Raw genomic sequence first — 438336 nt, forward strand, 5'->3', positions numbered from 1 at the left:
TGAACACTAGTTTCTCGGGTAATTACTATATCTGGTTTAATTGGTCTCTGTTCAAGTGGGTTTACTGGAAAAGATAAATGCTCTCAGAAATAACGTGCTCACACAGCTCTCATTAGGGCTGATTCACCACAGAGATCCAGATACATTTTGAATTTAAATACTAGTTAAATGAAACTTGCTCGATAAAGGCTGAATCATTAGCAAAGCTTAATTTGTTAAACCTCTTTCTCTCACACCTTTGTGAAACAACAGCCTGTTTTACAGAGTTTGATTTGCACTCATGCTACCTGTTCAATCAATATTTCCATTAACAGCTGCTTAATAATCAGACAGAATCGCCATCTGGTTTCACTTCATGTATTATTTGAATTTCTGAGAAATCAGAGGTGAGAGCAATAATTCAGAAATCTGGAACCTGGGGATGATGAACTATACTGACCAGTGTTTCCATGGGGACATTTGGTGACACCTGCTGACCTCTGTTTCCATGGTAACAAGCGGTGACACCCGCTGACTGGTATATCCATGGTAGCAATCAGTGAAAGCAGCTGACTAGTGTTTCCATGGTAACAGAGCCTGTCAAACATGTTGACAGGCAACAATCTGTGACACTTGCTGGCTATAGGAACAGTTGGTGACGCCTGCTGACCGGTGTTACCATGACAACATCCTCAGTCAGCTATGTTTTTTTTTAGTTTGGAAACTTGCCAGAATTCATGGCAAATGAATCCCTCTTAAAACTGATTTATGCAACAGATGACTGAAATCTGCCACATCCAGCTCTTGAGTCAGGTCCTGTTTGTCTGTTTTCCTTGTTCCAGCCTAGTTAGTTTCCTGTTTTACTTTGAAATCACTAGCCATTTTGTCTCTTTGTAGATTCACTTCTTGCCCTCCTTTGTTTCCCGCCTTTGTGATTACCTGTCCCTCCCTTAATGTGTTGCACCTGTCTAATTGTCTTCCCGCCTCCTAGAGTATTTAAGTCTTGTCCTCCCCTTTGTTCTGTGCCAGATCATCTTTGTTCCTAGAGTCCAGCGTTCCCGTCTTTATTCCTAGTGTTGCTCCTTGTGTGTTTTGACCTATTCTATTTCCCCTGTGCTCGCTACCGATTTAGCCTCACGTTTTTGATACCTTTGTCTGATTATGGACTGTCTTCCCGTGTACCAAATTCCACTTGTACTAAACACTAGTTTTTCCCTCCTATCCCCGTGTCGACTGAGTCCAGCATTTGAATCCCCTGCCTGTGCAAAATCTGGTTTAATCTCAGACGTACTGTAAGTCTGGTTCTTTGAGACCAGCCCCATTCTACACTAAAAACCTTTGTCTTTGCAGCCATGGCAGAAGAACACAGTTGTTACTAATTACATTAATCACTGCTCTGGTCAGTGTTGCAGTGAGCCATGACAGAGAGCCTGTAGGCGCAAAGTCAGGAACCTGGAACTGAATCGTACATACAATGCAGCCATTATTAAACCGATTTATTACATCTATTTTATTTATTTATTTATTTTTCTCTGACTTGTTAACATGTCTGCCAGTCAAGGTTAATTGACCAGTTGGTTTAAGTGACTAAGGAGAGTAATTTGAAATGGAGATTTTTCATTTGTGTGCAAGTTAATGCTCAAATTTGGTTAGCTGGCAGGTCTGAAATAATGAGGAGAGGTTAGTATGTATCACACAGAGATTATTAGATAGACCAGAGGCATGAATCAGCTGTTGCAAAGATATTAATCAGATTGAATTTAACAACAGTTATTAAGATTTCAACATTTAACATTTTTCAAATTCATCAAATTTATGACTCTTTCACTTTCACACACAGAAAACAGAAAAAAGGGGATGACACAGAGAACATACACTGAACACACCAAACGCACTGTGAATACACACTGAACACACACACACGCACATTCACATGCACACTTCTGGGAAACAGGGATTAGTAACTGATATTGAGAGGTGGGAGACTGCAGCCTCCCTCTGTGGCCTCTTGAACCAGATGTAACCAGCTGGTATACACACACACACACACACACACACACAGTTTCAGGCTTGTGGCCAGAACCTTTGTCCTTTTCTCAACTGTGTGAGCTGGCACATAATGGAGAGAGAGGGTTTTCGCTTTAAAGAGTTCAAAGACGCTGCTTCAATGCATCTCTGTTGCCAGTGAATCTCTGTGGTAGAGGACAACAGCTCCTTGAAGGTCTTTAACTGTTTTACTGTTCATCTTGTATTACATTTTAGATCAGGCTGCTTAAACAAAACATTTGCATCTTTACCTTCATATCAAAATAACAGACAGTGGATGATGCACAAAAACAAAACCTGAAATACAGTGGAAGTGAGTGTGATATGTATGAGTGTGTTTGTGTGTTTTAAGATAGAAAGATGACTGAAAGTGTTTGTTTAAACCAAAGCAGTCAGTGTGTGTGTGTGTGTGTGGGGGGGGGGGGGGGGGGGGGGGGGGGGGTTGTGATGTTTCTGTGGGGAGTCAGGTTCGTCAGATGAGTCATGAGAGGCTGATCCTGAAAGTAGGAGGATGATTCTCCACAGTTTCTCTGTTTCTGTAGAAAACATGCTTAGTCCTGATTATTGTAGAAATAGCACTTGCAAATTTTCAGCCACATAACCATAAAATTTAACAAGCTTTGTCTATATGTACTCAAATCTGGGCAGTCTTCATTGCAAACTCAAGCCAGATTAAGAGACCTGTGTGGTCAGTTGTTCAACACACTGAAGCCACTTGTGAGACTGAAAGATCATTGGTCAGAAACAGACTGCTCTAATTAACTGGATGAAACAAGTTGCCAGTTTTAAAAACCTTTGATCATTTGTAAAAGTAGACTAATCAGTGCAGGTGTACGGTTGTGACACTGTGTGTTCGAACCTGAAAGATAAATAATCGTGTCTGTCACTATCACATCTCTTCTGTTTCTTCATTAATAGTTCACTGAAGAGATGTTATAAAACACAAATTTGAAAAAGACGTATAAGTTTTCTTGGTTAAATAATTTTCATCAGTGATTTCAGACCAGCAGTCATGAGATTTTAGGAGTCTGTTCATATGATCACGCTGTGCTACATATAGACCACAGAGCTTCTGTTGCTTTATTGGGACGGTGGTTTTCAACCGAGTCACAAGATAATACAGCTGTAGGGAGAAGCAAGTTTTCTTCAATCACAAGATCTTTAACGAAAGTTAAAAATATTTTTCCAGTTAGAAAATGTTTCTTTTAGTGACTCAAGGTAGTTTTGTGAGGTCTACTCTTGATGCAGGGTTTTACCCACGTTGGACAAAGCTCTCGATTAATACAGGACACTTGATTGCAGCAGGAAGAAACACTCCAACTCTACAATAATATATGTGACAACCGAACAACAGCTCTTTCACTGACAGAGTGCAGACATGTAGTTAACAGGAAGCATTATCTCTGTCCACTCCACAATGAGACCTCACAGTAAAGAAATCGTCTCAGTATTGACACTAAATGCCCTCCGTGTGGAGGCTCACAGAGCAACTCCAGAATAATTTGCAAATTAGGTCATGTTAGAGTTAAAGCTTAACTAGTACACCCAGGATACACACCCAGGTGTCATATTAAACAAACTTATGTGTTCAGTGTTATGGTGTATTATTACCTGTGCATGTGCTGTGTATTCAGGACATTTACTGCATTGGACTATTAAGAGAAAGTATATTTTCATTGTGGGAAGTGGGGAGTTTTATTTTCTCACCATGACCCTGTGACCTGCTCCATGACTAACTAAACAAAGCAGATAAAGGAACATGGAAGAGAAAGAAAAGCCATGACAGGATCATGTGTCAACATGATTAAAGAGTCGGAGAGAAAGCAAACACATTAAACAGTTAGAGAGGAAAGAAAAAGTGAATGAAAAAAATCATTATTTCAATTTTTCTTTCTTCTAAAAAATGCTACATTTTACTGCAAGGAGCCAAACTGACATGAAAAATCTTGCTTTAAAGTGATAGTCCACCCAAAATGTATATTTTCAATGTGAAATAATCACCACTTATAGACTCAGTGTGGCTGCAAAAAGTGTAGTTTCAGCCTTCACAAAGAACAGAAGTTCAACTTAAATTCACAGCATTTACAATAGATTCTAATAGTGAACAGTCCACATGTGAATAAATAATAAATAAATAATCATAGGTTGTCTTTCCTTGAAACTTTGACAAATCAAATCAAATCAAATCAAATCAAGTTTATAATGATTTAAAAGGCGTATAGTAAAGCCTTTACTTATTATTATTATTATTATTATTATTATAGACATACTCTAATCTGAAACAACCTCTGGTTACAGTCTGGAAGCATCTTGATTTTTGCTTTATATATTAAAGCTTTGCAGTTTTTAAGTCATGAGAGTTCATGATAATCAGCTCTGTTTATAATTCTTAAAGCTCTTTTCTGTAGTTTAAAATTGGATTTGTGTATGTGTTTCCTCAAACCTCCACACAGAAGGTAATGTCTGGAACTACTAAAGAACAGTACAATATGTGTAATGAGTTTGGACTGAGATTGTCTTTTGTTTTTCCACATAAATCTTATCCACTGTGACCTTCATGAATCCATCGTGTTCCCTGTGAAAAAAACACTTAAAGTAAATGTTTCATACTGAAAACAGATTTTCGGTGGAGTATCACTTTAAGATCCAGTGTGATGTGCTTTGTCACCAAGTGCATAACTTTAAAACCAACCAACCAACCAAAGGCTATTATTTAAAACAAAACAACACAAAGCAAACAACAAACAAAAACCTCATGATAATTATAAAATAGCAGCAGTCTTTCTTCTGAATCTCTGATTCTAATTTATCTGGGTTTCTATTACTATACTGTTTTTAGGGTGGATCATATTGTACTGTACTTAATGTACTTTACTGTTAGAACTAGGAAAAAGTGTTTGAGTAAGAAAACGACGATAAAGGAAAACCACAGAGAACAGAGATAAAATCCCTTTTTTGTGGTAAAAAGGCAAATATGTTGAGTAAACAGAAAATTTGTCAGGAAGAGTCAGAGAGGAGGTGAATATGTGGCTGAGAAAGAATGAAAGAATGAGAGAGTGAATAAATGTTGGGTGATGTAAGAGCAGCAGTATGTCCGCTGATCAGACGACTGCTTGTTTCCACCGCTCTCTTATCTCTGACCGCACCCTGTGTGTGTGTGTGTGTCTGTTTGTTTTGGGGGGGATTTCCTACTGTACATACTGATGTCTTGATACACATGTATTAGTTCCTGCATGCACACTTGTGTGTGAGAGTGTGTGTACAGGTGTGTTTGTGAAAGATCAGCTGTGTGTGTGTTTCAGGTGCAGGAATGTACTGCCCTGATGAACCCTGATGTTTTTGACTTTTTAAAAATTATCGCACATTTGTACCGACAGATTTTGTGTTCAAGCACGAACAGATGAGTAATCCCATCCACTGTCTGTGTGTCTGCATAGGTGCCAATGTGTGTATGAGTGTGTATCACTAAATGTCTGCTGCACACTAATCCTCTTCTTGTTCCATATCTGAATGTCACCTACTGATTGCTTGCAGTTACCGACATTATAAATGTTGTGATGTGGCTCCTCAGCAGCCTGAAACTCTTCTAGTCTCCTTGTATACTATCTTAATCTGGCATGTGATCAGTATATCACCATAGATTCCATATATACAAACATTACAATCATCCAGGACAGGCGAAAACATTGGGTGATTAAGGCCTGGTGTACTGGAGAAGAGCTGTGCGACTTGTTTTAATTTTAGCAAATTTGATGCCTCTCAAAGATCCATGACTGAACCACTGTGCTTTGAATAAACTCAACTAAGCTCAACTTTTTTTTGGTGTATTACCCTAAAAAGATAGAAGTCTGAAATGGATGTTGTATCTAATGCATGACAGAATAATCAGGTGGACATTTTTCTGTGGACCATCTTTCACAGGGACAGGTAAATGGTACATGCACAAATGTGGTGAAATCTGTTGAAAGACGGAATATAAAAACAGGAGAAGAGAGAAAGAGATACGACAAAGTGCTCAGAAAAGAAGGATATAGAAAGGAAAAATCAAAAGACAGGAGGGAAGAAGAGAGGAAGTGGAGTGAAGAGGTGGAAGGAAGTGACAGTGGGTGGAGAAGAAAAATGGGAAGGGGGTACAAGGGAGGTGAAAAGGAAAAGAGGAAAAGAAAAAAGGATGTGGGGAGTTTTCCTGTTTTTCTACAACTGGAAACTAAACAACTAAACAATCGGTTTATCCAACATGCTTAGCTTGATGCTGATGAATTACAGATGAAGACAACACACACACACACACACACACACACACACACACACACACACACACACACACACACACACACACACACACACACACAAAGATGTCACAGTCAGCTGTTCTGTTGCTGACAGGATGTACCAGCATGTCAGTTCCAGACACATCCTCTGTGTGTGTGTGAGTGAAATGGTCATGTTGATTACAGGAGGGTCTTGAGATGTGTGTGTGCTTTCTCTTTCTTAGTAAGGAACAGTTTTACCAGTAGTTGTAGTCAGGGTGAGAGTGAGAACATTTTTGGAAAGTAAGGAAATGTCGTCCTTCAGAATCCAAAGTCCTTCAAACACCAAGGCTGTTTGAGAGTTAAGACTTGGTTTTGGGGTTAAAGGTAAAATTAGGGTGCCTTGGTTTGTGGTTAAGGTGCTGACCATGAACCACAACACTACTGGTTTGCATCCAGCCGTGGGCGTTTGTTGCATGCCGTTCCTCCTCTTATTTTTTGTCACATTTCTGCTGTCGGCCTAAAATTAGACTGTTAGTTACAGGTAGGTTTAGGTGTGTGTTAAATGGATTTGGCGTTAAAGGCAATAATCTGACAGACTATCAAAATGAGGATTGAAGAAAACAAATCATTAAATATTTCCTTCTCCTTCCAACATCCATTTCAGGGAAAACACAAACTGTTTCAGAATCTCACTAAACTTGAAGTAAGGTTAGGTTATCAAGCCTCTGGTATCTTGATATCATAATCTTTTGTTAGAACATTACTGCTGCTACTGCAAACATTAGTAACGGGAAAACAGGTTAGACCTATAGTAAACTACTTTTTTCCCTCAGCCTGTATTTAAACCTAACTTTTGTGACCACTGGGGTGTGTGTGTGTGTGTGTCTGTGTCTGTGTGTCTGTCTGTGTGTCTGTGTGTGTGCGTACTGTGTACTGTGTACTGGGACATTGCTGAACTCTCTGCAATGTGAGGGCAATGGGGTCAATGCAGATTTAGGACTGAGAGCAGGAGATTGAAAAAGACTGTGCGAGTCTTGATGAATGCTTACAGTGTCTAACTACAACCTGCCATTGTGGTCTAGCTTTCTATATAAGACCTGTTGGCTAGACGATACACACACACACACACACACACACACACACACACACACACCGTTCTATATGTACAATTGCAGGTCTAGTTGGACTCCTGTGGTTCTCTTCCACAGCCATCAGTCAAGTTTAAGAGTCTGGAGTCAGAAGCAATTCCCCCGACACTCACAGCTGGACAAGGCCACCATTGAGCTGAGCTCCATAGTAGTGGCCTTTTAGAAACATTTTTTATAGTTACTGCAGTGAAAGATCAGCCTGGAACCGTTTCCTACAGTGGCCTTAGTATTTGAGTAATATGCCAACGTGTCTTGCATGAAAACCATTTAGAAATCAAAATATTATAGGTAATAGATGTTTTTGTTTTGCTGTGGCTGGTGAAGAGGGAGACATGCTTCTTATATTTGGGAAAGTAATCTAACTACAAACAGAGCAGAGTTTCTTTAATCATGCTCATTATACATCCAGGGACAAAACAGTCGCGTTCACACACATACGAAGTGTGTTTTGGCTTGCATTTCTGTCTCTGTTAGCATGAGAATGAACACTCAGACTCACAAACTTTGCACACACTCACTGTATCCACAGACACGCACACACACACTGAAGCCGCTAATCTACGAGAACAAAAAAACATCCTGCCCGTTAAAGACATGGAGAAAATGTGTGTATTCTGGTGTGTGTGCGTGTCTGCGATGACATTTTTAGATTCCAAGGACAGTGTGTGTTTCCTCTCTTGCTTTCTATTGTTCCTGCAGCAACAGTGATCCTCGGGGAGCAGAGCAACCACCAGGACTGTAGAGCAGCAGCCAATGGCGGGGCGGGACAGAGAGGCCCCCGAGGCTGATGGAAACCAAAGTCTGTCTTCTTTTGCTTTGCTGTTTCCATGGAGATTTAAAGTATAACCAACCCACTGCATCTTCATAATATGGACTGTGATCATGTGCTGTGAAGGGCAAGTCAGTAAAATCAGCAGTTGTACTCTGGCTGGGACGAAACCTTCCTGACTTTTTGCCCTTTGTGCCACATGCTTACGTCTCTCTGCCTTATAGGATCCTAATATACTGTATCAACATGCCAGTGTAACTGCTCCAAATGTCTTTGCTGCCACCTGCAGGAATATCTGCATACATCCGCTACACCAACAGAGAGTTTGTATGAAGGGCTCTGTGGGCAGCTCAAACAAAAAAAATGTATGCAGCAAAGCGCCTCCGTGTGGTACACGTTTGTGACTTTGTTTGAAATGTTTGACAACTACTGAATGTATAGTCAGTTAACGCTAAAATAAGCAGCAGTTGCTTATGTTTAAACGTGATTTGCCATATTTTGATTTTGATGTTAAAATCAACATTTTAGCTGCATATGCAAATGCATACAGACTGTCCCTGATGGTCCTCTCCCTTGTTCTCCTGATAGTTTTGTTGCACCCATTAGGGCAGGATTTTTTTTTTTTTTTTTTTTTTTACCATATCACATGGACAAACAGAGTCTGCTGAGCTCTCACATTTTCCAGCATAGCTTCACCCAACTCAAACCTAAGCTGAGGCCTTATCGGCCTGAATAAGTGAGAACATCTGCAGTTTTCTATCTGCTCTCACCCTCACACACATACCCACATGGACAAATAGAAAACATAAAGCCTGCCCAGATTTTAAATGAGCTACGCTCCTTGACTACATGTTAAAATTCACATGTAAACCATTTCTCCACGTCTTTGATCGATACTTACTAAAACCGAATGTAGACACCACCTTACGTGTTGTTTGTACAATAATTGTCCTTTCCATATCATATTGTTACCTTGTGCAAAGTTGACACATTGGCCTGATAATAGCATAGTGTGGCTGGTAGAAGTGGTACAACGAGTAGTTCAATATGAAGATGAACATCACTATGTGAAGTTGTTGCTACGAGCAGGGCAGAAATCTCAGGCCAAACTTTGAATCCCTTCATATTGTGGCTTTGAGAAATGAGATAAAATTAAAAGTGGTTAGCAGCCTTCTTAAATACCAGTAACACGATGTGACAACTTTGTCATGTCACATTATGAAGGTATACATTCATGTCTTTGTGTTGTGTAAACAAGCATCTATTTCATTTATCCTACATGGCATTTAGGCTCATTTAGATCAAAGCTGTGTCCATAAAACATTTGTGTCACTTGTTTAACAGAAATCACGTCAGTGAACACAATTCAAGTGCACACACACACACACACACACAATAAAAAGCTGACAGGGCACTGGTTGTTTTTAAAGAAACACAGGAATACAGTTGTTTTCATTATTTAAAAAAAATGTATTTGTATGTACTTACATACTGGTGTCAAAAGAGTATGCACCAAAAATGTCACATCGACTCACAATTACAAAGAAAAAGCATTTTCCTTTTCTTGAATTACAAGTATTGAAAAAACTATGTACAGAAAAAAGGGCATGGTGACAAGATAGTACACGAGAAACAAACTTACAGTCACACAACACGGTCTTAAATGAGGCTTCGGCAAATAGAGAAAAAAAAAATCTTACACTGTCTTGGTGCTCTGAACTTCAAATTGTATTTCCACTCAAAAAAATAACCTTGTGCATCCTCTCTACAGCCCAGCGTCAATGCGTTTTCAGAGTGTGCTCACAAAAAGGATTTTTTTTAAAAACTGCTAGAGGACTAATTTATCAAAACTGAAAAATATGGACATTTAAGTGGAAATACTTTTTAAAAATAAAACTCATGTTCAAGAGATATTCTTAAAAAGGTGTTACAGTGGAAACACGAGGAGAATAAACGGGGTGGAGGAAGGTAGAGTCCTGGAGACAAGCTGTGTGTGGAGGGCCAGTCCAGGGTATCAATCTACACCTCTCTCTGGAGGGACATACAGAGGCACATAGGGCTTGCCTCCGTTTCCCCTGTTGTCATCTCTTACAGATGAAAAGTACACTCGTTCCCAAAACCTTGGCATCTTTTTGCCTTCTGGAAATTAACCGATTTTGATCAAGACAAGACACAAAGCAGGAATCAAAAGAAAGGCAGGAGAACGGTGATGTATTGTGTGTCATGTGACCAGCAAGACTGGAAGGAAAAGAAGAAAAACAAAAAACAACAACAAAAAAAAAAAAACATCCTCATGTTTCAATGGGTGCTAATGGGGAAAAGAAATATATGTAAAGTAGAGCAACTGGACTAGTACCCCAACATCATATCAGCTCCTCTCTGTCAGTGACTGACATAAACTGCCCCTGAACCAACTCAGGGTGAGATATCGACATCAGAGAGGAGCCTGAAATGGGGCACAAACACATTCAGTGCAACAATAGACTAGCATTCGCAGTCTCACAGCGTCATGAAGCTTCAGTTTGGGCTACGAAGGACTTTAATGTCCTCCTTTGTTTTTCCTAATGTCTCCTTTATGTGATGCCAGGTTAGAAAGTTACAAATACATGGAAAATGATGTGCTGTTCAGCATGCCAGTGAGTGGCAAGTCTGCCTCTTCTGAATTTAACAAGTTTGAGTGTGTCCAGCTTCTTTCCAATGAGACCAAAAAAAAAAAGAAATAACTAGAAGGGGCGTTAAAGTGGGAATCCACCTATAACAGAGGACAAAAACTATACTGATGGTCTTAGTTCAGCTGATGTTTGAGCATATGTTTAGCATTTGTAATTTCTATTTTAGGGTGAATTGATGTTTGTGAGGTAAGGATTTAATTTTGAACAGAATGTGTCTCTGGTGTATCCGGGGTGGTCTGGGACCAGCTGCTCCCCCTGGGACAGTTTCTCTTTTCCTTTAGTCACTTTTAGCCTTTTTGCTGTCGTTTCCATTTTCCTCCACCTCGGCCCCTTCTGCCTCCTCCGGGTGCTTCCTCTTCTTTGTGTCATCTGACTGAGTGGGAGACGGGTGTGGCCGGAAGGTGGCGATGATGCAGGTCATGTTGTCACATCCTGTCCCGTCTCCAGATGTGTCGGGAGCCAAACAGTGGTCCACCAGCTGTCAGGAGTACACATGGGATTTGAAATTAAAGAAGAAAACTATGGACAATATTTGGGAATCAACTAAGGCAACAAGCACAATACAGTAGTTTAAAATGAAAGTGAAACCTTCAGAAAATTTCAACCATCTAGAAATCATCACGCCTCTATCAGAAAAGGAAAAAAGCACAAACTCTCTTGAGGTAAGTATTAAACATTTAAAAACAGCTAATGGAGTATAACTTTGATATCAATTAAAGTAAGAATAGAATAAAAAAAGTTTGAGATATACATTTTTCTAAATGGAAGTAAACTGCAGAAAGTTAAGTCCATATGTTTTTATGTCTGACATGTTATTTTTATTCTAGGGTTCAGCATCCAGACACAAACCCTCATGTACTGGTTTATGTACCAAGTATCAAGTCTAGAACAGGAATTGTCTCACCTCTTCCACTATAGATGAGAGGGGTCTGGCTTGGCCACTCTGGTCTGGTTTGATCCTCTCACTGATGAAGTCCACCACCTCCTGACTGCTCAACACATTCCTGCACACACACGGAGACAAGGCTTATCCACAGTTAAGTGACTGTACAAAGGTATAAAATCCATGTTATGTCGAAAAATCCAAATGTTAACAAGTGTGAAGAAGAAATTATAACTCCTTGATAGAATAAAAAAAATGTTTGTGGGACACACTACTAACCACCCCCATTACTCACCAGATGCCATCGCAGGCAATGACCATGAAGTCGTGGTCGTCATTAAGTGTCAGAACTTTGACATCGGGCATCGCAGAGATCATCTGCTCCTCTGGGGGCAAAGCCTTGTTCCTCTTATAGAAGTGGTCACCTGAGAACCAGAGTCCAGATTAACATCTGATAAAAGAATCTCGCTGAGCTTACAGATGTGATCTCAGAGGAGGAGAACGTGCAATTGGGATTTGAACCCAGGACAGAAAATATGCACAAACTCTGCTATACCAATAGCTCTGGAGAGGTTCAGTCCACCGTTGACCCGTCCATCCATGGTCACTTTCCCTCCGGCGTTTTTGATGCGAGCTAATTCCACCTCGTCCTCTGGCTTGTGGTCGTACGACATGTCGACAGCCTTGCCTACAGCAATGCAGGGAGGAAGTGCTTACATTTCATTACAGTGACGATTACAGAGAAGCGTTTTATTCAGAGATTTGCCACTACAGATTTCAGAGGCAACTATGCAAGAGCCAAACACTTTGATTGGATGTTGTTCAGTAGTGTGACTATATCACTCGATTATAGGGAAAGAAATAGGACTTAAAAACTTAATGGGTAACTGTATATGTACAATATAATATCTTTAACACACAAGGTCAATATTTTAAGCATTCAAGTGACATCGAAGAATAAAAACTTTAGTTCCTACTGAGAATATGTCTATATTCATCACATTAGAAGCTGTCAAACTGAGGGCTGTTCAAACTTAGAGGTCTCTCAGGTGGCACCTGCATCCATTTCATGCCATGAAGAAACATTATCATCACATTTTTTAGCTTTGAGCACCAGTATACATACAACTGTTAGGGTCATAAAATAAAACAGCAGTACAAATAAACAAAATGTATGTGATGTACATTGCTCCTTTGTAACGGGGCTTAATAGACATGAGGCTGAAATTCCTCGGTTTAATTAATGTACACATTTCAATAAAACGCATGTCTCAAAAAGGTAAACTGGCACCAAATGGTGCTGACTTACCGCGTTCAGACACTACACAGCGAGAGTCTCCAGCATTGGCCACAATCAGCTGCTTCCCTCGGATCAGAGCCACAACAGCTGTGGTGCCGCTGTCTGAGCCAGGCTGAGAATACATGACACACTTTAAATTCCATGATGGCTCACACCGACATATAAAATAAATAAAAGCTTTCAAGCATTAATCAACAGCGAAAAAAAAAAAAAAAAAGAAACCTAAGGCTGCCACCAAAACATCTTCTATTTACACAAAGACATCACAAATTACTGAATTTGGCCTCCACAGCTGTGTGGCTGTCCAACTTATTGCAAGCTGTTAGCTTCATAGCTTGAATTTACAGCTGTGCTCTTTAAATGGCTAAAACAAACAATGGCCGCTCATTTGACCAATATTCAAAGAGCTGAGACTGAGACAACAAACCGATAGCCTTGCAAACAGAAAGTGATTTATCATTACATTAACTGCAGAAACTGTCATGTTGACATGATCATATAACAATCATTATATATATTTTTTCGAGCTCCAGTCTAAAGACATTTACACTATAATTCAGCCTTTAACTCAAGGTTATTAAAAAGTTAAGGCAAACTATGAGCCTGAAATTAAGCACAAAATGTTGAGTGTACTGAATGTTGTCCCCTTGTACACACCTCCTCCTTGCCATCCATTCCAGGTAGACACATTTCCTCCTCATCTTCATCCTCAGAATCTTCCTCTCCCTCCTCTGTATCCTCCTCTTCTTCTGGCTCACTGCTGTCACCTTCTTCTTCTTCACTGCCATCCTTTAAAAAAAAGACTGTTATTACACTGCTTTTCAAAGTGAGTGAGCTTTAGCAGCCAAACAGATTTCTATTCTGGTCTTCTGCTCGCACCTCTTCATCACTACCCTCCTCCTCCTCTCCTTCAGACTCCTCGCTGTCATCAAAGAACTTTGAGTCTCCTGCAGCCTTGGAGGACAAAGAGGAGCAGGAAGGACCTGCATCTCCTTCTGCCTTACCAGCCTTTTCTTCTCCATTGGAGCTTCCTGACTCTCCACAGTCAGCTGCTGTCAAGGAGAAACGAGGAGTAAAAATAAGTGGAGAAGAGCATGAAGGACAGGGCGATTAATAAGATTTTATTTTTCATGTACTTTTAGTGAAGCCAGGCTACATAAGTAAGAAAGTTTTTCACGTCATATTTTTACCGTGAAAAATGTTCTTGTTTGAGACTCTTGAGTCTCAGCTCTTTACCTGCACCACTGCCTTCACCTCCTCCTGTTCTCCGACAGGCTCGCAGCTTAGACCCACATGCTGCTCCTTCACCTTCCTTCACCTTCCCGTTGCTCTCCTCCTCCACCTCTCCGTTTAGCCCCTCTTTCTTCTGTCCTTCCCCAAAGTCCCCTTTGTCCCCCGATGTCTCAGGGTGGGGGCAGGATGCTTTGTTAGCAGCCGCACTAACAAAGAAAAAAACAAACAGGAAATTAAGGGATTGGGGGGGGGGGGGGGGGGTTCAACCACATGAGTCTTAAAATTGTCTTAAAAACAACTGCTGTCCTTTTTGTTTGGTTTTGATCAAGAGAATACTGAACTCACTGAGTTACAGTAAGTAACTCAGCCAAGTTACAACAGGCACAAAAGCCAAGACAGACATCTCTGTTTTAATGGATTACATACAATATTATCTAAAAGTTTGAAATATTGAAAATGAAAAACAACGTTTAAAAAAGGTGTCATGAGATGCTGTCGTTACTTCCTTAATGTTACATAATTCCTGTTGCAACTGGTTGTTGTGGCGAGAGAAATATGCAGAAAGGCAGAAGTGATGAAAAATTTGTAATGACTACATTTGTTGGACCTGCACAAGGTCAGCACTGAAGATGCACTGTTCAGCAAGTAACATGTCCAGGAAGTTCAAGTGCCACTTTTATTGTCTGTTTAAACATCAAGTGAAATTTTGTTGGGCTACCTGATGGCAGAAGCATGTTTGACAGCGTTGCGGTTCTGGCCGTAGCGTACCAGCAGCTCCTCTATGGTCATTGTGGCCTCCTCATGCAGCAATGCTGCCTCCTCTGTGTCCACTGAAAGGAGAGCAGAAATGTGGACTGACCGAAGTTGTCATTCTGATTTGACATAACTATTTTTATGGGTGGGCACTAACACACTTCTGCATGAGTGAACATTTTTGTGTTGTTGGTGTTTATAGTAGTTTTTTAGTAGTGTATTTTGTTATGCTGGATGTTCCAGATTACGTACACCACAACTGACTAAACAATACTGCTTAATTGTTATCAAGGGTGTACTTACAATCATCCTCCTCTGCCACCTTTTCAGTGGGTGGTTCCTCAGTGGGCCGTCCAGCGATTTGGATTAGCTCCTTGATGACTTCCTCTGTGGTCATTCTGCTATCGATGGCCAAGAAGGCATCCTCTAGTGCCTGGAAACACACGCAAAAAAGGTGTGTCAGTAAAAGTGATGCAGTGTAATGCTGGGCTAAAAATGAATGAGATTTGTGTTGGAGGTCCATTCCAAGTGTGTTGTGAATATCTCAGGACCGTGGAACAAAGGAAAAGAGATGCAGTACACCTCTGGTTATGAAGATCTCTGCTCTGTCAAGCTTGTTTTAGATAAGTAGGTCAGGTTGTGGCGTCTACAGCGTCTCACCTTTTGCAGTTTGCCATCTTTGTAGGTCTTTTGCTCCTTGATGATGCCAGGAAGGTACTTTGAACAGTATAAAGCCACCTCTTCGCCTAAATGGGAAGAGAAGGTCATATAAATTGTCAGGAGAGGTGTGTAAAACAAACCATAAAGGGGGGAAACCCATGGAAACACTTCATAAAAGTGGGTGTGTAGTGAACCAACACACTTTTTTTGAATAGAATAATACTACACACAGAAGACTGTTTTTGTACAGCATATGTGTGTTACCTCCATGTCCATCATACACAGCAAACATGGCGGTCTCCTCGTCAAACTCTAGGATACAATTGTGAGCATCCTGTGACACAAAAAAGGCAAAAATGCAAGTTTATGAATTGGTACAATAGCATAGCAATAAAAAAGGAACCTGCACCTTTAGGAAAAGTGAGTGAGAGGGAACAAGATGACAAATAAAAATACAGAGACACCTGCATATTATCCAGTCTAACTGCTGATGAGCCTTGTCTTATCATTGAAAATGTCCATACATGCCTTCTGACCAAACTGCCCACATGTATGCACATTAACTACTGTCATTCTGTTGATAGGTGATGTTTTACACCCAGCTGGAACATGTGATTATACACCAGATCTTCAAATGCTGTCAGCTGCAGTGAAGTACTTTCTCTCCAAGCAAGGAGACAAGAGTAACACAGCATCACATCAATTACGTGCTCTTGACTGTTATAAGAAAGTGATTACAATGTAGCTCCGTCGGCAAAAAACAGCCTGAGGATCAATTACGGATTTCAGTGCAGCTGATGCTGAGGGAGAAGCTGGTTTAGCAGTATGACACTCAGTCTCCTTTGGAGAGACATCAGCCAGCTTTATTCAAACAAACTTATACAGAGAACAGCCTCAGATCCCTTTCATCCCGCCATTTACTACTCAATGCACATTCCTCCTCGCCACGTTCAGGACACGGGGCGGCAACATGGTTGTCTTTGATCCGGTCCCTCTCTTTCCGACTTACCTCCATGGAAACACGCCAGCCCTGCATGGCAGAGAAGCCGTAGCTCATGTTGCTGTTGCCGCCATCGTAAGAGGTCTTGGTAGTGTTAGGTTGAGACAGATAAGCCCCCATGTTTGTCGGTTTCTATGGCTTTACACCTGGACAGAGAACGACACAGTGGAAACATGACATTTCAGCTTCGCATGAAGAGACGTAGGTACAACCCAGAACAATTTTGGCACTTCGGCTGCGTGAACCAGTCTGGCCAGTTACGGTTGCTAGCTAGCTAACGTTAGCGACACCACAACAAAAAGTAAACGCATCAGCAGCTAGCTAACATCACCGAGCTAACAGCAGCAAACCCGGCTAAACTTCCAGCAGCAACCTCTGCCCTCGCCAGGCAAGCGGATGGGTGCTGAGGAAACATCACACACTCACCACCGAAGATTGATTTACCTGTTGTGATGGAGCAAAATGAGCTTGTAAACGGGTCCCTAATAGAGAGATTCACATAGGAAATACTACACGTGTGGAAGCTGGAGCCGCTATCAACACAGACGGAGCGAGGAGAAGCAGTAGCCGAGCAGGAAGTGAGCGCGCCCGCGCATGTCCCTTTCGTCCCAGCGAGGGGGCGTGTCCGAGACGTACGTCTTACGTCATTGTGTCACGCGTTTTTAAATGCGGACCTTCTAATTCAAACAAAAATAATCCCAGCAGAAACAAACCGTAGATCACGACGTACTTATATATATTTAAGTAGCAATGCTGCAGCGTATAAATAAGTATAAGTATTTAAAATAAAAGTACGTTCTCACTTCCCATGAAGACATATGTTATTTCAGCTGTGTTTTACCATATAAGCAACCACTTATGGATGTCCATAGGAAGAGCTATAGCTGTTGACAAATTCTAGTGTGTTAAACCATGTCTCAATGAAACACACTGATTATAAACTGTAAATAAGGGGAAGTGTTGCCATGTTAAATAGCTAAAATTTGTTTCGGTAAGAGGCCTTAGAAAACCCAATTTAATAGAACACGTGATTGGTTTGTGCTCTTGCTTGTTTTTATTTTATTTTATTATCAATTATTTGATCAATATTATTTATTTCAGTATTTATGCTGGAAATACACTCCATGCCGGTTGGTGGCGGTAATGCGCCACATCGTTATTGAACAAACGTCCTAAAAACATCACAAGAGGAAAGAGGAAGAAGAAGTGATTCAACATGGCGCGGGAAGCCCGGGAAGAGAGGGAGATGGATGTCAGCGGAGAGGTCGACGCAGAGGCGGACAGTCTCTCTCCATCGACTTTAAAACTATACGAGGCACAGTTTTTCGGCTTCACCCCGCAGACCTGCATGTTACGGATCTACAGCGCCTTCCAGGACTGCCTGTATGACATTTTACCCGTGGTGGAGAAGGTGTGTGTGAGGCAGCTGAGTAAAGGCCAGTCGGACGGGGCCGAGGAGCTGCTCCGTACCCGGGCCCGGGAGTGCAGTCGGAAACTGCAGCAGTACCTCGAAGACCGGTTCAGGCAGCTGTCGGAGCGGATGGAGGCGCTGCTGGTGAACCGCTGCTTCTCCGTGCCGCCAAATGTCCTGCTGCCCGACGACCAGTCACACAACAGCTACCCCCAAGACCTACAGGTGGGTGGAGGAGTTTACTAGTGAGAGCACAGTCCACTCTGACAAGCTGCTGTTTTACATGTGTGAATATTTGGACAGTTCTGTTGTGGGCCTTTATTTTCAGTTCATATTACGGTTTCAGCTTTAGCAGGATTTGTTTTGGGGTTTTTACTTCATGCTGCTGGGTGGATGCTCAACTGTTGGTTGTCGTTTTTATACATAAAGTTAGTCACCTTAAAATTTTGAACATTGCAAAAGGAAAAATGACTGGACTGCAGGCCCTACACTGTTCATTCAAATTAAAGCTTTATCTCTGTAGTGTTAAGACAGCTCATATGTTTTTTCTGTTCTACCAATACTTCAAAACTCAAAAATATTCAGTTTACTCTCATGTACAACAAAGAAATGCACCAAATTTTCGGCAAATATTTGGCATCAAAATAGTTGCTGATTAATTGTCTGTCAATCAATTAATTGACTAATTGTTACAGCTTTAACCATATATTACATACCTGCCTGTAGATACATGTGTATCAGAGTCCAATTGATAAATCAGCAAAAAAAATATTGGACCGACTATGTTCTTTACGGATATGTTAATCGGTATATACTGTACATCAGCTTTAGAAATGACTGTACAGTAATGTAAAAGATATGTTTGGGGTGATTCACAAACTGTGACACAGTTACACTGGAATATCAATATCAACCTCAGAAATCTGGTATTGGTGAGGCTGTTCTGATGACTGAAGTAATCAGTTTTCATGGAGATGGCTCAGATGTCATCACATGACCAGTGTGTAGAAAGTCAGGCGCATGATAACAGCTTTTTGTGCATCTCCATCTGCTGATGAAAGATATGGTTGAAAGTAACTTTCAGTTCATCATGTAGTGCTCATAACAAAGTACGTACCAGTTAGCACTGTCATCTCGTGGCAAGAGGGTTGTGGGTTCGTATTTTTTTGTATTAGGTATTTTTGTCTGTTGCTCCAGTATTTGATGGTTCTGTTAGTATTGATAGGCCTGTGTGTCTAATGCAGTCATTATCAGATATGATTTATTTCTACAGTTTTCTCATAATATCTGCAGATGTCATAGAAAACAGAACTGAAGTAATGCATCTATTTGTGATTTGACTGAGGTGCTCCTCTGTCCAGGAGGTGCTGAGGCTGGAGTTGTCCCTGGCAGACCTCCAGAGAGCCTATGAAGCAGAAGTTTGTGCCAGACAGGCCCTGGAAGCCGAACTGGCGGAGCAGAAGGAGGTGCAGACGCAGCTGGATGGGATCCTGACCTGGGTCAGAGAGCTGCAGGAAGCCTGGGTCAAGGAGGGTAACGGCAACTTCCATGAAAGTTTCCGACTGGCGATGGAGTCAGTAAAGAAACTGCAGGAGGCCGTCAGAGAGGTCTACAACAAAGTGCCTCACTGAACTGATGTTGTGGAAATTCTGCAATAAATAATATATAATAAATGGGTTTCTGTGCAAACCAGATGCACAAAGCTAATATTTCCCACACAAGCTTAGATGCATTAAAGTCACACTGTGTAATAGACTTGGGTACATAAAAGTAATTATTGTCCCCTGTTGGTCATGAAGATGGCACTATTGTTCATTTCTTGTGAAAAGAAGAGTGAAACATGCATCTATTGCTTTATGAATATACATCATAATTTTATCCCAATGAAACTTAAAAACAGTAGCATCAGCTGACATTAGTTAGGTTTACTTCTCCACAGCAGTTTAATGTAAATAATAAAGCAGATGGATGCATTTCTGGGTCCGTTTAACTGATTTATTCTTAATACTCAAGTACTTTTTCCTCATGTATCTCCTCCTACCCTCATCTTTACTGTCCTGTACCGTGTGGACACAATAATGTCAACTCTCTACATTATACAGGACAGAAATGCAGTTCATCACCACAAAGCACACCCTCAAAAACTGAACTCTTAACAGCTCTTACTTTCTTAACTTTATTTGTAGCTTGAAAGTGGCAGTATTTGTTTCATTGTCGTTTCCCTGGATTGCATTGGCTTGTTGAGGTGTTCATATTATGATGTCCACCACCCTCAAGAGCAGCAGTTTGAAGACACAGTGATTCACAGCAGAGGGCGCTCTCTGCATGTTAATGCCACTCATCCAGTCTAATCCATCCTCACTTGAAGCATGGGCCTGTTTGTTGAAATGATAGTCAACCAATGATCAAACATTTCTGAATAAGCTGAAACATTAGTAACACTTTATTTACAGAATTTTGCATTTGCAGGTTTTGCATTGTTGCTTGGACGAAACACTGATATTTGAAGACATTACCTTGGACTGTGGAAAATTATTACTCACATTTTATGCAATTTTCTTACTTCTTATGAACAAAACAATTGTTAATTGAGAAACGACAGGTGAATCAATAATGAAAATAATTATTAGCTGCAGAGCTGCTAGACATCCCAGCTGCACATTATTGAAAATATTATATTTTTATTGCTCTTCTAATTGAATTCTGCTATTATTATTTCCTCTTCACTTTATATGAAATGTACTATGTTTGACTGTAGACACTGTTTACAGAGCAGTAGGGGGCAGCAACTGCATTTCATAATCATTTAATCATTAAATGATTATGAAATGCAGTTGCTAATATAACAGTTTCTTAGAGACAGTTATTTATTTGTTTTTTCTCACGAGACTCAGAGCCAGAGTTAGAGTGGTCAGAATAATTTAAAGAAGGGAAATTTATTTTAAAGGTGAAGAACTGGAGGTTGCTGTGCTGTAACTACTGCTGAAGCCTGGGGGAAGTGAAAAGAGAGCTGCAATTGTTATTACATATAATCGAAGGTAAAAACTGCAAACATGACAGACATGGTTATGAAATAATCATGTAAGTAAAAACAATCCACAACTTGCTGGAGCCAGAAGCTGTGATTGGTATTGCTGATGTCAGATTTACAGCCACAACAACAACAATTGGAACCAAAAGAAAGTACAGAAACAACAACAACAGGTCCACAGTAAACAGTCAACATTTGTTTTAGCATTCCTGACGTGTGTGTGTGTGTGTGTGTGTGTGTCACCTGCCTGTTGTGATAGACTTGAGAAATGCTCAGTCCAGATGGAGAGGTGTGAGAACTAGTCATTATTTCTGTTTGTGTGTTGACCAGTTTCTCTCTAGCAGGAAATAAATAAATAAATACACATACAGCATGTCTTTACTTGGAGCAATTTGTTTGTAATAAAAATAACAAAAGGTATCACTTACTTAAAAATCTTGTCCAATCAATGTCCCATTCAGTCATTTTTCATTTTGTTTTCTGAGGTTTGAAATGAGCTAAAAACATAAAAACACTGTATTCAGTCTTGTATGAACAATGAGGCAAATATATCACATTTCTTATTTTTCTTTTGGTTTGGCAGCATTATTTAAAAATCTAATCTGGGTCAGTGGTTTCTGTGACAAAGCTGTTTTTACACAGAAGGCTTCAGGATGGGGAGCGCTGAATATATCCTGCTTTGTTATGACACTGTTGTGTCAGTTTGCCTTTAGAACTGTGTTGCCACAGTTTGAGAACAGATCTTTTTTTAAAAATCTCTATCTATCTATCTATCTAAAAATGATGTGATTTGTAATACCCACTGTATAGTACACTACCATGAAGACTGTGATATCGTAAGTGGTTGACTTTACCCCTGATGAAGAAGTGGACAGTTTGGGGGAAATACAGTTTGTCTACCACTTACGTGTATTTGGTTGGATCATTTTGTCCTTTGACCTTTTTACTTGTTTGTGTGTTGGTTTGACCAATGTGAGACATCTTGTGGACTGCTTTTAAATTGACACGAGGAGCATCAAAAGGAAGACATTGCTCCATATTTTCTCTGTTGACAGCAGAGGTGCAGAGTAGCAACAGTTTCTCTGGAGATTATAACCACTGGTCTTGGTTAATGTGTTCAGGGGTCACAGTTACCACGGAGGTTACTTGTCTCATAATTTAAAAATCTCTTGGCATGTTGTCATTTTCTGCTCAGGACCTCCTCCTATGTTTGTATAGTAACAAGGTGTATGTCAGCGTGAACGCTGAACACTGTCCTGAGGGTACAATAAACTTGTGTGTGATACCGTCTAAAGCCTGTAAAACATGCTGTCAAACACTAAGAAGACACAGCTGTCTGCAGCTGGCTGGACACTCTGTGCATGTATGTCTGGAGCCTGTTGGCAGAGAGAGAAAATAAAAGTAATGTGAAGGGAGAAGAAGCATCTAATCAGCAAACGAGAGAGCCAAATAAGTGTCAGTGAGTGTGTTTAAAAAGTGAAAGTGTTTGTATTTGAGGGGATGGGAGACAAAACAGAAACAGAAGGCTGTGGTGGAGAGTGTCTTCATTTCACAACTGAGTCTCAAGCTTTCACGCTGCTGTCCAAAACAGTTTTGGCACTGACGCTGCGTCCACACTGAGCTGGTGATTTGAAAATGCTATTTACGCGTCAAAACTACATTTATCCACACCAGCATTTTTAGGTTGTTTTTGTCCGTCCACAGTAAAACAAAAGGAAAATGTCCAAATGTCTTTCTCCCTCCCCCGTTTCTGTTGACAAAGACCAAAACTGTGCATCACAGCCAGCATCTGGTGAGCTTGCTGAACCTCTGTTCTTTCCTCTTGTTCGCTTTACATCCATCACCTAAACCTGTGAGTTGCTTTCATTCACATTATGTTCCTGTTCCTCTTATTGGACAACTGAGTGAGCATAACAACTGAATGATTTGATACAAACTCACGAATGCTACCAGGCAGCGTAGAGCTGAAACAAATTGACAGCTATTTATTTGACAACTTATTGATCTACAGAAAATTAATCTGCAACTATTTAAGAAGTTAATCACTTTAGTCAATTACCACACAAAAATTTAAAAAAAAAAAAAAAAAAAAAGCTTGGTCGACACATTGTTCTGTGCAGTTTGTTTGGAACATAATTAGGCCTTTACATCATAATTTTCTAGTAGTGTTTTTTTCTGTCCTTACTAAAATATGACTTTTATCTCAGTTATCAATCTCGGTGTAAAAAATTGTTGACACCGGCTTAGCGTGGCCTGTGAATGTGGAGCCAAATTAAAAGAAAAAATTGTATTTTCAGATTCAGCCAGCTTAGTGTTGATTTAATGTGAACTACTTTGTGTGTTTGTACACATGCGTTTACATGTGTGAGAGTAAGTGGATGCATGTGTATAAATGTGTCTGATATGTACAAGTATGAGTGCACTCAGTGTGTAGTTGTGTGAGCTCATGTGTGTACCTGTTGGAATTTGTGACCAATCTGTTTAGTGTGTGAGCATGGGAATCCGTGTGTGTGTGTGTGTGAGAGTGTGTGTGAGTGAAGACAGCATATGGACAGTGCCCTCCCTTCCTGTAGGGAGGGGAACAACGTGGCTCTCTGTGAACCACAGCTTGACCCCTGACCCCTTAGGATCACACACATACAAAGAGAAAGAGACACACACACATAAACCCAGATACCTACACACACATACGCAGATATACATCCATTCTCAGGCAGCCAGCTGTCCTGAGCGACTGACTGTCCCACACAGAGACAGAGAGGAGAGAGGAGGTGAGAGTGACAGTCGGGCAGACAGACAGGATTGTTTTCTCAGGCTGGAATTCACTCTGACTTTTTTTTTTTAAACCCACGTGTCACCCAGCAGGGAAACCAACACACAGCAGCAGCAGACCCTCTTTTCCCGTTTCAGACACTTCTTCTAACCTTAGCTCACCGTGATGTCATGAATTAGTAAGAACATTTCCTCACCTTAAACAGCTGTAGGTGGTTTTAACCTACAGTGAAGCAAACGGTGAATAACAGACACCAGAAGTCTTTTGTTTCCTACTGTTGAAATCTCAAATTGGTCTCCTGACATTTTTAATTTATGTTATTGACCCTCATTAGTTTTTCTCAGTCTGACCTGCCAGTTACAGAGAGCACACTCTATATCTTCAACTGGGCATGTTCAGGATGACGTGTGCTCTTTTGGTGACATTGCTGGTTGTTTACAGATAAAACATTAAAAAAAAAAAAAAAACTGTGCCAGCAAATCAAGATTCTTCAAAAACAGGTCAAATGCCTTGCGATCATGTTACTGTCAAACCTCAGCATTTTTGTACAGCCTCTTTTTCCTCGCCACAATGAAACAACAGACATCGTTTTCAAGTTTATCCACTTTCAAGAAAAATGTGTTTTTGTTGGTTGAAAACATCAGGTCAATGAGGACATAAAAAACATGAGAAAAAAGCTTTTTTTCTTTCTTTTTTTTTTTTTTTTTACAGTGTTTGCTTTCAGAGTATTTAAATAAGGCGGTGCTCTGCAGCACCTGAGTGGCAGGTGTTGAGGTTAGACTGCTGAAGACTCTGCGAAGCTCATCACCATCCATTAGCTGTCATTTAGCTTTCACTTTGTCCCACTCTTTTTTTTATAGCTCCACTACGCTGCAGATAAATACATTATGGTCATATTGAATGTGGTGAGTGGCAGTGTTGTATTACTGAACTTCATTTTATTTGTACTAAATATCTGAAATCCCACCTGAAGTTTTTAATCCCAAAGTGTAAAAGTGTAGGCAAACTACTACTACTAACTTTTAAAGCTTTAAAACAGAAAAAACATGTTTAGCTGTCATAAATATATATTTTTAAAAAAACAGTCAGTCCAACAAGACAATGTGTGAATATGAATTGTTGCTGTACCACCTGATGGCCCCCACTAATCCCCAGATGTCCTGAGTCCAGTGCACTTCCTTCCCTCTAATTCAACTGTTTGATCCTCTAAATACCTTTTCAGTGTCTAATGGCTCAGAGAAGAGGACAAAATGAAAAAAGAAAGGCAGGATGAACAGAGTGAAGAAGAACAAGAGGATGAGGAAAGAGAAAAGAGACGAGGTGAGAGGAGAAGAGGAAAGGAAGAAAAGAGGTGAAGAGCAGCAGCTGGCAGGTGTCAGGAGTCACAAAGGACCATCTGTCTATTCAGTGCTACCTCCACACACACACGCTACATTTAACTTTTTCCTCAACGTGTCTCAACACAGCCATTTACCGTCATCTCCCCTCATTTGTCTTCTTATTCATTTTCATCTTAGTGTCAAATTCAAGTTTATTTTCACAGTTTATTCCTCTGCACTGCTGGTGTTGGTGCTGACTGCATTAGTTTCAGCTGGCTGTTTACAGTAAAACACATACTTTGAGTTCCAGTATAATTTTTTGGTTTTAACTCCTCAGGTCTCCACCCCATCAGAGTCAGACGAGTCCAGAGAAGCTGTGATTGTGTGTGTGTGGTATGTTGCTCCTACTCTGACCTCTGTAAACTGAAGCTCCTCAGCTACTTTCCAAGACAGACATACGTACATACAGACACACACAGACACTGTGCTGACCCCTGACCTTTCACCTCAAACAGTGTCTGTCTTAGGAGTTTTTACGAATGTCAGAAGCAGTGGGACAACATGTTAAAAACTACTGTCTTAAGACAGAGTTGACAGTGGAGTGTGAGAGCAGGAAGTTAACTGGACTTAGACAACTTTTTTTTTTATCTGCTTTCTAGTGATGTAACAACACTACATAGCCAAAACTATGTAGACACCTAAACAAATTATCTGGACACTTGAATGTTAGACATGTATGTCGTTCAAAGTCTCACTCAGTGTTAATCTGCTGCTTAACAGCTTCGGCTCTTCTGGTTTCAGTCTTTCCAGAAGATTTCTAAAACTGGCTTCAGGGATTTGCACCCATTCGAGCATTTGTGAGGTCGCTCACTGATGTTGGGTGATCAGGCCTGGCTTTCAATCTGTCAAATCATCCCAAAGATTTTGGAGGGGTCTTGAAGTGAATACAGTTTTTTTTTTAAACTTACAGATTTGTTTAGGCAGACACAGCACAGAGATTGTGGTTTGTTTAATACAGAAAAATGTGTTTACTTACACTTGAAAAACTTGTAACCATAAACCTTTTTTAAAGGTTAGCTTAGTTTAAAGAGCAGCAGGGGCAGGAGAGGCAATGCTCCAGTTGAAGACAACATTTGAAATCTGGTGTTTTTTTTAGGACAGGTTGGACGTCATCTGGATCTCCCTCACACCCACTAAACAAGCTCTGTTGCTCTCGCTCTTCTTCCTAAAACAACTCTCTAATTCATTCTCCATCCCCCTCCACCTCTCACTCCTCCACCACCCCTCACTCTCTCCTTCCTTCCCCATCCAGCAGACAGAGGGCGGATGCTGGCAAACACTTCCTCTCTCCACGAAGTTACTTCCTGTCTCTGGGAATCCATTTCCTGTTCGGAGCTACTACTACAGCACTTAGAGCATTCCTCAGGATTTTCTCCATCACATTCACACACACCCACACACACACACAGCACATTCAACACGAGTGCATGCACTTAATGACTCTGTCTCATGACTTGTTTGACTTATAGCTCACTGTGTGTGATTTGTTTTCTTTTGACTCAGGGTGATTAGTGTGTGTTGGCTGAGGCTCCAGTTGTCAGCGATCCTCTCCTGTATCTCATGTGTTTGTCTCATAGGCCAGTCATTCATAATAAGCTTTTTTTCTGCTATATGTAGATCAGCACTGAGGCCATTTTGAATCGACAAAGAGCAGACTGGGTCTTAATAATGGGGGGTCTGATCAAAAACATTTTCGTTTCGTTTGTAGCGAGCTGCCCATGAGCATGGTACTGCACAGGTAAGGTCCGTGGTCCAAATCTGAAAAGACTCTGAAGGACAAACAAAATGTGAGTTGAAAGACAAAGAGAGTGTAACAAAATGAAGAGAAAGTGTGAGGATAAGGAAAGCAAGACTGAAAAATAAAAACAGTTCTTCAGGAAACAGACATGGTTTCCTGTGGTGTTACACTAACACAGAGAGCCTGTAAGACACACTTGTTTCTAATCAGTGGCTGCATTATCTAGACTAAAAGGGGGAAGTGTTTATATTTGTCTAAAATGTTGGACCGCAGGGCTGGAAGTCACACACACACACATACAAAGGCAAAACGGATCACCATAAATACCCCCATCAACTGACATCCCACACATTAACATACACATCCATGCAGACCCATGCTGTGAAACAAAACAGGCAGTAAATATCTTTAGTATGTAAACAGCAACATAAATACACACTTCCTCACATCCTGCTGCTCACATCCCTCCTCTCTCCTCCTTTTTGTCCTTTTCTTCTTCACTTTCTTTCTCTGGTTCACTCCACAGTGAATCCCTCCAATGCACACGTGTGTGTATACTGGATGTGTATTTTGGTACCTCCTGTCCTTGTTGCATGGATAGAAAATGACTTTCCACAGCTGCTGTTCAGTATCATTGGCTTTTGTCGTACAAAAATACACTAAATACACTAAATAAATATTGAGATATCTAGTGTCAAACTCTGCACATTCATCATTCTGCACGGTGAAGTTTTAAACCTCCAAGTAAACTACCAGGAAGCAAAACACATTTTTTAATGTGAGGGGACTTTACACTGAAAAAAAAACATTTGAAAAACTGTACTGTACTTAAAAAAAAACAGAGATTTGCTAAAGACAAACCCAAGCTTGTGTTTGACCAGTCTGCAACTTCTACGCACTATATATCTATATCTATCTATATCTATATCTATATCTATATATCTATATATTTATATATTTATATATTTATATATTTATATTTATTGTTTGAGTGCTTTGCTTGGTAGCCATGAATACAAACAACATGGAACACCAAACTTTGATGGAGAAACATTGTGTGAAGATGGGACCAGGCCAAACTATTGTACGTTGCGGGCAGGGGAAAAAATGCATGCATGTAAATTGGAAAATGAAGCTGTTTTTATCAAGTGGAACATTGTGCAAGCCAAGACTTGTACAGGGCAATGATTACATGTCAAAAGACCATAAATATTTTCTTAGAGACAGTTGACATTGAAATTTTCCTGTGTGTGTTTCCACAGTCTGATTAACTCCCTGATTTCCAATTGTAGCGCCTACAACTCGAAAAAACTGACCTAAACTCTGCATGAGCTAATAGTAAAGTGTATTAGCCATATTCTACAATGTCCTACTTGCCATCAACATATCCCAACATGCCATGATTATTTCCAGGATAGAGTTATCTGGATTCTGTGCTTACATGCTCCAATCAACAAACAGAAAAGTACAACGTCAGAGTATTTGTTTGTGAGGAAACACACCCTATACAGGAGGGTCTGTTTGGTCTTTTTAAGTTGTATGGCTGCTGGTGTGTTTGTTCATTGTTGCTCCAGCCTCCTCTCTCCCATCTGCTGCCACTCATTAGCATGGAAACAGGACCCGGAGCGTTTTCACACATACACACACTGGCCATTAATCAACAAGTCAGACCAGGGTCCATTCCCACACATACATGCCACACAGATGAAAACAAAGACCATACACACAGACACAGTGCCTAATCACAGAAACATCCCAGAGCACACTTTACTACATCTCGACCACACCTGTCGTCTCAGCGGATCAGGGCTGGCAACCCAAATTTTTGTCTATCAGATCTGGCAACCTAGTGATGTCTCAATTGCTTTTTACTTTAAGTGATGACTGTTCCCTCGTGGCACACAAGGAACACAAGGAGACTTGTTCCCATCAGCTGTTCTCTTTTTTTTGTCGTCGTGGGATGAATTGGCAAGTATTATTGTGTGAATTTGCTGTCTAATTTGTCTAGCCGTCATGAAAGGGCATATTGAAGAGAAGAGTGTATTCCCATGAACTGACAACCTTGTATAAATGTGAATGGTGTGTAAAGGCCAACCAGCATACCGTGTCACAGAGGGGGGAGATGATGCCAAACTGTTGGGAAGTACAAATTTATTCTGACCTTGAATTTAATTTAAACAAAATGCAGATTTAGTGCATTACAGAAAGATGTAAACACAAAAATAGTAAAATATATGAGGGAGGGTATAAAGGCAGTGAACACGTAAAAAAAAGAAAGAAAATGACAAGAAAAAATAAAAGCAACAAAAAAACTAAGCACAAAATAATGATCTTTATGATGGGTACAATCAATCTACAGTGTGTTACAGGTGAGAAACTATAAAGCTTATGATCACACTGTGTGACAGACATATAATTCCATACAGCATTTGAAAAGTTAATCAAACTTAATAACCTCTACAGCTCTGCAGGGCCCATCTATACAAACTCATGTTGTTCTAACATGCAGAACTTTAAAACTGGTTAAAAATACCAATTTTAAAGATACTAATACAAGTACGTTTTTGCATGTTATGATGCACCAGCGCACAAACAACATGAGTTAGGATATTTTAACATTACATGATTCTCATTCAAACATTAAGACAAGCAGACACAAAATACATGCAGATAGGTAACAAAATAAAGAAAAAAAAAACAAACAGATGCTTTAGATTCTCCAACTCTGTGGAAGTCTACTGGTTTTTAAGACAGTATACTGGAGGCATGAACACCATTCTTCAGAGAGCACTCTCTAACACATCAGTGTAGTTGAACATAATTTTCACACTCATACACATCATCACATACTTTTCAGTGTCTCCTTGTGCGTTGGATGGGAGCATCTGCTTTTCTCATGTTTCTCCACTCGTTTATTTCAGGCTGTTTTTCTTTGAAGAAACTGTAGCATGTTTGTAATGTGTGATGTGTTCACATTAGGGGACCCATAATGAGGAAATCAAAAGTTTTGAGGGTTAAGAAAATATCAGAGGGGAACATTAGGAACATTGTGGTTGAGATACTTGGTTTTAGAAGTCTGATCTCAACAGCGTCGGGAAATATCCCACACCACTGACACAGACAGACTCAACCACAGTAGAGAAGCGCAGAGGTCTGACAAAGCTGCTGAGCTCTGAGAACCTACTGAACAAAGCAGCAGCATCATTCTGTCAAAGGCAGGTAAAGCTGTTGTCTCTTATCACCTGCTGCTAAAGAGATGAATACAAACCAAACTCATGAGAGAGAGAGAGAAAGAGGGATAGAGAGACATCTGCTGTCTCTGTATCACCCTCTCTCTCTCTTTCTCTCCCCTCCTGTGTGTCCTCTGTGGCAACATCTGCTTCCTCCGCTGCTCTTTCCCATCCTGCAGTGGGCGTGTCCTTTGTGTTGCCCCCCAGCTTCATTGTTCTAGCCAATCATTGTCCTCGCCAAGCTGTTCCCACGATGCACCAGTAATGACCAGAAGGCGCTGATGGGAGCTGGTGTCTCTGAAGGAATGACTCTCTTTACAACCACTTTAACCCCCAGGGACAAATGACAATAAACAAAATAAAAACAAAAACAATGCTCTGGAAGAGGAGTGAGAAATGGAGTTTGTTTTAACTGCTTTGGCTTCCAGCGAGATACCCCAAAACTATGATTTGAGAATAAAAGATATATCTGCATTAACAATTGAAAAGTAAAAGGGAATTTAATAGAGTCATGTTCTGCAGATATTAATAGAGTCAGAGGAGAGAGACAATCAGGGAAAGAGGAAGAAAGAGGGGGAGAAAGAGTAAGTGAAAGAGAGAAATGGAGCTCTGGGAAAAGATCAGAGCCTGGTCCCTGGGGAGCTGCGACAGATGAAGTAGCTGAATAAGCTGTCTGTCATTGTGTGACTCGGGCTGCTGTGGTCACTTCGTTTGTTCAAACTCAACAATGGAGGATGGCTGAGAGAGAAATCTCTGTTTTCCCACAAGATTGAGCCCAAAAAATCACTAGTCAGTGATGCTCTCTGTTTGTGTGGGGATTTGTCCTGGTGGCAAATTGAAATGCTAATAAAAGGACAGAGTGGAGAGAGGTGTAAAGTCAGTGGGTCACTATTATGATGCTGTTTGTTCTGTTGTGACTGCAACTGCAAACCAGCAAAAACACGAAGCCATGAGGAGAAAACAAGGCTTGAAATGTACTTCTGGGAAAGGCTTTTGTGCCATTATTTTACATATTTGGTAGTCAAGTTGTATTTAAATTTGAATTTCAAATTTGAAATACAACACATCAGTGAGTCAGAAGCAGGAGAACAAATCTGGATATTCAGAATCACGTTTCCCACAATATGAAATGGGTGTTAGGATAAGAGAGCAGAAAAAAATCCTCAAATTAAATGTGTGACCATGAGGACTGTTTATTGTGGTACATCTTATAGATTCTGCTTCTAACACTGTGAACCGAACCTAATTACTATACTGAAAACTTCCACTGATGCCGGTGGCTTGGTCAAAAAAATAAAGTTAAAGCAAGACTGTGTAACTTTTAAATGTTCAAAAAAATAAATTCTTTCTTATGAAAAACCAAAGTTAAACTTCCAAGCAACAAAACATAATGTACCAAACCCACTGTTCCTTTCATTTTGGCAGCTAAATCCTTCTTTTTCTAAAATTGTTGGGTCCAGCCAGATGTGCCAGCTGAGAGTTGTATGTGTCCCCAGGCAACAAGGTGTGAAAAGGTTGTGATATAAAAGCAAAGACACAAATGACACTGTCCAAAGCAGTGTCCTGGTGGTAGAAAACTACATGATAGCAGCCCCTGGACTGTAAGCAACTGACCACAAGTGGAACGTGTTCACATGCTCACAAGGGTGGGGAACAAACAGGAACGATTTGCACATAGGGAGACGCTGTGTCCATGGTCGGCATCTTAACCTGTAGGCCACCAGGGTGCCCCAAGTTCAACCTCTTTCAGCAAAGCACTCTTATGTATATGTGTGTGTGTGTGTGTGTGTGTGTGTGTGTGTGTGTGTGTGTGTGTGTGTGTGTGTGTGTGTGTGTGTGTGTGTGTGTGTGTGTGTGTGTGACAGGTGACCAGAGTGAGGACAAAAGAAAGGTTAGTGGCCAAGTGTGAGCTCTTTTCTTAACCCTCTTGTTGTCCTCTTCCCAACAGTCACTCTCTCTCTCTCTCTCTCTCTCTCTCTCTCTCACACACACACACACACACACACACACACACACACACACACACACACACACACACACACACACACAGGAACATTGACATGCATGCTTGCACACATGAACACACTGACACACACATATACATTCAAACAAATCTGTGAGAGGAGAGGAGAGGAGCGTATGAATGGACAGATTAATCAGATTATAGCAGAGACACACTTAAACAGCCTGTTCTCTGGATTAGATATGGTCCTGCCTACTCCCTGTCAGAATGAAAAGAGCGTGTGAAGAGAGGAGGGGAGAGGAAAAGAGACAATATATTTTCATTATATACATCCAATATGTGTACTTACACTTCATTTATTTTGTAATTTGTTTAATTTCCATGTTATTTCTCTTTCTGTTGTTGTTGTTTGTGTTATGCTATGATGTGAATCCTAAATCCTGTATCATGTGGGAATATGGCAAGATGACACAACTGAACAAGTGAACAAAATGGAAACAAAATGTTCAGTACTATAGTTACAAGTGAAAGACAATGAGAAACCAGCCAGTGTGAATACGTGACTGATACACTCCCCTATATATTTCACCATGAAGAAGTTCTGATTTCCCCCTCAGAAGTTCAAAGAGTGCTGTTCTTTATGTGCAGCAGGGCAGCATATGGCAGCCTGTGACCAGGGCTTTGTCTGACTATTGACACCAGAGAGATGCAGAGAGGGAGGATGCGAGTGTGTGCGACTGTTCAGGGGCCGGAGGACAGCCTAACAACAACAAAGGACCAGCTTTAAGCCTGTCTCCTGTGATTTTCCAACTCAGCGAAAAGCTATTGTGACCCTGAAAAAAGTAAAGTTAAAAAGCTTAGCATGGTATGTGCTAACAACTGCCTGCCGCTTGTGTAATACAAACAAATACTTTTTGAGCAGAGACAGTCGTAGTCTTTGGAAGGGCAACTGTCCCCGTGTCTACAACCACAGGGCAGGTCGCTGCTACAACCTGTTGCTCTGTAAAGTCAGTTGAAATGTGGAGGATACTTCACTTACACATAGTGTGTCTCAGTGTATGAATGAACAGATGAAACCAGACTTTCTTTTCTTTTTTCCTCTCAACGTTTGACTCCAACTTCAGTCAGCAAGGCCATGACCCGTGTATTTGTGTGTGTGTGTGTGTGTGTGTGTGTGTGTGTGCTAATGTGCTCCATGTTGACACTTAATACAGCTTGTCCTCTGTAATTGTAGAAAATTTCTGATCATCTGTCATCTAATTTCACTGTCTTGTGTGTGTGTTTTTATGAGACTGTGAACCAGATGAGCTTCTTTGATGACTACTTCTACATTCCCAGTGGTCGCCAAATGACACACACACACACACGTGCGCACACACACACGCGCACACACACACACACACACACACACACACACACACACACACACACACACACACACACACACACACACACACATGCACACACACACACACACACACACACACACACACGCACACAAAGTACTCAGGCAGGGGCAACCGGGACTAAATCCAGACTGGTGGTTTCTCTCTCCGGCTATAAATACCCCTCTGCTTAAAACAAGATCACACACACACACACACACACACACACACACACACACACACACACACACACACACACACACACACACACACACACACACACACACACACAAGCACTGATACTCATGCAGAAAGACTCATAGAATAAAACACAAACACATCAAGACAGATTAATATGAATACACTGATGCAGCCATGGACACACACACTCTCTCGTCGTCCCTCTCTGCTCACTCTCTCTTTCTCACACACATGCACACACAAGCAAATACTCACACACAAAGAGATGGCTCTGGCCTCAGAGGAGGCTTGCTAAGCGGTCTATGATTATGGGGTGTGTCTTTGTCTCATTTAGTGGTTCCACAAGGAGACAGTCTTCTGCTGCGTCAGACAAACACACACACACACACTTATATGCAAATACCAACACACTATCACTTAGCGACAGCAAATCCCTCTGCTTGAATTTGTTAGATTGCCCTTTAGAGGAACTACACATCTAAAATGGTTGTATGTAAGAACACTTTCTTTGCAAATGTTTTGCTTTATTGAGATGATGCAGAACTCACTCACTCAAAACTCACTGAATATAGTTAAAGCATCAGCTGTGCACACTAGATATGTATCACAACACAGCAGGAAGTTATTTTTCATAATCAGTCCACTGAAGTGCATATGATCTGAAGAAAACACACACACACACACACACACACACACACACACACACACACACACACACACACACATATATATAAAATCCCTCAACACCAGATGTTTGATATTTCATTCCTCTTTTATTTTGGAAAAATATTGCGCTGTTTTCCAGTAATAAAAATGACAGGCTCTGTACATATGACATTTCTTTTAAATACAACACAGTCACAGTGGTCTCAAGTGCCTAACACATACATGCATACATACATACTTACATACATACATTATCTGCCAAATAAAAACAATCCAACTTAAATTATAACAAATTTAACAAAAAATCACAACAAAATGGAACACAAATAATTACATAATTAAATTAAAAGAATACGTCTTTCTTTAGATAACAAATAAAATAAAAACAAATGATCCTAACCAATGGCAGGCAGGGTGATGGTGTCCTTCAATTGGCTAATAGTGGAAGACTGGGAGTGAAGGGAGCAGGAGTGGGCAGTGCATACATCTGACACCACACAAAGACATCACCTCTTCTGTACACACACACTCATACACACACACCTCCATAGTGCAATGAGGTCTTGGCAGTTAAGACTAGTCCATTGTAGCTTGGCTCACCTGGAAACACAACAGCATCATCGGAGGTTGGACAAATTTGTCAATTTCGAAATTAATGTTCCATCATTGATGCAACATTAATTTCCCCTATTCTAAGTATTTTTTTGTAAATGGATAAGCAGCAAATGGAATTTGATACAGAACAACAGAAATCAATTAATACATATTGAACATTTATGGGGTTTTTTTCTGATTTGGTTCAGTTTGTCTCCCTTTGTGCTGAAAGTGTTTCCTGAGTTGCCCTGCCCAAAACATTGCCCTGTGTATCACAACCTTCAGGGGTCAGAGGCCAGTATGGCCCAACAGGATCCACGTTGGATCAATCTGCAGTCACTACTGGAGTCTTCAGTTCTCGATTTTCTGCTGAGAACCAGCTCAGCCAACACCGTCTCTGTCAGTGCTGCAGAGTTAAAGATGTATAGCTGGAGTAAAAGTCCCACTGATTTTAATTTCTTTTTTGTTTTTTTCAGGAAAGCTCCAATTGAGATTTTTTTAAATTAATTCTTAGCAGCTGCAGTTCTAACACACTTCTATCATTACTACAATGCCACCATCTACTCTGCAGCACTGCACAGAACATGAACTGTTCAATATCCATGACAGCTTTTACACTGCATTGTAAAACCACAGCACATAACAGTACTACAACAGTACTTCAAAAGTTCTCAGTACTCCAAAGGTACTACACTGTTCATTCAATCAGTACTCCACGGTACTACAATATCATCGGTCAACATCCAAGTCAATACTTCACTGTTTATCGGGAGAGAAGAGTTCATCCTGGTATGAGCAGTAATACCAATCATCCAGTACTCCAACAGACATCAAACGTGATCTTCATCAGTTCTCCAGCAGCCATCATTTGACTGCACGAGTACTCCTTCAGCACTGTTTCTGTACAAAGTTTGTACAATTGCTAGCACTGTCTTTTGGTACTTTGTCCATAGCACTGAGTCAGCATTAGATCTACATGTCCAGTATTCACCAGCAGTACCGCAGAAGTACTAAGTCCTTGCCAAGTTGGTACTGACTCTGTGCTGGTTCAGCAGCACCTTGGCTCAAAGTCCTCCGGTAAATCCCCGGGAACAGCAGCAAACAGCAGGAGTAGAACCTCCTGGAGACAAGCTGAGCTCTACTGCTCAGGACTGGTGTGTGTGGACCGCCATAAACCAGAGGAAACTAATCCGGTCTGATCTGGTCTGTACTGGTATCATACCTGTAATACAGAAAGAAAAACATCAGTGTTTAGCGTGTTTTCATAAACAGTGTAAGTGCTGAGAGTAGTTGCATTTATTTTATATATTTGCCAGGTAAATAAATATATTTTTGAGAACTCACCTCTGTAGCGATGATACATTCATCTTTCTGGTCCGATATGACGTAAACGGACTGGTATTTGGTGTCGGTGGTACACTGGTACCTGCTGTCACTGGGACATTGGTATTCAGCATCACTGGTTGACTGGAATTTGACGTCACTGGTCGACTGGCATTTGACATCACTGGTCGACTGGTATTTAAGATCACTTGCTGCGTGATAGTTCAGATCGCTGGATGACTGATACTTTGCTTCGCTGCAGCTTGGCAACTCCTCCACGTGTTTCTTTTCTGATGCATCACTATGGGACAAAGAATAACACAAACAGATTCAGAAATGCTGTCCTTCATACAACAAATGCAAAAGTCTCTACATGTAGATATATTAGGGCATGACACAAAATTTCCAAGCGGTATTCCTATTTAAGTGTATATTTTGACAGCTATGTACCTGTTTTGTCTCTTCCTGTATATTTCCTCCGAGTCGAAATCATCCAGCATTTCACATTTGACCTCTGGTTCTTCGTGCTCCTCTTCTTTACACATCAACAACTCCTCAGGCCGGAGCTCGTGGACCAGGTTGTACTCCACACTGGGATAGCGAGTCTTAAAGCCATTCTTCTCTGATCCATTGAGTCCACTGATTCCACTCAGACCACCCAGCGACCCTGCGAGGTCTGAATGGTAATCTGCCTTCTTGTTGGTGTTTTTAACTGACGTGGTCATCATAGCGCCCAGTTCCTTGTCACTGCGCAGACAATTGTTGGTGGTTGTCAGGTTGTTCATGGTCTCATGGCTGTCGCTGTGGAAACTGTCACCGTTGTGACTCTGCCGCTCTTGCAGTTTGACCCGAATGTACACCACCAGCACCGAGCAGCCGATCAGAATCACGAGAACGAGGAAGACACCGGCGCACACGGCCGTCCACGGGAATCCGCTATGGTCATCCTCCTCGTCTAGAGCATTGCCACTTTCTGCAGAAGAATATCGCCGGTCCGGTCCATCCACCACTGGCTGAAGCCTGGGAGCCTCTGGTAAGAGGAACTGGCAGTTGTGACCGCCATAGCCAGGCACACAGGCGCACACGTAACGGCCGCCACGCTCATGGCAGGTGGCTCCATTGTGGCAGGGGTTGTGAGAGCAGCGGGAGATGGGGGAGCTGCAATTTTTGCCGGTGTAGCCTGCAGAAGAAGCAGAGTTAAGAGTTAAGAATGAAACTAATATGAAGTTACAAAAAACCCCAAAAAACTACGTAAACATAATCCCACAAGAGAGTCTGTTTAGAGCTTTCATACCTGGAGGGCAGGTACAGGTGTAGCCATTCACCCCCTCCTGACAGGTCCCGCCATTCTGACAAGGGAAGGACAGACAGAATCCAGAGATGCTGCTGCTGTCCTCACAGTTAGGACCAGAAAATCCCTCAGGGCACTGACAGAGGTAGGAGTTCACCAGATCCACACATTCTGCACCTGCAGAGCGGAGAGGGATTGAGACAAAGACTTGAGGGTTAGTCCCCAGATATTTCACTTCGTGGTTCAGGTTTCATTGTAGGTGAGGGTAAACATTAAAAACACAGAAGACAGCGTACCATTCAAACAGGGGTTGGAGGAGCAGTGGTCGATTTTCTTCTCGCAGTTGAAACCAGCATATCCCATCGGGCACTGACAGAAATAGCCACCTTCAGGGTTATCGACACAATGTCCGCCATTGAAGCAAGGCCCATCTGCGCAGGTATTAGCGCTCAACTCACAGTTGTTGCCGTAGAAACCAGGTGGGCAGGTGCATTTGTAGCCACTGTCATTATCCTATATCAGAAAGAATGTAAACAGTGTTTACACAGAGGCTTGTTGCCTTGAATGTACTTGTTTTTGTTATCAAAATACCACCTCTCTGTCACTGTTTATCTCCCCTAGTACTCACCATGCAGCTGCCTCCATTGCGACAGGGGTTTCCAGAACATTCGTTGACCTGGATCTCACAGCTGGCACCTGTGAATCCAGGTAGACAGGAGCAAGTGTAGCTGCCCTGGCCAGTGTTGGTACAGGTGGCTCCATTAAGGCAGGGCTTATGGTGTGTACAGTAGTTCAGATCTGAAAAAAATCAACAATAAACAACATTTAAAAACACCTCTGTATAACTAAGAAACAAAGACGACTGACTGAATCTCAAGGGGTCCCAACAAAGTGGTAAATCTCTCAGTAAACTCACCCTGGTTGCAGAAGAGCCCACCCCATCCCTCCTGGCAGTTACATTGCCAGGGCTGTTGGCAGGTGCCATGGAGGCAGCCCGGGTAACGGATACAGTCATCACAGTAACGCCCACTGAAGCCCACACGACACCTGGGAACACAACGTTCATTAATTACTGTTAAAAACAAGGAAAACAGAAGATTCGGAAAAAAACGTACTTGCTGCATTAAAATGTTACATTGATCTATTTAAGCAAAAAGGGCGATTTCCTTGCTTTCTGCACTTACTTGCACTCTCCTGGTTTATCACAGAAGCCATGTTCTTCATCACAGCCAGGAAGACAGATTGCTGCAGAGAGGAAACAAATAGTGACAGGTGAATTATGGGAATTTCAGTGCTGGAAACATGTTTACCCTCCATCAGTATCCCATTCACACAGGACTTTTTCAAACTGCTGCCGGCTTGGCACCCCGGCCTTCTTATCTGTTTGTGTGTCTTGCAGTCTGCCTGGTGGCGTGCTCTCCTATCTGTCTACAGTCTCTTTGATTCTCTTCTTCTAGATATACTCTGTCACAGAGACTTAGTACACCATGTTTGGTGGTTCGAGTCACTCTGGACCAAACTTAGCTGCCAGAGTGGAAAGGGATAAAATCTTGAGGCTTTATCAGGGTCATCAGGTTGTTCGTGACCACAGGCTGAAATGTACTGGTTTCTTTAATGTTGCACAAGTGGCTGAAAATGTTGCCTCTCAGCTCTAACAGCCCACAGGGGGCTACAACAGCTTTGGTCACCAAAGGGGGGAACCAGCCAACAAGCCCTCTCCTTTAACATGGTTGCTCTCCAACACAAAAGCGTCCCACACAAAGCCTCCTTTCTCCCCTTGACTGTGGGTCAGAAGTCCCTTTTCTCACCCTTGGCCCCTCTCCTCCTCCTCCCAACTCTCCCCTCCTCCCTCTGATCCTGCTCTCCTCCCTTCCTCTTCCATCCACCTATCCCCTCTCTTCTCCTCTGCTCTTCTTGCTCTCCTTTTCTGCACTCTCCTTTCCCTCCTCTGCTCCTCCTCACCCCCCCCCCCCCCCCCCCCCCCCCAGGGCCAGCTGGTCTGTGTGGAGCTAACCACCAGACAGCTGCTCCATTGTCTCCTCTCACCGAGCAGCTGCCCCCTCCACAACAATACACAACCCCGCTTGGCCAATCACCGGCCCGAGCCCCAACAATACAGGACCCCCACTTGGCCAATCGGGGAGGAGGTTTGGGGTGAGGAGGCCCCAGTGGTCTAATGGAAGGCACGCGGCGTGTGAATTACTGAGGAGCCAGTGCGGCTCATTAGAATGGAGGCCTCTGGTGCTATGGGATAACTAACTGACGCCTGTTGCACACGGGCCCCGCATTAGGAGGTGGAAAAAGTCCATAAACAATAAGGATAGGCAAGTGACTGCTGGGGACATTAACTCTGAAAAGTAGTTTTAGAAACTTTGTAGGAATTCAAAACAATCAGAGTATTTGCCTCATCAGTGATAATTTGTGGCTATTTACAGTTTTGACAGTAAAATAATGCTTTTTTAAAGCTCGTAGTCTTTTCAGTCTGAGTCAAAACAAATGTAAAGCATGAATTATTATTCCTGATGTACTGAAGCAGCATTTTGGGGCCAGATGCTTTATGTAAACATCAGCACCTGATACTAATGACTGTGCTGCTCTTTCAACAAATCTATCCAACAGGCAGCTGTTAGTGAATTCAAATATTAACTAGTGCAATACTGCTATGGTGAAGCCTGTTCCTTTCATCCCCTGTTTATGGCCTTTCCACGTGTTGATGTTTAATCAACCTGAAAGATAGTGATGGATTAAAAATCAAACCCACTTACGTTCAGTGCAGTACTGTCCCTTCCAGCCAGAGTTGCATATGATCTCTCCACGCTCGCCACAGGTAAAGTGCCCGAAGGCATCGTCTCGTGGCCGACAGAAGACAGAGCAGCCATCGCCGTAGTAGTGCTCGTCACACAGGAAGCGATAAGAGTAACGCAGCTCCGTTCTTCCAGATGTCTGCATGTCCTTGGACCATTCCTCTCCCACAGTGAGGTGACGCTGAGTGGTGATCCTGCTGATCAGATGCTCTGGGTTGTCTGCAAAAGTGAATGATGGAACATGTTATTGCTTGTAAGTTATTACTGTTAGTATTGTGATTGGATGCTCAACAGCATGAAGTTCTGCTGATCAGTCACCAGTTTGGTACACAGGGGGTTTTATGAGAGCAGCACTATGTCATTGCTATACGTTGTCAGTTATGTTTGTTTTGTTTACAAAGGATTTCAGACCTTTGGTCTCCTCTATAGAAAGACAGCCACACACACACTAGTATTTTGGACCATGTGGCTGCTACACTGCCAAAAATAAAAAGTAAAATAAAAAAGTGGTAGATGTTGTTGTGTGAATTAAAACAATGATTGTAAGTAGCAAACTGTGCACTCTCATTTTACAAATAGACCAATAACACAATGAAAACCTTGGTGTCCACCAGATTTTCCATTGTCTCCACCACCAATACACACACACTCTCTCATGCCGCCAGTTAGTCATTATTAGTGCAGTGATAAAAGCAGGACGTAAAGATAACAGCAGCAAATATCTAACCACAGGGCCAAATCACAACTGGCACCTGCACCTGGGTGGCCTTTTCCTGTGTGATGTTAAAGAAAGCCTGGTAGTATAAAACATAAAGACTGTCTTTGAATTAAGTTCCTTATCACCATGATGTTCAAATTGGGTAAAGTCAAAGAACAGCCATTGCGGTAAAGACATAAAAGCCAGGTTTTATGCCAGCAGGTGGCTGCTTACTTTAGAACATTTTTGTTTGATGAAATATTAACCCTTTAACGTATGTTAATAATTTAACATGTCATCTAATTTTAAAGGAGGATCTACGTGTAGAATATAACTGGCTCTTAAGTGTAAGAAAAAGAGAAAAAATATAAAATATTTTTTAGACTGAGAGTGTCCTGTTTTAGCACTAATGACTGAGCACTAAGTGAAAAATGTGCTACTGAAAGAAAACCAGGCCACTATCAGCCTTCTGGCCTGTCTTTGAGTTACACTGCTGCCTTCTCTGGCTGCCACCCACCTGTTGTCAGGTCGTCCAGGGAGTCAGTGTGCAGAGCTTCAATGATCAGTGAAAACGTCCCCTGAGGAGAGACAGAGAGAGTCAACAGCTGCTTGGCCTGGAGGCCTCCCTCCCCTCCGCAGAGCAGCAGAGGGCCATTAGGAGGCCTCCCAATAAACTTCACAGCCTAATTCCCGTGTTGATTAGAGGCCTAATAAGGGCCACTACCTGCTCCCTTTTCACACCCCTGCTACTATCACACTCTGACACCGCCGTAAAACCAAACGAGGCGGAATTTCACGCTGCGCTGCCAATGATGTGCCAACTCAGAGGATGTTAAATTTCCCACCACGGTTGGTCGGAGGAGAGAAGCGTTTGGTGAAAACACCCCCCCCTCCACACACACACACACACCCTCCTCCCCTCCCCGTTTTATCCCTCCAAAGAGCACAGAAATACTACAATAGCCCCTCTCACACACTGCTGACAAAGACCCTCACAAGTGTTGAGTTTGGGAGCATCTGTTGCGTTTTGCACTCTTCAAAGCTAATGTGTCCCACTGGAATAAGACTATAATAACTTCACAGTCTGCCCACGGTTTTCATTACTCCCTCGAAATCTGACATAAATCATAAAATAGACCGCACGGCAGATATATCACACTATAAACTATAAATTAAATGCATATAGAGTTCATATCCAACGGGAATCTTGCAGGGAAATGTGATGTCTTTAAGGGCAAAATGCCAAAAAAGTACAAAATCACAATTTACAGATTATGAATGGATGGCGATTTATTGCTGGGAAGATGACATTAAAACAGTATGATATATCATATCCCATATAAGACGCCTATGAACACTCACCGGCCATGTGAACCCGAAGGGAAAGCGGACTGGGTTGGTGAAGCTGTCCGCATTGGTCTCCGGCACCTGGAAGGAGTTGGAGCCGAGGACGGGAGTCACAGCCCCGCCATAGGTGCAGGGAGGCTCGGGGGAGACGTTGGCCTGGTAATGTTTCAGACAAATCCGAAAGAAAGTCTTGCATTCACACTGCTGGTGGCCCTGCGGATGTGCGGAGCCTCCGGCGCAGCAGTTGGCGTTCCCCGCTATCCCTTTCTTGTTGAGAAACTCCTGCAGCTTCAGCTCAAACACTCCGGAGCACAAAACCTAAAGAGTTAACACACAATCAGAGTCAGTTCGGTGTGTTTGAGACAGGTAACTTAAGGGTGTTTTTGCAAATATGAGCATTATTCTTATGCGGAAATGATTTGAATAAGTATTGAGCTACAAAATATATGGGGAAAATCACTGCATGTTTTTAATAGTCTACCCATTAATATTACAATCTATCTTCATTGGACCTACCTGGCAGGTGAGTAGGGAGAGAGTGACAACCAGGAGCAGAGACAGGCGTCCCATTGTGTTGACAGCCCTTCAAGCAGTGAAAGGTCCACAGGTCCGAGAAGCCCGGCTCAAACAATCATGGAGAAAGTTTTAAAAGCTTCCCGTTAAGTCAGAGTCAAGGTGAACTCTTGACGCGCAGGAGGGAAGATGAGGTGAAACTTGTCCTTTGGTGCGTCTGTCTTCTACCCCTCTACTTTCCCATAAGAGGCAAGAGTTTTTTGTTTTTCTTTTCTTCTTTTCGTTTTTTTTAACAGAATGGAAGAAAATAAAAGTTTTACAGTGTAAAGTAATCCTCAACAGAAGGATCCCCCTGGAGAAGCGTGAGTGAAATCCCCGATGGAAATATGAGTTAATTCCAATCAATCGATGTAGGAGAAAGAGGCAGCTCTCGATGGCCTTGTTTATTTTTCCACTTGATTGATAATGATATGCTGATCCTAAACACAGAAAACAAGTCTCCGTCTCTCGCTGTCTCTCTCTGTATAACAGTGTGTTTGTCTGATGGGTCTTCTGCCCTGCACAGGGTTTTATACCGGGCCAGCAGGCGAGGGGTAATAAGATGCAAATGAGCCTCTGCTCCTCATCTTCCCCTCCCTCCGCCACAACCACAAGTCCGTCCCCGGGGCCATCACAAAGAAAGAGGAGGGGGGGGGGAGTGGGGAAGGGGGGTGCACACAACTTTTCTAAACCCGCCCCCACTCCTCTCTTTCTCTCAAAGGGACAGACCAAATGGCTACTGAGCTGTTAAATGTGCAACAACCCCTTGCTTCCCCTGATGCCTCCCTCCTCCTCGGAACAACACACAGGGCCCATTTACATTCCGACAAATTCTTTAACCTCTGCACGAAATCCTCCACATCCATCGCAGCATCAAGTGATTTATACAGGCGGCAGCCAGTCCGAGGGTGGCTTCTCATATCTGGGGTTATGGTAAAGCCTGCGCTTGGCCTGTTCCCTGCATGGCCAGCCGGCCGGCCAGCCGTCCCAACTGCGTTACAACGACCATCTGCTCCGCCGCATTCCTATGGTGTTACCCCTGCCGTGGTTTTCACATGTTCACACCCCCCCCCCCCTCAAACAAGTCGATCTGTTCTCATTACCTTATCTTTATTTCTTGGCTTCATCATACCTCTCCACGTGCGCATTCATTTGCTGTTGTATCTTACCTTACACATCACTTTCGTGCAAAGAACTCGGTTTACAGTCCATTACCTTTTGCCCCATATATGAAACTGTACATATGTTCTTGGCAGTAGCTACTTTCCAAATTTTCACTAATATAAATTATATTTTGAACTATTTTAAGAAGATGGAGTCCAGCTTTATGTGCTTGAAGCTTAAATATTCTTTGAAAGAAAACCCAAACCACGTGCGCAAAGAAGAGCACCAAACCACGCACACGCTGGCTACAGCCCAGCACACCTAAACCGTTTTCACCGCATGCCTGTATTTCCCTTACTTGCTGTTTGGTGGAGGCAGTAAAAAAAAAAAAAAAAAACAAGACTTGGTGGTGTGTCACTCGCGTGGCTGTCATTAAGGGACTTTGTGAGGAGGGGGAGGAGGGGGAGGAGGAGGAGGAGGACGAGGAGGGGAGGCATGGAGGGAGTAAAGTTTTTTTTTCTTTGTGCTTTCAGCTGTATGGTAATTGGGCCGGCAGCACCTGCTCTCCCACAATAATACATCACCAGAGAGAAAGAGAGGGAGAGAGAGAGAGAGAGAGAGACCATGAGCGGTTGCATAAACAATAATCTTACAAAATGTTTGATAACTAAATATCACATTTCCTGCGTACAATCAAAAGAGATAAAACATTATATACTACAACTACAGCGGCCTTAGACACAAGTCCTTGAAAGTATAATGTGTGTAGTATAAGAACATAACACTGACTCCTCATATGGACCCACTGTCTAATTTACATATCTGTGTGTATCCGCAGAAAAATGCGGGGAAGAATTCGCACTTGTTGGCATGATGATGATGTTATTATGAGCTTATCTCTGGCTGTGAAGCAGCTGAGGATGTTGGTACATCATGAATATTGTCCACTTTTCTTTAAACCTAAAGGGCAAAGCATCCACAATTCTCTGCTGTTTTGTGATTCTGCTATGAAAGCATTGATGCTTTATGTGGTTTTGATTTATAAGGCAAGGACTATGGGAATTCATTGCAAATTAAACTCTAATGATTTAAGATAGATACAGGCTGAAAAAGGTTAACTGATCTATCTATCTATCTATCTATCTATCTATCTATCTATCTAATCTGTTCACAAAAGGGAAATGAAAGGCTGGGGAGGGAGTTGCTCATTGGACAGAACTGCCAGCTGATTGGGTTTTGCTGTCACACTTGTCAATCAGCTCAACCTGCACAACACACCAGAACAACAAAGATCCGGATAGGACCTCCTTTCTTCTGAATGATTTCTTTATTAATGGAGCAGGTATGTTTACACATATGAGCACAAATATATGAGCACTGGGTGTTTGGGGGGTTGGGGTTTCTCAATGAACAGCTCTAGAAGCTGCTCCCTTTACACATCTATTTTGATCAGCTGCTGTCCCCCAAGACATAAGACCTTCATTCACACCCCTCTACTAAGTCCATCTTTGTCTATATATAGTCAACTTTCAGTCCATCATGACAGCACACACAGTGCTGATGTATTGCAGTGTGTTAGAGCTGGTGGTGCATAAGTTTGATGGCTATTATTCCCTCTGGGTCAGTGTATGGATAAATGAGAAGCCTATGTCTAATGTGGCTGCGTGTCCGTGATATGCTCTTTACACCCCTTGAGGCTGATTGAAGGGCCTTTAACCTTAAGCTTTAACACTATTATCCTTGCCTGCCACCGTCTTTCCAGATACCCGTATGTGTGTTTAGCTATGGGACGCTGCTCCGAGCTGCTCATTTCATTTAACCAGTTGATTTCAGCCCCCGTCTCAATAGCCTACAATGCTCCTATGTGGCGTGGCGTAAAATCCCTCTCTTGAAGCCTTTTATTTACACTCATCCCGACTTTCAGAGGTTCCCGGTACTCTTTCTCTCCCTCCCTATATTAGGCCAATACACTATCAGTCATTCATCACCATGACGTGGCACACATTTTCCGATTACGCCAGCAAACCGTGACTGAAAGGCATGGGGAGATGGAAAGTGACCCCCCCCCCCCCCCCCCCAAGCGCACGCACACACACATCCACCCAGTCTCTCGTTCACCACCATCAAGACGACATTTTCCCCTAAAACATAATTTATGCCAGGAGATTTTCTAATTGTGTCTTAAGGAAACTGCAGGAACTCCTCCCCTCTGATCCCTCTTTGTGTGTGTGTGTGTGTGTGTGTGTGTGTGTGTGTTTGTGTGTATGCACGTGTGTGTGTGTGTGTGTGTGTAAGAGAGAGAGGTTAAAAAATTGTTTAACTGGAGGTCGATTGTTTAACTGAAGTGCTTTCCTATTGTCTATGTGTGTACGTGTAACTGCGTGTGCGCGTGTGTGTGAGTCCGTGAGTGTGTGTGTGACCAGGAGCTCTGTGACACGCAGTGGGACAACAAAGGAAGAGGTCTCGCGCCCCGCCGCCCATTCATCCCTTTCTCTCGCGAAGTAATTCCCATTGATTCTTATTGAACAGCGAGTCGCGAGCCCCTCGGGGGAGAGCCGTGTGATTTGTGAAGGGTCGCGAGGACAAGACACGCCCCTCCTCGAGCCCCGGCCATCTGCTCACCAAACACCACAACACCAACCAACTACCAAATGGCTTCCCTCACCTCTATCTCTCTAATAAGTTTCTTCATTTCTCCTCTTATATCCCCCTCTTCTTCTTTCTAACTCTGTCAGTCTCTTCCTCCCACCTTTCTGTCATCCCTCCATCTCTTACTCCCTCATTTCTCTCTGCATCCTCAGATTCACAGGCCAAATGCCTCTGAAGGTGAAGCTACTAGAGGGTCCCTGGGCCAAATCACAGTGGAGGCATGCAATGGTTATGAGGTGGCCATATGGCTTGTGTGTGTGTGTGTGTGTGTGTGTGTGTATGCGCGTGTGCCAAGAAATGGATGGATGGCTGTCGTGGGAACCTCCACATCATCACCATCACACCAAACACACACACATGAACACACACACACACACTGTTGCACATAGCATGGCAGCCTTTGGTCTGGTCAGTTAGAGAAAGTTCACAGGGACTCTGGATCATTCAATTTGAGCCAGAACAAATGTAACTCCTTCTGTGCTGGGTTCCCACATGCACAGCAAGAATACTGGCTTTAATTAAAACCAGTGCTGACTGAGATATTTAATTAGTACAATGGCTAAAAGGGTTTAAGGACAGCTGAACAGAGACTAATATTCAATTAGACAAATGTTTTAAATCCCTGTTGTTATATTAATTAGACTTTTCATTCATTGGATTCACATACACATTTGTTCCATCACACTATCACTGACCTGACAGATAGATAGATAGATAGATAGATAGATAGATAGATAGATAGATAGATAGATAGATAGATAGATAGATAGATAGAGAGGGGATCTTTCCTGTGCTGATTATAATGATAACAGGAGAGTCGTGTGGCTGGGGCCGGTGGTTTGATGGATAAGACCCCAGCAACAACAACACTGTGATGTCAGAAACACGAGACTCTCGTATCCCCTCCCCATCTGAGCCACAAAGACCTGAGGCTGCCTGCCTCCCATCCCAGTCAGGAATGTAGCAACTTACAACACCTGTTAGCCTCAATGTGTGACACAAACTTAAATTACACCTGTAGTACTTATATGATATGTACTACACTGCATTCCTGGGGCTGTCCTATAACTTCTTATGAAAAGTGGTCAGTCCATTTAGTGATATAAAATACGTATGTAGTCTGTAATAAGATGGGGTATCAGTGGTCCTCTTACATTTCACCTTAAATGGCTTCAGTGTAAACCTGAAACATTTTGCATTTTGGATTGTTGGTTGGACTAAAAAAGTATCTGAAGACATCACCTTCTTTTTTAAGAAATTATAACAGGCATTTATGCCATTTTTGTTAGTTGTAGCCCTTCTATTACTTGAAACATTCACATTCAGATTTTTAATTTAATGGCTGCACAGTTACATCTCAAGGAAAATTTTAAATTTTTGTGCATTATTTCAGAATTCCTTTTAATTTACCATGAAATATTTGGTGTTTTTGGTTAAGATGTCGATTACATTCTGTGGGTTAGAACAGCGCTTGAGCTTACAATACTAAATCTACTTTTGATTATTAATCAGATTTGGGATGATGATGACCCAGCTTTTAAATTCACACATGACACTGATACTTATGTTTTGCTCCACTGTGACATTCAGTGTTTGATTTGGACCCAAAACAAGCAACTAAGCAAGGAAACAAACAGAAACCCCTGCATTTTGAACAAATCGCACACTCCCTGCTCCCTGATCTCCTTGCCCTATGGCCCCCTGGGGGTCTTTGGCCTTTAGTTTGAGAACCAGTGGCCTCCAGCAGCAGGATTAGCCAGACCAGCTGCCCAGAGAGACCCTGGGCTCTGGACGCTGACACCAGGCCTGACCCCAGGGTGGCTACCCTCAGGGACACTGAGGGGATATAGGCAGCACTTGGTGTGTATATGTGTGTGTGTTGTTCATTCAGTTGGACAACTGTTGAGCCAGTACAGATTTGTGCAGCGGTACTCTTTGTATGGGTGTGTGCGTGCTTGTATGGCCAATTCTTTCCGGGGGTTAACTGCTGATCCAGTACAAATGGGAGGTGTTGGGGGGTGGGGGGCTGAGGGCAGTCGTGTGCTCCTGGAACATCTGCCTCTGTTTCTCCTGAGTCAAGCTTTGGTCAGGAGTGGGGAGGAGAGGGAGGCAACAAGAGAGAGAGGGGGGGGACTCCAAGAGGAGGAGGCTGAAGAGGAGAAAGACGAGTCAGTATAGGAGGAGGAGGAAGCTGAAAAGATCCAGTGTGAATAGGCAACGGACCCAAACACTGACTGATGCAAATGGGATGCAGGATTATGTAAGTCCTGTCTCAGGGCTGGTTATTGTGTTCACATTTAGAGGGTATATGTGGGGGTTTGAATATACTGTACACTGTACATGCAAAGGTATGCATGTCCAGGTTTGTGTGCATTGCCTGTCTGTTTTTCATGTGTGACATGTAGATTGAGACTTTGTGTCTGCTATCAGGATCCAGAAACTTTGAGCTCATTCCACATCACGTCAAGTTTGCCAAATGCCATTTTTGGTCACATGCTAGCTAGTGTTTTGTTTTCTGTGTACATGTGTATAGCTAGAGCGTGTAGAGCTAAATCTGAGAAAATTACCTCCTGCTCCCCAGCTCATCAGGTCTGAACACAAATCTGTAGCTTTAAGACAAGTGTGTGAAGAGAAGAATGGGTAGGACAGCTGTTGACTCAACATCTGCACAGGTCTCATTTCTCAAAAACATCCTCAGGATAAGATGACTTAATGTAGAGCTAAAGTCATCCCAGCCATAAGTACTGTAATGAAAGGGGCCTAAGAGTTCTGAGTCTATGGGGTCTTCATGGGTCCAGTGGTCATAACTTTTCAGTGCAGTCATGGGCAGGGGGGCGGGGGGCAGATTTACAACACAGCTCCTCCCTTCTTAAAGATCAGTTGACCGGGAGGGGTGGATTGTCCTCCCAGTACACAGAGCATCTGGCTGTGGGACGACAGATGCTGACAGCTGGACTGACAGCCAGCATATGTCCCTTTTCTTTATTCCTGCTCTACTCAGACAATAGAACTGAAGGGACGGGGGTGCTTTGTGTTAAGAAGGTAGACCTAATAGCTTGTGACTCAAGAGAAGAGCCCCCATTCTCCAGGAGAGCTTGGAGAGCAATTAGCCCATCTCTGATCCTAGCCTGGAGAGTTATTATGGGAGGACTGAGCCCACATAAACCTCAATTGTCCATTCTCATTCATGCCACATTAGGATGTTTATTTTTTAAATTACAGCAGTATCAGCACTATTATGGTCTAAATTAGGCATCCAGTTTGTGTCTCAAAGATACATTTTAGTACAAGCACTGTACTTAAGTACAGTTTTAAGGCTTTACTTTAGTTCTTTCATTTCATGCTACTTAAACTTCTACTCTCATTTCAGAAGGAAAGAAGTAATTATTGTACTTTTTATTGCTCCATGTTTATCTGATATCTGTAATTACAAGCTACTTTTCAAGTAATTGAACATTAAAAAAAAAAAATAGGTAGTGTATCATGTATTTCATGATAAGGTCATGAAATACATCATTAAACTCTGGGGTGCCTTGTCATGTTTCAGATGTCTGCAAGTTGTTAGCAGTTCACCCAAAAAGACGTTTGATCACAAAGATGTCCAATTATACAATTTTTCATAAAAAAGACAACAAATGGATGGATACTTTAATATTAATTGTCTAATAATGTAATATATGATCTTTCATTACCAGGCACAGAGGCCAAGTACTTTTACTTTTGATACTTTAAGTACATTTTGCTGATAGTACTGCACTTTGACTTTGTGTACTTCTGAAATTAGGACGTTCTCTTATATTAGAGTATTTTCACACAATTGTATTGATAGTTTAATTTAAACAAAGTGGTAGCAAAGGTTTTGAATACTTTTGAATACCAACACTAATACTCACAAATACCTGACTCCAGTCGCACGTGCGCTTTATTTTGCAACGTGATGACGCCACGCGTAGCTAATAGGAAGTAATTTGCATTCATACCAAGTCAAGACAACACGTTAAATGCTGCCCATATATATCAAAATTTTAAAGTAAGTTGTTGCTATTCAGAGCGATAGTAGGGGGTAAAGGTATTTCCAGACATAACGTAGTATAAGACGAGTTGGTTTGTAAGGACAGTTAACGCGGCTTCCGCGGAATCGATGAGTTTATAGGCTGGAAGCTAAGCTAACTGTTAGCATACAGGTCCATTCTCTCAGAGCTCTGAACTGAAAAACCTGGAGGGATGTCGCACTGTGTTTATCCTGAGGCGGTGTAGAGTCGAAACAGGCTCACCCGTTATATGCTTACAATGTAAGACGTTATGTGAATTTGAAGTGGCACTCCAGCAAATTGTTTGTCCTTTTGTTTCTTCTCTGTAGGAATGGGTGTGAAAGGGCTTCAGTACTTTGTGGACCACTGCTGTCCAGGAGTGTGTGTGACAGTGAACCTGAGAGAGATGGCCACACAACACGTTGCCAGAAGCACAAACAAAGCTAACAGCACAGGTGGAGTGACTGTGGTTGTAGAAGTATCCTCTGGGCTCTGGGTTCACTTTGGTTCATTTTTGCCAAATTTCAATGCATGCAGTTTTGTCTTTAACACCTTTTACCACACTTGCACGGTGTCCTTCAGTTTCTGCACAAACTCAGCTACAAGTCTGACTTCCCATTTTGTGAGTTTAATAAAGCATGAAGCTGCCAGGACTCCCAAAGTACAAGGAAAACAACGCTGGCTCTGCTAAAGATTTACAAAACTTTATTGATGATCATTCAAAATACTGTTATAGAACAGTTCAAGGTTGTAAGAATATTGCTTCACCGCTTATACAGACAGAGCAGAAAAATGAATGGATTTGCTGTTTCCAAAAAAAACCCTTTCTACTCTGCCAAACTGTATCTGCCCTCAGTGCCAGTTTCAGGTCATATCATAATGATAATAATAAGTGGTAGCAACCATACATCCATGTACATTATTTCAAAGGGTCCTATGAATCTTGTGAATCAAAAATGTATTGGCAATAGATAGTAATAACTGTTCAATTGGTGTACCTGTTTAAACATGACACTTTCAGATATTTAGATAATGCAATCTGCACATTTCTTCTCTGTTATTAGAGATGAGTGTTGACATGCAGACCCACTCTCTGCGATATTCTTATTTCACTCTTCATGTAGGTCCCACTTTGGTTGTGGATGGTATGGCTTGCCTGCGCCACTGGTACTCATGCAAGGACTGGGTGTGTGGCGGGCAGTGGAGGGAGTACATGGACATGCTGAAGAGCTGGGTGGAGGCATTTACGTCTGCAGGCATCAGACTGGTCTTCTTCTTTGATGGGGTGGTGGAAGAGAAGAAGAGACAAGAGTGGGTGAGGAAAGAGGCACTGTAAACCTGAGATTCCTTGAATATTTTCTTTTAGAAAGTATATTGAAATTGCTCCTGTTCACAGACTCTCAATCCACTCCTGTTTTTAGTTAGGGGATTCATAGACAGATTATTCAGAACACATAAGCATCATGTATTAAACATCTCTCATGACATCCGAAGTTGCAGAGCGTGGAGTTCACTCAGCTGAACTTGTAAGTTTATGCCCCCCCCCCCCCCCCCCCCCCCCTCCCCCGTCTACAGGTGAAGAGGAGACGCAGGGTGAATGGGGAAATATCTAAAATATTTCGTCACATCAAGGCACATGGAGAGCAGCCTGGTAGAGAGTTCTTTTGTCTGCCTTCTGGTCTGGCAACATTCACACCCTTTGCTCTCAGGTTAGTATTTATAAAAACGATAATGACTCTGTAGCTCTCTTGTGGATGATAAATAAAATAAATACTGTGTTAATAAAAAAGTTATTAATGTCTTTAAAAGATTTTACTTCATCAGCTGAAGTTTGATCTGATGATGGTTCTTGTTCCTGCTGTCAATGGCAGAATAGCGTCTCTCTTGTTTTTTGACATTATTTTCTTGATATCGATTTTATTATTGTTTACAGGCTATTGGGTCAGGAGGTGTTTTGCACAATGCAGGAGGCTGACTATGAGATTGCCAGCTATGCTCGTCAGCACGGCAGTATGGGCATTCTGGGACAGGACTCAGACTTCATCATATATGACAGGTTTGTTAAAATGATGGTGTTGTTATACTCAGTAATTACCAGCTGTTAGCGACATCAGAGTCTCCCTATGTAGTTATTAAAAACCAGGATCTGTGGCACAGTAAATCTGCTACACTTAACAAGCTAAATCTCAATTGAACGGGACCAGTTAGATTCTTTAAAGTGGTGTGGATTGGTTGGATTTTAAAAATACTTTTAAATTGTTAAAATGCCTTGTGCTACATATGAGTCACGGCTAAAATGCTGTTTGTTATTGAGTTTGTAGAGTACAGCACTTAATGTCATTGACTAGAGATGGAAAATGTGGATAAACTGTCTGATCTGAACATGTGGTTTTGTTTTTTCAAGTGCCCCCTACTTGTCTGTAGCAAAGTTGCGAATAAACAGCCTCACCACTGTCCTGTATGACCGGCAGAGGTTCTGCCAAGCCACTGGATTGACTGTTATCCAGCTACCACTGCTGGCCTGTCTCCTAGGTAACGATGTGGTGTCAGAGGAGAAGATGCAACACATCAGGAACAATGCCATGGCAACATACAGGTGTCTGGGGTTTTACTTTCGTGTTTTGCTCTTTGTCGCTGACAGTGTTTAGTTATGAGTTCAGCCATTCACCCAAACATTTCAAAAAACGCACTCTGAGATCATTGTCACTATATTTAATTTTCATAGTTTTGGACCAGATCAATGTGGAGCTTCTGAACCAAAATTTGGTTGACTTTTTGGTGACTTTTATCAAAGAAAAAAAAACATCATCTTGTTTAGGTGTTTGACATTGAAGCCAGCTTACTTAAACTTCAAATGAGACAATGACACATGACAACTTTTTCTTTTTTTTGTTTCCCAGGAAAAACAGTCCTGCTTCACACTCTGGGACTCCTCAGGGTCAGATGGTCCTAGCTGTATCCCAGTTTGTGAGTTCTTTGTGGTGCAGACAGGAGGAAGACACTGGGCATATACTTGAGTCTCTGAATCTATCAGCTCCTCACAGAGAGCTACTGAAGAGAGGGATCTGCTCCTACTTACTTCCTGGACAGAAAGCTCTTCAGCAAGGTGACATCTCTCCACCTCCCTCCGCCTCTGCTTTCGAGAAATATGTTAGTCCAGAAATATTAAAGGTATGTTGTGTTTCACATACATGTACATTATGTATCTTGTAGAATCTATCTGAGAGTACCAAATGCCAGATTATCTAAATATCTGAATATCTGCCATGTGGTTTTCTTCAGGCATGCAGAGAGAAGCATGTGGCAGCTGAGGGTTTTATGGTTTACAATATTGTGTGTGAGGGAATCATTGAATGTAGCAACACTTTGGAGGATGAAGAGGACGCTGAACTGCTGCCTCAGGCCCTCGTCTACAAACCCTGCAGACAGCACATCTACGGACTGCTGCTCGGGCATGACGGTAGGATGGTAAACTTTCAAGATTGATTACACAAAGACAGACATATGCAGGTACAGATGCACTCTGGCAACGCCATGCACACAGTCAGAAAACTGTGTATGCATGCAGTCACATATCAGCAAGGACAATTACACATGTAAAGGCAGACCAAACAAACTTGCAGAGGAGAGGTCATGGTACATCAGCTATGCAGTATGGATACTGTATGGATATACAGTGCACACACCTCACTAAAAATACATGCTTATTAGTGGAATTTGTGCTTTTCCTCTTTGATACCATGAGTATACTGGACTTTAAGAATAAAGACAAGTTTTTTTTACCGTATTTTACGGATAAATACCCGTGACTACAGCACAGTCATTTGACCCAGGAATGAATGCAGATTGTACCCTTTTGCTCTTAAGACAAAAGCCAGATGTTAGTGTTTTTTTTTTGTCCAGTGGGGAACAGGCTTTTCTCTTCTCCAGACAGCAGCATGAAGTAAATCCGGGACTTAGATTGACTTTTTTCTGTGTTTTCAGGCAGCACTGTGGACTCTCCAGCAATTAGGGAATGGTTTGTTTACCCTGGAAACCCTCTGAAGGAACCTGACATGGTCCACCCTGTCCCAGTCAGCTTCCCATGTATTGTACCTGCTCCTTTCTCCTCATCATTCTTTATGAATTCTTGGGGCTCATGTTAGGACAAAGTCTTAGTTTTTTTATTTTCTTTGTCAGGGGGGAGGGTGATGGATCATTTTGTAGTTTAAAATTCTCCAGATAACAAGCCACAAAATGAGTTTTGGTTATAAAATACTTTGCAGTGTTTACTAGTGATTATGTTTTCCTCCGTCATCAAATTACCTGTTCTTGTTGGCTTATATACTGACATCAAGCTTAACGCACTTAATACATTAAAGATATCAGTCTTAATTCATGCAGTCTTTTTGCATATAAAGCCAAACACACTCACAGTGCTTTCTCTCTAAATTGTCCTCTTCATTTGTAGGTGATCATCCCAGTGTGGATTTGTTGTGGTTTGGCACTGGTCCCGATGTTTCTGCCCTTCGTCTGACATCCTTCCTTACAGTTTTTGACTGCCTGGAGTTCTCTGAGTTGTATGGCACTATTGAAGTCTCGCTCCTGGCTGCTCTCTGCCTGGTCACTTATATTGTGCTGCAGGTAGTATCAACTTTTTCTTCTAAATTTGGTAGTTTTCAGTGGGCAATGAGAACACAGCCAGGAGAATGAAAAAGAAAGAAGCAAACTATGTTCAAAGCGGGTGTTTCTTTGAAGAACAGTCAAATTAATTAAACACTTTCTGTAACTCCGTATAATCCCCTAAAAACCAAAACCTTGAATGACAGATTTTTACATGCTGTCTGATGTTTTCATTTTTGGAAATGATCTCATGACACATGTAGATGTATCAGCCAGTATTTACATGTATAGAACAGTCGCCAATGGAAAAATGTCATTTATTACTTTCATTTATTATTTAATTTTAATTAAAAAGTCATTTTCTCTGATTTTATACTTGTATTTTTCCTACTTGTCCAACCCTGAATCATGTTGGGTGTTCTGGTTGCAAAAAAACAACAACACAAAAACAGTAGCAGTGGGCAACTGATGGGTCCTGTGATGACGTCTGCACTGTGATTGATATATTTGTTTTGGTTTTCATTGGTGGGGCTGCATGTTTGGTTTAGCCTTCAGTGAAGAAGTTAATCTGTTAAATGAAACAGCTGAGTACAATAGAATTCAGTTTGTATTTCAGGCATTTCAGCCAAGATAATGCCAGTATATGGATAATAAAGCTACCACTGCTGATTTATGTAAACAGAAAATGAAAGACCAGATGTATTTGGTGTCAATTAAACACACAAGTCAGCTTTTGATTTGGGATTTACATCTATAATGTATACAACAATTATTTTGCTCTTTTGTCAACTTGCGATGTGAAGTCAAACATGGCTTGTTGACGGTCTGTTTTGTGTTGTTTTGTCATGGCTTGATGGCAGCCATTATCACCCACCGAGTGCCCAGTTTAGCCACAGATACAGGTCTTTGTAACCTAAGCTCTTATGTCAACAAAAGGACTGATAACCACCCAAGGACTTTGAATATTTATATAATATATTTAAATCACCTCAGGTCTCATCTGTTCTTATTTTGGTTGTAAATTTTAAACTATAAACATATGGGCTGTTTGGAATCCTGTTCTAATGCCTTGTTTTCGAATTTGAATTGACGATCGTATGTGAAAGAAGCAGAGATTTGTGTTTTTTGTTTGTACATTTTGCACTGACGTCATCTTACGGAGATTAAACACAACAGAGATCATAGGATCAGATCACCTGGATGAAGGTGCATGCGTCATTTTGCAGAAGATAAACAAAAATTATTGTTTTTTCATTTATCAATTCTGTAACAAATCAGACAGGTTGTAATTTGCTCTTCTTTTGTTTTCACAGAAATTAATGTTTCAAAACTTGCTTATAAAAAACACTAAAATGTTTTCTTCCATTGTATCATCAGACCCTATAAGCTGATTTAGGAGTTTGCTATGAAGGAACCGTTTAGTTTGAGTTTAATTTGAACTCCAAAGCGTAAAGGAGAAGCCAGAGACAAACGTACAATTAGTAAAGTTTTAACAAATTGGCTAGTGAATTTGGGTTTACAACATAATTTTACCGGTAGCACTGCATTCAGACAGAGTTGAACACCTAAAGGCACAAAGATCAACAGGCAGGCACAGACTTTAGTCAGACAGACGACTGGATACTTGGATCTAGCCATTTAAATGGATGAGGGACCAACAAACAGTCAGAAGAGCAGCTTGTTAGATGGACCGTTAGACGAGTAGACAATCAAAGATGAGACAGACAACAGTAGCTGTTGTTGTCTGATTACTGCTGCATTCACATTCCCTCGTCGCTCTTGTGTTTAAATAGCTTCAGGGTTTGTTTGTTTTGAACACACAACTGGGCAGCCGAGTTTCTGTATTCAGCATTGTTTCTTTCTCTGTTGAATTGTTGCATGGAGAGCAGACAAAACAAACTGGCCCATGCAGAAGACAAACTGGGATGTGATTGAATTGGCTAACCATATATTTTCTGCTGTGGGTGTGTGTGTGTGCGTCCTTGTGTGTTTATGTGTGTATATGTGTATGTTACCAGGTGCAGACTTTATCTCAAGAGGACGTGGATGCTTACCTGAGTCACAGTGTCTGTCTGAGCATAAAATCCCCTCAGGAGCTTCAGCAGATCAAGGTCAGTTACAAGCAGAAGTACACAAACACACAGATACTGTACAAGGTCTAGGTGAATTTTTATTTTTTTGTAATTTTCATCAAGAAAAAAAAAAACATTGTAAATATCAGTCAGCTCAGTTTTCTGATTTTCACCCAGATTTTACATCTCAATACTGCCAAACATTTTTGTGTTTCCTTCTGCAAGAAGACAATGTTCACTGCAGTTTACAGTAAACAAAGTCCTCTTGTGGCAAACACAGGTCAGAAAATATTTCCAGTAATAGAAAGTGAAGAAAAAAACACGAGGACACAATACAAATAAGGTGCTGATTGAGAGTCTCCAGAAAAACAAATAAACAAACATTCAAAACCCAAAACAGCAATGGTAAACAGCAGTGTGGCTGTTTTGTAAGTGGTAATTTTTAAAAAACATCTTTAAAAACAACTTTTCACCTCCGCCTTCTTAAATGTTCAAAATAAAGACAAGATCTTTTATTCATTTACGTAGTTTTGAAGTATAAAAGCTAAATAGTGAACCTAAATTAGTGAACACAGATGCAACCTGACGGGAAAGCCAATGGAAAGGCATCCAAAGTGTTTAATTATAGTAGTGGTGTAATATGAGAAAATCACTTAAATGGCATAAATATGAAGATCAAACACTAAGAACTCATAGAAGATCAGCCAAACAGCCCTGCAAAAATGATAATTTTCAAGAATAATTGTTTGTTCTATAAAACATAAGAAAACAGTCAAATAAATAAGTAAGTAATATAATTTCGTCTAGTCCAGGGTGATGTCTTTCTTTGTCCAAACAAGAGTCCGCGACCTCAGAAGTTAGTTAGTTTACTAAGATGTGAAGTCAAGGAAAAGTAATTCATTTGCTGAAAAACCATCAACTGTGGTTGCCAAATGGTTGCAGCTCTAGGGCCAAATATGACTTATATTTTATAGGATATGCTTCAGTATGATCATTTTCATTGATTACTGGTGTTGTGCCTGCAAGAATCTGGCAGAACATGGTCAGTAATTATTAGATTGATCGATCATGAAAATAATCCTTAGCTGAAGTTCCGATCTCGACAGTGCTGTCTTTGAAATCAAGAAGTCACCAATAATACTACTGTCTTCTCACAGAGTCCTCAGTGAGCCTGGTTGATGTGAACTCTCACAGATCAGGAATCAGAGAGTCAGCTGTGCTTTTCCATTCTCTGGGAAAACGGCCGTGCTGTTTGCTGCCTTGTTGTAGCCCCATTTATTTTTACTGCTTAATTACCATACTTATGTCTAGTAATTTGTATTTTTGCTGCTCGTCTGTTTTCTACACAATAATTAGGGCTGGGCGTTGATTTGAATATGCTGTCTGGGAGAGGTTCAGAGCTGTTGGAGGCGGGTTAACTGAGTGACTAGTGTATGGATTAACTACACACGCACACACACGCATGGACACACACACAGCGTGTATGTATACACACTCTCATGTTGGCTACAAATAGTCAGTTTTTGATTGTGCAGATACGCATTTACATTTTCACATATGTGTGTGTGCATAGTTTACAGAAAGCTACAGGTTCACACACACAAGCTCACACGTGCTCCCTTCCACACATGACAATACAAACTGGAAATCTCCTTCTGTATTTCATTACAACACACCACATAAAACCTAAAGACTTAACATAATGATTTTTTTATTTAAATGTTCATTTATTAGAGAGGAGACTGTATGTGTGTGTGTGTGTGTTCAGCTGAGAGAAAATGAGTCACACCATTTGTGTGTGTGTGTGTGTTTAGGGGAAAGGGGTTGTGGGTAGGTTTTGGGATGCGCTGGTTTCGTTGCAACATTCCTCCCCATGGGACTGTGATTGTGGTGTGTGTGTGTTGTGTCCTTGTGTGTATGTGTGTGTGACAGAGAGAACGTGCTGGCGACGGTCGCCTGTCTGCCCTGGCTGACGTTCACCACATGGAGCTATTTACACACACATTTGCACACTCCGCCCTGCTCGACACACACACACACACACACTCCTGTCTTTGTCCCTGTCACTTTGTGTGTTCTCATGTTCTTCTGCTTTTTACTCTCAAGCACTTTCTCTTTTTCTGCCTCTCTTCACGTTGCTCTCTGTCTCTTCTCTCTCTCTTTGTGTCGGTGTGTTTGTGTGCGCCTTCAGGCTTTTGTGTCTCTGTCCAGTGGTTCATTGTTTTCAGAAGGTGAAGCTGTATTTGACTGGAAGCAGGTGGCAGGCAGGACTTTGTGTGTGTGTGTGTGTGTGTGTGTGTGTGTGTATACACGTAATCCCTGTTATCAGTTCTATCTGCCAGAGGACAGGTGAGAACAGAAAAAACACACACACACACAGAACATCTGCCTGCTGTTATCAGTGCTGTCCTTCTCTTTTCTTCTTCATCATCCTCCTCCAGTCTGTTCTTTCTTTTCCTCTCTCCTTTTATGGTTTTCATCAGCTGTTCTTTCCATTGAAAAAATTTTTTTTTAACTTTATTAAACTTTATTAAACTGAGAAGTTATCTTTAGAGACATTTATAAAATTGTGAGTTTATTGTGTGTTAAATTACTTTTGTTTATGTTTTTTCTTTCATTGTATGTATTCTTTTACGTTCAAATCAATGTGAAATTTGTTGCAACGTAAGCAAAGACATGCCACTGTCACACACGGTCATCCCAGTTGTGTGTCACTCTTGGCCACTGTAGATTGACAAATGGACAGATAGACACCACAGATACCACACTGCCGTCTGCCAGTGAGCACAGGGAAGCAGAGGATAGTAACACTGAAGTGGGTGGTCTGAGTCGTATATAATTGTGTAATTTGTGTGTCACGATTGAACAGATAAGGTTTGTTCAAATTGGGGTTGGGAAACAACAATTATCTTAGCAACTGTGAGGGAAATTTTAAGGACTTTCCTCTGGGTGGTGACACTAAGCATATTGAAAAAGCAGATATCTCTTTACAGCAGGAGTGTTTGAATGATCCAGCTGAACAGGAGGATAATTGTGGTGTGTAGGTTGAAGTTGTTATTGATTCCTCAGCCACTAAAAAGACAGGAAGTGGACTTATGGATAATGAGTTAGGCTTTCTCTGTCAAGTGAAGATTCTTATTTTGTGATAATTAATTACAAAATTACAATTCACATTAGTAAATGAAACAAGATTTCTCTCCGTGGACAGTGGATCCACTGGCTGTGTGGTCTGTTGTTGTTTGGGGTTAAAGATCTGTCATCTGGTTTGTTAAACTTTGAGCCGAAGGAATTTATTGTCACGTGTGGTGAAGTCAGTTGCGAGCTGCTGGTGGCTCTGAAGAGTCACTGTTGCTGCAGAGTCATTGCTGTTTCATTTGCAAATTTAAAATACAAGTTTGATGACAGAAGATCCACCATAGTATCCTGCCTCGTGAAAACGATGTGCTGCCAAGCAAATAAAAACAGTTTTGTCTTTCTTTGCTCTCAGCTGCCTTTCCTCTCCAGTCGTGCGGTGCAGCTGGGATCTCTCTATGTCCGAGGGCTGAGTCACCTGCTGGGCGCAAACTGTGCCAGCGGCTGCCCGCTGCCCAGCGCCGCCCTGATGCCTTGGCACAGCTTTGACGGACGGCTGTTCCACTCAAAGTACCTGCTGGCACATAGTGGGACAGAGAAAACTGTGCTGCTGGACAGCAACGTGAGTGGAGACAGGAAGACAAAAAGGGGAATGTGTTTGTGTGTGGCAAGGTTTTGAGGAGAGATGTTGTGTTCTCATACATTTTTATGCTTGTTGGTTTTATCTTTTATCATATATAACCAGCCCCACTTTGAGACATGTCTTTGTAGATCCAGTGTGTGTAATGTGCATATGTAACCTGAAGTGTATTATCGTCTACCCTTCTCTCTAGCCGTTTCATCTGTCCCTGTTTCTCCACCTGAGAGAGAAACTTGCAGAAAACTGCAGGAAGAGAGGCAGAGTCCTGCAGTCCAGACCCAGGTCCAGCACACCAGAGCAAAGTCATAAAACCACACCGGGACCCAGATACAGAGACAGGCACACAGGTGAGACATCTGACTGACTCACTGATACTTGTTAGACATAGACCACCTTCCAACTGCTTCAGACACCTGCTTTTTTTTTTTTTTTTTTTACTACTGATTTTCTCAGGATTATTATCTTTCTACAGTGTTCATGTCAGAGCATGTGAACAAAGTTTAGTTTATAAAGATGTTGCTGTACATAACTAAAAAAAATAAAAAATGACAGACGTAATCAAAAACATAAGAACAGTGACAAATGCATGATATAATATTTGGCAAATGTGTCTTTGGAAATTCTTCAAACGTTCAAATGAATCTTTTATGACTTTAAACACAAATCAATTATATTCTAAGTACTGAAATGAGCAAGTTCAGTTGTTTTAATTAATAGCCTCAGATTTGTTGAGATGTTGTGAGTTTTAAAAATGATGAAATCCCCTTCCTGTTTTCTCCTTCTTCCCTCTTGCTCAACTTTCATTCTGTGAATGTCGGCTCTGTGTTGTTTTCAGCTGGCATAATTATGCTGTCAGGACTCTTTGGAGAAAGACTTTTTGATCTTGAGACCATCCTGGTTAAATAAAGGTCAGAGAGAGAGAAAAGTTTTGACCTGAGTTAAGAAATGTTATTGTGTTTCTCCGGCGCCCTGGTGGTGGCCTAGTGGTTTAGATGCAAACCATATGACCACAAAGTCGTCTGTTCAAATCTGACGTGGGACCTTTGTCGCACGTCATATCCCTCCTTCTCTTCCCCTGTTTCCTGTTTTTATCCATACTGGAAACACTCAAACACACAAATATGCCAAAAGACACATGATAAAAGTGATATGATGTCTGTATTGTTTTTAAGGCTCCAGTAGTTCACTTTTTATGTGTTGGAGCTCGTCCTTGTTTCTAATCACTGTGTAAATCACACAGACGTAAAGAGACCTCTAGTGATCTTAGCGGCTAATATGGAAAACTGATGAAAATCCTCCTGGAGCCAAACGGAGACGCAGCATTTTAATCTCACAGTTGATTTGTGGTTGTAGTTTTCTGGTGCCCCTCGCAGAACCACATTACCCAGAGGGCCGTGCTGTAACGAGCTCCATGTGTGCTGCGGCCTTAATGCATACCACGGTGTGCGTGTGCACACACAAATGCCCACGTGCGCGCGTGCGTCCGAGACTTGCTTTGTCAGTGCACTAGTAATAGTAGGTTTCTGTTTATAGGCTGGGAGAGCTCTATTTTAAGACACACAACAAGACTAACTGATTACAGACTTCTTTCTTCTGTCTCTCCCCTCTTTGTGCTCCCCTTCCCCTCAGTTGTTCCCCTCTGCTTCACTCTTCATCCTTTTAGTTTTCTCTCGTCTTTCTTCACCCTCTCTCTGTTTCTTTTTCTCATTTATCACTGTAATTCTCTCTCTGGTTCTGCAGACGTCGTTCCACCATGTACATGCACATGTACAAGTTTGTTCCGCGTAAGTGTCAATGCAGCCTGTCTGTGTGATTCTCTGCACTGTAGAGTGAAGACCTAAGGTCAAGTTAAGCTCCCTGTCAGTACAAGACTCATCTGTAGTTTATGCACTCCTTCCTGCTCAGTAGTCAGTCTCAGAAGACAACTCAGCAGTAGCCTGTGAAATTTGAACCCGTCGTTTCTATTCAACCCTGCGACTTATAAACCTTTTGCGACCGTTTCTCTGCGTGCCATGTTGGCGCAGAGTCTCCGATTTGCGCCGAACTGTCTGCTTTCTGCCCAAGTCAACCCTTGTGGGTCTCATGAGGATGTTTCTGGTTTTATAGATGGAAGGCTATACACTCTTTATACCTCAGTGTTTCATTTCTGCCAGACGCAGACACCAATCATTACTACAGAACTGTGGGGATACGAAGAGAGGGAGAGTGTGTGTGTGTGTGAGAGAGAGAGAGAGAGACAGAGAGAGAGTATGTGTGTGCGTGAGAGTAGTGGTGGCGCTATGTGGTATCGTTGAGGGCCCGGTTTGGTTTTTGTTTGGAATCAGGCCTGATGTTTAGTCTCCTCAGCAAATATCTCCTCTGCCCGCCTGCCCTCGCAATTACACTCCAGCAGTGAATCCAGTATAGCCGCTCTCCCACGTCTCCTCAGTTTATTTCTGTCCAAAAAAATGACAAAAACTAAATGAAAACAACCTTATTTTCTGATTGGCTCACATTTGCTTCGGAGAACATTTTACTCTGGTTGAGAATAGCGATGTACTTGTCATCTTTCCTCCAGGGTGACCTCTGATAATGTTAATTTTCAATAGCACACATTTAACTCTCTTCTGGTGTAGAAATAATATATTTTCTCTAATCTCTTTCCAATCTTATTTGTCTTCCTCTTTTGGTTTTACTCTAAATCTAAATCAGAGAAACTTTTCCAAAAGACATAACCACTGAAGTAGACCTTAAAAAAGTTTTGGTGCTTGTGGCCTGCCTGACACATTGTTCACTTATGTGCGGCATGCTTTCATGTGCTTTTTTCTGCACTTTCACACTCAGGCAGTGGATTGATGGTAGGATCGCGGCCTGATTTGGCCTAGCAACCTACAACTCCCTTTTGGCAGGGGCTAAAGTTGGACTTGATGTTATATTTCGAGCACTTTGTAATTGGTTTAAAATCTCCCTCATTTTAAGTTCCTTGAGTGAAAAGTAAGTCAGAAACTTTTCTGGCAAGGATAGATTATAATGGTAGCTAAAGAGGAGCAGGGAAATGTTCAGCTTTTCCAGTAAGTTAATAACTTTTATAATCTATAACAGACCAAATGTTGCCAACTACTATGATCTAAAAAACTGTCATGGAAGGAAAAATATCACAAAAAAAAATCCATTTCAGCTGTTAGATGACAGTTGACAAGGAGATCTGTAAGCATTCAGCTCCATGAGACTTTTTTTCTTTCTCTGAATAATTCAGCTTTCGACACTGGCGGCGTTTGTCAGACTTGATGAGTGTGTATGTCCTCTGTGATATGGCATTTGGTTGTTTTTTTTGCTGTTCTGTGGGTAGCCTTGAAATAATTGTGGACAGACTTTAAAGGCAAGCTGTGTGTATGCGTGTTTGTGCATGTGTGTGTGCGTGTGTGTGTGTGTGAGACAGAGTGAGAGGGGAACAATTGCTGATACTTTTTGCACAGAGTGGGGTGGACACACCAGTTTTACTAAGATTGTTGAATTTAAAAGTTGGAGCTGAAATACAAACAAAGCCAAACTTGGCTCATCATTCACTGGTTCCATTAGAGTCCAGTTCTGGACCCTTAAAAAAAAAAGGAATAGCAAAGGCTGATGTAGTCCCATAATTCAGCACTCAAAGTAAAATCTAATGGATGGCCACTGAACACTGTATAATCAGTGGATAAGAAACAACACTTTCCTTACACAGCAACAGTTAGGTGCTTGACTACTAACAGATTGTGCAGTGTGGGTATTGGGATGAACCTTTACATTAACTAGCTAGAAACGTGTCTCCAAATGAAGGCTAATGTTGATACTGCTTGATGTATAAACAATAAACAGCCAGCAGGTTTGTTATATTAACTAAAAGGTGTTAACACTGTTTGCCACTGTGTCTTGAGACCATGACAGACAACACAGAACAAAGTACAGAATCATCTCATCTGAAATAACTGAAATTGTTTCAAATTTGGCTGAGTATAAGAGTGTCCATGTAGCTCCACATTGTTCAGAGTCTGAAGCTGATTGAGAAATGTTTGAATGGTTACAAAAGTACAGCATGCATTTGCTTCAGCCTTAGCTTTGTTTCCAATCTACAGGTTGGCCTTCAGGTGGTGGCAGGGGCTGGAGGGGGAGAGGAGAGGTGACAGGAGGTCCTCGACATGGAGGGGGATGGAGGGAGAGGGGGGAGGAAAGGAGCGACCAAAGTGAATATGAAAACAGAGAGAGACTGTGGGAAAGAGGAGGCCAACATTTCTATCCTCATTCTTATCCTGACTGCCACAGTGGAGGTCCTCGGAGCACGAGCAATCCCCCAAAACAGTTCAGAGGCGGATCGTATCGAAGCAGAGGGAGATACCAGCTGGCTCCCAGGTAACACCAGAATGGCACTAAAATGTCGCTGGAGTTTCGTCTTCTTCTCTAATGTGTCAGTTCTTATCTATTCTGTAAACTCACGTTCCCTCCTCTCCTCTGCTCTCAGATGGTCTCAGCCTCCTGGACCAGGAACATAACTCGACCCTGAATAGAGGAGAGAGGAGCACAGGATTAGAGGGAAGGACTTGAGGAGTTAAGAGGATGGGAAAGTCGTGATGAAAGGAGAGAAGGAATCAGATTTCTCTGAACAAACTGATTAGTGAATTACCCGTCAGGAATGTTTGTCTAAAGGATGCAGTAGGTAGAAAAAATGGGGATTAAGAGGAGTCAGAATGAAGAGATTGGGAATACTTTATTTCATTTGCCTAAACTGAAGTTGTCCTCTTCTGCGTGTTTTTAAAAATCCTTGTTGTTGCACTTTTATAGTCAATCACCAACCTGTCCTTTAACTCAAAGAAACGTACCTGTCTTACTTTGACAGAAAATGAACGGTACAAAGGGGGAAGTCAGCAAACAAACACAGAAATGAGCCACTTCAAACATGCACTGAGAGGCGGATTAATGCTTACTCCTCAAGCCTGTTTTTACCTCTTATCTTTGACAATAAAAGGCCAAAGATCTTAAAAGCTGTGTGTATCCAGTGCCATAATCCTCTGAAAGTAATGGTTTTAACTACAGGAACAGTAATGCTGGTATCGAATATCAACTGAAATGGGACATCTAAGATTTCTGAAGAAAAGTACTAAAGATTTATACACTTGCATTATCTGAAGCCAGGAGCCGTTTGTGACAAGGCTAAAAGAAAGTGAGGCAGCTAGAGTTTCTGCTTTGTTTTTTTCATACACAAAGGAATGTTGCTGTCTGTAATGGATACTAATGGAGGCAGGGGGTTATATTTTAAACTTTTATACTTTTTTCCTTGATATTGAGCACTACATCACACTAACCCTGTACCCAGAAGAGTACAGTTTTGGTGCCATAGGTAAAATGAATACAAATTCTAGTGAGTGAGGCCTGTGACAATCCCCAGCCTCCTTTATTTGAACAACCACTCTTAGACCGTACATTATTTATTATTGAAAAGTAGTATGTAAGTATTGAAAAGTTTATTATTGAAAACTGTGATTAAGACCTGAGTCAAGTAAACATGAGAGGGTTATCACTGCACTGAGATGATTCTGTGCTAAAAGCTTAAAAATGTTTTCACGCTGATAGTATTGAGTGTGTGTAGGGATCAAATTGCTGCAGTGTGTGCGCGTGTGTGTGAATAACAATGATAATAATAGTAATAGTAATAAAAACTCCATTTACATAGCACATTTCACACAAAAAGTTGCAATGCACAGAAACAGGACCATTAAAACACCTGGAAGAAACTGTGGATAAGTATAAATATAGATGCTGTGTACATCTGAGTTTTTTTGGATATGAATTTTTTTAAATTTATTTTTTGGTCAAAATGTATGTATAGTTACTTACAGACTGAAATATATGTAAATTTACCCTTTTCAATTTAAATATAAAAACAATTAAAAACATCATTATATAGTTTTATCATAATTGTGATAACATAATCTTAGAGGACTACTGGAAATTGAAAGTTCAGGCTGACTTAAAATAACACCATATAGAAATTTGTTTGTGTATGCAAACATTTCTGTGTCGAAGAGAATCATAAGCTTGTGTGTTCTTTATGTTTTAACGCGACTACATTATAGTCATGAGAAAAGAGTGGTGGAAATGTTTTTAGGCCTTTTTTAGACTGAAATTACTTTTATGGGGACAAGACTTGGGGCCTTTTCAAACATGATGTTGTCCGAGCAGCAGTGCTAGTTCATTTATGGAGTACATCGCAAGTGAAAAAGGGGCCCTTGATTTATTGGACAGTAAACATTTTATCTTCATGCCAGAGCTTTAATGGATTAAAGGGGCAAGAAGTCGATTATCTCGAAGACTGAGTCATGTGTAAAACCTTTCCTAGTAGGATGCGACTAAACTGTCCACTCCCTGTCTTTTCTCTCAGTCCAGTGGCAGCAGAAAAAACAACAGAGCGTGTGTGTGTGTGTTTGGTTTAGTAACTGTGGTGAGTAGAGTGGGTGTGGGCGAGTATGTAAGGAGGAGGGACAAGGGTGGGGCGCGCAGCACACGTACATAACTTGGGTCCAGTCGCCCCTGCGAGATAATAACAATAACAGGAGGAGGGATGTGTTTTCTGTGGTGAAGAGGAAGTGAGGGATGGAAGGTTAAAATGGGAGGAAGAGGGGGAAAAAAGAAAATGGAAGAGGGAAATGAAGGAGTGTAAAGGAGAGGGGAGAAGTCAACACTGAGAAGAGGAAAGCGGTGGAAGACGGAGGAAGCACCAGAGGGGCGATTGATAGAGAGGTGGAAGACTAAGAATAGAGAAAACAACAGGATGAGAGAAGAGAGTGGAGAAAGGAGAGGAGGTGAATTTAGCAGAGAGGAAAGGGGAAGACAGGAGAGTTTAGAATGGTTTGAGTCGGGAGTCTTGCCTCAACCACAGGAAACCCTGTTGGCTGCCCAACAGATCAGCTTCCTGCATGTGTGTGTGTTGGAGGTCTGGGCGTGGTCCCTCCAGCAGAAAGGGAGAACAGACAGTCAAACCCCCTTCCCAGGCCTCCTCCCTGGGATTGGCTCATGGCCTCTTTCCTCTCCGGTGGCCGTCCTTCAGCAGGCTGTCTACTCTACTTTGTCTCACACTCTGTGTGTGCGTCTTAACTTTCTGAGGCTTTCCTCCAGCCGAAGTCATCAACGCAGGCACCCATTTGTGTAACCCAACTGCTCCAGTGGGATTTGATATAAACCTTTGCGGTGGCCACAGTGGGCAGCACCTACACCGATCCTATGGAGACCACAAAACCACTTCGATAAACTTTATCCCAAGTAAATAGGCACTTTGAGGCAGAGTTTCTTTCTCTGATTCTACACTTAAACTCTGGACAGGCATATAGCTGCAATAATGTATTTGTCATGGGTGTTTTGTTAAATTTGCCAATGTTTAATGATACTTCATATATTTTAACACATTAAAAGTTAAAATTTACAATGAAAAAGTCATTACATATGGGTTTCAATGTCTTATGTGTTGACAAAAGACATCTAACACCATCATCAGGTCAAAAACGGAATTTGTCCAGAACTTGCTTGCAAAACTGACATTTCCACCAACCTCAGCTGTACTTTGTGTTTAGTGCTAATTAGCATGCTAAGACACTACACTAAGATGCATAGCATTATAGCTGCTAAACATCAGCATTGTGAGCTTTGTGAGCTCAAAGCACCACTTTGCCTCACAGAGAGACGCTGGCAGGACTACAGACCGTTAGTTGATATGTGATTTGAGAAGGATGAGGTGGATGATGCTTTTTTGTTCCAGTCCAATTATAGCATTTTGGGAGAAAATGTGAGAGGAGGCATCAATTCAGCTCAACCGCAACACCACTTGTTGACACATGAGCAAACTGTCAACAAACCAGCTGTTACAGAGGGTAATGGTTATTATTATATGCTGGATAACATGTTCAAGTCAGTAAACAATTATCCTCTGATACAGGGTTGTTATGCAATTGGTGTTTTCATTTTCTTACTTACAGGGTCAGCTTCAGGAGCACAGAAGGAAACTATTTAAAATATATCACATCACGGTGGTGTTTTTTTAATGAACAACTGTGTTCATGCAATGAGGCCTATTTTTCACTAAGTTAAACTGTTGTTGCGTTCAGATAGTCGAGCAAAGAAGAAGGCCTGTTTATTTTCTCGGTTGTGTGTGTGCGTGTGCGTATGTGTACACACACAAAGAAAAGAATCTTGGCGACAGAAATGGCTCTGTTATTTTGTAGTTGTTTTAGTCAGTTTTACAGAGGCACGCACCAAAGTGACACGGGCGTCCAAAAATACACAGAGCCATAGTGACCAAATATAACCCTTCTGTATTTACAGCAGAGTCTATAAATATAAACTGCTTTCTTTAGCTGAGGCCAAAACACAGAGGGAACAACTCCCAGACTAGTGTGTGTGTGTGTGTGTGTGTGTGTGTGTGTGTGTGTGTGTGTGTGTGTGTGTGTGTGAGAGAGAGAGTAACCAATCCTAGCTCTCTCCAGACTCCTGCCTAATAGCATGTAGTTAGTGGAATTGGACAGAGAGAGGAGAGGTGATTAAAAAAGGAAGTAATGGAAAGGGAGGAAAAACTGAACCAACACCAGCTAAGAAGAGACAGAGTTTTAGTTTTTATTACTATAGTCTGAAGCTGATCATGAAGGATTGACTCTCAGAAACTTTGCTCTTAAATTTTCATATTCAAAACTGATGACACTTTATCAGACACAATTAAAAATGCAGCAGTAAAGACACAATACTTGAAAGTATTTGTTGGTTTTGTTTTTCTTTCTGTTCACACTGAGCCTTTACTTAAATGTAAGACTTACAATCAAAGAAAAGTTAAAGTACAGAAATATAGTCAACAAAATGTATTTAAAGTATAAAAAACACTGGCCCATGTGACTGATATATCGTTATATATGACAAAATAACATTAAAACTAGTGTGTCAATGTGTCAGCAGCATTTTACTGATGTAGCTGTTCAAGGTGGAGCTAGTTTAAACTACTTTATGTACAGTTCAGTCCACTGTTTCCCAACCTAGGGGTCAGGCCCCTCCAGACAGTCACAACAAATGGGAGAGGCCGTGAGATGATTAATGACAGAGGAAATAAGAAAAAATAAAGCTCTGACACACATTATTTTCCCTTATCTTTGCTTTTTTTTTTTTTGAAGACTGATAATTTTGTCTCTTTTTCCTTTAGTTATGTAAATTAAACTAAGATGTTTAGAGGGGAATTCACTTGTTTGTTGGGACTGACAATGGATCCCAGCTGGATCCATCTTTTTTTGTATGGGGTCAGAAGCCAAAAAGGTCAGAAGCCGCTGGTTTAATCTTTAACAATACATTTCCTAGTGTAAAATCTTAATCTAAAAAGCAACTGTTAACTACAGCTGCCAGAGTACCGCAAAAATCGTACTTCAGTAAATGTACTTAGTAACTTTCCACCACTGGATGCTGAAACCTGTTCCTGTTTATTTTACTGAGTGGAGTTTTCATGGAAATGATGCAACCACTGATGAGTAACAGATTAGTTTGACTGAAAATAATGATTTCCCGGTCATTACAGTTTTGGGACTGGCTCTAATTTCGAATTCATGCCTAAATGTTGAGCTGTGAGGTTTTTACACAACAGCAAAGTGTGACCTCGCTCTTCAGCACCATGTAAACATCAGCACTCGCAGCCAGTGTGTTTGCTTCCAGTGGTGGGCAGGAGTTCTCCGTCTACTCCCTCCTCCCTTTTCTCATCCTCCTTTATCTCTTTTCACCTCCATCCATCCCTCCCTCGCTCTTTTGCCTTTCGCGTATCTCCGCCGCTCCCCTCCACAGCCTCTCCCCTTTGCCCCCCACTCCCAACCCCACCCTCCTCCTCCTCTCCTCTCTCTGTCTGTCCTTGAATGAATGCTCTCTGACTAGTGGAACATATGCTGCTGGTTGTTCAATACCCTCCCTCTGAGCAGGGGCGCATCCATGCATGTGTGTGTGAATGAGACAGAGAGTGTCGTGGGTGTGTGTTTGTGTGTCTGTGCCTGTGTGAATACATGTGTGTGTGTGTGTGTGTTTGTGTGTGTGTGTATGTGTGTGTGTGTTCATTGAAACATATGCCTCCTGTTGCACATCGGCCATCTGTTCCTTGAATGGACTGATGGAGTGCTGCTGTAACCATGGTGATAGCCCATTCTGTCAAATAGCCCGTCAAACAACCCCTGGTTCTGTGTGTGTGTGAGTGCGTTTGTGTGTGAATTTGTGTGTGTGTTTGTATGTGTTTATGTTTAGGAATTGACTGGCAGAGTGGAGGAATTCCCACATGTTGATGAAATGAGGTTGACCCTCCACGACGACCTGCTCCTACATTATCCCAGTTCTCCTTTGGTCTCCATTCACACTGATTTTTTTTTTTTTTTTTTTTTTATACTGTAGCTGACTGAGGACATTGTCTCCAGGAGACCTACTAACCCAGCCAGACCATTTACAAACCAAGAAGAAAACATTGTACAATTTAATCAAAGGACAATAATGGATATAGATAAAGGTTTGAAGGAAGAGAGAAGCAGAAAACAGATTAAACTGAGGACTTTTTCTTACAGAAAGTTTGCTGTTTGTTGTTTTATTTGTTTGTTTTGGGTTTGTTTTTTGTTTTGGTCCTTTTTGGTCCTTGGACCTTTCCAATAATAATTAGACTGAAAGAAGCCTGAGAAAGCATTGTGGTTATTGAAGACTTGTAGATGGGTTTTCCTTTACTTTCACATCAAACATGACAAAATGTCTTCTCTCATTTTGATTCTTTTGGAACTGAGATTAGTAAAACTTATAGGGTGTTGGAAATTGAGAATATTTATACATATTTATAAGATAATTTTTAATTTACACTCACACAAAACATGTATTATCTGTGAGTACAACAACACACACACACACAGTCAAGCAGCAGCAGGGCCACAGTGAAAATGAATATTGAGTTTCAACTGTCTCTAACCACTGGTCTATTCATCTGAACCCTCAGTCAGACCATTTAGCAGCCCCACCCTCACACACACACTGGCCCCACCTACCCACTACACACACACACACACACACACACTCTGCTCCACCCAGTGCAGTGGTCTGCTGGCCATATGTCAGCCCATCTCCTCTGAGACACCTCTCATGGGACCCCCACTTCTTTTGTAAAAATGTGTGTGTGTGTGTGTTTGCTGTCTCCTTTCACTGTCCCCATCTTTCTCCACTATATTCAGTAAAATTAAAACAAAGTGTGTTAGTCCAGCTGACCACACAATATCTGCGTAGTTTCAGTCTTTTTCAGTTCTGGTAAAGACAAAAAATATTTTCTGCTGTGTGAGTTTCACAAGTAAAAACAGTAGATGTGTTTTAATTTGAACCTGCTGAAACCAGGGACGGGCCCCTGTGGCTTGTTGGCCTGCAGGGCATCGGTGACACTGATTTCCTGAGACGTGACGGCAAACTCAGAATTTGGGTCCCAGCAAGTTCTCATGGTGGCGTCTGTGTGTGTTTATGTGTGCGTCTGTCTGACTGTAGACATACTAATGTGAACACAAAAACAGCACAGCTTTGAAACGATCTTCCCAGCGATACTACTCTACACAGCAGTGCGGTCTGGTCCCAAATGATTTATTCTCACATGCTGGGACAATTCTCTTGATGAGGGCAAAATGCCAGTTAAAAAATGTCAAAAAAATCAACAGAACGAGCTAAGGCTTCAAATGTTTTCTCAAAATCTTTCATACAACCTCAAGGAATTTACAAGTCTAAATGAAATTTATTCTGTAAATGTATGCTTCAGGTTTTTATTATTATTATTTTGCTTTGTGTTTAAAGGATACACCTGGAATTACTCTACATTTTTAGTACTGTCAACAAAGCCCATTGATCCCTCTTCTGTGTCAGTTGGTCTCAGTTCCAAACCCAATGGTTGCTACTCAAGGTGTAAATCGTAAAATAAATAAATAAATAAATAAAAATAAATCACAAATGCATTTCTACACTTTTTAAAAAAGGCTAAGTAATTTCCTGAAACTTCTGGGTACTGTAGTCTTTTGCAGGGGACCACTGGAGACCATTATCAGAGGCAGATTAATCCACAATTTTGGGTATTTACAGCAGCAGGACAGTGTGTGTGTGACTTAAAATAAACTAAAGTGCCCACGTTCATCATAATGAACGTACATGAATGCTTAAATAGTCAATTCATTGTTGGTCTTTTCATCAGATGTTTTACAATAGAAGAAGATTAAAATATCCTTCAAGGTAAAATGTACCTAATGTATATAAAACTATGTGCTTCCCATTAATAAAAAAAAAATGCAGAATATGGCCAAATGGTCCAGTCTCATCCAAAATGACACACACAAATTGTGGGAAGACGGTGCTGTAATCATTTTTGAGTTTGAATTTGCATTAAGTGTTTCTCTAACAAATCTTTAAAATCAACCTTTTCTCTTTATTAATTGTTAGACTGGATTTCAAATCACAATTTTGCTGCTTACAAACATAGTTTTAGGCTTTGTCTCAAAGTTTGACAAAAGTTGATTCAAAATAAAGTTTGCACTACTCCAGAAGAAGAATAAACACTGTTTGCATTTTGGCCTCTGGTGAGTGCCAATGGTATTAAATAAATTATCCACTTGTAACCTGTGGTACCAGTATCAATCTGTGTAGTAAAAACACATTCAGGGATCTCCCTCTTTTACAATCACATAGGACTAAGTGGAGCATCCTGGTTATTTGGCAGCTGAAGCTCATTCCATGTTGTGGTGTTTTGTGTTTGAACCCAAATTATGATCTTGGTTTAATGTTAACCACGTAAAATCTTTCCGATTTTGTTGGTCCCTCACCACTGTCTCCACTATCTAGTAACGCAGACATGCCTTAAATATACTATTACATTTTCCATGAGTAAAACTTCTGTTGTTATTAGTCTTAATGCTGATTGGTTGTTACTGAGAAGAACTGTGTAGTATTTTCCTGATCCCACAAGACAAGAGACAATTGCTTGCTGATTCCTTAAACTGAATATGATGAAAAACACTGAATTGACTGCTGTGTTTCACTTGGCCCATGCCTGTGTGTATTTTATAGTCTGCATGACTGTTGTGTATGTGGGTATGTGACTGTTGAAATGTGTGTTAATGGATGATGGAGACCTGAGGAAGGGCAGTAAAGTAAAGGTTTAAATCAGCTTGTGCAAATAAAGGCCGAGGGTTAGCAGGCCTTTATTTGCTTAGGGTTAAGCATCGAAGGATCAGTTCACCAAAACAGAGCTGAAACAAGGAATTGTTTAATCAATCAACAGATTGATTTTTCAAGAAAAATGCCAAACTTATTGCTGGTACCAGCTTTTCAAGTGTAAGAATTTGAAAAACAAGACATGTTTAAATATAATGAATGTGAGATATAATGGGCATTCTGTTCTGGCATGTTACAGATAAAAGGATTTTATTAATCAATGTAAAAATCAGGATTAATTGATAATGTAATGAGAACAACTTTTAATTGCAGCCGTGTACAACAAAAAGCTGTGGCTCTGTAAATTTTTAATGAAACATTTACTGATGCTTTGTAGATCAGTTATGCAGTAAGCCATTCAACAAATTTCATATCTACAAATTTGTATGTGCTTAATATGGGTTTTTATCTCAGCTCTTTAATTCATCAGGTTACAATCAGTTACCTTTAGTAAAAGGGCTGCTGAGCTGCATTATTATGCATTTATTTATATTTACATCTTATCTTTACATCTGATGGTAAAACACCTGTTTCCACTCCACATGGTATTGTTAAAGAACCACTGGTTTCATATCTCTACCATTTGGCTATCATTTGTACTAACAATAATAACATTATGTTTTTTGTTTTTTTTTACATGCACACACTTTTCCTGTGCAATGAAAAGTGTTCGCTCACTTTCAGTTTTATCTCAAAATAAAGTGGTTTAGCTGACTGCTTGTTTCTGTCAGACTTCTAGCAATGACCCTGTTCTCCCATCTTTGCTTTGGTGAGCACAAAGATATCATAACCTATACACATGATGACCGTTGTTATGAAAATGAGATCCAAGTTTTAATGAACTGAAATGATCCTTTTATGACTGATCAGGAAGTGACAGAGAAGTTTAAAACACGCCGTGCCTGCTGGCGACCGCAGCCTCTTCAGAGTCTCACTGTGTAAGAATATGCTTGTGTCCCACGGGCCTGATTGTGAAACTTCATTTTTTTTGTTTCTTGGCTCTGATTTGAGCAGTTGTAAAGTTATCTTGGTTGACAGATGTAGAAAAACATGATGAACACAATATATCTCTGTGTATGGGAGGGGGGGGGGGGGTTGTAATATTGTGCAACAACAATTGAATCAGAGAAAATATTCGGCAGACACAGCATTACTGACCACAGTATTGTCAACTAGTTATGGTTAACCAAGACGTCTCTCTGCATTCTGTATGTAAGCATGCAAACTATAGTTGTGCAGCACATCTGGTTGTGTGTGTTCGTGAGTGTTTCAGCTGCAGACTCTTGTAGCCCCAGACCACTTTCCGACTTTGCTGTTTATTTTTTTTTACGTTTTGTCTTGATGTCTTCCTTTGTTTTGTTTGTTCTTTTCTGAGTTATGTCGCACCACTTTCTCTTTATGCACTTCTCTTCATCTTCTCTCTTCTTTTATCTTTCTCTTCTGTCTGTGTTAAGCAAATCTGCGTGAGGTTTGGTGGAATTTAGTGCAGTTGTACAACCTTGTCAACCGTGCAGAGACATCTATCCTCCTTCCCTACAACGATAAATATTCATGTCTTTGGTTCTGCTTAGAGCAAAGAGGTTTGGACAATTTATTCTCCACTGGGTCAAGAACGGAATGTTTTTCTGCGTGTACCTGTCTGTATATTGTCGGGTGACTGGACACACACGTTATAACATTCAAACTCTCAGCAAACACAGATAATGCAGTCTGATCCTAATTCTTAACACATTTTAAATTTAGCTCTGCAGTTCTACCTGTTTACTTTGTTTTTGCGCAATTCTCTAAACAGAGAGCCACAGCGTGCGTGCAGTGCTGTGTGCGCGGACACAGTGACTGCTCCCAGCTGCAGCTACTTTGTGTTCATCCTAATGATGAAAAAAACATTCATTGTTTTGTCTCGTACTGTGAGACAGTCATCTTCACAGATGTCTGTGGGTTTCTGCTCCAGCAATTGTATTTCATAATGTATGTGAGTGAGTGTACTGTAACTGTGGTGAGAAGTATCTTTTTGTATGAGAACAAAATTGTAAAACAGCTAATTGTTGTTTTTTATATTTCAGCTTTTGTATGGATTCAACAAATAAGATTTGAAGACTTAATTTGTGAGCTTTAGAGGTAGGTAGGTAGAATTTGTTACCTTTGGACAGAGCCAGGCTAGCTGTTTCCCTGTGTTTCCAGTCTTCATGCTAAGCAAAGTTAACAGGCTGTTGGCTGTAGTCACATGACATGAAAGTCGTATCATTTCCTAAAATGTTGAACTATTCCTTTAAGCATCCAAGATAGTTCGTAATTCTGGCTAATCATTAACGGAGACTTTAGTTTCCACAGCTGATTTACTCAGTGGTGTCCATTTGATCCATTCCAATAATCAGCCTTTATTGATATTAATCTCATGAGTCAGGCATATTCATTTTGTTAGCATGTTAGTATTGTGGATATATTCTTATGTTTAATTTTGTTTTTATACACCCTACAAGATCAGAGAAAAAGCAGCACACATGGATTTTGTTTTGCTGTGGATTCTCCCTTTAACTAGATCATCAGTTGCAAGCTCATGCTGTCCCACCCCCCCACCCCCCCGCTGCTGGAAACTACCGTGCCGGTTCCACTCCTCAATGGCATTCCTGTGTTAATGCATGAATCATGACACTTTGACGGTGCTTCTCTTTCTTCCTCTCCCTCACTCTCATTCATATCTTTACCCCTCTCTGTCTCTCACACACTCTCTGTCTCTCAGTAACGGTTTAACCCTTCACAGATGACTTGCTGTTGGGACTTCCTCTGAAGTGCTGATGGGTCACACGCATGACGACCAGGTTAACAAGCGGGCAGGTTTGGGAGGTTGGGGATAGAGGGTCATGGTCAAAGGTCAGGATAACAGGGAAATCCCAGAGCTCAATGCGGGGACACTCATCCTCCTGTGGGATGATTACTTCAGAAATCTGCTTTGATGTGCAGCTCGTCTAAAGTACTTTTTCTTCAACAGGAGACAAAGAATTGTTGCTACATATTCTGCTTTCTTGTCTCTATTTTATGCCTTCTGGTCTTTGCTATTTGGCTGGTAGCTCAAGCTCATAGCTCCTAATGCAGGGATGCAGGTGAAAGACTCAGTAAACGGTTTTCACTTTCTAATGTACACATGAAATGAATGTTTGTTTATTGTGTATTCATGTGGAGATTTACTGTGGGGAAACAGAATACCTCAATGGAAAATGATGCATAAGACAATCATACAAAACATACAGACATAGAGTTTTGTTCTGTATTACTCTGAATCTTGAATGAGGCAACCATTAAAACACAGAAGCCCAAATTCAGCTGTTTCCTTTCCCCGATCATCATCTCTGAGATCTAATACAAGCTGTGAAGAATTGAACAGAGACTCAGCAGTGACTTTGCCTTTGTTTATCTGCACGTGTGATTTGTAAATTCATTTTACATGTTTGACAGGAACATGGTAGTCACTGAGGCAAGCTACAAACCATGACAATGATATTTTTATTATCCTAAATCTTAGATTTTTTTTCCCTGAAAATTAAGCAGAAAAAATGGAAACGCAGCAGTTTAGCTGACATTTTAGAGCCTGTCACACCACGGTGGCGTCTTCCTCTGTGTAAATCACAGTCATGGCTGTAAATGCCTGACTGGAAACTCTTTGATCACTGTGAAAAAAATGAGACAGAGGGAAAGAGAGGGAGAGAGGGAGAATGTCTGCATTGCACTGATGAGGTGCACTCCAGGTGTTGCCAGGTCATCTTTTTTCCAGCTGGTATCTTTGGGTGAATTTAGAAATCTTTCTAACTCAGAAACTTTGTGAAAGGTGTCACACTGACCAAATCTGGTCAGTGTGACAAACCCATGCTGCAAACCCATCATTTTATCTGCATAATCGCGTCAGATTTTTATTTGGAAAAATACCTCAGTAATATAACTACCCTCAACACACACACACATACACACAACACACACAAATGCATCACACACTGTCTCAGTGTGATGGGGGTGTAGCAGCCCAGTAAAAAAAAATGCTGATAGATCTTCAGCAGGTATATGTCACCTCATCCTGCTCTTTGATAGGCACAGACACTTCCCTTTAGCATGGGACTGACAAACACACACACACACACACACACACACACACACACACACACACACACACACACACACACACACACACACACACACACACACACACACACACACACACACACAACCACCCCTTTTTGCCCCTGTCACACAGTTATCCTCTGAGGTTGTGTCCAAACTACCTTGTCAAATCTGAAAATGCATCATTTTGGCTTGTCACTTTTGATAAAACTGCTGCTGTCTAGTCATTCAAAAAAAAAAAAAAAGTCAAGGTGTGAGATTGTGCGTACTGACACACAGTATAAGTAAATGTCGAGAGCGAGAGATGATGTGACTAAATAGACCCACAGAAACGCAGTGGACCGACATCTGGACTCAAACGTTTCAATTCCTGAAAATACTAGCATGGATGCAAGCTGTTTTCACACGTGGACAAGATTTTCAGATTAGGCTTTGAGTTGCATAGCAAGATCTGCCTTAACGGAATAATTGTGTGAGAAAGAGTGTGTTAAAAGGAGATAGAGTAAATGAGAGGGGCAAACGTACTCACTGTAGTCACACCCAGAAGATGAGTAAGATGCTGAGCAAAGCACAAGAAAGGAAGAAAGACGTCTCACAGAAGCCTTAAATAGTACAAATGAGTCCTAGTCTCTATTTAGCATGTATTCGTCAAAAGGAACAGGATGTGTGTGTGTGTGTGTGTCTGTGTGAGAGAGAGGCAGCGAGAGAGTTTACAGGATCGGTGTTGACGCTGTAGAGTCTTGTCATCCCCCTACTGTGAGAGTGTGAGAGTGAGAGTGCAGTTTACCAGCCTCCTGAGCTTCTGACCTCTTCCAAGATGTCCACATTATTATAATACTGCTGCCATTAACTGCCTCTGTGGGTGTGTGTGTGTGTGTGTGTGCGTGTGTGTGTTGGTGTGTGATCAAACCTTTCAGGCAGCTAAGGTGGATCCTCAGTGGATTAGAAAGATGTCTCAAACAACAGTGAGACATCACAATGTGACAACAAACCACATGACTGAAAAGGATCTTTTTGTTTTAACATTACAGTAAAACTGTAATTTAACATGTGAGCATGTTTGTGAGAACAAGTTACTACAGCGGGAATCTAGCTTGACAAAATAATGATGGGCATGACAGTGAAAGGATCATTCCAGTGTTTTTTTTTTCATGTTTAAGCCCATTAGCCTTGAATCTCGTGCAATTCGGATGTGTGCTTAACATTTTCCAAAGCGTACCATAGATTTCAGGCTGACTTCCCACCTTCAAGGCAGCAGCCACCATTAATTTCCATTTAGTTCACTCAGTAAGAAAATCAACTAGATTGTTTTTGTTTGAGGATATTTGCTAACCTGCTCAGCATGTGTAATCAATCAAAGACTATAGTATTTTGTCCTGTTTATTTACTTTTCTTTATTTGTTACGTCATAGTGCCGGGGTGATGTAGTTTCAAGCAGGACTGTTTGCTTTTCTTTGGACACCCTGATATTCAAGATATGAGGTTGTGCTGTTGAATAGACAGTAAAGAAGTAACAAATTCACATTATTGTTGAAAACAGCAATATCAACCATTATCCTTGTATGTTTTTGTTAGGCTTAGGTTTGATTGGTTGACTGCAACCGTTTTTGCAATGGTTTTGGCAGTCGTCAGAGTTCACACGGTGGAGCTCCCATTAAAGCTGCACAACATGTGGTGAAACAAGTATTTCAGCTAAGGCAAGATAAAAGAAAATAAAGTGGACAGTATATCCATTATAATATATTGCTTATTTGAAGAAAGTTTAACTACCCCACAGACTGACCTTCACACATGCAGGAATGAAAAGTAGTGGCTGCAAATGTGAAAATGTATGCATTTTGAAAAATGGTTGGCAGACATGTGAGGTATAATTAAATGGGCTAAAACATGCAAAGTCACCACTACGGCCATAGATCCCTAGTATGAATGAGGGTGTGTGAAGTGTGTGTGTGTATTAGGTTAGTTACAGGATCATCTCCTACCGTCAATGAGGTGTGAACCCCAGACTTCTCACGCCCCCCACCACCACCCCCTTTACACCAGCCCAGGTGTCAAAGCCCCCACTGAGGTGACACTTATCACTAGTCTGGGAAAGAGCTGCTCTGCAACAACACATGCACACACACAGACACACACTCAGATACCAGAGGACGACTTAGATTGGAAAATATCTCTCCTTCTCACCAGATATTACGGCCTATAGATTATCAGGTCTGGACAAGGATGATAAAATGACTGCATTTCCGTGATGACGCAGAGTCATGGCAACAGTGTGAGCAGCACTGGTTCAAGAACTGTCCTTTAGGCTTTCTAGCTGTCTCATCTCTGTCTGTTAAACTGTCCATTCAAAGATGTTGCCTCTGTACTATTCACTGGTCTACATTATCGGGCTCACTGGCATCGTTCAGCATGTTGGGCCTCATCTCAAATACTAACACAGATGCACACTCACTCCCATATTTATCTATGACTACCTGACTGGTGTCTGTTTTTAGGCTGTGTATCTTGCTCTGTTCTCCCTCCTCCTTTCCTCTGAAGATAAGTACGTCACTCACACTACAGAGGATGTGTGTGTGTGCAACTGAGAGAGAAAGTGTATGTGTGTGTGTGTGTGTGCTGACAATTGGGGACATTGAGTCACCAACTGTAGGGCAGATAACACAGCAGACAGACAGAAACATCAGTGTCAAGCACCAGAACCATTCATTTTTGTCATGATTATGGAAAACGTAGTAAATACACATTTATTGTGGTAGGAGCTGTAGAGAAAGTACTTTGCTAACATAAACTCAGTGGAAACTTTTTCTGAAGTTCCACTATGCGACAGCAGACTTAAACAGGACAAACATGCAAGCATGCCACCAATAGAGTACAGTATATAAACATTTGTAAAGGACAGTAGTCAAATGGTTGCAGAAGTGACCTTGTGACCAGAGGGTCAGTGGTTCAAATTCCTGGACTGCCTGGCAGGGAAAGTGGCTGAGAAACAACAACTGCCATCAAGACGCAGTAGAGCAAGGTATCCATCACATCACCCAGTCACTGCAGTGGATCTGTTCACATAAAATCAGTGGAAATCTGTTCATGTTTATCTTGGCAGTGGCTGGAATATAACTACAAATGGTCTCTCTGCTCCAGCAGAGAAATGAGGAATGGAAATGAGGTGTATCTACTGTGCGAATTAAACCTCCTGATTATAAAATGAGTATTGTGAAAGACAGCTTAAAAACAGCTGACACACTGTAGATGGCAAACAGAGGTTGTAAAATTCCCACGTACTGAGAATAACATTCTATAAAACATCTTAATGTGAACATTTAATCAAATAAGCCCCTATAATGTGAAAGTGTTTCCATTACTGTCAACCCCACTGATAGCTTTTCAGTCTGTGCTGCTTGTTTTGGTGTGCTGGGCTGCCTGCTCGAGTCCCTGTGGCTCCCTCTATTGTAATTGTTTGCACACTTAAACTGAGCATGATACGTTAACATGGTATTTCGGAGCTTGTTGCTGTGAGTTTGTTTTGGAGTCAGCTTTGTGCCCTCTTGACTGCAAACTGTATCCTGTATTATCTCAGAAACAGATGCTACAACACAGGAAGCTATGTTTTTCTATTAGACATCCCAAACCACCTCAGTTATTATATCACATTTGGATTCAGTGTGCTTCTCATATGAGGTCTCATATGCGTTTTGAATCTCCTCCACGTTAAACAAAAAAAAGCTGAATTGCTCATAAAAATGCATGATTTTGTGTTTTTGAGCTTTTGTGTTGTATAACTACTTGGGGCAGTTATTCTTTTCAACAGACTGGACAGCATATGTTGTGCCCAAGCTGATATTTTATCCTATGTTGCTATGAATACTATTAGTTTCTCCTCACCTGACAAAGTGAAACCTGCAGCTTTCATTTGCTGACTCTGCTAAACTGCTTTTCATTTGAACTCTTTAGTCACTGAAAGGAAAAGTTACTGCCGGCAGCTTGTTCAGGAAGAAAAAGCCTCCGCTGCTCTGTTGTGACTCTGGACTCCTCACTGACTCCACTGTCTGTACACGCTCACTGCAGGAGTGAGAGGCTGATCTGCTGAAAATGTGCATGTATTAGAGGGTTTGGCTGAATTGTACTACTACGAGTCTAAATAAGAAAGGGAAAAGCTCATTTCAAGTTCTCTCTGTCTGTTTTGTGAAACTTTTATGGCAGGCTTTATTAACCTCCTCATCCCATTTTGTCATGTACAGTATTTTAATTATACTGTATGAGAACAAACCATACATATACACATCAACAGAAATCTCCTGTGACCCTATCTGCATATAAAGCATAAAAAGAGTAAGCCATAATAAACCTTAACGTGTATTTAACGCCTCTGGACATTTTTTTAAACAATGGCTGCGACTGTTTGTCTCAAGTTGTTGCTTTATCAACAATAACGGCTCCCCATGTTTATCAGTAAAAATGGAACATAATTGGTGAGTATCTCTTGTGCTGTCTATATAATCAGTGTTTTCACATTAAATGAAGGTGTCTTGACTTTTTGGATCCCAGTAATAGCAGGTTGCCATTTCTTGTGGAACCTATGTAGGTAGTCTAGACACTAGTGCTGTAATTGTCACTGTAACAGGGTGTGCAATCGCATGTGACATCCCTATGATAATAGCTGTTGTCCTCATAATTGGTGTTATCCATTCTGCTGTCCCTGTAATCTGGACTGTCCCACATGAGGAGTCTTCCAGGTGACACTTAGACTGCCACCAGCAGAGACGACGTTTGACGTGTCGCGACTCGGTATCGAGGCCTTCACATGTAAATGAAATTTGATGCACTGATGTAAGTATTCGTCACACCTGCCTGGTGTCTTCATGTGGTTACCATTTAAAAACTATTTAAATTAGTCTTCCTTTACATTCTGGCCTTTGATGATCAGATTTTATCCCAGACCAAAAGATCCAAACCCCAGTATAATGGGCTGAATAAATAAATAACTAAATACAATCAAGACTAAGGATTATAAGCATAAAGTGTTTACATGTTTGCGTTCATAATTGTGGTAATGTTAACACAAATATAACTCTAGTTAAAATAAGTAGTGACACCAAATCAAATCCATATATGTTTCTCATGAGAAGGACATTCTTGTCAGCTTACACACAGAATAAACCATATAACGGCACACTCCAGTCTAATGATTTATTAGGATGTTTTGGCAAGCAACTGCATTTTTGAAGCATATTTTCTTTATTTATACAAAACATGCACTTAAAAAGCCATCAACCACCTGATTGCAATTATGTTAATTATGAAGTTTGTACCATAACCAGCACTTCTGGTGTGTGTTTACTACTTCTGTGTTTCGGTAGCATAGATAAAAATACTTTTAAAACCAAAAGACACACACAGGGAGGAAAAGAAAGAATAAAATACTATAATCCCAAAACGTTATGGACAATGAAAACTCAACACACTCAGCCACACACACCATTTCTAGTCCCACAACTGTGTTTTCAAAGGAGAAGCACATTAAAATTATTTTTCATGTCTATGACAGTAATGTGTGTCCTTAAAGCTACCCTAGATCCAAGGGGTCCTGGCTTATTAAACCATCTCAGCTGTTCACAGAGTCAGCACACAGACATTAAAACAAGGGTACGAAGAGGTGAAAAGAGTAACTGAGCCATCTAGTGTAGGCAGGCAGGAAGCACAGTACACAGCTGAATAAAAGTGGAAGTAATCACAAGCCTCTAATTTGAAAGGTAGATTGCCTGCCTCCATTTTCACAAATATCTTCTCATAGATTCTGATATTATTGATCTTCAGTGTTTGTGTGTTTGATTTGTACCATTGCATTTTCAGTTGTATGCTTGAGCCTTTGTGGCCATAAGGAATCTGCATTTAACTGTGGCAGTAGTATCAGCATGTTTGAAGGCTGTAATGATTACAGGTCCCAATATTTTCATGACTTGTTTTCTGTTAGAGTTTATTTGAGTTCTGTTTATTTTTCTGCATGGTTCACTTTTAAGACCGTTTAAGATCTTTCTAATACCACACAGAATGCAATTAAAGATGGATTTCACAGTTATACTGCCCTATACATGAAAGATATCAGTGAAAACCGTTAGGGATGATGTGGCCTTTTTTTTTTTTTTTTAACCATTTAACATGAACTAGACCTGAATAAGCAGCAGTAAATGGATGGATGGATAAGTGGATGGTATGATCAGCCAATTAAAAAAAAAAAACTATTTATATTAGGTCTACATATGAATTTTATATAACATCAGACATCTTGAACAATGGTACTGGAGATTTTCTAGCCAGTTTTTGGTAAACTCACATCACGATATTTAAAACTTCGGCAATTGAATGAGTTCCTTTAAAGGCATTCATTTATTTCAGAGCTTTTGAAGACCTGCAGATGCTGTTTGAATTCATGTGCTGCTGCTATTGCTTTAATCATCCAATATGGAAATGCTATATTAATTTAACACAAAACAATGCGACACATGGAAAATCTGTTCTCATTCACAAAATGTTATCTTTTATTCAACCACAGATCACTGTTAAAAAAAAAGCCAATGACATAACTTTTATTTTGAATGGAAGGAACTTCGTGCTTCCTTCTGCTGAGACGAACCAGGCGAGGAAGACGAACTTGAGTCGTCGTCTCCAGACGAAAGGACTTCGCGGTGAAGTAAAAAATACAAACAAACAAAAACTATGAACACTGTCGAAAAGAAGCTGGCGGACCTGATGCGCGAACACCCGAATCTGTACGATCAATCGCGGCGTGACTACAAAGACAGTCTGAAGGGGCATTTGTCGTGGAAAGAAATCGCCAGCGCCATGGGAAAGTCGGAGGAAGAGGTGAAGCTCAAATGGAAAAATCTGCGCGACAAGTTCTGTAAAGCGAAGAAGCGAATGGCCAAGAGAAACGCCCCCCCGGTGGACGACGAGGAGAACCCGGTGGAGAGGCCCGTCCCGGTGCTCTACAACCAGCTGGCCTGGCTGAGCGCATATGTCAAACCCAGAGAGGACACTGGCATGGGAGAAAGCAACGAGGTGTGTGTCAGCCTGTCTGTTATTTATGGATTTAAAACGTATCCACGCCTTTGGTTTTAAATTACTTGTTAACGGACCTTACCGGTCATTAGCTAACTACTGTCAACTTACTTAGGCCTGCGGCAGCACAGCCACTGCTAGCAATTGGTTAACTGTAATCATATTTACTCCATGATTAATCTATACCCAAATATACTGTAGCTGTGCACGTAGTTATATATCTCTAACGCTAACTACATTTATTGTTTCACTAGCTAGACATTGAAGACAGCCATCATTATGTCACCTGCTTCTCAGGATATCCGGCTGGGGTTTTCAAAATAAGAGATTTTGACTTCTCATAGCAGGAAAAGTACAGGTGAATAAAGTTTTGTTTAAGATAGCTCGGTTCCATGAAGTGTCCAGGAAGTCACCATGTAAAGTGACAGGAACACCCTGGAACTGGCTCTCTTAAATGGAATTCAGTTGTTTTTGAATTACACCGGTGCTCTTCCTTGTATGACAGGCCAAAATGTTAAAAAAAAAAGGACAAATGAGCAAGCATAACTGGGTGTGGGTGTGCACAGTCTTTTGAATTTGTCTGTGCTCTGTGGTGGACAAAATATGTTGTACAGTACAGTGTAGGCTGTGTTTGGCTGTGATCACCCTCAAAAGAGAAACTTGCTGTGTCATGTCTTCATACCACACAGGTAGCTGGAAGTGCTGATGACCTGGAGAAAAAACGAGATAAAGACGAGAAGGAGCAGCACTGTCCCCTGACAGTCGTTAGTACCTGTTTTCCTCTTGCAGAGTCCTGTCCAACCAACCATCAGGAGATGGGAGTCTCTCTTAAACGTAAAAGGCAGGCAACCACAGAAACTGAGACAAGTTCTTTAGATGCACTCACCAACGTCCGAGATGAGGATGAACTGTTTCTTCTCAGCCTTCTGCCCTCACTGAAGAGGCTTACCATTAAAAAAAGAATGGAGGTGCGGATGAAATTCCAGCAGGTGCTTTATGCTGCAGAGTTTGAGGACTAAAGAGCTCAAAATGCACAAATAAGTTGTTGGTGTTAGGAGTTGTTTTTGCCATATTTATAATTTATGATTCATTCGACTTGTAAATAGTTTTTTTTAACAATTAGAACTTGTGAATATTTATTTTTGGTACATAAAATAGGTCTAATTGATTATGTATCAAGAGCTTTGTGTACGGGTTTGAAAACAGAAAAAATGTGTCTCATTTTGAATGTAGGTGATGGAGCTGGTCATTTCATACTAGTTATCAAACTAGAGTAACCAAAGAGTTATTAGTTAATTAGGTGCACATGTACAATGGCATGCAGTGCAATCAGATACAACAGCCTCATAATAATGCCCTCTTGTTTGAAGCGGATAATGTTCATTCGTCTCATTTTCATCTCATTTTTGAGGGTGTATGTTGTGATATTGTTGTATTAGACTGTATTACTGCATTCTGCTTTTAAAATTTTTGTCAACTCCCATTTAAGTAAATGGAGCTAATGGAGCCGTTAGACAAAACATGTGCATGTGTATCTGTTAAACTGGTAACTCAGAATAATGAAAAATAGTTAATTTCAGTGAAACACTTTTAAATGACTGCAAATATGAAAACAGATGTTTTCTTTAACTTTTAAGCTACAAATTGGGGAAGTTGTGAAGTTGGGAAAATCATTCAGCTTGCCAGTGCTGCCTCATTCATTTCAAATAATGAATGAATTTAGACAATGTTCACTGACTGTGCATAAAGAGTTCTCCTTTATCTTTCTGAAAGGATTCATTCTACTGTAGATACTTTACAAATAAATATAAATAAATTATTTTTGCTAGCTGCTGCTAAAATGTGTTGGTGTCATACAATATAGGCACAGTCGAGTGATCCAGATGTACATGAATGATCACTCCATTCATATATTTCTGATTATAATTTGGCACCTGCTCTTACTCATATCGACTGAGATCTTTAAAGAAGCAGAGTAACAACAGAAAACAACAAAACCAAGAGTAATTCATGTCTCGTGATACTGTCTAAGATCTGTTTACAGTGATGCTAGACACAAGAGAAAATGAGAATCTATTTTCTCTGCAACATGTTATTTTTTTTTTTTCAATCAGTCAATTGTCCAATTATACAGTATGTACAAATGTGCATATTCTATGGTTAAAAAAAATACAGATTGGAGCTTTAAATATTTGTATTTTTATTATTCATGCAAGTTCACAAACATCTCTTTTGTCTTTCATCTTGCTGCTCATTCTTTGCATCCTGTTGGTTTTCAGCGAAGTAATGGCTCTCTTCTTAGATTTCACTGAGAGTACTTCATGGCTTCAGTGATACTATTTCATTCTTTCAGCTGCAAAGTCATTCACTTACACACACACACACACACACAAACACACACCAATCTCTTGATAGTCTCAACAGGGTTCTCCCTCTCTGTTCAATCCCCAGTCAGCGATTGGTTGGTAAGAACAAGCCTGACCCGCCTCTCTTATGTTCGGCTTTCAGGAAGTACTGTTTTATCAACATTTGTATGTTTTCATTCATATTTTCATGCATTTCATTCACATGTGCAGTAATGTGTGGGTGTGCATGAGTGCTTTCCTCCTCCTGAGTGCGTATTTTCTGTCTGTCATCCATCAGCTACCCCCATCATCTCCCTCTCCCCTCCTCTCCTCTCCTCTCCTCCTCGCTGTATTTATCCCCCTTCAAGCCTCCTCCCTCCTCTCCTTTCCTTGTCCTCTCTTTGCTGTGTTACTCCCAAACCCCTCCCCCTCTCCGAGCCTTCCTGCTCTCTTGTCATTGGGTGCTGTGTGGGGTGATGGTTGTGGTTTCTGTCGGTGATGTCTCCAGAGTGTGTACCGGTTTACTGCTTCAGAACTGCAGAAGCTCATGTTGATGTAGCAACCCTGCAGCACCTCCAGATTAGATTAGACTGATTCTGATTCTGATAGATCGATAGATAGATAGATAGATAGAAGACTATCTGTTCATTATTGCTGGGGAAGTAACAGTGCCATCTGAAGTGTCTATCATGGGATATCTGGTAGTGATGGCTGATCGAGGCTTTATTGAAGCTTCGACACCTGATTCAAAAAAATGGTTCATTACCGGAGGCTTCAATGACACAGTGCTCGAGTATGACATCTAGTGGTCAATAAAATGAAGTGCAATCAAGATGTGTCATTTATTGGTTCATGGATTGTTTGGCATTTGATTTGCCATGCACATTCTTGTTCGACTACACTACATGTTTGTATGGTTTCAAGCTGACACAATAAAATACATATATTAAATATATATATTAAATACATAGGCTATATTATTTGACACGTCTGATTGTTGTAGGAAACAGCTATATACTTGGCCTGATATTTTGTGTTATGAATCGTAAGCTATCCTAAAACAAGTCTAGATAGTCCATAGCTTAAAAGATGTTGAATACTGGGTGTTCAGTCCCCATATGGCAAATGTGACGATTCATGAGCTAAATAACACGCAGTTCTGACGGGAATCGAACCCACGCTACATTGTTGCAAGACAACTAAACCAATGACAGGGTTTCAATACTGAATGAAGCAGTAAAGTGGTTCATACATCATAAATCAAGTGATTTCTCCTAAACAAAACACACATCTGACTCCGAGTCTGACTATCATGAAGCTAGACACATAGTACTTTTCTGTTTGACTGCACCAGATGGTAACGTGGTTTCAAGTAGATTATTAATAATAATAATGATAATGGAAAACCATGTTTGTTATTTTGAATGGCTGATTGTAACCCTACATAATCTTCACTTATATTTGGTGTTGTGAAACACTGAAATGGTGCTGGTACATTCATGAGATGTGCTCTACAGATACAGACTGATGTAATTTTCACATGGCACTGGTGCAAATACAGATTGTATCGTATGTTTTGGGCTTCGTTGGTAAAGAGTTTTATGTGTACGTGGGTAAAAAGGGTGTGCTTGAAGAACAGGGCAGTGGGTGTGCTTGTGTAACTGAGTTTTTATTAAGACTCAATTGGTTTCTTCTTTTACAAACTATTTCCCCAGCCTTGGAAAAAACCCGTTCATACCGCACAGATGAGGCTGGGGTACACAGAAAATGCTTGGCTACTTGATACAGATTTGGGTATCTATCTAATTTATATGGTATATATCTATTGCACTATCTACACTGATTCTCCAAAAATACGCTATCAACACTACTAACTCTCAAAACACCTAACAACTGTAACTAACCAAGCTACTCTGCAAAGAAAAATTCAAATGATCCCCACTATATGGAGCTATCCTATCTCTGAACACACAAACCGAACCAATCAGGTGATTCGTATGACGGCCGAAGCACTCACCTGCTTACGGCCGTATTGCATTTTTTATGACATTTTTAGGTCTTACAAAAATATGACTTTTTTTGCCATTTTTTGATGCCTTACTATATTATGACGTTTTTTATGACATTTTGAGGTCTTACAAAAATTTGACTTTTTTTTGCCATTTTTTGACGCCTTACGGCCGTATGACATTTTTTATGACATTTTGAGGTCTTACAAAAATATGACTTTTTTTGCCATTTTTTGACGCCTTACGGCCGTATGAAGTTTTTTTTTTATGACATTTTGAGGTCTTACAAAAATATGACTTTTTTTGCCATTTTTTGACGCCTTACGGCCGTATGACGTTTTTTTTTATGACATTTTGAGGTCTTACAAAAATATGACTTTTTTTTGCCATTTTTTGACGCCTTACGGCCGTATGACATTTTTTATGACATTTTGAGGGCTGACAAAAATTTGACTTTTTTTTGCCATTTTTTGACGCCTTACTATAGTATGACCTTTTTTATGACATTTTGAGGTCAAAAAAAATGTTGACTTTTTTTGGCCGATTTTGACGCCTTACTATACTATGACGTTTTTTATGACATTTTGAGGTCAAAAAAAATTTTGACTTTTTTCTGCCGACTTTGACGCCTTACTATACTATGACGTTTTTTATGACATTTTGATGTGAAAAAAAAAATTGACTTTTTTTGGCCGATTTTGATGCCTTACTATACTATGACGTTTTTTATGACATTTTGAGGTCAAAAAAAATTTTGACTTTTTTTGGCCGAAAAAAAACGCCTTACTATACTATGACGTTTTTTATGACATTTTGAGGTCAAAAAAATTTTTGACTTTTTTTGGCCGATTTTGACGCCTTACTATACTATGACGTTTTTTATGACATTTTGAGGTCCAAAAAAATTTGGACTTTTTTTGGCCGATTTTGACGCCTTACTATACTATGACGTTTTTTATGACATTTTGAGGTCAAAAAAATTTTTCACTTTTTTTGGCCGAAAAAAACGCCTTACTATACTATGACGTTTTTTATGACATTTTGATGTCAAAAATTTTTTTGACTTTTTTTGGCCGATTTTGACGCCTTACTATACTATGACGTTTTTTATGACATTTTGATGTCAAAAAAATTTTTGACTTTTTTTGGCCGATTTTGACGCCTTACTATACTATGATGTTTTTTATGACATTTTGAGGTCCAAAAAGATTTTGACTTTTTTTGGCCGATTTTGACGCCTTACTATACTATGACGTTTTTTATGACATTTTGAGGTCCAAAAAAATTTTGACTTTTTTTAGCCGATTTTGACGCCTTACTATACTATGACGTTTTTTATGACATTTTGAGGTCCAAAAAAATTTTGACTTTTTTTGGCCGATTTTGACGCCTTACTATACTATGACGTTTTTTATGACATTTTGAGGTCCAAGAAAATTTTGACTTTTTTTGGCCGAAAAAGACGCCTTACTATACTATGACGTTTTTTATGACATTTTGAGGTCCAAAAAAATTTAGACTTTTTTTGGCCGAAAAAAACGCCTTACTATACTATGACGTTTTTTATGACATTTTGAGGTCCAAAAAAATTTGGACTTTTTTTGGCCGATTTTGACGCCTTACTATACTATGATGTTTTTTATGACATTTTGAGGTCCAAAAAGATTTTGACTTTTTTTGGCCGATTTTGACGCCTTACTATACTATGACGTTTTTTATGACATTTTGAGGTCCAAAAAAATTTTGACTTTTTTTAGCCGATTTTGACGCCTTACTATACTATGACGTTTTTTATGACATTTTGAGGTCCAAAAAAATTTTGACTTTTTTTGGCCGATTTTGACGCCTTACTATACTATGACGTTTTTTATGACATTTTGAGGTCCAAGAAAATTTTGACTTTTTTTGGCCGAAAAAGACGCCTTACTATACTATGACGTTTTTTATGACATTTTGAGGTCCAAAAAAATTTAGACTTTTTTTGGCCGAAAAAAACGCCTTACTATACTATGACGTTTTTTATGACATTTTGAGGTCCAAAAAAATTTGGACTTTTTTTGGCCGATTTTGACGCCTTACTATACTATGACGTTTTTTATGACATTTTGAGGTCCAAAAATTTTTTGACTTTTTTTGGCCGATTTTGACGCCTTACTATACTATGACGTTTTTTATGACATTTTGAGGTCCAAAAAAATTTTGACTTTTTTTGGCCGATTTTGATGCCTTACTATACTATGACGTTTTTTATGACATTTTGATGTGAAAAAAAAAATTGACTTTTTTGGCCGATTTTGATGCCTTACTATACTATGACGTTTTTTATGACATTTTGAGGTCAAAAAAAATGTTGACATTTTTTGGCCGAAAAAAACGCCTTACTATAGTATGACGTTTTTTATGACATTTTGAGGTCAAAAAATTTTTTGACTTTTTTTGGCCGATTTTGACGCCTTACTATACTATGACGTTTTTTATGACATTTTGAGGTCCAAAAAAATGTTGACTTTTTTTGGCCGATTTTGACGCCTTACTATACTATGACGTTTTTTATGACATTTTTAGGTAAAAAAATTTTTGACTTTTTTTGGCCGGAAAAAACGCCTTACTATACTATGACGTTTTTTATGACATTTTGAGGTCAAAAAATTTTTTGACTTTTTTTGGCCGAAAAAAACGCCTTACTATACTATGACGTTTTTTATGACATTTTGAGGTCAAAAAAATTTTTCACTTTTTTTGGCCGAAAAAAACGCCTTTCTATACCATGACGTTTTTTATGACATTTTGAGGTAAAAAAAAATTTAGACTTTTTTTGTTCGATTTTGACGCCTTACTATACTATGACGTTTTTTATGACATTTTGAGGTCAAAAAAAATTTTGACTTTTTTTGGCCGATTTTGACGCCTTACCATACTATGACATTTTTTATGACATTTTGAGGTCAAAAAATTTTTGACTTTTTTTGGCCGATTTTGACGCCTTACTATACTATGACGTTTTTTATGAAATTTTGAGGTCCAAAAAAATTTTGACTTTTTTTGGCCGATTTTGACGCCTTACTATACTATGACGTTTTTTATGACATTTTGAGGTCCAAAAAAATTTGGACTTTTTTTGGCCGATTTTGACGCCTTACTATACTATGACGTTTTTTATGACATTTTTAGGTCAAAAATTTTTTTGACTTTTTTTGGCCGATTTTGACGCCTTACTATACTATGACGTTTTTTATGACATTTTGAGGTCCAAAAAAATTTGGACTTTTTTTGGCCGAAAAAAGCGCCTTACTATACTATGACGTTTTTTATGACATTTTGATGTCAAAAAAAAAATTGACTTTTTTTGGCCGAAAAAAACGCCTTACTATACTATGACGTTTTTTATGACATTTTGAGGTCCAAAAAAATTTTGACTTTTTTTGGCCGATTTTGACGCCTTACTATACTATGACGTTTTTTATGACATTTTGAGGTCCAAAAAAATTTGGACTTTTTTTTAATTTTTTTTGGCCGATTTTGACGCCTTATTATACTATGACGTTTTTTATGACATTTTGAGGTCCAAGAAAATTTTGACTTTTTTTGGCCGAAAAAGACGCCTTACTATACTATGACGTTTTTTATGACATTTTGAGGTCCAAAAAAATTTAGACTTTTTTTGGCCGAAAAAAACGCCTTACTATACTATGACGTTTTTTATGACATTTTGAGGTCCAAAAAAATTTGGACTTTTTTTGGCCGATTTTGACGCCTTACTATACTATGACGTTTTTTATGACATTTTGATGTGAAAAAAAAAATTGACTTTTTTTGGCCGATTTTGATGCCTTACTATACTATGACGTTTTTTATGACATTTTGATGTGAAAAAAAAAATTGACTTTTTTTGGCCGATTTTGATGCCTTACTATACTATGACGTTTTTTATGACATTTTGAGGTCAAAAAAAATTTTGACTTTTTTTGGCCGAAAAAAACGCCTTACTATACTATGACGTTTTTTATGACATTTTGAGGTCAAAAAAATTTTTGACTTTTTTTGGCCGAAAAAAACGCCTTACTATACTATGACGTTTTTTATGACATTTTGAGGTCAAAAAAATTTTTGACTTTTTTTGGCCGAAAAAAACGCCTTACTATACTATGACGTTTTTTATGACATTTTGAGGTCAAAAAAATTTTTCACTTTTTTTGGCCGAAAAAAACGCCTTTCTATACCATGACGTTTTTTATGACATTTTGAGGTCAAAAAAAATTTAGACTTTTTTTGGCCGATTTTGACGCCTTACTATACTATGACGTTTTTTATGACATTTTGAGGTCCAAAAAAATTTTGACTTTTTTTGGCCAATTTTGACGCCTTCCTATACTATGACGTTTTTTATGACATTTTGATGTCAAAAAAAAAATTGACTTTTTTTGGCCGAAAAAAACGCCTTACTATACTATGACGTTTTTTATGACATTTTGAGGTCAAAAAAATTTTTTACTTTTTTTGGCCGAAAAAAACGCCTTACTATACTATGACGTTTTTTATGACATTTTGAGGTCCAAAAAAATTTTGACTTTTTTTGGCCGATTTTGACGCCTTACTATACTATGACGTTTTTTATGACATTTTGATGTGAAAAAAAAAATTGACTTTTTTTGGCCGATTTTGACGCCTTACTATACTATGACGTTTTTTATGACATTTTTAGGTCAAAAATTTTTTTGACTTTTTTTGGCCGATTTTGACGCCTTACTATACTATGACGTTTTTTATGACATTTTTAGGTCAAAAAAATTTTGACTTTTTTTGGCCGATTTTGACGCCTTACTATACTATGACGTTTTTTATGACATTTTGAGGTCCAAAAAAATTGTGACTTTTTTTGGCCGATTTTGACGCCTTACTATACTATGACGTTTTTTATGATATTTTTAGGTCAAAAAAATTTTTGACTTTTTTTGGCCGAAAAAAACGCCTTACTATACTATGACGTTTTTTATGACATTTTGAGGTCAAAAAAATTTTTCACTTTTTTTGGCCGAAAAAAACGCCTTTCTATACCATGACGTTTTTTATGACATTTTGAGGTCAAAAAAAATTTAGACTTTTTTTGGCCGATTTTGACGCCTTACTATACTATGACGTTTTTTATGACATTTTGAGGTCCAAAAAAATTTTGACTTTTTTTGGCCAATTTTGACGCCTTCCTATACTATGACGTTTTTTATGACATTTTGATGTCAAAAAAAAAATTGACTTTTTTTGGCCGAAAAAAACGCCTTACTATACTATGACGTTTTTTATGACATTTTGAGGTCAAAAAAATTTTTTACTTTTTTTGGCCGAAAAAAACGCCTTACTATACTATGACGTTTTTTATGACATTTTGAGGTCCAAAAAAATTTTGACTTTTTTTGGCCGATTTTGACGCCTTACTATACTATGAAGTTTTTTATGATATTTTGAGGTCAAAAAAAATTTTGACTTTTTTTGGCCGATTTTGACGCCTTACTATACTATGACGTTTTTTATGACATTTTGAGGTCAAAAAAATTTTTGACTTTTTTTGGCCGAAAAAAACGCCTTACTATACTATGACGTTTTTTATGACATTTTGAGGTCAAAAAAATTTTTCACTTTTTTTGGCCGAAAAAAACGTCTTTCTATACCATGACGTTTTTTATGACATTTTGAGGTAAAAAAAAATTTAGACTTTTTTTGTTCGATTTTGACGCCTTACTATACTATGACGTTTTTTATGACATTTTGAGGTCCAAAAAAATTTTGACTTTTTTTGGCCGATTTTGACGCCTTACCATACTATGACGTTTTTTATGACATTTTGAGGTCAAAAATTTTTTGACTTTTTTTGGCCGATTTTGACGCCTTACTATACTATGACGTTTTTTATGAAATTTTGAGGTCCAAAAAAATTTTGACTTTTTTTGGCCGATTTTGACGCCTTACTATACTATGACGTTTTTTATGACATTTTGAGGTCCAAAATAATTTTGACTTTTTTTGGCCGAAAAAAACGCCTTACTATACTATGACGTTTTTTATGACATTTTGAGGTCAAAAAAATTTTTCACTTTTTTTGGCCGAAAAAAACGCCTTTCTATACCATGACGTTTTTTATGACATTTTGAGGTAAAAAAAAATTTAGACTTTTTTTGTTCGATTTTGACGCCTTACTATACTATGACGTTTTTTATGACATTTTGAGGTCAAAAAAAATTTTGACTTTTTTTGGCCGATTTTGACGCCTTACCATACTATGACGTTTTTTATGACATTTTGAGGTCAAAAATTTTTTGACTTTTTTTGGCCGATTTTGACGCCTTACTATACTATGACGTTTTTTATGAAATTTTGAGGTCCAAAAAAATTTTGACTTTTTTTGGCCGATTTTGACGCCTTACTATACTATGACGTTTTTTATGACATTTTGAGGTCCAAAAAAATTTTGACTTTTTTTGGCCGATTTTGACGCCTTACTATACTATGACGTTTTTTATAACATTTTTAGGTCAAAAATTTTTTTGACTTTTTTTGGCCGATTTTGACGCCTTACTATACTATGACGTTTTTTATGACATTTTGAGGTCCAAAAAAATTTGGACTTTTTTTGGCCGAAAAAAGCGCCTTACTATACTATGACGTTTTTTATGACATTTTGATGTCAAAAAAAAAATTGACTTTTTTTGGCCGAAAAAAACGCCTTACTATACTATGACGTTTTTTATGACATTTTGAGGTCCAAAAAAATTTTGACTTTTTTTGGCCGATTTTGACGCCTTACTATACTATGACGTTTTTTATGACATTTTGAGGTCAAAAGAAATTTTGACTTTTTTTGGATGGAAAAAATGCCTTAATATACTATGATGTTTTTTATGATATTTTGAGGTCCAAAAAAATTTTGACTTTTTTTGGCCGAAAAAAACGCCTTACTATACTATGACGTTTTTTATGACATTTTGAGGTCCAAAAAAATTTTGACTTTTTTTCGCAGATTTTGACACCTTACTATACTATGACGTTTTTTATGACATTTTTAGGTCAAAAAAATTTTTGACTTTTTTTGGCCGAAAAAGACGCCTTACTATACTATGACGTTTTTTATGACATTTTGAGGCCAAAAAAATTTTGACTTTTTTTGGCCGATTTTGACGCCTTACTATACTATGACGTTTTTTATGACATTTTGATGTAAAAAAAAATTTTGTCTTTTTTTGGCCGATTTTGACGCCTTACTATACTATGAAGTTTTTTATGATATTTTGAGGTCAAAAAAAATTTTGACTTTTTTTGGCCGATTTTGACGCCTTACTATACTATGACGTTTTTTATGACATTTTGAGGTCAAAAAAATTTTTGACTTTTTTTGGCCGAAAAAAACGCCTTACTATACTATGACGTTTTTTATGACATTTTGAGGTCAAAAAAATTTTTCACTTTTTTTGGCCGAAAAAAACGTCTTTCTATACCATGACGTTTTTTATGACATTTTGAGGTAAAAAAAAATTTAGACTTTTTTTGTTCGATTTTGACGCCTTACTATACTATGACGTTTTTTATGACATTTTGAGGTCAAAAAAAATTTTGACTTTTTTTGGCCGATTTTGACGCCTTACCATACTATGACGTTTTTTATGACATTTTGAGGTCAAAAATTTTTTGACTTTTTTTGGCCGATTTTGACGCCTTACTATACTATGACGTTTTTTATGAAATTTTGAGGTCCAAAAAAATTTTGACTTTTTTTGGCCGATTTTGACGCCTTACTATACTATGACGTTTTTTATGACATTTTGAGGTCCAAAAAAATTTTGACTTTTTTTGGCCGAAAAAAACGCCTTACTATACTATGACGTTTTTTATGACATTTTGAGGACAAAAAAATTTTTCACTTTTTTTGGCCGAAAAAAACGCCTTTCTATACCATGACGTTTTTTATGACATTTTGAGGTAAAAAAAAATTTAGACTTTTTTTGTTCGATTTTGACGCCTTACTATACTATGACGTTTTTTATGACATTTTGAGGTCAAAAAAAATTTTGACTTTTTTTGGCCGATTTTGACGCCTTACCATACTATGACGTTTTTTATGACATTTTGAGGTCAAAAATTTTTTGACTTTTTTTGGCCGATTTTGACGCCTTACTATACTATGACGTTTTTTATGAAATTTTGAGGTCCAAAAAAATTTTGACTTTTTTTGGCCGATTTTGACGCCTTACTATACTATGACGTTTTTTATGACATTTTGAGGTCCAAAAAAATTTTGACTTTTTTAAAATTTTTTTTGTCCGATTTTGACGCCTTACTATACTATGACGTTTTTTATGACATTTTGAGGTCCAAAAAAATTTTGACTTTTTTTGGCCGATTTTGACGCCTTACGATACTATGAAGTTTTTTATGACATTTTGATGTCAAAAAAAAAATTGACTTTTTTTGGCCGAAAAAAACGCCTTACTATACTATGACGTTTTTTATGACATTTTGAGGTCCAAAAAAATTTTGACTTTTTTTGGCCGATTTTGACGCCTTACTATACTATGACGTTTTTTATGACATTTTGATGTCAAAAAAAATTTTGACTTTTTTTGGCCGATTTTGACGCCTTACTATACTATGAAGTTTTTTATGATATTTTGAGGTCAAAAAAAATTTGGACTTTTTTTGGCCGATTTTGATGCCTTACTATACTATGACGTTTTTTATGACATTTTGAGGTCCAAAAAAATTTTGACTTTTTTTGGCCGATTTTGACGCCTTACGATACTATGAAGTTTTTTATGACATTTTGATGTCAAAAAAAAAATTGACTTTTTTTGGCCGAAAAAAACGCCTTACTATACTATGACGTTTTTTATGACATTTTGAGGTCAAAAAAATTTTTTACTTTTTTTGGCCGAAAAAAACGCCTTACTATACTATGACGTTTTTTATGACATTTTGAGGTCCAAAAAAATTTTGACTTTTTTTGGCCGATTTTGACGCCTTACTATACTATGACGTTTTTTATGACATTTTTAGGTCAAAAAAATTTTGACTTTTTTTGGCCGATTTTGACGCCTTACTATACTATGACGTTTTTTATGACATTTTGATGTAAAAAAAAATTTTGTCTTTTTTTGGCCGATTTTGACGCCTTACTATACTATGAAGTTTTTTATGATATTTTGAGGTCAAAAAAAATTTTGACTTTTTTTGGCCGATTTTGACGCCTTACTATACTATGACGTTTTTTATGACATTTTGAGGTCAAAAAAATTTTTGACTTTTTTTGGCCGAAAAAAACGCCTTACTATACTATGACGTTTTTTATGACATTTTGAGGTCAAAAAAATTTTTCACTTTTTTTGGCCGAAAAAAACGCCTTTCTATACCATGACGTTTTTTATGACATTTTGAGGTAAAAAAAAATTTAGACTTTTTTTGTTCGATTTTGACGCCTTACTATACTATGACGTTTTTTATGACATTTTGAGGTCAAAAAAAATTTTGACTTTTTTTGGCCGATTTTGACGCCTTACCATACTATGACGTTTTTTATGACATTTTGAGGTCAAAAATTTTTTGACTTTTTTTGGCCGATTTTGACGCCTTACTATACTATGACGTTTTTTATGAAATTTTGAGGTCCAAAAAAATTTTGACTTTTTTTGGCCGATTTTGACGCCTTACTATACTATGACGTTTTTTATGACATTTTGAGGTCCAAAAAAATTTTGACTTTTTTTGGCCGATTTTGACGCCTTACTATACTATGACGTTTTTTATAACATTTTTAGGTCAAAAATTTTTTTGACTTTTTTTGGCCGATTTTGACGCCTTACTATACTATGACGTTTTTTATGACATTTTGAGGTCCAAAAAAATTTGGACTTTTTTTGGCCGAAAAAAGCGCCTTACTATACTATGACGTTTTTTATGACATTTTGATGTCAAAAAAAAAATTGACTTTTTTTGGCCGAAAAAAACGCCTTACTATACTATGACGTTTTTTATGACATTTTGAGGTCCAAAAAAATTTTGACTTTTTTTGGCCGGAAAAAACGCCTTACTATACTATGACGTTTTTTATGACATTTTGAGGTCCAAAAAAATTTTGACTTTTTTTGGCCGATTTTGACGCCTTACTATACTATGACGTTTTTTATGACATTTTGAGGTCAAAAAAATTTTTGACTTTTTTTGGCCGAAAAAAACGCCTTACTATACTATGACGTTTTTTATGACATTTTGAGGTCAAAAAAATTTTTCACTTTTTTTGGCCGAAAAAAACGCCTTTCTATACCATGACGTTTTTTATGACATTTTGAGGTAAAAAAAAATTTAGACTTTTTTTGTTCGATTTTGACGCCTTACTATACTATGACGTTTTTTATGACATTTTGAGGTCAAAAAAAATTTTGACTTTTTTTGGCCGATTTTGACGCCTTACCATACTATGACGTTTTTTATGACATTTTGAGGTCAAAAATTTTTTGACTTTTTTTGGCCGATTTTGACGCCTTACTATACTATGACGTTTTTTATGAAATTTTGAGGTCCAAAAAAATTTTGACTTTTTTTGGCCGATTTTGACGCCTTACTATACTATGACGTTTTTTATGACATTTTGAGGTCCAAAAAAATTTTGACTTTTTTTGGCCGATTTTGACGCCTTACTATACTATGACGTTTTTTATAACATTTTTAGGTCAAAAATTTTTTTGACTTTTTTTGGCCGATTTTGACGCCTTACTATACTATGACGTTTTTTATGACATTTTGAGGTCCAAAAAAATTTGGACTTTTTTTGGCCGAAAAAAGCGCCTTACTATACTATGACGTTTTTTATGACATTTTGATGTCAAAAAAAAAATTGACTTTTTTTGGCCGAAAAAAACGCCTTACTATACTATGACGTTTTTTATGACATTTTGAGGTCCAAAAAAATTTTGACTTTTTTTGGCCGGAAAAAACGCCTTACTATACTATGACGTTTTTTATGACATTTTGAGGTCCAAAAAAATTTTGACTTTTTTTGGCCGATTTTGACGCCTTACTATACTATGACGTTTTTTATGACATTTTGAGGTCCAAAAAAATTTGGACTTTTTTTAAAATTTTTTTTGGCCGATTTTGACACCTTACTATACTATGACGTTTTTTATGACATTTTGAGGTCCAAAAAAATTTTGACTTTTTTTGGCCGATTTTGACGCCTTACTATACTATGACGTTTTTTATGACATTTTGAGGTCCAAAAAAATTTTGACTTTTTTTGGCCGGAAAAAACGCCTTATTATACTATGACGTTTTTTATGACATTTTGAGGTCAAAAAAATTTTTCACTTTTTTTGGCCGAAAAAAACGCCTTTCTATACCATGACGTTTTTTATGACATTTTGAGGTAAAAAAAAATTTAGACTTTTTTTGTTCGATTTTGACGCCTTACTATACTATGACGTTTTTTATGACATTTTGAGGTCCAAAAAAATTTTGACTTTTTTTGTCCGATTTTGACGCCTTACCATACTATGACGTTTTTTATGACATTTTGAGGTCAAAAAAAATTTTGACTTTTTTTGGCCGATTTTGACGCCTTACTATAGTATGACGTTTTTTATGACATTTTGAGGTCAAAAAATTTTTTGACTTTTTTTGGCCGATTTTGACGCCTTACTATACTATGACGTTTTTTATGACATTTTGAGGTCCAAAAAAATTTTGACTTTTTTTGGCCGATTTTGACGCCTTCCTATACTATGACGTTTTTTATGACATTTTGATGTCAAAAAAAAAATTGACTTTTTTTGGCCGAAAAAAACGCCTTACTATACTATGACGTTTTTTATGACATTTTGAGGTCAAAAAATTTTTTTACTTTTTTTGGCCGAAAAAAACGCCTTACTATACTATGACGTTTTTTATGACATTTTGAGGTCCAAAAAAATTTGGACTTTTTTTGGCCGATTTTGACGCCTTACTATACTATGACATTTTTTATGACATTTTTAGGTCAAAAAAATTTTGACTTTTTTTGGCCGATTTTGACGCCTTACTATACTATGACGTTTTTTATGACATTTTGATGTCAAAAAAAATTTTGACTTTTTTTGGCCGATTTTGACGCCTTACTATACTATGAAGTTTTTTATGATATTTTGAGGTCAAAAAAAATTTGGACTTTTTTTGGCCGATTTTGACGCCTTACTATACTATGACGTTTTTTATGACATTTTGAGGTCAAAAAAATTTTTGACTTTTTTTGGCCGAAAAAAACGCCTTACTATACTATGACGTTTTTTATGACATTTTGAGGTCAAAAAAATTTTTCACTTTTTTTGGCCGAAAAAAACGCCTTTCTATACCATGACGTTTTTTATGACATTTTGAGGTAAAAAAAAATTTAGACTTTTTTTGTTCGATTTTGACGCCTTACTATACTATGACGTTTTTTATGACATTTTGAGGTCAAAAAAAATTTTGACTTTTTTTGGCCGATTTTGACGCCTTACCATACTATGACGTTTTTTATGACATTTTGAGGTCAAAAAATTTTTGACTTTTTTTGGCCGATTTTGACGCCTTACTATACTATGACGTTTTTTATGAAATTTTGAGGTCCAAAAAAATTTTGACTTTTTTTGGCCGATTTTGACGCCTTACTATACTATGACGTTTTTTATGACATTTTGAGGTCCAAAAAAATTTTGACTTTTTTTGGCCGATTTTGACGCCTTACTATACTATGACGTTTTTTATGACATTTTTAGGTCAAAAATTTTTTTGACTTTTTTTGGCCGATTTTGACGCCTTACTATACTATGACGTTTTTTATGACATTTTGAGGTCCAAAAAAATTTGGACTTTTTTTGGCCGAAAAAAGCGCCTTACTATACTATGACGTTTTTTATGACATTTTGATGTCCAAAAAAATTTTGACTTTTTTTGGCCGATTTTGACGCCTTACTATACTATGACGTTTTTTATGACATTTTGAGGTCCAAAAAAATTTTTGACTTTTTTTGGCCGATTTTGACGCCTTACTATACTATGACGTTTTTTATGACATTTTGAGGTCCAAGAAAATTTTGACTTTTTTTGGCCGAAAAAGACGCCTTACTATACTATGACGTTTTTTATGACATTTTGAGGTCCAAAAAAATTTTGACTTTTTATTGGCCGATTTTGACGCCTTACTATACTATGACGTTTTTTATGACATTTTGAGGTCAAAAATTTTTTTGACTTTTTTTGGCCGATTTTGACGCCTTACTATACTATGAAGTTTTTTATGATATTTTGAGGTCAAAAAAAATTTGGACTTTTTTTGGCCGATTTTGACGCCTTACTATACTATGACGTTTTTTATGACATTTTGAGGTCCAAAAAAATTTTGACTTTTTTTGGCCGATTTTGACGCCTTACTATACTATGACGTTTTTTATGACATTTTGAGGTCAAAAAAATTTTTGACTTTTTTTGGCCGAAAAAAAACGCCTTACTATACTATGACGTTTTTTATGACATTTTGAGGTCAAAAAAATTTTTCACTTTTTTTGGCCGAAAAAAACGCCTTTCTATACCATGACGTTTTTTATGACATTTTGAGGTAAAAAAAAATTTAGACTTTTTTTGTTCGATTTTGACGCCTTACCATACTATGACGTTTTTTATGACATTTTGAGGTCAAAAAAAATTTTGACTTTTTTTGGCCGATTTTGACGCCTTACCATACTATGACGTTTTTTATGACATTTTGAGGTCAAAAAAAATTTTGACTTTTTTTGGCCGAAAAAAACGCCTTACTATAGTATGACGTTTTTTATGACATTTTGAGGTCAAAAAATTTTTTGACTTTTTTTGGCCGATTTTGACGCCTTACTATACTATGACGTTTTTTATGACATTTTGAGGTCCAAAAAAATTTTGACTTTTTTTGGCCGGAAAAAACGCCTTATTATACTATGACGTTTTTTATGACATTTTGAGGTCAAAAAAATTTTTCACTTTTTTTGGCCGAAAAAAACGCCTTACTATACTATGACGTTTTTTATGACATTTTGAGGTCCAAAAAAATTTTGACTTTTTTTGGCCGATTTTGACGCCTTACTATACTATGACGTTTTTTATGACATTTTGAGGTCCAAAAAAATTTTGACTTTTTTTGGCCGATTTTGACGCCTTACTATACTATGACGTTTTTTATGACATTTTGAGGTCCAAAAAAATTTGGACTTTTTTTTAAATTTTTTTTGGCCGATTTTGACGCCTTACTATACTATGACGTTTTTTATGACATTTTGAGGTCCAAAAAAATTTTGACTTTTTTTGGCCGGAAAAAACGCCTTACTATACTATGACGTTTTTTATGACATTTTGAGGTCAAAAAAATTTTTGACTTTTTTTGGCCGAAAAAAACGCCTTACTATACTATGACGTTTTTTATGACATTTTGAGGTCCAAAAAAATTTTGACTTTTTTTGGACGGAAAAAACGCCTTACTATACTATGACGTTTTTTATGACATTTTGAGGTCCAAAAAAATTTTGACTTTTTTAAAAATTTTTTTGTCCGATTTTGACGCCTTACTATACTATGACGTTTTTTATGACATTTTGAGGTCCAAAAAAATTTTGACTTTTTTTGGCCGATTTTGACGCCTTACGATACTATGAAGTTTTTTATGACATTTTGATGTCAAAAAAAAAATTGACTTTTTTTGGCCGAAAAAAACGCCTTACTATACTATGACGTATTTTATGACATTTTGAGGTCAAAAAATTTTTTGACTTTTTTTGTCCGATTTTGACGCCTTACTATACTATGACGTTTTTTATGACATTTTGAGGTCCAAACAAATTTTGACTTTTTTTCGCCGATTTTGACGCCTTACTATACTATGACGTTTTTTATGACATTTTGAGGTCCAAAAAAATTTTGACTTTTTTTGGCCGATTTTGACGCCTTACTATACTATGACGTTTTTTATGACATTTTGAGGTCCAAAAAAATTTGGACTTTTTTTTAATTTTTTTTGGCCGATTTTGACGCCTTACTATACTATGACGTTTTTTATGACATTTTGAGGTCAAAAAAAATGTTGACTTTTTTTGGCCGATTTTGACGCCTTACGATACTATGAAGTTTTTTATGACATTTTGATGTCCAAAAAAATTTTGACTTTTTTTGGCCGATTTTGACGCCTTACGATACTATGAAGTTTTTTATGACATTTTGATGTCAAAAAAAAAATTGACTTTTTTTGGCCGAAAAAAACGCCTTACTATACTATGACGTTTTTTATGACATCTTGAGGTCCAAAAAAACTTTTGACTTTTTTTGGCCGAAAAAAACGCCTTACTATACTATGACGTTTTTTATGACATTTTGAGGTCAAAAAAATGTTTGACTTTTTTTGGCCGAAAAAAACGCCTTACTATACTATGACGTTTTTTATGACATTTTGAGGTCAAAAAAACTTTTGACTTTTTTTGGCCGAAAAAAACGCCTTTCTATACCATGACGTTTTTTATGACATTTTGAGGTAAAAAAAAAATTTAGACTTTTTTTGTTCGATTTTGACGCCTTACTATACTATGACGTTTTTTATGACATTTTGAGGTCAAAAAAATTTTTGACTTTTTTTGGCCGATTTTGACGCCTTACCATACTATGACGTTTTTTATGACATTTTGAGGTCAAAAAAAATTTTGACTTTTTTTGGCCGAAAAAAACGCCTTACTATAGTATGACGTTTTTTATGACATTTTGAGGTCAAAAAATTTTTTGACTTTTTTTGGCCGATTTTGACGCCTTACTATACTATGACGTTTTTTATGACATTTTGAGGTCCAAAAAAATGTTGACTTTTTTTGGCCGATTTTGACGCCTTACTATACTATGACGTTTTTTATGACATTTTTAGGTCAAAAAATTTTTTGACTTTTTTTGGCCGATTTTGACGCCTTACTATACTATGACGTTTTTTATGACATTTTGAGGTCCAAAAAAATTGTGACTTTTTTTGGCCGATTTTGACGCCTTACTATACTATGACGTTTTTTATGACATTTTGAGGTCCAAAAAAATTGTGACTTTTTTTGGCCGATTTTGACGCCTTACTATACTATGACGTTTTTTATGACATTTTGAGGTCCAAAAAAATTTTGACTTTTTTTAAATTTTTTTTGGCCGATTTTGACGCCTTACTATACTATGACGTTTTTTATGACATTTTGATGTAAAAAAAAATTTTGTCTTTTTTTGGCCGATTTTGACGCCTTACTATACTATGACGTTTTTTATGATATTTTGAGGTCAAAAAAAATTTTGACTTTTTTTGGCCGAAAAAAACGGCTTACTATACTATGACGTTTTTTATGATATTTTGAGGTCCAAAAAAACTTTTGACTTTTTTTGGCCGAAAAAAACGATTTACTATACTATGACGTTTTTTATGACATTTTGAGGTCAAAAAAATTTTTCACTTTTTTTGGCCGAAAAAAACGCCTTTCTATACCATGATGTTTTTTATGACATTTTGAAGTCAAAAAAAATTTGGACTTTTTTTTTAACTTTTTTTGGCCGATTTTGACGCCTTACTATACTGACGTTTTTTATGACATTTTGAGGTCAAAAAAAATTTGGACTTTTTTTGGCCGATTTTGACGCCTTACGATACTATGAAGTTTTTTATGACATTTTGATGTCAAAAAAAAAAATTGACTTTTTTTGGCCGAAAAAAACGCCTTACTATACTATGACGTTTTTTATGACATTTTGAGGTCCAAAAAAATTTGGACTTTTTTTGGCCGATTTTGACGCCTTACTATACTATGACGTTTTTTATGACATTTTGAGGTCCAAAAAAATTTTTGACTTTTTTTGGCCGAAAAAGACTCCTTACTATAATATGACGTTTTTTATGACATTTTGAGGTCCAAAAAAATTTTGACTTTTTTTGGCCGGAAAAAACGCCTTACTATACTATGACGTTTTTTATGACATTTTGAGGTCAAAAAATTTTTTGACTTTTTTTGGCCGAAAAAAACGCCTTACTATACTATGACGTTTTTTATGACATTTTGAGGTCCAAAAAAATTTTGACTTTTTTTCGCCGATTTTGACGCCTTACTATACTATGACGTTTTTTATGACATTTTTAGGTCAAAAAAATTTTTGACTTTTTTTGGCCGAAAAAGACGCCTTACTATACTATGACGTTTTTTATGACATTTTGAGGTCCAAAAAAATTTTGACTTTTTTTGGACGGAAAAAACGCCTTACTATACTATGACGTTTTTTATGACATTTTGAGGTCCAAAAAAATTTTGACTTTTTTAAAAATTTTTTTGTCCGATTTTGACGCCTTACTATACTATGACGTTTTTTATGACATTTTGAGGTCCAAAAAAATTTTGACTTTTTTTGGTCGATTTTGACGCCTTACTATACTATAACGTTTTTTATGACATTTTGAGGTCCAAAAAAATTTTGACTTTTTTTGGCCGAAAAAAACGCCTTACTATACTATGACGTTTTTTATGACATTTTGATGTCAAAAAAAAATTTGACTTTTTTTGGCCCAAAAAAACGCCTTACTATACTATGACGTTTTTTATGATATTTTGAGGTCCAAAAAAACTTTTGACTTTTTTTGGCCGAAAAAAGCCTTACTATACTATGACGTTTTTTATGACATTTTGAGGTCAAAAAAATTTTTCACTTTTTTTGGCCGAAAAAAACGCCTTACTATACCATGACGTTTTTTATGACATTTTGAGGTCCAAAAAAATTTTGACTTTTTTTGGACGGAAAAAACGCCTTACTATACTATGACGTTTTTTATGACATTTTGAGGTCCAAAAAAATTTTGACTTTTTAAAAAAAATTTTTGTCCGATTTTGACGCCTTACTATACTATGACGTTTTTTATGACATTTTGAGGTCCAAAAAAATTTGGACTTTTTTTGGCCGATTTTGACGCCTTACGATACTATGAAGTTTTTTATGACATTTTGATGTCAAAAAAAAAATTGACTTTTTTTGGCCGAAAAAAACGCCTTACTATACTATGACGTATTTTATGACATTTTGAGGTCAAAAAATTTTTTGACTTTTTTTGGCCGATTTTGACGCCTTACTATACTATGACGTTTTTTATGATATTTTGAGGTCAAAAAAAATTTTGACTTTTTTTGGCCGATTTTGACGCCTTACTATACTATGACGTTTTTTATGACATTTTGAGGTCCAAAAAAATTTTGACTTTTTTTGGCCGGAAAAAACGCCTTACTATACTATGACGTTTTTTATGACATTTTGAGGTCCAAAAAAATTTTGACTTTTTTTCGCCGATTTTGACGCCTTACTATACTATGACGTTTTTTATGACATTTTGAGGTCCAAAAAAATTGTGACTTTTTTTGGCCGATTTTGACGCCTTACGATACTATGACGTTTTTTATGACATTTTGATGTCAAAAAAAAAATTGACTTTTTTTGGCCGAAAAAAACGCCTTACTATACTATGACGTTTTTTATGACATCTTGAGGTCCAAAAAAACTTTTGACTTTTTTTGGCCGAAAAAAACGCTTTACTATACTATGACGTTTTTTATGACATTTTGAGGTCAAAAAAATTTTTCACTTTTTTTGGCCGAAAAAAACGCCTTTCTATACCATGACGTTTTTTATGACATTTTAAAGTCAAAAAAAATTTGGACTTTTTTTTTACTTTTTTTTGCCGATTTTGACGCCTTACTATACTATGACGTTTTTTATGACATTTTGAGGTCCAAAAAAATTTTGACTTTTTTTGGCCGGAAAAAACGCCTTACTATACTATGACGTTTTTTATGACATTTTGAGGTCCAAAAAAATTTTGACTTTTTTTGGCCGATTTTGACGCCTTACTATACTATGACGTTTTTTATGACATTTTGAGGTCCAAAAAAATTTTGACTTTTTTTGGCCGATTTTGACGCCTTACTATACTATGACGTTTTTTATGACATTTTGAGGTCCAAAAAAATTTGGACTTTTTTTTAATTTTTTTTGGCCGATTTTGACGCCTTACTATACTATGACGTTTTTTATGACATTTTGAGGTCCAAAAAAATTTTGACTTTTTTTGGCCGGAAAAAACGCCTTACTATACTATGACGTTTTTTATGACATTTTGAGGTCCAAAAAAATTTTGACTTTTTTTCGCCGATATTGACGCCTTACTATACTATGACGTTTTTTATGACATTTTTAGGTCAAAAAAATTTTGACTTTTTTTGGCCGAAAAAGACGCCTTACTATACTATGACGTTTTTTATGACATTTTGAGGTCCAAAAAAATTTTGACTTTTTTTGGACGGAAAAAACGCCTTACTATACTATGACGTTTTTTATGACATTTTGAGGTCCAAAAAAATTTTGACTTTTTTAAAAAATTTTTTGTCCGATTTTGACGCCTTACTATACTATGACGTTTTTTATGACATTTTGAGGTCCAAAAAAATTTTGACTTTTTTTGGCCGAAAAAAACGCCTTTCTATACCATGACGTTTTTTATGACATTTTAAAGTCAAAAAAAATTTGGACTTTTTTTTTACTTTTTTTTGCCGATTTTGACGCCTTACTATACTATGACGTTTTTTATGACATTTTGAGGTCCAAAAAAATTTTGACTTTTTTTGGCCGGAAAAAACGCCTTACTATACTATGACGTTTTTTATGACATTTTGAGGTCCAAAAAAATTTTGACTTTTTTTGGCCGATTTTGACGCCTTACTATACTATGACGTTTTTTATGACATTTTGAGGTCCAAAAAAATTTTGACTTTTTTTGGCCGATTTTGACGCCTTACTATACTATGACGTTTTTTATGACATTTTGAGGTCCAAAAAAATTTGGACTTTTTTTTAATTTTTTTTGGCCGATTTTGACGCCTTACTATACTATGACGTTTTTTATGACATTTTGAGGTCCAAAAAAATGTTGACTTTTTTTGGCCGGAAAAAACGCCTTACTATACTATGACGTTTTTTATGACATTTTGAGGTCCAAAAAAATTTTGACTTTTTTTCGCCGATTTTGACGCCTTACTATACTATGACGTTTTTTATGACATTTTTAGGTCAAAAAAATTTTGACTTTTTTTGGCCGAAAAAGACGCCTTACTATACTATGACGTTTTTTATGACATTTTGAGGTCCAAAAAAATTTTGACTTTTTTTGGACGGAAAAAACGCCTTACTATACTATGACGTTTTTTATGACATTTTGAGGTCCAAAAAAATTTTGACTTTTTTAAAAAATTTTTTGTCCGATTTTGACGCCTTACTATACTATGACGTTTTTTATGACATTTTGAGGTCCAAAAAAATTTTGACTTTTTTTGGCCGATTTTGACGCCTTACGATACTATGACGTTTTTTATGACATTTTGAGGTCCAAAAAAATTTTGACTTTTTTTGGCCGATTTTGACGCCTTACGATACTATGACGTTTTTTATGACATTTTGAGGTCAAAAAAAAAATTGACTTTTTTTGGCCGAAAAAAAACGCCTTACTATACTATGACGTTTTTTATGACATATTGAGGTCAAAAAATTTTTTGACTTTTTTTGGCCGAAAAAAACGCCTTACTATACTATGACGTTTTTTATGACATCTTGAGGTCCAAAAAAATTTTGACTTTTTTTGGCCGATTTTGACGCCTTACTATACTATGACGTTTTTTATGACATTTTGATGTAAAAAAAAAATTTGACTTTTTTTGGCCGAAAAAAACGGCTTACTATACTATGACGTTTTTTATGATATTTTGAGGTCCAAAAAAACTTTTGACTTTTTTTGGCCGAAAAAAACGATTTACTATACTATGACGTTTTTTATGACATTTTGAGGTCAAAAAAATTTTTCACTTTTTTTGGCCGAAAAAAACGCCTTTCTATACCATGATGTTTTTTATGACATTTTGAAGTCAAAAAAAATTTGGACTTTTTTTTTAACTTTTTTTGGCCGATTTTGACGCCTTACTATACTGACGTTTTTTATGACATTTTGAGGTAAAAAAAAATTTGGACTTTTTTTGGCCGATTTTGACGCCTTACGATACTATGAAGTTTTTTATGACATTTTGATGTCAAAAAAAAAATTGACTTTTTTTGGCCGAAAAAAACGCCTTACTATACTATGACGTTTTTTATGACATTTTGAGGTCCAAAAAAATTTGGACTTTTTTTGGCCGATTTTGACGCCTTACTATACTATGACGTTTTTTATGACATTTTGAGGTCCAAAAAAATTTTTGACTTTTTTTGGCCGAAAAAGACTCCTTACTATAATATGACGTTTTTTATGACATTTTGAGGTCCAAAAAAATTTTGACTTTTTTTGGCCGGAAAAAACGCCTTACTATACTATGACGTTTTTTATGACATTTTGAGGTCAAAAAATTTTTTGACTTTTTTTGGCCGAAAAAAACGCCTTACTATACTATGACGTTTTTTATGACATTTTGAGGTCCAAAAAAATTTTGACTTTTTTTCGCCGATTTTGACGCCTTACTATACTATGACGTTTTTTATGACATTTTTAGGTCAAAAAAATTTTTGACTTTTTTTGGCCGAAAAAGACGCCTTACTATACTATGACGTTTTTTATGACATTTTGAGGTCCAAAAAAATTTTGACTTTTTTTGGACGGAAAAAACGCCTTACTATACTATGACGTTTTTTATGACATTTTGAGGTCCAAAAAAATTTTGACTTTTTTAAAAAATTTTTTGTCCGATTTTGACGCCTTACTATACTATGACGTTTTTTATGACATTTTGAGGTCCAAAAAAATTTTGACTTTTTTTGGTCGATTTTGACGCCTTACTATACTATAACGTTTTTTATGACATTTTGAGGTCCAAAAAAATTTTGACTTTTTTTGGCCGAAAAAAACGCCTTACTATACTATGACGTTTTTTATGACATTTTGATGTCAAAAAAAAATTTGACTTTTTTTGGCCCAAAAAAACGCCTTACTATACTATGACGTTTTTTATGATATTTTGAGGTCCAAAAAAACTTTTGACTTTTTTTGGCCGAAAAAAGCCTTACTATACTATGACGTTTTTTATGACATTTTGAGGTCAAAAAAATTTTTCACTTTTTTTGGCCGAAAAAAACGCCTTACTATACCATGACGTTTTTTATGACATTTTGAGGTAAAAAAAAATTTAGACTTTTTTTGGCCGATTTTGACACCTTACTATACTATGACGTTTTTTATGACATTTTGAGGTCAAAAAAATTATTGACTTTTTTTGGCCGATTTTGACGCCTTACTATACTATGACGTTTTTTATGACATTTTTAGGTCCAAAAAAATTTAGACTTTTTTTGGTCGATTTTGACGCCTTACTATACTATGACGTTTTTTATGACATTTTGAGGTCAAAAAAATTATTGACTTTTTTTGGCCGATTTTGACGCCTTACTATACTATGACGTTTTTTATGACATTTTTAGGTCCAAAAAAATTTAGACTTTTTTTGGTCGATTTTGACGCCTTACTATACTATGATGTTTTTTATGACATTTTGAGGTCAAAAAAAATTTGGACTTTTTTTGCCCGAAAAAAACGCCTTACTATACTATGACGTTTTTTATGATATTTTGAGGTCCAAAAAAACTTTTGACTTTTTTTGCCCGGAAAAAACGCCTTACTATACTATGACGTTTTTTATGACATTTTGAGGTCCAAAAAAACTTTTGACTTTTTTTGGCCGATTTTGACGCCTTACTTTACTATGACATTTTTTATGACATTTTGATGTCAAAAAAATTTTTCACTTTTTTTGGCCGAAAAAAACGCCTTTCTATACCATGACGTTTTTTATGACATTTTGAGGTCAAAAAAAATTTGGACTTTTTTTTTACTTTTTTTGGCCGATTTTGACGCCTTACTATACTATGACGTTTTTTATGACATTTTGAGGTCAAAAAAATTTTTGACCTTTTTTGGCCGAAAAAAAGGCCTTGCTATATTATGACGTTTTTTATGACATTTTGATGTAAAAAATTTTTTTGACTTTTTTTGGCCGATTTTGACACCTTACTATACTATGACGTTTTTTATGACATTTTGAGGTCAAAAAAATGATTGACTTTTCTTGGCCGATTTTGACGCCTTACTATACTATGACGTTTTTTATGACATTTTGAGGTCCAAAAAATTTTTGACTTTTTTTGGCCGAAAAAAACGCCTTACTATACTATGACGTTTTTTATGACAGTTTGAGGTAAAAAAAAATTTTTGACTTTTTTTGTTCGATTTTGACGCCTTACTATACTATGACGTTTTTTATGACATTTTGAGGTCTTACAAAAATATGACTTTTTTTACCATTTTTTGACGCCTTACGGCCATATGACGTTTTTTATGACATTTTGAGGTCTCGAAAAAGTTTGACTTGTTTGCCATTTTTTGACGCCTTACGGCTGTATGACGTTTTTTATGACATTTTGAGGTCTTACAAAAATATGACTTTTTTTGCCATTTTTTGACGCCTTACGGCCGTATGACATTTTTTATGACATTTTGAGGTCTTACAAAAATATGACTTTTTTTGTCATTCCTCAGCTACCCCATCATCTCCCTCTACCCTCCTCTCCTCTCGTCCTCGCTGTATTTATCCCCCTTCTAGTCTCTTCCCTCCTCTCCCTTCCTTGTCATCTCTTTGCTGTGTTACTCCCAAACCCCTCCCCCTCTCCGAGCCTTCCTGCTCTCTTGTCATTGGGTGCTGTGTGGGGTGATGGTTGTGTTTCTGTCGGTGATGTCTCCAGAGTGTGTACCGGTTTACTGCTTCAGAACTGCAGAAGCTCATGTTGATGTAGCAACCTCGCAGCACCTCCAGATTAGATTCGATTAGATAGATAGATAGATAGATAGATAGATACATACTATGAAGACTTCCATTTTCTATATCTGTTCATTGTTGCTGTGGAAGTAATAGTACCATCTGAAGTGTCTATCTTGAGATATCTGGGAGCCACTAACTGCTGTCTGTAGCTGCTTCAACTGGACTGGGACTGACACACTAAATCTCTGAAGTACATCAAACCCATCTTGGCCAGTTTTCACCGAGTCATCGTCCACAGGACCTGAGCACATACTTACCTCTTTTTTGACCAGACTTGAGACTTGATTGCTGACAAGCTGCATAACCAAGACTCATTACTCTGCTTCTTGCTGCGTGGTGAGATACAATAACTTCATGATAACATACATGTTTAAATAATTATAGCTCTGTAGTGATGATTGTGTGAAACATGTAGTTGGTATAATTACAGCCTTCACGTGTACAGTAGTGCATGTACTGCACGTTGCAATGATCCTACTTTATTTTTTGTTTCCTAAAATTTGTACTTTATCTTTACTGATAATCACTGTTTCTAATTATCTGCTAATCAGAAGTATAATAATAAATCATAAATCTGTGAGCATCGCACCACTCCAATTCCAGCACTGCTGCAGAATGAAAGGCTGGCTACTACGATGAAACAGCATCACGCCCTCATTGGTGGAGAGAGGTCCCACTGAAGAATACCGATTGGTTGGTCCAGCTGTCGGTCATGTGGGAGGGCATGCTTCTGCAGTGATTAAGGTGGTCATGTGGTACAAACATGCCACCCTGAGAGTGGTGTTGAGTAGTGTTTTTGTTTAGGTGTGGTTCAGAGATGATGGGAAAGCAGAGAGAAAACAGAGTGGAGAAAGAAAGTGGATGGAGGGTTAGAGGAGGGATGAAAAATGATGCAGACAGAAAAAGAGCCTTTTCAGTTGCGTATATTTTTGATGTGAACTATGTAGGCTGCATGCATCAGATTCTGAGGGATATTGACATAGTTATGCATTTTTCTCTTTTTCACTTGCATCATAGTGAAAATATTAGAAACATTAAATTCAAACACATTTAAATCCAAATGCTGACGGACAGTTGTATGTTGTCATCATTGGTGATTTTTTAAATTCAACGTAATGTTAAAGGTAACTGCTTGCAGACCAGCAGGCAGAAAATGTTGTCATTCTGCGGTCAAACCAGCAGGATGACAACATGATGAACAAGTAACAGAGTAAAAAAAAAGTAAACAGTGGCAGTCAGACAGAGAAATTGAGTGTTGGGCAGAAAATGGGTCAACAGGAAAACCGTTTCTGAAAAAAAGAAATGTCATCAACATCAAGGCAGCAGCAGCCTGAAATATGTTTTCTCTGACTAATTGGACTGAGACACAGGCATTCAGAGAATTAACTCAGGCAGTATACAAACAGCATGTGTACGGATCTGCAATAAAGCAGTCATATGACCCTGGTCAGCCTTGAGCGATTAGAGAGGGGGAGTATGTCAAACAGAGGAAGAGAAGCAGACTAAGAGAAAACAACGACAGAGGGGAAAAAAGCAATGATTGTGGTAATGCAATGTACTGTAGGGTCCGTGCTACAACAGTTTGTCTCGCTGTGTGTTGTTATGGACCTAACATTGTATGGTTGGTGTGGTTGGAGGCTTTTACATCCATACTAAGATGAGAGGGAGGCCCACTGGTCCTCATAAGCTGCTACTCAGGAAAAAAGAAGGTAAAATGGCTTCTGTTTGGTTAAAAAAAAAGTCAGTTGTGCTGATGACTGTACTATTCTCTCATTAAGTCAAGATTTATTAGAGTTTAGTAGGATGTCTGAGGGAGGAACCTTTTGCCATATATTATTTATGACTGTGAAGGGTAGTGTATATGTGAGCAACCTTTGTTTGGATAAGTGAGGAGCTCAGAACTGGAGAAATGACAGTACATTTTAGGGAAATGTAGAATCCTGATAATTAGATATGACATCATTCATTCATTGTATTTTCATTGCTGAAGAAGTTTGGTGGTCTCAATAGGCCTTGTCATGTACATGGCTAGTTTCTTCTCAAAACAGCTTCTCTTGTCTACATCACAGTCGTACCTCTGCAATACACAGCATCCCCGGTTGGTGCCTGGCCACAAATGTTTCAGCAAATGCACAAATGAGTGTCATCCTTTAAGTTCTCCTCTGTGTAAAAAAGAGAAGTTTATGTGCATGTATTTCTTGATGATGATGAGGACTCACCGTCTTTTACTGTCTCCACTGTCTGTTCTGTTCCATGCATCCCTGTCCAGCTCAGCAGGAGCCCCCAGCACATCCTGAAGCTGTGGCTAAACCAGAACAAACTGGAACTCACAGTATTAGTCCACCACACTTTAGAGGGGAAGGTGATCTGCTTCCGGGGAATCAAAAAATCCAAGTAACCTTGATCTCATCACACCAGTTCAGCAAAAAACAGACAGGAGCTGGTCATTTCAGGACTCAGGGATCTGCTTGGTCAAAGTAGTGAGGAGGAGCGTTCCACTCATCATGTACTCCCCTCAGAGTCTTCACCGCTGGGGCATCACTCATAGTGAGAGCATGGAGCGGTTAGCCTACAGCCAAGGTATGCTGAACATTTCTAGTTGAATAAATAACCTGTAGTTCACTCCTGTCTATTCTAATACACTCGGGCTGATTTGGTCCACTTTACAGTTTCCTCTCTGAACCTAAACTTTATACATATTCAGAAGCTTATGTGTTATCCTTAGGCCTGATGTCAGTGAGAGGTAATAGACAGCACCAATGATTAAAGGAAGCGTCATGTTTGCTCTGCCAGACTAAATGATTAACAGATTAGCTGAGAACAAAATCAAAAGATTGATCGACAATTCCAATAATCATTAGTTACAGCCCTAAAAAATTCATGCAGGATGCCTATTTCATTTGAAAAGTTAATCAAGTTTCCAAAGCCTACTTAGTCTTACCCTTTTTATCTACTTCCTTGTCTTTACTGGTGCCTGTGTGGGTGTTTATTGTTTCCATTGTTATACTTCTAAATTCTGTTTTGCATTGCTAGAATTTTCCTCTGTGGGCTTCATCATGCCACACTCTACAGTGAAAATGGCCTTAGCAAGAACTTTGGAAATACTGAGGTCATGAGTCCAAATTCCCCCAGCAGAACCCTACCCACCTAAGACATTATGGAGAAGCCAACAACCAAACCCTGTAAACCCTGTGAACATTTATCTTCTCCCCAAATGTTGCTTCAAGTCTGTCTCTGTGCTGCCAGGTATGTAATTGTTGTGGAGGAAGTATTCAGATCCTTTACTTAAATAAAAGTAGCAGTACTAAACTGTAAAAAAAAATACTCTGCAACAAGTAAAAGTTCTCTATCAAAAATGTTACTGAAGCAAATGATAATACATATATTGGGAAAATAATAAATAAATAAATAAATAAATAATGTTATTAAATTAAAGTGTCATCAGTAAAAGTAGTAAGAGAATCAAATGCACCCTGAGTGTGACACAATTATATTATTGAGTATACAAAAATGTAATAAATGGCTTATGACACTTGTTGTAAGCAGGTATGAGGACATTTGTAAGAGTTTAGTGATGAGCAGAATTTACATCTTAACCTATGAAGACAGATTTTATATTATTACAACTATGTTTTGCTATATTATCATTCACTATCTGTTTATACACCAGCCTCCGCTTTTGGGTGCCCACAGGAGGAGTTAAGGTTGTTGACAAATAAATTGATGAACATTTATATCTGCTTACTAACTAGGGGAACTTAAAGTAAACTGTCTTAAGTAACTATTACTGTAAAGATAATGTAGTGGAGTAAAGAAAAAACATTTTCCCTGTAGTGTAGCGCAGCCGTGCAGTTCTCTCTTCCAGCAGCAGAGGGCGGCAGGTCTACAACACAGCACCCACTGAAATCATTACGTAGTGCTGCCTTTTGTGTGTCTTGTGAGCCTTTAGACACCGCCCCTCCGGAGGGTGCAGCGGGACCGTCAGGAGCCAACTATCGGTTCGGTCTGCCGACTGTAAACAAATCTCTACCACACCACAATGTACCGAAAAGACACACTTCCTGAGCAGCAGGTTTCCGCGCTGTCGCCGCCGGTGTTAACGATCATCATGTAGACCGACGACATCGTTTGCAGGGAGTGTTACGACGGTTGATTTCTGACACTATAGCTGAACCTGTCAGTGCTTTGGCCGGTAGTATCACGAGTATTTTTTTTATGCTACGGTTATCATAATGGTCGCCGGGTGAATAGCACACCAGGGCTAGCTCGCTAACGGTTAGCAAACCCTATACGTCGGTCTGACTTTGGCACCGACACGCGCTAGCTACAGTCTCTTCGGAGGTACGTGAACATGGCATCGCCCGCAGAGCACGACCTGGCTCTGTCTGAAGCGGACAGCAGCAAGGAGAAAGCACAGGTGTTCGGGATTCTGAGGCTGCAGGAAGAGAAATCTGGTGCTGGTGACAAAGCTAACAGTAGCAGCACAGTGAGAGGAGGAGGAGGAGGAGGAGGTGGTGGTGGTGGTGGAGGAGACGGGCGATGGCAGGCTCCTATCTTCGCTTTGGCCAGAAAAGCATCCGAGACCATTTCAGGGAGCATTCACGTCCTGCCCAAAGTGTCGGAGCACAGGACGTCTCTGCCAGGGGACTGGAGCGTCCAAGGTAGAGTGTGGTCAGCATCAGGGGGATCGATGCCCCCACCCCCCGATGTTCAGGAACAGTCAATCACTCTATCAAATGATAAGTGGGGCACTGTTACAGGAATAGTTCCAGCTGGTGTGGTGTTCTTCTGCCTCCTCTCCGTTTGATATCTTTACCTCACCACTGTCTGCCTATTGATTTTTCTCACATTAGCTCTTTTCTCGTGATTTGATGCTGCATCCTCGCCTGTTAGCAGTGTTACTGTGGCTGTGCTGCCTTTACCAAAACGCACCTTTACTGCCTGAAGCATCACATGCTGCACTGATGCAAATGAAAAAAAATCTTTGTTTTTCCTTAGGGGTAAACATGCTTTGTGCACTGTGTTGTTGACGTTGTTGATAATTCAGCAAAGCCAATAACTGTATGTGTGTGTGTGTGTGTCAATGTCTGCCTAGTAGTGTCTAGTAGTAGGAAGTCAAGTTTGAAACAAGTGACAGTAATTTGAGATGTTCAATGCAGATGGGCTTCCCATTTACAGGTTTTTCTTTTTATTTTATGAACAGAAATAGTGGTTTTGAATTTAGGTATTATATTAAATCTTACATCACAAATTCAAATTTAGGACTCAGATGCTTTAGTATTGTAACTTTTCACCATCTGTGATTTGTATATAACTTAGTAGAAGTCACATGAAGATACACATTGTCAAAGGGTTCCTGTTTTTCGCTCAGAATCCTCAGGGCCCACTGCCCCAGGGCACCAAACAGTCATGCACCTCCCAAGAAATCGTCTGTTGATTTGTCACTTGCCTCTGGGCCACCTTGCTGGGGCAATTAAAGCTGTTCCACAGTACTTAGAAACATTGTTCTGTCCTGACATTGTTCTGTCCTGTTCTGGTGTTTGGCTAAACATTAACTCTGACGTCCATGTACAGGTTACAAACTCTGGCACTGGAGATTTTTGAGAGAGTTGTAGCTGCAGTACTGACATACTGGATTTGCTGCTTTTTACACTCTATCTGTTTCTCTATGTGACTGCACTGACCTGACACAGAAATGTAAATATGCATTTGGATTTTGCCTTCAATGCACTTGCATTACAATTATTAAACATCCCTATATTAAGTTGTTTCTTATAACGACCAGTTGTAAGACATTGCATTACACATGTATTCAGTGAGTTCAGTCACAGTCAGCATTTCTGTATGATAATAAAAAAAAAAATCCATTATATTTTAATTTAAGTGTTTATGTTTGGCTTTTCTCCTCAAGCCCTGCGAGACCCCATGGCCATGGAGCGAGCCAACCTGCTGAACATGGCCAAGCTGAGTATTAAAGGGCTGATTGAGTCGGCTTTGAGCTTTGGACGAACCCTGGACTCAGACTACCCGCCTCTTCAGCAGTTCTTTGTTGTCATGGAGCACTGTCTCAAACATGGCCTCAGAGGTAAGAAGGACAGAGTTTTAAAAGGAAATTTCATGTCCAAGCAGCAGAAATGTGTTTGCCTTCTTCAGGTGTGTGTCTGACTCTCTTCCTCTTTGTATCTTCTTCCTGCAGTGAAGAAGTCCTTTCTGGGCTTTAACAAGTCTCTGTGGGGTCCTCTGGAGCTGGTGGAGAAACTGTGTCCTGAAGCAGCAGAGATTTCAGCCTCTGTACGAGACCTGCCAGGACTTAAGTAAGGAATACCTTCCTATTCACACACATTTGTTCTCACATATAACTTTACCTAACATCCTGGTGGAACATGAGCCAAAACAACCGCACATACTCACATGCACAGGTAACATGAGAATGTGACCTGAGCCAATCAGGGAAGTACCTGTGTGAAAGTGTGATTTACTTTCACTTCACTGTTCCTCTCCCTGCTGCCTCACTTCTCCCTTTTCCATATTTCTTTACTTCTTTTATTAGTATTTTTTTTTCTTTTTGTAGAAACTATTGTAGACACATTGTCCAAAGATGCGACAATGTTAAACACATTTTTTCAGTGTAACACATGTGAGTGTTGATTGCGCCCGGGGTGCCTGGTATGCCAACATATCAACATCAAAAACCCTACTGGTGCATCTTACATTAATATTCAAGTTGTTTACTCTGTTGGCTGTAGTAAGCAGGCTGCTGCTCAGTCTCATTCATGCCCATGATTTCCATGTCATACTTTACATTGTTATTTAGATTTAAGTCACTTCATACCAGAGCTTCCAGGCAGGGAATCAAGTGAGTAATATTCAGGTCTCGCTTGATCCAGCAAAATGGGGAACAGTTGTGTAGTTTTAGATAGAGAACAGAGTCTGTTTCCTTTGGCGGTGCTGAGTCAGACCAAAAGATATGCAGCAGAGCAGCGTTTTTGCAACACCAAGTACGGACCAAGAGGTTGCAGGACAATGCAGACTGTGCCTGTGCCTGCAGTTTTTCTCTAGAATAATGTTATTCAATAAAAACACAGTGGCAGTCACTTAGATGACAATGAGATATAATGAGACATAACAGGCTGGGTAGGGAGTAGGGGTGCACCAATCCACATTTTTTCACTTCCGATCTGATCCCGATACCTGAATTTAGGTAAGTGTAAGGTCAGAAAAGAAAGTCAGAAAAACAGGAAATCCTGTTAACAGTCAATATTTATTAAATTCAAGACAGAGACCCCTAAAGAGTAACCTTCTTTTAGACTACCCCTCTCCAAATAAAATAGAATATCTTCCTGTTGTACCTAGAAGGGACATAAGTCTGTGAGTAATATATTGTTGGTGTGTGAATTACCTGTATGACTTTCCTGTTATGATGTTCCGCTTTGGTTTATCGTTTGTGTGTAGTTAATAGTTAATAGCACGACCGATGCTAATGCGCTCGCTCGTCAATGGGATTCTCCATATTGTGTTAGCATTGAGCTAATCGCTACTTATTACCACTTGTAGGTCGTGACGGAGCTTCCGCCCCTTGGTACAACGGCTTAGCAAACATTGCATGTTGCTGTTTTGCTTTGTGGTGTTTGAAGTGCAAAATATTTCCACGCAGCGGACATGTTGTGCTGAAAAGTTGGTTTGCCACGGTGCTGCTCAATGCTCACCTGCTAGCTGGCTGCAAACTGTGGAATGACGCGGAGTAATGAAACATGCCGCCTAGCAGGCGAGCATTGAGCAGGGAATCACTTGTGGAGTCATTTCAGCAGACAACATTAAAGCACAGACATGGTTCATGGATCGGAAATCTCTGCAGGTTGGATCGGAAATTTCCGATCCGTGACTTATGTTGGTATCGGAACCGGTACTGGATCGGATCGGCCCCATCCCTAGTAGGGAGTAATGGTGGAGCTCTTGAAAAAAATGAAATTTTAATTAGATAAACCCACACAGCTATAGATTACATTAAATGTTCAGGCCAGGGGAAAAAATCTTTTCAGCAAAAGTTTATTGTTATAAATGAAACATTGAATTGGAATGAAATAAACATGTTGTTCCCATCTTACAGACACACACAGTAGACAGGAACAAAAAAGAAAGAAAAAAACTAAGTAATAAATCATATCAGACTGTTCATGTCCCTGCACCACCATCCTAAGACTTCCCCAGAATCTCCTAAAAATATAATCCTATCGCTTATGTATGTCTGTGTGCATGTGTTTTCCAGGACTCCTTTAGGCAGAGCCAGGGCGTGGTTGCGCCTGGCACTCATGCAGAAACGGTTAGCTGACTATCTGCGACTCCTCATCACTAGAAAAGACCTGCTCAGGTAAACACACGTCACACACACAAACAAGGTGGAATGTCAATAGGTGCATTTGGCTATACATGTTATATTTTGAGAACAAACTTTGGTTACAAAAACAATGTATGATAACCCTTCATATCTTCCTCCACAGTGATTTCTATGAGAATTCAGCACTGATGCTGGAGGAGGAGGGAGCAGTGATTGTGGGCCTGCTGGTGGGCCTGAACGTCATCGATGCCAACCTGTGTGTCAAAGGCGAGGACCTGGACTCTCAGGTAAGCACAAAAAAATACATCAGCAGCAGACATTAAAATGTTGTCTTAATCTGGGTACACTACATGGATTAAGGAACTGCTTATGTGGTTGTATATATAGCTGGTAAATATTATTCTCTCCATTCTGTCCTCACTATGATTGGATTATTAGGACTATTCTGCTTGAATCATACTAAACAGAGCAGTAACTTCTCAACAAAACAAAGACTATTACTGTACTTCCTGTTCATTGTAATGAAGTATCTGCTGTAAGTCTGGTTTTGAAAAGCAGAAATGTGGACAAGAATTGTCTGTTACATCAGATTATCTGATCGGGCAGGTGGAGAGCAGATACTGTGGTGTCATGTTTCTACTCCAGGGGTGGAGACTTTGTCCCAAGAGCAAACACATTATCTCACTAAGGCAAACACGCTGCACTGACTGAGTTTACACCTGACTGCATGTGGCTGAATGAGATGTAGTGGCAGTGTGAAGTTATGAGGATGAGGATTTGTTTGTTCAGATACAGTCATATTCTGACCACGAGGGGAGGATTTACACATTGAATCAAGATTAGGTAATCTCATAGATTTTATTTTTAATGCCAAAAATGTTAGGATTTAGGGATTTTTTGTTTACAGTTCTGTTGATTGTAATTTCCCTGCCTGTGAGTGGTTAACAGAAGAATTACATCTAAAAGCGAATGCAGACAAACCAGTACTGGCACTTCATAGTGGCTAATTACATGTTAATTGTCTTGAAGTTGTTCTGGTGAGTTGCAACAGATTAAGATCTAATGACTCCTCACCAAATCAGTGGTTGTGCAAAGGCTGCTTCTTATTACATGCTGCGTCCCTCAGGGAATGACATGAGCCAAGTTTTTACTCAGTTTTTTATGTTTTTTTTTTTTTAAGGTGGGGGTAATCGACTTCTCCATGTACTTGAAAAACGACATTGATGATTACAGGAGTGAAGAGAGGTATGATTTGTCACTGTCTCTCCACTTTATTTAATACACAGGATATCTCTTCAGCTCATAAATGTGATGCAGAGCTCTGTTTTATGTCTGTTTCCATGGCAACAGGAATAGCCAGATAGCATCCATCTTGGATCAGAAGAACTATGTTGAGGAACTGAATCGACAACTCAAGTAAGACATTTTTTTTTACTTGTTTTACTTATACATGCTGTTTTTTTTTAAACCTAAACAGTGGCTGATTGAGACAGATGAGCATTTTACTTTAGTTCTGCCTCACATTTTCCCATTACATCTGTTAAATGTCTGATGTGTGAGTCATGTTGTGATACCTTAAATCAAAGGCAGAAGGCTGAAAGGCTGATCGCATGTTAAAATGGATTCAGTCAGTTTAGATTTGAACCAGTCTGGTGGTTTCAGTTGTGCAGCTCTGGCTCTTTGCTCCCTAATGACAGATTCAGTAACACACAGAGTGTCAGTCACATTTCCTCTTTCAGACTTTCCTCTTCTCACAAACGTGCTGTCTCCTTTGAATTAATAAGGAGTGATCTGCTGCCTTAAACAGATCTTAAGGTTCAGTGAATCTTTATCAAAAGTTGTGGCTGTGATAGAGATTAAAAACCAGCTGGTTCATGAATTAGAACTGTTACTTTAAACAAACCTAAAAAAAAACTCTTATCTGAACATAAGCCAAGCTAACCATGTCACTTCTGTATTAACATTTAAATTGAGGTCTGTGAGTCTGTGGTTAGACAGTTCAGTCCTCTCAACTTGTGAATGCCGTTGAACATCATAAACATGATAACAGCTCTTACAGGTCACAGAGGAATGAAATGTTTCTGATGTTTAGAATTTTAATGAGACTCCAAAGTCAGAGTTGAATTGTAATTTCTGTTTGCATGTTTCTGTGTCTAGCTCCACAGTCCATGGTCTTCAGGGCAGAGTTGACTCTCTGGAAAAGTCCAACTCTAAACTCATAGAGGAGGTGAGACACTCAAAATATCTGTATATAAGAGTGGAGATGAAAGTCAGCACTGCCATTACGAAATCTGAACTGTGTGCTTGTGCACAGAGCAAAAATTCTAACTGGCCTAATCATTTTGGTCTCTGCCATACATCTTCATGACTGGAATGCATTTGTTATGTTAAATTGCAGTTTAAGCAGGACAGGATCAAGTTGCGTTCACCTGCTGTTACTGGCATCATTAATTTTCTCACTCATTCTCTGTTTTTGTACGTTTCTACCTTTTTTGTGCGTGCAGTTAGCCATAGCCAAGAACAACATCATTAAACTGCAGGAAGAGAACCAACAGCTGAGGAGTGAAAACAACCTCATTCTGCTGAAGGCACAACATCATTTAGAGGTACACAGTCACCCACACATATTCTCTTTTAGTAAAGTTTTTTTCAGCAAAAACTGTAGATGTAAACCTGAAAATTAACACCAGTTTGGACCACAATCTGATGCATGATCATTTGGACGTTTTGTTTTCTCTAGGTAACCCAGGGCGATGTGTCAGTGGAGAGAGACACATATAAACAGTCTCGTCAAGGTTTGGATGAGATGTACAACGAGGCTCGGAGACAGCTGAAGGAGGAGTGTCAGCTCAGACAGGTCACACTATAGCAGCCTGTGTATAAAATATCTTTGTGTTATACATGCTGACTGTGTAATAACAGGTTATATACATGTATTTGGTGTCTTTTTTTTTAGGACGTGGAGAATGAGTTGGTTGTCCAGGTGTCAATGAAACAGGAAATGGAGCTGGCCATGAAACTTCTGGAGAAAGATATTCACGAAAAACAGGTCAACATATAGTTTCCCTGTTCGAGTTCCTTCTTTCTTCCTTTTTGACCAACTGAATAAAATCACAAAACATGTAGATCAAACAATGTACCATTGCACAAGACTTGTGGGCATTGTTAATGATGAGGCTGAATCTGTCATTTATGAGATATATTTAGACATAAACATTTAAGGATAATGATCCTAAGAATGATGCTGTGGATCTTCAGGCTTGGTGTCACCTTTTAGGCGGAAGCTGATAACAAGCCCTTTGAGGACACAGACTAAAAGTATAGCAGCAGCCTGTACTTTCTCACATGGAGCACTTGTGCCCATCTCTCTGGCAACCCTGCCAGTGTCAGGCCTCTCACCACCAACGCGTGAACTCTGCAACATAAACACCACCAGCTGACATTTGTAGTCAAGCTGTGAGATACAGTAGCTGCCACGGTGGCTTGATCACGACAGCTTTTTCAGGAAGCTGCCGGGATCATTAAAACAATATCAGCAGGTGAATCAGCTGTCAGCCTAGGGAATGATTTCAGCATCATCATCATGGGAATATTTGTGTTATGTGTTGCTATGTGCAGTTTGTCCCATTTTTATTTCATCTCACTTTGTATTTTTGCAAGAAATATATATATATATATATATATATATATATATATATATATATATATATATATATATATATATATATATATATATATATATATATATATATATATATATACTATATACTATATACTATATACTATATATACTAACTAATAGTATATACTATACTAAATTAAATTACCTGTGACTCACGAAAGCCCTGTGGTAAATTGATGAATACAAAATAAATGTATGAATGAACCATGGAAGAAGGGAAAACATCCAGAATCACAGAAAAATACAAAAAAAAAAGTTTGTGTAACAGTTGTAGTAAACCAGAAGCTGTCGCATGACAATGTGAACACAACAACTTTTTGCTTTTGATTAACAGGACACATTGATCGGACTGAGACAGCAGCTGGATGAGGTCAAAGCCATCAATGTAGAAATGTACCAGAAGATGCAGGTACAGTCACAAACACACACTCATCTTCTTATCATTTGTAAGATAAAACAGTGAAGTAGAAATATTGTAATCGTTACTTAATACTACTTATGACAGCCAGTAACTCTCATTTGTTAGTCGTCCGATGAGGAGATGAAGAAGAAGAACGATATGATCAGCCGACTGGAGGAGAAGACCAATCAGATCACTGCCACCATGAAACAGCTGGAGCAAAGGTGAGATACACTGCCTGTGATGGAACAGAACACACTGATCAAAAGAGGAAAATCACTTTGTCCCACGTGTCTCCTAAACCAGGTTCTCTGCTGTTCTGGTAAAATGTTTGAACTGTAATCATACTCTCTTTAATTTACCTGAAAATATGCAAGACCCCTTTGGCAAAGTAGGTTTGACAACCTGGAAACAGTTTTATCTGCAATCACTGTAACACAAAATTATATAAGAGATCAAATAGTCAAAAAAAGATTTCATTCTTAGCCCAAACTTTCATGCTAAAAAAGAAAAATTTTCTCTTTCTAGACCAGGTGATCTAGTAAAATCTAATTTTATTTTATGTTATTTTAGATAAGTACATATTTATTTAGAGTTCTACATGGTTTAGGTTTTAGCGATGCAGAAGAGAACTGGGGAAACATGGGAAAAAAATGATTTGAGCCTTCTTCCCTGTCACTGGTGCTCAGGCTTTTCCCTTGGAAACAAGTTAGGAGGTGGAAATCCTTGTCGCCTCCTATCAGGCTTATTTCTCTCACTGTGAGTCCTGCTGCAAACACTAAATGTCTCGCAGTACAAAACCTCACTAACTGAAGTGGCATCATGGGGGTTTTTACTTGACATTGAAACGTGGGATGTGATTGATAAGTCTCTGTCATCTGCTGAGCTGAGTCCCATGTTGTCTTTTGTGATCTATTTACTTAGTAGATGGCAGTTCAAACAATAGCCGCAGCTATCAAATACGTGGTCTTTGTTATGTGAAATGACAAATTTCTAAGGTTTTGTTTCATAAAAGAGTGTTCTTTCCTTTTGATGTTAGCAGAGGTGGTCTTAATTAGTGGAGGAGGCCCGCTTCTGCTGTAAATAGCTGTGGGAAACCCTGTTACTTACAGTGGACTCAGAAAATATTCACATCCTTCTGATTTTTAACTTTTTAAAGTGAAGCAGTCTGAATAAGCCTTTTCTTTAAATGAAATAAATACACAAAAAACTATTTTGTGTATATCCTTGAAGTCACTGATCCAATGAAGGGTTTCAGCTTGCCTCAAGTAAAGACCACCTCCACTTACATCACTGAAATTTAATAAATAAATAAAATAAAAATAAAATATTAAAATAAAACATTAGGGCTCAGGGAAAAAGAGCAGACACTATTTCACACAGCAAATGCCTTACTATAAACTGAACGAGTGTAGCCATTTGTTAGATCATCACCTATTCATTACATTGATTACAAGATCAGATACATCAGGACTTGATAAACAGTTTCCTTGTGGAATCCCTGCAGTTCTTAATTTATCATGTCTGATGAGACACTGCTGATATTTTCTTGCATGCTAAGTTCTCTCAGTCGGTGTATAAGTGCTCCACATCTGCATCAGTTGTTGTAAGATCTGCTGATACCTAAAATCCCTCCTCACCCCATTGTCTCCCAGTCGACACGATCCATCTCCTCCCCTCACCTCTCCCATTGGTTTAAATCTGTTCCATCCTATTTGTGATTGGTTGTGAATGTTTTTTGCTGTTCTCAAAGGTTATGTAGGCCGGTAGGATGCAGACCCTCTTTACACTATTTTCAGTGCGAGTTTTCTGTTGTTGTGGCTGACAAGTCCAATGAAGAAGTTAAATATGTTCTGATCAGAGCCACTGTTCAAAGTCAAATAATTTACCCTGCAATCTGATCAGAAATAAATCTCCTCCCATTAGAATTTAACATGTCGTTGAGATGACAGAGCTCAGACTAGTTATAACTGCTGTAGGTGATGCTATAAACATGAAGATTGCTTTACAGGCTTAAATCTCTCATGTTGATAGCATAGCTCTGTGCTCATTTCTCCTGAAAATTCCAGTTTTTGTCTGCTGTTTGTCTGCTGTAGTTGTATTCATTTATCTGACCACATTACCTTCTCCTCCCCACCTCTAATCATTACTCATACACTTATTGTGAAAGGAAATATATCCAGACTGCAGAAACCTGATCACAGAGTGAATCTGGCAGCCTGAAATCAGATTTTGGTGTTTTAATGCCTTTCATTTACACTTCCTGCTGTGCTCATGATGTTAAAAGTCACTTAAAGTGTTTAGAGTAACCGGGGCCACGTAGAATGCTGATGTATTGACATCCTTTCTTCCTTCCTTCCTTCCTTCCTTTCTTTCCTCCTTTCCTCCCCTCTGTTCGTCTCTTTTAATGCCATCCATCCAACCATCCATCCGTTTTGCTCCCTTGAAACCTCCATGTTTCATTTATTTTCCTGATTTTATCCCTGCTCGTCTGTGCAGTGATAAGGACCTGCTAAGTCAGACCAGAACGCTTGCTATGTCATTTGTTAAGTGTGCCAGCACAGACACGGAGCACCAGTACAAGCTAGTCAAGGACATCTCCTTCTGAGGACACACATGCACACACACGCACACATGCAGACACATGATTGCTTTCAACTGAATGAATAAATGGACTTAACTTAAAGGAACATTCCTGTTTTTTTGCACATAATATTCAGATGGTTTTATGGCCTGAGTGCAGCCGCAGAATCAGGTGAAACTGGAATGCATCGTTTTGGCCCTGTACTTAGTGAAACATGATCATCATCAGCAGAGTTGTTGAATTTGTAGGGAACACCACAACATGTTTCATGGCCTTTAGTTAAATTGCATTCATTCGACTTTAACAGCTCGGTTTGTGCTAAATGAGGATACATCCTGAGAGTCTCGACTTTTCTCATTTAGCATCATCAGAGGCTGCGTTTAGCTGGTCAGAGAACTGTCTGAATATTACCTCACTTATACTTTAATAGAAACTAAAAAAAAAATAAAAAAATTTAAATCAATCATACTACTTTACCTATTCACTCACATGCTCAGGCAGGCATAGATATAAATACACACGCTACACATTCGTCCTGTCTCCACTAATCAGTTTATATGCAGTATCACTGACAGTAAGAAAATTGACTGTTTAGGCTCTGAATTGTAAGTTAAGAGGCTTTGTTGTTGTTCACACTGAGTTAGGATGAATACAGTGAGCTGTAACGCTCATATCACAACTACTGAGTGGTTTTATCTGGCCACTCGTTAAAATCAGAGCCACTGGTTGAGTTGACACTGTAGTGTTTACAGGAGGGACTGTACAAAAGTTACCGGGGTGGGGTTTACATGTTAGGGGATCTATTTTCAAGCCAGAACACGTTGCCACACAAGTGAACTGGTATTTTCCTATGGCACACTCCCTCCCTCCTAATAATTTTTCGTACAGTCCCATAGTGGCATCCATATTGGCTCTGCTGAGATTTTTAAGTAGCTGCTTCTGTGCTTTGCTGTCTGTCAGACGAGGGCATTTGTTTTTTACGTAATTGCAACTGATTGTCTTCAGTTAGAAGCTAGAGCGGTAATATGAAAACCATCATACAACCTAGACAAAGTGTTTCTACAGCTGCCTGCATTTCATCACAGTCAGTCGGTGGTGTTCACTTACAGACGTATAGTCAGACAGGAGTGTGCCACCTCCTGCTTTTAATTTGTTGCTGGTTTGCTCTGCATGTGTTGCACCTCCTGACCTGCTTCTGACTGGCTGTGATGACCCTGTGTCTGAAATCAGTCCCTCTTTTACTCAGTCAGCCCTCCCTGTAGACACACAATAGTTTACTCCACACTGAGCAGTAAATTGAGATAATAAGATTATATACACAACATTTTGGCAGTAAATAGAGCATACATTTCACACTACAATTTGGACACTCAGATAAAATGGCAGAGGGTAAATATAGCGCACTGTACCTTTAAAAAGGGAGTTATGTGATTTCAGACACAGCCTGTCTCTTTCTTGCTCTTCGTTCTTGTGAAGATTCACCTAAACTGTAAAGGTTGTGAGGTTGAGTCAATTTTGCTCGTGTAAACAGCTCAGTGGGACCAGCAGCTTTAGCTCAATTCATTTACTTTGTTTCTGCAGAACAGACAGCTGAGCCCAGTGTAAAGAATTGTAGTTACACAGCTGTAAACCTCTGGAGCTTCTGTCAAGGGACCCTGAATGTGTTGTTGTGTCTCGTCTTGGCATATTTATTGACTTTTGTGATATATCAGGAAGTAATCATTCTACCTATTCTAACTCCTCGTTCATAGTACTGTAACTCCTCTCAGTTTGTAGAAGAATTAAAAAGTCGGTACAGCTGTTAAAAACTCACAACTACTGTCTTTTACCAACATGACAAATAAAGTTAGATGTTTTGAAAGCGGTGTGGTTTGAATTTTTGGCCAGGTTCAGAGAGGCTCTTTTAAGATCGTAATCTTTGTTAATATCCTCACATCCCAGAAACGTGATGAAATAAGTTTCCGGTCTGTGTAGTATTAGGTGAAAAACAATGAAATATTGTTTTTCTATATTGTTCAAAATCAAAATGCTGTGTTTCTGTGAAGTATCTTTGTTAAAGACAACATGGTGATGCTATACTCACCATGTTGGGGTGCTCTGAGATGCTGCATTTGGTCAGTTATTTTCTTTATTTCTTGTCCATTCAGTTGCTTCAAGGCGGTTTTCCCTCATTGTTTTATCATGTGTCTTTATTTTGGATTCATCACCCCTTTTTATGATCTCCCACAGTTCACCTCTCATCCCTGCACTGTTACATTTTAATCTCTGCTGTTGTAACACTTCAAAGTACGCCATCCCTCACCCCAACAACCTTCTTCATTCACCCCTCATTCGTCTCTCCCCCCAGAAACTTCAGTTCTTTACCTCCCTCCTCACCCATCATCCTCCTTCCCATCTTCCTCTGTTCTTTTCTGCCTTCACCCCCCACCCAGTTTTTTCTCTCCATGGTCCTGAGTTTGTCCCTGGTTATAATGGTGCAGATTACAGGAGGCAGAGAGGCACCGCACCTCGGCCGAGGAGGGAACCAGACGCTTCAAATTGGACTTTGCCAACAAGGCCGACAGCCTGCAGCGGCAGATCGAGCACAGAGAAAGGCAGCTGTAAGAAAAACACAAAGACAAAAAGACAAACACTTAATACAAATGTGTGTGCTTTAGCATAATCTCTTACTGGGTATCTCCTTTTCTCTGCCTTTGTCTGTCATCCTTACTCTTGTTATTGGTGTTTCTGTAGCCAGCAGCTGGAGACGGACCTGAAGATCGAGAGGGAGTGGAGACAGACGTTACAAAATGATCTGGACAGAGAGAGAGAGACAGTGTCTCAGCTCAGCACTGAGGCGCTGCAGATCATTGGACTTAAAAAGGTAAGGAGGGAGAGAAAAAGAAACATACCAGTATATCATGTTGTACAGTATGTGATGTCTTCTGTTGTTTGTTTTTTACATATTTTTCCAGGAGTTCCATCGTCTCCAGGATGAAAACATTCAGCTGAAGACCATCTGTGAAGACCAAGAACAAGCTCTAGAGGAACTAGGCTCCAAACTCAGCGAGTATGTCTGCTTAAATTAAAAATGCTCTTTCTGTCTCATGATCAGGCTATTTTTAATGTGTTTCTTTAGAAAAAAAAGCAATTAGCCAATTTAAGAACGTGTTCTCTTAAATTAAATAAATTAAATTCTCTTAAATTCTTAAAAGCACCATGATCATGGAGGACCACTGCAATGTTTTTGCATACAAGAGGCTGATTCAATTCAATTTTATTTATATAGCGCCTTCCACAATCAAAATTGTCTCAAAGCGCTTTACAGAGACCCAGAGCCTGGCCCCAGAGCAAGCACTTAAGGAGACAGTGGCAAGGAAAAACTCCCTTTTAACAGGAAGAAACCTTGAGCAGAACCTGGCTCAGATGGGGGACCCTCCTGCTGGGCTGGGTGAAAGGAGGAAAAGGAGGAAGATAGGACTGCTAGGAATGGAGGAGAGGAGGAGAAGGACATGCAGCATAATACAAACAATGGACAATGTTAGAGGTGATCTATTAGATATGTTAGAGGTAATTTATTTCATTTACCTGTACTGTCCCATTCTTTTTGTAATTAGATCCAAACTGAAGATAGAGGACATCAAAGAAGCTAACAAAGCTCTCCAGGTAAAACAACAGTCAGATAAAGAGATAAAAAAAAAGGCAGAACAACATCTTGAATATAAACTTTCAGAATGATGTTGAGTTTGATGAAAGAACATCGGTGAAGAAGAGTTTGATGTGTGGTGCTGTTTCAGGGGGGTCAGGTTTGGCTGAAGGACAAGGAAGCCAGCCACTGCAAGCTTTGTGAGAAGGAGTTTTCCATCTCAAGACGGAAGGTCAGTTTTATCAGTCTGTGTTTCCACATTGAAAATCCCACACAGTCACAACTAGAGATTGAAATTTTAAATTAATAAAGAAAATTGAGGAATTAATAGAAAATGAATCAACAGCAATTTGGTTTAACTCAACATCTAATTTGCATTTGCAACTTGTTCTTTCTGTCTCCAGCACCACTGTAGAAACTGTGGGGAGATTTTCTGTAACAGCTGCTCAGACAATGAGCTTCCTCTACCCGCCTCACCAAAACCCGTCAGAGTCTGTGACACTTGCCACGCCCTCCTCCTCCAGCGATGCTCCTCCAATCCAACGTGAGGGAGTCCCCACGGTGCTGTCAGGACGACTATCAGAGATGACACTCGTAAATACCCAACCTCAAATCTGATGTAAGAACCTTCTCCTACCTTATCTGAACAGAGTGTTTGCTGCTAGGAACAGGCCGTGTTCATGAATGTGAAGGCCACTTGATCGGTCTAATTACATGTTGGAGAAGGAAGTATCTCAAAAAACCCACCTCACAGTCATTTACCTCTCAGGCCCGTCTTTGTTTAACGTCATTACTTTGTCTGCACATGATCTGCTGTGTAAAATGTTCAATCGGTCCACTATTCAGGCCAAGATTTCTTACTCTGTAACAACACGAGTTGGGAGTAGTCAGAGTCCTTGGTCTGCTTTAGTATCATAAACAATCAGCGACATGCCTCTGTCAAATCAGCTCCACTTAATATTAATCAGGTACACAGCTGAAACCATTTATTTGCCATAAATTTAAGCCCATGACCTTGATGGAGAGAGTACAATTTGCTAAGTGTTGCACAAAAAGGCCCCACGACAGCTAAGACTTTCCATAACTCAATATGTGCTCAATCCAAAACAAAAAAGTTAAAACATACAGAAGGAGACTCTCTGACTGGTGGTCACGTTTAAAAAAGGAGGAACAACTTTACAATGAAGTGAAAGTGAAACTGCACTGACTGTGACGAGCACTGCTGCAGATTGATGCAGATGTTTTTCTCAGCCAAACCTTAAGTCTTAAGTGATGCTGCATTATAATAACGTATGCATCAAGCCTCAGACTGTGTACAGTTAAGTATATAGCCAAACAGATGAGATTAATAATTTATACATAAAGTATGGTGGCCTTGTTACTGTTGAGTCAGCCTCCAAAGCACCACCCTTTGAGGTGGGGTGACACAAACTGTAAGGCAGCATTAACACAGGCACAAAAGACTGACTTCACAGGTTAAACCCGACTTTACTAAACTGAAATATAAACTGGGTATATTCCGTTTAGTTTAGATCAGAACTGTTCCACAAAATGAAATTGGTCTCATTTCTTCTGTGTCCATGTTTTAAGTGTAGTTGTTCCACAGAAGCAACATGGACATAATTTGTACCTGCCATCATCAAAGGTCTCAGTATGTAATGAAAAGCTCCTGCTGGTCAGATCAGCACCCTCAAAACATTCAGTGTGTAATGAGACACTTTTCTCCAAACTTAATGCCAGGAACGTTCATTGCTCCATACATACTGTGGAGGCTTTCTAAGGAACTGAAAAAGTTTTTTTTTTTTTTTCCTTAATGTTGTTGGTGCTATTTGTGCCTGTGTAAATGCAATGAATATCATCTTCTCATGTTGCCAAAATGAGCTCTGTATTTCTACACAGAGAATTTCTGTAGAGATAAAAACAGCCTGGAATAATGGCCTAAAATATTTCAGAGTAGCAACACTAGCTTATACTAGCCAAGCAAGCAGTCTAGATTAAAGACACATTTCACTGTTTGTTTGAGACACTAATACAGTAGATGCTGCTTTAAGGACCAAGAATAACAACAGATGCCATTATTACATCTTTGGTAACTGATTTAAATCGAGGTCAGTCTGTCTAACTGGCTCTTGGTTTTGGTTGATGAACCACTGACAGCTAACTTACAACGTAACCACTTCACTGACTAGTGGTTGTTAAGAAATAGACCTGAGTGTTACACGCTTCTGACAACATAGCCACAAAATATGTTAGAACACTCGTCAATCCTATGTTAACTGTAATATAGATTAAATTGAAAGTATTTGTATTTGATTTAGTGTTTTACGCATGTTAATTTTTACTTTCAGAGGTCCAGGGAACTTGTCTGAGCTGTCCCTGCTCACTTGAGGTTAGATGTAATCTGTGCAGATGGAGATGTTATGGAAGAACCACATTTTACTGTTGCTCCATTCCTGAGAGGGGAATTTGAAACTCTAAACCATTTTTGTTAGTCAAATCAATATTGAAAGATTGAGACGTGTTTGTGTCGTCAAACTAATGCGGGTGACTGTAAAGTACACGCTTTACAGTGACGGGTTATGATGCAAATTCCACTGCACATTCTGGTTTTGTACTTACAGTATATACAATGTTTACAACATGGGATTTTTCAAGAACTGAAAGTATTCATTCCCATGAGATGAAGAAACAGGTCTGGGTTCATTTCAAGATGCATTTTCCTTGTTTTTTCAAATATTTATAAACTATTACAAATTTATCATATAACCATTAAGTACAACAGCAAGTGTTTCTGAACTGCACCCAGGCCTGAAACACTTTGTACAGTGTCGCTCTTACAAATCTCCCATTTTTTTCAGTGGGATGTGTACAGTGTTGATACGACTGTATGTTGTAAATACATAATGCTGATAATCACTGTGGCCCTTTAGCTTACTAAGTCCTGCCAGTTTAATATCAGCTCTGTTGCCAACAGTATGTTGCCTTGACTGTGTAACAGATTCAGATTAAATCACGTTACAGAGAGAATGGTTTGTGTTGTTCACTGTCATTTTAACATTTTAACATTTACTGCTGTTGCACTGTTTGGCCTTTTTCCTGTGTTTTTTTTTTCTCATATATATGTATATTCAGATGCAGACACAACCACGACACAAATACATCTTCAAAAGTGATGTCAGGTTCAGGAGACAGATGGAGAATTAAATATAAAATTTATTAGGCAAAATGTACAACAGCTGCATAAGCTATCTTACAGCTCAAATATAGAGACTTTATTTTACTTCCACTCTTTGAGAGTGGAATATAATATTCAACTTAAGTTTGAAATTCTGTAATGAACTGTGAAAACATTCATATAAAACACAATGGCTCACATTTAGCAAATTTTTCAAAGCAGAAAAGCTGATCTGAAATCAGATTTCAAATCGTTACAGGATGGTTAAATGTTCTGCTGTAACCAAGTTTTTACCAGACCCAACAAAAAAGATTTTCAAAATGTTTTTAAAATTCTTGTTGCTTCTCACTGCTCATTCACCTCGACACCTCATCCAAGCCAAAGCACCGTCATCATCCAGGGAACAAGCTTGGTCCTGACAGTCCACTGACAATCAAGTCGCTCTCTTCTTGTGTGTCACACAAAATCACACAGCTGTTAATCTGTGTCTAATGACCGTTTGCCTCTGCTGCATCTGCACTGATTTACATCTTCTGCCAACATGATGAATTAAAGTGCATCCCAATAAAGTCACTAAAACGAACACATCCAGCTACTGCCCTTTCAATCTCGTTCAAAACTCTGGAAGCATAAATAGGTGTCTGATTTCTCCTGGTTACAAAATGTGCTTCATGAAAAACTCTATTATAATATCCAATTAAAAAAATATAAGATAAGCAATGAGCCATTGACCGTGTTCGACACCTACAACAGCTCCAATATTATAATACTGAGAAGTTGTTTTGTTCTTCATATGCTTTTAGGAATGGTGTGATAATAGTGCTCGTTAAGGTCATATTTGGTCTGTTTGTAGTATCTTAGTGAAGCTATACTGTGAACCCACAGTAACGACTGTAACATAACAAACGAGTGACTTCGTATCAGCCTTCCTGCTTAGAAATGTCAGCTGTGTAAATGTGGCCTAAAGAGATGTGAGACAAACGCCAGGATGGATTGGAAGAGTGGGATGACTTCATCAGTATGCCCCTCGCAGCCCGCTGCTCCGTGAGCCCCCGCCCCCTCCCGAGTTACCGTAGTAACCACCGCCGCCACGGCCTGAAAGGGTTTTGAGGAGAGGTCAGTCTAAAAAGGATGAAATAATGTTGCAAGACTATGATGACACTTTGTGAATTACTACAGTTATAATGTAAAGACCCAGCACCCAACTTTTACTAAACAAACATTAAGAATGACAGGACACAAGTTTTTAATCCTAGTCATATGTACAAAATATTATTAATTGATTATTTAAACAAATAAAATTCCCTAAACAAACATTGTTGATGAAAACTTACTCATTTCAGCTGCTCCACTGGCTGTTGAGTTGAGAAACAGCTCAATATAGCGATGCTCTGTGGGAAAAACATGAGTCCATCATTTAGCCTACATAACAACCAGTGTTTCTTCTGTTTCATGTAAATTAAATCCAACTGCTTAATTTCCCCAACTAGCTTAAGCATCATCTGCAATATTTCACATGCTGTCATGAAAATTACTTGTGCACTTAAGGATTTTTGATTTTGTTTACTAACAGGACTGAGTTTGCTGGATTCCAGCACTAAAACCTGCCCGACTCAGAGTCAGCTAAATAAAACCCTGGCAGCTTATCTGCTCAGCTTGCAAATTTGTGCTATTATTCTGCTTCTGTAGATAGAACTGATCTTCTCCTCTGCTATTAGTCAACAAGTAGTTTTGTGTAATGAATATATCACCAGAGCCAACATGAGGACCGACAAGCCGAAGAGCAAAACAAGAGGACGTACGCATGTGGTTCTTGTCTTTGGACATGGCTGCCACTGCGTCTTCATGGGAGCGAAACTCCACATCTGCCTCTCCAGTGGACTTGCCGTTAGGGGCCACGTCGATGTGGACCCTCAGTGGATTCAAAGGAGAGAAGAACTGCATGAAAGAAAAAAAATATGTATAGATAGATGTATGCACATGAACAGACAAACAAATCATATCCATCTGCCATCTGTGTTTATGTAGTAGCTGGTCCTGATGGGCTTCCCAGCACTTGATGAATAGTCACCAATTAAAAATTATTCATTATTTTGAGTTAAGTTTTTGCAAAAATTGAGCCCATTGTGAGACAATGAGCTTCCTAGTGACTGTGTTTGCTGCAACAGGTCTAATGGCCCTGACACAAAATTGGACTAAACAGCCTCCTGTGGACACAATGCAGCAATTCCAGTTTTAGTTTAGTTGTGTATAACATCTCCTGACAGCCTTACGAAACCATTTTACTACTATAACACAGCCTACTGCATGCAAGAGAAAATATTTAAGATGTCAATAAATGAAATTTAAGAATTTTATTACCTCTTTAATTAATTCATTTTCACGAGCAATAATAAAATCTCAATGTATAGTCTTACCTTAGCAATGTCTCCCTCTGTGGCACGGAAAGGTAGACCCCTCATATGGACAAAATGGCCGCTATGAAACCCTGACCCACTATCACTTTGACCACCATAACCATGGCCTCCCATCCCTGAGCCGAAACACACATAAACAAATGCACAGATTACCAATACAAGAGAGAAGGAACTGCTGTAGTTAAATGTGTTTTAAGTTACTACTGTTTGTTATTAGAGGTGTGAAACCTCCCTGAGATGTGTTGTCTTAATTTTGAAAATGACAACCCAAGATGGTGAAAAGCCACTTATTTACAAACCCCACTTCTAGCTTCATTTATGCATATCAAGAATGTAAAACTTGTAAATGTTTTAACGTTTAATACTCTTAAGATTTGCACAGCTAATATTGTCAATTACTGAAAAAAATGTTATCCTTTCAGAAGAGAGTGCTTAACTATGTATAAACTGAGGCTTTCAAACCTTAATTCAGTATAAATGTCAGACACCAGAGGATAAATAGATTTTGGACCTCACCTCTTCCTCCCCTCTCTCCTCTCACTCGTTCATCAAACATGCCGTTTCCAAAACAGTAGTTGTTGAAACCATTGTAGCTGTCAAAGCCCCCGTAACCTGGTACCGGACACCAACACAGAGCAACAAAGGAAAACTTTAAAAGTCCAATTTCACACACAAAGAAAACACAGCGTGACTGAATCAGGGGCCACTGGATAGTAAAACTCATGAAGGCTCAGAAATAAAGAAATAATGACACTTAATTTGGGCCAGTGAACCCCTCCACCATCAAAGTGAACCCTCGAGTGGCTCTATGATGTTGTTTATGCTGTGCTATTTATGCATGTAACTGCTTGCTACTGATTGCACTGTTTTGTTGATAAACTGTATAATTATGAACTGAACTGTAAATGGTTTCCCACTGCTACAAAAAAAAACCAGAATGACACCAAACAGTAAAAAAAGAAATGAACCAGTCAAGAACACACTTTTTAATTATGCATATCAAAATACTCTAACTATTCCACCAAAGGAAAATACAAATTTAAGGTAGAAAACACTCATAGGTGAGTACAAAGTTTACATTTTTTCTTGCTTGACAGCAATAGTGAAATCAAAAACAGAAGTTTATAAAAATGGTTTTAGATTTCATTCTGCAGCATCACAGATTACTTTTCCTGTCCTGCCAGTTTTACAACTCACAAGTTTAAACTTGCTGGAAGCATATTTTCCTGTATGCACAAAAACAAAAAGCTGCTTACCTCCTCCATATCCTCCTCCACTCCTCATGGTGTCCATCAGAGTCCCACCGCGGCCAGGCCCGGGCCCGAAAAACCCTCCCCTCGGGCCCCCCATCACGGGTCTATCGTAGGGCCCTGGTCTCTGGCCTCCCATTCCCCGCCGGGGCAGCTCATAGTAGGCTCTGATCTCATTACGACTGCTCTTAAAAATTTCTATATACCTGCAATATGAGAGGCCCATTGGGTGTCGGGGGGGCAGAGGAGAGGGTTAAGGTGTAGAAGTGGCTTAGCTCAGGTTACATACAGATGTGATTAACAGAGAGAGAAGATAAACACACAAAAAACAAATACTCTAAATAGTGGTCTAAGTTGTTTTAGCCTGGAGATGAGTTTCTGAATGACTGAACAACCTCAACAAAATCTCATCATTAGCTGGGCTTAGGGCTGCAGTAGATTCCTACACCAACCTCGCCTCTTGTTACTTGCAGTTAAGGAAATCCTTACAGGGCTTTTAGGTGTTGTATTGATCATTTTAATTATTTAGGATAGCAGATATAAGTCTGATGCTTCAATGGTGGAGGCTGCCTTGACTGTCCTCTGCTGTACTTCTACACTTAATCCCCTCTTCCTCAGAAAATTATCTATATAATACATGTATGACAAGATGTAAAGGAAGTGCCAATATAATGATGTAATATTCCCAAATGTTGCTCTAATTAAATATACCTCCCAGGTCTTAAATGACCACCTGTAAAAGTGTTTATGGCATAAAATTATCACACAACCTTTAACTGAAAGATTAGATACATGACCTTTCATCCCAGTTTTCAACATGTCACCATTATTACAATATATAACCCCATTAAACCCAACCCATTAGCATTTCAATAAATATTACATGGCCCACCCAATTAATTTAATCATAACAATTATTCTAGCACACCAACCCATGCTTATCATTCAACCATAACAGATCCCATCCCATTAACACCAGAATTATTCTAACATGACCACCCATTAAATACTACAATTGAAACCCAACCAGTCCAGCCCCTCCCTTTCCCGTCTGTCCCACCTGTGCCCTATTCTTTCCTTGTGTTTCCCCAGAGCCTTTTCTGCTATCTCCTTTGAGGCAAACTGCACGAAGGCTTCCCCTGTGCTCCTCCCCTGGTAGTCCACTGGCAGAGTAATCCCATTTGGCACGATTCTCAACCCTTCAACCCAAGCACACATAAATACATAGGTCGGTAGGTAGACTGATATAGAATGGATAGAACAACACCCACTGCATCACTGAAGCTTTCAGGATTAATATACGTCATGACAGCGAATAAACAGCAGCTGTAGTATCTCATAAGACTGCATTAGAAAGGGGCATCTCAGAGGACTGAGTTTACACTTTTAAAGTGCCCAGCAAGGGAATAAAACAAATACTGGCCTGGAGTCAGCATAAGCCACAGTGCTATAATGGATGCAGAGGAAATTTTTTTTCCCTGATACACGACTGAATTTACATCAGTGGCCAAATGATTAATTTCATGTTAAGTGACGCATAATATAATAATAATAATTTACTGTTGATAATCCTAGAAAAAGGCTGCCAGTAAGCAGAATCACAGTACTGACCCCAGATCAGTGTCATAGGACTGTCTCCCTCAGCCAAACCAGCCCAGCCCATCCTATCGTTTAATCCTTTTTAGGAGGCATGACATCTAGGTCATATAGCACAAACATGCTAAATAAAGTGTTAACACTATTGTGATAAAAAAGCATACTAACTATTCATTACAAGGACAAATTAGTCAACACAGTATGACTATACTACAGGAACAAACATACATTAGGCCTTTGGAACATGACACACAGACATTTGTATGCAGATACATAGTCCTGCGTACTTCAGGGACAGATGTTTGTAAATAAGGTACATTAGGTTTATAAATACAAACTTGTAATAGGAGAGAAATCAATAATGTAAAACATAATGCCAAGGGCTGAAAAAAAAAAAACAGCCCCTCTGTAACAATGAATGTTGCTGTATGCTGATGTTGTAGTGTGCTTTTTTGAGGACTATTCAAAGTGCAGTTGGCAGCACTCTGTCACATTTCCTAATACCATGGTACTGTTTAAGAAAGGACCTGTAAATGTAAAGCTGATTGCTTGTCCTCAGAATATAACCCTAGTGCCTGATTATATGATTGTGTTGCATTTCATATTACTGCTAAATGTTGATGTTAAGGGCCTGTGAAGCCTATGGAGACATATTATGTAACAGAGGGCTACACAAATATTGACTAGTGATGATTTTTGTCTCAGGTTTTGTTATGCACTGCAAGTTAAGAGGTTCTTTTGCACATAGTTGTGTCTCGACAGTGAAAAACATTTATCAGTACAGCTCATAAGAGTAATTAGAAGTGTCCATGTACCTGAGAAGAACTGAACAATCTCCTCCTTGCTGCAGCCAAAGGGCAGGCCTCTAAGTCTCAGCATGCAGCCACTGCAGCTGTCATAGTCAGCAGGACCGCTACGTTTCAGCACCCAGTCCATTTCACTTCGGTTTGACTTGAACACTGATTCAAATACAAAGACAGAGTACAACAAACATGTCATGTGTCATCTGAAAGGACAATTTAGCTTAGAAAAATACATATTGTTCATTAGAGTATTAGCTTTTCATTCACACATAAAATCTGACATGTGTCTATCAGCACAGAGAAATCAGTGCAAGAAAATCATGAAACAAACCTGTACATGCACGGCAAATACAAAGGCAATGAAATCTAAGAAGTTAGCAACCGAGTAATTTTCAGTGATATCATGTAACGCAGCAACTATTCATAGACAAAATCAACACAATAGGAAAAACAACTTACTGGCCCATCAGTTTGTTATACCTGTTTACATTGCTTACCCTCTATATATCGGTGTCCCATGTATTTACGGTCCTTGGCAAGGGCATTCTTGAAATCCTCGGATGTTTTCAGCTCAATAAATGCCTCTCCGCTGGGACGGCCTTCTTTGGAGTAGGTGAAACACACTCCGTTTACTTTCCCAACAATGTCGCAGTCTGAAAATAAGTAAGAAAAGAAAAGAAAAGAAAAGAAAATCTTACGTTTAATGCCTTTCTAATGTGAATTGTTCGGAGCTCCAGAAAATAGAATCCAACTGAGTACCATGTGCTGAGTTACCTGAGATTCTGACCACACTCTAAAGGCTGGAGTTATGTGAAATTTAAAACATTAAGGTGAGGTAGCAGCTCAGAAAAGGTGGAGAAACCCTGCCTGGGCCTGTGGGTAACACTGAGACATGTTATACTCGTGCAATCAACAAAGAAACAGATGTGGCAGATTTCATATCTGAGCAGGATGGTGTTGCAACAGAGCCCTGAAGTGATTAAATTGCTACTGATTCAAAATGCTGTTTGACTTTGACTTCCACAGTTAATAAAAATTATTCAGGAGCGACTTTGTGTTTACAGGTACTCACAACGTAAAGGTGAACTAAGTTGTCTGCCACTTTTATGTTCACTTGCTTTAAAATTATCATATGCACTAAAATGAAGCATCATATGCACAAGCATGAAACATCTTCAACATCATCATGCAATGCAACATCATCAGTGCAATTTCCCCATTGTGGGACTATTAAAGGTTTATCTTATCTTATCTTATCATGATCACCATTATTATAATCATCATCATCATCATAGTTGCAAAATTGAGGAAAACAGTTAACCTTATTGTTTTACATGTAATTTCACAGTCTTACATTTACTAACATTGTTTATACCACATGTTATAAAGATGTGTGTGTACTCTCACCAGAGAAGAAACTGGCCACCTCCTCGTGGGTGCAGGACCAGGGTAGTCCTCTGATCCGAACCACGTAACCCTCTTCATTCAAAGACATCCTCACTGCCAAAGAGAGCACAACACAGCAGCAAGACATTAAACTACTGTGTCTGTAGTACTTTTACCCACAGCATTATCATCATCAAATAACGCTGTGCATGCTGAGGTCATTATGTGGAGTCCAGGTCTAAATTAAGAACAAAACAATTCTGGGCATTAGATGTGCTTTAATAGACTTGCATTAGGTAACTTACTGCTCTTATCATTTACCTATCTGTCCTTCCTATATGACTTATGTTTGCACTCACTAGTAATGACGATAGATAATATTTGCTTCCAAGTTTGAAACACAAATGTCCGCTGTGTAATAAGACAATGCCCAACATAATTTTGCAAGAAGCTTGTACCGGTGTTATAAACAGGCCAACAGTTTCGCCCACAGGAAACTAAACAATTGCAACGCACAAGACTATACTAACAGACAGTATGAAATAGCAGGAAAAGAAATAACTACTATTTTAGCTCTATAACGCAAGTTAATGCAGCTGTCACAGCAGTTGAATAAGCTAACTTTACGTTTATAACTTCCTACTTGCAAATGTGTCTCAAAGTGTAGACAAATCCAAGAGGTTTCAACTGTAACTCACTAGCACCTTGCCAAACATATCTTTGCAAGACGTTATCTATTCTTTAGTAAAGCTGCTTCTTTGAAGTTCACCATAGAAGGATATTCGTCAGCCTGGACACAGACTTAGCTAATGATGCTAACGTATCTCTACTGTAAGCCGGACGAGCTAATGTTAGCTTGGTAACATTAGCAGTTAGCAGCTAAGGCTAAGGCTAACGGTAGGACACTGACAGCGGTCAAACGCACGGGACAAACTACTTCATTTCCTGACGGTGGTGTGCTGCCACTGAGTATCTAAATATATTCCTACACAGAAATATGTCAGACGCCCATGAAAAATGTCTGAAAATTGTGAAATTATCTCACATTCGCCTCTTGTCCCCGGTCTCCTGCTCCTACCCCGAGCCTCAGGTGACACTGTCGACAAACCCGCTCAGGTATGCTATCGCGAGAGTTGGACATTAAAGAGATAACGTTGATCAAGTTTGTCTCTAAAAAAAGAATACCAACAACAATAGTAGTAGTAATAATAATAATAATAGTAGCAGCAAATTTAACGATAACAACAACAACAACAACAGAGAAGAAGAAGAGAAAAATCTTAGAATCACAAATATTTGGACATGCTGTATATTGCATCGAAGACTGAGTATTCATAGGAGGTGGTGGAAGATGTGCTCAAATCTTTTTGAGAATAAGGTTAAATAATTTTATTGAATTATAACTATAACAATTAATAATTATTGATGCATTAATGTGTACAATCACTTAGATGTAAAGTACAAATGTCTCAAATCTGTACTGAAGTACAGTACTTAAATTCATAGGATGCGTTTTCATAAGTGTCCTTTTTTAAGTATTTGTGTTATTTATATGTGTGCCTTTAAGTCGAGATTCTCTGAAAAAATTTCGTTATGCTCGCATAATGACAATAAAGACTCTTGAATCTTGCTTGAGGGATTAACCTCTATCAAAAAGAGGTCGATGCCAGAGCCACTGGAACAACGACAAGAGCTGGAAATAAAGGTGAGTTTATAATTCCCGAGGGACGTTTTATCAAGAGCGTGTAATAAAAATCCATTAATGTTGTAAATGAAGTTAATGATCGCGTCTGGAGAATGTAGCATTCAGACAGAACACTTTTAATGTCACACAGGCTGTAATGCACTGTGAATACACCAAGGCCAAGACCAGACCAGACATTGTGTTTGGAAACTGAAAAGGTTGATTATTGTTGCTGGTTTTTAGTTATGCATGTTTGACAGTCGTGCATGTGTGAAATCCTGGCTGTAAATCAAAATGCAGATTTGACACTCATCCAAAACATTGCACTTTGAACTGTTAGGTAACCACAATTAATTCACTTGGTGTTTTCAAGTGAGGACGTAGAGCGTTAAAGTGTGATCCTGTGCTGCGAATATGACAATAAATACACTAATGACACTTCGTCATGAAAACGTGCGTCTGAAAACTTCGCTCGTCCTGCAGAAAACAGGTCGAAAGTTTGGCTCTGAACGCGAGAAGGTGACGCTGGGCGGAGAGTACAGAAACCAGGTGGACGGGGTCCAAAGTCCGTCGATAGACGTGCTTGGACAGTGCCAGACCCTCACTGTTCTCACCGCCTCGCAGGAGACACTTGTCAGTTTCAAGCCGTTTTCATTTTCATCCTCGACATGATGGAGATTCCAGTATTTACACTGGATGCCTTCACTAATTTACCGTTCAAAGGAAATCCCGCGGCAGTATGTCCACTCATGCACGTAAGTAAAAATATTTAAGTTAATGTAGAGTATGTCAGGTCAGGTCAGATCAGATCAGCTGCTCTGCACGGCAAAAAGATGCCAACACACTTCAACTTGCTGCTTTTCTTCTGTATATTGTGTTCGTTTGGTCAAATATCTCGGTTGCTCTTTGTAACGTTTGTTGACTGATCATTCTCAGTCGGCAAAGGTGTAGTTGCTCAAGTGTCGCATGATTACACAATTTGTTATAAAATAGACACATAGTATTAAGCAGACATGCTATACCGTATTTGTGTACCTCAGTGTATAGTGATTATGTATCACAACAAAAGATTTATGTATGTGTATTATATGTGTTGTGTTTCTAACAGGAGCTGAGTGATGATTTGTACCAGAAGATAGCAGCAGAGATGAACCTGTCTGAAACAGCTTTCATCACCAGGATCAACCCCTCTGACAGTTTCACTACAGGTCAGATAATATTCATTTTACTATGTTCCACTACAATTAACCCCAATGTTTTTAACAATTCTTTATCTTAAATAACCAGTTTCTTGTTACTGAGAGTGTCTGAATGGTACAGTGCCGTAGAGTACAGTACACAAAGCACAACAGACAGAAATAAAAAAAACACAAATAGTTTTACCTTCAGAGGAAAGTTCAGGTCATATCTGCAAGTCTCGACAACCCTCACTTTGGGTTTATGACTTCGCTATAAGATCAGTTCGGAAAATCCAGGCACACTTATGAAAGAAAAACAAATTAAGTGATTAAATTAATACCACTCTTTAGCAGCAATTTTAATAAAGTCCATCTACATGTAAAGGGCACATGATTGCGGGTAATAAAGTGGCTGTATGGAACAAATGTTGAACGACAAATTAGACATGGTTAAAGATATTCTGAACATAGATGAAAGGACACAGAGGTGAGCCTCTGTGCAGTTTACTAAGGTTATTTTGCACACAAACTGAAAAAAAAAACACCTGTCCTCAGCAGTCTGACAGGTAACAATGTTAAGCATACAGTTAAGACTTGCATTGTTGGGAAAGGGAAGAACAATGCAACGAGCTGTCACTGGTAAAAATGCAGTGTGCAGCCACTCAGTGTTTCACAAATGAGCCCAGAGAGGAATGTCATTTACACACAGCTTGAGAATCTCTTGAATGTACGTACACATTTCAACCAAAGCCACCAAATATGACCAGAGAACTTAAATGGTTCCCAGGCTTCAAATCATTTTATGATGAAACTAATGCCATGTATGCACCTCAAGCAGACTACAGTTACAAGCTTCCTCACGATTACATAAAGTCAAATAATGTTTTTAAAAAGTATGTTTACTGTAATGCAGATCAAAAATAATCAATTTTACAAACAGAACATTTGTCATTTAATTTAACCAGATATACTGTGTATAACTATATATCTAACTATAAGAGGATTACATTCATTTAATAACAATAGCAGTATCATGTGGTCATCTAAGACTTTCCCAAACATTGCAGTGTAAAAGGAGATGTGTCAAAATTCATACTATACACCAATTGTACACAGTATGTATGATATACTAATCACAGTTTACAGTTTTTGAAGTTTTAGCACTTTTAGCACTTTTCATACAGAAACAACAAAATGTTTTTTCAAGATTTAATAATTTATAGGGTATTTTGGTGATGGAGATGTTTCTGCCCCACCCACAATTTATTATTATTTTTTCCAGCTGTGAGCAGCTGTTCCATTTCCTTTGTGCACTGCATTATAGGAGAAACAGCACACTCCAAAAATCTACCATATTTGGCACACATTTTGTCTGCTTTGACTTTGTACTTTATTTCGTCATTTATCTAGTGTGAACACAGTACAAACTCAAAACCTGCTTAGAATCAGTATGTATTATGGAATTGGGACACAGCTTCAAGACCTCTTGGTTACAGTGAAGCAGTTACTCATTGTGTAAATTAATGCAGCATCTATATATTTTAGTTTTACATGAGAGATGGTGGATGTGTATAAATTTCCCTTTACAGGGCGAAGCTTTGCTAAATTTGTAAAGCGCACCATTTTTTGCAAACAGTTTTTGATAATTGTGATTATAAATGTTAAGGCTCTCTCACATGTCAAAGTGCTGCATGTGGTAAAGCACTCACCTGAAAATGAGATGTGTTTACAGGATCAAGGTTCCGCCTCCGATGGTTTACACCAGTCACTGAAGTGAATCTGTGCGGTCATGCTACTCTGGCCTCTGCAGCAGTGCTGTTCCAATTTAAGAGTAAGATACAGAACAAACACACATATGCATGAAAATCAAGGTCAGTTAGACTGTAGCTATGATTCATATCAGTCGGCTGTAGGGTACACAGGACAAGACCACTGAAGTCATAGTGCTGAAGGTAGTCAAAGATTTAACTGTCAGCTATTTTGAAGTTATCCTGTTATTGTAAAGCTCCTCCATGTAAAATGCAATGCAGTGTCTGTCTCAGACCTAGTTCATCAGCTAGACTCGGGTGTAATATTCTACATTTATATGTTAGAGAATGTGAATCCCGCACTGGTGTTTGAGACCAAGAGTGGAGATCTGACTGTCACCCAGCAAGGGGATGGCTACGTCATGGACTTTCCTCTCAACCCGCCCACTCAGGAGGTACAGTATGTGGTCAGATAAACACATCAGGACAATGTCACTGAACAAGGCCATCCTAGCCAACATCTACAATCTACAAAGGTTCAATTATTTGTCTCAAGATGTTTATTTATGCCAAAAAGTAAGGGATCCACCACATGGATCTGCAGGACTACTAGGTATGAAACCATTCCCGGCACCATGCAGCTCTTTAAAATTTAATGATACAGTGACAAAAATTGACTGAAAAAAAAAACTATTTAAAACACATACACATACTTATTTCCCTGTCACAGTCTATGCTATTCATTTTTCATTGCCCAATCACTATTATGAAAACTGCTTTTTTCAAAAGACTACAAAATGCTAAAATTGTAATGTTTTTTTTCACCCAGGATCCTAATGAGTTCAGAGACATCATCAAGGTCAGTCAGACAGATCTTACAGATACCTCCTCTCTCTGTGATTGAATGATTTACAGCCCATCTGTGTGAACACTGTCATTGCATTGTAGTGTTTTTGTGCAAGTGTATGTGATTAACTGTGTCTCTGCTTCTGCATGTGCGACACAGGCAACTGTTGGAAACCTCCCAGTTCAGGATGTTTATTTGAGCTCCAACACTAAGAAACTGATGATTCGATTGGCTGACAGCTGTGACAGGTTACAATCAGAACACACACACACACACACACACACACACACACACACACAGACAGACAGAAATGGATGGTACAAGCTCACTGACATGTTCAGACGATGATTCAAGACTAAGAACACCTGAAAAATGATAAGACATGTACCTGGTGAATTCCTCTATTTAATGAGCAACTCTTTACCAAACATTTACTCAGCAATAATCTTCACAATTCCTGCGTCTCTTATTGACCCTTGAATAGCTCCACTGTAGCAAGAGGGACAAAGTGCCAAGCTGGGAAGCTGGTTATTCATTCACCTTCCCAAAAACCAAAGCTGGCCAGAAATTCAAACCACTGACCTTCCACACACACACACACACACACACCTCTATCTAGAGGTCATGCTCAGTTTCCTAAATCCCTAAATGCATACGTGCTGCACCGTGTGTTGTCTCCAGGTCAGTGCTAACCAGTCTGAAAGTTGACCCTGTCGCTCTTCAGAGCTGTGAGAAGACTGGACGAGTTAAAGGAGTGATCCTCACCATGAAAGGTAAAAAATGAGATCCTTTAGTAAGACTAGGGAGATATTATTGGGCAGACTGCTTTATGACTTGTTGGGCCAGACCACATGCAGTAATTTCAGTGTATGTCTGTCAACAGGGTCCCCAGACTGCCAACCAGGATACGACTTCTACTCCAGATACTTTGCTCCATGGGCTGGTGTCGCTGAGGATCCTGTCACTGGTAAGACCGCTACTTCCACTGGTACATACTACTACTACTACAAATACACCCCCAGGCCTCATCTGGATGTAGGGTGGAATTTGTTTCTCAAAAAACATGTATCTTAAGAAAAAAAAGCCTTTAATTTTACAGTACTTTAGTCATTATAGTGCAGTTCTACACTTTTACATACAAGTGACAAAAGCTGTTAAACCTTCAGAGAGGGTCTTTCTGTCCTTGCAGGTTCTTCCCACACCGTCCTAGGTAGCTACTGGTCTAAGAAACTGGGAAAGAAGAAAATGCTGGGTAATATGACTAATTCCACAGTTAACATTATGAGTTTGATCAGCAACAGCTTAACTAAGTTACAGGTAAAGTCTTTAATCAACCATTTAAGAATGAATTATTTACTTGATGACAGGTGTTGTTTCCCTCTACAAATCATCCATTACTCCTGCACTGAACTATACTGACTCAGATTACCGTGTGTGTGTGTGTGTGTGTGTAGCTTACCAGTGCTCCTGTCGAGGTGGGGAGCTGGAACTGGAAGTGAGAGATGACGGAAGAATCAACATAGCTGGACAAACCGTCACTGTACTGCAAGGAACAATCACACTGTAGCCACAGACACATGAAAGCAGAGAGGGTTTGAGATGCTGAGACAGTCAACATGTACCTGTCCTGAGAAGCACACACAGGCTTTGTACCATTTAATAAAAAACAAGATGAATTAAATAAAAGAGCAAAACAGACTAATGTCCAGACTGGTCAATCTAATGTTGAAACATCACTCAACTAACCAACAAACACACTACAGGACAAAAAAAAAATAAAATAAACAAAACAGCAACAAAACACTGTAAGAACACTTTGTTAGGATTTTGTATTATTTATTCACATACCACAATAAGAAAAAAACAAATCTCAACAGAAAAAAAAAAACAAAACAAAAACAAATGAAAAAACATCTAAAATGCTTTGCTTACATAAAGGAGTAAGTTAAATCATCACAGTGCATTAGCACTAGATTATATTTGCAAAATGCTTTGAGCAGATAGATAATTTTTTTCTAAGTTGTGGTTTTAACTGATATTACTGTGTAGTATCCTCAGTCTCTGTAGCGCTTCAGTTCTGCGTTACATAAAGAAATTGAGGTAAATGACTCAAACGCTTGGTTTTAGTTCATCTCTTTTACAGATTATAACATAGTTCAAGTATGTGTGAAGTCCAGTGATCTACAGTCGATCCACTGCTGCCACTGCTTTATACACCATGTGTTTGGAAAACTATTGATTTAGTGACTTAAGATTTCAAGTAATTCTGGCTATTGTAATGTAGTGGTATAGCTAACCCTTTTAGTCTAAGGTTCTACATTCCTTAAGACTAAAGTCTGGTTGACTTACAGACATGCATAAGTTTGTCTGACTGTTGTAGCTAAGTGAAAATAACCATAGATAACTACCTTAAATTACTTATTCACATTAGTGATGATTTTCTGTGCTGTGTGTGGAAACACCAAGTGGAAGTACCAAAAGTCATGCCTAAAATGCAGAGTATTGATTGAGGTATTTGATCAAAAATATCTGACTTTATAAACAGTTACTAGTGCCAGTTTGATGCTTTGCACCATAATATATCACAGTTCAACATGTTTCAGCTGCAGATTGAGTTTTGTGTGCATCTGGTTTAGATGGTCAGTACCTTGTTCCTCTGCGTTTAGCAGCAGGGACAGTGACAGAATGGAATACAGAGTGTGTCCCATTTAAAATAAATGAAAAACAATAGCAGCTACATCCTTAAGCCATTTCACAGTCCGCAAAAATGTGTCAGTATATTGTGTTGAATGATGCATGTGATATTAATACAGCATTTTAAATTATGAAAAACAGTTTAAGTACATAACAGCCTGCGCTAACAGATTTTATACCACAAGGCCACCTCCATTTCTAAGCTCTAATAAAAGGCTGTTATATAAAATCATTCTATTATAACACTTAAAATTAACTAGTGTGGTGCGGATTAGAGACAGCATCTTGGTTGTCCTGATGATTAGAGACATTTGTATCTTCACTTAAACTCCAACAAATGCTTGTTGCACAGCAACACAATAGCTAGATTTTGAAGTGCTGACAAAGTACACCTCCCACAAGTACTTACAACTCATATGTTTGATCAAAACCTTCTGACAGATCACTAAGGTGCTTTTACAGAATGGTACTCAATTGCTGTTGAAGTTCCCCATAGCCGCTGTCTGCTCCACTGTGAGACAGGCAGTTGATCTGAAACACCATCATGTCTTCACAGTCTTCTGTCATAGGTGCATGCTGGGTAAGGCCTTGTGGGCAGCTGGCGGCAGCTGGATAATGTGAAGTAAGGGTTCAGGAAAAAACATGGTAAACACATAAGGCATAAAAAATAGTGATCTGTTAGTGACATTGGTGAATAACTGTTCCACAGACTTCATTACAAGTAAAACTAAAGTCTTAATTTTTGTATTGAAAATGAAGAAAAGTTGATTGGTAGCACCAAGATGTGTTTCTAAAGGATATCATGTTCTCTTGCCGGAGGTGGTTGAGTAGTTTCTCCACTGGTGCATAGCGGCGCAGCGTTGTGGCAGAGCCCACCATCAGCAGCTTGTGTTTGGCCCTAGTAATGGCCACATTCAGTCTACGCCAGTCCTTCAACAGCTCTCCTAACTATGACAGGAGGGGAGATGAATCAGGTCAGGTTTCCACTCACTTGTTCATTTGCTTGTTCATCCATAAAGAGACAGAGGTGCAGAGAAGAGAGAGCAAAGATAAGTCAAAAAAAAAATCGAAATACTTACATGTCCTTCCTCTGCAGTGCTCCTGACAAAAGAAAGGACAATTAGACTTTTGTCCCGTCCTTGGTATTTGTCGACTGTGTTCACCTCCACTCCGATGAAAGCAGAGGACTGCAGTAGAGCAGAGATAATCTTTAACTGCTGTCTGTAGGGAGCGATAACACCTATATCACTGGGCTTACAACCTGCCTGAAAAAAAAAGAAAAAAGCAAGGGTTAGCACAATAACTACCTACACTGACATTTTCTTTGATTTGACCACATTTTCATTCCCACACATATTATTTAATATGAGTTTATGAGTTTAATTATTAGTATTCCATAAACACTTGAGTATCTGTACCTTTATCAGCAGTGAGAGCAACTTGTGTATGAGAGCAGCCTCAGTGTGATTGCTTACGCCTCCCTGCTCCACTGACTCCAGTGCTGGCACCTAAAAGAAGCAGTGGAGAGAAACAAGATTAAGACAATCGCAATTCAACACACCATACACTGTCCACTGCCTCTCAAACACTGCCCTACATGTGCTATGTCTGTTAGGCCCATCGAAAGTTGAGTACCCAGAGCAAACCAGCTAAAAAAGCACAGTCCTATTTTATTCAGGCCACTTTCTTCAACACTTGTTGCAGCAGCCCTAATAACTCAACCTTCCACCAGACAGAAAAACTACATGAGCCTACAGTAGGTGCAGTACTGATAGATTACAAACACTTTTTGAAATGTGCCCTCTCTATATTTGACCTACCATTGAGCAATCAAGGAAACAAACAGGGTTGCTAGGCAACAATGTGGCCTGTATCCATGCCGGGTCATGCCTGGGATGACTCTGAGAGCAGGAACTAAGCTCCGACTGGACAGAAAGCAGGAAAGGCAGGGGCAGCAGGGCAGAGGCTGTCCTTTCTGATCCACACTCCAGCCGTCCCTCATACATCAGGGAGTTACTGAGAGACATTATCTGCCTGGAAAAAAGTGGGTACACAACGTTTATTTATTATATTAATTTATCTGCAGTGCTAAAGCAAAACAGATCAGCTTTAACACATCATTTATTGTATGAATTTTATTTCTGACATTGTTTCGAACTCCACTCACTTGTCGAAGAAAAAAAAAAGTTAAGAGCTGTGAAAGAGCAATTTGAATACTCTTAAAGCTGATATCATAATAAATAAGTCAAAGCCAGGTTTACCTGTTCATCCGGTACTGCACATTGAGTTGGATCACTGCTTCACTATGAAGTTCTAGTCGCTTAAATAGACTTTCATCCATCCCAAGTGACCTGGAGAAATAAAGACATAAACAAGCTGATGACTGATATTTCTATGGACATTCTTCTAACTTTGCATTAATTACCTAATTGAACCCATCACATTCCAAACATGTTGAATTTTCACTTTTAAATGTACATTTTAACTTGAAGTGTGACAGTGTGTCCTGTTTTACTTTCATAAAGACAAACAACTACAATATGAGCTCTTACTTAAAGCAGTTCCTCCCATTTTCCCTTCCTAGTACATAACATAAAACAACATACACATCATTTATGCAATGCGCATACTCTACCTAGCTTCCAGGTTTTTAACTATTGGCGGCAGTTGTTGGTGATCTCCAACCAGGACGAATCTCTTTGCGTAGAACAGGGGCCCCAGACAGATAGGCTGGCTGATCTGTGACGCCTCGTCTACAATGCAGAAGTCAAACCGCCGACGTGTGAAAATGGGATGCTTGATGCCCATACAGGTGGTTCCCACTATAAGCTAGAAAAAGACAGGGGATTGGTATTGAGTGGTGAGACTCATTTCATTTGGATATTATAAATTACAATATCTTCATATGAGATGTCTTGAAGCAGGAAAAACATTGAGACCAGGTGTAAAATATTCTAAAAAAAAAAAAAAAAAAGCAAAGCTGATATCAGTGTATAGTGTATATAAATCAGATTATAATATTCCACAAACTAATTCCTCACCTCCTTGTTATAAAGCTGCTCCAACTCTGAGAGAGTGTGAACTCCCTTCTTCCTGACACTTTCCTCTGTGTAAGGCAGGATGTCTGGATGAACCTGGAGAAGGTGGCAGAAAACAGGAGAAATCAGAGCAAGCCATACCAGCATGTATCTAGAAAAGCATACACTTTATTGTTAGAAAACAATTTGGGAAGCGAGGACTTATTCGCTGTACTGGACAATACTTTAAACACAGATTAACAGATGTGAACTATAGCACACCTTCTGCCCCTGACCCAGACGCAGAAAGCCGACCCGGAAACGCTTTAGCTTCAGAAGGATGTTGTCAACAGCAGAGTGGGTGTAGCTGGTCAGCAACACACTGAACCCACATGCATGTAGGATACGAACCTGTGAAAAAGAGTGAGGAAGAGACAAAAGAGCAAAAAAAAAGAAAGAATAGTGGAAGGTGCCACATGAGAGAGTAGAAGTAGAAGTAAGAGTTCTGGTCTTACAGGGACTAGATAACGCTGATTTATGGCTCATTTAAGGTTAAGGTCATGTTTAGGATTTTACCAGGGTGCAGATGGTTGTGGTTTTGCCTGTGCCTGGCATACCAACAATGAGTGTGTAGTCTTTAGACAACAACACCTTCTTCATGGCCTGCTTCTGGGGTTTGTTGAGACCTACACAAACACACACATAAATGCATTAATTGACCCAACATGCAGTCTCCTACACAAGTGACGAGATGTCATATAAGAAAAAAAATAGCTGTGGAGATTTTTCTGCTATTGATTAAAGTATGAAACTAAACTTCCAGCATTAATGCAAAATTGATATCATGACTGCTAATTACTTCCATGAAGTTCATTTATAGCAGTGTCCTCCACAGTGATAGAAAGAACAAAACTGAATACAGAAAAGGACAAGACAAAGCATGTGAGACAGGCCAGAGTTGGAAAACCAGAGTAGCTTTGTCACCTTTGAGGATGCTGGCCACAGTGTCCTTGGCCTCTCTGGGCAGAACAGAACTGAGGTTGGAAATAAACTCTGGAGGACGAAGGTCAACAACCAGCTCCCTCAGACGATCACTGCACAGGGACAGATGTGTTAAACAACACTTTAAAGTCTTCCAGGGAGAAGTTGCTATTACACTCAACAGAGATGTATAATAAAATGTATGTGGCTATTGTTTAAACTGTCACTTATTTGTTTCCAGGGGATAAGCCGGTTTTATCATTACCTACATGCTATGCTATCATAACTTAATATTTCATTTTACTGTTCCCACCTGTCCTGACAGTTTTCCATCAGTTTGGAGAGATTGGTGAGGTGGGTACTGAGGCCCACCACACCTTCATCACCGTCCAATCGAAACAACACTCCGCTGAACTTTGACAAATCCCTGTAAAACACATTACACAAAAAAACAGGTGCAACAATTAATTGTCATTGGATTGATATACTCCTGATGGCAGCTACATGTGGATTTGGTCTCACCTGTCCAGAGTGCAGCTGATCGTTGTCCTGCTGACCTCGCACAGGTAGCCTGTTGCTAAGCCAACGAGACGACCTTCCTGGTCGCTAACAACGATGCGATCCCCGCTGGTCAGACCACTGTTGGCCAAACCCTGCTGCCGTGTCACACTACTGCTCTGGAAGCGATGGAGGAAAACTCCTTCAGACTGGACGGTCACTGGGCCACTGAGCTGCATATTCCCCTTACAGCTCCCGTTCTTCTCACTACAAACACAAGTCAGATATGAGTTAAAAACTTTAGATGGTGGAATAAAAAAAAAAATCAGTGAAGTATTTTATATATGAAGGGGCTGGTTTTATGCCCTGTACTAGATTTTAATCACAACAGAAGCTGGAGAATTCAGTGAAGGCCAAAGACTATGGGTGTTTACATGTCTAAGTTTGAGAGACCAGCTTCATACCTCTCCTCAACCGTCTGAAGCCACACATGCTTTCTGGAATTCTTGGCCTCCATGGTTGCAGCCTCAAGGCAACAGAGCAGCAGCCAGTGGGAAAAATAGCTCAGATGTGGTGGAGTCAGGTGACCTGTCTCCTGCTGCAGGAAGTCACGCACAGCATCCTCGCTGACGTCTGCAGAGCTGCTATCCAAAGCTCTGTAGGAGGAATAAGGACAGGTGAGAAGAATGAGACCATTGAATTAGTATTTAAATTCACCATTTTAAAACTCTGGGAAATGCCAGCTGATAGAGTAATAAAAGTTATAATGCTTGATATTTCAATGTCTGCAAAATTAGTTTAAAAAGGTTTACCTCTCATATAAAGCACAGTTCCTCCTTTGGGGACAGTACTGGCAGGTTTGTCTGTTTGTCAGAATGTCAGGAAGTCTAGACAAGAGGCTCCTCTCTGCTTTTTTCTCCACACAGTTGTGAATGTGATGAACCAGCGTGTTCCTCAGCTTCAGCAGCTCTGACATAAACACACAGGGTTTTAGAAGGAGAGGCTTCAGTTTCACTGCATCATTGTGCTATGATCAGACTCAATTTACACAACTTAGTTGAAAGGGGACTCTAAGTGGTAAAGTAATGGGGTGTGTGTGTGTGTGGTGAGGGTTTAACATTCAGCTTTTTCTTTGCAATTACAGTGGGTCGTTAGATTCCTTCTAGATTCATTTTGATTTTATTTTGTTGAATTGCAAAATTATCCACGATTCCTCATTTATGAATTAGAAAAACTAAGATTATGACACGATTGTTCACAACTGGCAGGTTGGTTAAGCACACATGAAAACACTGTACCTCTGCGATCCATGTGGCTGGCCACTACAGGGTGCAGGTTGCCAGTCTTGAGGTAAAGCAGGAGGCCAGCTTCAGGATTGTATCTGTCCATGCTCATCAGAGTGTACAGAATCACCTACACAGCACACACGGGATATGGACATTTTGTAACCACAACTGTGAGTCAAGTGACCTCATTAAATTTGATTAATGTAAACCAGCGTGCACATGTTCATCTACCTAGCTGAACACACTGTGGCCCACCAACCTGACTGCGATGCTCTATCGAGTTAGACTCTCTTCCAGTTTTCAGCTCCAGGGGCATAGTCTTCTCCTCCAGTGCTCTGTGACTGCCGTTTCGTGGTCTTTGGATTCGAACACGTGCTGTCACATCAATTTTACCTTTCAGACCAAATCTCGGCGACCACACATTCTCTTCTATATCTGCCAGCTCTGTGACCGAGACGACAGTTTCAGAGTCCTGACCCCTGCTCGGAGCTCTACTGCTGGTAGGGCTGGAGTCATGGAGACAAAGACAGACATAGAATCACCTCATTCACACTGGGAATTAGTTTATAAACTATGATAAGTATGATCAGTATCACAAGTTTCACTTTTGACAGCATTTTAGTCAAAACTTCAGATAAGAATGTGGACACAAAACAATCAAGCAGACTACTGCAGAACTAATAAAGTTGTTGTTAGCAAACCTTTAAAGGTGTGTTTGTGTACTGAGTGTGTGTACTTACACTCTGAGACTGATGGCTTTTGGTCTTGAGGAGCTGAGGTATTCATTTGCCCAATGTTCCAGTGAAGGGAGATAATCATGCAGTTCCTGCTTCATCTCTTCTTGACTTACACCCAAACTGTACCTGAGGACGCACAGACAAAACACAAACTTAAATAAACAGGACAAACATCAAGCAAACAACGGATAGAAATATTTACGACTACCTGTTCAGAGCTGCTTTCTTATTGTTTCCTTCTACTCTTTACTGCTTTGTTCAAGTACTCTATTTTGAATGGGTCTGTAGCACCCTTCAGCATATACAGCATAACCACTTACATGTCTCCCAGGTACTGAGGGCTGTGCAAGGCCTGGTCAGCCAGCTTAGACAGTGTCTCCAAAGAAAAATCTTTAGCTTTAGCTGCTCTCTGAAAGACTTCATGGACCATGGTACCATTCAACATCTGCTTTGAACCACCGTCAAAACTCTGCATCATGTCACATAGAAAGAACAGTGAGAGGTTAAGACTATGCCACGGTGTTATTGGGGTGTGTGTATGCAAAATAACATGAACATTATAACCCCCCCCCCCCCCCCCCCAAAAAAAAAAAAACCCTTTCAATACATGTAGAAGTTATTGCTGGGCCAGTACACTGCATTAGAACTTTATGTATGTATTCATAATCAGTGAACATGATATGCTGTATGTGTGATGATGTAAACTGAATTTATCGGTTCTGTTAACACATAGTAAGATGTAAAAGTATTTGGGTGCTACAACATTATGATGCATTGCAGTATCCATTTACAGATAATGTGGGCTATTTAAGAAAAATACACATTAGTCAACACACAAACAAAGAGACATGCTCTGATATTAACAATTACACATTGGTCAAAAAGAAAAAGGACACATGATCAAAAAAATTGATTAATTTCAAGGCTGTAAAGCACTTTACCTTAAACATATCACCCAGTACTGCACGTCTCATGCAGCGGATGGAGCTTGAGATGCTGGTACCTGAGATCAAGCTATCAGGCAGTAAAACCAGGAAACCCTGCTCCCTGTCCACTAACCACGACCCACCATCAGTGCGTCCCTCCAGATGCACCACATCACCACGACAAACAGGTGTCATCTCCCTGAAAACACCCAAGAAATGATCATTCGACAAATACACATGTAATGAAGACTTGTAAGCCATGAAAATCTAAATGAATTAAATGCATTACTGCATTACTTTTCATGATTAAAAGTATGAAAAGCTGAAACATTAGGAGTTAGACATTTGATATGACATTGAATAACGGTGTCAACAGGGCAGAGGTCCTAACATGCAGCATTACCATCCATCCTTCATCAGACACGTCTCGGTCGGATGTAGAGATTTGTAGCATGAGATGGTCAGTGTTTTTTGACCAGGCCTCTCTTCCACATCCAAAACCCAGTAACGGTTGTTCATGCCTCCAGAAAGGATCACATGGTCTGGTACCTTACTGTAGGGACAAAGAGGACTCTTACTATCATAAATGCCTAAATCATCTGTTGTGCATCAGCCAGTGTGTTCATGTGCTTCTCACCGGGGATTTTTGGTTTTATCAGTGACAAGACCTTCATTATCATCCATATGCTCTGCAAACCAGTTTTCATCCAACATCTCTGATGTCATTCCTGATTTATCCCCCCCACCCCAAAACAAGAAAAAAGTTAGCAGGGATTAAAAACAAACATTAAAGATATGGATATGAATTAGAGCTGAGTTTCTACTGTATTAGTATATTTTTCATATCATGATATAACTCAGTGCACGTTAATCTGAGATTTTATGATATAGTGACACAGCTTAAATCTTTGTGTTAAATGTTGAGTGCCTGGGAGATGATGCTGTGTTTTTAACTTTGTTTGGAAAAACACTTTTGTTTTCTTTCTTTTTCCTTTGTTTTGCAGTCAAAAATATTGCAGTATTAGCTCCCATCAACAACATGCAGCTAAGAATAAATTGTGCATAAAACATGTAGTTGGTGGCAATTACGCTACTTTGTCGGCGTACCTCCAGTTTGCTCTTGATTGGATGATGGCACATTCTCTCTGTCTCCATTTGGTAATGTCCTGGCTGTTCTTATAGCCTCTTTCTCGTTTGTGTCGACCTCCACCTCCTGTGCACTTTTCTGTGGTGCGGGTGTGATCATTTGTGCAGCAGGTTTGTGCACATGAGCAGTGAGTGTGCGAGTATCCTTATCCAGACGAGTATGTGGATTTACACTAGTTTTCCCCTCTGCTGCTTTCTGCTCTGTTATCACAGTAAAACTGGAACCTTTCTCACCCTCATCGCTGTCTTCCTGATGTTTTCTGTGTGTCCCCAAAGAGTGGCAGGAAACAGACTTCAGTGGCATTGTCGTGCTTCTCTTGTAATTGAAGACCACTTCCACTTCAGTACCTCGGCTGTGTCCCTCCAACTGGTTACTGGAGAAACAAGCTGTTTTCCCATGGTCAGTCACAGATCTTGTGACTTTTAGGTTGCTACCAGTGGGGCTGATCACGGTCCTTGCTCTCTTGGCATTGTGGGACTCTTGAGGAGGGCTGAAGAGTCTTTTGGTGGAGCCAGAACATCTCTCTTCCCTCTTGGTTCTTCCTCCTTCATCGTTCATTAATCTCCGTACACTCTGCCCTTTGGAGCGGGGAGTGACACAGATGGGAGATAGTTGGCATGCCACCTCTCTGCTGGGATGGGGACTAAGATGGCCTGCCTCTTTGGAGGAAGAGGAGGAGACAAGCCTGATCTGACTGTTAGGGGTCTCTGGCACCGAGAGGACAAGATCAGGCGAGGAGGGCAGGAGGTTCTCAAGGTCCCCAAGGATATGTCTCTTTCTGGGAGAGTGGAGTCTAAATGGGACGGTTTCATCTTCTTTGATCTGTGGTCCAGTGGCGGCAAATGCAGAGTCTGTGATTGATAACTTCTTTGAAAGTGACTTGTCCTAAAAATAACACAGTCAAATGAGTATTTCAATACATAATCTAAATAATTATACCATAGAGGAGACACTGTCACAGAGCAATGCAATAATTCATGACAGACAGCAGAAAAAGAAGCTAAACTAAAAGTACAAAAAAACAGAAACCCTAACTCAATCTGTGTACATTACTAAGAACTATTTCTAAATTGAATTGCATTGTGTATTAATATTAAAAGGAGCTTCTGACGGTCCTGTCAAGACCTGGAAGAAATAAGGAAAACAGACAAAAAGCAAAGACAAGGCTGAAAAGAGAGAAACAACTACGTAAAACAAAACCAAAACAATCCTATTTACCTTTTGGTTTTCAGAGGAAAAGAAGGATGAGATGTCCTTCTGCCCTTCAAGAGTCACCTGACAAAAACCACAACAGCAAAAATAAAACAGCATTTCCTGGGTGCCCTTTCTTTGTTGTCCAACAGGCCAGCATGTTAAAAACATTTGACAAAAAGAGATCTTGATGTGCAAATGCTTCACATCAAGTGGTCAGCAGCTGATCCTGGTAACAGCAATAACTCACCTTTGTTGATTTAGACAATAAAGACTGAACAGCTTCAGTTAAGCCCGTAAGCATACACAGCAGTGTAAAACAGCTCATTACCGAATTTGCTGATCATCAGAAAATTAATCCACAATTCCTTTGAAAGTTGTCTTTCATGGAAAAAAGCCAAACATTTCATAGTTTCAGCTTCTCAAATCTGATCATTTTCTGCTTTGTCTTAAATGACAGTAAACAGAATAATTGCTCTCATGAACTGCAGTTCACTGTAGCTTCTAGTGTTTTCCCCCCAAAAAAAGATTCTCCACTTTTCTCCAAAATTTCTCTCCACTTCAACAAACTACAATAGTAAAATGCTGTTTGCACATTAGTACACCACTAATAATAATCTTACAGTATAATTAAATAACAGTATGCCACTCACATGGGTCCTTTTATGAATTTAGTACTTTTGATACTTAGTTCCTAAGTTCCTGATTATTCTTACATACTCTTACTGAAGTATCTTACTTGTAATGGAGCATTTTACCAGTGTGATAGTACTTATACTTTAGTAAAGGGTCTGAATACTGAATCCACCCCCACCAGTGTCTTCCACAAACACACACACACGCCTGACAAGCCACTGTAAACTTCAGCTGGGTGAAACGTCGTGTTGTTTACACACAAACGTATAAATAACGTCTTTTCTGTTTCTGATCTCCAACGTTTTTGTGCCCCCCCAACCCCCTCCAAGAAGAAAATGACTGCATGTTTACATGCTCGCACTGCTTACCTTGGTTTTCTTCAGTTTGGTCCTGTTCATGGTGACTGTGATTAGACCACAGGCGGGTCTGTGTACCTACTTGTGCTGAATGAGCTGCTATTAGCGGTATGTTTTTAGCTAGCGGGCAAACTGTGCCGTTAGCAGAAGGTTAACCACACCAACATTATAACGACCCTGCATCTCCGACACCAGGGGATTATTCACTGACGTACCGGCTTCAATCTAGTGATATTTTCCGCTAAAACTACCAAGCAATTTTAACGATTATCATCATCTTCTTGATCCTCTCTCGGCGGCGGTGTGAGCGATTTAAATGACTGTGGCGCCAAATTTCCTAATTCGCGGAACGGAAGTGACATCATGTGCAGTTCCGCTCAAAGCACTTCTTTTCCGCTCTCAGTTGGCGGTCTGCAGGAAAGTGCGCCCTGAATAAACTGGACATGAAAATGAATGAAAGCTATAACTGTTTCCATGTAATGCAATAATGGTTTTTGTGTTAGCGGCAAGGCATAATCTATTTAATGGGTTGATACGAAATGTTAAAATAGTGAACACAGTAAATATTATACCTGCTTAAAAACAGCATGTTAGCATTGTGAGTATGTAAACATGCTGATGTTGTGCCGCCTCCCGGAGCTTCCAGCATGGATATATGATGTTAATTTGATCTTTAAGAATGTTCATATGGAGGAAATTACTAGACTTAAATTTGTGATAACATTACCACTTTTTATTACTCTCTTTAAACAAAAGCAATTAGCGTTTTAAAAAGTTGCATAAATAAAAACTTGTAAGTATCCAGTGAAGGCAGAAAGCATCTTCTGACAAAGTGAAAAATGAATACAAGCAGAATGAAACATGGTGATTCTTTGAATCTTCACTTAATGCGAGTGTAAAACTTATGTGTCTGTAGAGTGTAACATTACATTAGTTCTATACTGGAAATGATCAAAATAAATACCATGAAGCAGGTAAAATTGTGTCATGAGTTCTCTCCTGTGTGCGTCTTCATATGAATGATTAAATGGGAGCGCCGAATGAATCTTTTCCCACAAGCAGCACAACTGTATGGCCTCTCCCCTGAATGAGTCTTCATGTGGCGTGTTAGATTGGACTGAGCGCTGAATTTCATATTACATAAAGTGCAACTGTACGGTCTCTCGCCAGTGTGTATAATTGTATGCTTGATAAGATCCGCTTTCTCTCTAAAACTTTTACCACAGTCAGCACAGCTGTGGGGTTTCTCTCCCGTGTGGATGCGTATGTGAGCGTTCATGTTTCCAACTTGTGTGAATCCTCTGCCACAGAAACTACATGTGTACGGCTTCTGTCCAGAGTGAGAGTTCATGTGAGTCTGCAGATAGGAGCGCTGGATGAAGCTTTTACTGCAAACACTGCAGCTGTAAGGTTTCTCTCCTGTGTGTGTCTTCATGTGGCGAGTCAGAATGGATTTAATCCTGAAATTCTTGTTGCAAATGCTGCAGGTGTACGGTCTGTCTACTGTCTCACCAGTTTGCTGTGGCTTCTTAATACCTGAGTGCAATCCCTCACTGTCTCTCAATTCATCAACACTGTCTTCACTCATCTGACAGTCACTGGTTGGCTCTGATGCACCGCAACCCTCTCTGTCAGGTTTTGTTTTCAACTGTTTGGATGAGCTGCTGGGCAAAGGGTCTCTTTTATTTTCAGCTTCTTGGCTTTGATGTGGTGACTCTCCTCCTTCTTCTTCACTTCTCTGCACATAAATTATATTAAACATAGTCTCTTTTGTACCAGCCTCCTCCTGCTTTTCACCTGCCTGAGCAGGCCACAGTTCATCCTCCTGTTCCTCTTTAATCTGCGGTTCATCCTCGCCCAGGTCGGTCTTCTCCTCACAGAGCTCTACCTCAGAGGGGATGTCCTCTTCCTGGGCAGAGAGCTGCACAGGAGCTGGATAGTATCACACAGGAGAGAAGAAATTTAAGCTGTAGCTTGATCAAAAACATATTCTGATTTGTATATATTTAAAAGAAAGCTACAGACACGCATAAACAAATCTCAGAATTTTGCAGTGGATATGTTATGATGTGTAGTCTGCTGGTGAAAAGATGGGAACAGCTACAGTGTAAGCACAGTCTTTCCTTGCACAAGACAACAGCAGGAGCAATCGTGCTTATCTTTTGATGGATGCTCATTCTTACAATGTAAAGTCATTACAAAAGTGTAGATCAACTTGCAAATACAAAGATACCTAAAATTTGTTTTCAACAATCACAGCATTATTTTTGCATGCAGTGGGAAAAATGAAGGATAAAGAGCCACCAGCTCGGCATAGCCAGCCATTTTGCATCCCCCTCCTGATGATCCGGAGTCGGCATCCATTTTTTATGCAGTCTATGCACGCTCAGGGATGCAAAATGGCGCTACTTTCTGTCTCCTGTGTAGCTGACTGAGTGTTAGGAGTGGCCCAGGAGATTGGAGGCGGCAGTCCATTATAGCACAAACTATCAAGGTTAAAGATGTCCGACTCCCTAATTTAGTGGCATTTAAGGCTAAAGTTAACCTGAGTGCGTCCTGCAGGTACCTTTCCACCCGACCAGCCCGCGCTGTTGGTCGATCTCCTGCTTTGAACGAAAAACTTCCTCCTCATAGTCTTTGAGAGTTTGTTCAAACAGGCTGAATATTTCCTCAGCAGCTGCCTTCAGCCGCTCGTTGACCAAGGCTTTTAGTTGTCCCGTTTTGAACATTTCCGCGGGTGAGAGATAAACCTCCAGTCCGTATTTTTGACGGGCTGACAGCTGTAGACTGGTTGCCAGGTACCGCGAGATAAAGACGCAATTTCTCCCAAAATTGTTAATAAACGGCAAAAGGACACCCGCTTGTCCTTACATGTCTCTGAAATTAAAAGGGATTAATTGATTGTCAGGCACAAACATTAATTAGCTTAAATGTTTTTTGTTTTTTTTTATAATTACTAAAGGTATAGTGAATGAGACGATGAGAATCTGGTTTTGTGCTGGTCGGCCATGTGTTTCAAACGAAGTTTACCTGTTTATTCTATTTAAATAAAATGATTTATTTATGTAATTTTGTTCATAGACTAATAATTGTTCATTTAACGTGATAAGTGATTGACAGTTTCTGTGCTTCGGACTGTGATTTTGTGCAGTATGTAAGCAGCACGTGAAGGAAACCGGACTTCAGGTTGATTGACAGTTTGAACTTTGATGCCTACAAAACAGATAGACGCCCCGATAATGAAAAGAAAAGTGCTGCCGGAGCTACACTATGTTTAGGCAAAGTAGCCTACAGTGAACGGACATGGCAACACAGGCTGCTCACAGAAACTGAGGCACACAATGGACCCAGTCCCTCTGCAAGATGGAGCTTTGCTGCCACCCACAGGCCATGAAATAAAACACTGACACAAGACTACAGGAGTGACAATTTCCAAGATACACCCGATAGATCATTTAAAGGCCACTTCAAAAGGGGTTTTCAGTTTATATCCGGTCATATAAATACTCATTTTCAGTTTAGGCCTAGTGTGGAAAATTTATTTATCTATCTAAATGAATGAATTAATGAATGAATGAACCTTCCTGTCTTAGTACAATCCAGTGCAATTTGCATTTGCACTTGCTGACCAGGAGATGACAGTAGATATCCTGGTAAAAACTTGTACAAATGTTAAGGACACTTGACAGCCTTTATGACATTATTGACTACAGCACTTTAATCAGAAACCTTTAAATGCCTGTGCTTTTATCATTCTGAACGACATTTGCCTCAGTTAGAGCTCCATCCAGAGAGTGGTGGTAACTATCAGACTGATCAGGATCGATGGCACAAAAACAAGGTATGGATAGGTTAAGCAACACTTTCAGTAAAAGGGATACATGTTTTTGTTACACATTTCATTTTTATTGTGAGCTGTTCTTCCTCATCTGTAGTGTCTACTCAAATCTGACTCCAACACCCTGCATCATCAACTTATCCTGTATCATTTAGCTTGATTCTTACAAAGTTTTATTTAGCTTGATTCTTATAAAATATGCAACAAGTTATGTTATAAATGTTTTTTCTTTTTCATTACTGCCATCATTTGTTTTATTTGACTTTTTTTCACATTCTGTATACAATTTTTACTATCTGTTTTCCTATGGACGTGTTCCTTTGTGTCCCTGTCAGGCTTTTGAAAAATGCCAGAGATACCATTCATGGTATTGTTAGTTGAGACGTGAGGATTAAAGTTCACCGTTTCTGTATGGTCAGACAATAACATACCAGTGGGGGGCCCCCACACACACACACACACAGCAGAACAGAGCTCAGCTCAGACATCACGTAAACTTTACCAGCTCACTCTGCACAAACCCCACACCTCCATCTCTTGAAAAGCTGAAAATAAAATACTTTTTGTTTTTTGCTTTTTGACCCACAGCAGTACAGAGTTGTCACATCTGGTTTGTGTCCTCAGCTGCGAATCAAATGAACACAAATGAAGAGTAAATTTAAGCTTTTAAAGTGAAAATGCTCACAGGTCACACCATGACACTGTGTGCTCTGTGTTTATACTGTACTGTGAACTGGTGTAGTATAAACACTTGAAAAATGGTCTTAGGAGTGAGAAGATAATACTTAATACTTGTAGTGTAGAGTTATCATTTTTCCATTATCTAATATCTTTAATGTTTTGGCAAATAGATATTAATGAAATGAAATTAATAGTTCAATTCAATTCAATTCAATTTTATTTATATAGCACCTTCCACAATCAAAATTGTCTCAAAGCGCTTTACAGAGACCCAGAGCCTGACCCCAGAGCAAGCACTTAAGGCGACAGTGGCAAGGAAAAACTCCCTTTTAACAGGAAGAAACCTTGAGCAGAACCTGGCTCAGATGGGGGACCCTCCTGCCAATGGCCAGGCTGGGTGAAAGGAGGAAAAGGAGGAAGATAGGACAGCTAGGAATGGAGGAGAGGGGGAGAAAGACATGCAGCATAATACAGACAATGTGGGTCAGTATTTACATTACAGTTAGTGAACAGTTATTTGATAATGTGTGCTCAGCAGATTAGAATTATGAAACAGAGCACGGAGGCAAAAAGCTGTCATGACTGGTAATTATTTACATTACAGTTTGCAAAGAATATTAATCAAAATATTTATCTGTAGCAGAATGGAACATTAAACATGTTAGAAATGGATCATTGTAAACAATAAACAGCAGCAGGTGGGTGGAGCCAGGACCACAGGACATGCAGCTCCGGAGCCAGAGATACCTGCAGAAAGGTACAGAGAAAGAGAGACCAGAGAGAAACAAACACAGGACTATGGGACAGAGAGGACACAGAGTTAATGACATGTAATAAAGGCTAATAAATTTGAGAGTGGGTCTGAGGAGAGAAAGAGAAAGAAGAAGAAGTGCGCAGTAAATCATGGGATGTCCCCCAGCAGCCTAGGCCTATAGCAGCATAACTAGGGGATGATTCAGTTGCCTGAATAGTGTCATTTGGTTTTGGGATGTAACTTGTAAACTACAGTTACCAGAGCAAAATTGTTTACATTGCCTCCCCTCTGCAGGCCCAGCTGTCAGTCAAATGCACAGAGCAGTAACTTGAGGCTTTTCTTTGCTTTTATGTTTCTGTCATTGTCACTGTATTACTGTTAACATGAGGAAGAAAACATTCTTGTGCCATTGATAGCATATCAAGTGAATAATCTCCCTCACCCTGCACTTGAGGGATACTCAGAAGGACCAGTCTCTATTAGATTTTTTTTTTCAGTTCAGTTCAGGAGTTCAATTCATATCAGAGCTCCTGCAATTATTTTCTTTCTAACAGCAGCTGCCACTCTGCTGAGATGTGCTTCAGCATGGCAATTTCCTCCTGGACAACTATGTTAGATGTTTAACAAAGAGCTGTAATGCTATTATCCACTCACAAAAATGGATATTGTTCTCTCACAGGGTATCAAAACTCCAAAACTGAAAAGTACAATGCATCTGTACTGTTTGGTAAGACATGCTGTGAGTTGATCGTTTCTTTTCTGCATTTCTTTAATTTTGATCAGGTTACTCTTGGGTGTCACGTTTCTTGTAAAAGACGGGAGGCCATGGCTCTGGTGCTTGAGCAGGTTGGCCGCTGTTTCCTGGGTTGGCAGGCTGACCTGAACCCTATTCCAAATCAAATATGCAAATGGAAGCAGCCAAAAGACAATGACAACAACTCCAATACTGTAAAAGAGTTACTCCTGAAAAGGACACTTAGCAACAATTTAGGGCCAGTCACATCATCGGCTTATTAATGCAATTGAGCAATCGGGTACACACCGTTAGCTGTTGTTTCCAAACAACTCAACCTGCTCACATTGATGACTTAAACCTACATGTTTCCTGGATACTGAGTGCAAAACTGTATACAGTGGAGGTTAATTTATAGAACACACTGTGTAATATAATTCTCAACCAGCATGAGTGTCAGTTGCAGGTGTGTAACTGTGCTCTGATAAGTTGATTTGGCTGATAACACTGAAAACAAAGGCACAGGATAATGGTGCTACGATGGATTGATGATCAGATTATTGTCTGTCTTTGCCAGATGACCCAAATTAGCCCAATTAGAGAATATAGATTTGAAAGAAATCCTCATTGTATGTTCTATTTCTATAGCTCTAATCACCGTACGTACTACAGATAATCAGATCTATTTGCTTTTTTTTTGGTGTTTCATTGTAATTAATGACTGTAATACAGAGAGAATGAAACATAACAGGAAGAAACAACATGACACAATTCATCTTTTTTTTTTTCTAGTTGTGGGCCAAGCCTACACTCTGTGGCATATGAAAAGATTATTCTCCAAAGGAATCAGTCACATTTTCATTCTAAGTTGTGTCTTGAAGAAGTTACAGAACTACAATAGAGTTTGATGTTTAGGTGGCACCTGTTGTTCGTTTGAAATCTTTTCATATGAATTAGTCACAGATCTGTCAGGTCACTGTGGCTGAAACTCTGATATCTTGTCAAACTGTGGGTGCAGCAGCTCAGAGGGATTACAGGATCAGTATACGCCACATGCTTTGTGTGAACCTCCATGATACATTTATCAAGGAGCTACAGCTCTGTGAGGGATGAGGATCATAGTGAACTCTGGTGTTCAATAAAGATTAACGCAATCTAACCCAGTCACTACAGTGACTCATTCATTCACTCATTTTTCTTCTCTTTTGTGTTTCATTTTTTCTTTATTACAAGTCCTAGGTGCTTTTTTGGCTTCACCGCTGTTTTTATTATTATTATTATTTTTTTTTACAAAAGGTCACAGCCAAATTTAGAGAGTGAAAGAAAAAAGACAGACAAAGACAGAGAGGTTATTGGGCTTTGGTAGACTCATTAGCGGCAAAGCAAAGCACCTGAATATCTGACTAAATTGACCTTTCGATCTTTTCCTACATATTAATGATCAAGCTTTATAATATGCTGAGTCACGTGTGGCTCATTAAGCTCTCAGTGGAGTTCATTAAAGACTGGATTTGCCCTGCCACTACTTCAACTCCACAGGGCAAAACATTTAACTTTTCAGGTTTGTCTTTAAAAAAAAAGCTTTTACTTTGCCATTTCGAACATTTACTTTGTATCCACGTAAACAGAGCATAACTGCAACGCAAAGTCCCTAAGCATCCAGGACAAGATATTACATTAACTTTTGGTGAAAATTCTTTCCTTTTGTTTTTAATTTATCATACCCTGAAAAATAAAAGGTTTTGCATAAATGTGTGTGCTACACATGCATATAAAGTTTTAAAATCATATTATAGAACTAATTTCCTTACAGTGCAGAGGTTTCTCTCTCTTAATACAAAAACATTCATAGAAAATGACTGAGAGCACTTCACTTGATACAGCCAATTGTGAAATGTGACTAGAAGGTTATAAGTTACCCCTCCCAAGTTTGTTCCTGCCTTTTAATAAGGACAGCAGCTTTATAACTTTTCATTTTCAATCACAAAATTGAGAGACTGACAGGCAGGAGAAGATAAAAAGATGGAAAGAGACTCTTTCAAATAGTGTGAAGAAAAGATTGTGATTTCTATGACAACAGCTACGAAGGACACAACAGGTGAGACTGAAGTAGCCAGTGAGCCCTTGTGTTGCCCTAACATGACTAAATAAATATTGTGCGGCTCTTAATGGACGTCCCATCAACCACCAAAAGGATATTAATGGTGATTTTTGTCCATTAATTTTTATCACATAATTCTTAACACTACCATTGCCACCAACCGATGACAGCTGATGGATCAGAATTTCCTGTTGAATGTTGACGCAGTTAGAAAAGTTCCATGGTTTTAAGTAGCTGATAGAGAATGTCACTTCTGGTAGCCCAAGGTCACACAATATTAATTTAGTGTTTTCTTAGTGTTGCTCTCTCTCCACGTTTTTTTGTCAACACAGTGAGAAAAAAAGAAAAAGGAACAAAGTGATAAAGTGTTCCAATGTAAAAGTTGTACAACATTTCACTAAATCATTATCAAGATCTTAGTTGACTTGTTTCTTTGTGTTTCAAGGTCGTTGGGTTTATCTGCAGTAACAGTGTGACCACTGTATCAGTACCTGTTCATGCACAGTAGGAGACAGAGACAAATTTGTTTTACTGCCAAACAGAAGAGAAATGTGTAGAATAATAAACTCTTATATCTTGCAGTTGACCTACTTTCTCTATAAGACAGAGAAAAGAGTTCTGCCTTTTCACCAAAAATTAACATGACTACACTGCTCCTATGAAAGTTTGTATTTCCCTTCCAGGTTATTGTCACAAAAAGGTGACAACTTGACAGAGAGAGTCTGACAAATAGTTTGAAAAGTGGCTTTTTAATCTCTCCACTACTCATGTTGTGTAATCTGTTGTGAGTGTGTGTTTGGGAGGAAAGTAGTTTAGTTAAGAGAGGTTCATAATGTATTAAATGTTCCATGAAATAAAAAATGTGTTTTCTGTGTTCATACATTGTGTCTCTGGGTGCTTTGTTCAGCTATCAATCATTGATCATTGTGAGTCAAATATGTAGTGTACCCGTTTTGTTGTTTTTTTTTTTTTGTTTTTTTTTTTTTTTTTCAAATCAAAATCCAACACATTTCTCTTTCTATAAACTATTATGAACCTTTTTCAATGATGCATCACACACTCAGGAGAATACAGAGTATATACATGTATCCTGTAAAACATATTCATAGATTCTGTGTTTACCCACTCAATCCCTTCAATCATATGAGAACCACAGATCTACCTTTGAATTTCAAACCGTGTCCCACCTGGTTTCAGTCCTGTCTTGAAAACCTGCTTTATGATACATGAAAAAAAAACGAATGTGCAAAACAACACAAAGGAATTTCATGTGTGTACGCATGCATGCAGAAGCAGATATTTCCATGTATGTCTCTGTGTATCTATGTGTATGCGTGTGTGTGTCTCACCAAACACATCTCTGTTGATGGAGCCAAAGGAGCCAAACCACATTACATAAATGTCATTCAGGAAGCAATAATGTGGTTGGACAAAGACTGAAAAATGTGTCTTAATTAACCTTGTAATTTCCCCTACTTTTCCCTCTCATTTCCTGTTTCTTTCTTCTTTTCTCATTGACATTCATGTGTCCAACACCCACCCCACATGTCTAATTCTCCTCCTCTGGTCTACTTAAAGATTCCATAAAGATCACAATATGGGTTGTACATTTCTGCATGAACTGAACAAACAAAAAACAACAAACTGAACAAATCACATGCTGCAATTGCAGAATAACATGTCTGACCTTCAAAACTGTTTTACTCAAAGAAAGAAAAAAGAAACCCATTAAAACCATTCTGTTTTTTTTAAACAGACAGTTTCTGTTAATATATTAGTTAAATGTTACTTCCCACAACCAAAGCTCAAATAATCCTAATTTACTAATTTCTGACTGAATTTTCAATTTGCATAGGTCATACTGTAAAACACAATTACCACATTAAATACCAGTGCCCACACACACAGAGTTATCCACACATGCCATACGGCCCCTTTTATGCTTTTAATGGTGCAATTCAGCATAGTGCAATCAAAACAAACAATACAACACAACACTCCAGGGGTCCCATATGACCCACCACAGAAAAGCAGTTGTCTGAGAGCCTAAAGGAAACTTAAAACCAACTGGAAGTCCAAAATATCTAATCACAGCTATGTATCTTTTTCTATTGGTCAAATGACATCTTATGAGTTCATCCATAATCCACTGTCACCCTTGAGGGCTGATGCTGCCTATTGAAATTAAAGCAGTTAAGATGAATTCAACCATCACTACATTTATTATTTACACCTGTACTTTTCCCACTTTGACAAGTCACAATGCTTGCTGTGAAAAAGACCTACATGCCAGTATTAGAAGGGTATGTACAATTTGGAACATATAAAGTTGAGGAGTTGGCAGGTGACCTCAATATCACCTCACTGTAAGAACAGATTTAATTAACCTTACACTTAAACACAAGTGAAAACCCTTATATGCAGATTTAGGTTTAACCAGCCAGAAAGCCAATGAAGCAGTGAAGTCAGGCTCAATGCAGAGCAGTGCCCAGGGGCCCTCCTGTTCATTGACACACATCCAAATGTGTGTGAGTACGTGTTGGTGCATGTGCATGTGAGGTAGGAATTGATTATAATTAATGTGTTGATTAGAATGTCATCTCATGTATCTCAATAAGGCGCACACACACAGAAATATGCAGAACGGAGATGAACAGTGCACACATAGAGCGCAGCACATCCACACAGGAATATTAACACACCACACACCTCCATACTCAACAACGTGGACTGCCTGATGGGACTCAGCTGGTTAGGACAGGAAACACATCAGATTCCTGCACTTCAATTTCACCTTTATGCTTTTACGTAAAAGTTTTCTCCCCATTCTTAAATTATTAACTCTTTAGTGCACAGGTTGTATGAATTCATGCTACTCCACATGATTCAAATTTTCAAAAGGGATCTGTGTATAAAAATGATTTATAATAGCAATTTTAAAGTTGCTCGATTAGTAGTTTATGATATGAAATCAATTCATTTTATTTTCAAAACAGTTTGACGACTTGCAAAAATGTAATATGTTTTTACAAAATCAGGAGGGTTTGCTATAACGTTCACTAAACTCTCTCTGTGCTTTTGCTGGCTACTCTTTCTGTTGATGTATCTAATTCGGCCTTTGTTACATGTCACTCCGCCTCTTTCCTCATGTTTTCTGTCACTCTGCACTGTGAACTTTCTATTGCTGACAAAATGATAGAGGAATATACTGGTAAGTATCCTCTGTTTTTGCAGACATTGAAGAGGACATTAGTTACTAAGCCTTTATCATGTTACTTTGAATTAAACTGAAAAGGTCTGGGGTTAGCCGCCCGGTTAGCTTGGTAGAGCACAAGACTCAATTTCTCGGGGTCGTGGGTTTGAGCCCCGCTCTGGACGGCACCACCTCCCATAGGCTCACCACCTGTGTGTAGGACTTTGGTGCACTGTGGACTGGGTGGGAGTTGCCCCCGTGCCCTGGGACTGGACCTAGATAAGTGGCAGATGATGACGTGACATGTTTGGGGTTGTTTTTGGGAGCACAATGCTACAGATCATTTATTTCTACCTCGACCATTGACTGTCTGGCACTGAGCAGCTCCAACAGAGGACGTCAGCATTTTTGAAGGGCATTTGGATTAAAGCAGGGGAGGGTGTTACTCAGTTCATTCATCATTTTCTTCCAGGCCTTAAACTTGAACTGGCTACTCTGGGGTAACAAGCCTGCCGCTCTTCTCCACAACCGTTTTATCCAACATTACAGTTTTGCTGTTTCAGCATTGACAAGCAGTTGTTTTGTACCTTGATCTTTATGATCTTTGCTATGCGTCTGACCCGATAATCACTCTACTGTACCATTTCACACTCACTGCACTGAGCTATGTGAAGCTGAAAATGAGATCCAATTTTTGAAACTGGTGTGTGATAACAACTCTGTGATAAAATTTTAATGGAATTCTGCGCTGTGCAATGGATGCAACCTGGGCCATCACAACACCCACCTCCACCTCCAAGAAAAAATAAATCCACCAAAGAAATCAGCTTCAATAGTAAAGGTGTTTTTTTTTTCATAAAACCAAGTAGAAAGCAGTTTTGTCATAGCAGTGCTAAATTTTAAGCTACAGTTATATCATGAAGCCACATTCTGCACTGAAGCAAATGATCACACACTGAACTTGGTAAATGACACTGACCACACTGGCATGCAGCCAGACTGAAGGACACACAGCTGTACACTGGAAACCGTGAATTTGTGTCTTCAGATCACGTTCCTGTTTTTTTGTTTCATTGCTTTTTAGGTTGTCACAGAAAAGAGGAGAGAGAAAGACTCACTCAACTGAGAAATTTCAAATGTATTGAATTAAAGTGGTTGTCACAGAGTAATGATTTGTGCAGACTGGGCTGCTATGACCTCGCAGAAAACAATTTTGCCTATGCAGTTACAGCATCCCCTTAAATATATTACACAAGTGAGATTTCAAATAAACATGAAAATCTGGACCAGAAGACCAAAAGTCTGACTGACAAACACTTGTGTAAAATGATCATACATGGTTCAGCTCATTGGCCCATGATCTTTAACAACTTAGAGGCCAAACAGAGAAAATATAGTTTGTCACTGTGCCCTGTGTCAAAAATGTAAAAAAGAAACTGCTCATTTGGGGACTCATTAGAAAATCGCCTGAATCTAGATCTATAAACCCATTTTCTCTTACTGCATGACTATTTCAATTACTGTGGGTACATAAGAAAACAGGAATGGTGTAGGTCCACAGACAAGACTAGACTAGACAAGTGTTTATATTTAAATTAAAGCTGATGATACATCTTTGATTATATGATTATTTGTTGGGGACCCTGTGTTTGTTGTTGCATTTCAGACTCAGTCTATTCCTACTGTTAGTTTATTGAGTATTGTCATCAGTGTTAAATGCCAGCATCAGGTCAGACATCATTACCAGACTAATAAATGAGCTGCACACGATATTGGTTGTCATTGTGTGGTCATTTGGTTGATACATTCAAAACAGTGTGTTTGTTTGGTCGGCCCTGAAGAATAAATATCTCATTTCAAATATCTCATTAATCCACAGTCACAGTGAGAGGAGTATATACATGTGGCATATCCATTCATGACCACGGTCCACATATTGAGGAACTAGTAGCATTGCGAGCCTGTTAGTTCTTCTCTGTGAGTCTGTTAAAAAACTACTCGGCTCTAAAGATTCGCCTCTCCATCTGTGTCCCTGAGGCTGTCCACTCTGAATGATTAGGTTAGTTTGTTACATTGTACGGGGCTAAATGTCAGCATCAGTCCAGACACGGGGCTATGTGCCAGACTAATAAATGACCAGTGCCCTCCCACACATTATTGGACACTGTGACACAGTGTCAGTGTGTGTGTCTGAGACATAGAGAGCTAGAGGATGTGTCTGTGAAGTGGGAAAAGAAGAATAGAGACTATACTGTATCTGTTCAGTCAAAGTTATATTAATGGAATTGTTAACAACCTGAAGGCTGCAAGATTTTACTTTTACTAGTTGCATTTTCCTTGGCTGTGTTGAACTAAGAAAAAAGTCCTGTTTAACTGAAAGGTTTATCGTTGTTGTGTCCCCATTAGCTCTCTTACTGAACTTATCAGAAACAAGCTAACAGCAAACAATCCATTTAAATGCAGAATTTAGATGAATCACAACATGACAAAACCATGTGGGTGAGGTTATTTTTGTATTTATTTATTATTATTATCATTATATTTTTTCTTGCAAAAAATAATCTGCCGCTGGACTCAAACTTCAAACATTTGACTAAAGCTCTTACAATCATAATGCCATAATTCTGACTCTTTACATCGTATTGCAGTAACTTAAATGTGATATTATTGAACTGTCAGATATGGCAACAGTGCTTCTCTCCCAGTCCACTGGATCAGATTTGCATCAACTTTATTAGCACTGTCAAGCAGAGCATGCTTTTAATTGAACAATTTAGTAGTTGTGTTAGACCATTAACTTCGTATAAGTGGCCTATTGATAGAAGCTGAATGGGTAGGAGGAGACAGCATACACACACACACACTCCCTCTCTCTCTGTGTATATATGTTCTCACCTGTTCTGTTTTAACAGGGTATAGGTTCAGTTTTCCAGCTTTTTAATTCAAAGTGCTACTGAGCAGACAAAATAACTAAGAGAAAATCAAAAACGTTCTGCTGAAAGGTTACTTTGGATTATCAACAATGCACCCACTCAAACGTCAAAAAAAAAAAGCTGCTTCACAGCCTTTGTCTACAGGACATGGCCACACCCATGAAAATGACAGAAAAGATAGACGCAAAGGCAGGTAGTCAACTGAGCTTCCAGAGACAATACCCTACTGCTGCCACAAGAGGGCAGTAAATTACAAAATGGATGCAAACAGGCAACAATAGATCCCTTACAGGACAGAATGCTATTCTGAGATGCAAGGAGAGATATTGCTTCCACTTTGGTATCATTCTAATTTATGTTTATTTTTAGCTTTAATTGGTAAAGCACTGCTTACCTTGTTTGTCCTAATGGCACACCACTGCCATTGTTTATTCAGTCTGAGTGAAGGTCTTAGAGCACAAAATTAGTTACTCAACCCTGAACTAACAACACGTGGCCAATTGGGAGAACCCATACTAAAAAAACAACTTTTGGCTCAGCAAGGTGCAGAAAGAAGTAAAAGGTCAACAGACTTCAAGCGGATTTATGGTTTTGTGTCAGTGTGCTATGGTTGTCCTGTTGTGGGTGGCTCTGGAGTAATAACCGATTTATATTTCCCAGTAGGATATATCCTGTCGGTCATAGCTACACCACTGTCGATGGACATGCTTTCAGCAAATGTGTCTAGTATGGAAGGGTTACAGAGCCTTTCATCAACATGCTTGATGCTTTCTTCAAAATCCGCACTCTCCACTGGTATTGAAAACTGGTAGAAGAAAATATTTGGTAAATAATTTCCGCTGAAAGGCTGTAGTTTATAAGATTATAATATGATATATCAAAATAAACAAGGGAATGAACCATTTCCAGGAAAGTCCTATAAGGCCGGCTGTCTGCATGACTCTGTACTGCTCTCTCTACATCTGTTTCCTCATGTGGTTCCATGTGAACAGCTGAAGAGGAGAACTGAAAGTCAAGGGAAAAACAGGAAGATAAGAGATGGGCAGAGATGACCGACAGTCACATAGATCAGCTAAAGGTTTCTCACAAGAAAGTGAGAGAAAGGCAAATAAACACTGATCATAAATTTGTACTCACGATCATGTAGTAACACACACACACACACACACACACACACACACACACACACACACACACACACACACACACACACACACACACATTTATTTATTTATTTATTTATTCAAGTTGAGGAGTAGTAGCAAGAATAAGAGCTGGAGGGAGGAAACCAAACAAGTTATTTTAAGCTGTGTGTTGGTGGAACAGCTCGACATGACCACTCCATCTAGACCATGCACAACAGGTTCTTCCTTGTTGGTGGCAAAGAAAAATAATCTTCTCCTCTGTGGTGGTGGTAGGAGTAAAATATTAAAGGGTTCCATTCTGCAGGAAGTCCTCAAAACAGCAGGAGAAGCCGGAGTAAGGTAGGAAAAAGAATGAAACAAATAAACAGCAAACCACTCTGGACACTCCCCACTCAGGGTTTGGTCTTTGCAACAATTTCCACTCTAGTTCTTCTAATGAGTGAAGGAGATGCAATCAAAGTTGGTTTAACCAGGCTTACGTAATGCTGAGATAACACACAGACATCTGTGACTGAGAAGGAAGCATCTTGGTTTCCTCTGTAATGCAACTGAAAGTTCAAATCAGCTCAATGTATTCATATTTTATTTTTTGTTTTTTTGCATGTTCAAGACTAGTTGGTTAAACTCTCAGTTACATAATTTATTAGACATTTATTTTTTCACTGTAGGGTAACAACGGATGCTTTTTCAATGTCACTGATGTTGCTCAGCAGGTTTTATTGCTTAGTGTGTAGAGTACACTGTTAATTTTCATATTTTTTTTTAAATTTCTGATCTTTTTCCTTTGTCTTTGATTAACCTGACTTCACCAAATTTTTTTGCTCTTAAAAACAACACAGAAGAGATTAATTTCCTCTCTCTAATGTTTGTCTTTAATATTGTAGTCTTAATTTAATGACTTCATGAATCAACAAAACATCAGTCCATTAAATTCTTCTTATGATAAGAACCAAGAAGTTTCTCTGTCTCCTAAATCTGCATACAAATGCAATGTGTGTGTGTGTGGAGGATGGAATTGGCTAAACATCTGTAAACTGAAATGGAATCTGAATGTCACTGCTTTCACTTCCAACTACTTTGCTTTGTATGAATGATATTAGCCAAAGTAATTTTAAGATGTTCTCTGGCTGGGTCTTTTCTATTTTTTCCACCACAGTGTTTTCATAGTTGGACCTTTCGTATACTTAATTTGCATACTTTTACATGAAAAATTTAGACCCTGCTAGTGACGCAGGGTGAAGCCTGCCCTTGTAAACACAGTGTGATATCAGTTATCATTTATTTAACAGCCCCCCAACCTTCAAATACCCCTTTACAAGAAGATCTATTCAGCGCTACAGTCAGCTCAAAGATAATCAACAAAACTCATAAAACCGTATTAAAACACTTTTATTTTGCACACTCAAACTTCTTACTTTAATAAATGTGGTTTGTACAAGTCAAAGAACTGACAATGATATTAATTTCTAAAGACATATGATGTAAATCCCAGTGAACCTGAACTTCACCTTGAACTTTGGATATACATGTATGCATCATATTATTCCTATAAAGAGACAACAGTGGCACTTTAACTGTGATGTGTAGGTACTGTGGTATCAGACTGTAGTCATGATGGTTTCATTTAGAGCATCTTACATGTGGCACACGTGTGTTTGGGTTAATGAGGCAGACAGATGAAGTGACCAGGGTGGAAACAACTGCGTGACTGTGTGTGTGTGTGTGTGTGTGTGCGCGCGTGTGTGTGTGTGTGTGTGTGTGCTTTAAAAAAAAAACTCTTTACATCCAAAATAATTACATTACAAAACATAAAACTCAGACCTTTTCTTCTCACTGCAGTTTAACCAGTGAGCAGCTGACGTTTGTTACTTTATCTTGAATCTGACTTGTTTCCTGTTTATCAACAACAATAGAGATGCAGACGTCACAAAGCCTGAAAGCCTGACTCGGTGTGAACGCTGCCCTTTTCTCAACAAGGCCAAACAGGAAATATCAGTGTTATATGTCAGAAAATCAAGTGTAGTCTTTTTGTACATGTAAACTGCAGCCAGCTTAGCATGAGCTGCACTGACTGATTCAACAATACTCCTTCAACAAGGAGTATTAGATATTTGGCCCTGAAATGGCAAATATGCCAATAAGAATAACGGGCTACTTTGTAAACCTTGATAAGTCCTGTTTGGCCTTGTAAAGAAACAACTTGAAAAGCTTGTGTTTTAGCAGTGATGTAAGTACAGCATTAAACGCGTCATTATGTACAAAGGCAGGGAGATGTGAAATATAAATCAGCTTCAAGAAAGATTAAGTCTTTGGTCTCAGCTTTCAACTTCACATTAAACCAAAGTGCAGTAACACATGAACATCACATTATTCACTTATATCATGACAAGCGTGCATCTGTAAAACTTGAAACCATAAAGGATAATACTTTGCAGGATGTTCTAAGGCAATTTTATCTACGCTACAGTTTGGCAAACCTATTTTAATGCCTGTGTGCCTGTGTGCAAACCTTTGTCTTAGAAATTACACATCAAATTATTGGCACATTGGTCTCAATTCTATTTTGAGACCAATGTAATAGCTACCTGTTGCACTGAGCTGGAATTTGTTCAGTGCAACATTTTTTCAAGCGTAGCAAGTCAAGTAACAAGTTGTAGGGAGGGTTTGGGTAGATAGAGGGTGTACAAAGTGCAGGACTTGACACGGTATACTGGGGTTTTTAATCCTAAGCCCTGTGAGTGGTCAGGTTTAGGCAACAAATCCACATTTAGTCACATTAAGTGGAAAATTTATTATTTTTAGTTAAATGTTAATAAGTTAAATATGTCATACTGTAGGTTGCTTACTGTAGCTTAGCATTTTCTCATAATTCACCAGGGCACTTTAGTTCAAACGGAGAGACAAAGTTAGTTAAAGAGTTGACGAGATTAAGAAAATGTCCATTACGAGCATATGGCAAATATAGCAAATACTTCTTGTGCTGGACACATCATGAAGGTTCAGTGAGCACCTGTGGCCCTAAGGGAATATTCAGGGTATAAATTCTTACTCCAGAGGCCTGTATTTTAAAATAATTATTTTCTAGTCTGAAACCTCAGAGTATGTTCAGTTCTATATACAATTAAGGCAAACACCTCCTGCTTTCAGATGAAATGGTGTCCTATAGTAATGAGCACTGCAGGTTTTTTGGCAACAGACAATGGCTGTCTAATATGACCAGTAGTTGTAAAGAGGAGACTGATTTCATGTCATAACACCAGAAGCAAAAATGACTGATTGTTGTGTTTATCCCTGAGATTGTCTGAGGCACAATACAGCTAAAAGCACACATCCAAAGCTCTCATTTCCCACTTACAGATTAGTACACTGTATGTTAACCCTGAAACTAATTATTTATTTACTTGGATACATAGTGTAAGTTTATAGTAAAACTGAAAAAAGAACGCTTTAATATTAAATTACAAATAATCTGGTTGCCAAACACTTCCTTCTTCCCAATAAAATAATAATTTAAAAAAAATGTCGGCAGGAGCCCATTTGCTGCTTTCTGTTGTTTGTGTCTCCATCAGTCGATATCTGGCATACACTTAAACCATTTAGTGACTCGGCTGTGGCTCTTGATTTCTCTTTCCTGTGTGTTTGAGCCCAGCAGCCCATCCATGTAGTTACCGTACTCACTGATGGCGTCTTCAACACGAGTGATATACAACCAGCTGACTATCACACCAAAGAACTAGAGAGCAGGAGAGAAAGGGAGAGAGAGAGAGAAGCTAAGTATGGGAAGGGAAGGAAGGGAGGTCACCATGGAAGTTTCTCCTTTGTCTTAAATGTCTCTATGTTTGTCTTACTTGTGTGTTACCTTCCAATGTGAGAGTTTGCATCTGCACATTCACTTTCAACCTATATTTTTTATTTATCTAGTGATCAGCTCCATCAAGCTACATTTTGTAAAGTTACTGTTCAGACAAAGGAAATAAGCTGACAAGGCTTTATCAATGAATTATTTTCATCTGCATTTATTGATAAAAAACGATATGTAATAACCCAAGTTAAGATGAGAATGTCTCTGAATTCGCAGAAATAATTTAGTTCACATATGAGCTGAGATGCTGAAAGACTTCCTTTCCCTGACTACTCCACTATCCATGATGCTGCGGTGATGCAGTGTCAGATCAGTTTGATCAGATTTCTAATAAATTTGGTGTGTGCAAGACTGATGGAATCTCTGATGGATGGTCTCAAGCATCCTCGCACCTCTAAACAGAAATAAGGGAACTCACACGTCCCTCATGATGGCGAGCAAGATCAATTTTTCAGGTCAGTCGTAGGGCAATAAGAGAGGAGACATGAAATGAGAAGCACCGCAGTTGTGGACTGGATGACTGACTGACAGCTTCTGCTCACTAAAGCCCATCATGCTTATTAAAGTCCAGCACCATCTACATTCATACATTCATAGCTGCCAGTGAGTGAGTGTCTGTGTGTGTCTGGATTTTAATGCATCACGTTAAAATGAGATGTGAGAGGACAGAAATTACAAAGTGATGGAAAATAGCTTCTGTCTCTGTCACACTCACATCCTCTAATGGATCTGGTTAAAAAAAAACATGAACATGAAAACGTACAGTGTAAACCCCATCAAGTGTATATATGTAGGTTTACAAGTGTCACATTATATCCTGGATGATATTTTTAATATGAATTATTATTATTATTACTATTAATTTTTAACACCAGTCAGACAATTGCAAAAATCTTATCTTTTGTCAGTAAGTTGCCGTATTGAGAGTTTTGCTTGTTTTACCTGAAACCTTAATGAAATGGACCAGCATGCAAAGCATTCTGTGAAAATTGCACTGCTTATTTTATCACTGCTGTTGCAGTGAAGTTGTCTGATGTACCTGAGGTAAAGCAATTTACATTTTCTCCCGCTTAGTCATCGCAGCTGCTTGCATTTGAACGGCTGTTTGAATATGGATAAATGTTTTATTTCACTGTGCTTCTGTTATTCACAAACATATTGAAACTAAAGCTGCACTTGTTAAATCCCTGCCGGTGGTGAGAGTTTTAGCAAGTAAGCGACAATAAGTGAACAATAAGTGAAGCCACAAATAACACACAATAACAACACCTCTACCCTTTGAGTATCACACAAAGTTTAGTTAAAAGATTATACAAGTTAGATTTATATATTTAGACACAAGCTGTGCAATGCTGAGATCAGTACACACACACACACGGTTGTTTGTACTAAACATCAACGCCTTTCCTTATGCACATAAGGAACAAACTATGCTGAGAATCATGAATATTTCACCGCTTAAAGAGATAAAAGTTACGTTCATATGTGTGTGTGTGTGTGTGAGTGTGTGTGTGTGTGTGTGTGTACCTGAGGTAGTAGGATCCCTAACAGAAGTCCAGCCATAATCTTATAGTTGTCCATCAGCCAGATGAAGAAAGCATCAGTGCAGCCTCGGATATGAATGATTTCAGTCAAGTCCAAACGCTATAAGAAACAAAACACTTTTTAATCAGCTGGTTTTCACAGTTATAATAACATATAATAATATAATATATAATAATAACAGTTCCAGCCAAAACCTGAGAAAACACACCAATCAGTTATTTTACATGTGTGGTTATCAGACTCCAACAGCTCCAACACCTCAGATAAGTGAGGTTTGGTTTTTACTTACATTTTCAAATTCTATAATGTTCCATATGTGAAATATAAAATATAAATTTAAAATGGTACATTTCGTAAGGACACATTTCATTTTTATTTGTATAGTAACTGAAGATGAAAATAATCTTAGCAGCAACTTAGCAACCTGTGAGGCCTGACCTCCAGTCAATGGGCAGACCGGAGGGCAGACTTTGCTCAGCTAAAACAAAAAACCTTGAATAACATTCCACTTACAGAAATTTTGAAAAGCTTTATTTCCTTTGTTGTTTTCTTCCCTTGCTTTAATTAATGACTGAAATGTCAGTCTTCATGGTCTCACCTCTTTATCCAGCACCTTGTAGCCACACATCGTATTGGCCACTTCATTATGCTGAAGGGGAGAGAAGCAGCGAGATAAAGTTAACAGTCTGAAATAAAAAGTCAGAGGGAGACAGTCAGTAACCTGCAAACAGTTTCATGTTTCAAGAGGAGTAACACACTGTGTCACACATGGAGACACACACTTCAAATACCTGAGACTGTAAGTGTGTGTGTGTGCGTGCATGTGAAAACTGTACAGTGTGTATGTCAGCATGTGACCAAGCCTTTTCCACATTCAAATTTTGAAATATTTTCAAATATTCAAATAAGATAAGATAAACTGCAAACCTCTCATGGCTGTCTGGCACAGGAAGAAGAGGATGGAAGGAGTGATCACCTTTTTTTAAAAGTCTTTTAGACTTTATTTTGGAGATTTTTAATGTGACTGGTATGATTAGAAGCACGAGTGTGAGGATAACTTACAACAGGAGATCCCATAGAACTGAAGAGGAAAATAAACCATTAAAAGGGCAAAAAGAATGAATCTGTGTATTTATGAGTTTGACACACAGCAGGCGATGTTGACCCAGCTCCATTTATTTCAATGAAACAAGTGGGAAAAACTTGCCAGTCCTCTGTCTAAAAAGAAACGCCATGCTCAATCAAGTGGAGTTAATTGCTGCTTCATGTTAATATGAACCAGGCTTGAAATAACAAGCATAACTACAAAGATTATAAAGTAGATGACTGAACTGTGAAGCAGCCATTATCTGACTTTGACCAGTTACTGGAGCAAATACTCATGGACTGTTAGGTCGTTGATAATGGACGTGAACCTACATATGGATGTCATATGTTATCCAAATATTAGATATTTAGATAATTATATGAGATGTTAAGCACAATTTACCTGAACCTTTTACACAACTGATCTATAAAAAAGGCATCACTAGAACATGCATTTTACTGTTGATATAGAAAAATATGTGGCAAAATTATGTGGAATTCTAGTATTTCCAACAAATAGTGTAATTTGTTATATTTTATAATATATTTTTTTTTATCAATGATATGTGCTATCTATGTCTTTAAATGGCATTTGGTACTTGCTACTTCTAAGAAATAAGTTATTATAAATAAATCATAGTTGTCAAGCAGGTTCAACAAGACATGCCTTCTGTTTCTGAGAACTTCTGTTGGCTGTTGTCTCTGGCACACAGGGTTGTGTATTTTGCCAGTTTTTTCTTGTCCATCTTGTCTCTCTCTCAAGACCAAATTTAACTCCATGAGAGAATTTTGCCCTGATACATTTATGTACAGAGATGATAAACCCTGGCAGCAGTGGCTCTCGCTATTATAATAGTTACTGACAAACAGAGGAAACTGAATACAGTGAATAACAGGAAACCACACTAAGAATTAAATATTGGGGCATCACTGTTCCATTCTTGAAACTGTGATAAATGCAGGTCTGACTACTACCATATTATAATGGCTGCCTTTAGGGTGCTTAACAATGTTTCCTCCTCAGTAAACAGAGGTGAGCCAACATTAATAAAGAAAATAGAATACTAAAACAGCAGGCTGAAAAATAAATTACATCCACTGAAATGAGGGAAACAACGACAGACATCACATGCTGCCAGTTAATATGAAAATTGACATTTTTATCACTTAATTAACCATGTTATCACAACTGACTCACAATAATGCAAAACTGTGGATTAAGAAAATCCTAACGCATAGCTGTGGTCATTGAATTTAGGATTGACAACAAGGCATGAAGGACTGGTGGTTTCATTTTCATGAGTTCAGCTGTGAGGGAGTATAAGCTTGTTCATCACAGTGTTGCCTGAATAAAAAGTTTTTGTTCTCTCTTTATAAACTCCGAGAGTGTAGGTGTATAAATTAGAGAGGGTACATGTTGTGTTTTGTGTGGGAGAAAATTGCCTGTGAGTGTGTCTGGCATGGCACAGGCTTAATCACCATCATAAGGATGATGAGATGCATTTTAAATGAAACTCCACACTATTACAGCTATTACTATAATGACATACAAACTGAGTGTTCAGGGCTTCACAGACCTGTAGTAAATAAATGGAGCCAGGAATGATGAAATGTTTGCATTATCCAAGAGCTATAGGTAATGTTACAGATGCTAGTATCAAACACTGACCTTTACAACTAGTAAACACATATATAACCATGTGGTGCCTTTCTCCATGGGCTCTGGCTGGTGCTGACAGCTATAGTTAGCAGGGACTGACATAGCAGTCATTCAGTTAGTAAGAGCCTTCCTGAGCAAAAGAAATTTTGATGATTCCAGTACTTAACATACATGAAAATAGCTTTGCACTCCTTTGACCCTCTGACGTTGTTGGACTCATGATGAGGTGTATAAAATACACCTCAACACTAAAAGACTTTAATGTGTAAAACAGAGGCAGTTCCTCTTTAATATTAAGTGAAATGCAAAAATCATGTGTGCCTGTAAACATTTAAGCTGTTTGAGACCATGATGGCACTGATGTTTATGCCTCGTTTTCTAGGTCAGTGCTGCATTGACTTGACTTGACATTGTGATGACCATGATTAGTTGTATAATCATATAATACACCACAAACTAGCATGAAATGAATTAAGTAGCACTTATAGTGACAGTATAATACCAGCAGTAGTTAAAGAACTGGTTTAGTTATAATAGCTGAACCCAAGCTGTAGTGGAACAGGTGGCAGCCATGGATGCAGTAACTAGTATTTCAGCAGCAGCAGTAACAAGAGTAGTAGAAATAGTACAGGAAAACACATACAGCCAGTATACGGTACTGTACTGTACAACAGTGGCTCCAGATCCTGTAGCAGTTAGTGTTGGGATGATACTAACAGCAAAAGTGACTGATACATACCTTAGTAGTAATGCAGCAGGTATATGGAACGCCGCAGGCCAGTGGACCAGGTGCCGAACAGTTGTGGTACATGTTGACCGCCCAGTCTTTATACTCTTGACCTCCACAACACTTAAACTGCAGGAAAAGTTGTGGAAGAGAGAAAAGTTGGAAGGAGAAAGAGAGTGAAGAATAGAAATAAAGAATGAGACGGATGAAGATGTAGGGGGTGAATGAGTGAGAGAGAGGTGGAGAGATAAAAAGTAAACAACTTTGTAAACACTTTTTTTTCTGCTGTGCTCATGCAACGTCAGTAACATTTTGCAATGAAGTGAACCATGATTAACGACAATTTGCATGTAATTATGAGTCTGTTTTATAAGTATGTGTTTGTCTCTTACTTTTCTAAAATCTGTGTACAGGTGGTGGTAAGGCTGGACAACATGGTTGAAATCAATATTATGATGTTACAGTATAATATACATACAATATATTAGGATATGCATTATAATAATATTACATAATATTATAATTACTGTAAATCTCAACATGGCAAATCAATCACAAACTTTTTTAATTTCAATTTGCTGTGAATCATTAATTTGGACAATAGAAATTTGTAAGTGATGAGCACTATACTGTAATTATGTCATATATCTATGGATAAAATAAAAACAACAGTTTTTAGCAGTTGTCCAGATCAGATCAACCACAAGGCTCTATGCGTCCTCCCTCACATTAAAGTGCATTAACATCTAAATACATTCATTTATCTTTTTCCAATTAAAGGTTTCTCTCATCCATCCTACAGGCTCAGCCAGCATTTGAAAGCAGCAGCATCACAAACTGAAGTGTCTCCCCCGAATCAATAACACTTGCAGCCACAAACAACAAATTGATACCTGCCAACCTCCCATGTTGTTGGTTCACAGGCACAAAATAGTGTGACGCCAACCAATTATTTTTTATTGCCCTCTATTTCAGCAATTAAGGACAAACCCTCAAGAAAACAAAATATTATTACTTCATGGGAACAATAAATGAGGTTTCACAAGCTATCTTTAGAAAGGTAATGATTATTGCTTTTGGCTGAGAGCTTTTCAGTCACTTCAAACACGCTGTTTCAAACAACTTCATTATTAGGTTTAAGTTTGAGTGTTTCTGTGTTATGTCATTTAAAGACTGTTTAGACAATGACTCTGTCCAGCAACAATAATGTGAATTATAATTAAATCACCATAAAAATACAAAGTAATCTGATGCAAATAACAGAGCATTTTTGTCATGATGGACACTTGAACTTCTAATGGCAGTAAAGGCACAGTTGTAACAAATAACATTAATGTGATGCAGCTGTTATTAATGTTATTAGCTAAGCCTGTGCATGGCCAATTGGTGAATGGCCAATTAAAAAAGTCTAGTAATACGATAGATATGACAACCACCTGAGGCAAAATGCTTTTCAGTATTTCAATAAAACTGAAAAATGTACTTCCTCAAATGATAACACTCAAAACAAATTACACCAACCCTCTAACTTCCCAGTAATCTGTTATCAGTAATTTCTATTTGATTTATACTTTCACTGAGTAGACAGCAGCTGCATAGTTGCAGAGAATAAACACTCACAGAAAAGCCCAAGAGCAACACTATTAAATCTGCTTTGTAGACATTTACTGAGACACATATTTTATTGGGAGGGAGGAAGTGAGTCAGAAAGGCAGTAAGAGAGAAAAAGAGGACAAATAGGAGGAAGGGTCAGACACCAAGAGAGACAGTAAGAGAGGACGAGACAAGAGATAAACAGAGTAGATAAATAAATGAATAAAAATGAGGCTGCTCTTTGCCAGGCGGGGTGATCAGTATGCTGACATGACGCCAGTGTGCCAGGAAGTGACTCCCTCCTCTCCCTGGCGCGACACCACAGAACGCCAGCACTGGGTAAGGACCCAAACAAGGTCACAGGAAGGCAAAGCAATTATGATGTGATTAATGTCTGCAACTGCTAAGTAAAAATCCAAAAGCATTACAAGTTCACAGTGAGTTTAGTAGGTGCTGCTGTGCAGTACACTGCAATCCAACAGTCCTGCAGTAAAACCTGTCTTTGGGAAGACATGGTTTTTTTGCATCCTCATGAGACCAACCTGACCAACCTCTCAAAATATCTGTCAACACCAATGAGACTGCAGCAGATAAGTGAAGTCCCTCCGTCCTCTCAGACTATAAAAAAGACTATCCCCGCACTCACTTTCAAAGTGATGACTGATCACCCAACAATTTGTTGACTAACATTGCAGGAAAAGAAGTCAAACGAAATGACTAGTGTTTTCCACTATTTTCATCCTTGTCTCAATCAAACACTGTCTCTGCTGGAGTCACAGATGAACCTTTCTTTACCATTTTCTCTTTTCTTTTTCAATTTTTCCTGTGGTTTCCTATCATCTTCACTGTCGGATGGCAAATATTCTTCAGATATCAGTTAGCGAGGGAAAATCCTCAGAGTCAGTCATGTCCCTCAGAATGAAATATTTGCAGAGGGAGTGACTGATTTTTTAGCCAGCTGCTTAACCTACTGATGACCGGCTATTCACTGGCAGACTGGCAGTGTGAGTAACTCACTGGATGGGTAACTGGCCAGCTGAGCTGACTCCTCGAAGTGTGTGTCTCAAGACGCAAGTCAGTTCATCCAGTACTCCCTGCCTTCATTATTACATGGCACCCATGCAGGAATATTGTGACATGAACGATTATAGGCTAAAGATTAAAAGATTTAAAAAAAATATATAGTTTTGCTAAAAAGGGTTCATTCACTTCCACTTCAGATTGTTTACTTAGTGGCACCATAAGTTATTAGAACAACTCTGAAGGACTCCAGACCACAACATTTGGAAACAGGACTTAATTACAACATCACAGAAAAAGACTGTCGACTTTTTTTATGATCTTATATATATATATTTACATTATATTGTACATTACACTGATTCCATCTAATTTAACAGTGATGATGACCAAGCTGGTGCACACTTCATCAGGAATCAACCCTTGATGAAGTGTGCACCAAACTGTTGTCTTCCTGTTTTCAGTGAAAAAACAGGAATGCACAGACTTGTCTGCTGTACACAACATTAAAGCCCGGACTATCTGACTGGCAGACCACAGTATGTGCACTTGCAGTGCTGTATGTCAGACAGAGTGGTCAGCAACACAGGGGCTCCGCAGGGGACTGTCCTCTCTCTCTTCCTCTTCACTCTCTACACCACTGACTTCAGCTACTGCACCTGCCACCTTCAGAAGTTTTCTGACGACTGCAGAAGTAGACCCATGTTAACATTCAAGGGGTCAACGTGGACATGGTGGAAGAGCACAGTTACCTAGGGGTGTACCTTGATCAGAAACTGGACTGGTCCAAAAATGTGGACACTGTTTACAAAAAGGGCCAGAGCTGCCTCTACTTTCTGAGATGGCTAGGGTCCTTTAACATCTGCCAGACGATGCTGCGGATGTTCTATGAGTCTGTGGTGGAGACAGTCTGCAGTGTTGGAGAGGAGAGTGTTGTCCAAAGTAGGAACAATATTGGACTCTCCTTCACGCCCTCTCCACTATCTGCTGATCAATCACAGAAGCTCATTCAGCAACAGACTCATTCTTCCACACTGCACAACAGAGGAAATCATTCTTGACTGTTGCTATCAAACTATATAATTGCGAACTCTATAAAATCACAGACTCCATGTATACCGTGTATACATCATTTTTAAACCTTTTTAACCTCATGTACATATGCAAATATTAAGATGTTTTTATGTTTTTATTTTATTTTATTTTTATTTTGTTTTTTCTGATATTGGAGTACATGTACATTCTAAGAGGGTGTATTGCAGTATTTTTACTTTTATTCAACTGTCTATTTTTATTTTTGTTTTTATTTACATTATATATATTTTATTTTTTATTTTTTTCACTTTAACTTTATTTATTTTAGAAACATTTTTTCTCTGTGTACACTTTTTTCTCTGTGCAATTTTTTTCATTTTCCATTGGGAGTTTGTCCGTAACCAAAGAATTTCCCTACGGGGATTAATAAAGTTTTTCTGATTCTGATTCTGATCTGATGTTTCTGTCATTTGTAATCACCTTCTTGTGAACATTGCTCAGGCGCTGGCATGTGTACCTTTAATTACACTCCCATCAGGCCAAGTGGAGTTGTATTCTGGGGAGTACTTACAAATCATTATCCATCCTCCTGCCAAATGTCATGTCTCTATTTTGTACAATCCCATAGCAATTAGAGAGAGACAGCAAAAGCCGAGGAAAAGGGATAATAAACCATCAGAAAACAAAAGGGTCTCAACCATACAAATACCTGATGTAATCAGGTATTCAATTATCAGCCGATCAATAGCAGATGGAAACATTATAGGTGATTGCATGTTCTGGTTACAAAAGGACAGGCTGTTAAATTTTACTGTACAGAAAGTGTTCCGAGCATCAAAAACCACCAGGTATTTCAACATTTTGCAAAAGACGGATGTAATGTCCTAATGTACAGTGTATTGTAGTACAGCACACAGTATAGCTATGTGTCTGCTTTTATCTTCATTTATCTTGCAATCATAACCAAAAATGCAGCAGGAGCTGTTTTCTTAGTCAACCTTCAGCGCCTTGTGGATTGTGTGTTAACTGATTGACTGGGTTGTCTCTGATACTGTAGTATCTGACGGGGTTTTGCTTCAGGACAGTGCACATCACGTTACCAGTTTGATATTTGTGATGTCAAAATACTGACGTTATTCCATGTATTTTGGCTATAAACAGATGCACCTAGTTAAACATGGGGTGGAGACTTGGTACAGGTCACATGTTGGTGGACAACATTGCATAGATTTCTTTTTGCTTTTTAAAAAATGCAAATCCTCTAATTCCTCTGATTATCACAGTCATAATAAATGTAATAAATGTTGAAATGTCATAAGAATAATCTCCCCTACATCCAGTCTTCCTTAAGACTTTACTGTACTATACCATAATAAGAAGAAGGAACTCTTATCTTATAGCTATGCTGGTCTGGAGCAGCAGATTATTTACAGCAAAACAACTTAACCAACAACAATCTATCGCCCCATGTGAATAACGGACTGTTCCTGTCAAGGGGTTAAGCCAGCCTCTTATCTGATGGATGGACACCGCCTGTAGACCAAATTAATCAATCACGGCTTCTAATAGATGAACCCAAGTGTCAATAATAGACAGGTGGACTTACTGATTGGTTCTTCTGAAAGGACAACATTGACCTATGCATTTTAAATAACTTAAATAACACCACACTTTGAATTTCAACTCATGTTTAATACTCACGTGAAAGTCTGGTGGTTAAACATAAAGTATGAAAGAAGCAGTGTTTCCTCTATGACAGATTTTAGGAGCCACAAAAATGCTTGGCAAAATCTTTGTATGACTAAGACCATTAAGCCAGAGCATGTGTTCCACCCTCTACCATATCCTCTGTGCAGTTTTATCTGGTTCTTAAGGCACTCCAGACAGGTAAGATTTATGAATATCACATAATAACATTTAACATATTATGTATTTATATATTAACATTGTACACATTACATCATGTGTCTTCATAAAAAAATTAACATTTTTTTGTTTATAGATCTGAAGACCTTAAATTCCATTCCCACAATACTGTCTTTTTCTCTTTTAAACAATACATAAGTATTATTAAGATGACTGTGACTTTTCCTGCCTTGCTGTGTTACCTGTAATGTGCCTTAGAAAAATACTCCAATACAAATAACTGGATATTGCATGTACCATATATGATGTGTCAGTTGGGTTTCAGAGCTAATGATGGAACCAAAACTAATGAGATCAATAGTGATCCAAAAAAAAAAAAAAAACCCAAAAACTGCCTAGTACACTGGATAATCCACAAAACACTTACGCGAAAAAATATTTTTCAATAAAAACTGTTGACAGAACCCATGTCTTCAATTTCTGGTTTCTATCAGTGCACAAAGGGCTTAATAATTCAGCTCATCAGCACACTTCTGACCCACTCACTGACTCCAATCCACTTAGAGGGTCTAAAGAGAGAGGGTGCTGAATGTTGTGCAGATTGCAAAGCCCCTTGAGGAAAAAATTTGTGATCCATGTTAATGGGCTGTATAAATAAAACTGAACTCCCTCAGGTCATCTTGTAGTGGTCTTGTCACAGGTTAGGTTACAAAGAACAGAATAAGATCCATACGTGGTGACTGTGGCCCTGCTCTAAAGACAATAAAGACTCTGATAATGTAAGTTACACACAGACACAGACACACACACACACACACACACACACACACACACACACACCTTGTTGCTGTATGCATTTTAACGTAAGGAGCACTGACTTTAAATATTAAAATTTACATGGCACTGTTTAAAATATGATGCGTAAATAAAATTGGCTTGACTTGCTTTGCCAAAATGCCAACAATGCCACTCGTGATGAATCCAAAGTGAACTTATAAATATGCATGATCACTTTTGTGTCAAACAACCACACAGCACTGGGGAAATGAAGTCAGTGTCTGTCCAAATGACTGAATGCCTTTGTTGTTTGCAGTGCTGTAAGAATGCTTGATATGAACCACAAAATCCTGCAGCAGCAGCTCTGAGAACAGTGATAGCTGTGACTCTGATTTAAGCTGTGATTAGAAAATGGTCTGGAGTTACTACGGTTTCCTCTGATGAGAGAAATTAAAAATTTCAGTTTATTGCAATAAGACATTGCCTTAGTTGATATTATGATTAACTATGTGATGTAATTGTGTGGGAAAAAGGGCCATTGCTGTCTTTTCCAGTATTGAAGAAACAGGCAGCCATTTCTGGTGGAATAAATGTCACATTTCCATAAGAATACTGAGGAGCAGTTGACAGAAAGGTCAGCTTGAAATTAACTTAATACAGATATGACCTGCCACTAATCTATGGATTTGTGATGTAGCTCCAGGATAGGATTTTTCTTTTTCCTGTTGTTGCAAACCTGATATAAATTAATGATACACAGCTGGAACAAAAAGCTTAAAAGGTATGTTTTGTCACAAGGAACACTGGGTTAAAGGGTTCAAGCGAGTTTATTTAGGACTGAGCCTGATGATTATTTTCATTACCAGTACATCTGATGATTATTTTGTCAATTAACTGGTTAATAACTATAAGTCCTAACAATAAGCTGAAACCAGAGAATGTTCAACATTTTTTGCCTGGAAAAAAAGCCAAATGATGTATCAGTTATCAAAATGGCTGCCAAATGTCATTCTGTTCATCAACTAATCGATTATTGTTTCCACTCTACACTCATTCATATGAAGTGGTCTGAACACATCTAAAATCAAACCTGTTCTGAACACATGACATGACAGTGTCAAGTCTGATTCAAACATCGAAACATCTTAGACAAGAGCAGCTCATGCAGAAACATGGATCTTCTATGATAGAATATTACTTGAATTTTTTTTCTCTCATCTCTTTTTTTTTTTTTTTTTTACAAGACACTTCCTGAATGAGTTTACACTTGTTATTTTGCAAGAAAGTCCCATCTGACCTGTTCAAATTACAGTTGTCATTCCTGGTCTGAAATTACTGGAAATGTTTTCCACTGACTGAATATCAGGATGTCAAGAACTGACAAGAGCACGTTACATTACACATAACACATCAAAATAAAAAATACTTGGCCAGGTGATATATAATCTACAGCTTCAGAAGAACAGAAAAAAACAAACAAGCACTGGGAGCACAGGTTCACTCTGACTGCTCACACACAACGTTTCCATTGAGCCACCAACCCACACGCAACGAGAGGAATTTTCTCTCTATCTTTTAGTTACTACTGAGAAAAACAAATGTGTATGGACATTTTTACTCAACACAAACCCACAAGCAAGGTTGAATTTAGGCCATTGTCCTCACAAACACAAATAAATCCACAAGCCCCGCTTACATGTGGAAACAGCCTCAGTCCGCACTAAGGTTTTCTGATTGTTTTTCGTCCAAGTCCTCCAGGAAAACACTTAAATCTCTCCTACTGCAGGACACTTGAGCCAACCATCAGCTTTACACCATGATAGGAAAAATATAGCTTCTGCTGCTGCCAAATGGCTTTCCACCATTACCGAAGCACTGTTTGTTGTTATGAGAGCAAGCAGACCACAGTGCCAGCAAGTTAAGATCTTCAAACAGCACATCGCAAGATAAACATTAAAAAAAAAACCTGCTGCCAGCAGGAAGATAGCCTCCTTTTGTTTGGAATGATAATGAAGTGGAGCTGCTTTTGAAGTTAATAACCAAGTGCAGGTTAACCGAAGACGTGGAGTCACGCCAAAATAAAAATGGCACAGTCATATTTTTACTTAAACTTTGAACTGCACAAACATAGTTTTCCAGCAACTATTCTTGCCAGCACTGAAACAAATGTGAGATCTGTGAGAGTGAACCAAAACAGTAAAGTTGCGGGCCAGAAAGCTAAACAATGACATAATGCTCAGTATAAAGCTCTGCAAGGATGAAGGCAGCTGCAGATTCTGGTGATGGTTCAACAATAACAGCAAAACATTTCACAATATCACACTGTTTTTGTATTGTCATCAGGTATATTGTTATTATAAAAATAAGGATTATGCCACTTTAAGTAAGAGTTTAAAGAGTTTAATGCTAAGAAAACTGTCACTCCACAACTGTCATCACATTTAGATTTAAATCTTGATCACTTCCAGCTGAGCCCTGTCCTTCAAACTCCTTCAAGACTAAAAAAAAAAAAAAAAAAAAAAAAAACTTCAAATACAGAAATCTTTCATCTGTAATAACCATAACTGCTCTAAGAGAATATTAAGTATTCTTGTAGGACCTCGTTGCTCATAGAGAAACTGAAATGTAATTGCGCACTGGACATCAGGGGAACACACCTGCCAAATCAACCAGTCTACACATGTGTGAAAGTTCTGACTTTTAGATTCAAGTATTTAAGGGCTGACCTGTTCCACAGTGCAGGGATCTGAACTAAGGCAGGTGCTGCAACTTCCATTTGCTAAACCACCAAATTAGCTACCACACACAACATCAAGCATCTAAAATATAATTTAATCAAGTCACAGTCCTGTGCCACTAGTACAGGTGCTGGTCACTCAGCACATTCCCTAATAGCACAAGGTGTGAAGCCCGCAGACTGAAGGAACATTCTTCTTTTCTTTTCTGTGAACAAGTGAAGTTTGCTGCAGGCTGCTTCTTAATTTCCATGTGGGATCAGTCTGCTGCCCCCAGACACAGCATCCCCATGTGCTTGATAAAAGTTGGTAATGAGATCTTCAGATTCAGGCTGTGTGTGCGGCAGCATGATGTACTCTGGGAGCAGGTGCACTGAGATGGCTCGGCACAGTTCTCTCATTATTTCGGACACAACTTGCTGTGATCATCCAAATTCACTGGTGGTACTTTTTACTCAAACAGATCTTGAATCAGCCTTGTAATGCTAAACATGGGTTCTGTCTGCATTGCAACCGTGTTTCGACACATTTGAAAAGGTAATACACACCTTTTAATTTATGTCTTTTGTTGAAAGGAGTCTTTCTCATCAAATGATAGAAAACATGGAGTGTCATAACCTTACCTTCTTCTGAACAAAGTCCATGATGTTTTTGAAGTCCAGGTCATCATAGTAGTTCACTATGCCCCTGCGGATGTTCTTGTTCAGTAATTCCACCGTCTACAAGGTTGAAAAAAATAAAAACAAAACAAAACAAAAAAAAAAAACACACAAAAGTTTGGGTGCATTAATGGGATGGAAGGGGGGTCATGTTGCCATGTCCATTTTGTCAATGACACAGCTGAGCTACCATCAACATGTCAGGCAGGCAGTACTGGAGAGGAAGTGCTGTGACTACTCAAGGTGACTGATCCACTGAACTGGAATATTAAAATATGACAGTTTGACAGCTCACATCTGTCAGTCACAATCTGGTGCAGCGGGGTCACATTAGGTTAATGTATCAATCTATCCTGAGACTGAGAATAAATATTTGCAACTTGGAACTCCACTAAGTGCGCTCATGGAGAGCTTGCCATTGAATGTTTTCGTTTAGAGAGCTGCTCATTTATTCCACTAATTTCACTCCACTGCACTCCCTGTTTCTGATGCATTGGTTTTATTTCTAGTTTATTACAGAGGGTAACAAAGCTTTGGGCCTTTTTCCTCATTCAGGTCAGTCACTACTCTGTCGCGTCTCTCTTTTAACTACCGATAATAATGAATTGAGACTGCTACCCTCATGAGAGTCAGAGATTAAAAGGCACTGAGCTTTCCATTTAATTTCTTTTCTTCCTCCACTGAACATATCAGGTCTTCACAGTGAATCTATGGGGGCGAAACAGCCACGTTTAAACCACATTATGAGGAGCAGATTTATAGACTTGGAGTTAGTCTGCGAAGGCATTTTCCTTAGAGACAGACGACACTGGACCAATATTAAAGAACTCACAGTAAGCTCATATAGCATTATCATCTTAAACATGGTTGTTTATGGAAATAAGAATGTGGAAAAATCCGTCTTAATAGAAATCTACTTATACGGACATGAAACTGAAATCTTGTTAAAGTGCACATTTATCATGCACCGCTATATTATTTTAATTTCAATGTAAATGAGACAGCAGTAAAATGAAGAAATGACATATGAGAAGGAGGGACTTGTATTTTAAATAAACCTGCCGTTATCACAGTGAAATGTACAATCATAATGTTGATAATTTAGCTTTTCTTTTGTCAAACAGAAATCAACATTAAAATGCATTACATGACACTGATGAAAAAGTTAATTGAAGACAGGACATTATTATGTTTAATGTAACAATCATGTAAATGAGATGATTAAAAAGGATTAAAGAGAAGCAAAAAGACCCAGGCTCAGATACTCAAGCTTGTCCCCACAGAGCCACATTTAGATATTCATGAATGAGAGAGGGTTTTATCAAGAAAAATTATGTAATGAATATCTCAAAAGAGGACTGTCAGTATTAAATCACTTTGGCTCTATGAATCATGGGCATATGACCACATTAGTGTTAATCATCCACCAATGTCTGTTACATGAAAGTCTCAATTCTCAAGGTGTGATTTTTTTGTTCCTGTGTGTTTTTCCTGTCCAAAGTAAGTCTAATGACTCAAATTAATTTTGTAATTTTAATTTTAACCATGAATTGGAACATGTTTTTTAGTTTTATGTATATAAAGTTCATGACAAATGTAACTTACATTTTAATGCCTTGTGCACCATCAGTTGTAACTTGATTGTCATGTTAATGAGATGGTCATAAAACAATAAAAAAAGTAAAATTACATATTTTGCACCAGTGTTTTTATGTTCAATACACCTCTACAAATAACTTCTATAAAATCAAACAAGTGCAAAAAAAAAACAAGAAAGCATTAATGATGACTTGTTATTCAGCACACTGTAGTTATTCCTGATACAACAGACACAAGTTTGATAAAAAAAAGCTGAACAGCAACCATGATGAAGGCTACAGCAGCGCTCCTGCTAATCTGGATGTAAATGTAAAGCCATTTCATGCTGTTGTGTGTTAGACAGTTACGACGGGAAACTATTTCCCAATTCCACTTTCTAACAATTTACTTTGGTTTGTTTTCACACCGGCATGGTCACAAAGTATGTTTTAGCCACTAGTAGCAAAGGCAAGGCGGTTTTATTTCTACAGCTCATTCTCATTTATATAAAAAAACTACAGTAGATTAGCAGACTGTAGGCATAGTTAGTATTGTATGTGAAATATAATTAACGTATGATACCGCATAAAATTTATTTAATAGTTTTGGTGAGAGGCTGCTTCACCCCAAGACAGTGAAGGAGCGTTATTGCAGGTCCGTCCTTCCTGCTGCCGTTAGACTGTACAACCAGCTGTGCTGAGCAAACCACATGCACACAAACCACCTGTACACACACTTACACTTCCTGGACTTAATTTTGGTGTAATATGTACAGCATTTTATTTCCTCTACTGCTCAAACTGTGTACATGGTTATTTTTGATCTTTTGTATATTCTGAGTGCCTGTATCTTACTGTATCTTCCTCTCTGCTGCTGTAACGGATATAATTTCCCCATTGTGGGACTAATAAAGGTGTAGCTTATCTTATCTTATCAAACATGAAGCATATAACAGTGTGCCGGTGTGGAGAACGCAGTTGTTTTCTTAACTTTCAAATTTAAATCAATTACAGCGGTTACAGTTAAGACGACATTTGCTTTAAGGAAAAGGCTTTTAATTAATTAATTAAATTTAATTTTAATATACACACCCGTGGTGTACTGAATTTTTGTATGGCTTGGATTCCTGCCCTGTGTGTATACCATGAGTATCCCTGCTCTGAGCCTGAGTCTGCGGTGCGAACATTGGGAGTTTCCAATAATCTCATTATGTTTAAAGGAGTTGTTTACTGGAGGTTCAGCTAAACTGAAACAAGGTCCTGCCTCCTGCAGCTCCTCGTGCTTCCAGCATACTGTTTCTGTAACCACTCCTGTTTTTCAATATTTAAAACTAATCCACTATAAAAACAACAACAAAAAAAATCACAGAAAAATGTCTTGATGTTTTTTTATGAACAGTGACGTAATACTATCACTAAGTATGATGGCTAGGATGAACTTTTTGCTGCTTTTTCACAATAAAGGCCTACAAAAGGCTCACCATGGGAGGCTTGCAATGTGAAGCAGTAGTAGTGAGACTTATTTGCATTAATAGTTGATTTGACTAGTTGATTTGACTGCATTTTGAATCACCCACCTGCAGTCAGGATCACTGAACAACCAAAATCGTTACTATATTCTGTGCAGTAATTTCTGACAATGAAAATACCCAAACAATTAATAACGTCCAGTTATAATGACAGTTACAGGTCAGGTCAAAGGTTTGTTTTTGTACAAAGTATTGTTCATTATTGTTACCGCTTCTGGAGGAAGTTGCTTGCCAAGTCACGACAGCATAAAAACAAGTGATCATGCTGTGTTAGTATGCACAGGAACGTTCCTGGATTTTATTGCGGGGAGGGAAATTAGATCAAAAACTGAAGAGAGGTAGTAAGCAAGACAAAGCGAGAAACAAAGAAAGGATATAAGCGAGGGATTAGGAGTGAGATATTAAAAGTGAGAGAGAGAAAAAGAAAGACTGTTACAGAAACATAAAGACAGGTCACGGAAGCAGAACGTGCCATCAGCATACTAATATCATATAAATGATAATCCTATCCCCTTAATGAACACATTAAGTCTGATTATACTGTCCCTGCACGTTTCCTGACTAGAAATCCTCATTTTTTATATTAAGCTACATAAATAAACTTTTCTAACAGATTATTGATCAACACCTTGTACAGCAGCTCACCTGGTTGCGGAACACGAGGGCCAAGACTCCTCCCAGCAGCTCCAGGATCAGACACACTGTCAGGGTGTACATGAACTGTGATCAAACAGACAACAGAGAAAAGATCCATTATATACCCACATATTTGTCTTTATAGTATTGTTTTTTTTTTGGAGTTAAACTTATCAGTAAACTATTAGCAGATTAGATACAATAAATCCTCACACAAATTCATGTCCTCACACAAGGGCACAGTTATGGTATCTGTCATGATCTTCCACCACTGGCTTTTCTCAATAGGATGGCGTCTAGACAACAACTCAAGCCCCAGTGTCTGCATTCTTCTTTTCTAAATACACTGCATATTTAAAACGTGTGTAACATATCACATTTTCAAACATTCCTCATCCTGTGATGTGCTTAGTTTGAGGTTGTTTGTTTTTCTGCTGCCAGCATCAAATCTAGTTGTTCAGTCCTGTATGTCTTATACCAGAGGTGTCAAACCTGTTCCACAAAGGGCCGGTGTGGCTGCAGGTTTTTGTTCCAACCAAGCAGCAGCACACCAGACTTGACTCATTTAATCAACTGATCTCAGTCTTCAGAAAGCTGATTGGTCAAACTGTGTGTTCTTGATTGGTTGGAACAAAAACCTGCAGCCACACCGGCCCTTTGTGGAACAGTTTGACACCCCTGTCTTATACTGTTGGTATTCATTTTATTTGTGTTTTGAATACCTGCATTTGTGTTGGTGTAAAAGTGAAGCATACGCTCACATATTGTAAGTAAACTGCTGCTGTAAAACTGCTGGATTGATTCTTGCGGTATGCTTTAACTGACGGCAAAAACATGCATATCTCTTCCCATGTACTATGTACTATTTATACCTCCCACATCTTGTCCCTCTTAAATATGGTCACATACATGATATGCAGGAGAGACATCTCATGCCATTTTTTAACTCCCTTCAATCACTAACACACAGCACTATTTCATTATAACTGTGATGTTAGGAAACTGCTTATTTCCTGTCAGCTACTGCTATTAGCAAACAAGACAACAAAAAGAACTGTGAAATGACCTCTGTGCATCTGTCAAAACCACACAAATTTCTTTCAGTTCTTCATTTACCTTTTCCCATCTGACAACACTGACACATAGCAAAGCAACATCTAAAGAACCGGCCACTAATGCTGTCATTATGTTACACAATTCCAGACAAGTACCACATTATGACGCAACTACACACCCACAAAGCTCTTTGTTAGAAACACCTGTACACCTGCTTATTATGCAATGTGGCAGTGGCACAGTGGCAGCAGTGCGGTGCATAAAATCCTGCAGACACATGTCGGGAGCTTCAGTTAATCTTCATGTCAAATATCAGAATGAGGGAAAAAATGTGATCTCAGTGACTCTGATCTTGGTATGACTGTTGGTGCCAGACAGGCTTGGTTTGAGTATCTGTGAAACTGCTGATTTCCTGGGATTTTCACATATAACAGTCTCTAGCGTTTAACTCAGAATGGAGCCAGAAACAAAAAACATCCTGCAGCAGTGCTGTGGATGGAAACACCTTGTTGGGCCGACTGGTTGGAGCTGACAAAAAGGCTACAGTAACTCAGATAACCCCTCTTTACAACTGTGGTGAGCAGAAAAGCTTCTCAGAATGAATAACACGTTGAACCTATGTGAGTATTGTTTCTGATCACATGCATCCCAATACGCCCACATGTTACCATCTTCTAATGGCTACTTCTGGCATGATCTTGAAGCATGCCACGAAGCAAAAGTCATATGAAACTGGTTCATGAACTTGACAGAGAGTTCAGTGTACTTCAGTGGCCTCCCCAGTTCCCAGATCTAAAACCAGTAGATCAACTTTGGGATGTAGTAGAGATTGGCAGTATGAATGTGCAGCTGACAAACCTATAGAAGTGATGTGACGCAATAATGGCAGCAGAGCAGAATCTCAAAGGAGTGTTTCCAACACCTTGAAGAATAGATTCCACAAGGTGTTGAGGCTTTGAATTGAGAACTGAGGTTTTGAGAGCAAAGGGATGCCCTACCCAGGATTATGTAGTATTTAGTATTGGTATGGTGTTGCTAATAAAGTATGCGGAGAGTGTTTTTTTTAAATAGTGTTTTAAACTGATGCATTAGTATAAATAATAGATGAATATAAATTTATATGCACCTTCATACAGAAGACAATAAAGCACACAGTGAAAACTACTCGGCTGTAAGGACACCACTCACCACTTTCAGCAGAGTTAGATTATCTCTCAGCGAAGCCAAGACTCCAATGAATGACACAATAAACATGACGATTCCCAGGAGGATCAGGATTAAAGCTGGGGCCAAAAACATCCCCTCTAGTGTCTTGTAGCGTTGTCTCTCCACCTCAGCATAAATGCCAATGGCCAGGATAAATCCACCTATTAACTGGAAACACAATGAGAAGTAGACAGCAGCAGTCAGTCATCAGCTTGAACATAATGAGAAACAGCCAGAATTTCTGAATTCATATAATTTCAGCAGCCATAAATACACCTAAAATAAGAAAACATGCAGTGGACCAAAGACAAAGTCTTTGAAGGACAAACAAATTAGCATGCTGACTTTAGCGTTTAGCTCAAAGCAATGCTGGGACTAAATACAGCATCACAGAGCGGCTAGTATGGCTGTGGACCAGCCTTGTTTATTCTTCCATGGACCAGCTCTGGACTGGCCTGTCCACAGGAATTTCTACAGTCTTGGGAGTATGAAGCATCTGCTACCAAACCCACACAGCCTATTCACACCTATTAGAGTTTAATTACAATCTGCATTTTCACCAGTCTGTAGTGGACTGTGGTCACAGATAAGTCAGCGTTGTTAATGTACATGACAGCTTTCTTTAATTAGGTTCTCTGTAGCATTTTAGTTTTGGATACAGTGAATCTCCTGGGAACAATCAGTGGTATCTGGAGTACACACACACACACACACACACATGCGCGCACACACACACACACACACACACACACACACACACACACACACACACACACACACACACACACACACACACACACACACACACACACACACACACACACACACAACCGCACTGGGTGGTTTTTCTCACTCAATTACCCCAAGATAATTCAATAATCAATTCAAGCCTGACTTTAGAATTTTGAAGAACTATCAATGCTGTGAAGCAGATAGTCTGTCTAGACTGCGTACACAAACACACAGTTCACTGTCTCCATGATTCTTTCACTCCTTCAGTTTTAGGATTTCATGCATCCATCCAACCAAATCTCTATACAGATTTTTCTTGATCAGGTTGCTAAAAGGCCACATTTTGTCAGACAAGGGGTGGGTACACACTAGACTCTACCAGTGTACCACAGCATCATAGACTCATTACTGCAGACTGAGACTCAGGACTCTTTTCCTGTGATGCTACAGTATGAGACAAAATATATCTGCAGTTCCGAAACTTAACAGGTTCTCTGGCTGAAACAGCAACAGGTAGAGGCAAATCTACAACAAATCTAAAGGAGAAACTTACAGGATCTGACAGCAGGTCAACAAACCAATCCAATCCAATTCAAGGGGCTAAATATAATACAAGTTAGGTGCATTAAAAAAAAACAAACTGATATAATCAGCCCTGTAATGATGGTCGAGTGGCTTTTCTAGTGTTCAGCTAGCAGTGTAACAGATCAAGAGCCTAATTTGTGTTTGTGCAACAGGGATAAAATTGGTCTCAACCAGTGAGGTACGGTCATTAATCTATGCTAATTGCAGGCTTTCTTGTCAAAAATATGTAAACAGGTCAGTCACAAACGGCTCCTCAACTTCATAAGAGTCCTTGTATGTTTTAATAAGCCTGATCTACATGGTGAGATACTCAGTTTAAGCAGGCAATATACAAGTATTTTAGTTTGTACTGTTGAAAAATTAACAAAGCTTATCCACAGAATGTGAGGAAATAACAGTTTTGACGTTATGTCAAAGATGTCTATGTACTATGTGGCAGAGATATCTACAGCACAGAGTGCATCTTTGTTTCTTAAAACAGGGGTGGACACCCCACCTTTCTATCAAGTGAAGAATATATCATATCAAGGGTCACTTATGTAGAAATTAAAATAACTGTCTCGTACTGACCTTGTTAACACTGACAAGAGTTTAGACAAGACCTGAGCTCATTTCACATCAGACTAAGACAGAAGCTTGATTCTCCAGTCAGAGAGTAATTTGCAGACTATCCAGTCCAGTGCGATACTTTTTCCTTAACTCATCTACACTTTGTCAGTGTCACATTAACATACACCACTATTTGCAATTTGCATGAAATTAGTGTCTGGCAGCAGCTAATTACAGTATGCAATCAGCAACAGCAACTGAGAGTTTCTAGCACGGACAGCCTGTGAGTAAAAACGACAATAAAAAAAATTACAAAGGAAAAAAAAGGTTCCACTTCACTTTAACATTATCTAGACATGCAGACAGTTTTGGTTCTTTCTTCTGTTTTGAGACATGGTATTTTTGATGCAAACCCAGTACAAGGTTGAGATGAGAGGAACAAATGGAATTTCATTCACCTGCATACGTGTAGAAAATAAATACTCCAAAAACTACAATAACAACAAGAACTTCCAGAAAAAAATGTCCCAGGTACAAAACTTCCAAGACCCCACAGTTCACAGCTTTCACTGGATTTATTTAATGCCAACAGAAGAATAGCTAGTTTGGATGATCTTTGCACCTTACCATCTTCTCAAACACCTCAATATTCACTCCAAGACACTGCAGGTCTTAACAGTAAGGACGCACTGAGCAGGATTTTAGGTTCAGTTTTCTTTGGCTCACTCTGATGCTCAACTGATCTTGAAATAATGCACTGAACAGACAACAAAGCAAAATGCTGTTTGTTAAAATTCAGTAATACTGAATTACACAGGATTGAGAGTTCAAGACACCTTCTCTTTTCTCCATGTCAATGTTTCATAAATATTAAAACAGAAAATGAATACATGACAACCCAACTGAATAAGCAAGTCTGTCCCTACAATGGGCTCCAGGCAAATCTAAAATTAAAAAGGCTACTCACATAGATTCAACTACTGCCAAATAGCACGTGGTCAAATGTTGGCCTGTAATGTGAGCAGGCAACTGAGGCAGTAACTGGCCAAAGACCAACGACCCATTTACAGTGACATCAATGATTTTGTTTTCCTCTATGTATCCAGGAAAGGTCAAGTGAATGCACTTTCTTGCAATATTCTGCCTAACGTGTACATCTTTACATTTACCTGTAGGCTGCCAAACATAATGCAAATGCAATACTGAAGCTTATGCTTCTTGCACAAGGAACCAGGCAGGCAGGTCTTTTATTTAAAGATAAAATATTACAACTCATTACAACTTCATGTTTATTGGTGTAGTACGGGCCAGCCAATTTTACAAGACACAGTTATTAAATCATTTTAAACGATTTCCAGCGGTTTTAAACAATAGATTACATTTTATTTGTCTTCACACCTCACACTTGTTGGTCATTAGTCCACACTAGCAGTCACTCAACAGAAAAACATTTAAAAGGTGGAGTCACCCTTTTTAATTTCTCACTTTTTCCAGAAGCAAAGATGATTTCCAAGAATAGACACACAGACAGATACAGTTTTAGCTGTGGTACATGTTAAATCACAGCCTGTTGCTTCTGAAAACACTTCATTCTTTGACAGATCTGTTGATAACTGCTGTCTATGTATCTCGACGTATAACTGAAGTGCTGTATCTCCAGCCTTTTCAAATAAAGACGGACAATGTTTCAGAGAAGGGGAGGAGAGGAGGAAGCAAAGGAAGGCGGGAAGGAAAGCAAATCAATAGTCATCTCTGAGTTCTGAAGGTCCAAGCTCTGTTTATACTCCACCATGATGTCTTTACCTTACATGTCCCTGCTTGCTGTCTGTTATGGTATCTTGCTGGTGGCTGTTCGCCTGCCCACCCTCAAAACTCACTTCCATTCAGCCAAGAGCATTTTAAACAGAGCAACTCTAAATTTCTGCCAACGATAAAATATGTCAACACTCATGAGTGATAATCTTTACATAGAGTCTTGTTGGTTTGTGAATCACTCTGGTTCATGTAAACAAATCTTAACTGAAATAGCTGAGATGATATAATAACACAGGCAGTGCTGTGTTTATACCCATGCACTTAGCTCCAGATGACTTGGTGACAATATCAGGGCATTAGGCCAAGGTTAAGTTAGATTATATAACCTATTACACTCTGCTAAAACAGCTTCACTGTGCTATTACTGTGCTTGCCTAACTGCTACGGGGGCATACATCAAAGGGCACACCAAGGAGGGAGGATTATAGAAACTTTGCACATTTGTGATGTTGAAATTTGAATTTTCAGAACTGTGCAGTGGTGCTTGGTTTACACATAAAATAACAGAGGTTGTCTTGGTGCAGGACACCAATGTGTCTTGAATGTGATTTTATATGTAATTTTCAGATGAAGCAAACTCATTTGGTGAGTGTATAATGCCAGTGAAGGTTTCTGGAATGTACAGGACTAAAAGTAATCATTCAACCACACAACAACAGCTGTGTCAGTCAATGAGGCCCACAGTCCCGAATTACAGTGCAATTAGAAAGACGGGCATTAAACGGACAAGTCCCAATGTGTGAAGGTGTTTTGGTGTGTTATCAGTATGAGCCACTGTTAAATAAACCTTCAATGGGCAAATAAAAGTTAAGAAAAGCAGATAACCTCATGCAGCAGAATGAAATGAAATGAGGAACAAGGTGTTGAGAGCTGGGATCACAGTTAAGAAGGTTACCCTTAACAAACAAAACAAAAGAAAAAAACTCAGTTGCTTTTGCATTTCTCTAAGATTAAAATAATAGGGATGAACAAGTAATGAAAAATGACAGATGGCAATCATAACTGCTGACAAAATCCTTTTACACACTTTCAATTATGTCCCAGTGATAAAAATAATAACCTCTGCCCTGCCTATCAAATGCACTGTTAGCACTCAGAATGGCTTTCAGAGACTGCCTAGCGTGACCTCTGGTATTCTCATCACCTACATGTTTTGTTTTTGTTTTGGTTTCAGTCTTTGTCAGCTGTAACACCTTTGATCATACACGATAAAGCTAGATGAGATACGGCTATTGTCCTTTAAATACTTAAATCGTTTTCCACAATGAGCAGGAAATAACTCCTTTTCCTCTGGACATTGTTGCCCCAACATACGCTATTTTACTTAGCTGTTGCGTGGCCTCAGTACCTGATCTCAAGCAGGTGGGCATCCTGTTCTCTGGGAATCAGTGTTAAGAATAAAACAGCACCACTTTTCTACTGTCTACATTTCCTAGAGGATGTGACAGAAGGGCCTGAAGTGCTCTTTATTCTTGACAGTGTCACGCTGAGATAAACCACATTCTTCAGAGGCAGTGTGCTGTGAGAATGTCTCTTTAATGTGAGTGAATCAACAAGCTGTTGAAGCAAAGTAAATATAACTCGTTAATCTGTTTCATCCCCCCCATCAGGGCAGCATTCATTCTCCATAATAAACCCATTACTGATTCCTTTGCTTTCTCTCTCCCACACCATCCCAGTCTCCCTCTCTCCATGAATAAGCATTTCAAATAAGTGATTTTCTCGGTGCACTAAGTGTCGTCTCAATCAGCCATCTGTCTGCACAAATATACAATCTGTCATGTTGTCTATGAGAGGGAGCGGCTGCGGGGTTTGGCTATGCTGCACAAAACCTTTATTTAAACAAAAAAAAATGGCATAATGTAAGCCATCAGAACATCTTGTTTCAGTTATATCAAAGTTATTTCAAGGCATTTGCGGAAAACGAGTCATTTCCAGGAGCCAAACTATATTACTGTCTGTAAAAAACAAATAAACAGATGCAGGCAACTTTCTATAATTACGGCATTCCATCCTTGTTTTTGACAAATCACAGTATCTTAGAGCATATTTAAGCTCTAAACCACTTAAACTGGACAAAAACTAAGACAATCCTCCCTTACAGCTGAAGATGTGTGACTCTTAAAGCTGGTTTATACTTCAGAAGTGAAGGTGTGCATGACCTTCAAATCAACTGAGGTGTACTTTTACTTCTGGGGACATGACTGTCTTACCTACAGCGTCAATCCTAGACAGAAGTATAAACTGGCCTTTAAGTCCTTTATACACCAGGTAAGCTTATTCTGTACATTGTACATTACACACACACACACACACACACACACACACACACACACACACACACACACACACACACACACAAAGCCATGGGGCAAAAAGACCCAAAACAATCAAATATGGAGAAAAGAAGACTTTCAGTTACTCAGAATTCATCTTACCAGTGGCACTTGAATTATGCATTATTATCATTTCACATGTATGACAGACTCTTATGCTGCTATTATCTAAAAGGCACAGTAATGAATCCCAGATCAGCTGATGGGTGTTTTTCACTGGGTGTTTTTTTTTTAGTTATTTAAAAAAACCTAGCCCAACTCAGCCCAGTGTGCCTGTACAGTGTCCCCCTGTCGTGACACTGTACAGGCACACTGGGCCTGTCACGAGCTAAGATGACAGTGCAGGTCTATCAAATGACTTTCGTACTGTGTAGTATTTTATGTATTTATTTATTTATTTGCTTGACTCACCAAAACTGGACACAGACAGATAAATTAAACACCTATTTTTTTTATTTTTTAATCTCAGTTGACATATACACTTTACCCAACAATGTGAGTATTACTTAAGAGTAACTCTCTTTCGTTTCTATTTATTTATTGTGTTGACTTCCATTTTATTTTAAATTGCTTTCAACCACAAACTACCTCCAGTCCAGCGTGTTGATGTTGCGTGTGTTAAGAAATAAGTTTATTCCTTGGAATATCTTGGAAAAATTTGCTGATTATGCCCATACCTAACTTTAGGCTACCGTGAAGATAGAATTGTGTTGATTATAGGATAAAATGGTGAACCACTACTGGACCAAGTCTGTCATTTTGAGAAGTAATATACTTCATGTTCTTTTTTTTTTTCATTTCCTTAAAAGACTTTACTCATCTGCCATGACTTATGCTGTGGTATATTCTGACCACAGCAGGACTCAACAAAACATGCACATTCAGTTTGTGGAATCTCCCAAATCGAGCTTTTTTTTTTTTTTTTTTTTTTTTTTTTTGTAAGTCTAAATCTGTTATTCCTCTTTCTTCTTTATCTGCTCTCTCCATGTTGTGCATATATCAGGCAGGTGAGAGCAGACAGAGTAGGGTAAAGGTGTGCAGAGGAAGGTGTGGCCACCTGAAAGAACACAGACGGTTATGTGGTGTAACTGCACCTTGCAAAATAACAATACTCGAACACGTACGACACCTGTCGCTTCGAAGCTGTAGATTACAACACTGAACGCTGTTATTTGAAAAGGAGACTAAGTCTTGTCTCGATCCTTTTCTCGCCATTACGCGGTCTGTTCGTATGTTTTCTGTGGAGCTGATAACACACACACACACACACACACACACACACACGCCCTGTCTGTCGGTCCTCCAGCTGGGATATTAGTCCAAATAAAGCGCCTCTCTCTAAGAAAAAACAAAAGAAATAAAAACGATAACCATGACTTTACTCACCCACCAGACGACGGCATAGGAGAACAAAATGAATTTAAGGAAAACGTAAGAGAATGTATGACAGTATCGGATCTCGCCGTTGTTGGACATCGTGCCTGACTGAGGACAGTTGATTTCAGCGGCTTCCTGAGCTGCTGTTGACAACGCACTTCCGCGTTGTCCTCGTCACCACACCTGTGGAAGAGCACGAGCGGTGGATAGAGGGATGGATGGAGCGTTAATGGACTGAGACAACCTGGGAAAATAGGAGCGAAGGGGAGATTTACGTTACAATCATTTTTATGTTTACTTTGTTGTTGTTTGTTTGTTTGTTTGTATTTGTTTGTATTGCTCGTTATTTCTGTTTTTAAGCATGATGTTTGCTTTTCAACTAGTAGCACAGACTTTATGGATTAAATAGTAACATATACCCATTTACAGTCTATGCTCAAAACATGTAATTTTTTGCCCCCTAGTGGTGAAGTATAGTAGAGAGATACACTACTGTTGAGTCCCAAAGCAGGAAACAGCCGATGAATCCTTCAGGTATATCATTTGAAGCTCAGATTCAAACCCAGAGCATACAAAGAACTTAGAGCTATACAGCCAAGGACCACAAAATAAATTTTAGTGGTGGATTCACTCAAATGACAGGCAGCATGATTGGACTATCTATAGCCAATGACAGTCCTCAGTGTGTGCGGTGTCTCTGGCATCACTGCCTTTTTCACCTGGTTAGAGCGGTTATGCTTATATAGCACCTCCACCTTTTCTTATCTTCTTTCACAATCCAAAGACCTTGGGCTGACAACACCAGTGCAAAGCAAAATAAAGTGGAACAGTTTCAGGTTTAATCAGACATACGGCTGCAGGTACATAGACTATTGACTAGTTAGTGTGTGCAAAATGTTGAGCAGTCAGATGTAGTCTTTGTGGTGTGTTCAAGTGCAACATTTAACAGAAGATATGAGTCAGTGTGAGTTGATGCAGCCATTTGTCTTCGTAGGTTCTAGTCAGGTGTAGACAGGTATGTCATCCCCTCCTCACCAGGCCTTGGGTAGTCACCCCTGCAAATCCTTCATCCACAGCGCCTCTGGCTCAGGTTCACTCAGGAGGCCACACTTATTAAGTACAGTTACACCAGCTTGGTAGACATTTTCATTCCCCTGCCTGTACCTTTCAACATGTCCTTCACCGGGCCCTGCTGGTCGGTGAGGATTTGTGAGCATGTGAAAGTACACACAGACAGAGCACACTGTGGACACACAACAGAAAAAAAAAGACAGAATGAGTTCAGCAAAATGAGATCAGACGCTACCGTTATCTGTTCTCTTTTCTGTGCAAACACATGCGAACACATAGAGTTGATTTCCCCTGAGAGGGAGGGAGACTAACACAGGGCAGGAGAGAGGAAAGACACAAAAAGAGCACAAATGTCAGAAACAACAGAGAACAAAGTTAGGTAAGAATAAAAGTAACAGAAAGCACAAGAAAAGATATAACAGTAGAAAAGAGAGACATAGAAGCCATTACTCACTGAAATGTGCACACTGTGAAAGTACTGCAAGTGTACCTATGAGTGTCCTTAGTGGCACCTTATTATTAGTGATAAGTGATAGGATAAGAAGTACGGTACATATTTATATTGTGTATCTCTTTTTAAACACACACATACTCATACGCATGCGTTTCATATTAAGAGGAACCAGGAAAATGCACTCTAACTCAGACCAAGAAATGCAATCAGCTCACCTGAGATAAATTCCCAGCCTGTGGGAAACATTGCAGTTGATTTAGATGGCAAAAATATTACTCAATGTAACACCTCTTTGCTTTCTCACAGCACAGCAGAGCTTATTGAATGAGCGAGTGATTCAACAGAGAAATAATGATAAATATTGTTGTACAGATTGTGAATAGCTTAGAAAAAACATTGTTCAAAACCCAATCACATGGAGAGCATCTGCTGAGAACAAAGAGACCAAGAAGACGACCACCAGAAACAAACCTCCCTGCCAACACAAACATCAAGTTTGACCTCTTCAGTCATGTCAAAACTCACAAAAAGGACCTCTCAGAAGGACAATCTCAGTTGATCCTGAATGATTGCAGATGATTGTGGATTATCAAACACTTTCACTACAAAAGTTTTTGGTGTAAAAGAAAAAACTCAAGAGATTTTATAGTAGTTATGGAATTTATTCTAAACTCCATTTGAGTCTTCATTTATAGTGCGTCTACGTCCACAAGAGCTGCCCATCTGTTCTCAGGTGACCTACGTGGCGACATGAAGGTCTAATCCTGAAAATGTTGCGTATCACCCCTCTCTGTATGCCCTCTATCACAAACAGACATAGAAGAAAATAGATAAGAAAATAGATGATAGCTAGTTTAAAGGCAATTTCACTGGAAATCATCACAAAACTGATTCAAATCTCAGGGAGCTGGGCACTGATGGCTGCAGAAATTACAGGTAGCAGCAGAGATTGCCTTTCTCTCATCATCTGCTCATTTAGTCTCCATTTCACTCATACTCTGTTCAGTTCCCTCTTGTTTTAGATGGAATCATGCAAAGCCAGCACGTCTTCAACTGCTCACCTCTGTCTCTTTTAAGATTTCAGTTTCCACTATTATTTTTATTCGTTTTTATCACATTCCTTTTATTTTAACATTTCAACAGGTATTTTTGCAACATTTTACACCTGTGAACCAGAGCGAGGAGCAGAGCTATTCTTACTCTGTCATTCACTCTCTCTCTCTCTCTCTCTCTCTCTCTCTCTCTCTCTCTCTCTCTCTCTCTCTCTCTCTCTCTCTCTCTCTCTCTCTCTCTGTACTTGGAGTTGGCGCAGCTCCACGCGCAAAGCCTCGTGCCCGCTTGCCTGTGCGCCTCCGTCACCCTCAGCAGCTTGTGCCGTAATAAGCAAGTTACACATTCCACGAGAGAGACAGAGTGTGTGTCTGCTTGTGTGTGTGTGTGTGAGCGAAAGCGAGAGGTACAGAGAGAGAGAGAGAGCAACGATGTCTTGATGGATTACTGGATGGACCTGGTTGTCCATTACGCAGAAGGAGTCTAATTTTCGGGCATAAACAGCGATGGACTGGAAAAACCGATGTTAAATCTGACCACTCAGTCGCGTAAATAGAGAGGTAAGTCAGATGAAAGTACTAACCTGATCGAGATATTGGCTTATTTTTTGAAGAGAACGTCCCCGTGGTCGTCCACTGCACGAATTCATCACTTGTGTTACAAGCTGTTGCGCTTAGTGCAGCCAAATTACCCTGCTATTGTGTGTGCGTGCCAAATGCCTGCACTGTGTGCACGTTCGCTGATCAGTTCATTTTTTTTGCTTTAATAGCAGTTATTACATCCACCTTTCGATCTAATGTGGACTAAAAATAAGTGCGGTCAGCTTTGTTTAAAATGCATGGAAATTGTTTAAAACTAACATATGTTACTGTAAGATTAGACTGTGAAACTTGTCACCGGAGTGATATGATGCATGATTGTTTCTTCAGATTCTGCTGATGTTCAGCCAGCCAAATGTCTTAACAGCAAAACTGAACACTTGGCATGATTACCTCAAATTTGAAATGCACAGGGTAATTGTTTCAGGGTTCAAAAACTTTCAAATAAAATAGAATTGAAACAGCTCTAAAGGCAGATGATCAATGCAACCCAAAAAGAAAAATAAATTTCACACTCAAAACATGTTTCAGTAGTCGTGGGGTGGGTGAATGTTTTTGCCAGTTGCCTAAAGGCGCAGTGGAAGAGCAGGTCATAGAGAGGTTATTTAGCCTACTGTAAATACATGAACTATTTTAATATTGTTTGCACAAAAAATGGACATCTTTATCAGTTTATAATCCTCAAGAGAGTATATCTAGTCCATCCTTCATTTAGTCCTGTTACGCATGGCGCACAACGCACATACAGTTATACATAAAGTTTCTGTCACCAGGTGAACAGGGAGAAAATATGGACGCTGAAAGTCTTATTCAACACATTGAACGAGACATGGAGGCCACTTCATTCCCCTTATCAGTGACCTCCGACTGGCTGGAGGACGGGAACGAGACGACTGGGAATCAGTTCCAGCAGCCCGACTGGCAGGTGGGGGAATTTCAGCGAGATCAGAAATGAAACCGGTTTAAGTTAGAGCCAGCCCTCTCTTACTGGGAGAGTTACATCCAGCAGAGGCTGGAAGCATTTAGGGAAAAGTCTGATGAAAGGCGTGAAAGAATGAATGAAATTGTGGATTACTGAGTAGTAAAGCTCTATAAAAGTACTATAACCAAACAAAAAAAGGTATAGTAGGCTTTTTGAGCTTAGATATTGGGAAAACGTAGCCTTAGTGAAAAGCATATAGTCTCCAAGAACTTTAAAAATGTGAAAATCTTGTGTCTATGAATTGGCAATGATGTTACCAGCTGGACATTGGAGGTAGGTGGTGAAATAAATAAAAATAAAAATAGAATAAAATTGAGGCTCACTTTAACATCTGAATGGTCAGAGCCTTTGTGCATTTTTCAAATCATTTGACAAGAACTGGGAGACTGATTTGTCTTAAAGACACAACCAGTGAGTTCAAATCTTCAAATAAAGTCATCTTGGAGAGCACAATGTCTTTAAGTCACAATCTTCTAATTGTTTTATTGAAGGATTTTTATTTCTGTTCTGGATTTTTATGCTCTATTGTTTTGATTTCCTGCAGCCCTCGGAACATGCTTACTGTAAGGTACGTAGTATATTTATATATTTATTTTTCACAATCTTCTTCTCACCTCTCCTCTCAGGTGGCTCTGTGGGCTATAGCCTACTCCCTCATCATCTTGGTGTCCATCACTGGGAATGTCACAGTGATCTGGATTATCCTCGCCCACAGACGCATGAGGACTGTAACCAATTACTTCATCGTCAACCTGGCCTTCTCTGACGTTTCCATGGCAACCTTCAACACTCTTTTTAACTTTGTTTACGCGCTTCACAACGATTGGTACTTTGGCTTGAGCTACTGCCAATTTCAGAACTTTTTCCCCATCACTGCAATGTTTTCATCAATATACTCGATGGCTGCCATCGCAGTGGACAGGTAAGAAAGCTTTCTTGTGGAAAAACCATATTACGTATAAACCTGAACTATTAGATGTGAGTGAAACGTATCTTTCTTAATGGAATTTAATTATGGTGTACACTGTAAATGTGGTTAACATACTGATTCATGAACATGAAAAGCTACGTGTCATCCCGTGTGTTTTGGTCTTTAATGGCAGATCCAGGCATTAACAATACCATGTTTTTCATCAGTTCATTCTGCAGGAGCATTGGCCATTTTCAGAGCCTCTGTCCCAGTCAGGGGTTTGTCATTTGAGATTACACAGCAGCTCCTCGTGAAATGACCAGTCATTCAGATACATGAGCATCACTTGATCTCATCATCAGCTGCAGGGACCGTTCACTCGATACAGATGAAAACGCTGCATGAAGGAGATATGAGTCAACAGGCAGCAGAGACACAGATGTCATTAATGCTCACTGGAACATGAATGGTCAGTCTGTTCTTAGTATAAAACTATGCTTAACATAGGATAATGTATACTTAGTTACCACTTTATTAGGTGCAACTTAACTTGTGCACTCTAATGCAATAAAATACAACAGCTGTATGATAAATATTCTACACATGAAGCTTGCGATCATTTTTGAGGCTGTGGTTAGTGGTGGTGTTGCATGAGACTTCGGGTGTTTCTAGTGTTTTGCCCACCCTCATTTACATACGTGATGGAGACTGAATGTTAATACATTTCAGTCTAGTACAACACCACCACTAATTACAGCCTCAAAACTGACCACAGAGTAGAATCCACTCCTCTTTGACTCAAACCGAACATTATAAACTTCATAATGACAGGGGTGCTGTATGACTGTATTTGATAGCACAGGTGCAGCCTATAAACTCCAAACTGTACGCACACTGCAAAGCAATTGTTCCAGAGGAGAGTTTCATTAGAGCATTTTATTATTCTCTCATATGTGTTCATACCATATATGATGTGTGTCTCTCTGTAGCTAAGGACAGGTGTAATGATGAATGAGTCATATGCATGAATCAGCCCATGTGTAAAACCTGCTTATAACTCAACAATTCCCCATCATTAGTTTCCAATTTGTGCATCAGTTTTCCTAACTTCATTCAAGGCTTTACTTTTGTGTCAACAGCTGCAGCTGCAAAAAGAAAACAATCAATTACACATTGAAAAGACAAACTGTGAAACACAAGCTACATTCATAAGCTGGCACAAGGCTTATTGATCACTGCTACATCCACATGGCAGCAGCAACCCTAAGCAATAACCCTCCTCTGAGCCTTCCAGAGGTGGAACTAATGTGGCTTGTGCCAATTGAAGCAGGTGAAAGAGCAAGGTCACTGGAACTGAGAATGAAAATGAGAAGTGAGCATTAAGGTTGATGAAAACTAGTGAGTTGGAGTCACCAGCAGGATTATTGGCATTTGGCATCACTATTTCACCTTTACAAGTATTATTCTATGTTTGTTGATGCAGTGAACTAACTAGGTTGATACAGCAGGGGCACTGTTTTCTTTTCAATGCACATCAGATATGCAAATACTTACAATTTTTATACATGATCATTCACATTTCATGTAAATGGTCACTGAATCCTTGCTACAGTTACTATGTGTCTGTTTCATTGTTCAGTCTTTCCCTTTTGAAGGTTAATTAATTACAGCAAAGATGAATGTCTGCAATGACTGTACTCTCCGTCATTTCACTGAATTCTGTTTCTATCACACAGACACGTAGGGAGGAATAAAATATTGCGATTATAAATTCGGCAGATAGCCAAGACATAATCAGAAACAGACAGAGACAAACATACAGGCAGAGGAACAGTAAATAAGTCTTCTTCATCTTCATACTAATGCAGATTTATTCATGAATACGCCTCTGCCTGTTGTCCACATGATTTTCAAAGTGCCTTGAAATAATGTCAATGATTCTGAGAACCACACATAATATAGAGCTGTTCAGGGTTTTTTTGCAGTGTGGTATCTCTCTGTAGAGTAGACCTCACTTTCATTAAGCTAATAATCTTACTCTGAGGCAGATATCAAATCAACTGATTCAGTGTAGTCATTTCATGAATGCTCACAGAGCGAAGCATGAGGTCTGTGCTCAGTGTTCATGTGAAAGTACTAATTGAATTAAAGGTAAAAGAGTTGGGTTTGAGTTACAAGATATGTCAAATGCAAAGCTTATTAGATGAAGTATAATGTGTTCAGGATGGTGGCAGAAAGGGAAATGCCATGCAGAGGAAACAAACAAGAAAACAACGTTGTGTTACCTCAGACTAACATGATTCTGTGCTTAACCCTTAGCTCAGAAGGAAAAAAAAAAAGAAATTTCTCTCCTTTCAAAATGTAATTTCATATAAATTCTTATGTATGATGAAAATTGATTTTGATATAGGCTATTCAAAAGAATTTTTAAATTACCTTGAGTGAAGGGGTTTTATCTAATTATTATTTCGCATCTGTTGGTTTCATGAAGAAGTGGGTAGATCTTTATTGGGAAAAGAGAACTTGATTTTTAACTATCTGTGGCACAGATGTCCACGCAGAGAAGAACTTACAGATTTAAACATCAGATTTCTGATTGTGTATCTGTACACAAAGATACATACACATGTACATAAATACACCTTTTCTTCCTTTTTCAGGTACATGGCCATCATCCACCCTCTGAAGCCTCGTCTCTCCTCCACCTCTACAAAGGTTGTGATTGCTCTGATTTGGATTGTAGCGATTTCCTTGGCTTTTCCTCAGTGCTACTACAGCGTGACGAAATTTTATTACCCCAGGACCGTGTGCATGGTCGACTGGCCTGATGATTATGGAGGGAAACATCAACTAAGGTGAAAGAATAAGATCAATTTAAAGAGAGACAGTGAAATTTACAAAGAGACTAATCTATAATATAAAACAAGTGGCTGATTTTTTTTTTTACACGTGCACGTGTGCATACACTTGTATAAACATACAGTATATACATTTTGCAACTAAACACATATATACTGTCATACAACATATGTTTATGCCCTCTTGTTTTTTTTAGCTCTTTACTGTTTGAGACTCCCTGTTAAAATAACAACTGGATTAAAATAGATTTACTAATGACTTAGAAACATTTTTAGCTGCTGGCTTTATGAACTTCTCTTACCATCCCACTTTATATGCAGTCATGTCTGCACTTGTAAATGCTGGCAGGTCAGTACAGGGACTTAGTTTAAATGTAAAGTAAGCTATTGTAGCAGAGGGCATATATCAACCAGAAAGACCAGTCACAAAAAGTGCTCTCAGAGCCTCACAATACCTGAAACCATTAAATACTTATTCAGGTACTAGTCTTAAAAACCTTTGGAAGTATGTGGTATTATCAGAAAGTCAAACGATCAAATAGTCATAGAGAAGCAACACAGTTTTGCCACAATGAAAGACATAAACATAGACAAACGAACACTGGAAATTGCATAAATACAAGAAGACATAACAGACATAACAGATGTAAATGTACACTGACAAGCATTTGAACTGACATCCTGACATGTCACTGATCATCATTAAGGACAAGTCCCTAGTCTGAATCTAGTGTTTGTTTGTTTTCTGGTTTGTTTTTTCTTTTCAAATCACCTGGAGTCACCAGCTAGTCTCTCTTTTACCCCCCCCCCCCCCCCCCCCAGTTACCAGTTTGCAGTGATTTTGCTGATCTACTTGCTCCCTCTGCTGGTAATGCTGGTGACCTACAGTTTGGTTGGCCAGTCACTGTGGGGTGGACACATCCCTGGGGAGGCGTCAGACCATTACCACAGCCAGATAACGGCCAAGAGAAAGGTCACACGCTTCTATTTTTCTGCTGTCATAAACTCTAACTGTGGGCTTTTAATGTGTCAACCACACTATTATCAAAATGTTCAGATAAGCTGGGCTAAATTTAACTGAGCTGAACAGAGCTGTGTGATATTAAAATGAGACGTTTAAAGTTTACAGACAGTGCTGACCTGAAGCTGAAATTACAGCAGTTGCATGGGCTTATATATATATATATATATATATATATATATATATATATATATATATATATATATATATATATATATTGTTTGTGTGATTTCCCATAGGTGGTGAAAATGATGGTTGTCGTGGTGGTGACCTTTGCCCTCTGCTGGCTGCCCTATCACATCTATTTCATACTGGGATCATTTAACAGAGACATCTATAAACAACATTATATTCAACAGGTTAGCAGCTGCCTCTCTGCCTGTTAGCAGTTCTTTTTAGTCTGTTATCTGTTTATTGGGCATCATGTTTCCATTCCTTGTCAGGTGTACCTGGCCATATTCTGGTTGGCGATGAGTTCGACCATGTACAATCCCATCATTTACTGCTGTCTAAACCAAAGGTAAACGAACATTGTCACTCACAGAGTGAGTCAAGTTCCAGTGTCCCAAAATGCAAAGCAGAAAACCAACTTTTTCCTTCTTTCTGCAGGTTTCGGGCTGGTTTCCGTCACGCATTTGCTTGGTGCCCCTTCATCAAAGTGTCAGCAGAGGACAAGATGGAGCTGCAGCACACGCACACCTTCAGAGTCACCATGACACGCAGCCACCGCAATGACACCTCATACGCACACGCCTCCTTCAAAACAAATAACACCTTCGACACAAACTCGGCTGTCAAAAATGAGCTGAACACAGAGAGAGACGCTTACATTCAGCTAAAAGAACACACATCATCGCAAACATACAACTCACACAAAACACATGTGGTGAGGAGGCTAGATGATACAAACTCACCAGGTGCCAAACTCATGGAGCACAACCACTGACTACTGAAACAAATTATGGATGAGGACATTTTCGATGGGACATTCTCCATGTGGAAAGGAAAGAAGATGTTCATTAGAACTGACTTGGGACCATTAACCATATTTTGTTGCAGAGGTATATAAATGAATGTGAACATCAAGTTAATGTTCGTTTGGCTTTTAATGCCAAAGTGGTCCTATGAACATGTGAAAACAGTTAATAATAGGAGAAAATATGTCTGCGACCGAACAACAAGAGCAGCTTATTCTGGTATTGTTAGCATTTTCTGCTGGTGGGAAAGTCGGAAGATAAATTCATTCATCTGTCATTTCTCTTCCTTGAGCTCATTCTCCTTCCCCTATGCTCCATCGTCTAAATCCTTTCTTGCACCTCTGATGCTTTTCTTCTTGGGCTCTTTTGGAGAGAAGCATTATTTTACATAATATTTTAGTGTAATTGTGGAGTTTTTATCCGTGGTTACTGGTTTTCTAGTGCGTACAATGGATGAACAGTCCACTGGCATCAGCACCAAGCCTTAATGTAGTTGTTTTTGTGTGTTTTTGTCTTTTGACTGCCCTGGGCACAAGACCTCACTCTTAAAGGGGCTTTTTCTCACTTTATTGAAAAAAAAAAATCTTTTTAGCCTTGCCAGCATCCAAAATTAGCACCAAAGTGCAGGCCGGCTCCTGTAGTTTGTGCGGGACTGGCCACATTCAAGACTTTATAATAAATGCCAGGCTACAAAAAGCAGGAAGTGACACAAACTTTGTGACTGTGTCACTTTGGGTGGAGCAGAAGGATCAACCAACATTTTCTGAACTCAAGAAAAAAACATCCTGTGTAAAGTATAAGTTCAAGTTTCTGCAGCAGAGGGAACCACTTCCTGTTTTTGACATAGGTACAACATTAACACTGATGTTAATTTACAATTACAAATTTTAGAAGGAAAATCATCCTTAAATTTACCTTGTCTCACAGAATTAGCTTAGTCTCTCCAACATTAATTATATTGTTAGCATGTATCTATCACTGTACAGTACAATTCCTTTGAAATCTCAGTCACAGTGTGTGCAGTCATGCAGTATGTTGCTCATATATTGTGATTTGGTTCATACAACTGTAATATTTTTCATGGTCAGTGTGCAGTAGAGTCCAGATTAAAATGTCAAAGTGCTGCTACTTAGAAGAATCTGATGTGAAATGTAACACTGACATCTATTAGTATATTAATGTAAAACATGCTAGTAAAGTGCAAATGTAAATGTGCAGCATGTGTGATGATAGCACATTTACAGTCAGATCATGATGTAAATAATGTAGCCTGTCAGCGTTGACTTTTCAGAATGTGGTAAAAACCTTTTGATTCCTTGTAACGACTTTTTAACTTAAAAAAAAGTGATGGTATGAAACATCTGTATGTGTTAAAATGAAAATGTCAATAATATGTTTAATAAATGTGACAGTGATAATACAGCTGCAAAGCAGCAAGTACTCAGGTACCATTTTTTGTAACCAGGAGCGATGCCTTTGAGGTTTTGTGGATATGCACACGAATGCTTGAACTTAAATTGTGGTAATAGCCATTTTGTTTTTGTCAGTTGCCTCCAGCTACAGAGGGCTCAGAGGTCTAGTGCTGGAGTTCACAGGTTTGGAGCTGGTGCAGAGTTAGTGTACTGCTCAACAACACTTCAGACTAATGGTAACAGAAATGGGGGCTTGAGCTTATGTTCTAATTGAACAGTAACCTTTGAACAACTAACACCATCACCAAACAGAATCCATACATTTACACGAGTGCAAAATCTCTGGTGGAAAAAAACTACGTCACATTAACACAGGTTTGTTTTTATTTAGTGACTGGTTGATTGACAGTGTTGGACAGATACAGTCTGGGTCTTGAGAACAGAGGCAAAGAGAATAAGGTGTCTGCATGTTTCTGTGTGATGGGGATGGCTTTCAGAGAAACTTCTGAAGGCAGGGTAGCTTAGAACCTCCTGGTGAGGCAGGCCTTCATACTGGCAGAAAGTAGTTTCATTCTATGATTTGTTATCAGTATTAGGTTCAAGTTGGACTGGTGCTAATCTACCCCCACAAGTCAGTAACATCTAAGAAGTCAGTCCTTGATCCACAACTGAATTGTGCATTATGGTATCCTCTCCTCCATGGATACCATTGACCTGGTGAGTGAGCACCCCATGTGTAAGAATGCATGCAAACTGTGAACTGACAGTAATCTTATACAACCACTTTTCAACTATCCTAGGTAGCAGTCATTAATTTGATTATATACTTCTCTTAAAGAGAAAAATAAATAGTACATTTGCAAAAATTGTGATATTTGAATGAGTTTTACAGTAGTTCACCTAAACACCCTCCTGGGCCTTTAAGAGCATATGGAGAACAGGAGTATAGGAATGAGCTTTGTTTCCAAAATGTTTAACTTCGCTTTAAAGTTTCTGCTATTGTAATATTAATCTTATACACAGTTTGGCCATTGTTGTTCCTCTGGCATCTATGTTAGCACCACATTCCTGTTTCATGTCTGTTGCTAAGTAACATGGTAAGCCTCAATGTGGTGATGAGGGTAGCCAGCACTCCTTAAGACATCAACAGATTATCAGCAGCTGTGATTAGTACTAACAACATGATTTGTACTTAGTAAAATACAAGGTCTCTTTGGACATATTTTACAGTAGAGTACATTAGAGAAGAATAGGATTGCTGTCTTAAAGAAAAACTGCACATTCAGCAAGTACACAGCATGGCTTTCCCTGCAGCTCAAATTTCATGATAAACGTCCCTCTTTTGTCATGTCCTCATTCACAGAACAGGTACCATCTGAGGGCATTTTGGACGATGGCTTCCTCTGTGTGCGTCATAACTGCAACAGTAACATTTTTCAACATCTCCCATTATAAAAATTAAATAAATAACAACAATATTTGTATAACATATTGTATTATATATCTGGGTAAGATATTAAAAACTTTAAAGCAAAAATATTCCCTTTCATCTCATTACACATTGATATATGACTCATATCTCTTTTACAATATGTGAATAGCCTACAGCAGACACACTATGGAGACTTTGGTCTAAAACAGTGTTTTTATGTCCTTGCATCCACTGAACTTGTTGCAAGGACCAACTTTTTTTAAACAGCAACATTTTGTTGAAATGGCCCTGCAGCTGTTGCTCTTGATGTACTGCAACAGATTTTAGTTATCAGAGGAATCCACCAGATGGCGACACAGGAGCATTACAGGGGAGTGTGAAGTCTTTGTTATTGTTTTTTTTTTGTTTTTTTTTTTTGTTCTGTCCTGCACATTTTCTCATGAGTTGAATGTGCGTGTTTTATCTCTATGATAAGTTTAACCTCAGACATAAAAAAAATAGCAAAAACCTTAAGAATTTGGATATTGTTACAATGGTTAATCAAACATAATCTAACTACAACACAGTGCCTGACTCTGCTGCTTAACATACCAGAGCGCTCTCTCTCTCTCTCTCTCTCTCTCTCTCTCTCTCTCTCTCTCTTTCTCTCTCTCTCTCTCTCTCTGTCACATAGACTAAAGCAGCTACTGATGCACTGACTGCACTGGTTTGATTTAGGACGAAAAGGAGGAAAAAGGTGAGAAAATAGTGAAAGAGTAGAGGAGGGACCAAGAGAAGTGGGGGAAAAACGGAGAGACAGGGGAGATATTTTCTATTTATTGTTCAGCTCTTGTCTCAGCCGGCAGCCCACAGCTGTGATGAGTGCAGCTCCTTTCCCACTTCCATCCTCTGACAGCAAGAAGTTGACATTACACTTAGGAGCCAGCTCACTAACTGTCTGGTGCATGATCCCAGAGAAACTAGACAGAGAAAAACGATTTGACATAATGTTACACAGTAAAGTGAAAAATGTACCAAATTAGGAAAACATCTAGTCTAAATGTAAATTTATGGTGAAGCAGGATATGGCACCAACACTTCACTAAGTGAGGTCATGGTTTACTATATTGGCCTGTTTCAGCCCACGGGTGGAGGAGCCAAACCTGGTGACCATAGGACAAACTTGACTGTTACATGTTTAACAAGTTGAACAACAATTTGTTTATGCAGGTGCCAGAGCTCTCCTGTTTGAATAAGGGACTGCCTCTTCTGGCTAAGTCAGCTTGGTATAAACTGAGTCTTAGTTTCTGCTGATTGATTTCGCCAAGATTAAGAAATTTGTCTGTGACATATGCTAAACCAACATGATCCATATCAGTAACATTAGGAAAAAAAATTTCTAACTTCAGGTATCTCTCTTGTATTGAGCAACTGGCTACACATCTCATATTTAATTATAACATAGCTGAAACATGACTGAACAGGATCTGAAAGCAACAAAGCATGAGATATGCCTGCTATAAGAATGTACTCTACGTGCCATGAACTGGCTCAAAATGATCCTGTGACAATTGTTTTTAATGATTACTTAACAATAAATGGCTCAAGAGTTTGTGATCATTAACAGATTGTTACACAAATTAACTAAACTATTGTACTAAATTAGCTGTACACCAGTTCAGTGTGTCAGACCAGTGCACATCATCAGTAGCTCAAATGAAGACATTGCTGTTTTCTTATTGCACAAAGCATAAAGGTGGCAAAAATGCCTTGCTTACTTATACTTTTTTTTGTCAACTGTTTTACCAGGTTTCAACAACAACGCAGTTAAATTTGTCATGAGATGCATGATGACAAAATTTAAAAAGTAGCAGGCAAAGATATTTTTTTGATCTTTGTTCAGGTATAGTGAATGGCCTGCAGCTCTTGTCATCATTGTTGTCCAGAACAGGTTGAGCCTGCCCTTGTTTGTATTTGCTCATCTTCTGCATAGTAATTTCGACCTGAGGGACAGCATTAATGGAATGTTGCTTTCATGTAAATGGGTCTATAAGCTGCACTATACCATAAATGAGTCCTTAACACAAGTCAGTTCAGCACATGACTGAATGGCCTGATCATCTTACGTTACAGCTCAGCTTTGTTTCTTAAGCATTTCTTAAGACTGTTTCTTAGTAGATGGTGAATAGTTTTATATGATCAGCTACTGATGAATTAAACTCACTGTGGATGCAGTTTGTAGAGTGTCCCATCCACCCCTACAGTGACGTTGAGATGGTCCAGTCCTCGGTTCTCTCTGATCTTGTCGACTACGGCCGCCATTCCTGCCCCACACAGCTGAGCTGCACGATGTGACACTGTTCCACATACCTGACAATGAAAACCATTATCGTTATTGCAACAGTTAACAAACTCTACATGTCACAGTTTGCTGAGCCAGAACTCTGTGTGTGCTTAGTGTCAACTCTTGTACAGTCACATAAACCAGGCTCTTTCACAAGACAAGCCTGATAACACTGTATTGTGGGGTTCAGACTTTATCACAGTGTTCATTGTCCAACACATTTTAATAGGTACACCTGGATGAAATAATACAGTCTTGTACAACAGCCCTGCAAAAAAATCAAATCCAATGTTCTTTCCAAACACTGTGTTTGGTGCAATAAAGGTCAAGAGTTTGTGTTGATAACTGCTCTTGATGTATCATCGAGTATTGTGAGTTTGAGACTGGAATACCTTACCTCTTTGACGATGATACTGTCGTCACAGGTGCTGTCCAGTCCTAAGTGTTGTAGGATGGATCTGACTTGCAGCAAAGCCAATCTGTCACTGGAGATAGACAAACACACACACACACAAAAAAGACTGAGCCAGTAGCAGAAGGGGAATAAAGTAAATCCAAACTGCAAAGCCTAACAGGGAAATGAGCAAAGATAATTTGTTGGAGATTCTGTTATACAAGGGAGGCGCCACTTTCACAACTCTGCATGATGAAAAACTAAAGTCCAGGATAAACAAACAAACACAGTTCTCTTTTTACCTCTCTATCTGTGAGAGGAACTTTGTTTCAAAGATGCCTCTGGTCTTCAGCGTCTCAGAAATCTGCCCTCTGAACAGGAATCCTCTCTTGGTCATGTCTATGAGGATGTTTCGCACAATTTCACCAAGGTACATGCCGCTGCACATTTTCTCATATCTGTAAAACACATGCAAGCACAAACAACACACATAAATAGACATATACAAGCATCCTCACATAGTTAAGGACATTTATAAGGATATGAGTCCTGGAAGTAAATGGTTAATATGCTAACAGCTGTTTCTGACTTGAAGAGTGTGAACATAACGTGTGTGTGTCTGTGTCTGTGTTTGTTTAACCTTTGTTTGCCTGGATTGAGCGAGAAGTCATCCACAGCGCGGTCGTACTCTGTCCTAATGTCGTCAAGGCATCCATTGTCACCGAAAGCCCCCCATTCCATGTTGACGCACATCCGTCCCTCATCTCCCTCGATCATCTCAACGTTCCTCATCTCCTCCATGTAACACGCATTGCTGCCGGTACCTATAGTCAGACAGACGCATTAGATGGACAGAGCACAGAAAACCGAATATTTATCAAAAAGAGTCAATATAAGGTAAACTAACCTGCAATGAGTCCAACCTCACAGCTGGGTTCCTCATAGGCACAAGTCATCATGGTTCCCACTGTATCGTTGACTACTGCCACTACATCCAGGTCAAATTCCTAAAGAGGAAACACATAAGGTGATGCGACATCACTCTTTACATTTCAGTTAGACACACAATGCCGTGTCTAACTGAAAGATGCTATTCCTCGTATCCTACCTCTCTCCTCTTAATGGCCTCCCTCAGCAGTCCCACCACATCTTCTCCTTCACAGTCTGTTGCCTTAAAGCCTTTGGTCCATGTCACAAGGATGCCCTGCACACACACACACACACAATTTCAAAGTTTTGGTCAGTAAGCCTAAATAAAACACAGTATCAGAGAAGTGGGAAGAGGACTCACAGCATCCAGGCTGGTCTGTCGGCAGGGGAACGAGAAGGTGAAGCCCAGAGGAAGACGAGCATTCTTCATCCCCATATAGTCCAGGAAGTCACTGATGCACTGCACAATGTGATCAAACAACTGAAAGAAGAGGGAAGATAAGACAATGTGTGATAAAACAACATATTTCAAAGCATTTTGCTCTTCCTCTCTAGTGTTCTGTTTGAATAAATCCTGTCAGTTTTTTAAAAAAAAACTTGCTGGGCAAAGTGACTGATCTCACCTCCTCTCCTGTGCCCTGCATCACTTCAAGAGGAATGGCATAGATCTTGTTGTGCATCTCCACTGTTCTCCTCTTGCCAGACCGAATCTTGACCAACAGAACTCTAAAGTTGGTTCCTCCTAAATCCAAAGCCAGGAAATCGCCATGCTCTGCATAAGAAGAGATGCAAACAAACAGACTGATAGGTAAATAAAACAGTAATCATGTCAAACACACACAACTCAGAGATTATGAATTTAGCAACTTTTTCTTCCCAACAGACACACATGTACAGTCACGAGTTGTCAGCTTGAATATGTATGTATGTGCACATGAATGTGTGCATGTGTGTCACCTGTGCCATCAGGAGTGCTTCGTACAAAGGTTGGCAGCATTTTGACAGTGGCACAGTCCTGAGTGCTCCTCGAAAGGCCATTTTCGATCTCTATCCTCATTCGCTTCTTTACCTAAAGAAATGAAGAATATTTTATTTAGTGAAGTAACACAGTGAAAGATGCACACACACACACACACACACACACACACACACACACACACACACACACACACACACACTCTCTCTCACACTCTCTCTCCCTTCTCACCTCCAGCAGCTGCTCAGTCGTCAGGCGGAATTCGGACAGTGTTTCAGCGATTTGTCGTGATTGGTCGGCGAGTCGGTAGGCCACAGCCGTCACCATGGCAGCACCTTTTCCACTGCCACTCTCTGAGAGGAGGAATCGGACATCAGAGTCCGGGACTAAACGACGGACTGTCTTATGAAGACGACGGGCATACCTGAAATAGGTGTAGAGTTGAAACGCCGAAATTTTACCAGTTTTAATAGCAAATAGACTAGAGCAGAAAAGCCAGGAGCAATAATGAGAAGCATGAAGTGACTTCTCACTCACTGTGGGTGCATCTTGTAGAGAGATCCATCGATGCCTACAGTGGTTCGGAGTCGTGACACACCCTTGTTCTCCTTTAGCCTCATTAGGATGGCAGCCAGCGTGGCAGCTATCAGGTTGGCAGAGCGGAAAGACACAATGGTGCAAACCTGAAGGAAAAGGTGAGGTGAGGGGAGAAGGTCATCACGCAGCATATCCAAACTTAATGAACTGCAGAATAAGATAAACAAAGCACCTCACATGTTATGCAAGTGTCAGCCTGCTTTAAAACCTCAGATGAGTTAAATGTTAAAATGTATATCTGTTTACATTTCCTTTTTTTGAAATGAAATGCTTTATCCCTGTATTGGTTCCCTATTTTTAGTGGCCTCTGTGGCAAGAGGATTCACATAATTCAAGTGGCATTTCAGCAACGGTACGTACGTGTTGCACAGCAATACAGTCATCAGCAGAAGGCTCCACACCAAGTCTGATTAAAATCTCTTTGGCTTTGTTCAGTCCTTCCTTACTCCTAAACAGGAGAGAGACAGAGATACACTATTACTGACTATAAAATAATATGACTATAAACTATTGGATTAAGCAAGTGGGTTTTAAGGCCACAGTTTGTAGCCCTGTAGACTGACTTACTTCTCTATGGCTGAGATGTGCTTGGTCTCAAACTTCCCTTTGGTGAGCAGCTCAGGGGTGATCCTTCCCTCAAACAGCAGGCCTTCTCTGGCCATTTTCACCAGGATGAGACGAACCAGTTCTCCCATGTACATACCACTGACCATCTTCTCAAATCTATGTGACAGTAAAGGAAAAGAGAAGTAGGTAAAACAGGCGTCCAGAAAACTTAAACATGCTGAGATTTGGAGAAGTATCACTACACCATATTTTTTGCAACTGATGGCTGTTGTCCCATAGTTAAAGATGCCACCATCTGTGATTTCAGAGGCTCAACCTTTTCCACGTTTGTTGATTCAAGGGAAGCTTTAAAAAGTACTAAATCAGATACCACTCTCCTCACGGTGAAGCTACAGGCGCCTGACATTTTTTAGAAAAACAGATCTCTCATGTTGAAAAAACAAAAGCAGAGGGCTGACAAAGAGCACTCACTTTTTCTGTGCTAGTAATACTAACAGAATGCAAGACTTTTTCTGTGACAACAAACATGCAGGATAACTTTGATCACAGCATTTTCAGTCAGGTACATTTATACAAAGATAAAACAGCATCCTCAAAGTTTGTAGTGACTACTTCAAAATATGTTTTTACAGGAATTTTGATAGCGTTTTTTCAAATCATGTTAATCTTCTACATCAGTAAATATCAGCAGGCTGATTCTATGTTTGCCTTGCTGCTTAAAAGTAGTAGCTCCTTTAGATCATCTCATTGAAGGATAAGGCTCTGGTAGTTTTGCTTTGACATACAGCTGTTTGCCGGGGTTGAGAGAGCCTCTGTCTATCTCTCTGTCAAATTCTGTCCTGATGTCTTCCAGCCTGCCGTCGTCTCCGAAGGCTCCCCACTCTGTGTTCACACACATCCTGCCCTCGTCTCCCTCCACCAGGTCAATGTGACGCAGCTCCTCCATGTAGCAAGCATTGGTGCCTGTGCCTAAAACCACATAAATACATATCCTTACAAATTAATCTAATTTATATTCTACTTGTTTGCTTTATCTTGAGAACACTAAATTCCATTCAAGGCGGAACAAAGAACTGAATCTATGTATCTGAATGACTTTGTAAATATACATAATTTTAGTACCAATGATGATGCCAACTTCACAGCGTTGGTCGTCGAAACCACAGGTCATCATCGTTCCAACCGTGTCATTTACTACAGCCATAATGTCAGCATCATAGTCCTGAAATAATTAACACAGACACACACATACATGAGGGGAAAAAACTGAATCTAATTTTCTGACATTTGTGCCATTCTGCATCCCAGTTTGAATCAAATCAAATGCGTCAGGATGAACAAGTTGATAACATTAAACTACAGAACTGAAGTATGGCATGAAATGAAAGCAAATGAGAGAAAAGATAAGACTCACTCCTCGTTTCTTAATGGCTTTGTTGAGCAGCTTGACAACATCCATCCCCTCCACTCCACCAGCCTTGAAACGCTTTGTCCATGTTAACAGATAGCCCTGGTGACAAATGGTGGGAGAGACAGAGGGAAATGAGAAACAAAAGAGAAAGACAGAATGCTTAATGGAGACTTGGTTTCGCTGATCAGAGCCCGGCACACACACTACTGTGGATCAGGCTGCCATCACAGCTGTGGCAGCTCGTAAAATAAGCAGACTGCATGGCAATCTTCAGAAATTTGACTAATAATAATAATGTCAGACTGAAGTCAACTAGACAGCAAACCGTTTGAGCAAGAAAGGTACTTCACAGCCTGGCTTGAGAACCTTGATCAGCTGATTAATCTGATTTTGTTTTTACCTCATCTAGTTTGGTCTGCTGGCAGGGGAAGGAGAAGGTAAAACCAACTGGGAGTTTCTTGTCTTTGATGTTGTGCTTTTCCATGAAGTCACCGAGACACTCTGCCACATGGTCGAACAGCTGGAACAGAGGTGGAAAGAGGCAGAGGCTGTCTCAGGTTGAGGTAAAAAGAGACTGTGTGTGTGTTTGTGTATTTCAGTATAAACTTACTCTTGTTCCACTGCCATGAATTATGTCCTCTGGTGTGTCATAGATTTGACTCTCCATCTGAACAGTCTGTTTCTTCTCATGGCTCACTCTGACACGGAGGATCCTGAAATTACTGCCTCCCAGATCCAACGCAATGAAGTCTCCCTTCTCTGTTGAGACAGAAAGAGGAAACAGAAAAAGGCAGAGCGGGGGAGAAATGTCATTTTACTGTTAGGTACATTTTTTTTTTTAGCAAATATATTACCTTCATTTTAAGGGGTAAGTTTTCGGCATTAGTCCTTAGTCCTTTTTTTTTTTTTTTTTTTTACAAGGAAAGAGTTACTGTCTTTACTGAAGAACACACAGCTGATAACAACATCTCTGGACTGGGGACTTTACTCAACAGGAAGACATACATTTACAGTAAATCTTCCTTCTGTTTGTTCAGCAAACATGAAGCTTTTACTATTACTCCACAGTGAATTCATGTCACACAATGTGCAACCTGTAAGCAACATGGGGAAGAACTAGAAGACAAAGTGGTTGCCGATTGCTTTTATCCAAAGTTATGTCTTGTCTTTGGGCTCAAGTGGACATCAATTAACTCCTCCAAACACAGTATAGGAATAAGCAAGCACATAAATACATAGACAATAAGGACATTTACTCATGAAGCATGGTCAAGAGACCATGCCTCATACGTAAATTTTCATGAATAAATAGCTATTATATGGCTGGGAAAAACCTGGAGGTTCACCAAATACCATGTTTCTTTTTATTCAAGCCAACACTGTTGTTTAAACATCCAAGAGCTGTGAGATTATTTTTATGTCTTAAGTGCTGTAAGCAGTTATTTTGTTCAGTAAAAGTTTGCAGAAGGAAAACTACACATCTGGTGTTGATGGTGTCTGTAACCTGTGGTAAGAGCCGTAATACCATTAACTCAAGGTCACTTGGCAATAAGAAGTGACAGTAGTTTATTTCTCTGTCTGAATTGGAGACATAATTGTTTTATAGCTTTCTGATTAGATAAACTGCAATATGTTTCACTGTTTATCAAATCTGTTTAGTAATAGGACCCAGAGAGCGTACTGGGCAGGGATAAGAGGTGATAATCCAGGCAGTACCTTCCTAACTCATCACAGATATGGTCTGCTCCCTTCTTATTACTCCTGTTTCCTTTCAACTCTTATTCCTTAGTGATACAGTGCAAATGAATCAAACTGTAACCGTTCAGGTACACATTTAGAAATTACTAACAAGATTTTCTACTGCAGGTCAGAAAGTTCTTGCTGTTGCTGCTGCAGACACAGAGTTTAGAGCAAAGAGCCCACTAATTTGTTGAACAGCTAATTTTGAAATTGTCCATCTTTACCTGCCTCTCTAAAATTGCTAGTGACGAAGATTTTAGACAATGATTTAAAATGTGGAAAAGCCACATTACATTGTTGAGATAATATTAGCAACACTTTACCCAGCAGTGTAATTTCACATTATTATGATCTTGTGCTGCAACTTTTTGTGCAGATCAGAATGCAAGGTCAGGTCAGTGTAGTTCACTTAGGGCAGAATGACTGATAATTTATCTGGAGGGAACATAAATGTAGTACAGACGAATAAAAAACAGTTTTCAAACTGGGAATAAAGATACTGCAGGAGACTGCAATCATAGCTTCAACATGATGTGAAAACATAAAATATTCCTTCTGAATTCAAGTCATTTCTAATTACTTTTATCCCCTGTTGGTTGTGGGCAAGCCATGGAGCAATGCTGTAATTCTCATTGCTGTTTTGTATTTTTGTCTATTTGTGCACATTTGAAAATACAGTAGCTAATTAAACATATTGTAGTGGCTCACAGTAAGAAGAGGGCGAAACATTATTTGTCTTTACAGCCAGTTTATCACATGAACAACACACATGCTAATTCTTACTCTTTCTAACCAGAATCTTTATGCATGTGTAAACTGACAGTTAGGAAGTGGCATCCACTGTGATGCAACACAAGCATTTATCAATAAATGCCCGCTGTATCATAGAAGAAGTGATCATATTAGTTCATCAGTCAGGTCGCCATCCAGAGGAGGCTGCTGGCCAATGAACAACAGCAGTAGCAGCAGTTAACTGTATAAAGCCAGACATTAAAATAAACTTTGTTATATAACTCTATGTGCATGCATGTGCGTTGTTTTAACTTTAAGACTTTTACCATCACTGTCTTCTCAAACAATGGCAGCAGGATTAGAGCTAATCTTTGATGTACGTGCGTGTCTGTGTGTAGACTATAAAAAATCTGTAAAGCAGATTTAAGATTTCCTTTGTATTGTAATGGAGAGAGATAGTGGGCTTTGCTTCCATTAATATTCAGCTGACTAAGGCAATAAAATCTTTCTCTCAATTCAAGTGGACATACACTCTCCTCCCCAGGTATATCACCTACAAGATATTAAAAAAAAATCTGACTCACATTTGGGTGAATTATAAGGGCAGAACGACTGCAGTAAACTAGGATTAGACAGCATGCAGCAGACAATCACATAATTACAGGGAGAGAGGGGGATAACAATATTTTGTGAATTGTGTTTGTCACTGTATCAAAGGAAAATATTACTTTTAGCAGTAATTTTAGGTACCAGGCTAGGTTGGAGTACCATACAGTACCTTTGCACAAGATAAACATTTCTCTGAACAACACACTTATCCATCAGCATGGTGACAGGATCATATTGTTCTCAAATTAGATAAACAACTTTATATGTTATTATCACCAACTGTTACATGTCTTTTCTTCTGGAAGCTGAGACAGGGCTCAACTACTATGAGAAATAAACTGACCTCTTCTATCTGTCTCTCCATTACTATACACTGTCCTGGTGACTGCAAGTCTGAGCTTAATATTGCCCATGGTGAAATAGTATCTGTTCTGACTGTAATTCAGCATCAGCTGAATGGTATTGGTCAAAATGCATTTTTTAGTCCTTCCCGTCTCTGTTTTATCAATAATGTTATTGTTTGGAAGAAGCAGAGATAGACTACATGTCATGAAAGGGAATGCAAAGAGAGAACACAAGTTATTAATCTGAAAATGTCTTAGTAGATCATTTCCTGTTCATAGGTTTCTCTAAATTTGGACCACGGTCCAGGACACCATGTTCACAAACACTTGATGGATTATCCTTTTGCAAGACCAACAATGTTCAATAGCTGATTGTGCAGCCTGGCCTTTCTGGACATTCATTCATACAGTGACTAAACAGTCAGGCTGGTTTTGATACTGATTTCATCACAGAAAGTACTGCCCCAAATGGGATTCAGATAATCCAACTATGCTTACAATGGGGGTTAGAGATACTAACCTGAGCCATCGGGGATTGACCGAACAAACGTTGGCAGCATCTTTAGTGAAGCAGTGGGGTTGGTGTCCCGACCCAACCCTTTGACCAGCTCCCTCCGAAACCTTTGCGTGATGTCCAGTAACGTCTCATCAGAGAAACGCATGGAGTACAGGTACTTATCGATCTGAAATGAAACATTAGACAAAAAAACAGAAACATGAATCCTCTCGGCTTTGACCATGACTCCTCCACAGATTAGAATTCACTCACAGACACTCACACATACAGTATATACAGCACTTTCCTGTGTAAACTGAAGTGACAGAGATTTACTGAATTTGCTAATCACATAACCTTAATTTTCTGTAAGCATAATGATGCAGTGATTATGACTAACTCCCCATCCCATAATGTTTTAGTCATCCATGAGGATAATCCACTTCCTCATTGACCAAAATAAAACTATATTGATCCCAGCCCAGAAGCCAGGAATGAATCACAGCTACAAAATACTTTATGTTGGTTTATTGCGAAATAACTTTATGAAAGTCTTTGAATGCACACATATAACACTGCGGTCATAATACACAGTGTATCATGAAAAGCACAGTATCTTCAGTGCAACACACAACAAGGCCACACACTGTTTTCAAGATGGTATCACACAAAATGGTGTCTCTTGTGATTTTATTATTTGTGAAAGTGATGAGGCTAAGTAGGAGATATACCTCATATCAACTGCAGAAAAAGACAAGAAAAGTCACAAATTATACTGGTCAGAAATAGTACAAAATCCTCAGGTAGAGCACAGGTCAGGAAATCATGTAACTTCACCAGTCTTACTGAGTGTCGAAACTGCCCACTGCGTAAAGTGTCATAGATAGAGCACACAGCAGCCTGAGCTGTATGGCCTCTCAGAAACAGGATGTTAAACAATCCTGGTGAAATCTATTGTTGCATCACACAGTGTGGTGAAGCAAAGGCCTGCTCTATTATTTGAGAGTGTGACAAAGCAAGATCAGAATACTACCCACAAACATCTCTGGTTAAATGTCACGCTCGTTATGATTTGCTGTGTAAAATGACAGTGAAGCTAAGCAGGATTAACTCTTCCAGTTGTCAGTAGGACTCATAACTGGATTATCACCAGTCTGTTTCATAACAGTGACTCCCAGAATAGGTGAGACATACATATGCATATGAAACACGTAACACTCAGAGGGTCAGACTAATTCACAAAAAACAGGTTCACATGATTCAGTATTCACACTCTGATAATTCTTGTATGTACTGTGACGTTCATTATGACCCTGAGTGATGATTTTAATTGTACTTACTCATTGTAACAGGCATCAGATACGAATTTTGTAACTTCCTGTCCTAGGAGTCACACATTAACTGCATTTCCTGCATAGCTCTGGTCTTTGGGAGCTGTTTCAGGACAATAGTGTCTTGGGCACGAGAGTACTCACAGTAAGTGATTTGCATCTTCTGATAACAGAAATGAACTTTATAGCAGAGAAAATATGTGAGCTGACTTCTAGAGGACAGATCCAGTGTTTCTGACATAAAGGCTAAAATCAGCAGATATTTACCATAATGTGCACAAAACTATAGTTTTATTTTGTTACCAGATAGTAAATATAAAATAAAAAAGACATTTAAATGAGTGTGATGAGATGTGAGATTTTGGCTGTAAAAGGTCGGTGTAGCTTTAATCATTGATAGGCGTTGACAGGTAGTTTGAATACATATAAAGTGGTGAGCTAGTGTGGCTGGATAGTCACACACATGAGACAGCACTGTCCAACCATTAATTGCTCTGTAGGTGCTACATTCCCTATGAATGTGGAGTCTGCATCTGGAATAGAGGCTCATTAGCACATGCTCTTGTAAGGCAGGAGCCCACAGCTGAGAAAATGTAACCTTTCACCTTCATAAGCTCAGTTAAATACATAGAACTGTAAAACTGCTGGACGGCGCCATAAACAGGCCCACAACCCATTCTGTGTTGTATTTTACGCTGAGGTCTAGTCTGTGGTTTAAAGAGAAATTTTATCAACAGTGACGTGTTGGTGCCTGACAACACCCTCCCCCTGCAAGTCCTCAGCATCTGTTATTTGAATTACACAGAACCCGCCCCCCCCCAAACCTCCTTCTTTACACACAAACACTGCACTCTCACTCTTAATCCTTCACAGCCTCAGACACATAAAAAAAACATACATGGAAACACTGTGAATGTACACTAAATGCTTTCAGAGTATAAATGTTGTAAATACAGTTGATATACAACACATAAATTTAGCATTTGTACGTGCATTTCTGCATTTGGTCTGTTTGATCAGGTAATTTATTTATCAATTAGTGCACCACAATTATCTGCAGTTTCGAAGAACAACATCCCATGTAGACTGTAAGTGTGGAAATGACTTTGTGGCTGACACATTTGTGATTTAACTGAGTGCTATTTATCGAAAACTTGTGATGCTCAGACTGGAACAAATGAATCCCTGTAATGTGAAATGGTGACTCACACTGGTGATTCTATTGCCGATCAATACTAAGTCTTCAGCTCTGTACAGTTTGAAGCATATTGTTTTGATTCAGTGGTCCTTGTGGTTGTGTCAGTCCATCACTCTCCAACTCCTCAGACTTTGCATGACACAACAGAAATGTCTGAGAGGCTCACAAACACCAAGGCCTCATGTCAGCGAGAGACCGTCATTCACTTTAACAACAAACTGAATTAATTTTAATTCAGGAAAATAACTTTATTTTTAACTCCACAGGACAGACTGCCTCTCACATTGTATCATATCAGCACTATATGAATAAGAGTTAATTTTTGTTAATGGAACTTAAATTTGCCACCTTCAGCTGTGCAATGGCATGAATGCATGCAATGCACTTTATTTAGGCATAAGTTAGCCAAGTTGTATGTTTGCCATAAAATGGCACAAAATAGAAATACGTTTTGACACACTAGGGTCAAAAAACACTTCTGTGAATGTGTTTTTACTTCTGTGAATGAAAAAACTGAGCGTGTCTACCATTTCTAACTGTCAGCTGATGTAAACAGATCCATTCAGGTTTGGCACTTCAACACATCTCCTGAAGCTGCCAATGCTTTCTGCTCATGCCAAATGCTGCTACACACTATTAATGGTTAAAGTCTTATCACCACCCAGCCTCTTCCTCTTCTGTTTCCTAATTAATTCTTACGGATGATGGAAACTGAACTGTTAATAGACAACCATTAAAACTGAATGGTTTACTTCATGACACAAGTGTCCTTCCTGACTGTGTGAACTCACCAGTTTATATCCAGTACATGTGCACTGGACTAACTTGGGTTGTTATTCAAATGGCCTGGTTAAAATAAGAATGTGTTCCTAATCACTTAATTGATTGAGAATGCATTCTTAGCTGGTCTACTTAAATAACAATGTCTTCCTAGGGGACCAGCCAGGTCCTGGTTTACAAAGGGGAGGATTAAAAGCAGGCATTGTCCACATCAAACTAAGAGAAATCCACTGAACCACAGACTAAATTCAGTTCATGCTGCAGGAAAGAAATAAGCATCACTGTACTATGACTCAGCACGCTGCAGCTAGAAACCATGTCTAAGCATTTTATCATAGCAGGGCATCACCTGATCTCACACAGACTGCACATCAACGCAGAAAACACTGCGTTCAACAAATGTGGTTCATCGTCATCTCTCACCATTAACTTCACTTTCTTAGTTCAACAATTACATTTTCAGACCAAAGAAGGAGAGTGTAGTTTTTTCACTAATGTTAAGCACAGTGACATTCCCTGGTGGGGTGACACGAGGCCTCTTTGGTCTGCACGCATGAGTCTGTAAAGGCCATGTTTCCCCCTAAACTCACCTCTGACACACAACTTTCTCTGACACCACCTGGAGCACGGTTTAAGTTTCAGGAAGAGTCTCCGCCTCTCCTTCCCTCTCTTTTCCTTCCCCCCCTTTCTCCTTTCTCCTCCTTCTCCTTTCTGTTTGCATTCCTCCTCTAAACAATGCCCTGTTCTCCTCCTCACTGCAAAGTGATTCAGGGAAGTACTGAAACCTGACGCCTTTGTGTATGTACGTGAGCATGATGTTGTGCACACACAGCCTTGCCATGTGGAAAAATACTGTCCTCTGATCTGCCCTCTCCTTCTTTTACTTCATGCGCACGCACACACACACATTAAAACACTGCTTTGGATGGCCGCTAACAGCCCACAGTGTATCAGGGAGTACATTCAAGGACAGTGCAGTGGATTGTAGACGCACTCAGCTGATTGGCACTCTTTGACAACTGCAGGTACAACCCAGCCTGTCTGAACACACAGCAGTGATGAAATTATCTGTACACTTTCAGTTGCAGTCGCTTAAATCCTGAGTCGTATGTTTAGATTGCTGTCGAGGCCCAGACAAACCCTGCTCTTTGAAAAGCTACACAATAGCTACACACCTGGCACTGTGTGCGTGTGTGTGGGTGTATTTGTGTGTAAGCCTTCTCCTCCTGTCACCTATGGTCACATGGTTCAAAGCTGGCCTATTTTAGGGAGGCAGGGAGAGGAAGAGAGCAGGAGTAAAGAGGGAAGGAGATGTGTTGTATTACACCAGATCCTTGCTGCTGATAAATTTATTTTATCTTAACAGACCATGGTTTGACTTTAGCACAGCAGGCACACCTTAAAATTCCAGCTTTGTGTTTCACCTTGTGTGAATGTTGGGAGCACACAATTTAACTGAACTGAGAGAGCAGCAAAGGACAGCAGAGGAAAATGGAGGAGGGAGGTGTGACAACTTTTTCCATTTAAACAGGAAAAAAAAAACAGTGTTCGTTGCAGAATCTGCAGTAGGCGATGACATGCGGCATCATCAGTGAGAGACCTTAAAGGGACCCTGCACCATGTGTGAATTAAAAAGCACTTTGAGAAATGGCCTGGAGTTGGTCTGGAGGTATTTTAACCTCCTCTGAGTCCGTTTTACTGTATGGGGATGACACTGCATTAAAGAAACTGTGTTGTTGTCATGTTGTTGGCAACATGATTTATATGGCTCAGTTGATCAAGAAATATGGGCGAACTGCTAAGGTCTGAGTGTGACTGGAGAAGCTAAGCTCTCTCTCTCTCTCACACACACACACACACGCACACACACACCACTCAGAGGGCAACTAAAACTGGTCTAGTCAGTTTTACCCCAGACATTTTACAGCGGGGGCTGCTCAGCTGAGGAGTTATGAAAGACACGCATTCATGGTGTTCACCTCATGTTGTTCTTCTCCACTTTCATGCTGAACTTTTTCACATTCAAACTTACAATTAAAACATATTTTTTTTAAAAAAAGCCACAAGAGTGGGTTTCAGCATGCTACAAGAAATAGATTTTTCAAAAGACAAAGAGCATATGGATGTTGGGCAGATATGGTGGCAAGGGAGACACGTCATGCACATTGCTGCTACATGGTGTTTCTTTACTTGGCACTTTTTTTTCTTTTTTGGGAAAAAAGAAAAGAAAGAAGTCATAGAATATATTCCTAAAGCTATGATGATGATAATAATTATATTGAAGGATAAGTTGTTAACAGATTGCAGAAAAATGACAAAAGGCTCAGTATCATTTTAACAAGATCACAAAAGAAAGTCAGTGACCCCTAAAATGACTTTGTTACTTCATGTCAAATTCCACGTTCTCATGCCTCATCTGTCTTTCCATCCTTGCCTCTGACTTCCTTTCTCCTCTTTGCCACACCTCTCAAAAGTTACATCACAGGACCAATCACACACCCATGTGTCGTGTCTCCTTACACATCTTACTACACAAACCGACGCCGGTGCAGTTTGTCACGTCTCACTAAGCCAAGTTGATTCAAATCTTATTTCTAAAGCAAATCTCAGGGATTTCTTACACTGTTCTCCCCCCACGTGATGAATCACTTCCTGAAAGAGATGTGTCAATGTTTCTTAACATGTGCTTCACTGGAAAACTCCAGTTTTACAGCAAAGTTTTGATACAACATGAACAGACTCAGTGACCTCTACAGCACATGCTCTCCTCTGCTCTCTGTTCACTTTGCAACTTCTCCTTTTTCTTCACTTCAGTCTCACTCACTCACACAAACAACATCAACAATAGAGGCGGAAGAAACAGAGAGCACTCACCTTTTTAACCTGGTCATCCTTGAGCTCAGTGAAGTAATAGGCTAGTAGCTGGGCCGCAATCATCCTGGTGCTCTATCTCGCTCTCACACACACATGCAGACTAACTCAAACATACACACTCTCTATCCCTCTCTCACACTCTCTCTCTCTCTGCCTCACGCACGTTTGCTTACAGCCAGAAAAATCCAAAATAAAAGGGTTAAAAAAAAAGATAGAGAAACTCTACTCGGCTCTACTTTGTACATACAATCTGTCACACGCTGCGAGAGATATAAAAATATCCTGAGTCCAATCCGGTGTGGTTTAAAATAGACAGAGCTGCTTCATGTGTGGCTGAGACTCTACAGCTCTTCCTTCTCTGTGCATGTGAGTGAAGCCAGGAAGCATGAGTGAGACAGCAAGTTTAGCTGCAGGGAGGCAGAGAGGAAGAGAAAGAGAGACAGAGGCAGGGAGGGCCAGAACATGAGCCCTGCCCACTTTATGTGAGCTCATTGGTTGGAGAGCGTGTGTGGTTTAGAGAGGGGGGTGAGTGCTACATCTTCTTTTCTCCGATTGGCTGGTCCTCTGACGCCTTGGAGGCCAACTCAGTGATGGAGGAGGAAGAGGGGGACTGCCTAATTAGGGAGGAGGGGAGGGAAATAGGAAGAAAGAGACGTAAGGTGAGGAGGGACTTTGGGTTTTTACGGCTTCAAGGAAGTTATAAAGTTAGTTTTCATTTGTGAAGAGACAATGAGTCACAGTGATTTTACTCAAACTATCAAGCTCTTGAGTCAATTGTCAGCTGGCTCAAGAAACTGGGAGGAAGAGGAAGGAAATTCACAGGCATCTTCATCTTTGAGCCTGGGGAACTTTGAGGAGTGGAAGGAAAGTTTTTATACAACTTTGGTAAAGTTTAGGAACATGACTTTAGGGAAATCAGGGAGCATCAATGAATGAGCAGGAGGCAGAGTGATTGGAGTTATATGGGACCTTTGCTGCTTACACACCTTTGTCCAAACTTTATCCAAAGGTTGGGTACCTCTGCACCGAGGCAAACTGACCACATGGCTCACAAGGCACATCAAGTTCAGGGTTTCCCTCACAAACTGCTGAGACATGGAGGTAAACCCTCCAGGTAATTTCATCTTGTGATTAATTCAGTTGCAAGATGACAGTCTAAACAGCCACACTGATTAATTATATGGCATTTGCTCTGCTTATTTATGAACTTTGTTCAGGCAAGGTGGCCCACCTCTGCTATAGAGCACTTGCAGCTGTGGGCTGGACACATATGTATAACTTTGTGTGCATTTAGGCTTTAAGTGTTTTATATGTATACTGTATATTGCTGAGACAACTAGTAGAATAATTAATTGGTTGATCAGCAGAAAATTAATCAGTAAATATTTAGACAATTGATTTTCAGGTCCTGGAATATGAGGATTTGACTCTTTTTTTTGGTCATATATGACAGTAAAGTGAATATATTTGTGTTTTGGACAATTGGTCTGGCAAAATAAGCAATCTCAATAGGTCGGGTTAGGCTCAGAGAAATTAAATTAACGTTTATGACATGACAAAATGACTAACTGAGAAAATAAAATAATCTGAAGATTTATTTCGTGTGTGTGTGTCAGGACCATAACTTACTCCATTGTCAACTGTTGGTTGACAATGGATGATCATGTTATTTAATGTAAAGTGTGCTTGAAGGCCTATATTTTGACACCATCTAACATCGCAAATTATACATAATTTAAAGCAACCATATTTGCATTTGATACTCTGTGATAATCTGAAGTGCACTAATTAAACATTTATGACCCCGCCTTCCTGCTATTGACGCTGCTTGTTCTGTGTGCCTTAAAGCTTAGACAATAAACTATGTTTGCAGAACAGATTAGTGCCAATGGCTTGACTTTCCAACCGCTTTAAAATGCTGAATAAGAACATTCACCTGCCACGCCTAATAGTCACTCCATCTCCTTTTACATAATTTAAGTAGGCAGAAAGCAACTCACTTGCTCGACCAGCCATCCTGAGAGTCAGCCCATCAGACAGCCGCTTTCTCTGGCTCCTTGTCCTTTCAGACAAGCCTGACATCATCATCACAAGAACAACAGCTGTCTGTTGTCTGGACTCTCAAACAACCACAGACATAGAGGAACTGTAATCCTTCATTTACTTAATTTGGAACTAACTGTGGAGTTAATTCCACCTTAATACCTTATCTAAAAGGCAAAGTGAGTAGCCAGGTTCAGTTCAAGTCCTGCTGCATACAGATGATTTTTTGTCTACAGTTCAACCTGTACTGACTGAACTTACATATGTCACAGCATCCAGTGAACACTACAAAACACTGTCACATCCAAATCTACAATGTCTGATTGCTCAGTCCAGCACATACATTTTTTAGAGCAGTGATTGTCTCCTTTGCCAGGGTGCTATTTGACATTCTCCCTGCCAACCTGCCTGGGCTTGTTGTATTCATGTGTGCAATGACCAGCAGTGGGAGTTGTGCTGTTTAAACTAAACAAAAATCTGCCTTGGCTTCAATGACAGCAGGTCTACTGAGGCTGAAGTCATTAAAGCCTCTTCTACAATGGTTTTCTCTAAGGGATTGTTCAAGGCTGGTATCTAATGTGGTGATCCTTATTTTTGATGTTTCACAGGACTAATGCATTTTTTCTTATGAAATTTGATCTGAACTGAAAACAAACTGGTGTAACAATGATCGACAATAATGTAAAAATATCACCACTATGACGTTCATCACCCACTGCTGTTTAACATATCAAAAATCCTCTTTCTGATTTAACAATTCAAAGGAAACATTTTGTTCATCTGAGTCTGCAAAGTCTGCTCTTAATCTTTTAATTGGTCCATTTGTGTTACAGTGCTGGTCAATTCTCAAAGAATTAATTGTATTAGTCTTAGTGTGTTTTCTAGTCTTTGCCTATGCACTATTTGCATATAGTTTTACTGTGAAATCCTCTCAAATACTATCAAGACAGGAACTTGCTAACTCGTGTTAGCAACACCTGTGAGCATGTTGGTCATTGCGCATTGCTGGCTGAAGCATCAAGCCAGGAAAGTGCTGGAGATGAGTGCACACCAGCTAGGCTAGCTTTAGGCAACATGCTACAGGCTGAGACACATAACAGGAATTTAACCATAAATACAGCGCAGTACAGAAAACCAGCTGCCTGCGAGTATGGTGGATCTCTGCAGCATCATGCTCAACATACAGTATTTTAAAGATCTATATCGTTAAAGTTTACTTTAATGCTTGTGCCTCGTCCCTTTTCACTCCATCATCCATTTCCACATCTTTGTAGTCTTTTACTGCAGACTCATGAATCTCTCATGAATTTCTCATTCCTCACGACTCCAGCAGCAATAAACGTATCCCAACTAACCCCACATCTTCACCACTGACCCTGAAGTGGCACTGTTATAGATAATCCCAGTCCCAATCCCATGTTAGCTCCTCCAGATTATTACACTATTTAAATAATTCACTTACCTTCATTGATGAAGGTTTCCCAGGATCCACAGCAGCCGGCATCGAACAGTTGTCACCACAGTGATGTCTTGAAGCATTGACTTGTTTCACTCTCCTGCTGTCCACTCCACACAGAGGTTCAAATCCTGGCTTAAAATTTTGGTTCATTGTGTCTTTGGAGACAGTATATGGGCATCAAATTAAAAAAAAAAAAAGAGAGAGAGAGAGAGAGCGAGCACGATCCTGCCAGAGAAGAGCCAGAGCTCATCCCTTTGTAGGTCCTTAAGAACCAGCAGCTCAACTCTGCCCCATTCACTGACAACCATTTCTGTGTTTGTGTGTGCATGTGTGTGTGTCAAAGCTCTTATTGTTGCTTCACAGGGGAAACAAAGACACACACCCTCATATTCATGGAGACTTGGACACACACACACAAAAAAGTGAATACATAATAACCCTCACACACCTTGCTCCCCGAGGAATGCCCATACAGGGGCAAGTCTGAAAGATGTGAGGGGTATTTGAGGTTATTTAAACTAAAATTAAAGCTAAAAGAAAAGGGGCAGTTAAGTTGTAGATTATAAAGGAGGAAGTTGATACAGGATGAAAGAATAATAAAAGGACTAGACAGCAAAGGGGAAATGGAAAGGACACTGGTCACTTGACTTTTGCTGCAGGCGCTGCAGATTCAGCAGCCCAGCTGAGTATGTGCATGTCCCTGTACTGAAGCTGCAGCGATAGTGCATGTGTGAAGCCACTAGGTCAGTACTAGGACAGTGTGGGATTACTGTGCTGTGTGTGTACGTGTGGGTGTGTCTGTGTGTGTGACGTAGCCCTCATCTGGTAGCATTCTAACATGTTAATCCCTGACAGATTAGCTACTGTTTCATTCCTGTTAGCACGCAGCCTTTCTCAATGGATTTCCTTCCTTCCTTTCTTAAATCCTCTCTAATTTGTTTCCTTCCTTCTGCCTTTCTTTCTTAATGCTTCAGTGGTGTTTTCCATTCTCGATCATTTCCCCTCTATCCTTTACACTTGTTGCTTTCTTCCTCTCCTCCTTCATCTTCAACACATCATCTAATCTGTCATGAATGGATTAGCATAAGTACACTGATCATTGCACTGCTCACACACTCTGTCAGCATTGTCAGATCAGTAGTTCGAGATTATAATGCAACTTGTAAACACAAATGCTAGTTAGAATTTTTGCCAAATGTTACTAAAAACATCCAACCATCACATTCACAGACATTCTCTCTACACCTGGTTTTGTAATTCAGGTTAGAGTGAAATTTTATCAATAATATCAAAACACTCCATCTTCAAGTCTAAAATTTTGAGGCCTTTCAGTGGATTTCTCCATGTTTCTGCCTGTACTGTTATTTCAGTGTGTACAATGCAGAGAGACAGTTAAAGGCAGGTCAATGGGCAAGGATCCAGCCAGACAGATAAAGCTCTCAGACAGAATGTCCAAAAATGGCACAGATGCACAGACAGACACTGAGCAGAGAGACAAGCACACAGGCGATCACACACAGCGTCAGTCCAGAATAACCGAACAGAGCATCAGTTGTTTTTATTGTTGGGAAATGTGGTCAGCGGCATTCCTATCCTCCTCCTGCCCTTCATCAATACTGAAGTATTGCTGACAAACAAAAACACACACGTACACACTCCAACACACACATTCTCTCTGTTTCACATTATTATAGCATATACCATATTTTCTAAATAGATTTGCATTAAATATAGAAAAATGATTAATTAAATTCTTGTCATTGTCAAGTGAAGAACCTATTAACCAAATCATTGATAGAAATTTATGTGTAAAAGTAGTAGCACAGTAGTTTTAGTACACACACAGAAGGATAACAAACACATTCAGCTAACGTCAACACATAGCAATGTGTGAATATCTGAACAGAGGAAAAGACTGTTCAGTTTTTGTCTTCATAGAGTCACAAGTACAGTCTGATCACATTTTGAAAACTGAAGCTTGTCTTAGTTACGTACTTACTACGAATAAATACTCAGCTCTGATATCAGAGGCCAGGAGTGTAATCAGTGCACAGCTAACATTAGGGTGTGACCATGCAGCTGTGGATGTGAAACGACACAACTAACTGACTAACCTAAATGAGTACCTAACCTTTTCTGTTAACAGAAAAATATTGAGGAAAAGTTGGAAAATCACTGGGTGTCAGGAAATCAGTATATTGTAGCACAAAGAGTAATATTAGAGACCAATGGCTAAAGTTTATTTTACTGGAGCATTTTAGTCTGAATTTGGCCGTCTGTTTGGCCCATTTCAGCACTGACTGACCTAAAGTCCATTACCTGTTGTTAGAGTGGTTGTGCATCACTCAGAAAACAATCATGCGTCAATCAGAGGAGGGGTTCAGAGACCGACAGAAAATGCCCTGTTCTTGGCTGAGCGCCAGAGAGAAACGTAGGACAGGAGATGTAAAGCTATATTGAGATTGTTTTTGGTACTTAAAAGCACAAATACATCTTCTTTTGGATGTCAAAACTTCAGGTAAAACAGCAGAAAAGTGTGAAATATGGGACCTTTGTACATAACTAGGGACAGATTTATCATTGTCAGCAGTACTTCCATCTTTGCTGGCCACAGCACAAAGCACAAATAGTTGTGTTTGCTGGAGGGAAGTCTGTAAGGGATTGAGAACTTCCAGGTGAAGCTCCTTGCTAGTGAATCCACTTGTTTTGGAGATAGCACGTGGCAATCTGAAGGTCACCCAGACCAACAGAGGACGTTAGCAGTGACAAGAACAGCAGTGCACAGGGAATCTGATGTTCCAAATTGCAAGAAAAATGACAAAAAGTGAAAAAAAAAAAAAACCTTTGCTAAATCAACTTGTCATGTTATGTCAAGTTACATCTCCTCCTTATGTCTGGCCACAGCTGTGATGAGGGCAGCGCCCTTCCCACTGCCCTCCTCCGATGGAAGGAAGGTCACGTTACACTGGGGAGCCATAGCTCGTGCAGTTTCTTGGAGGGCTCCAGAGAAACTAGAAACAACAGAACAAGAGGAGGCTATAGATTGTAATTCAAAGAAATTAAATAAAGAGTAAAAGTAGCTGTTGAATTCAGGTACCAAAAACAACATTTTTTAATTTAACTGAAACACTGCATACAACAAATACTAACAGAAATAACTCACTGTGGATGTAGTTTGTAGAGTGCGCCGTCCACCCCTACAGTGATGTTGAGATGGTCCAGTCCTCGGTTCTCTCTGATCTTGTCGACCACAGCCGCCATTCCTGCCCCACACAACTGAGCTGCACGACGTGACACTGCCCCACATACCTATATGACAATGAACACCATTATCACTATTGCAGCAGTTAGCAGCTTGTTGGTGCCACAGTTTGCTGAGCCAGACATTATCAAATCACTTCACATAACAGTGGGAAAAAAAAATCTTACTTAATCTCAAGTTGAGGTTGCAACAGAGAACATGATTTTTTTTATGAGCATTGCAGTGGGTCTTACTTTTAACTCTTAACCTCACTCTGGAATTTGGAACACATTTGAGACAAGAAATAGGAAATGAGGTGGCAGAAATGTTCTATTTATCAACTAAAAGCCTTAATTTTATTAGTAGTTAAAAAGGTTCCAAAGTTTTGTCACAGTCAACTAAATGCTCCTTATCATTAGCTAAGAGGACTTTTCAGAGTCATAACATGAAACCCACAGGCGTAACTATTAACATTAATGATGGCTCTGTTTCATTTATGTGTGGTTGTATTAAGGACTAGTTTCTGGTGTGCATGTTGGCTCACTGGCAATGCATAACTAAGGAGGCAGATTAAAACAGAGACATAATTGATTTTATGAGTAAAACTTGATTGAAACCCAGAAACATGATTCTGACATTGGTTAGTGTTAGGGCTCCAGCCCTTGTTCGCTCAGTTTCTGTCCTCTACCTGTTTTACAATGATGCTGTCATTACAGGTGCTGTCGAGCCCCAGCCCCTGGAGAATAGATCTGACCTGCAGTAGAGCCAGGCGGTCACTAGAGGGAGACAACACAGTAACACCCATTAGAGCATAATGCAGACACACATTTACAAACTTGTAGAGTAACACAGGTGTGTGTGTATGTATGTGAGAGTGGTAGTGTGGAGATACCATTTGCAGATTTAAGAGACATGTTTGAGGACTGGACAAAACTTTTATTCAGTGGAACTGGAATTTAGCCAAAGTTGACAGATGGACAACACACACACACACACACACACACACAGTTTCTCCTACCTCTCTATTTGTGACAGGTATTTGGTTTCGAATATTCCAGGTTTTTTTAAGGTTTCAGTGACGTGTCCTCTGAACAGCAAACCTCCTCTGGTTAAATCCAATAAAACCTGGCGAACAACTTCTCCTAAATACATCCCACTGGTCAGCTTTTCAAACCTAAACACACACAGAATTTGGTAAATACATTAAATCCACCTGTATCTGTAGCCTGAACACATGAGCACACAACACGTACACATATGCAAAGTGACACAGGTGAAATACTGTGCTGAAATCCAGAGACACTCACACACAAGTGTAATGATAAAGCATGCTTTGCTGAATAAACATAAATGTGTGTGGGAGCAGGGAGCACTTAAAGGTCAGCACACACACACACATACAGTGAGAGTTTCTAACCTTTGTTTTCCAGGGTTAATTGAGTTTTTGTCGACCTCAACATCATAAGATGTGACGATATCATCCAGAGAGCCATCATCACCCAAACCTCCCCACTCTGTGTTTATACACATCCTTCGTATGTCGGCATCCCCCCCTTTTCCTTTTGTCCCATCATCTTGCTCAGACGCCCCCTGTTCTGTTTCCATTTGTCCTTTCTTTTGTTCGGTCTTCTCAATGTTCTTCAGTTCTTCCATGTAACAAACATTAGTGCCAGTTCCTATGAAACAGAATCACATGGTTGATTTCTGTATTATTAATAAGCATAACATTTATAATACAGCAGGAATTCAAAATATGCATTGGTTGCAGTGGCGGTTCTACACTGAATTACTCCCTGGGCGACACCCCCTTCGAGCGCCCCCCCCCCCCACTTCCCCCCCAAAAGAAAGAAAAGACACTTGACACAAACAGCCATGTTTTAACAATATTTATATTATAACAATCTCCAACTCCAACATTGCCAAAAAAATTTGGAAATGAAAGTTATCAGAAATTAAATAAATATACTCTATATACATAAAAGTGGCAAAAGTATACACAATCACACATAACAGCAGAGAATAGTATAAAATAAAAACAATATAATTTTATTACTTTAGAAATAATAATAAAGAAAATAAGAAAATAAAGATAAAAGAATAATATACCAATCAAATATAGAATAAATATTCTGAATAGCACAAATCCATCACACAAATGAAAACACACTAGTGTGATCCTGGGAGCAGGATTATCAGAAAAACAAAACCGTGTAGGAATTATAGGCCTATAATATAATATATATAGCCCACTAATTCCATTAGAGTACGTGTTTATATAAGTTGGCGCTTGGCCTGGTCTGGCCTTATATTATACACACAGGGCTCTCAACTACCCACAATGCCCGCCGCCCGTCCCTTCTGTCGCGGTCTGGCTTTATATTATACACACAGGGCTCTCAACTACCCACAATGCCCGCCGCCCGTCCCTTCTGTCGCGGTCCAAATCCAAAAATTTACAACCATAAATACCACCCTATCCTTAACTGCTATCCTTAACCCTTAAGCCTTACTCTGAAAGCAAAGACCTAAGAGTCAAGCAGCATGCTGAAAAAGTGAGGACTGAGCAAATGTTCTCACTCTTAAGGTTACATACCAGCAATCAGTCCGATTTCACACTGAGGGTCTTCATAGGCACAGCTCATCATGGTCCCAACTGTGTCATTGACTACGGCTGCTATGTCCAAGTCAAACTCCTGTATAGGCACAAAAATACATGTGTGCACAAACAGAAGCACATACATTTATGTCGTTTCTTGGTGCTATTGCATAGCCACATGACAGCAGGATGTGTCTTTATGCACACACACATGTCATGCATGACTCAATGCCAAATGGAACGACATTGCAATGTAATGTAGTCCACTGTGTATGAGAACACAGCAACAGATGACACAATAGACTGGACTTTCCTGTGCAAGTCACAGGCTCATTGTCACTATTTTTACACAAGAAATGATTAAAGAGTGCAGCTTTAGTCTTTCACCTCATCTGACAAAACCCTGATCATTATTATAAAACTCTGTTCTGCTGTATTCTGACTCACATTGCGTCTCTTGATGGCATCCCGCAGCATGCCAACAACATCATGTCCTTCACAGTCTGTGGCCTTGAAGCCTTTGGTCCAGCTCACCAATGTGCCCTACAGAACAAACAAAGGTTACAAAAGGTTACAGAATTGATGTTTCTCCTTTTTGATGTCTGTTTATTTTCCAGTATTTTACTTCATATTTATCTTTTGAGAAAATGCATTTTGAAAGCTACTAATCTGATCATTGATTGCTATTCCAATGAGAAAGAATTTTTTGTAACAAACTAACTCAACATAACTGAACTCAAGCCCAAGACCCACCCTTTGATGTCCACCCTTACCGTGTCAATGGCCGACTGCTCGCAGGGGAAAGAGAAGGTGAAGCCTGCAGGAAGACGAGCGTTTTTCACCCCCATGTAGTCCAGGAACTCACTGATACACTCCGCAAGATGATCAAATAACTAGAGACAGACAGAGAGAGAGGGAAAGAAAACTTTTTCATGAAAAACTGTCAGTTGTGTACTTGACTTTCAGTGAAGCTTTTGGGAAAATGAATTTGACCTTTCAGGTTTCACAGGCTTGTTTAGACAAACCTGCATGTACTGTGCTTTTTGGCTCAGCAAGCAACTTTTCATCAATTCAGTAATTCAGTAAACATTCCCATTTCATGTGGTCTGTCTGCCTGCCACTTCTAGGCTCTCTGTCTGTATTATTTAAACATGCTGACAGTATATCAGTGTGTTTTACCTCTTCTCCAGTTCCCTGCATTATCTCCAGCGGTATGGTGTAAATCTTATGGTAGAGTCGTGGGGTCTGTTGCCGACCTTTTTTAAAGTTCACCAGCAACGCTCTAAAGTTGGTTCCTCCAAGGTCCAGGGCAAGGTATTTTCCACGCTCTGGAAAAAAATCAAAAAAAGTAAGCTTCATCCTTATGTGGGCAATTAAAGAAAGCAACAGGGCACTTGTTTAAACCAAGATGTCACCTCTCTTGTCAAAACTGAAAGAGACATCAACCATGACAAAAAAAAATACTAAAAGAAAAACTGTTTCCATAACCAACAGAGGTGGAATTTCAATTTTAGTGAAAACAAACTGCCACTTTTCTGACCTGTGCCAGCAGGTGTGCGGTACACAAAGGAAGGCAGCATCTTGATTGCAGTGGGGCCTTTACTCTTCAGCCCTGCCTCCAGCCCCGCCCTCATCCTGGCCTTCACCAGCTGGAGCTGCTTGTGGCTCAGTCTGAAGGGAGACAGTGTCTCATCCACCTGGAAAACAAGCAAGAGATACTGTGTGTAAGACATCTTTTTATTAGTGGAGATAATACAATTTAAGGCATACACACACACACACACACAGCATCCTAACCTTTCGCTTCTGTGATGCCAGTCGTTGGGCGACTGCTGTTACCAAAGCAGCTCCTTTGCTGCTGCCACTGTCTGATAAGACGAATCTGACATGGCACTCAGGAAGCAACCGGCGCACCACTTTATGAAGACGCTTAGGATACCTGAAATGTAATGTAATGTATAATGTTTAACGTTTGTGACCTCTTGTAATCTGCAGCAGCATCTTTACTGGCACATAGTTGCAAGTTGATTTAACAAACAGGAATCCATTATTAATCCTTTATATTTTAATTTAGCCCTTAAATGTAAAGTATTTTATTATGACATAACTGTGAGACTAGTCAGAATGACAATTCAAAGTATTTACACTGAGACCAACAAGGAGGATAAGTTAAGATACTGCATTACCAAATATGCATTAAGATGTATTATTATATATTAGATTGATTAGATCATCTGAAATTATATTACAGGTGTCTGCAATTCACTGATGTCAAAATCGAACATGTCTCTCATTACCCTAGAAGTAGCAGGTCTAAAATTTTTATTTTGTTGCTAATTTTGAATTGGGCCTTTTTCACAGCAAATCTTTTAACTTTTAAAAGCACAGGTGTAAATAGCAACATAAACAATGGCTTTATTCTATTCAAGTGTCCCAGGAAGTCATGACAGTGTGACAAGGAATCAGCACATGGAATTCCAGGACCCTGAAACTGAAGCATCTAAGTGGAATTCAGCCATCATTCATTTTATTATTTGTACTTGTGCTTTAACTACTGTGACACGTCCAAACATCTTCCATGAAACAGGCCTATTGATGTTCAGCAATGGCAGATGAGTGGGACTTTCCATAGAAACCTACTGTGGGTGGGTCTTGTACACCGTTCCATCCACACCTACAGTGATCCTCATTGTCCTCAAGTTCCGGTTTTGCTTGATCCGAGTCAAGATGGCGGCCAGTCCTGCAGCCACCAGATTTGAGGACCTGAAGGACACAATGGTGCTGACATGCTGAACAGAAATGCAGTCATCAGGTGAAGGGGTCAAGTCAAGGTTCGTGAGAATGTCTTTGGTGTTCCTCAGACCATTTTTGTACCTGAGAAAGACGGACATTTATAAATCTTAATGTTTTCAGACAGAGGCGGTGTGACACACAAACACAAAGATAACTTACTCCTCCATGGCAGCTACATGTGCAGTGGTTATTTTTCCTTTGGTCCTCAGGGCATCAGACACATGTCCATCAAACAGCAGTCCTCGCTTAGCCATCTTTAACACAACCAGCCTCACCAGCTCACCCAGATACATCCCACTGACCATCTTCTCAAAGCTGCAGTTAGTGTGGGAAGAGAGAAATAGAGGGTTTGATGGGGCATCATCCATGCTGTGCCATCACAAAAAAAAACAAAAAAAACAAAACTGCTTTCCTTACATTTGTTTCCCAGGGTTGTTGGAGGCTGCATCAACATCCCTGTCAAACTCGGTGATGTAATCTTTCAGGGCCCCATCATCTCCAAATGCTCCCCACTCTGTGTTCACACACATCCTGCCCTCATCTCCCTCCACCAGGCCAACGTGACGAAGCTCCTCCATGTAGCATGCATTGGTGCCTGTACCTAAACACAAAATCATTCAGGAAATTCACACAATTATATTTACAGAGGGAATTATTATCAAATCAAAATAAACTTGCATGGGCTACATGAAGTTTCTATCTTCAGTCCTCACAATAAAATGAACATAAACTACCAATAAATAATAAGTCTCAATCATAAACTAGTCTTAATTTAACTTAACCTTTCATCCGATCCTTAAACTGGCAACTGTTAGCTGTGTTTGTGAACATATTTGTAATCAAAGTACAGTTGCAGTGTTTCAAGCATAGAGTATAAGACAATGCACACAAAACACACACTCACACACAACATGTACTAAAACAGTGAACCACTAGAGGGAGTAGCAACTTAACTAAAGGTGCACAAGAGCAACTATTATTTTAACACAGTATTCCAAAATATGTGAACTTCATACTGAAAATTTTTATGTAATTTCAGAATCCACAGTTTGTTGTAAAAGTGCAAAAATATTATATTCTTAATGCTGATTCATTGATGTTTGAGCAGGGTTTTACTGTTGAACCTCAACAAGGTCGAGCAAGTGTAACTACTTTAAACTAGGCAGGTAGTTTAGTCCAGTGGTTCCTGTGGTTCCTAGCCTAGAGGTCTTGCCCCTCCACAGGGCCACCAGGTAAATCTGAGGCAGGAAGGAAGGAAAAACAAAGTTCTGATACACAAATCCGTTTTCATTGTTTTTGGACTTGTCTCAAATCTTTCCTTTGTGTTGAGACATACTGGGTAATATTACCTCTTGGGACTTACTCACACACATCACAATTACACACTGCTTGTTTTGCAATAGGTCAGCAGTCAAAATGGTTGGAAACCACTAGTTTAAACTTCAACTGTGTTGTATTTCATAAAGATTATCATAATTTTCTTTATGTAAAATCTTACCAAAAAGTAACCAGTAAGTATTGCTGTCAACTAAACATATTTGTGGAAAGAAAAGGAAAAATTCTTCAAAACTTCATTTAAGTACAGTACTTGAATACATTTACTTGATTACTTTCCCCCACATGCTGCCATGAATAGTATGAATTATATGAATGTGCTTACCAATGATGAGTCCAACTTCACAGTACTTGTCATCAAAACCACAGGTCATCATGGTGGCTACAGTGTCGTTAACTATAGCTAACACCTCCATATCCATTCCCTGCAGAGTGAGTCACAGAGTGATGCACAAAGTTATAATAACACCATTATGGTTTATACAGCGTTTTCACAGGGGTAATGCAGTCAGTCATATGGGTGTATATGTGCATCTCTCTATCTCAGTAGTAATATCTCAGTGACAGCAGGTCAAAGGTTTCTTTGAGCAGAGGTATCAGCTAAATGTGTAAAATAAGCTCCTCATCAAAGGTCATGGCTCAGGTCTCACAAATGAATAAAAAAAAAAAGTTCATACCCCAGTTCTGTCAATAGCTTCTCTGAGGCCCTGTACCACATCCTTCCCCTGGAAGCCTCGAGCCCGAAAGTTCTTACTCCAGCTTAACAATAATCCCTAAAGGAGAGAAGAGTTTCGCAGGTTGTTACAGGAATACAAATCTAAAAAGACAGAACCATGGCAGCATGGAAAGGAGAATATACTGCAGGTGCAGTGTCATTACCTGATCCAGGGAGGGCTGTTCACAGGGGAAAGAGAAAGTGAAGGCCAGAGGGTGTTTCTTCTCCAAGCTGATGTTCTTCTCAAGCAGGAAGTCTTTTAGAGACTCTGACACATGGTCAAATAACTACACACGGGTAGTCAAACAGAGAGAGAAAAGAGAGAAAGAAAGTCAAGAAGAAAGAGGAAAATTTGAAAAAGCCTCTTAAATTTAATTCTTAATGTTGAACCCTCCTCAAGCACATCTACTCCCATCGTACAACCAGACTCCTCCTATGGATCATTTCTGTTCCTTCCAGAGTTCTACTTTCCCTTGTCCCTCTGCCTTATTCACTTTCCATGTATCCTGTCTCTCCTCTTCACCTTCTTACCTCTGCTCCTCTTCCCGTGAGTAACTCCTTAGGTATCGGGTAAGTCTTCTCCTCCATCTCCACCTCTCCCCTCTTAATCCCCACTCCCTCTCTCACTTTAACTTGGAGCACCTTAAATTTGGAGCCTCCAAGATCCAACGCCAGAAACTGTCCTTTCTCTGCAGGAGTGAAGGAGAGAAACAAAAATATATCATCTGCATTGTAATGTATGTCCTTTATGTTTCCTCACAGTGCATTGACCTACAGCCTGAACAAGTCTGAAAAGAGTGACCTGATCCATCAGGAGTGGAGCGGACATGTGTTGGCAGCATCTTCACTGCGGCAGCGGCGTTGCTTTCCGCTGAAAGCCCCTTCTTCATTTCGGCCTGGAAACGAGCCGAGATGTCACTTAGCTGGTCATCATGGAGACGCATTGTGTACAGGAACCTGTCCACCTAAAAAAAATTATAGGACAAGCAGAGCAAACAGAAACAAAGAGAAATTAGGTGTACTGATTTATTCACCACTGACTGGACTTGAATGGGAGAAGGAAGACAGGGAGACAAAGTCCAGGAGGAAAGTAGGAGAGAAAGAAGGAGTGAGACAGACATAGACCCTCTAATCTGGGTAGAAGCATGTGGTACTTGAGCATTATCAACAGTGGTTTAATCCAGGGAGTGTCACTTGACTGTGGGACCATAGAAGACCAAGGTGTTTGCCACAGGTAGTTGGGAAATAAAAGTTATATAAGAAAAAGGGAAACTGCTGATCTTCATAAGAAATTGGGGGAAAAGTATAGTATCAAAAAACCTTCCCACGCTCACTCTCACTCTGTACGCTCAGCCAAACTATCACTGTGGCAACATGTTGGGGACAAGGTCCCTCTGACCGTGCACCGTGGCTGGGTGAGAGTGTGCAGCTTTGCTAAAGGGAGTGTCAATACTCTGTCCCTGTGAGAGTGTGTGTTGATCTCATCTGAGAGGAGTAATGGCTGTGCCAGGGAGGGATGTTAATCATTTCTTAGAAAGAAAAGAAAAATGGTGACACAGTAACCATTCATTATGGCACCTTGATCATCACAGCACAGTGTGAGCGGCTGCCTTTTCTGTTAGATTTTGTGAAGAGATTTTTAAGCACAGTTGCAAAACCTCAGCAGATCAATACAGATTTCAGAATATGTGTGAATCTTGCCATAATTTCCAACAGTGCCAACAGGAAGGATGAAACATCACATTAGAGCAATAAGTAAGAATTGTACATTTTTTTGTACTGTATGCGACAAAATAATGAAGTGGAATAAATTTTTGACAATGAACTTATCATGATTTGCATTTTAAATGTTTGACAATATTTTGTTCAGCTACAACACAGCAACAATTGTAGTTTCCTACCGTAATTAGTTGTTGTAGCAACTAATTACAGAGTGAATTACAGCGATTTCACACTAAAAGAGAACAGCTTAGATTAAGATACTGCATAGTAATTATACAAATGACTGTGGAAACTGAATGAAAATGTCTGTGGGCAGAAGAGGTACAGTAAAAGAAAATTCTACACATTATCTTTGATTGTTCTCACACTCTGATTTGAATATTTGATAGCTATTTTTGTTCAATCTCATAATACCTCATCTGTAACAAATTACACCACTAGTGGACGTTTAGCATTACAGGACAGAACTCTTACCTTCTTTGTCGGGTCCTCCTTGAGTTTGGAGAAGAAGAAGGAAACAAGATGAACAGCCAACATCTTGATGTACAACACTCACCACCATGAAAACTCAACTTCAAGATGATTTGTTTATGTTCATGTGTCAATGCACGACACAAGTGCATACGCTTTTTTTGAAATTATGAAAAAGTCCAGTGCGCGCACATATTAAGATGCAGAAAGTCTTTTTTTTTCCCCTCCCTGTCGCTCTGATAGTTTAATCTTGCTCTCACTCACTGATAGTGCAGAGACCAGCCTCTGCACTATCTCAATGATTAACAACAAGCCAATCCCCTTTATATCATCACTTCCTCCTTTCTTTACTCATCATCATTGTGTCTCTGGTGACCTCTACTAGACCTTTTTACTGACGTCCTGCAGAGTCTTAAGATCTACAAAATATGTGCAATTCATTGACGCCTGACTTACTCAGCAAAAGTCATTGAAATGAATAAGTGACATGTTCTATAACTTGTAAGACTTTTTGAAAGATAAGATCTATTAACATAATGATACGAGATCAAAGCAGTCCAGACAGAACGTGTGCTCTATCTAACACATTTTAGGAACATCGAGAATGCAGACAAACAATTGAAAAGAAAGGGGTAAGTATATACTGTAGATGTAGGCACGTCTGCCACATCCATGTCCGTTAATTCCAACTTGTGACTGATTTCTCTTTTTCACTGATGACTCTTCTTTGATGTAGTTTGTCTGTTTGGTACACAGTTGTTCATTATGTGAGACTGTTTCCCATATTTTATGGGCTTATCTTTCCTCTCTTTTAATAAGTATACTTGCCATTTTTTCATAGACTGTATAAGACATGTACGTAGCACCCGTGACGTCACCCATTGGTTTCGGGGAGTCGGTTTTGTGACCAAACCATGGGCATTTGAGCTGCGCCATCTTGGATTTTAGTGGGAGTGTTTTCGATATTTGGCGAAGAGGCGGTTACTCTACGGGTCAGCCGGGGTCAGCCGGACGAGAACCCGGCCACTTAGCTCGGAGCAACAGAGCTAGCCTAAGGCTAATCAGCTAGGCTAACAAGCTAAGCGGCAGCTACACGCAGCTACATCCACCACACAGTCCCCGAGTCCGACCCCACTAGCTCGACCCCGTGTAACCGTGACACAAAGCGTACAACAGAAATCATAATGTTGCTGCTGTGTTTTAAACATGACTGTTTCAGATAGAGAGGTTTTAGGTGGAGCTGCAGGGTTTGGTGGAGTTGTGGGGGGAAATTTATTTCTAGCCTATTATTTAACTGTGAAACAATCATTATTATTTCATATTGATAAAATATATTAAAAAGTTAAAAACATTATTATTGTTATTATTGTCATTATTAATGATAACGATAAAATAATGATGATAATAATATATTAAAATGTTGAATATTTAATATTTACCGGTTTTCACCGCTGCCTCCACCCACTATCCACTTACAGTTACAGCAGCCGCTTACTGACGGAGCTGCTCTGTCCATGCAATGTCGGACTTTTTAAACAGAAAAATGAGGCGAAATAAAATTGTAGCCCAATATTCCCGCAATAAACGGACTCTGAAAGCACGGAACACACCGCAGCAGCGTTCCTAACATTATCCACTCCGGTCCTCTACCAGTATCAGCAGCGACCATAAATCGATAATTAAGTCATAAGCCAGCTGCAAAATATGCTAATACATGCTAATTAGTGCAAACGTCCAGGTAAAATAGTGAGAAATTTACTTACCGAAAAAACTGCAACACAGACTTTTTAGACGGTCGGCTAGTACAGTCTACACTACAGTAAGCCATATTGTCACAAAAACCTATCCGAACATTGGCAAACAAACACGGGCACTGCAGCCCCTGTCAACCGCTGGAGGTAGCCGGAGGCCTCTGGATGTAGCCGCCTAGCCCAGCCGATGCTTTAGCAAAGAGCTAACTGTCAGTGCCTGTCTACGGGCTGTCACTCAACGTAACCACGCCCCAATTTATTACGCCTAAATAACACTAAAACGGTTGTGGTACAAAAAAATTCACCCCCCTCACAGTGTTCACGGAGGTGGAAACTATTAATAGAGACCAAAAACAAAAAATGTACCAGGCTGTAAATATGTTTTTTTAGGCTGTAAAGTTGGCTATTTTAACATGGGGGTCAATGGAGAATTGCTCACTTCTGGAGCCAGCCCCCAGCGGCAGCCGAGGAACTGCAGCTTTTTGAACGCGGAAGTGATCCTCACTGCTGAAACCTACAACTCCCCCCCTTGCATTTTTTATGATTGGTATATATGGTTTCATCACTTTGTTGCTTCATGTTCCATTGAAAATGCACTTTAAAGTTTGGATTGCATTATGCTGCCATTCAATAATGTGTATAACCTTCACTGAAGCATTGTTTGTAACTTACTTCAGAATTAGTTTTTCATGTGTCATAACTATTCAACTAAGATTTGTGGCACCAGGAAAAACAAACATTAAATCAAGACAGTTAAAACAACAGATTTTTAATGACTAATGTCATCACCTTAAATATACAAACAAGAAAAAAAAATACGGCATCTCATCTGTTTATAGACACTAACAGGGTAGCGCTCATATCCTCATATCAATCTATATAAAATGTTAACAGTATGCTCACAGAAAATGCAGCTCATCAGAGAGTAGTTTAAACTGAATACTAGAGGTATACCCGAATAAGTTGGATATATACTCTCATGCTGTTCTGAATTTCTACATTTGAGTCCTGGACTGAGCAAAGCAAGAGTACACCAATTCCAGACCTTCATAACGCACACACAGTGCATTTTAAACTATTTCCTGGTCACACAAAATGCTTTTAAAATAGCATTTTTGACAGTGTGACTTTTGTTGAAACATTTCTTGTCAGCTCAGTGTGAACTGTAGGACAATGGTAACTCCAACAGGACAAGGCACCTCTCACAATGACCCACGGAAATGGATCCATTTCTTGTTAGTGAAATCCTAGTGGGGTCAGTAAAGTTAGCTGGTGGGCCAATTTGACACTTCAATTTGTTTCCATGGCGATTCTGTGAGTTATTTTATGCTCCCACTGAAAAGGGAGAATCTCTCAGCAGGTACCTGATCTATCAGAAGGACCAAGACAGTAGCCACCTGTTCACAGGATCCTGAACTAGAGATATTTTTTTCCTTCACTAGTTACAGTTTGTACATTTGTAGGTTGGAAGAAAACATACAAAGTGAGCTTATAGCAGAGTAAAATTAAGTGGGTTTCATGACAACCTTAATGGTAGTACTCTGGTGCAACTCTCAGATCAGATCATAAAACTCTGCTCTTGTGTTCAAACTACATTTTGGTGTTTTTTTGTGTGTGTTTTACTTTAATAGCTCAAGCTAAAAGCTTTTTTTTATGATCACTGCAGGGCTAGAAAATGTTCATAAACCTTTTACCTGCCTTAAATCATGATTTATTCCCAACAAACAGCCAGAAACTATCCAAGACTTGTATCAGTAATTGATCTCCATGGGAACAGTACTGACCTTGCGCAAAAATTACAATGTAATTCTCTAACTCTTCATTTCTTCTTTTTTCTTTTCCCTTTGTTGTTCTTATTTTGATGTCCTGCATCGAGCGAGCGCTGATTGGTTAAATCCTGCTTTTGACCCTTGGACCACTCCTTCTGCAGCTGTTGGAGCAAATCGGGAGTCAATAGCCCGTCTCTTACCAGTCGATTGGCCAGAGAGCTGTCCATCATCTCTCCTGACCCTCTATGTCCCCTCTGACCTCTGCTGCCGGTCAAATAAATACTATCGGCACGTCCACTTGTTTGTTCATCACTGTTGCTCTGTGTCTGTAGTGGAGTAGTAATGGTTGGGTGAGTGGCTCTGATGAGGCGGGTGATATTTTGGACACCTTGTTGGATGACATTATCAAGCTCCCGCTGGATTTCTCGAACCAAGGAAGTGTCTGGAAACATGTCCATGAAACGGTAGCTACAGACACACATAAACAGCAACAAGGTTTAAAGTGGGAAGTAGTCATTAACAGAGCTGCCTGTAAAAATAAAATGTTATATTGTAAAGAAAAAATAAGATGATAACTCCTGTTTCATCAACGTTTGTTCACATTCACTGCACCATGTTCCTGTACACAACACCTGACAATAATAACCCCATTTAAATGACTGGTAAAAGAAGTGGAAACATTAAATATGATTTAGTTACCTTAACCAGAGGTAAAGATCCAACACATCGTGAACAGCTTCCAAGTGAACCAGGTCTTTAATGTTTTTGGGTGGGGCAAGAGGCCAGTTGACATGACGACAGACCCAGTCAAAGGTCAGGGGTTCGTCTCGACTGAACTGACGGGCAAACTGAAAGAGAAACAAGAGCTCAGGGCTCTAAGTACTGGACAGTATGCAAAGCTTAACAAACAAGCAAATGGAAAGAAATATAATGAAATATCTTCTTGAACAGTTTCCTAATATCCCCATTAATATTAACGCAATCAAGAGAAATATATTTTTTTTAAAAAGATTACTGTATTTAAACTAATGAAATATTTTGCTTTGCATTTAAATAATACACTTCCTGATCGCTCTACATGCAGAAAGGAGTTTTCCTTGCACACATTAACACCACCAACATGTAGAACAAAGCCCTGAATCTCAAAGGTTACTTGCTGTGGACAATAATTTTTATTGTGGAGCTTATCTTGTTTTATCAGCGATATATAACAATAAAGTGAGAGGGATATAGTACAGTGCCTACAAACAAATTTTCAGCCCTCCTTGGACTTTTTTTTTTTTTTTTTTTTTTACAACACTGACTTACCAAATCAGGTTCTGTTTGATAACCTGAAGTGATTAAGTAAAGCCGAGTGTGTTGTGTTTGCTCTTCCACTGACCCCAATAAAATACACCACATCCCTGCTGTTACTATTAATTAATTATTATTACATTTCACCAGCGATTGCTAATGCTCCTTGGGCCATCCTTCGCTCCTGGTCTCTCTCCATTTCCCTCCTTAAATCTCATGCCTCCTTACCTTGTTTACTTCTACTTATCCTTACCTTCAGGAAGGAGGTGCAAACGAACGGCTGTTTCTTGTTGATGGGAGCAGTACAGAACACATAGCGTGACCTCAGGTTGAGTGGGATGTGCTGAATCATATCGGCCAGAAACTTGAAGTCGTCAATGTTGCAGACAAAATACAGACCATCCACCTGAGAGAGGCTGACAAATATGTCCTGAAAACAAAACAAAATAGATGAACAGAGACACGTTACTAGATCAAGATGAGAGTCAAGATAAGAAGATGAGGCTACAGTGGAGACACATGAAAAACAAGGTCATTTACCTAGTGTAAAGGATCTACCAGGACTCAAGTACTGTGGATAAAACCACCAGAATTTACCAGTGTTTTCTTGGCTGTTATTTGCATTCTTAGTATCCTGCCTTGTTGAACCAGGTATTTTGAGTGGGATAACGTGCCATGTCACTCAAAGCATTCATCATGTAAGAATGGCTCCAGGAAAATAACAACTGAAAAAAAATAGAGCAACCTGCTGCAATGATTAGAGCCCTTTTTTAAAGTATTTTTGGGGGCCTTTATTCTGATAGGACAGTTGGAGACAGACAGGAAATGAGGAGAGGGGGGGGGGGGGTGACATGCAGCAAACGGAGACTAATGTAAATGAGTGAACATATGTGAACCCTTCACTGTTAAAGTTACATGGCTGTAGCTCATCGTTATCATTTTCCTCACTTGCTGTTGCTGTCATGCTTAATAAAGGTGAGAGGGCAAATGAACAGATGGCTGTACTCACAACAAGGTTGGACAGTGTAGCATCAGGTAGATGATAGGCAAACATCTCTATCTGCTCTGCTGTGGGATGGAGACCTGCAGTCTGAGACAAAGGAGGAGAGATTGACATCCAGTGCAGCTGTGTGTGTGTGTGTGTGTGTGTGTTTGAATGTATGCCAGTTTGTGTGTGTGTGTGTGTGTATGCGTGATCACCTCTATGGGGTCCACTGAGTGGCTGAGTATTTCCTTCAGGACAGGCAAATCATCTCTGTGCATGGTGGTAACTTCTCCCTCTTTAAACTTGGAGGAGAACCTAAGAGCAGTGATGAAGGAGACAGGTTTTCAGCTTCTCTCCCACCTTTAACCCTCCAGAATGGAGATAACATAAGCAGAAATGAGACCGACCTCCCTGCACGGCCAGCTATCTGCAGAGCCTGTGATGTGCTGATAGTCTCCATCTGTTTCTCCCCCTTCTCATTAACATTAGGCTTTACCAGACTGTTGAAGATGATACGTTTTATACTCCTATAGAGAGGAAGCGGAAAACATACAGACAAATGGATACGTGTGAGATGAGCTGATGGGATCCACACAATTCCTTGATAAAAATTTGACCATTATGCTGCCAGTGTAGCATATTAAAGCCTCTATACGTAGAATTTAAGAACTCTTGGTGGTGTATGCTGAACACATTTTCTAATTTACATGAATAAAGAAATGAAACAAGATACAGAACAGAAGAGACCTTGGTATCATTACAGTGTGTATGAAGGTACGTACAGGTTAAGGCCCATTCCAATGGCATCTGTAGCGACCAGGATCTTGCAGGGGTCATCAGGGTCATTGAACTTCTTGGCCTGTGACAGCTTGGTGCCTGTAAACCATAGAACAACTACGTTTGGTCTCTGTAAAACCATAATCATCAGAGTCTGGAGCTCATTTACAAAAGTTTCTATTAGAAAATAAAGTCTGGAATAAAGGTTTGTAAATCACTTATGATTAACATGTTTTTCTTTTCCTAATGGTTTTGTTGTGGCAGTGATTTTGCAAGTTGAGTTTACTAAGACCTTGATGAGTTTCCAGATGTTATACATGGACAAAAAAAACAAAAAACAAAAACCTCACAGAGGGGTGGACAAATATATCGCTTTTAGTCGCCAAGACGACTGAAGACCAGTTTTATTCCTACACACTCACCTGGTGGTAAACTCCCATAAATTACAGCACATTCTAGTCCTCTGGCCTCAATCTGTCTGCTTATGGAGTAGATGTCGTTTTTACTGAAGCAGACAATACAGTCTCCTGGTCTCAGGTTGTCTAATGACTCCACAGCCTGATCCAGGACTGAGAATGGAGTTAAACGCTGGTAGGTGTGCACCTTAAAGAGAAATGAAGGGGACAGTGACAGTTAAGAGGAAAGTGAGCAGTGCCCCAAAAGAAAAGTTGGACAACACCAGCCACACTCTTCCTGATGCACTATATGCCGAAGCCTCACCTCCACCTCCTCTCCAGTGGTGTACATCAGCTCTCTGATAAAGTCTATGGCTGCAGGTTCTCCACACACGTGGATCTCCTCTGCACAGAGACCTACCAACCGAAAATTTCACATAACAGAGCAGTGCACATTCGGTTTGTTAGAGGTGACCATGTACGTAAAAATGCCCCAAAATGTTGTTCACAACATAAAACAAGCAATTCAGAAAATAAATGTTCATTGTAATTGCTTGATTATCATGAGTGTCACTATTGCAAATATTAAGGATTACTTTAACTGAGGGGTAAAAATAAAAGTTTTAGAAGACAAACCCAGCAGTGCTCTGGTCCAGGCCCAGCCTCTGGAAAGATCTCTAATCATCTGAATTTCATCAATTACAGCCACCTCATCTACACACAAAAAACAAACAAACAAATAAAAACCCTGTAGTAAATATTCTAGGTGATGTATTTTGACTGATGAGCGTTCTGCAAGAAGAGAAACGTGTATCCAAAATGTGACATATCTGTGCCAGTAACTTCAAATATCTCATGAAAAACAAACAAATGAATCAGTGATCTGTAAATTCCTTTGCATCACTTTAAGGATAATAACAAAGTACTCGAATCTGAGCATCAGCGATTATAGCCACAAAACAAAAACATCAAACACCTTATTTTCAAAGGTAAGAACAATTAAATTCATCTTTTGTGATTTTTGCCTCTCTAGGACTAATTTTAGTCAATGTTTCAATATTATTACAGCCGTTAATTCACAATTAATTAACAATGTTGTTTTCTTGTTTTATTGATGCTACTAAACAGAAATGTTGTGTATGTACAATGTGTACAAATGTTTGTATGTGTTGTTTTCACTTACAAGGTGTAGTGACGCTGCACATCTCAATGGTACAGGCCAAATGAGAAGCTGCTCGACCGTCCAAGTCCACGAAGGTCCTCTCCTCTCCTGTAACCAAGTCACATGGCACACCCTGGCAGCACACACAAACAAATACACACACACAAAGGACAGCTGTCATCAGTATTGTAAGAATTGTGTGGTGAAGAAGAGATTTAAAAAAATACACAGTGAGATAAAGATATTAGCACAAGAAAGAGAGCATTATGAAAGAGAGCTCCACCAGTTTAGCATCACATTCCTTTAACATTGTTGAATTTACAATGGACAATTTTAAAAAGGTTCAAGAGTGGCACAGAAGAACCAGAGATGTTGTCTTTTTTATTCCATAGAGCCTAATCTGTCACTTATCAGATTTCGTGAGCTCCCTCCAGAGCCACTTAAGGGTTCACACATCATCTTTTTTCACAGATGCAGCAGCACTGCCTGAGATCTGTAAAAAGACTTTGATGTGTAAAATCAGTGGATACGTACGGCATCATTGCTCTTCTCAAAGATCTCATGGGCGAGTAGTTTCAGAGGGCCACAGTAGACTCCAGACCTAGCACCCAGGTAGCGCTGGATGGCATGGTATGTTTTACCACTGTTAGTGGGACCAGCATGGAAAATCACTTTCCTCTGAATGGCACGAGCCTCAGGGTACCTGATGAACATACATCAGAAAGATACTATAACCCCAATGCATTCAGATAGTGACTGAAACCTAGAACCATTTTAATGTCCCAGAGTGCCAGAAAGTTAAATCCAATATTCCAACATTCCTGGATCTGGATCCATAATACATACCAGTTGGCGGGGACTCTGAGGTCTGAGATCTTTCTCAGGTCATCCATACAGTCCAGCATGGGAAAGATTTTCTTGGCATGCCGCATGAAGTACGGGTAGATGTCATCTATGTGACCTAAAGAGAAGCAGAAATGAAAGTTGATTAAATTCTAAGTTTAATTAGTTACTACTGACATACACACATCTTGTGGCTTTACCAAAAACGGACAAACCTGCTCCGCAACAGATGTCACTGAGGATAATGTGCATATCAGCGGGGAGAGCTGGCGCTTCCAGTGCATACTTCCTGAAGCTGATGAAGGCTTGGTGGAACAGACGAGCTGTGTACACACACACACACACACACACACACACACACACACACAGCATCATGACAGTGACAGTATGTTATGAGACAGTATTTTAAAACCCTGTGATCTTACAACCTAGAACAATAATTAATTGACAGTTATTGGTGACTGAGTAAACTGCTCTGACAGTGTATTGAAAACTGTGAAAAGATCAACAGTTGATTTAACAGTTTGTTTCCTCACCATCCAGGCCATGATCTGCTGCCAGCTTCTGTATCTCCTTCCTCTTATAAAACCGATTCAAAACCTTCAGAAGTTCATCTGAAGACACAACGAGCAGAGAGAAACTAACATTAGAAAATATAAAAAGAAAAGAAAACGACTTTCATGTCAATACTTCAGCAGTAGCAAAAGCACCAAAAACACAGTAAAATACTATAACTGCATAAGAAAGACCGAACAGTGGAGCTGAGCCTGACAGTAGCATACGTGAATTAGATGCTGTTATTTACTTAAAAGTAAATTTACTGACCTTTAGCCAGAAGCTGGGTGAGCTCCACTCCTACACTCCCATCTGGCGAAGAGTCTGTCTTCAGAGAAACGGGGACAAACAGAGAAGTGTCCGGGGCTTTTGGAGGAGAACTGTTAGATGAAACATTTCTGCTGGAAACCACAGAACCAGCCTGATGCTGTTTTTGTAACAAACCGGACCTAGGAGACACATGACAGGCGCCCGCGGTGATGCGGGCAGTCCGGCTGTTAATGTGACGCTGAAGCCGAGAAAACAAGGACATACACCGGTTTACTGACATAGTTACACCCGCGGTGTTAGCACAGTCTGTGGGCTACGAACAAAAGCGGCGTTACTGTCGCTCCATGCTGTTCAGCAGGTCCAAATATGAGGATTATAACAGCTTCGGCAGAGGACGGTCAACACAGTTCTCTTCCTGATAGCACAACGTGGGTCAGGCCCAGTTGCCGTGTAGCTGTCCTCAAATGTGCCTGTGTCAAAATCAAGTAAAAATAACATTCATTCAAAACGTAATGAGAGCTACGCGGTTACATACCGTCTATGGTTATATGAGCATTTTATGTCATATAAATTAATATGACCGACAATTCATTTTGTGTTTGATGAATTATAAACAGGCAAAAACCGTCTATATCTGAAGTCGAAGATCGTATATTCCACTGTGTGATTGCAGTGGCGGTTCTACATTTACTCTCTGGACGACACCCCCTCCGCCCCCCCTCCGCCCCTCCCCCACCAAAAGAAAAAAACAGCCATGTTTTAACAATATGCCAAAACAATTTAGAAATTAAAGTTATCAGAAATTAAATAAATATACTCTATATACATAAAAGTGGCAAAATTATACACAATCACACATAATCAGCAGAGAATAACAATAATATAAAATAAAAACAATACAACTTTATTACTTTAGAATAATAAAGAAAATAAAAGAATAATATACAAATAAAATATAGAATAAATATTTTGAATAGCACAAATCCTTCACCACACAAATGAAAACACACTAAAGGAAATCTAATTATAATACTATTTTTTAAAAAAACTAACAAACAAACAAAAACTAACACTAAAACCTGACCTTTCTGGCCTTCCTTACTGCAAAATCATCAATAATGTCCAGTTGCGGTTTTTGGCACAGGCGAACCAGACAGCCGCACGGGGCAGCATCACACGGGGGGCGGCACAACCACGTGAAAAGAAAATCATCAGCGCTGTTAAGATGTTTTCTATTATCTATCATATTACTGTGTGGGGAATTGGCCAATTGGCGCCATCCCCATCTCCCAGCATGCACCACCAGCATAAGCATGTAGAAACAGCACCCTGACTCAGGGTGGTGGTTAGGTTGGAAGAGTGTGGGAGTCGTCCCTAGTGACGGTCCTCTAACACTCGAGGCACCGACACATGTGCGGTAGCTCATGAGGCAGTTATATTGAACCACTGTACCGACCTGTGGTTTGAAGCACTTGAGTGACGTTCGAAGCAGGTGAGTGCTTTCGGACGTCATACGAATCACCTGATCGGTTCAGTTTGTCATGTGAATCACTTGGCGGGATCAAGTGTGTTCAGAGATAGGATAGCTCTGTATAGGGGCGGTCATTTGAATTTTTCTTTGCAGAGTAGGTCGGTTTGTTGCGGTTGTTAGGAGTTTTGAGAGTTAGTAGTGTTGATAGTGTATTTTTGGAGAATCAGTGTAGATAGAGCAATAGATATATAATATATAAATTAGATATAGATAAAGAGTTATGTAGATATGTAATCCTAAAAAGCATTAGAAATAGATAAGACATAGATTAATTACATATAAATACACACACAGAGACAGAAATAGTTTGTAAAAGAAGAAACTGATTGTCCAAAAACTGTAGAAAAACTATATGTATCTATTGCTCTATCTACACTGATTGTCCAAAAATACGTTATCAACACTACTACAACACCTAACAACCGCAACAAACCAACCTACTCTGCAAAGAAAAATTCAAATGACCGCCACTATATAGAGCTATCCTATCCCTGAACACACTCGATCACACCGTGTGATTCACATAACAAACCGAACCAATCAGGCAATTCGTATGGACGGACTCGAAGGGCCCGGCGCCCTATGGTATTACTATTATACATTTTGTGGTCCTGAATGTAAAGTGTCCTATCATTGTGAAGGAAACTGATGACAGACAGATGTCACTGTCTGAATCAATATGACAATTAAACATTCAACACTATCCTCTTGTTTAGGTGTACAACATGTCATGAGACATACTTGTTGACAATAAAGGAAGCAAGCTTTTCTGACCATTTTTTGAATGAGTGTTGTTGACACAATATTCAGTATAAATTTGCTTTATTCACTATTCATTTAAGCTATATATTTGGGTTTGGTGTATATATACACATATCTTATCACACACACACGCACACATATACACACACACACGCACACACATTGATGGCATGATTAGACATTGTGTAAAGATAAACATGCAGTAGATAAGACAGGGGCAGAGAGTTTTGGCATTTAAGTGTTTCTTCATTACCTTGGAAGGTATTTAAAGCACACCAAACAAACCCTACCTGTACAGTGTTCAGAAAGACAGAAAATATATGACAGGCATAGAGAAACAAAGCATTACTTGCAAATAAATTACACTGTTCCCAGACAAAGAAAGACCAAATTGCAAGGTCAACACTGAAGGAACAAAGAAAATTTTAGTTGTAGATCTGAGTGTTCAAACATTTAAGAAATGAAACATAACATAGAGGCATGACTTGCACATTCAAGAGACAAAAAGCAACAAAATATAGTTCTTGGTAAAGCCAATTAAAATAAGTAGTGATATATAAATGACAGTATAATTTCCATTACAGACACAGGAGATCTCTGAGGTGAAGTTTTCCTTGAGTGATGTTTCGTTTCAGCTTCCATGCCCCTTTATTACAAGGTTAAGCATCGGAGGGAAAAGTGCAAAACTGGCCACAGATCAGAGCTAAAGGGCAAACTGATCCTACACACAGAACTTGTAACATCGCTGAACCGCGCGTGCGTGTGTGTGTGTGTGTGTATGTGTATGTGAGGGTGTCTTTAAAGCAGGACCTAAACTGCCGGTCTGAGCATCACAGTGGAACATTGTTGGATTTTACAGTATAGTTGATACTGCATCCCTTCCAGTGCTTACAACTGCAGACATGAGCCATTTATTACATTATTATTTCAAATATACCAAACCAACAGGCTAAAACAAAGAGGAAAAAAAAGGCTGCACCCTAAGAGAAATAATGTGAAAGTGTAAAGAACAGTGGATCTGATCATGGCTAACATCATTTCATTGTTCCACTGAATTATTCAAAATGTAAATAGAAACTGCTACTTTTTTAACCTTTGCAGTTTAGAGAGTGAAGACAATCTATTTCTTACAGTGATTGATGTTCTGATGTGATAGTGAGCTGACACCAGCCTGCATATGGGAGCTTAAAGGTTCAGTTCACCCAAATGACAAGTAAACATATTTTCAATTTATCCATACAGATTTAACGTGTAGATATCTCTCTTGGATTTCATCCTCCACCCCAATAGAATGGCAGTCAGTTGAATTTCATCTGCTGAGCTCAAAGTACTGAAATTTAATTCCCATTATCCACATAACCTACCTACTATTTAGGTGAGCTGACCCTTAAAATAACTTCGAAAGACAAACAATAAATGGTTTCCATTCTACAAGATTAGTCATAAATAAACAGCACCTTAAAGATCAAACAAAATACAGCATGCCAGAGGAACATCTTGAAATTTGGAGGCAATCCTGTAGTAAACTGAACGACCTCATCAGTGAAAACTGCATCAAATATTCATCTTAACGAGAGACTGAAATGTTGTTTGAGCTTGAAAATCTTCAGCAGAGAACCTGAAGGTATGATGGGGGTTAGGGTTAGACTGTGAGTCATTTGCAGATGTCACCTCTGGCACTAGGAAATTGTGAATTGCAGACTCAGTGAATTGTTAGTGAAAATAATGCTTAGTTGCAGCTCTAGATAATTTTAAGTTACTTAAATAATTCCATGAAATGACACTGAAATAATAATGTCCATCCACAACCTTTTCTTGCATGAAATGAATGGTGGGCTGGAACAGGAAACTGGTAAGAGTGGAATATACTTTGGTTTTTACAAACAAGCCACATTTGAAGATGAAATTTAGGATTAAATATATGTTAAGATGGACATTTGCTGCACCAAAATTTTCCAATGAAGTTGACATTCTACATGAATAGAGCAGTCTGTGAACTGTTGCACCATACTTAACCGAACCTTAGAAGCAGCTAGAAGGATGAATGAGAGTACAGTGGCATCTTCATAGCTCAAACTCAGGTACTGCGTATAAACACAGAGTCCACGTGTTAACTCATAGCTTAGTCTCTCACGCCTTACGTTCGAACTGATCCCCATATGACTTGAATACTTTTAATCACTCGGTGGCCCATCCAGATCTGAGAAACCCTCATTTTTAGGAGGTTGGGAAGGAGGATGCCAGAGAATGTCCAGGATGCAACTGAAAGAAGCTCTTGTTGGAGAAGAAAGCGATTAAAGGTGTGGTGGTGGTCTCCATTGTCGCCCATCTCCTCTTTTCCGTCTTCTCTCCCGTTTTATTACGCACTCTGAAAACTGAGACTGTATGGCTTCACATGTGGGTGCTTGAATGTGCATTTTCAGTCTGAGATGCCAGGATCAAATTGGCTACCTCACTGTTCCTTACTTGGGTCAGTTGCACTCTCGCCTTGACATTTAGCATTCAGCAGACTTGTGCGTCTGTAAGTGGGTGTGTTTCAGTTCTTGGGGAGAGAGTGATGGTGGTAGGACAGCTCACATCTGAAGCTGTGAAATGGTAAGGGGGGGGGGGGTATGTCTGACCGTATGTAATGCGTATTCATGTATACATTTCTCAGTCCAGGGGGGTAGTGGGGCAGCGCTCACACCTCTGGCTGTTCAGCAGTGAAGAGTTGGGTTGTGTCTGTGTGGATTCTCAGTTCGTAGTGTCGGCCTCACATCTCTGGCTGCTCTGCATTAACTGGCTGGGTTCGGGGCTCAGGGGACTCGTAGCGCTGATGGAAGTTTCTTTTCCTCAGCTTCTCTGGGGCTTTTCTCCACAAAACAATCTCCTACACACAGAAGCACAGGAATGAATGCAGGGAGAAGTACAATATCCAAAAATTAAACCTCTGGTGGTAGACAAATAGGTGCATCCATGAGGTTTAACAAACACGACAAATGAACATGTTTGTTTTGGTAGCAGTTTTCTTCTTCACTTAGTGTCTTTGCAATTGCTACGTTTTTTTTCCACAGTACCACCACTAACGGTTGATCAGCAGAACAGTGTGAAATACGGCAGCAGTTGCAAAGTGGTGTGCATCCTCGTGCACTTGCACAAGAAAAGAAAAGGTGACTCACTTGTTGATTTGCAATTTTACTAATGGTCAAAAACTCCACAGGAGTTAGAAACTGAAAAACACATAGTAATTCTGCTGCTGCAACCCTGCACATCTGCGACAGAGAAGGTAGCAGCAAAGCACCAAGACACATAGATATTCATGCTACACATAATAAAATATACAAAGCAGCCAGGGGCACAATACATACCTGTGTACGGAAGATGTAATTTATCCCTGTTCAGTTTCACTAACACACATTCTGCTGGATTATGAAATACAGTCTGTCTGTAGGATGATCTATTAAAGTGATCTAATGTATGCAGAGTGTCTTATCTCACTATAATCAACAGCTTCAATGGGGACTTTACATTATAAACCACAGTTTTCAACACCAGTGTCAATCTTGGACACAATAACAAGCCACAAGAAGATTTGGACAAGATCCACGTGGAATATAATGTAGAATAAAATTAACAATGTTTTGATTTAAACAAAGGTAAGATATTAAATAAACAAGACTAAAAGTACAGTGATATAGATACAACTTGGCTGAAATTCAAAAATTATTCATGTGTGTCTCAGTGTGCTGGAGAAACATACAGATATTAATGTAGAATACTACTGCTGTGTGTGCAGGTGTGTTACCTGCTGTTTAAAGTATCTTCTGTCCTCTTCATCCACCAGCACCAGATTAAGGAAGTAGCGCACAGAGAACTTCTTGTTGACATCCCTCATGGTGGGTGTCAAGTCGTATCCTGTAAAGGACACAGAAGATGTCACTCAAGCATCAAGTAAAAATATGCCTATTTAAATGTTTTAACAAGAGAGAAGTTAACTAGGAAAATGATAAATTACCTCAGCTGGTGAGAAAGAAAAGCTCTTACCTGCCAGGAACAGTCTGATGGGGATTGATTCTCCTTTAACTGGAGCTCCGTCCATGATCTCATACTTTGCAACCGTCTCTGTCTCAGTGGTGGTACTGGGACCTATAAAAAGGAGGACAAACAGTTTCCTTAAGTGTGTCAGCTAGAATAAGGTAAAGTGGCGCAAAGCTTTTACTGGGACCCAAATAGTCCTCAAAAGAGGAAATCAACAACAGCAGAAACCTCAGACGTCATGAACTTCAAAGGTAGCACAGTGATGTTGCTGGTCCATACACACTTATCATCCATGTGTTTGAGATCTAGGTTAGTTTAACTTCACATGTGGCTACCCCGGATTCTTACCAATGCCTGTTATCTCCTTCTTAATGAGTTGTAGCTCCATGTGTTGGATCTTGATCCTGACCAGCAGGAAGTAGATCTTCCCAACAATCACATCCTTAAGGTGGTATCTGGCAAACAGACACATCAAGAGAAGCTGCTCAAATTGAATAAGGGCAGGTCTTATTTGGATTTGAGGTTTTCTATGGCAGCAAAAACTTCAGTAGAGACGTTAAAGCAAAACGGATCTCACTTGGATTTATTGTATTCAAACTCGATGTGCAGACAGTCTTCTATGCCGACTTCCATCTTGATTGAGTTGTTGACGTCTGGGTAGGTGGCTAACTGGTGGACAATTAACTCGTATTCCTTCACTAAGTCAGAGAGACGACGAACTATTGTCACCCTGAGGAAATACCTGCAAGAAGAACACACAGACAGCACAAGCTGTAAGACTCAAACCGAAAACAAAGTAGAACGTGCTGTCCTCTAAAGACATCGCTCCACTGTATCACTCTGTGACAACCACATCAAATTTGCATGAAAAGAAATACAGAAAATTAAGTGGGAGAGATTTGTAGTAACTGTAACCTTAGCACTACATGTACCAGTACCAATAACAGTAATATATTTATTGATCCTTCTCCACCTCCAGTAAGGCAACAGCACAAGATGAAATAGAGGAAGGTGTCCCTGAGGAGTATTTGCTACCATAAGACTGAACCTGGATACTGGATAAAATTCCCTGTCATCCAAAATACAGTCAGACTAAATCACAGAGGTTACAGTCACATATATAATACACCCCATGTGATTAATAATATAACAGAAGCTGCAGTTTGCCTCACATCAAACTGTGCTGTGAGTATACCTTAGCCTGACATTGGCTCCAGTATAGGACTCGTAGGGCTTCTCCACCTGCATGAACTCAAAGTCATAGCTTCTGTTCTGGGTGAGTTCTCCAGGAAGAGCCAACTCTTTGACCAAGTCCACAAACTCATGGGTGTTGCTTTTATCTGAAAACAGCTCTGAAAAACAACAGAGTGGAGTTTAGAGTTCGAGGAGGTCTGGGTGGAGTTTCAAATTTAAACAGCATAAACTTGTCAGAAAAGGAAATTTATTCCTCAGTTTCTACAAGCTTTATACATAAGGTTTATTTCATCCTGATTCAATGCTCTTCTAGCACACTGTACTCATACCCTCCGCCCCTCCTACTGTTAATACGTGTGGAGGAGGGTTCAGCTCTACTATTGCAGGCTGCACATGACAACCACATGCTCTGTTAAACCTTTAAGTCACGTGAGAAAATCCTACTGCTGAAAAGTACTTTTCTAGCTATGAAGCCCAATGCACTCAAATTAGCATTTCAGTTTTTTCATGGAGCCAAATGCAGAAGGAAATTTAGAGATGTTAAAGAGAATATATCCATCAGCGCCATCCTACTAACATCAAAGCAACAAAAAGGTTAGCTTAGTTTATCATAATTATAAATAACAGTTATCTCTTCATACCAAAAAAAGGAAAACAGAGTGAGAACGGAGACATAATGATAAATGCACCACTTCAATTATGCTCACCAATCTGTCCAACAAACTCGATGCGGATGCCCTGATGCTCAAGTCGCTTTCCTCCCTGCTTCACATTTAGATTCACCTGGAGAGAAAACATGTGATGAAACTAGACTATCCCCTCTTTATAGAACACAAAGAATATCTCCAACAAGAGTGAGCCCTTCTTATGACATATTACATACTGCTGGTACTAGTTATATGCACATTTCTGTTAAGTGTTCATACGTGTGCAGATCTAAACAGGTTAAGTTTTTAAGAAAAACATATTTCATAACAGAAGAAGGCAAACAGCCAATCACACATAAATGGCAAGTGAAAGTAATGTTGAATATACTCCCTTAGTACTTAAAAAACCTGATATGTCAGCTGATACATTTGCAGATCCTAAACATAGCTGCTTTACTTCCTCCAGAATTCAGGACAAATCTTATACACACATCAAAACAATCTTAATTTCCCACTGGACTCAGTTATAGAGAGGATCCCAAAAATAGACAGAGAAGCCCATTATCTCCTGACTGAGCTCTGTTAGCTAATACATAAAAAAGAGCAGTTACACCATGCTCCATGTGTGTAGAGAGCTCTTCACCCTGTTTTATAAATAACATAAAGTTTACCTTGCCAGACACAGACTCCCCGTCATAGAAAAGGTAGTGTTTCTCCACTTTCCCATCTTCTGTCTTCAACTCGGCTGTCTTTCTATTCTCTGCATCGTTTAGCAGCACATCTATCTCACATACTGGCCCAAACAAACCTCCTAGGAAACTCTGAAAAAGAAAAACAAATTACATGATAGATAACACTGTGTTAAACATCTAAACATACAGGCTATTTAAGATGATGAAAAGTCAGCCTTATCAAGGTAAACCACTTTGTGAGCAGTTGAAATACTAAGGTGACGTAAGCTTATTCAATGTAAATTAGGATGTACTGTGGATGGAAGAACAAGTTCCTATATCAATCCTAAAAAGCAAGAACTGCACATTTTAAGCAGAATGATTCTTGCTAATCTTTCATGTCAATCTTTAAAGTTCATCAAGGTCAAACTTGCTGGAAATTCTTTAGATGACACATCTTAAGAGATCTAACGTAACTGGGAACTTATGGAAACAAAACATCAGTCAGATTTAGAGAGATGGCTGGAAAATCCATGATCAAAACGACATGGCTATTTTGATATAAGGGACATAAACACTACAAACTGCAACAAGAATGAAAGATACTTACTTTACTCTTACTTTCAACTATTATCACATTCAACTATTAGAGACTGAACTGAAGGGTGGGTGTGCGACTCACACAATCCCAATCTGATGTTATAACCATATAAATCCCATTTACCTCATTCCCTGTCCATACCCAGGGAGAAAGACAACATCTGCTATGTCACACTAACTCAATCGCGCACCACAGCTGCACAGCCACATTATTTCCCTCTGAGCTGGCACAAAGTCACAAACACAGGCTTCAACATGCAGAAGTAGCAAATCTGAGGGAACTAGCCCAATCATCAACGTGTCAGGAGAGACCAGTCATGTCCAGTCAATCCATCTTATCCCATGACAAGATGTTTCTATAATAGGCTCTTGGTAGAAAGTTTAAAACTAAAATTAAAGAACTACACGGGAGAGAAAACACAAACAAAGAACAAGGTAGACACGATGTCACTGCAGCAAGTTCAGTGTAGTTTGGTTTGGTTTTTCCAACTTGCATATGCTTTAAACAGAATACCATTAATGTAATTTCAAGAGTTATTGCTGCAATTCAACATCAGCTTGAAACACAGTACAACTTCACATTACATCGGGCTAATCAGCAGCGTTAGCTAACACCGACGTTTATTTTAGCTGCCTTGCAGCTCTAAATACCGTTAACATAAACACACTACATCCTGCAATTATTAGCTAATTACCGCTTTATTTAGTATTGTTATTAAGCATAACCACAGCTGCTAATCCCCTGGCTAGCCAAAACATCTTGAGACAGAAGGGACGGCCTCGTAGCGCTACCGATGCTAACTCCACCGGGCCAGCTAGCTTTCCTGTCAGCTTTAAATATTAATTAGCTGCTGTCAGTCGAAACTGGGAGCCCATGTTAATATTGGGTTTTTATGAATAAACAACCCAGTTTACTTCAGTGTAGTCCGAAAAGCTGGTGTTTGTTTTTACACTCACCATCTCGGCCGTCTAGACAGTTAAAGCTAACAGTTAACCTCGCTCCGTGTAGCCAGTCTGTCTGAACCAGGAGGTAGTATCGAGGCTCACCGTCATGTGACCCGGGTCACATGTTGTGTAGGCGGGGTGGCAGGGAACACCCATGACAGGCAGGCACACTACTAACGTTATATTGATCACAAGAATTTTGTGTGAGTTTGTAACTGAAAAGAGGGCAGACATCAGTTTATCTCATTATTTTGTTTGATTATATGTTTTAATCCTTATTTAATTCGCTGAGAACAGCAGAATCCCTGTGGTAATACTCCCTTTAATAAGAGCCTGATTGACAGATTTTGTGAGGTTGTTACCCATATTAATATTTGAGAAGAAAAATCCAGTGATATATTGATTAATGTTCTCTTTTAAATATGGATGCTTAGAATAAATATTTTAGAAATTCATTCAATCTGATTTTTCAAAAATTGTCACCCAAAGATGGACTGAATGGGACATTTTACATTTGAAAATAAGCTCATCACTGCTCTCTGGTGGACAAACTAGTGATGATACTGTTAAGAAGTTTCCTCAGACTTATCTTTGGCATTTCTCCTCTGTCATTTTTTACATGTTACATATTGGCCAACATACATACGCAGATACAACATATCTCATCACAGATAGGCTATCTGTGATAAGCTAATATTGGAATAATACTGGTCTACCAATATATTAGTCAGGCTCACCATTTCATCATGATGCTAAAAAAAAACAAAAAACAAACAAAAAAAAACCTCTGAGCTTTCCACTAACTATCCTGTTTGGTGCGCTAGATGTATTGTTTATTGTTTTAAACCAGAAACACAGACAATGCCTATTGTACCTACTTTCTATTGGCTTTGTGCTCCCGCTGTCCGAAAAGTTTAATATCCCAAGTCATTTTAATCTTTCAGTCATAAAACAATGCACACACCAATGTCTAAATATTTGTGATTAACACTACCTTATGTACATGTTCTCCTTATTCCAGAGAAGCAGATTTATACAGTCAATTTATTTTAAATTTTTATATAAAACAACAAAAACAAAACTGTCTTCCTTCTAGAAAATGGCATAGCTGTAAAACATCCAAACACAATCTCTCATGTTGTTGGCAAGTATAAAATTTAAGGCTGAAGCAGCAGGGGATCAACTCAATCCTTGTTTGTCCAAACAGCTGAGCTGACTAAACAGTTAGGACAACAGATAACAGAGTAGTTACCGTTTAACACACTGAAAACACTACTGACTACTGTTGTTATAAATCCTTTATTAATAGAAGTATTTCAAATGCAAACTAGACAACGCAGAGCATGTTGAAATGCATGCATGTGCATAATGAATAATCTGAATATGATGCAGCTCACAGTGGTTAAGATTTTATGAACCCGTCATTCCTGAGGGGTTTGGGTTTACAAGGTTCACTTGTTCAACCTTTCAGGCCAGAAATTCTCAAGATAGGCTGCGTAACCCTCCTGGGTAAGTGTCACAACAATTGAGACAAATGGGATCAAATAATATAAATAAGTCTTTGTTTTGTGTGTCACAAACACATGCCACATAGCTAAAAAAAAAAAAAAAAAAAAAAAGAGGGAGCAATACATGGACAAAATCTTATTGCACTGGTTTGAAAGCATATTTCAAATTTTATGTTAAAAAGCATTTTCCAACTTACACATCTTTTTCACAACAGCACAAACACAGGCCACTGCTGACTTGAACTAAATTAAAGTGGGTGTATTTCACATTTATGCAGACCATTCCTTTACTTTGGCAGATGCTTGTTTACAGTTGTTGAAGAGAATAATTCCCCTCAATACACTGTACTGAGAATACAAAATTTATATTTGGCCTTTGTCAGTCTCTGAGTGACCAAGGTTTTCCACCACCAGGTGGTGATGCTATATATGCTTTACTATTTGAATGGACCGGGTGGAAATAAAATAGATGCTAGCCTTGTGTGTGTGTGGGTCTGTAAGTGGTCGGGTGTTCAGTCTACAGCTGCAGAAGGTGGTCGTCTCTCAGCTCCTGCTCTGCTGGTTTTGCCTCACCATCCAAAACCCTGCTGGAGAACCTCGGGCCCCTCATATCTCCAGCTGCAAGCAGAAAAACAAGGACAGATCAGACTACATGGTGTAGAAAGGGGCAAGGGGCTAGACACGAAGGAGGAAGTGGAAAATTAAAATTACCTTTGTACTGGTCCATGTCTTTATTTGTCCAGGACTCCCCAGAGCCTGTCTCACTTTCATAAGGCCGGTCCGCCACATATAGACCATAATATGCAGAGCCTTCATAACCACCAGAACCTTCTTCAGCCTGGACACTCATAGGTGACTCCCCGCCTTCACTGAGCATCTCCTCTTCCATCTCATCCTCCTCTTCCTCCTCTCTCTGCGGACTTTCATCCTCCACAGGCTTTGCCTCTCTAGAAACAGAAGGAAAGTCAAATATTGAGAAACGTTGATGGAGTTTGGCGTCACCTCATTGTAACTGACATGACATATCACTGCACAACACACAACTGTACAACAACAAGATGCAACTTGACAAACTTACCATGAGACACTGAATCAGCTTTGTTGTATTTGTAACTTGTGGAAAGTTTCAGATTTCAGCTTTAAAGATCCCCACCAGACATATAAAAATACTTTAATTAACAAGTTGTCTGTGATATGGTTTTTCCACAAAACGTTTATTACTACTTTTATACAAGTACCAGCCAAACTGTTAAATGCACATTTACTTCTTTATGCAATCCATTCTCAGTGTATATGTGTTGGAGGTATGAAGTTTCCACATCTCACTTGTGTAAGTTAGTCACTTCCTCTGTGTGTCTTGAGCTTCTTTAAGGTGAGCACAGAGAAACTTTCACCCTTGAGCAAATGAATGTGAAAACAGTCTTCTAGAGTCAAACTCTGCACATTCATCACTCTGTTCCAGTAACAATAAGTGAAACACATTTTTGTGTGAAGACTGACTTTAAGGGTAGAGGGTTGGGTGTTTCTCTGTTTGTGTGTTGTTTTCAGAAAACTGATAATATTAATCTTGATGTTGTTACTCAGGAAGATGATGTCAAGTCCCCTACACACTCACGGTCCTCTACATAGGTCTTAGGTGTTTCCACATCTTTTTCCTGATTAGATCTTGTTTAAGAACTGTGTGGGTGTGTACAGACTGAGCTTGATTGACATCTGTTTGACCTTCCAATTAGCACTGTGACAGCTTACAACTTTAACATGTTAACTGGTTCATTAAGATTGTTTCCAAAATCGCTTAGCTGAACTTCAACAAGTAGAGGAAAAGTTTATGGGATAAAACATCAACACCACATACTCTCAGGCTCGTGTCCTGCTACTGCTGATGGTTTTAAAATGAAAGTGGAAGCCTAGTGGATCTTGTTTTTTTCAGGCAGTAAAGACGTACAGGAACAACATTAACTTAACCTGACTTGAACTGGAAGAGTCGTAAATGATATTCTGCCTTGTAGAAAGACTTTCTATCTAGGGTTGTTGAAATAAATAAGTCAAAGTAAGAAATTACACTTTCTAGTTTAATTACTTGGTTACTGTGTCCCTTTTAGATGTAAGTTGTTATTTCTCAAACAGGAGTTTCCTAACAGTGTGGCACATACTTAAATACAAAACAATAGACCAGAAGCAGCAGCCCACCAGGCGTCACAGCCCACTTCCTCTCAACACTTCCCTCTGGCTTCCTGTACAACATGAGCTGCAAAGAAGGGAGGGCTGCTGCTTAGGCCCTGGTGTTTTTAAGCAAGCTCAAAGTGATGTAGGAGGTTATTTAAGACTCTGACTAACAACACACACATTTCAGGAGAATAGTCTACATTTTCAAAGCTGTCCAAGTTCATTCACAGTGTCTCCAACCATTCTTTGCACTTGTCACCTTCTGTTGTTGACACTACTGTTTTTTTGACTGGTTTCCTTCGAGTCTGTCTGCTGTGTAATCCTCTTAATTTATAGCACTGGTTATTCAGGCTTCACAACAAGTCATCTAATTTTCATTTGAACATTTTTTTAACCATCTCTTTGGTCAGACCAGATAAAATTATATGATTGGAGTGGCTCAGTGGAGTAGCGTTCAGTATATATCTCTGTCTTCCATCTTTTCTATGCCTCGTTGAACATCTGATACAGAAAATATGCTTTAGAAGTGTTTAGATGTAATCTGATGTACTGTTTTATGACTGATGTTCTCACAGATTAAATTTCAGAGTTTCTTAATTCAGCAGTGGCTTTTAAACCGTTAACTGAGGTGTTATTTATGGTGAGACTATATAATGCTCAAGTTCATTAAACTCACTCAACACACAGTGTGAATTCAGCAGCATTGTAAATGAACCTGGGTAAAATACGATTTGAGGTATTCCTATTTGAAAACTTTCCTTTTTTAAAACATAAGGTCATTAACTGATACTATCAGTGTCGCTTAAGAGGAACTCTAAAAGAAGAAATTGAGGGCTGAGACCCAGATTGTGATACAGACTTTAAAACATATATTCTTTTGTAATTACCATATGTGTGAAACACACACTCACACACAGACACGCAGTTCCTTAATGGCTCATTAATTCTAGGAAGTCACTGTTTTGAAGTTTGACCAAGTTAAACTTAATGGAACAATGTGTGAACTGAGAGTCTCTTAGGTTCAAAGTGTTAAAAATATATTTCCTTCACAGCTCTCACTTCTTCCAAAGGAAGAGTTTGATAAGGATTGTTTTTTCACAGCAATCGAAACTGTATAGAAGCTGAACCTTTCACACCAAAGGCTAAAGGGGATGAGGAGTGTGTGTATGAACTGTTAAGACACTGAGCAAAACTTCTGGGCGGGTTATGCTTTGCATGTCTTCCACCAGTTACTGTAACTGCTGCTTTGACAATTTTTTTTTTTGTAACAGAAAGTGAAGAAACAAATGACCTGTTGTTGTAATCATCAGCTGAAATGATTGAAAGTAGCAAGAATATGATACTTTACCATTTAAGGCAGAAGCATGAAATGACATGCATCTCTTGAAACAAAATGGCATCTGAGAATTATTCATGACTCGTTAACTTTTGCAACAATCCAATGTGAAGCTTATGTTGACAGCTGCATAGCACTGAATGAGATAGGAGTTCAGCCAATGTAGTGAATGTGACTCACTGGCTTTCTTTCATGCTCAACGTAATCACTCAGTGATATTAAATGTGCGGTTATTCATCAAAAATGAATAAGAAATTTGTTAATTCACTAACTTTATTCTATTCAAGGGCACAAAGGAGTTTGTGTTATTCATGCATGTATTGGTAGAACTCAGATAATGAGTCAACAGCAAAGAGTAATAGAGGACACGATATTATTCAGGACAGTATGAGTCTGAACATATCAAAACCATAGATACCTTCATTATACGCACTGCTGAGTGAACAAAACAAGAGATGAATTTTCCAAAGCAGAACTGCATACATGCTATATATGCAAAATGCAGAGCAGAATAAGAGCAAAACATCTGAAATGTGTCATGCAGTAAGCATTAGCAGACTATTTCTACATGATGCCCTGAACTGCATACACTCCCTCTTTACTTTCAAGTTTTCAGTAAACAGAGTTCAAGCATGCTTTCAGCTAACCAGTCCAATAACTGGGTAAAATAATCTTTTTGTGCTGAGAAACGACCAGCGTTTCTCACCGTCATCCCAAACTGCTGGGAACTAAAGCAAAACTGGCCACAGATCAACATCTACTGCTTTAAATTTTATATTCTCCTACTTCTGTGCTCTGGGACAATGTGAAACAGACCATGAACTCCTCAGGCCTTTCTTATTTCAGTTCTGCCCTCTCTCTGCTGTCCCCTCTGTCTTTCTTTATCCCTCCACGTTGTCTTCTATTTTGGCTTTTCTTGGCCACCTACCTCACACTTACACATTCTCTCTCAAACACACAGCATAAAACTACACACAGAGATACACCCAGATAGAGGTTGCGTTGTTGGATTTGTGTAAACCAAGGTGAGAGATCCAAAGCAGAATCAGCATTTCTATATTTAACGTCTGCATTTATCTGACAACCGTATACTATAATATCACAGAGATGGTTGTTTTGTTTTCCAGACTCGTTTTAACGTTGAAGTGAACTTACTGCTACCAAGACTCACTCACCTTAATCTGAGCAACTCACAGAGGAAAATTAACCATCACATCCCAGGTTTGTACAATCTCTTAGAGATACTCACAACACATGGGTACTTACAGATACTTTGCTTCTGAAGCAGGCAGTTTGGCTGGTAGGTCTGGACTCCATGCCATCTCTGGACCTTGTTGAGTCACACAGTTGGCCTGGTCACCCTCAGGGTTACATCTCACAAACTTATACACCGCAGAGCTTGGCGCTCCTAGAGATAGAGAGAAAAAAAAATGATGTTCAATTTATGCTTTTTTTTCCTGTAGTTCTTATGCAATAATTCACTTCAGTCAGAAAGCTCTTGAGAAACATCTGCTCATCTGGATCAGTTCAGTGTGACAATTTCTAGTTCCATGTTGGGAGAGTTTCTGGAGATTACAACACTATTCTGCAACAGGGTAAAGTAACAGTTTGCCTTATAGGCTTGAAAGCTGTTTATTTTCTTCAGTCATGTCTCAGAACAGGAAGCAACGGAAGCTTTTTCTCAGCGCATCGCAGCAAGTTGATCACAGAGCTTATCTGATGCTAAAAGCACTAAAAGTTACTTTCCACCAATATCCTGTGTAAAGAAACTAGCTGACAGTGTGTCACTGCTACAGTAAAAACATTACTGCATTAACCCTCCTTCCACCGTATGTAAGACAAAGTTCATGTAAAACTAAATTCACATTAATCATTGGATTAGGGGATTTTAACTGTTCGATGATTGATGTAGGGATTCAGTTGGTGGTTTTATGAATGCTGCATCAAACAGAATTTGTACAAGAACATGTCCTCTACCAAAATCCTTGTTTTGTTCACACTGTTGAACTCTTGACATTGTTTAAAACTTTTTTAAAAATCGATGTTTTCCTCCTGACAAGTTGGTGCATCACATTCCTGCATCACACATGCCAAATGTAATCTATCACTATCTGTGATATCGACTATTAAGGTCTAAAGGAAACTATGGTGATTAAGATGAGAGATTTCCTGTGAGAAACGGTTTGAATTATTTGTCAGTTAAAAAAAAAAAAAAAGATAGCCTGATGATACATTTTGACTGGGTGTAGGTTTTGGTGTCATCTGCCCGCAGGCCTTAAGCTTTTGAGTGAGTGTGTCATTTGACATCTGAAATCAGACAAGCTGTCATGTTATCGTTTTATTTTCAATCTTTATTCCACTGAATAAAATCGTGATTTAGATGATTTTCTTATTCCGACAAGTCATTGGCAAAATGTGATTATTAGATGACGAAAAGATGAACCACGTCTATAAAAAGAGACATTAAACTGTTAAACACAGTCTAAACTATGATAAAGTCTTATTAGTGATTTAAAAATACAGACAAAAGATATATGTAAACAGGGATACTGGGAGACAATGGGGGTTTATAAATGCTTTAAAGTAGGCCTGTGTGGAGCAATTCCACAAATTAGTATCAGATATAATTCAGTAAAAGCACATTATAAGATTACTTGTTTTCATTTGTTTTAGGGTTTCCCTATGTCGCCTGTATTAAAAACAGAACAGTGCTTGTGTCATGGTGAGAGTCTAAAAAACCCCTTACATGTCCACAGATTTCAACAAGTCACACCGAAACTTAACTCGGAAACTAGACCAGACAGGGGTTCTCGTATATTTTTCCCTCATGAACCTCAACCCTAGTCCTCATCATAACACGCTGTGGTAAGGAACATAATAGTTGAGCTGTATGATTTTAAATTTTTACACAAAAGTGTGGATTTTTGCAGTCTGCTGTACAGGTGTTGAGCATGTGGAGCTGCTATCAGCCCAGCAACGAGAACAGAGAAACCTGACGTTAATAAATGAGACGTATGAGTCAGTTGTCTTTCGGTAAAGACATTATGTTGACAAATACCAGTGAGGGGGGACAATTCCTAATTCCGCTTGTCAGTCAAAGAGCCCCAGATGGACTCCACTTTGGCTCTGTGGTTGTGGGGATGTCCTAGGGATACACATGAGCTGTTGAGCTGTGAAATGATTTCATGTGTTTCCCTCCACAACCTGTCTAAATAAAAGTCCAACTGAAGTCTACCGCGACCTGTATCTCTGTCTAACAACAGTCACAAAGTAGATTTTATAATAATAAACCGTCGACTTACCCTTTCCGTTATGTAAGGCGAGGCAGGAGATAACGAGGAGCAGAACCACCTTCATCCTCAAACGTCTTTTTTTTTTTTTTTTTAAACAACAAAACAACAAGAAAATATGTACGCACTCCTTTCCCGAGGTGAAGCGTCTCTTACGCAGTGAAGTATAAGACTAAGAACTGCCTCGGAGTCAAACTCTCCCCCTGAAAGAGCTCAGCCCTCTGAGTGCGTCATGGTTTCCTGAAGTGAAGTCTTCTGGTGTTGAAAGTGTCTGCACATCCTTAGTGGAAACTTGCATTAGCTGCTTCAATATATCAGATATCAGGTCCGTTTGCGTAACTGTACACTTGGTCTGAGGAAGTGCCAGAAGATAGCGGCCAAGATTCAATCTGTATTTCTGATGATAACGACCGAGAGGAAGCGGCAGTTTGTCTTAATTGCCTGTTTGTGTTCAGACAAGATTAAAAAATATATATATATATATATAGCCTATATACATAATCTTCGCGTTTCTGCTTGTGGCTGAATTCAGTTCAGTTCAATTCAGTTTGTTCTTCAGCTCCGTTAAGTTCACGCAAAAAAAAAGCAATTTCACGCTCTCTTAGTATGTGTATGTGAGAGAGAGAAGGAGAGAGGGCTGTGTTTCACCCGTAACTTTCTCTCTTCTGGTTTCAGCCAGGTTAACTTTGGCTAAACACCAACGACTCAGAGGCAGAGAAATACACTCATATAGCGGGAAAAGCAATTAGCATGTGGGAGTGTAGTGGAACCTGTGGTACGGGAGTCACTGCAGGTCCCCTGACCCCTGTGATGGACAAAATATTTACACACCACCCTCCCCAGCACCAGCCTCATCTCCTGAGGGCCCTTGGCTACTACATTACACATTACTGCTGACTGACCTCACTTTATAGTGAGTGAGTGTTTGGATGGGAGTGTATCCGTATGTGTGACATGTACTTTGGTGCATGTCTTTTCATTGAGTGCATTTGTGTGTCTCCACACGTCCTTCAGATTTATAGCTCACATTCATGCTTCATGAGAACATGAGAAAATTTACTGAGGTTCTGGACTTAATTACCTTCTCCAGGTGCTACTTTACTAGAGTTTGCATTTGCTCCATTATATTTCAGAGAGAAACATTGTACTTTGTTCTTCATTTTTGTGCACGTGTTTACCTGCTACGGTTACGAGTTACTTTGCAAAAATGTCTTACATATAAAATATGAGGTCATCTTAAAAAATGTATTTCATAGAATAAACTACAGTGAATGAAGTAGTTAAAATTAGCTAACTCTAAAAATGCTGCTTAAACTTGAAATGACATATATTCCAATAATATTCTGTATAGATTATGAATATCATGAGCCATATTGTGTAATGACAAATTTACATTTGAAAATTTCAGTGCATTTTGTTGCTCATACCTACAGATTTTTTATTCAAGTACAGTTTAGAATGAGTGACTTAAATGTATTTTGTGCTATTACAATTTTTACTTAAGTAAAAGTTCTAAATACGTCCTCCACCTCTGGCGTTTGTGTACATCTGTGTGTGTTTCTTTCTGTGATGTAAGACTGTAAACACAAGTTGAGACATTTCAAGTGCTGATACCTGGTATGTCCTTGCACCTCGGGGAGTTGAAGCATATTTATTAGATTAACTGCATTGATGATGACTCAGGAGTTACTCAGGATGCTCCTGGGCTGATAAGAGCTGGAAGAAGAAAACCTAAAAAAAAACAAGAACAAAAAAAAAAACATGTGGTGTATTTGTTGCAAGCATGTGATGTAAAGCGCATGTGATGTTAAGGAAGTGTAAAGGATGGAGGTATGGACTATGATAGAGTGAGGAGAAGTCATTGTGTTGTTACAAGTGTTTGTCACCATTTCAAAGCTTACACCAAGGAAAGAAACCTTGGATCAGGACACTAATGAACAGTCACCTCTCAGTTTCTAGCCGATTAAGAAAAAACACATACACTGACTGAATCACTATTCTATGTTCCTACACACATTTGTAAGAGTATGATTGTTTTTCAGTTTTCTTTTCGTTTCTTCTATCAAAAAAAAAAAAAAGACTTCAAAGTGAACACTGGAAAACACCTACAAGATCGGGCTTTGTTTTTCAGTTGGTCAAGTAAAATCCTGTCTGTTGGTTTTACTGGTCTTTGTATTGGTGTACCTGCTGAAGGGTCAGCAGGGTCAAGTGCATAAACACATGAATTCCTTGTGATGGTTGATGAGCGTTTCGCCAGTGTCATCTGTTTGTAGTGATGAGAGGAAGTCAGCTAATAACGTCTGCGGTTTTGTAGTTTTGAGATTGTCACGTGCTGTGAGTATCAGCAGTTCAATCTCATATCAGAGCATCTCACTGCACCTCTCAGAGTTTATCAGAGTACTGTGATCGTACTACTAGTAAGACTACACAGCCAAGTTTTACTTTTATGATACACGGGCCAAACTAACATTCAATTGCACATTCAAACAGCACTGTTTGTTTTAGACTGAATTCAAGCCATTCAAAAACAGATCATCATCACTGACGAATCTTAACTGTTGGGTATTTTTCCATCGTCTGTCCTGTGTTACTGTAATGCTCTTTTGCTTTTAATTTTTTTCCACGTGTGGGTTGTGTGGAACCAGAAAGAACCGAGCACACACATGCAACCACAACACAAAGTGTGTACAACTAACTGTGGTTTATGATGTTTGGATGGCCTCCCTCTGTAACAGCCTGACCCATTCACCTGTGTGTCTGTGAGTACGTACATATCAGCACTCTGTTAAATATTTGTTAAGTTCTTGTTCTTGCTCTGTGGGGTGAATACAGCATTCCTCCTTTTGACGGTTGTTGGGTTCTTCTAACTCCTCTTTTTCTTCTGTGTCTCTGTGCACCTTTTTCATGCCTATTTCTTGTCTGTCACATAAGACGAGAAGAAGGGAGGGAGAAAGAGCAAGAACTGTTTATTTCAGCTGACACATCAGTACGATGCTGTGGAGGAAGTGGTAACATCAGTTGCTATCATTTTCCCTCAGGAAATGACACACTAGCCTGCCCAACCTCGCCTCCACGCACAACCACACACACACACACACACACACACTTGGCCCATCCACAACACTCAATACTAAAGCAAATGAAGAGGCTACAATACCTATACAACCACTCTTATCTGATATATTATGTATGATATATTGATACTTACCTGCAGCAGCTAGTTTGCTGCTGCATCTCTAAAAAGTCAGCTTTTACAGTCAGCTTGGTTTCCATTCCCACGTCTGTCACATTATGTGGAATTCAAGTCCATTGTCTGAGTAACCAGAGTTTATGGCAGTAGAGACAGCACTATTTTCACACTCTCAGAAACACACATACAGAAACACAGTAAACGCACACGCAGTTGTTAACGTATATGCAAACACAAGAGGATCATTTCACCAGTCTGGGCAAAGTGACTCTAAAGAACTGGACTCCACAGAGACAGTGGAGCTGCTAACTACAATGAACTAATGTCATCAGTTTTTCTTGCGGTAAATGTAAGACTAAAGCTGATTAACTGAGTAACTGAGTAGCTGAGAAACGGGATTAGTCTGTTCAGCTCACAGTCACTGTACCACATATCGTCATACAGAGCAAACTGCAGTGACATTTCCGCTTTCCTTCCACTTTCCTGTCTACTCATGGGTTGTCTGTTCCCAGTAGTGTGAATCAGAATGTAAAGGCAATATTTTGCGGTTGTACTTCTGCCTAAATGAAACATCACACATTCACAGGAAGAGAGAAATCTCTGCAAACATCAGCAACCTTACAGCTCTGCATTTTTTTTGTTTTGTTTTTTTTGTTTTTTTTTTGTGTTTTTTTGTTTCTAGTATTGGGAATTGTGAAACTGAGGAGAATATATAGCGGAAAATGAATCTGCTGATGGAGGATTCAATTATTAATACAGCCTTTACTCACAGGCTGCTCAGAACAAACTTAGCCAGTCACACACAAGCGCATAAAGAAAAACAGAAACAATCACAGACATGTCTAAAAGTTTAACTTCACACACTGGTATAAAACATTCAAGTAAGTTTTAAAGTCTTGAGTTTCAGAGTTATTTTTAAAATGTAATTTCAAGTCATGCTTCACATGCATCTTCATAACTTTCACTTTTGTAACATAAAAAGATGCAAAAGTCAACTGATGTTTCAGCTGGCAGATCTGTGGTTATTACTGGTATTTGATAAGAATCAAAAATCTCACAAATAAAACTTCCAGGAGTTCACACTCTTAGGCTTAAATACACAAATATGAATATAAATATGTAACCCTAAAATAACTATGAATCTGTATGTGTTTTCTGTGTAAGGGTGGGTTTTCCAGTAAGCCGTCTGGCCTCTTTCTTTTCTTTCACAGCACATTAGTTTTTAATGTCTTGGTGCTGAGCAGGTATGTCAATACACGTTTTAACAAGCATCAGAAATGTTTGAGGAAGCATAAATTAAAGCAGGAATTGCAGGTTTCAATGGACTGAATTTGTTTTCACTGCATAAAGAGGCCACAAATAGCATTTTATAACAAACTGTACAATAAGTATTTTGATTTGCATGCTTGTGTATGTGTGTGTTTGTGTGGCAGGGGTTGTGCTGGTGTTCATTATTTGGCAAAAATAATTCCATTAAAATGATGTCAGTTCTCTTTAACACATTTTTTTTTTGGAAGTAGAAACTACTATAATAAAGACTTAATCAGATAAAAACATCTTAGATAGTCTGACATGTTCTACACTTTGGACTAATAAACAGATATATAGATAGAAGACAAATTAAATCTCTTAATAAGGTGTTGGCCCACAATGAGCCACCAGGACAGCTTTGCAGATTTTTGGCATATATTTTCTACTTCTTAGTAACTCTAGTGAAGGGATGAATGAGTTCAGCCAAAAGATATTCCCTCATGTGGTGTGTTGGAGTGCACTGTCCTATGTGTTGCGATAAGCCCTGCAACCCCTGTATGGAAGAATCATTTATCCAGTTTTTCCTTTTGTCATCTGCCTCTGTATTCGTACAGAAATGAGTCCAGGGTGACAAGATTTCTGCTGCCTTGGGTGAGGTCAGGGAGGTCAGCTATGATGGTGATCACTTCTATGGCCATGGTGTCACCTGACTTGTCCAAGTATCCACCCACTAGATCAGGCACACTGTCCTGCAGCAGTCTACAGCTTCACCACATGCCCTACTGCCCTGAGAGAGGAAGTAGTACAGAATAGGGTGCAGCGATATGACCTCATGGTTTGCTGGAAACTGCGTCAGCTCACACATCTAACCTCTGTTGCAACCGCCTCCCTTTATGAAAACATGCAGCTCTACTTATATTCATTCAATTTCTTTTTGCAGAACTGTTTACTTTTAATGTAAAATGTACCTTTTTCTATGGGAGCTGTAACATATGTGTATGTAGTTTTAACTCACTGTTTGTAACAGCGTTGCAGTAACATGCAGGACACAACTGTGGAAAAAGATTGGCAAAAAGATATAAGTTGAGATATACTGTAACTTTTATAGGGCATCATCACATAGTCACAGTCAGTTTAAGACATCATTTTGTTTTAATAGACAATGTTTCAGACATTTATCTGCATTAAGCAGTTTAATAGTCTGGAAAACGGGTTCTTAAACTCATCTGGGGCCCAAACTAAGATAATTTTAGCCTTTTACTCAGGACCCATGGTCATTAAATCCACTTGGTGCTTTTGTTATACAGAGATGTACCAGAGAAAAGACTGGGGACCCATTTCACACCCAGCTTCTCACTGCAAGTAAACTAGAATTACCACCTCAACGTTCTATGCCTCCAACAACCAAATTGTAGTTTACATCCATATCCATCTGGATACATATAACATACAGTGGGGCAAAAAAGTATTTAGTCAGCCACCGACTGTGCAAGTTCTCCCACTTAAAATGATGACAGAGGTCCGTAATTTTTATCATAGGTACACTTCAACTGTGAGAGACAGAATGTGGAAAAAAAAATCCAGGAAATCACATTGTAGGATTTTTAAAGAATTTATTTATAAATTCCTGCGTAAAATAAGTATTTGGTCAATAACAAAAGTTCAACTCAGTACTTTGTAATATAACCTTTGCTGATAATGACAGAGGTCAAACGTTTCCTGTAGGTCTTCACCAGGTTTGCACACACTGTAGCAGGTATTTTGGCCCATTCTTCCATGCAGATCTCCTCTAGAGCAGTGATGTTTTGGGGCTGTCACTTGGCAACACGGGCTTTCAACTCCCTCCACAGATTTTCTATTGGGTTCAGGTCTGGAGACTGGCTAGGCCACTGTAGGACCTTGAAATGCTTCTTACGGAGCCACTCCTTCGTTGCCTGGGTGGTGTGTTTGGGATCATTGTCATGCTGGAAGACCCAGCCACGTCTCATCTTCAATACTCTCGCTGATGGAAGGAGGTTTTTGCTCAAAATCTCACGATACATGGCCCCATTCATTCTTTCCTTAACACGGATCAGTCATCCTGTCCCCTTTGCAGAAAAACAGACCCAAAGCATGATGTTTCCACCCCCATGCTTCACAGTGGGTATGGTGTTCTTGGGATGCAACTCAGCATTCTTCTTCCTCCAAACACAAGTTGAGTTTTTACCAAAAATTTCTATTTTGGTCTCATCTGACCACATGACATTCTCCCAGTCCTCCTCTGGATCACCCACATGGTCACAGGCAAACTTTAGATGGGCCTGGACATGTGCTGGCTTAAGCAAGGGGACACGCCTGGCACTGCAGGATTTGATTCCCTGTCGGCGTAGTGTGTTACTGATGGTAACCTTTGTTGCTTTGGTCCCAGCTCTCTGCAGGTCATTCACCAGGTCCCCCCGTGTAGTTCTGGGATTCTTGCTCACCGTTCTCATGATCAGTTTGACCCCACGGGATGAGATCTTGCGTGGAGCCCCAGATCGAGTGAGATTATCAATAACCTTGTATGTCTTCCATTTTCTAATAATTGCTCCCACAGTTGATTTATTCACTCCAAGCTGCTTGCCTGTTGTAGATTCACTCTTCCCAGCTGTGTGCAGGTCTACAATTCTATTCCTGGTGTCCTTCGACAGCTCTTTGGTTTTCGCCATGGTGGAGTTTGGAGTCTGACAGTTTGAGACTGTGGTCAGGTGTCTTTTATACAGATAACAAGTTCAAACAGGTGCAATTAATACAGGTAACAAGTGGAGGACAGAAGAGCTTCTTAAAGAAGAAGTTACAGGTTTGTGAGAGCCAGAAATCTTGCTTGTTTGTAGGTGACCAAATACGTACTTATTTTACGCAGGAATTTATAAATAAATTCTTTAAAAATCCTACAATGTGATTTCCTAGATTTTTTTTCCACATTCTGTCTCTCACAGTTGAAGTGTACCTATGATGAAAATTACAGACCTCTATCATCATTTTAAGTGGAAGAACGTGCACAATTGGTGGCTGACTACTTTTTTGCCCCACTGTATGTAGTGAAGCCAAAAATTGATTTGACTTGGATTTGTTCAGCTTTGTTGTTCTTGTTTAGTGTGAATTTTTACTGAAACACAAAACTGTCTTTGTCTGACTGTCTGACCACCAAATTCTCAATCATTCTTGAGTCCAAAAGGAAATTTATGAATTGAAGAAATTTCCTTGAGGCATTCCTGAGATATCACTTTCATGAGAATGGGAGGGATGGACAACCCGAAAACATAATGCATAAAAAAACAGCCCATATTGGCAGTGTGACATGGGTGTATTATTTCATTGGTTTAATATCATTACATACAGTATCTACTGTACACAAAACAGGATGACACTGTGATTCAGCAGAGACAAGAAGAAAATACATAGGTTCAAGTGGATGAAGCCGGCATCAGGCAAATTAGGACGAAAAGTAGCTGAAGAAACACAACTTTAGTGTGCTGAGTGCTTTACAGGAAATAAAGCCACAATAAATGAAAACCAATATGATTAACAATAAAAAACAAATATGAATCACTTATTATGGTCACAGTAGACATCTGAAAAGAAAAATAAAATAAAATGAAATAAAACAAACTAAAATAAATGTCTGTTATATACATGTCAGCCATATGGATGCATAAGCAGCTTTTTTGTAATTTGTAAAGGCAACATCTGACATTTTAGCAATTTTTTATTTACTTTTTTTTTTTTTTCTGAGACAAACAGGTCTGGTCAATTTACACTTAATTTGAAGTGTTGAAAACATGAAGATATCTTTCTCAGTTATTTTTAAGTACAATGAAACAGACATTTTCATATTGATTTTGAACAGAATATATTTTCAGTGCTGTCTGAAAATGAAAAATGAAAATGAGCACACATTTTTACTACACAGAGGAAAGCACATATGCATAGTGTGTAATGTGCTAAAAGGTCTTGTGAAAGCAGGATGCTCACTGCAAAAAAAAAAAAAGAGGCCATCACCAGTACAAATACAGTAAGCAAGAAAGTCAGTATATCTGCCATCCAGTTTTTCTAACCGCTGGGGTGTCCACTGACTATAAGATAGTAAATGTGGACTAAGCATCTCATCTGGATTGATTTAATGATATTAGTCCACCAACAAATCAGTTAATGAAAAGTAGCGTCCTTCAGTTGTTTGCAGCCATCCTTGCTTTGAGGCGGTTGATTTTGAGAGGGAGCAGGCCTGCCATCTCCTTACTCAGCTCCAGCTCCGTCTCCACAGCGGCCGCTGCCTCAGGGTGGGCTTCACAATACTGCACCACGTAACTAGACAACAGGTGGAAGGTGAAAGTGATGGTCAATACAGGCAAACAACGTGGCAGCTGGAAGCATTTAGACTGTAGAGTACCCCCTTATTCCATTTAACTGATTACAACTAAATCCTTTCTAGTCCACTAATTACATTTGTCTTGCATTCAATTTTCCTCATACTTGTGTATTAACAGCAGCCGATGGCTGTCATCCTACGGAGCACTCCTGTCTTTCAATATGCAACCAAGAAAGTGTTCTATGGACCTATGGTTTAGATGTATCACCATTAATTATGAAACATATTATCATACTTGTAGTTTTCCAGAGATTTGTTGAGGTTGTCCAGCTGAACAGGGGGTGAAGAGCTGATCAGCCGGCTGTGTAGTCGGGCTACTCTGAAGCGGGCCACCAGAGCCGGCCTGAGCACTTCCTCCTCCAGCTTCTCCGGAAGCTTACCCTCTGGAGAACATAGTGAGTCTAGGAACATCTGGAAGTACCTGGAGAGCAGAGGATTACAAATCGCTCAGAGTGAGTAACGCAGACGTACAGTGACAAACACATGCTGTAGGTACTCCACACACACGTAAATGTAACTCACTTGGCAGAGGCAGAGCAGAGGTGGTTGAATTTCTTAATGGTGTGGTTATCTAGCGACTGCGTATCTGCTTGTCTGTTGGCCAGTGTCAGTTTCAGGTCCATCATTTCATTGTAAGTCTCCGCCAACTCAAACATCAACTGTCTGCGGATCATTAAGTAGTACTGGGAGTTCAAGTCTATAGAAAAACAATGGGAGGTGGAGAAAGTCAGATTTAATCAACTGTTGTGTCACCTTAAGATGGGCGGGTATTTTATTTTATCTTGTTCTGCTGAATTATAGCTTAAGAAAATATTCAAAGAGATAAAAATTTTCTTCACAGGAAGAAAGAAAATTGTAACTCAACAACAAAATTAGCTCTGTACCATTGCAGATTGGCTCTAGCATATCAACTCTTCGTTTGTGCATTTTGCAGCGCCGCTCCAGGTCCTCTTCAAAGAAAGCCAGGGCCCTGAACAGAGAACTGTGATCCTGCAAGATCTCTATGTGGTCTGTCACATATCCATCCATCTGAAAGTACTCCTTTGCCTGAAAGATAAAACAAAAAGTTCAAAATAAAAATCAACTACAGAGAGGGCATTTTTCTTCTCCAAATGTAAACCTGTGTGGTTGAAGAAAAAGGATGAAGGACTCCTCATCCAATCAGATCACATTTTTACTGGCTCAGAAACCCAGTTTTTTGCTCTTTAGACTGGGAAAGGCATTTTCCTAACTCACCTTAAATAGAAAATGTTTCTGGGGGGCAACTCTGCTATGAATACCATCTCTGTGATATTCATGATTTGTGGTGCAACTGTGTCATAATGGAATTGATTTGATTTAGATCTGAGGCCCTACTTCTCTGGATGACTTTGTACCACTGTGTGTTACTTACTTCAAAGCTAAATCCTTTTTAATGTTTTTTTTCTTCTGACATAATTTGGACAAGCCAGTACAGAACAAAACAGAAATAACATCACATTTATGACATCCTATCATAGATTTGCTTCTTGAGAAGAATACTTAAGACAAAAGTGGTTGAGGACTGTAACAAACAGCTGAGTGGCACCAGTTAAGCGTAGTGCAGTGCGGATAAAATCAGCTTTAGTTGAAAATACTTTGGTACATTCACTGATGTGTCAAGTCAAGTCCACTCAAGTTTATTTGTACAGCCCAACATAAAATACACTATCTCAGTGGGCTTTACAGCTCTGTTTTTCTTTTTTTTGTGCAACCTATTTTTTTTAAAGCATAATATTGCTCAATTAAACACCAATGTTTACCACTTTTATCACTCATGATGACAGTGAATGTCCTCACAAAGATAGAGGTACAAGTGCGTGTGTGTTGTTTATACCTGTGTGACATAATTCTGTCCCACTAGAAATACAGCTCTGGCCTCAGTGAAGTCCAATGGGAACAAACAGCGTACCTGGAACACACAAAGCAGAAAATTTGAGCTTATCGAATATAATGGGTTGGTATTCAATTGCAGAATGGTGCCCTCTAGTGGTGCAGTAATCTTGATTCTTCCCTTACTGCAGAGGTGTCCAAACTGTGCCACTCTGCCCCACAAAGGGCAGAGTGGCTGCAGGTTTTTGTTCCAACCAATGCAATGAAGAGCACACAACAACTGTCTGAAGACTGAGATCAGCTGATTAAATGAGTCAAGTCTGGTGTGCTGCTGCTTGGTTGGAACAAAAACCTGCAGCCACACGACCCTTTGTGGAACAGTTTGGACACCTCTGCCTTACTGCAAGCTTTGTGCTCAGTTGAGCTCTGACTGATTCTATCACATCAAAACTTTTTATTACTTAAACATAAAAAAGTAGTGTTATGGTGCATTATCAATAAAGGGAAACTGCTGCTATTGGCATAGAAACAGTGAGGATGTTTTAATAACAACTATGAGTATAATATTCTCCTTAACAACAGTTTTAACACTAGCATTGCTAGCAGCAGAAGTAGTACTGTCAAACTCAGTACAGAGACCTTCTCTTCCTGGCTAGTGATGGAGTCAAAGATATCTTCAGAGCCGAACAGCAGAGCGCTCTTCCTGTTCTTTTCTTCCTCCTCCTCCTCTTGTCTTCTTGCTCTCTTCATCTCTTCTTGACGATCAGTATCCAGCTCCCCAATGTTGTCCTGGTCACAAAAACACAGGTAGAAGAACATTCTAAGACGCACACAAAACAATTGTTTACATCTTAGCACAGATACACAGAAGCATGTGCAGATATACAGATAATCTACATGAATAAACATGCGTATCATGGTTTGTTAAAGGAATAATCCTTCTTTTATTTCTGAATAATCAAAGGTGCAAAACTTTTGGTGCAAACTTCTACTTTCTTGAGTTTTCTGCTGATAAAGTTGAGGTTTTTGTGAGTGGTGCTCTCTCTGTTCAGTCCTGGTGGCTATCACAGTTCATAAGACTGAAGTGCAAGTCATGTGACTCAAGCCCAAGTCATGAGTCCAACAAATTCAAAAACCGCCACAGGCACACGCGTGTGCAACAACCATGCAGTACCTCTAGCAGCTTCTTAGCATCCTGCAGGAGGTTGAGACAGTACTTGATCCAACATCTCGCAATCTCTGCTCTCTTTTGCCTGAGCTGTTCTCTACGTTCACTCTCTGCCTCACCTGCGTCAGACAGAAGGAGAAAAAGATGTTAAAAGGAGGGAAGGTAATGACTGAGGAGAGGAGGTGAGATTGGTCACATGACTGCAGCAACACTTTGCTCACAGCTGTGTTATCTCCTGTTTGACTCATTGTGGCTGATTAGGGGAACCTAATTTCAATATGTACTTTGATATGTGTATAAAATAAAGATTTAGATAGATACTTACTTTCCTGTGCTGCAGCTTCACAAGGAACCTCTCCTGCCAAACCTGATATGACGGTAGCTGCTGAGAGGCAATGTCTGCCTTCCATGTACCGGCCCTAAGAAAAAAAAAAAAAAAAGAAATCACATACACATATAGTCAAAACTGTGAAAGTAGAGATAGTGATAGTGTTGGTAAATACCTGAACCTAAATATATGATTTTTGAGAGACAACATGAAAAATTCTTATATATTTGATGTTTTTAATTAATTGTTTTTAACTGATATGAATAAACATAAGCTCTACCTTAGTGATGTAATACTGTGATAGTGTAGCAGCGTTCAGTGCCCACTCCATTGGACTGAACTGATTTAACTGCAACTGTCTCTGCAGGGTACTGTGACAGTAGGTGGCAGCACGCTCAGTTTCACCTGGAAGACAAAATACTATAGTTATTATAACAATCAGCAATACATTAACATAACACCCTGCTTCAATAAACAACTTTATTCACACAGATAAATATAAATCCAACTCATGTCATGAAAAAGTGGATGTTAATGGATTCAAACTGATATTGAGTATTTGGAGTTTCTATATTTAAGTAGGATTTACATAACCTATACTTTAATTGTATCCTGTTCTACAAATATGAATCAAACAAGATGAGACTCACCAAGCTTTTGATAGATTTGAGCAAGGTAGTACATGGTATGGGTGTAGGCCAACTCAAACCTGGTAGGTATAAAAGGAAAGATGGAAGGAGAAGAAAGAAGGGAAAGGGAAGAAGCAGTAACACCATTTTTATTCACAAGTAAGAAATCTGTAAATCTCTATACGGGCATGTGTATGTGCGCTGTGTGAGGTTACAACTTACCTCTTGGTCCTTTCCTGATGTGTCAGCAGTTTTTCTTTGGCAGTAAAGTACTCTGTGATGTCAGTGGGAGGACTCCCATCCTAAAAAAAACAAACAAAACAAAAACACAACAACCACAGTTGCTGATAAAGAGGATTTGGCCAATGTAATTTTTAATCAAAGCCATGTTGGTTCCACAGTCTTGCCCTCCTGCTGTTTGCTTATCAGTTATTTCACCTTTTCAATGCTGGTGTCGACACAATTACGGTGAGTGATGCACATTCATGACCAACGCTTACACTGTGGAGAAAAACTGCTCCCTTTTTGCTACCTGGATGGTGAAGCACATTATTAATAAATGTGTAAAATGATGGGTTTTATTGTCTGCTACAGCTTCTCATCAGTCAGTGTACCAGCAGCTTCAGTCACACGGCTGCGCTGGAGATCAACCTTACCTCCTTCATATAACGTTGGTAGATGGATTCTGCTGTTTCAAGGAATCCCTGAGCTGTCTCCGTCTCTTCCCGTCCCGCCCAGAGGATGCCCAACTGGTTCTGAGACCACAAACAGCCAACACGTGATCAATATCATCTGATCCTCTGACGTCCCACTACAATAAGATGATCTGGATAAAACTAGAATCCTCTACTCTGCTTTACTGTGATTCTTGTGGATATTATGAGAAATCATGCATAAGATGCATTGTATGCAAAAGCTTTAATATGTTAACAACAACTATAGCAATGGCATCATCTAAGTCAACGTTACCCTGACATGGATGCACAGAGACACATTCTCAGTCGACACCCTGCATCTCTCCAGCAGTTTCATGCAGTTCATCAGATGCTCCTGTCCGGCTGACAGCTCCTCTGTGTCGACGTGGTTGACGCCCAGATAGTATTCAACAGCCGCGAGTTTAGCGGCCCGCAGCCCGGCTGGCGAGTCGCCGCTGACGCCCTGACCGAACCCGTCCTCCCTCTGCCCGTCCACCAGCTGCTCTGCCGGCTGCTGGTCGGCGCTCTCTCCGCCGCTGTCCTCATCTCCTTCGCCAGCTTCAAAACACTTCAGCGAGCAGTATATCTCCTTGAGGAGCTCCCTTGCCTTGTATTTGGAGCGGAACGGGTCATTTTCCGGGTCATTTCGTGATTCTACCTCCGTAAGGTTTTGGGCGTCGGTGAATTTGTCGCAGATAGCTCTCCACTCACCACTTCCCACTGACGCCATGTTGCTCTTCTTCGTCGTCGTTCAGCTGCAACTGGGTCCTTTTTGTTGCGCTACCGCCATCTGCTGGAGGTAGTCAATAACTCTCTCAATGTTTCCAAGGTTGTTAGTTTTTTTTTTTTTTTACACATCAGTGCCTTTTCCCTAGAAATAAAACGTATGTTCATAAGATATAAGATATAATCAGTTCATAAAATTTGATGCATTACCATTGCTTAAACTGTCCAACAGCAAATAAACAAGTTAAAATTAGCTCCACATCAACACTACGTTTAGATACAGCTTATGAAAGTTAATGCATAAGTAATAATAAACAGCGCTATGCACTTGTTAAGTGCATTTATTGATAATAATTGTGTACTGTCAGTTAAGAAACACTATTAAACACTATTACAATATCCACTTTAGTGAATCATCTGATTCCTGTTTCCACAGCTACTTTTGACAATGTCAAATACGAAGAAAATTGTGATCATTCAAACAAATGTTAATAATAAATTCATCAAGCTCTCTGCAATTTTCCCATAAAAGTTTAAAACATATAATTAATTTCCAGTTGGTTTGGTTTGTGCCCTCAAGCTTTGTGTTTAATGTTTAGTGTTAATTTAACAAGGGTATTAGGTTGCAGAGCAAAGTGATGAGTGTAAGTACAGGGTGGTGGCCTCCTTGACACCACCATGGTGAAATAACTGACATTGCCAAGGTTCCCTGATACGTAAGTAACAATGGAGCAGGACTTAAAGGTAAGTAAAATGAAAACTGCAGCTGCAAATCTGAACTTCTTGAAAAACAATCTTTGAAAACAAGTCATCCACTCGTTGAATTGTGTTCAAGTTGGTTAAAGCCAGTTTATTTAAACAAACCCAGAGAATCAAATCATTAATCAGGGACAAATAATGTAAAGTATACAATGACAATAAATTAATGTGAATGACACATAACAACAAATGGTACATGTTTGGTCAGCACTGACAGAAGCAGCCTGTCTTGCCCAGTCACGTGGGATTATAACCTAGACAGAGCAAGTCTAATTATACAGATTTACAATGTGGGCAGATTCGACACTTAAAAATACGTATATATTTATTTTGTATTATTTAAATATTTCCTTGAACAGTCATTATTTATTATACTGTAACGAAACGATGTTAAATTAAATCATCATTTACACTACACAATCTGTTTTCAATGTACAGCGTAATATGTGGCTCCAGGGATCAACACACAAAGGGCTTACCTCTCTGTGTGTTTCTATGTTTAAGTAAAGGTTAATGAATGAAAATCCATATTCTTAGCCAGTGATAATCTGCCATGGTGTGGGCATATTTGCACAGACTGACCTCAGGCTAAGTTCTCTAATGAAATATGATGAAAATTCAAATTACTAAGGTGGTAATAAGGTGATAAAAATGTTAATGCTGATAATGCTGACCTGAAATGAGATGATTTTGTAAATAATGATTGTTTTAGCCTTGTCTGAATGTGTTTTTAAGTAAGCAAGTAGATTCAGTGTCCAAAGCATCTAACTGTCAGGCTGGTTAGCTGGGTGCACATTCACCTACATTTTACTTTTGTGTCATGTTGAATGTTGCAAAAATCTAAAAATAAATCACAGCAGTTGACCTTAAATCTTGGAGGAAAGTGTCTGAGTTTTTCTCTCTATATAGTAAAAAGTGACTTCATGAGGTTGATCAATCATGGGAATATGTCATGGTGTAAGTGCCATGGTTTCAATGATTAGATAAAACTTTTTGATGTCCTGGTTTAGGTGGTTGTCATAGCAGCGTGGTACCACTCTGCAGTGAACGTTCTCCATCTGCTTCACACTGTCCCTAAGATCCCACCTTCTTCTCCATTCTGAAATAATAAAAACACAAATGTCAGAGAACATGCAAGAAAAACAGACATGTCACAAACCTGTCTTGAAGGCACAAGTTTCACAACAAATTAAATGGTTTAAAGAGTAGCCTGCTAATCCACCTACTTAACATCACAGTCATTTCTTTATGAGAAGCTTGATAGGATAGCTGATTTTTCTATAGGCAACTAATTGAAGACCCTGTTCACAATGTTGAAGAAAAAACAGACAAGAATATGATTTACTTGTATTTGATGAGACGACTTCCCTGGATTAGCTGTGCTGACTCATTGGTTATATGGCACGCAAACAGTAGCCAGTTGCGTGGCTGCACCTTGTAGGCAAACCTCATGAAGAGCAGAGAATAACAGCACAGAGCTGAGAGGAGGGAGAAAGCACAGACAATAGTTATTACCTTTATTAACCAATCCGTATAATTAACATTCATTCTGGACACTTTGTACCACTGCTCAAACATGTAACAAATAGTTCAGCCTCTTTACCCACAAATCAACTATTAAGGAACTAACAGTAAACATTTTCATGTATTTGATTATTAAGCAAACCCCTTTTCCAACACAGTCCTATAATAAACTCTTCTCTCAGGGTTTCTGTTCCCTCAAATTCCTTTTTAAGGCCAGAGTGAAAGTGCTTAACAAGAACTGCAGCTGTTGTTTAAAGAATGTGTCATCTCTAAGTTACCTTAAGGTAAAGCACAAATTACAAGCCTAACAATGTGAACTAGACATGTCTGGGGCTATGGTGTGTGCTGTGAATTTGTATGCTTATGTTTCTCAGAAAGTGTGTCTGTGTGTCTTACCGAAGGTCATCCTGCCACTGATAATCTCTGGGCTCTTCTTCATATCTGTGATGGCGGCTATAGGAAGACCCCAGTTTGCTACAGGACCCCAGAAATGCTGCACGCACACACACGTACACACACAGTGACACATTATATTACTGGACATTTATTGTAAGAAAAGCAAAAGCAAAACAGGATTATTCAATAATTAAATGTGAACACTTAATAATACATTATGTATGAAAATACATGTGAGAAAAGCATAATAGTAAAGATTTGAAAATGACACACCTAAACACACAGACAGGCAGTATTGTACAGCACATGTAGATAAAGTCAAAATAGGACAGTAGGACAAATGAGGAGAGACAGGTAGAAACACATGTACTGACAGACAGATGGACAGAAACAAAGGATGAGTGCTTACCGTGCTGTTTAAATTTTTTTTTTTTCAATTTCAAGGCCACATAGGAGAGAAGAGAACAATAACACAGGTAAGTCAAACTGATATGAGCTAGGTCACAAAAGAGCTAGCGCTGCCTGAAACATGTCTGTTTCAGGGAATCCACAGATGATGAGGGAACTAGTACAGTTAAAATATCAAAGTAAAGTCACACAAATTAAACTAAAGTTGGTTATAATACATGAGATAACATTGTGGATGAAAATGCTAAACTACACTGTGAGCTGACAATCACAACATTCATATCAAAAGCTGATACACTTATTGATTATACCTGATAATAAAATACACCACCAGAAAAGAGCCTTGTTTTGTCAGAAAGCCAAAAAGACACATGACATGGTGCTAAAGGCATGCAAATAATCATAATGCTTGCTTCACCCACACCTATGGTGCATTTGTTTGACTTTGACTGTATTTTCAAAACGTTACAAAAACAAACAAAGCTTTTTAATAATAATAATAATAATAATAATAATAATAATAATATTAACAATAACAATAATAATAATAATATAAAGAACCCCGTGATAACCTCTTATCTGTCTGTGTGACAAAAGTAAACACAGTGATGCCTCTTGCATCACTGACATAATTTAGCCTTTAATCTGTGGAAAGTACACACATCACCAGGGCACAGCTACACATTAACCAGCATCTTGACAACATGTGAAGAAGTGAAAAACAAAATCAGAAGTTTTCGACGTTTGTATTTATCTGTAAAGCCAGATTTGACACTGGCCTCAACATCAAAACCAGTTCAGCACTTCTGTTAGAGGCAAAGTATTAAAATATTATGTTCAATTACCAACCACTTCCAAGCATTGCTGATTTATTTTGGATGTTTCTCGAGCGACTGTCAGCATACTCCTCCAGTGCAGTTTAGACATAAACCATAAAATTAGTGTATCCAGTTTGCTGATCTGCGTTGACAGTAAACCTCATAAACTGGAGTAACAAGTTCACTCCGCGCTATAGAGAGAAAACCACATCCGTCCTTGAAAGCTAACACAAAAAAACGATGCTAATGCAGCAGCCAGTAACACAGAAACTGTTGAAAATTATGTAAATGGTAAATGGGTTTCACTGAAGCGTAAATTCAGTTAGCTCTTAAACATCATCTAACGTTACCGAACTGTAAAACTTAGTCACTCAACAGCCAACTAGCTAACGTACACTAGCATGCGTGCTAATCGAGAAATCTCGCAGCTCCTAATACAAACCTCATCAAATAATCCCGAAAGTCTTTGCTCTTCAGGTAGTCGACAGCTTTCCGTGCAACTGTCCCTGCCATGGTTTAACGCGAGGATGGTGTGTGTTTTAGGCGTGAAGAGCTCTGTTTCTGTGCTGAAGGGCGACTGGAAACTCGGTTCAGAGGACGACCGGTCAAATTTCCAACCATAACACGCTTTACGACACTGTCGCGGTGACGCTGTGCGCAACCTGAGGCGAAGGCTGGGCGACGCTTTTCTGGACCAGAAAAAGATAAGGTCAGAATTATTACTACAATAGAGAGCGTCTCAGTGATAATATTAAAGTTAGAAAAACCGCTGTGAGGAAAGGTGTCCGTGGTGCTAATGCCACCCTGCTGAAGAAAGAGGGTTAGCTGAGCAGCTGTGGTGTGCAGAGTGACTCGAGGTCAATAAGTCAGCAGTACAGTGCAACTGGTTTTTATAAACTTTCATTTGCAACAAAGCAGAACAACAAAAGTAAACTGAAAAACGTAGTACAAACTTTGTACAAACCAAGGAAGTCAATTAAGAACAACATGTAAACTCAGCTTTTTTTAATCATATATTTTTATGGAGGTGCAGTGCTGTCTGTGCTGAAAACAAGACCTAATATCTAGCTAAAATAAGTGTTAGCAAATGAAAACTCATTACTGCTGAGAGTGTTTACTGTCTGAATTACAAAACTCACTAGACATTTGAGGACAGTTTGCAGTCTTCACAACTTCAAAGGGCGGTTTCAGGGTTGAGACTTGGTTTTAGGGTTCAGGTTAGAATTAGACAATATTAGGGTTAGGGTAAGGGGCTAAGGGAATGTATTATATCAATGAGTGTTTTCACTACTATAGTAAGATCAGTGTGTGTGTATTTAAACCTTTTATTATCACTGCTAATCACTTTGCATTGCATCTGTAAGAACTGAAATGGGGAATTCAAATAAAACAGATGCTCTACCACCATTTTAAGATTATGTTCATTGCAAAAATAGCCTTGATTGTGTTAAACAAATTTCTTTAGTTTTGGGAAACAGAGGAAATCTTGTAAACCTAATTCTGATCTTGGAGGATCATGTAGGAACATGCACTGCACATTAAAAGTCAAACCTAAACCCAATGGAAGAAAGGCACAGACAAATTCAGACTTCAGAGTCACATGTGAGTACATTTCCAGTCAATATTGAATAATACAGTGCACACGACAACAACAATAACAACAACAAATAATAATAATAATAATAATAATTCCTTCAGTTACAATAGGGCTTTGCACAAATTTTGTGCTCATGCCCTAAAAACAACAAAAAGAAAATGTACACAATATAAAGGTAATATACTGTAAATCCCACAGAATTCAGATAATGCAGATGTACTAAAACAACCCTAGGGGGCACTGTGAGCCCTTATTTTTACATCTTAGAAAAGAAAGGAAAATGAAGATAATAGGTGACTCAAAGTCTAAGGATGTTTACAGGCATAAAAACGTTTACAGGTATAAAAAAAAATGGGTGAGGTAAAGGTGAAGAACTCCACAGCACAAAGTACATGTGACATTTCTTCCACTGTTTTGATTGATTACAACACCATGTTGTATTATCATGCATGTGCTTTACCATGGCCATTTACATTTACCACAGAAAAGGTTTGATCATATCATAGTTTTTGATCTTTTGCATTGGTACTATTGACACCTGCAGTTTATTTTAACTTGCTTGAACTGCTGACCCAACAGAACCTAACAAATTCAATATTTTTTAAATGGCCATGCCATAAAACTTCCACATGTAGTTTGCTTTTAAATGCTGGGCATAAAGTTTATCATAAATCTCTGCAGCGACCAAGACCAAATCCATTTATGTTAGTATTTTTTTTTTTTTTAATCTTTCATTTATACCTCTGAGTACACAAAATATAAAACAGACAAAGCAAGTCATACCAACTATCCCAATTATTATAATTATTATTACTATTATTATTTTTTGTGTGAAGAAGATTCTCTGTCTTGAATATTGAATTGACTCAACATCAGTGTCCACCATTGGGCCGAACTTCTTCATAGTTCTTAACCAGCTGGGAGATCCTGACCACTTTGATGTCTTCTGGTACCTGATCATAGTCTGACCACAGGTACTCTGGAGACAGCACCTTGGTTGGTTTGTTGTACAGCAGGTACCTGCATGACAGAGAGAGACAGGCAGATGTGTTATGTGTGTTCTGTTTTAGTTTTTGACAGCCATCTTGGGCCGTATTTAAGCAGGTATTGTATAGTTGCTTGTGAGCAGTGACATAGGCAGAGGTATAAATCAGTATATGTACATTCTATATCAAAATTTGAGGGCGCAGTACGTTAAGAGTGCGACTTTGGACTTTGAACCAGATCGGCCTGAGATCGGAGGGTCGTGGGTTCAATCCCTTGACCAAGCGCAAAAAAACGGATACAGTGGTGGTGAAGGAGACGCGCCTCCCCTGCCTCTGCGACCATGGATGTGGTGCCCCTGAGCAAGGCACAGATTCACCCCAGTTCCCCGGGCGCCTCACTAGGCAGCCCCCTGCCCCAGCATCTGTATTGCATGTGCATTCTTGTGTGTGTGTTTCGTTCATTTGGTGTGGGTAAAATGCAGAGAGTAATTTCCCCAGGAGGGATCAATAAAGTAATTTAAAAAATAATAAAAGGCACAGCCCTGACACTGAGACAACCCATTGTGTGAGTACTTTTACTTTAAAAATTAGTAATAAGTAACTTAGTACTTTTATGTAAGTAAGTACTTTTAAGTAAGATTCTTGATGTAGTACTTCCACTTAAACTTGAGTAAATGTTTTGCGGGATATTTGTACTTTTACTTAAGTACTAAGCTTCAGTACTTCCTCCACCACTGTTAATAGACAAAAATTACAATGTGAGTATTAGCAGTATGTTGAGTTCTTACTGACAAACCTGACTGGAAAACAACAACAACAGAGAAAGAAAAAATTGTGTGCAAAGCTTTGAACATGAGGGAATGAACTGTGGCACTCTACCTGTTGAGGTGACTCTCTTCCTGCCACACAGCTTCAATCTTATTCTTGGCATCCTCCTCCGACATCTCGTAACAATACCTGATAAGATAAAAAGAGGCAGAACTGTGAGACAAGACACTCTTGGCTGCTTGAGAGAAATTTCATTTTTGAAGTCATTTGAAAAAGAGGGTAATGGAAGAAACAAAACTTGGTAAATTAGTTGATCATTAAGAGGTGTGCATAACTGTCACCTATGTGGCAAAATGTTAGAAAGACACTGAATGCAGTAGTAAGTAAGGGTTTTAGAAATGTACGGTTGCGAAGGCCAAGGTTTTTACCTTTTCAGTATTGAAATGCCCTCATTATTCTGAGCCTTCACTCTGCCCTTATATCTCTTTCCATTGTACAATGTCTTTTAATTATAAACAGCATGAAAATAACTTAAGAGAAAATTTGGTTTTGGTTACTTGACTAGCTGGTACATCTCCTCCAGGTATCCACCCCAGACAGCAGCAGTGTAGTAGAAGTCTCCTTGACCGGCAGGAATGTAAGCTTTGGACTGGGGCCGACGCTCATATGGAAACTTATCCCTTTCTGACTGTGATCAGAAAACAAGGCAATGTAATTAGCACAATAACTGCATAACAATTCTGTGAATTATAATTATACATTATATTATAATGAACATAAAATAACTGAAAATAATTAAACTGTAGGAGAAAGTAAAACCTTGTAGTAGCCACGGTGAAGCACAGCAGCTAGCTGGCTGAGAGACTCGGCTCCAAAGCGATTGTGGAAGACGCTGTCAATGTCCATCATAAAAAGATAATCTGCTTCCTTACGGATCTGAAAACATGGCAGACAAGATGTAGGAGATGTAAATGCATAATGGAGAGACTCAATTAGATAAAAGAAGATGTGGCTAAACAGTATACCCTATAAGTGATATTTCAGAATACCACTTTAATTTTTATGCGCCTTAGTGAGTGCAGAATCCTTTGTTATTTTTCTTTGTAAGAACCACTAAGATGATATAGCTTTAGTTATTATTTCACTGTTTTGCACATTTCACTTCTTACCTGTTTGTCAATGGTGATGGTGGCATATTTCATCCTGCCGAGTACGACATCCTGCCAGCGGTTGGCGCTAGGGACACTGACAATTGAGATCTTCCGGCCTTTACCGAGTTCAATCTGATCAGTAAATTAAAAAAAATACATGAATAAAATAAATGAATTTGAAATATCATATTCTAGCAGCATTCAGTCACAGTATATAAATATAAAAGTCATCAGGACAAGAAGTTTCAATGATAAAGTGCCACAATGATTTAATAGCTAATTTGTAGCTGAAACAGGATGTTGAGGCAAAATAATGTGTCAAAAACATAAAGTGCAAAAAAAAAAAAGAAAAACTGCAGAAGTTCAAAGATCTTTGAGTACATTTTGAGGAGTTCAGAAAAATTCTGGACTAAAAGTTAATCCATTATAAAATATTTTTTAATATACGCAAAGTATCAGTTCAAACCTTCAACAGCATCTAAAACTGTGCAAATTTCTTGGAGGTTAAAAAAGCAGTAGGTTGATTTTGAAGCAAAGGCAGCCAAACGCACAGTGTAAATTTTTAATCAAAAGAATACAAAAGAATTACTTTTTTTTTTTTTAAAAAGCGATTTTGTTCATTTATACTGTGCTGTTTTCTTTCCAAGACTTCCAAGACTGTTGTTAAAAGCTTAGTAAATCTCCCCAACAAAATCACAATGTGCCCCGCCCCCCGTTGAAAGTAACAGAGCTAGACCTTCCCTCCTACGCACTGAGAGCAAAATAAACGAGTCAGTGCTTGCTGAAGTACCAAGACACTAAAAATATTATCACGTGGTATTTGTTGTTAAATGGTACATGTTCATGTGTTTAGCAGCGCCAAGCCTAAAACTACTTTTATACATATTAACCAACAAAAAAAGGCTTAAAACCTTCCTCTTTGACAAAGCTTTTAGTTAGTTGTAGTTATAGCTTTAGTTAATATTATGAGTAAACCTATAGTTAGTTACAGTTATAGCTATAGATATTGTTATATTTATTGATAAAGCCCATAGGAGGGCTGGAGCAGGTAACTCATCCCTTAGTTATGCTACTATAGGTCTAGGCTGCCAGGGGATGTCTGCACACCTCACCTCTTTATTGTCTACAGTTGTCCATTTTTAGCACATTATTATGCTTAATTTTCCACTCTGCTTAGGATACATACATACATTTATATTAATATTTCATTCCAGCTATAATGCACATAATTTCCAATTTTGCCTATGTACTCTGTTTATTATTATAACTGTAATCTGCCGAGCACACAGTATGCATTACTGTTCTATAACTGTTCTATAATTTTATCAAAATGATATTTTTAATGTTAAGATATAATTATTATTTTTATCCATGAATTTTCAGATTTACCATTTTACAGAAAAAAAAAAGACATTATTAAAACATTATTAAATTAAATTTATTAAATTAAATTTAAAAAAATTAAAAATAAATTATAATTTCTTGATTAAGATGTCAAATTATAGTGATTTGCATTCCTGAACAGAAAAAAATATTTTAGTGGTTGAATATCATGCTTGATTTTTCTTTTTTTGTCTTTGGTTTCCATTATTATGTGTGAAAAAGGACTATTTAGTTGTTTCTGTTTGTAATTTGCCAAATAAATAACAATAACATTTTTAGTTTTAAACAAGTTTTTGAAAGATTTCTAAAATATTTATGTTTTCTCGTTTTTATTCCAGGTGACCTAATAAATTTGTTAAGCACTGTATGTCCTTCTCCTCCTTCTATCTCCTTTTCCTCCAGCACTCAGCCAGGCCATGGGCAGGAGGGTCCCCCCCTTTTCTGTTCAAGGTTTCTTCCTGTTAAAAGGGAGTTGCTAAGTGCTTGCTCTGGGGTCAAGCTCTGAGTCTCTGTAAAGCTCCTTGAGACAATTTTGATTGTGGACAGAGCTACATAAATAAAATTGAAATAAAAAATTGTATTGAACTCACTTTTGGAACATCTTTTTCATTGTCTGTGAAGATGTAGTAAGTGACCCTGAAGTCAACAAGAAAGTACTTTTCACCTGACTCCAGGAAGCCCTTCAGGAAACGGGTGTATCTGTACAGGTGGAAAAAAGCAAACCAGAAGCATAATCAGTTAATAGGAGACAAGACCAGATTAGATTTTAGCTTCAAGCAGTGGGCCAGGTCAAACTTCACTCCCATAATGTCTTGTAAAACCTGTGTACCTACTTGCCAACAGCAAACACCACCACAGCGATTCTTGGGTCCATTTTTTTATAGATGGCATCAATAACCACTGGATCAAAGGTTCCCTCCCAAACCAGAGGAGCATTCCAGTTTGTCACTGGGTTTATATCAGTGCGTCTGGGGAGAACAAAAAAATTGTCAAAGGGCAACGTGTTCAGATGTCTTATTTTGTCCACAGAGAGCCAGAGTGTTCTGTGCACAAAGAAGAGGTGCAGCTGAGAGGTGGAATTTGTTCGAGTTACAAAGCACAGATCATTTAGAATATAATGTTAGACCTAATAGTAGCTATTATAATGTTATGTGGTAGTCATTACATGAAGATGCATATACTTCATATAATGAAATATAAATCAGTATAAACAAATCATTTGAAATGTCTGTGAAATTTCCTCATTATTTTTTAACCTCATTAGAGTTTGTGTTCTCATGCACCTGCAATATTTAGACTTGAGCTCACTTCTAAAGCTGCTCAAATAATTTTTAAAAATATACTAACTGCAAATGAAATAACTTCATGTAATGTGAGAGGGGTCACCTGTAGTGGCATCAGCCCTTTGCTATTGTATCTGCTCCATCAGGTGCATTCTTGATGCACTCAATGGACACTGAATAATTAAGTTAAATGGCTTAAAATGTGTGATAACTGTTCCAAAGTGAGATACACAGCATCCAGGTTATTATGTATAAGTTTTACACAGCAGAATAATGTAATATCTGTTTTCAGTAGCTTACCCTTTATGTGGGCTTGGCTGAGCATATGCCAATCTGGGAAAGAAAAGCAAAGATCATCTCAAATTTAAACAAAACTCAAATTTAACTAATTCGACCAGAGGCACATACAGGGGTAAATACAACACAAAAAGATAACATGTACAGAAAATACACAAAGTAAAACAATATACAATAAAGACAGATACTAATAACAGCAATTCATAAAAAAAAAAAAGAAATGCATCCCAGCAACAGACAGGTATAGACGAGAAGGTTGGCAGCATGAAGAGCAACATTTTGTCTGTTTTGTTTTTGCACTGGTGGAGTAAGTAACAAGCAAAGCTGGAACACCTGTGCTTCTTCCTCTTTATGTACTTTGTTTTTTTTTACACTTTTATGATCTCATGCAAGTTCTTGCATTATTCATTATGTTTTAAGAGAAGTGATATTATGGAAATGTTTTATAACATAGAGAGAGAGAGAAAACAAACTAGAGCCACACCAAGTGTAAATGGGCAGCTGTATTTGAACCAGCTGTTCCGCTCTGTTAGTCAAAAGAAAAGTGGATCCTCACCCAGTTTGCATTTTAAGGTCTCCAATAATCCACCTGCTGTTGTCTGTGCAATGTTTTTCCTCTATATCCTTCACCTGTGGCTCAGGGTTATTGTCACATGGCTGGCAAAAGCTTAAAACAGAAACACACAACATTTATTAATAATTTGACAGGGTGGAATCAATGAAATTGATAACAAAATAATTAAAAAAGAAATTGTTATAATATGAAACCTCCTGGAATGGTTGGGTGGAGACAGAATTAGTAACTTTCACTGTGTATAATTTAATTTAAAAGTTTGACATTAGCTTTTGCTCGTACCCTTTCTTGAGTTGCCAGTTCAGTTGATTTAACTCCTTTATTGAATTATTAGTTTCATGCTCTGTAACATGCATTTGAGTTGATACATCCTCTCTCTCTTAAAGAAACCTTACCTTAAGGATGACATGTTATATCCTGAGTAGATATAGACGGCTCTGTGAAGATACACAGGTCTGGGTTAAACAGTGTACAACAAAGAAATACAGTTCTTTTCTGTCTTTCTTCTTTCTTTAGCTACATGTAGTTTATTGTGCTTTAGCATTGATGTTAGCATATTTTGGAGTGATGACAATAGAAAAAATATCCTATTTGACAGATTATATTTATGAGATTACAATAATTCATGTTCAGTAAATGCTTCTATGGTTTGGTGGTCTGGTCTGGTGTTAGAGGAGTAGCCTAGTGAGTATTGATTTTATTTATTTAACAGTATTGCTGAATAGTATTAGGCATTGATGTAATAAGTTATATGTTTGTCTCTATTTTTGACTTGCCTTTTGCCAGTTTGGGGCTCCATATATTCTGAAATACATTTTGGAATGCAGATCAGATAATGCAATTAGTTACTAGTGAGCTAGCCACAGCTGAGTAAACTAGTTAACCTAGTTCAGTTTAACCTTCTTTGCCTAAACTAAATATCAGTAAGGGTAGACAGCACAATACCACTTATTCTTCTTCTTCTTCTTCTTCTTCTTCTTCTTCTTCTTCTTCTTCTTCTTATTATTATTATTATTATTATTATTATTATTATTATTATTAAGGGGGGTGTTTTTGCCCAAAAAAAAATAGCATAAAAAACAGGTACGTCTTGTTTTTGGAGAAAAGCCTCTTCCTTTATTTACGTGTGGAAGAAAAGACTGGTCTGATAAACGACACGTGACAGATGATCCACCAAAGCCAGGCGGTCTCTACGCAAGAGAGAGAGAGGGAGCGGAGGTATCCCTCAGGCCATGAATCGCGGTCAGTCTGTCTGTCCCCGCTAACCTATCTAAGGCAGTGCGTCTCTTGTTTGCCGGCCACCTCCAGAGCTGTAAACAGCGACTCTGTGACTGACAAAAATGAGAGTGAAACGCACCTATTCGTTACGTTTGATAAAAGCCAACAGGCAGCGAGCTGCAGTCTTTACAAACTGCAGCTCGTACATGGATATTGTCTATAACCACGTCGTGAATGAACATGCCTTCACATGCTCGATATGAAACTCGCGCTTTCCAGCAGCAACCTCTGTGGGGAGCGGGCCTAGACAAAGATATGGGCGTGATGGCACTGTCAATGGGCTCACATAACTTTAAAACGAGACAATTATTTTTAGATTACCTAACCTCTCACTGGAACTCTGGACTAATGCAAGGTGGAAGAACATTTCTTTCCAATAGATCTGGTATACAAGATTCTGAATTTACCTGATCTGCCATCAAATTAGATGACTGCCTTTGAGCTGCTTTACCTTTCTCTGTGAGACAAACCTGGAGGAACTCTATCCTAACCTTTCAATAGCCCTAACAATCACATTCACCTTGCCAGTAACACTAGCTTCAGCAGAGAGGAACCTTTCAAAATTAAAGGTCATCAAAAGCTACCTGAGTTCTGGTCATCGTCAGTATAAATCTGGATTGGATAATTACATTTACTGCAAGTTCTAATTTATGATAGTGTTTATGATATTTATGATAGCCATTTATTTTAAGACTATATAACGAGATTTCATCTCGTACATGTGAAAAAGATGTATAACGACAAAAAAGGCCTTCTATTCTATTCTGTTCTATTCTATAGTAAATATTCCAATCAATATATATTGTTTGTATATATCTCAAAATGTTCTTTATAGGTCTGCTTCTTCCTAAACCGACAGGTTGAACGAACAGTTGCAAAGGAGGGAGGATAATAGTGGGCGGACGGTGGTGTCAGGTGTGACAATGGAAAATGGTTTACATGTCTTACAAATCAGATAGGAGGGACACTTTGCATAGGGCCACAGGGAAGTCAGGACTGGTTGTTCAGGGTTTATCCCACACATAAAGGACAAGCAAAACCAAACCCAAACAAAACTCAAGTGCTCTAAATCCATGCCATGTAGAGTTTACTTTTTATTTTTTAATCTAAGTGTTGAAATACTGTCAACACATTTAGTGTATTCAGTAACATCTACTGAATGGGTCCAGCAGTGGGTTCTAAAGAACAGACGTTTTGGTGTAGGAGCTGGCCATTTGGTGATGTTAGCAGACTCCATTTATAATTTAAGGTTAGCTAGTGTTGCACACTGCCCTGTCGAGTGGGGGAGGGAGGGAAGGGAGGCATTCAGGCACAGCACCTGAGAGCCAGGCATAAACATACACAGTTGGTGTTCACAGTCCACATGCCTTGACAGGCAAATGAGAAAATCAGGGAAGGTCTCATTTTTTTAAGTTGCACAATCTGTTCACACATTTGCAATAAAAAAAAAAACATTGAATACATGTAAATTGCTTCGCATTCTTTTATATTGTACCTTTAATCTTATGTTGTTGTCATTGTCTAAATTACACAAATCCTACCAGGACATTTTAAAAACAAACGTAGTACATTGATGAACACAATTAAATGTAGCACAATATTTAACCTAATTTTATATGTTACCATGAGTCATATTTACAAATTTAGAAATTACAGTTTGTTATAATCTGTAAATTTAATTGTCATTCCCTTCTTATTAACACTGCTTGTTACAGTCATTTGATATATTTTCTTCTGTTAGCCTTAACCAGCAGAATCTACTGTGGAAAAAAAAAAACTCTTATTATTAAAGGTAAAAGACTTACCCCAAAAGGACGAGAAGAAAGACAGAAATGACCAAAATATGGGTCCTGGAAATGTATCGCAACATATTTATTCCTTGTCTAATGTATAGTCTATGGTCTGAGCAGACTAGATCTGTAACTGACTCTGAATACTTCAGAACTTAAAACAGAACTTAAAACAAACAAAAACAACAGAGTTTAAACTAAACAAAAAGCATTTGCTGATGGCTCAGTTCCAATATAACCTAACCTAAAAGAGAAGCAGTGCATGAAGCATGTCCAAAACCTGCCACACAGGTGGAGGTTCAACTGAGTATGAAGTAAAATTAAGCAGGATCTAAGAGGAAGGGAGGGGAGGGAGGTAGCTCAGGGTTGGACTGACATCACTGTCAGGAAGCTGCATAAAATGGCACGTAAATGAACTGAAGGGTGCAGTCATGAGAGTAAAGTGAGCACTTATCCCCCAGGACTGTCTCTTTCTGAAATCCATTCTCCCCCCATTGATACTACGAAAGGAGGCCCCAGGGCTCATTTGCACCCCCCACCCCTCTCACTGATACCTGCTGACCCTGCTCAAATCTCACCCCCGCCCCAAATGCCTTGCCCTGCCACGTCCTCCACTCCCCACTCCTCATGCTGGATTTCACATCATGGCCAAGCAGGTGAAAGGAGACCTGGAGAGGCTTCATCAGGACAAGCCTGCTGAACCTGATGGCAGTAACTGTCACAACATAGCATGAATTGCTGAAGGCAATTTATGACACTGGAGTGTCATTTTTCTGAGGCAAAACTTGCAGAGCTGGTTCTGTGGCACTGTGCAACAGCACCCTCATGTCTGATGTGTCAGACGTGTAAACCATTTCCTCCCACTATTGTCCTCCTTTTTTTCGAAACAGGTTGCTCTGTTTGTTGCTCTAAAAATAAGTAGACTTAAGTAAGTGATAGAAAAACAGACTGAGATATTCTGATATTCTGATATTCAGAGATAGACAGTAATTCTAAGGGCTACTCAAAGGTTAAGACAGAGTTCTTCCAGGCTTTTCTCTCAGAGAAAGGAAAGCATCTCAAAGACAATAATGGCAGACCAGATCAATTCTGAATCTTCCCCTGGCTGAATGTTTCAACTCTGTAATACGAGGACATCACAGCAGAGTCGACCACAATGTTGAAGCAGTTGACTTCAAGGTTTTTCAGTGCATGAGTTACTGGTTTATCAGGAATCTCATATCTGAAATACTGAAAAACTTGCGGTTTCTTAGTCTTTTCTCTGTCAGAACAGCCGCCACATTCATTATCCTATACAAATACTTTTGGCTGTTTTCTAGGTCTCCGAAAAACCGGTTTATCTGCATGTAGTGAGGGATGGCCTTTCCATTTCATTGCATAGATCCACTGCCATTTCCAGCTGCATATTGAGGCAGAGGAGTGAGTTATTCGTGCAGCTTATCATTCTCAGTATCTCACACCATGCAACACAGGACAGCAAGAAGTGGTAGAACTCAACTTCCTCTTCAAGAGCTTGTGCCACCACTTTGGCCACAGCATTGCTGACTGTCTGTCACGCTTCCAGTAATGTCTCCTGAAGATCAGAAGCCCAATACCTGTCTGCATGGACACTTTGGAGCGTACTCTCCCATCTTGGGTCACTCCAGGGCCTCATGGATATGGCCTCAGAAAAAACAGTTTCTCTGCATGTAGTGAGGGATGGCCTTTGCATTTCATTGCATAGATCCACTGCTATTTCCAGCTGCATATTGAGGCAGAGGAGGGAGTTATTCGTGCAGCTTATCATTCTCAGTATCTCACACCATGCAACACAGGACAGCAAGAAGTGGTAGAACTCAACTTCCTCTTCAAGAGCTTGTGCCACCACTTTGGCCACAGCATTGCTAACTGTCTGTCACGCTTCCAGTAATGTCTCCTGAAGATCAGAAACCCAATACCTGTCTGCATGGACACTTTGGAGAAGTGGTAGAACTCAACTTCCTCTTCAAGAGTGCCCCCCCAAGCTCATTCAGCTTCTCTAAGATGACAGTAGACAGATTCAAGTCTGATCAGGTACTCCTTGATCTCTGGTGAAGCCATGCTTCTCAGAATAGTGGACATTTGCTCATGCTGACTAGTATCAGGTGTACAGTCCAAAAGGATGGAGAAGTACTTTGAGTTTCTTACTTGAGTCACTATTGCTTTCACTCACAATCTGTATCAGCTCATTCTGTACATACTTTCGAAGGTAATGAGCATGTGTCTCTCCATCTCTCAGTTGTTGTCAGTAATTCAGCCTCTTGAAGGAATTTTCCATTATTTGCTTGGAAGGGTTTGTCAGATGAACCTCTGAATGCTAAGTTTCTGTCAGCCACAGACTTAGTAATACTTATGAAACATGTAAGGAAATCCCACCATCTCTGTCCTTCAGCCTCAAAAACTGTCATTTGTAATTGGTCAAGAGTCTGTCCCCAACTTAGGCACAGACCAAGTGCTCTCTACTTAATATTGTTTGTGCGTTCAGGACTACCCTCATGGTGTTTCAGAATGGCGTTGATATTTGACCTGTCATTCAAGCCTTCCTTTAAAATTTTGTGGTCTACTGTAGAAAAGAGCTTGCAGCAAAAAACAATACACAGCCCTGAGAATGAAAGCCATGGGGACAGCTGTCAAATGGGGAAAAGGTTTCTCCATGACAGCTGCCCCCACTTAAGACTTGGGACTAGTCTGCTGGGTCATTTGGTGGAGCAGCAACTGTTCTATTAGGGTCTGAAGAGTTTGTATCTGATGCTGGCTGTACACTTCTGGTTGTGCTTGTAGTTGCTGATGATCCAGCACCTCCTCTACTGACAAACTTAGGCATAGCACCTGTAAATTAACAAAGGAAAACTATTTTTATTATTATTAATGTTATGGGCAGGCTCAGGTCCATTATAAGTGCCTCTCCTGGACTTCCTATTATATGTTATTATATGTTGGATATGTTGGAATACTTTGATGGGTGTTATTTGCTGAGAGACACGCATCCATATTGCCCAGATTACCCAGCTAATCTATATTTTAAATTCAATTTTTAATCAACAATCAATGTCAATCCATTTCCTTTCATCTTGCATTAGTCCAGAGTTCTAAGTAAACCTTGACTGAGAGAATAAGTAATTAAAAATAACCAGCTGCAGTTTATAAATACTGTTCCTGTTGGCCTTTATCAAAAATGACAAATAAAACAGAGTCACCTATCTCCAGTTCCTGCGGCTCATTCTCTTGGTGGTTTTTTTCTCTCTTTGTGTGAAAGAAAAGATAGCTCTGCTTCCTCCTCTCATTGAAGTTGCTGTTATTATTGTTATTATTAGTTATTTTTATTATTATTATTATTATTATTAGTTATATTGACGCCCGCTATGACTCGACAGGGAGTAAGGACCCTTACGTAATTTGTGCAGCCCTACTCAAATTGCGTAGTGGTGCGTACAGGGTCTCCTGGCACTGACAGTAGGAAGTGACACAGTGAGAAAAAATAAGGTTTTAAACTGCCCGTCTGAAGAAAGAGAGTAGCTGTGATGTGCAGAGTGACTCCTGTTCACAACAACACAACTGGCTTTTATAATTTTCTTAATTTACAACAAAGCAGAACAACAAAAGTCATAGAAAAATAACAAGGACAAAGTCAAGAAAGTCCTTTAAATCAACCAAATCCCTTTTTCAATCAGCTCAAATTTAAATTGAGAACAACATGTAAAATCTTCTCAGCTTTTTGTCCCTATATTTTTATGGAGGTGCCATGCCATCCTTTTTATCCTTTTTTCCTGTTTTGCTTGTGAGCTGCCTAACAAGTAAATTTCCCCACTGTAGGACCAATAAAGTGTTATCTTATCTTATGCTGTGTAAGTAAATGGAAATAACTAATCAGAATGTTTACTCTCTGAATTACAAAAATTCGCCATGCATTTTGTGGACATTTTGCACAGTTCTCACAATTTCAGGGCTGTTTGAGGATTAAGACATGGTTTTAGGGTTCAGGTTAGAATTAGGTTGAGGTTGAGGTTAGGGTAAGGGGTTATATCACTGTACTATATCCAGGAGTGTTGGTGGTATGGTAAGACCAACATGTGCATGTGTTTAAACCTTTTTAATTGTCACTGTTAATCACTTTGTATTTGTATTGTATTTGTATGAGGTTGTTCTCCACAAATAAACTTAAAACAACAATAAAGCAGAAGCTCACAAATAGGTTTATGCATCATATTTTTAATGCAAGGTTTTGAACTTTGAAGGCAAGAGAGTTTACCACCATGACAAACAAGTATTATTATAGGTTCTCTGTCATGAATATTGAATTGACTCAACATCAGTGTCCACCATTGGGCCGAACTTCTTCATAGTTCTTAACAAGCTGGGAGATCCTGACCACTTTGATGTCTTCTGGTACCTTATCATAGTCCGACCACAGGTACTCTGGAGACAGCACTTTGGTTGGTTTGTTGTACAGCAGGTACCTGCATGACAGAGAGAGAGACAGGCAGATGTGTTATGTGTGTTCTGTTTTAGTTTGTGCCTCAAAAATACTGCAGATAAGATGTGAATTGTCCTCCTCTGAAAGATGACAAACTTAAGACCGTCTAACCAATTATTTTAAGAAAACAAAAATGTGACAAAGATTAGCAGATAAAGAAAAAAACTGTAAATAGAAAATAACAATAAGATAAGATAAGATACATCTTTATTCGTCCCACAATGGGGAAGTTACATTACATTACATTTCAGCAGCAAAGAGGAAGATACAGGCACTCAGAATATACATATAATATACGTTTATAAAAATATAAAGACTCCAGATTTACCTTTAGAAAAATAAATACTATATAACAAGACCATTTACACAGTGTGAGCAGTAGAGAAAAAAATGCTGTACATATTGCAATGTGAGTATTAGCAGTATGTTGAGTTCTCAGAGAAAAGTGACTGGAAAACAACAACAATAGAGAAACAAAGAAACTTGTGTGGAAAGCTTTGAACATGAGGGAATTAACTGTGACACTCTACCTGTTGAGGTGACTCTCTTCCTGCCACACAGCTTCAATCTTATTCTTGGCATCCTCCTGCGACATCTCGTAACAGTACCTGATAAAATAAAAAGAGGCAGAACTGTGAGACAAGACACTCTTGGCTGCTTGAGAGAAATTTCATTTTTGAAGTCATTTGAAAAAGAGGGTAATGGAAGAAACAAAACTTGGTAAATTAGTTGATCATTAAGAGGTGTGCATAACTGTCACTTATGTGGCACCTATGATACAGGATTGCGAAGGCCAAGGTTTTTACCCTTCCAGTATCGAAATGCCCTCATTATTCTGAGCCCTCACTCTGCCCTTACATCTCTTTCCATTGTACATTATCTTTTAATTATAAACAGCATGAAAATAACTTAAGAGAAATTTTTGGTTACTTGACTAGCTGGTACATCTCCTCCAGGTATCCACCCCAGACAGCAGCAGTGTAGTAGTAGTCTCCTTCACCAGCAGGAATGTAAGCTTTGGACTGGGGCCGACGCTCATATGGAAAATGATCCCTGCTTGTATTCTGAGAAAAAAAAAGGAATACACCACACCACATTACATTATTATGAACATAAAATAATTGAAGGCCTTCAATAACTTAAGATAAATGCTGTAGGAGAAAGAGTAAAACCTTGTAGTAGCCACGGTGAAGCACAGCAGCTAGCTGGCTGAGAGACTCGGCTCCAAAGCGATTGTGGAAGACGCTGTCAATGTCCATCATAAAAAGATAATCTGCTTCCTTACGGATCTGAAAACATGACAGATGTAGGAGATGTAGGACAAAATGCATAATTGAGAGTCTCAATTGGATATTCTTTTATCCAATTGAGACTCTCAATTATGCAGTATAACTAATACACAGTATAACTAATAACAATATAACTTCTAAGTGATACTTAAGAGCACCATATTTTATTTTTATGCGCCTCAGTGAGTGCAGAACTCTTTGTTGTTGTTTTTCTTTGTAAGAACCTCTAAGATTTTAAGATGTTAAAGCATCAGATGCTGTAACCAGATGAAATGTCACTGACTGTCATGTCTCTTCTTACCTGTTTGTCAATGGTGATGGTGGCATATTTCATTCTGCCTAGTACGACATCCTGCCAGCGGTTGGCGCTAGGCACACTGACAATTGAGATCTTCCGGCCCTCACCAAGTTCAATCTGACCAGTAAAAATAAAGAAGTATATAAATAAATTAATAAATCCAATTGTCATCTTCCAGCAACATTGAACACACGACTTTAAGGTAAGATGTTTCTTTTTTTGTCTTGTGGTTTATTGAGTTGAGAGGAATAAACCTCACAGGCCATGTTCATTGCACGTATATTATCAGGCTGTGGCACAGACAATTCTTTCTGGTAGGCTGAATGAATTTTTGGTTTTGGTCTTTTCAGAGGATTTTACCAGTCTGGACATCTCCGGATCACAATGGTAAACTGAAAACTTTACTGATCTAAAATAAATATTATTTTAGATCAGTCGATAGCAGTCTATCAATAGTAGTCTATCGATAGCATCCTCAAACATCTGTATTATTCTGTATTATTGTGTCTCAACCAACATTCTGGCTTACCTGGCATTAGTTTACTGAAAAGCAAATTTCATCAGTAACATTTCAGTTTATATCTTTTCCTGTTACAACAAGTGCTGTAAAAAGTGTTTTTATTCATGTATAATGAATAACAATTTGCATACACTTGTCACTTTACACACACTGCACATTAATGCACAATGGACCACTGTTTGTGAAAGTGACAACAGAGATAGACCTTCACTCCTGAAACACTGAAAGCAAAGTAAACGAGAATAAACAGTCTTCGCTGCAGCACCAAGCGACCAGAAATGCTATCTTGTGGTATTAAATAGTATGTGTTCAACTGTTTAGCAGTGACAAGCCCCAAACTACTTCTATGTATATTAATCAACAACAACTCACGTTTGGAACATCTTTTTCATTGTCTGTGAAGATGTAGTAAGTGACCCTGAAGTCAACAAGGAAGTACTTTTCACCCGACTCCAGGAAGCCCTTCAGGAAACGGGTGTATCTGTACAGGTGGAAAAAAGCAAACCAGAGGCATAATGAATTAATAGAAGACAAGAGAAGACAAGACCAATAAAGTTTATGTCAGGTAGCTTTACATTTTCAGATTAAAAAAGCTTTTAGATTTTAACTTAAAGCAGTGGGCCAGGTCAAACTTCACTCCCATAATATCTTGTAAAACCTGTGTACCTACTTGCCAACAGCAAACACCACAATAGCGATTCTTGGGTCCATTTTTTTATAGATGGCATCAATAACCACTGGATCAAAGGTTCCCTCCCAAACCAGAGGAGCATTCCAGTTTGTCACTGAGTTTACATCAGTGCGTCTGGGGAGAACAAAGAAATTGTTGATTCAAACCCAGATCTTATAGCATTAAAGCAGTATATATCTTTCTACAATGTATATGAAAACAGTACTACAAAATGGAAATGATATGTCTTATTGTGTCCACACATGGCCAGATTTGTGAATTTAAGCTCACAAAAGGGCCATTCTTTAAATGGTTTGCAACATTCCTGTGGGAAAATTTTAAGTCCTATTTTGTGTGTGTGTGTGTGTGTGTGTGTGTCTGTGTCTGTGTCTGTCTGTGTGTCTGTGTGTCTGTGTGTTGTTTTTATGTGTTGTAGCCTCTGTTTGTGTGTATCCCAATAGACAAATGGCTTATTCTGAGATGCCACTCACAAAAGTAAACTTCTCTCAACTCACTGTACTTGCACCCCTTTGTGCTCCTTTGCAACCTCCGACATCTGACACTAGTGCCTTATAATCAAATAATCATGTCATCTGCTGATGTTGACAGGTGTTGAGTTGTGCTTCCTGGTCTCACTGGAATGTAGGTACACACAGCACTAATATAAAGTAAGCACTGCTGCTCTATAATTACATGAACAATATTGGGTTTCGTCAACACTGACTTCACAAATGTACATGGACTCTAGAAAATTACATAAAATGGCTGACCAGAAGCCTTTGCTTTAAATGTGTGATAACAGTACCAAAGTGAGATGTTAACATCCAGGTTGTTCTTCATTTTAATTCAATTTTATTTATATAGCTCCTTACACAATCAAAATTGTCTCAAAGCGCTTTACAGAGACCCAGAGCCTGACCCTAGAGCAAGCACTTAAGGCGGCAGTGGCAAGGAAAAACTCCCTTTTAACAGGAAGAAACCTTGAGCAGAACCTGGCTCAGATGGGGGACCCTCCTGCCAATGGCCAGGCTGGGTGAAAGGAGGAAAAGGAGGAAGGTTGGACAGCTAGGAATGGAGGAGAGAAGGAGAAGGACATGCAGCATATAGAACATAATACAAACAGGGTTGGCGATGGACAACGTTAGAGGGCCAGCATTTAGATTATAGTTAGTGAACAGTGGATACTGTGTGCTCAGCAGATTACAGTTATGATAGGAGACAGAGCACAGAAGCAAAAAGCTGTCATGATTGGTAAACATTTACATTACAGTCTGCATAGAATATTAATCCAACATTTCTCTGTAGCAGTGTGGAACATTAAACATTAGAAATGGATAATTGACAGTAAACAGCAACAGGTCAGCAGAATAATGTAATATCTGTTTTCAGTAGCTTACCCTTTATGCGTGCTTGGCTGAGCATATTTCAATCTGGGAAAGAAAAGTAAAGATCAACTCAAATGTAACTTTTTCACACAGAGGTAAATACAAAACAAAAAGATAACAGCACAGACAACACATAAAGTTAAAAAAAATAGTACAACAATACAATATATGATAATAACAACAATTCATAAAATGAACATCATCATCTCATGATGCTGTTTCTGAAATCCTGAAAAGTAGCGTGCCTTTTAACATTTTGATATCCATTTATCTGTCAGTTCCTGTTCAGGGACATCTTGGGCGTATCCCAACATGCATCAAGCAACGGACAGGTACACACAGGAAGGTTGCCAGCATGACGAGCAACATTTTTGTTGTGAGGCCCAAGTGTAAACCACTGAGCTTGAACTACCCTTGTAAAATACCCAGTAATGTGTAATCTGCTGTGTGCACTACAGAAAGCTTTTAGTTTTGTGGCAATATCCAGGGAATTGAGAACAGTAATTGAGCAGTTGATTACAGATGAGGCTTAAAGTCCCAGTGTAGTGTAGTAACCTTTGGGCAGTAAAACTGTTATAACTAACCAGCAGCAGAGGTAGAATGAGTTTGTAACATCTATCTCTTTGTGTTCTTTGTTATTTATACATTTATGATCTTGCTGCCCGGTTAGCTCAGTTGGTAGAGCACAACACTCAATTTCTCGGGATCGTGGGTTTGAGCCCCACGCCAACAACCTCTCATGGGCTCACCACAGGTGGGAGGTGCCGTAGGACTCCGGTGCATTGTTGACTGGGTGGGAGTCGCCCCCGCGACCTGGGCCCTGACCCAGATAAGTGGCAGATGATGACATGACATGACATTTATGATCTCATGCAGATTCTTGCATCACTTATTATCTGTTCTGATATTGTGGAAATATTTTATAAAAGGTAGAAAATACGAACTGAATTTACACCAAGTGTAAATGGGCAGCTGTATTTGACCCAGCTGTTCCGCTCTGTTAGTCAAATGAAAAGCGGATCCTCACCCAGTTTGCATTGTAAGGTCTCCAATCCTCCAGCCCCTGTCTGGGCAATCTTTTATGCAATACAGGCAAAGGCTTAAAAGAAAAACAAACAATATTTATTAGTAATGTGACAGGATGATTTAAAAAGAAATTGCTATAGTCTAAAACTCACTGGAATGGTTGGGTGGAGACAGAATTAATGAGTAACTTTCACTGTTTGTAATTTCATTTCAGCGTTAAACATTAGCTTTTGCTCAAACCCTTTCTTGAGTTTCCAGTTCAGTGGATTTAACTCCTTTACTGAATCATTAGTTTCACACTCTGTAACATGCATTTAAGCTGACATATCCTCTCTATCTAAAACCTTACCTTAAGGATGACATGTTATATCCTGAGTAGATATAGACAGCTCTGTGAAGATAGACAGGTATGAGTTAAACAGAGACGTGAGGAGTGTACAGCAAAGAAATACAGTTCTTTTCTTTCTTTTATTTTCTTTAGCTACATGTTGTGGTTTGTGTGTGCTTTTGCGTTGATATTAGCATATTTTGGTGGGATGACAATGGAAAAAAAATATCCTATTTCACAGACTATATTTTTTGATCAATATAAATACGAAATATTTTGTGTTCAGAAAACGCTTCCACAGTTTTCCAGTGTTAGAGGTGTAGTCTTATGGAGCCCCTGCACCAAACATGGCAGGTACAAAGACACAAAATCTGAAATGGCTCAACAAGACACTGTTGTGACTGATTGGGCTGTTTGGCTGTAGATTTCCAAACTTATAAGAATAAGGAAAGATAGATATATTCAGCAATTACTTCATTAAATATACAATATGGCCTTTGCTGTGTTATATAGTGCCCCTGCTCTTTCTCTCCGAAGCTTAATTTTTAGTAAAAGCAAAATAATTTACTCTGATGTTATTTCAGGCAAGATGTTGTGGGAAACCCAGACAGCTGTTCATTTAGGCCTTTTTTACAGTGTAGGAAAAGCACAGGTGTTACTAATGATATTAATCATGGCTCTGTTCCAGGGTTGAGCAATACGTTAAAACTTTCCATCCGGCCACTGCAAGTGCTTGCGGCATGCAAATGTGGGATCATTTTGATTTTAAAGCGAATGCAGTGCAATGTTTATCTTATCTTATCTTATTTTGCATGAGAATTTGTGAACACACCCATCCTGTTGAGCACAATATGTTATCACTGAAAGCAGTGGCCCTCCTTAATTTATTAATTATTAATTTAGTAAATGCTATATGCAATTAAATGATGGGGGTACAAAACCGAGTTTTTGGAATAGTTCTCAAATATTACTTAAGAAATTACATTGCTTTTCAGCAGCAACCGATGAAACAACAACCACTAAAGACGGCTTAGTGGTCATTTAGTCACTGTCCTGTTTTGTCAAAGATGGAAATCAGTGGAATGAGAAAGTGTATAATATGGCTCAGCTCCAGCTTCCAGTTCCTATCAGCGCACGCTTTCAAGTGGGTTTTATCACTTACTACTGCACCTGATGACTGGAACTGTCCATGAACTCAACTATGAACCAGCCAAAAATCACATTTTCAAATGATTATAGTTTTACTTCAAACATCTGTTAAATGCCATTACCCTCTCAATTACACAAATCTTACAAGAGTATTTTAAAAACGAACATTTTTTTGGTAAAAGGCTTACCCCAAAAAGATGAGAACAAAGGCAAAACTGCCCAAAATATGGGTCCGGGAAATGTAGCGCAACATATTAATTCTCTGGATAATTTATAGAAATGTGACAAAGATTATACGAAACTAAGCATTGGCTGGAGGCTCAATGTCAATATAACCTAACACAAGCAGTGCTTTAAGTATTTCCATAGCTCCAGAGCCTACCGCAGCACAGGTGAAGGTTCAACTGAGCATGAAGTAAAATCAAGCAGGGTTTAAGTGAGAGGAAAGGAGGGAGGGTGGGACTGACATCCAGTAACTTAACTGAAGGACACCATAGCCATTGCCGTAAGAGTAATGTGTGCAATAAAAACCTCACAGATACCAAAGTTTGTCAACGCAACCTCTTTCGTTTGGTCTCCAGGAGGTTGATATGAACCATATTCAGCTGAACCTGCCTCTGTGTTTCATTTTTCACAGAGAATGTGAAATCTTGTGTTGACACATCTGGCACTTTTTTTGTCAAATTCAGTGAATAATCCCTCACGGCCCACAAGCTGTCCGTTCTGTGTGTGTGCTGAAATTTACATTTTTTTTTTTTTAATCTGGTGGTTCAATGTCAATGTCTACTGGTGGCGGCGTAACCAAGCCAAGGAACATGGAGCATGAAAGTCCAGAAAGTCAAGACTTTGTCCCTTCAATTATTCGCTCATTTAACCATTAAAAAAATGTGTAATTTTCTGCCAAAACATGTCATTGCTGTTGACATCAAAAAAGGCCTATTTGTTTTGCTGTTGAGTTCACGAATAAACAAGATGCTTTCCTTCAGAATAGTTTACTCCACCTTTAAACAAACAGTATAAACAAGACGAGACCGGAGTGTTTGCCTTACACAATAGTGGGGAGTACAAAAGGGTACGTGGAAGCATGTGACTGACACAGCCTGGCCACTTCCTTAGCAACTTCCAATGTGCTGCGTGGTTACTGTGCTGTATGGCTGCCCTCCCACTATCTCCTGCTGTCACCATCGTGACTTAAACCCATCTGCACACCTGCCTCTCATCCTTTTATCAGCCACCCACTATTTGTACTGCTCCCCTTTTCCCAGTTATCTGACAAATCTCCTATTCTGTTCTGTTGCCTGAGCGTTTCAGCCATTGTTCCACGTTATTTGCTTCTCCGTTCAGGACTGTTCCCTGATTTTTTTTTTTCCCTGCCCACCTGTGTCCTTCTCGGTTTTGTTTGCTTCCACTGATTGCCTGCCCATTGCCTGCCTGCCACCAACTTCTGTCTCTGTACCAAGTAAACACATTTTGACTTCATCTCTCCTGAGTTTGAGTCTTGCTTTTGAGTGCACACAATTTGGTACAAGCTTGTACACCTTGTCCTGACACAGAAGAGACAGCCTGCTCAGTCTGAAGCACCAACACTGTGTACAATACACCGTGGCCTCAGAATAAGATCAAAAAGCAGTGTAATATCTCTCTATGTTGTGTCACAGGTAGAAGAGGAAAAGTCAATATGAATCATCTTGTGTAGTATTTAATGTTGCAGCTGTGATTCATGTTGTGTTGCAGACTTTAAAGTGATGGTTCATTTATGCTGCAGGTTTTCTATGCTCAAAGAATGTGAAGGAAACATATGGAAGAAAAACAGCATATCAGTCGCATCAAGTTAGTGTTTCTGTGTAATAAAAAAAAGGTTACAAGCTTGGCAGGTTAATGTATCAGCCTAAGGAATGTCCCATTCAGCCAACAACAGGTGATACACAGGGCGAATCTCATCTGCGATTTGATCCACTGCAGAATTAGATCGGATCCTATTTAATTAAAAATGTACAATTTTTACACTCTTCTGTCAACATGACTATAGATTGGTCTGAGAGCCAGCAAGACTGTAACAAAAATGAAAACAGATTTAGCAAATATCATTATAAAGCTGCTTTATCTCCTGACAGAGTGACACTATTGGTAGTCATGTCCTGTGTCTCTGAGTGGAGAAGTTAATGTTCACCTAGAACTCAAATTGGGAAGTAAAAGTTTATTGTGAAATTCATTTCTCCCTGTTTGACAAGTAGGTCCAGCTAAATTGGACACTTAACCAGAAAGGTGAGCTCACCAGGATGACACATTATACATAAAGGATGTTTACAAAGTTAGCATTAACATCATGCAATACATTTCAGTCCAGCAGCAACCCAGCCATAAAACTTAAAATGTTCATTTTTTTGTTTCAACACTAGTTTCTTGAGGCCATTGTAGTATTGCTTGACATTGCCAGGTGCTCCTGTTTAATCTACATCCTGAACATTATGAAGAAAACATGATGTTATTAAGTGAAGGAATAAAACAAACAACGATCCTGCATGATTTTTTGGGAGAGAAGTGCTCCTTTATTTCTTGGGATGGAACGGAATTCACGGTGGTGAGGTAATGTGCTGTCTGGTCACATAAAGATTTTAAAACTTCAAGGTCTGGCTCTTCTTGCCCACATGTCAAAATGTCCTTGAACCCCAAATTACCCCTGATGTGTGTGTATATATTTTAAAGAGATTCTTGTTAGTGGTACCGTCTACATGAAGCATGCATTACAATGGACACAGTTTATGAGATTGTGGGAGGGATGCCAGTGAGGGTCCTTCCCTTTCTCGAACGAACTAGAGGCCCCTTTGTGGTTGGTCAAGATGGCTGCACAGTCAGTGGTGAAGGTGAAGGGATAGCTTGTTGCTGGCTGGAATGAATAACATTTAACTTTAAATAACTTCTTTGCTCAAGGAGCATCAGAGGTGTCAACTGACAAAGACACAGCTAGATGAGCTGTTTGCCTATCCTGAGGAAACAGGTTTTATGACACCTCCAAACGTTACCATCAAACTGGTAAAAACGGAAACATAATTATATTACCCGGATCTCTGTGAGGGTGTGCATGTTTGTCACTACATCTGTGTAAATACATGGGTTTACAATGACTTCTATTCACAAATCTATGTTCTCGCATCCACCTGTGTCATGTCATGCATCCTATGCAAATCTTGTAGCTCCAAAATTTGTATGTTTTCAGGAACAGTAAAAATATGAATATTTTAATGAATTAAATTGGACATGCAATGTGTTCTTCTACTTTTTTTTCTAATTCTCTCATATTCCCCTATGAACTTTCAGCAGTGCTGTGCTAGGCTTGCCATTCAGGGTAGTCTCATCCAAGTCTGGTCTAAGACATTATAAAATTTATGTTAGGATAACATTCAGTACAGTGCATTTCCTTGTCCAGATATGTCCAACCCCTTGTGATCCAACCATAGTATAATCTTTTTTAGATGAATAACTAATAGTAATAATATCTCATATGATAACTGATGGATAACATAACTCTGGCTTATCTGTCCATGCTTTACTGTTAATATTTAGTCCTGGGTAGGTTGAGCTGAAGCTGTCCACGCCAATGTGGTGCTGACTTTCTTTATCTGCATGAGTGTGCATGTTTATATTAGCTGGAGTCAAATACTTATTTACTTAATACTTACTTGACTCCAAGCCATGTATTTGTTGGTGAATGTTGTGTACTCTGTTGTCATTTAGGCTATTTAGCTATTGCAAAAGAGGGCAAAATTAAGTTAAATGCTTCAGTTATGCCTAGAAATGGCACGAGCCATCTCAGTTTTTATGAATGGAATTTGCCTGTTGAAATGACAATTTTTTAAACATGAAAACATACTATTAACATGAGTTTGAAAACTGTGAAAACAATAATATGCCATGTGTTTGCCATGAAAGGCATTCTGTTATCCCTTGAAAAACTGTGTACTATATTTATTGTATATTAATCAATCCTTTGTGGCAGTTCTATTAATTTGTGTTTTTGTACTGCATTAAAATAGCATGGTAAAAATGTATTAATTTTTATTTGAAATTTGTTCTCATTTGCTCTCTATATTTTTATGGATGGTTTTGTTCGCAGAATACCAACATGGATTTTGCAATTTAAGGTGGAACTCTCAACTATCACAATATTTGCTAAAGCACATGCATTCATTCATTCATCTTCCATGGGCGAGGTCGCCAATCAATAGCAGGGCTGACACACAAAGACAGATAACCACTCACGCACACACTCACACATGCACCTTATTACTCACTATTTCACCTTCACTTTGTATAAAATTCTGTGAAAGTTAATTTAAGTTTCAAGATTCAGTACTTTATTGCCAAAAGACTAAGTCGTTAGGGATTTGTTTAGTGAGGTCAGTGCAATTACATTCTTGCAGTCATAAATAATAAACAATCACATACCCACTGACATTATTAGCAGCATAAGTAACGATGACAAAAGAACATATCTATAAAACCAAATAAAAGAAGCGCAAGATCAAAAGTATTATAAGATAACGAGAATACTAAAATAATAGTAACAATCCACAACAAAATAATAAAATAAAAAATATATAAAAACAAAACAAACTGGTCTAACGTACAAGTTCTAAGGTGTTAAGTAGGCGGACAGCACTGGGATATGTGCTGGTCTGGAATCTGGTTGTTCTAGTCCTAATGCTCCTCAGTCTTTTGTGAAAGGGCAGAGAGTTAAAAAGGCAGTTTGCTGGATGGGATGGGTCTGTTAAAATCTTGAGTGCTTTTATATATATGTTGTATATTAATTCAATGTATAAAGAATTTTGTTTGTTTTTCTATTTGCATGTAAAAGACATGAACAAAGATCGTTTTTTTGCTGTAAGACTGTAAAATGAGAATATCAAGCAGTATGAATTAGATAATTTTAGAATAAATACGTATTTGCACTTTTGGACTTTAAGTGTAAAGACAGGTAGACCTGTTGTTGCAACCCTGTGTAGATGCACTTTATATGACAAATCATCAGACATACTGTACCTTCTGTACATACTGAAGGACAAAGCCTCAGGACACCACTCTGCCATCTGCTGGGCAGTTATCGTCGTTACCGTTTTGATGTGTGTTTAAATGGCCACGTTATCACCAGCAGGCAGCGTGGCTGGTGTTGTTTTCAAGTGTGTGTATCGTTATGGCAAAAGCGTGAGCTACTACAAAGGTGGCCGGTGCATATCTGTCTGTTGTCAGATCACAACCGAGAAAGAAGCAGTCACGACACTTTCCACGTGTGTGGCTGAGATCATAGGCAGGAAGATTAGTATTCACGGGTCGGAACGAGCATGTTGACGGGCGTCGTGACTAATGTGATTCCATCGCAAGATGCTCTCTAGTTTCTACTGTTTATATTTATTTATTTATTTATCATCTGGTTGAAATTCATTAATATTTCTGTCACACTACTATTTTTTCATATTTTTCTCATGAAAGACGTAGCAAAATTAACAAATAACTTATTTAATTATAAAAAAAAAAAAATCACCTTCTTCTGTACAGTGTAGAACTCACAGTGATCTATTGTGGACAGTGGCGTGTTCAGTGTTTTTGCTTGTGCAGCTCTATAGTGTCTCTCTATCATTTCTATTTCTATGTCTGCTTCGTGAACACGCTTCCTTGCGCCACCTTGCGCGTTCCTTTCCGTCCGCGTGCCCGTGGGTTTGCCTGTGTGTCTACGCCGAAGGGTTTCATCAGGGAAGAGAAATGCCGTCAAAAATCACTTTTGACACCAAAGACCAAACCATGGAGGAAGATTTGGACACTGTGAACGAGGCTAAAACCCTGAAGGTGAGTAGAGCGGACCGTGTCGCCAAGGACAGACCTCGTAAACCCCGTAGTTCGTGCGACGCCGTGCTCCGGCTTCTCCATGTTTGACAACATGTGGCAGGACATGCTAACGTGAAACCTCGGCTAACTGGTCAGTTAACCGTTAGCAGACCAACGTAAGATAGTTTTGTGTAGCCACACTAGGAGATAAACATTGTTAACGCGATGTAATCAACTGCGGGTTAGAACGATACGAATTAAGAAAGTGAATACGATCCACTGCTGCGGTTGTTTTAACACATGTTGCTAACTTAGCTATTTAAGCTTTGCTGTAAGGTCACGTGGCCTTTCCACGTGTTACTGAGCAGATCTGTATATCATAGGGATGTACGGGCTGACAGCGTGGAATCCTTTCAAGTCAAGTCAAGTAGGTTTTTATTGTCGTTTCAGCCATATAAGTAGTATACAGTGAGACGAAACAACGTTTCACCGGGAACAGTTGGTGAGATACACAACTGTTAAAACACAGTAGAGTCAAGGCAGACAGCAAAGTGCACACACACTATTTCGAACCACATACACATTGCGCACACACACAGTCATCGCACATTTCTTGCACACACATGCCCACTGACATACACACACACACTCTCGGACAGACAGATGTATATACATTTTTACACAATGTGCAGAAAAACAACAGTGACATAAAGCAAATAATGCTACACAGGGCTTAGCTACTAGGTGCAGTGTTGAAGGTACTTGTCAAGTGTGTATGTATCAGCACTTTTTTCAAACTTTGGGTAACAGCATTTGGTTAAACTAAAACCTATTTGCCTTTCTTGTTTCTGTTTTAAAAAAAAATAATAATAATAAAGAACAAGACCAAGGAGGGCAAGAAGCTGAAGAAGAAGAAGCAGTTGGAGGACCAGGAAGAGCAGGCCGACCCAGCCTGTGAACCTCCAGCACCAAAGAAGAAAAAGAAAAAAGACAAGCTGGCAGCGGATCAAGTGACCAATGACCACTTAGAAGATGAGGCCACAGACATGAATGGCAACAGTAATGGTGTTGAAACACCAAAGCAGAAGACTAAGAAGAACACTGATGGAGACACAGAGGTCAGTGCTTTGTTATTAGTACAAATATGTAGTAGTAGATCTTCTCACCAAAAAGACTTCTTGTTTGTTATGTGGGACATTGGATAATCTGTCCTGTTAAATGGTGAAAAGGCTGTAGAGGTGATTGTTAGCTGATTTTAGAATTTTGCTAATATTAATGAATGTTCTCAGACTGTGCCCTGGCAGAAAAGGTCATGCTCTGTCTCCACTTTTCTTTTTTGGTTTAGAAAAAGAAGAAGAAGCAAAAGAAAGCAATCGCAGAGGCAGCAACCAACGGACATTCCACCCCAAACACCCCTGTTCAGACACCATTACAGTCAAGTGAAGAGTCAGCCAGTGACTGTGAAAAAGAAATGGTACGACTCACAGACTGATTGTGTACAGTTTTTCCTTGCGGGAAAAGTTGAAAGTTTGTTTAGATACTAAGTGTATGATAACTCCTCCTAGTGGTAAATAGAATAAATAATCTGCTCTTTCTCAGTTTTTATTGGACTTCTTTTCCAATATGTGTTGTTACACTTTCAGAGTCTAAATTAAGATTTAAAAGTGTCAACAAATTATGTAAGGTTAAATTATTCAGTTTAATTGAATTATCTTTATATGGTCATATTTTCATTTTCCTAGACTTTATAGACTTTGCCTTGACATTTTTAATTTTTTAATAGACATTCTTCAGAGTCATCTGTAGAATAAGAAAACAGTCAAATAGACTGACTCTGTTTGTCTTTATAGGAGGAGACACCAGAGCAGAAGGAAGGGGCCTTCTCCAACTTCAGGATCTCCCAGGTCACCATTGGTAAACTGAAAGGTAAATGTCATATTGACATCATAATTATACCATAGTTTTTACCACTGTTGAACTTGACGAGAAGTGTACTGGTACGTGTCCAAAATCTGGCGTGTTAGAGGCTCTGCAGTTCACAGTGCTAAACTGACTGTGTGTTTTAACCTGGTTGATGAACTTTTTGTAACATATCTCTTTTTCGTTTGAACCTTTTTTTTTTTTTTTTTTTTTTTCTGCATACACATGCTTTTTAATGTTGATTGAAATTTTGTGTCAGGTTTTGAGAAGTGATTGCTTCCTCCTCCTGCCCTTTCTATCACTTTCTCAGCTCGTGGAGTCTCTTACCTGTTTGACATTCAGGTGAAGACATTTAATCATGTATATGATGGAGAAGATGTGATTGCCCAGGCCCGCACTGGAACAGGAAAGACTTTCTCCTTTGCCATACCATTGGTGGAGAAGCTCCAAAAGGATTTGGTGGACATGGCCAGAGGCCGGGCTCCCAAGGTGCACACACATCTGCACCACTCACTGAAAACTAGCATCAGTCAAAGTGCCAGTTGCTGTCTGAGTATGTTTATGCATGACTGAGTCTCTTTTCTGTCTGTATGTAGGTCCTGGTGTTAGCTCCAACCAGAGAGTTAGCTATCCAGGTCGCTAAGGACTTCAAAGACATCTCCAAGAGACTGGCTATCGCCTGTTTCTATGGAGGCAGCTCGTACAACCCACAGAGTAAGTCTTATGCAAACACACAGTGATCTTTAATAGAAGTAATTTTTGAAATAGTTCAAATCATGTGTGCATTTATATTGAAGGCTTCTCTGTTTAATGTTATAAAGTACTTTTCCAGTTAACTATTTAAAACGATTAAAGAAACACAATAGGACCTTAAAAATACAGTTCATGATTTGTTTTTCTTTGTTTTTTGATAAATGTGGTTCCTGTCTGCTGTTCTGACAACATTTATTAACTGTGCAGTTTATACATCAATATTAACAGTGATTTTCTCCACTCCTCTCCTCCTGTCTAGTTGATGCTATCCGTAATGGAATTGATATTTTGATTGGAACCCCTGGTCGTATCAAAGACCACATCCAGAACCATAAACTCGACCTCACAAAGCTGAAACACGTTGTTCTGGATGAAGTAGACCAAATGTTGGACATGGGGTTTTCAGAACAGGTTGAGGAAATTTTGGCTTCATCGTATAAGAAAGGTAAAGTAAATCTTTGTGTGCTGGTTTGTGAAAAAAATTGGAAATGTTAAAAAATAAAATCTCATAATGGTATTTTTGTCTTCAGTGTTTGTGTATAGGACAGGGTGTAACCATTTTGGGGGGTGTTTCTTATGACGTGGTAGATTGAACTGAGCTATGGAGGCGGGAGCCTGATTTTTTTTTTTCCCCTCACAATTACAACAGTGTGTTCTTCTACGTGTGTGTGTTCCTCTTCAGACTGTGACTCCAACCCCCAGACTCTCCTTTTTTCGGCCACCTGCCCCTCCTGGGTCTATGATGTGGCCAAGAAATACATGAGACCAGGATGCAAACACATCGACCTGATTGGCAAGAAAACACAGAAAGCTGCAACAACGGTGGAAGTAAGTGTGTGTGTGTGTGTGTGTGTGTGAGTGTGAGTGTGAGTGTGAGTGTGAGAGAGAGAGAGAGAGAGAGAGAGAGAGAGAGAGAGAGAGAGAGAGAGAGAGAGAGAGAGAGAGAGAGAGAGAGAGAGAGAGAGAGAGAGAGAGAGAGAGAGAGAGAGAGAGAGAGAGAGAGTGTTTTAAGAGGTGAAAGGAGCGTTAGGTTTGTGATTTGTGTAATTTAACAAGTGTTACAGCATTTGTGAGAAATTTTAGGCTTACATTTCTCAAAGTTGCCTGTAAACAGGACCAGTTAAAGTAATTGAGAGTATAAAATAAGCTCACATATATCTCCATCAGGAAAGCACAGCAAGTTCATTTGCGGTAAAATTGCTGTATTTATCATCATCAACACCAGTGGAATTATGATGAAGTACAAGTTTAAAGTCAGCCAGCAGGAATAATAAAAATGTCTCTTCTCATCTTGTGGCCCCTGCAGCCCCCCATCCATTTATCTTTTTGTCTCTGTCTGCCCTTTCTTCTGTCCAGCATCTGGCCATAGCGTGCCACTGGTCACAGCGTGCAGCCGTGGTAGGTGATGTGATCCAGGTTTACAGCGGCAGCCACGGCCGAACCATCGTGTTCTGTGAGACAAAGAAAGAGGCCAACGAACTTTCCATGAATGCATCCATCAAACAGGTAGAGACACACACAGACGCACACACAGACACACACACACACACACACACACACACACAATGATCAACTGACATTTCTTATATCACAAAACTTCTTTAAAAGAATAATTTTGACAGCTTTATAAGATTTGGGAGTTCTGACAGATTAAATTGTTAACCAGGATGTTATGTTCTATGTTTTTTCTTTTCTAATTTCATTGCAGAGTTCTTGTGTCAATACCCCCATGTAAAAAAAAAAAAGGCTATAAAAAAGCGATAAAATTCTCTTGTGTTCATCTCTCATTTTACTTTATTTTATTTATTTTTAGAGTGCCCAGTCCCTTCATGGTGATATTCCTCAGAAACAGAGAGAGCTGACACTGAAGGGCTTCAGGAATGGTGCCTTTGAGGTTCTGGTTGCCACCAACGTTGCAGCCCGTGGATTAGATATCCCTGAAGTCGACCTGGTGGTCCAGTGCTCTCCACCCAAGGTGTGACATGTTGCCAGTAATTAACAAGAATTTTATAATTTGAGTATATCTTTTTATTTATTGGATGTGCCATTTCTTTTCTCTGTAGAGGTTATATTTTAGATACATAAATATGTTCTGATCGTAAGGTGCAGATTCTGTTCATAGAAGCATTTGCACGCTTCATATTGAATTGAATTGAAAATGAAAACAGCTGCAGTACACTTGTGTGTGCTGGTTGATTGAGTTCTAAAATGAAGAAATTAAGTCTTGTTGAATGAATGTTAACTGTGCATGTTCTTATCAACAGTGTTGCTTGAATTAGGATTAACAAAGGCTTGTCACATTTACTTTCTCTGTGCTTGCTGTCAGGATGTGGAGTCGTACATCCATCGTTCGGGACGTACGGGCCGAGCAGGCAGGACTGGAGTCTGCATCTGTTTCTACCAGAGAAAAGAAGAGGACCAGCTGCGATACGTAGAAAACAAAGCGGTACGTGTACTTTTTAGATTGGGTTGATGGAGGAGCAGTAAAAAAAAAAAAAAATGGAAATGGACAAGAAGAGGTAGAGATGGAAGAAAATAAAAAAAGTGGATTACAAAATTAGAGGAAGGAGTGTGTTTTATCAGAGAACCTAAGAAATTTATCAGAGCTGGGGGAGGTGATGTGGTGTTGTATATAAAACTAGACTAAAGTCACCTTTTCCCTGTAGTTGAAAATAGGGTATAAAAACTGAACATTTTATTGACCAGGAAACTGCTGATATACATTTTATATTTTGTGACCATTTCAGAAGTTTCTGTATTGACTCTCAAATGATATACATTTTATTTTATACATTCCAGGGTATTACATTCAGACGAGTTGGTGTTCCCACTGCCAATGATATCATCAAGTCATCAAGCAAAGATGCTGTCAGGTGGGTTAAAGTGAGAGGACTGCTATTATTACTTGAACTTGGCATCCTTTAGATTGGCTACGTAGACTTTAAACAGTGGCTCTATAAAACCTGTGTCCTACTGAACTGTTCTTAATTAAGATACTGCTCGATGTGAAACAAATTTCCTGACAGCAAGCAATTAAGTGTCAGTTTGTTATGATTTTATTTCTTTATTGTGTCCAGGTTTCTGGACTCTGTTCCAGTCACAGCTATCGGATACTTCAGAGCATCAGCCGAGAAGCTGATCGAGGAGAGAGGAGCAGTTGATGCACTGGCTGCTGCCCTGGCCCATATTTCTGGAGCCACAAGTCTGGAGCAGAGATCGCTTCTCAACTCTGATGCTGTAAGTTACATGCACTTAACTACAGTATATACATCAATAAATCTGGACATACTACTGTATAACAGCAACCAGTGCTCAGCTTGCTTTCTGCATAAGATAGCTTTCTGTTTGTTCATGTCGAGCTGCAGTTTTAATCACAACAGTGCAGCTGTGCTACCCAGCTACCTGTGGGGGGTAGGACAAACAAATATCAGGATGATCCAAAAAGCAGTAACCCTTGGATACACAAATTCCCACCTGACATGTTATCCCTGATACACACTTGTGTATGTAGTGCTTGTATGTTTAGATTCCTCCATGAATTTGTTGCACTTTCAGGTGAAGTATAAACTTAATTCCACCTAATTTATTATTCCTGTTTACATTTCCAGGGTTACACCACCATGCAGCTGGTGTGTTCTCAGGAGATGCACAATCTGGGTTACGCCTGGAGGACCATCAAAGAACAGCTTGGAGAACAGATCGAGAACCAGATTCACAGAATGACCTTCCTCAAAGGCAGAACAGTATGTACACACAAACATGTACTTATGTGATGTGCTGCTGGTGTTGTTGGAGAAATGTACACATCACACTTCCTTTTTTTTCTAGTTTACGTTATGTTCTATTCTAGTATGGCTGATGTTTGACAGTTGAGCAGAAGAATAGAGTTTTGAGTAATCTTTGTTCCAGGAAGGGTTTATTTCATTGTGTGTATACAGTTTTGAAGTGAGAGCAGGACTGTGGGCTTCAAAGAATTCAGCCCAAATGGTAGGCAGTGAGAGTGCCACAAAATGACGATTATAGAGCTGGCAAATGGAAAAATAAATGGGAACTCCACTGGTAAATTAAAATGCAAATTGAGAAAAGGACCCTGTGAAATTTCTTCTTAGAACAGTATTTCTCAGTTTAATGGTGAATTCAGCCACACAATAAACAGAGCTCATTATCCACAATAAGTAAACAGAAGAACATCTGTTAGCAAGAAACTAAACCTTTCCATAGCTGTGACCATACCTGATATGGCTCTTATTCTGAGAGCACAGCAGGTACATAGACTGATTCCTCTGAAAGGCAGAGTGGGACACAAACACTCACCATCTCACCCTTCTTGTGTTTCTGACAGGGAGTTTGTTTTGATGTCCCAGCTGACAAAGTCAAGGAGGTTCAGGTAAGGACAAACTCCCGTCTGTTCAAGATGTGTGCTGGAGTGTTCATAGCGTCCTCAAGATTAAACTGGAGAAAATGAATAATCCAAAGTAAAATATCAATATTTTGACAGTTTCTTGTTGAAGTTGACATCCTTTTCACCCCCCTTGATCCTTCAACAGGAGAACTGGAAGGACGGTCGCCGCTGGCAACTGACTGTAGCCACAGAGCTCCCAGAGCTGGAGGAGAAGCAGTTCAGTAACCGTGGTGACAGAGGCTTTGGCAGTGGTAACCGAGGTGACAGAGGAGGAGGGTTCAGAGGTGGAAGGGGACGGAATTTTGGAGGAAATGGTGGCCGTGGTAACGGGTTCCGGAGCGGCAGTGGTGGCTATGGCAACAACAGAGGAGGACAGAAACGGAGCTTCAGCCAAGCTTTTGATTACTGAAGTACCAACCTGTGGACTGATAAGACTGACTGTCACTCATCTGGGCTGGCAGTGGTTTTTGTTGGCTGTCAGTGGGAGTGCTCGATGTATGGCTGGTGGAAATCTCCATTGTGACACAAGCTGAATTGTAAGCTGTCAAGTATTGATGAGTTTAATACACACAGGCCATTAAATTACAGATTTTCAAACATATATGGAGAGAAAATTATCTGAAGAATATGATTTATTTCCAGATAGCCGCATCCAAAGGGTTTAAGATTTTCTGTGTACAATATATTAACACAGTACCACTGGCAGCCATTTTATAATGCCTGATGTGTGTTTCTTTCAGGTGACACATTAGATGAAACCCATGAAATGACATGTTTTCAACAGTTTTCATTACATAAATTAGTACATAAGTCACTTGCTCTGTTTTCAGCAGCAGAGGGTCAAAGCACCTGCTAGTCAACCTGTTGTAATAGTTTTGCATTATGTGACGAAATGAATTGAAAGTTTGAACGTGTCATCCATTGGGTTTTAGCTAAAGTGTCACTTTTTTTTTCTATATAATGGGTGTTTGGGGAACAGTGGCAGCAATCAGACTTGAGCCTTGGTCCAAAACAGAAGGCACACCATCCTGACATGACAACTTGTAAACATGCCACTTGTTGCATGACTACACTAGCTAACTCTGAGTGTGCACTACCAAGAAGGTGCACCTTAAACTGATACTGTGTCATGCGGGTGGCATTGTGCTTCTGCTCTGCCTCCACAGAAAACAGTGGTTAAATGGGTTTTGACCTTTACAGCTGTGCTCAATGTCAGGTTACTGCTTCAACCTCAGCTGAAACCTCTGTCCCCAAAAATATACTGGATGATTGCTTTGCAATTGCCTCTATTTAATAACATTGTCTACTTCTTCCATTCATTTGAATGAAATGACTTATTCATTAAAAAAAGGTCAACTCAGTTTGTCATTATTCTTTTTAAAGGGGTGTGAAATGAGCCCATATACATGTATAATGTTTTCAGGTATAATTTTCAATAATACTGCGTTAGGGAACCAAATATATTTAGATGACCATTAGAAGATATAATCATGAGTGTATGAATGGATCACTAACAGTACAGTTAATAATTACAAAATTTTATGATGTCAACATGGGACTGCTAGTAGAGTACACCATACTGAGGAGAAACAACTGCACACAATCTAAATTATAAGGTTTAATCAAAAGGTGTTTGAAACAGTAAGTTACAGTAAAATACAGGTAAGCCCTCTTCCTTTACCTACCTCACTATATCCTACTTGCCCCCATGTGGCTTAGGTTCAGGGGTGCAAGATTTTCGTGCACAGCAGCTAAGCCTTTTACACCTCTTACCACCCCACATACACACCAGGAAATAATACTGTCTTTGCAGGTTCACACATCCCTGCACTGCATAGAAAATTCCACACACGGCTTTTTGAAGTGATTTATTTTATAGAAATTTGGTATTTTTAATTAATTAAAAGTAAGTACAAATTTGTAATAAATAATATAGTCTGCTTCCTGCTTAGATATATATTTTTTCAACTGCCTTTTGACCATAGACTTAAACACATTTCTGTCAAAGCCTCAACAATTAGAAAGAACAATATGAGTTAGACCTTTCAACTTTTATACGTCAGAGGCTTTCTTGCTGACATAATGTGCAGTTATGCCTGTCTTTTATGATATGACCAAATTGTCCACACATTTATTTTAATCAGTTTACCTGGAGTTTACCTTCCTTTTTTGAAGAAAATTCTCTCCCTTTGTAAAATGCATTTCTGTAGTTGGTATTTGTAATTACACTGATACCATCCTCAATATATAAAGGCAACACAGTGTATCTCACACCAGAAAGAGTATAAAATGTATGAGATTTAACAATAAAATTATGAAAGTAATTCTCACAATATCTCATGTGCAAATATCGCATTGAACAATCTTTGAAGGACTAGCACTTTTTCCTGGGGGTAACACATTCAAGTATTCATTCTTTAACCTGAATTGACAAGGGGCTCACATATACATTTTGTGAACAAAGAAAAATTATTTGCTTCCATCTACATCCATTGTACTTATTATTGTAATTTACAAAGACACTGATTTTGATGCAGACACAAGAAAAATTATCAACAGATTACCTTGATTTTTCTGTAAACTTTCTCATCAATTTCTGATAAAATTTTCAACCCTCCGAAATTATTGTACAATAACATACAACACCCTCTATCTTAAGACCCTTGATTTCGCCTGATGCATTCAACTGTACTTCAAATACAATAAATACACGTCTTAAAAGTAAAAATATTCAAATATAACACTTGATTGTTAAAGACGTTCAAACCTGAGACCTTTTTGTGTAAAAACCTGACTTCACATCCTTAATGATTCCTCATTTTGATTTGTCAAGCAAAACAAAATGCTTGTTACTTATTGAATCTGTTATGACCCTGTGCTACTTTGCCTCCCCAGGTGATGCCAGTGTGCGCTGGTCATTGGGTTTTACTGGTTACAGTTGGTTGTTGCTGACTACAGGTCATCACTGGTAATGACAAGTCCATTGGCAAACTGGTTCGCCAGAGTGAAGTCATCATCATCGTCCTCCTAGATGACAGAAACACACACACAAAAAATCTCATGAGGTGCACTGACAGATAAATGTCACCAGTTTTTGTCTCTGTGGCGATGTTTGTTGCAACAAATTTGGAAATTATGAATAAAAACTTTTGAAAACCTGCTCAGTCTACAGACAATTGAAGCTTTGTAAAACTTAAATACTACACAGCCCTGCAAACTATGCTGTTTAAAATGTTATGCTAATATTATATACCCAGGTAATAATGTAGTTGTAGTTTAGAATGGAATTGCAGCTATTCAAACCAAGATATAGTGTTGAACTGAATTGGCCTAGACTGAGCTACAAATCAGCAGTGTTGTTTTTTCTCCCCAGAAGCCTAGAGAAACTAGATGCATTTAAGCTACTATTAAAAGCACTGAACCTTATTATGACATCCATGTGAAGTACTGTACAGTAGCAGACTTGCATCACCATTGTACAATATCTTATCAGTTGGTATCATTAGCTATGTGTATTCAGAGTGTAACCTTATTTTCAGTTTCTGGATATTGATTTAAATAAATGGCCGTTCAGAATTTTCCTCAATTATTTCAAATAGTCTTTGAGTGGCATTTGCTGTTTGTTTTGTGATAATAATTAATTTGATATTTTCAGCTTTTCTTTCACTACTCTATGACTACTGACTACCATTTTCCAATAGAAAAATGTTGCAAAAATGATGAGTGAAACAGCGCCCTCTGGTTTGCAATGTAGGGTCAAAGTTCAGCTCGGGTGGTGACAGGTGGTATTGCACTGTCAGTGGGGCGACCGTGGTTACTGAAAGAAACGCAGGTGAAGTCGGGATGCCCTCTGATTAGTAACTGCGGCCACGTGCCAGGTGCGGCAGGGCTCAGGTAAAAACTGAGAAAAGAAGCCACTGTGGCCTTTTCCCTCCCCAGCTAAACCCCATAAAGTTAGCTAGGTCCTTCAAACGAAATAAATATGGATTTAATTGGCATTTTTTTTTCCCGAGCAGCGCTAGTGATAACAGATACTACTTAAATAACTTTGGCTCAAAATGACGGACTGAGAGGAGGAACTGATGGGATACTCCGGAACTGGACCTGCGCCTGGTTAAAACAAAGAGGACAAAGCCGGAGACACTCGAAATACGTGAGACAATAAATACAGCGGGGATATATCCATGGTGAACATATCTAAACATTCCGCCACTATGGAGGACACCGGCCTTCTTCTGTTACCGGTAGGTGAGTCAGACAACGCCCCCCCCCCCTCCCCTCTCCCTGCTTGCTCTGTGGCTTTCCTCATGGCAAATGGCCAGCTACGGCTGTCTGTAAGAGCATAACTTTACTGCTGTATATGCAGTGTGTTGTGATTTGTGGTTTTATTGCTTGTAATGCCTGAGTTAAGCTATTTGTGTATATCATAGTAAAGGTTACTAAAGTTCGTGTAAACTCAGGCACCCAGCACCTTGGGCAGGAGCCTGTGATTTGTGACTGCTTTTAGCCAGCCTATGCAGAAGTCTGGTTGTTGCTTGTTGTTTTTTTTTTTTTTTTTACATCCTTCTCTTATCCTCCTCCTTTTAAGTTGTGCTGTATAATGAGTAATTTGATTTAATAACAGCCTACCTAAGGAGTACTGCATGTATATGGAGCCAGCTGTTCTGTGTTGGTGAGGATCGTGCTGCTCATTTAATTTTATAGATGGCACGCTGCCGGAATTTAGCAGTTTATTAATCCATCAAAATTAAGGTTGAAAAAAAACTGTCATCATGCTGGTGCTAGATCAAGATCTTTGCTAGGTAAAAGCCTTTGCGTTTCAGCCTATAGATTCAGGATTCATAGATTAAAAAAAAAAAAAAATTGTAATGTCCCTGAGGGGCAATTTGGTTTACAGACAGTAGTCCACCGAATACTATCACCATGGATCATGGAAAGAGAAAATGCAGTGACATGACCATGACTATAGTTTGCTTGAAAAAAAAAAAAAAACAATAGCAGATGGAACAAAGGACAATCTGCATCTATTAGCGCTACCTTTGGGGAGTCTAAACTCTGCCCTGATAGTAGCATCTGGTACTCAACATGTAACGGATGTTGTGAGTCCAAGAAAATAGTCCCTGAATTTGAGATGACCCTCACTTCATACAGGTGCTGAAGGTCATTAAGGGTAGCACCAGTAATCTATAGAAGTGCTTATGTTAAATTGATGAACAAAAACATGTGCAAGTTATATGTATTGTACATGCTTTATTTTATTTTTGTCTTTATTTTACGTTATACTTTGTGCAGTTTTTTTTTCCCTCGAACCGCTATTAATCTAGGACCAGCAAAAATAATTTTCTTTACTCCTCCATTAGTTTCATAGCTTTTATATCTCCATTATTTCACTTTTTTGTAATGATTAAATATTATTGTACATCTTGTGCACAATTGTCCATATTAAAATCATATTTAAATGCATATTCTATCGCAAATACACCATACTGTGTGCGACTTCTGTCAGAGGCCGGGTAGAGTTTTTTGCCAGCTGTGTTTGGCTGCTTTGTGTAAATCTCCAGGGCGCCTTTAGGTCTCAGTCAATCCCTGTGTGAGTGAGTTTTCGGATGTGCTGCGGATATTGATGCAGACGCCACTTTAGTGTAGAGCAGGGGTGTCCAAACTGTTCCACAAAGGGCCGGTGTGGCTGCAGGTTTTTGTTCCAACCAGTGAAGATCACACAGTTTGACCAATCAACTGTCTGAAGACTGAGATCAGTTGATTAAATGAGTCAAGTCTGGTGTGCTGCTGCTTGGTTGGAGCAAAAACCTGCAGCCACACCGGCCCTTTGTGTAACAGTTTGGACACCCCTGGTGTAGAGTGTCAGTTTTTGGATGTCTGAACTAGCTTTCATTGTGCTTTAGTGTTTGATAGTGAAGTTCAGATTTGTGTATAGTCAAGCTTTTACTCTTTCTGTTTTCATGATAAGTTCATTGGCAGTTTAACTCCTCTTCTTTAAAAGTGTTACACTGAGGAGCCCAAGCAGCGTAGTGCATTAATCAAGTAATTATGTGAATATATGTTTGTGTCTTTGAGTGCTGTTACTTACATCTTCTCTCCGTTTGTAGTCTTTCTCTGTGGTGCGATAGGATACCACATGGATCAGAGTGTAGATCCTGCAGAGAGGCACCAAGATGAAACACAAGTAGAAAATAGGCAAAATGAAAATGTAGAAATAGATGCACAACAGTTCCAATAACAACGAGGGATATCATTGTAATTCTCCATAAAGGCAGGAATTTATCAATCAGAATTCCAACTCTCATGGTGGGGGAAAATGTTCAGTACCAGTTTAAAAACTGTGCTATTTCTTTGCCACTGACTCAAACCTGCGGCATCTGAAAGTTTCCTGCTTAGTTTTCAAGGTCAGTCTACGAGGAGTGAATCTGTCAAGTACGAGTCTGATTGTACAGGTGCAAAAAAGTAAAAAACTGAATGGGAAGTGATGAGGATTCAGTGGGTGTGTGGCACATACACACGTTTGTTTGTTTGTGTGTGTACCTGTGATATAACATGGCCAGGAACTGGATAACAAGAAGAACAGCAAAAGACAACAGGAACATCAAACTGAGAGGCTCCACCTGTCAACACAAAATGACAGTAATGGTGATAAATTTCAGCAGCAGTTACGGCAGCACTGACAAACACTCAAAAATATGTCAGAGTCCTCCTGTAACTAATTCTATCCCTGCAGCACATGCATCTATAGGAATGACTGTCTCACTGCCCTGACCTTCAGGTATTCTCCAGATTCACTTCCATTAGGATAGTATTTAGGGATCTTGATGCTGATGACATCATTTCCAATGGCCTGCAGGAAGAAGGTGGCTACCACCCACAGCACGTTGATGATGAAATAGAGGAAGACGGCCTGTGGGGAGGAAGGAGAATTTAATGATTTTTCTTAACTCCTCATACTAAAATACAGTTTTATTGCCTGCAGTGGGCAAAAGTAGCAAAAAGTGTGAGTGTGCATTCAAAATGGAAAGATTTTAACTGAGATAAACTTCTAAAATTTCCAATTAGCCTTTGCTCATTGTCTTTCCCATACAACCAAGTCAGGGGATGTTTTCTGAAAAATACATGAATCGAAATTCTAATTAGAGCACAACTGACACATCAGAGGGCCAGTTTTATGGGTGATAATAACCTATCACAGATATATTGATGTATGTATAGCACATATGTTGACTGCTAAGTAACAAGAAGCTGCATTAGAGAAATGACAAAGATGTATTTGCAGTAATTGAGGAAGCATATGAAACAGATGGTTACAAGGGAGCTTTTGCTTGTTTGGAGAAACTTTCTTCCTCCACTTTGTCTGCTTTTTATTATTACATGTCCACTCACTTTGCAAATGACTTGACAGTGGTCAAAGTCAATGACACACCAGACCATTAAACTGAGACAGAAGTTTTTCGGTTTGACTTGTCTTTGGCTTCTCCCTTTCTGTTGTTGACTTCACTACCAATACAAGTGAACAAACAAACAGTAAACATTTGCATAAACAACTAGACAATTTCCCTTTGGGAAATCGCGAGAGTGGTGCATTGCACCGCTAGTATTCATACCAATGCATTCCTGTATAAGTCTATCTGAGTGTGTATCTACAACACAATTGTGTGTGTGTTTGTGTGCCTCTGTCCTGTGTGTGTCTGTGTTCCTCTATCAATATTGACTGTGGGTGCGTGTGTGTGTTTGTCTGTGTGTGCCTGAGTGGGTCTGAGTCAATACTGGGTTGTGCTGCGCACAACCCAGTATTGACTATTGTGTGTATGTGTGTGTGTGTCTGTGTGCCTCTGTCAATATTGACTGTGTGTGTGTCTATGTGTGTGTCTGTGTCAAAAGGTGTGTGTGTTTGTCTGTGTGTGCCTGAGTGGGTCTGAGTGGGTCTGAGTGGGTGCTTCGCACAACCCAGTATTGACTATTGTGTGTGTGTCTGTGTGCCTCTGTAAATATTGTGCGGTGCTACCGCACCGCACAATATTGACTGTGTGTGTGTGTGTGTGTCTGTGTCTTTGTCAAAAGTCTGAGTGGGTCTGAGTCAATACTGGGTTGTGCTGCGCACAACCCAGTATTGACTATTGTGTGTGTGTCTGTGTGCCTCTGTAAATATTGTGCGGTGCTCCCGCACCGCACAATATTGACTGTGGGTGTGTGTGTGTGTGTTTGTCTGTGTGTGCCTGAGTGGGTCTGAGTCAATAGTCAATTGACTATTGTGTGTGTGGGTCTATGTGCCTCTGTAAATATTGTGTTTGTGTGTGTGTGTCTGTGTGCCTCTGTCAATATTGACTGTGGGTGTGTGTGTTTGTCTGTGTGTGCCTGAGTGGGTCTGAGTCAATACTGGGTTGTGCTTCGCACAACCCAGTATTGACTATTGTGTGTGTGTGTCTGTGTGCCTCTGTAAATATTGTGCGGTGCTAACGCACCGCACAATATTGACTGTGTGTATGTGTGTCTGTGTGACCCCTATAGTTCTGCTATAGTTTTAATTACAAAGACAGAGAGACAGAGTTGTTACAGGGAGAGAGAGAGCCACAGCTCTTGCAGTCACGGTTGCCATGGGGATGAGCTTTCCCGCCGCTGAGGCAGCTCACAGGTGCTCTGACGAGCTCATTTTCGGCCGAATCGGGCCTGCCGAACAACTGCTATCCATGGAAAAACAAAACATGGTATCACTAAACAAACGGCACCGTCAAAGAGACAAGACTTTAAGGAAGACCTGAATCTATTTTTTATGGTCCTACTGTCTAAAATGTGGATTTTACAGCAAGTTTCAAAAAAGGGGATTTTCTGCTTTTCTCCAAAAATCCTCTGCTCGATTAGCATTGGAGTCAATGGAGCAGTTGAGAGCTCCTCTTGTCGCTAAAAGGCACGCCAAAGAAAAACCGTAAATCCTACAGAAAAAATGAACACATTGTGAGAGAGAGGACAAGTGTGGCTACAACTTTGGAGAATTTCACTGCTGTAGAGTAAAATTTGTGGCCGTAGTCGTCGTGTAAAAAAAACATTTCAGAGAGTATTTTTAAAGCCTCTCCACTCTAACCTCCCACTCTAGCCTGGAACATTCCGCAATACACACTCATTGAAAACCCAGATTTTTTTCAAAATCACTCATGATCAGTTGGAGCTCACAGTTTAAAAACTACACAACTTATGAAAAAGTTGAATACACCCCGAATACACGAGACTTGTGTCTACATTTTACAGTTTGAATGGTGTTTCTAGGTGAAAATATGCCAGAGCAGTAGATGTTTGAAAAAGGGGGAGAATTCGATGATAATTTGCGACTTTTTTGACCGTTTCCCATTCATTCTCTATGGGAAATTTTTCGCAGTTTTTTGCGAATAACTTTGCGAAACGTGAATATTCTGGAGAACAAAATACAAGCACACCGAGTCCGATTGAGCCGCACGTTTTGATGTATCATTTGTCGATGTGCGCTCAACGGTGTGGGACGAGTTACGAACCGAAAATTGATACGGAAGAAGAAGTAAGAAGAAGATGAACCGCAAGAACAATAGTGTGCATGCTTTGCATTGCACACTAGGTACCTCTATAGCTTTGCTATAGAGGTGCCTAGTGTGCATGCAAAGCAATGCACCACTAATTACAAAGACAGAGAGACATAGAGTTGTTACAGGGAGAGAGAGAGCCACAGCTCTTGCAGTCACGGTTGCCATGGGGATGAGCTTTCCCGCCGCTGAGGCAGCTCACAGGTGCTCTGACGAGCTCATTTTCGGCCGAATCGGGCCTGCCGAACAACTGCTATTCATGGAAAAACAAAACATGGTATCGCTAAACAAACGGCACCGTCAAAGAGAGAAGACTTTAAGGAAGACCTGAATCTATTTTTTATGGTCCTACTGTCTAAAATGTGGATTTTACAGCAAGTTTCAAAAAAGGGGATTTTCTGCTCTTCTCCAAAAATCCTCTGCTCGATTAACATTGGAGTCAATGGAGCAGTTGAGAGCTCCTCTTGTCGCTAAAAGGCACGCCAAAGAAAAACCATAAATCCTACAGAAAAAGTAAACACATTGTGAGAGAGAGGACAAGTGTGGCTACAACTTTGGAGAATTTCACTGCTGTAGAGTAAAATTTGTGGCCGTAGTCATCGTGTAAAGAAAAAATTTCAGAGAGTTTTTTTAAAGCCTCTCCACTCTAACCTCCCACTCTAGCCTGGAACATTCCGCAATACACACTCATTGAAAACCCTGAATTTTTTCAAAATCACTCATGATCAGTTAGAGCTCACAGTTCAAAAACGATACAACTTATGAAAAAGTTGAATACACCCCGAATACACAAGACTTGTGTCTACATTTTACAGTTTGAATGGTGTTTCTAGGTGAAAGTATGCCAGAGCAGTTGATGTTTGAAAAAGGGGGAGAATTTGCGACTTTTTTGACCGTTTCCCATTCATTCTCTATGGGAAAAATTTGCTCCGTTTTTCGCGAATTACTTCGCGAAACGTGAATATTCTGGAGAACAAAATACAAGCATAGCGAGTTGGATCGAGCCGCACGTTTTGATGTATCATTTGTTGGGATGCGCTCAACGGTGTGAGACGAGTTACGAACCGAAAATCGACACGGAAGAAGAAGAAGAAAAACGGGGAGAACAGTAGTGTGCATTGCTTTGCATTGCACACTAGGTACCTCTATAGCTTTGCTATAGAGGTGCCTAGTGTGCATGCATAGCAATGCACCACTAATAAATGCAGTACAATAACAGTAAATCTGACCTTGTTGCGAAGTGACTTCAGTTCTCTGGTGACCTCCTCCTGATGTGCCTTAGAGTCAACGATAGGCCTCAAGTAGCGCTCAATTAATTTGTTCCAGAAGTCTTTCTCACCCTAAACACACACACACACACACACACACACACACACACACACACACACACACACACACACACACACACACACACACACACACACACACATAATTGATGGGCACAAACCATTTTTGGGATTTATTTTAATTAAGGCAAAAGTGGAACAGAATATTTTCACTTTAATATTTCCGTTTTGGAAATATCCTTTTACATGTGAAGTATTGTGGCAACTCTTTTTCTTAATGACCAATTTAAGTTACTATTTGTTTATCTATTCAGAAAAAGATTTTCATCTTTAGGGATTTGCTTTTCACGGACCCAGGGGCTAAATCAGCATCTTACCTCATCTAGTTTTTGCACCTGCGGGGCGGTCAGTGTTTTTTCGATGGCTCTCTTTACTCTCCTCTCTAGTTTGTCCATTCGACTGGTCTTAAGGATACGCCGAGCCTTAAGGACACAGGAGATAGTCATTTACTCAGTGATTCATTTATTCCTCTTCTGCAGCAGATTTGAAGTTTGGTTTTCATAGAATTTAAATAGAGGCAGTAATATGTGATATAATACAATGGTAAATTCTCTGTAATGCGTATTTTATAAGGTCACCTGCTCTGCCAGTGCATATTGTAACTCCTCCAGCTGGCTTTCTGTGAGAATATCTTCAGGCCCCACTCCACTTAGCTCCCCATTAAGAGTATCTGTTAACATTAAGACCAGCTCCTCACACACATCATCCTGATTTTTGTTGCGGAGTGTGTATCTGAGGAGAGAGAAAAGCACAAGAACAAATAACTATAATTATACACTTGCAATTATACAGTTTACCTGATACAACGGGGCAACTTTGTTTTGAGACCAACTTAAAGCACAACAAATACACATAATAAAGAATTTGTGCTTGCACACATACCTGAAAGTAAACACACGTCTAGGGATTAATGAGTTTGTCTCACGTCCATGTGTTAACATTAGTAACAACACACACAGACACATGTACAACATTTAAATTAATACAATTTAATGAATTGTTTTCACCAGTATTCACTGTTTATTTTGTGTAAACATTGTAGAAGTTTTTGCAAAATTCACATTTTGTATAATGTTAATCATTTACCGTATTTGTTCTTGTAGATTTCTTTTCATGTTGGCATAAGTCAGCTTCTTCAAAAACTCTTCTTTCACTGGCGTCACCCAGTCTACACACACACACGCGCGCGCACACACACACGTGCCATATGTTATGCATATTGTGGCCTAAATAATAGATTGTATGAATTACAGTAGTAATAAATTGTATTTAGGACAAATGCACATTTTAAGTGCTTCTCACCACTGACAGGAAGCTCCTCTGTTTCCTGTAGGTCGCCTGTCATTAAGTCATCATCATCCTCATCATGTTCTTCATCGGATTCACTCAGTGAAAGACTGATTTTGTCAGCACTGCCATCACTGCACACACACATTTTTGTGATTTCTGGGTTGTCCTTTTTCAAGTACTGGACTACGTTTAATGTAAGCAATATGTAGAGGTGAGTTGTGTTAACGTGAAGGACAGATTGGCAGATTGACCATCCAGCTGATTGCCTTAATATCAATACAGGTTTCTGTATTGATATTAATTAGTGACCACATTTAGTGACCAAATAGATCAATGATAAACACAAGGCAAGAAAGAAAATAAAACGAAATACCTGCTGCTTAAAGCATCCTCATTGCCTTTTGCTGCCTTCCCGTTTGGTTTGTCAGTAGGAGGTTTCTTAGCTTCTGCCATGCCATCTTCTTTGGTGATGTCAAGTTTGGCTGGAGGCTCCAGCTTCGCAGCTGGCTGTTGAGTTATTTCCTGGTTGGTGTTTTGAGGGGGAGGGACTTGGTGTGCAGTCTGGCCTGTAATCTGTTGAAGCATCAGATTCTCTGTTTCCTGCGTTATCTGTGAAGCAACAGGATAAAAATTATTTATCCATCCATCTGTTCATCCACTGGAAGGCTCGTCAGTGGTTGTTTGCTAACAGTACCTGTATCTTCATGTCCCAGCAGCAGAGCCTGCAGTTTCTGTCACACAGAATATTATGTTTCTTCTTTGCTTCTGCTTCTCCCCTGAAAGACAGAGGAAAGGAAGGAGAGTCAGAAAATACACAGACACATAAAAATACTGACGCGCATGATTATTGGGGATGCAGATTGGGATAAATGGAAATGAATGAATTTCCTGCTGCCTCTGCTTATCTGTTGGATAAGTGAATTTGTTGGTTAACATCACACTGCTGCCACTGTGACCTGGATCAAATAAGCAGTGGAAAATGAATGGATGGAAGAACTGATGAATTTGGTCTGCTGAAAGTCAGCAGTCAGTTGTGTTGTATTGTAGATGTTTTATTTCCTGCACTTTTGTAATGTTATCTTTGATTAAGCTTGTTTCGGATGTTCAGAATTCATATTTCCTATTCTTTATTCATGTGTTTGGTGTTTTTCACATTCAGGTGTACTTCTGTGTTAGCTTCATGGATTACACCACACAGATGCTCTCCTCTCTGGACTTTCCCCAGAGCGTGTTCATGTTGACCAAAGAATCCATACTTCAAATCAGTTAAATTTGATGACACTGAATTGACTGTAGTAACACAATCACCATTACTGCTGCTCATACCGCTGTTAGGAAATCTTACTTTGTCTACTACTGTTTTTACTCCCTCTCTTATTATCACTTTTCCCCTTAAAGCTGAGACCGGACGTCAGTTGATCAGTTAATAGATTGGCTTGAGATTAATTGATGATTAGATTCCTGAATTTTAATATCACCATGAATTAAAAATGAAGTAATTAAGAAATGAATCAATTATTGATTGCAGCCAAAAGTGCCACTGCTCCTTTCAATAATGATCAGTGCATTACTTGTTGGATTCCCTTGTGCCCCAGGACACAATGTGCATGTTAACAAGTGAGTAGATGGTCAGTAGGAGATATCCACTGGGGATACAGATGAAATACATCAAACCATAGACAATCATCCCTGAAAGAAAATAACATAACATAACATAACATAACATAACATAACATAACATAACATAACATAATAAAAGTTAACATAAAACAATTAAGACAACAAAAGATAAAAAAATGTGAAAGTATATATAATGAGACAATCATACCAAACTCCTCTGGGTGTAGTATAGCTGTCACCATGTACATGATTGCCATAGAAACCAAAAACAGGCCAGTAGGGGTCAAGAAGGTACCCTGAATCACCATGTCACCTAAAAAGGGAAAGTGCAGTGTGTATGTACATTTGAGGTTTTAACAAACATTTACTAAAAAATTGTTAAGAATATGAAGTCAAAAAGAGTCCCTTTATTTATTTATTTATTTATAACCCACCGATGATGGAGAAGAAGGATGCGGTCATGAGGAAGGCGTAGAGGACACTCATAATTCCAGCGATGGTTATTTGATTATTAGGCTTGGCTACAAAACAGACGATGATGTAGAACACAGGAGGAATGCTTGCGACGATGATGGAAAGTGTACCAGCCATGCGGAAGACAAACTGGAAAGCACCTGTCAGGGAAAGACAGAGACAGTTAGATGGTTAAAGAGGAAAAAAAACAATAAACAACAGATGCAGGTAAGATGGACAGAAGTTATTCAGATGGAAACTAAAAACGCAGGGCAAAAAGTTGTGCATTTCATGTCCTAGTAAAGTCACACCAAAGTCTGTTACAAAGTCAGCTTTGCATGTAATTTTATGATTGTCCAGATGAAAGATGACAGTTGTGAAGGAACCATGATGAAAATTTTGTTCATTAAATTCAGAACTCTGATCCTGGATTGGGTCCACCAATGGCAGAGCTTTGGCAACCAATGACGTAATGAGGTTGCGTTAATTCTGACAGTCAGAAATTAAGGGCCAAAGTCCAACAATACGACTGCTGCTGCAGTCCACATTTACAAAGCAACCAGTTGGAATGTACACCATTAAGCTAGCATAACTCGCAGATTTGGTATATTTTCTAAATATGAGAGCAGTGTAGATGAATAACACGTGTTGAATTACTTCTCTCTTAAATAAATACTATGCAGCTCTGTGTTTTATCAGGCATTCATTATAAAATCTAACAAAACTGATATTGTACAGTCTGATGCAAAATGATGACCAAGATTTTGTTAGACCTCTCTCGAATATGTGACATGCAGTGTCATAAATTATTTTTAGGGCATCTCATGCTCTCACGTCTTCATAAGATAAAATTTATTTGAAAATTAAAGCCCTTTGTGAAGCCCTTTGAGACAAATCACTGAAGTAGTAACTGTATAACTTATTTTACAACCACAATTTTGAAACAGTACGGAAGAAGTTAACTTCCAACGCAGCTGTTTTGTTAGGACTTAGTAGTGTGAATGAAGGGTACTGCAGGTTTTCTGAGGAGATGTTTAGGATTTGTTTTGCTAAAGATGAGCCAATTCAGTGAGAAAAAAAAATCAACAATAATAGGTTTCACTAAGTTCATGTAATTGCAAGGAGAGTTTGGCCTGATTAATTAATTCACTCCTCATGGACTCATAAAAAGCGTGATAAAGTCAATCAGATGGAGAGGCGAGATAGGTTGGACAAGTTGGACAAGAAAATGTTGCCCCTGTGACAGTCATTAAATGTCCACCAATAAGGAAGGGCTATTTCAATAAAAAACTAGACCAGAACTTGCCTGCAATCATGAGAGTCACAGATGCTGGGCCAAGGATAGAGGAACCAACTGTGAACATCTGGTAGAAGATGTATAGCCTCGAGATGGATGAGTTTCTCTTCACCGTCTCTGAACCACTACAATTGAAGTTACAACCACAAAAGAGTGCATATGAATACAATATGCATGTCATAGTTGATTGGGGAAGTAGAGTTTGGAGATATGGCTCTGAAACCATGGAAATTAGAATCAAAATCAAAATAAAGATCATGGACATCAAATTTGAATTTAATGTTTGTAGTCAGTTAAGTGACAGTTGACTGGCCATGGAATGAAACTCCACTATTTCTAATAATAAGTAACACTAACCTATGCAGAAGATCCAGTGTATTAGCCAGCGTAGAGGGTCCCCATCGTCTCCTCTGGTTATAAAACTCTTTGAACTCCTGTGGTGAGTTGGTGTATGCATCTGATGCAGCATTGTATTCGACACGCCATCCTTGCTGCAGTAACAGAGTGCACAGCCAACGGTCCTCCCCTAGAAACGTATACATGCACAAGACGTGAGCAGTCAAAGTAGAAAGATAGAAGATAGAGGTGAACTTGTGTGTCTGTGTGCCGACCTTGGTCATATTGCACATATTCCACAGCTCTTGTTGCAGTTGTTGTGTATCGCTTTAAAACATTGTCATCCATTAAGGCTGACCCTCTAAAGAGACTGAAACATCCTGGGCTGCACAGCACGGAGCCGAACACATGCTCTGCTGTCTTCTGTAGCCAGTGGCCTACTGCATACTCAAACTTCTGGTACCACACCATGGGACCTGGGATGGTAATCAGGCGTGGTGGTGAGCAGAGTCATGGAGACAAAGCATTTGAGAAAAATGGAAGAAAAAATAGGAGGACAAAGGACGAAAATGAGAGAAGTTCAGCAATTAAAATACACAATCGCACATTTCTTAAATTATCTCTTTCCACTCGTTTTTTTCAGTGGTTTTGGAAGCTAGCGTCTGTCCCAGCAGACACTGAATGTGTGCTCTACTGGAATAGTCCAGCACACATTGACAGACATTTAAGCAGCCCCACTTTTTTCTTTTTGCAAATTAGCTGTGTAGAACCATTTGAAGGATGTAAAGAAAACACTAGTCATAGGAGCTGCACCAGGACCCTTTTAATGATTAATACATTTAATAGCTGCTACTAAGATACGAATGTCCATTTAATAACTATATAATATAATGAAGTTTCCACCTGAGCAACCGACTGCGCCATGTTTGAATCAACTATTAATATTTGTGAGGTATAGATAAAAAATATGGTGTTAGAATAATTTATCCAATGACTGAATGTGAAATTTACTATTTAAAAGCATGAATTTTGGAGGCCCTCCCTTTTCAGCCGGGTTATAAAGTCCTACTAGTAGATGGTTTGCTTTGCCCTTGTTATTCTGTACTTGCCTCAGATGCAAGGGCAAGCAAATTAAAATTGTATAAAAAATAAAAGTTTTACATTAAAAAATGTCTACTTACCCATACCAGTAGGATGGATTCTACCACATGCTGCACCTACATTGTCATACATTCTCAACCTGTCAATCAAAATAATTTTTAATTACTATCTTTAAAAACATTTTATACACAACAACTAAAAAATCTGGCTGAATGACTAACTGACAAAACTAGCCAAAGTATCTCCTGTCTACCAGTACTATCAGCGATTTATGTTGGTAAATGATGAAATCTCAGGGCTGAGCCATGATAGTACAAGTTATGTGTTTTTTTTCTGTCACTGACCTGTCTACGAGCAGAATCACAGCTTTGGGATGGAAGTCAGTGTCTCCGTCCAGAGCAAGGATATATGTATTGTCATCTGAGATGAATTTCCTCTTGTTGTCATTGTCATACTGAGGCAACAGGAAACTCTCACCATCAAGAGAGATCAAACTAGCTCTGCATGGGTTCTTGTGGTGCTGGGCAAAACAGAATAGAACAACCTTTTTACACAAACTGTGTCAAAATACTAATGTGTACACATTTTACACAAAAGGCAGATAAGTCTTACTGGGATCTTCTGAGGGTTCTTGATGATGTAGCCCTTCCAGCCGAGTAGGTAATATAGATACATAATCTGAAAATTATAGACATTAATTTATAGTGTGAAAATCCAAGACCAGCTGCTAAAGACATGAGTGAAACTGTGTCGATTAAACTTTCCCACAGAAACAGAGGTGACTTGTCAAACATTCATGGACAATATCATGCTAATCACGAAACATATTTCTTGCAGATACAGATACTGTGGTACAATGGTATGCATAAAAAGATGTTTAACAGCAAACTCTCCTCCAGTGTTAAAACATACATACACCAAATAACATCTAGTACCATTCCACCTTTAGGATTTACACACATATATACTAGAATATATCGACACACCAGACATTGCTAGTACTCCATACCTGGGACCATCTTTTCTTGTTCCTGATGAGACTTTTGTCTTTTAGGTGAATATAAAGCATGTTGCCCTCTGGCATAACAAACATGAGCCTGCCACCGTAGGGAGTCTCAATGATTGACACATCATCTGGCTCTTTGTTGGTAAACACCCTGAATGGTTGGATGGATAGATAGTAGGTTAGAAAGAGAGATAAATGTATAGATATATAGATAAATAGTAGTAGTAATATATGGAATCTCTCACCTATAAACCTCTATGACAACATGGATCAAGTCATTAACATAAGAATTAACCAGCCTCTTCCCTGTGTCCTTTTCGGTCATGAAGGCATCGTCCACATAAATGTGACACTCAAAGTCAAAACAGTCCTTGTGATCCTCCTTTGGATCACCTCGATAGCGGTCCAACCTAAAATGACAAGTGTCAGTATTTTCTTCTTTTGAACAAGGCGTATATTAAACAGCACAAATGTTTAGCATTTTAAGCCATGTGATATCTTAAGTCAAAAGCAAATAAAGTTGACACATTTAATTCATGATTAACATTTTAAAGAACAACATAAAAGGCTTTCACTGCCAGGTGATGTTAATTTGCTCTTTAAAGGAATGTGGAAAGGGAACTGAAGCCATGTTGTGTAGGTGATACTGGTACAGCTGGGTGTCTGCAGTGACTGTGTCTCAAACCTGAACATGGAGGTGAGAATCTTCAGCATTTCATCATAGGTCTCATGCCACATGGTTGCACAAAGATAGATCACACTGCTCTGTATGTCATCGTGGCTGGAGAGGAGAGGAGAGGGGATGGAAGAGGCTTTCAGCAGAAGTTTTAAACATTTCATGTTGTCAACATACACATTTCTCATCAGCCTAGGAAACAAACTTTGATCTGTTATGGAGACTGGGGACTGTTAGTCTGAAGTGCCAATTTATACAATAACCAAACATGCTCTATTTTGGTAATTTCAAAAAAGTGTGTTTCCGTTTTTTAGTTGACAAAAAAAAAAACCTAAACACATGGTAAACAATATAAAGTGATCAGGCAGACACTCTTCTCCCTCTCACCTCTCTTGGTTTCGGGCTCTCGGCACCTTCATCTTGGTGTTGAGTAGCAGAGACAGATCAATGAAAGCAGATTCGTAGAGTCGACGAACAAAGAGCTGAGAGGTTCTCTCTATACGCTGGACCTAAGACAGGGTGAACCATAGAGGCAGTTAGTTTTTGTCTGATTTTAAATAAGAGGCTCCTGGGTTGATGAAATTATTGGTAGACCTCTACCAACTGTAATAAATTGTGCCTTGTAATATGTTCTGATTTGGTGCTCTCTGGTAATAGGCTGTTGTTTTAGATTAAATGGAATGCTTGAAAGGAACTCAGAACCTGCTGTTTTAAGGGCTTTGTTTGTCCAATTTAGAAACAAAACAAAATCCCACTGACCTTTACTTTACTGTTATCAAACCATGCAGATAGTTTTGGTTTTATTTGGCCAGGTTTTGAGATATCTGCAATTTCTTTTGTGTTAATACAGTGGTGTGAATGCAGCTTTGTGGTTCTCATTTACTTGGAAAAAATACATTTAAAAAAACTTTAGTAGCAGTATGTCTTCCCCGACAACAGTGTCACTGTTATTCTGGGTAATCCAGTGAGCTTGCTGTGAACCGTTTGAACTCTGTTGTACGGGGGTGGATATTTATTTTTATAATTTGGGTACAATGTGTGTATTTATACTGATACCTTGATCTTCCACACGTAGTAGGTACATGTGACAAAGCCTGACCACATACACACTCCCTCCAGTGCCAGCATGGAAAAAGGCCATTGCAAGTAGTAGCTGTCAAATAGTCCATAAATATTTTGGTCAAATGTCTGTGAAGACATTCTCAAAATGTAAGGAGCACATCTGCTCACTTACAGACAAACTGACACAGTTTATAACTGACACAGGGAAATGCTTAATAGTGGTGGCTGAAATCTTGTACATACCCTCCCACTCACTCACACACACAAACAAACGCACCTGTTAAGTGAAGTCCGACAGATGCTCCTGGTAATCTCGAGTAAGACCACAGGGGTTGTGTTCTTATGGCTCAGGTAAGCCAAGCTTTCACAGAACTCTGCAATGAAAGCAGCTAAATGTTTTTAGTTGTTGGCACCAGTTGAAATTAAGTTTATTATTCTATGTTTATCACTCTTGAATTACGGAGCTTGAAAGTATAGAGACACAAATGACTTGTAGACAAAGATTTCTCACAATATCACCATGACTGAAGTAGAGACATTTTTCAGATCCCTGATGTTTGACTAAAATAACTGAATTAAATTGAAATAGCTGAAACCAAAGTATCATCTGAATGACTTTAAGGAGAGCACAAACAATTCTCAATATTGGGTTAATGTTTAAAAAAAATAAACTTGCCTGTTATGCTCCCATGCTCTGCTCCATCCAGTTTTTGTGCCTGGGTTAAGAAAAGTATGAGTCCCAGCAGTAGCACTGCAGGTCCCGTGCAGCATACCGGCAGCGCAAAACTCATCCTGACTGCATGAATCTTACAGGCCACCACCCCAAACCAGTGGCAAGCTGCCGAGCAGAAGGCCTGAGACAGGAGACAAGGGAAATATTTACTAGCAATGTATTGTCAGTGGCACAAAATTCTTTTTTTCAATTTAGCTGGGTGGTTGCTAAGGCTACAGATGTTAATGAGCCGCAGTTCATTTGATTTGCATGAACCACAAATTAAGATGTGATACTGAACACTGCAACCATGTCATATGTGAGGAAATGATTGATTGAATTAATGTGGGAGATTTTTAGTTATTCAGAATTAATGTGGGGAATTTCTCGAATTTCGCAACGTGTTGCACAGGCCTACCTTATTAATTCAATTTTCTGCAGTAATCTACATGAGCCATTAAAAGTAGTGTAGTAAAGGAAAAATACTCAATCAGGAGAGAAACAGAATGGTAAAATCAGGTGAAAAATAACAGACTATGGCATTGCAATTCTCTCACAGCGTATGTCTGTCTTTCTGTCTACCTCATACCTACCTGTAAGAAAAACAGCACCAGTCCTATTTGCAGTAACTCCCAGTCATCATTCTGCAGGTTAAAGTCCGACCAGATGATAGACTTCTCAATAACCACATGGTACAGCAGGTATACCCCTCCTACAACAGAGTAAGATATCTCATTGATGTAAAACAGGCAATGTACAATAGAAATAGCATGAAATATCAAAAATATACAGATGTAATAATGAATACAATATCAAAAAGAGCATAATAGGTTAGAATAGGTTGACATAATTTGTACTAATTTGTAAGTGTACTGATTTGCAATTGTAAGAAATTCTGGGTTTTAAGTAAATATAAGGAAGTTAAGAATATATAATTGATAGTGTTGGAATAAATTGATAGTGTTGTGTTGTGCCACAGAACAAAAAAACATAGCTTTACAAAATTCAAAACAACAATTGAAGATTTCATCACAGCTGGAGAACATCCTCTGCCATTTATCTGCATCCCTGACATCACAGAAATCTGTTTGTTCTCCACTGTGAACGTTGGAAATTACATTTTTACAGTGCAAGCATGGCAAAACACGATGAAGGCTGTTGATAATACATTTCAAGAGCATGTGTAATTTTGTAAGCATGGCTTTGTGAGTATTGTGTGTTGAGACAGACATTGATGGCAGATAATTACCTATCACGATTATCCTCAGAATACTGGTGATGACAAACACAAAGTCCCTGAAACCATCCAGTTCTGACAACGTGTCCTGCAGGGAGAAAGAAAGACATGGGGGAAAAAAAAGTCTCACTGATCATGTCAAATCAGTATCTTTGCACACTGTAAATATATGGGCCCAAAACAGATTACTATCCACCTGAAGCTCTTTCAGAAGACATGAAAAAAACCATGTGGCACAGTTGGCCACGCAGGCAATACAGTTACAAAACATTAAAGTTAAAAGAGCTTTTTATATTTCAAAGCTAGAGGTCAGTGAGGAATTTCAGCTTTTTACATCATTAATTTGTAGTCTACAATGTGGTGCATGGACGGGGTAAATTCCAGTTTGGTGGCTGTTTAAAACAGCAGTTTTGTAGTTAAGAGGTTGTTGCAGTGAAGAGAGAACAACAGAAGCACTTTATAGAAAAACATTATACCTGCATGCGGTTTGTAGCTTGCAGTGGATTTTCCCACCAACACAGGGAGATTAGAAGTGAAGAGAAGATTCCAATTCCAACATAAACAAAGCAGTCGGCGCTCTGTCTATCCACATATGATGACACACGAACATAGTAGTCAGCTCCCAGGAGGCAGTAACCTGTTAGTTTGTGAAACAGTTAGTTAGTTAGCAGCTCTGCTTCTTTGTCTATCATTTCAGTGAATTTTTGTGCAGGTTAATTACATTGAAAAAGCAGTACTGAGGTAGTTTTGAGTTATTTGTCTGGTTAATGTTTCAGCTGTTGGACTGGAAAAGAAATTGCACTGCTGACTGGTTTAAAGCAGAAAAATGACTTGAAACACAACATGTTCATTAACATTTAACTGAAACCACAGCCACGGCATCCACCCCATCATCTCCTTGCGTCATCCCATTAGGCTTCGTTTACTTTGCAGCTAAAAGTTTGTGAGGATTCAAACATGTTTTATAAATGATGTGAGCTGTTGAGGTATTTTTCTCCACCATGACACCTGGAGCCTATATGAAACTAGTATCTGAATGCTCAAATGAGAGCTTGTCAGTGTTATGCCAGTTAGTAAGTCTTACACCATTCACCTGACACAGTTGTCATTACTGGTTCATTGTGTTCATACTGAACCAGACATTGCATGGAAAATAAACAACGAGACAAGTGGAGTGGAAAGTGACGGGAATGGTAATTGGAGAGACACCAATTACCATTCAGAGTTCGGTCAAAACCTGAAGACATAAACTGCAACTGAAATGTGTTCAAAACAGTGGTATGACAGTCAGTAAGACTTCTGTTTTGCTGTCTGAGGAAGACGGTAACACATTTTTGTCCCTATAGTCTGTAAGAACTGAGTTGTTAAGTCTGTGGAGTAAAGAACAGTCAGCATCAGATTTGCTTTTATGATGGGATAACCACAAACCTAATGGGACTTGTCACTCAGCAGCACTGTATTTAGTCTGTAAAGGTAGAATTGATTATGGAGATATGCTTTATGATTGTGATATTTGTTACTAGAATCATGAGTAAAAAAGAGAATTACCTCCAATCGTGAGGATGAGGGAGCATATTGGGAACACGATTTTCCACGTTTCCCTCTGTAGCCTGAATACAATCTGCAGAATGGCAGAAACAATACAGACTCCTCCGCTGATGAAGAGATTAGTCAGCACGTCAAACTGAGGCATAACGACTAGTACCAGCACCGAAGTACCGAGAGATACCAGACACTCTATAGCACAAATCTGGAAAAGACACAAAGATGCCATTATATTCTCACATACATTTTTTTTTTATCATGAATAAAAATTGAATCCCAACAGTTAAAATAACACATCTGTGGCCAAAATGATTGACACTATGCAGCATTAAGTTTTTAAACCATATTGACCTCTGTCAGGAAATGTACTTTTTTCCTATGTTATTTGGATTTGTTGGATGTATTGATATTATGACTTACTGACATACTATGGTTAAGATATGCTAGTTGCACATACACTTGTAATATAAAAATACATTTTTTTTCACAGCTTCAATGAAATTTTTAAAAGCTATACCCAGTTGTCCCTGAGTAGTTTTCCTCATAAAGATTAACAATCTGAACAGATGAGCAGAGTTATAAATAATGAAAAAACTCAACTCTTAACATTCAAAACAAATTTTGCTGTAATATCCTTGTGATATTGCATTTCAGGCTGTAAATAAGATTTACCAAATGCGTTTTTCCATTATCTTATTTGTTCTAATTACATGCAAAGCATTTTACAAGAAAAAAGAGAATGGTTCATTAAAAAATACGTACAAATAACATGGTCTTCATGTTGGGTTGTACAAAACTCTTGAAGGCACACCTCCACAGTGATTTAATAAACACCAGGAAGTTGGGGCAGACCAGGCAGAAAACCAACATCAGCATGTAGAACTGTTTTTCCTTTGGGCTGCGCATGGAGGTTGGACTGGACAGTGTTGACAACACCAAGAGAGAGCCCTGATTGGACAGACAACTAAAGTAAAGTAACGAAACACACACACATACACGAAACAAAAAACAAACTCTTGACCCAAAGTAAACTTACAATTTGCTCTGTTTTATACTAGTTATACAATTATTATATGTTTCTCTCTTTCTTTAGATTGATATTTTCAAGAGACCTTAAAAGAGTCCCTGCTTTTGATTTTATCACTGTTTGTTTTGATTGCAGCAGGTATAAAGTCCTGTGTGTAGCAGTACGGGACAGAGATTTACTGGTGACCCCTCCCTGCTTCCACCTCTTCCTGGAGATTACTTTAAGTACAACTCATAGCTCTGTTGTCTTCATTTACCGTCACACCAATAAGGAAGTTAATTGGGTTGAACAATAAACAGTTTTCTTTGATTACACAGGGAAATGGAGACAGGGATATTTAGGGAATATGTTGTTTTGTAACTGACTATGTGATTCCTCCTTAAGAAAGAGAGTTAAAGACAGGGCCAAAGGAAGAAGATTAAAAACAGACAGGAAACAGAGGCAGAAGCAGAGAGGTAGATGATGCAAACCTATGCACATGCTGCAGAGTTAAAGACTGAGAGAAAAATGAAGAGGACATCTGCAAAGAAGGAGACAGATACACAATGAAACAGAAAGATAGAGAGATAAAACAACAAAAGGAGAGAGTGGGGTGCAAAGGGATCATGTACTGTAAGCCCTGCCATGAACAGCAGGATTATTGTTCATGTTACTTTGTGGACAGGCAGGCAAAATTAACATGTTTTTGAAAGGCTTTCTTTGGTACACCACAAATGAAAAACCTACAGTAATTGAACCTAATAACGATGAAGTCATATATGAGTTTTTCAGTCTGCTGTACCCTGACTTTTATCAAAGACCATCAAAGGCAAACTGATCTGAAATCAGAAGTCTGAAACCAGAGCCAGGAACTTTGTGGTGGTGTTTCTCTTTCTATGCCTCGTCACCAATAAGAAATAGCAAGTTGAGAAACCTTTGATAGATTTTTTTTTTTTGGCTGTTTGATAGACTGTTGATAGGGAGATAATCCTACCTTAGCGATTACAGCACTGGTCAAGACAGCTAACCCCACAATAACAGCCACCAGATACTGGGCCAGTTGGAAACATCTTCTCTTTCGTTCCTTCTCAGCTCCTATTGGGTTCAGCTGGAATGGATCCCATGTATCCCTGAGATGCACACATGGACACACATGTATTTACTGACTTGAGCTGGTATCACAGTTATGCATGGCAGAATGCCAGTGAGAACCACTGAATTATAGACTGCTGCTGGATTTAGAAACATTTTTTTCATCATGGGATTTTGTTTGCAGCTATATGAAAATATTGTGCTATGCAGTTTGCTGAATGTGCCAGTTTGCTGCCCTGTCAGAATTTCTAAATGTGTTATTTTTGCTTCATTAGACATTAGGGAGGAAGGTGATTGGAGAAACGTGGCAGTGAATAAGGGGATGAAATACGGGAAACGTCATAAACCACAGGGCGAATTAGCCTGTCACTATGAAGCCAATGAGACCAAATAAAGATGTTTATTATGCTATAATAATGATAATTCAAATGATGCAGGCCTTGATCATGGAGTTTGTAGTCTAGTCATAAAAAATAACTCCAAACCCATTTTCTCTATTTCCTCAGAGGGTGCAGATTCATGGGTACAATTTGGCTTAACCTTCCTGCAGCTGTCAGTGAACTGTAAACAATATTCCCATCATATTATCTTTTAGTTTTTTTTTTTACCAGTCTACTTTGTTGTTACCAGCCACTTTGCATTGCTGTGAGATGAAAGGTGTTAGCATGAAGGGAAGGGTGATTGGGGTTCCCAGGCTGGAATCTGACCCAGAAACTTTAGGTACAATCTGGGCATCCTATAGCTGACGGAACCTCCACAGTACTTGTGATTACACCCGTGTTGTTTGGCTCTGTAAACCAAACCAATGACGTCTGAGTGTCTGTCAGCCTCTCTGCCACCCCCCACTGATAGCTGATTAATGTCAAGTGCAGAATAATTATCAGGGTGTGGGTTCCCTACCTTGAATTGATAACACTTTGCGATCTTTGACTTTGCCACAGCGACTATCGGTATTGTCAGAAACGTATATACTGCTGTGCTCAGTATGGCCAGAGTCACGGTGGCAGAAGCTGTTTATGTGAGATGAGGGTGCATGTATGAACAATGATGCACTCTTTTCTTTAATGATGAATATCACTAGTCATTACCCACTTAACCACAAAAAGCTGCTGATTTAAAATAACTGTAGTAAGGCACATTGTTAAAGAATCTTAAGCTGATTGAAAACCAAAAAGTGTTTTTAATTTTAATAAATACCAGTTATATACTCACATACTTCTATAACATATAGAGTAAAAATGTATATCTTTGTCTTTGTCAGAGAAGTACAGAGAAGTGTAACACAGAATGCCAACACTGCTGTTACTTAATCCACTCAATGGGCAGCAATGTCAGAAATGGATTTTTGATTTCTAGTTTTGCCATTTTAATCCTGCTAAACGCTCTCTGGACCTCCTGACGTCATAATATTACTACTATTTATTTGTCTGCCCAGCCTCTGTTTTTTTGGTCGGCCAGCTCTACAGTAAGACTTGTGATATCAGTGATTTCAGTCACACCAGTCTGACCATATTATCAGTATCTGTATTATAATTGCTTGTACTAATCATTGCCACTGCTACTTTAGTCAAAACAAAGTAGAATGGTTCATTCAGTTAATTTAGTTAATTTTAGCCTTCTAAAATCGGAAGATAGCAAAATGTAAATGTAATGTATAAAAAAAAAAAATCTAACCCTAGAAACTACCAGACTCTGTTTGGACCTCAGTGGTAACAATATGCAGACTGATTTAAAACTGTAGTATGTATTTAACGTTCTAAATGGAGCGGCACTCCCTTAACAGCGATCAGTATCTGTGGGTATGATCTCAGCCACAGCAATAAAGAGAGGCGCAGCGGTGCACAGGGGAAATTAGCTGCTTCCTCAAACAGTAAATTATAACAAATAGAAACCTGGTAATACAATACTTAATGATATATCACTGGACAAAGAATTTGATCACTATATCCATTACCAATATCCATCCTGTGAACAATTAACCTCCTAACAGTGATAAAGAGGTTAATAAACTCGTGGAAATGGAACAGCTGTCTAATCCAAAGCTGCATAGTGTGTTGAATGTATTTGTTTCTAAATCTGTCTCACTACAACGCACAGTCGGATCTGACTTTAAAACTCGATTGCACAAATTTTGCCATGATACCTTTGCTAGTTAAAGAATAATCTAACCTGAAATGAGGAAATAAGTGCTTCTTTCCTAATTTTTTTCACTTACCGTAAGTTGCTGTGGTTAAAGTGTAACCCCCTCTTTTCTAACTACTATGCACAAATGATGAGAGTGCAAAAAAAGCTATTTTTATATTGGACAGTGGTTATTTCTGACAAAAAAATAGGGATGTACATTATTTGCTAACATTATGAACAGATAATGTGTTTTGTGCAGGTGGGGATAGCATCCGGGTTTGTTTGAATTTTGTGTAGTATATTTACAATAATCATTTTCACTGAGATATTCAGGAATTCAGCAAAGTCCTCAACATCCTCAACGAGATTATAATCAGGTTTTTAGACATCTGTCATGAAAATGTTTGGGTGGCTGTCCACCAGCTGACGCTCGGTAGAAGTTTGGTGATATAGCAGGACAATGACCCTAAATATCAAAGTAAATCTACTACAGAATGGTCCAGTTGGACCTTAACTAATATAGATGCTGTGGAATGACCTCAAGAGAGCCGTTCATTCTCAAAGCGATTGTTTGAAGTTATTGCTGTCAAAGGAGGTTCGACCAGTTATTAAATCCAAGCGTTCACTCAATTTTTCTACCAGCACTGGGAATGTTTAAGGGCTGTGTTCAGAAAAGGCACAAAAAATTATAGTTGTTTTTGTGTTATTAGCTTAAGCACATTTTTTCTGTCTGTACTTAGATGAAGATCAGATCACGTTTTGTGACTAATTAATGCAGAAAAGCAGGTAGTTCCAAAGGGTCCACATACTTTTTCTTGCCAGTGTATGCCTACACATATGATGAGTATAAATGGAGGAAGAAAACAATTTAACACAGAAAATTAAGGAATCTATACAATGTTTTAATAACTTTGGGTGTGGGCCCTGCTTCGTCCCAGTATTAATCTGAATACAAATAGGTATAGGCCTATAGATATTATTGTGTCAGACGAATACAGATAGTAGCGTTGGTTTACTACACCACGAAAAATTTCAAAACCTTTATGAATATGAATATTTATGAATAAGCTATCATGTTTCCACAGCAGAGAACCAATTTTGCTTAACAAGTTTGCCAAAAAGCCTCAGAAGGACAGCACGGATCACAAACAATAAAAGCAGCCACCAGAGAGGAAGATGGATTTCTGCTAGACAGACTCCCCCCCCTCCTCCTCCCCCATTGCATATATTTGATCAGGCAGACTAATTAAGATCAAACTGCGGTAGCGGGGCTCTGTGGGCTGCTGTCCACATAAATATGATATGTATTTTTGTATTGTATTATGTATTTTTTTCAATTGCAACATCAATCACCACCTTAAGTGAAGCAGTAATGAATGACCTTTAGGAGGCAGCACATAGGGTACATTAAATTTTACCTGTGTCTTCCTTCTCTTTTCCTTCCTCTGTATTTTAGTTCCTCCATTTTGCTTGTCTACTCCACTGCTTCAGCCTTATGGTGACCTGTATAGAGTCTGTGTGTCAAAATGGAAAAATGTGGAAACAGAAAGCTGAAATTAGTCATTTTTCTTTGTTTAAATTACCAACAGTACAATAGGTGTTTTAAAGTTAAACATGAAGACGAGGCAAAGAATAGAATTTTTTTTTATTATGGTCAGCATTACCTAATTAAGTAATTTTAAAATGTGAAAACAGCGAAACTATACCTTGGTATATTGAAAATTCTTCTATTGATCGGATCTTTGTCTTCAAGTCTTCAGCAATCCACCTTTAGCGTTTTTTCTTCAAAGTGGCTCTACTTTTAGTTCACCTCTAACTCATAAAAATTTCCTCCAAACTCAAATGTCAGCAAACTTCTTGTCCACAGGAAAAGAATTTTCAATCATCCAAAGTAGAAAGAAATGACGTGAAATCCCAAATTGTGAGTGCAAGCGTATGTATTTTAAATTATTTTCATTTTTAAATTTTTAGCTTTGGACTGGAAACCAACTGCGTCAGAGTCTCCGTCAATCCCTCAGTCAATCAAGTCAGTTCGTCCTTTGCTCATATGCATTTGTGTGTTATCACCAGTTTATGAGAGAAACACCCATATAGACAGGAGACAGGATAGTCAGTTCAGCCCCTTTGTGTGTGTGTGTGTGTGTGTTCGTTCTGATCATCATGGTTTATGTAAGCTATGCAAACCAGGAAGTAGGTTTGATCATGACTGGCAACTATGAGCATAAAATGCCGTAACCACCCAACCTGGTACATGATTGGGGATTTGTGTGTGTGTGTGTGTGTCTAATCAGTTGCTCACTGACCAAAAATGTCAAGTTATCTATCCAGTTTTTATGAGAGGCAATAAGAAAGTACAAGGATCATTTGCACTGACAAACACACACACATACACACTAACCCTGAGGACACTTGTTGACATAATGCATTTCTTAGCCCCCTTCCCTAAGCTTACCCATCACAACTAAATGCCTAACCCCAGCCTTACCCTAACCCTGACCTAAACCTAATTCAGACCTGAGCCCTAAAACCAAATATGAACCATCAAACACCCCTTTGAAGGTGTGTCAGAAAGTGAGGACCAGCCAAAATGTCCTACTTTCCCAAATTGTCCTCACTCCATAAGGTCTATAACTCAAACTGCACAAAAATGGAAGTACACACAGACACACACACACTCTGAAGTATTTTTAATTAACTACGGACAATACTTAGCTTAGTGTTCTGTACCAAAGATAACCCTGGGCATGAAGATGCTGAGCTGTATGGAAGGAGAACTGTGGTTGTCTTTGGGCGTCTCACATCCACACTTCCTCCTTTTTATTCTGAAAGTACATCAGAAATCCAAGATCCAAGATACTCCTCTTGATATAATGCCATCCTTATGTATGACCCCAATAAGACCAGTATAATGTTTTGGATTGAGCTTTGTGTACTTGTGTATATATGAAATTGTTATTGTAAGGGTTGTTGAACAGCAGCCCAGCAGAGACATGAGCTACCAAGTTTTATTTGTCCTTTATCTCACTTTATGGTAGTAAAGCTTGTTGTTTCATCTAAAGCTCAACGGGCACCACGGAAACAAATACTATGTCATTATATTAGAACTTAAATCCAGTTACATGGTTACACACTTGATTTAAAGGTGATTGTTTGCCTTGATGTTCAACATTTTATCACTGCCTTTCGTAAAACATTGATTTTATCCCTATCTTTTAGACTTCATACCATTCTAACATGCAATACGTTATTTAAGGTGTACATAAAAATCACTGACAAATATTCCAACACAAAGCTTTAATGAGTTTGTCGTTGTTGGCAAGTACAAATTTAGTGTGTGACTGTTACCACTGGGTGTCAGTACAGGGCTTTGATTGTATACCCTGCCTGTGCATGATTTATTTTTTTTACAGTTTTCAGGTGTGTGTGTGTGTGTGTGTGTGTGTGTGTGTGTGTGTGTGTGTGTGTGTGTGTGTGTGTGTGGTGTGTGTGTGTGGGTGGGTGGGTGGGTGGGGGGGGGGGGGGGGGCGGGGGGGCTGGAGAGCTGGAGAGCTGGACTATGCACAAGAGTTATTGTTTGTGTGCACAATTTGTTCATGTGAATTTCATCTTCATTCGTGTCTTGAGTGGTTTGTGTGTACATTTGTGCAATGATGTGTGTGTGTTTGCGTTTGTGAACCCATGTGCCTGCATGTTAATGTGTCTGTGTGTGCATTCATGTCAGGGTGTGTGTGGTGTGGGCTCAAAAGAATGTCTCTGTCAGGTTGTTGGCTCTCATTAAGATGCTCTGCCAATGCATAATAAGCTGGCCATATGGTCAACATGGTGGTAGTATCCCCTCCCACCTTCAGGTGGTTGAGTTAAAAAACAGTCCCACAATAATAACACACAGCAACCAGAGAGCAAGGAAGAAGACGGAGCCGATTTTATGTGTTTAATTTGGAGAAGCAACATCATTTGCAAGCTAAAACGTTCCGAAAAAGAAATGTTATTGTTCATAAGAGGAGGTGGCCGTGGCTAACAGACCACAAGAAGTAGTGTCAGACAAGAGTTTGGCATCTGTCGTTTCTCAGTAGCAGCAGTGATCTCAGCTCCGCAGTCCTGCTCCGTGATCTGTGAAATGTTGTTCACATCACAATGGTAATGTCACCGAGGGCAGCGCTACCGCTATTCACAGCTGATGCCTCTCAGATCTACAAAAAGGTCAGTATCTAGGTACCAATCCCTGGCTCTGATTTGGACACACTAAAATGCTCAGTGCCAAACTATAATTAGTAGCCATATGGACTGTGTGTTGAGAATAACTACCTGCTGTAGACGCACATGGAGAGTCTGTGTTTACTCTCACTATTAATCGGCTGTTCGGAGGCTGTAAAATGGCAAGGGAGGAGTAGGGTCATGAATGAAATGTTAAATCAAACTCCCTAGATTGGCTGAGAATATCTGCCGAAAACCACTAGCCCCTTCATTCCCTAAAAGGTGCAGCAGTTTGATTTAAATTTTAGTTTTAACATAGATTCAAATAGTTCCTTTTAATATGAAAGGGCCTGGTCACACGGCCCATGTCACTGTCCATTCTGCAGCTGCAGAGAGGTCTGAGCCACTGCCAGCTTATTGTTTCTGGTGTGTTTCGTTGAGCCCCCCCTCTTACATAAGCCTGTGAGCAGCTGTTTCTAGCTCACAAGCTCACAACATCTGATTGTACAATACCAGTCCAGAATGAAATGGTAGAGAGCCGAAGTAAATTATTGGTGGAGTGGTGGAAAAAAAGTCGAACAACCAACAGGCCTAGGGGATAGTTTTCAGCAGTCGTAAGACCAAAGCAAAACTAAAATAACTCTAAATATAAGCAAGATCTGTAAATAATATAATCCAATAACTTTGTACATTATCCACTTGATAAATGAACATACAAGGGCTTGTTGCTGTGAGTTTGTTTTGGACTGCAGTGTTTTCCCTCTAGCAGTCAAAAATGGTAGCTTTGAAACTACTATTGATGTGTACTCACGAAATAAACATTTAGCTTCTAACAGTTTCAGCAGACACGTCCAGGAGCCAAAGAAGATTGCATTGCCACTGAGCAGGATGAATGTGACGGGGAGTATTGCTGATCAGTACATCAGTGAAAACACAAACAGAGAGTCTTTGAAAATTATGCACAGCAATAGCTCTATACAGGCCTGAGGACATTGATCTGCTCTGATTGTCCTCAAAGAATATATTTAGGTAAAAAATCAATTGAGGAGAGCCTCCCCCTGAGTCCAGCACACACACTTAGACAGGCACACATTGTTGATTCATCCATTGGCCACCACTGTGACTAAAAAGACTGAAAGAGATGTCACATAAAACTACTCCTGCAAACTTCACTGCTAAACAAAAGGTAACATCCCATGTCCGTTTACGTCTGGTTTTTAACAAAAATAAGTTGAAACTGTTTAAGTCCAGTGTCTTCTGTCCTGTTAGTTGATGCACATGCTGTAGGGGTAAGGTGTTACTACTGACAATGGGACAACGTGACGTTAGATGTCTGCCAGAACAATCACAGAGCAGCTATATATAGACATTTTACTATAGGACACAAAGACGTTTCACAAACTGAAAAAAAGGCATAGTGTTGTTAGGATAAATGTTCAGAAACATCAAATTCATCAAAGTGTTTTAGATTTGCGTTCTGCAAACATGGCTGAACCTTGTCTGAAACAAAATGAGGATCAGGACAGTCTGCTTTTAGAAAGGAAATGCCTTTGATCTGACATGGCTTTACTTGACTTAAAATGACACTTGTTAGACTCCCAAACATAGGAGAGAAATTGGTTGACAGATTGACACAATACAATTGGCACAATCCTAATAATAGAATTGCAGTGACAAGGTGCTGTGAAATCTTCATTACAGAATTCTATTTTCTGTGCAGTTTATTTGATATAGGTTGCAGGCTTGGGAGTAGAATTACATGAAATGAGATTTATAGTAAATGAAGAATGATTTTTTTGTACTGGGTGCAGCACACCACTTCTCAACCTGGTTCAAAAGCTGAGTCTGGTGGGAGAAATATCTGCCACACACATGATGTACTGTATGTATTTGTGTTGAAAATGTCATTTTATCTGAAAGTAATTTCTCTTATATAATATGATGAAAAAGCTCAACGTTCAGTCGTGTTGGCCAAAAAGGAGCCGTACAGGTTACATTCAATGACCACAGAGAAACCATGTACAATATAATAGTTTGTAGTTTGATGGCGCTGTGTAAGATTGATTTTGTATTTAAAGGCTGTTTCTAATATATGTTTCATCCATGTGTGAAACTTGTACATGTATTAGATTACAAGATTAGATTACACTTCCGGAAATCATGTAATACAACACCTCATATACATACCTCATATATATACAACATAGCAATCAGTCAATCAAGACCTATCTGAAACAGTCTTACAAGAAAACTGAATATGTGGATAAAAAGGAGTTTGTTGCAGTTCTTCTAACCCTTTTGGACAGCAGTAGATTGTACAGGGATTTCTATTTTTCTGGTCCACAGTGTGTATTTTATATGTGTTGTTAAATTACGAGAAAAGTATTATGAAAATAAATGTACATGTGATGTCTAGAACTGCCGAACTTTGTGTTGGCCTGAAACAGCCAGAGCTGTGGCTCAATAATCCACCTTGACCAAAGCCCAAAATACTCATGATTAAATTTCTCCTGTCAGTGGTGCACTAGACAGTGTTTTTCCCCTTCTGTGATATGATTTCACGGTCAGGAGAGAAGAGGGGAGTCTAATTCTCTGAGAGACCATGAATCAACCGTTAATCACAAAATAGGCTCTTAACCAGAGCAGGAAACTGACCCTTACATTCCTCAGCCCACAGTGGCACAGTGTCTTACAACTACTAGACACTGTTATCATTTTACCAGTCAGACCGAATCTTCGAAAAGATTAGTATCTGACTGTTCAGTAGAGATAACCAGAGACAGCCCTCACTGGCTCTCTTAAATTGTTCTTGTACATAAATTTCAAGACAACTTTTATAATGATTTTTGAATTAAATTTAATTCATCTGTATCTTGGAATGTTGTATAAATGAGTTGTGAGTTGGAGACCGACCTCTCTAAAGTATGATATTGAGAAATGTTAATTGGATTTGTGAAGTCGCTGGTTGACGATACCACTGGGGGTCTCACTTCCTCAATTCACTCTAAATTATACGGGTCAGGTTGCACAGCAGGTCGTCCAGTAATTGCAGGTTTGGTGGTTCACACCTGCTGTATGTCGAAGTGTCTTTGAGCAAGACATTGTACCCCAGTCTGCTGCAGGTGGACAGGTCAGTGATGACATTGGTTTGTTAGGGAGAAATATGCTCTCAAGTTGGTGACCTATATCCACACTGGCTTTAGATTTAATGTGCACCTTGTCATTATTAACTCCAGATTGGCCTCAGACATTACTCAGACTTGATAGTAAATTATCAGTGACGTCAAATATTTCAAAGCCACCTTCATCAATACAGGTGCAAGTCATTTTCAGCAGAGGGCACAAATGTATGATATTACAGCATAGTTTCTGCAGGTTCTGCATTTGAACCACACACTGTAGACTTCTTTAAATTCATTGGATTTATAGCCTTTTTGCTCTTTACGCAAATTATTGTGAACTTTATATTAAAAAAAAGCTATCAAAGCCACCAACTGATATTGTATAGAGCTCCTGAAAACAGCACAGGGCAGTACTTTTAGCTGTTGCCTTAAGCTAATGCCTTTGCTCTGTTCATGCCATATTGTGAGATGTATTAGCGAGGCTATTAACCACTATCAAACAGTGTGTCAGTGTGTGTAAACATATATGTTCAATGTATTTTTTTTGTGAAACAGATTTGTTTGAAGTTGTATCTCAGGTAGTGAGACAGAAAAGACATCTGCTAAACACTGGCTGACTTTATTCTGATGTCTGCTTTCCATTGATACCGATGGTAAACGATACTGATGGTAAAACCAACAGTACTATTATTATACTAAGACATACTGCTACAGCTTAATTATAAAATAAGAAATAATATTCTTGGTTTCAGCTAAAATTACTATGTAGGTCTTCTATTGTAGGTCAGTTTTCTCTAGTTTTACTCTACTGAGTCAATTGTCATCTCATCCACACCTGCCACCTTAATGAGATAGATTTAGGGCAGACTTGCTGCATACAAATCGCCTTCATATAATAGATCTGGTTCTGTGCAGTGGACATTTTTCATATGTTTTTCAATGACATTGATAAAGGGAGAGGATTTTATTTATTTCAGCTTTATTTAAAAGAGCAGTTTAATTTCAGAGGGAAGCATAAAACAAATATTTCGCATTAAATGAAAGACCTTCTCACAAGGGAAAGAATGCAAGAACTAAATTGAAATATGGATAAACTGATAAAAAGAAAAAGAGGGGAACTTTGTGTCCTCATTCAAAGGACAGACAACAGGAGTTCTGCATAACATTGAGGTTTAATTTGTACTTTGTTCTTTACTTTCCATACCGAGGTATGATTACAACGATGTTGTATATTACAGGAGGTGGGTGCATGTATGTGTGTCAGCCTCTTCTCTTCTCTTCTCTTCTTCCCTTCATTCATATTAATAATTTGCAACAGCAAATACGTTTTGTAGGAAACTAGCCGGATTATGCTTTGTAGTGGCATAATGAGGAAATGTGCATTTATATCTGAGCAGTCACAAAACTGTTGATACTGAATGGATCACTAAAGTCTTCCCTGACAACATATTTCATTCGGTTTTTTGCCAGAATATCCAAACTTACCTTTGTTGCCTTAACCTAACCACAGACAGAGGTCTGGATGCAAATGCTGGACCTTGGTGTCAGTGTCCTTCGCAGACCCCAACCACCACAGCGACTCTGCTGCTGCACTACATTAATGTAGTGTAGTGCTTCCTTCACTTGAAAATATATTGTCTCTGAACATAATCCATGCAGCCATTATGTTTATCACCACAATTTTTACTTGGGAGATAATTTAGTGCTATTCTTCTCTTCTCTTCTCTTCTCTTCTCTTCTCTTCTCTTCTCTTCTCTTCTCTTCTCTTCTCTTCTCAGCATGAGGTGAGGTTCCACTAAATTGACTGTAAACTGGCTCACTGCAGCAACATACCATTAGAAAAACAATGTAAATGTTTAATTAAGCATTTCAGTCAACAAATAATTCTATATAATTCAATGTCTTTCTTCTTCCAAACAATGTAGTTCTTCAGCTACTTTCTAAATGATAACCGTGCATGAGAAACAACTCAGAGATTGTTGGTTCACTACCCTGACTGGCTGGAGAGAAAAGTAAAAAGACAGAAAGTTCCTGTCTCTTGTTATTATGTCACAGGTGTGTGTTCATCAGGTATCTTTCAACAGCTTGGTGTGTGACTTGGTCAATGAGAAGGAGAGAGAGAGGACATAAACTATGCATTTTATAACAAAGGCCTTACAAATGTCATGCAGCGCTGTGTGTACAGTCGATGAACTCTGTGAGCGCGGCCCCGGTCTGTTTCTGTCTACTCTGACTGTCATTTGCAATTCTATCAAGTCCCAAAGTGACATATTCCACCTTCTGTTCATCTCAGGACAGAATCACATTAAAATATTGTTGATGTCCTGCAGAGAGAGATGCAGGAGGTAGGGATGTGCTCAGAGGGTGTGTGTGTGTGTGTGTTTGTGTGTGTGTGTGTAACAGCTGTAATGCGGAATAACAAGGCAGATGGCATCAGCTTTTTTGTTCTGCTTTGTTGTCTTGTTGACTCACCTCTCTGTTTTATGTTTGTCTTTCCTTCTTTCTTTCTGTCTTTGAGTTTGGAATCCAGTTTTTGTTTGCAGCATACAATGAAATAAAGTTATATTTTTTTTGAAGAATCTGGATGAATTGGGCTTATGATCTACACAAATAGGATTCATTCATGTTGCACATCTAATAGTCAGTATTCAGTCAGTCTTCTGCCTCTCTGATATATATATAAAAAAAAACACAAGAGTTTGGGCAAATTAATTTTCATTTCAACAAACTCTAACAACAGCACACATTTTTTCAACTTTTACCACAAAGTTTACACAACTATGATGTTTCTAAATTCAAATCAAGTCGGTCAACAAATTATGTCTGTATCAAATTAATCGGAGAAAGTGTGCTCTGTTGTGGAAAACAGTTATTTCACTGTCACGTAACTGCCACAAAAACTCCCACTTGTTCATAAAAAACTATACGTTACAACAACAGACAGTCGGCACTACTTGTCATAGAGGTCAGTACATCTTGATTTTAAGTAACATTTTACAGAATGTTTACCAGATAAACAAATGTCACTTGTGACTTTTTATTGAACTGTGAGTGAACTGGTTCAGCCCTGACATACACACACAGTCTGACTGTCGCTCACCGTCTCATACACTCTGTTTTTCTTAGCTACTTAGCCCCCACAAACTTTCCATACTTTCTTTGAAGTGATGGACACCAAGAGCACCCGTCTTAAACCCTTTCTCCTCCTTCACCCTTACTTAATTCAGTATGTCTTTTTAATTTTCGAAAGCAAACAGTCAAACTATGACTTTTGTTGCTGCACCACTTACCTGCTGCAATCATGTGAAAACCTGGTTAGAAATTATTCTTGGTTGTCATTTTCTTGACACTTTTCAGCACCTCTTTTGGACTTCGACTTTAAGTTTTGGATTCAACTTTTGTTGATGCAGCTGAACAAAAGACATAACCGATCACTGATTGCAGGATTATTTGATTTGGAGAAATCCACGGCTGGAGCAAATGCTTATAACATTCAATGAAAATGTGAGAAATCACCCCGAGGCAGATTGCGTCAGTTTCTCACGGGCAGATACGATGCATTCTGCCCCAGACTCTTGCTGTTTGTGTACAGTATCAAACAAAAGAACAGGTGTAAGAACTGTGCAGATGGGATTTATCATCTTCACCACCACCTGCATCATTCAGAGCTACTGCACATCCTGTGGATTCTGTGCTGACTCAAGGGTTTTTGTCTCAGATCTAAGAAATTTGTTTGGGCCAGGAAAGTCCTGGCAAAAGTATGGTAGAATGCACTAGACCTTAGTTTAAGGGTTTGAATTTGGTCCAAACTCAGTGTGCAATACGTGACTCTACAAAAACACCTGGGAAGTCTTGTGTGCTGTTGAGTTTTCCACTTGTCTTTGACCTTTTTTTATGCCACCGGCTGACTGAATTACCAGCTTCTTAATAGGTACACCTGTATAATCAAATGCAATCCAGTAAAGCAGCCCTGAAATGATTACTATCTTTGTAAAGTTTATAATGTTCCATTTTTAATACTGGGTCAAAGTGGTGTGGATTTAACTCGTTCTTGTTAGTGGTTAGTGCAGTTGTATCGGACTACTTTATACTGAATCATGTTAATAGTTTTCTATTTACAAACACGAGGGTGATAGAATATTTGAAACACCTCTCAGTATACTGGAGTCCATGCAGTTAAACATTTAAAGTGTTACAAGCTCCATATTGATTATATGGATTAAAAATTCAGTTGAATCAGTTGAAGATTTTACTGATTTAAATAATGCATGGATTCAGAGCCTCATCTTGATGAACTAGCCAAGAAAGCAACATCAATTTATCCTTCTACTCAATTACCCCCTTGTACTGTGCAGGGTCAGAGAGGGCAGAAACCAATCCAGTGCAATGCAACCAATGCAAAGTGGCAGGAGACACGAGTCTATAACATACATTACTGTATGTGTAGGCAATAACCACATTCATGCAATGTAAAGTGTCCCTACAGTAACCTGCATGTTTTTAGACTGATGAACGTAGGGTACCCTGTAGAAGCCCATGTAGTTGTGGAGAGAACATGCAAACTCCAAAAAGAAAAGTCCCAGGATCCTCTTGCTGTGAGGTGTCAGTGATAACCACTGAGCCACTGTGCTGCCCTGGAGCAGTATTGGATTTGAAAAAAAAAAAAAAAAGAAAAAAAAGGTCTATTTTCAAAAATTCCACTTGGGGTTTGCTTTGTTTTAGAAAACCAAACTTACTCTGCAGAGAATTGACAAAAGAAGGAATTAAGAAATGTATGGTTGGAAGACAGAGCAATGATGTGCGCATAGTAAATCAAGACACGGGGGTGGACAGAGGCAGTGAGGAATGAAAAACAGAATGAGGAAGGGAAGGAGATAGACTGACAGATGAGAAGGAGAGAGATAATGAGACAAAGGGAAAGAGATGAGAGAGAGGAATTGTGCCAGAAAACAGAGAAAATCAAATTGGGAAAATTAAAAAAAAAAAAAGAAGGAAGCGAGAATTGAAAGGATAAAGAGAGAGGAGGAGGAATTAAGGGCAGGTGATAAGGAATGGACAGGGGGACTAATTGAAAGCAAGTGAGGGAGAAAAGTATGGACTTGGGTTAGTGGAAAAGGTGTTTGAGAGACAAAGAGAGAGTGTGTGAGGGAGATAGGGTAGCAAAACAAATTAAGAGAGGAGGGCAAAAAGGAATGGGAGGCTGAAAGAGTGACAGAATGAAAGAGTGAAATCAGATGGAAAGGCCTCTCTTGTTCATCCAGGCTGAAAGTTGAATCACAGTTTACAAGCTTCTGGCTTCAGACAACCATGGTTTTGTATGTGCGTGCGGGTTTTTCATTAGGCAGTGATACAGGAACAGAGGCATCGTACCAGATGCTCATATCGTTCTTGTACTTCAGTGGAGTGCACCCAAATCCACATAATTCTTGGCCTACATTTAAAGGGCAGGTTCATATATTCTTGTGGAACCTGGCTAGTGTGTGAGGGTAACCCTTTTTGCAAAGAAATCAAGTCCACACACACAGTCACACACACTGTGCCTGTAAGAGTAGAGTGCACAATTCATGCTGCTACAGGACTTAGAGCACAAACCTCCTCCACAGTCAGTCCTTCCACATGCATTTCATCATGTGACTAAGTTGCGGCTTTAATTATTCGAGGACCTGTTTGTATCCCTTAATTCATTTCTGACCACTTGCAGTCATGGCGCTTGCATTTGCAAACAATCTCATCTTTCATAATGATTCTCACAGAAAAGCACAATGAGGTGTCAGGGAATGATATATAGGATAGGGCACAGGTCCACTATACAAAGGTTGGCATTCCTGCCAGATGGAGCAACCACACAATGGGGGTTTTTAGTCGATGCTGAGAGAGAAGCGCATGCCTCGTGCAAAGGCCCAGATGCCCACGCCTAAGTGCAGCACAACATCTGTAAGGTGAGACGTATGACGACAGGTTTCAGAGCTACGATCCTATTTATTTTGGCAATGAGAGCTCATTAAGAAACCAGACGGAAGAGATGGGAACCAGATTCAGATGTTTTGCAGGATAATGTTATTCAAGTTTATTTATTCAGTTGAACTGAAAGTATAAGCAGCAAACATTACACAGAGACACTGCATTTTACACTTTCTGCTGTTCAGTTCACCTGCATCTTATTTGTGGAATACCAAATTCGTAATCATTGTGTCTCCGCAGCCTCCCGCCTCCACAGTTATGGCTGGTCGTTTTTCTCTGCAGCACAAATGAGAGAACAAGCAATAACAAAATCCATGGGCACCTGTTCCACATCCAAATCCTGAAAAAAATATTTAAGATAATAAATATGAGAATTAAAAAATAATAATATGTAAAAATCTGCCTGTTTGTGTCAAGGTCCTACACAACCAAAATCAAAGGGAAAGTGAGTGATGTGTGGACCACCGTGGGCAAAAAAAGATAAAATAAAAATGGATATTATTCAATGAGAGCAATACAGAAATTTTAAAATTTGACAGTTGCATAGTGCACTCCACCGCTAACAGCGAGCAGTTTCTTTACGACAGGCTTCATCCCTGGCTTTTTTTTTTCATTCTTGATCTCGCCAAGATAAAACAGTCAGTATGAAGACAAATGACGCGATGAAGACATGATGAACGACGGAGATAACTGCATGATGATAAAGATGACAGAAGGATGAAACATGGCTTGAGGGAAAGTTCGGTCAAGGTCTTTTGTGCAATTTTATTTTTGGGAAGCAATGGCACAGGTGCAAAGTGCAGTCAACCACAAAGATCACGCAGGGCACGGTGTCTGTGTCTGGTATTTCTGAGGCCAGAGGCATGTGGTTCACCTGTGATGCTGTTGGGAACTAAGTGGTACTTTGAGGAATAACTTTGACAGTGGGTGTGTGACTGTAGGGACTGGCATTAATCCATCTCCTCTCACTTCTTTAAAAGCAGTGCACTCCCCACCATCAGGTAATGACTCTGTGGTAAAGAGGAAGAGGGTCTTTTTTAGTAGGTTTCACTTTTCCTGAAGAATTTATGATCTAACTGAACAAGCAAGAATAATATACATAAATCATACGTAAAAGGGATTTAATAGTGGGTGCTAACTAAAGTTATAAAAATAGCACAGACTGTGCGCGGTGGGTTGTGTGACGCTGAGCTGTTCTGAGCAGGCCAACAGCACAATCTCAAGTCATGGCTAAGACAAGTGTCCGCCTTCCTTTCAGGCACATACTCTGCTGTACCTCTCCTCCTCCTTTGACAATGTGAATTTGAACAAGGCAAAGAACCGTGTGTGCCTGACGGACATAAGATCCTGAAGGTTTTCAGCACTGAGCTCTTAGACGGTCTTAATCTGTGACAGGGTTCTGAGTGAATTGGTTTTGGCTGCTCCTGGTAGCATGGTTTTCATCAGTTGAGTTACAGATTAGAGACAAATATAGCAGAAGTGACCATTCAAAAAAACTCTCAAAGAGAGAGTCAAAGAAAGATTCAAATCGCCCTCTAATATAGATAATTTTGCCGCAATTGGCATAGACCAGCTACAGCAAAGAGGCAGGGGCACTCACTGTATGCCTTTACCATATCTGCATCTTCAAAGAGTTCTTGAGTTGCTGGCCAGGAAGTGTAGTTTGAGTAATATGTGTGCGTTAGAAGGCTTATCAGACACCACAACACTTCACAGCAGTTTATAATACCATCAGACAGAACTCCAGGCAGCAGTTGAATGATCCTTCATCACACCAGTCATCTTGTCATAATCCACTATCAAAATAAAGGTTAAAAGCCTCCTCAAATATGCTAAAAAAATGTGCAGTTTGTCAATTTGTTTCTCACATGCAGCTTTGCTTGTGTTTTTATAGTATATTTTTGGCATTTTTTCCTGTGAAATGCAGCTGTGTTTGGCCCTTCCATATTTTTAGTTTGTGTTTTTTTTTTTTTTTTTTTCAAATGTTGCTTTGAAGCTATGTAATGATCTGATCACTGGCAAAAAGCACCCGTCTCCTGCTTTTATAAACACACACACACACAGCCCTGACATCTTTACCCTAGCTGTTCCTCTTAATCATAAAGCCAGCCTTCATTTTTACACCGTGTTCCATTACACGGGTCTGTGTGTCAGTGTGTGTGTGTGTGTGTGTGTGTGTGTGTGTGTGTGTGTGTGTGTGTGTGTGTGTGTGTGTGTGTGTGTGTGTGTGTGTGTGTGCGTGCGTGCGTAACATATAGATACATATGTTTGATACTATGATGATAAAAACCACAGACACAGAAAATGGTACATGAGTAGATGACTGGATGTGAAATGTATACCATTATATGATTTATACTCTGTGTATTTGTCTGTACATGTATGAGAGGACAGTAAAAGGGTGAGGATGTGATGAGCGTGTGCATATGTGTCAGTTTCAGCCTTAAAAATTCAGTCAGAGTCATTCCCGCTTTCGTTAGTATTTTGTGCTGCGAGTGTGGCAGCTGATGCAGCTGTGTGACTTAATGATCGGAGGCGACAAAATCTTCAGGATTACCTTCTGTTAATGTCAGCTTGTAAACAGTTATGATGTGTGAAATGGTGGACAGGATGGCCTTTTTTGATGATTTTTTTTCCTTTTTGATGTGCCCCTGATTAAGCTAAGAGCCAATTCCTTTGAAAAATAGTAGGAGTGGGTGATATAGAGAGAATCCTACAGTAAATCATGTTATATCACAATATGGATTAATGAAAAACTTAATACAATATTTCCATAAACTGGGACTGATCTTTGTCTACAATGGTCCAATTCACCTAAAGATATTGAAGAGACAGTTACTACAATATAATTAGTATGGCGAAACCCCTTGCAGTCATGGGTGGATTACGAGTTTGGGGAAACTGCCATCAAGACCCAGACCCTCATGAGCCCCAGAAATCCCCAGATTCACTTTGTGGCAATTGGCTTTTGAAATTTCAGATTTGTGGCAAATGTGCACCAGTGAAGTACAGTGCAAACTAAGGTGGGCCAAGTCAGGTCAGTTTTCTTTATTTATATAGCCCAATATCAGTAATGCAGGTCCTGCATCATTACTTGATCTTGTGACCATTTGGTCCTAATAAAGTTGTGTAAATCAAACTGACCAAGGTTTGAATGATTTATATAATTTCTTCATGGTATACATACTCTGTATATTGTGATGTCGCCTGAAGAGCATCACTTTTCTGTCCATGTTCCATGACACAGGTTTGAATCCCACAGGTACACAGTCTATACTCTCCTCTGATTTTTCTCACCACCTGTTCACTTCTTCTCTCCCTGTCTGAGACCCTCACTCCGTTTCTCTGGGATAGCCATAAAATAATTGAGCTGTGGTCTGCTAACTGTCTTGCACAGTGTAATTCAATCTGTGTGCCGTCCAATTATGATAATGTGTAATCTGATTTTACTTACAATAAAACATGATCTGATTACACTTTGGGAGTTATAAACTTATTATTACAGTAATGTAACACCTGGGAAGCCTCTATTTTTATATATATATATGTGTGTGTGTGTGTGTGTGTGTGTGTGTGCGTGTGTGTGTGTGTGAGAAAGGGGGAGAGAGAGAGAGAGAGAGAGAGAGAGACAGGCTTACAAACAGAGAGACAGGCGTTAAGAGAGAAGAGAGGTGTATACAGAGAGGCATGCAAGAGACTTTTTGTACTTGTGGAAGAGAACTTGATTAATTTCATTGGACCTGACCTCCCAAACAAATCCAATATAACTGTCTGCTAGCTACTTGCACAACAATCCCAGCAGTGCGTGTATTTGTGTTTGTGTGTGCGCACGCGCATGTGTATTTTTGTTTGTGTGTATGTATGTTTGTCTCTGTTTGTGTTTTTGGGTGTGTGTTTTTGTTTGTCTGCCTGAAAGTGTGTGTCTATTCTGTTAGTCGCCAATAGGTCAAAGCTTGGGTCAAGGTGACTTAGTGAATCAAAACAAGCTAATTAGCTGCTAACCTAATTAGCTTGTCTAACAACGCAGGTAAAGGGAAAAAAAAGGAAAAGAAAGAAGAAAAAAGAAAAAAGGCAACATTCACCTCTCTCTACGCCTCCCTCCTCCCATCCCTTAATGAAATATGTGTCTCCTCTCCTTTCTTCTCCTTATCATAATCAGTCTCTTCTGGGCATAGACTCAGAGTTTAACCTCCTCAAAGTCAATTTACCTTCCTACCGCTCTCTCTCCTCTTTGCCTCCCTGTTTTCTCTCTCTGTTCCTGTCCTCAGCCCACCCCCATTTTCTCTGTCTCACTTTTTCTTTTCTGTCCCTTGTCTCCCCTGCAACTTCCACTGCCCCCTGTCTCACTCAGGGGGGGAGCCTCTTAGGGCTCCAAGTGGAGGTGATACGATGCCAAATCTCTGCTACCTTCCCTCTGTAGTCCTTCTCCTGTGGAATTTTGTTAATGACAGTACTGACTGAACACCAAAAAACATATTAGTACTCGTAGTTCAGTAGGAAAACAGCGGCTTTAGCACCCTTGAAACATTTCACAGTTCTCGCTTGCTCTCAAAACTTCATCCACTGAAGAAGATCGTGTGATACAACTGAAAGAGCTGCAACAATTAGTTGATTAAGTGATTAGTTGATCAACAGAAAATGTCAGCTATCTTCATAACTGATTAATCGGTTATGAAAAAAAATATATATATGTTACAACTCCTTAAAAGTGAGAATTTGCTGCTTTTGTTTCATAAACATCACAGTAAACTGAATATGTTGTGGCTTGTTGGTTGGACAAACAGTCCAAAATTTGATGATGTCTCCTTGGACTTTGGAGAAATTATGATGGGCATAGTAACAATTGTCTGATCTTTTATAGGCTAAACAATTAATTGATTAATTGAGAATTGTCAGATTTATAGATTTTGAAAATAAGAATAAGCAGCCTATTATTCTGTTATTTATATCATGATATATATTTATATCATGATCTTTCCAGAGTTGCTTACCTAACTTTGGTGTAATAATAATTTAAATAATAATTTTTAACAAGCAAACAAGCAGTTTATTGTCGGTTTGGGCATTTTTATATTGTTGATTTTCTTAAAAGATCAGTCAAGAAAACAATAGATTAATCACCACGGGGAAATAATTGATAGTCACAGCTGTGGTAACAGTTACAATTAGTGTGCTAGAGTGTGGCAGGAAAATACTGTAGAGCAAAGGTAAACGCAATAAAGCACAGCAGTCTAAGCAACAGAAAAATAGAAACAGAGATCAGCGCAGGGCCTGGGCAATGGAGTCAAACTGTTTAAAATCAATAAAATATTGTGAAAGCACCAGCTGCAGAGGATTTAAGATACATTAAACAGGACACAGAAGAACTGAGTGTATTAGAGTAGAATTGATTACAGAGCAACAAGATCCAGAATAAAATGAATCCAAATGAGACGAGTGTAGTGTTGAATCTGATTTTATCTGTCTGAAATTACAGTCATCCGTTTCATCAGTAAGACCTGGTGTTTTTATATTAAATCCAAGTCTGGCATTTAAATGTCGCATTTCATTAAAATTTGCATCATGAATATAAAACTGGAGCCAACAGAATATATTGTTTTTCTTTTCAGTATACAAACAAGTGGAATTATGTACTTTACTACAGCATCCCTACCTGAGATCATGAGATGAGGGTTGTATAGTTCAGCCTATGTTGATAAAGGTAAAGATTTTAAGTCTGGAGACTGTGCTGGTCTTCAACATATAAAGCCACAGTCTGGTTCTTGTCTTATATTTTGGGCCATTATCTTGCTGTAGGATGAGGCCATAACCAACCAGTCTGTCTTCCTTTGTTACTTGCTTTTTTCCTCACTATTCTGATATCAGAAGGTGTAGTAACACACTGCCTTTGTACATTAACTTTCAAAGTTTCATTTACATCCATTCTTCCAGGAAAGATGAAGAAGTTAACCCATTTCTTAATCCCTGAAAGGTTTTATAGGAAATTCATGTGAGTTTTCAATTTTGGGTGACCTAAACCTTTACTGGTCACCTTGGGTAGTTTACAGTTTACCTTTGTACCACATAAAGTTATTCACTGGACTTGAACTGATTCAATTTGAACAAAAACTGGTTCTCTAACTTTTGACCGGTAGAGTCTGCACATACAACTGCACAGCATCTTTTGGCATCTCTAACACGTATGCCTTAACCACCAGGAGGGGGAGAGAGGGAGGGAAACAGTGAGGGAGAGGGGGAGAAAGAGGGAGGGAAGGAGGGAGGCAGAGTGTCTGCAAAGTTTAATTTACAACATTTGATTTCGATGTTTGAGCTTCATCTGAGTCATGGAGCTGCAGCATGCAATCAAGACTCAGTCAACATTCAAAGGGTGGCCTTTTATTATCTTAGATTATATGTATTATTTTACTTATTTATTTTGAAATATTACATACACATATGAGATTGGGGGATATAGAGAAAGAGGGGAGGATGAAAGACAAGTGAGCAGAAAAAAAGAAAGTGAGAAAGTGTGCGAGAAAGAGAGGGAGTGAGACAGCGTGGCTTGTATGCTTAAATGAATTCTGGTCAGACGCAACAGTATGAGAACAGCTCATTGTGGATTCCACTGAGCATTAAATGATATTGGCGATCCTGTAAATATCTGTGCTGTGCCACACTGCTTTCATTAACTTTGTTAACAACTGAACTTAGCTATTTTGTAATTTTGGAGGGGTAGAGATACAGGTATTTTATAAGCCAAGAGCGAAGCTCAGGAAGGGGAAGATGGAGCAAGACAGACATGTAAAATTGCGGGTCACGACCACAAGCTCTGAAACACAAATGAAGTGTTGTGGACATGAATTATGTGAACACATTACACGTTGAATTTGCAGCCCGGCTGCCAGACAGGAATGTTGATAGTAGAACAACGTAGACAATGCCACGTTTTTTCACGTTCAGTGCCACAGTTGTCTGTCTTTCATCAACAGTATCTGCACATAGTAACTATGAGGGTAAAGGAAAGATTGTAGTTATAGCAAAGCAACATAGTTAAAGGTGCACTGCAGTGTTTTCTTAAATAAAGTTATGTTTTGTTCACTGTTCACTGTTTCCCACCAAAACGATGTCCATCCCTGAGGTCTAACAAATGTGTTAAATACTTGTCCTTCTTCATAAAACATTATCAAAGCAGATTTTTGAAACCTGCATTATGTACTAGCTAGCAGTCTTCTTCTTCCCTGCATTTGTGGGCTCATTACTGCACTTCCTGATGCTTTACTGCCACCTGTAGACCATGTAGAAAGTAGTCAAAGACCGAACAGTCTACTTTTAAGGTGTGGTTAAGGTTAGGCAACTACAACGCATGGTTAAGGTCAGAGAAAGATGAGAAAATGACTGTAATTCTTCTAATTCTGGGATGTGAATTTGATCATGTGGCAGTATTTAAAGGTTAGTTGATTTAAAACAAACTTGGCTAAGGTTAGAGATCTTTAGCTGCAAACTGGAAATTCTGACATGTTGGGCATTACATTAGGATTATTAAAGCTGGAAGTGAGTGCATTCACCTTCCACCACCAGTTCATTTCTCTCACTTTTCATAGTCAAAGTGTTACGTTCTGTTTTCACATCTGCTAAGAGAGATGCCTTCTGGTTAAGCCCAGTCACATATGAAATCCCCCTCATCCCCCACGATCTGAACTAGACATCATGTGTTTAATGTTATTTAGACCATGGTGTGAGGGGAAAACATTCAGTGTGGTAACAGTTTTTAATGGTCTTTCATGGATATCAGACTTCAACCTTTTTTTAGGCCATGAAGTCAGAGACACACCAGTCATGTTTTGAGCACATGGCTACCTCTGAGGCTGACCTGCTTTGAACAAATGGTTTAATTTAGAAGGCTGTCATACTTCATGCACACGGGCCATTAGTCCAACCCAGCAGGGACCTTTACCGGCCGCTTCCAAATGTTTGATAATTAGCTGAGGGGCTATGAAAGAAAACTACAGACCTGATGTTTAGAAATTCTTTCCAGGAAACAGGGATTGCTATTGATTACATCATCAAAAAAGTCCATGAACAGAAGAATACTTGCTTTATGTTTTTCAAATGTTTTACGCCTGTGGAGACTTCATCATGCCTTTAAGTTAATGTCGACTCAGTGTATGTCAGCTTGCTGGCTTCACATGCTTCTAACCTGCAGTACACTTGCACCGCAACCCCATCGCAATCAGACATATATACAGACAACACACTCCATGACTAAGGTTTTGAAGCTCTGCTCTTGACCATATTATGAAAACCTCTTATCTTTTCCACTGAAAGCCACTTTGCATGACCTTGTGTATCATTACACTGGAGACTTCTTTCCTGTTCTCTGTCCATTTCTTATAAGAGTGTAAATTGCTTTCTGATAAATAGAAACAGATCAAATAGGAACATGATTGCGGTTGCCTCCAAAGGAGGTTAAGGAGGTTAGTTAGCCATGTCTCATATTGATCACTGTGATGGTGTATCGACCCATGTTAGATTATACTTTTTAATTTGCTAAAAGACTGTTTTCATCTCCATTATAATGTCTCCTTATCTTGCCTTCTTAGTTCTATTTTAGCTGTGGGTGGCAGGGACAAAGAGTTAGGCTAATCATTACTCAGTAAAAAAAAAACAATCAAGCTGAATATTTTGTGTTTAAGTGTCAGCATGACTCTGCTATAACAATGAAAAACCCACAAAGCAATTTTAATCCTTTGTATTGAATCATATTTGTTTTGAATTTGGTTGATTTGATGACACAGTGGTAATTTTCTTTTTAAAATTATATTATCATGATGCAGTGAGGCAACATGTCTAATATAGAATATCATAATAGAGTTCTTAATGCAGATTTTGACGATTAACTGATTAGCTGATTGACTGAAAATTTGTTTTCATAATCAGTAAATCATTTAAGTGATTGATCTAGGAAGATGACAAAGCTTCAATATTCCCAGTTTTACAAATGAAGAAACTTGGTGCCTTTCTCTGTATCACATAATTTTACATTTAATGTAGTTGGGTTTTGGAGTGTTGTCAGACAAAGCACAGTATTTAAAGACATCACCTCGAGCTCTGTTAAATTGTGAGGGAAAATTTATCGATTCAAAGGTCGATCCCAGAAATGATTGACAAATGAATAGATATTGAAAAATAACTGGTTTGTAGTTAGTACTTAATAGTTGCAACCTGAACTTCAAACTCTGAAAACTCTGCAAACTGGTAAACAAGTAATAAACAAGCAAGGTAATGAATAAACACAGATACAATACACAAAGATGAGAACAGATGCTAGAAGACACTACAGAGTATACTGTGTGAGCCAAACAGTGATTGCTATGATCCCTTTTCTTGGCAATCATGCATTCACATAGAAGAAAATAACAGGGAAACTGTTCACACTGTTCAGAGCTGTTGTGCTATTGACTGCACAAAGAGATTCAGATAGAATTCAGGCATTTGTTTTTATGGACTGTATGCATAGAAAGCAACTTGAAGCAATCCGATCTTGGGGGGCTATCTGAAGTGAAATAACCAAACACAGTTTTCTGAATAAAACATGTAATAAAATCATATTTTCACAAAACTTTCACAGACAACTATAATATGCTTTGATGTCATTGTGATGCTTTAAAACAGGATCAGGTGACTCTGTAGGTGTCTCACATTTCTTTCCCGTGGAGCTACATTTGTCAGGAAACTTGATTTCTACCTTTTCATAGCTGAAAGTTTTGGTTTGTTTTGCCGCTTAGCAGTGATGAAAAGCTGACATGATGCTCCTTAGACACAACGTACACTATAGTTTATGTAGTATGATATTCTGTATGTTATGTAATAGGAGGAGGATGAGGCATACTGTATTACACTAAATATACTAAGTATATACTAAGTATTAATGATGCAACCACAGTCATATATTGGAAACAATTCCTATTGTTTTTGTTGTATTGTTGTATTATGTTGGTTCAGATTGCAGCATTAGCAGATAGTGTGTTCATTCACAGACTCTTAATTACTCCAGCAGCCCTTGTTAGTGATATTATCTAAGTTGAAAGTGTCATCATGAATATACCAGACTTTTGTTTTGTGTTTTAGAATCTCATCAGCAAGTCTTTCAAAGGGTCAGCATCACATTATCATAACTCTCTTTCCATCAGTGTCTTTTCTCCTCTTTAACTCTTGTTGCTTCTCTCTTTTTTTCCTCTCTCTGTGTCTCACTCTATCAGTCATACACAGAAACCCACACTTGCACAAACACGCACTTCTTTGTCTGCATTTCCTTATCTTCCGAAAACAAAGCCCGGGCACGCAGAATTGTTATTAATTTTTTAGAATGACTTCAAACAACTCATGCGTCTTTACTGTTAACATTTCATTCCACGTTCAGATGTTGTGTCACTTTTATATGAAGTTCATTTATGAGGCCTGTGTTCATTAAAGCGAGCTTGTCCCCTAAACGTAAGATTCTGGTCTTGAAGGCTTTGTTTATGACAGCCACAGCAGCAGCAGCAGAAGGGGAGTTAGCATGAACAACCACACAAGAATTTTAACATGATCAACAGAAAAAAACCATGGAAAAAGACGTGGAAAAACACAGTATATTACCCATGCTGACTAATAGGTGATCTGAAGGATTTGCAGAGCATAAACATCTTAGCAGTGACAGCTTATCACCAAAAATTATGCCAAAAAAGAAAAAGAACACTCAGGGATTACCATGCTCAGGTAAATAAACTTCACATCTATGATCAGGAGTAAACCCGCATGTAATGCATACACAAGTCAAGCAGACATGCTGCAGGACAGGTAGACAGATGATCAAAGAGACAGTCTGACAGGCACACAGATATGCCCCGTTCAATACAAATTGACAATGTGTGCAACCTCCGCAGAGGGTCAATAGCTTTTCATGGATTGGAAATAAACTTCGTTTAATGAGATGTGTGTGTGTGTGTGCACGCGCGCATGTTGGGGTTCGGGGTGGGTGGGTGTCAGACACAGTGAGAACATAGAGGAGTAAAAGGGGAGGCACCTTTGGAGATAACAAAACCGAGAGAGACCCCGGTAGAGAGTTACTTGTAGAGGTGCTGAAGAGGAAGGATGGGAAATAGAAAGCAAACAAAAAAAAAAAAAGAGGAACATGAATAGAAAGAGAGGGGATGGAGGAAGAAAGAGGTGGAGACGGACAACAAGAGAGTGACAGAGATCAATAGAGAGAAGTGGGCAGTGTAGAGGAAGAGTGAGAGAGAAGCTGAAGAGATGAAAGGCTGTCTGCTGATTTGTTCCCTAACTGGAGAATTGAAATTGATCTTAGAGGCAAGTGTGTGTCTGTAGTGTGTCAGTGCCTGTCATGTCAGGAAGTGTGTATGTATGCAAGCATGTAGGCGCGTAATTGTGTATACCCGTATGAACTTTGTGTAGTGTGCGTCTGTGTTCATGCAGGCATATTAGAGAGAGGGAGGGAGGGAGGGAGAGTCAGGTCATCAGGCTGATCGACTAAAACAGGCAAAGGCAGAGCAGCACACACCTCTAGCGTTTGGTCAGATACTATTTAATAAGGGTCAAATATTTTCAAATGGCTATTACTCCTGGGTCACATGCTATTTGACTGGGTTAAACTTAAACCGCAGGGTCAAACATTTTTATCTCTGGCTGAACTTAATTTCCTCTGAAGCACCTTCAGATGGAAGGAAAAGAACTTTATCTGTGTCACTATCTGCATGTTGAAATCCAACCCTTTTTATTTTACTGGTGCTGTTTTGGTGAAACCATTTTTTATTAAAGTACATTGATTGTGTGTGTGTGTGTGTGTGTGTTTGTCTGAGTGTCTGTGTCACATAAAGATAATGTTGTAATCATAATCGTAAATCAAATCAAAATCCTCCATCATCTGCAGGGTTTAAGGTGTTCTATTTCAAAGATGGTACAAATGCCTCGAGTATAAAAAGAAATCAGTCGGGGCATTGAAAACGCACTGGAGGTATTCACGGATATAAATTGCTTTCCACAACAGGGGCACATGGTGTTTATAAAGTCTGAATACTTTTGGAGGCAGATGTTTATTTCACAAAAGCGAATGATTGTTCGAATAATTATATATAGATCACCTCTAAAACACGTGTTCACGTGTCTTCTCCTGAATTTTGTTATATATTTTTAGAAAACATTTAGTAAGATACATTTCTTTTCAGCCATTCATAATCTGTGAACCAGGTGTGGCAATATTTTCTCTGCTGCGAAATATAGAAATAAAATTGTGTTTATATAAAAACATACTGTTTAGTTTTCATGTTAGCCCGTGAAACGACCCCAGGTGGCTCAGGTACGTGTTTTACATGTCCGTCCCTGTCATCTTCAATCTCTTCTTTTTTCTTTTCTACAAGTTTTGCTGATGATTTTCTGTAATATTTTGTATAGTGGCCCAGTGGTATTGAGTCTGTATTGATCTGTATTGTGCTGTGGCACAAAGCTTTGGACCAGATTTACTGCAGTGTCCTTGCATCCTGTTTTGGCCTTGTAAAGTTCTACAATGTTGTTCTTACATTTGCTTGATTTTTTACGGTTAACTGTTCTTAAACAGTTCAGATAATTGCATATGCTCAGCAGTGCCTCTTTCACACACATTACACAGAACTAGACACTTAATTAAACAGGACATAACCCAGAATATGACAATTAGCGTTAATCTGTGTGCTTTTCTTCTAATTAAAATACAGAATCTGGATTTATACACCTACTTAAAATGCTGTGTGTCCACCAATCAAATGGATCTTTCACCTTATAAGCATGTAAGTACACTTGACACACTGTACATGAAGAGTTGGATATTAATCTCCCCCAGTCAGCATGTCACCACCGATGACTTGTGAATTATCATTTCCCCAAAGATTTCAGGATCCTCTCAGACCTGTAACACAATACACAAACACAAGAGAACACCTCTGCGTGAGAATCAACTCTTGGCTAAATGCAAACATGAATGCTGTTTCTCTAATTGCTATGTTAGACATATGTTGTACCTGAATTATAGCTATACCATACAAGGGTAAAATATGTCTCAAACTACCTGCAGTTAAATCTTGTAACACAATTTATACAGCACGGCTTATCTTTTCGACACCATAACACCACTTCTGGTTGTATTCAATTCTAACCAACTTTAAAGGGCTGGAATTCACAAAAGTGTGGAAAGTTTTCTACTTATATCTGTTTCTGAAATGTATTTTTAATGTTTGCAGAAGTTTTAAGTCCGTCAGGCATCTTTGTAGGGCATGTAAACAGTTCCTTTCTTTGCATATGTTAGTGAGCGGAGTTGGTTTGCTGTGATAGTTTCTGCTTTAGTTATTATTAAAGATATGTATTGAATAAGTAAAGAAGGGTGGTGCACTAAGAACTGAGACCAAGGATAGGTTCAGGTTCAGGGTTGCCTAAAATGGGTGCTGATCTGAAACTTTGCATGACCTCTGACCTCTCTTTCATTAGTTTCATTTGTTCCAGCGGCACGTTTCTAGGGATGGCAGTGTCGGTCTAGGTCAGTCGGCCCACAACTTTGATCTCCAGAACTGTTGTATGTATTAGCACAAAATGTGGTAAAGACATTCATGGAGCCCAGATGATGCCTCTGAACAGCTTGTTTGTCTGGCTGATCCTGATATTTTTCCTCTAGTGCCACCATGAAGTTGTCTCAACAATTGCTGAATGAACTGCTTTTAAATATTGCACAGATATTTGTAATAACTTTGGTGATCCTTGGTGAACTTCTAATCTATCACTATTTTATGGACAAAATGAAATTTTGTCCAATACTTTGGTTTCCTTATCTGCATTGATGGTGTGAAGGATAGTGGGTGTTGTATTCTGTACAGATTGTAAAACCTATTTAGGCAAATTTACATAAAGAAAACTGATTTGTCATTTTCAGCCATGCTTCCTAAAAATTAGTTTCATGCAACTAATTTGCGGCAGCAGATTTGTTTGCTTTTTCATCTTAACAAGACAAGAATCATAACAGAAGAACAAAATATTTATATTTATTTATCTGCAACCTGTTCACTGCCAACCTAAGATGTTCATACTGAACGTTTCTGCAAGACATTTCTTGTCAACCTTCTCATCTGTGTTTTGTGCAGTACTGTGGCAAATAAAACATGATTAAAATCTTATATGGCTATTTTTGGCAACTCTAAACACCTTTTTAAGATCAAGGAAACGTTGTAGCTTTGGTTAAATAGTGGAAAATTTATTGCATTCCACCTTGTACAAATCTGTCTTGACTTTTTCATTTAACCAAGACCACGATTTTTCCACAAACATAACTAAAGTGTCTTAGAAACCCAAACCTAATAACCAGTGAAATGCAAGATGCAAACCTTGAACTGCATCTTCCTGCATGATCCTTCTCTGTGGAGCAGGAATGTCTTTCTTTCTGGAATGGAAAGAAAGTTTTTGCTCTTACACTACACCTCCCTTGCTAAAACATATATATTTTAACCTTTTCTCTAACTGTCTGTGTATATTTTGTCTCCTTGCATCATGCCCCTCATGTCTCATTTGTGCCTGTTCCTGTCTGTCTCTCTATCTGAAAGAGAAGAGTGAGAGAAAGTTATTCTCATTCAGCACGGCAATTCACAGTGCAATCATAGGGAATATGCAATTAACGGGGAAAGCCTTCAGTCAATACCATGCAGTGTGTACTCATACACCTCACCAACCCTCTACTCTTCGCTCGTTCCCTCTCCTCCAGCTCCTTCCCTCCATTCCTCCAGCGTCCTCTTCTCTTTTGTTGAGTACCTCCTCTGCTCTCTTCCTCCACTTTAAATCCTAGATCATCATGGAAGGAGCTCCTTGCTCCCTCTCCTTCCCTCCTCTTCTTGCAAATCATTTCTTACTTAACTACTTCTTATCATGCCCTACCATCATCATTACCACCACCACCCCCCACCCTCAACTCCCCTGCATCCCTTTCCTCTTCCTCTTTACAGTACCTCTCTCCCTCCCACCAGCCCCTCACACTCACACAGCTTTCATCATTAGCATCACTACCTCCTCCCAATCTGTTTACTCTCTCCACCCCCTCTCCCTTTCCTCCCTCCCTCAGTAACTCAGTGGCATCCTAATTCGCAAGTTTTTCTCTCTTGCATTTCCACACCTATTTTCTATTTCCTACCCAGTGCTGGTGCAAATGGCTCAGAACCATAAATATGTCTCAGTATCCTTTCAAACAGCTCTCAGGATGCTACCACAGTGTCTATAAAGTCGGTCTCCCATTCATTATCAATGGAGCTGGTCCGGAGTTTGTCTCTTACTGACATCATCAGGAGAGTGTTGGCTCTTTGGTTTCTAGCTTTGGGAGGGAGTTGTACATGTTCACAAATTTAACGTTTATTCCTCTCCTCCCCTTCCTTTTAATATGCTCTGTTCTACAACTCCCTGTTCCCCACTCCTCCTCCTCTGACCTATTTCATAATCACCGTCTCATCAGAGCCATTGCACTTCACCTTTTCCAATCCGCCTTTCCTCTCCTTGGTCCTTTCCACCATACTGCAATCTCTCAATCCTCACGTCATTGTTAGTTTTCTTCTTTTCTCCTGATGGTTCTTCTTTTCTTTCAGCTCAATCTTCCTTGTAACCCATTGTCCTGCTTTCACATCATGACAGTAATTATGAGCAGTTAAGTAAGAAAAAAAGACAGATATCGGGAATTTCTGACAGTTACAATATCATCCACTTGGTGAAAAGAACCACAAAAGAACAAAAAGTGCAATTTTGCTGCAAAAACTGCCCTCCTGACAGGTACATCTTCATTAAATCCAAAATTCAGCAAATTTAAAAGTAGCTATACATGCGTGGTTGTATCAGGGTTCACTTGTTACTGAACCCCTCCAAATACGTTCCACAGCAAGATTATTACCGTATTAAACAGGCCATTTAAATGGTGTGAGTGCAAGGCTAATGATGGGGGAAAACAGTTTGCAATTATACATACATACAAATCAGGATAACATGAGATTTTCCTGTTTTCCTAGCCATCGTATTTAGTCACTAGGAGCTGAGACAATAAATGTGAGAGCCTTCAAACTAATAAACCCGGATGGAAACTAAACCTGTGGGGCAAAAATGTTTTGACAGGGAGTGCCAAAGTTGCACTAGAACTTGAACTTGGCTGTTTTTCTTTCCTTCAGCTAATTAAGGAGTTTATGTCGTATTTAAAGTCAGCAGGTGTCTCCAAGGTTGATAAGTCACTATGGACTCATTTTATTGCTGGAGAGAAGAAGGGAAAGTAAAAAAGACTGAACCGAGAGGGACTTCATTTCTATTCTCCTCATCTCCATGTCGTCTACTCTCCTTCTCTCCTCCCTCTTGTCCTCTTCTTTCCTCTTTCTCCTCTTCGATTCTGTTGCTGCCTTTTCTTCTTTTTATGCTCTAACCTTCTCTTGTCTCGTTCATTTCTGTCTTTCCTCGCCTCAACTTTCCTTTGTTTCTTCTCACGTCGTGCTGTAACATCCTACTTCATGTTTGTCTCAAATTCTGTCTCAGCCTTTTTATTTTCCTGACTCTTTCTGTCTGCATTGGCTTCCTGTCTTTTATATTCTCTCGCCTCTTCTGTCATTTTCCCAAAAAGGCGTCGTGTTTGACTTTGAGCTCTCTTTGGAGAGAAAAGGTGTGTTCTTTATTAGCTCATAGCAAAACACACACACACACACACATTGTTGTCTTACATTAGATTTGAGGACACTCATTTACATAATGCATTTCCTAGCCCCTTGCCCTAACCTTAACCATCACAATTAAATCCCTAACCACAACCTAAACCTAATTCTAACCTGAACCCTAAAACCAAATCTGAACCCTCAAACAGCCCCTTAAAGCTATGGGAATGGCCAGACTGTCCTCACAACGATGGTTTTCAACCAAAATGTGTCCCCACAACCATAGAAAGACATGTACACACACACACACACACCACTGCACAAAATTCACCTCCAGACAAAGGGCCTTGTGTGCATGTGTGTGTGTGGGAAAGATGCTGGATAGCAACTTGGATATAGTCCAGCACAGCAGAGTTGTTCAATGTTCTGTTCTCACATGAGTGAGACGTCTTAAAACTTTTTCTGTCAAGATGAATAAATATAGTGGCTCACCTTGAAACCTGCACTCATTAAAATGTGCTGGTTTTCTTGACCTTTTGGGACTTGAGTTGAGTCAATTAAGGCTCTCCTTCTCTGACCCTGGCTCCGTAAGACATACTGTAGCCTACCACTTCTCTTGGGGATTCAAACACAATAAGAGTTTTTGAACCTGCTACCCAGGCAATGTACTCTAATAGTGCTTCTGTCATTTGGGCACCAGTTGTGAACAGGTCCCACAGCACAGCTTGTTGTTGAGCCCAGAGTACAATATAATTGGGGGTAGATGATACTAGTCTGGTTTAAATGTAAAGCCTTTGAAACAACTTACCTTTTGCACTTCCTCATTTATAAACGCAGTATCTCTTCACTCAGGCTCCAAGGTTTCCTGGAGGAAGGTTAAATGGAGATGTCATGACAACCACCATTATGTGCTATAAAGGGCAACAGAACAACACATATTTAAGGTAAACAGTTATTTCTTTTAAAGGGGCAGTAGATTATAACTGAAATGATTAGTCTATAAACAGAAAATATATCTGCAACCATTTTTAAAAGTGATTAGTCATTTTAGCCATTCTTGAAACCAAATTATTCTTTAGGCTAAACATTCACTGCTTTCTTCCTCTCCAGTGTGAGATTTGTGTCTGTTCTATATTATCTTACATTGAATATCTTTAGGTTTTGGACTGTCAGTTGGACAAAACAAGGCATTTTAAGATGCCATTTTGAGGATTCAGTGGTTGTAAAGGGATATTTTTTTCATTATTTTTAACATTTAATAAAGCTTTAGGTCATTAATCAAGAAAGGAATTGGCAGATTAATTGATGATGAAAATAATCATTAGTTGCAGCTCTGCAGTATATGTTGTGTATATGGTGAACAAATGCCTTTACAAGCACTAAGGACTGTTGAAAGCCTCATTATCAGTCCACATTCATCTGCTGATTTGAAAAAGGTAGTGGCAAGGCAAGCTGTTATGGACTGTTTTCCATGAACTAAAGCGATAAGCATGGAAGTGTTAAACAAAAGGTTAGCTGTAACAGTAGTAGCCAACTGAGAGGTCAGTTGTCAACGTCATCAGTCATTTACTTATCTAATGCATTAATTGACAGCTGAACCTACTGTATTACATCTCCTTCACACCCCTGGATTGGTGATTATTGGTGTTGTTGTTATTGTTAGGGGGTGGGTGTATTCAGGAGGCTTATGGGGGAGTTCAAAGGCAAAGGAACATAGGACTACAATACAGTATTTATTTTTGTCTGAGCTGTTGTTGAGCTGTTGTCAGGGAGTAATTACAGCATAATCAGAAAAACTCAGCTTCCCTGTTTACGTTCTAATATTTTACCATAGGTATTTCAGTGCTGTTTGTTTGTGTTCCCCTCAGTATTTTTGAAATACTGGTGAAACTGAGTTTAGCAGACATCTATGCAGATTTTTAAAATGTTAGTTAACCTTGGAGTTGAATTTGGGGATTAGTGTCAAAGTCATTAGCTGAAACTGAAAAATTTCTTTAAGATGATGTGAAGTGATATGTTCAACACTATTTTTAGACTGGGTAAATTCGGAATTTTTGAAACATTAGAGTGTGTCTGATTCTGACTTTTTCTGGTCTAATGTGGAGGACACTTTCCACAAAAAAGCCAAAAAAATGTGGGTTGAACAGCAGTCATTGACTCCTCTCCAGTTACCCAGTGAATCCTCCAGTATCTCTGAACAGATGTTGGGCCAAGTGCTCGCTGTGGCTCTTCTTGTTGCTCAGAGACTATTGAAAACTGATTTTGAAGCAGAGCGCTGTTTTACTAAAAGTTGAAATATTTTAACTTCTGGCCCTCTGTGGTCTAAACTCAAAAAAACATGCTAAACTTTAAAGCTGTTGGAGACACACAACAGTATTTTTGTTTCACTGAAGAAGAGAAGAGTAGAAAACAGAGGTCTCCAGTGGAATCACTGCCTTGGTGCCTCTGGGAACTTTGAAGGAAATGATTGTTGGAAAAAACATTGCTGGAGCCTTTGACTGATTATTGCTAACCCTTTAAATTACAAGCTGTAATTAACCACACAGCCTCCCTTTTGTAGCCTCATAGCTGTCATTAAAGTGAAGTGAAGTGAAATCAAGTCAGTTTTATTTATACAGATCCAAATCATAAAAGAAGTAATCTCAAGGTCCTTTTTATATAAAGATCTAGACTTTATTCTTTACATTTATATTATTTACAGTGTATTGTTACCTAATAAGAACTAGTGATCACAATACATTTACTGTCCTGTGTGTGTAGTGTTATTTAGTCACCTGCAGTTTGAATGCTATTTTGTATTATTGTAACTTAATTCTTTTTCTAGTCATTCTTGTGTGATTATATCTTTAAAATAATTGGGCTGAAGGCTTGTCGTGTTGTATACACATAAAAAAAAAAAAGCACACCTCCTTGAAAAAGTTGCAAACTCCATTATTGGAGTAACCAATCTATTTTTTCACGTCAGTCATTAAAGATGAATACAGTTTAGATCTGGATGTACTTTCAGTTTTTGCATAATCAGGTCAAAAACTAAACAAAACAAAACAAATATATCTGCATTGGTAGGCAATGTTTTCTTTCTTCTGTGTTCAATTAATGTCAGTGCAGACACTGGTTGGCAATATATATTTTTCCTCCGCACACTCTGCTGTAAGCTTAGCAGTTCCTTGCAACATGGAGCGAATGAGAACACCCCCTTTTCTTCTCCTTTGTCTGTTCACAATAAACTACAGAACATAAGACCCGGGTTGATTTCATTAGTTCTCAGTGCATAAAAATGTTGATGGTTTCCTTGGCTACTGACTTTATATTTTTCAATTTTGCCCAACCTTTACCGCAATACAGATCTAAAGTTAGCTCTCCATCCTGTGTTTGTTCCAGCTGACATTATAGAACAACTATTCTTGGCAGCACCTCATGCCTAACCGCATTACTGTGTTGTAACCACACAATAACAGCAAAGACCATCCTCAAGGGTATTATAGCTTTTATTCAATGAAACTCCTCCTTTACACTGCTTGAGAGGTGTTCTTAAGAGTAGTACATACATCAGAGCCCAACCCGAAGCTACAGTATAAACCAAGCTGCTTCTGAACACCTGCATGATGTGTGTTTGCTGTGCTTGTGATTTCTGCCATGAATATGAATGGGGACAAGTCGCCATTGCTGGGCTGCTCCTGGTCCTCTAAAACCTCAGAGATCAGTGTTGTTTGTGCCACCGATGATCCACTCTGCCAAATGTTGCTCAACTGAGCTTCGTGCTCATGTGGGAAAATTTCTCAACAATAGTCTGAAGGCTGGCACATTTCACATTTAACCATGCAGTGATGCCTTTAGACAGGAACAGGGTGCACATCGCTGACTCCACAGGGAAATAATAGTTAATTATATTTTATTCTGATTCGTTCTGTTCTCTGTTCAGCAATTTGAAGTTAAACTTCAGCGTATACCATCACACTCATGCTCTCTCTCGTTCTTTTCCCCTCCTCTCTTTTAAGTTGTCTTTCTCCTGCAGTCTATCTTTGACCAGTAGATGGCAGCCTTACTACACAGAGCTGTAGAAAGGAGCTATCCATGGTGCTGAATGGATGCTCGCTCTCTTAGTGCCTGGCTGGTTCACAGGCTGTTTGGCTGATGACTAATGTTTTTAGAATCTTATCTATCTATCTTTCTATCTATCTATCTATCTATCTATCTATCTATCTATCTATCTATCTATCTATCTATCTATCTGTCTATCTGTCTGTCTATTTATCTGTCTATCTGTCCAGATCTTTCCTGTCTGTTGGTGAGCAGCAGCAGATGTGTGTTGCGTAAAACGACCCTCTTGTCAGGGTTGAAAACGACAGTCTTTTCAGGAGCGTATGCTGAATGAAGACTCCCACCAGTAGATGTAAAAAATGTTTTTATAAATATATATAAAATGACTAACCTAGCCCAATGCACAGAGAGCTACCAGCTTGATGGATGACTCACAGTAATGCTGTGAAATGGCTCAACCCACTCACACACACACATACACACACACAGCCACTCACTGAAACACACACTAATGCATACAGCACGATAACACCCGAACGCACACATACTGTATAAACCCATGTGGCACACACATACACACACACACACACACGGGCTGTGATATCAAAGTTGAGATGGTTAACTATCTGTACAAGGAGAACGGAGGTTGCCAAGTGGAACAAAATCAGTGTGGATTAACATGGTGGGAGATTAGCAACAAATCTATTATGAAAACTATTTAAAGCAAAAACAAGCTGCTGTAGCCTATAAATCCAGTAACATGTGGTCATAGGACCCAAGGGGGCTATTTAGGGGTCTGAAGCAAAATGAGGATTAGTTCAAATCCAGTGTTTTTTTTTTTTTTTTTTGTTTGTTTGTTTCATGTTGTAGCAGCTAGTAGCATGAGTGTTTGCTTATTATTCCAATTCGTACATACAACAAATACAGATCTGTCTACAAAAAACGAACTTAGCAGATTCATTTGTGAGTTTGCTCGATTGGCTCCAGTAGCTGCCAAGATGGCAACAAGTAGTAAATCCTCAAACTCAGAAGAAAAAAAATCTCTCTGTCTCAGAAAACTGTGGGTGATGTCACAAAAGCTATGTCAGTCTTCAGTCTATACTTCCGCTGCTCACTCAGTGGCTTTTCTTTTCATGGTATGAAAGTATTGGGTGACACCTGCTGTGAAATACTGTAATGGGCCAAATTTAGAGTGACGTGTAATTTGCATTTGCCTCTAAATGTTGCTGCTGTTGGTCGTCTCGGTGGCTCAGCGGGCTAAGTCTCCACGTCGTGTTTGTAGCGTTGTAATCTTGTTAGCGTGATCCTCTGCACATTCCACCAGGGACGGGGGGATCAATAACTGGCTCCTGGTTCCATTTGGGGCGTGCACACAAACTAGTGTGTGTGTGTACACGCACACAGTACTTTCAAGTACACTTTATTTGAGGTCACATGACTTTAAACACCACACACATTAAAATCATCACACTCTAGCTCTTGCCAGTCAATCTCAGTGCCATATAAACACCACTTTGATTCTCTCATCTCTGCAAGGGTGTGTGCGTGTTTGTGTGTGTTTGTGTGGGTGTGTGTGTGTGTGCGTGGGTGTGTTTGTGTGGGTGTGTGTTTGTGTGTGTGTTTGGCTTCTTTTTCCTGCCTGTTTTCTTTCAGTCCTTTTTTGTTTTCCTTTTTAATTTCTACCTCATCTCATTTTTGTAGGTCTTCCTCTCTCCTCTCTCCTCCCCTGTCCTTCTCTCTGTAGCCGTCCCTCTTCTTCTTCCTCTCTCCTTCTCCCAACTCCACACTTCTTCCTTAGTTTCTTCTTTTTTCTCAGCATTTGCATCTCTTCTCTTCTATTTCCTCTTCCCACCACTTCTTGTTCTCTCTCTCTTCTGTTCCTGTCTCTACTTCCCCTCCATCACTTTATGACTTCATTTCTTCCTTTCTTTCCTCCCCCTTCCTCCCTCTTCTGACTCCTTCTCCCTCTCTTCTTCTTGAAATTGATTTTTGCTCTCTTGCGCATTCCTCCCTTTTTCCATTCATCCATCTTTCTCTCACCTCTGAAACCTCTTTCCTCCTCTCTTATCTCTCATTTTCTCTCTTTTTTGAATCATCTTTCTTCTCCTTGCTCTGTCCTTTCCTCCTATTTCCTTCCTCTCCCACTGGCTCTCTTTTCTCCCTCTTTTCCATCTCCTTACCTCCCTCACTGTCGTCCCCAAAATACTTGTTCCTCCTCTTTCTCTCTTCTCATCCCCCTTTCCTTCCTCCCTTTTTTAGCCTTTCCCCCCTTTAACACTTTTTAAACCCTTTTCACCCCCCATTTTTTTCTTTCCTGATATCTATTCCTCCCTTCCTTCCCTCCTTCTCCAACTGAATCCCTCCTGCCATCCCTCCTTTATCCTCAGTCCCCTTTCTTTCTCCTGAAATTCCTCTCTCTTCCCTCCTCCTCCTCTCTATGCCACTCTTTCCCCCTCCCTTCCTGTTGTCCTCCCACCCCTTGGCCTATTCCAACTCCCTTCAGCCATCCCTCTTTCCCTTTCCACCTCTTTACTGAAATTCCTCCTTCTCTCTCTCCTGTCGTTGCCCACTTCCTCCCTCTTTTTTCTACTTTTACTGAAATCTTTTTTTCTTCCTGCTCCACCTCTCCTTCTGTCTTCCCTGACATGCTTTTATTCTTCCCTATTTGTGATGCATTTTTCCTCTTTTTCGGGAAGTTGCTCTTTTTATTCCTTCCCTCCACCTGTCCTCTTGTCAGTCTTTCTTAAGCCAGTTTCTTTCCTCTCCTCCATTTGCCCTCCCCTCAAATCCCCCTCTTTCCTTGCCCCCTCTCACCCATTCCTCCTTCTCCCCCAATTTCTTTCCTTCTTCAATGCCCGCATTCCCTCCTCCACTATCTTATACTTTTCCTCCCAGTCTTTTACTTCCCTGAGTAACCTCTCTCCCTCTCGTTGCGTCTGCCTCTCTCACCCATGCTCTTTCTCTCTCTCTCCCTCTCCCCCTCTCAGTCGTCGCTCGCTCGCTGTGCTGTGCGGACCTACCAACCATCTCTCTCCTCTCCTTCACTGAATCTCTTCATCCCTCTGTCTCTCTCCTCCGGTCCACCGGTCTCTGCTATGACAGCTCACACCAGCGGCGTGTTGCCCGATCTCAGACCGTCAACCCGTCACCGGTTATCCTGTCCAAACGTTAACATGGACATGTGTGTGTGGGATATTCGTGATTGATCCTCGGGTGTAATATTTTTTTTTTGTTTTTTGTTTTTGTTTTGTTTTGTTTTTTTAATATAAAAACGAAAGAAAAAGGAGGAGGGGGGCGGCCGTCCTTTTTTACCCCCCTCCGCTTCCTTCAGCCAAGCAGAGCGGCAAGGTGGGGAGAAGGCTTTAAAATTAAGCCAGCTTGGATTTATTTAACAGCAAAATGACGGATTTGGGAGCGCCGGAGATGCTGCTGATGAGGAGGAGGCTGAATGTGAAGAAAACGGGCAGGCTGAGACGCGACCTCCCGCTTCTCCTCCTGCTGGGGCTCCTCATCGGGGATTTCTCCTCGTCCAAGGGTGAGTTTTGGAGGTTTTCGATTTGTCTGCGTGTCTTTGTGCGTGCCCGCGCTCCTGCATATAGACGTACGTGTGTGTGCGTGTGCGCGCGCATGTGTTGGAGGAGATCAGATCTGTCTGTTTGCGTGTGTACGCGCACGCGAGAGTGAGCAAAGGTGGTTAAATCCTGCCGTTTTGTTGCTGCGGACAGCGTTGGGGTGTGTGTGTGTGTGTGTGTGTGTGTGTGTTAGAGTTACGTAGGTGTGTGTGTTTGTGTGTACGCGCAAGCTCGCAGGTCTGGTTATGGCGTGCGTGTGTCCTTTTGAGCGTGCGTGTGTCAGATACTGAGAGTGTAAAAGAGAGAATGAGAGCTAGCCTATATGCACGCACAGTGGCTTAGTGTGTGCGTGCGAGCGCGTGTGCGCGCCTGAGAGAGAGAAAGAGAGAGTGCTGTGCCCAACTTGGACACAGTATTACATCTGGGGAACAGTGAAGGCATGCTCATTTCTGGGCCTCCATGCTGTGCAGATATTCTCATCAAAACAAATAAACCAGATTCCATGTGGTTTGTCCCAAGTGTAGACAGCAAACGCCTTACACCAAATCTCGTTTGCTGTAAGGACAAGTCTTGGCAACTTATTCAATACCCTGTGCTACTGTAAACTAAATGAGCTGAGAGAGAGAGGGAGAGACTCGGACAGAGACATTCAGACAGAGACAGGGTGAAATTTCAACTGGAGGGCATGTAGAGAGGGAATACCACGCTCATAGTGAAAACATGATTTAGTGTCTCCCTCACAGAAGAGAGTCTCAAAGACTGTGGAGAGTCTGATGGTATGTCAGGGGACTGATGCTGTGGGTCAGCAGCCCAGCAGGTCTGTGATGGTGGGGATTTGGTGGCCATGAAGATTGCTCATGGTGTGGATGGATGGATTGATGGATAGAAGAAAGTGTTAACATTCTCCTCGTTTGGTGGGAGCGTTACTGTTACTCTGTTTATCAATAGCTTCTCTGTGTTCTCTTCTCCTCCCTCTCTTTCTCAGTGCCTGTCCCTCTGTATTTCTCTCCCAGCCTCCCCCTCTCACACACATACACACATCTGTCAGATGTTTCCCCTCTGTGATTAAGGAGAAAATGATTTCTAGCAGTGTTAAAATTCTTGATAATTGTTTTTGTGCAGAGGTAACAGTTTTTTTTTTGTTCCTGTGTAGTCCTCGTGCCTTTCCCTCAACACTGATCTACCTTTGTATGTTTGATACGGTGCATTAATATTGTGTGTGTGTGTGTGTGTGTGTGTAATCTCTACACATACTCTGTATTCCCCTGCCATACATGCAGACTGTAAAACTGGAAATAAAGGGATTTGAGTGAAAGCAAGCGTGATTGTGGGAGAATTGTGCATGTTGATGAATGTGGTGATGGTGTGTTCAAGCAACTGCTTCTTATCACCTGCAGTTTATCTTTCACTTCGATGTGTGTATGTGTGTTTCCCTCGTTGTATATCAGCTTTAAAATCTGCTGTTTTTTTTTCACTTCCTTTACCATAAGCGGTTTTATAGTGGCTGTTTCTGTTATTATTCTCAGTTTAAACCAAAAAAAAAAAAAGAAGTAGAACATGTAACATGAAATGTACCTATTTAATCCAACACCAATGAGACCTGAATAATGGCCACACATAAAACCTTTTAGTGTCACATTATTATAGTGTGATGTGAAGCAGACCAGCAGCCATCTTTAGCTGTTGAAGAGCTAAACACACTGAGAGATAGAGTATAAGAGAAAATTAAAGGGCAGACAGACATCTGGAAAGACAGACGGAGGGTGGCAATAATTTATTTCATCAAACCTCAAACCCCAGATGGTTGTCAGGCTTTTAAATGTGATGTCGCATTTTAAATTCCAACACACAACTAATTATTGATTGTCTGGAAATGCCACTTAAAAATGTCATAAAAAGTCAGGTATCTTCAGGCATGGACTGAAGCACAAATTAAATGGAGGACAAAGTCCGAAGAAGTTTTTAAGATGCTGGTAATTATTTTTCACCATTTAACAATAATTTAGCATTTAGTAGCTTTGTTCAAATCTACATTCATTCCTCTTCACAGTAGCAGGATCTTTGTGCTCTTATTTTGACACTGATATTAAGGTTTTTTTTTGATAATCAGTGAAGTTATTTTTGCAAGTACCACTTGTAAGAAGCACAAGTGATCTGGACAAATTTGCCTAACATCAAAACAATTTTTAACTTACCAAAATGCCTTTTATAACATAAACTAGTTTACCCTGTAAATAAAGACCCAAATTTCTAATTAATTACAAAATCAGGATTTTATTTAAAAATATTGGATTCTGAACGATTAGTTAATTCAGTGTAATACATAAAAATGTTTTAATTATGAATCATGTATATGCTTATTGGATGCCCATGGAGCAATAAAAAATTCAGATTTTTATGTGGCTCGTCTTACTCCAATATTTACAATTTTTACATACGTTTAGCTGCCAAACTCTGCTTCTTTATCAAAAGCTCAGACAGAGAGAGAGAGAAAAAAAACCCAGAAATTCAGCCCATTCATCAACAGGTTGTTTCAGCCAAGAAACGTCCTAATGTCCAACTGTGATGATAATTCCCATAAAACCCAGCTAGTGCTTATATAATTGATATATTGTTAACTACACTCTTCAGGGGACGGTACAAAAGACATTTTTGGCACACGATCCCATGCGCGCACGCGGGTGCACACACACACACGCACACATTCACTCACCCACACATACACACACACACGAACACAGATGAGAATAACGTGTCTGAGAACTTCATTTTAGACTCCCACTGGGACTATGAAGCACTTGTTTAATCACTCACGCACACACTCATACACTTAGAGAAACAAACACAGAGACACACACACACTGTAGACACAGACACATAGGACTTTACTGTGACTTCATTCTCTTTTCAAAGTTAGGACTGAATAAATGTCTCTGTTTCCAAAGTCTTAATTTTTTTTGTCCTTATGAGGACATTTAGACCTGTATGCACGCATGCACGCACGCACACACACATACACACATACACAAGTACATGCACATGGTGACAATTAGCTGACATTGAATCAATGCCAAACAACAAGATATTGGAACTAGCTGTCTGTCCCCTTGCCTGGCATACTAATATCACTCACATGGGAAACACACAAACCCATACTCTCTCTCTGTCTCTGTCTGTCACACACACACACACACACACACACGCACACTGTCTGTCACACACACGCACACGCAGTTTCTTGTGGAGGAGAAGATGGCTAATTAAAACAGAGCTATCTGGCCAATCCAAATTCACTGTAGGTCTGCAAAACTGAGGGAATGAGACATATAGAAGAAATGTGAAATGTGGCAATGAAACGAGTGAAAATTTAGGAAGCACAATCAAATGTGAAAGAAATAAATTGGTATGTATGTCAGATACTGTTTTAAAATTACTGACAATACAAGAGATTCATTCTTGACCTTGGGGGGACACATTTAGTGTATGTGTTAAATATTCTAAAGGCAGGGTCCACTTACTTAGCTATTCCATCAGCTTTTGACCACACCCCATGGCATTCGTCAGTGAACCACACTTGCTCAGACCATTTGTTATCATCAGTCTTCCATATGTGACCACCTGCTTTCATGACTAAGGTCCTGTGCATAGGTCATGTGATGCCACCTGAGCAATTTCCATTCACTGAAGAAAGACGAGAGCTGGATCTTGTATTTGCAATATTGACCACATATATTTTAGAAGAATTCAGAAAAATGGAATATAGTAAAATGCATTTGTAATTATCTAAAATATATAGAAGCTATACTTGTTGAAAAACACTGTACATTAATAAATACTTGTCTCAGTGTGTTATATATCTTTACAACTGCGACATTATAAATACTTATACTCATACTTATAAATGTTAAACGGTGCACTTTAAATAAAGTGTTATTCAATTATAGTTTACCTGGGATTCAACATAGGTGAGGTTTTTCAATCTAGTGTAAGACAAAACATCAGATGATTAGAAATGCATATCTTTGTGGCTTACTTTAAATTCAGCTGTGTGTGTGTGCGTGTGTGTGTGATGATGTGTGCCTGTGTGCACATTTGTGTGGGATTCCCTGTGTATGTGTGTGTGTTTTAATAATTTTCTGCTTCCTGTGTATGAGAGACATGGGAGCACTTATAACTTTCACCTCTACGTGGGAGAGACAGACTGAACGGCACACACAGAAAGAGAGAATTTTTGTTCTGTGTTTTCCCCTCAGTCACACTGCAGACCACACACAGTTCAAACAATCTGAGCTTGAGAAAAGAGCAAGGGAGACTGTGTGTGTGTGTGTGTGTGTGTGTGTCTGTGTGCACCTGCAACAGAAAGATCGAGGCATCTCATTGAGTACTGATGATTTTTAGGTACTTGAGGGCCCTTCTAGTTGTCCAGTGAGACCGGAAAATACACACACACTTCAATACAGTTAACTACCGCAGAGTACACAGTTCAATGGAGAGCAAAGAGGTAGCGTGTGATTGTGTGTGTAAGAGAGAAAGAGATACAGAGAGAGAGCCACAGAGAAATGTAATGAACACTGGAAGCCATGAACCATTTGTTTTGTCAGTCTCTCAAGTTCTGAAATTTAAATATAGATATATTAATAAACCTGCAGAACATATGAAGTGAAACGGTGATACTGTAAGTGTCACAGAATAGAGTTAGCTATCAGAGAACACACAAAGGACTGTGTTAAGTATACATGGGTCATTATTCTTGTGATGCTGGAAAGAAAAAGACTTTTTTTCTTTTGTTTTAGCACTTCATGCTGGCTTGAAAATGAGCAAGTAATCTATCTTTATAGTGTTCAAATGACAGAACTTTTAAAAGAGCCATGGCCTACATACAGTGGACTAATGCAGGGGGAGAGGGCAGTGTGAGAGAGAGACACAGGGAGGAAAAGAGAATATGTGTGAAGACAGAGAGTGAGAGAGAGAGAGAGAGAGAGAGAGAGAGAGAGAGATTGCGATAGAGGCAAAGATCAGAACAAGTGTGTTAAAGACAGATTGGGATGGAGAGGAAGCAGAGGCACCGCTATGCACTGAGAGACAAAGTGAAAGAGAAAATGGAAATGTATTCCCCAGTAGACGCGATTAATCAGGAATGACTTTTCCATCTTGTGCTGCTCGGCTAGTAATGTCTGGCATTAAGTAATGACATCATAACCCTGTCCGCCCTGAATTTATACCTCAGATATGGAGGGAAATCCGCTCAGCTGACCCAAAGGCACGGGCAAACAGGGCTCTAAAATCTGTTGATATTAATGACTGGACTCGAATATTTCATGCTCGCTGTAAATACTGCATCACCCGCTGCAGAATCTTACATCTATTTGTCATTGAAAATCAGAGAGGACAGCGTGAAAAAAGGAAATAAAAGAGCATGTGTATATCATATGAAATAGCATGACAGAGCCTGAAATTATGAACATCATAAAAGTGCTGTTGCATAGCTGATCCAATTGTGCTTTACCACCCATTAGTATGCATGAGTAAATGCCATGTCTGCTTTCGCTGTCAGGCTCTTTTTCTGAGCCATCATATTACTGTTTTTTTTTTCCTGAAGTCTTTAAACCCAACTAGCAGAGACCACTACATTCATCTTTTTAACTGTTCGCTTTGTCTGCATACATCCAGCATCTAAATAAAGATCTACTGGATGCTATTAAAACTCCAAATATGCATCTGATGAGCTATGTGCTGGAACAAGCTATAAAGAATTCTGATTTATATCATGGGTTGAAACTTTACATTTGGCCGATACAGAGCGTTAAATGCAGCCACTTAGGAACAGCAGTTTGTTGCTGTTTTTCTGTACCTTGTGGTGCAGACGCCTCGTTGTGGTGGGAGCTGAGGGTTATTTCATAACACAGGATTACTCAGCCAGCCAGCTCTAAAAATAAGCATGAAATGAACCTCTCAACTGGAGTTCATAATGAAAGATCGGTCGTTGTGGCTACAAGACATCCATGAAAACCAATATCCAAATTTAATTTGACAAATTATTCAGAACATCAACAGCCATGCCACATTTTTTTTTACCAATTCCAGTGAAGTACATAATTTCCACTGCTCTTCCTTCATTTGCTATGTTAACATCCGTGCAATGCAGTCTGGTAGTGGCGTAGTGGGTTCAAGAAGTGGTGCTGCACATTGACCGCTTCGTGTATGCATAAAATTGAGGTCTAGTTTATTTTATTAAAATTTCAGATGTCAAACCTTACTCACAACTTCTCTGAACTTCCAGACCTTGTGAACAAACTACAGTTCCGTCACACATTCACATTCATCTATCCATTCTCACAATATTCAATGCACTGTGATATTCTTCAGCACCAGTTGAGTGACGGGGTTGACCTATTTTGGCACTCAAATTCCCAAACATTACAATGACTCTTGCTGTCGCGTATATACAGTTTATGTGTGCCTCCATTTAATTCTGGATCTACAGTGTTTGTAAGAGGCTGCATTTTTTGGGTGAATTGCTCAAAGAAGAAATAAAAACTAAAATCAAGTTTGAAGGCTGAGCAGAAACAGAAAATTCACAGCATTTTACACTCTTTTGAGGCAAGGGTTTTACAATTGAGGTGAAAATGATTAATCACTTTGCTGATTTGAAACATTTTCAATTTCATTTCATTTCAATTTAGGTAAAAGATTCTTATGTCGTTTGTTCATTTTTTTCTAAGCTAACCAATCACATGTTCAGATACACTTCAGTATGTACATCAGGAAGCAACCCTGTCACCCTAACTCTGTTGTTCCATGCTAAATTGTTTTTTCCAGTTCAGCAGAAAATTAGGCCTGTATAAGAACTGTTTCGAAAGGTTAATGGCTCAGCAGCTACTTATATGTGAGAGAGTTATCACATGTTATTAACCTGGAAATAGCACACTGTTTATTATGGATGAGACGACGACATTGCTCTCAGTCACCAGTGAGGGGCTCCACTCCTGAAAGCTACTAATTGGGACAGTGACAGAGATGATTCAGTATGGTCCTGTCAGAAGACTGGATGTTAAAAATCTGTTACTATCTCTTTTTTATACATTTGGTTGATTATCACAACAGCAGTCAGAGTGTCAGCATTTGCAGGTAAACAGCAGAACAATACTACAAGGGACTGGACAGTGCTACAACAGAACCTGAGCCAATTTTTTCTCTGCGCTGTTTTTTTTTTTTTTTTTGACGGACCCCTCTGTAACAGCGGCCTCACTGCATTTTTTTTTTTTGATATGGTGCCATTGTCGATCTGAATATAAAACTATGCCCAACTATGGTATATCCCAGGGCTAGCCAGTTAAAATAACAGAGATAAAAGTAATATGATAATTAGTGATCCAGGTAGGGAAAATCACTTTTTGATGAGAGTGCAGGATCAGCTGGCAAGAATTCAGTGTTCTGCTCAAGGACATTTGAGCAGGGTGGAGTTTTTTCTTTTTCTTTTTTTTTTTTTTTTTTTTTTAGCTTGAATAAAGATCCTGTATGTAGCTGAATGACAGTGTCCCGCTGCTGTGTCATCCTGCAGCTTTAAACCTGAGTATCTGTTGGTATGGTGCCGCCGTCCACTGAATGTAGATGCTAATGTGTCTGTTAATGTAGCACTTTAATATTTCCACTCTGCCTCTCTGTTAGCATGACATTTTCTATAAGCTGTAGGCTAATGGCTGGCTAGCGGGCTAACATTAAGCAGGCTAATGTGTCTGTTAATGTTACATTAGTGTTATTTCAGTTTTTCTCTCACTTAGTTCCATGGTTTAAGGGCATAGTGTGTGTCTGTGCTTGTGTGTGTGAAACACTGTTAATGCACACCTACACTGTGTGTGTGTGTGTGTGTCTGTGTCTTGTACTGTATGATTGTGTGTGTATGTGCGCTCTACATATGGAGCCAATGAGTTACATTTCCATTTCAAAGCAACGAGTCAGCAGCAGCAGAAGCTACTTTCATCCATTAATGTGATTTTTAGGCAGAGAGCGAGACAGTGAGACACACACACTGAAAGAAATACATACAGCCACAGTAATAATTACTCTCCAGGTTGGCAAAGGGTTCAGATTGTTTATTAGCGTCTCTGTCTCTCTGTTCCATTCTCATTGACAACCACCTCACATCTCCCTCTCTGTCTATCCTTGTGTTTTTAGTCAAATTATGTGTACTCCACTTATCTGCTGAACAGTCCGGTGTTTTGGTTTTAATGCAGCTGTCATTCACATTAACGGGTTCACTGCTCTGCAGAGTGTGCAAGTGTTGTTTTACCACTGTATCTGTAAAAAGTTGAGAAGTCTGCAGAAGATGAATCATTTCAAAGAATAAACAGTCTGCGAGTGTGGGTGTTTGTCTCGGCCTTCAAGAGAAAAATGCTTAGGGTTAGGGTTAGATCAGTGTGTGCGTTTTAGGGGGGAACAGTGACAGGATTATTTTGTGCTTGAGTGCCCTTTTGTGTGTAAATGTCCACGCGTAAGCTAAAAGTGTGTGTGTGTGTGTCTGTGTGCCACTGGGTCTAGGCATCGTGTGTGCACAGCTTTTCTAACTGCAGCCATGTGAAAGCTGCACAAGCTGTGTGTCATATTAATGTAGTGCTGCAAGCTGAAAGTGAATGTGTTAGTTTTGAATTTGTTTATGCATGTGTATTAGTGTTTGCTCGTGTACACAAGTCAGCATGAGTGGGTGTATTTGCTTTTATGAGTGTGTCCATGTGAAGGAATTTAAACTGTGCGTTTCCATAAAGTTTGTGTGTGCAAATGAGCACAGGCAGAACGCTGTGTACAAACATGTAAAATGTATGCGGCTGTTAGTGTGTGGGGGGGTGTTTGTCGTTGGAGTGCTGTGCGTGCGTGTTTCTGCACTTGCATGCATGGTATTTGGAACATTTCTATGCATGTCCGTCTTAATAACCGGCACATTCGTGTGTGCATTTGTGTTTCTGCATTTTCACCGGAGCATGTGTGTGTACGTCTGAGTATAAATGCGTTACCCGCAGGCTATCGTTGCTCCAGTAGCATCGTTCTTATTCTATCCATTTTTAATGATCGGTAATGGTCGCTAGCAGTGTTGAACCTACATTGTAAGGACACAGAAAAAAAAAAGAACGGTCCCGTGGTGCACAAAGTGATGAAGACAGAAGAAGGGAGGCTGAAAAAGAGATTGGGAGAGAGGGAGAGGAGAAACCGGGAGGGTGTTAATAGATGTTAGCTTGTGGAAACCAACATGATAGGACTACTGCTGAAAAGGTCCTGTGATACACTGTGCCACTGCAGTACAGCCCTACAGGGAAGATAGCGGGAGTGGAAGGAGGAGGTGAGAAACTGGCCAGCAGGCTGGCTGACTGACTGACTGACTGTCAGTTTGATTTACTGACTGAATGATGGACTGGTTGTTAAGTTGATTGACTGACTTGCTGGCTGATTGGTTGTGTTACAGGCTGGCTACGTGACTGACTGAGGCAATTGCTGATTTGTTGAAGGCCTTTTACAAGGTACCCTCGTAATAGCAGAGCAGGATAGGAGGAGGAGGTGGAGGAGAGGCAGAGCAGATGGAGAGATGGAGGAAAAGCAAGGCCTCTTAACTGTGTTTAAACGCTACAAAAAAAAAAAAAAAAAAAAGGTTTGGAATGTGTTTCCAGGGTCCAAAGGCCAAGAAACGCACTGAGCACATAATGGCTGTTAAATTGTTTCTTGTTAAATTTAGGTTTTATTTGTTTCCATTAAAGAGCACAATGTGCTTTATTACCAATGCTTCCTTGTTCCATCCTTGAGGGAAAAAAGCAGGATTTTATCCACTGAAATCCAGTGGAATCAAATCAAAGTAAATCAAATCAAATTGAATTGTATTAAACTAAATTAAATAACATAGGGCAATGGAAACATTTGGAACAATTCATCAATTGAAGAAAAAAAAAAGACAAAAATGGCTTAAAACTGAGGCGCGGAGGTTTTCATACCATGCGGACATCTAAAAGTGTAAACGGTGCGATATTGCCATGTCAGCTGCAGAAGCGAGGCGGGAGAGATGGATGGAGAGACAGCGAAAGATGGTGAGAAGTGGAAAAGGAGGAGTGAATGAAGATAGCAGGGAGGGGGTTAAGGACGAGGAGTACAGGGTGGAGGGAGAAGAAGGAAAGAGGAGGAGGAGGGAGGGAGGGAAGGCCTTAAGCAGTGTGATAAGGAAATAATAAAGGAAAGGTTGTAAAAGGCTCCAAGACTCCAGCCATAGCAATATCAGCTGCACACACATACACACTTTAACACACACATTCTTTCTCTTTTTCTCCCTCTTTTTCTCTCAATCTCTCTCTCTCTCTCTCTCTCACACACACACAGCTGTATGAAAATTGATGTTGCAGTGTCCTTTACAGGCCATTAAATCTGAACAACGGCAGTCGCTTACTTCTGTCTGACAAATGATGGCTAAATAACACAGCTTTTCTGTCTGTCTTTGCGTCTGTCTGCCCGCCTGTCTTAAGCTGTGGTCTGAAATGCAAGCATGTGTTAGTCTGACTTTGTTTGTCAGACTAGTTATGGGAGGGTTTTGTATTTTTTTTTTTTTTTGAACAATATTCTCAACTCAAGATTTGTTCTAATTCTGCCACATTTTGCCGGCAAAGACGGTATCAGGGCCCCTCAGCACATCTTCAGCCCATTAGACAATAAGCTGCTTCTATGAGGAGTTTCAAGTAGTGCTTCTTGAATGTCAAGAAGCAAGCGATTCTCTCTTTTCTCTCTCACCCCATTTTCTTTCCTTCGCTCTCCACTCGTCCCTTATCTCATCTCTCGTTTCATCCCTCTGCCCTTTTTCTCCCGCCTCATGTCTTCCTGTCTGTTCATCCCTGTCTCTGATTCTACTCTACATTTTGCCTTATGTATCATCCCCGTGCCCCTTTTTTTCCCTCCCTGCCACTCATTCCTCTCAGTTTTGTTCCTTTTCTCTCCCACATTTAATTGCTCTCCTGCTTTTCTCCATCTGTTACTTCGCTGTTTCTCATCCCTCTCTTCCTCCACATCCCGGAATCTCTCCCTCTCTCTCCCTCTGTCTGTTTCTGCCCTTCCTCTCTCATCAACTTTCTCCACCCCGCTTTCCTTCAGTGTCTCTTTCTCCCTCTCTCACTCTCTGCCCTTTCGAGTCCTTTGATTAGGTTGTTGGCATTTTCATTGAGATGTCTATATGACCACTGAAATAACTCTCCTGTCACAGTCTCATCTGCCCTCTATCTACTTCTTTTCTTCTCACTTCATTCTCCACTTCTGCTCCCCAGCACATCCTCCTCCTCTCTTCGCCAACCTTTTATTTTCTCGCTCCATTTTATCCTCTTCCTGTGCTCCTCTCTTGCTTCTCTGCCAATATTCCTCTCAGTTTGTCCTCTCTCTTTCTTTCTCAGTATCTCAGACTGTATCCAGTATCCTCCTCCACCCTTTTCACAATTCTGCACCTCAGCCTTGCTATCTTTCCCTCTCTTTCTTTTTTTATTTTTTTATTCTTTGCATTTTCTTTTTTTGTGCCTTTCTACTCTCATTTCCCCCTCTCTATTTCCTTTGCTGCTTCTGTAGATCATTTGTCTAAATGTCAGATGGCCACATCAGCCACTGTTGGTATTATAAACAGCTTTCTGGTCGGTACCACAGAAAGAGAGACACAGGGAGAAACAGAGTGAAGTGGGGTGAGTGTGTGGTGGTGGCGGTGGTGGTGGTGGTGAGGGGGGGGTGCCGGGCTGATGCTGCAGTTTTCCTGTGTTTCTGGCAGTGAACAGAGAGAGAGAACATGTTTAAAAATGATATGGGGTGTGGGGTGGGTGTAAGAGGAGAGAGAGAGAGAGCGAGAGAGTGAGTTGGCTTATAGAGAAGAAAAATTAGATAAGAGGAATGGAGGGAGAGGAGAGGGAGAGAGGCAAGAAGAAAAAAGAAACGGGAGGAGAACGAGAGAAATAAGGAGAAAGGGAGAGGGAGAGCCTGCATGTCTACATGCCTCTAATCTGTTGATGGTTGAGGGGAAGCAGACAATAAGCCATTATCTCTCGAAGACTTAGCTTTAGCTGCAGCAGTACGGCGCTGCATACTGCTAGTGCCAAAGCAGCTTACAGCACAGTTATGTACCCAGGATGCACTGACACCCATACAGGGGACAGGATAGGATATCAAGACAGAGTTTAAATAAGGAGGACGATAGGTTATCAATACACACAGCTTAACAATAGTAACAATCAGATCTGATAGGAAGACCCAGCGAATGAGAAATCAAACTGTAGTTATCATCTCTAACGAAGAAAAGAGGCATATATATACACACTCAGCTGGCAGTTTATTAGGTACACTCAGCTAAAACCAGTGCAGTTTGCTATATCAGTCCTGCAATAAATCCCACTTTCATGAAGGTTATAATGTTAAGTTTGTGTTGAAACTGTTTCAGACAGGTGCTCATTCAACTGTATGATCATTTAAATTACAACCCTTTCCTTTCCTATCTCATGAAATATTTGCAAAATAAGATTCTGAAATTTTGAAACCTGCATTGCTTTTATTCATTACTGTCACCTGGACAGGGGGACTTTAATTTACTATTGAAATAATATAAACTGACTTACAGCACCAGTCAGGACAGTTTACTCTATTTACATTCATCCGCAACCATGACCTTTCCCTGACCTTAACCAAATAGCTTTTGGTGCTTAAGCATGACGACATGCAGGAATCAGGATGTGTGAAGCCCAGTCTTTGGTGTCAAAGTCCTGCTCTCTCTGCGCCCTCCACCCTCCTCTTCCAACTACCGTCATATGACTTTCAAGTGGTACAAAATGTAGCACTTCCTGCACTCCAAGCACTGCCACTGATTATAATTCAGACGGCAATGAAGCCTCTCACATAAATTATTTGGCAAAAAAAAAAAAAAAAAAAGAAACTCTAGGAAACAGGGTTGAACTCCTACAGTGTACAAACGCATAAGAGGAGTTATAGTAACTTGCAAATGACTTCCATCTCGGAAATCTAATTCTGAGATTAATTTTTGGTGTTAATTTAAATTGTTTGGCTTTGTTATTAGTTTGAAAATGTGACTAGAAATTGATAGATGTAAAGGAATATTGTACAGAACAAGGCAGGCAGAAGTGCCAGGGGTATGACGAACACAAAATTTGATGGTGCGCAGACACACAAACAAGCCCACACGGGAAATATACATTCTGTATAGTTCCTGTGGGCCTATGAAGGAGAGAGGAGTTAGGTTAAAAAACAGCATCTGGATGGAAAAACTAGAACTGTTTTCCATTACTCTTGCACATTAGGCTTTAATGTACTTAATGTTGTGCATCAGGAGCCGTAAAGCTTAGAGTTTTCCCTTTATTCTAATTAATATTTAATTATGAACCTGATGCACCTCCACTTGCAGTTAAAACTGAATGATTAAAAAGTTAATGCACTTTGTATGGTGGTTATGTTTGTGTCGATGATAATAAAATGGCGCCATGTGGAGATACATTCCTCCTCAGATGTTTTTATTTCTAACATCTCCAAAGAATTTGGGTCTAGTTTGATTCATTTTGTGTGTCCTGATGATTCAGTGATGACAAAGTACAACAGATCTTACCTCCGAATCCACTCTTTCCTTTATGTTTTTTCCTTTTTCTGCACAAATAAGAGAGGAACACAGATAAAATGCCATGGTAGAAAATGCCATTGAAGGCTTGCAGTAATGCGGAGTTACATCAGTTGCCTACATTGTTAGGTTTTGACCCTCAGCTCCTTACTCATACTCACCGTGCGTAAGTTGCTGTTTAAAAAGCAATGCCATCATTTCCAGTTTGCTGCTCTGATATAGCCATTTTCTTTTGTTAGTGGAAGTGCAGTGTGTAGGGAGCACACTGGGCAAAATGGTATTTGGGAGAAAGAATGGAGCTTTTAAAGCTTCACAAAGGTAGTATTAAACTGCACAGGTGTTCTTGATACTGTGTATTGTGTCCACTCTCTGTAGGATGTGCATATTGTACAATCTGCGGTGATCAAAAAGGATAAATGTCTCATAAATATACATGAAAAATCCACATTTACTGTCTAATAATTTCTTTCAGGCTGTCTTCCTGGTGCTAGAAACAGGAGGGAGGCCAGATTTGACACCAATGCTGTTAAAAAGCTGACGTCACTGCACTGACTAAGACAGAGAACAGAGAGAGGTGTCACTTAGCAAAGCCTGCTCCTCTCCTCTCCTCTCGTCTTTTCCTCTCTCCCCTCCTCTCCTAATTTTGAATTTAGCATTCATTTTGTGGCATCCAGTAGCCTGCTGGTGTGGAGCTGTTTAGAGGGCATGAAGAGCTTTCTAAATGATGGCTAAATTTAACTAAATGACTTCCTGCACTCAGATCTGATATAATGTTCTCCCCTGCTCCTCTCCTCTCTCTGGATCTTTCTCTCACTGCCTCATCCTTTTTCGCAATTGTCCTTTTTCTCCTCCTTCCTCCCGCTCTCTCTCTCTCTCTCTCTCTCTCTCCTGTGTCCTGAAGTGCGATTTCTATTTCTCAATCTCCCTCCCAGCTACTCCCACCCTCTCCTGCCTATTTACCTTTTTCATCTCTTTCTGTCTCCAGCTCCGACCACTCCCACCTCATCCTCTCACTTCCTTTCCACTAATCTTTTTGTTTTGTCTACTTTCTACTCACATAAAAAGGGTCAAACTGTTCTCTGTCTGAGTCTTTCTCTGTTTGAAGTCTTAATAAGGTGGCTTTGGAGGAATTTTCTTTTAACATATTAGATAAGTCATCTGGCAGTTGTCTATGTGCCTGTCTGTCTAATCGATCCACTTTGTCCCTGTCTCTGTCTGCTGTCTGCAATAATCTGCCTTTGACTGGAAGCATCAACTAATTGGAGGATAGATCTTTTACCTGAGAATTATGGTCCGAAAATTGGAAAAGGATAATTGCTTGTAGATCAGCAGTCAGTGGTGACTCTACTCATCTCTATTCATCCACTAACAACCTCTCTGCAATATCGCCTAATTACCTAATTTATATGTATAAAGTATATCACTCATTAGATTACCATGTATATTATGTTACCATATAATTATGTTATAATATAATGTAATATAATGTTATGTTGAAGCTGTAATTTATACTTCCTAATCGGTGGTATCCAATTACCGTATTTATAAGTTTGTGATTTATATATTGATACAGTCCACATATTATAATGGCACAGAGTAATATAATGATACATCAAAACTCTAATTTAGTTCATTTTATTGTTATTTTATGGACTCTGTAAGCCACAGATATAAAGTATAAATTATCTTATTAAACACAGCTTCAGTATTATAAATTAATATAATAATAATCTAATTTTAAAGCTCTCTTCTGAAGCAATGTGTTGCCCATCCTAACCTCAGTGGAATACCACACACACACGCACACACATTGGAAAAAGATGTGTATTACCGAAGCTTATCAAGTGGGAGCCCACCAGGAGCAGCTGGCTAACAACATAACACCACTGCCCACTGCATCGGCCTCACTTAACTTCCCACTGTGCTAAAATTAATGTAAACATGTTCTCAGATAAAGGAAATTGGAATCATGACCACCAATTTTTACTGTTTGTAAGGTAAGACATAATAACCCTAACAGAGTAACTTAATCCATAACCTGACTCTTGCATTTTTGAGTGATTGGATAGATTTTTTTTTTTTTTTTTAATGGCTGTTGATCAGGGCCATTCCCCCATGTGAGTCACAGGTCAAGCCAAAAGTAGCTTTTACGTTTTGGAAAATACACTTATTGGTTTTCTTGCTGAGAAGTACAGGAGACGATTGATACCACTCCTCTGTCTCCATGCTAAGTATGACTCTAGCATAAGGACTGGAAGCAGGTGGAAACAGGGAGCCTGTTAAAAAAAACATCCACCTACCAGCATTTCTAAAGCTCACTAATTGTTACACAAACAGAAATGTACAAATGACAAGTTGTGGTTTGACAACAAGACTCCTTTGTTGCTACTTTTAAATTTACCATCTCCTTTGTCTGTGAAACTGAGAACAAATTTGTACCACTTTCCAATAACTGCCATCATTTGTGCTAAGACTGGATCCATATTAATCAGACCTATTTACATAGTGAGCATACTTTACATTTGTTTTTTTTAATTACCACCTGAATATTGATTCCTCACCAGACACTAGACACCGAGGAAAATCCAGGTGCATTTGTTGTGCTTGTGAAAAACAGTTTCTGGTTCTGAGGTTGAAAGCTTACAGATCTCAGTGTGAGCTGTGAGGGTGAAAGTAATCATTCTATGAAATAAATGGAAATTGTGAAGATGCTGTAGATCTTGCTTGTATGCAAAGCAGGTTGGTTTGTGCATCAGTTACAAACTGTAAGCCCGGCTCAGCAGGCTATCTTCTATTTCCACAGCCTGCTTCGTCAACATGACTGATATGTTAATCAGAGCATTATTTATGGTTGAATGTGGAAATCGTAGATGAATGCGTCGTATCTCGAATGTCACGCAAAATGTGTCATCTGCAGCCTTGTTTTAATGAACCACTGCATGAGAAGTTATGTTGTGTCATATTGGATACTATTAATAATCACCGTTTATGATGACTGTGATTAAAAAATCTTGCTTGCCAATTAAAAATTATACGTTTTAATTTGTTGTGGATTACATGGTACAGTGAAATATTGTCTTCATGTTACACTCCTGTAATTAATATTAAGGAAACTGAGTTAGAATGACTTATGGTTCAGGTACTGAAAAGTATTTATTCAGTATTATGTTCACAAAGCAGCTGTGACTTCTTGTGACTTATTTTTCGACAACCAAAATATGCATTAGCTTGTTTGTGCTAAAATATCTTTGCCAGTCACTTCCAGTGTATCTGGAAAAAAAAAAAAAAAACACTTGGTGACCTTGTTGTGTAAGGCCTGAGAACGTTTGTTGCGTGTCTTCCCTCCTTGTAGCCCTTTTCCCTAAACCACATTTAAAGAAAAAAGAAAAAAAAAGATGATCAACACATATAGGAAAACAATTGGCCGACAGTGACCAACCATCTCACATTCTCCACCTACTGTGTTACTGTCTCCTTCTCACAATATGGATGCATATAAAACAAAGTATTAATAGAGATTGTATGGCCTTTCTTCAGTACAATTGTTACACTGGATGTGGCATTTTAGAGATGTGGTGATAAATTTTGCCATAAAACAAGATGAATACAGTCGCCTTCTTAAATGTCACATATGAGAAGACCATCTCTGTGTTTCCTCTTCATATTTGCATCCTTGCTCAATATACTTAATATGCACTTAATTTGAACTAAAGTGAAACAAAACTAGACCTCCTCACCTCCTTTTTCCATTTTCGCTTTTGTATTCTTCCAAGGCTTATAGCAATAGACATCACTGCAAAAACCATTAGTGTTATGGTTTTGCTAAAATGACATAACTGAAAATCCGCGACAGGGTCAACTCTGACTTCTTTTGCCATTCATTATCTATGATGCTGCAAATCAGCAGCACCATGATTTGAAACCTGTCACGTGTGGGTCAAGGTGAAGAACCAACACTCGAAGACATGACAGGACACATGTCACCCAGTGTCACATGGTTAATACTTTATAAGCATACTTTATAATGCATGCAGGGCAAGACGTAGCAGCAACGGCATAAGGCAGAGAGTCTGCTTACTGCAACGCTTGCAGAAAAAAAACTGTTGACTCTGATCTTGTCATCCACATCTTATTTCCTCTTCTTTCTCCCAGTCCACCAAGATATTACAACATGACAGGAGTCGTAGACCTCTGGCCAGCTGCACTGTTACAACTGTCAGCGTTCATATCCAGTATTTTCCCTTGCTCCCATTCCTTTCTCTTTAATCTGTTCTGAGCAGCAATAATATAATTGATAGTGACCTCAGTTACTGCCAGCATAGCATGTGTCATCCCCATGACCATTAGTGTTCAATATATCCAAACACCAGTGACATGAAAACACACGCACCACTAGATATGATATCAGTCAGCGCATAGCTGTGAGCTGCAGAATCACTGTATCCATAGCACAAATGACATGATCAAGAAATGACCACTGATGCATGAATCAAAGCAATTACACACCCATCAGGTTCTTACAACGTTTGGTACTTAGACCGCCATTGATCTTGATCTTATCCGCTGAGCATATTGGGCACAGAGAGCTAGTGAATATTTGTGAATATTTGAACATATCACAGTTTCCTTTGTGATTTTTTTTTTATCCTGTCTGGTGGCAGGAGAGATAGTTGGTTTCTTCTTTTGGTTTTGTTGCAGGTTGTAACAATAACCCTGCTTCTTTTTAATTTGTTCGTCTAGGGAGGACTTACTGTGCATACAGACTGTTTTTCAGCTATCCCCTCCTTTGTATTTCAACAGCTATGCAGCAGACAAAAGCTGCCGTAGTGCCTTGCTCAACAGCATTTCAAATGTACTATAGTTGGTTAAGGAAAGGTATTACCTAATCAATAATTTACCTAAACATTTTCTCATGCAGTCTATCTCTGGTACTGGCAGTGTTTTGCTGTAATGACTCACCACTACTGGGAAAGAAAATGACAGAGTATAAAAGAATAAGACAGAGGAATATGAAGACTGTTACACAATGTCACACACAGACTTCTTTTTCTACAAAAACATGACTTGAAGGAGTGATTGACGTTCTGCATGACTTACCATCCAGCTGTCAATCCTGGAAATGTTATATTCGGTGAATACCAGCCAATCAGCACTATGAAGCTATAGAGGTTACTCTTTGCTGATGCGAGTCTTCTGATGTTCGTTGCTTGTGGCTTAAAGCATAGCTTCACCAAATCTCCAGTATGGGCCTTACTGCCACGTTGCTTCTCATTAATTGTGTTTGACAGATGACAAAATATCCTACTGTACAGCTCTGAAACTTCAGCTGTGTTCAGCTGTGTCTTCTGAACTTGTCTGAAGGCAAACGTGTCTGTAGCTGTTCGGAATGAGCACATCTTGAAGGTGAGGCAAAGAGCCTGCTCTCATAGCCTCCACTAAGCTCTGTCATGCCTCCTTGAATTACCCTCCAAGACTTTGTCTCCTGTGCATGTCTTTGTGGTCTTGATGCAATGAATCATACAAGTAGGGATGAGGACAGACCCTTATGGACAGCCTCTCCTCCAAGGTCTTTATGGTGTTGTACTCGGCTGTACGCCTGAAAGTGGCAGAAAGACTTGTGTGAAGAATGAAAAAAGGCACTTAAAGAGAGAAGTTCAAACCCTGTGTTACTTTCACACTTGTGGACACCTGGCCAATGGCTGTGTAAAGTGTTGAGTGTGATTGTTGGACAGTTGCGAAATACTGTTGAATGCAGGCCCTTAATTTTGATGTCAGAAAGAGGCTTTCAAATGCTGTGTGAGAGCTGTGAAAAGCGCTGTGAAACTTTTCATTTTCTTTCTCATCTCATAAAATGGAAATACAAGGCTTAAGTTCAACATGACTCTATTGTATCTGTAGTACAGGTTACATAACAAGTTGTAACCCCTTTCTTTCTCTCTGCATTACCGGGACCTCACCTTTAACTCAGCTTAAACAGTTTCTCCTTCTCTGAAGTGATGGCTCTTCCAAGGACCTCGCTATTACAGAATGAAGCAAGTAGTTTCCGTCCAGGGTGCTATATGTGGATGTGGTGTCATAGTTATGCAGCTGACATGTTCTGTCATGGTTATCTTGCCAGCCTACATCTCCTGGGCCCACGCGTGACAGCATCACTAATGGCTTCACAAATGTACTGCTTCATATCTCTTGGATTAAGGCTACATCTCCTGGTTTGTAATTGATAGTATTACTATAGTAATAGCAGATACCTTGGATGTTAAACAGTGGACATTTAGTAGGGAGATGCTATCCATCTAATGTTTTCCTCAGTGACAAGGTAATATATTTCCATGAGCTCTTCTCTTCTTCTTCTCTTCTCTTCCCTTCTCTTCCCTTCTCTTCTCTTCTCACAGCCAACTTGTCATCCTTGTCAGTGATTTACTGACTCTACACACATTCGCCCAGTGACATTAATTCTGAAAAGTGACAAGCAACAAATCAAGCTACTTTTCTGGTGTATCTAAGAGAATCTCACTGAATGTGAGCTGACGTGATTAATATGCATATTAACATATGATGGCCTCAAAGCAACTCTTTGAGAAGGCAAATACAGCTTTGAATAGTGAAACATCAACACTGCCTCTCTTTTCTGTTTGTAAATAAAATGTAGCCGTGGCAGTACACAGGATGATAATTTAGACCAGCGAGGGAGAGCTCTGCCACTTTTGGATCATGATGATAATTCAAATTTAAGTTCAAATTTCTGCTTCTAATACACCGGAGTGAATTGATTATGGAGGTAATTCAATCTATGAGATTGCATTATTGTGTGTAATTGAGTGGATTACTTGACTCATTACAATTTTGAACAAGAAAATGGATTACATTTTAGCATTCTTTGGCTTTTACAAGAGGACAGTTATCCAATCACGAAAGGTGACTGTGATAGTGCCTGGGATGTTTTCCTGCAGTATGGCCACAGCAGCACCATGATAAAAACCTCACGTGACTGTAAAGTGATGCTTATAGAGTTAGTAAGAGTGTCATGTTGTTAACCTACTTCTGGTGAATAGTCACATCATAAGATTAGCGATCTGATTTCATGCTAATCTCTTCTATCCTTTCCTTTCCTTTCCTCTCCTCTCATCTGCTTTCCTTTCCTTTCCCCGCCTTTCCCCTCGTCTCCTCTCCTCCTCTAAATTATGTATTGTGATATTGCTTGTTGAGGCAGAGCTAAGCACTCGGGCAGACCATAGGACTAATACAGTTATGACAGATTAAAATTCATTGCTCTCTAGTGACAGTTGCGGGAATATCCTCTGTTTGTTGTGTACATGTGGATTGTTCTATGCCGTTTGATTCTGTCACAACTTTGGCACTACTATCACAACTATCTGAGATACAGTCAGTTAAAAAGAGGATGCTCAGTCGTGCCATGGACTCTGACCTGGAAGAGTGCAGCATTTGACACGTTCAGTATGTGGAGTGTGTTTGGCCCGTTGTTGCAGGATTTTGATACTGTAGACTGAAATCCTTTTCTCAGCTGTTATAATGAATCTTAACTCAAAATAGAGATCAGTCATTGTTGGCAAACATAATGATTAAACAAACCTTTTTACATCTTGATATTACATAACCACCACATTTAGCTGCCACGTTTAGCTTTGTAACTGGAACTCTGTCAGACATTGTGGTAATGAAAATCTATTCAATTCGTTAAATCAGTGCATAAAACAAACCAAGCATTGCAGTGATAATGTCATAAAATGTTACAGCCAGAGTTTTTCGCTGCAGCATGGGTTTTGATCCAGAGCCATTTGAGAAAAAAGTATGTGATGACATAGCTGTCGTTGGTCTAATGCCCAGTTGTGCAATAGGAATGGAGACATGCATTGTTGAGTTGTAAACCTCATCCTGAATGACAAAACATGTCACCACATGACTGCAGATGTGGTGTTTGCTTTAAGGACACAAGGTGATCAAAGGGCTTTTTTTTTTGACAGAAACTCTCACTGTCAAACCTCTGACTCACTTAAACAGGCCTGGAATAATTGAGCTTAATGCTACAGTAACGGCATTAATTGTTTTGGAATCTTGAAGACGATCCAGTATTTCTTTCTGACCATTGTCTTGTTATAAACTGAGCAGTGGTTACTTTCCTCCATCCTTTCTTAACATGGGGGAAGAGACTGCTAATAAAACTCTCCCTTGTTTCCTGTTGACCATGTTTCCTTTTGTCTCACTCCCCCAAAGCCTGTTGGTCCACACTTTTAGGGCCCTAACAAATGATGATTTTCATTATTTATAATTCTGCCAATTACTCTCTCAATTAATCTATTACTCTTTTGATCTATAATATACCAAAAAATAATGAAAAATTCACAGTTCTCACTCTCTTCAATCACAGTTTTCCAGAACACAATTTCAATCAATCTCTAAAAAAAAGAGAGTTCAAAAAGAACTGAAAACAATCACAGAAAACAAAGAAATCCACAAATCTTCACATCTGAGAAGCTGGAAACTTTTTGTCATTTTTGCCAGAAAAATTATTTTAACGATATCAAAATTGTTGCTGCTTAATTTAAACATTTTATTTAATTGTTTATGTTATTTATGTGCCATTAGATATTAATGCAGCTAAAATGTAAATCCTTTATTCACTGTGCGTAGAACAGGAAAACTTGTTTAGAAAATCAAATCTGAAAGGGCTCTTGATTACAGGCTTGGTTGGGTTATGTAAAGAAATACACAAGCAGCCATCTTGTATGAGGATCCTGCAAGAGGCATTGTACAAATGCAGAGCTGGTCCTTTGTGAATGTGCAACTTCAATCACAAATCATTAGCATTTTGCCAACAGCTCAGGGGGTCATGAGTGTCAAGTTAAACTCATCCATCCCGGGCTTTTATGAGTAGAACATTAGGCAGGCCAGAATATAGTCTGTGAGACAACACACTCAGTCTCCACTCTAGCAGCTCTTTCCCTGCGGTGGAAGATTGAGGGACCCGAGAGGAGACTGAACAGATATAAAAACTAATTTGTTCCTGTACCCAATACGATTTTTAATGTCAGGAAGTAATACTTGTGGGCACTGGCCGTGCGCAGTAATTCGCTGCTGTGCTTTTTAAATGCAAAGGCTTTTACTGATGTACTGTGCACTTGCATGCGGTAGTGTGATGTCCTGATTCAGCAGCTGTGTTGTCTGTTGTGTTTTTGAGTGCTTTGTTCTTTTTTTGTGTATTATAAAAATGAATCAAAGACAGTTTTTTTAAAAAAATCTGAAATGTATTGTAGTATATTAGGGTTTGCTTATATCTTCCACTGTCACATCCCCACATGATCAGCAGCCACATACTGTGTAATTGTGAGCTAAGCAACAGACATGGAGCAGAACTGAGGATCAACAAGACTGTTAAAGAGAAGCGGAGGGCTGTTTTGAAATTCTGTGCATGTGTGTGTGTGTGTGCACATGGTGGGCGGGGGCGGATAAAAGAGAAAGAGAAGGAGAAACAAATTTAGCCGTCTTTCAGTGTTGTGGTGACTTGGTCAGAATCATAACAACCCACAAATCAATGACCCTAAAACTAAAAAAAAAAACTGTACAAAAAACAGTGAGTAAGACACAAACAGACAACCTGAGAAAGAGAAGAGAGAACACAAGAGACAGACAGAGAGTGTATTAGTGATTTTGTCAGAAACATGACTAACTGCAGAATCAAGAACTCAAGTAACAACATGTACGAATAAAAATGAAATAAAAAAACAAAAAAAACAAAATAAAAAACAGCTCAACCTCTGCTTTCATTCTCTGAGGTTATTTTCTACTCCAACCCAGTAATACATCAGGCAGCAGCTAAATAGATTTCACTGGAAATTAGAGATGTCCCGAGCCGATCCTAAGGATTGGTTTCAGGGCCGAACCAGGCATATTTTAATGAATCGGTATGAGCTAAAATAAAGTAATGCCTATCAAAATCTGATCCTTTCATTACTGTACTCTGCTGTGTTTTGCCCATCTCAGCCTTCTGGTGTTGCAGCTCCTTTTCTTTAAGACAGCTGGGCTCTGGAGTGCAGCTTCCTGCTGGATAAGCCGGTGAAAATTAGCGTGTGTGAATGTGAAATATTATTTGGGCGCAACGGTGAGTGACTCTGAGTTCAGCTGTCACTAATTAATGTTATTTCTGTGAGTGAACTTGACAACAGGCCTAAATTAAACTTGGCCGCTCTGTCAGTTACACAGGCTGTTTAATCAACATTCAAGCAATGTAAATATAAGAAACAGCTCGGACTAAGAACGGAGATCGATATTGGGACCAGAAAAACTTGAGCATTGCATCCCTACTGGAAAGATTATACTCACATAAGAGAACAATTGTTGTACAAACCCATCCACATAGAAATTCCATCGTCCTGATGGTCTGTGAGGTGACTGATATAGCTCACATGGCTGCTAAATTTGCATGTGACAAGGGAAAACCTGTGAGACCCCTCCTTTATTCAACATTGGGTTAGGGTTAACCCTGGGTTAGGGTTAACCCTAACCCATATAGGAAACACAAGACTTTGTTGTACTTGTGTGTCTTTATACATGTGTGTTTGTATTTGTCTGCCGGTGTAAGTGTATTTGTCTGTTCTGCAGGTAGTCGATGCATTGCATGTTGTAACCAAATGGCAGCCAGGTTGCTGATGGCAGTCAAGTGAATGCCCCGTCTCTCCCTTTCCAAAGATGTGGGAGAACCTATGGTGGCCTTCAGGCAGCCTAAAACTGTGAAAGTCCCCTCTCTAAAGTCGGCGTCTTGTTTGTCTGCTCTGGGCTGCTGTAGGAACATGGTGGTGCAAAATAGCTGGCTCTGTGCAGGAGGACCCACTCCCTATGTAGATATGAAGGGCTCACTTTTTCCTATTACTCAGTCTTACTAATCTTTAAGTTCATTACTGACCAGCCTACCATGAACACAAGTCCTTTTAATGGAAATATATCAACACAATCGTCTCTTCCCACATATGTCACTATTAAGTTATTGTTTGGCTACACGCAATGTTTCTGTTTTCAATTATCAGATGTGTTTAAACATTACTGAGACACATTTTACTAACCTTCCATGATAAAAAAAAATACTCTCAGTTGCTAGTTTGTTAGGTAGACCAAAGTAAAAGTAATGCAGTGTAATACAACAGTCCTGCAATAAATCGTACCTAATGAATATTATAATATTCAATTTTCTGAACTGTTTGAGAGAGCAGATGATTGAACTTTATGGTCATTCAGAGGCTGTACTTTGCAGTGCTCTTTAATTGTACTGTGATATACTGAGGTGCTTCTAATATGTAGTCTAGAAAAAAAAACTTTCAGCATGACGCAGTGCAGTTCACCACAGAGATGAGACACCCACACAAGACTATTGCCTCCAAAATGACATGATGACGTTTAACCTTCTTAAAACTGTTTCAACAGAAACAATTATAATATAACTAACTTAACTACTAAGTTTAGTCTGGTGTTGTATTAGCCTGTATTACTTTTATCTACATGTATCTAATAAACTGGCAACTGTACTGTACTGTACACTGTATGACAGGCATTGTACACTATATGAACACTGACAGAGCTGACAAAGGAAATACAGTATAGTCAGCTGATCCAGCGATCAAACAAGCAGCAGCATAATAATGCATTTACAAACAAATATTCTCATCTCAAAGACTTGCCATTGTAATTTGTGTGCTCAATATTTAAGGTCAAACAGTCCAGTGATATGATTTAATGATAAGTAAATTTAAATGGCAGTGGCACATATGTATCCTGACACACACACATTTAGTAACAGACATTGTCACTAAACAGCAGCATTTGTGACTTGCCAGGCAGTGGTCCGGTTCGGCTGCAGTGTTGCCTTAAGCAAATAAGAGAGAGAAGGAGAAAATGAGGGTGGAGGAAGTCAAAGGCAGTGAGGGGGGGTTAGGCAAAGAGAAAGGCTCAGAGAAAGAGAGATGGAGAGGAAGAGTGAGTGTGAAGAGCAAACGGAGAGGGTTGAATAAAGCTTCCGGGCCCCAGAAGGCCGAGCTCTCAGACATTTTAATCAATAACCGCAGCTCTATCAAAGGACGGCTGATAGGCCAGAGACAGAGGGATTGTTCTGCACTCACTGCCTCACCCCCAAGGAGTGACTCAACACTCTGGGACAGGGTGAGGAGGAAGAGGGCAGTAGAGACAGATGGATGAGGAGAATGACGAGAAATAAGGGAAGGACAGATAGCGAGGCAGAGGGAAGGAGGAAAGAGCAGACAATAGAGACACAATTACAGAGATGGAGGGAGGCAGGAGAGGGTGAAACAAAGTTTTTTTGATAGATTTTCTGCTGGTGTTGGTTATTTTCTGCCATTATGTCACAGACAGAATTTTTTCTGTGTGTGCAAAATCAAAATCTTTTATGTGACTTGACAGACTGCTGCAGCTCAAAAATAAAGACTATTCTGTGAAACCTCAAGTATTTATTGCTGCTGAGAGAGAGACAGAGTGAGAGAGAGAGAGAGAGAGAGAGAGAGAGAGAGAGAGAGAGAGACAGAGATCTGCTGTGACCTTTGAGTCCAATGTCTGATACAGTGAAGGAGGGAGAAAAAGAAAATGCATGAGCCTGGTTGCGTACTAACATAGTAATGTGGGTACAATACTTAAAAAAATGCTTAATAACATTACATTCTTCTGAATAATTGTATTCTGGAAATGTAACCAATGTTCCTCTATAAGTTGGCTGGATCCCCAGGTTATACACATGGGAGCTACTGTTGGAAAATAAGTGTGGAAATGAGCAGAAATCAACATAAGTGTGAAGTGTGGACCTGGACTTTTTCAATTAACCCCCCCCCCCCCCCCCCCGCCCCCCTCCCCCAGCCCATCCTTGTTTTTTTAGTCAGTCCACTGAATATAAACCTCAAAAATCAAGGGCATTCATCACAGTGGTAAGTTCATATTTGTCATGAAACAGTATTCACATGCTCATAAGTACCTTGAAAGAGTTTTTATTTCATGTAATTGTTCCTCCTGTCCATGCTTGCTGTGAAGAAATCCCATCCCAAAGTGATTTCAGTGTAAGTGCACTCACAGTGAGTCCTTGTTCTGTGTGAAAATGCGTTCAAAGTTCAATGAGTTAGACAAACCAAGTGGGTATCATAGAGAACTCAATTCCCGCTTCGTGTTACTGTCCCTCTGCAATAGCTCGGCAAGGAAACGCTGTCTGTGGAACCACAAAGGGGAAATTTCATTCTAAAAACATTGTCACCTTGGAAGATACTTGCTTTATTTGTCTAAGTCAGACTGCTGAAGCCTTATCTTAACTTCAGCTTAACTTCTAAATCACACAGTGAGGACTTTTATCCCTCAGCACTTACACTGACTTTGCTTTAAGAAGGGATTTCTATGTGAAACAATTATGGGGACAATAACTTCTCAATGTACAAATGGACATGGTATATGGTTGACAAATTTTTATCTTCTCATGGCATGAATCGTCATTTTACCCACCCCTATCTGTATCTCTGAGTAGGTTTTGTTCGGGCAGAAATCCAGCAGGGAGGGGTGTGTTGTGGAGGAGAGAAAGGAGAGGATTAACATCATTGATGCTTTAGAGATGTGACTCATGACTTTTACTACCTTTCCTCTCCTCTTCCTCCTATGCTTGTTACCTGTCACACTCCTCTACAAACTACTGACTGAAGGAGAAATGATGTAACCCTGACGGAAAATAATTCAGTTAAAACCGGAGTCAGAGCCGCAGTTTTGGTTTCTGGAGGGAGACATGCAGACTTTGTAACTCTCCAAGGATTCAGAGTGTGGCGTGTTGTTCAAGAACCATGTGCTAAGCATTGTAACGCTCCGAGCACTTGTAATGCTTTCTATTTAAACTCTGCTACTCTCTATGCGTGTTTCTCAGAATCTGTGTGTGAGAGACTGAAACCATCTCTGTGAGTCTCAGAGGAATATGAAAATGTGGAAGTGTAACAATAGGGTTGTTAAAAATGCACACAGCTCATCTGTCCTGTGTGTGTGTTCACGTGTATGAGAAGTGATTAATTGCACAGTTCTGCGTCCTGCTGTTACAGTGTCACTGAACACTGCTGTGTGCGTGTACACATGCGTGTGCATTCACAGCAGGATTCTGTGTGTTGCATTTGGGGTGCATGTGTGTAAATCCATGACTTACGTTGTCCTGGTTCTGTGATCAGTGTATACTAGAAAAATCCTACCTCAGTTCATATTACCAGTAATTAATGCATTAAGTATCTCATTTATCAGCAGTGTCATATCTTCTTTGTAATTTGAGTTGTAATGTGCAGTTAGAAAATCCCAAACCCTGCATGCCAGCTAGAAATTCAAAAGGATGCTCTTGGAAGTCTCGGAACAGCTGCATTTGAATTTTTAATGATTGTGATTGCATTTAAATACCTCTCATTTGAGTTTTGTAACCCTTTTGAAATGAATCCAATTAGAGAGTGATTGTAGATGCATTTTTCTTATTTAAATAATACAACTCGATACATTTTTGACTATCCAACTCTTATTTGCCTATGTTTTTGACATGATGGAGCTTTCTAATAAAAACTTTGAAGGGCTCCTTGAAATAAAATTTCAAACAACTGATTCAGAATACAGGTCTACTCCATTCCTGTCACATCCTATCACAAGCAGATGCCTCAGACTCAGAGTATAGTGCATCCTTTCACTACCACCATGCAATTGTCAAGGTGTTTGTTCCACATGTCAGATTCTCACTAAAAGCTAATTATTTCTTTCCATGCTCCATTACCAGTGAGCCTCACATCAGGAGATGCACGCGTTCGTCAGTGTGTCTGAATTTCAAGCCCATTTTTAAACATTTTGGCTGATTATCACACCAGCATGGGCCCAATCACTGTATTTGTACAATGGCCCTTAAGTGACCTTCTAACACTGTCAGGGTCAGTTATGAAGAGTTCTGAAGGTGACCTTAATGTTTTGACTTGGCAGTGATTTCCTTGTCTTGTGAGTATATGTGAGCTCTTTAAATGTAGACGAAGATTCAAAGCAACAGCTCATGATTTGAAAAGTTAGAGGTCCTCATTAACAGCATAGACAGCGTTACAATAGAAAACAACAAATGTGACAAAATCTGAATTGCAAGCAAAAGAATGGACAAGGAAAATTAAATGGAATTCACATTATTATTTTGGATTTTTATCCCACTAGCATGTGTTTATCTAAGGGTATTTCAGCCTCAAAGGATCAGTAGTATGGCTGGCCTTTAAGTTTGCTTTGACCTCGCAATAGGTAGTGGTCAGTTCAATTCATGGAGCCTCATTCCTCAAGAAAATTCATCCTTTGCAAATGCAAAAATGAACCTCGATCCATCCACGGTTCTCTTATCTGAAGGATACCAAGTGTTTAGACTATACAAATAATCTTGACTTGACCTCACTGTCAACGTTTTTCAGAGGGACTACGTCTTCAATATAAGACAGTCCTGAAGAAAACTGTTGACAGCAAGGCGTGTGGGTTATTCAGAGTACCCAGTACGTTGTTTTTTGGACAGGCACACGGATGCTGAGTTTGTCATTTTTCGATATTTTGTGCACCACAAACAAAATTCCATTCATCTCTGCTGTATTGGGGTGGTGACAGCAGATATGTGAACTCCTCAGTAAATACAACCAAAGCTATTTGCATGGTTAGATGTTGCTAAAGGATAAGTGGGGGAATGTGCTTTTTGTGTTTTGGGTGAACCGATGTTTTGACTACTGAATACAAGTGCATCTGTTTACCTGTAAGTGTTTGCAAAAAATGAATGTCTTTTCAAAGATATTCTATTATTATTGATACAGAAATAAAACCAGCAGGTTCTCAGCTTAAAAAATCACCCAAGAAGTCAACAGACCTGAAATATGTATTTAGTCAGATGTTTGATGTTAATCAATACTGATAGAAGCAAAAATTCTGATAAAATGTTCCTCAATATTTTTATTGACTGTATTATACCATACTACAAATTTGACTTTATCACAATAAATTTTGAGTATGGCATACTGTGAGACTTGATTATGTTAGGATAGCTCTCACTACAGACTTTGCCTTTCAAATGTCTTCCATTGGACACCTGGGCAGTGTGGCGGGTGTGTTGATAGAGAGAGAGAATACACTCTTAGCAAGAGGGAGAAGGATAAAGAGAAAAAGAAAGGGGAAAAGACAGAAAGGCATCGGACAGAAGGGATGGCATAAAAGACAGAAAGAGAGAGGAAATGGTGAAGAGAAGGGAAGGCAGATAAAAACAGAGACTTATAGATGCACAAACTGACAGCCTCTTGACATGAAAGAAGGGGGGAGAGAATAAAAGAGAATATTAAAAGAACTGTAAGCATGCACTTATATCTACACACACTCTCACACACACACTGTGTGTATATGTGGTGCCTGCTGTGTGCTTGTGTTTATTAGATTTGATTCTCAAGCTGGAATAAAAAGGGGAAAAGCGTGAGAAAAAATGCGCAAGAGCCTCCGAGATCAAGGAGGAAAATCTGGCACAGTGTCATGTGTGTTTTAAATAGAGACACAGAGAGATGGAGGGAGACACGGGGAAGGAAGAGGGAAAGATGGACAGATTGCAGGATAGAGGGAGACAGGGAGGGAAAAAGAAAGGGGAGAAGGAGTAAAGTGGAGAGGGGAAATAGGTTAGTGTAGGTGAGAGGGAGACTTTTCTGGTTGTGCTCCTGATTTTCTTTTTTACACTCATTTAGTGTGAAACCTTGATAACATCTACACACACACACACACACACACACACTGCAGAGTAGCTGCATGTATTAGAGAAGAGTATGTACTGCTGTAGTGTGTGACAGCAGGCCCTGCTTTACAGCTCACTAACAAATATCCTAAGGCAATACAAACAAAAGCACAAGGTTACATTCAATTCACATGCATATGAGTACATACATGTTCATGAGTATAGCTGAACAGAACAGTTTCAAGGCCCTCACATTTACTGTACAGCCCGTATGTTGCTTTTCAAAGGAGTAGTTTGACTTCCTCACGAATAAGCTCCTTCGTGAACTCAGGGGGGTTGAGAGTGAAAATGGGCCGAAGATTCAGATCTGTGGGAGAACATCAAACTGTAGAGCAGAGTGGAGAAAGAGGGAAAGATGGAGAGATGAGCAGACAAGTCGAAACTATTCTTAGCCTGCTGCTGTTAACTGCCTTGGCATCCTCACACGCACACAGGCGCACACACACATACACATACACATAGACACACATGCACACTCACGAGAATGCACACACTGAGGGAAGAGGATTCTGTGCATTCGTCATCCATATAGACCTGCAAAAGATGATTTGTGTGTGTGTGTGTTTGTGTGTGTGTGTGTAGGAGTGAGAGAGATTGGGGGTGATGGGGTGGGGGTGGAGTACTAAACTGGATGACGAGAGAGGCAAAGAAGAGAGAAATGAATGGGAATAAAGGAAGCGACACAAGAATAGAGAAAAGGATAGAGGACAAGAGGAGCAGAGAGAAAAGGAGAGATAACCGATGTTCTCGTCCTTGTATTAGCTCTAATTCCCCCTAATGTACCTGGTATTAAAGGGGAAGTTCACCCATTTTCCCTGACCTTGACTATAGCACTCTGAGACGCTATAGAGATACAGAGCTGGCAGAGATTGTCTGGCTCTGAGCCAGCAGTTCATTTCCATGTCATTCTAAGAAAAAAAAAAACACTCTTCGTTTTATTGCTGCATATTTTACCCTTTTCTGTCATCCTTACATCCATTCTTCTGTAGCTTTCTTCTCTGCTCCAACACATGCACACAGTATATCCCGTTAATGGTATTAAAAATACATATGATGCATTAGATGCATTTCAAACTGTGCGCTTAATTGTCATACATAACACGAAATTATAATGAAACCTTATAGGAGATTACTGTGACTGTTAGAGCAGCAGAAGCAGAATACAGCAAAGAATAACAGAACAAAACCCTAAAAATAGAGTACAACCCAACTGGGGCTCTCCAAACATTATGCAGTCGACAGTTCCAACACATGCTGAGTGGAATCTGTGAATGCACAGAAAAGGAAAGACTGTTACTTACATCTGGAGGGTACAGTAAACATTGACTGATTTGTCCCACATTTTCATCGCGGGGAAACATTTCTTCCCCTAAATGTAGCCTGATTTCAGTCTGCTCCAGGGATGTTGAAAGTACATTGTGTTTCTGAATATACAGTTGATTTTGATTGAATGAGATGACCAGTTAACCAAGTTCAAAGGTTTTATTTAGCCTCTGCTCTAATAAGAAAGTATGCCATGATGAGCAAGCAGCCAGCTTATTTCGGTGAAACTTTCAGACATCGGTTGGTGCTGTCTGGTTGCTGAGTGTCAAAGGAATAGTTCAAAATTTTCATAAATAGGCTTTTTCATGTTTAATACCACTCTCATATCTGTCCACAATAAAGCCATGCTCAGCATCCACTTAGGCATAAATAAGCCAATGTGGCTTTTGGTCTTTATGCTAAGCTTTTGCTACATAAACAAGCATGAAAATGGCATCAATCGCCTCATCTAGCTCTAGATCAGTAATTCATAATGATTTCACTGACCTCTTGCAGTGTCTTCACATCACCCTCTCATTATTAACCAAGAGAGAGAGAAACAGAGAGATGTTATGGCAAGAGACCACTGAGGTCAGAGAAAGACCGAGTGAGTGGATGTGAGGGACAGAGAGGCACAGACGGAAAAAGAAACGAAACAAGGAAGAGTTTAAAAATAAATCAGAGATCCATTTTAAAGGGTTGTTGGTGAGGAGGTGTAAAAAGGCCTTTGCTTGCCTCCCTCCACCTGTCCTAATGCTGTCATCAGAAAAGAATACACACATACTGTACACACACACACGCACCTGTGTACTTTTAAGATTATTGACAGGTTAAGCCAACACACAAAAGACGGCGATACAAACATCTCTGTTCTCTAAATTCCTCCCCTCTGTCTCCTTCACACCTTCACTCACACTCTGCCTATTTTCACTCCTGTGTTTCTATCTCTAACCTCAGTTCCAGTCATTTGAATAATGACTGCAAGTTGTCATTCATAAGCAGCGAAGTGCGATTTGGCTCTTTTACCTTCAACCTGCATGCGTGTGTGTGTGTGTGTGTCTGCATATACATGATTAAGCAGTGCTTGGGGAAGATAAAATGTGTGTGTGCATCTGTGTGGGGGTGTTTGGTGTGACCAAATCAGGAACAATTTTACCAAATTAAAGCATGAAACTAATCATCAGTACCATTGTTTTTACCGACTGCAGTTGTCTGGTTCTGACTCACAGCCTCTTACATGTTAGTCTTTCTCCACCCTTCAGTCCCCTCTCTCTCTCTCTCTCTCTCTCTCTCTCTCTCTATCATACTCTGTTATACTGTACTATACTTAATGAAACAAAAATGCCATTAACAATTTTTCAGACACCAAATAACTTAATAACTTAAGTCACTTAATAACTTGTCATAAGAATATTAAAATGCAAAAACAATGTGTTATCTCCTTGAAATTTATGGGGAGAGTATTCTTTTAACGGTGGAACACAAGACAAAAACACATCACATTTACATACATTAATCAGCTTATTATACAAACTATGTTGATTATGTGCACGCTCTGTAACAGTCTGTAATAGCTCAACAAAGTGTGAAGGTTTTTTGTATTTTTGGTTATAATATGGTGATAGATCAACATTAGCATTTTAACACAAAATTTACATTCAAAGTTCTTATCTGTGCATCCTCCTTCTAAAAAGTGAATACAGGTATATAATGATTTGCAACATAAGGCAGGTAATGACTGTGTTAGAATCCCAGCTTGTTCAGAAATCGAGGACAAACAAAAGCTTCTAATCATTTGCCGCAGCACAGTATTTGGGATAAGCATTAGACATCACAAGGCATGGGCAAACTCTCAATAAATGTTAATTACTAACCTGGTCTCCTAGAAATTATGTTTCCATAGTACCAAATTGTTTTTCCAATTATGTTGTGATGGCAAATGTAATTGCTGCCTTACCTTAGAGGAAATTTGAATGAAGCCTTAAATATATATATATATATGTACTTCACAGGACTCAAGCAAGGAGTGGTTGAGGGGTGGCAGCTGTACAGAGTGCAGGACTTTGACACCAGAGACCAGAGTTCTGCATGTGGTTAGGTACAGGCAACAAATACACATTGGTTAAGGTTAGGTTAGAAAGAAAGGGGTTCCGGTTGAATGCTAATAAACATGTTGTGTCACTGTGAACCTTTTCTGTATTAAATCAGACCATGATATTTTCCTGTTTAATCCAGTGCAGTTTAGTAATTCTGTAGTTATTACCAATAGATATGGTACTGCAGAAAACAGATGAAATATGTTGTCAGTGAACCATTTACTGGTATATTCAGTATCAACGTTTTTGTGACTTGCCCGATATGTTAATTAGCAGCATTTCCTCACTGTCTTAGTAAAACAAAACACGATCTGACCAGCATTACCTTTCCTTCAAAACATATTTTCTTGGGCAAATTAGTTTATTAGTATATAAACATGGTTTCTAAGAGACAGGGTTGTCATTACTTACCCGGACCGACTGGGCATATGGATCGTGGAGCCCTTAAGCCACAGCCTCCTGTTTGAAGTGACTGCTTTGATCTACTGATGCCAAGTCCGATCTGATGTTTATTTGTCTGTCTGTGCTTGCTATCTGTGGTCATTTTCTGGTACACAGCATGGGGAGAGAGTTTACATGTCTGGGCCCAGGTGGCCACTGTGTCATACTTTAATTCTTTCATGGGTCTTTAAATGGGACCCAAGCTACAATATGGGACATGCTTATGCTGTGACTATCTAAAAATAATAGATAGTTCCTGTTTTTTCATGTGTATCACAGATGGCATTTCATCATGGACATCGCTGAAGAACAATTCTTACACAGACATGGCTAATAGCTTATACAGCATCTGCTATTTACAGCATATTCTCCATAACAGCAGCTCCAAATGGATTTGTACTGTACTAACTGTGTTGTTAAGCAGTATTTGCTTGTTGCAACCCAATTTTGTTCCTTGCAAGTGTGTGTGTGTGCGCGCGTGCCTTTGTGCATGAGTGTGTCTGTGTGCGTATGTGTGTGCATGAGTGTTCATCACAGTCAGTCCTGCCAGCTGCTATCTGCCGCCCTGAATCAGTTTGATGGAACACACAATGTGCTCGCGCACACACACGTGCACATGCACACACTAATCACCTAATCACTCACATCGCCTCGTCCAAGTGCTTAGTTCTTTCTCAATGAGTAAAAAAACCCCTGAACACTTAAATTTAGCGTTCATTGTATGCCAAAGAGGAGAGGAGATAGGAAATGAAAGTAAATATGGGCGGGCGATCAGCTGAGGCAGCAGAGGAACAGTGAAAGGAGAAGATAAAGTAGAAGAAATTCAAGAAAAGGAGACAAGGTGATCTGCTTTTCTAGTATGGTCAAGGCCCTCTGCAGTCAAAACGCGATAAATGAAAATCCTGTGAGCATTCAAATATAAAGCCGATACCAGAGTACTTCTTTATGTCTCTCAGTGGAAAAGCTATCAGTTCTTACCATTTGATAGTCTGTCCACAGTGCAGAGATCCAAACAGGTAAAAGATCCATCCATCAACTTCCTATACCAGATTTTTGCTATCTGGGGCCAAATTTACGAGTAGTGCCCATCCCAACACATGCATATGGGTAAAATCACAGTCTGTAATTCACCTTAACAGCTTTAGGAAATTTACACCGTATAACAAAACTAGCTACCTTTACAAAGTAAAGCAATACATGACAACAGAACTGCTAAATAGGTTCTTGTCTTTTACCACAGAGTTTAGTCACAAAACAGCAGAAATACTTTGAAAGTATTTACAAAAAATAACTTTTCTGAAAGCTGATGAAGAACACTGGAAAAACTCTGCATCTCAGATTAAAATCCATACTGTAGGTCTAAAGCAGCAATTAAATGTTCTTCTCTTGTAATCTTTTTTTTCCTGTTGTGAAACAAAACAAGTACACGATGATACATTTATGTGCACAAACAAGAAGT

General features: G+C 39.3%; 23 protein-coding genes across 29 annotated transcripts; 7 read left to right on the forward strand and 16 right to left on the reverse strand.

The window, feature by feature from the left end:
- Window positions 1-9930: 9930 nt before the first annotated feature.
- Window positions 9931-17260, reverse strand: ppm1g (protein phosphatase, Mg2+/Mn2+ dependent, 1G). 2 transcript variants are annotated; one of them, XM_041042852.1, is made up of 14 exons: window positions 17141-17260; window positions 16706-16842; window positions 15961-16030; window positions 15697-15782; window positions 15340-15469; window positions 15002-15113; window positions 14287-14489; window positions 13930-14099; window positions 13708-13839; window positions 13060-13162; window positions 12307-12438; window positions 12046-12175; window positions 11772-11871; window positions 9931-11345 (listed from the first exon to the last, which is right to left on the reverse strand). In XM_041042852.1, exons 2-14 carry the CDS (start codon window positions 16814-16816, stop codon window positions 11145-11147), a joined length of 1680 nt encoding a protein of 559 aa, XP_040898786.1. In that variant the 5' UTR covers window positions 16817-16842; window positions 17141-17260; the 3' UTR covers window positions 9931-11144. The 2 variants fall into 2 exon arrangements, with proteins under 2 accessions (XP_040898786.1, XP_040898778.1); XM_041042844.1 differs by having other exon boundaries at window positions 13930-14102.
- Window positions 17261-17899: 639 nt separating this feature from the next.
- mis12 (MIS12 kinetochore complex component) lies at window positions 17900-21643 on the forward strand. Its single transcript, XM_041036910.1, has 2 exons — window positions 17900-18332; window positions 19469-21643. Exons 1-2 carry the CDS (start codon window positions 17913-17915, stop codon window positions 19736-19738), a joined length of 690 nt encoding a protein of 229 aa, XP_040892844.1. The 5' UTR covers window positions 17900-17912; the 3' UTR covers window positions 19739-21643.
- Window positions 21644-34606: 12963 nt separating this feature from the next.
- On the reverse strand, window positions 34607-43325 carry dld (deltaD). Its single transcript, XM_041035042.1, has 12 exons — window positions 43046-43325; window positions 42545-42847; window positions 41700-41760; window positions 40447-40704; window positions 38866-38926; window positions 38598-38728; window positions 38310-38479; window positions 37978-38194; window positions 37685-37858; window positions 36841-37570; window positions 36412-36691; window positions 34607-36289 (listed from the first exon to the last, which is right to left on the reverse strand). The coding sequence occupies exons 1-12, from the start codon at window positions 43097-43099 to the stop codon at window positions 36284-36286; spliced, it is 2445 nt and encodes an 814-aa protein (XP_040890976.1). The 5' UTR covers window positions 43100-43325; the 3' UTR covers window positions 34607-36283.
- Window positions 43326-50796: 7471 nt separating this feature from the next.
- On the forward strand, window positions 50797-71241 carry fam120b (family with sequence similarity 120B). 2 transcript variants are annotated; one of them, XR_005894391.1, is made up of 16 exons: window positions 50797-50864; window positions 51195-51320; window positions 51990-52180; window positions 52441-52574; window positions 52799-52921; window positions 53270-53461; window positions 53766-54036; window positions 54148-54325; window positions 54850-54951; window positions 55316-55488; window positions 57486-57578; window positions 61027-61233; window positions 61445-61598; window positions 65343-65616; window positions 65726-66755; window positions 71231-71241. XR_005894391.1 is itself a non-coding variant. In XM_041036302.1 (15 exons), exons 2-15 carry the CDS (start codon window positions 51197-51199, stop codon window positions 65754-65756), a joined length of 2247 nt encoding a protein of 748 aa, XP_040892236.1. In that variant the 5' UTR covers window positions 50797-50864; window positions 51195-51196; the 3' UTR covers window positions 65757-67131. The 2 variants fall into 2 exon arrangements, 1 of the variants encoding a protein (XP_040892236.1); XM_041036302.1 differs by lacking the exon at window positions 71231-71241 and having other exon boundaries at window positions 65726-67131.
- A 13982-nt stretch (window positions 71242-85223) lies between these two features.
- On the forward strand, window positions 85224-87751 carry LOC121181713. The gene is made up of 2 exons (XM_041037807.1): window positions 85224-85641; window positions 86331-87751. The coding sequence occupies exons 1-2, from the start codon at window positions 85300-85302 to the stop codon at window positions 86658-86660; spliced, it is 672 nt and encodes a 223-aa protein (XP_040893741.1). The 5' UTR covers window positions 85224-85299; the 3' UTR covers window positions 86661-87751.
- A 30143-nt stretch (window positions 87752-117894) lies between these two features.
- On the forward strand, window positions 117895-135552 carry rufy2 (RUN and FYVE domain containing 2). Of its 3 annotated transcripts, XR_005893841.1 has the most exons (20): window positions 117895-118568; window positions 119819-119992; window positions 120104-120221; window positions 122174-122275; window positions 122406-122529; window positions 123423-123487; window positions 123593-123658; window positions 124400-124469; window positions 124747-124848; window positions 124983-125099; window positions 125199-125291; window positions 126259-126333; window positions 126451-126548; window positions 131389-131508; window positions 131642-131771; window positions 131863-131957; window positions 132505-132553; window positions 132685-132765; window positions 132938-133152; window positions 134882-135552. XR_005893841.1 is itself a non-coding variant. In XM_041033452.1 (19 exons), exons 1-19 carry the CDS (start codon window positions 118259-118261, stop codon window positions 133079-133081), a joined length of 2133 nt encoding a protein of 710 aa, XP_040889386.1. In that variant the 5' UTR covers window positions 117895-118258; the 3' UTR covers window positions 133082-133853. The 3 variants fall into 3 exon arrangements, 2 of the variants coding, with proteins under 2 accessions (XP_040889386.1, XP_040889397.1); XM_041033452.1 differs by lacking the exon at window positions 134882-135552 and having other exon boundaries at window positions 132938-133853; XM_041033463.1 differs by lacking the exons at window positions 131389-131508; window positions 131642-131771; window positions 131863-131957; ... (2 more) ...; window positions 132938-133152; window positions 134882-135552 and adding an exon at window positions 128824-131381.
- Window positions 135553-135728: 176 nt separating this feature from the next.
- Window positions 135729-144263, reverse strand: hnrnph3 (heterogeneous nuclear ribonucleoprotein H3 (2H9)). Of its 2 annotated transcripts, none has more exons than XM_041042041.1 (11): window positions 144206-144263; window positions 143182-143274; window positions 142272-142427; window positions 141787-141930; window positions 140436-140574; window positions 139382-139581; window positions 138642-138737; window positions 138126-138241; window positions 137511-137646; window positions 137043-137099; window positions 135729-136803 (listed from the first exon to the last, which is right to left on the reverse strand). In XM_041042041.1, the coding sequence occupies exons 2-11, from the start codon at window positions 143267-143269 to the stop codon at window positions 136724-136726; spliced, it is 1212 nt and encodes a 403-aa protein (XP_040897975.1). In that variant the 5' UTR covers window positions 143270-143274; window positions 144206-144263; the 3' UTR covers window positions 135729-136723. The 2 variants fall into 2 exon arrangements, with proteins under 2 accessions (XP_040897975.1, XP_040897982.1); XM_041042048.1 differs by having other exon boundaries at window positions 136780-136830.
- A 1084-nt stretch (window positions 144264-145347) lies between these two features.
- Window positions 145348-150287, forward strand: LOC121181535 (phenazine biosynthesis-like domain-containing protein 1). The gene is made up of 10 exons (XM_041037456.1): window positions 145348-145599; window positions 145953-146052; window positions 147755-147853; window positions 148116-148225; window positions 148600-148629; window positions 148777-148865; window positions 149299-149390; window positions 149501-149584; window positions 149807-149869; window positions 150072-150287. The coding sequence occupies exons 1-10, from the start codon at window positions 145513-145515 to the stop codon at window positions 150182-150184; spliced, it is 867 nt and encodes a 288-aa protein (XP_040893390.1). The 5' UTR covers window positions 145348-145512; the 3' UTR covers window positions 150185-150287.
- Window positions 150288-150545: 258 nt separating this feature from the next.
- dna2 (DNA replication helicase/nuclease 2) lies at window positions 150546-162185 on the reverse strand. Its single transcript, XM_041035702.1, has 25 exons — window positions 162099-162185; window positions 161122-161178; window positions 159864-160788; window positions 159394-159484; window positions 159160-159309; window positions 158772-158955; window positions 158151-158299; window positions 157834-157956; window positions 157353-157599; window positions 157106-157220; window positions 156620-156776; window positions 156272-156463; window positions 155832-156074; window positions 155623-155736; window positions 155313-155422; window positions 154905-155014; window positions 154611-154739; window positions 154353-154445; window positions 153947-154140; window positions 153573-153662; window positions 153132-153345; window positions 152730-152819; window positions 152391-152576; window positions 152113-152259; window positions 150546-151928 (listed from the first exon to the last, which is right to left on the reverse strand). Exons 1-25 carry the CDS (start codon window positions 162126-162128, stop codon window positions 151875-151877), a joined length of 4194 nt encoding a protein of 1397 aa, XP_040891636.1. The 5' UTR covers window positions 162129-162185; the 3' UTR covers window positions 150546-151874.
- Window positions 162186-162821: 636 nt separating this feature from the next.
- Window positions 162822-164848, reverse strand: LOC121182934 (zinc finger protein 32-like). Its single transcript, XM_041039609.1, has 2 exons — window positions 164653-164848; window positions 162822-164018 (listed from the first exon to the last, which is right to left on the reverse strand). The coding sequence occupies exons 1-2, from the start codon at window positions 164813-164815 to the stop codon at window positions 163072-163074; spliced, it is 1110 nt and encodes a 369-aa protein (XP_040895543.1). The 5' UTR covers window positions 164816-164848; the 3' UTR covers window positions 162822-163071.
- Window positions 164849-175958: 11110 nt separating this feature from the next.
- tspan15 (tetraspanin 15) lies at window positions 175959-209586 on the reverse strand. 2 transcript variants are annotated; one of them, XM_041030933.1, is made up of 8 exons: window positions 209437-209586; window positions 202016-202201; window positions 199781-199855; window positions 195994-196089; window positions 186357-186473; window positions 183470-183520; window positions 182854-182970; window positions 175959-177324 (listed from the first exon to the last, which is right to left on the reverse strand). In XM_041030933.1, the coding sequence occupies exons 1-8, from the start codon at window positions 209524-209526 to the stop codon at window positions 177043-177045; spliced, it is 1014 nt and encodes a 337-aa protein (XP_040886867.1). In that variant the 5' UTR covers window positions 209527-209586; the 3' UTR covers window positions 175959-177042. The 2 variants fall into 2 exon arrangements, with proteins under 2 accessions (XP_040886867.1, XP_040886946.1); XM_041031012.1 differs by lacking the exon at window positions 175959-177324 and adding an exon at window positions 178746-181197.
- Window positions 209587-213391: 3805 nt separating this feature from the next.
- tacr2 (tachykinin receptor 2) lies at window positions 213392-219601 on the forward strand. The gene is made up of 7 exons (XM_041036554.1): window positions 213392-213526; window positions 214210-214505; window positions 217154-217348; window positions 218174-218324; window positions 218612-218731; window positions 218816-218892; window positions 218982-219601. Exons 1-7 carry the CDS (start codon window positions 213392-213394, stop codon window positions 219316-219318), a joined length of 1311 nt encoding a protein of 436 aa, XP_040892488.1. The 3' UTR covers window positions 219319-219601.
- A 2899-nt stretch (window positions 219602-222500) lies between these two features.
- On the reverse strand, window positions 222501-239884 carry hk1 (hexokinase 1). The gene is made up of 21 exons (XM_041036542.1): window positions 239496-239884; window positions 233337-233499; window positions 230002-230150; window positions 229792-229911; window positions 229395-229490; window positions 229103-229202; window positions 228766-228949; window positions 227981-228136; window positions 227774-227861; window positions 227354-227499; window positions 227048-227240; window positions 226798-226909; window positions 226464-226612; window positions 226202-226321; window positions 226019-226114; window positions 225818-225917; window positions 225551-225734; window positions 225213-225368; window positions 224914-225001; window positions 224397-224542; window positions 222501-223152 (listed from the first exon to the last, which is right to left on the reverse strand). Exons 1-21 carry the CDS (start codon window positions 239556-239558, stop codon window positions 223005-223007), a joined length of 2757 nt encoding a protein of 918 aa, XP_040892476.1. The 5' UTR covers window positions 239559-239884; the 3' UTR covers window positions 222501-223004.
- A 4692-nt stretch (window positions 239885-244576) lies between these two features.
- Window positions 244577-256061, reverse strand: LOC121180856 (hexokinase HKDC1-like). The gene is made up of 20 exons (XM_041036529.1): window positions 255874-256061; window positions 254480-254642; window positions 254209-254366; window positions 253842-253964; window positions 253640-253735; window positions 253288-253387; window positions 252045-252228; window positions 251787-251942; window positions 251475-251708; window positions 250632-250773; window positions 250375-250531; window positions 250014-250162; window positions 249608-249727; window positions 249282-249377; window positions 248832-248931; window positions 247656-247914; window positions 247257-247412; window positions 246927-247014; window positions 246161-246306; window positions 244577-246008 (listed from the first exon to the last, which is right to left on the reverse strand). The coding sequence occupies exons 1-20, from the start codon at window positions 255934-255936 to the stop codon at window positions 245873-245875; spliced, it is 2826 nt and encodes a 941-aa protein (XP_040892463.1). The 5' UTR covers window positions 255937-256061; the 3' UTR covers window positions 244577-245872.
- Window positions 256062-258380: 2319 nt separating this feature from the next.
- Window positions 258381-266092, reverse strand: supv3l1 (SUV3-like helicase). The gene is made up of 16 exons (XM_041044268.1): window positions 265671-266092; window positions 265382-265459; window positions 265061-265168; window positions 264849-264963; window positions 264537-264705; window positions 264024-264135; window positions 263477-263554; window positions 263166-263257; window positions 262868-263048; window positions 262451-262544; window positions 262076-262195; window positions 261884-261983; window positions 261693-261773; window positions 260937-261113; window positions 260090-260238; window positions 258381-259858 (listed from the first exon to the last, which is right to left on the reverse strand). Exons 1-16 carry the CDS (start codon window positions 265948-265950, stop codon window positions 259441-259443), a joined length of 2352 nt encoding a protein of 783 aa, XP_040900202.1. The 5' UTR covers window positions 265951-266092; the 3' UTR covers window positions 258381-259440.
- A 1924-nt stretch (window positions 266093-268016) lies between these two features.
- On the reverse strand, window positions 268017-276144 carry vps26a (VPS26, retromer complex component A). The gene is made up of 9 exons (XM_041037708.1): window positions 276050-276144; window positions 274493-274642; window positions 273882-273957; window positions 273176-273332; window positions 272558-272722; window positions 272329-272435; window positions 271987-272088; window positions 271748-271857; window positions 268017-270832 (listed from the first exon to the last, which is right to left on the reverse strand). The coding sequence occupies exons 1-9, from the start codon at window positions 276050-276052 to the stop codon at window positions 270716-270718; spliced, it is 987 nt and encodes a 328-aa protein (XP_040893642.1). The 5' UTR covers window positions 276053-276144; the 3' UTR covers window positions 268017-270715.
- Window positions 276145-277320: 1176 nt separating this feature from the next.
- Window positions 277321-284510, reverse strand: srgn (serglycin). Its single transcript, XM_041042914.1, has 4 exons — window positions 284350-284510; window positions 282314-282455; window positions 278257-278492; window positions 277321-278163 (listed from the first exon to the last, which is right to left on the reverse strand). The coding sequence occupies exons 1-4, from the start codon at window positions 284402-284404 to the stop codon at window positions 278063-278065; spliced, it is 534 nt and encodes a 177-aa protein (XP_040898848.1). The 5' UTR covers window positions 284405-284510; the 3' UTR covers window positions 277321-278062.
- A 7980-nt stretch (window positions 284511-292490) lies between these two features.
- Window positions 292491-298626, reverse strand: LOC121185950 (kinesin family binding protein). The gene is given in 13 exon segments (XM_041044501.1): window positions 292491-293104; window positions 293401-293586; window positions 293688-293862; window positions 294050-294212; window positions 295021-295095; window positions 295656-295805; window positions 296191-296303; window positions 296510-296603; window positions 296793-296917; window positions 297163-297221; window positions 297364-297443; window positions 297798-297896; window positions 298111-298626. Coding segments are annotated over 13 exon segments (1974 nt in total). The 3' UTR covers window positions 292491-292965.
- Window positions 298627-299386: 760 nt separating this feature from the next.
- mpc1 (mitochondrial pyruvate carrier 1) lies at window positions 299387-303099 on the reverse strand. Its single transcript, XM_041042756.1, has 5 exons — window positions 302910-303099; window positions 301651-301654; window positions 301242-301338; window positions 300667-300799; window positions 299387-300420 (listed from the first exon to the last, which is right to left on the reverse strand). The coding sequence occupies exons 1-5, from the start codon at window positions 302978-302980 to the stop codon at window positions 300396-300398; spliced, it is 330 nt and encodes a 109-aa protein (XP_040898690.1). The 5' UTR covers window positions 302981-303099; the 3' UTR covers window positions 299387-300395.
- A 957-nt stretch (window positions 303100-304056) lies between these two features.
- Window positions 304057-313892, reverse strand: LOC121180883 (globoside alpha-1,3-N-acetylgalactosaminyltransferase 1-like). Its single transcript, XM_041036566.1, has 11 exons — window positions 313590-313892; window positions 310902-310943; window positions 310489-310599; window positions 309936-309968; window positions 309186-309320; window positions 308943-309051; window positions 306988-307101; window positions 306638-306754; window positions 306376-306506; window positions 305930-306007; window positions 304057-305084 (listed from the first exon to the last, which is right to left on the reverse strand). The coding sequence occupies exons 1-11, from the start codon at window positions 313652-313654 to the stop codon at window positions 304937-304939; spliced, it is 1083 nt and encodes a 360-aa protein (XP_040892500.1). The 5' UTR covers window positions 313655-313892; the 3' UTR covers window positions 304057-304936.
- Window positions 313893-317831: 3939 nt separating this feature from the next.
- Window positions 317832-325051, reverse strand: LOC121181365 (globoside alpha-1,3-N-acetylgalactosaminyltransferase 1-like). Its single transcript, XM_041037300.1, has 11 exons — window positions 324920-325051; window positions 323604-323645; window positions 323256-323327; window positions 322241-322273; window positions 320844-320978; window positions 320546-320654; window positions 319657-319770; window positions 319239-319355; window positions 318997-319130; window positions 318597-318674; window positions 317832-318049 (listed from the first exon to the last, which is right to left on the reverse strand). Exons 1-11 carry the CDS (start codon window positions 324982-324984, stop codon window positions 317902-317904), a joined length of 1047 nt encoding a protein of 348 aa, XP_040893234.1. The 5' UTR covers window positions 324985-325051; the 3' UTR covers window positions 317832-317901.
- A 5369-nt stretch (window positions 325052-330420) lies between these two features.
- On the forward strand, window positions 330421-338986 carry ddx21 (DEAD (Asp-Glu-Ala-Asp) box helicase 21). The gene is made up of 16 exons (XM_041036517.1): window positions 330421-330572; window positions 331430-331669; window positions 331897-332025; window positions 332402-332477; window positions 332782-332960; window positions 333068-333185; window positions 333484-333669; window positions 333907-334052; window positions 334581-334730; window positions 335038-335199; window positions 335551-335670; window positions 336024-336097; window positions 336302-336461; window positions 336833-336967; window positions 337567-337611; window positions 337772-338986. Exons 1-16 carry the CDS (start codon window positions 330489-330491, stop codon window positions 338033-338035), a joined length of 2268 nt encoding a protein of 755 aa, XP_040892451.1. The 5' UTR covers window positions 330421-330488; the 3' UTR covers window positions 338036-338986.
- A 1592-nt stretch (window positions 338987-340578) lies between these two features.
- On the reverse strand, window positions 340579-366548 carry chs1 (chitin synthase 1). The gene is made up of 34 exons (XM_041038810.1): window positions 366502-366548; window positions 362862-362997; window positions 361624-361809; window positions 360865-361066; window positions 359793-359953; window positions 359329-359404; window positions 358673-358791; window positions 358044-358221; window positions 357645-357741; window positions 357362-357458; window positions 356693-356814; window positions 356315-356410; window positions 355875-356039; window positions 355633-355780; window positions 355236-355301; window positions 354968-355143; window positions 354704-354762; window positions 353798-353998; window positions 353544-353712; window positions 353196-353311; window positions 351871-352050; window positions 351645-351749; window positions 351388-351505; window positions 350511-350592; window positions 350215-350425; window positions 349829-349999; window positions 349613-349694; window positions 349105-349258; window positions 348844-348948; window positions 348410-348520; window positions 344399-344536; window positions 344167-344246; window positions 343715-343781; window positions 340579-340653 (listed from the first exon to the last, which is right to left on the reverse strand). Exons 1-34 carry the CDS (start codon window positions 366546-366548, stop codon window positions 340579-340581), a joined length of 4296 nt encoding a protein of 1431 aa, XP_040894744.1.
- Window positions 366549-438336: the final 71788 nt, after the last annotated feature.

This window comes from Toxotes jaculatrix, chromosome 1 (genome assembly GCF_017976425.1).
Source record: "Toxotes jaculatrix isolate fToxJac2 chromosome 1, fToxJac2.pri, whole genome shotgun sequence".
NCBI lineage: Eukaryota > Metazoa > Chordata > Actinopteri > Toxotidae > Toxotes > Toxotes jaculatrix.

Coding starts and splice junctions, on each gene's coding strand:
- srgn (XM_041042914.1), bottom strand. CDS start 284,404: ATGAAGGTGGTTCTGCTCCTCGTTATCTCCTGCCTCGCCTTACATAAC. Junction 278,493..282,313: donor GCTTCAGAAGCAAAGTATCT/GTAAGTACCCAT, acceptor TTCTGTTTCTAG/AGAGGCAAAGCCTGTGGAGG. Junction 278,164..278,256: donor AGACATGGACCAGTACAAAG/GTAATTTTAATT, acceptor TTCTGCTTGCAG/CTGGAGATATGAGGGGCCCG.
- LOC121181365 (XM_041037300.1), bottom strand. CDS start 324,984: ATGTTGCGCTACATTTCCCGGACCCATATTTTGGGCAGTTTTGCCTTT. Junction 323,328..323,603: donor TATAACATGTCATCCTTAAG/GTAAGGTTTTAG, acceptor TTTTCTTTTAAG/CCTTTGCCTGTATTGCATAA. Junction 319,771..320,545: donor ATGAAAAAGATGTTCCAAAC/GTGAGTTGTTGT, acceptor TTTACTGGTCAG/ATTGAACTTGGTGAGGGCCG.
- supv3l1 (XM_041044268.1), bottom strand. CDS start 265,950: ATGTCAGTAAACCGGTGTATGTCCTTGTTTTCTCGGCTTCAGCGTCAC. Junction 265,460..265,670: donor CACCCAGCTTCTGGCTAAAG/GTCAGTAAATTT, acceptor TTGTGTCTTCAG/ATGAACTTCTGAAGGTTTTG. Junction 264,136..264,536: donor TTGAGAAGAGCAATGATGCC/GTACGTATCCAC, acceptor GTGTGCTGCCAG/GGTGTGCCATGTGACTTGGT.
- dna2 (XM_041035702.1), bottom strand. CDS start 162,128: ATGAACAGGACCAAACTGAAGAAAACCAAG. Junction 160,789..161,121: donor TTTCCTCTGAAAACCAAAAG/GTAAATAGGATT, acceptor TGTTATTTTTAG/GACAAGTCACTTTCAAAGAA. Junction 156,075..156,271: donor CTTCAGACGGTTGAGGAGAG/GTATGAAGCTGG, acceptor TTGTGTTTGTAG/TGAGAAGAACGGGAGCTGTA.
- vps26a (XM_041037708.1), bottom strand. Junction 273,333..273,881: donor CGAGTTTGTTGGACAGATTG/GTGAGCATAATT, acceptor GTTGTTTTTCAG/AGCTGTTTTCAGATAAAAGC. Junction 270,833..271,747: donor GAAGATACTTTAAACAGCAG/GTAACACACCTG, acceptor TTCTGTGTGTAG/GAGATTGTTTTGTGGAGAAA.
- hnrnph3 (XM_041042041.1), bottom strand. CDS start 143,269: ATGTCTTTGAATGAAGAGGGTTACGTGGTTCGGATCAGAGGACTACCC. Junction 137,100..137,510: donor CAAAGACAAGAACCACATGC/GTACGTCCTCTT, acceptor TTTTTCCCACAG/AGCATCGCTATATTGAGCTG. Junction 136,804..137,042: donor CAGTGGAGCAGCTGAAATGA/GTAAGTTTTCAT, acceptor AAACCCTTTCAG/GCCGTGGCGGCGGTGGTTAC.
- chs1 (XM_041038810.1), bottom strand. CDS start 366,548: ATGGAGGAACTAAAATACAGAGGAAGGAAAAGAGAAGGAAGACACAG. Junction 356,040..356,314: donor ATTCTCACCTCCATGTTCAG/GTTTGAGACACA, acceptor TTGTCATTTTAG/GTTGGACCGCTATCGAGGTG. Junction 351,506..351,644: donor ACTACACCCAGAGGAGTTTG/GTATGATTGTCT, acceptor ATTTTCTTTCAG/GGATGATTGTCTATGGTTTG.
- LOC121182934 (XM_041039609.1), bottom strand. CDS start 164,815: ATGTTCAAAACGGGACAACTAAAAGCCTTGGTCAACGAGCGGCTGAAG. Junction 164,019..164,652: donor CGGGCTGGTCGGGTGGAAAG/GTACCTGCAGGA, acceptor GATACTATCCAG/CTCCTGTGCAGCTCTCTGCC.
- dld (XM_041035042.1), bottom strand. CDS start 43,099: ATGGGACGCCTGTCTCTGCTCCTGGTTGTCACTCTCTCCCTACTCACC. Junction 42,848..43,045: donor TCTCCCTACTCACCTGCCAG/GTAGGTCCAATG, acceptor TTAACTCTTTAG/GTTTTGTGCTCCGGAGTGTT. Junction 38,480..38,597: donor TGGGCTCTTCTGCAACCAGG/GTGAGTTTACTG, acceptor GATTTTTTTCAG/ATCTGAACTACTGTACACAC.
- LOC121180883 (XM_041036566.1), bottom strand. CDS start 313,654: ATGTTGCGATACATTTCCAGGACCCATATTTTGGTCATTTCTGTCTTT. Junction 307,102..308,942: donor ATGAAAAAGATGTTCCAAAA/GTGAGTTCAATA, acceptor TTTACTGATCAG/ATTGAACTCGGTAAAGGCCG. Junction 306,755..306,987: donor CCATCACCATTGACAAACAG/GTAAGAAGTGAA, acceptor CCATGTTTTCAG/ATCCGTAAGGAAGCAGATTA.
- ppm1g (XM_041042844.1), bottom strand. CDS start 16,816: ATGGGGGCTTATCTGTCTCAACCTAACACTACCAAGACCTCTTACGAT. Junction 13,163..13,707: donor GAATGGATGGCAAGGAGGAG/GTGTGTACAAGG, acceptor ATGTATTCTCAG/CCTGGCTCAGACAGCGGCAC. Junction 11,872..12,045: donor ATTGCCTGCGATGGCATCTG/GTGAGTAATGGG, acceptor GTGTGTGTGCAG/GAATGTGTTGAGCAGTCAGG.
- tspan15 (XM_041030933.1), bottom strand. CDS start 209,526: ATGTCCAACAACGGCGAGATCCGATACTGTCATACATTCTCTTACGTT. Junction 199,856..202,015: donor ATCTAACTCTGCTGAAAGTG/GTGAGTGGTGTC, acceptor GTTTGATCACAG/TTCATGTACACCCTGACAGT. Junction 183,521..186,356: donor CCTGCTGCATTACTACTAAG/GTATGTATCAGT, acceptor TCTCCCCTTCAG/CATAATGAAGTGGCCAATAC.
- fam120b (XM_041036302.1), top strand. CDS start 51,197: ATGGGTGTGAAAGGGCTTCAGTACTTTGTGGACCACTGCTGTCCAGGA. Junction 61,234..61,444: donor CTGTGCTGCTGGACAGCAAC/GTGAGTGGAGAC, acceptor CCTTCTCTCTAG/CCGTTTCATCTGTCCCTGTT. Junction 65,617..65,725: donor AGATACCAGCTGGCTCCCAG/GTAACACCAGAA, acceptor CTCTGCTCTCAG/ATGGTCTCAGCCTCCTGGAC.
- rufy2 (XM_041033452.1), top strand. CDS start 118,259: ATGGCATCGCCCGCAGAGCACGACCTGGCTCTGTCTGAAGCGGACAGC. Junction 124,470..124,746: donor ACTCTAAACTCATAGAGGAG/GTGAGACACTCA, acceptor TTGTGCGTGCAG/TTAGCCATAGCCAAGAACAA. Junction 125,100..125,198: donor AGGAGTGTCAGCTCAGACAG/GTCACACTATAG, acceptor CTTTTTTTTTAG/GACGTGGAGAATGAGTTGGT.
- LOC121181535 (XM_041037456.1), top strand. CDS start 145,513: ATGATGGAGATTCCAGTATTTACACTGGATGCCTTCACTAATTTACCG. Junction 146,053..147,754: donor CTCTGACAGTTTCACTACAG/GTCAGATAATAT, acceptor ATGTGTTTACAG/GATCAAGGTTCCGCCTCCGA. Junction 148,226..148,599: donor TCAACCCGCCCACTCAGGAG/GTACAGTATGTG, acceptor TTTTTCACCCAG/GATCCTAATGAGTTCAGAGA.
- mis12 (XM_041036910.1), top strand. CDS start 17,913: ATGGCGCGGGAAGCCCGGGAAGAGAGGGAGATGGATGTCAGCGGAGAG. Junction 18,333..19,468: donor GCTACCCCCAAGACCTACAG/GTGGGTGGAGGA, acceptor TCCTCTGTCCAG/GAGGTGCTGAGGCTGGAGTT.
- hk1 (XM_041036542.1), bottom strand. CDS start 239,558: ATGATTGCGGCCCAGCTACTAGCCTATTACTTCACTGAGCTCAAGGAT. Junction 229,203..229,394: donor AAGCCATTAAGAAACGAGGA/GTGAGTCTTATC, acceptor TAATTATTTCAG/GACTATGATGCTGACATTAT. Junction 227,500..227,773: donor ACTGTATTGCTGTGCAACAC/GTACGTACCGTT, acceptor CTTTTCCTTCAG/GTTTGCACCATTGTGTCTTT.
- tacr2 (XM_041036554.1), top strand. CDS start 213,392: ATGGACGCTGAAAGTCTTATTCAACACATTGAACGAGACATGGAGGCC. Junction 217,349..218,173: donor GGAGGGAAACATCAACTAAG/GTGAAAGAATAA, acceptor CCCCCCCCCCAG/TTACCAGTTTGCAGTGATTT. Junction 218,893..218,981: donor TACTGCTGTCTAAACCAAAG/GTAAACGAACAT, acceptor TTCTTTCTGCAG/GTTTCGGGCTGGTTTCCGTC.
- mpc1 (XM_041042756.1), bottom strand. CDS start 302,980: ATGGCAGGGACAGTTGCACGGAAAGCTGTCGACTACCTGAAGAGCAAA. Junction 300,800..301,241: donor CAGTGGCAGGATGACCTTCG/GTAAGACACACA, acceptor CCCTCCTCTCAG/CTCTGTGCTGTTATTCTCTG. Junction 300,421..300,666: donor AGTCGTCTCATCAAATACAA/GTAAATCATATT, acceptor TTATTATTTCAG/AATGGAGAAGAAGGTGGGAT.
- LOC121180856 (XM_041036529.1), bottom strand. CDS start 255,936: ATGTTGGCTGTTCATCTTGTTTCCTTCTTCTTCTCCAAACTCAAGGAG. Junction 250,163..250,374: donor CCGCACACCTGCTGGCACAG/GTCAGAAAAGTG, acceptor ATTTTTTTCCAG/AGCGTGGAAAATACCTTGCC. Junction 248,932..249,281: donor ATGCCATCAAGAGACGCAAT/GTGAGTCAGAAT, acceptor GTGCCTATACAG/GAGTTTGACTTGGACATAGC.
- LOC121181713 (XM_041037807.1), top strand. CDS start 85,300: ATGAACACTGTCGAAAAGAAGCTGGCGGACCTGATGCGCGAACACCCG. Junction 85,642..86,330: donor GCATGGGAGAAAGCAACGAG/GTGTGTGTCAGC, acceptor CATACCACACAG/GTAGCTGGAAGTGCTGATGA.
- ddx21 (XM_041036517.1), top strand. CDS start 330,489: ATGCCGTCAAAAATCACTTTTGACACCAAAGACCAAACCATGGAGGAA. Junction 333,670..333,906: donor GGCTTCATCGTATAAGAAAG/GTAAAGTAAATC, acceptor GTTCCTCTTCAG/ACTGTGACTCCAACCCCCAG. Junction 335,671..336,023: donor GATACGTAGAAAACAAAGCG/GTACGTGTACTT, acceptor TATACATTCCAG/GGTATTACATTCAGACGAGT.